Below are 530,368 nucleotides of genomic sequence, written 5' to 3'. Positions count from 1 at the left end.
CGGAGCGTTAATCTAGACACTAGATTAAGATTGGTGGCGTAAGAACACGATTAGGCTAAAACACGTGTTATGACTAAAACTTGTAACTTAGAATTGCAACTTAGACATATTGTTTACTGACCACGTGAAACGTCATTTAATATACCGTATTTTTCAGAGTACAGAACGCAACCAAAATTATTTTTAGAAAAATTTGTTTTAATGTTGATATCAGTGATTATATTATTTCTTTTTAACATAACTTGTACTAACTATATTTATTATCACCATCATCATTTGATTATCATCTCATCAGGAGGACATATTCAAAGGTTTTAAATAAGACTAGCTGGAAGCGACATACCTCATACCTCCTCAGCATTAAAATTCACTATGAATTTTTACCTTATATTTATTTCGTACAGTGGCCTATGGTACTTGTTCACCCTACTGATCTTTAGGTATATTTGCTTCTCAAGGAATAGGAATATCTATTAGTGCTACACGTTTCAATGTTCTTGAATATAGAAACGAGTTCGGCCCATAAGACATCATTGATATATCTATTTCTTAATTTTATTCTATTTTCAAGCCGAATTGCATATTTTTTATTTATTTCATATATTTACATTTTTATTAAATCATATTTACTCTAAAAATGTGGTAATATTATGTGTGATATAACTATATTTTATAAACGCAAAACAAATAACATACCACTTGGCTTGCTATATTATGCTCAGGTGTAACACAACTACTACAAAGCAAGCACGGGATTGAAGCTATAGAAGTATATTATAAAAATAGAATTCGAGATACTTGACTGAAAAATCTAGATCATTTCAAACAATTTTTTTTTCTACATTAGTTTTCTGGATTACATTTCCTCATAGATGTCATTATATTTATTTAAAAAACAAAATATTTATGTATTCATATATTTCTCCTTTGATTATTATACTTTATAAAATTTCGTATGAAAAATGTAACATTAATAAATGAAACAAAAAGAAAGCTCTTATGGAAAATACTCCACCAGCATTTTTGTAACAGCATTTTATGTGCCTTGACGTTAACACGAAAAATGATTTTATGTACATGAACAGTGTTACACATTTTTTCACCCCTTTATTATTATTATTTCTGACACCGATAATCTAATATTACACAAGCTTACATTTATGTTTATGTATTATTTATGTAATAAGTAGGTTAAACCCTGATTTTGTGTTTTCATAACCTTCCTCAATATCACACAGATTAAAATTTAAACGATTTTTATAGATTGTGAGAACATGGAATCAGTCTGGGCAGTGGAAACCCAGTAATATAGGTTCGATTCCCGGGATATAATCTTAAATAATTTACACTTTATTCATTAGTTATATAGAAGAGCGCCTACAGCCTCATGTCAGTACATCCAATTTTAATTATTGTGTAGTTTTTTTTGCTTTTTGTTGTATAATGTACGTAATACAAAATATATAGGTTACTATGACAACATTATTATAAATAGGGATCATCTATTTAATGTGTATATAGATAAATGTTCCAGTAAGCAGGAGTACCTCAGCGGTACATGACTGAGACTTGCGATCGTAGGTTGCGGCTTCGATTCCCGGGATACAATCAATATAATATTAATACTTCAATATATTATACTTTAATCATTAATTATACAGGATTGCCACTGCTTACAAACAAGTTTCCAGAAGAAGAGCTGCAACTTCCTCTGCGTACCATAAGTTATACACTTAGATCGCCAACCCGCCTCCCAAGCGTGATAATAATAATACATGCCATATTTTTGGAGAAGACTTATGCCTTGCACTAGAGGTTTATGCGCTAAAACGACGAGTTTTATTTTCTATTACTATTTGTTATAACATATAACTTGTAATAACTTTGAAACATGCCTAGCAAAGAAGGTTCTAAGACCGGAATGCTAATGTTGACTGTAAATATACCATAAAATATATTTATTCGTTATTCTTAAATAAATTGCTAAAATCTCAAAATTTTCTGACGTAAAAGTCTATCATCACGTTCGGTTGAAAAGACCTAATAATATGGTTATGTTAAATATTTGTCTACTTATATAAATGTATGTGTTTCTAGGTTCGATATCAATATGTCAATAGTATTACTTATATAATAAAAAAGTGACAACAACAAATGTTACATACCTCATTCTATTTTAAAAACACTTCAATGTTAATCTAAATATAACCATTAAAATTATATAAAAAATAACTTTTAGATAAATTGTCATCGCAAGTCTATAAGCTTACATGGTGTCGGTTGAATTTGATGCTGTTAACCCGGGGGCTTTTACAGCTTCTTCGGAACTCAGATCGCGGAGCAGAAGGGTCCGTGAACTTAAAGAGTTTATAGGACTAACACTATAGCAGTTGTATCTCGCTCCAAGCTGTACTTAAACATGGCTTCAGGGTGTCCGTACTATAGCTTTTATTCTTCTACTTCTATTCTGTTATTCTACTTCTATTTTATTCTTAGTTCTCATCGTCATCATTTCAGCCGCCAAACGACTACTACTAGACATGGACCTCTCCATCATATTTTTTCCAATAAGACCTGTCACAGCAACCTCAACCAGGCCTTGACACACTACGCTTGCCTATCCGCGCTCTTCCTAGGCGCCATCACTCAAGAATTTCTATTACGTACATAAGCCATTTAGACAAAGCGTTTTCCCTGATTAATGTATGTGTCTAATGCAATATGCTCGGCCGACTGTTTGTCGTTCGTTTATGTCAAACGTTAAACACAGATTTTGTGCAACGTACATTTTTTTACAATATCCTCTATCATTAAATGAAATTAATTATATTCTTTTTTGCTCACGCTAGGATACATATAAATAGTTTTATAATAATAAACAAAAAAGTATAATGGGCGGTCTCATAATAAGGCAATCTGTTATAGACAACCATAGTATGGAAAAGGTAAAATTATAAACAATATAACTGGTCTCAGAAGGAATATAAAAGGGAGGAAGAAAGTAATGAATTAACGGATAAATAGAACGAAAAGTTATGTAAATAAGCATAAATTATTTAATCGTGATAAAATGTGAAATTAAGTATGTATATTAATTATGGATATTATATATTATAAATCAGATTGGTATATTAAAATACGATATAGGAGAGCGAGAGGCCCCAATAGCGAGGGTGATTTAGCACTTCATATTTTTTTTACTCCGTTAATCCGACCGAGTTGTTTCAAAAGGTAATAAAAACATACAGACTTTTAATCAGTCAAATTTCAAAAATCTATAACGTTAATATAACCTGCGGCGATGTGTTACAGTTATTAGCTTATCATTTTATTGTGGATGTCGGGTAAAACTCGCTATTGTGTACCCGCCTATCGATTATTCCATTCTAATTTATATAAACATTCTCATGCAGCGATTGCCTTAACAATAGATGTATGGGTATGAAATTGGGTTAAGAAATTACCACTGTTATATTCAATCGGGTATAACACCCGGCATTTGACTTGGCACATGGAGAAGAAGATACGAAAGTTAGCTTAGTTCAGATTTGCAGAATTGTTACGGAAATTGAATAGAAAAAAACCGATACTCATAAAAGATCAAAGTTTCCGATCAATGATATTTCCGACGTGCCAAATCAAATGCCGGGTGTTATACCCGATTGAATATAACAGTGGTAATTTCTTAACCCAATTTCCGGTAATGCTGCATTTTCTAGATAAATTTGAAACAAATTAAACATATACCGTCTTGTAAATTATGGTTCAAGATAAATTGGAACGTAATGAGTTTAAAATACGCTTTCGTCTGCTATTAATAAATAAAATAAAATAATATATCAAAAATTGTAAGGCGATAATTTAAAAACAGTTTGTTAAACGAATTCTTGTATAATAATTCTGTATCCAGTTTAGGGATTGAATAGCTTTTACTGCTGTATTAAAGATAGTTCTGAAGTGATGACCAAAAACCCAACCGAGTTTGTTAGCTTTTCTCAGAAAAGGCTGCGTTTTCATCCACCTTAGACATATTTTAATTAAAAAAAATGTTGTTATAGAGAAGCTTAATTTGATTTTTGATATATTTCTCATGACAACAAGCTAGACATTAATTATTAATATAAATTAATCGATAAATACAAAAATATATACGAAAAAAAATTAAGATATTTCATGTCCTTCTTCGTCATCGCTTCCTCATGAGATATTTCTCTATAGACGTTTCTGTCTTACGACGCCGTGCACGGTGGTTTCATTTTATTGATACAAAATTATTTATTAATAGGATATTATAGGACTTTTCGTGTGTAACTGGCAAGTACTGGCAGTGTGTATATGAATATCGTATTAAACGTTACATTTTGGTTGACAAATGAGCTTACAAGATTTCACACAGCTGCCACAGATGCAGCGCTCTATTGTCGCTCTAAAATTAATTTTCTCTCGCCTGTCTCCGCTGCCATTGTTCCGGAAATTCGTTCTAAGCGAGAGAAGTTGTCTTACGAGACTTCTTCAATGTTTGACTTTGGTACGTTTAACTTATTTCAGTTGAATTCCTAGCAAATGTTTTTTGTGTGTTTATTTAAATTTTGTTTTTAAAATACATACGAATGTGTTATTAATTATTCGCTTTTTAAAAACCTTTAATGTTAATATAAACTACTGCGGCGTATTACAGATAATAAATATGTGTGGCTTAGTTTATTCAATACGTCGTAACGATCTGCAGGGGAGACTTTCGCCTTCCAGTGGGAGGCTATCGCCTGACATAGTGATCAATTTCTTCGGAATATTATTATCTCGAACAATTAACGTACTAATTATGTTTAATGCAAATTACGCCATGCATAAAGTGAGAGTTAAATTAAACAATATTTTTTTTAAATATACATATATAATGTAGAAGTAGGAGTGACCGTAGTGTTAAAAATTAACAGATATGTGTGCGAAACATACGCACACCCACATATATAAATATCTATGTGGAGAGTTGTCGCTTAAACCGCCCGTGCATTTGGATTTTTAATGACGTTTTTACGCTCTTAGTGTTAGTTCTAATCACCGAAATTGTTATAATAATACGGTATCCTGGACGCTATCTCAGCCTACCGTGTATTCCGTAGTGTCGAGGTGGACGCGGTCTTTGTCCAGCTCTTCACGAGGCACGGGGGATCTCAGAGTACCTTCACCGGTTTAAGCTCAGGGAGGATCCCTCGTGTTTCTGTGAACCGGGGGTGGGCCCGACCGTGGTCCAACCGGTAGCCGACTGCCCCGCATTCGGAGAACTACGAGTTGTCTCCGAATGCCGGTTAGGCACGAAGATTAATGAAGAATCGGTGGCTTAGCAAACAGCGATGAATACACTAGATCTACATTCTTCAAACCATTTAGAAAATTTTTAAAAATATTATAGAACTAAACAAAAACTAGAGGCAAATGTAAATAATATCCATGCAACTATAAATAATAAAATAAGTACTAAACAAAATGTAAAACTGAGGAATGGGGTGATGAAAGGAAGGCGTCGAATGAAAGGGAAAGTTAATATGAAAGGGAAAGTAAAAAGAAATGTGAAAAGAAAGCGTAAGAACGAAAGATAATAAGATGAATGGAAGAAGAGCGCAAAAATAAAATTATTGAATATAATGAAAAACAAAAAAAGAAAATAAAAGTCCCTAAATCATAAATAAGATAGGGGTACAAGAGGCCCTCAGTAGCTGGAGTCATTATAAAAAAAAATACGGTTACTTATATAATACATTAATATAACAAATAAATTCTCTTCATATTCAATGTCACTATAGTAAAAAAAAAAGAAAAATAAGAAAGCCATAATACGTTTATACATTTTTCAAAACAAAACAAAAAGTTTTTGTTACGTCATATCTGGAGTAAGAGAAAAATGTAGGGAAAATTGCTATCCGCATATTATGCGTGCTATGTCTTATTTAAATTGCTTACGAAAGTTCGGTTCTTTGAAGGTAGTGTACGGTGAGGGGAATTGGAAAAGTTTTAAGTTAATATCTCTTATCAGTATAACGCTACACCACATCAAACAGCTCTATTACTCTCATCACTAAGTTTTGTGATATATTAATAAACATTGTGTATTTATTTTTCAACAAATTTACGAACACAATAACGTAGTTTGAGGTTATTTTCATTAGCATAAAATATGATAATTGCTATTTTTAAAAAGCCTCAAAAATAAATTTACAGTAATAACTTGATTTTACCTGGGTAATATCTGCTGATATGTATGGGAAATAACATCGACATCCCTGAATATATAGCGGTAACGACTTCTATCAATTTAAGATAACATCGAAACATTTATCGGGATTCTTCCTGCCGGTAGGCCTGGGCCGGTAGGCCTCGAGGTAGTAACGACACGAAGTCCGTAGTAGAAATGTGTTTATTCATTCGAACTTCGTTTGTAAGAGTATTTATACCGACGTAAATGGACAGTTATATTTCTATGGAATTCCCCTTTTCGATGCGCTGTTGACGATAACTTAATGTTGCTCCTATAATATATCACTCAATAGAACTTTTATATCCTGGAAAAGAAAATTTTTACTCAACGAAATGACTAGGAATAAATTCATCCGTTTATCCCGGGGTCATTTGAATAGAGCTAAGATATTCCATGCCTGTCGTCGGGTTCGTGGGCGTTGAGGGTAGGGCCTTCATCGCGTAGTCACTGCAAACTCGAGAAGGCTATAACGCAAAGTACGTGTTGCTACAATACAGCGAGGATGCCAGAGGAGGCTCAGCTCCCCCCCCCCCCACACACACACACACACAAAAGTCATGGCACCTGCGAATTCCGTAGGAGGTTCGGCGGCCACTCTTATGGTACCGAAGACTACCACCAAGGAGGATATAGTGAGTAGGGATCACACGACCCTGTCCTTTTCCGTGAGGATAGGGAATCTAGAGTCCATTCATAAAATTTACCACTGAAATAAAAAAATAAAGGTCATTTGTATACAGTGAAGGTAAAAGCGAAATTTATAGACAACCGAAGAATTGAGACCTATCAAGAGTGAACATCAGCTCATTTGTGGAACGGCGTTCAAAAGCAACATTATTAAGATCATTTAAAAATTGGATCGCTATGAAGAGAAGTCTAGTTAGTAAAAGCCTATGCATTGCAAGGAGACCTTTTTTAATCGTCAGTTTTGAGAACCGTACTCAGGTTCTTTCTTTACCTACGTACCTACACGTTAAATACATCGGATGCTAAGAAGTTATGTTTATTATTCAAAATAGAAGTTAGCATGTTCTAATTTCGTGCTAAAATTTCAGCATAGAAGTTACCTTTATTTTTTAGTTTTTAATTTTTCACACATCCTTGTACAAAAAACCTAAAGTTTTTAAAACAATTCCTACTACCTCAAAAAGTTGAAATATTTTTGGATATTGCTTAATTTTATTTACGATGACTCTTTACTAATAACATTTTGATGAAATGTGCGTTAAACCAGTAACATGTGTTGAGCTCTCAGCCTGTGACGTTTTTTATGAAATAACTCGACAAAAACATATCCCCGCGAATTGACAAATTAAAGTAGCAGTGGGCAGACTATTTAGTATGCAGAACAGATGGTATTTTGTGACCTCTCGGTTCTGAAGTGGAAAGCGGGACCGGCAGGCGCATCGAGGGACGTTCACCACATAGTGGAATCTTGTTAAGGGCATTGGTAGACACTAATACAGGCTGCTTTCAACCGGTATTATACTATTGAAGCGATCTATTTTTCGGAGTGGACATCTGACGGCTGCGTCAAAAAGATATTACGAGACATTATGACTTCTTTACTAATTACTTTTTCGTATAAAACGACAAATATGTAAGTTATGTTTGATGAACGACGTCTTGTATTAAAAGTAACAACGTACATGCGAATTATTTTAAAATAAAACGTTTATATTCACTAACTTATAATTCTTGTTTTCGCATATAACAAATATTGACTACATCGACGTGTGAAAATATAATTTATTAATTTTTTGTTTTTTAATTTTTTTATTTAATAGAAGCCTCTGCCTTGGATGAATTTGATAACGTACTTTGGAAACACTAAAACCGCAAACCGCTTGCTTTGAAAAATTGAATACCAGCATGTTATTTCTATTGATATTCCGTCGTATATATCGAACAATCTTCGCTTCTTTCTTGGTCGTTTTCCTCATTACTAAAAATCTTAAATCCATCTTCCTCCGTCAACACGCTGTCACTGTCGATTGCATTCCGTAGTTTTATGTACTAGAGCATCGATTACCAACTTCGTCAATAACTAATCTGACCGACAATTGAGACTTCGACCTCTCGGTCAATAATGATAGTGTTGTAATATTTTGGCCACAACCTTTTAATTTTAAATAATGTTTTTTTTGTGCCAATATGTTATTTTCGATTATTATTAATAATTGTTTGCACTAACTATTTACTTCAATATTTCACAGTATAATTGCTTTCTATCTTTTTTTTCATAATGCATGTGCCCCCTTAAATTTATGATACCTATTATTTGGTACCCTGTTTTTAACCCTAACTTGTGAATATTTTTTGTGTAATATTTTTATAGAACCTAAAAAAAGAATAAAAATATTTTTTTAAATAATCGCCTCTGCTGATTGTCTGACAATGTTCGGCATCAGAAGTGTGATCACTGAAAGAAAGCTTTAATGGCAGTGTTGTTGGAATCCTACTTTAAAAATAAACTATTTTTTCTATACACACATGCCAGAGCAACAGCATTGGAAAGTTCTTTTATGGTTAAAAAATATTTAATGTATGATAAAACCTGCTGAATGCGGGCAACGTACGTGCCATTTATTGCGGCGATCTTTTCGGCACGCCACAAATATTTGTCAGTCTTGTAAGATTGCGTTAGTGGCGATCTCGTGCCATAGAGAGAGTTGTTGCTGTAACCGCCGAAGCCTTTGCTTCTTTAAAGACCACTGTCTTACGGATGGAGGATGAAGAAGGACGGAGGAATCGTAACCTTAGATAAATATAAGATTTTCACAAACTGTGTCATATAAGACGTTTGTTTTAATAAGCAAAAATTTGTTAGTGTCAACAAAGCTGATATTGATCTTGTAATAGATACTAGAAAAACTTTTTTACTACATTTACGACTTATCTTATCTCTCGTTTTTACCGCAAATACATTGGGTTTTTATTTACGTTTTTAAGTTACACTTTTAACTTTTTCATTTTTTAAAAATAGAAAATCTTGTCGGAAATTGTGCGCAACAGGGGAAATGAGTTACAGTAAATCATTAAACTCGTTATTCGTGAAAGGGTTCGGTTACTATGATTAATATTGATTGACTAATGCCGACACATTACACGTCATGGTACGATATCATTAATCAAGTGACCGTATGAGGGAATTTATTTTAGGTTATATATGAGTTCTGACCGACTTAATAATACTTTAAATATACATTTCTCAATCAATTACTTCTATAGTCCACAGAAGAGTGTATACGCAGTTCGAAGTAGCCGTAATAACCTACCTGAACACATACTTTCCATAATTCTTAGCGACGAAATAATATCTGTATAAAAATAATCGACAAACTCGACGAAGGTTTGACCAAAATAATTAATTTTACTTTTTTAAATTTTTATAAATAAGAGTTCGTAAACTACGGTTTTCTTTTTGAACAACAAAGTAAAATAAAATAAATATTACAAATCAAAAATTTTACGTAAATGATTAAACAAGTCTTGCACACAAAATAGAAAAATAGGTTTGTATCTAATATTATTGAGGGCCAGTGATGACAAACAAATCCGAGACATTACGATAGGCCTCATAAGAAGACTCAAGGTCACCTAGAGGGAAATGGAGAGGGCTATGAAGGGCTTGGAGTCTCGATGTGATGTCGAATCGGAAATGAGATCTACAGAAGAACCAAAGTCACGGACGTAACTCGAAGAATTGCTCGTCTGAATTGGCGGCGGTCAGGACACTTCGCTTCGCCGTGTGGCCGACGGCCGTTGCAGCTGAAAAGTTTGGAGTGACGACTACGACCTAGTAGACGCGGCGTAGGTAGACACTCCACCAGGTAGACTGACGTGATGGTTAATGTGGCAGGAAGCCGTTAGATGCATGCAGCGCAAGACCAGTCATGATGGCGATCTTTGGGGAGGATTATGCCTTGCAGTTCGTATAGACGCACAGAAAAGAGTAAGAAAAATATGACTTTAAATCAATAAATACTGTCATCACTTTGAAATAAGTTTTATTTTTATTGTACTGGTACAATAAATAGTAGGGACTGAATTCGAATGATCATTATAATAAATCATTATGTAAGCAGTATGGTGTGCAGAAGTGGGCACTCTATAATTACACCACATAAATGTCACATATCATGATCGAAAGCCAATTAAGAACAAAGTATTTCAGAGGTTTATATGACATATTATATACCTGGAGTTGACCCTTAAACGAGTGATTACAAGCAGCTAAAAATTATATAAAAATACATTTTTCATGATCACCTGAAAATTCCTGAATTGGATTGCAAGTATCAGTTTTATAACCTTAGATAAGGTTATTGATATATATGATATATTGATATATCGTTAGATGAGGGTTTTTTTTTTTAAAAATGCCTTGTTTTACAATTATGTGGTCACTATACATGTCTTTTTTTTCTCCCGAAAGGAAATTCTACATATGGGATATATCAGACTCCTACGGGCTTAAACCTAACGCTTTGACGCCTTTCATAAAACTACCAGAACATTTTTGCATGCAACCGCAGTCTCAACGGCGGTGACCTAGTGCCCCAACGTCCCGGGGTAGAAACGGGAGTACCCCACTCGTTATCATAAAGACGCGAGCAGAATTAAGTCGTCAGTGCAGAGACAGGGCATACGTATGTACGTACGTGCGGTGGATCATTTCAAATGCGTTGCCAATGTCACATGTGCTTTACCTACAATACCCAACTTTTAAACATCAAATGATTTTACAACGTGGTAATGCAGACATATACATATATATACAATCAGTGGCGTAGCTATGGTATTTGGGGCCTGGGGCAGATTGGGGCTTGGTGCCCCCCCCCCCTAAAGAGTAAATAATTTCAAAATATAGAACAGAATGTAGTTAATATATATATATATATATATATATATATATATATATATATATATATATATATTTTTGGTTCAAAATAATAAAAAAAAATTCAAAAAAATTATTTTCAACTTTGGTGCCCTCCTGCTTGTGGTGCCTGGTGCGGCCGCCCCGCTCGCCACCCCCTAGCTACGCCACTGTATACAATGTCAGTTTTTAGCGTGCAATGGGATTATGTTCTTGTGGATATTGATGTTGTTTTAGTGCTTTTTATATCAAGGTTATGCAAACTGACAAATGTATTAGTAATACCTACATGATCGCTATTTAGTTTATCTTTCATCTTAACTCCTAATATCCCACGGATATAAATTACTGTGATATACTTCTGCCACGCATTTGTATAATCCATTTTTCGTATTTATACTATTTTTTTTTTGTATTTGCTTGTAATTGATTTTACAGCGTATTCCATATTAATACATAAGCTTTGTATTTCGGTAAATTGTGACAACTGTGAGAATAATAATTTATTAGGTAAAAATAAAACGAAATTATAAATAAAATTAAAAGTAAAACATTTAAATGAAATTTTCATATGCAATGTATAATAAAGCCTTTATGAGTATCATTTAGTCGCAAGACATCCACTAGTGGACATAGTTCTCCTCCATAGATTCCCAATAGGACAGATTAAGAGCCGCCTGTATTTATTGTCATTCGACAACCTATAAAAAATTGTTTCTATACCAGTTCTTTGAGGCCTAGTAAATTAATACTGAGCACAGTGTAAAACAAAACTGATGTGTAATAAAACTTAATTGCTAATATGAGTTGATTGTAACATTCGTCATTAAAAAAAGTCGCCGGTAAAAAAATTTGAAACATTATTTTTGAGTCAACCGTTTCTGTAACTTTCTCTGTTCGTATCACATTACCTTGGACTGCGGAAATGATTTTACTCTGAGGGATGGTCCTTTATGTTGGTTGGTGGTTACCTTTGCTTAATTATAATAAACAGTGTAAACGGAGTCGTATTTCTCCGAAGCCAAAAACGTAAATTGTTTATGTATATATTTACCATCATCATCATGTTAACCGTATGAGATCCACTGTTGGACAAGGGTCCCATTGATTTTCAATAGGACCTGTTGGAAGTTGCCGGCATCTAGCTTCTTGTAAACATCTTAACAAGGGCGTCTGACCACCTTATAGGCTAACTTCCTATGCTACGATTACCGATCCTTGGTCTCTACTCCAAAACCTTAAGGTGTCAGCAGTCATTTATTCAGTGCGTTATAGAGCCAACTCACATTTTCTTTAATTTAATAATCTGCTGTATATTCAGTGTGATTAGTTGTGTGAATTTTAAAGGTTTAAGAAGCTCGACTCATTTGTGAGTAAAAAAAATTATAGCTATTTTCAATCTTCCTGTATAAAATGATCACTCTGAAAAAATGATACTTAATTTATTTATTTTTTATATATAAATGCGACAGATCAATAACATATGCAATTATCATACTTGCAGTGATAGAAAGTACAAAATGAAAATTCACTTTATTGTATTAAACCGAATTTTCAAAACGATTTTTATTACCATATAATCATCACATTACATGTATTTTTTTTTCTTAAATAATAGATTTTTGCATAAGGTGCACCAAACATTAATTGTTGTCAGCAAATGAGTTACATATTTTCACCCTTTTAAACCTTTGACACTTTTAACTAATCTGCCTGTATATGTATATATGCAGCAATAAATGTATTGCAGCTATAAACCTTCGAAAACTGTTTGATCGATCAGGGCATTATTACGTTTGTATAATAGGAGGTCTAACCTCTGTTACGCTAATAAACGTTTCAACCACAAATGGGTTGGCCCAATCACGGAACAACCACGCCTGTTCGGAACACCGCCGCAAAATAGCAAAAGTGCTTCGTCTAGTGAAAATTAAAGACTTCATAGCTACATTATACTTGTCAAAGCTTGTCATATTTCATGCTGTCACGATATTGTGATTGATAGGGGAAACTGGTCGATAAAAATACCAACTTTTTAACGATCATTATTATTTTTTTTAATTTAAGCTCTGCATTTTCTACAATATATTTTAACATACACATAAATTTAAAAAAAGATCAATGGGTGGTTATTTTTTTTATTTTCGTTATATGGATAATCAAGTACATTGCTGCATACACAAACTTTTATTTACCTATATTTACTTGCACAACTAGTTTGTAGACCTCAGGTCAGCTGTTATATGTAATGCTTAAAAATTACAACTCTCCTAATTATTATAAGAGTGTAGTATGTAATACATGTGTTACATGAAATCACTTATTTATTTAACTTTTATACTGCACTTGCTGCTTACAATCTCTTAGTACTTTTTATCAATTAAAAATATTCCTGGGACAAATCGTCTACCGCTGAATCTTTGAATAGGCTCTGGAAGCTCCGAAACATGTCCAAAATACCGCATTGTCTGAAAACGCAGTTCTGTGATCAGTGTGTGTTGGCAGTGATTACACGGAACCGAGACGAGATCGCTTACGATAAGCCTCATATGAAAGCTAAAGGTCTTCAAGAAAGCAACGAAGAAAGCTTTGCTCGGAGTTTCGCAGCGAGTCGTTTAAAAAACGAGGAGATCCGCAAAAACCCGAAGGTCACCGAAGTAGCTCAAGGAATTCCTGTCAATGGGCGGGCATATCGCTCGTGAAATCTATGGCCATTGAGGCCGAAAGTTTCTTCAGTGACGAACCCCAGCCAGTAGACGTGTCGTAGATAGACACCCCACTAGGAGGACCGACGACATAGCTAAGGTCGCAGAATGTCGCTGGATGTGGGTACAGCAAGACTGTTCATGAAGGCGACTTTTGTGGATGCTTATGCCTTTATGTGAGCGTCTATCAGCTTAAAAGAAGAAAAAGAATCAATTATTTTTATATTGTAAGGTATAGACTGCTACTTAATGCTTGCATAATATGTACATTTACGAACAAATGTTAAGAATCTAGTCGACTATCCTTTTTCATCAAGTGTTTTTCCCGCTTAAAAAAATTTAATTTAAAATTATATATAGTATATTATATATACTATAGTGCCTTAATTAAATGAATCAAAAAAATTATCACACATTGTACTCTTTCATATCCAACAGTGAATTCCCGATCGTCTAAAGACTGAAGATTCATTAATATTTCAGCCGTAGATAGTCTACGGCTAAAATAATGATGTTTGTAATAACTGATGTTTTCTTTCAAGGAAATAAGTATATTAAATTAAAGAATTATCCATATTTATATTATTGGGACCCATTGATGTAAGAAATGTACGATAGGATTTCGTATCAATACATTTACAAAGCAAATCATTACCTTTACCGTCTTACGATCTTTCATAAATTACTAATGTTCTATCGTTCGATGGGAGGTATTATTCGCTTTAATTTCTTTGGCGCACGCTCAGGTAAATTGCAGACCGAGGTTGGGTATTTGTTTTGATTAACAACCAAACAGCACATATGTTAGTCGGGTAAAATGTATGAGAAGCCTGTTATTTTCATGACGCTAATTCTCTGAGCAATTTGGAAAATGATTCCACCTTAAACAACAATACAGAGCAAGCTAATTTTCTTTGAAATATAGTATTGTTTTATTTCTATTATTACTTCAAAAAGTTTTCTATAACATATCATGTCCTTTTAAAATATACCACATGAGATATATTTATGAAAGTGAATTATGTTATATGTAGGATAATTGATTCTAATACTGCGAAGTACTTGTGGATCTACCAACGCCACATCTGCCGGGTCTTGGTACACATTCGAGATCCCTTCGGTCCCAACGGCTGTCGGTTGCACGAAAACTGTGACCCGTCTTCGAGCTACGTTGGCGACCTGGGTTTTCTGCCCATTTATGATGGCCCTCTCCATTATTCTCTAGATGATCTTGAGCATTCGACGAACTCGTGAGAAGTTTCGTTCTATCGGCTGGCATATATAAATAAATGAAAGAATAGTTTTGCTTTTGCCTGTACAGAGAACCGAAAACGTAATTATTATTATGTGATTCAGTATAATAATGTGATGTGGTTAAGAATTCGTAATAAAAAAGCCCCGAGTCAACGTTCGTCAACTTAAAATGTAAAAAGTAATGTTTATTTTGTAAGAAATCAAAATCAATTTTTTGTAACGAAAAAACTTTGGCTAAAGTATTTTTTTGTAATTGTTTCCTACGTCCTGTCACTAAAATTAATTGCACTCCCCGTACATTAAATCATAAAATGAAAGTTAAACAGGCTTACAATATTTATCCTATGTTTCACTATACTAATAGATTGCATAAACTACAAACTATAAATAGAGAATATATATGGACGAAAGAGACGAAACTAGGTGTACCAATTTACAAAAGTTAACACAACATACCAGAAAAATTAAAATAAAATACGAGTTATATTATCCTTATTTTAAAACGATAAATTATGAAAAGAAGTCATTATTTCGAGAAAGAAAGAAAATTTGAGGTATTTCAACAACAAATATGTAAAGTTTATGAAAAGTATTACTGTAGAATTGGCATAAATACCACAAAAAAGAGTACCTATAACTAATTAACTGTGTTTTTGTAACCTACTTATTGCAAAGGGTTATTAAAACATCATAATGAATCTTAATCCGATATTTCAAATTTTAAATTGTAATCTCGTTAATTCTGTCTATAATAAGTCTTGGAAAAAAATTAGCAAATAACTCAAAAGACATTATTATATCACAAATAAGTTTTCAAAACACATCCAACATAAAATAAATTTAGTTTCGTCGTTGTTGTCGTTTCAGCCCATAGTCGCACCAGCCATAATCGCCACATTTGACAAGATTCTGTCGCTCATCCCCTGTTAATTTACATGTAAGCAGTGAAAATTTTATAAAATTAAGCACAAAGTTTGAATTATATAAATTTTATCACGGGAATTGAACCCAGGATCTACGTTCGCTAGTCTCAATCGATACCGCTGGGCTACCACTACTCAACTTAGTGTAGGTTCAACAAATATTTATCTTATTATTAGACTTTCCTTTGATTCATTATGTATAACTCTATCGATGTATCGAATTTTTATAATTTTTCGTAGATGTCGGTAATTGTGTCGTACGTATATCATGCATACGACGTTTCGCTAAAAAACGTCTTCATTGCGAATTCTGTCACACAAAGACGTTATATTTATAAAGGCCCTTTTAGCTTTTCATTTTATTTGCAAAGCGAGCTCGCATTCGTGTAGTGGTATTTATTAAAACAAATAAGTATTTCTCGTTATTATTTATTTCAAAAATTACTACTACATTTTGTTCCTGCAGTGATATTCAAATTTTTATCATTTTTTTTAATTAAGTATGGATAAGTAAATTAAGCCTCAGGTGGCTCGGTAACTTCGCTTGCTTTAGTACTAGGAGAAGTAGCAATACTAGGCGATGACGCAGTCAGTGTAGATTTCACCGACGACGATGGTCCTGGTTTTACCGTCGTAGAAGTGACTGGTGGCTTAGTTGTTGCAAAGCAAGAAGGATCCAAACCTTTACAAAAGATACAAATAATCTGAAAAAGATAATCGTTATTAATATTGAGTAGTTTTAAACATTTAACAGCCTTTTTTATTTATTACATCCGGTTCAATGTCTGTTATCTTTACTCAGATAAGAGGTATGTTGCAATTTCTCGCCACGCTTGGTATGAGAGTTTGACGATCGCCGTTTTTTTTTTTTTATTTAAAATGGATTCGAGAAATGAAGCTGCTTATAGTCTGTTAATATTTTTTTAACGGTAACCAGGTAAAACAGATGAGGAGGAATATTCTTAAAACCGGTACCATCATGGCATGAAGGCCCGCAATTTCTCGCTCTGGACTACTTTCAGATCAGAACGTTTTTAAAATCGTGTTATTTTCATTTTAAGTTAAGCGGTCATGTAGCGGAGATACTACTCGATTTGATACAACTGTTTAAAAGAGTTCGTTTTTATTACTCTTTTGCCATGTTCAAGGTTTCACAATAAATGTGGTAAATAGAATGAAGGAACAAAGAATGGATAAACTTAATATCAGTAAACAGATACTTCATTATCATCATCGTTTATCCAACTTGTAGATGGAGTTCCTACTCTGCGCTTTCCGTTGCCACTACTACAGTATCTATATAACAGGGGAATTGACGACATAGTTTTTTTTTTTAATTCTTAACTACACAGACACCAGCGTATGTGCCTTTGTTATTACAATTAAATTTAATATATCCGAATTTTTGTGGTTACGTATTTGCATGTTACAATTTTTACAAAGTCTCTTAAACTATTTCCTGACCTAAATCAAACTAAATTGAAGTCAACCAATTGTTATTTTTTTTAATTCATTGGTGTATTTTTTGTTTTGAAGTACAACATAGTTAACGTCACGGGAAATCGCTGGATACGGAACGCGCAAGACCAAAATCGTGGCCATCTTTGGGAGAGGTTTATATCTTTCAGTTGGCGAAGGTGAAGAAGAAGGGAAATGGACTAACATTCTGATTTGGTTTCTTTTTCACACAAATATTTATACATACATGTATACATAAGAAGATCAGAATATCCGTTAGTATCAATACCATACTCTTACCTATTTAATGATTTTTTTTTAATTTATAACATTGGGTAATTGGTAATATATATATATATATATATATATATATATATATATATATATATATATATATATATATATATATAGAAATATTTGGTACAGGATAACCTACAATCACTGAAAACAATCTCCTGATCGTTCGGCATAATCCACTAAAGCGCTATATTGATTGACACGTATTGAAGTAGTGGCTACTTTGAAATGATAAAGAGATTCATATTTACATTTAACGTTCCTACCATACTCACTTTTTGGCTTCTAAAGTAGATCTGTCTCGAATAAGATTCACAAATTTTATTAAAATTAGGCTCTGCGATCCGCAAATCTGAAACTGGAATATATAAATAATGTCACACACACCACAGCTTTATGGTATCTTTCATTCGCGTTAAGAATTCACTGATTCAATGTACCACAGTCTAATGTTCATAATTAACCGTTGCATTTCAAAATATCCCTTGAACTGGTCATTGGAACTTGTCTTAAACCTCAAGGCATTTAACGGTCTGTAGTACTTTGGCTTGAAATAAAACAATGCAGAAAATAATACTTAATTGAGTACAAGTTTTAAATGGTAAAAAATGGTGTTATTAAAAATGTCATAAATAAAAAAACAGCAAATTGGAAAGGGTCGGATAAGACTGTAAGCATTAGTGTTTTAGAATGTATATATTATATTAAAGAATCTAGTTCTTAATTAATGGAAAAATATAAAAAATTAAAGGTATGTAAATAAAAAAATAACATAGATGAAAAAAGATGAAAAAGTACAATTCATAAAACTGTACTGTAATATGTTAAGATAGGAAGAGAAGTTAGGAAGGTGGTGACTGTCAGAAGACGAGTTAGCCAAAAGAATGTAAAATATCGTGACGAAAAATAGGAGTTTAATGCAAGAAATTGTAAGGAAAATAAGAGAAAGAAAAAGAAAAATAGGGACATAATTTTTTTTAATACAATAAAAAGATCCAGTACCTCCTTAAATAAAAAATATAGTTAAGTTAACTCATTGTAACTTTTATGATGTATATGAGGAATTGAAAGTACATATACTTTAATAGTTCTCACCAGTATTCGCCATTACACCTTCGTAAAATGTAGTCAAATATAAAATTATCAGAATGAACGCAAAAGAAAACTTCAATAAGAAGGCCATGCTGAGTCTGAGTGAGTTCAGGGCACGTAACGAAGACAAAAGCAGTAAAGCTAGCTGTTTTCAATTTATATATCAAAGTAAAACTAAAAGGAACGATACGTTAAAAACTAGTGGATACGACATGCATTTTATCAAAAATTTATTATTTTATAATGTTTATTACCATATTAAAAATGTCAATGTAAAATTATCCTTTAGCAATATATTTATACAAAATACACATTTTAAAGTTATCTATATAAAGTTAAAAAATGTTCTGTACAATTAAGTATTATATAAATGTGGTGAGTATTAAATTATTCTTATTATTTTAAACCTTTTTATCAAACATATGAAGAGGCATCAATGGTCACGCAACATTTACATAATGATTCGGTATTTAGATCGAAAATATCTTTTAATCCAATTATTGATATATTACTTTTATTAATCATATCCTTACTAGATAATTAATTATATTTTTAGTTATACCCAGATTATTCTTAACTCGGAACGTATAAACTTGAACGACCTAACCTGAAATTAAAACAAAATGATAAATAAAAATCTTATTAATAATTAACAAACATAAACACTTACAGTACTTAAAGACTGTTTAAAAGGACTACAATTACAAGTAATTTTATATTTGTTACGTGAATAAGTAATTACATAACCAAATACGAACAAAAAACTTTAGTTTAACATATTCGTAAACGATAACCTTTCATAAGAATATCTTAATAAATAGTAATATCATTGCACGTTTGCCTTTCCCGTAATAAAGCATCGTTGTCATAGAAAAACCTCGTTATCTATCGTGCGTTCCGGTTCAATCCCACGCAGTAAAATTGTTGCAATTTTGAGCAAAGCTTAAAGGAACATAAAATGTTCCATTTCCTTCTCGCTGCAGAGTTCTTGATATATTTGTTGCAACTTTGCTTGAAATTCTTACCTAAATATTTATCTAACACTCTTACGTACTTCTGTTGCGTAGTTACTTAGTAAATTTAACATTATGCACTAAAAAAGTCAAAATTGCAACCAAAAATACTTTCTGTATTCAAGTGGTTATCTTTGATATAAGCAAGTTCCTATAAATATAATAAAGACAACGCATACACTTTATTTTATATAGTAGTACAGTTTATAAAATTATGACGAAGAGTGATATAAAATCACAAGTACCAAAAATGTTAATGATAATTATTATAGAATATTATTCTTAATTTAAATAATCCATTTATTAAAACCAATATCACCGACGTAGCTCGAAGAAATGCTTGTCAGAAGTGGGAGGAGCATATCGTTCATACAACGAATTGTTGTTGCGACCGATAGGTTCTCGTGTGGCGACCACGAGCAGGTAGACGCGACGTAGGTAAGCGTAGTGAGGGCACTAGGTAGACAAGCAACTTAATAAATGTCGTGGGATGCAGGCAGCGTAAGAGCGATCATCGTAGCGATCTTTGAGCCTGTGCCTTTTTGTGGGCGTCTATCGGCTGAAAACAACAAGAAGAATCCATTTACGAATTCCCACATGTTAAGAAGGTACTAAAGGTCGTAGAAATTTTTAACCTAATGGACAGGATGATGAAAGAAGCATTTTAAAATAATACATGTAAAATAGGACATCCAAATATCAAGGTTACAAAATATAAATGCCAATGATACATGAAACTGTCATAATTCGCGTGTGAACTGAAAATGCGGAAATTGGCCATTTACATTTCTTCTGTTTTCTATACTTCAAAGAAATTCGTTTTTTGAACAGAATTATAAACAAAAATGATTTTTTTGCTTTTCCACCTTTTTAATATCTCTGAGTTCATGAGTTTAGAAACGTTACTCGTACAAAGAATTCGCACGTTTCAGGTGATTCCTTAAATGTTTAATTTAAGCAGGCTTGTTGTAAGACATGACCATTCACTTCACAATTTATATGATTCGTGCATGACTGTATTTTAAATTTTAAAACGGCTTACGGTCTTTTTAGTTATATTTATTTTAACGAAATAATATCCTGTACATTATTATATATTGTAAATTATAAATTCATTTTTATAATGAGATTAATATATAAAATTAAATGTTTGAAAATATGTGATGACATAAGTCTTTGATTTAAAAAGATTCTTTTATTAACTGATTCTTTTAGGTCTGCTTGTTAGCAGTAATGGCATGGCGCTGAAAGGTGGTCTCTCTGGTCAGGCCTCATTGACAAGCTCACAGTGTCTTAACGAACAGTGAAGAGCCCTCTCGTGATTTATCTGTAAAATCGAATCAAGAATGAAAAAAATTGTAGACGAATAAAAGCATTGACAAGGAGAAGCGGCAATAAATAGGCCATATAGAGCGCAGAAGAGATCGCCGCTGAGGCTTTCAGGTTCAAGAGTGGAGATCTACATGTGAAACAAAATACCCTGGAAGCAGGTCGCTTATTGCTGGTCCTGTAAAATATTTTTGAATAAGTTCTATGTCCGGAAATTGACATTGCACGGCTGAAATACTATTGCCCAGGTCTGGTAGGTGCTTAGACAAGATGTTAAATATATCATCATTCAAGACGCCTCAAGTTAACGATAAACATTTTACGCTACGCGTGCCGAATCGTGACATCCATTTCAATACCTAAAGGTCTCAGTTTCCATCTATTCAGATGTAGTGAAATCCTGAGCTGACTGTGAACTTGTTCCACGGAGATTATACTACAACTTGTTTTCAGGACAAAAATTCATTTTAAACTACTCCGTACAAAATTACTTTTTGAGTCAATATTACTTTTTTTGTTTGGGTGTTAGGTTTTAATATAAGAAAAAGTTAATTTCAAAATAATATAATTGTAAACTATAAATAAATAATAAATATCAATATAAGTAGTGTACAGACTTGTTTTTTAAAGAAAACGAATCCTGTTAAGTACGAGTATAATCTCGTATAATGTATTTGCATCTATCTCGAGTATCGCAGCACTATCGGCATATAGGCCATGTTTGCTTTGCCATTAGTTTCACGCGTAGTGTCAACGAAATTCGTGTACTAACGACATTCAAACACTTTCATGGAACAAGCACCTTGGAATACAGTTTTTTTATTTATTTAGACACTACCTTTAGGTTGTAACTACCTTTCTATAGTAAGTATATATTTTTCTACCTAAAGATCTATTCGAATGTCTTGCGATTAATCAGCCTAGCCAAGCTGATTCAAATCGGCTACCGGTTACAATAATGAGACTTTTATCATAAATCATATCTGCTTTAATTAAAGCATCATTAAGTTTGGGTATAATACAATCATTATGACAATATTATAAAGACAAATTCATTTCACACATATAAAAGGTTGTAATAGCAGATGTATTACAATTGATTACATTATCACATTTATATTATTACACTAACTATCCTGTCTGACTCCGTACAGATTAAAGTTATTGTCCGTCGTAGTCCTTTAGAATAAATAAATATAAGGTATTTCATAGTTCTAATATTATTTTTTTATTGTCTTGATAATAAACAACGATAACATAAACAAATGAATTTCCTTTTTTTACGCTGCACGGCTTAATCATAATATGCTTCTTTAGTTTTATTCGGCAACAAATTTTTTTGCAACTAAAGATAAATTTCAGAGTTTAACTACAACAACTGGACACCGTTTAATTAACTTTTTTGTATGGCAAAAGTAAAGAATTGCTTTTACTATTTTTCATTTGTTCTCTTCATATAATCCTTCTTCGTGCTTTACTCAAAATATGTTTTTTTTTTTTTCAATTGTGCGCCTAGTAAATATGATGAATCAATATTTATTTCATTTCTTATCGCTTATCCGTTGATTTGTCGTTTAAGCCCATGGACGCTGACTGGAAGGTATAGGCTTCTCCCTAAGATATTTTTGGGGGATATACCATAATCGCCACGTCGTATTATGGTACGCAGAAGACGGTGCTATCCGTCCTCTGGAAACTTATTTGTGAATAGTGGCAATCCTATATAATTAATAAATGAAGTGTGACTTATACAAGATTATATCCCGGGAATCAAACGCGATATACGATCGCAAGTGTCAATTCTATACCGTCAGGCTATCTCCTTTGCCACCTTTTCATACATTTATATTTTAAAACTTAATTCGATATTTCTAATAGCTCTTACATATAACGAATATTATTGTTAGTTATTCAGGCAACATGTTTTATGAAATTTAAAACCTAATTATATGATCTGTACGAATTTTTTTTTTCCTATAAAAATTGTATGAACTGAAATATTTATAACACAGTTGGTTTTTAACTTTTCGCATGTCATAAAAACATTTGTGAAATATTGCTGTTCGTGCGATGTAGGCGTCGTCTTGACGCTGTGGTATTATTGCTTCTCAAGTTCTGACAAGTAAAGGATTGTATACTTGAATATAGCTTATACCGCATAATCATACGCTTCCCGACGTTCGATAACTTGCAAATACTAGTTGTAATATCATGCAGATCTATCGTTATTGCTTCCGTTTCGTTGAATTTATAGGAAGTATTGTATTTTTAAAATTTAATTTAAATAATTCTTTTTTTAAAATATATTAACTCACATAGCCCTGAAAACTCTCACTGTCGGCATCTATCGCAAGATCACAGGCGATAAACAAACCATGGAGAGGGCTATGCTCGGTATTTCTTTAGGACATCGCATCAGGGCTGAAGAGATCTGTAGAATAATGAAAGTAAACAACATAACATAGCGAATTAACAAGTTAAAGCGGTAGGGGACAAGCGATATATCAAACAGTATTACGCCTGGGGCCTTGGCGGCATGGGGTTTTGGTGAGGATACCAAGAATTGAGAACCTTATCGTAGGATGTATACCCATGCGTGAATAAATTACCTTTTTAAGGTCTACAGAAAAAGCTCAGTGCACTTAAATTCCAACCGGACTCATTGAAAATATACTTACATTCGTCTATCGATTTTTTATTCTTAGTTTAATCTGGAAGAGAAATTCTAAATCCTCTCAGTGGTTCATTAAGCGATTATAAGCTTGGCAATGAGGTACGAAATGGAAGCCCTCATTTCTTTACCGTAAGGCAACATTGGAACTAAATGTGTCCACAGTGAATTTTTAGTAAGATCGTTTATCCGTATAAATTATACATTCTTATAAAACATTAGTAATTTTAAAAACTTAAGAACGTCTCAACCAGTTACGAGCAGTACGAGGAATGTTTTTAATAAAACAAACCGCGCAACTGTCCCTTAGAGGAAAAGGGAAGATTTTTTGACTCCAAGATGAAGCTGCAATCCCATGGTCATGCTATAAAGCGATGATGTAGGAACATCTCGCTCCGGATGACGTATCTACAAAAGCATTTTTTCCACAAAAAAAATTGCCTCGTTTTGTTACACACAATTATTAAGCAGCTAACAAGCACAATGTCTAAACCGAACTTTCTCCTCGGAATCCTTAGCGCTAATACAACTTATTGATCTTGAGGATGTCTTCTTGTAAAATAAATAATGAAATAGCTCGAGCTGTGGTTTCTGAGGAAGCCGTAGAGTATTGTAACTACAAATAGGATTTTAATAAGTGGCCTCGTTTTTGGGGTCTCTCATTCAACCCCTATCATGTGTGGACAGGGTCTTTATTTATATCAAAAACTTAAAATTTTTTTTAATTACCATATTCAACTTTCATCTTTTGCAATGAGTTTCATTATTTCCTCTAATTTTGTTAACAATATCTCTCAATCACTAAATCTGTTAGACTAAGCAGCTTCTGTGCTATGCCCGCCATAAACCTTTAAAAAAAAGCTTTACAACATTTAGATACTAGCGGGCAACACCGGCAAGCCAAATTCGTACTTGACCACTACAAAAAAAAAAAAACAATGTTATAAAATTATTTAATTCATTCATTTGAGATTCATTTGAGAACTCTAGTTCACAAAAGTATATTGTGCCTTTTGGAATTTACAAAGTTAAGTACATAGTATAAAAGCGTTAAAAATCATCTCATTGTTATACATTGTAAATTCTAAAATTTTCCATTACCTTTACTGTTGTTAAAAATACAAAAAATGCTTTTCTTCCATTAAGCCTTTATGTTGATACCATAACGTTTCAATATTTTATAAAGGAAAATAAATAACTAGGAAACTCTTAACAAGAGAAGCAAAAACGTCGTTTATTATCGGTTCGAAACGTCTAAGATAACAAAGAAATGTTGTAAGAAAGACTTCCTTTTCATTTAACACGAAGTTATTGTTCATTTAATTGTAACATGATAAACAATTATCTTATTCTTCTAATATGCAGCCATCACCCTATTTTTTTTTGATTTACAAAGTGTGGTTGGAAAGAAAATAATTTCGGTATTATTTACGGTTTCGCAATATTCAAAGCAGGCTGACCCGACATCTTGAAAAAACAGACTTTCAAACATGAAGATGGGTCAACCACATGTTGATATCCAAATAAGAAAATTAAAGCCAAATTGTAACAGACAAATGCGCCGGGAGGATAAGCTAAAACTTTTTGGTAGACCTGAATAAAGAAGAGTTTCCAATTCTGGAAATTATGGAAACTACAAGAGAAGGCCTCTGCTAATTGGCACTGAACTGAGAGATGCGATGTAAATTGATAGCCACTAAAAACCCATTCTCTTTTCAACCTCAACGAGCTAAATAAATATATAAGTTTTTCCGTATAGTTACGGTTAAAACTTTTGACTATTTTTTAATTATAATTTGATATCTTCATTGCGCAAAAGGGACATTAAAGTCGTTAAAAGCAATTGTTACCATTTTTTGGGATAAATATATATTTTAAAGGTAGTATTTGTTTTTATGTATCACGTTTTATTAATCTTATTATATACACGTATATACATGATGTTTAATGATAGGTGTAAAAATTAAGAGAATGAATATACAGCTCATTTGTCAGCAACAAGCTATGAAGCTTGCACACCTATTTCTAATTACCCTCTACAAAATGATCTTTTTACACATATTTCATTAATTTATATTATCTTTTTAATTACAACGAAATAGCCAAATAAATTAAAGCAGTAGTAAATCGGGCACAGATAATAATGAAACAATTAATTTTAATACATAGTAACCAAAATTGTAAACGTTTTTCATAATAATATTTCGACAATTATTATTTCTCAAAGCATTAATAGCAAATCAAGCTACAAATTCACCAGTTTTAAATTTTCACCTATAACTAATCAACCTGTATAAATACACCATACCAAAATGTTCTAAATGTTTCTTTCGATGTGAAAAACGCGCGAACCTCGGATGCGAAAGAAATATCGATTCTCTTATCAATGTTCGTCGTGTCTCTGTGCCAAAAGTAGCGCTATTCATCTTAAACCGTATGCCAGGTTTTCGAAAGATGCTTAAATTTTAGGGTTCCGTATCCACCACCTTTTTGTCATTATGAAAATTTTTAGAATTTTACCTTTTAAACTGGGTAACATTTTTATATTATTATCAATAAAATAGAAATATCACCATATTAATTCAAATTATCTCTCATAGCGTTAAATATTTTGTACCACACAATATAATGATAATATTAACTTATTTTTAATTATCGGAGCATTTAAACCTTTCTTACAGGCCTCAACAGCAGTACCTAATCTATCGTCATATTTTATAATAGTATTCAAATTAAATGTAAATTTCACTATGTAAATTTTAAATTAACTTTTTCACAGAATAACCAAAATTACTTGCATAGCTTAAATTTAAGAACAATTATACTGTACGCATACCAATGATCTCCTCGAAAGAAGTTTCAAATTCATACATATTTTTCTTAAAAATATTTGTATGCTTTTATCATCATAATTCCAGCCACAGAACGTCTACTGCTTGACTTAGGCCTCTTCCTAAGAAATCCATTAGTACCGGTTGGAAGTAACCGATATCTAGCTTCTTCCGATGACCTTAACAAAGTCGTCTCCACTATATACCCATTAGTGAATGCTTTACAATAATTTTTTTTTATTTCCACAAATTTATTTTAAAATGAAATTAGTACATATAATATCGCCGAATAGTATACACAGTTTATTGGCGTTCAATTAAATACGATAGTACAGTAACAAATGTTTTTAACCCCAATCGGACCCTTTAAAAACCAATTATATAAATATGTATTCGTTTAATCTTATAAAATAGTGTAATGTACATATTATTATATGTTATATTTTTTTATATCATGTGGTATAAACGTAGTTTATATATGGTATAATAGATATTGTACTTTGGCTGTATCCTGTTGTGTGTACCAAATAAATAAACCGGTGTTAATAAAATTCCTATGAGACACCAATGTATCACATTCTACATCGATCAATTGAAAAGTTGACGATGACACATAACCCAACCCATTTATTGTACTTATGTCCGAACAAAAAGTTGAAGATCGAAAGTGAACACATTTATTACTAATAAAACATTTTCCCTTCAAAAATTTCATGTTTATTTTATACTAGAATAAATATTGATCTAATTTGTATAACTGCACATTTTTACTTTAAAAAAATAATTAAAAATTCTATGCTTATTACTGGAAAAGAATTTCACAGAAAAGAGGGTCGCTAGGGCCTTATGGATTAGGAAAAATGACTAACCTAGTCAGTCATTTCTTTTGAAAGGTTATGGAGAAGGACAGCAGAGGACATTTTAAAATGGAAAACATGTCATTAAAAATTTTATGTTAAATGCTTAAAAATAAATAGATGAGTATTCTATCCCGATATATCATAATTATTAAAACCTATTTCAAAACAAATTAAGTCGCGCAAAAATCATTACAAATGTAATTAAGTCTCGGTAGATCAAATTAAATTTATTTCGTATCCAAAATATTATTCTTACAACCCACGCTTTATTAAATGATATATCGAGTTCGTTTCGAAAAATAAATAAAGTCATAGTTCACGCAGTGAATACACAAAGATGCCATCTATATTCTGATGTTGTTCATCGAACATTCAAATAACCCTCCTTCGAAGAAGGTTACATTCAGATCAACTACGTGATAATTCAAGTCGTACGGGGTGATTGGTTACAGGTGTAAAAGCTTTATAGGGTCACTCTTTTAAAGACATTCACATATATAGTATACATGTATGCTCATTGGTTGACAAATAAAGCATAATATACCTCATCTTAAAGTCAATGGTTTAAAAAAATAATAAATAGCGTAATAATAATGCAGTAACATTATTGTTTACATCGCAGCAAACTTTAAACCGCCCTTATTTTTTCAATTAGAATACGGATATCGGATTCTAATTGAAAAAATAAGTTAATGATACATATTTAACAGCGATCACTTCAAACAGTGTGATTTGAAAGCGGTCTAATGTAAAAATCAAATATTGCACAAATAATAAGTAACGTAATGATAATATAGTAACTACTATTTATTAATATAATATAACAAATATTTTAGAGTGAGCGCGCAAGTTGATTGGTAATTGACGGGAAACTAAAACTTTTGTACTCATAATTGAATTATACATTCACTTTTTTTAAAGCTTTCACATCTACAACCAATCAACCTTTATTCTTATAATTTACTTCAATTAATTCTAATATTGAATTACCATAACACATATGTAATACCGTCTGATAAAATTTGATATCACAAAGTGTCAGCCAAGTTAAGAAAAAAGCTATGAATTCTTGCCAAATGTCTACATCGAATATCATTTCCAAATGTAAAAATTTAACCACAAATACACTTTTGCCAAAAATTATAGTTTTACGCATAATAATTTTTGGCAAAAGGGTATGTAACCATTGTTTAACTAGACAAGTTAAAAATAATGCAAGTTACAATATGTATCAGTTTAAGTTAAAAATTTAATATGTTAGATACATATATATATATATATATATATATATATATATATATATTACATGCCTAAGTGCGAATCCTATCACAGAAGCTATTGCGTCTTTAACATACAGTACATGACATAGTGGAAAATTAAAAATGAAATTTGTACTAAATTTTCATTTTCAAATTTCTTTAAATGCTTTTTCTTGTACCTATTTAGTGACAACGCTTTAAAAGTTATCACATTTTATTATTTCAGACGTAAGACGTCCGCGCTGCAAATTAGTCAACCCTATAGATTTCCAATAGGAGTTACAAAGTCGCCTATCCACTTTGTTCGGGAACGTCCTATGCTGCGCTGGCCGCTCCGTGGTTTCGGCTCCAAGACGTTAAGGCATCATCGGCTATGAAACCTGCCCACTTCTTCTAGAGACGTATGAAAACCCGGTCCTGTATGTATGTATGTATGTATGTATTAATAATAAATATTTTTTTAATTTATATTTTGATTATGCAAATTACATTCATTATGGAATAATATCGTCTTGCTTACTGCAAAGTATTGATCGATGATATTTTGATATCTAAATTGACATTTAATTGTATCAACGTAGATGACCATCAGCCAAAAGAATCAGTATATTTCACTGTCATATTAGCATTCACTTATATTATAATAAACATATAGTGTTGTTATTTAAGAAAACAAATCTGTAATCATAACTGAAATACATTTTCAATGCTTTCGGAGGAAGGATGTATACAGAAATAAAGCTTCAATCAAAGAAATTTCAATGTTATGTTTGAAAAATATTATCAGAGCTAACAGAACTCCAATTTTCTTTAGAAATGACTTTGCAGAATAACTTCGTCCCTGAGATGTTTTTTCTGTACACAAAATATTATATATATTCTTAAACGTATTTTATTCGTAATGCAATTTAAAGAGAAACGTGTATAATTATTTATGATAAAGCATAGTATCATTCCTTAACTGATCGAAGGCTTTTAAACAGTTCTAGCAAACTGATGCCAGAGTTAATGTAATAAAGAAAGGTCAAAGGCCATAACAATTATCACCCTTAATTAATTTAAGATTGCCGGAAGTCGCTCAATGCAAGACCGGTCTTCTTTACAATGTTCGTCTATCTTACATGATGATAATTAAATTTTTGATCATGTAAACATTTACTAGTAATAAAATAACGGAATGTAAAATTAATTTTATTTTTGGCGTCAACTGTTAGACTCAACTTATAATTGTCTCATATAATTCAATGTGTTGGCGAGCGTATGGACTGTATAATCGGATTAAATAGATAAAAATGATGGTTGTAGTTTAGTTATAATTTTACAAAACTAAGTAACAGTAAAATAATACGTAACAATACACTGACAGAACAAACGAACACGCAAAACTGCAGCGTGACACAAATTGTCAATTTAAAAAACAAATAAAAATATTAAGAGAAATAATCCAGTCAACACTATGCATGTGTGATTTACAACTTCCATTAGCATGTAATAAATATAAAAAAAATCACTTTATTCTTTTATAAGCCTACCTTTTCTTCGTGACTGTATAAGTCCAACAATAGGTATACTGTGTCGTATCAATTTTGATATAATTCAATATGATTAACTATCCTTTTCGGACCTGCATACAGGCCACGAAGTGCGGTTAGGTCGACGAACAACAATGATTGCATTAGTCACATGAACGAACTATTGTCATCGTCGTTCTACCGCAGAACGTCCACTACAATATGACCAGTCGAAAGCTTGTCCTCAAGCTTTGTTATCCTTGCGGTTGGGCGCCCTACGCCGCCCAGCTTGCCAGACTTTGGCATCTAACTTAAGGCCCCAGCGGTCATCGGCTATGTGGCCCGTCCACTTATACTTCGACTTGCCAATCCGCTACTTTCGAACTATACACCAGCTTTAATGGGTTTTAATCTTCAGACACGGTATCATAGAACTTTATTAATATGAATAGGTTTCAATATGAACATAAGTTTTTTTTGAATAATATAGTATATAGTGTTATATAAAAATCATATATTTATATACAAGTTATTCAAAAATGACATGATGTATAAATAAATAGAATAATACATGACAAAATCCAATTACAGCAATATAAATACCAAGAACCAAAGTAGCCATTTTATGTTGACTTTTACAGCAGCATTTTATAGCGTCGTTGCAAATTGTTTTTCCCATTTACAAAGCAAACGTAAAACAGAATAAGTGCTAGAACATTGTGCGTAAAACGGTTATCTTTTGTAAGACTGCGATGATGTGAAATTGTCTAACTGATTTATTTTATACAGGTGAATAATATACGCGTTAAAGATATTAAAAAAAGTATAGTAGTGATACATCGCTTTACAAATATTAAATCTTAATATTAAACAAATAATAATATAAACTTTGAATCATATTCACATGAGGTGTTTACATAAGAAATATTTTCCCGTTTCCCTCAGAAACACAATTTTGCATGGCCAGAAGCAATGAGAATTTAAGCCTGCTTTCTTTTTTTAAGAGTTATGTTCCCATTAAAAAAATATATTAAAAATTGATCACAACATTTTCTCATTAGATTAACATAATTTCAACTTCAACCTCAACCTGCGACATTGACATATTGCATTGACATATTTCTGCATATATATATATATATATATATATATATATATATATATATATATATATATATAATTATATATATATATATATATAATTATATATATATATATATATACAGAAATAAGTATAAATGAAATGAATATATCTTATATTATATTATAAGTATATATTTAATCTCTTACACACACAAATATATGAATAATAAATAAATATAAAAATAAATATTTATGCATATACATACATGTGTATATATGTATGTGATTATTTAAATAAACGTATGTGGTTAAGAGATCTTATCTAAAACTAATTAATTAGCATTAAAAAAATTGGTTTTTTGAAAGTCTACACAATCTATACTGTAAAGAATATACTTATGCATGTCGAAGAAATTACCTTAATTATAAACCACTATGGATTATTGATGCTGACAATTCATGTTCATCATGAGAAGAATGCCAGGAACAATTTTATAGAAACTAGAATCAGTTAGAGCTACCCTATGATGGAGTCTTTCAACTTAAAGCTACGAGGGTTCCAAACGTACCCCTAATAGACTACAATAAACTCACCAAGGACATAATTTCAATACAACACAATTTCGGAGAATATTCTTACATGTGAATACTAGCGTAACATTATTCTGAGAGATTTGAACGATTCCTCGTTTCAAGGAACGATTATGTCTCATTGTGCTGCCTTTATGTCTTTGTTTAGATCCTCAATAATTACTCTGTAACAATTTTGTGTTTACCCCATATCAATTTGAAAAAATTACACCATTTTACAATGCGATCGCGCCAATACCAAACTAACAAAAGCCAAGTTACCGCTTGTACTAGTAAAAAGGTGACCGAAGTAAAAAAGTCTATATGGGAGATACGGTTCATACATTTAAATATATCCAAAAGGTCCTATAAGTTAGAACAAAATGCTAACTTCAACTAAAAGGTCACCTTCATAACCCAGTTGTCTTAGCATAAAATATCAATTTTGTTATTGGTTCCCATATTCACTGTGTGTTGATGTTACATGATAAACATTTTTCATGTAGCCTCGCGAATCCTGTGCCCATCTTTGGTCATTACTCAATTATAGTGTCCTTTGAGACCCGGGTCACCGGCGTGACAAACCCACACGTGAGTACATATTAGGCCACATTTTTATCGAGTTATATCGTAAAATGAAGTAAATAGAAGAGATTACGAAATTATATATTACGTTTTTTAACTGTTAAGTTCTAATTTATAACTTTCTTACAAGTTTTATTAAGTTAATTTATCGGATGAAAAGAAAAGAAAAGTCGTCTCAATAAAACAGAATGAGCGTTCGGACGTGATGGATGGAATCGTCGCAATTGAGGCATCAATTGCGCCACCCGCAGGACTTGGAAAAAACAACTTGTTTTAGCTGAAGCCATTTATCTTTTTTCTATAGGAGCCGAATTATTATTTTTTTTTCTATATATACGTCTATTGTTTTATTTTTGATAATAACAAGCCTTTGATTGACATCGTAACTGTGAATTAGCGATCACGTGTATTGGTGCGAAAGAGATGAATTATCAGTGAAAATTTTTTTTTTTGTTTATAACAAAGTTTTTGTGAACAGCACGGGTAAAAGTAATAAGAATGCTAAAATGGTATCATTACAACTACATTGTTAAAATACTAGTATATCATATGTCACAAAAAATATTTCATAATAACATACTTTTAGTTACCAAAGTGAACCGGAATAAATAATTGCTTAATTAATGGCAAAAACAGTAAATTGGTTAAAATATGTCAATAGAAATACATTTTTGTTGACCAAATTTAAAATACCAGCACGACCTGAAATACCGGCTTATTAAATTGGTTAAGTGGCAAATTGGTTAAATGACTTGATTATAAATTAATCTTTTTACTGTTACGATTTAGCAAGGAGAATATTGGCATAAACTTTATATTGCCACAAAAAGGAAGACTGGTTCTTTTTTTACCACAAATAAAATAAAATATCAATCACAAATAAAATATCCTTTACAATAAGGTAGCAAAACAGCAAACCTTATAACATGTTTTATTCAACTTTTGTAGCTCATTGAGAATATAGGCCCGTAATAATATATACATTCTGCTAAGCGTAGGCGCGTTTTGAGGGTAACGCAAAAAATAATATGAAATATTTACACAAATATAAATATTTTTTTTAATGAAGTTAATTACTTAATATAATTAATATCAACATGTGAAACTTAATAACAATAATAACATTTTTGTACTTTTATATAAGTAATGGTATGGTAAAGAAGGTATCTGTGAAGAAGGCCTTTTTCTTTTATGTATGGCATATGTGGTCATTGAAACCACTAGTAATATTTCTTCATTTTACTATTTTAGATATCGCTTTCTATAAGCATTTTCACCAGTAGAAATTTTTGGAAAAACACTTCGACGAGAAATATTTTTAAATCAGAGTCTTATTTTTTTGGGTATAGCTCTTGTTAGCTGTTGGGTAAGTGACGAGACCCTTAAATTATTCACCTATAACAGTCTTGTTAGATTGAGTTTTTAAAAATAAAATCCGCGTAAACCAACATCTGATTTCATAACGCTATCTCAACCGCACTTTTGGACGAACGTGAGAGGGCCAGATGGTTGATTTTCTTTTGAACAATTGTTTAAGAAATCTTTTAGATAGATTTTGTTTACAAGTGGTTACTTTTTAAAAAATTGCGCAAGTAGTATTTTTAAATAAATAATTTGAATATTCACTGTCTGTAAGTTTCTTTATAGTGTTACAGCAATAAACATTTCTTTAATTAAATAACTCCAGTGATATTTTATCTTCCACAGACTACCTGTTTGTTACCAATAAATCTTAATGTAAGTGTGAATAATCAATAATAATTGTATTTTCTCCTATAAACTTTTTATATCAATAATGCTCTCGACTCATACTACAGTGTAGTCAATAGACAATGACGTCTAGTCAAAGAAACATACCACTGGCTAGTAAATCGATACTACTTTTTCAAAATGCAATACTTTACACCAGTATGGAGTTATATCAGTAAATGTAATCATCTCCGTAAACAGGAAACCGGCTGGGATAAATGACAGTGATGAGGGTCGATGAGCCAATTCCCTCCTGCAAGTTTCGTTCAAACCTATAATATCCGGCTCAATACATCTTTATTAGATATAAATAAGAATACATCGTGTACTATAAAAAATATAACTGTTATATTATTAATATTCAGATAATCTCATCAAAATCATTTACATATCATTATACAACATACATGAATATTTAAATTTTAAAAATAATTTACGTTAGATGACTTTGAGTCCGTATCCAAATGTCACGAGGTAAATCAGTCCAGAAAAGATGATTTAAGTTGGCAACCAATGAGATCAATCATCATCATCTTTATATCAGCCGTAAGTTGTCTACTGCTGAACATAGGCCTACCTCATACGTCTAAATAGAAACAGTTGGAATAAGTCTGCATCCACCGCCTTCTAACAGCCAACAAGTTTGTCTGTCCCGTCGTCTTACGCTGCAACATCTGTGAGAGAATCGTATCTTAAGTCACATCGTGATTCATTAAAAAAACTAAATTCGTTATATCTATATTCAAGATGGCGTTAATAGGCGCTTTTGAATAATCGACTATTTTAACAGTATAATTAATAAGGTACTGCCGGCTCGGAAGGCTAGTCCGTTGAGAGAAGGCGGCCAGAAACTCAGAAGTTGCTCTTTTTAATGAAATATATTATTTTTCATTTTTACATTATAATATCAAGGATGTAAATAAGTCAATAAACCAAAATGCACACGTTTCGTTCAAAAGCTTTTAAATGCTAAAATAAGATTTATTTAATGTTAATGTAATAATAAAATGTTTAAAAAATATATATGATTTGCATTTAACCAAGGAAAATTTATGATATGTATTTATCCAAGCATTACTCTCATAAAAAATCTGGTTACCCAAAAAAAATTGTCTCTCGTTTCACATTTGAAATAAAAAAAAATCCATTTGTATTTTAGAAACGTAGTCTACCAACACAATAGCAATGTTATAAAATGCGCAAGAAAAATATGCGCTTGTTGACAGAATTGACAAACTGGGCACGTTCCTTGGACAGCATCGCTAAATCCGAGACTTTATACTCTTCGTAGATTGAACACCATTGCATCATGCATATTTAAGAAGTTGTAAATTACTTCCATCGGTTTTTACTACAAATATTTTTGTAACTGGATTTGCTAAAGTGAACTAATATATTGTGATATCAGAGTTTTTTTTATTATTTTTTTATGGCCCCGTCTATACTCCTATCTATTGTGGGACAGGGAATTTTGATTTAAAAAAATTTTAAGTAATATTTTTTTTATATTCGCGCTCTTCTATCGTTCCTTTGATATCAGAGTTTAAGTTGTGTCACTTGCTCTGCAATATACTAAAACATTTACAAAAAAAAATAACCGCGATCTAAAAAAACTCGCTCAGCAAAATTTAAATTTAAAACATACAAGGATGGACTTCCGCGTGGTAACGCCTGATTCCATAAAATATTTAAAACAGATAATTAATAATAATGATTAAAACATCTTTATTTGATTAAAACAATTGTTATGCGCCTTATAGCAATGATATAGTTAGGTATTGGATTTTTAGAATTAGCAGCTGCATCGACCAAAAAGGCGCTACCTCAGCTTATGCTGTCGAGCGCTAAACAAAACACTGTGACATTACCGCTCTTTCGACAGGACTATTTTGATGAGCGCCTGCGGCTCCATGGCATTACATCCTATTTAGAACTCTGTACTGTTTTGTACTTTTAGTGAAGTAATGAACTTAAAACAAATATATAGCTTATTAACACAACATTATTATGAATAGCTCTTATCTATTTAATAAAGTATACTCCTGTTCGTAAAAAGATAATGTTTCCGGTAGCCGATCGGTTCAGGAGTGAGATTTACGATCGTAGGTTGCGGTTTCGATTCCCAGGATATAATCTTACATAATTCACACTTTGTGCATTACTTATATAGGATTGTCATTGCTCACAAACAAGTTTCTTGAGGATGGGAAGCAGCGTCTTCTGCGTATTATAATACGACACTACAATCACCAACACGCCTACCATACTAGGCGATTTTGGTATATTCACCCAAAGGTTTATTCAAGGAAGTTTAAACGACGAAATTTTCTTTTAAATCATTATTCACCACGGCCATTATCATCTCATAGGATGTCCACTGGACATAGGTCTTCTCCAAAGATTTCCAACAGGACCAATTGGATGCGGTCCCCATCAAGCGTCTCCCGACGACTTTAACAAGGTCGTGATCATTATTATAAAAACAAAAACTAAATATTTGTTATTGAAACAAAGCTTAAGTAACTTTTAGATTCTTTTAACTTTTTACAGAAAAATGTATTCTTATCTATATGGTTTGTGTAAACTTCCTCTTGCTGAATTCGAAGCTTTTTCCGATGGTAATTCCCCTATTTAAGAAGCTATTTTGGTAGGTGCTTCTTCGCTTGTTCCAACCGTTAAACATATTGAGTTCCACTTCAAGAGTCGCAGTGATACTTAAATTTTATAGATTATCTTGAAACTAGAATTCATAAGACAGGTTACACAAAATATTTTAAAAAAAAATCTACATTTCCTACATGGCAATAATGCTATCGTCATGTACCCTTACACGTTTTCGTTGAAAATTTATTGCGATTTCTACATTGACATTCATTCTCAGTACACGGAAGATGTGAAATTTAAAACGTGGTCATACTGTTTCAACTATAAATCATATTCCATAAAGTTGAAAAGAACGCGCCTCTGTTATTCTTTGTAAAGCTGGAACTTCATGTACAATAAAGAAATATTACAGTTTTTAAAACTAATGTAATTTCTCATAACTTATATATCTTTCCGACTGGTGTATTCTCTAATTTCAAGTCGCATTCTTGTTTTACTTTATTGTTTAAGTCATTTCACCTACATCGATTGTAGATCAATCAAGGTGCTTGGATATCGAATACCAATAAGTTGTTAGAGTAGTAAGCATATAACTCATTTGTCAAATTAAGAGAGGTAAATCTAAAAATAAGCCATCTTTAGTTTAAATATGCAAGGTAAATATTAATTAAGTACAGAGAAATTGTAAACAAAAATCTGCGTTAAACTTATTACCTAGATAGTATAAGGTCTTTGCCGCTTTAGGGTCGAGAAGTATGGCTACTAGTAATAATAAAAAAGCACATTTGCCAACAAAAAGCTTTGAAGTTTTCACGCTTATTTCCAATCAACTTTTATAAAGTGATCACTCTTAAATATATGTTTTTTTCTATTGGAATATAACAGGCTAAATATTAGTTTTAATATTTAATTCTAGTTAATAGAAGAAACTCATATTTTGAAAAATTTTGCTACTATATTATCACCTCATTTTTTATTATTTTTGCTTCTATTAATTTTTGGATAGGGTACACACGAATTGGCAGCGAATTAAATATAGATTCACATCCTCAAAGCTTTTACACCTATAACTGGCCACCCTGTATAAAGATATATGAAGAAAGAAAATAAAACAGTTTCTTCTCTACCTTATAAACAAAAATATTGTGGTGCAAATGATAACACAATAATGATTTTCTTTGATCACCAAATAACGCATTTATTATATTTGTTCATGTGTTATATTTTTTAAATATATCTGGTTACTGTGGTCTTCTAGTTTTAATCTTTAAGGTTTGTTAATTTTTTTCATAGAAATTTTCCCACTAAAAATCTAATTAAAAGTGGATCAGGTTGACCTAATCCTATTCTAAACCTATTTCTGTATTTTTTTTGTTCCACATTAAGAACGAAAATTCCGAAACATCGTTAAAACTTTTATCAAATTTGAAATATGCATGTTTACGAAATTATACATTTTTTTTATCAGTAAATTTTCCAATTTTAATATTTGTATCACACATGTCTTACATAAGACAAATTTTAGATATACCTGAAATATGACAGGTAAATTAGGAAAATAAACTCTTTGAAGACTGAACTGTTTCCGTAATTTTTGACAAAATTAAAATTTTTATTAGGATTGCATAAAAAAAACTACGCAATTTCTTCATCAATAAAATTGCACATGACATTGCATGTGCCATGGCAATTAATACGCTTTATCAACAAAGGCTACAATGTGTATAATTTACACATACATGATTTTTAGAAACACCTTTATTAAATGCTGTAGATCACGCTATAACTGATTTTACTTTTAAAAAAAGTTCTTCCTCCTTTGCTAAAGTATGCGTTGTTTGAATTTCACAAACATTTTGTCTGATCTGATTACATTGATCTTTTTAACAAAAAATTATTTAAGTAATATAAATATAAAATGAATCGCCAATATGTTGATAAGCAAACTTGAGAATCACTTAACTAATTTGACAATTTTTTTCCTCGTACGAATAAGTTTAGTACGTAGACAAATATTAGAAACATCTCCGGAAAAATAACTAAAATAATATTTTTAGTTTCCTATACAATATACATAGCAAGTTAATAAATAATTATAACCTCTCGGGATCTCTTACGATGGGTCAATGTCACCCAGACAGTAAAGAATACGGGTATGCTTGGTGTGTCGCTGCAAGATCAAATAAGAAAGAAATGAGGAGATCCGAGAAAAAGCGACGGTCACCGACATAGCTCGAAGAATTGCCTGTCTAAAGTGGCAGTGAGCGGGGTACATCTCTGATGCAACTGATGGAATTTGAGGCCGAAAGGTTCTCGAGTGACAGCTACGGTAGACGTGGCTACCCACGCCGCCTTCACTACGTGGACCGATGGCATAGTTAAAGTCATGGAGAGTCGATGGATACAGAAAGCGCCAAACTGCTCATTATATGGGCTATAGATAAAGAATTGAGGCGGGGAATAACCGATACCGGGATTAATTTGTGATTTTCAACCATTTTGTTATTAATAAAAATTTTGAAATCTATAAAAAATGGATGCGGCAGGATGATATTTACTCGATAAATTATTTTAACTTTTTATTCCCGGGTCTAAAAATGTTTTACAAAAATAAAAGAATATATTTCTTACTTTTGTACTTATAAATACATATGTAATAAAAATTAAAAATAAAATATCACTTTTGTATCCATTAAAGTAAAATACAACGCAATAGATGTTTTCAAATCATGAATAAAGTCCAGAAAATGTATAAAATTTCTTTGTATCTGCAGTCCTGAATTCTATTACATTGAGTTTTCAATGAATATACAAATGTACTCGAAATAATATTACGTTTCTATACAAAGGAAATTGCATTCTTAAACTATTTATATTATTCAAGTGAATATAAATGTAAATACATGAAAGTGAAATTTCAATGACCTCCAACGGCTGGTGTGTTGTGAATTGATATTACCAACATCATAAGACATAAAATCTGCTTTTGCCAATACATCAACCTAATCGCCGCCAAACCTAGCAACAATGAACAAAGAGTAACAATGTTTATTTTTTTAAATAGTCATTATTCAAATAGGATTTGACTAGCACTTTCGAATCATAAATCAACATAAAATGCTATTATTGTCTATCTTACAGGAAGAAAAGCCGGTAAAAAACTGAACAGATGCCCTATTCAAATGTAGTTTTACAATGAGTCTAGAGTACAAAGAGTCTATTTAGCTTCCTAATTGAACATCAAAAACATTTAATTCCACACATTAACATGAGTACAATATTTTTAGATAGAATAACATACTTTTTCTATAATGTCTCAAAGTTGATTTTAATTTCTCCAGTGGAAGATTTTAAAACGTTTGCGAAATTTTTTTTAATATACCTTGTGCCATAAATAATTTATTTAATTTTTGAAGACCAAAACTAGAAGTAAGCAGGTTATTTTTATTCGTGGTACCAATATAGTGTTTATCACCGTTTATTAGATATAATAATATATATATAATTTAATTATAATTTTTCCATATTTTTGCGGAAAAATAAAAGATAATTAAAGATTTATTGTGACTCTTTTTACATCTCAATGATCAAAACAAAAATAATATTCGCTGTTAAAAGACTGGTAGAGTCTTCTAACTCTAATATTCGTGTATGAAATGCCAGGAATTCATAAATAAATTTGATATATATTTTACCAAGAAGTGACTTGTCCTGAGGGTACAAATCTAAATGTCTCCATTAGAATACTTACCCCGAGAAAAGTTTCACAAGCAAAAAGCGAAGTCAATCTGAATATCTTTATGTTTGATCTTATTACGTTTATTTTGAAGGTAGTTCTTATACGTAATATAGATCATATTTTCTTACTGACTCCTATAAATATTCTTATCTCATACTTCTTTCTTCGGCCTTTACCGGCAAACATTTCTCTACGAGATCGAATCAGCAATGAGAGGATCCGTACGCGATAAAAGTAACCGATATCGCCTAGCGTATTAACAAGTTGAAGTGATAATAGGCTGGTCTTATAGTGCGCAGAACAGAAGACCGCTGAAGCATTATATTGGAGCGGACACCGGTAGCTGCGGCATAGGGCGTGCTCTTACAAGGTGAACAGATAAACTTGTTAGTTCAAAATTGCTGATCACTTCCAACCGGTCTTATTGGGTCTTATTGAATCTAGGGGCCAGTCCAGATGTTGATGTTCTACAGCTGCAATGGTGATGATAAATTTGTTTTACAAGTACAATATTGCATAATGTTATAATTATAAATACAATGTTTTTTTTTTATTTGACTTAAGTCCGCCACTAAGTGGACCGATGACATAATTAAGGTGACGAGAAGTCGTTGTTTGCCGCATGCGCATTTATCAGGGGGCTGGCGGGCGGTGCATTTTTTTTAGTTTTTTAGCTCACGTATCGTTCGGATCCGCGTGCCCTGAGTCGTATGAAGCGGTAAAAGCCAAAACGGATCAACAATCACACAACCATATCAACAATCGAATATAGCTAGCTAGATGCAAGCGGCGCAAGATCGGTAGTCGTGGCGTTCTTTTGAGGAGGCTTTTACCTTGCAGTGGGCCTCTATCGGCTGAAAAGAAGTCATTAAGAACCTTTTCTAAATTCCGATCGATAGTTATTTTTACATCTATAATCATGTAATAAAATTAGAAAAAATGTTATGTAACAAATGTATGTAAATGTTATGTAAGGTACATTTCAAGAGCAACCAATTCATTGTTTTTCCTTTTATTATTGTATACTTTACGATTACTTCATTAATTTTTAGTTAAAAAAAATATGATTCATTATTACAATATTCTCAACATCTCTATAACTATTCGTAACGAAATTAGTCTTGGAGAAGCGGATAACTTGTTAACGAACCACCTTGAATACAGGAGTCTAAAGAAAGTTTGTAAATTAACTAGATACATTTGTCTTCTTGGTTTCAATTAAAAGATAACTTATATATTCCTCCATCACTGTAAGTATGTATGCACAGTGTTATATGTAATCTTTTTACGGCAATCTTTATTTTTGTATGTCTTATTGTTAATTACTTCGTTGCTAATTTACAATAAATAATTCTAATAAAGCAAAAATTAAGTCTTGTATTTGTGTTATTTTTTTTTATTGTAAAAATATAAATAAATCAAAACCTTAATGGTCTGCCTAAAAACTAATCCTTTACACACTTACTCAGACACTGCTCCCGATTCGCACTCAAAAGACGTAACCACGTGACCTTATGTGGAAACCTTAATATACCTCCGTTCAGCTTACCGAACCTTCTCAAGAAAAAATCTACAGCAGAATCTTTTGATGGGTTGGCCCGGCACATTGTCCTAAATATCAAAGCATTTAACGGTCTGTAGCGCTTGGGCCGTTACTTGAAACAAAATAATGTAGCAACTAGTATAGTATTCCAAATTGAATTGTTAATATATATAAATTTTAGCTGTATTTATCCATTTAAGAAAATTGTGTAAGAAAAATTGTAAAAAATTATAAAACGCTGTCGTGCCTCGCTGGGAGAAGAAAGATCCGTATCAAATAGCGGCAACCCTCTCCCAACTGTCTGCGTTTAGTTTAAGCAAAAATTAAACATTGTAAAAAAAAAACACTAGCAATACAAATCAGAATTAATAAAAAAAAGAAGTTTAAACTTAGGTTTTTGAGCATACTCGAACAGTTAAGCCGTTATACAAAGCGAAAAATATATTTGTCAATACAATGTGTGCTGTTGTTTGCATATCACACATAATATTCAGTGGTCACCTAAGAGCCGTGACTAATAATGTTTTAATTAATGCTATGTTACGACACTGGTTAAAAACCGTTTTTCTTTCATTCTTTTTTCATCACAGTGACTGGGTGCGGGGCTTCTAGTATCTTACTACACAGGCTATGCCTAGTTTATATATGCCAGACTACAGAACGGACTTTGCGTTTGTTTGGTAAGCGTGGTCCCAAGCTCATCAAGATTTCCTTGCGTGTTCCCTTTATTTCTTGCTTCCTTGAAACAAAAACCCAACTTAATCATACATTGTGCGCGAAGAATCACATCACGAGGTAGGATTTTATTGAGTCTACTGTGACGCCATCTAGAATCCGATTTTAGAAACAACTCCATCGCGCTGCCGTCGACTACGCTGACACATGGGTAAAGGTTTATACTGGTAACAAGATAATATGTAATATACATTCAGTTTTTTCAATATAACATCAGCTAACTTGTTACAAAATAATTATTAGTAATTCGGAAACTTCTCTTTTTTAATGACCAAACTGTGTTATTGTAAACAAAACTTTGTCCCGAATATCAGAACCATCATTTCAGCTGTAGGAAGTGCACGTCTGAATAGAGATCTTACGCCTAGATTTTCAATAGAAACAGCTGGAAGCGGCCTGCATTCAGCTTCTTCCTTGACAGGGTGCTTTGTCCATTTTAAGGTCGACTTCTTAAACTACGCTAGTTTTTCCGTGGTCTCGACTACAAAACTTCAAGGCCCAGCGGCCATCTATTCTATGTGTATTATACGGCCTTCCCTTCGGTACTTCGAAATTTCTTTCATCTAATGATTTCCTCGCTTCTCATTCGTGGGAAAATATTAACCATAGTTCATAACTCGTTGGGAGATGTAAGCTTGCCGATGTGATTCATTTTATTTTGTCATTTTCTATAAAAAACAATAAAGATTATAGAACCGTTAATTAGCCTAGCTTGACACTGGATATTGGTTTGCCTTTACAAATCTCAGTTGTCAAAACTAACAACTCATCATCAAGACACATTTCTTTAATTACATTAAAAACATTAATACAAATAATAAATAACAGCATTAATATATTTGAAAATCATATAGAACAAATGTTTAGTAGAACTGGCTTGAATACTCTAGAAATATATTTATTTAAAAGAATAAACATCCTGTTAAACTGCGTCCAATACACAGAAGCGAAGTAAACTGCTATTCGCCTCTAGCAACATGAATGTCAGAACTTTTTAGATTAAATTTTTAGTACGCTATCTACACAGGTTTTATGAACAGTTTGTAGATATGTAAGCTTGATAGTACACAATTAGCAACATAAATTCTGACACAATTTCTTTTATTCGTTTGCTTTTAATTAAAGAATTTAAACTTATTTTTTACATAGTTGTTGTTTCTGCTCATATAAGTCGACTGCAAAGCATAAAGATATCTCCTCCAAAGACGGGGAGATATACCATAATCACCACAATTGGCAAGCGGGTAGGCGGTCGCAGTGTGGTGTTATGGTATGCAGAAAATGCAGCTACCCATCCTCTAGAAACTTGTTTGCCCACAACATATTACATTTAATGAGTGAAAAGCGCACACGCACACACGAACACACGCGTGCGCGTATGCGCACATACGCGCACATACGCGCACACGCGTGCACACACAAACACACACACGCGCACACACAAACAAACACGCGCGCGCGCGCACACACACGCACAATAAATTCAAGTATTGCGTCTTTAGAAGTGAGTGCAATAGTAAAACATTTGTATCACCAAAGTTCCGATATAAATCTAAAAATTATTTATTTCATGCAGTCAAATTAATTGTATATTTAAATATTATATGCGTGAACGTCATTGAACGTCATAAAGTAGATATCAATAGCTGTGAAACTAATTTGTAAAAAATTTCCTGGTATTTATTTTATAAAATGTTTTCCATGTGGTTATAAGTATCGAGATTGGGGTGTGCTATTGGTAAGACACGAGATATTTCAGAACAGACGGCTTGACCATGATGTCGCACAAATAATTCAGGCGATGACTAGCTATATCAACATTTTTGTCAATTACTATAATCGTTGTGTATATTGAAAATATTATGTATGTTATGTTATTTATGTATGTACATACATTTAAGAGTTATTTAATACAATTCATAATTGTTAATCATCGATCATTCGTCAGAATGGACGTTCAGGGCGTTCAACCTTTCATAACGGATGGGGTGTAAATTACACGGAAGATTAATCACAATCCTAAGTAATTCACTTGTAATCATTTAAGTCAAAATATCAGTAACCTCTTCATTCTCTTACTCATTTTCTTGTTGACTTATTGACTTATGATAATAGTCATTTAGAAGATATTCGTTAAATAGACTTATCAATAAAGCGGAAGCTCAGAAATGTGGAGGCTATTAAAAATACCAATTTTAGCTTTTTAATACTCCTATGCTAGAAACAAAGAACTCTTATAGACACAAATCGGTAGCGGTTACATATATGTTTATTTTATAATTTACCATTAACTTTTCCTGTCGTGAGCCACGTTTTTGAACTAATTACGATTTCCTAACTCTTTATTTCGAAAGAAGAGTTCATTTAAGAGTAAAAAGCTTTGGATAAAAAAGAAGAATGATAGAAGAACAATTATTGTTCGTTTTGATTATTATTTTTCGTGTTATATATACTTTTTACCATTGTCTCTTTTAGTCTAACTTGAAGTAGGCATCTGGCGAAAACTGCTACATTACTCTTGCTGTATAAATATTTATATGAATATGTATATATACAATAATTCAATACATACATATTATATATTATTATTATTACTATATTCAAGTGAGGTTAGTATACTTCATATTTAGGTAAACTTTTTTATTTTCTATGCTTTTATGATATTTCGTACTAACTTCGCTTCCATAAATTTGTCTCTGAACCGTCCATATGAACCCCCTGTAAGATCGGCTGGACGGGACTGCATTTAGCATCTGCAGACGACCTTTCATCAATTGATGTGAAATAAGGAATTTCTTTTTCGTAATGTAGATAAAATAATGATTCTTAGCATGATAAAATAATGAGTATAGCTGATTTTGATCAAATGAAGTTTTGCAGTACATGTATTTCGATTTACTTTTCTCTTTGTAAAACTAACAACAAAAGTCATCTCATTAATGTCTGAATCAAATAAAATATCTATTTTGTTAATATTAAAGCATCACTAGTCACATTATTAATCAAAATTACCGACTTCGCTCGAAGAGTTACTCGTATTAAATGGCAGTAGGCGAGGCACATTACTCATGCATCCCATAATCGTTAGGGACAAAAGGTTCTCGAATGGCAACCATGATCCTATAATCGCGGCACGGGTAGGCTTTCCATCAGATAGACAGACGACTTAATTAAAGTCGCGGGAAATCGTTATATGCGGGCAGCGTTAGAACGGTCATCGTGGCAATGTTTACGAGAAGTCCATTCCTTGCAGTGGGCGTGTATCGGCTGTTATGTGAATGATGACATGATGACTTACAACATATTTAATGGAATCAGGCGTTAGACGTTTGCGGAAGTTCATCCTAAGTAAGAAAAGGACCAATATTTAGCTACTTTCGCACATGCAAAGTGCACCGCCCGCCAGCCGCTGACAAATAGGTATGCAGCAAACAATGCGAATCACACAACCGCGACCGCCAAATTACTCAACACGTGTTTCCTTCCCCTCCACGGGGCATTTTTAGGAGCTATGTTACACCGATTAGTGCCAAACACAGAGTCTACCACGACTACCACTGCATGTGCGGAAGTGGCTAAATATTGGTCCTTTTCTTACTTACAACATATGGTAAAGCGTGATAAAACAGTACCTTTAACAACTCAAGAGCTCGATCTGGCTCTATTTATCTATCAAACAGGGCTTTTCTAGTATTCTGCTCGTGATTTCTGCAAATAGTCTCTAAATAATCCCAATAATACGAATAAATAAAGGACTATACACGGGAACTAACAAACATTGTATGTTTTATTAAAAGACCATTACCATATTTATCAACAAGAAACGCCGACGATTTTTTTTTTTTCATTTTTAATAAACTACGAAAAATCCGAAGTGGTTCTTAATACTTAGAGAGCCACTTGATTATCTTTCTCTTCGATAAATGAAAAGGTACGTACAATTTTTCACTTAAACGTCGTCAACCTTGACGAAAGTAACTTCGGAGGCACATTGTCGCTTTGAAGACAAAAAATATTGTCCCCTTTTTTATTTCACTAACGAGTCACCAAAAATCTTATCTAAAACTTTCTTATATGAACACAAATAATAAAAAGGGTATATCAAATTTTACTGTAAGAAGACACGTGAAGTTCCTTAATTTCGCAGTAGATGGCGATAGATGAATTTAACATCTCGGTATCGTTTGCACGCTGCCAGTTACATAAAAAACAACATTAACAAATGTTAATTCATACAACGCGGCCCTGTTAAACTCGGATAAAGCATCAGGGCCACATCACTGTTCGCCTCCAAGCCGCAATCCAGGCGAATAGGTCTGGAAATTGATAAAAGTCATCAACCCGGACAAGAGCGAATAGACTTCTACAAAGGCGTCATAATAAAATAGAAACCCCGGCAGAATCCACTGCCTTAACCAAGGAAGCTATGTGACATCATCCCCTTCGACCTACTAATCCCGTAGCAGAAATCGGTCAAGTATCTCAGAGTCGAAATCGCTTCGTCCGGAAAACAACCGGAACGGGAACCAAGGAGAAATAACTACATTTAGTGCAACTGAAACCTCCCGACCATTTCAGAATTATTCAAGAAGCGTCACCAGTCCAGTTTGAGGCTCAAGCGGCCGACTACCTACTATATAGAGACCCAACAGGGTCACAAATACTGACAGGGACGCACCAACTTCGTAAAGGATCAAAAAACGCCTCCCAAGATTAGAGAGTCCACCAAAAATAGTCGTGACAAAAACACGGACTAGACATGCCCAAGCAAGAGGGCGCTTAAAAAAGAAGATTCTCAAGAAATAAGACGAAGAAGAATCATTCTATAGATCCGGAAGAAGAAGTGCTGAGCAACAGCAGTAGCGTGTACCGAGGTCTATTCTCGCAACAACTCCGGGGGTATATGTACCAATAAGTGTAATATAACTAATATACCACCCAGACGAGTCTCATAACACCCAAGTGGCGCAAAAGAGAAAGAGACTGTCTCACATAGCAGGAACGTTCATTCTTCGAGCCATGAGATCAATGAGGCTGTAACAGCCCCACAATGCTAACACCTTCAACATCAACCAGAATATATATATATAAATATATATATAAATATATATATATATATATATATTTATATACATGTATATATATAAAAAAATTTACATACGTGTATTTATGTGCATATATATGTGTATATTACACATTTCGTTATTAAAAAATTAACGATTGTTTATAATAAATGAGCTTTTTTGAAAATATACGTGTGAATAGAGCATAATTTTTTTCATGAACATGTTTTACAGAATATTTCGATGCGAATCGAAATCTTCTAACCTCGTGTTAGTGAAACGTCAATCGCATCGACGACTACAAATAATGTGAATATCCACTCCGTTTCCAATTAGTTTCTGCTACATCAAACAGATGTGTTAAACATAGCGAAAAACACATTGAATTAATCTAGTACAAGACGACGGTGGCGGCGGAATCGGGATACTAGACGACTTGATGGCGCGGGTGAGAATTTTATTAATACTTTTTAAATAATTGTTTTCTAGTTAAAAGAAAAAGTCCGTCTTCACGATATCTTGTATTTCTTATAATTTCGACGGATTTCGGTTAAAATCAAAGTAGTCTTTTAAACATACTCGTATATCAAACATATTATATGTTGATTACACTTGTAACATTGCACAAACTGAAACGAAATTAGACCTATCTCATACTTTCTAGTTATATCAAAATCTGTGTTATCTAAACGACAATTTGTTATTAAATGAATGTTGACTATTTAGATGGCTAAAGATAATGGTATCATTATTACAAATAATACAAAATAAACTGTAATTTTTTTTATTGATAATTCATATCTAGATAAAATATAAATCGTTACTTCCTATAGAAATGCGTAAGGGATATGAAACATGTAAATAAAGTTTTAAAACTTTTCTCCGAATCAAATTAATAACTTTATGACGCTAATTATTTTAATTGCATACCCTAATTAAAACTTTCGATGACTTCTCTCCAACCTATATTTAACTGACAAAGTTATAACACGTTGACATGTAAAAAAATATATTTGTAAGTCACAATAAAAGCATTTATTATTTAAAAAATAACTTTAGTGGGTTATTCGTGTTTATCGTAGTGGTATCGGCGCTTAGAATAGTCCCTATACTTTCCTTCTGTAGTTTTCATCGTAAGAGCTAGATAAATATTCACGATCGATGGTGAACAGCGCCTCCTTAACATATTTGAAATAAAAAACCTAGGTCTCAAATACGCATGCCGGCTGCGTTTAGCTCTCGACCCATCAGCACGATCCCTTCATAAAGTAAACTGAAAGAACACAATTCAATCAACATTATGCTGTTCCTAGCTGGGGTGACAGCCGAGGTAGCGACAGAGCAGAAGGTTCTAAGAATCAGCAGATACCTTATTATCCTCCCTGTAGCCAATAGACCCATGTAACTTTTATTCTAGTAATAGTAGACTATGGATGACTATGGGTAGCTAATTTAACGGGTCTGGAGTAGGGAGACCACGTACCCTTCAGTGCAGCGCATAACATGACATGGTGGATAGATCACCTTGTTTAAGTTATCAAAAATGATGGCAGGCGGCTTGAAAATCTCTGAGAGAACCCTATCAGCTCTTCACCACAGTCTTGCGGTGAAATTTTGTCGGAAATACTTTTGGGAAAAAGGTCAACATTTGTTAAGTCTTTTTGTAGTGAACATAAATAAAGACGCACAGACCAAAGATAGAGAGCTGAAGATTTAACCGCCGAAGTGTCCGAATCGCTATAAACATTTTTATGCTATTAATCCAATACAATAAAATTGTTTCGGCGTGTGTTGTATTTGAAGTTTTACACTTTTAAAAATTACTACTAAGGCTATCTCTCCGACATAATACATACGTGAATACCGAAAAATATAGCCTATTTTAAAAATGATAAAAACTTTTCGCAAAAAATGTTTACACTTTTCATACACATAATTCAGTAAAAACCCTTTACAAGCAGTATTAACAACAAGAGCGCTAGCTTTAAAATGCAGACAGATAATTTTTGCATATTTTATTAACAACGCTTATACGAGTTTGAAAAATTACAGTTTTTCGTAAACTATCATAAAACAAGAATTTAGAAATGCTTGCAACTCCGAAAAAGCTTTTAGTAATGTTATCATTTTGTATAAAAATTAATTACAACACCAGACACAAAATGAAAGGAAAATACAGAAAGAATTTAAAGGAAATTAATTATGTGTTCGCCCATCCGTTCATCAGTATTCATCCACCGACAAACTGGTGCGTTTCTTGTACTATTTTCTTTAAGACTAATGAGAATTCTTTCAGATAGCTAGAGGAAAGTATAAATGACAAAAAAATAATTGCTATTAATTTATATATGTATGTCATTAGCTATAAAATTATTGATTCTCATTTTGATTTGTAATTCTACAATTAAATTTAATTAAAATTAATTTCCCTAACAGACTTCGTACTGTTAAAAGCTATTGTAATAATTATGAAGGCATTTATGATATGATGCTTAACAACAATATTACATAATGTTTACTTGATAATTTACATAACATTGAAATACATCCTAAGACACCTTTTTTGATTTTATCCATGTAAAATGTTTGTCAACTAGGGACAGTCTTTTAATTTTCATTTTGTGGTTCATAAAGGAAATAGTACTGTTATTTTGGTTATTTCCCTTGCAATTTTTCTTTTTTTAATCTTCTTATACTAGATGGACATGAAATTGAAATTAGCTGAATTCGCGAAACCGTTCTCGTGTTTTAGCACTACCACCGAAATTGACAAAAGATACACACAATTTTGTTATAAAATTAGTTATTCATTTGTTTTACCATCATTTAATTTTGTTCTAGCGTTATTTATACAACTATAAAAGTTATAACGCGACGATGTATTTAAATACGAGGCGCAAAGGCGAGCCACCGCCGCAGAAAATGCTCAATGAATCGATGACGTGTCCAAGCAACCATAAATGAACGCATGTTGCGGTTTCCTAAATGACGATGTTAACGTTTTCGTCCCGGAAATTTTGGTTTAAAAATCGTGCCCCTTCAAATATCGAAAAGGTTAGTCAATTATAATAAAAAGAAAAGAATCAGCATTCGTCTTCGATATAGAAGATTTGATAGTCCTTGAGATTTGCGTCAAATTGAAAAATAAATCAAAAATATGCGCTTGAATAAATTGACTTCAGTTAATATACGTTAATTGCTACCTCGCCTTATTCATCTTGTACAATAACGAAAGAATCCCAAATTCAATGCTAAACTGTGAATCAAGGCCTATTCCACGTTCCTGGCGATTGTTTGGTAGACCTAGGTTGGTATTTTCTTCTACAAACAAAATCTAGTTAGACAGTTACAGCCGTAGTGTAATTTTAGCTATGAAAGAAAAACTCAAAAGGGCCATGACCGGTTCAATGGCGCAATGCACCATCCGGACAATGTTTGGCCACATGGTTCGTAAGAAATGGCTGGTAAATTAAACGAGCTACGGCTAGAAAATCTCCGCTGCTTATCACCATACCTATCTCTATACCTTGCCCCAATAGATTATTATTTTTAATACCAAGAAATTAATATCATGATCATCTTGGAACAATTCATTGAATAACATAACCATAACTTTTTTAACAAAAAAAAAACAATGAATTCGTCATTAAATGACAGAAGTACGTCGTTAATAATAGTGATTTATCGAATAAAACAACACTTTTATTTTTTACGTTTATTACTAAACACCTATGTAATATATACGAATTTAATATAGTAGAGAAATAACATAAATATAAAATAGAAGAAACAGTAGTACTGGGTCTTATATCCAATGTATTTAATTAGTCGTAAATTCCATAATGTTGTATGAAACGTAATATAGCATCTAGTTAATTTTTTTTAAATATGTTGTTGTCAAGTTCCTTCCCGTTTTTTCCCAACAACTATAACACCATGCGAAGCAGAGCAGAGTCAATAATAAAAAAGATTTAAAAAAAAAAGTTGACGATTAATAAGAGACCTGTTAAAAGTTATGTTGAATAAATTATCTATATCTTTCTTTTTCATCATATATATCCTGTACATATAATATATACTTTGTATATAATTATGTAAATCCATAGATTTCCATCACAGAGAGTAAGATACTAAACTTCAACGTACATACGCCTACCACACAATACATCATTAAGTCATTTAAAATTATGTGAAATGACCTTGTAGGCCGCTCGAAGAGATACAAGAATCATATAGAGATGAAAATACTAAAAAAAAGGAACAAAAACTTCTGAGGTTTTAAATATTAACAATAAACAAAATTAAAACAATTATAAACAGTTATACAAAAATGTCAAAATTCCTTTAACCTAGCTTGTTTAATGTTACTAAATTAAGACGTATGAAGAAGCTATAATTAACATATATATTTATTATGATTTTCGTTCCAGAAGAAAATTATTTTTAAATTTCAGTTCAATATTATATGCCATTTTGTAAGCCTGTATGTAGAGAAAATGCACATTAAATATATATGTAAGATGTTTAGGTTAAGAGTGGCTCTGTGAAAGACTATAAGTAAGTGATCAAAGCAAAGAATGAACTTTTAAAATTAATATTTTATGTGTTAACAAAAAATTGTGTATTGTTCGCCCAAACATAAATACGCTTTAAAATAAAGTAAATAAATATAAAAATTAATCACAAAAATTTAGTATCTAAACGCGTTTAAAGAATAAAAATCGTTGAAAAATGTACATTGTTCGCTTATACATGAACGTAGCTTGAAAATACAAAAACAGATTTCAAAAATCTCTGCTGGTTCGAATGTCGTTAAAAATATTAAAAATAAAAGAGAAATATTTACAAAAATTTTAAACGTCATTAAAACTCGACTCAGCTCTATAAGTTATTTTCAAGAACAGGCGCATGTCAGAAACACGTAAAATTGCTTCCGCTAACCACTCATGCGAAGAGAATGACAGAAGTGAAGCCACTATATTATATACTATATTCTTTTTAAACAAAGAAGCATAAACAAGTACACTGTATTCAATGTTATATAATTTTTGAAAGTCATTGAAATTTAAATCGATGCTTATTAAATGATTTATTGGTATAGAGCAGTGATTCTATGACAACCTGCAAGGAGTCTACGTAAAAAAAATTTGGGGGTCCATGAAATGAAAATGGGGGTCCACGATAGTGGATCTCAACACATACACTGATAGTACCTATTTACTTACATTATACTATATTATAATATCAAAACATTTACATTATTTATAAAAGTACCTATGAAGTAAAAAAATTATTGCATGTTTATAAAATTGTGTTAGTTGTAGGATGTTGGTATAATAGATTGGTTTAGGTTGTATAGTAGATAAAAAAAATTATTTTGAGTAGTTTTAATTTAAATTCAATTAATAAATGTATAAATTAACATGTGTTTTTACTTTAAGTTTTTAACACTAAACTTTACTACAGTTATAAATTTACAGGAAATCAATATCAGGTAAGTAGGAGGTCTACCCAACACGGAAAAACATGGCAAGGGGTCTACGACACAAAAATGTTTGGGGAACTCTGGTATAGAGTGTCCAGTAGCATAATAAGGATTTTAAATTTAAATAAAAAAACTACTATCAATTAATATATATCATAGTTACAAATAATAAGAAGAATTATGAGGATTATATATCTTAAAAATTATGTAGCCTAAATGATGACTATCACCCTCTTGAAATCTGGTTTCGGTATTTTGTAACAATATGTATATACTAATGATGTTAGGTATCATGTTACCAGTAAATTCAATAAATTCGTTACTAGTACGTTAGATTCGTTCATGGGTGAATGAATTTTTATTTTTATTATTATTCAAATTTATCCAAGATTATCACGAGCCCCTGAACTTGCGACTAATATCATAATTTTTTGACAAATAAATTGCAATCCAATTGATTTTATTAACTTATAATTATTTTCTTATTACGTCATAAGAAAAATTGCATGTATAATGGATATATTTATATAAAATTCATAAGATCAGGGAAAACTAGAATAGTACGTACAACTTATAAATTTATATTTCAATATACTTTTTATTCCCCTGACAAGTTTAATTTTAATATATCCATTAGTTTGATAATGTACGCATAAATTTAAAATAATATTTAATAAAATGTATCATCGTCATTTCAACTGCAGAATTCTTAACTTCAAGTATGCCTCTCCAGATTTCCAATAAGACTGGCAGGTTTCGATCTGCATACAGCGTCTCCTATGACTAAGATGAACGTCCTGCGTTGCGCTTATCGTGGTCTCTTGTGGACACACAAAAACCTTTAAAAAAGTAATTAACACAAAAACAGATGCTTTAGGCAAAACTGAATATTGATAATAAAATTGTATGTAATGTATTACCTTACTTTTATCCTTACATATATTCTATACATTGCATATAATCTTACCTTTAATCACATAAAAAGATTACTAAATAACTTTAACATTCTTTTATTTTGTTACCAGTTAATGAATAATTATTTTTTTAATAATTAAAATTAGTTTTGCAGCATATTATGTCGACAAGACTCACAAAATGGATGTAAACGAATACTATTTAAATATATAGATAAAAATGGTCTCATTTATGTACAATGATTAGTAATATATTGTCGTGATTTACAAAGCGGTGAAGGCAGTAATATGGGTTTATAACACAAGGGCGCTTGTTACTGTAATTGTCCGAAATGTTAAGAATTTATCAATGAATTATATTTCTTTTCATATTACAACTAAAATAAAATATTCGAATGAATATTATACTGCAATTCTGCATGCCACCGATGATAGAGTCGCTATTTTCGAACATACCGAATTTTCATTATATTCTACTGGGTCAAGAAAAGAGAAAAGTTTGGTACATAGATTACACTTTATTTAACACTGCTTATGTACCTATAAAATTTGTTTTTTTTTTTATTATATCTTACGTACAGTTATTTGCGTTTCAGGAACAATATATATTATTACAGTAACAATATAGTCTGATCATTTCTTGCTTAGTGAAAGTATGTTGTCAAAACTAAAAAAAATCACACAGTGTTAAATATATCAGTTTGTATCCCGTGAATCGAACCTGCAATACGATTGCAAGTGTCAGTCATATATCGCTAGCATCGTGATAGTCACCACAGCTCATAATTTAAATGAATTAAAAAAGTAAAATAATTATTACTAATCTTTATAAAAACAATGCTTTTAAAAATTGTTTTAAGTCTGACTTTCAAAGTAAACATTTTTCTTTAAATGTTTTCAGTGTTTCTAAATTATCATAATAATAGAGGAAACTGCTCCCCGAGTGGTGTTTAGCGAAGTTATTTATTTTTTTATCGCAGCTCGTTTCTGTGATAGCGCGAAGAAATCGTTGTAACAGTCCCTGTATGATTGTATAGACCTTAAACTTTCCTTTTATATTCCCATTACAATGTTTTATTATTAACTACATTTAGTACACAGTAATTTAAAATAAATATAAACCTAACTTATATTAACTAATTCAAATTGAAATATATTATGTATTTATTTTAATGGACGAAAATTATACAAGATAACACGTCATAAATCTTTTTTTCTGCGGTATTTAATAATAATAAAAAGCTTTATTTCATTTCATACAAATGACCTAATATAGTAGTTAGTATAATAGTAATTTTAAATTTCAGATGATAGTTTTAATAATTTTGTACTAAGTTTGTATGGACCCCCTTAAGGGTAAATGCCTCCTCAAAGTTTTCCAGTTTTCTCTATCTTTGGCAACTTAGAACCATCCGTGACCTGCCGTAGCCAAGATCTCATCAGTCCATCTGGCATTCGTTCGGCCTCTCGCTCTGGTTCCTCGTGGTCCATTTTATAACCCTTTGTGTCCACTTGTTTTCGGCGAACCTCGCCACGTAACCTGCCCAGCTCTGTTTACATATGCGGTATTTAATCTTAATTATTTTTTATTAGTAAAAATATTACTATGACCATTTATAACACTCGTGCATTTATAACACTTATTCATTTTGTCGCCTACCAAAAATAATTCCTTTCGTCGTGAAATAATTCAGAAAATTAAAATAACTGACCAGCATGGCTTTCCTTAATATCTCTGTCTATTATATGTACGTTTCCGTCTTATTACATTTAAAGAAAAATATTATAAAATAACTAGTAACAAACAACAACAATTTCAATAAAAGTATCAACAATGCTCGGCCATTAGGATTTATTCTATTACCGGGTACAGCATATTTTAATTACGTCTTATTTTTGTTTAAATTTTAATTAGAGAACAAATTCTCAAAGACTTTTTTTTAAACAGCTATTTCCGAAGAATGCTTTGTTTTTTATGTACTTAATTCCAGGAATAATATTTAAAATAACTGAAGTTGGGGTATTCTTTTGGTGTTATATAAGTATAGGAATCTTAATTGTAACTGGTTTAATACACAAAATACACAAGCGATATAATAAAAAATTCGGAAAAAAGAAGCATTGTTTGGATGTTTTTGGTATAGGATTGGAACCCTTTGAAAACGTGACTTTTTCTCAATTGAGCCGATTCGTTAGTGTTTCGCTATAGTTTGAAGCTAAAACTCTGGATGATAGGTAACGAGCCTTCACAAAATACTGTACCGAATAATCTGCCTGTACGTCCAAAATTCCAACAAAATGGAATGCTAACCACAATCTAACATACAAAAAAAATTATTCTAGATTTTTAGAACTGTTGTACAACTTTGGTAAAAAAAAATTAAAATTCTGTAAGCAATTTTTCGTAAAAATAAAGAAGAATTACTTAAATATACGAAATCAAAGATTTTCGTGAGTTCTCAGAAACTGATGCTGCATCAAATATACCATCATCTCGGTTATAATTTTTTTGCATTATTAAGTATAGGTTGCTTGACCTTGAAAATATCTATAATTGGACTACGTCATTCTGATAAAACTCCTGGCTTTGTAATATAATTTTTATTTATATTTATGTTTATAGTATTCCTTTTTCCTCCTCTTTTGTCCGTGTATTTAAAATGTGCAAGAGATTCAAAATTCTTTCTTATTCAGATGACTTGGAGCTTCCAGAACCTTACCTGAAATCGAGACCATGAAACAGCAAGCGCAGAAGACTGATGACAGACCACTTCCTACCGGTCATTTAAATCATTGGGTGAGGACCTCCTATGGCTGTAATGATTACTTTTATAATGCTGACAAGAAAAAATCAGACATATTAATTATACATTTATGCTATCGTCGCCATCGTTATTTCAGCCTTTACGTATTCACTGCAAGGCATAGGTCTCCACCAAAGGTATTTACGGGATATACCATAATCGCCACGCTTGGTAGGGTGCTTAGCGATCGCAGTTTGATATTATGGTACGCAGAGGACGCTGTTACACATCCTCTGGATACTTGTTGAGAGCAGTTGCAATCCCTTATAATAAATGCACAAAATATAAATTATATAATATTGTATTCCGGAAATCGAATCTGCTTAACGATCGCAAGTCTCAATCCTCTATCGTTGAGTTATCATTAATCGCTCCTATTTAAGCTAAGGAAGTTGACATAATACATAATAAAAATGTCGCAAAGACAACGAGAATAAGTAAAAGATTGTTTATTATCTGTACTGGTATTAGGAGTTAAAAATATGTACGCTATCATTGGTTGTATTATTTAGAAAGTATGCAATAATTAGTGTACATGTTTCTTTTTTGTTAAATAATTTAGAACAACAAAAACAGTTTTTCCTGTTTGAATATACAACTAGGAAAACCCATTTCAGTTGTTCTTAATTTAAATAAAAATGTTATGAACACATACACCTGTTATAAGGTTTATTATAAGCATTTTCTTATATTCAAGCTGTGGACATATCGAGTTCTTACTGTTCTAGACTTAGTCATAGAGAGTAGCACTCTTTAACTAGAAAAGACCGAACGAAATAAAGGAAGAATATTCAAAACAAAAAACCGATGATATAGTCAAAGTCGAAGGGAATCACTAGAAACAGGCTGCGCAAAACCGATCATGGTGACGATCTTTGGAAAGCCTTGTAGTGAACAATATGATGATGATGATAAAACTATGTTACATTATTCAAGAGTAGCTGCATCAAGTATTTTTGTCAAAAAAGTTGCGTTTATTATAACAAAAAAATGTTTCTGGGTATTTATTATATCTGCAAAATCAGTGCAAACGCGATAGTAATTTATATTGACCGAGTACGCTTGAGCAATATATCCTTGTTCGGAAAACCTAATTAAGACGAGCGAATATATGCGCTTCATTTACTCAGCTATGTTTAAATTAATTACGTAAGAAAACCCATTGCACTTGCTATCCCTGTGCAGTTACACTGTCTACAGCGAAAAACATTTTAATTAAAATTATCACGAAAAGAATGTAGCGCATAATTTTAGATTATCTCTTTCCTACATTATTTAGTTCAGCTTTGTAATTTTAACATTTTAAATTTTATCACCAAAACATAATTTGTGTTTTCAACTTGCTAATATGAATCTCACTATTAATACTTGCATATCTAAAGCTATTTAATTATAATAAACAATATGTTCTTCTAATAATGGAATGACACATTTGAAAATTAAAATTAGTTATATTTTTGACGTGAACATTAAATGCATACCTATTCTATACTATGCATTCCTATTGCAGCCGTAAAATCATAAAAAAACTATTCATACAGTAAAGAAATATGATATTCGAAATTTAAATTATTCTTTAGTTGTCTTTATTTTCTTTTTAGTAATAATAGTGATAATGGTCAATAACTAATTTTAGTCCTTATGTAAAATAAATTACTTGAAACACAAAATTTTGAAGAAAAAAAAGAATTGTAGAAGAAAAATGTCTGAAAAGATTGTGATACATACGTACATTCATCGAGATGAAATAGTTTACACGGGTGAACACAACATTAAAAGAACGTCGAGATTCAACGACCAATAACGAAAACTTAGACATGTTGCGGAATTGCTTGCGGAAGTTACGAGCTTAGCCATTTATTTTAGGAATATAGCCAATCCAATATTTTTTCTCTCGTGACCAAGAATAACCTAATTGTTATTTGCTTCAACATTATTTTTACCCCGGAATAGTTAGGTCATAATTAGGTTTGTATATAGTGATGAAATTATTACTGATCCAAAATCTATCCTAGACGTAACTTCTCAGCATTCCATGGATTTACAGTGCAGGGGCCAGATCTGACGCTTTGTAGAGAGAGTCCATTTACGGTACTCTGGACTGATGACTCGCGTAGGCGTTTATATAAGCCACCTCTCACAAACCAGACTTTTCCTCCTAGGTAACCAAATCATTAATGATCCTCCCAATATTGCTTTGGTAACCTTTTCGAGATCAGACAGAAAAGTCTTTAATGCTTAAGCAAGTAATAGTGATATTTTGTTGGTATACCTTTCGACACGTCTACCACATAAAAAAGAATCACTATGAATTTATTAGTCATTACGTAGTAGACGTATTTCGTAAAACTTGTTAACCCTATTTGTGTGGGTTTTACATATATTCGTTTCCCAAAGAATAATAAGTTATATCAGTACTACAATTAAAAATGAATTACTATTTCCATGACTCCTGCATTGTTGAGAAATAAAGATTTCACTCATCTCTTTTTCATAAGTTTCCTTATACTTGTTCCTCTGATTTAATAGATATATAAATAATAATAACCTTGTCAAACGCTCACATGTATAAATGTAATTTCTGGAAATTTCGCAGATTGGAAAATTTTCAGAAATTATATTAGGGCTTTTGATAACTTGGGTAATGCAAATTTATATTTCAGTTTAACAATAGCATCGGTTGAGGTAAACGAATCAAAAATTTTTTCATTTGTTTCACATTGAACCACGCTAGGAGACATTGCGTGAGAAAGATCCCAATAGGTGGAAGTCGCAAGCTCGGACATCGTAGCTATCTTTGAGGGAAACCTATGCCTTGCAGTGAACATCTATCGATTGACATGTTGATGATATTTAATCATTCAATAAAGTAATCACTCTGAAGTTATGTTAAATTAGAAAATTTGTTTTTCGTATTGTATTGTGGTTAATTAATTCTCGTAATATATAGCTATAAGGTCATATCTATAGCCTGTAAGGATAGACATTAATAAAATAAATATTTAAATAAATTACATTACCATCCATCATTTTACTTATAATTATTTTTCGCAGAAATTTGTTTATTCGATATTTCTTAAATATTGGAGTAACTTTTTCATCTCAAAAGTACAAAAGTCGAATGATCTTAAAAAGTTTTAATAATGTTAATAAATGTTTAAGATTACCGTCACAGGTAATATAGAATGGGACTTCAAAAAGAGACAGTCTCCATTAGTAAGGACATTAAATTTATCATGGTTGTACTTGATTTGGTTTTTAATTTCAATGTAAATAATGAAATTACTCTTAGGACATAAATATAAGCAAAAGTTATGTGAAATATGCAAAATATAGACGCTCAAGCGACGTGGGCGAATGGTTTCAATCTGTTGAACAATAGAATAATTAAGATAACTTGTTTATTGTTTACTTAAAACCATTGACAAGCTTGCATATGTGTATATTCTAATAGCGCATATTAATTTCGTATTTACGAAGTTTGTGTCGCATCGCCTATTTTAGTTCGTCGGTCCTTTGTGGTAAAGTACTTAGTTGAACTTAATTAATCCTCTTTGATACTGTACCTGTATATTACGTAACTATAGGTCTTTGTACACTTCGACCATGGCGTAAACAAAATTAATATGACCGCTTTTGCAATGAAATGAGAAAAGCTACATTTATTTTGAAGCGAAACTTAAAATAACGGTTTCTTTAAATTATATAAAGGTACTAAATTTACTTTCAGAAGATTCGTTGTAAGTTTCGTGTATACAAGCCTTATTATCATCCGATGTATAAAACCGATAAGCCGAAGTCCATGACCTTTTGAACATCCGCGAATCTGAATTTTAATCACGAATCAAGTGACAGCCCGATCAGAGGCCCTCATCTCCACTTCATCAAGTGCTCTTTGTGATCAATCACTTCACGCATCTGCGTTAACGATCTAAAAACATAGCAGTTTTTATATTTTTGTTTAATTAATATCTTAAATTTATTGCATAATAATTGAAAGACTTTACAAGGGAGTACATTATAATATCGTATCGGTCAACTGACCAAAAGATTCTCGAATTGCGAACACAAGCTGGTAGTTAAGGCATGCGTAAGCTTTCCACCGACCGACGATCATTGTTGCTTTTCTTGCGAGGTCTATGCCTTCCAGTGGCCTTTTTTACGTTCGTTCGTTACACCTAGTTCGTTAGAACGTTATAATACCGGGTTTCAAGTTTTTCTGATATATTTTATATTAACATTTGTCTTCTTTCTTCCTTAACAATATCTTTCATGTGCTTTCTTTCTTGTATCCATCATAATTTTTTTTTCTCCATAAGCATTATTGTCATTCAATCATCTCCTTTCATCCTTCTTCTCCATTCCCAAAGTATCACAAATTATTAATCACATTATTGTTTCCTAGTTTTAATATATTGTACGAGTAACTTATTATTATTTATCTTTTGTACTTCTTATCTATTCTTAAATATTTTTTCATTATTTTGGTCTTTCCTAACCCTTTATTAATTTTCTGATCGTGGACTGGTAGTATGGGATTCCCCTACAGTGGGCGTTGATCGGATGACATAATGATGATTACGAGGGCCAAACTGAAAGTTTTTAGAACTGGCAACTTCAAAGCATTATTTTAAAAAAATAAGTTTAAATTTTGAAAATAGAACTCTTTACCAATAATATTGAGTATACATTTCATTCATTTGTCATTTGTTTTACGATTTGGCGGCAAATTGAAAATTGTCTGTGCACGTCAGAATGAATTTAAGCCGAGAAAATTTACGTGCAATGATTTTTTATGACTTTCGATGTCATATAAGTCAACAAGAAAGTTATGATAGACTTCGATTGGCTTTTCACGATGAAGCCCCATCTCGTGCCACAGTTTACAACTGGTTTAATGAATTCAAACGTGGTCGAACTAATCTCACCGATGATTTGCGTGAGGGACGGCCTTCTACAGCGACGACTGAAGACAATATCAGTGTTGTGCGGCGTATGATAGAGACTGACAAAAGAGTGACCTATCAGCAGATTCGGACAAGTCTAGGCATAGGTATGAGTCAAGTGCACAAAATCCTCCATGAACATTTAGCGGTCAGGAAGCTTTGTGCCCGCTGGATACCGCATAATTTGACCGAGGCTCAAAAACTCCGCCGTGTTGATTGGTGCCGAGAAATGATCCAAAAATTTAACGGAGGTGACTTAAACGCTGTGTTCGACATACTAACGGGTGACGAAAGCTGGATTTACTGTTATGATCCGGAAACCAAAAGACAGTCTGCTCAGTGGGTGTTTCCTTCCGAAGAGTTGCCAACTAAAGTGAAGAGAGGTCGAAGTGTTGGAAAAAAGATGGTGCCCTCGTTCTTCGGAAAGACAGGTCATTACGCGACAGTTGTCTTAGAGAATCAGAAAACGGTTAATGCAGAGTGGTACACTAACAACTGTTTGCCACTTGTCTTGGAAAAAGTTCGAGAGAAACGACCTCGCAGCAGGATCCTCCTTCATCACGACAATGCCTCGTCGCACACCGCCAGGCAAACGATCGACTATTTGGCGACCTCAGACGTGGAATTACTGGGTCACCCGCCGTATAACCCCGACCTCGCACCCTGCGATTTTTATTTATTCCCGAAAATAAAAGAAAAACTTCGAGGAAAACATTTTATGGACGCCGAAGAAGCAGTGGCTGCGTTTCAAAACGCCGTCGAAGAGACCCCTAAGGCCGAGTGGGCAAGGTGCTTTTCTCAATGGTTCCATCGAATGCAGCGATGTATTGAAGTAAATGGACGCTATTTTGAAAAGTTATAATAAAACTAATAACTTGCTAGAATGCTTAGTTTTTGATTTTCTAAGAACTTTCAGTTTGACCCTCGTATGATAGTTGACCATAAAAGTATTACTAGTTGTATGAAGCCTAGAGAAAGATGTGGCTAGCTTATCTTTATGTTGTGCTACCTATATGTACATTTCTATACATTTTATATTTATTAACTTTCGTATGCACATAAACCCCATTAACATATATATCGACTATATACATATGTATGGTTAAAAGTATTCTCAATTATTTAATCCCCAGTTCGTAGACAAAATAATAAAAAAACTTAGGAACGTACCGGTTATTACAAAAACAATACCAATTTTTTTCGTAATTCAATTACGTGTTCGCCGCCTGCCCATTGTGAGCTGGGATCAAGTGGTAATATACCGAAGCTCTAAGAGCCCGCTTAATGTGATCCTGTATTCGATATGACAAACCACTATCATTGCCTTTGTATTTTTTATTGAATAACAATGTTTTTTTAGTATTATTACAGCTAATACTGGGTCGTTTATTTAATTATTTATTATAAAAGGTGTAGCCGTTACGCGTTTTTGTGTTATGCATCAAATTAAAAATCTGATCAAAAGGTAATTTTGATACCTCAAACATAAAATGATTAAAAACAATTTTTCATTCACTTTCCGGGGAATAATTACTTAATAATTTCACGGCGAAAAAAAAAACAAATTTTCACGGCGATTGGATATGATTTTTGAATCTATCGAGTACAGACAGAAGACAAACACATTCTTTAATACATACAAATATATATATATAAAAACAAGTACATATATATATGCATATATATATATATATATGTATACATATATTTATATATACTTGTATATTTATCTCACGAAATATATAGGTGAAATTCTATAACCTATACAGGTTATAGAATTTTAATTTTATATTCCATATTACGACAACTGATTCGCAAGCTCTCAGTCGTTCAACGAACCATGTGGAGGGCTATGCTCGTCATTTCTCTACGAATCAGGAAACAATAAATAAATTGCCGAGTTGAAGTGGCAGTGGGTGACATAGTGTGCAAAACATGTGGCTGTCGGGGCTCTAAGGTTCTGGTATCTGTTCCAGAACACGGATCAACAAACGCAGTATCAAGCACAAGTTGTCGGAAGACGCTGGATGTAGGCCGTTTTATAGAGGTCTTATCAGAAATTTGTGGAGGCAGACTTATGTCCGGCAGTGAAAGTCCTGCGGTTAAAACTATGATGATGATTAATAATTGCAACAGCTTATATTTAAAAAAAATGCTAGCGAAAAAAAATACGCTTCGTTACACTAAATCCGTATCGATTTGGAAATGATTAATTGTCTGTATATACAAAATAATATTATCAAGATACTAACCGCACGCATTTTTTAAATTAAACTTTTTATTTTATTATATACGATGTATTAATTTAGCCTATAGGGACTTAACCTGAGAGATTCTCCACATGACACGTTAAACTGCATCTATTTGGTAGGCCGCCAAACAAAGAGTGACTAATCGTAAGAACCATTAAGACTATTTAAGAGGGTATGGGTGAGACAATCCACGGATCTATAAATCTAAAAGAGCTAAACGAAGAATTCATCTACGGGCTACAAAGTATTTCCATTGGCAACACTAGTCTAGACACAAGTTGTGAATCTACGCAGTTCAATGTTAGTATAAAGTTCGAGGAAAGTATTCTAGAAAAGTTATCTCTGTCGCGAAGTGAAAGGTGGTGGAACTCAAGAATATTTCCCCGGTTCTTTGAAAATAAATCCCACAGAATGGACTTCAAATTTTGTATTACAGTTTTAAGTTTGTGTTCGTCTTTGGTCGACGCTTTCTTTCTATTCGCAGGTAAAAATAGGTGATTTTTAAATGTTATTCCTAATCTATAAACCTTTTTAAATATTAAGATTTAGAGGTTAGTAACAATTTTAGACAATAAAAAACGTTTTCAAAAAAAGAATATTTAGTTTTTCAGTTCTTAAACTTATACTTAAGTACTACTTTAGTGTACACATCTTGGCCAAAAATGGTTAAATGCTTTACAGAAGTTTGTACGAAGATATGACTAACAAGTAGTTTTTTTACGACCTGTCTATAACATATATTTAATATGTTTAGTTTGAATATTGACAGCTTTGAATAGCATGGAGCATAAGTAATTAATAAGAATCAAATTCCGTTACAAATATGTTTTTAAATATAAAAATTAGATCAATGTTTCCTTTAATATAATTTTTTTTAGTATTTTTAGCTAACATAATTTTACAGACAACGTATAATATGGGTTCAATAAAAGACACGTTAAATAAAACATTAACTAATGGGTTAAATTCATCTTCAGTTTATAATCTTTTTATTAAAATTTCAGAAAAGAACGAGCCAATCTGGTTTTGTTTCAAAATATGTCCGCTATACTGTGGTCATCGGAGGTATGACAGAGGTAAATAGTACATATAATATAACATAAATTTAGTATTTTATTTACGCAACTTAATTTACGCACATAAACGTCACTGGATAGCCTTACGTTTAAAAACAAAATATAATCAACACAGCATTAGTACTGTAACTAACAATATATTAAAGATTATTTATATGGTTTATGATAATTGCTTGACTTTAGTCGTTCGATTATAAATTAAATTCATTACTTGTATTTAGTTTAGTGAAGTTAATTGAATATAATCTTCATAATAATTATTTGTATTAATATTATTAAAATAAATATATCTTGTGTTCAGATGTGTCATCTCATATTTACTGGGATGAAGGATATGCTCCAATTTACGACGAGCCTGAGGTATGGCCTTACCACTATTTCTGTAAACCAACAAAACCTATGCCCACAACGACTACGCCGAAACCGACAACAATGGCGACGACCACAGAAGAACCGACATGGATTTGTATGACCTGCATGAAAAAATGTGGAAGCCCAAAAAGTAAATGAAGCTTTCAGAAGTGCGTTAATTTTTTTAGGATTATTTTTATGCAACAAAAGGTTAAAACCAAATTAAATTATACATCATGAAAACAATTTATAGTTAGGTTTGCACGTGAAATAATGATCGCATTGTCACGTTAGGATTTTATATAGTGAATATCATTTCAACATATTGTAAATATTATTTATGCTGTGTTAGAAATAAAGCAAATGCTAACAATTAATATCACGAGTTTTTATAACATAAAATTAGCTTATTAACTCTGTTCTTGAACTTGTGTTCTTTTTTGTATCTATTTTAAAAATAACTTAATACGTTGTAAGCATTTAATTATATACAATTTTAGTCACTGTTAAGAAATATGAACATGTATGTATATATTTTGTATTATTCGTTGGTGCATTATTTAAAAAAATAAAATTACGAATGTCTTTTTTTTCTTTTTTTCATTTCATTCCTAAGGTATTGCTTTATATGCATATGCATAAATCGGAATTTGAGTTATTTTATTACATAGCCAGGTAACACGGTGAGAACTTAGAAAAATTATGAATCATTAGAAAAATGGATGGACGGCGACCACGAAGCTGGAACTTCCTACGCTGGGACGTAGTACTCGAAGCAAGGAAGGAGTATGGAAATAAAAAATAATTAACCTGAAAAACACATTTACCCGAAATTTAACGTCCATGCCTCACATACGGCAAGGGAACAAAAGATAAAGAAATGAAAAATTTACCGATTAAGAATCCCAAAAATCTCCTTTTAATCATGTTTTATGTGTCATAAAACTTAGTGAATGTATATTATATTACTATATTATTATATCATGTGTGCATACAATATGTTATTTTAATTAACTATTTGTGTGTTGAGTGTTTTATTATTAAATACATCACAAACAATACTAATTTTACATTAGGCATAGGACTACATCCTAGTTCTTTATAAATTATATAATTCTGCTTTTTTCACGTCAATCGGCACCCGTCTATTAAATTCCAAATCTTTTCCAATCCATCCAAAAGCTCTCTGTAGGAAATTGCGGAATGCGATAAAACTGCCAATTGTACCTCTGTATTGCTATTTCGTCGTTTCTATTTTTTATTTATAAGACGTATTACAAACTGTGTGTAAACAATAATGTATTATTATATAGCCTATGAGCAGTGGTAGTAAAGAAGTGAAATTTGCGATCACAAGTCGTAGTTTGATTTCTGGAGTACAAACTCATATAATTCATACTTTATCTCTACTTTGTTTCCTGTGGATAGGTAGCAGCATCCTCTGCATAAAATAATACCATACACCGATCACCAAACCCCTGCCAAGCGTGGTGACTATGGTATATCCCCCATAGATATCTTTGTAGAAGGCATATTCCTTGCAATGGGCGCAAATATATGGCAATTTGGCAATCAATGGCAAATTGCCATATATTTCAATAACAACTACGTAGATACAGGTCTTTTATCTTATTTTATTTTATGTGTTCACTTAATATATGACACTGGTAAGTAGTTGTAACTATAATAAATATGTAAAAATAACTTTAACGAAAACATCAGTTATTATAAATCGTTCGTCCTTTCAACAGATAGATGCCCACTGTTAATACATAGTACTCCTCTAAAGATACCTATAGGAGTATATGCCATAATCGCCACGCTTAGCAAGCGGGTTGGCCATTGCAGTGTGGTATTATGGTATGCAAAGGACGCTAACACCCATCTTCTAAGAAACTTTAAGTGAGCAGTGGTAATCCTATGCAAAAATTCTCAAAGTTTGAATTATGTAATAAGACCATATTTCCAAAATAGAACCCAGCGTCTCAGCCCTCAACCATTGCCCCAGGTAAGAAAAGGTCCATAAGATAAGAAGTACATTCTAAATACTTATTTGCTGACAATTAAAATAAACATACAACACAAGCAATACATGCTGGAAATTGAACTGGCGACTTGCGTTTAGGGGTCAGTCTTTAACCAATTGCCTATCACTGCTTTCACTAGCTATTTAATACTCGTAGAACCATATTAGAAAATATTTTACATAAGGTTAGAGAATTTCAGTAAGCTTGCCGTTACATAAACATCTATAGCACCGCTCCAACAACTACGAAAACAAAGCGGCAAATGAAATTTCTCTTATATAGCCAATCAGTTACACTTACAATATGGAAAACCACAGGGGCATAAATTTGAAAACATTTTACTATACATTTTGCGTAGTTACGCAATTTGTTGTTCATTGTTTATCTTCACCGGCTTTCGTTTTCACTGTTCATATAACAGTTGGTATACACATACCAACATAAGTAATTTTTAAATTATTTATAATAATTATATTTATTTAATTATCAGCTAGATGCATTTTACGAAGGATATTGTTCTACGCTTTCTCTATTCTTTTTCTTTTTCTTTTCAGTCGTTAGACGTCCACTGCAAAGTTTATCTCTTCTTAATACGGTGGCGTTGTACAGTCAGTACAGCTAGTACAGCTTTTTTACCTTCTACAACTACTACTATTGACAACTACAAGCCTCTCCAGATTTTCTAATCTCCTCCATGCAATGTGATCAAGGAAAGGTAATCAAATAAACTCTGAGTTCCTTTTCCTTCCTTAATCATTGTTTATTTATACCAAACAATGTAAATTTTAGTTCATGTGGCAATTTTTTTTTTATTTCTAATTTTTGATCAAGATCAAAACGTTACGTACATTTTAAACTGTGGAAAAAGAATATAAAAATTATAAACTGTATACAGTACAGATATATAATTTTATTAATTCTAAACATATTTTTATGTATACTAGAGATATTACGAATCTGCTGGATGATATACATGATCTTGCCAATTACATGTTTTACTGTACAAATATAAACAAAATCTATGTATAATAAGCCGAAGAAATTTTCAAAAGAGGTCTCATTTATATGCGACTTTTTATGTGTTCTGGTTTTGAGGCGACTAATAATATTACTGGACTGTAAAACTGACCAGCTTATTAACAAGGAAGGTAAACTTAGTATTACACATAATATTGTTTTACGAGTATCTGTAAAACCTGTACTGTTATTATTGGGTCATATTGCATACATCCAGCCAATGTTTATATAGATTTTCACATAGATATCGACTGGTACCTAAAAAGGACGGTGCCACATGTAATATAGATATCAGAATTTTTTTAAAGCAATTTTTTTAGTCGCAATTATAAATGAAATTGTTTCTATGATCGCCCAGATCGTGAAATTTAACACGACGGGATTATTTTTCTTTTATATTTAAGATAGAGAGCAATCGAATCGACTGTATTCTTCAAAATCAGAATTTGTGAAAATTATGTTGAAAAAATGATACTTGCGATAGTACATATGACGTCGATTTTTTGACCACGAAATCGTGGTGGAAATCTTTCTGATGTCATTTTTGATTTTCACATTTGCAAATCACGTTATCCAATAAAATAAATGATAAAACTGTGATCATAAAAGTTTTAGTTTCTTTACTATCTTGGTTAATTAAACTAAGATCTTGTTGAAAATTATTTATAAAATAAACTCTACGATGAGTTAATTTTTTATTTCGAAGTGTTGTCGCTAGTTAGTTAGTTATCCTCATTGCTGAGATTAATAATCCCCTGGATTCAAAATATTCGTGTTTAGTGTCAAGAAGCGCACCAAAGTTTGAGAGACCAAAGGTGAGAATGTACAATTTTCTATTGGGAAAGGATGGTGTTTTTCGTTGCTTAATACACATGGCTTAGAGGTAGAGGATTGATACTTGCGATCGCAAGTCGTAGTTTCGATTTCTGGCATAAAACCCTTAACGCTTAACCCTTAAGCTTAACCCTACGCTTTGTGCATTAATTATATAGATTGCAACATCTCACGAACTAGTTTCCAGAGGATGGGCAGCTGCATCCTCTGCGTACCATAAAACCTCATTGCGAATTCCCTTAACAGGCTTGTTGATTATGTTATATCCCCCTGTAAATATCTTTTGGGGGAGGCTTTACAATACTGGCAAAAGATTCCTTCCACAAACAAACTGTTAAGAGGGATTTAGGGAAGAACAATTGTTCATTCGTCTTCGGACAAACTTTCCGCCTTTTTATCCGAGATTTAAAGAGACAATTTTTCGTATTTATGTCGAAAAATTCTATTTATATTGAAAAGTGTTTATTTATCGGATAAAATGGATTAAGAAAATCTCTTGATACACATGCAGTCTGTTTATAAACATGCCATACATTGCATAAGATTTAACGAAGTTGCATTACAGGTTTTTACTGATAATATGCAAAAGTGTGCAACTCTCACTTTTTGCTCATTTCCTAATAGATAATTGGCAACCGAGTCTTGTTATGGTAAGGACATGGAACTTGTTTATTGGACTTTTTTAACTTCGCTACCAATTATTATTATTAACCTTGTTTTTATTTCCGTATCAACATTATTTACGTTTCAAATGTAATTGTAATTCCTAATAGTTCAATCAATTTATTACTCTAATTTTAGTATGGTTAGTTTTTTATTTGACGTGTATACCGTTAGTGTGAAGGCCTCCTCTTTTACTTTCTGTAATTCTCTGTTTTTAACAAGGGTCACCCTTTTTTATGCCCTCGTTGCAATAATATCATCAGCTCACCGTTGTGCTGGTTTACGGACATTTCTTTTTCCTGACGGTCCTTTCCAACGACTCACTTTTAGGGTACATCTATTGTCTTTAATCCTCGAGATATGATCAGCCTTTTCCCATTTTTAAAGCCTGTGTTAAAGCATCAGTTGTTTTAGTTTTTCTTCTGTTCTTATTTCATGTATTATTTTATTTTCAGTATACTTCTCTACGTTAATCTTCGTGTTGCCTTAATTTTTTCTTTTTCTTTATCTGTGTAACTCCCAGTCGCCAAACTTACCAATCCATGCCAATCCATCCTTGCAACGTACAATCATTTCTTAGTCGAAATTATAATGAAGTGATAATAAATGAAATGAAAAAATATACATCAGATTGGTTAATGCATGTTTTTCTTCTAATGTTTTTCTGCAATTCTGCACTAATGAGACCCAAACCGATCTGAACACATAGTTTAGGCCTTGACTTATTTTATTAAATAGATAAATAGTAACATTGTCTTAAAATTTCTAAATACTTATCTTTTATTTTTTATAATGTAATACTCTCTTTTGTGCACATTACAAAACAGTGTTCATTTGAAAGAATTTTTTGAGACTTATTATTTAGTAAATTAAGTTTCACTGATCTTATAAAAACATATTTTAAGTACGTTTATATTCACATTTTCTTTTTATTACGATATGATATAAAAACTGTTTTAAGTTAAAATTTAATAAGACCAAGTGGAATGCAATTTACTTTTATCCATACAATATTGTATTTGAACGGCTTAGATGCCTTTGCGGATAAAAAGCCCTCCAAAACAATTTTTCTTTTTTTTTTAAGTTCTTGGATGACACAAACAATTGATCCAAGCTATTGTTTTTATTGACCATTTATACCACTTTTATAGTTATCAGCGTCTCAGTTTATGTGAAAGTAATCCCTGGAACGTATTTGGCGTGTAATTTAGTAAGGATCAACGTTTTACTACTCGCTGCTATGGTTATCACGCTTTTGTCTTAAATTCTTTATAACGTTTTTCGTGTTGTGACAATTTCTATGCTAAATTGAACTTTCTGCAATTGTTTTAAAGCTCATGTTAAAATAAACATTTTCAATCACATTCCGGTTGTTAATAGCAACTTAACGTGAAGATAAAAATGAGCTGTTCAATGCTTTTTTAATGATGTTACTGTATTCAGAAGTATCACTTTGATACAATCATGTTTAAGCGTAAAAAGGGTGATCATTGATTTTTAATTGGATGGAATTATTTATTGTTTTCATAGTAATGTGAAAGGATCGTGTGAATTTGACACAACTTTTTGTTCTAAGTGTCTTTAGGTCACTAAAACAGCACGGTATATATCTCGCTAATTGGAATGTTTCCTAGCAAACGAGATGCTTTTCTAGTCCTGAGAATTTTACTACATGACTTCTTTCACCTGATCTAACTGTTTTATTTACTTTTAATTAAATATGTTTTGTTTTCTGTGTACATCCAAGGGGCCAACGTCTACCACTAAAAACAATATTAACGAGGGACCTCCTTGACGAGGGATGAGGAATGCTGCTCCATTTTTCTACAATACTGCGGGAACGTATGTCATTGGGGAAAATAAAACTTAGAAAATTGTTAGGTCGCAAGATACAAGTGATAATTTTTGATAATGAAATATGGAAATAGATTTTAAAATATTAACCATGAATACTTAAATTTAGTTGTATTAATAATAATAAAAAAATTCAAAGAAATGTAAATAAATTATAATTGTAAGCAGTGCTGTGTAAAATGCAAATGTTGGAATGCAATGCATATAAATAATGTATAAAAATGTTATAGAGCGTGAGATAATATAAAGGAATAAAGAGAGAAAGTGAATAAAATATAAACCTGAAAAAAATATTATTAATTTCTTTACGAATCTTTATAAATAATCATAAACCTAGATTACTAAAAATAATGTTAAAACATAGAGAAATACAAACTTCAATACTTCAATCCAACGTTAACATAATATATCACTCGTTATATCTTTGTATTTAGAAGAAGGGTAATATTTAATTTCTTGTTCATTTTACTATGCAAGCATGCTGAAAGCCTAAGAAATTGACAACTAGCAAGTATAATTTTAGGTACTGGATCAAATACTCAATGTCTACCTAACCTATACAGGATGATTCGTAATAGGTATAAAAGATTTAGCGGGGTGGATGTATACCTCATTTGTCAGCAAAAAGCTTTAAAACATCTATTACCAATCACCCTGTATAAAATAACCGCTCTAACATTAATTTATTTTTTCCATAAGTATGCAACAGGCAAATAACTTCTGCCAGGACATAGTCTGCAAGGACAGATAGTAAATAATAATTAATTTTAAAATCTCGCAAACCGTATTCAGGATATTGTCTTTTTTACTCTCCTTGCGTTATTCATTATTTATGAAACCATTGATTTTAGATTTTTGGTCATATTAACACAGGCAGCCAATAGGCAGCCTTTTACAGATTTTTCACATGCTATCAATCACACTGTATACGTAATGACATCAACGACTTTAATGCAAAATTTGTAGCGAAGATGTGTTTATAATCAATCATCTTATAGCAACCAATGATTTTAGGGTTGGCTTACGTTAAGTTTAGCAGGCTTCTGATTCTGATATTGCTTGCGGTTAGCTTATTAAGTTATCTTAATGATGATTTCACTAATGATGCTTTGATGATGACGATGACGAACTAATGACGATGTGACTTATTTTAATTCTCTGGTTTTTACGTCAATAGGTAATGTTTATCGGTAACTTTCTAATAATACAGATGTTTAACCACCTTTAATTTACCGAAGTTTCAAGTTCTATTGTCTTAACTATTTCTTACAAAAAATAAACTCAATGTAATGTGTTAAAAATTAGTTTTATTCTCAAAGTATTTTTTTAAGATTTAAGAAGTTATTTATAAAATTAACGAAATAATTTAACTAAAGACGCTGAATTTTAATTAGTCGACATATTGTTTGCAATTTGTCTATTAGGGTAAACGACTGCGAAAAACTCTGTAAATTTTAAAAGTTCAAAGGCCTTTTGTTGAGAATGTTTGTTAAAGAAAAGTGATGTCAATTTATTCACGCCAGGGCAGCTTTCGTCTCGAAATTTCTGAGGAGGTTATTTACAAGGGGAGAAATGGACTGTGTACATAGGACTTTAGGTGGATATAAAATATTTCTCTCGATAGATAAGTGAGAGTAAGAATATAACCTTTTAAATTTAGAATAAAAAATACATTGACATAAAATACTTTTTCTTCTAAAATAGTTTTCAGCCAGTATTTGTTGTCTATTAAACCATTTCACTTAAGTGTAACTAACACTTAAGTGAAATGGTTTTCTGAATTGAGAATTGCAAAATGAATGTTATTGTTCAAAATCACAGGAAATTTCTTTATTTATTTCAAATAGGCAAGTGCAATAAAAAACTTTGATAAATTAGTAAATCTTCACGGTTATAATATTAACAATAATTGATTCTTACTGTATCTTACACATTAAGTACAAGTATATAGAGGATGATTGGTGATAGATTTAAACAGGCGTCCGTGTCTACTGGATTGTGGTCACCGCTCAAAAACCTTTCAGACCCAATAGCCTTCGGTTCCATGAGCAATGTGATCTACCGACTGACGCTTCAGATATGCAATTCTTCGAGCTACTTCCAAGTCCTTTGTTCTTAATTTCTGATTCTCAAATGCTCTGAATATTTATATAAATTAATTTATCTTAGCAGTTATTTTGTTATACAAATATTTAAACAACGTCCGCTTTTCATAGATTATGAACCGTCTTTCACATTTATCTGGCGTATGGTAAAGTAGTAACAAAAATTAAAAATCAAATATGTTTTACCTAACTTAATCTTTTTTAAGTATTCAAGTATAAATTCATATTCGTTATCTAATCCCTTATATAAAGAAATAAATAGTATTTTTCATTTCCTACAATTTTTATATGGAATATAGCTATTACTTGTGTCCAACGTCTTGGAAACTAATTCGACGTGAGTCCGAAACTTTCATTACCCAGTCTAGTGTTTGACATTTCAATAATGGAGTGTTAACGTACCAAAGAATGAAACCTTTACGTTATTCATAACGTAAAACACTGTATCATTATAAAAAAAAATTCTAGACCTTTTTTATTACAAATGGAGAATGTGTTCATCCGATACTTTACAGGTGTCCCACAAATAAACATCAAGCAGAAATAAGGTAATTTTTTATTGTTACAATGCATATTTGTGCCATTTTAAGATTCTGTATCTTGTATGCTTTTATACATTAATAAATAAATAAAAAACGTAATGGCTGATCTTATAAAATTATTGCATATATTCCTACCGAAACCAGTGTACCGCATGTTAGGAAATAATAGTTACCTGTATAGTATTGTTACAAATAATGCCAAAACAAAACATACTAAGTTTCTCTACGCTGACCTCCTTGGAGCTATTTGTTATTTTATAGCGCGCCTCCTCTCATCATCCTTTTATATCCTTCACACCTGTAACTAATAACATAAAAGACAATAACAATAATACTATATTTATCACACACAATAAAATTACAATAACTTATCAACATAGATACAAAGCTATACTAAAACTGAACAAACACACTATTCGTTTCTCAATTGTTTTGAACGGAATGGTGTCCGGGTGTGTTTGTGTGTTTATGTGTATTTTCATAAGTCGACCTATCCGTCGAAGAACCGTGGAAGAAGTGTCTTGGTCTTTCATTCATCCGTGATGCTGAATGCAAAATACATTATATTTTTTTATTAATTTTCTATAGCAATACCCTACATGGGTATGCCCAATTTCGATTTGAAGATGTGTTATCTAATAAACTGTATTATACGCGTAGGTATAATACAGTTAACGTATTCTTAAAAAAAAAAACAAGCATTAAAAGCATTTCAAAAAACCTTTTTATATGAATTTCAGGGTCCCGCCGTAGCTATAATTTATATAAGTATATTGAATAAAATTGCAAAATATGTCCGTTTTGGGATACACCACAGCCCACGGGTGACATTTAAATCAAATACATTCTTCCTGTCCTTTAGGCGTCTAGAGAATAGTCGAAAATCTTATATAAAAAGCACAAAGAAAATAGTAATAAAAATAAGATGCATCGCGATATTCTTATCAACTACCCGCGTTCATGCATATCTACTCGGGCATTCCCATTACGACCTCGCTTCATATTTGCTTCTGCCCAGAAATTATTATGTAAAACACTTCATTTACACAATATCAGTGGTAACTCAGCGGTAGAGGACTAAAACTTGCGATTATAGGTAGCGAGTTCGATTCCCGGGACATAAAGATAATTCACACTTTGTGCATTAATTACAATGCTTTGCTACTATCAGAAACTAGTTATCGGAGAACAAACGGCTGCATCCTCAGCGTACAATAATACCATACCGCGATCGCCAACCCGGCTGCCAATTGTGGTGATTATGGCATATTCTCCAATAAGATATTTTTAAGCCAGGAGTTTGTCTTGCATTGGACGTCTATGGGCAAAAACGACAACGATGACACAAAGTCGGACGACACAACGATGACAAATTCGCTAAATAATACTATAATTATTTAATATTAATATATTAATTCTTATAACCAAATAGCTAAATTTCAGAGATTACGTCGTATGTATACGTCGTAATAATAATTTTTTGTAGACCTAATTTAACCCTTTGCACTCCAGCCTAGTAATGCATAGAGGCTACCAGCAACTCCAGCACTATATTAGTTCCAAGTACATACCTATGATGTAGAAGAAAAATAGAGTCGTTTCAATAAAACAAAATTTTTATTTCTTAGCTATTTTATAAACAAAACATATTCTAACTTATATTATAAAAGAAAAACATAAATTTTAGGACTTAAAATTTCTTAAAGTGTGATATCTTTCGAAACAATTGCCCATATGCATTCGCGGTTTACCGGGACAAGTATCACAGTATTCCGAAGTTTCGCGTCTTTGTCCTTTTTCCTGTCTATTAGAACAAACAATACAATCTCTTTTCTTGCCTTTTCGCAATATGTGCAGTTTTTTGTCCAGTCTTGCCATGTATGCCATATAGAATCTTTGGAAAGAGTTTTATTTTTCAATTTGTTCTTGGCGTAACTATTTGTTTCTAACACTATTTCGTCCACTAACTCTTCCGTGAAATACAGTTTAAAAAATTGTAATGGTTCCTCGATGTTGAAAACTTGTGGCCCTGGTATTTTATTTCCTGTTGAAAAATTGATTTTTTCCAAAGGAATGTCGCTTCCCGTAATATTACTCCATACATCGCCGTCTACAGATGGTGTATCTTCGTCCTCTAAATCTGATTCAATAATTGCAATTTTTCTTTTTTTTCTAACTACTATTACGTCACTATCGTCACTATCTGTCTCTAAATGATCTTCTAATTCTATTTCACTTAAATCGTCGGCAAGCAACGCAAAATCGAGTTCATCTTCCACATCACTTATTTCACAACTATCGTCAAAATTTTCGCCTTCCATCTTCACTAGGGTTATAACGTTATGAGTGTAACGAAATAAACACTATAATAGAGCACTTTTTACTCTTATTACAATGTAAGCATAATAAACGTATCATGAACACTATAAGATAAGCACAGACTATTTTGCTTACCTAACTGTTAAGGGCACCAAGGCAGCAAAACAACCATTTCGCCGCTACGGCGACAGCGGATTTATTGTTAGCTTTTTAATGTCGCAAATACGGCGACAACGGAGTGCAAAGGGTTAATATAAACTAGGATAAAGGATAAACTAGGAGAAATCTTTTCTAAAACGGCATTCTTAAACTTAAAGCCAGGAGAGTTCCGAGCGTACACCGATCTGATAAGAGCCTACAATATCCTTATTACAGTAATAAAAGAATTGATTCTTAGGAATTTTGGGCTTTATAATAACAAAAAATTGCGTCATATTGCAGAAGGATTGTTTACATTTTTTGGTTTGATAAACTTTCTAATTTTTTTACATTAAAGTTATGAAGATATTACAATGGAATTTGTTGTAAGAATAACTAATTTTGTAAACATATAGCAAGCTTATCTTTATTTCAAATGTTAACCATAAATATGTACAACATGACCATATAATATGCGTGTACAATATTATAATAAATACATCGGCAATGTACTTCCATATTCTTTTACAATACTTAGAAAGTTTTTACCTCTTTTATTGTAGCACGAACAACTCTTTAAATCTCGTTTCAACAAACTTTTCTTGAACTAAATAATCGACAACCTACTTATTACGAATCAATATAAAATGTGAACAGACGCTAATGGCAGAAAGCTTAGCCGAGTTCCTGACAAAGCCAGAATTTATTTTTTAAATAAATACGCCACGCAATAGCTAGTCTAAAAATACATCGAAATAATGCAATAGTTTTCTAATTACACAACTGACGCTAACAGATTTGTCTCAGCCTTCTGGTTCCAATATTGCTTTTAGTTAAGACAGGTTTATTTACTCGTATGCTAAGTTATTCACTAAATAGACCGTAATTATGGTCGTGGAAAGTCACTGGATGCGGGCAGCAGAAGACCGATCATGGGGGGGATCTTTTAGGGTAGACCTATATCTTGCAATGGGCGTCAATCGGCTAATATGATGATTAAACTTCAACTTAAGTTAAAGATGCTTTAATTAATGAAGAAGGACTTTTGCTTGAATTCTCTCATTAATGTCACTTCCTGTGTTACCTATACAGCATTCCCGGTAGAGTCCTCCAGTAGAACCTCAATGAATTTCCCGATTTATCTTTCTTGAGCTTCACCTCACTTTTGTGGTACAGCACCGCGCCAAGTTTATTAGGAACGAGCATATTTACATTTCCGACGTTGGCAACCGGAAGTTGTATTTAATTGTCAACAAACCTCTTCCGGCTGAAGAGGTTTGTTGACAATTAAATCCAACTTGCGCTGATCGACTTGTTGTTCGGCGGAGTATTTCTGGTACCATGTAAGCGTTGGGCATTTTTCAGGCCGTAATATATTTCGCAGAGGGACCGGTCAACAAAGGCTGGGAACTTCCAAGTCAGTTATTTTGTAACCTTCTACATGCTTTACGGATTGTAAATCATCACATTATATTGCATTTAAAATTCTTTAATTTGATCCCTCGAATCAATTTATGTGTCTGCCGATATCCTAGAAGCAAAAATGAATTTAGACGTAAATATTATCGAATTTACTACAATAAATAAACTTTATTTAGATTTAAAAAATATTTTTTATACATATTATATATAATTTGTGTTATCTATAAGACCAAGTTAAATAAACTAAATCAATTTGTAAGGTTATAGTTTTCATTCATGCGAAATTGCACGCGTAGAGTGTTATTCTAAAATAAATTAATTGTTAAAAACCTATATTTCATTTTATCACGTTTAATGCTATTACTATAAAATTCTTGAATAAATAAATATATTCGTACCAGCGAAATGAAAGTTTTAACCTTTTATTAAAATTGTCATTTGCATACGACGCAAATATAAATTAACAAGCTTAACTTGTGACATGAAACATTAAAATCGTGCAGAAAGCTTTTGTTCGCAGGACGACCATATAACTTTTTTGCATAAATACTTTGTTTAATTAGTTATTTTATACACACGAACAAATTTGTTGTAGTCATAATGCGACCTGCCTTATAATCATTAATAGACTACCAACATTTTTTTTCATCGTTTAAAACAACAGCATTTGACATCTGTCTCGCCATGCTTCTAGGCAAGAAACCTATTTACTCTTGATTTGAAGACTCCTAAGTTATAGAGATTTGGAAACGACTCCGATAGTATATTCCATATCTTGGCTGTTCGCATTATTAAATTAGTATTACAGTAGCTGAAGGGATTTCAACAGTATAAGAATGTCGAGAAAAGAAAGTAAAAGATTATTACATAGCATACAAAATCTGATTCAACAATGGCAGGTGCAGAGGGCGTCCGGAAAAACCTCAGTTTGGGCCGCTAAATACTACTTTCATCAGTTTCGAAACCTCCGAGCTCTTCACTTCACTGGACTGGAGTTCACTTCAGTGGACACTCCAAGGCTCGAAGATGATGAAAATTAAATTCCAATTACAAAAAATTTAAATTACGACGATAAATTTGTTTTTCATTAAACTATCGTTAAAAATATTTTACAGAATAATCGATGTCAACTAAATTACAGTACTTGTATAGCGTTCGTACATTACACTATAATTAGTGCAGAAGTCCAATTATAGACGGTCTTATCTGGGCAATTTTCTTTAAACACCCGATTTGTTCATATATAAGTAAGGCAAACTGGTTTTGCATTATGCATTGAAAATAAGAAGAAATAGAAATGAAGACCGTATTTCTTTTATTGTGTTTGATGCTCGCAGCTGTTCAAATAGAATCTTGTAAGTTACTTGTAAACTATTTTTTATAAATACACTAGCGGTTCCAACAGATTTTTTAGTCTCAAATTTTTTTTTCCTATTTACTCCGATTACGTACATAAATGCTTTTTGTAATTTCTACACTGCAAGAGTTATTAGACAAAGTATATATGTTTTTTTTTTTATTTTGGTGGATTAATAGTGATAAGGTTTTGTAGTTCTGAATAACAATATTTGTGGTTTTTTTTTCACATGTACCTTCTCCGTGTTTTGCGCTAAACGACACTTTCAATAAAATATGTAAATATATACATATATCTTGATTTTGTGTAGTGTGAACGATAGACACTTGTTTGTAAACCGAGAGCCCTTTTCGGCAAAGTTTTAGACTCTTAGAAAGACTTAGAAAGACCCTAACAGAGGAGCCTGAACAAACATTTGTATGTAATTGCGTCTTTGTTACAGAATTAGGTGTAATAAAAACTCGTCAATTCTATACGCTTCTGACCCCGTTTAAGAGTTGAAGTAAAAAATAATTAAAACATTTTAGTTCAAAATGTTAAAACTTATTAATTATTAAAATACAGAAACTTAAACTAGATAATACAGAAACGTTCCTTCAATATATGAAATTTTGTTAAAACGTATTCTTATTTTAACACTCATTTATTCTTTTATTAAATGAAATGTGTATAATTCATTATATATCAATAATGTCAATATGTTTTAATACAAATTACTACAAAATTTGTAAGGCCCAGGATTTTGAACCTTAATAAAATCTTAATTAGAGTTTAAAATCATCATCATCATAATTTCAGCAGTATTAAGTCCAATACTGGACATAGGGCTCCCCTGAATATTTTCAATATGACTGCTTGTAGGCAGCCTGCAGTCAGCGTCTTCTGACCACCCTTGTGAAATCATTTGTCCACCTAGTGGGTGGACGTCCAAGACTAAGCTGGCCGGTCAGTGACCTCCGATCCAAAATGTTTAAGGCTCTAGCCACCATCTTTTCTGTAAAAACAATATTTATGTTAGAGAAACAAAAATAAAATGCGCTTCCTTATGATGCGTGTTTGTTCGTTTATATATATGTGCCTTTGTTATTTTTATATTTTCATTTTACATTTTAAAAAACATATCTTGTTATATATGTTTTTATTTACAAATTTGAGTAAGATATTTTTTTTTTTGTTTATTCTATAGCTCGACACCATAACAAACATAAACAACGAAATAGTGGTGAAATAACTTCAGAATCTAGTGCGGAAATCGACGATGGTGACTCATGGCCCCATCCACCTTCCGTCAACAACTTTCCAGTACCAGCAACCTTTTCAGATGACGTCTCGGATGGAGAAGGTGGTGAAGAAGAACCGGAAGAGGTATTAGACTAATAATTTTATTTCAAGCAATATTTAAATTGAACAAACGATAGATTACATCTCTTATTGATGTCAACTTGAATCTACCACCTGATGATAAATACCACAGACCTGAGAAGAACAGCCGAAAGAAAGTTAGCGGAAACATTTATTTTTTAAATATTTAAAATTACATAACTAAATTGAAATTGAAGTCGCATCCAGGCTATGCGAGCACGTCAACCTCAAAGTGTGCTATCTTCTATGAAGTCGTTTATAATGTAGTAAATTTTTAAATACACTAACGTTCTTTGTTTTTTTTTTAATTTGGCAATCTCAAAGTATTACTATAATAGGATTACTGCCTTGACAAACTGTCAAGGGTTATTGACCTTTAGCAGACTAATATTAATTTAATATGCATGCAATAATGCATAAATAATTGAGTTAAATGTCAAAGACAACACTTCTTTTTTTGCGGCAAATGGTCATTCTTACTCTTCTGTTTTTTTTTTTTGGATTGAGGGGGCATTCTAGAACTGCCAGAAACTAGTGGTCTATCGTATTCCAGCAGATAGAATGATCACGTAAAACAAAGTTATTGGATGCGTCAAATATGCTATTTATTCACCCCTTTAAAGCTTGTACTACTCGTACTTATTTATTTTTAATTTGTATCACAAACTGTACTATTGGCATTGTATTTATTTAATAAATAGATCATTAGTAGCGTGTACGTTATGATGTGAAATTATTCAACAACGTAGGTAAATTATCTGTTTAGATATAAAAGGCAATATTATTGTCAGACACCCTAGACAACAAAGAAACCATACACACGCAAATTGCTTATATTATTGTATTGATTTCAACTGTATCTTGGTATTTAATATTTTAAAAATAACATTTTCAAAACAAATTCTGATTTTTTTAAATATTTTTCTCATTTAATACGTATAAATTTTTTCAGGAACTGGAGGCAAGAAGACATCGTTCGAGACACCGAGGACGTAAACATTAAAGTATAAACCAAAACTATCACGAATTTATCAGTTTATTAATGTATTTTGTGTTATAATGAAGTAAACAGTGTCTATAAATAAAAGATGTTTTTTTTATTCAAATCATATCATTGAATAAGTATTTTTGTATTAAAAAGTAAGGATTTATAGGACGTGATCAGTATCAGAAACATTACCGTGATATCAGCCGATAGAGGATCACTGCAAGACTGACCTTTCTTAAAGATCGCCACGATGGCCGGTGTTGCGCTGCCCGCATTCAACAAGTCCACGAGACCTTAACTATGTCGTAATAAATATTCTAAATGATTATTTACCTACTAAAATTTTCCGTTAAAACCAAGATAGTTCTATTGAATTCAACCTGGCCCTGACCCTTAACATACGAGATCAAAGTTATTAGACGTAAGTACTGAGAAAAACTTGTAATAAATCTTTGTTTTGTAAAAATCAAAGGCAAGATTAATCATATTTGAAAACAATTTTCCCTTCTTTGTTTCGGTAATGATCCATTTGTTTTCTTCTGTAAATTAATTAATAATACTTTTTTCAATAATTTTAAACGTGTATATACTATATATATATATATATAGTATATACACGTTTAGTTTTTCGTTTTATAGTATATACTATATATACTATATATATATGTTACTAGTGAACAGCATTTTATTGTTGGTAGATTTTTAAAGCAGCATCAATAAAATTATTTGTCGTCTTTTTCACGGTTGAATTAAGTAAATATATTGTTAACTGTACTATGATTATAAGGTAATTTTCGCAGTACGCGAGATCAAGTCAGACTGGCAATCAAGTGCAGCCGCCTGGCTGCAGCCTTGCCAGGAAAGGCAGCTCTGTGCCTACAGAGCTGCCTTTCCTGGCAACATCGACATCTATTCCTTAAAAAATACAGTCCCATATCCGGCAGATATAAAAACACCATGAATCTAGAGAGAAGTTTGGTCGATGAAAGTAAATGCTAAGGTATAGCAAGAAAGCCTCAACTTGACACGCGGGTCGTCAGTACCATCGACCTCTGTATCCGGCCCTACAGTGTTATATACATATCACCCACACAAGGAATCCATAAAATGCTGAGAAGTTACGTCTCGTAAATTTATTTAAAAATTTAGTATAATATAAAAAATCATCTTATTGTAAAAGAAAAATTCAGTATTGTGAATAAAATTAAATTAAATCAAAAGTAAATACACAAGAATAAATTAAGCCCAAATTGACCTATTTTCAATAAAATCTGAACGAAGCTTGAAATAATGTCAGTTACTCAATCGCTCGCAGATGGTACTAAGTAATATTAGTTCTGAAATGTAATTATAATTTCATAAAGAGTTTGCCCGCTTAAATTTAAGAACTAAATATACTTAGAACCGGTTTCATCTGAAGTTGTAAATAGAATACAACATTACTGAAAATTATATTTAATTATAATATTCAATTTTGAATATATGCCAAAGATCATTGCTGGAGACGAAATTAAGTTTACCAAAAAAGGAGCGAACCGTGTCGATCCCACGCAGTATTAAATTTTCTTCCGTTCTCGCTGTGAGACGAATTTATAGAGCACGGTTAAAAAAATTCGCTACGTTAACAGCGAAACGGAAAATTTAATAACATTGCATAGAATGTCTTTCCTGTACGTTTTCACACAGAAACTCTTAAAATGGTTTTTGTCTCCGCCACAATCTCGTCCTAATATTAGATTATATATTTACCTGTCAATCATATTGGTGCCGTTTTTATTTATTATTTCTATTTACTATTATTAATTCCTCTCTGTCTAGGCTCTAATCAAAATATTGTTATAAATATTCTCTACCATTGTTTGATATTTTACCAAACAATCCTAAGTAACATATTTGAGTACATAGTAATGTATAGTAAATTTAAAAATACCAGGATCTCCACATACATGTTACAAACGATCTCTAAGCTACTTCGGCCTCATAGCCCTAAGGCAAACAGAGTAACAATAAGCAGGTTGTCGTAGAAAAAGTAGAAGTGGTGACGGGCCACGCAATAACGAAAACGCTCATAAAATCTGGTTATAGAAACCTGTGGATTTAACTGTTCGAATCCTAGACCAATGCTTCTGAGAAATGACGCGAGCTTCATCAATGAAAATAAACAACCAAAAATATAAATTTTATTAAAAGAATACATTTTACATGTAATATTATAGTATGAAGAATTTTTAATGAAAATAAAGCTAGGGAATGAATACATCTGTCATTGTAGTAAGCATTACGGAATCGTTCACAGAAAAACACTCGTCTGAGTTTGTTGTGCGCTTTTCTCAGATTTGCAAGCGTTTATAATCTTCGTTGCTTCGAGTTAAAGGAATCCATTATAAAGCTCAATCTGATCATCTTTCTTCTGATCTTTCTTTCATATTAGGCTTTTCTTGTATTCTTCTGATGATGTATATAAATAATCATTGTAAAAGATTAGTCCTTTTTTCTGATATGTTTTATACTATAATTTTTTTCCGTAAATCAGAACCTAAGTACTCATTTACCAGGCTAATAATAAATATAAAAGACTACCGAACCGAACGCATAGGAAAGTCATTGAACGTGAAAGTGAAATAGGTAAACTAATATTTTTGTTGTCTACAAAAACCTTTGTCCTCTCCTCAAAGGGCCTTACATTGGTACCATTAGCTAAAGCGAGGACGCATTAGTGGCTGACAACTGTTTCATAAGCAAGCTTTATAGCTTTTACAAATTTTTAATGTACACCGTTACATAGACTGGAGTCGATTCAAAGATAATACAAAAATTATTACTTCACCATCTAGAATAAGCCTCTCACTTAGATTCTTATTCAGATCATTCTCTCAATAAAAATATTTTTGATTATCTTCGTACCCTTGTTTAACTACATCACTACAGTACTTACGTAAAGTATCTGTTTTGCGTTATAATAATCATTCTCTTTCATACATTTGACCACGCCTCCTTAATATAATTCAAAATACCAATAACGTATACGGTACACACGTATAAAAAAGATTCACTTCATCAAGGTAGGGATGACAGCAACTCTCTTAGCTCGAGGATTTCCTCGGGAGGCTCTCGTCTCGAGCCCTTAAAATAGATATTTCAACTGAATAAGAGGCTGTCTAGGACGTATGTTTGTAAAGCATATAACGTTCTGAACGGATACTTTAGCTAGGGTTGTCACTCGATACGCTTTTAGCATTACGAACCAAGGGTCCTCGAAAGGACCATGTTATAACATACTCGTATTAGCTTTTAAATATCTTCGTCAAAAGCGAGAAGATATGGAATGTGATCTCTTTCTTCACGTACTTCTCTAATTCTCTCTCACTCACTCTCTTTTTAGAATTCCGTTACGACACACGGTTAATCAAAGTCCAATGTATTAACTTACAGGTTATTCATATAAAGTATTTTTTGAAGTCCTAAATAAAAAAACAGACCCTATTTTAAATTTAAATCTTATATCCCACACCTACAACGGTCATTTGATAATCCCGATTTACATAAAGCCCTCGATTTGCAAACTGATTCTTGAATTCCATTCACAACCTCAAATCAAAATTTAAAGCTTACATTTCCATAATAGCTTTCCTAGACCATTAACATAAACCGATTTCAAAATGTACAAAAGTGAATCAATGCTTAATAAAATTTAAAGGCTTTCATCTGTTTATTAACTTAAGGCTCTCACGTTATTCATAGTAAACATATTTTCGAGCTAAAGTTTGAATATTCTGTTGTTTATCACGATAATTTTAATACGTAAGATTTCGAATTTTGAATAGTTTTTCTTACTGTGATATCATCAGTTATTTATTTTTCCAAAACCGTTTTTTTTTTAAAAAAAAAGCTATACAAAACATGACAGCAAATGAGCAGTACATTCATACCTTTTACGCCTGTAAGTAATCATCTGCATACATTTTCTACTATAGATTTTCCTTGCTTTATTAACAATTGCGTCGCTATTTACTGTTGAATATACGGAAGCTGATTTTAACGACAACGCTAACGAATTACTGGGCGCAGCGGCACACGGGTGACGCAAATCTATCCGGCCGCGAAATAATCCATTCAGGGTTAAGCCGATGCCTATATTCAGCTAGCGACGTGACCCGGCCTAACGCGATTTCATTAATAACGTGTGCGCTGTTTATTTCCGTTTTTTGACTTATCAATAATATATACGTATGAATATATATGTATATATATATTCTACAACCTTTATAGCAAATAAAGCTTTATCAAACTTTTTTGATGACAGTAACCTATCGAACAGTGGGACCCCACGAAGTGACTCTCGAGCGATACCCTAAGCCTAGATCCTCTCAGTGGCCCTAGCGCTCAGTTACTCCTAAGAATCGACCTAAGCAACCTACAAAATCATCCCAAACAAAACTTTAACTGCCAACTAAAAATAGCATTTATCCATAAAAAATAAGGAACATTCGTAAAATCTTACTGCAAGCAACTTAACATATCGGTTTATTTATACAGAGTGATTGGTTATAGATGTATAATTAGTAAATGTATAGTTTATTTGTCAGCAAAAAATTTGAAAGCTTTAACACATATTTATAATCAACCTGTATAAAGTGATCAATCTGAAGTATGTTACGTTTATTCATTTTTTCTACAGGAATAAAACATGCCAATAACTTTTTTAATTAATGTTAATATATAGTAATCAGTTATTTAAAAACGCATTTTTTGCTATATAATCGTTACATAGTTTTTTTTCTATTTCTAAAACCATTATTTTTAAAAGGGCGCCCCATACATTAAATAATAGCTTGGGAGTCATTTATTTTACAACATTCGCCCCTTTTTAAGTATTTACATCCATAACCAATCATCATGTATATTAAATATATACTTATTCATGTATATATTTACTTATTTCACAAATACATATTATAAGTACATCTTTACTATTTGTTCAAAATATCAATTGCCATCCTATTCTATTCTGGGTCATTCAAAATTTGTATGAAAGAAAGCGGATTCAGATAAGACCACCCATTGTTCTTCTGTTTCTATGTATACTTTATAAGATATTGTTTAGTTGTAAAATAGTGTTTCAATATTATTCATTACTTTGGACTTAGTGGTTTCAGTTTTAATAGTAATGTAGTGAAAGAAACTGCTTTTAATAAACTTAAGATTACAAGAACAGGGCACGTTGGGTCCTCCTAATTGTATTAAGTAGCACGTTGAGTGCACTTACAAAAGAAAATGAGGGTTGATGAAAGTTCCCCCTTTTCCATGTTGATTATATTTCGAGTCTTTCGATGATAATTTATGTCCAGAAATTTCGGTTTGAAAGTATTCTGTTATTAGATTTAATGTTCAAGAATGTATAGCAACTCATAACGAAATATTTTTTCAACATGTTAATCTTAATAAACATTTAAATATAACTAATGTAAAATAATATTTACGAAGTTTTATAGATTTTGTTTCATATAAAAATACACAGTCAGATATAAATTTAAGTTTGAACATTGGCATCAAATCTCGTCGTTAGTAATGGCAGTGCGAAGGAATTGAATCTCAAAGCTCAATAGAATTTACAAAGTTTCCTTTTCAGCGTAAAACATTAATATTTGTTAATAAAAATAAATTTACTTTAGCAGAGTTTATATCTCTGTACTGACTGTACGTAACTGTAATTTTAATTTATTTGTTATTTTGTTAATGCAGAATATCTGCACAGAATTTTGCCACTGCACTAATAAATCTGTTGCAATCTTATAATAAATGATACAACTCGCAAAAATGTTTTTATTAATATCATCATCACCATCGCTTTAGCCGTTTTAAGGACGTTCACTAGTGAACATAGCCAGCATAGATAGAAAATAGCCATCATCCAGCATCTCATCATCAACCTTACCAAGGTAATCTGACCACCTTCTGGGTGAATCTATGAGTTGAAACTGAGTTAATCACCCATGGTCTTCACTCCAGATTTTTAAATATATATAAATTCCATAATCTACGGCTTAAATTTTACCATTAAAACAAATATATTCTTACGCGACCAAAAAGCACATACGCACATTACTGAGCCGAGATTTATAGTCCTAGACCATTCGTGCCTGCGCTAGTAATGTCTGCTTTAAGTTTAACGTCAAGTAAAAAATTTATTATAGTACTAATGTTTCAATGCTGTAAATCAAATTCCATAAAAAATAATAGACTCAAGCATTGTCTAATAATTTTAAATATTAGCAATTAACTTTAGTTTAGCAAGTAATATGTTAGTAAAATTTCTATAACAGATGATTCCAATTTTTAAACAGTTTGTCTGTATGGCTCTGCTTCGGTTTTCAGATAAAAAAGTAAAGAAAGACTTATTGTTAGGTCGTGTCGATTCAGCCTATAGACGCCCACTGCATGGCAAAGGCCGCCCCCAAAAATATCTTTGGGGCATATACCATAATCATCACGCTTGGCAAGTGGTTTGGCGATCGCAGTATTTGTATCTCAGGAATCGAATCCGCGACCTTCAATCGCAAATCTCGCTCTCTGTCACTGCTCTGGCTATTATTAGGTACTAAATAAATTATAATAAAATACAGAAATAAAATTGTATCGGCACTCAGGGCTCCGAGTCCGATGAAGCTGTAAAAGCCAAAACGGCTAACAGAGTGCATCAACAATCGAATATGGCCACACCGTCAACATCTATAATCGTCAGCTTAAAATAAAATTTATGTTTTTAAAGCGCCATTTATTGAAAAGAACAAACAAGAAATTCAATGAGGTTTGTAATTGTTTTTGATGATTGTATCAACAACATTTTTTTTTGCTTTCTTTTCTTTATAAGATATTTCAAAGACTTGACATGGAAGTTTTATTTGCTGTCGAAAGAGCTACTTATCTTATGAAACCTAATCAAAGACATAACAAGCCTATTTTTGTTTCTAGAGGTAACCTTACGTACATCGCTATTCGATTTAAATTTATTAATATTCCCATGCAAATAGACCAAATTATCATCTACATTTATTACCTAGCATCATAATGTTACCTTCGCTAAACCTTTCTCTAATAGTTCTTGTATGTACTCTGTGTTGTAACAAAAAAAATCCGTAAAACACAAGATTTTAAAGAGGTAAACAATGATGCAAAGACGGTAATCCATTCATTCTTCCATTATCCCAAACTATTCGTATGAAATAATTAGAGCGAAACATCTCATTGCATTAACCAGAGATCATAAACCTTTTTTTATTGAAACACAGATTCAAGAAATAAAAATTATGTTTTAATGATTACACTAGAAATTCAAGCCAGTTTTCTAAATCAAGCTGAATTTTTGTTTAAATACAGTTTATTATATCATCGCAATTATTTCATTCGTAGAATGTCTAATACTGAACATAGGCCTCTCCTAGAGATCTACGTTAGGTCCGACTGGAAGCGACCTACATTCAGCGTCTTCCGACAATCTTAACAATATCGGATAGATCTTGTAGGTAGCGCGTCCCAAGCTGCGCTTACTAGCTAACTAGAAGGCACTATCAGCCATCTTTGTTACATGTGCTGCCCACTGCCACTTTAATTCGCCAATCCGCTGGGCTATGTCGGTTCCCTCCGTTTATCTACCAATTTTTTTCCCCGTTCCTCCCCCTAAACCAAAAAAAACTTAAGGAAAGCTCGTTGTAATGGCTCGTTGGGCAACTGTCAGCTTGACAATGAGGACAAGGTAAGAGACGATGTTTCACGGCGGAAAAAATATTATAAATACATACAATAAATGTTATACGTTAAATAAAAAATAAGATAACAATGGACAAACCTAAGTAAAACTGACTTAAATTTTTTATCTTATGTAATATTATCTCTGAAAGATTTTCTGTATTATGAACTAGATTTCATATTGTTGACGTAAAACTTTTCAGATTTTTTGGCTATAATGCTGGCGAATAATCTTCTTAAAAATTAAAATAAACTGACGGCTTGCTGACAAAGCGCCCTCTGAAAATAAATGATAAGATATTTTACCTTTGAAATGTCAATCAAGTGTATACAAAATTGAAAATCGTAATGACGGATCTTAAGTTATCTATTGAATGACAACTGACGCTGTCTGTTACTTTCAAGCTATTTTATCTGTGAAATAGAATTCATCATCATTTAAAATTACTGGTTTTAGATAATGCAACTTTTGTTATTTCCGAAGCTATTAACAGAGAAAGAATGAAAAATTTTTGTCACAGATGTTTATATTTTAAAATAAACTGTTTTTGTCATCAAATTGTAGCAATAAAGCTATCATGACGATCACATTAATAAAATGACGTATTGTTAAATACCATGGAAATCCTGCCCGATTATATATGTTGGAAATGACAGATGATAAGGAAATTTACTATAACTATTTAGCGTGATTTCCTCATAAGAACTTATGTATTGATTTTGGTGCCATCTAGCGTTAATAACGGACACTAATATAAGTTCATTACGACAAAACTTGATACTCCAATGAGTTAAAAATTTTAATTTATAGAAAACAAAAAAGATTATCGATATTTTGTTATTAGTTTTAAATTATTTTTGATTAAAAATGTGTGAATAAATTACTAGTAATGAATATTTTAATATCCAGTTAAATAGAATAAAATCTTCATATTTCATTATTTCTTGTAGTATAAATTTAATTCAATATTTCTGTGATTCATCATTACTTAATATTAATTATTGTTAAAATAATTGTCTAGGCCAAAATAATTAACCAATAACTAATAATTGACCAAAGCTATTAAAGAATTTATTATGTAGTTTTTGTATTTCAAGGACAAATGTATTTAAGTTGAATTAAAAAATGTTAATTTTCGATATAACTGGTTATAAAAAAAATCAGCAATAGCCATGTCAATCGATATGTATAGATATCGTAATAATTTAAGAGGTATATTTTGCAAATACACGAAGACGGCTTTCCCTTGGGAACAACTCCATCTCTGTTGTGAGTTTGTAATTTATAAGAATGAATTTCGTTGCGAAAACAACAGCAAGAAAGAAGATAAAATAGATCGTTAAATACCTTTTTAAAAGCTTTCGTTTTGAATTATTATTACTTGACCATAAATTTTCTTTTAAATTGAGAGTGATTAGTGTAAATGTAAAAGCTTTACTTGAATGTACAGCTTATTTGTCAACAAAAGGCTATACTAGCTTTTACACGTATTCCTAATCACCGTATATTACTTGGAAATATATTACGCTCTGTTTGTTTTCTATTAGATCGCGAGATGCCAATAACTTCTAGCAGTAAGTCTGCATAGATATACTGCTAGAAGTTATTGGTATATAGTTATATATACATAGTTATATAGATAGTAAACATTAATTAATTGTAATATTATAGTATATAATAACGAACATACTTATTATTTTCGAACCCATTAATTTTTGGATAGTATGTAACATATAACAATTGGTAGCAAATAAGCTGTATTCACACCATTAAAGACTCCAAAAGCAAATAAAATATCCTATGTACATTTATAATGTATGTAATTATTATAATGCTATAAAAAGCTGAGATGTCACATTTACGAAAACTGGATCATCATTTTTTAGTAATTTTTGTAAATTCTGTATCACTTTTACACAGTTTTAATGCTCAACTAAAAAAAAAAGTTTCTCTTTGTTTTGACATAGCAAAAGAACTAAATAATTACCTGTGCATTTTATAATATTAGTAAAAAACACGCATTTTTAATATTACAAATGATCTTTTAATTAATGATGAACAAAAAGTTAAAAATACTTCTATGGTTCTTTGTTAAAATTTGTTAATTTAGGGCATATTAATTAATATTCAGTCCACCGTAATGTTCCTCTTTTAATTAATTTTATCGGTAACAAATTTGCTTAACACATCATGCGTACTAGAATTACACTCTATCTCATTAAAATAGTATTATCTCGCTGAATGATTTTAACAATGGTAGCTCTGGTATTTGGTGGTTTCATTTTTCAAATATTTAATCTTCAAATCGATAACATTCAGGAGAATTGATAATAGATTTAAAAACGGAACGGAAAATTCCGATCATCCCTGTGTAAATGGATCACTCTGAAATATTTATTATTTATATTGGAATACGACAGGTTTATAACCTCAGGCTGTATGCAGTCAGCAGGGACATTTCTTCTACTTTTCAGTCGATGGAAGCGCACTGCAAGGCATAAATCTCCCTCAAAGATCGACACGATGACCGGTCTTGCGCTGCCGGTCTCCAGCGGCTTCCCGTGATCTTAACTATGTCGTCAATCTACCTAGTGGGCGGCCCACCCATGCTGCGCCTACCGGGTCGTGAAAACCACTCGAGAACCTTTCGACCCGAACCGCCATCGGTTGCCCGAACAATGTTCCCCGCCCATTGGCACTCTAGACTAGCAATTCTTTCATTTACGTCGGTGACCTTATTCCATCTGTGGAACTTCTCTATTCTGATTCGATCTCGCAGAGACAAATCGAAAATAATAATTAATTTCAACTGAAAACTGACAGCACAGGAGCATACATTCACCCTTTTAAAGATTTTGTATATAATCAATCCCCATTTTTAACAAAATCACGGTTATTTACAATACGAAAAAGAAATAAATTGAATTATGTATAAAATAAAGTTGACATTTTATATTTTATACATCGAAATATAATTCTTGTTATCCATTACGCTTATAAATAATTCTCGAGATACCTTTTTTAAGTTGAAAACTGAGAGCTCTCAAAGCACCGACGAGATTAATATCACGAACATCCCTTAAGTATAGTATTTGAGTCGAAAGGTTCGTATAAGAGGAATACCTTAATAATGCTTAATAAATTAATTATTTTCAGTTCAATGTTAGCTTTATTAAATTACCAATAACTAGGTATTACAGTCCTTAGGGATATGGAAGCGCTTATTTCAATTATTCTTATCAATTTATAAATGCTTGTTGTTGAAGAAATAATACAATTTCTATTTCTCTGATCGTAAGTATAATGTTTAACAATAAAAAAGCATACAGAAGCGTAGTTTTCTTATTTTGACATATGGTCACTGTTGCCTTTTACATTTGCAGAGTCCATAGGTTTATAGCAGGGTGTAAACGGCGCTTAGTCTGAACTACGTTTATGGTAACAAAGCCAATTCTTGGCTTCGACCGATTCATACTGCTTTATTAAAACAATATTCCTCGGAAAGGATTTCGTGGTGGCCCATTTTACTACGACAGGGAGATATGTGTTTAATGGTTTGTCTGTCATTTGAGCGAAAGAACTTCCATTGCTGGATATAGACCTTTTAATAATAACTATACATCTATAATATTTAATATCTACAACCTTTTAAGAATATAAACCTTACTGATTGCAATAGCACTAGTAAGAAGCGACTTGCATACATCATCTTCCAGTGACCTTAAAATAAGGTCTACATTCCACCTGTTGGGACGTCACAGTTTGCACTTACCGCTTTGTGGTCTGAACTCCAGAATCTTAGAACCCATCGGCCATCTGTGCAATGCCGTCGTCTACCCACTCGCGGGTCTGTTAAGATATGTATACTTTCGTTCATCTACGAATCTCCTAATTCCTGATTCGTTCTTTTAGAGGAATCTAGTATAGTACTCTTCGTAGCTTGTTTAGTAACTGTGAGCTTGCCAATGAGGGCCAAAGTGAGTTACCATTTCTCAGGCTTATATATTCAATATTTCGTCCAGCCTTGATGATAAAATAGCATAACGGAGCCCAAAATTTATCCATAAGTAATACCGAAATCGGAAGACTGCGCCAAGTATGTTATTGTCCGTTTCATAACATGTATAAGATATCGATCAAATATATTTACCCAAAATCAACTGAAAAGTAAACAAAATGAGAACAACTAGAAAAAACGAAAATAAATTAAAACGAACATAAATTCCATTTGTTTAGGATTCTGTTTTGGCGGAAAATCTATTAAATATTGGTTGTTATTTTTTAATTAATTAAATTCTTCAAAACATTACTTATTTAAGCTCTCTTAGAGTTTCTTGGTAAATTTGTTACTACTCAAATTTCTTTAGATTAAAGTTACAGATTTGTCAAATGCTATTGACATTAACATCATCATCGTTATATCAGCTGTTGTTGGTCCTAGACCTTTTTCATAGATTTTCAAGAGGACCACTTCAAAGCGACCACCAACCAGCGTCTTTTATTGTCGTTAACAAGATTGTGAGTAAACGTGTTACGCTGAATTACATTTACGAATTGACCTAGATTATTATTAAAATTAATCATTATAGACTTTCTGTGTTAATTTCTAAGTAAACGTATATAACTTATTTCAGAGTGGCCACTTTTTACAGGGTGATAGATCACCGTCAATATTTTCTAGATTAAGATTATTTTTATTTATTTAAAGATACCACTGATATTAAGCGAAACGAGAGATTTCATTTTGAAATTCTATACATTTTATTAATGAAATATCATAAATCGGATACAGTTGATAAGAAAATCTGATATCTTGTAATTACAATTTCCGTCTTTCCTTTCTAAGGCATTTACGAAGACTTGAAAGTATCCTTTGAATTAAATCTTTATGTTATTGGATAAGAAATTAAGGTGAACTTTCATTAACAAATTTATTAAATTATTTATTTACAAAGCTTGTCAACAACAGAGATAGTTTTAACTATTTAAATTATTAAAAAAAACTTCTTTGTTATTATCTACAACGGATTAATCTATCAAAGGAACAGATACAAAAGATACATAGGCCAAAGCTATAAGGTGACATATTAAAAAAATCATATTCCATTTACAGTAAAATAAAATACATTGGAGCGAATATTAATTGAATAAATATTTTGAGTTCCACTAGTACATATTTCACTAATATATAAAATATACTGTATATATATAAAGTATAAATAATATGTATAGCAGAGTTAAAAAGAGTTGTTTGTGAGTATGTCTGTGTGGTTGTAGGAGTAAGAGCGGATGTATAACGATTAATAATATTCACTTCGCCAGATCATAGCTGAAACGTTTGAATAATTTTCAACTTAACCCGTATTGACATTGGAACTTTATTAAATGCCGGGGCTTTTTGCTAATCCGATCTATACAGAATTAGAGGCCTTTGATTTACAAATTGTTTGATTATATCTGATATTCTATTAGAAATGAAGGCTAAATTTTAGTTTTCAATAAATTACTTTTGTGTTATTTTTTTTATAAGTGTTTGTTTATTAACAACATTCGCAGTGTAGATTAATTTGAAAAAGACACAACTATCGAAGAAAATATATTGCCACGATTGATTTACTCCTTTAAATCGATTTATTTTCAATACATAGTCTATATAACAAAATACTTTCCGGTACTATAAGAGTGATGGAGCTATGTATAAGTCGATATGAAAAACTTACATTGCACTATTAATTGTAACTGTACGTGACATAGCCTAGTGTATTGGCAAGTTAAAGAGGCAGTGTATAAGTAATGTAACACGTAAAACTGATGACCGCCAGGGCCTTAAACTTCAGGAGTGGAGACAATGAACCGGCTAGCGCGGTGTAGACGTCCACCCACAGGATAGTATGATGACCTTGTTAATGAAGAAGAAAAGCAATAGATGAAGATCTTTCCAACCGATCCGAATAGGAATCCATGAGGGGGACTGACGTCAAGCGATACACATCCTATATATCTAATGGATTCAGGCGTTACTTTGCGGAAGTCCATCCCAAGTAAGAAAAGGACTTAACAGTGGCAGTTGTGTAATTCGCATTGTTTGCCGCATACGCATCTATCAGCGGGCTAGCACGCGGTGCACTTTATTGCACAACTACTGCTACATAGCGGAGGCAACTATATATTAGTCCTTTTCTTATTCATCCTACGGCTCGAGGGCTCATTTAATATAATTGATGAATAATGAACGACAGTTGTAATAATATTTTATCTATTTGATTAAAATATATGTTCATAACATTTTATAATGTGGTATACCGCTGAGTTTTCTCTCTTTAAAATAATTTTACTGTGAGAACACGTACGGCCATGTTGCTGGATTAAAATAACGTGGAGAAATTGAAATTGTGAGACGGCATTAAGCTGCGGCTATAACATGATACAGTACTCTTCGTCTGAAATCCAACGCTTTAAAAGTAATACATAGAGACGCATTCATCTTTTCATCTCATAGTTTAATATTTCTGCAACTTCGTTTTTAAAATTTATCTGAAGCAAAGAATTTATATAATCATTATAAATTAATGGTTTTGGTACTGTTCTAACTTAAGATTTGGTCGAAATATATCGATGAATTTTCAAGACGAATATCTGAAAGACCAATGCGTTCTTTCTATCACATCGTAGGAAACAGAAACTTCAGCTACCACCAAAGAAGTCAAATATAAACTGAGGGAGACTCACAGGAAAATAAAGAGGAATCTGGTAGTGGCATTTTAGTATAGAACAGAAAGATTAACTATCTGCTCAAATTATAGTCAAACTAGAAAATATTCTTAAATCGATCATAAGCCTGCAAGATTCAAATGGGAATAGGCTAGCCATATTGCCAGAAAAGAAACATCCTGATACAACAACGCAACCTGAACAACACCTGAAGAAGCTACTATCTAAAGGAAGATCATCGAACCAGAAAAGACCATGGAAAAGACCACAAATTCGATGGAAGAATGACATCATGAAGGCGTCAAGCAGCAACTGTACCGTCATTATACAAAAGAAGAAAAATGGTAAATCCCACGCTTAATTTATATTCTAGAAAGGTTAAAAATGGATGACTTTATTAAGAATGAAACAGTTACATAATTTTAAAAGTTATCATTTTTTGTTTTGCTTATAAATTCAATTTGAATAAATGTACCTAATTTAAATAAAAATGTTGATCACGTCTGTTATAAACGTGAGGATCATTATTAAGATTTGATTTATTTGATACAAGTTATTGATTGGTTTTTTGTTGGTAATGTTTTTCGTAAAGCTACCAAGGATTAATTAGCTAGCCATAAATTTCTTTCTTGATGTATTTATGGCATTAGAAGCAGTAAGTTTGCAAATAAGCTCGACCCGAAGATATATTTGTATATTGTATTCTCATCTATGTGACAATTAACTATATACAATAGTTAAGCATTATTAACCTTTTGTTAAACTAGGCACCAACCCATTGTCACTATTTATTTCTAATATTGTAAATTATATCGCGGCAAAGGATTACATTATTAAAATAAAGAACAAAATGATTTCTACTTGCCGCGGCGAATACAAAAGTGTACTTTAAAAGATACATTACAATTACATAGAGACAATTGTATCCCGTTGATATAAACATAAAAGCATCAAAATATTAGTAAGCGTGAAGTATGAAAAAAATAACTCCCAGTATAATAATAATAAATATACTTTGAATTATAAGGTGATGAGTTACTATAATTACTGAATTATGACAATTGTCGTCGTTTTTTCAGCTCATAGACGCATACTGCAAGGCATAAAGCTCTCCCAAAGATATCTACGAAGGATAAATCAGGGTTGGCGATCGCAGTGTGATATTATGGTACGCAGAGGACGCTTCTGCCAATCCTTTTGAAACTTGTTCGTGAGCCGTGGCAATCCTATATAATTAACGTACAAAGTACTCGTATGAACTATATAAGATTGTATTCCGGAAATGAAACCCATGTCATACGATAGCAAGTCCTTCACCGGTAAGCTACCACTGCTCCAAAAAACAATGATATTTAATAAGAAAGATGGAAGGACTTACGGAGATTAATATTAGTTGTAGGGTCATATTTCTCCAATATCAAAATTAAAAGAACAACTTCTATGTGTTGCAGTTTTTATTGTCAGAAATTTATGAACGTATAACAGTCATATTAAAATTACTTATGGATTAAAAAAAGGGATCGGAAGTTAGACTAATAATATAAATAAAAAATAATCGCCAAATGTGTTGTTAAACTCAAAAATAATAAAGGCGGCAATAAGTTGATTTTTTCATACATTCATTAAACGCCAAGTAAATTCTTAAGGATGCAAATAATGGTAAAATTACACAAATATTAAAAACCGCAAAGTAAATTATAATACATAATATTTTAAGCTGTTGAGCACAATCAAACAAAATATATCATGTGCATTATAATTAACATTTAATGATATTAATAATAATTTTAAAAATAAACAATTAAAAATTTTAATATAATTAAGAAAATAATTGAAAAAACGGACAATGAATATTCTTTCAGCGACAACATTACACTTGATCTGTCGCAGTCCAATACCTATTTCAGTCTTTTCAAGCAAGCTACAAACAATCTTCAACCATTACAAAAAAGTAACACATAATACTACACAATTCAATAACGTAAACAGCTTTGACGTTATTAACGTTACTAACGTCACGTTATTAACGTCAAAGCTGTTTACGTCTGAAAATTCGCAGAAACGATGGTGGCCGACATCGGATTCGTATAAGTTCAACAAAAGCTGTCACTGGCATTAATACAGCATTTATAAATGTTACATTAATAAATGATTCTGAACGAATGACGTAATTCCAAGCAATCAGGATATCATTTTTTATATATTCTTATTTGGATCGCTAGTGTTTTGTTAACAACCCTTTTTTTTTCTCGCAGAAGGTTGCCGCTATTTGATACAGATCTTTCTTCTCTCAGTTGCGAGTCACGACAGCGTTTTATTATTATTTACAATTTTTCTTACGGCTAAATACATCTAAAATTTATACATACACAATACAATTTGAAAGTTTTACTCAATTATACATTAATTTGTGCATTATTTTATTTCAAGTCACTGTCCAAGCGCTACAGACCTTTAAATGCCTAAACGAGGCAAAATCACCAAAAGATTCTGCTGTAGATCTTCTCCTGAGAAGAGCCGGTAAGTTGAACGGAAGTATATTTAGGTTTACGCATAAGCTCATGTGGTTTCGTCTTTTGGTTTCGAATCAGGAGCAGTGTCTGAGTAAGGGGTTAAAATATCAGTCGATACAGACGTAATTAAATAAACAAGTATATATGTATGTATAGTTGGAGATAAACATATAAAAGACTGCCCTGGTCAAACCAACTTCACTGAGGTTCTCTTGATAAAGGCTATTTGAATTGATATTGTTTCTATAAGTGTCGTATAAAATGAAATAACAGAAAAGTAATTCACAGAACATAGGACTTGCTTACACTTTTAATACAAAACCTTTTTGGCCGACAGTTATAAATTGAGGGGATCGGAAAGTAATTTCTTTAGTCACACGAATACTTTTTTAACAAGTTTTTATTTCTAATCTAAAATATATTTATATCTTTGTATTCAACAATCTTTTGCCATCTAGAATACAAATTTTCAACGCCGAAGCGGTAAAAATCAATCGGTTTTTCTGTAAAAATATGACCGAAACGACATTACTTTCCGGTTTCCCAAATAAAATGAACCCACAATCATGACTAAGTTAGCTGGTGATCATAGTCACCATTATTGCAATAATATGATGTCCACAGCTGAACATAGGCTTCTTCAACAGATTTCCAAAGGGACCGGTTGAAAACGAAAGACGCTGAACGCGGGGTGCGTTCACCTTAAAATGTCGACAGTCCACGTTGTGGGTGGATGTCCTACGCTACATTTGTCAATCCGCGGTGTCAATTCTAGTATCAGAGTCAAGAAAACAAGTGGTTCAAAATTAAAAATAGACGTAATATGAAGAAGTCACAGACTTATATTTAAAAAAAAAGAAAAACAAGTAAAATTACAGATCATGTAGCAAATAAGTCAAGAACGTTATTTGTTAGTTCAGTAAAATCTCTACTTTTAGATTCAGAAACTGGCAGGCTTAAAGATTTCCTGGGCTACATAATTTGAAAACAATAAAATTGTAGTAGATACATACATGATGTTGGACCTTTGCCAATATCCTAAACTATTCTATGCGGGTTTCTGTACAGCATCCACGTACGGTACCAAAAGTTTTTTTTTAAAACACTTACCGATTTTTTTGCCGTATCTGAATTAAAAAAATTGTACCAAAATATGTTATTGGCATTGTAATAAATTACATTAAAACATTAATATCAACCCTTCAAATGTATTCTAAATTTACAAATCAAGGTATCCGTATGCTTAATTTTAATGTTATATTTAAAATATTAAAAAAACTCAGAAACCAACCCTTTCTAATATATTCTAAATTTGAAAAAAATATGCCTATTGACGTTTCTTATATTATTTGATGTAATTTATAGAATATTACATATGTAGATATGTTACCCCTTTGTATAATATTCTAAATTCGAGTAAAAGTAGAAGAACAATAGACGTTTCTTATTTAATTTGGTGCAGTTTTTAGTATATTAAAAAACTCAGATATCTATCCCATCTAATGTATTCTAAATTTAAAAAAAAAACTGAATGTTTATCGACGTTCCATATAGAAATTGATGTAATGTTTAGAATATTAAAAAAACTCATATATCAACCCCTTCTAATATATTCTAAATTTCGAAGAAAAGAATCTTTATCGAAGTTAATTATTAATAGCAAATTTTATAAATACACAAATATAACATAGTCTGTGTGACAAGACCATTAAGAATAAGCGAATAACTTGGGTAGCCCTTTTATTATATAAACAAAAGCACAAAGCCATGAGATACACCGGTAACAATGAACACAATTAACTGGATCAAGCACTTTCGTTCAAGAACAGGCAGGATAAAGAAATTGCGGGGCGAATTCACAATGAATGGAAAAGCTGCTACGATGTAGAGGACCTTTGAGAGGGAGCTACCATTGTTAGTGATACTACAGTGTCGTCTCATCGACGTTTTTACTATCCCCTTCTTGACCTACGGCAATTATGTTTAATCTTTAATAAAAGATTAGATTTAATCAAAACAAGCTATTTTTAAGATCCATCTCAACTTACAATAGTTGGCTTAAAACTCCAGACATGTGTATATTATATAAAACCTATTGGCAATTAGTGAAAAAAGATTTTAAAACTCTTATTCTAATTGTAATAGCGATAGTAATAGTTATATTTATTATATATTTAATCTTTAATTTAAATAAAATGTTTTAATAAGGCTTAATTGCACTTGAAATTGTAATTTATCTTATAATTTGTGATTGATAATACATTTATAGGAATTTTATGCGTATCAAATAAATATAAATGTTAGTTCAAAATCATTATCATTGTTTCAGCAGTAGGACGTCCAATGTTGGACAAAACCTCTCCCAATTTTATTACTAATAGAATCGGCTACTGTCCACCTTGTGAATGGGCGTCTCTTCTCCAGAACCTTAAGGCTCTGCGGCCATCTATTCTGCCCACTGCCAATTCAAGTCGTCAATCTTCTCGACTATATTGGTTACTTTCGTTCGACTATCGATTTCCTCATTCTTGATTCGATGTGTTTGAAAAATGTTAGTTAGTAAGAATGTAACAAAAAGATATGTTCTCGACAAAGATTTTATTTAAAGAAAATAAATAAAACACCTCATAACTTACGCTTATATTAATAATAAACAGTTATTTAAACACTTAAGAGATGTATTTAACAACATACATTTATTCAAGATATAATCTTGGATATTGACTATGAAATACTATGTTGTCTGTCGAGCCACAATAACTAATGAAAAATATACACTGATCAATTATAGGACTGACAGCTTTACAGGTGTGAATGTCTCTATCATTTGCTTTAAATTAATATATGGTAAACCCAATCCAAAAATCAATGATTTACTGAAATAATGATAATATATAATAAGATAAAGTGTTTTAAAATTAATGATTACCGCATATTAAAACCAAATGTTGTTAACTGTTTTTCCTACCGGAAGGTATAAGCCTGCATACAGGATGTTAGGAAAAAGTTGAAAAAACTTAAAGCTTTTAAATTAGCTACACATTTACTCCTATAAATCATTTACACATATAAACAGCCATCCTGTATATAGCTTTGACAGCTCTGTCCATAACAATGCGAAGCTATAACGACTGTTGAAATATGAAATACTTTTCGGCACAAAGTGAACGCTCTTTGCTTTAGACCATACATTTGTCCAGTTATTTGACTACTACGGCGCTCTTTATACTGTATTACAATCATAATTGGTGACAGTTGTAGCTTTCTGAATTCGAAATTACCTATATTTTTCAGTGGTTCGCAAAATACAGTAAGTTACCATAATTTAAAATCTAGGTCTGTTTAAAACACCTTATTTAAAAAATATTATAACTAAAAAACATTTGCACTTGCTTTGAAATATGGTTAAATAAATATAAAGCAAGGCTTTAAGTTTGTTAACAATCATGTACATCACCTAATTTAAGTTAAATCATTCTGTAAATGAAACCATGGTGTGATATACATATTTCTGTACGCGATCGAATCAGGAATGGTAAAGACAGTGGCAATTTGGCAACTTGAACTGGCGGTGGTCACATAGCGAGCTGAACTTGTTCTTTTGAACTTTCTTCTTCTTCTGAAGTTAAAGCTACTGGTGTTCGTAAGGTCGCCGGAAGATTCTAGATACAGATCGCTTCTGATTGGTCTTATTGCACATCTATAAAGCTCCTACGGCTTAAATTATTATGATAAAGACAAAAAATTCTTAATTTAGAGAAAGCATCTTACCGATTAATTGCAATTCCTTTTTCAAATAAAAACGTCTGCAAGTTAACTTCCAAGAATTAATTTTGTTCTACAACTCGTACGTCGTGCGACGCAGCTGGATTAAAGCAGACCGGGAAATTGAAGATACGACATCCAATTAAGTGCCAGTTATAATTTTAATTCCTTTCCTTTGAGATTTCAACTAGCATAAAGTTCTCATTAAGATACGAGTCACTTACAAAAGTATAATCGCTTAGAAAAGAAATGTGTGCTATGATAGTTATTTTTTTTCGTTAATATGTTTCACATTTAGATTTTATTTCTTCTTACTTTTTTCCTTCTGTATGGATAAAGACAAGAGCTTTGAAGATGGTAAAAACAGCTGACTCCATACACTTAAGACTTGATCATCAAAGTAGTGGAGGCGTAAATCCAAAATCAAACAAAAATGTCAACCTTTCAATTGAGGTTAAGCAAAAATACGGTCAAAAGAGTGCTACTAAACGTAGACTGGAGACTTTGAGCTTATCGACGAAAAATAGAGCATTATCTTAATGAGCGTCTGAAAAAATTAAGACCCAGGAGATACCGAGCTTTGTTGCCGAGGTACGCGGAAAAAATCCGCAATTCTTTTTTTTAATGAAAAAATTATAACGTTTAAACCTTGATACCCACAAAATGAATAAACCGGAAATCTTCCATGAAATCAGCGTAAACCTTCTTTGTCTTTTAAAATTGAATAACAAAGAAAGTTCACGCTTGATTCGATGTTTTTATTTTTGTATTTGTGACTTATATTAAGTCTTAGACAAATCAACTATAAATTAAAGCAAACACAATAAGTCTAAGAAAAGAAAGCCAACACTTAACGTCTCGAAAATTTGGTGCCTATCATAATATCCTTCTGCTACTGCTAATGTAGATATGGCTTGATAAAATCTTAAACTACTTAGTTATTTTGATTACTATACATCTGTTTTATATCCATAACAAAGTTTATACGCGGTGAGGAATTATGGATGTAAAAGAGTCAAATGGGTGAATGCATAGATGTTTTGCTGTCAATTAATGTATGACACTCCATCTAAAAATATATTTAAAATAATATAAACACGTAATAATAGAAAAGTGAATTTTTTTTAAATTTAATAACAATTTAGTTAAATAAACAAAACAGTTTCGTTTTCAAATTATTACAACATAAAAATTAATAATTTTTTACTATCTGTCCCTGTAAATTTTTACAGTTATTGGCCCGTCGCATTCCAATCGTGAAAATAAATTCATGTGAATTTCAAATTTCACAGTGATTACTTTTTACTGGATAGTTGGAAATAGGTATGAAATATTTAAAGCTTTTTGCCGACAAACTATACGTTCACTTCTTTAAAGCCATCTTTAATCAATCAAGCTGAATTAAATAATAATGTGGCATTTGACAATATTTATGAAGCGAATAGGTTTTGGAACAGTTGCATCCTAGTGGTATAAGACCGAGACTTGCAAGCGAAGGTCGCGGATTCCATTCCCGGGACTCGTTTTTATATAAACCACATGATGCAGCTTCCTCTGCGTACCATAATACCACACTGCGATCGCCAAATTGTCTGCCATGAGTGACGATTGTGGTACATCCCCATAGATATCTTTGGCGAAGGCCGATCTATACCTTACATTGGGCGTCTATAGGTTAAAACGACAAATAGGTATAAATCATGTATGTAAAAAGATATTCAATATAATACAGGCATAAAATAAAGAAACAGTAAAAACAGTAAATTACAGAAGGCCAATACTGTAAGAGAGATCCAAATATCCACTGTAGTATAGTATGGGCGAAAGTGCCTGTCACTGCCTAAGACATGTGAGAAGTATAATGGAAAGGGCGATTGACGAGACGTACATGAGATCTTTGAGAACAGACGGCTTGACGTTAGGTTTACTGTCTCGACTTGACTGGCACATGTGCGCACACTATACGACCTTTTTTTTCTTTAATATCACTGTAATGAAAGAATAAAATCTTGGCTATTATTATTTTATATTATTATTACTTAGAGGAATGTCTAATATTGATTTACTGTTTCCTTAATTAAAATTATATTATTGACAAACATATTCAATTTTAAAATATATTATATGAAACTAATGTACACTTTAAAAATTATTATAAAAACAAAATGAGATAGAATGTTGTTATGTTAACTTTGGATGCCTACTACACTTGAACTGGTCCCAAATGGCAGCAACGCTGATTCGCAACGGCGCCAGAAAAAAAATTACTTGACGTGCATCCGCAGAGCTCGGCGTTATTCACGCCAGACAAATCTAATAGGAAATGTAACAAACGTAATCTAATAAAATACACAAAGCGACTAATCGATGCATAAACAGACCAGGTTAGTTCAAATACCCAGTGTTATTTTAAATAACCTCCTGCAATATTTTTTGTAATCTTCTCTACTATATAATCTTATGTATATTTAAAAATATTTCAACAACAATGATAAACAGAAAAATCGGCAAACGTGTTTGTCTTCTAAGCCATGAAAATTTATAATATAGACCAGAGTTCCCCAAACTTTTTTGGGTCGTAGACCCCATGCCATGTTTTTCCCTGTTGGGTAGACCCCCTACTTACCTGATATTGATTTCCTGTAAATTTCTAACTGTAGTGAAGTTTAGTATTTAAAACTTAAAGTTAAAACACGTTAATTTATATATTTATCAATTGAATTTAAAATAAAATTACAAAAATTTTAATAATAATAATTTTATTTAATAAATTTTAATACAAAATTTAAAATTATGTATCTGTTATGTAAAATATACGTAACATTAAATAAACATAAAATAAACTATAAATAAAATATCATAACCAATAAGTCAATATTTTTAGCGAGAAGGATAAACGTGATGCTTTAATAATAAATTATCAACATTTGACGTCAATTTTGTAAGGGTTAATCTTAAATCTCCTCGGCTAATGATCATGGACCCCCAAATTTTTTTCCGCTGACGTAGACCCTTGCAGGATGTCATAGACCCCTAGGGGTCGATATAGACCACTTTGGGAATCACTGATATAGACGATATATCACCAAAGTTCGCTATATTGACCGGTCTTGCACTGCTCACAGCCAAGTAACTTCCAGCGACCTTGACTATGCCATTGATTCACCTAGAAAGGGGCCTACCCTAGTGGTCATATCATTACTCATAAACCGTTCGACACCAGAAGCCGTCGGTTCCAGGAACAATGTGCCCTGCCCAAAATTATTTGATCTGCGAGGGATAAAATATAAAATAAACTAAATTAAATCATCACATTCGACGTCGCATTGTTCCTATCAACAAACTAACCACGAAATGAAAATTCCAATCAACAAAGTAGATGTATTTAATTTCTATTTGATTGTTTATTCAATTGCAATTGATCAATAAAAAATAAATTCCAGTATTTTCATTTGAATTTTCGATGACTGAAGCCGGTCGGTCTTTAATATTTAATAAATTCATGTAAACTTTCATGAAATAACAATTGTGTATTATTACGTAGTTAGATCCCTCACAAAACTGTACAAAATACGTACTTTTAACAATATAGCTAATATTTAGAAAAGGTAATTAAAATTTTCTGTGAATAAATATTCTCAATTTATTTGCGTCTACAAAAGTTAACAAATATATTATACCACATAAAGTTAATTAAACACAGTACAGAATTTATTCAAATTTGAATTTCTCTCAGCACTTCTCTATATTTTTAACACAACGTATTTATAGCCTAAAATTTTGGTGATGAAGTAAAATGCACAAATATTCCGATTGATATTAAATAATATTTATTTATTCGTTAATTATAGTAAAAATCCGTTATGAACAGTTTATAAAAATATGTACAAAATAACTAATAATCAAATATGTTTATTTAGATGATGATGACTCAAAAATGTGTTTAAATTCCGTAGTGTCATCAGGAGCAAGTTTTTTAGGTATATACTTTGGTATATAATGCTTTATGAATTATTAGCACTATAATTTAATATGTTCAAACTGTTCATATTTGTCATTCATTTATCAAATGCTGTTTACCATGTCATCGTCATTATTATCTTATCAAGCAATAGATGCCAACTGCGAGGCCTCCGCCAAAGTTCGACATGATCACCAGTCTTACGCTGGCCGTATTCATATTAACCATTTAGCAGGCTCAAACCCGGTGAAACTATAGTTTCTATAGATTTGAGTCGGAGGGTGCTGAAAACATAACGACTCACTTAAGGAGTCTGCCAATTTCTCAGCTGACTGCAGGGAGAGACTGAACGAAAGGTTCCTTAAGAGGTACCTCGATTTCAGCTGTCACTTGATGCGATTACCTCGATACAAGTTTCTATTAGAGAGGTTCGAGCCATAGCTCGATCGGTTGCTGTTACAGGATCAAAATTATTCCTGCGCAAGTCTGTTTGCCTATAGAAATAGTCATCGTATTGGTATCCACTTAGCCATCCTCTTCCTGTAGATATGTCAACCCACTGTGTCATTTCTCTAAACTAAAAGATAACAAAATAATATTTTATATTATACTACGTAATTTGGACGAACGTAAGTTAATGACATAGGTAAGCTGAAGTAACAATGGGCAGCTCAAATGGTGGGGAACCTATGTCTGGAGCCTTTGGATTCTGTAGTAAAGACTAAGAACCAGCAAGCGCACAATAAGATCATCGTCCATCAACAAGAACAAACGATCTTGTTGATGGACGATAGCAGCAGATAGAAGCTTGGCAGATGCAAACTATTTCCAACCGGGGTTATTGGAAATCTATATGAAACAATGGACATTCTACGACTAAAATAATGATGATAAAGTGATTTGTAATAAAATACAGAATACCAATTCGATAAGCTTTAATGGGTAAACGACATAACTTTTATAAATCTTCTGCGAGATATTTGCTTTTTTATTAAAACATATTTCAAGTTTACTGCAGAGAGATTTGAAACGATCTTCCACCTTCTTTACGAAGAAAGAGTTTTCCGTCATTCAAACAATAGTACAAAAATGCCTTACTTAAATAACTTTACTTTTTCCACTGCAATTTTAGATCTTTTAAGACAATTTTAATAAATAAGCCACATTGTACATTTAAATACCCACATATACTATAAATGTTACCCACAATATTATTTGGAATTAAGAGAGATTGGAAACTAACGCTTTTTGGAATTACTATTCAAAATAATACCAGCTGAATCTCCTTTTGTCTCTATTATAGTGTAATTGTACGAATCTCCGTTATTAATAGTCTATTAAAGCATTAAACTACTTTTTATGTTATATTGCTTTTATAAATATTGTACGAGCGCAATTGCTTTAATAGCCGAAAAAGATACGAATTTGTTAAAGAAATTATCTTACGACTTAGAAAACCAAAGTAGAAACTCGTTAAACTTAAAACTATTACAAATGTGATTTATACTCTCCCGACTAAGCATACTCGTCGCTGAATTCTCTCAACCTGATCAACTTAATGAGAGAAGACACTTAAAAAAATATCGCGCTCCATCTCCACTCGCCTAAGTTACAGGAAAAATGAAAACACGTGGATCGCTGAAACAGTTTTTTTTTTAATTTTTTAAGTACGACATGAAATACAGAAACAGAAAATTGTGTAAAACAAAAATTCACCGTTGTTCGCGAGGTTGAAGAGATTGTATGGAACATTATGAAGTGTAGTCCAACATAGCACTCGTGCGAAAGTAAAAAAGTAATTTGTAAATAAAAACTCACTGCGACGTGAAAGAGAAAAATACTTCTCTCATTTTACATTCGTAGAAGCCGCATTACATACGAGGGCATCGTCTGTTTTACAGTTAAATTGAGCTCGTTTTATTTGTCTACTATCAGATTCTGATTCAATTAACTTCGTGATGTACAACTGTGTTCATTTAAACGAATACTTTTTTTAATTTTTATTAACTGACGGGTTATAAACTCTTCGACCTCTGAGTAATCTCTACAAATTAACAACAATGGATACATTGCTCTTCATTAACATAAGTAATTTTTACATTATTTTTTCACGAGCAGAAAATTGATTTCAACATATTTATTATTTAACAATATATAGCATATTCTAATTTTTATTTCATATGAAAATATCTCTGTTAAATGTGGATTCTGGAGCATTTCTTTATTCAGACATTATGTTAGCAAGAGTCAAACATCATCACCGTTTCAGTAACTACATTTCTGGACGAAGGCCTCCTCCATAGATCACCAATAGTAGTGGTGCTAGATCACTACAGCCTAGGTCTTCACTCCAGTACCTGGGACCCTAGTGTTAATATGTTCTACACGCTATGTGGACTGCCTAATTATGTTATGAAGGAAATACAGCGCTTTGGAGAGTTTTTTTGTCCAGGATAATGAATAATTGCAGATCGGGGCCATTCCGCGAAGAACCTGACCTAATCTGTCCATTATAAATCTAGGCGATATCAGGATCTGGAGCTATACATTGTACAAAACACCTCAACAAGTAAAATATGACATTGAAAGTATGGCCGACCAAAGCTCCCATGATCACAACTGCTCTAACAAGAGCACATAACACATTGCAACCTGAACACAGTAATATTAACGCATTACTTTTTGTTTATCTAAATAGGTACGGCAGGGGCCTGCTTAAACGGCCTATAGTGAACTTCCCTTATCTCCATTCGAACCAAATGTTTTAGAAGATATTCATGCACCATGAATAACATAACAATCTGTCAAAATAAATAAATAGTTAATTAAACAGTAATAATTATTTACTACCTTTATTAAATTAGACCAAGGAATATAAATATAAGTGTACCTGTGGTGAAGAATGAATAAATGTTCATTTTTTCATCACTTTTTTGTATTTATAATGTCGCAATATAATGAAGCAATATAAAATAACTTTAATGAAATTAAAAGCAAAGCAATGTACCTCATTACGTTATTTGCTTATTAATTTCAAACAAAGAAGTTGTTTCTGTACTTGTGTCGAGCGTAGTTAAGAGACTAAACATCCATTAGGGGACTCTGAATAAGCCGCCGGGTCCCTTTATACTGCAGGAGGGCATTAATCAAACTTCATATTGAGTGCAACGAAGTTGCGGCTCCGTTGCATAAGCCGAGCGACAAGGCGCATCCTAACATTTATTAATAACCGCCTTAAATTAACTCACATAAGATCCTTTTATCATTAACATTAGGTTTATAATATTTAAATCGTTACCGTATAGTTTAATATGAAAATTATTCAAATAAATTATGATAATTCGTCATAAAGAACATTCACATTAAGAATTAATGTAAATACTAAAATCAAAAATTAGTTTTGTATACTAAGACTCATTTTAATTATTTAAATTTATAAAAATCTATAGGCAATGCACGTATTTATATTAGGATTCCAAATAGTGAGATAAAACTATGATGGTTTAAAAAAATGTCAAAGAACGCTTGCGTGCTGTGTGTAGTGAACATTGTAAATTACTTCATAGAAGATAGGTAATGTTTTGTTCGCCTTCTCGGTATTAAATGAACTTAAGTCTTTTAAAAAGATATGTACTCTCGCTGAGTTTCCTTCGCCTGTTTTTCTCAACTCTGCGGCGTTTATTAACAGAACAGATATACTTGAGAAAGATAAACTTGAATTTAATAAGAAATTCAATCAATCATTTGTTAAATTTTTTTAATTCAATTTGAATGCAGTAAATTACCAATTTTTGCATTTGCTTTCAACTGTTCACTGTGGTATTAACTTTCTAACTAGAAATGATTTGTTTGGTTACGAGGCGAGGCTAGGCTGACGAAAAATGATTATTCGCTGCATTCTTAACGCGGACGAACTAGCAACGAACTGAGTAACGAATTGAAGTAATAAATTAGAGATTTACCTTCTTCAATAACAGTTTTAATACGTGTTTTGACGAAAAGATATGACAACGTTGTGCTTTCTGAAAGGTGAGCTTCAACTGGTCAATGTGAACATTACTTTCTAATTTATTATTATCAAACAAATAAGTGACAGTCATCAGTATCAATTTTATTAGCCACAATACACTGTAATAAACAACATTCAATTGTCGATGCTTGTACGATACCTAAATTATAGCACGACTTCACTGTCCGCGACAGAGGGAAATGTACAAAAGAGCCTGACGTTTATAATTTACGTTAAAATCGATACTTCGGCCTCTTCTGTTCAGTGCCAATGTGTCCAAAGTAAAGTATGTTCTACATTTTCTTTTATTTCCCGTAAAACTACTAGTAATACTCTATGAGATAGAATATGTTTATCGTATTTATATACTCTCTGTTTATATCAAGGTTATAAGAACGGTAACGCATATGGACTATATCTATTTAAATAAATAAACGATAATAAAGTATTTTTTAAGAGTACACAACTAGGCTTAGAATTAATATATAACACTTAATAACAAAACAAAAAGCCTCAAAGGCTTATACTCTAACTCATTTGTCAGCGATAAGCTTTTAGGGCTTTTTCATCTATCTCCCGTGAGCCTGTATAAAAATATCACTCTGTCTATTGTTTACACTGTATTCTAATATGTATGTATTTATTCTATTGGAATGAGATAAGCCAATAACTTCTGACAAAACAAAGTCTGCAGGTAGAGATAGTAAATAATAATTTATTTGAATATTTTGTGATCCGAATTTAAAAACCGTTTTTTCTTGCTACATTTTCATTGCGTTATTTATTATTTCTGAAAGCAATGATTTTTATGTATGCAGTACAATATTCAAATACAATATGTTAATAATTACACAAAACTATCAATTGATATTACTCGATAACTTAGTTTTAGTTTGATACATAAACACAACGACAACTATTCACATTGTTTTATCAACAGTTAGGTTACTTGTACCTTGTTACGGCTTCGATTTGGATGGAGTCTTTAGTAATCATAACCGTTAATATCTTGACTTTCTAATAATATGATAGTATTCAAAATAATAGTAATGCCTGGGATGTCTTTACAAAATCGAATCAGGTATGAGGAGATTCCTTTATTAACGAACGCATTCGACATAATTCTGTCAACATAAGTCAGTTGAAGTGACAATGGATATATCACATAAAAAAGAAGGTTCTGAAGTAGAGAACACGGAATTGTACGCGCAGCATTAAACGTCTGTCCGCAAGATGGAAGATACTTTTAAGGATAGTCGGAAGACGGTAGATGCTGGATGCTTTCAACCATGGGTCTCATAGCAAATCTATGGAGGAGGCTCATACCCAGCAGTGGACATTCCTGAGCTGAAATGATGAAGATGACTACCTACAAAATTCTCTCTACGCTTCATATTAAAAAGCTCTCACTTTTACTCTTCTGTTTACGTTCTAATAATTTAATTTAACGGGTTAATAAATTTTCGTAATTTCGTATTATAATAATCGTATATTGGATGGTTTTGATAAGTCAAGTGGCAGTATGCTTCCTGTTTCCAACAGGTCCAGCAGAGGAAGTCTTACAGATAAAATGATGAACATATCAGAAAATTAATAAATCAAGGTTTTCTAAATTAAATTCAAGAGTAGGTTTTTATTTCTTTTAATTTTATGAATGTTAAACGTGATTATTACGCGATTTTAATTCGTAAAAGACTCTAGGTTTTTTTTAAATCAAATCGACCGATTGTACTTTAATAGTGACGTAACAGTGAATACCGGAATGCGTCAGAAAGGCTCTTAAAATTACGTTTGTACATTTCGTTCAACAATTCAATTTGGCGCTCTGGCTCGGTTTACAAGCAAAAATGGACTCGACATATCCATTTTCTCCTTTTTATTTTCAGACAGAGCTATCATGTTATTTAAGCGCCGTGTTGCTTTATTTAGTTTTTCTTTGTGCCGCTTTATTGCTTCGTTAGGCAATGCCTATCTGTATTGCATTCATCTTCGTGGTCGTAACATTTGGAGCTCTAGTTGAATCATAGAAAACTAGACTGCGATATGAATTTTTAATTTTCGCATTCAAAATTTTAACAGTGGATGTTATTGTGAAAATATCATATACAGTCAAAAGATGTTCCGTTTTTAACAGTTAAATGTTATTGTGTGCACAGAAGTGCAAGTCTTTATCAAAGGCATGTGAGCGGTACGATGGGTCAGAGTTTGACAACATTTTTTTGGACTGTGCTATACTGTAGCTAAATTGTCATATGCAGTTACCGCACATTATCGAAAAGGGAATCCATGCTCCATGGAATAACCTAGTGCAAGGACGCCTGAGAAAGCTCTTGGCTTGGGTTATCACTCGATACCCGGCTTTTATTTCAACTCAAGGGCGCCCAAGAGAAAGGAAGCTTGTCTCGAGAGCGCTTCATAAAATAACCAGGCGCAAGATTCTCCTTCAGGGTTCCATCTCAAGGGCGCCCAAGAGGGCCGAACATCAATTTAATCGGTTGCTATTACTTAGATTATTAGACAGGAGTCTTAACATTAATATCACTTCAAAACTTACGCAGAAGAAAGTGGCGAAAGAAACTCCAACAACTCTTTCTCTCATAAGAGATCGTTGGCGTTCCCTCGATTGACAAAAATAACATGACATACGGCTTGACGTTTGCATATTTTCTTCATCCTACTTCTCTCATTCCTCGTGATGCATTACCTTGTGCGCACGCTGTATTAGTAATTCTAGGAAAATTTTAACGTGTCTTTGAAAACGATGATATTAACTGGCTGCAATAAACAGATCTTGATCTTATTTAAAAAAAATTAACTCGATTGTTGTAAAGGAAAATACACCAAGAAATAAATAGCAATTATTTCTTGTTTTACGCACTTATAGACAACCTTTATCATTATTTTCCGTCGGAAATCAGTGTAATTACTTCAAGAGTAATCGCTTTATTAAATATTAAGTACGACTATTGCCTAATGTTTAAACCTAGCGAATAATATAGACGTAAACGTATCGTATTATGTAAATTGTAAAACCGCTTGCTAACGTTGCTTACCTACTCTGCTCGATACACGTGCCAAAAGCGAGTTCATATCATAGTGTCTGCTTAAAATGTATTACTATACAAATCTTTCATTTTATACTCTAAAATAAAGTCTTCACCTATTAGTGACTATTTACTTTGAAATAGTGCACAAACAAACAAGAAAATCGTAATACAAAATTCTTTAACTAACAAGTTTAACGTAACTGTTATTAATTACCATTAGATTGAACATACACATATCGAAACCATACAATGTGCACTATTATATAGGATTTAAAGTTCTTCAAAGTGAAAATGACTAAATAAACTTTTTACAATGTGATTAATTTTAGTGGATAAATCTGTAATTGTGAATGTTTAGCTTATTTGCTAGTAATTAATACACGACACAGCCTTTCCAAAAATTAATTATATAAGAAATAATATGCAACATAATCAAAATATGTAAAAAGTTTTTTTTTTTTAATTCGTGTTATTTCTCATTAAAATTAATTATTGTTTACTATCTGTCCATACAGACTTTGAACTGCCAGAAATTATTGTCCGGTGGTATTATAAAGTTTGAATTTAATCACTTTATACAAAGTGATTGGAAATAAGTGTAAAAGTTTTAAAGCTTTGATCTGACTCTTATACTCAGTATATATGAAGCTAACATGTTCACATATTGACAACTACCTTAACTGATTATAAAATCCGTTGAAATTCGTCGAGCTACACATCAAGCATATTCAAAATAATTTGTACTCGGAATTTCAAAGTTTTAAATTATTAAGATCACCATTTAAATGCGTGATAACTTCATCTTAGAGTCATTAAAAATATATTTTGTTATAGTCTTCGTTTATTTTAGCCGCAGATCATACACTGCGTAATACAAGCCTCAACCATATATTTTCAAAAGAACCGAATGAAATCGGCCTGCATACAACATCTTCCGATGATTTTAACAAAGTCATCTATTCTTGTGGAAGACATCCTACAGTTCCGTGACCTTTACTCCAAAACCTTAAGGGCATTTAAATCTTGAATTGTCATATACGTCAGATATCATATAAAATACGAAAGAGATTATGGGGTAGCATGGCGCAGTTTTATTATCAATTTCACAGATTCAATGTGCATTTTGGTTTGTAGTTATAAAAAAATAGAAACCAGAAGACTGTGCCAAGTTAGATAACGTCTGTTGATTTCCGAAAAACTAAAGATACTTTTTGAGAAATACAATCTGAAATAAATTTACGTACATATTTATATATGTTGACAAGAATGGTGCAATGAATTGATAATAACATGTTTTAAGCCGCATTTCTAAATATTGAGATGTGTAATCATTTAATCGCTTTTGATAACATAAAGGCTTTGTTCTTAGAGATATCAAAGACGGCTTTATTAAAAACACAATAATGCATGCACAATACCGTTTAGAAACAAAAACAGGTATCAATTGTAGTTTCTAATATTTTCCTTAACGCACAAGGATAATTATAATGGAAAAAAAGAAAGAAAATATTAAAAATAACACTTTTTATCCAATAAACCAATATTGTTGTAAACCATTTGACGGCATTCAAAACAAAAAAAAATCGTGTTACTATGTAAACAAATAATGTCGTTTATTATAAAACAGTATAATAAAATATAATTACATTTACAAAAAGTCATGCAAGGCATAAATTAGAAACCTTAATTTTGTTAGTATACTGTTAAAAAAAATATAGTTATGCACATTGATCGATCTAAAGTATTAGATGATGATAGGCCAGTAACTTTTATCACTACGCAGTTTGTCGGTACAGTTAGTTCCTTACAAATATCTAAGTCATACAGTAAAGTTGCTCACTATTTTTTTAAATTGTACTTAGCGTTAGTTTGTTAATATTTAACATGTTATCTGATATTGATGCTGAAACCTAAAGAATACTCACAAAGTGGACAGATATTCTTGTTAAGGTCAGGTTACAGGACACACTAGAAATCTTAAAGGATAGAATAGATTCCAGCAATGGAATTCCTACCGCTAGACGATGATGGTTGTGGTTTCGCAGTCATTGATGAATCGTGAACCATTCGTAAAAAAATAAAACAATATTAAATTAGTGATTCAAATATCTACTCCATTTTTGTGCTCTTATTGATAGGTTAATAATATGTAGGTTATTATATTTATTTTTAGCATTTACTATAAAATCTGTCTGAGGATATAATATAATATAATAACTGAAGATATAAAAGAATAATCTAGGTAAGATAAAATAAAAATACCCTGTCTCCGGCTTGAAACTAGAAAATTTAGATATTCAAGTCTCTGCGTGGGTTATATTAAAACATTAGTGCTATTCATGACTGCTTTTAACTTGAATAACTTCATCGAAAGATCTAGAAATGAGTAAACAAAGGGAAATACATCGTACAATAATAATTAGACATTAGAAAAATAATCATTTCAAAATGTCTTTTGATTTTTCCTTCTTTTCCCATGTTGTTACTATTTGTCTAATTATATATCTAATGACAAAGCAGTTACGTCATTCGAAAGTAAAGCTATACGTATGTTTCCTGATGGTAGTCATCTTTATGATTCAGCGATATTCAAAACCCTTCTAATCATATAACCGTCTTTTCTATCAATTGAATTGTATAAAATCAATATTTAGCTAAATGGTTTAATTACAGATTGATGTTGCTTTATAATTAAATTTGGCTTAAGCCTTACAGGAATTAATTAACCGACTTATATGAATAAATAATACGTCATTTGGTTTCTAAAAAGAAGCTCGATTTTTCTTCTGCTGTTAAAATGCCGGTTGACAGCATTACCATACTGACTATAGACATCTGATGACATCAAAACAAAGCACAATTTGTATGAACTATATCAACATTAATTTCAGGGGATTATCCTAAACAAAGCACTTACAGTAACTAAACTAGAGAGGCAACTCGATCCATTATATTATTCATTATACAAGATTTGATTTCATCTAAATGACAATTGGCTTGAGTAAACTATAAACTGTTTAATTGATAATTAATAATCATTTTTATAAATATTCAGAAATTTGCGAAAGAATATATTGATTGAAACGAATTTTAAATTTAGAAGGCACGTAAAAAAACAGTCATAATTTTATCCTCATTTAAGGAATTTAGCCAATAGATTTCCAATACTGGTTGGAATCGGTCTTTATTCTACGGCATCCGACGACCTGCACAAGTCTACAAGGTGGAGAGACGATCTTGTTAAAGGTCGTCCTACTCTGCCTTTGCCACGGTTTCCACTACGAAATATTAAAGCACCAGCTGCCGCTGATCAGTTCTGCACGCTATGTAGCCTGCTCATTAGAACTTAAACTTGCCAATCCACTGGGCTAGTCGTTTACTTTTGCTCGTATACAGATTTCCTTATTCCTGATTCGAAGCACAGCCATATCCATGGCTCGTTAAGACTGTGGACTTACCAAACAGACCCGAATTGACCGACAACTTGTAGGAACTGTAGTTAAACATATACAGGATGATTTATTACAAGTATAAATGCTTTAAAGGTCAGATTGCATACCTTATTTGTTTACAATTAATGTATGGTACACCTTATACAATAATCGATGGTTTTAGATGATATAAATGACATAATTGTAACAAGTAAGTAAAAGTGTTTTCACAATTCAGATTAATATATATCAAAGTTAGTTATTTTTCACGATATTAACAATAAATAATTGTAACAAATATGTACTGACAGAAATCATTGACCTATCCCATTCCAATATAAATGATTAAATAATGTAAAATATTTCAGAGTGACCGTTCTGTGAAGGCTAATTGGAAATATTTATTATTTGGAAGTATATCTTATTAACTTTCTACTACTACTCTCTTACTAACTTTTACAACCAAAACCATCATCTATATTAATAAAATTAATATGTCATCTAAATCACGGAAATTAACTATTTTATCAAAAACTGAACAACTTTATATTAATTGAACATTTCTTCATTTAAAAATCATAGAACTTTACAGTTTATAAACAAAGTGGTATATTTAACTAGATTTATCTGTAATTCATGATTCAAATAACAATTTTAAAGTAATGTAAAAGGTTGTATCAAAAATAATTTCATTTTTCTCCAATCCCATAATCTCTACCTGTCATGGATATTATTACACTTGCATTATATCCGATCAGGAGCGGGAGCTAGCTTTGTTGGTATAATTATAAAACATAAACGTTCCATCCGCCAACGGCATCCTTTGTTCTCCTAGACACTTTTTACAATTACACGTTCTGTTCTTTTTTTAAAAATACTATATATCCTACAAATTAATCAATGTTCACTGGATATATGATACATACTCGTTCCATGAAATAAACGTATTGTTTTCAAGTATTTACAATCCGCTCGCGTTAGAAAATAATAACACGTCGTTACGAGTGATATGGGCTCTGTCAGTAAATCTGTTTTTATTTTCTATAAAATTGGACTCTTCTGCGTATACAAGTGGTCATTGTAAATACTAATAATTTGAATAAATTAGTACTATTTTCTTAACGCAAGTAGACTACATAGTCCGTTTGCGTTAAGAATACATTTTTTGAGATAATTTAACAATTGTAGGCATAGTTTTATATATTATTATAATTATGTGAAAAGGCCGTTGGACAATGATTCATTGTATTGTTAACGCAAACGAACTAAATTTGTTTTTGTTTAGAGAGAATTACATTTTGATACTTTAAGAATGTAACCAAATCCAAATTTTATATACGCAATGATTACATGCATCAAAGACATGACATCAATTGATGTGTGACATCGTACAATTATCTCAGGAATCGCTTGCTTGGTCTGTATACCAACAGGCTTACCGATTATATGCCTCGAATAACATAACTCTTAATACCTAAGGCATAAGGTTCTATATCCAAAGCCGGCGTTCTTGTATATGGCAAAGATATGAAGGGAAGTATGGAGCATGAAGCAACTCCTTTGTAACGCGTTTGATGCAACGCAAATGCATAGACGAGAGCGTATATTATATTTCTGATCGAGGGTTAGTAGGTCTTATATTATTTAATTAAATATATATAAATATAAATTAAATTACTAATAAAGATACAACCGTAAAAATAAAACAATAATTTTATTCAAAGAAGAAATTCAGAATCGTGGTGGACCACATTGGTAAGCTCACAGTTGCTCAGCGCACAATGGAAAGGGTCAGCTCTGGATTATTCAACGACATCGAATCATTAGTGAGAAGGTCCGTAGACCAAAGTGACTCAACAAGTTGAAGCTAGAGGGCCAGCCCCATATCTCGCAGAATAGATGGCAGCTGAAGTCTTCAAATTCTATTCCTTCAAATATAATAAAGACCAGTGGAGACATGTTAAAGTCCTCGAAAGACGATAGACGAAGACTGTTTCTCCCAGTTCTTATTGGAAATCTTAGAGGGATCGATGTTCCAACACGGGACGTCCTATGGCTGAAATGTTAATGATGAAGCAAAAATGTTAAAAAAATGTGCCACCCAAAATTATTTAATTTTAAAATAATAACAAATGTATTAATTAAGTTTAATTGTAACTTTCGTCTAATAATTAAGAGTTGTAGGGACATTTGCAACATTAAAATCATAGGTAATAAGAAGATGATACTAAATTAGATGAAATGAAGAAATTTTAATGTTTATTATAAGATAAGTCTAACGCCTACAACTTGGACGCGGATTATTAAGACATGGACGTAAGTCGATAGCAACTGACTGTTATACATGTAGGTAACTAGCGAGCTCGACAGCTCGTTTCCCGGTACTACATAAACCGAGTATTGATTTTTACAATTTACGCAGATAGCTATTAGTTTACATACAAGCACGTCCGAAATACAATGACACGAAGCTTTTCGAGCGCCGATGAAATGTTAATTAGACCGCGGCGGTGCGACCGCGCGGAAGGTCGCGAGGGGGCACGGGTGTTTGTTACGTGGTACGATGTAGGCTCCTATTGGCATCTTAAGACGAGGAATCCACCTGAGCCCGGCAGATGCGGCGCAGCTGTCGACCGGGCCGCACGCCCCGCGCGCCGCGCCGCCCCCCCGCCCCCGTTGCCCTCGCCGCCTGCCCGCGCAATCGCGCCCAACAGTTTTATTTTCCCGAATAAACTTTATCAAACAAAGCGTGCGTGCCCCGCGCCCTGCATCTGCTCGCCCAGCTGTTCCTACTGCAGCTGACCGTTCCGTCCCGCTCCGACGCGGGCGTAGACGGCGCGCGCGAGCGAGACGGCGCACGCTCCGTGTAATCGCATCGCGGCCCTTCAATTCCCTGTGCACGGCCCATTCGCAGTCCGTATCCCGACGCCGGCGGGCAAGCTACGATCATGACGAGCAAGCGCAAACGCGAACGCGAGAACGAAGTGGACCGGCGCGTGAAGCGACAGCGCCGCCGCAAGCGTTCTCGCAGCGAGCCGCTGAGGAACGACTCGGACAGCGCGGAGAAGCGGCAGGCGCTCAAGCGACTTTTCGGGCGCATTTGTTCCGTCGAGCTGGAGGCGGACCACAACGACGACTCGTCCGACAACCCAGACCGTGGCTTCGGCGACGAGAACGAGGACCCTCTACTGGACTCGGTGCCCGTGGACATGGATCCGGAGCAGCTTGGATTCTTGGTGTGCGCTCAGGAGACGCTCCGCTTCCTGCACGGTCGCGGCATCCCGATCGAACACCCTGTGTTCGCTCGCCTGCGCTCGCGCCTACTACGCGGCATCGGTGAGATGGCGGTAGCCTGAGCGTTGCTAGGCCCAGAGCCTCCCAGAACCTAAACCCCTGCGAACTTTTCAACCCTCAGTGAAACTTAATCAGTGTCGTTCCGTGTCTCCTTACTACGTACTCTCCACTTTCCTGCAGCAGAGGCTCTGGTTGTTCTCCTAAAATAAGGTTAATCGTTGCTAATGAAGCAACAGGTGGCCCACCAGGGCATTCTAGTCGCTGTCTAGTCAAAGTTTACGAATTATATTTGTTAAGCAAATCTTCTAAATATTATATAAATGGAGTAAAATCGTCCAATAGAGAAGCGTTTTCGTTTATGTCCTTTGAAATTGATTTTTAATGCTGTGCTTTGTTTTTTTTGACATGATAATTAAATATATATTAAAATTTTGTGCGTCATCTTAAAACTGTTGTCCTTAATTAATATTATTTGTGAACCGTAAACATATTTTTAAAAGTCTCAGTTTTGTGCGAACCGTTCTGAAGTACTTAAGCGTTCCTTTGTGTGACAAAAGGTATTATTGAATAAAAGCATTGTATTTTAAGGACTGGTTTATTTTAGTTTTATTTACAGAAAAACATTGTATTCGATTTGGCTTCACTTTTAAAAACAATTCAACATCTATTAAAAAAAGATTTCCTACTTAAAATTAAAATTATGCTAATCATTAGTATAGACTAGATAAAACTTTGGTAAATGTCTTACTTTCCGGTAATTATTATATGTATTGACGATCTAAAAATAAATATATTAATCTGTATCTTTACTATGTGTACATATAAAAAATAAAAATTATCTATTGCATTATGAATTTCATTTCCCTCACATAATTACATTTATTCAACAACAATACTATTTGTAAAATTTAATCTTTGTCTAAAATTCTTTTAAAAAATACTAAAATACACTTTTAAATATTGTTATTGATACAACATAATTTTAATTGACATGATTACAAAATAAATTAAATTTCATTTTCAAAATCTTATCATATTTAAGATATATTTGATTAAATTTTACTAGCGCGTGAAGACAGTAATTGCCCAAACATTAAACAATATCCATTCATTAATCATAAACCAATATACCTGTTAACGCGTAGTTTAGGCAGTCTTTATTGATAAACAAAAGGCCATAGCAGAACTATACTCATGTCCCTTTGGCGAAATTATTGTATAATAATTATCATTGAAAACTATTAGTAGTATATGCTATATTGCTACCGCGGTATGCGTATTCCATTAGTATTTTTTTCACATCTTCATTAGTGCATTTCTTTTTTAAGTTGTGGTCATTTAAATATATATTGATCAGTAATTTATGGAATTCCTCGGCAGTCATCTTTGGTTTCTTGGTTACATTATTTTCGCATTCCGTCGGTGGCAGCTCCGGTATCATTCTAAAATTAATAATGTTCACTTACATTAAATTCATTTGTTTATTTTTGATTGACAGTCATGTAGCTAGTGACATTTAATTAAAAGTATTATTTGTGGCCAGAATGAAAATATCACTTATTTATTTAAACCTCAATAGCGTTCAGATTAGTAATTTAATCTACACATACAAATGGATTCTGTCAGCACAGAGGGAAATTCTGGACAAAAGCATTTTTGCGCTTGTCACCTAAAGACAGCACATCTCTTCACTCTAGTAAAGGAACAACGTTCTTTTAAAAAAAACACCGTTCCATGTGGTCCATTGTGTATTTCCGCAAATGAAACGGAAATATGCCAGTTCATTTTATTAGTATTCCAAATTCAATGAAACTATTTTAATATTTAAACCTAAAGCGCCATTGTTAAAATTGTCACGTCGTTGACAATTAATTATGAAGCTGTGTTTAAATAAATTTCTATATAAAGTTGAATAGTTAGATTTATCACCATTTAGAAAACACTTTAAAGGGCTAATGGTATAATTATAAACACAACACACTTTTTATGACGAATGTTCACTGTTTCCCTTTAGGCTGTTGCGTGTTTTGAAGGTTTGAGGGAAAGGGCGCAGATGGCTCATATCCTAGACTTCGTTTTTGGTATCAAATCTCGAGGGCTTCCTCATGAGTCCCGGACTTGGACCGCTACTTTCTACTTTACTGGATTGCTCCCACGTCGCTTGAACGAAGACTCCGTGGACTAACTGGCGCAAGGAGCTTCTGAATGGAATCTTGGTTTGAGTTGTTACTCAAAACGCGTTAAGAATTCCGACTCAAGAGAACCCTAGGGTGCCTATTACCTGACTAATATTATTATAACTTCGTAAAGCATCGGTGCTGGTAAAAGATGTGGTTGAAGGAACTCTGGTAATGCTATCTATCTACAGTAAAGTACATGGGAAATAACTAGTTGTTTTTCACTGGCTTCGAATTATTTAATATTTTACTTGTCTTATTGTTGTCGCGTCGTCCGGAAACGAGAATGTGTCTCGGTATAAGGACGGAGTGACTTTTGGAGATACTTTCAACACTTATTTATTACAATCTCCTCCTCCCTGCGACGTATCCCTCACTATTGAGGATCGTTGTCCTTTTTGGGGAATCTTTATCGTACTATTTATCACTATATATATTGATAATACAAGAGATTCATTATAAATATACTACACAAGATATTAATAATTACAAGTTAATACTGAATGAAATCATAAGTATTTTAACAGAATCGGGTAAATTCATAATAGAAACAAAACAAGCAGATGCATATCTGATTAATCAGTATTAATAAAACACAATTGGAGTAATGAACAATAACTGAGAAATAATCTTTAGATGAATGCGCGTGACTCAATAGAAATTCCAATGCACATGTCACACAAAGAAACCTGTAAGGGACGTCCTGTTTGTTGAAATAATTTTATCGAAAGGAAAAAAACTTCCCACCTTGCACTTGGCGCCCCTCCGTCGGACAATCTTGCGCAAACCTTATGTTTACACCTTTATTCCGAAAAAATACTTCACAAACGCACTGAGCTATTAATCGTACAGGAACTGTCGACGAAATGCCCGAGCAAGACCGCCTGGTCGCTGTTGACGGTTCCTTTTTTTAAATAGCTTCCGAACCGTGGTACATTGTAATTTTGACCTTATTCTAATCGATAAGAGCTTAAATTCATTTAGTAACAATAAACAAGGGGTTCATCTGGGAGCCGGCTGGGGCTTATTTGTATGATTTACCCCAACATATGGTTCGGTGGGGGCAGAGCAGGCATCGATTTTTAACACGTGTATCACGGATTCAGAATTGAACATTACTCATGATTTTAAAGTTGATTTTCTATTTATTTCATAAAACATTTCAAAGTTTTCAATTAAGCATTTTTCTCATCATTGTAAATTGAAATTCTTGCCCTCGTATTATATTAAAGTACATTTATCAAAGTACGAAATTGTATAATTTTTAATAATACGTAAAATATTTTTAAAACGATTAATTAAATTATTTGATAAACTGGGTATGTTAAAAACAATATACGTGTTTTGTAATTATATTGATTGTCATTTATTTATAAATAAATGTATAAATGAGAAAAAAGTATTATTAAAGTATTAAGTAATAATAATTATTTTATTTATACGACCAAACATTATTTATCGGATTGTATGATCACTAACGTGACATACATTTATATTAAATTAATTTTAATATACATTAATGTTAAATATATATTTCGCAACTATAACAGATGACCACAGCGTTAATTATAATAATCCTGCCTAATAATTTTGTATGTAATAATAAATTCAGTGACACACGTGTCATGTTTAATTATATAAATATATATATATATGTGTGTACTTAATCTAGACATTATTATTATTTAAAAAGAATCAATTTTCAAATTTGGAATTCGAAATTCTTGTACGAATACTGTATTTTCTAACTTTCGTGCCAGTCTTCAATAAGCATTATTATGATTTTAAAATGAAGTGAGATTATAAAGAGAACGCAAGAACTAGGTATGGAATAGCATTTTTTTAAAACTTTCCAAAAAATAATTATATACAATATAGGTATATATGTATATATTGGCTTGACTAAATATTGTAGGCATTATTTAGGATTGAAACTCGATCAGACCAGGCGTCTTGTCAAACCACCTCAGATTGTTTGACTCTGACGATTGACAAATCGTATGACGTACTATTCTATACATAGCACTATCAAACGAGGCTCCCAATATCAGTCAAAGTGATTGGTGCGACACGAAGTTCTCGAAGATTAATTACGTGCATTAAACGGTATTCCTTTAAATACATTACTTTCGCCGGAACAAAATTTGATGTCATTTCTTTGATTAAGTATACACAATTTGTAAGCCTTCTTATTATTTGAATGTTTGTCAAAATGAGGTTATTCACCTTGCATACTTAGATAATAATTTGAATTAAGATATTATTAAGTAGCAATGACTCTTTAAAATTTGGTTTAATTACGTTAGTAAAGTTTTATAAATATTTCAATTAATAATTAAACTTTTTTAAATTTATACATTTATATTAGAAGAAACTGACAAGAGATTCAAGATTTCAAACGAGGACGAATTTGGAAAACTTTTAACGATTATTTAAGTTAAGGCAGCTCAATTTGATTTTACAGTCCGTTCGCGTTAAGGATACTGCGAATCACAGCTGTTCGCAGACCTGGCCCCGCCTGCGACCAATCAAATCATTTCTAATTATAAGGTCAAGCTTACAGTAACCAACTGAAGACACATTTTCGAACGCAACATCTATTCCGACGAACATTGATTATTCACTAAATTCTTAACGCCAACGGGCTTGGCTTCTATCAAATAAGGCAATTCTTGAGCACAGGGGATATTAATCATCAAAAGAGATATTTATGGAGGATATACCATAATCGCCACGCCAAGCAGGGTTGGAGATCACAGTGTGATATTATGGTAAACTTGTTTGTGAGCAGTGGCAATCTTATATAATTAATGCACAGAGTATGAATTATTTTTATACGAACCCGAGACCTACAATAGCAAGTGTCAGTCCTTTACAGCTGGGTTATTACTGCGCTTCCCAAGTAAATAATGGCATTATAAAATGAATAACACTCTATGGGTTTTTCAAAAAACAAATTGTTCAATGTTATCACATCTACGTCTGTTAACATTTACTTTAAGTATATATGTGCTATAATTTTACAATATTAGTGTAATAAAACCGCGTATTTACATCAATGAACTATGTTATCTTTGACGATATTGTGTGTATATATTTTTAGTAAGTAATAGAGAAGAAAATAAAATAAAATATAAGGTCTTTGAGTATGCCAAAGGAGGTAAAAATACATTTCAGTAAAAGCACTATTTCAAAAGTAAATCGGTGTAGACAAAAGAAACCTCTAGGAACATCAAACTGGCTGTAGGACGGCGCGTCTAGAGCAATAAGCAGCTTACTCGAGCTTTTCTCGTTCTATATTCAGTACAAAGGCGAATAATTAAAATGCTAAATTGTGATTCATTTACGATCCCTTAATTTTTTATACTTTTGTCGATCGTCTGAATTTAGCGCAGACCAAATAGATCCTTTATAACTTAATTAATTTCTCCGATATTTTACTTCTTATTACACAAAAAATATTTATCACAAAAATTACCGACTCAATTATAAGCTCTTCTCAGATCAAGGCGTGTTTGGAACCCTCGTAGTCACATTTTTTTGTTGAAGGATTATGGATGTCAATTTTATTCTCGTTTCTCTCAAATTGCGTTCTTCCGGCATTCGTTTCACAGAGGACTCAAATTTACTTTAATTGATATCTTCTTTAACTTCGTTTTAATTATTTAAGATAATGTCTCTGAAAGGTTCACATTGCCGTGTTAGTTATTTCTCTCTACTCCATTATGTTGGTTCATCCATTGAAATAAAAATTATGAGAATTCGCTCTGGCTTGAAGCTACATAAAGTGGTTTTGTTGGCGCCTTGCGTTTCATATATTCTATACATATTAACATAGACTTGACTACTATTTAATCGTAAAGATATTTCAAACTTAATAGTCTTCATCAAAATGAATAACAATGAATTTGACTGTCCTTCGCTTCTATCCACAGTTTCTTCTTTCGAGAATTGTTAAAAATATAAATATAAAATTCATTAATTCAACATTGAAACTTTTAACAGAACTCTTAAAGATCGTCAAAGTTTGTTTAAAATTCTATATTACTTTTGACAATGCTCTGCTTCGCAAAGTGTTTTACAGTTGTAGAGTAGAAGCCGGACAAAAACTCCAAAACAACAGATCCATTAAAAATGTTTAAGAACGAATTTATATTTATACACTTTTTGTCAGATATAGTTTAAATTAAAACAAAATAAACAAGCGAAATCATTGCCAAGTATTTTTGTCAATAATTAGCCTTTTATCTGATTCCGCTTTCTAATAAACATTTATCATAAATGATTTAATAGAGACATTTTAATGTCGAAATTTTGGAATAGCCAGTTTTTCGGTAACTAGATCCCGTCCTCGGCGAAGATCTATGCTTTGTTAGTTCCCGTAAATCTGTCGACATTCATGTGAACTAATTATACATATGTTATAAGACATTGCACTCGTGTAAACCAATATTAATTTATCACTTTATTAGTTGTATTTTTAATTTTTGTAATTTGTCTTATTTATATGTAGTGAGTATAAACAGTAAATGCTGTGACTACTTTTAAATATATACACTAATACTTCTTTATTCTTCTTTTAAATTCTATGCATATTTCATGTTAAATGGACGTTGATATGGCATCACTCGTTATTTTATTAATTTTCATAGCGTTTTATCTTACGATATTTTATTACAGAACAGTGCCGTCGAAATAAATTTTATATTTATTTACAATAAAGAATAATACGTGCTACTTATGTCTTAAAAGATAGATATTACCTTAAAATGTTTTTTTTTACAAATTTGTGTTCTGTTAGTTGCTGCTCAGTACGTATTTAATAACATATTATTTCTGCGCCTTACTTACGCAGGATAAATGTAATAAATTAGAATAAGCTAGTAATGTGTAACAATTCCTTCATGACTCTATGTGTACTCATATAAAAGGAAGTGCACAACAAATCTTAGACCTTTTTTTCTAAGTTTTATTTTAAAAATAAAAGTATTTTTATTCAAGAATTTTTAGTTGTTCGAAATGTATGGAACTTTATTTGCTGACTCATTTACATGGTTGATTATATTATTTATGCATGAAAAATTGTTATATTAGGGGAACCGGAAAGTAATGTCGTTTTTGTCAACATATTTCACAGAAAAACCGATTGGTTTTTACAGCTCCGGCATTGAAAATTTGTATACTAGATGGCAAGGGATTGTTGATAACGAAGATAAATATATTGTTGATTAGAAATAGAAACTTGTTAAAAATGTAGTTATGTGAATTTGATTCGAGAAAGCAATATTACTCTCCGGTCCCCCTAATATTTCATTTAAAACAACTTTGAGTATCTGACGGTTGTTTACTATTAACTACTAATAGAAAAAGATATTTTGAATTTGGAGAGTAAATGATTGAGAGTAAACAAAAGGAATAAAAAAATAAAAACCGTGACCGTGACGCAGTAACACCAATACAATGGTTTTCTCTACGTAATTTTTTGTCTAAGACCTTATCGACATTACCCAATGTGTCCAAGTAACTAAGTTCGTTACGAGCAATATGATCAATGCAGAGAATTCTCTCCTTATTTATCGATCTCATTTTTATCTATTTCAAGATTGTATTTTGCTTCATCTCTCCATAGAACGATAAATATTGTCCAATGCAATAATTTACTTGATCCAATATATTTTTACAGATATTAATATTAACAACAATGTAATAAAAAATATAGCTGTCACAGCTTTATTTCATGCATATCTAAGTAAAGTTATTATAATATTATATAAAGAAAAACCAAAAAAATAATTAAAAATAGAAGTACTTGAAATGAAACAAGTCTTTATATAGTTCGTAATATTTATACTGTAATAATTTTATAAAAGATAGTTTTATTTTTCTTAAATGGCAACACTACTCGACTCCGTCACTCTTTTGTAACAACTTCCGCTAAGACGATTGAAAATGGTGGGGTTGAAACAGCGTTTTGATTATTGAGCCGGGAGCTCGGTTACTCTTTCGATAACCATCGAAGTTATAAGTTGTCTGGTGGAAACTATGCTAGTTGGCCTTTATGAGTATTAAAAGTAGAGTAAAAGTATTTACTGTGCTGGGAATTAGAGTTTTTCTGATAATACATATCTGTAAATATATTATAATTAATTTGTCTTTTTGGCTCAAAAACGTCCACTGCATGGCACTAGTCTCCCCCAAAGATATCTATGGGGAATATACTATAATCGCCACACTTACTAGGCGGGTTGGCGATTGCAACGTGGTAATACCGTGGCAGTACACAGTACGTGGTAGTACAAGGAGGATGGATCCTCTCGAAACTTGTTTATGAGCTGTGGCAATCCTATATAGTTAAAACACTAAGTGTGAATTATATAAGATTGTATTCCGAGAATCGGCTACACAGTTAGACTGCCAAGGCTCAATTTCAATTGATTATTAGTCTGTATTTTGCCATATACTGTTTCAATGTAACTTTTTTCTCCACTTTTAATTTTTTTAGTTATGATTTTGCTTGTCAATAGTTTGTGCGTTATTGTGGTGCGTTATAAATATCATTTACAAATTTAAGCGGTTACAATAAAATTATATAAGAGTCTCACATACATCTATATACTTATAGTAATATTCAAAATACTAATAAATAATATTTACATAGTAATGATGATTCCACTATTGTCTTCTTTGACAGCAGAATATGAATATATTCTTTTATTGGTGAAAACTTCAAAACAACTTCATTTAAATTTTAAATGAAGTTATTGCCAACATAGTAATTTTAACAGTTGTTGTCTATTTGTTCATCTGGTCGTACTTAAACCTAAACATTATAGTTTATATCCAGTTACTAGTATAATTAGTAGCTAATAATAATTTTGTTGATTATCTGAAGTGTTAACATGTTGGAATAAGATCAGACAACAGATTGTAAGACATGAACCTGTACCTGTACCTTTCTTATCTAACTGTAGTACGGCTAATATTGAACGTAATTTGTAGCAAAAGTTTTGTAAGGTCAGGAAAGGTGGTTTCGCTATACTCTATCATCTCTAGCGCTATTATTCGTTTTCTAATTCCATGTTCAGTTATTCATCACATCAAATTTTTCTGCTACAATATGACGTTAAAATAAATGCCGCCGCAGTTTTTAACAAGTGACTAGTGTCAGAATTTGTAACACATTAAAAAGCTTTTTGAAAAAATTTAGTATCTTTGGTGAACGGAAAATTCTAGGCATTTTTGGCTATTCCTTTATTCTTCACACGCTTTTAGTATAACAACACAGAATCATACATTTAAGTAAATAAACGTTAAATGAAGCCTGCGTTTAATATTTGTATTATATTTGACTAGATCATTTGCTATACTTATCAATCATCAAAGGCCTAACATCAGGCGAAACAGATGTCAAATGCTTTGCCTGTAACCTAAAAAAAGTAATGATTAATAATGAAAACATATATGATATCAATTATAATTATGTATTGTTTCGGAGGCTGGTTTAGTGCTGAAATGAAGTCCACAGACCGGCAAGCACAGCGTAAGATGTTCAGCTACATGGTGTAGAAGGAACTCTGTGAAGGTCGTCAGAAAAGACTGGATGCAGACGGTTTCCATTCGGTTCTGTCAGAAATCTATTGGGAAAGCCTATGTACAGCAATTGCTGTCTTACGGCTGAAATGACGATCACGTTAAATACTTAATAATAATATTATTTATCTGAGTATTATTATGTTATTAATTCAAAATACTTTAATGCTTAGAATATTAATATAATATTAATCTAAAGATATTAAATACAGATTAATAAATGAAAATCAAATTAATTAAATTCTATTCTTGGTATTTACTTTTGTTTATTCTCTTTTATTTTATGTGTTGTCTGCTATTATTCAATAGCTGCATAGCTTTCTAATTTTTTTTTTTCGTCTCCGATTTTCTTTCTCTCACTGCTTCACTTTATCATTCGATACACTTTCCGTTCACGATGCGATCAATATTCCGCTTCTCTATCGATTTTAAAATAAACTACACTGTAATGCCTTAGAATTTTCATAGAATATGTTTAAAAACTTCAATAAATAAGAAAGTGTTAGTGTAAAGTATTGAAAGTATGAAAGATTAAGTTAAAATTTTAGGTTAGGAGTGAATTGTTATAATAATTTTATTGAGGTTGTTTCTGATTCGATCTAGTTTGTTGTGGATTTTTATTAGATCATCTCATTAAAACCGTCGTACCTTAATTTTAAGTTAATGGTTGTCATTATAGGGGGCCTCAAATTGGTACCAAAATTTTGCATTTCATCATTCTACTTTTCAAGTGACCACAGTGGACTGGAAAGTAATGCCGCTTTCTTAAGTTAAATTCACACCACTATATTTTTAACAAGTTTTTATTTCTAATCATCAATATATTCACCTTCGTTATCAACAACCTTTTGCCATATAGTATACAAATTTTCGATTCCGAACGGTAAACATCAATCAGTTTTTCTATAAAACATGTCGTCAAAAACGATATTACTTTATAAATCATTATTATTATAAATTTCTTATACCCTGATATTTCAGACGCCTTCAGATTTTTTTTTGACCTGGCTTATACTACAGTCCGTATGGCCTTTGCAGATTACACGGATACGAGTGGGCAGGGCGGTAAGGCCTTTTAGCCTAAAATCCGAGCAAAAAATCGTTAGAAAAAAACCTCTTTTAAGGTTGCGAATCTCGTGAGCTGCTTGGAGAGCTTCCATCAAATCCACCGTATTGGAACGTCTCCAGGCGTTTATAGCAACAGCGAGTCTGTAAATCCATATAGTATTGATGAACTGAGATATATAGCGCCGTGCGAAATATAGAATGCGTTAGGCACGTCGGTTTATAACTGAGTTGGTAGAGATATAGATAGAACGTTAACTATGAACGGTTTGTCTTGAAGTTACTCTATTCTGCTCTTAACAATATGGTTGCCTTGACAATGACAGCCAAAGATGTATAGCCTCTGTCTATTGTTCTAATTTAAAGACATATTTACGTATAATTTTTTGTTTACCTTAGTGGAATAAACTGTAAAATATAACTATACGAAGCAAGTCAAATTATGAAAGTAAATTGAAAACTGCAACAATAAATCGGAAAGACGAATAAGTTCACTTTAAGTTTCTTACTGCTTTACTTATTTCTAAGAAGAAGTTCTATAAACTTTGGCACTCTGTTTGGTGCACGATGAAACTGTTTCAGCGCTGTATAGAAATATAATAAATGCATCGTAATGAAGAAATTTAGTATAATAACGAGTTATCATATTCGTTTACTTATAAGGGTAAACAAAAGTACTTAGCAATCCCATGTTTGCTAAATTATTATCACCATTTTAGGCCTAGAACACACAACTGGACACAGTGGCGTACCTAGAACTTTTGCCGCCCGGGGCGATCTCCAGTTTGGCGCCCTTTCTATTATAAGTCAATCAAATATTGGTTTTTATAAATTAATAAATAAATAAATAATTAACACATAAATAAATTATTAAGTTATTTAATCAATATCATTAATTGTAATTGTAAATTGTTATATTAAATTTTTTTAGACATATTTGTATGCACTCGTAAATATATTTATATAATATCTACTCTTATCTCAAAGTTTATATTATTTGTAATTTCTTGTTCTATTGCCAATATTGCAAAATTTTGTAGTCTTTATTGACTCATTGTAGAACGAAGATAATTTTTTATCAACTTCAATTTTGAGAAGCTTCTTTCGCAACTAGCGACACTGTTTGAAATTGTTAAAAAAATTCTTAACAAAATTACTATGTTTGAACAACAGAATTTTCCAACCTATACTGCTAAATAAATTTTAGCAGATCAAGGGAGCCCTTCTCCCCGTTTTCTAATGTTTTGCCTCTTTTGTTTTTAGTGTAGGTACAGCCATAAAAACCTGGATCCTTTTTTTTTCAATATGGAACTGTTCTTTATCAATGTCAATCAAGTCATTTATTTGACATTCAAATTCTTCATTTAGTAGGTTTCACGGTATTATACACGAATATTTTCTTACAAGGCCATGCAAATGATCGAAACGTTCTTTTATTTCCTTTATAATTCTGTCCATTGATGAAAACATTTCTCTTCGTACTTCTTCTTCTAAAGATAGCCCCACTTCTCCACGTCGAATTTTCCCCACTCATATTTTTTCTCCTTCTAACTCGACGCTCAGTCGATATCTCCATCTCTTCACAAATTATTTTCGCTGCTATAACAGCGTTTTGTACTAGTGTATCTCTTTGTTCCATGAAATGTGTTTGCAAAGAATTTAGTTTTATATGGCATTAGTGGACATTTAACCCATTTACTTGCAGGTATTTTTGAGCGTCCTTAATTTCCAAAAGGACGGGTTCCCATAAATGAAGGTCACATAGAAAAGAAAAATATTGCATAGAATTGAGTAATATTTCAGCATCAGATCTCGTTTTACTATTTTCTTCTTCTAATAATCATAATAATCATTTATTATTCAAGAAAGTAAATAAATATTAAATGAATAAGTTGCTTTTTACAACTATAAATAAATATAAAAAATGCCGCCCCAAGGTAAGTGCCGCCCGGTGCGGACCGCACCTACCGCCCCCCCCTAGGTACGCCACTGACTGGACATAGGGCCTCCTTCATAGATTTAAAATTAATTGATGAAAAATGTACCAAAAAGTCAAATATACTAATATTAACTGGCTCATGTGGTGAGTTCGATTATGCCATGTTTATTATAATAACTTTTTAACAAGGTTTTAAAGAAACTTTACAAAAATTAAAAATAACATACAATACAGTTAAATATGTTGAGTGAATTTGTTTCAGTTTCAAGCGGCATCATCGCCTTATAAAATCATTTGTTGTAAATCAATTATTGTTAAATAAACACATATTTTTATTATAATATGCTATTCGAATTATCCCTTTGTTAAATATTAAATGTGCAGTGTAGACGAATCTGACTCACGCGTCTTATTGGGGTTGTAAGTAACACCGCACGAGGGCAAAGGCGTTTTAAAGACTCATTAATAGTCAAATATAAGAATATTCTCTGATAATAAATTTAATTTGAAAATGAGTAATGACCAGAATTATATTTTTAGTTTCAACAACGTTACATTAAGCTTTTCATTGAGCCTATTTTTTTTATTTATTAATGAAAACGTGTAGCAATTAAATAAAATTAAAAGATATACACTAATAACATGAGCATTTTAAAAAAACAATATAAGTGAAGAGTCTACTAACAATTTGGGCGCAAATGTTAAAAATATGTACATATGAATGTTTTCTGTAAAGAGTAAACATACAATATAATTGATAAGAGTATTTATCTCATTATCTTATAGCTAGAGAACTTTGTCAGTATTTTTTTTAAAGGAATATAAAACACTATCTTCTCCGCCGTATTTATTACAACAACGAAATCGTGTAACTTTGAAAGATAAAAAAAAACTATTTAATGTGTCGACGGTCAAAACTTTTTTTTTAAACTTTGATAACAGCTTTTGGATTTTTTTTAAGTGAAAAGGTTTGATAACATAATAAGTCCATCGTACATGTTTTCAAAAACGATTTCCTGTTTATTCTCACATATAACGTCAGGGAAAATAAACACGTATCAACCATCGCGTGAAGGTACCTAACGCCTGGAACCATAAAGGCTTAGAGCATCAATTAATTTTAAAAACTTTAATTAAAAACTCCTTAAGGCATTTTAATACATCACTGCACACGGAATAAGACTTTGACTATCTGGAAAAATCCGTTAAATAGAAAAGAAGAACAAAGAAAACTTTGCTTTTATATGAAGTAATTTTAAAGCATATCATAACCGAGGTATAAATTATTAGTTTAAAATATTTAGAGGAAATCAACCTTTGTTCATAACTTTGGTTTGAATATTAATGTTATATGTGTCTCTTATAATAACCACGACAGGCCTCAAAGTTTCAAAAGTTGTAAAGCTTTTTGACCTTTAGATATCGAATAAAAAGAAGTTTTCACACTGAAATTTTTTTATAAATAATAATTATACACAAAAAATACTTTTCTGTTTCGTACCCTGCAAGACTATTGATCATGTGATTATGTTTTCATTGTAATGGTTCACAAAATTTTTTGTTTAACACGCATTTTTGGGTTTTAATAGACGTCAAATATGTCGCAGCGTCAAAAGTTTTATTTTCCTCTGTAGTTTGTATAGGAAAACAAGTATTGTTTATATTATTTTCCTCTCAATTTTTCCAACATGAATATTACTCATGCCTCGGCAGAAATTATGGAACAAAATATCCGTGTTTTTGAAACTATTCTTGAGTTTTGTGCTTTGCGGAATCAAGGCGACACATTTTAATTTTTAATGATGATTTTGATATTAGTATAACATATAATAAGTACAAAACTAAATCAAAAATTTTACGTATGACAAAATAGGTGGTTACGTAATAAGTCATTAATAAAACTTTTCAAATTCTGATTCCCAAGCTTGTGATTATTCTAGTAATAAGATATTTACGTTATTTAATTACAATACAAGTCTAGTATTAAGTAAATAGACACGACAAAGTTAATATCTGTTGTCCATGTCAAGCAAGTGTCAAATAATTGTGGGAGGTGATATGATTGAAGTTGTAAAGGATATTATATATCTGGAACAAACCGTCCAGATAGGTAAGTCCAGCTTTGAGGAAGAGATCACCGAATCTAACTAATGTGCAGCATTCAGTAAACTCCAAAACATATTTTCGTCGAAAATAAAGCATTCGCAGACGAAGGTCTTTGAACAATGTGTGTTGCCAATGATGACATAAAGATCTGAGACGTGGTCGTTTACGATGGACCTCATAAGAATGCTCAAGGTCAGAGAGCATTGGTAAGGACTAAGCTCGGTGTTTCGCTGCGAGACCAAATTAGAAATGAGAAGAAACACAGAAGAACCAAAGTCACGGACTTTGCTCGAATAACAGTAGGCGGGACACACCGCTCGTGCAATTGATGGTCGTTGGGCCCAAAAAGTAGACGCGGCGTGGGTAAGCCTTTCCACTAGATGGACCGCTCAAGACCGAACGTTGCGGCGATCTTTGAAGAATCTTCTGCGTCGCAGTGGTCATGACATATTTATAATAAGATAATCTCCTATTTATTTTAGAGGCAAATAGTTTTTACTCTGATAATTTTAAACCACAGTCAACTAAAACTATTGACGCAAACTTTAATGATAGCTTTAATTGAAAATACTTTTGGAGAAATCCTTCTCGTTTCATAATTGTTATGTTAGTTTAAAGAACCTTGACAATTAATTTATTTTGTATGCTATTTATTCACATCTAAAGTAATCAACTAAAGATGTGTAAGAAAGATACTGAAGCACTTCGAGATAATTGTTATAAAAAACAGAGATGTTCGAAGATGATATTCTATTGCATTTCGTAACTCATTCACCTTGTGTTAAGTACGAACGAACAAGAATTTGGCTCAAGATATAATGACTTAAAATAGTAGATATCATAATAACGCTACCCTGTAATTTTTTCCATTACTATCTGTTACGTGTTAATGATATTGTAACTTAATGGAACAAAGTTGGAAATCATTACCCCGTCTATTATCGTTGTTAAAGTGATATTTATTAAGATCTTCGAGAAGAAATATTTAATTTCTTAATCTTTCTACATCATCATCTGCAATCAATTCAGCCGTAAAACTTCCACGGCTGGCTTGTTGTCTGTCCTTATAAGTACAAGATATATGTAGTGTACCAACTATACACTGACTCATCACGATATCTCTCAAATTAATAAGCTTAAACGTTTGTAATTTGTTAAAAATATTTCATTTACTAAATACAAATTAGCTAAGAAAGAATTTTATGAAATCACGTCCGCAAGGGTCTGCGACATGCATTTAAAAATGCATAGTATCAAACTAAAGTTTTCATAGATAATATAAACGCGGTCACAGTTTTATTTTTAGCGTGTCAAAAATTACCAAGGATAGATTTTATTAAATTACACATACAAATTGCAGGTTGCATTGCCTTTGTAGTTGTAACGCGAAGCAGCCAGGGAACATCTGATTAAATATATAGATGATTCAAATAATAAATATTATTTTGTCAAGGTTTATACTTTTAGGCAACTGTTTAACAAACAGGCCAGAGAAGCATGTTGAAGTTATCTCAAAATTTGTATAAAGAAAAACTTTTAATTTAGCCAAAAGGCATATTAGTCTATTTTAGAGTAAGTTCACAAATTATGAGGATAAAACATTCTTGTTAAAATTACAAATCCTACTAGGTTTCTTGTTAATTTATTTTCAGTAGGTGGCGTGTTACTAACAAACTTAAACTTTGGTTTTAAGCTGACAATTGTAATGATATCACATAATAAAGCTATTTTGATTTTTACATTAAAATTCTACAATTAGTTAGTACCGACCATTTTAATATTTAAGGATATCAATGCATGCCTAATGATCTGCACCAGCTAAAAAAGAATTTTATTTAGTAGGAAATAAACTAAGGTTGTTCCATTTCATTCTAGAACATATTGAATTTAAAACTATGAAGAAAATATTAATTACATTCTCTGCAAACATAAGACAAGAGGATAAGATATATTATGCTTGTTTGTGCTTATCAAACATAGTTCGCGCGTATTTCGCACGAGTGAACGTTCGAGCGCGACCGAGCGGCACAATACAGTGACTTGCGCCACAGAACAGACGCGCGCGCAATCTCAACCGAATACACGTTAAAAAAAAATACAAACCGGAAAATCGTGACTCGAAAATCAAGTGGCCAGTCCGACAGACCATAATGCGAAGAGCAAACATCGCGACGGTGACAGTTTATTGAAATGAAGAGAACGGCTAACTCTAACAAAACTATTGGAGAAAAATTAGCGAGAAAAAATTGGACAACGAAGGATACATTAATGACAGTGCCATTCGTTTTGCCAGAAGAGTGAACTCAAGGAAAGTGGCCGTTGAATTTCGGCTAATCACGAAATGGTAACAATGATTCATTTTATTATTACAAATTCCGTAAAGGCTGTTATTGATTCTTATTTAGTTTGACTATAAAAGAATGTTTAAACATATTTATAGACTTCATTCTTATCGGAGCTCCAGACAATGTACAATTGTTTTCGCGACCATGAATTTATTGCTAACATTTATAAATGTCAAAGTAATTGTATAAAATATGTTAAATATAGGCATAACGAAAGATTTAAGCAAAAATCATTATGTAATAATAATAAAGTTGTCTCTCACTAACCAAACGGAAACCTGTTTTACGAAATACCGCATCATCTATTAGATTTCGCACACTCGATGCCGAATGTTTCTCGTGTAAAAACAAAATACATTAACCGAGTAGCATGCAATTCGAATTTATATATTTATAATATTTGCGTTCCGTAAAGTAAATTGTAAATTTTCAAAAATGTAGGCGTAGACAAATATTTTTATCGTTGTGTATTTGTAATTAATACAAGGCGATGTTGTTAAAATGAATGTACTTCTCGTTCCAGAACATTGAACACAAGCAACGTTAACACAAATGTGGACCTACTCGAGCGTGGACATACCTGGAGCCCGAATTACTCGTGCAGACCGATTCAGGATTTACGTATCCGAGTGTGTTGTATGTTTTTGCATATTGTTCTTCATCATATGCGTCGGATTACTTCTCTATTTATTCTTCCATTTGTACAGCACAGTGACTACAGCTGGAAAACTCGTCGAGAATTTAGCCGAAAGTTAACAATAACATTGCTGTGTATACAATGGTTACTTGAAAATGAAAACATCCCTTCAACTTTCGTCGAGTTGTGTATTGTGTAATACAGTTATGTGGTTTGAAGCCAAATTCGTACCAAAAATTAATATAATAGAATTTTCTTTAATAAGTGAAATGTTATCTTAAAAAATGTCAACTAGTAAACGTGCTACAATTATAGTGTTGATCTACAAGGTGCTCGGCAAAAAGTTTATGGTTGTATTATAATATTTTATCATGCCACGATCATAAACTACTATCAGTATATTATGTTTTATTACATAGCTAATGAAAGTTATGTCTACGCATGTATTACGAAGGTCAAATTAATATCCGTCCATTACGTTCTAGAATACGTTTAAACACACCGAATTATAGTATTCTAGAAATCAAATTCGATTTAGCATTATGACAAATCGTACATTCTCTTATATAGTTATTATTGTCACGAATTTCACATTAATGTTTTTATGTACATCAGTTGCTTAACTAAGATAAGAAAATACGAGAATATTTCAAGTGTTTTGTGAATATAAAAGTCAAAAAAAATATATTTCTTTGCAATTTTATTTCTTAACGTGCATTTTACCACTACAGTATTAAATAATCGTCAAGCCAAAATCACGTGAGTGTACATGTAGTGGCATAACCTAAATTAATAATGGTTGTAGCACTAATTTGGATTATATGGTTTGACCAAAAGTTCTATTTACGAACAGGGCGATTTATTGCGAATTTTTGTTGTTTACACACTTCCGGTTTATGGTCATATGCAAGTCACAGGAATACAAAAGAAAATCACAGTCTGCATAAAATTTATAATTTTTTAGAACTACAATATTTTAATAATACGTGACATAGATTTTAATATATTTTTTTTAATTTAATATTTTACTATCATTAGACTTCGTCTTGACGTTGTAATATGAGACAACCTGTATAATATATTTATCACTGTCACACTTACAGTTAAAATTATTTTACTAAAATGTAATTAGATTTACGTAATAATGAAATTAAAAAACTCGAAGCAAACATGCGAAAATAAATTAATTCATTTATCTATCTTTTGCATACTTTTAACGTGTATTATCTGTATACCATTTACAAATAATAATTTTTATTTTCGTTGAATTACAGTGTGTTTATGTTTCACTCAATATTCTTGACAGAAAACTTATCCTTTTTTAATTTTTTAAAGCATTAACCAATAGTTTATGAACTTTTGATATTGGTTATGAATATATTGTTATAATAATTATATCTGTCTATATAATGACACCGATATCAATATAAATATGAACAGACACACTCCTTCGAATGATATGAAATACAAAAAAAGAAAATGATTTTTGAATTTTCTACATTCCTATGGTATAACAAATCTAGAACAATTATATTAACTATCTAACGACTATATTTATTCAGTTTAGTATATTTACAATGAATAGGTTGTTATTCATGTTACAATCTATTTAGGATCATTTGCGTTAATCACTTATGTATGTCACGAATCTTGCCAGAAGAGCCCAACTTGATACAAACTAAAATCATTATTAACTCCTCTGTAATAGCATCTTCCAACTTAAAGCACAGGTAGTTCCAAAACGTATCCTGATCTGAGAAGAAGCCTCAAGAAACTTTATATAGCGCGTATTCTTTCTTACTTTAAAGCCTTAGTATGTAACTTTGAATTTATGGAATAAAATGTATAACGCAAGAGCTTAATTTTTAAATTTAAGTAACCTCGAATTTAATTTTGATCTTACCCATAGAAAATGAAGTCATAATGTACCAAACAGTATCTTTAAATCTAATATAGTTCAACACATCAATTATAAACTGCGGTAATCAGGCATGATTAATTATCTCAATGCCATAATTCTATCTAAAAGACATTATAGGCACGCGTTCGTTTAGTGGAATTTACTTTGCAAATGGACAATAACATATTTTATTCATTAATTATCCGCATTGAATTATTTATAGTGACGTCGTGTGTACAGTATTAATAGGATTCTAACAGAGCCAAATTTTATAAGAACTAGAATCAGATTAAGGCAATATAGAATAGATCTTATAATAGCCTACAACAAACTTTACCGGTTTTTGTTAGGATCACTTCTACAATATTCTTAATACATTAGTAATGAAATTCATTTACAAGCTTCATTACTACTTAATAAAACATTGAGTGTTTGTTTAATGTACTTCTTAAATTTATTACATGATAACTTAAAGACCCCTAATGTATTGTAAAACCGTTTACAGTTGCTCATAGGTAAGCTCATAAAAGCCATACAAAAACAAACAAGTTTATCTCAATATTTAGTCTTACATACGTCGCTATTTTTCTTAAATCCATTAACATTTTGACACCAACCAAAATATCATACTTATGTCGCTCTATGAACCGTCGTAATATTTTCTTCATTGAACTTTTCAATTCTAATCCTATTATAGCAACTAACCATGCCGTTATTCTGTCCTTTTATGCACCGAGGGGTACCCACTAAGAAACCTAAACGCATATCTAATGACAGCCCTAGTCAAGTTCTATTCTTAGGATTGTTTGCCTCTATGGAGCACCTGCTCGGGCGACCTGGGATTTGTGGCTTCCCAATCCAATTAAATAAAAAAAAACACCCGTGCACCGTTCCCCCTTAAAAGTAGTTAGTATGGAGAGGTATATGCTAAGCGCCGAAAGCGCTATCGTCTCAATACAGTAATGTCAAGTATTATAGTAAACAACAACACGTGTTTTTGTAATAACTCCCTTGTAATGCTGCACAAAGTTTACAACTTATGTGTGTTTTACGGCACAGATACTTGTTCTATCACTTTTGGCTTCTTTACAAAATTTACGGGCACTTAACAAGCTATGGAGAGCGCTATGATTAAGATATTCGTACGAGAAAGTAATCGACTAAGCCCCGCTGGCACTGTCAAGTTGAAGTGGCAATAGGCAAGCCACATTACTCGCAGAACAAATGGCATGGCATTGGGGATATAAGATTCTTAAATGGATTCCTTAGACCGCTAAACACTGCGTAAGATGTACACCTTTTGGTGAACAGGTGATCTTAATAAAGTCATCGAAAAACTAGATATAAGCCGCTTTCGACCGATTTTATTGGAATTCTAATCAAAGTAAAATATTAATGCCAAAATACTAGGTAATAAATTTAATAATATAGTATAACTAAAAGTAATAACTCATAGTACAGTCTAAATCATTTTATTTTTACTCTAAAGACGTTTGAAAATGTAATTATAGAAAAAAATTCGACAAAGTTTTTTGTGGTGCTCTAATCAATCGTGGACTTTTTTGGAGCCATCACAACTTGATTTTTAGTTGAGATAAATAAGAAGCTTAATTTTATACTGTTTTCTATCAAAATGAGGATCTTTTGGTCTTTTTCTCTTGAAGGACATAAATAATCACATAAATGATTGAAATGTAAGATTAAAATCATGAATTTACTATTAAAACTGTTACTACACTATATAATTTTGTTGTTAAAACTTCTGATGACTCCTAACTCTAAATATCTCTCTCTTCTAAAGTTATAAAATGTAATTCTAATATTATTAAAACAAGGTATGTTATTTACTCGCTAAAATGCTTTTTTTGTTCGACACTAGGCTTATCTCCTTGTCACGATGTGGACAATGCGAAGCCGATAAAATTAAATGTCAATCTTTTTTCACATAATACATTGAAAATGTTTCAAAATTATTAACATTCCTTTTTGTACTCAAAGACCTATAAAGAGTAGATTAAAAATGTAATATTACGTATTTTAAAATACAAATATAAAATTAAACGAAGCGGTACATTCGCTCTCGTGGAAACCAATTAATATTTTCATTAAAATATGTAATGAAGACCTGTGGAAACTCGGAAAGGTAAATCGAATAGTCCGCATATCAAAGGCGAAACTAAAATGTTTTGAGTTTAATTAAGCAAGTGTTTTCATAGTATTTAAATATTATATAAATATCTAATAGCTTCAATATATAATTATTTCATGCATTTAGAGATACAGAGATACAGATGACCCATTAATGAACGTAAAGCCAAATTAAATTATAGGAAGGAACAAATCGAAGGGCAAAATATCTACTTTTTTTCGCAACATGATTGACAAAAAATATTATTACTTACGAAATCGGACCATTGCATGTATAAATTCAACTTCAACTGCCGTTTGTAGAAGGGTTACTTTCCATAACATGGGCGAACATATTATGAGTTTTCGATAATAAAAATGTTTCGTCATAGAAAAGGAAAAACTGTTGATTCATGGGGTTCCAGGGTTTAACATCTACTTACCCTATGACCCGATTCCGACTTGACGATAATTTATGGGACAGCCTATATAGCGTTTTGAACTGATACGAACGACTTATCCTTACTTTTTTAAAGCTACTAGAATGTATTATCGAGGTTTACTAAAAAATCATACACTGCTATTCCATATTTTGAAAATCAAAATGCTATCCAACACTGCATACGCTCCTGTCATGTTAGTAATATTTTTAACTACTTCTTTCTTCTTCTGTCTTTTAATTTCTGAAGGTCGCGTCCGTCTTGATATAATAATAACGAGCTCTTTCCATGCCACCCTATCCTCTGCTTCCCTCAGAGTATTAGTAATAGATAGTCCAATTCTTGACTAGTCCTTCATTAAACCATCGAGTAGGTGATTGTCCAAGCTTTTACCATCTACTGTCCCTGCAACCATTAGTTTTAACTACAATGTACACAGTTGTTTTTTCTAACTACACTCTTCTTTTAATACTAATTTATGATTATACTAGACTAGATGTGTCACAAGAGATTTCTCACATTTTTATACCTGCCTTTTATATTTCTCAATTTTCTAAGTTCTTGTTTTCATTCGGCTGAAAAACCGGATAAACGCTCACTGCAAGGCATATATTTTAGTACTAAATAGATATAAATATGTAATAAAGATATAAATTGACAAGCAGTGGTAGTCCATCCGTAGAGGACTGTGACTTGTGATCGTAGGTCACAGGTACGTTTCCCGGGATACAAATTTACATAATTCACACTGCGTTAATGATATAGGATTGCCACTACTGACAAACAGATTTCCAGAGAAAAGGCAGCATTTTCTGCGTCTTCTGTGTACCATAGTATCACACTGTCATCACCAACCAGGCTGCAAGCAGTGTCAAGATGGATACGGTCTTGGCCCAGCTCTTCACGGGTCACGGGGGGTTCTCTGAGTACCTTCACAGGTTCAAGCTCAAGGACGTGCTTCTGTAAACGGGACGTGGGCCAGACCGTGGTCCACCTTGTGGACCACTGTCCGGCGTTCGGAAGTTGCTTCCAAATGCCGGATGGGCAAAAAGATAGAGGAAAGGAGTATCTCGGTCATCATGCAAGACGAAGGGGAGAGAGAATGCTTCCTCAGTTACTGCAAGAAAGTGGTGATAAATGCCATAGGTAAAAATAAAACACAGTAATAGATTCAAATAGACTTGAATACGAATAAAAAAGTAAAGCAAACACAAAAATATAGAAATAAAATAAATAAAGTAGTACCAAAAATAGTGCGATAAACAGTATAATATAATATGATAATTAATATAGTAATAAAGAAAATATGTGTTAAATGTACGAACAATAAATGTAATGTTGCAAAATGAAATAGTAAGGAAACCTAGAATATAGTTGTTGAGGATGGATGTATGGCTAGTGGAATGAAAGAGAAAGACTGGAAAAATTGTAGAACGAAAGAAACAGTACGACAGATAATATGATACATGAACGAGGACAATGATAATAGTAAAAAATTATATGAATAAATTATTAGAAATAAAAAGTCCCTGTTCCACACGAGATAGGGGAACGAGAGATCCCCAATAGCGGGGACCAAATAATAATAAAAAAAAAACCCGGCTGCAAAGCGATTATAGTATATCCCCCCTTGAATATCTTTAGGGATACCCTACGCCTTGCAGTGGGCGTCAATGGGCTGTAACGACGAATGATATAAACATATAACTATCTCTAATGTTAATCATAGCTAATATTAGTTAATATATCAATGCACGTGTGAATAAAATATTTATTTTATATTCATACATCACTCACAATGATATAATAGTAAACTAAGAAATGATAAGCGAGAAATATTCTTACTGAGGAGGGCATTAACAAAATTAAATCATATCTCTATAGTTATAAAGCACTTAATCAAATAACTGACGTTGAAAGATCTGTCCCTTATCTCGTTTCTTACATCAGGACCGTGTATATGGAAACTGTCGTCGCTAGAGAAGTAAAATCAATACTCCTTGATATTTTCATGTCAGTTTTATTCTAACATCCCTCTTTAAGTGCGTACTATAGGCAACTAAATAAACATTTACCGCGATGTCTAACCAACTGGTTGCTTTTGTTTCTTAACTCAATTTGTAATTTGTTAAATTGATTATTTTTTTAATTTGAATTTGACAGGCCAGTAATTTTTGACAGTACAAAGCCTGTTGAAACAGATAATAAATAGTAATTAATTTTAATATACAGTAATATGAGTTTTGGAAACATTTTTGTACTGTCATCGCTAGGTTTTCTATTATTACTGAACCCATTGATTTTTGGATAGGGTCTACCATACATTTACTGACAGCAAATGGGCTATACATGCCTATGTCCAGCTGTGAACTTACAGCTGAAATGATAATGATGATGACATTCACCCTTCTAAAGCTTTTATATATATAACCAATCACCCAGCATCAACAAAAACGCTATTATTTACGAGTATTTGCTTATAAAAACTTTTATACATCAATACATCATACATTTGTGTATGCCCGTTAGCCTTATGCGTAACTAAGCCATTCTAAACATAGACAATATTCAAACAAAATGATTTGTCGTTTTATTTACTATATTTTATCTTTCAGAAATAAATTGTCTTTTTCAAAAAGTAGCTACAATTCGATCTTTTTTATCTTTTATGCTAATCCTTTAAATATGATTAAACTTAAAAATCATGTAACACTGCTACATTTTAGTATCTCTCGTCAAATGATCACTACTGATCAAATGAATTTTAGCAGCTATTAATATCAATGCTATTTAAAGTTAATTCCATCCTATAATCAACTTAATTACACAAAGCTATTATGTAACCAATTTCAAAGCTCCGACAAATCCTCTACTTAAAGCTACGAGTACGTAACGCAGTGTTCACGTGCGATTTATACCTACGTTCTTAATTCACGTTATTAAGCATTTCTTTAATCCTGCTAAAAATAGAAGGTCTTTTTGCAAATCATTTATAACGTACCTAATTCTAGTACTTATTGCCTTTAATAGTAAGTTTAATCTACTTATATTTTCATTAACACGTATATATATATATATCTGTACATTTAAATGTACTTATATATATATATATACATATATGTGTGTGTGTATACATAAACTGTATGCGAGCAGTGAAAGGCCGGACATGTAGGCGATATTTGGACAAGACAAAATAAGAATTATTGTAAGATATATATTTACAACCTGCTGTATATTCAAAATATCAGTGTTTTGTATGTCTATAGCGATTGAGAGAGGTGTCAAATCTTTAAAGGATTGTATATATATGTATAGCTCATTTGCTGCTAAATAACGAATATTTAAATCCATCCAAAAATCAAAGCTTTCAGAAGCAATAAACAACGTAATTTTACATATAAAAAATGTTGTTTACTATCTGTCGCTTTATTTTATATGTCGTTTTATTTTAATATTATATCGTATGTTACAATAAAAAATATTAATGTAACATATTTCAGAGTCATCACTTTATACAGATTATTGTAAAAGTAACCGTTTTTAGAGTGACTAGAAATAGGTGTTAAAACTGACTAATGTCCCCTTTAAATCTTTTATACCTATAAACAATTACCCTGTACTATATAAGGAGCATTAACAACTACCTAGAAATACCATAGTTCATGGGTTTTCTGAAAAAGAAAAATGGATTGGATTTTGAGGCCTCACTTTTCATGAACAATTAAAATGTAAATAAAGGATATTTTTATCTATGTGACACATTCAAACGTAATATTTGTTTGCTGCCCACAAGCTATAGAGCCCGGAGACATTTGTACAACTGTATAAAGTACGCTTCGAAGTACGGGAGCGCTCAGCTGTGATATCAGTCATCCATCCAAATACTGATCAAACCGTTTCAGGCTATTCCTGATCGATTAGAAGCGGTAAGTTGAACTACACTCACATGGATCTCGCACCAAGATTGAAGCAATTTTAGTGCAATAATATTTTATACAGGTTGAATGGTTATAGGTGCTTAAAAAAGTTAATGTATTACCACACTTATTATTATTTAATATATGCTACTCCTTATATATACGATGTATAGTTACAAAAATAATAAACAACGTAATGCTAATATAAAAATAAAAGTTATTTTCGAAATTCGGAATACGAAAATAAAAATATATTATTATTTACTGCTTACATTGTCCTTTCAGACTACACTGCCAGAAGTTATTGACCTGTCTTATTCCGATAGAGTTTCAGAGTGATAACTTTATAAAGTATCTTAAGTAATTTTAATTACGAAATATTTTTTTTCCGTAAGAGAAACTATTTTCATTTCGACATCAGTATTGTACAATATATATATATATATATATATATATATATATATATATATATATATATATATATATATATATATATATATATATATAAAAATATTTATATACATAAATATAAATAATCAGAACAATATACACAAATGAAAAACAATAAATTTTAACTACCAACAACAAAACCTTTAAGTCAAATATTTCATCTTTTTAGCCCTTAGATGCCCACTGCAGAGCACAGGCCTCCATCGAGGATATCTATGGGGGACATACAATAATCGGTAGGCTTGGCAGGCGCGGTGACGATTGCAATGTCGTATTGTGGTACGCAGATCACGCTGCTGCCTATCCTCCCAAAACTTGTGTGTGAGCACTCACATTCCTAAATACTTAATGTACAGTGTGAATTATATAAATTAGTATCTCAGGTATCGAACCCATCATTTTACACAAATCTCAATCCTCTACCGCTTGACTACCACGGTGGTAAACATTTCCTTTTATTTATTAATTATTGAATATTACAATTTATAGCAAACATAGCCATGATTATTGGCAAGTTAAAGACAGTGGTGAGCAAGCCACACAGAACTATGTTTATAATTTACAATATTGGTAATGTGAATGTTGCCACAATTTTAATGCAAAAAAATATTCTGTAATTACAATATTTATTCAGATTAAAATAATTATAATCGCAATTCGCAATTACTTAACACATAATGATTTCAGGTGTAGTGCATCCGAGGTGAATGTCACGGTTCGAGTCAAAAAACGATTAGCTCATTCATTTTGCGATACATTAAAGTTCATTGTTCTATCGGTTGTAATAAGGTAAAAAGGTGTGATATAATCTCACAGATGAAGTTGATATGTAATGATGTCATGTTGTAAAAGCAATTAACGTTATACTTTATCAAGTTTACAGAATAATTTTGATTATCTTATACGTTAGCTGATTGTACAGTGTTTACCAAGTCAATGACTTGAAACCCGAACAAAATAATGTTAGAACAAACAATTTAACTTTCTGACTTAAAAGAGTAACTATTTAGTTACTAGCTGGCTCTTCTCTATATCAGCATTCCGAGCTGGTGGTAGTTTACTACTACAGTTACAAAATAATCAATGATTCAAAAGCGCATGTAAATTTCTAGTTGAATAAAATTATTTTGAATGTTGTGAGTTCAAGGAGGCAGGACACAGGAGGCGCTTAGCATAAACCTCTTTTAAAATAGCAAAACTTGAAGGCTCGCTACAGCTTCACCAGATTAGGAGCTCTTAGATCACTTCGGCGGATGCTCCATGGAGTGACTACCGCCAAGAATTCCCCCGTGAGCACCGTGGCTTAGGCTATCACTAGTCGGTAATATCCATTAAGCATTTAAATAAAAAATTTGTAAATATTATAACAAGGTGTCGCCAAAATCTTTGGACGTTATTAATACCTAATTTACAATTCAGTTTTAAATTTAATTCGTCTTAAAGTTATTGCGTATCTTCATTAATATTCGAGTAGCGGCCTTAACCTCGATCCTTTAAAACTGGAATCGATTTATATTATAAATCCCGTAAAACTTTGACGTCACTCAAGGTTAGATACTCTCGCCAGAATACAATAACACATTTCATCTCCGCAAAATTTCAAATACGGTAATATATATATATATAATAAACATTGTGTTTTTGTTGATAATATAGATAGGCATTGATTTTCTTATCTTTTTAATTGATAATTCTTGTGCGTTTATTGACCTACGGCCTTCGAAACCGATTGCCTTTCCACAGATATGTCCGGAAATTTGACGTCAAATATTTGTTTACTATTTTCGACAATGATTATTGCTAATTGTGTCGGATCTGTTTTGATATATTTAGCTTCCATATTTTACATTCAAATTTAAAGTATCTTCCAAATAAATATCAATTCAAATTCATTTATTCCGTTCAATTCCTAATAAATCCCGATACGATTTATATCATAAGTAAACTTTATCTCCATAAATTTTCACGTCAGTACCATGTTTTTTTTCTTACGAATTAATATAAAAAATTAATGAATTTTATTAAAAATTTTAAAAACTGTTTATTAAGCGGTCAAAAATGTTTAAGGTAACAAAGTTAACCTCCAAAGAATTATCATATGAATAGATGGCAAATAAACATAAGAGACCCGATTTTTTTTTAAATAACAGGTTTTTTTGGTACGACCTGACCTGATGTTTTAGCAGTGCATCGACTTAGACAAAATGTTTAATGTTTTTTGATAATTTTTGAAGAAAAGTTTTTGTTAAATGTTAAATGTTTTTACCCGTCGACAAAGCCCCCAGACAGAGCATAAATGTGACCCCGGCACACTTCTATACTATTTAAAAGTAGATGCTGTGATAGCTTTTTTGTGTTTTCGCATACTCTGAAATGCCTTCACTACTTTCCACATGGGAACGTCTTACCGACTAAAACACTCAAAAAATTCCATCATCATCACTATGTGGCGGGGTATTGATAACGATTTTATACATCCGCAGCCATGCCAACGAGCGCATGAAGCCTCATCTAATCTCCCTCTTCGTACCTTAAATCGGTCTCTTTATCTGACGTAGACAATGGACTTCCCTGAGTCCATCACCCCGAGGCCAAGAAACAAAGAGAATTAGTACTTTACCAAGAAATTAGTCTTAGTAGATGTTTTATTCCTACAGCATAATTGATGACATAGCCAAAATACGACGCCGCTTAGTTGTGGAAGGTAGGGATCGGTGCATCCTTTTTTTTATTACAACTCTCATCTGCGGAAGTAGACCAGATGCACCCACTCTTACTCCGCACCCCATCTCAATTCGAGGCAGCCTTACACGACGAGTCAGCCAGGTCACGGCTTCTGAACCCTTCTTGCCACAACAAGATGGAAAAAAATCCGAGAGAGTGGAATGTATGTTGTGGTACCTGCTTAAAAAATCTTTTTCAAAAGTCCTACATTATACTCGTCAATTTCATTAATATTTGTATAAGATAAACAGAATTAAATTAAGAGGCTATACAACCTTGTGTTAAACACATTTTGACCTCCGTTAGTACCAAGACCTTGGAGGCGCAAAAGAAGTCAACACATTATGTAAGGTTTCGATTTTGTATGTAAAATCGTAACAATAACACAATATATTTGTAAAATTTTACGCAGCTGTTCTCGGTTGATAATTTATTTATGAAATAACGGAATAATAAACGAAAATGCTCTAGTAACATGTGGATTAAAAATATCTACTGATAAAAGGAAAATCTATAATATTTTTCAGTCAAGTCAAATTTAAACAACGCGATATTTGTGTGACATTAATTCGTTGTTGTACCTTCATAAAGAAAAAAGACAAACGACAAAAAAAACGCGTAAATTAATAACCTTCAATATTTATTCATTGAATCCCCTGAATTTATTGCCTCATTTCCGGGTGTTAAATAATTTACATGAAATAAAACTTTTAACGTTTTAAAGCCTCATTAAAATAAAGTTTAATATTTTAAGCACATTTTTGAAAACGTGTCTTACAATTTCTTTGCGATAGGAAGGAATCCCAAATTAAATTGAATTGTTTAAATTTTTTTTTCACAGTCGTTTACTATCGTTTTTTAATTGCGAATTGGTTTTTAAATTAACATGGTGATCTAAATCGAGAAAATAACTTTTTTTTATATATATTTTTTAACAAACCAATTTGTTTTCGATGCAAGTTAATATCGTAATTATACTAACAGTAGGGCGTTCATTCAATATGAAATGAGTTGTTCTAGTATTTTTAGATATTTTATTTATATTGAAAAAATATATTTGAACACATTGCGAATGTTCCAGAACAATGCAATCTGACGTTATTGTCCTACACAAAAGCGTATACATAAACATGTGTCATTATGTACAATTGATGCGTGTTGACTATAAAATAATCTTGTAGCAGACTGCGTGTACTGTACATTTTAACTAAATACATCTATGTACTTCACTACTCTGTTGACTAGACCTTGACTATTGAGGAAAATGGACAAGTACCAAACTTCAAGTGGACTGTGCCTTACTAGAATTAAAATTAGAACCCAGTTAAGATGTTTGTTTGGTTATTGCGTTTGCAAATTAAAAACTTATAAGGAAAATTAAATTTAACTTATTTGTTAATTATTAACTATCCTTATGGCATCTTAAATGACAAAAGGTCACTTTGAGGTTATATTTGGACATGTTATTAAATACATATGAATTAAATTACAATTCTATTTTTAAAGCAATTTAATTAATTATTACAGCTTCACCTATTCGACTATTTTTTTACATTTTATCTTTAACACAAGAAAGTTTTTAATGGTAAAAAAAAATATTTTCCAAATAATTCCAAGAAAGGACTAAAAACACTTTCCTTTTCGCTTGCAAAGCACAGGGCGAATTTAAAAATCTGTTGTTAAACATTTAAAGCTATTTTAACCAAATAAAACACATCAATGTAATGAAAATATAATACCGTTATTATTATTTAAGGTTTGCAGTGTACGACATAAAACCTATTTTTGTGCGTAATCATTATTTAGCAATTAGACATTAAATCAATAAATAAAATGATCACTCTGAGGAAACTTTTTTCAATTTTGTTTACTTTCTGACAGTACGAAGTTTGATGGTAGCTATTTATTTTCTAATTTTGTATCACTGTATTCTTTTAATCCCTTGATAATGCACAATTAAGAAGAGACAAATAAATCGATGATAATAGTGTAACTGAAACTGCTATACCGCGCCTGGGGAACCGCGCCTGAGGAACCGCGCCTGAGGAACCTCGCCTGAGGAACCGCGCGGCAAGGTGGGGTGAATATCAGCTTATTCGTTACTATATATTGTTTATAATGATTGTATAAACTGGAGTGTACAGTGTATTTTATATCTTGAACTTCTTTTCGGCCTACAGACAACCACTACAATGCAAAGGCCTCTCAGAATCACCAGGGTGATCGGTCTTGTATTGCCCTTATCCAGCGACCTTTCGCGACCTGAACTATGTCATCGGTTCACATAGTAGGGGACCCACGCTGTGTCTACCGGCTCGTTGTCGCCAGTCGAGAATCTTTCAGTCCCAACCGCTATCGGTTGCGATGTGCCTTTCCCACAGCCACTTCAGAAAGCAACTCTTCGAGCTACATCGGTGACCTTATTTCTTCTGAGGATCTCCTAATTTCTGATTAGATCTCGCAGCGAAACTCTGAACATAGCTCTTTCATTGCCCTCTGAGTGGCCTTCAGACATCTCGGCAACACACGCTGATAAAAGACTTGCGTCTTCAGGCATTGCGGTATTTTATATGACTATATAAAATGACGTTTAGAAACCAAAACAAGATTATGATTGCGCAGCACTATTTAATAAATTTTGTAGGAATTGTACCCACTAAGGCCGTCAATATCAAATGAACTTTCACAGTTAAATAATGGATAATATTATAACTCACTTCACGTACGTATTGCTTGTATTACTGTCATAAAGAAACCAATTGCGTCATATTTCGTGAATGAATAGTTTTTTTTTCAACTTCGTAAAATTCATTGAGGAAATCCTGGTGAACGTACACGATAACTGTTTAGTTATATACTCTTTAATATCCTTTTAACTCTTTATAATAATAATTGATTTTAGTAAAGTAAAAATAACACTGTAAAAAATAAAGTGAAAATCACTCGTATTGCGGGAACGAAATTAATTATAGCTCGCAGACGTCCGGAGTTACAGGCTTATGTCTGATAAAAGCTTCAAGTTAAACATGAAGAGCCCTTACTATCTCTGTCTACCTTAATGGAATTTTTTTTACCTTACATGTACGATGTGGTTTACCTTGCCCATTACAACGATATTAATAAATGTATTTTTCCAACTGTTAAAATTAAATCAACATCAATTAAATATATATTTACGAAGGCATTTTTATAATTCTTATTACTGAGAATTAATTTATAGCGAGGTTTTAATAAAGGAAAACTTTGCCTCTACTGTTATCTACATTTATACGGTCATTATTTTTTTTTAAGCAAAGGAACAAGGTAACTAACTGGCATGCAAAAACTGTCCTCAGTTTATTATCAATTAAATTTCTGTAACAGTTTATTTATGAAACGGTAATTGTGCAAGAAAATTAAATATCACTGTGAACGCTGACTCCTTTGTCGATTTTTTTAGACGCATTTACAACAATAGTGTTTTAACTGAGATTAAAACCTATATAACTCACTAATATTATTTTTTTAAAACGCGTCCCTAATTTTTTACTTGAAATGGTCAATGTTAACACAATTTTCTATTATATATATAATTTATAATTATATATATATTAATTTATAAGAAAATTATAATATATAATTTATATTATAATTTTCTACACGAATACACTATAGCACATTTTTTTTCAAAAATAAATCTACTAAAGAATCAATCCAGTTTGTCTGTATAGTCTGTTCACGTTAAGAAAAAAGTGATTCATGGTCGTTTGTGACTCAACATATCATAGCAAATAATAAAGACATATCTATACTCGCTGAAGAACATACCTAAACTTTAACTATTTAAAATGAGTACGATTTTCTTATTCAATTAGTTAATCGGCGTGGCTAAGTTGTATGCAGACGGTGTGTCCAAATTCATGCCTAATGTTATATTTTTATATTCATTACTGGAACTCTTATAATCACTAATTTCTTGAAGATAAATGAAAATTTACCAGCGCTGTTATTTAAACTTCTGACATTGGCTGTCAAGTAACTTATATATTAGGTTGGAGTAAATGTTCTGTCGTATTCTCTATTTTTAGGCGGGTAATTTTTATTGTAAATAAAAAAAACATCTGGGCAACACTTTAAATTTCTCAGGTTTGTGTTAATACAAACTGTTTGGGTTCCATATGAATTAACGTAAGAGAATTTGTCTGATAGTGTAAGAATGAGTTCATCATATTTGATTAGACACAGTGTCGAGCAGTTTTTGGACAAGCTGATTACTAATTTTGAAATGTGTATTCTTTACGAGAATATTAAGAGAAAAAAAAATCCAAGAACATCATCAGCCACTAGTTACAAAACCAAATATCCATCAACGAAAAGTACTGCTTTGTTTGTCGTCGGAGACAAAAGGTCCAGTGTCCTACGAGTCGCTGAAACAGGAAAAAACCATCAACCCAGATCTATACTGCAATCAGCTGGATACATTGAATGCAGCTAACAAAAAAGGCCAGCATTAGCGTCCAGAAAAAGTGTTCCACAATGATAATGCCTAACAATATATAATGGTGACTTAACAAAAACTGAATGATTTAGGAAGGGAAGTCCTTAGTCACCCACGGTAATCACCCGACATTGCAACATTTAATTATTACCTGTTCAGATCTCTGAAAAATAAAAGATATCTAACGGGAAAAAATTCTAGTCTTTTGAAAGTGTTTCTGAGATAGTTGCTGAACTTCTACCAAACAGAAATTCAAACGGAAACGAGGAAATAGAAAGATGGCAAAAAACTTTAACTAATAACGGAGTATATTTAAATAATTAATATCAAACATAAATATACTGAAATATTTTCTATAAAATACAACAGAACTTTTCCTCCATCTTTATATATATATATATATATATATATATATATATATATATATATATATATATATATATATATATATATATATATATGAATCCCTATATCCATCCGTCATTCCGTACCTTCAGAAAGACTATATCGATTTCACTCTATTTTTTTAAGTTTTATAATTATTTGTAAATATTCTTATGTAAAAAGTTTCTATTACCAGTGTAGTTTGCATTTGAAATGTCTATAAATAAAGTATAAGTAAAGTCAGTCGTTGAATGTTTATGGCAGCAATTTTCAACATAGTATAGTATCGCCTATTTTTCATATGTAACAAACAAGGTCTATCAGGTTATGCAATAATATTGAATAGAACTTGAAAAAAATTAATTGTAATTCTTCGATACTAATTATAGATTTAAAAGTGTCCTATGATAAAAAAAAACCCGCAAATATAAAGAGTTTTTAGGACTTTTTTGATTAATAGGTCTCAACACTCTATCAACATATAAAGTGAGCTCCCGACATAAATCTAGAACTATTATAAGGTTACTACTCTCTAAATGATTTCATAGAAGACATGAAACCCTGAGAATGACGAATTCACAGGCTATTTCAATGTTAGCTAATTATCTTTTTTCAAAAATATTCCCGTTTTTCTATCCGAAAGACCTGTTCGAATTCAGACTAATCTTGGCATCAATAGGTATCCATCCTATGGTGAATAAAGAACATTTGATTTAAGTTTCCAAAAATCTTTTAATTATTTTAGAGTACTGAGAAATATTATAACTATATTTAATTAATTTATAATTTGTGTCCATGAATAATTTATAACACAGTTTAAAAAATTTACGCTAAAACATATGAAAATCAAATTCTTAACGAGTTTAAAAATATCTTCATGCGTATCCTCAGACACAAAAATGAATACTCCAATGCAGAACCCCTTAGCATATCATCCTACGTTTCAATGAACGTAGAACATGAACATTACATTCGCAGAGAGCGCCTACGCATACCTTAACTCCCCAAGCAAAAACCACATTGTGCCGAATTGGTGACTGCCGAGGAGACTGGATTGGGCAGCAATCACCGGGGGCTCAGCATCAATCTGAGGCTTAGGATACTAGTGAGCATCCTTATTTTCCGACCTGAAACGGCCAGAAAATAGACTCGAACCTCTCAGGAGGTACGGAGAGTCGAAAGACCTCAGCTCGAGCCCGTCAAGAGATAGCTTACCGTTTTCGTACACCTCGCTCGAAGTCAACAGTTAGAGTTGAGGGACACGCCCCTCATTAAGGTCATTCGAGCATCTCAGCTCGAACCTAGCACGGAATATACTTCGCGGTGACGCAAAGCGCTCGCGCATACTGGTTGAATCTGACAAACCCACACACAGGCCTGACTAACACCGAAAGTCACAGTCAAAAAGCACTAATGGAAAAAGCCCTTTGTTCCTCAAATTGTGAGGAGGTAATAGCGAGTAGTAGTCCTGAAACGCTGACGCTGTATGCATTTTTGGCATTTTACGGTATACAAACTTTAATAAAATTGTATATTCCTACTGATAAGCATTATTTTTTAACAATTTTTAACATTATTATAACATAAACCGAAAAAAATTTATTTAAAGATAAAAACTCTTTTTATAAGTTACGCACTCAAAAAAAATTATGTTACCTCTAAAGCAAGTAAATTTTCCACTTCAAACTCATCGTAATATTTCCTCATTCGTGAAACGTTATCGGTGTGCATATTTGCATTTCAAAAATCTTTACAGCATCTTTGCTTACACAACAAAAGCTGACGCTGCGATAGTCGTCAGTTGTTACTGTAATAAAACAAATGGGTTAAGGTTGTCACATGCGTGTAAATTCATTGATTCAGCCTATAGACGCCCGCTGCAAGGCATGGCTCTCCCCCAAAGATATCTATGGACGTATATACAATAATCATTACGCTTGGAATGCGTTTAGGCGATCCTGGTCTTATGGCACGCAGTGAAAGCTGCTGCCCATCGTCAGAAAGCTTGTTTGGGAGCATTGGCATCCCATATATTTATAATGCACAAAGTCTGAATTATATATAAGACTAGGAATCGTACCCGACAAGTACGATCGCAAGTGTCCGTATATTATAATAAATGATTAATTAATATTTTAATAAATGATTGATTTGCTAGACTTTAAAATTTGTACAGTACAATGAATACAAGACATTGTGTTTATGTTACTACAACTTACCGCATAGATAGAAAAAAATTATTATTTTTATTTGTTATTATATTTTTGACAACCCTGTAACGATATCTCGAGCATGTTTTATCGCATGATATTTATGTATGCTGCACATGTGACAGTTTGATACTATGTATTGCGGAAGTATTAGTATGTTATTATAAATGTAATCATTTTAACATTTACCTAACTATTAAATTCACAAGAAATTGTTTTTTTTTTATTTTGTCAAATACCGTTTAATATATAGCAGGGATGTAATGGTATGAAAAAAAATAGGTTAATGCGAGTGGATTCACTATGTCCGCAAACTATATCTTCAATAAACATATAGAACATGAAGGCCAATTTATAATTTATTTACTAACGATATACATGATAGAAATTCCTTAAAGATGTTTTAGACATATGTCTTCAATATTTAACTTAAAAATATACTTTCAATAATTAATAAATGGAATACTTTATTTACTTTATTTGAGATAAACAATAAATAAACGCAGTAAGAAAGTACAAACTTAGAAGCTTAGAAATGTAAAATTTGTTACAATTGTTACCTTATAACTATCTCACTGAGAACATATAATGATTTATAGTCAAACAATGAAAAAACAAATAAAAACATTACTTAACAGGGATCAAAGATTATGGTTTATATATTTATATTATATATTTAATAAATACCTATTAGACACTTTCATTTAATCGAAAACTATATCATCTGTCTATATAAAAGTATATGAGAATCCCAACTTTGTACTCGCTCGTTAATATATCTGTAAAACTTCTATCCATAGAGTCTTGAAATTCGGTATAAAAATTACTTTTGCCTGGTAAAAATCAGCTTAGAACGGATTTTGTGAAAATTCCATTCGCGGGGAGAGTTGAGAGGCATACATAAAAAAATGAATTATTAAAATGATATCTCTTAAATTGATAAACCTTGGCTAGAATATTTTATCAACACGTTAAAAATGACCATGAACGAATTTTGTTGAATTATATTCACAAAAAAGTGCGGGTCCTGCGATGCGAGCGGGGGACAGCTTTACATAAAATCTAGTTTTACATAAAATCATGACGGTTAGAATTCTCAATTTGAATAATAGTTTTTAATTCTGTACATAACATAATAAATATCACCCAGTGTGTAACACTGTGTCTCAGGAAGAAATGGTATTTAAGACACAGGCCAGCCCTGCTTTTCTTTTCTTATACCAGTCTTAACTTTGAAAGTATATCTGTTTGCTGTGTGTTCTAAATTTTTTTGTTAATAAGTGTTAGCTAATATGTTAATCTTCAGGCGAATTGTACGCATTTAAACATCAAGAATACTTAAAACTAAATACTAATTGTATCACCACTTAAAAATCTCCTTATAGCGAAGGCACTAACTTCGTATGTTTGTTTCTAAAAGTTTTAGTTAAAATGCTAATCTATACTGTACTAAGCCCGAAATTAACTTTATAATTAATTAATTATATTTTACATAAACCTTAACTGTATACTAAGAGTCGTATACGATATCTAGTGTTTATTTTGTGTATTCTGCTCTCATAAAAGAGTATAAAAGAGTCCGAAAAAGAACATACACACTTAAATGACGTCGTGTAAAAGTTTTTTTTTTGGGTTAACAAAAAATACATATTGTACTAATAATTTTAAATTAACATGTTTTTATGACCTATTCATCGACTTAGATAGCGAATAATAAGTTTATACTGTTATTTTATTTTAGTATTGCTAGATTAATTCAGGCATGTGGAGATCCGTGGAAGGACGGAATTAAACGACATACATCAGATTGAAAAGTTGAAGAGGCAGTACGTAAACATAAAATATCTCTCAGACAAGATGGCCACTGTGGACTTAAGATTCTAGAGTGGGCAAGAGCAGCGAAGGACGTTCGCACACACGTTGGATAGCCGACCCTAAGGTCATCGGAAAACACTGGATATAGGTCGCTAACAATGGACACTTTTGGTAAGACATCTTACTTACTGTTATTGCGTAGCTAGCTACACCACATTACATTGTTATGCCGTGTGCCTATGTTACTTAATACAGGATCTCAAACATTTAAAATTGATATGTTTCGACTACGCTACACAAGTATGTATTAATTCTTGATAAAATGATTGTTTCTAAATACAGAAAAAATTTCCATCGCTTCCTAACTTATCATAAAAATTCATAACAAATGTTGGAAAAAAAAATAAACATAGTTGGTACAACGACCTCCACATCATTATCTCAATACGACACAACTACGTATAAACGTCTATTTTAAGTCGTGACGTAGAAAGGCGATAAGGTTACATTATAAAAATACTATGGGATTAATGAAACTGTTTATTTACGTCACATTGTTGTTGAGATTGGACTGTTGACATGTTCATATAAAGTAAGCAACATAATTAAACTGTGTCTTTAATAATATTTCACAAAGGATTCGCACGCCATGCCTTTAATGCAGAGAGGAGATCCAGATTTTTGAAACAAAAAACACGCGCATCACCTGATTTTTTCTCCACCACAGTAACTAAGATTGAGACCATTCTCTGGAACGTAGACCTATATGTTACACTGTATCGAGAGGCCGCCAATCTCTTAGATTCCTAAAACAAATGCTCTATAGCACAGGAGGCAATCCTGAGCCTCGCAAACCTCATGTGGCGCCAAAGTTTATTTTTGACCATCCATAAAAAACCTGAGTCGCATTTTGTTGTGGTAGTATATTTCATAAAATTATCAACCAATGTGAAAGGTTAACTGCAATGTTTTAACAAATTTATGTCGAAGTAAAAAACTCCTAGTAAGGAGTAAGGACATAAAAGACGAGTACGTCGAAAAAAATACAACGTGAAATAATAATACCGATCAGTATTAAGAGCATCAAAAGAATTACATGAAAGTGTTGTCACCAATAATCCACGAAATTTATGAATAAAATCAATGGAAGTAAAATAAATGTGTTTGATTCTTAATATTTAAATTCAATATACACTTTTTTACTAATGTTTATGTTTCCAATATATGTAATTATTGAAAAAAATAAAATTTTTAAAACTTTTTTTGTACCCTTTAAATATGTATTTAATTGAGAGTTGTGAAATATTTATACATTGAAAAATCACACGGACTATCAAGGAGCATGGCCCTCCGTGCTTGGACCTCCGAAAAAGGGCCTTCGGCAGGGGCTGGTATTCGAAAGGCCTAGCCATGACTCCATCGGTTTATTTTATTTTGAATGTAGGCTAAAATCCGCCTCTTTATTGGTTTTGCTGATTTAGTAACGAGATGTGATCAGTTTTTTATTCTCTGGCCTCTGTTAGATTTAATATTAGTAAAATTTTAAACAAGTAAGCGTTTTAAATATGTCGGATGCATATTTATAATGCATACTTTGTTCACTATGTTATGGAAAATACGCAAGTTTTCTTAGGTAATTTAGACGTTGCATGTTAGGTGTATATTCCGAGTTGTTGCCCCAATAACATAAAAAGTGCCACAAGAAACTTTAACAACATATCTATCATTAATAGGAGATTACTATACCAGAAAAAGATTTACTACAGTGAATTGGTCATATGTAATAATTTTATTAAAGGTAGTTTTATTTTTCTTAAATGGCAACACTACTCGACCCCGTCGCTCTTTTGTGACAACTTCCAGTGAAAGGGTTGAGAGTGGTGGGGTTGAAACAGCGTTTTGATTATTAAGCCGGGAGCTCGGTCACCCCATGACCATCGAAGCTATAAGTTGTCTAGTGGAAACTATGCTAGTTGGCTTATAAGAGTATTAAAAAGGGAATAAAAGTATTTACTGTGCTGTGAATTGGAGTTTTTCTGGTACATATTATTAATCAGGCTCTTATGTTTGACCGAATTTGTATTATGTGGATTGTAGTCCATGCTTTACGTAAAATGTACTGCCTCATAAAGACAACATAACATTGTTTATCATTAATAAAGCCAATTATCTCTGTTATGTATTATTTTATTCTTAGTGTAAAAATCATACTAAAATAATTTTAACAATATTATATAATTATAATAATTATTTATAATCTAAGTCGTTATTATGTAACATATTTCTTTATTTATTTTGTGGTATTATTTCTACAATTTAAAAACAAGACAAAATTACAAAGTTTTAGGTAATACACAGGTTAAACCGTGAAAAGAAAAGACATTGTAATATTATTTAAGAAATTATTATATAGAAAATCAGAAAGTTATAATAGTAAAGTATAAAATAAAACAAAATTGAAAAATTGATGGTAAAAAATAAATATAGTCAATTGGAAATGTGTATAATTAAAATTACAAGAAATGTGGCGAAAGATGGGAAGCGATACGCGAATGTAATATGATTTAATACTCTCAGAACGATAGAAAATATGAAGAATTAAAGAAAGAAGAAAGAGAGAAATTGTGAAGGATGAAAGAGATATAGATAGAAGGAGGATGGAAATAGGAAAGCTTGTTAAAGATCATTATAAAAGTTGATTGTTGACAGTTGAGTTGATTGAGATGAAAGAGTACAGTTAATCACTTGTACATAAAGATCCAAAAAAAACATGTTTTGAATTTTCACTTTTTTTTTATTAATTTCCAGTTTTTTTTCAAAGTAAAATTTTAAAATCAACTTTTTGCGATATAGATTAATATTATATAAATTTGATAAAATTAATTTATCCCTTCAAAAGTTTATAAGATTATAATAATTTTAATATATTACGTAAACATTACTTTTTTATATACCGGTTCGTAATAACAAAATATTATAAATCGCCTTATTCCAAAATATAAGTACTGTAATGAAAAAGTAAACAATTATAAATTACCTTTTATAATAGTGAGTTAAAATGAAAATTAAACAAAAAAATGTTTCACTTCTCTCTTTGAAAGTAGCTGTTTAAATGTGAACATTATGAAATAGCTTTTGCTATTTCCTAACTGGAGGCGCTTTTAACTTTTCCTATTGAAAGAATACAGAAACTATGCATTTTATATGAGCGGCATAAAGGAAGCATCATTATAGTTTCTTATTAAACGTTCTAACTAAGCAAGCGCTTCATAAGTCAAAGGAACTCTGTAAAAAGTGCATAGCAAGCAGAACTCTTTTGAATATTTCCAAAATGTTTATTGTATTACCTTGCAAGTTAAGCAAAATGTTAAGAAATACGTCAAGTATCTTTTTAATTGTTTTTCACGTACGAAATGTTCTTAGTATGTTTAATTATGAATTTAAATTTAGTATTCTAGAACAATGTTTACGAATGGTATCATGAAGATTTATTACACATTTTATTTTAAAAAAATATATTTAATGTTAAGCTATTTCTTAGACAATAAAAAGCCTTTTACACAACCAGAAATGAGGTTAAATGGGTCAAGGATCGGGTATAACCGGCTTCATCAATAATTTCTCCAATCGATTACAAGAACGCCAACGCCTGCTACTCAAACTAGATCATAGCCGTATTATTGAAGATTTCTTTTAGTTGTTATTTTTGGCTTAAGAAAAATTTTAACGAAGATAAATATCATAATTGGAAGAACTGTTTGTTTGAACGAAAAATATGTTAAACAAAAAATACAAAAACACGTAAATCGTATTTACTACGCGACTAACTCTGTGAACAATGTATTACAGTTTGTACAGTCGACTTTTATGACTAAACCACAGTAGTAAACTTTTGTTCATTTAAACTTTAGCGTTTAACTATGGTTTAAATTACATCGCTTAGTTTTGATTCACACCATCATCATCATCATCATTTCAGCTGTCAGTACAATATAATACATTCCCCTCCCCCTCCCTAAATTTCCAGTTGATATTTATTCATATAGGACAATTGGGCAGATACTCACTACGCTAGACCAGCGATTTGGTGAGCGCAGTTTAGCTTTTTAATTTTAGATATTTCGAGGGCAAGCTGCTCGTCAGTGAATAATTTCCATTTGCCGGCTCTTACGCCAACCATGGGAAGAAAACCTATGGGGTATTCTATTCGCTGGTAGCACCAAGGTAAATTGCATTTATTCCTCTCTCAGCTCAGAGTTTGCGGTGTTAGAATCATTTTCATCATCGTCATTTCAACCGTAGAACGTCACAAAAAAAAACCAACGAACGAACGAATGCAAAATTGGTAATATTATAAGAAGAATAAAAATGTAAAATAGCATAATCAAACATACAAATGTGATAATTCTGTAATATTTGAGGAACGAGGCGAAGGAAGTCAGGTGATGAATGAACGAAAATTTATATGGAAGGGAATGAAAGGAAATTGTAGAATGAAAGAAGAGGAAAAATAGATCTAAAGAGAAATAAGAGCAGAAAAATTAGAAAGGATGTGAAAGAAATAATAAAAGACGTATAAAACTCGTGTCCCAAAACAAGAAAGGGATACGAGTGGCTAATTAGCGAAAAATAAATATATTTACTACAAGACCAGAAGGAAACAACCTGCATCATGCATGTCTTCCGAGGAGTTAAACAAAGTCGTCTATTCACCATATGGGTGGGAATCGGAATACGAAATCAAAAATGGTTCTTTGAAAACGTCTTCCATTTGGTTATTCACAAAATCTCTTTCAAAGGAATACTGTAGGGTGTAAATCTGCTGTCGAACAAAAGGACACAAGGATACTGTGTTTTGGTTTGAGGGGTGGCGTAGCTTGTGAATTTACAAGGCTAACGGGACCTCACTGTCTAAAATATCAAAGGAGTGAGCTCAATACGGCGCAGAGCAGGACTGTTCATAACAAAATCTCCGCTGGTATCGTAATAGAGCAGAACCTGTTATTGACAATTTAGTTTAGTGACATTAAACCGTGGTTCGCTCTTTAAATAATTTCTGCAGTTCTCAAAAAAAGGCTAGAAATATTATTAAGAAAGTTACTATTAAATTAAAATGTAAACAGTTTTAAAATTACTCCTACTGTTGCTACTATGTGTTGTACTAATGTCAGTAAATTACGGATGAGCAACACGTGGCCGCAAGCCGCTTGCGGCCCTTTTAACATGTTTATGCGAGCCGCCTGGCCTTTCAAAAATTGAATTTATTTTTGCACTTTCTCCCATCAATGTATTGTTATAAAATTAAATGGTAGTAAATAATAATTCGAAATAGTTTGTGTTTGTTTGTGTCGAATTACTCGCACAACGACATGTTCGAACTTGCAGTACAAACGCGACGCGAATGCGCAAATTGAATTTGTAAATGAAAACTTTACTTTATTTAATTTTATTATTTTTTTTTAAATAGATTTCACTTTTTTTCTTACGTTTGTTCGTTTCTTGTGTGACTGGTTCTGCGCGTGTCCGGTTTTTTTCACTACATAGAAGAATATTTTTTGACTTGGCAAATTAGCGATAGTATCCCAGCATTAGGGACTGAAACTTGCGATCGTAGGGCTCGTATCGTAAATAACAGATTGCAGTTGAGTACCATAATAACAGGCTGCAATCGCCAACCCGCCAGCTAAGCGTGGCGATTATGGTACATCCCCCATAGATGTCTTGACGACTTTTCAACTTTAATATTTACATAGTCTGAATACAATGGTTACTGTACATTTTTGCTTCATATTGATACTGCAAAGATGGACTATGGTATGAATGTATTAAAGTTATTCGAACTTATTAAGACTACATCTGTGATAATGACTACAAACTTACATCTTTCTAAATTCCAGTAAACAAATATACTTTAACAAAAATTAATGATATTTGTGCAGGTATAGGAAATGTTAACTATGTTTTTTAGGTATCATCTTTCTAGCATCGTTCTGAATTCTAAGGCTAATGAACTCTCCATCATGGTCTAGAAGCTTCGTCCGTATCATGTCGCGTCATCGATACCTACTGTTCGCCACCTGTATGACGTCACATACGTCACAGTAATGTCAACAGTGGTGCGTATCTTGCTTGGTGCTTGGTTTCGGTTGAAGTTGATGCTGTTAGCCTGGGGGCTTTTACAGCTTCATCGGAACTTAATTCACGGAGCGGAAGGGTCCGTGTACTTAAAAATAAAACAGTAGCCGGAGCCGCTAGTAAACCGCTCTACCCGAATAGAGCTGTATAATGTTTATTTTGTGTATTTGCAGCTTGGGATGGCAGTGTGGACCACTAGCGAGCCTAGGATGGATCCGGATCCATCCTTGGTTCGCCCTACGTATCTTATCGACGGTCTATAAGTAAGCCCGTAAAGGGCTACACTCACGCGTTCACCTTCTCTTTATTTTACCAGTGACCATCAGTTGGTTCAAGTTATGTACTAACATCGCACTATGCCTTTGTTTTTGTTTACATGTTGTTATCCTTGGTAACTTTTGTACTTTGATTGTTTTTATTCCATAAGCAGTATGTTTTAATAGATTTCTGAATCAATTAAATAGTTAACTCTTAAATGTATGGTATTTTTCTCTATTAGTTTTTCCTATTAACCGACAGAGTCTAGTGAATTGGCAAGTTGAAGTGACAGTGAGCAATTATAATGCGTAAAGTGGCTGTAATGAATCCACACACATGACGGACAGATGACCGTGTTAAGGTCGGAAGATGCTGAATGCTGGTCGTTTCCCACCGTTTCTATTGGAAATCTAAGTAGAAGGCCTGTGACTAAAAGGACGTAAAGACTTCTTATGACTAAAATCAGGGATAAACAACACGCGATCCGCCAAGTATTTCTAAAATTTAATTTATTTATTGATTATCTTTCATCAATATATTGTTATAAAATTAATTATATTAAAATGGTAGTAATAGAAACATACTAAACTGAAATAATTAATCAAAAATGACCATCAGTAAAGATTGATTGATGCACGATTAGAAGGCTGCATACTGCTGCTACCCTATCAAATTAAATTACCGACTTAAATTCAATTAACTTGTATAGAAAAAATAGTGCCCAATATTTGATTAAGAAAAGGACCAATATTTAGCCACTTCCGCACAGGTTGTCGTGCAATGAAATGCACCGCCCGCCAGCCCGCTGATAAATGCGTATGCGGCAAACAATGCAAATCACACAACCGCCACCACCAAATCACTCAACACGTGTTTCACCCCTCCACGGGGCATCTTCAAGAGTTATGTTACACCGATTAGTGCCAAACACAGAGTGTCTGTGTGTCTTTTCTTACTTATGGTGGACTTCCGCGAAGTAACGCCTGATTCCATTCAATATTTGATTACAAATTTCAATTAATTTCGTTTTTTTCTGTTCTTTTCTTGTTTGTTTTTACATTTTGCATTAAAATTTGTACGTCAGATATCTACTTTTTCAATTTGTTTATTTTTAATTCATGAGGAACCTTATGTGCGACCCGCCAAAAAAGGTTGATTAAAAAGGTTGCGCACCCCTGGCTTAAATGATGACGATGATAGAAATAACTTTATAAAACAAATGTTACACACAATGTATACGTCGATAGAGTACCAAATCTACAACATAGTGGGACACTTTGACGGAAAAACGAAGCACAGCACAATATGTAACTTTTATAACAGGGAAATCGGTAGTTTGTCCAATTAGGCAACTTTGCCGCTGTAATGCTTATTTAGACGGTGAGCTAAAATTTTAACACATTGACCACTATAATAGAAGAGTGACCAATAAAACCAATTCTTTACATAGTTCTGTTTATTTAATTAAAAACATAAGAGTCTTATTAATGAATAATATAATTATTTCTTCCAATAGGGCGAGAGTTCATTAGCAAGTTCTCAGTCGCTCCCGAGTCATGGAGATGGCTGTGCTCGGAATTTCTCTAAACTGCTATCCATAAGATCATATTTATTTATTTATATTATAATTGATACACCGATATTACACGAACTTATAATATTAAACACACATACGATTACATTTAATGTTAAATATACATAAATTGCTGAAACCCAAGAGAGATTTAGGTAACTAAATAAACTATTAGACGCTCTCCTCTCATTTGTTAGGTTATAAATATCATGCTTTATAATTACAAGATGATCTTCAACTGTAAACATAAATTTAAGGTGTATTTACCTTAAATTTCACTATGTAATCATCTTCTCATAGACACCCACTGCAAAATATAGGCCTTCCCCAAATATATCTAGAAGGGATATACTATAATCGCTACGCTTGGCAGGCGATTTGGCGATCGCAGTGTAGTATTATAAAAAGCAGAAGACGCCGCTGCCCATCGTCTGGAAACTTGTTTTGTGGACAGTGCCAATCCTGAATAATTAAAGTACAAAGTGTGATTTACATATCATATAAGTTTTTATCCCGGAATCGAACACGCGACCTACGATCGCAAGTCTCTCTTCTACCGCTGAGCTACCAATGCTCATCTTTATTGTAATAACATATCACTGCTATAATAACATAATATCTTACTGTCTTTATGTAACAACGGACTATATTTCGGTGCTAAGTACAAAACTTGAAACCGGCTTGATTTATTCCATTATTTTTTTGTATATTTTGTAAGGTCTGGATCAAGTTCTTATTTTTAAAAAAATCAAAATTGTACTACTTTTCTTTATAAATAAAAATCATCCAAGTAAATTAAATTAAAACACCCGTATCTCACTACCAATTATTTGATGTCAAACAAAATAATAAAACGGCGTATTTGATACAACCAAACAAAAATTACATGTACAAAATGAGTATTATCTTTACTAGATAGTTAGTTGTACCTAGCGGACGGTCCAGTGGTTCCGGTGGAATTTTAATAACTAGTCTTGCTTCACGCACTGTGAATTATAAAACTTAATATTAAATATTAATTTATAGATTTTTTTTCTATTGAACTATAAATTTTTGAAAGTACGAAGTCTGGTCCGTTACAAATAAAATCTTAACGAATGGTACGGCGTTGCCATAGCTACAAAACAATTAAAACCTTCCACAGCGAGCCGGGAGACTTGGACCGAAAATTTTAAATTCTTAAGAAGTACAACAACCCGTAGATGAAACGACACCGGCTGCCTTCGTTCTCGGCTCGCTTCCCGTTTTTTTGCGCAACCTCTGATCGTTCACCCGAACGACAGTTTTGTGATTGACGAACCGAAAATAACGCATGCTGTAAAACAGGCCGTAAATAGATCAGCCCCGGTGTCTGAGAGACGCGTTGGCGACGACAAGCGGTTATTACTGAAATAAATATGACTATCGCAGGGAAGTAACAAGTTCTTCGGCAAAGCTTTGATTTTTTCGCAAAGAACCAATTCAGAATTCATTTCATACGTTTCTATTATATTCCCTTCATTATTATATTAACATATTATTACATAATATCAAAAAGCATTACTCTTTTATATTGTTCATAATTTTTGTTGAAACATTTGCCATCTATTATCATTCAATGACTTTATATAAATAATAGATAAAACATGTTGCATCTTCAATCTTATGGTGAAGAAATAAAGGTAATATTATATGCATGTTATTAATCTGTCCATAATCACTATTACAAATAAAATAATCATAATATAATATTTTAAATGGGAATTGCCCATTCTTATATTATCTATTGCATTTCTTATCTACGCGGCAATCGTAGTTAAATATTTTTTGATGTAAAAATGGAGTAAGGAGATAAAAAGAATTGCAGTAATGGCATTACACAAAGTATATATGCAACTAAAAGCAGGTTTTTAAACACTCCATGCGCTTGGTACTTATCGAACGTTTTTGTACCGAGCAGGTACAGTAATACCTCCATTGTTAGTAGCAGAAAAAGATCTGAAGAAATCTGTCTTGCACGTAGTATTCTTCAGGAAAAAGCGATAAAATTAGTAAAGGATAAATTTTAAGTAATCCTGTCCGAAATCAAAACAATTTATTCATGGGAAATATAACAGTAGACCACCTGTAACCATGTCACATATCTTAAAAGATTTAGGACCTGTAGTTTTAAATTGACACACTGGTCATTTAACTTTTTTTTTGTGTTCCTTATTCCATCTGCGATCAGTCCCAGGACTATAAGCGGATTTGTTGAGTGGTTATAGCTTTGAAAGGGGTCACCCCGGCGGGAGACACTCCTAGTTCACCATCGAGCGTCTAGTCTCTGGATGTCATGGTGTTTAAGACGTTTCCTGTACTGGATGCAAATCAATTCGGAAGCCAAGTTATTTGGGTGTTTGTCTAGCCGATTTTTATAATTAGTCGATGACTGCTAGATCTCCTTCTTTACTGTTTTGATCTCCAGAGCTTCGTGGATTTCAGAGTTCGTGAGGAACCACGGAGCATTTGTTATGGTACGCAGTATGCCATTTTGCAGCCTTTGTATGATGGTTATGTTGGAGTTACAAGCGCTTCCCCAGAGTTGGATCCCGTACATCCACACAGGTTTGAGTATCAGTTTGTAGATAAGCTTGTTGTCCACCGATAGCTTGGAGTTACGAGCCAATAGCCAGTAAAAGTCAATTAAATAATCCTGTCCGAAATCAAAACAATTTATTCATTCATATATCTTAAAAGATTTAGGACTTGTAGTTTTAAATTGAAACACTGGTCATTTATTTAACTGATAATTTTAAAATAAACAATTGATTATTGTTAAATCAAAGCAACTTCTTAAGTGGTACGCAAAGGGAGGTCATAAAAAACAAGTTATTTACTAATGAAACAATTTTTATTACTGAACAATGTTTTTATAAGCCTGATTTACTTCGAAAGCTCTATAGAAGCCTCCAATTTATTATCTGAGTACAACGTCGATATTATCCGACTTGATAATGATTTATTAGGAGTGAGAAAGAAAGAGGCGTATTTTTGAAAACATGTCAAAACATCGACACTAGTGTGTTATTATATGATTCTTGACAAAGCGGTAAAGCCTAAGTATACAAGGTTAGTATTAGAAATAAAGACAAGCTTATAACATGTTTCTTTAGGCTCCTTATAATTAGAAATTCCTTTGTAAGCAACTGTGTAAGCTTTTACAATAAACACTATGAAAAATCTCTGCATTATCATGCAACGAATTTCAAATATATGAAGCATAATACAAGTAACTTGTAAAATAATCCCATTCATAGTGTAAATAATTTTTTTAATGATAACACATTAAAATCTAATTTAAATTTTTTAAAAAATTATATTAAAAATTTGCTGCAGCGTAAATTTTATAAAATGAGATTATTAAAAAAATTAATAAAAATAATTACGTAAATCATTTATTTCATAATATTTTTTTACGCCATAATACTCTTTTTACACCTAATTCTTTTTTAAATGTACTATAACAACGTATATGTAAAATAACGTCGCATGTTCCAGAAAAATCAGCTCCAGTTTTCTTTTGTATAAAGAAAATCATCGAAATACTAATTTAATCCTAACATGTCATACATCAATCTTTAATTGTAGTAATGTCCTGTTAAAAAGTTCGTAACCTCTTTGTCATGATCTACAGGGTTAATATCAATGACCATCAAAGATGACGTCCGTTTTAAGCAAAAAAAAATTCGTCAAATTCATTCACTATTTTCTACTTCGACCGATTAAATCTCGAACATACTACATTTGCAGTTTTTTTAATGTACTTAATAATAAGTGTACAATGTTGCGATAACTGGCATGTTATTTGTTTACAACTGTATAGCATCGCGATACTAAAGGCAAAATTTGATAATAGATCCACCAAAAACACGAGATGTAGAAAAAACTCAAGTTACAATTTCGAAACAGAACAGAAGAATGGAATACAAATATTCTGTAGGCCTGTACAGTTTTTTTTTTTTAATATTTACTGGTTGAAAGTAACGTCAGCTTTTGAAAACGAGTTAGTTTCGCTCTCGAAAAAAAAAATCCAATGGAACAAGGCCGCCTATCTTTCGTTGCCGCTGGATAACTCTTTGGAATTTGACTTCGTAAATAGACTTTTCCGAAACACCGACAGTACGGCATCATGATTGAACTTTTATTAAAAAGTCGAAATTCGGTCTTTCTTTTTTATTATTGTAAGAATAGCGATTCATTTCTCGTACGGATAGAACAATAAAGACATCTGTATTTTGTCTTATTGTTTGTTTGGTTATTTTTGTTAAAATGATAAAAATTTGATAACTTATGGCTTTATCTTTCTACCTTATTCGTTCACTAAAGTTTCTGTATACAGGCTGATTGGTTACAGGTGTAAATGCTTTAAAGAGGTGAACGTATAACATTCATTTTTCAGGAAAAATCTTTTTTCTATTTCCAATCAACCTATATAAAGTGATCAATCTGTAACATAATTTTTCTATTGGAATGACTCGCCAATAGCTTCTAACAGTACAAAGCATGCAGGGAGAGATTTTAACAAAAAATATTTTAACATCTAGTAATCCGGATTTTAAAAGCATTTTTTCTTACTGTATTATTATAACGTTATTAAATATTTCTGAAACCATTGAGTTTTGGATATGGTGTACCATACATTAATTGGTCAATTGAAATGAGCAATATATTCACCGGTTTTGAAGCTTATACAATTATAATCAATCATCTTGTACGTAACGGATATGGTTCTAGAAATGAAATTCTAATTAAAGTCTCAAAAACTAAATCGCAATTAAATTTATAACTAATAACGATAACATGATCCATTTTTCTAAATGTTTTGGAAAATCCTATAGTACAATAATATATTTTGTTTAAATTAATACATATTAATAATTGTCACAATAACTAGCAAACCTACATCAAATCAAAAAGATTTAAGCAAATCTATTTAAATAAATATTTTAATCTCCATGTTTATGTAGAGAATCTCTGGCGGTACAATTGTACCTGATTTGTACAAAACTGTGTTCGAAGACATTGATTGGTCGATAACTGCCAACAGGTAACAGAGCAAAATATTTACTAATATATTTATTGTTATCATTTGATTTATTTACCTAGTACCAATAAAGAAGATACCACTTGTAGTTGTACATAAGAAAAAGGTTATATATTTTTAACAATACGTTTTAATTTTAATAATAGCTTTATATTCATAATGACCTCCAATCAGCAAAGTTCGAAGGAAAGTCGTCAAATCGATTTTAGCTACAGCATTCATTTTCAATCTTAAAAGCTCTTAAGATATCTCGTAAAAGACTGATGTGATAAAAGCTCTCCGAACATTGGGCCTGAAGGTTCTCGAATGTAGACTACTGATCGGAAAGCACAGCGCAGAATGTCTGCCATCCTTGTCGGTCCAGGCGACCTTCAAAAGGTTCTCAGAAGACGCTGTATGCAAGTCGTTTCAACTGATCAGAAATATTAAGGCTTCTTCTCATTCTACGACTGTAATAATGACGTTGATAATAACTTATTATATAGATTATTTTTATAGCAGCTTCTTTAATTATTATTAAAATAAACTCTAGTAAATTGGCACTTAAGCTTTTATTGCAATATTGTTAATTGGCAGCAGAAATAAAACCATACAAAATGATAACAAAAAACTAACAATAGACGTGGTACTTCAATATGCTCCGACCGCCAGGTTTTGATGGTCTGTAAAATATTACGCAGTCTAGCTTACTCGCTGCTAGCGCACAATAGGAATTTAAAAAAATCCTGTTACCAAATAAATTCTCTATGAACTATCTTTTTCAATTTTAATAATATGTCAGATTTATAGAGTCGACAACATAAGCCTGTCTAACAAATACAAGTTACTTGATATAAAAATTTGTACTTTTATTAATATTATTCGATAAAACTTCTTAGAAACGGTTATTTTCCCAGCTTTGGGAATACGCCAATAACAGTATTATTAGGATTCTACTTTTCGTATTCTAATTAAAATTCTGTACTACATACGTGTAAATGACTTTACTTGAAACTTTTTAAATTTATTACCTGATTATTTAGAAACATTACATTAAATCGTCTTGTACATAGAGATCCACAAAACAATAAAAAACTTTGATTGTAAGAGAAAGGTATCACAAGTTTATATTTATATTCCCAGTCTGACCATGTTATAATTAGAATAAACAAAATATAACTTTTGAATTTGGAATCTGACATTTTATATGATTGTTCATAGTTTTATTATTATCGTTCCAACATATTGTAAAATATTTTGTGATATTTAAATGGAGTGGGGTGGTAAAGAGAATCTCTGTGATTGCATTACATAAAGTAGGTTGGGTTCCGAATAAATTTTTTTAAACCCTCCATTCGCTTAGTGTTAGTCAAATGTGCACAAGACTATTGATGGATACAATGAAACCTCCTTTCTAATGCGATTAAAGAAATGGGAAAGAATTCCAAGAAATCCTGACCGAAAGCAAAAGATTTTCTCTCTCTGAGGATGGCACCTAGAACCATGTCGCGTTGCAGTCTATAAGAAATGCATTATTTGTAATGGTAAAATAGGTCGATATATTAAAAATATCTCCCTCTCTAAGCAATCTATCTCTTTTAAGCGGTATTTAAAGGAAGGTTACAGAAAATTTCTGTTTTGCAATATTTTAACAAACACTGATCATATTTATGCCTTAAGCTCTGAAAAAGCTAACCAATTAATCAACAGAGTACAACGTTAGCATTATACGACCTCAATGAGGGTGTCGTGGGTTTTTAGTTATGAAGGAGTGACTGAGTCATATTTTTGAGGAAAAAGTGAAAAATTCTTGAGTAAGAATTAAGTAAAGCCTCTTAACTATACAAATAAAGCTCGTCCACTAAATCTTGGTTAAAAAAGAACGTTCTTAATTTCATCAGAACTGAAACCACTGGATTATGATTTATGACCAGTTCAAGAAAAATAGTTGCTCAGAATTCCATGATAATTTGGAGTCCCTAAAACTATCCATGGGATTGACAGTTATAAATTTTCCCATAGAAAGAATGCGTGCTGCTATTGATAACTGGCCTCTATGTTTATAGGACTGTATTGCAACCAATGGAGACTATTTTGCCTAAGCTTTATATGTTTTTAATTGTTATATATAGGTGTATTAAATTAATACACGATAATAGTAATAAATCTTACCTGCAGATTATTTGTGTCTGTCGATAAATGTACCCGATTTTCTTTTTCATTTATGTGTTATTATATTTCAAAAAATATTACCAGGAAATTCAGACACTGATCAATATTAACGAACTAGTATCTAAAATAATCACTGAGAAATGCTATCACCAATTATTTACCCAATTTTAAAAAAATATCAAGAAAAATAAAATAGATATTTTTAATTTTTAATACTTTAATTTAATGTACGTATACGTAAATTCTTATACAATTTTTAAATACATATTTAATTACGTTTCCCGAATAATCAAAAATTTTGAAAATGTTCTATCCAGGACCTTGTTAACCCCTGGTCTTGTACACCCGCAGAGTCAAGCCGTAATGATAGATAATATATAGGTATATTTAAAAAAATAATTATTTACAGGCAGGTCTACAGATTTATTTGCACGTATAGCTTACATGTGACCTTTAAAGCCTGGACACCTTATTTTAATCACCTATATAAACTGATTACTCAGAAATATGTAACATTAATTATTTTTTACTATTGGAATGCGGTAAACAAATAACTCTATGCAGTCAACTATGATCAATTTTAATATATAATAATCCGAATTTTGAAAACGCTTTTTCTTAGTGTAATATCATTACGTTATATGATTAATACATGGTATGGACAGAAAATGAACTGTACATACACCTCATTAAACATTTTACACCCTGTATAGGTTTACCTACTGTTCCTACGTGGTTCTTCACTTTTGTGTGTTCCTCTCTTCTCACTTCACATGTCTCGTTTACAAGCTAACAGTCGCTGAACGAGCCATGAGCAGAATTAAACTCTGAAATTATGTACGAGATCGAATGTGCTATACATTTGCTTTTACACCTGTAACTATTTCCCTTGAGTACTTAAAGAAGTTAAATAAAGTCACTATATTTATTTATTTATTTTAATTCAACAGAAGAAGAGTACAGAGAATTATACCAAAATGTACAAAGCGTGACAAAACGCCAGGGCGTTGAATAGACACATTTAAAAGCTGCCTGCGTTTCCGGATTTCCTAATTAGTAAAGCATCCGGCTGCCTTCAAGCTAGCTCAAGATATAGTACGCTATAGAGATAGATATAAACCTTCCGCTTGGAAAATAGAGCAATTTATCAAGACGCTGAGACATCTTTTGCCATGTTTACTCCGTAATTAAACGAGCTCGGTTCATTTGTTACGTAATGCAACCTTTTCATTTATATACAATTAATGTTTATACTTACTTTACGTTTGTTATGAGAAATGCTCATTTGAAACTCTCTCACAAACAATAAGCATACATGTGTATGTCAAAAATTCTCATAATCTGTGTAAAATCAACAAAAATTAACCACGGATGTGACGAAAATTAACCGCTTATATTTATGTATACTTTTACATCGAACTTAGGTGAATCCGAATCTGAAAGACTTAATTTAATAAAATGTTAAACAGCCGTTTATGAGTAAGACATGGTGTGATGGTATGTACCACCAATGTGGTTTTATTTAGTCGGAGAAAGGTTGCGGTCTGTTCACTCAATACCTATACCTGTGGAAAAAGCGCTATGTAGCTCTAAAAATAAATATCTGTGCCTTTCTCATCGTCATCATAGACATATCATCATCAGACATAAGATCCCTCCATAATTTCCTATAGGAGTTGGAAGCGCCTTAAAATGACGTACGCTGAAATTGCCGGTCCTTGTCTGAACTCCAGACTTTTATAACCCCAGCAGCCATTTGTTATGCGTGCTAGAGATATTGTTGAATCATCAGTCCTTCATTCAGCGTGATTCCTGTTTCGATCTCATAAATAAATTCCGTGTACAGCCCTCTCATCACAGCTCATTGAGCGTGGTTCAGAGGGAGAGACCAGTCGACTGCCGTAAATCATCACAGATAAATAAACCTGCTTGCACAGACTTTAATAGATCTCATAAGAACTTACAAGTAATCTATACTTCTCAGTTTTATTCAAGTATGTTCCAAAGTTGAATATCAATATGTGTTTTTTAAAAAGGCACAACTTCGTATGAGATAAGAAAGTTATGATTTTTGTTGTATTCGTTTTCAATGATCAACTAAAGGCCTCAAAAATATTAAGAATAATTAGTTTTGTTTTATTAGTGTAGATAAAAATTAGGTTAGTATTTTAATTCATTATTTATTATTTCTAATAGGTAAAGATCTCATATATAATATAGGTATGTTGATAAAAAATCAGAAGTATAAATTATAAATATAAATATACAAGTATAAAATATATCATAGATTTATTATGAATAAAAGACAATATCGAAATTGTGTTAAATATTCCGTCCTTCTCAATAATATAGTTAAACACTAACTCAGCGTATAAGCACTGGCGAGTAATTCCTAATGACTTACAGCGATTTAAAAAAGGCTATTAAAATGTAATGGTTTATTATACTAAATAATGAGGTCATGCCATTTAAAAGTATTATATACAGAACAATATATATTGTTCAAAGGCATGGAGAAAAATAAAGAATTTGAATAAAACGTACGCGACCACGTAATCCTTATCGTTATCGTTATCAATGGAGATGCGCGAGCGCAGACGATTTCAACTGTGATCGCAACCCTGGAGCCTGCAGTCGCGTGCCAACCGCCACTGGTAGCGCACGTCTCATTCTTAATTCAAAAAATACCTCGTGGCCAAACCGCGTGTTTCAAATTACAATAATGGTGAGTGCAGTTTTATTATCAGTGTTAACTACAATTAAACCGTGTTATATTTACATTTTATACGTGTCAATTTAGTTTGTTTTAAAAGTATTTTTATCAGTAAGGAATAACGTCGCATAAAACCACGCGTCTCTAATTGCAATTTCTTCCGCAGCAAAGACAATGCTTGTCGTATTACAAGTGTAATAATTTTCTTAACAGTTATTAGTGTCGTTTAATTGTGAATATGTGTATCATATAACTACATGATTGTTTGAGAAAATAATGCAACGCAACAAATATGTGTTTAATCGCAATTATCGCGCTAAACAAAAAAAAGTTTTAAGCGTTTCGCGGAGTTGATTACGACACTAAATATATTCTCGTTCAGTCAACTACTTTAACCAATAATAAAATTAAACACATTACTTCAATATTAATGTTTCATATAATAGCAGTGCCTTTTAACCTATAACAAAATAGTTATGGTTAAAAAGTAGAAATTATAAACTTCTGGGTATCAAATTTTTGGCGACGTGAATAGCTACTTTCTCTAGATCAATTTTAAAAGGACTATCATTTTATTTTAATTATAAATATTATTTTTAATATTTTAAGTATTTCTTGCGTAACTTTATTTAGTATATAAACATATTTTTATTTATAATACTGATCACGTAATACTTTTTTACATAAGTTAATAAATGCGAATTTATCACGTAATTATGCAAATACATAGTAATATTTATTAAAATATTGTAACTAATTTTTTATGGTAAGACGCAAAATAAAACGTTATAGATCAGACGCCATAGCGCCATACCGCCGATCCTTTATGCCAGGTAAAACCACTGTCAATAAAATAAGTAGTTTTTATTTATGACCCTCCAAGCGAAAGTAGGTTGAGGTAAATTAAGTTTCTTTTAAACGGTTTGCCATAAATATGTCAATTTTCAAATTAGGAAGAGATATAAAAATTGAGATGGGAAAACTACACTTTCGTTATGTTGAAATTTTATGCTCTTAATTTAAATCGATTGGTAATAATTGCTCTCATATTATAAAATGATATATTATATATAAAAATAAACTCTAGCTTTTTATTTAAACATTTTAAAGATCTACATATTAAATGTTATACACGACTCTAATACTAACACAAATAATATTAATTCTTAATCTTGTAATTGCAGTGTGCTTGTGCAATGACAAGCATTGATTTAAATTTGTTATAAAATACATATACTCATTATTTTAATAATTATATTGCAATGTTTGCTAGTGGTACCCAAACTATGATGCGCCTGTATCTTCGTCATAGACCTTCCCAAGTTATCTATGGGACACTTACCCATTCTCTGCTATGTTTACTATGCTTTTGTTGTTTTTACACAATGAAATAGCTCCTACTCTAAAGATTTGGAATGAAGGAACTTGTGTTAATAATAATAAAAAAACAACAATACAAATTTCAGTTAAAAACGCAACATAGGGATAATTAACTATAATGTATGCGATGTCATAAACATTACTGCATTTGTTTTGCCTACCTGTGTACAAAACAATCGAGTCCAGTGTCAACCAATATTTTTATTGTGTAATATATATAGCGGATTCATGATAGGTGTTAAAATTTTAAAATGATAAATGTATAGGACATTTGTCAGCAAAAACCTTTAAAACTTGTATACCTTTATCCAATCAGCGTGTACATTAATTTATTTTTTTGAATGAGAATGCGACATATTTAAACAAATATATTTATAGTATGTAGGTGATATTTTAAAGTAAATAGCTAATATTTCCATCTACATACAGGATTAATAATTATATTGCACTTTGAATTTATGACAACATGTCATTTAATTTCCTGAGATTTAATAATATTAATAAGCCACGAAAAATTTCACAGTGGCATATATTCGCACAGTAAAAAAATAGATTTACGATTTATTTATTATTTTTTATACCATCGCTCATGCAACTTATGACCGTTGGGGCCGAAAGGTTCTTGAGTAGCGACCACGACCACCCGGTAGACAAAGCGTGGGCAGGACCACCACTAGGTGGACAGACGATATGGTCAACATCGTGGGAAGTTGCGGGATGCGAGCAGCGCAAGATTGGTCATCGTGGCGATCTTTGGGGAAAACCAATGCTTTGCAGTGAGCGCCTATCAGCTGAAAAGAAAAATATATATCTACTATTAAGTCAAAAAGTTAAAATCAAGAGTGAATAGACATCTTCTAGGCAAGCATATATCATCACAAACCACGTCATCGCTTAACATTAGGCGAGACAATGATAAAATTTGCATAATAAATTAAAAAAAATACACTTAAGACATTAATTCTAATATCATTTAATAATTTTTCAATGTGTCTTTTATTCCTGGAACAAAGGAAGACAAATGAAAAATCTCTCTCTTCATATTATTATATTTTAACTAAGCGTGAGGACCGGTTCGCGAGCTACATTATATTTGCAAGAACTTAAAAGAAAACAGGTCTTCGTTAGCTTCTAATCGGGTCGTGGGCAAGTTGGTTAGTTTTCAGGTCAGTAACTATTTGGCATAATGTACGATAGTTAGGTCATCTTTGTACAACGCTATAATGATAAGTGTATCAAAATATTCATCTATTTTTGATTTACGAAAATTATTGTCATTTACAAATATATACACAAAAATAGGAATCCGGTTTATCTAATCGTGGCAATTAAGGTATATCCCGCTTTAGATATTTCTGGCAAAAGCCTATGCTTTACAATAAACACCTATGGGCTGAAACGTCGATTTCTTCATTAACTTTTAAAGGTATCTGGGAAATTTTAAGTTATTTACAATACATCAATTTGGTCATTTGAATCTTGCTCACATTTAGATAAGTATCTAAATCTTTGTACTACATGTGTATTCTTGCAAAAGCGTTCCACGACTTGTTAACCTTGTCATCCTTTTTTTATTAAGTAAATTTATTCTCACTCTCGACAAGCAAATGCAGTTACAAAAAATCTTACAAAGCCATTCAGATATAGGTTACTGCAAATGCAAAAAAAATGCAAAAAAGTGATTAATATTAACAAGTTATTTAATGTTAGCCGTTATATGTATGTCTAAATTAAATAAGAAAGCTTTATGAGCATTAGCCAAAATCTATTCTGAAATCAAAAACAGTTCAATTATAGTTGCACCAATGTACTTAAATATCCACATCAGGAAAACAAGTAAAAAATTAAAAAAGCCACTCAGATGACTGTACAAAGACATTATAAATTGAATCTTATAAATATGTTCTTTAATATAATCAAGTATATTGAAAGGCAATATGAAATTCTATTATATTCTTATCTATCTCTACGTATTTGTATGTTTTATTGGGATCTTTGTTCCACAGGCATTAGCGTCCGTTGCCTTTGTTTTACGTTTAACATTTCCGATTTTTTTTTTGCTCACGTTTTGGCATGTTACAGTGTTTAAAAAAAGTGAGTCTTTATCTATTTCGACGACTCTCTAACAATGTTCTGTTTTTAAGATTACTTTTCGTGTGTATTTGTATTACGTATACTTATTTGTACATAAAACTGGACTTCATCGAGTTAGATAATCATTCTATGGACAGTGTATACGCTTTTACAATATGATCCCAGAAAATGGTTAGAAAATTTTAATACAGCAAATTGTCAAAGAAAGTTTTTTGCAAAGTTACTACACTGTAAATAACTTCATAGAAGAGGGAGCACTTTATTTTGCTTGGCTTATTGCACTCTGCTTTGCCTATTGAATTTTGTGTATATATATTATTTAAATAATACAAGTTTCGTTGAGTTTCTTTCGGCTATTATACCTAAGTCAGTGGCATTTATTATCCGAACTAATAGACGACTAAGCATGACATCATTAGAAAAAGTGATGAATAAAATTGTATGTAAAATAAAGAATTTTAAATTTGAATTTTATCACAAGAACTTACGCAGGAAAATTATTCCAGTGCTTCGCTAAACGCATTAAAAACGACGAAGTAATACGCTTCGAAGGCGAAGAATAACTATATCGGTGGAACGGAAACCCGTCGCGTCTAGACGCTCCATACTAGGAAAGGGGACGGGGGAGTTAAATTGTTTAAACTCCGCACACTTCAAAAGGAACCCCGTGAAACAGCGAGAGTCTGACAAACCCCGCCAGCTACAGTTAAAGGAGATTGATTTCAAACATGCTCAAATCCTTTTAATCAAGAAACGTTTTATGAGAAAATAACTATGAATTTTAAAACCTAAAAGGCAAAACTGCATAATAAATGTAGTTTATTACTTCACCATAATTTACATTATGATAAAAAACCGTAGAGCGGTGGTAGCCTTGCGGTAGAGAACTGAGATTTGCGAACGAAAGTCGCGAGTTCTATTCCCAGAATACAATCTTATGTAAATCACACTATGTGCATTAATTATGTGGGATTACAAGTGCTCAAAATCAAAGATCTATTAGAGGATAGGCAACAGCATCCTCTGCATGCCAAAATACCATACTGCGATCGTCAAGCGCCTGCTATGCGTAGTTACTATGATATGTACCCCCATAGATATCTCTGGGGGAGATCTATACATTGCAGTGGGAGTCTATGAGCTGATATGACGATCAAATTACCGTCTTCTCAGAGACATCATAAGGCTTGGTCTAATTAGCAGAACAAACACTTACCATGTCATCATTACACGAACACACAAATAAAATTCAATCCGGTAATCATCATCATTCCAGTCATCATATAGAAAGAGGCGACCAGAATATATTTGTAATAGGACCGGTTGCAAGCATGATAAAACATTAACGTAACAACTTTCTTAAAACGCAGCTAAGTGAATGCTCTCTGCACAGACAAATCCACGGAATCCATAATTAAGACAATTGAGATCGTTTGTCAAAATAAATCAAACAAATGTGTATCGTGACCCTACTATAGGTTTTTAACGTGGCTATTTAATATTTAAAAACCAATGTGTAAACTTTCTCACGACTTATTACAGTTTGAAAAAAGAAAAGGGAAAGTTTAAAGTGTATTTTATTGAAAGTTATAATTATATTCAATATCCAAGACCAAAGTTAAAGAACAATTGTTAAAATATTCCTAAAAAAAATCTAACAGTAATAATGATGTCATTGTCAACCACGAAGGTCATGTACTTACCGTCGGCGCGTCTATTTCTGCTATCATGCAAGAGTTAGAAAATACTAGCCAAATTATTGTGATAAAAAGACGTTAGTGTTTTATCTCAGTAAAAACGCAAGATAATGGTGTTAAGGATTAGGTATATATATGTTAACGCTAGATGATTTTATTTCAAAATTTATCAAACAGATATCAACGAACTTGCAAAAAGGAAAAAAGAAAGCATATCTCAAAGTGGACACTTCATTTATTCATTTAATGTGTTAATCAAGTATTATATTTTGATCACTGCAAAGAACATATTAATAACATAATTATACATTTAATATAAGGCTTTATGGTATACGAAGGGGCGACTGTTATTTCTCTCTGTGTTTAGTATGAGAAGTAATGTTATATTTACTAATATATTTACCACACAACATGTCCATTTTTTTAAAAGAAGTTGCTGTTGCTTTAACGAAAAACTAAAAAAAAAACAATTTGTCAACACTATAAATTTTGTGTCTAAATACTTATTTGAAGATTAATTCTTTTTCATATTTATAAAGATAAAACTTCTTGGTGATGATATTATTTTATAATACACAGAAATAAATGTCACCACTTTGACACCAATTTTATTTGACATTATTAGTGGAGTAATCTCCAAATGCGTCATCTAATGTCTGCATAAAATTAAGTTACTAAGCAAAAATATTATTTCACTACTAAACACAAAAACCTTGATTAGTTGCGTAACAGTTGACATGATTGTCTTAAAATTACAGAAATACCTACTTTACACTTGCGAAAAAACATGTTAAATAAATAATGTTATATTTTATAAGTGTTTATATTTTATTAGGATCTTAACTATCGAATCACATAGCAATGGTTATATTTTTCTATTCCCTCATTTTTAGCATAAGCTGTCCATAAATTACAAATCATTATTGTCTTTATGAAAAATTACAATGGAATGCAAGAAATGTTTTTACTCAAACACTAATAAATGATTATTTTGCGCATAACTTGAATTCGAATGTAGACTTTTATATATACGTGTGTATGGTTTATGGCAAAAAGTAAATTTTCCCCCTTCGAAGTCACATGTTATGTTGAAGTTTCTTCCAACATTTCTTCTCCCAAACCTAACGCATTCTGAAGTGATATTAAAGTTAGCTTTTGGAATTTTCTACTAAAACGATGTTCCTCCATCATTGCTACATGGCGGAGCCCCGGGAACTTACACCTTGGCGATAGAAATTCTACGATCTCAAAATAAAACTTACCAAAAAAAAATTTCACTAAAGAAAACAAAATAATTTATATAATATTAAAATATATATAAATTTTATCAATTTCTTAAAGGCGGTAAACACAATCTTGTATTGCAAACATTAAAATATTTTTTAGTCCATTTCACTCTAGCACAGATTGAAATCCGATTTCAAATACTAGAAAACTTTACTGTATTTTAAATTTTTCAAAGCAGCAGATTATAAAATCTTTGCCGCAGCTACAATCAATGTTTTCCTTTACTTCAGAGCACATGATTAAAATTTATAACGACTTGGTAAAGAAGACGCTCTCTTAAAAACATTTTTCAAGAATCGCTGTGGTGTTTTATCAACAATAGACACAAAGCAAAAAAATCAGTCTAAAATATTTTCCTGACATTGAAATAAAAACACTTTTTGAATTTATATAAACTAGTGCATCAAAGAATCTGAATAATCAGTTACATACGATCTGAGTGATTATACATGTACAAAAATTATCTTTTTCCGCTTAGAAATAAATTCAATATGCTGCACTAGAAAACACAATGTATGTATTATGCAAAGAGTATATAATTGTACCACAAATAAACACATGCTTTTAAACAAAGAATGATTTTTAAAAGCTGATTTTAATAATATTGACACGTTTGAATGTAATGCATAAAACAATTAATGTAAGTAAGAAAAGGACCAATATTTAGCCACTTCCGCACATGCAGTGGTAGTCGTGCAATGAAATGCACCGCCCGCGAGCCCGCTGATAAATGCGCATGCGGCAAACAATGCGAATCACACAACCGCCACCACCAAATCACTCAACACGTGTTTCACTCCTCCACGGGGCATCTTCAGGAGCTATGTTACACCGAGTAGTGCCAAACACAGAGTGTTGAGTGACTCTGTGTCGTATGATAAATGTGTCGCCCGCTGATAAATGTGCCGCATGCGCATTTATCAGCGGGCTGGCGGGCGGTGCATTTCATTGCACGACTACCACTGCATGTGCGGAAGTGGCTAAATATTGGTCCTTTTCTTACTTAGGATGAACTTCCGTGAAGTAACACCTGATTCCATTAAATACAATTAATGTATTTTGTCATATTACTACTTGAAATTATTTTGCCCTTTTATTAATTTTTAATTTAGTTTTTACGTTAATGTTTTTTTGGTATAAGAAGATTTGTAGACGAATGAAAGTAACAAACAGAGTCCAGAATTAGCAAGTTGAAGTGGCAGTGGGTAGCCCACATAGTACAACACCTAACACCTTCAGAAGGCTTTGTTAAGTTCGTCGGAAGACACTAGATGCAAGATGCTTCTAGCCGCTTCTATTGGACATCTCTACTATATCTAGTATACTACGGCATGGTATACTGCAAGATTTATGTCTGTCAAAATGTTAATGATTTTAATTTGGTAGGTAGTGGATATATTGTCTCTTTCTTTTCTTCTTGGCCAGTACATTTATAGTTAAAAAATTAGTGAAGCTCTCTTTCATCTCTCTCCTTTTGCCTGTTATAGGCAGTGATTATACAGTTGCTGGTCGTCACCTTCATGATGTTATCCTTAATCGTGTGTGGCCTTTTCTGGTCTTCTGGACCTTACTTTAGTGCTTGCACTAGGCTTCTTATCTTGTTTTTTGTTTTAGTGGCTGGTCCTTTTCTACAGTATTGCCACTCTAAGATCGATATTAAGGACTTTCTTTGTTTCTTTAATCGTCTTTTGATCCTTTACTACCACCAGCTTTCGTTTCGTCGATTGAGCGATCGAATTTTTTGTATAATATCAGTTTGAATTCTCTATCAATGTCTTATTAAAATCATTTACTTTTATATTTATACTAGGTGCTATAAAAAGATGGTAGAGGATTTCTTAATTCTGGTGTGATACCTTTAGATCTATAAACCGTATATTAAACTTATCATTACCACTATTTGAGCCATTGAACGTCCATTGCTGGAGAAAAATTTCCCCCATTTCGTGGGTCTTCCCCTCAATCTTTTATGGAGCTGTGACTTAGACCATAAGAAAAGCGGACCGATTACGCATCGATGCGTTCCAGATGTGGTGCTGGTGGTGAATTTGCGTATTACGTGGACTGGTTTTACAATTAAAGTATCGATACTGATAGAGCTCGGAGTATCCATTCGCCTTTCTCCTACGCGTGATATGGTGTCCCTCAAATTTTCCAAAAAGAGTTCACAATCTTCAGTAGTTCCAACTCCAACACTAACGAGAATTTTCCTTTAACTCAGATAATTTTGTGTGTATTAGTAGTAATAAAATTTAATAACTATCATTATTTATTGATAATTCTAACTGCGCTCACGCAGGTGTGGATTGTCATCACCTGTCTTACTCAACTATTCGCAATTTGAAATTTTCGAAATAAGTCAGTACTTATATTTAGGTAAATAGATACATAATTTGCACTAACATTTAAAATTACAGTTGTCATATAAAATCTCATAGTTATCATTATCACTTAAGTCGCAAGACGTCCACTGCGGCGCTTAAAGATTTCAGCGGCTGGTAGAATGAGGCCTGCGTTCAGCATTTTCTAACGACTTTAACTACATAATATAGGCCTTCTTGACGATTGACATATTACGCTACACTCGCCGATTCGTAGTAGTAGTAGTAAAGATTATTGTTCTAAAATGAATTTCGAATAAAACTCTATAATAATGCTATAATAATAAAAATATTATATTCTTTACTAACCTGTAGATAATGTGTAAATACGGAGCAAAAGATTGTTTATCTCGCTTTGATAACAACTGTTGTAAACTTTATCAAGGTATCGGCATTAAGAAGCCTCTACGCAATGTATTCGATAATGATTAGATTTAATTGTGCAAAACATTTGCGTTTAATATACTGTAACAAGTTGCATTACTATTGCATGGTTAATTAAACAGATATCGGATAGTCGAATGCATTTTTTCACTAAATAATTTTACGAAGAATATATGGAGACAGCTTCAATATATTAATGACTAATATTCGTCTGTATACATTTATATAGATTACCAGCTGTTCCATACCTACTTCCCTGCTGCTGAACTCCCCCTGCGAGTGGAATTTTGAAAAAATTCATCATAGCTGCCCTTTACTCCTGAAAAAATATTCAAAAATTCAAGTTACTAAGCCTTACGGTTTAGAAATATCGCGGTGAATCAGTATATAAGTGGAATACCCATGTGTATATATTTACATACTTATTGTAAAAAGTTGTAATAACCCTACATCTTCTGGTTTGATCATCTGACTTTCATCATCCACTGAACTGTTGAACATAATTAAACTATTCTTTTTAGTTCATTATTATGGAGACAATTTCAATGTGTAACTAATAAATAATATAATTAAATGAATTTTTTGGATGTATCTGACAGTACATTGTTAGAACAGCATTAGTAAGGTTGTACATCTTGTCACAATTACTTATTATCATATAAAACCTCTCTAGTGTTTACAAATCTGTCTTCAGATATCATTGTATTTACATGCTCTATTTCTCTGTAACAAACATTCACAAACATTGTCACCTTTACAAGACGAATGAGCGTGATATTAACTAGCAGATAATTAAATAGTTTTATAGTTATACTCGTACACAACATATTTTTATTACATAAAGTAATAAAATTCTATTTAGAAACAGGTCGTTCACGATATGGTATATGTTATGGTTTATAAATGTGGTGTCATCGATTACGAAAGAAAACCTTCAAGAATTTATTTTAGAATCTCTGAAATAATTAAAAAAAATATTGTTATTTTTTGCTGGATAAATTCTTGGTAAAATTCAAACATTTTCCTCAATAATCATAGGTAAACCTATACTTAAGAATAAGGTTCCTTAAGGAAAATCTATGTGTTATATTAAGGAAATTATTAAAGTAATATAATAGTCGAAAGAAGTTGCTGAATATGGACAGCGCTAGATCGGTTATCGTGACAATCTTTGCGAGGGAGGCCTATATCTCGCATTGGGCGTTTAAAGGTGGAAGAAGTGGAAAGAAGAAAAAAATTATATAATAAAGCAAAGGAATAAAAGTAAACAAAATGTACCAGGAAAAGCAACGCAAGTGAGGCGAGGTATGAAAGGAATAAAAAGAATGAAATGGAATGCAAGAAACCGTGACGAACAAAAGAGGAATGAATGGATGACATTAAAACGAAACGAAGAAGAGTATGGAAATAGGGCATGGCCGCCTATAACGGAAGCTATTAAAAAATAGCATATAATAAATTTCACATGAAGCTGTAAAATCTGGAAAGATTACCAATGCTAAACACCTCCCAAATATGAATGAATTAACCTACTAAACTGACAGACGAATTTCTTTATTATCATCATCTCAACTGTAGAGAGTCCTCGTACTGGTCATAGCCGTCTACCAAACATTTCCAAAAGGATCGATTGAAAGGCCTGCATCAATCGCCTTCCGACGTAACGTGGTCTGTCCATATTATTACTCCGTACCTCCATTGCACTTGCCAATCCTTGGTCTCCACTCTAGAAACTTAAGACCCCAGCAGCCTCCCGTTTTATACTCGATATAACCAGCCCGCCGTTACGCATGCAATAATGTAAAAGTTGGATTAAGCTTGTAAAAATGGTAATGTAAAAGGCGACATGATTATTATTCCGTTATGCAGTAGATTATTCGTAGAACTTCGCAAGTCGCCAACCCGCAGTTCTGAGAGCTCAGAACTGACAACTTCCGTCCCATCGGTCGCGTCTTTAGCATTTCATTAGATTATTGGGAATTACTTACGCTGCGACTAGTACTTTTTAAACGGAGTAAAATTGCTTTATTATATCCATTTTTAGTTTACAGAATAACATATTAAATTACATTAATATTTAAAATTTTTGACGATTGTGTGTTTTCTAATATAATAAATTGTGCTAATCAAACGTTAAAACATACAGAAATAGCTTTTAACCACAGAATAAAAATAAATCCCTCGTATTATACAAGAAATATATCACTCTTTTTTAATTGCAACTACCAAAGCCGCTTTTATATTACAATGGTAAGAGCATCGTAACTAGTGCATTCACAGGGTTAATGACAGAACTTTTATTTAGTTCAAGGTGAACGTAAAAAGATGCCCTTCCACCAAAAGTTCTATTTGAATCTCGGGTAACGGCCTAGTAATTACACACAAATTATTTGATGAAACATTTTTAATCGTCTTTATAAAGTTGAATATAAGGAAAATCTTATAACGAGACATCTATCTTCTGGATGTCAAATCTCTTGTGTCGTTTAGAACAGTATATTGCCAATCATTTTTAAATATCACAAAATATTTGATCAGTTCTCCTAGCGTTGAAGTGATAGTTTAATTAGCCAGACAGTAGCTACCAACCAAGTAAAGATTCAGTCAACTCAGGCGCCCTTAAATCAGAATGCTTTCGCTCGGGTGTCTTTAGACCACGTCACTCCACGAAACCTCTGCCGAAGCCATCTAAAAGTTCAGCTTCCGAATCCGGTAACATAGTAGAATTTGGCGGCCCAAACCGAAGCTCCATCATCGACCTACTCTCCCGAACGCGCGGAAACTTCAAATGGCACTTTTGCAGCAGTCATCTACAAACCAAAAAAAAACAGACAAATAAAATGTATAGCAGCTTCATGTTTGTGCTGCATATTTACCTTGAAATATGTTTTTTAAGCAGCCTCCTTAATCTATGTTTGTATCAACTGTTGCGCTTTTGTATAATTTAACGGACTGGCTCAAACAATTTCTAGAATAAGTAAACAAAGGAGACATTAGAATAATCAGCTTCATTTATAATCAAATAGTTAAGTCTTAAATTTCGGAATCGAGAATCAACATTATAAAAATAAATTATCAAAACTTCGTACTCAACGTAATTCAACCAAACCTAGTTTCATTTGCAGCTACGACTAAATAATAAACGGAAACAATCACAAAGTAGTACTAAATACAAACTTTCGTAAAGTATTCGGAAAATTTTCATTAAAGTTAAAATGGGTAGCTATAATTTTGTAGCGGATTTCAATTTATGCTTTCTTAATACACAGAGCTGTATTTATCAATTGTATTAAAGAGTTTAGCTTTAACATTTTATTTCGAGCTTAATCTGATAATAGATATTACTTTTTACAAATTGTAATTGATAATACAAACGCTTTTTACCATAACACAAGTCCTAAGTATACCGTCAATGGCCCATTGCCAAAAATTACTTCTTGCCAAAAATTAATATAAGAAATAATTACTTTAAATATGTAAACTTTACATTCGCACGGCTTGTGAAACTTCTTCATTTGTATTTGATTCCAAGCGCATTTGAACATTAAACTCCAGTCTCGTAATGCAAGTAGTTTCAATACTGTTTGCCTGCGTTCTTACTGTTAAGCTGATTACGTAAAACGTTGTCTACCTTTAATTATTTTTTTTCGACCAATAACCCAATATATAAATATTGTAAAAATATATGTTTACCCTAGAATAATAAATTTATTTTTTAAAAGCTGCGCGATTTTACAACACGGTCACATCAAATAACTTTAAAGCCGCAACAGCTATATTTTAAGCTGTGGCGTGTCTACTGCCACTACAACATCCGCTGAACTATGTCGGTTATTCACGGTCATCTACGCATCTCCTAATTCCTGATAAGATAACTTATGGGAATTCCAAGCATAGCCCTCTCGTTGTGCGACTCTTTTACGATGCAAGCCGAATAGAAATTAGCGGTGTATTAAATATTCGCATTCCAATTTATTAAGAATAAAATTAATGTAACAACATTTCGTCGTTCGTGACTTGCTTGACCTTCTTTTAATGGATGCTATCATATCCACAGCCAAAAATTTGGACTATCTGATAACATCAAATACATCGGTAATTAATTCCGATTACACATAGATACCGCGGTAATCGATGCTTTTTTTTTGTTTGATTAATTTGTATTAGTTGAAATATTACCTTGTAGTACGACTAATCGCAATTACGACGCAATGTAATGTTCAAATAAATTGAAAATAATTTGTATGCTACACTAACCTTACTTTTAAAGGCATTCTAGTTTTCAAGCGGACTGAGATATTAAAAATTCACCTGTGTTGATTCAAAGTTGCCGGAGGAAAAACACTTATAGCCATTGTGTTTCTTTTAGTAAACAGTATCGGATCTTGAATTCATTGGAATTTGTTTATGTAAATGTAGTTTAACCAGTTGTTAAAGTGCTCTTCAAAAATACATTTCGCAGCTCGAGAAAAACTTATTGCTTCTTTGTTTCAGGAATATTCTTTACTGTCGTTTCTATTATTATTACTTTATAGTTTGCATATGTTAACAGTAAATGCTTGTTAAAGAATTCGCATATCACGCACAGTTTTTTCTACTGGTATCAAATAATTCTTTTTTCAGTGCTAAGTTTCAGCCTGTTAGATAATTATAATATACTAGTTTTTCTTGTTATTATTAACTGTTTTGGTGATAGTTAAGAACAGTGAGTAATAATAGCGCCTTGATACAAACACTTGTATAAATTTTAAATGTATAACAGGTGATAAAGATATAAAAATTTAAGTAAACAAAAATGTTAAAATATCATTTAAAAATCAATATACTGCCATGTTAAAATACACTAATTATAACAGCTTATATTCGGGATATAAAAAAGACCAAAGTAGGCGGTAATTGGGACCAGTCCTGGTATTCAGACTCCCCCAACCGATTTAATATCGGCCCGCCGGAACTAGCCGAAGTTATAATATTATTTTTAGGTATAAACTTTTGTAAGTCATTCTATACGCTGACCCGAACTTGAACCCTGTAAATCACGTTCCTAATCTTCACTTTGCGAGGTCCCAAAATGATTGTAAATATTGAAGAAGTCTTTTAAACACAGCATTACAAATATGAAATTTTATGCAACTTGAATTACTAGACTAGACTTATTTACGTTATACAAGATTATTCCTTTTTAACGACAGAAGTGTTACTGAATTTTTTTCCGCTACTTTTCCCAGTGCAAACGCTTTCTTAAATGACTGTAAAGTTTACTTTAGAAGTGCACCCGATAATCCGATTGTAACAACCAACTGAAACAAAGTTTTAGCACATGAAGCATCCTCGAAGACTGATTTTAAACGCATTTCGAGGGAGATATTTCTAAGCACTTAATGAAGCTTCAGTATAAATGAACTAAAGTGCTTGGCTGCTACTCATTTCCGAATGCCCAAAGTCTAAAATACTAAGGGAGTCCACAATACTCGTTACTGAAGAAACCGAAACTAATCAGTTTTAAATACCAACGGACATGTATCCAAGACAAAGATGAAAACCTAGCCGTAGCGCCACCAAGTATTTTTTATTTTGTGCCATCAAAACTTTTCTACTAACTTTACCAAAAAGCGAGCTCAATATGTAAATTTAAATGGTGATATACATATGGTTAGCATTAGACATATCGATAGGCTTGTTATACCTTTCTCTAGGATTCATAAAGTCAGTAACTATTTTGTACGCAACTGCTTGCACTAAGTTGTTCGTATAAACCACTTACATTGTGTCAGAGTTATCTTATGATATAGGGTGTCTGGTGGCAGAATTTTGATTTTAAATTTAGATAAAAAAACTACTGCAGCTAAAGATTATTTTTAAAAAATTAAAAAGAAGAATTACGTGAACTTTATTTCTCAAAAACTATGTCGTCTAAAACATGTCGGGCACACTCTTGAAATCTGGTCTCCGTGCTTCGTGTCAATAACCCAAACTCGTGAACGATAATCTTTATTCTTCGAAGTGATCACTGGGTTCGTTTCGTAGGCTTTCCCCTTCAGATATGCCCACAAAAAAAGTCCACGAATCGAAGACATAGGTGGCCAGATGATGTCACAAAAATGACTTATAATAAATTTAGAACATTTATTACACAAAACCACGTGAAAAATCTCATAACAGTTTGAAGGATATTAAGTGTTAATAATGCTTAAAAACCAATTGCTCTGCTATTGTTGTACATAATATAATGGTAGTATACAACATTTATTGTGAGTGACCACTAAAAGAAATCAGGCAGAGTTTTAATTGATAATGGGCTCTTCTCAGATATGGGCACATTAGGAACCCTCACAGCTAGTAGTTGAAGAAAACCATTATAAGGGAGTTCGGTCCGATCACTGAATATCATCTTAATAATAATCTTATTATTTATATATAGATATATATAGATATTTTGTTAAAAATATTTATGTCGTGGTTTTAATACTTTGAAGCGTTTTCTGCTGTTGACTAGCAGAAAACAACAAACAAAACATTCTTGGTAGATGCAAAGAAATTCCGAAAATAATTACTCAGAGGTAATATATATTTACATGCTTTATTGTACGGAACTTGGCGCAACGCGTTTCACGTTTACACTTTAAAATACAAAAAAAAGGTTTTCATCAAAAGTGCACGAAACTAAAAACTTTTCAGCCAAAGTGGCCAAAAGCCTCGTACTACAACCAAAGAATAACTACATTTTTAACGTAATACAAATGCGTTCCACCGCACTCACGTCTATGGCGTACCGGATATAAATACGCATCACTCGAGCATGACTTGTCAAACTTGGATAATTATAATATCCCGTCATAACGAGCACTAATCACGTTTGCTAATATACTTATAACTACCGTAAACTCAGTGATATATTAATGTCTTATTTAATCAGTATATATCAAATTCTAATTCAAAATATCTATATTCAAGGAGGCATTTACAAGCACCTTAGGATCGTCATTTATTTTAACAATCTAAGTAGTGAGCTATCATCAGCTCGGAATGCTGATCTGCTGAGAAGAACTGGAAATAAACTACACAGTTGCTCTCCTAAAATTAAATTCAATAACTTTTTTGTATCTCAGTTACTTACGTTTTTATTCTTATGAGACGATAATTTGTACACCCTGTGTACACCCTAAACTGCCCTTTCTTTCACGTCTCTCATCTCCATACCAAGGTTGTCTGGTAGAGATCGCCTCGAGCGATAAGACCGCCTCTAGTACCTCTAAATGAATTGTTTATTTTTTATTTTATTTTTTATCTGTGGTGTACAAAAACAGCGGAAATGAAGTGAATAAATAATTATTATTTTTAACCATAAGATCTGAAGATTGTTGAAAATATAAAACTTTAAATAGAAAATTATGCAAAATATTTATTACAAGTAGAACGAAATACATTCAATAACATAGCTCGTACATGCAGAATACTTTATCAATAATTTATGTATGTCAATACTTTAAAATAAATCTTTATAAATAAATTAAGCAAGATGTCATGAGATTAACTTATACAAATATTAATTACTATAGTGAAAACTTGCGTAACAACATCGTCTATAGTAATTATTTTGATAAGGCGATTGGACATGTAATTCTTTAGCTTTAGATTTCTAAAAGCTTGTCGTAAACTCATATTTCTATATCTTAAAAAAACTCCTTTTAAATTTTTACCTTCATGTGTTGTTATACATTCAATATTTTGGTCTGATGTAACATGATAATATCACAGTGCCATGTAATGTCTCAGAAATATCATGAGGCAAATTCAAGGAATTTATTAAATAAAAAATCTTGCCACACTGCAAGGAGTTTTAAGTGATAGTAAATGTTAGTTAGTCTACTATTTTAAAGGACGCTGTAAAAGTGACAACAAAAAAAGATTGAATTTTCAGAACGGGGCGCGCCTGGAACCCTAGTAGCTTTGTGAAGGATGTCATTTTATGGGATCTTAATCTGATCCTAGTTTCCATAAAATTGAGCACTTCTATCATTCTCATGGCTTACAGAAGTGGTTATTATATTTGATCCTATGTGGATATCAACATTTGGTCGAGAAATTCTTTTTAGAAATTGTATTTATAAACTTTTAATACAAACTCTTTGTCTGTACTATTTGTATTTGGATTGTTGACATGACAGGTTATATTAAAAAAAAATTGTAAAATTTTGCTTCGAGCTATTTATCGTTTGTTTTCCTTGTATCATGCTGAGTATGTGAATCTAACAAAGATATCTAAACATATTAAAATGCAGCTTGCTATGGTCGACCGGTTACGGATAAAATGAACGCCATTTTTGATAAAGCGGATCAAGTTCAGCGTATTAGTAATTATAAAAGGAATCAAGATTTGACCACAAAACCTTTATGAACTATTACGTATAAATGAATAAACCATATCAAAATTAAAAATGTAACTTGACGTTTTGACATGTCGCGTATGAAAGGAAATAAATAAAGTTACAACGAAATTGGACGTTTCACCGAAACGTATCGAACTCTATGCAACTGGTCATAACAAAGTTTAACCTCGGTTTTTATTGATCGTAGTGCGATCGGAGTCATGGCCGTGCGCCTCGGCATTTGTTGTACCAATTAGACACCTAACAAACTCATAGGCTGCCGGGAACGCGTTCTATTAAGACTAATTTTGTACAGTATACGTAGATGTTATCAGATAATAATAACAACCGTCTGTTCAGTAACAGACTAACTTTGTCTATATTACATAGTAAAAATCGTATAATTCATATTATCTTCTCTGTCACATTTCAACTAGATTTAATGGGAGTTCTGGTGATCCGTATACAGATGAAAATAACCTAAAGAAGGTAACATAGCCCAGAGGTGTCGCAAGGAGAAGTGGACAGGCCACATAATGCGCGAAATCATGTGGCCGCTAGAACCTCAAGTTTCTAGATTATAGACCACGTACCAGCAAGCGCAACTTAAAACGTGCCATAAGTTGGACAGACGATCTTGTTAAGGTTGTTGGAAGAACATTTTCGACCAGTCTTATTAAAAATGAATACGGAAAACCCATTTTCATCCGCGTACGGCCTCTGGCTTATGATGAAAAATTATATTAATGGTTCCCTGAACTGAAGTTAACATTGGAAAATTTAAAAAGATGATATAGGTAAAGATGTGTCTACACATATTTGTAGTTTATACGGTGCGGACGCGTTCTTTTACTCCAAGATTTATTATCCCTTAAGAAATGTCTCGTTTTTCGTGACTTTTAATAAAAAAGGTACATCGGAAATGTTAGTTATTTATATAACCCTTAAATCGCCCCTTATTCAAGCTGTTGGAGTTGCAGGAATGCATAGTCTCTGTTCTGCCTTCCGGCATCCTCTGATATTTAGGCCTTCAGATGTGAAAATAGAGCTCTAATGTTCTCTCTCTTTCTCTCCGAGGTAATCTTAAACCAAGATGCTCTCAACTCTATGTTTACGTCATTTATCGAGCTTGGACATGTTAAATTTTCTATCAGGTAAATTCATCGGTTGTTATAAGATTAAAACTTATGCGAAACTACTATAGTGATCGGATTAAGCAAATTATATTCACAAATTCTATTTATTAACAAAACCTTCGCCTAATTTTTTATTAAGAGTTAAACACGACAAAGCCGTTACGAAACCTAGTTAATATATTAGCCAAAGACGAATAAATATTTGCTATTTATCTCGCTTTAAATAAATGCGCATATAATGTCCTTTTGATATATACCAATTTTTTTAGATATAAATTTTTAATGTTGCCAATACCAGTTAGCTACTTTAATTAATAATACACATTCATCCTCGTCTTATATCTTATAATATTTTTTCACAGTTAAATAATATTTATCAATAATAATAACAGTAATTATTTCAAACTACTTAAAAAAAAAGATTTTATCTTTGAAATATATACATAATACATCTAACATTATGCCTTCCCTATTCTTCTCCTTCCTTTTCTATTTCTTTCCCACTGTTATTAACACTTCGTCGGCCATCTATATCATAAGCGGAATCTTTTCCATGCTTCATCATCTAGAGTGCTCTTCATGCTTCTAGAGTCCATCTTGTCATTATAATGTATTGCTAGATGTCCTGCTAAATAGTATATATTAGTATAAACTTAAAAGTATCTGTTATTTTTCCTTATATATCCATTTTATATTCTATAATTTTTATTCTTTCAATTGATTTTTTAATAGCGTCTTTAAACGTGATATTAGTTTTGCTTTTATTGTGGTGTTATAAGTTTAAATTTTTCACCTCTATGTGGGATTCAGTAAGATACAGGAGTTCATAATTTTCTTTTATAGGCGAAAAGGGGGAGACCCGTTGATAATTTCTTTCAACTCCAGATTTGCAGCTTATTAAAAGCTTACCAAAATTATTTATTTTCCAAAATACATAGCTGTTTACATACTGTAATTGTTTGATGGACGAGATGATGTATAATGTTTTTTTATTAATGTTTGATAGTTACTTTACATTAAATATTTATTACTTTTTATAAAAAACGGTATTTATTTCTTACTCATATGATCACGTAAGGTCCAAAGGATAGTAGCTAAGACCTGGCCATAGGATTTAAAAATAAATGAGTTGAGTAAGTTATAAATACATCTTAAGTTATTCCTAAATACATAATTTATGACATTCAGAATTCATGGGTACGCGTTCTATGACAATAACTTTAGTGTAACTAGCAAAAATACTTTGTTGTATAAAACATTAAATTATATTATGCCTCTGCACAATTTAATAACACTTCCGGTCATTATAATACAAGATTTGCGCGTTTAAACTAAACACAATAAAACGTATTGCGCGTCAGTAAAAAAAACGTATAATGTCATGAGTACAATTATGATTTTATATAAAGTCATGAGTACAATTGTGTTGCAGGATATATGTTTTATCATTTTTGTAGTGAAAAATATATTATTTTATTTGTTAAGTATTAAATATCGAATCATTATCATTATCATCTTTTCAACTGTAAGGCTTTCACTACTGGACACAGACCTTACTTATAAATATCGAAAGTAAAAGAAATATTAAACTTTGTGCCGATCGTATTATTGTATTGATTATAAGATATAACTGATTACAATATATTCTAAGTGATTCAAGCTATTTTAACGTGGAAGAATAAACAAGAATCTAATTCTTTATTCAAACACTTTCACCTTCAATTTTTGACTTTCTATTTGACAGACTTTCAATTGACGCAGATTACGAAGAAAATTAAATAAATCTTTCGCTACTATTCTTTTAATTTTTGGATCGGATGATTGCTGTAAACCCTTTCAATCGAAGATTGAACCTTGACCCAAACTTAAAAACACATAAAAATGTCTTTTGTCTTTGTCTTACGTTATATAATACGGTATTTCATTTCTTTATAGACTCATTAAGAATCTCCAATATCTAATCACCTGCAACGTTAAAGGGATCAGTCTCGAGAAGAATCTGTAATTAAAATAGGAGATGCAATAAGAATCCATCCGCCTGCATAAGCGAGTCGACTGGAGCCAACTTTTGAGTGATTTCAAACTGTTATGGTTCAGCTAACACGGGTTTTAATTGCTAAGTAATCGACTTACGAAACTCTTTATTTTTAAGTACGACTTCCAAGTACGAGCATCTTATATAATTTACACTTTGTGCTTTAATTACATAGTAGCAATTCTATTTTCAAAAAAGAAGGTTCCAGAGGGTAGACCGCGGCGTCCTCCTCGTACTATATTTCCACACCGTAACGTACTCGCCAAATGTGGCGACTATAGTATTTCCTACCATTAGTATCTTTGCGGGAGGCCTTTACCTTGCAGAAAGCGCCTACGGGCTGAAATGGCGACAAAATGGTTACAACATCCAATAGTTTTTACAATTATTATAATAAAATAATTTTAATACAAACAATCAATTATGAAATATAGATAAATATTATTGTACCACTTTAAAAAACTTAGTAAACACTAAAATAGAAAGTTAAACTAATAACTAATAGTGACACAAACATATACATTTCATATACTAAAACACGTATTATAAAAAAAATATGTAAATTAATCTTTCAGAGTCAAAAGTAAAATAAAAGTTATACTTTAAACTAATGTAAGTTATTCGTTTATTATAAGTTATCTAAATATACGAGGAATAATCACAAAATATTCTTCTACTTAAATCTATGCTGTCACGACACGAGTTACTTAAAAAGAATATAAACAATATAAATGTCATCATCATATTTATTTAGGCCTCCCCATAGATTTCCAATAAGATATCGGTAAGACTTACTTATTCTCTGTTGAACAAGTTGCTGTTAGCCCAAGTGCTTTTACAGCTGAGTTCACAGATCGAAAGGGTCCTTGAACTTAAAATCGGTAAGAAGCGGCCTGCGTACAGCATATTTCGATGCTCTTAAAAAGTTCATTTGTCCTGATCTAGGTATACGCCCTACCCTGCGTTTATCGATCTGTTGACATAACTTCTGAACATTTAGGCTACTGCCGCTATCTGATCTGACCTCAGAACATCAAGACCCTAGCGGCCATCAGTTCCGGTCGCTATGTGGTCTGGTCACTGCCGCTTCAAATTGCCAGTACGCTGGGACAAGTTCGTCACTTTTTTTCTCCGGCTCTCTTTATTCCCATTAATTCTATTTATCAAAATAAATGTTTGTATTACAATTGTTTGTAATATGTATCAAAAGCTTCTCATCATTATTCAATATGTGTTTAATTTATAATCGGCTCATGTTACTCGGAACCGTCGCGAAGGAACGTTGTACTGAACAAACAACCTTTTTAATCGTTGTAGTTGGGTGACAGTGTTGTAGACAATTTCCATGAGCGTTATTGTGTAATAAACCCTAGACTGCGCATCAAAATTATGTAAATATTTACATTTACTCGCTTGACATATCTATACGAATAGAAATACGACAATAAACTATGTTAATTACAAAATTATTTTTAAATATACGTCAATTATATTTGCATACCTATATATTTATACGTACATAATTATATCGATTTTGTAAAATTAGATTTATTACTAATTTTAATGGTTCGGTACATATGTTTAATGATGATAATAAATACTTTTATCAGTTTATCTTTGTTGTTACAAAATTTTTAATTTGATATTAAGGTTTTTGTTTTGTATGAGATTTATTAAGACAAATATAAAATACTTCTTTTACAAAGACATGTATGCATTTAATTGTAATGTGTAATAATTACATTTATACATATGTTCAAGCAAAAACTCATTTAATTTGTTAATTAACGCACTTAAATATTAGAAACGAAGTTTAAAGGATGATTTTGCATTAAGAAACTAATTTGCAGGAAACGTGGCGGTTACAAATATCTAGGTCAGCCGGCAGACTGGATAAGATGCATCGATCTGCGGACTGGTGTCGCGAGGGAATCTCGGCAATCTCTCTGCACCACTATATTGCTTCCCTACATAAATTGATTTCGTTGTGCTCTCAATGTATAACGTAATGCGTTTCAAAAGTACTTTTTCAAAATAAGATTCGCTATTTAATGCATACTGAAAGCCACTGTTTAATGCTACTAGAAAATAAATGACACCAAATAATATTTAATAATTTACATGTAAGATTAACAGTTGTATGTAAATATAAAGCAATAGTTAAACACAAGGCTTCACTTATTAAGTCTTCACCTTATTATAGTACTACTTTAAATTAAAAATATTTAATTGGGGGCCTGCAAATAAAATACTTTTGAACAATTTTAATTTTATTCAAGTCGAAATAGCAGAAAGATTTTACTTCTATTTTGATTTAAACATGTAAAACAAAGAAGACGTTGATAAATATTAGCAATAAATATTTATTTTAATATCTTAAATGATTTATTTTATGAGTAAACAGATAATCTGTTATAAAGTTTAATTTGAAGATAAATAATTCATTTTAATTAGTTACACTCGTGATCTTTATGTGACCCGGCAATAGAGAACATTCTAGAATGTGCTAATACGCTGATCACAATTAATAATTGATAGTCCAGAATAGATGGAACAAATGAGTGTTTATTTGTGTAGAGACGATAAAACAAGAATAATTTGGGCAAAATTTTTGATCAAGTTTTAAGGCTATCATGTGCACGATACTTCATTATGGCGCGCAATGGGTTGGCTAATTGCAACGTGTAAATCGCGAGGCAATATTCGATATTCAACGCAAACTCGTTTGGCGGCTCTCTACTGGGACTGGAAATAAAGCGGGTAATGTGGAACACTGCATCATTTGCTTTAAACCACTCAAAGTCGCATGCGAATATTATGTTTACTAAAAACACACATGTGAATCGAAATACAATTACTTTTATTTACTTCAAACTCTATTGGTTTGTTTCTTATATTCTTTACTATATTCTATATTCAAATATTATTCAGTATTATTATTACGGGGTAATTAATTATAGATATAAAAACTTTAAACGGGTGAGTACGACGGTGCTCATTTGATGTCAATTAATAAACGAAGTATCGTAGGGCGTACCCTATTCTAAAATTAATTAATTTCAATTTTAAATTAAATATTTTTGTAATTATTTGTGTTATCCAGTAATCGTTGTTCAATAAAACCTATGTATAATGTGACCATCTTAAAACACGCTTTATTTACTTTTTTCTACTGAGCAGCAACGGAACAATAGCTTTAAATCATACGAAGTACAAAACAGATAGTTACTATTGAAATTAAAATGTTGGCATATGCCTATTTATATTGTTCATATTTATTTCCGCTCACGTCGAAGTTAAAACTGACAGTGGAGTTTTACCAGCCCTGTTTTTGATATTCAAACTGCGTGAATAGACAACGCAATCTCATTTATGACATATTGTTTATTGGAAAACTACAAATAAACGTCATGATAGACTAGATAAATATCTTAAGAACCAAAGTTAACGACCTCTCGGTGCTGTTTTAGAATTTTTAATTTGCAGTCGGGTTTGTTGAATGCTTAAAGTTATTTTATGTGTTACCGGTGATGACTTTCGGCACTGAATCTTGGTTTAGGCGTCATTGACAAACTTATGGTCACTCACCGAGCCCTCGAGATTGCATCAAAGGCGATCGGCAGACAAAAGAAAGGAACTACCATATCCCAGCGGATTTGCAAGTAGAAGTAGAAGTAGGCAGACCGCAGAGCTGATGGCTGATAGAGCCTTAAGGTTCTGGAGTGGACGACACAGATCGCCAAGGGTACAAAAATACGTCAATCAATTCGCAAACTTCTTTCGATAACTTTTTTGTTTGTTTTTTTTTATCCTTTATAAACGAAGCATCTTATCTCTATTCCGCCTGATCTCTAGCGATGACAGGGTCTACTGTGGTACATGCTTGCCCGGAAGAAACCCATTCTTGTTTTAAAGACTTCTAGGTTATATTTCTCACAGAGTTGAAGTGATGTAAATGATATTATTTGCTACTAATTATCATTGTTCTGTACAACACTTTTTTGATAAGTCGTATTAAAAATCATTATCGAGTTAATAAAAATAGTTATAAGTATTTCGGACAAAAAGCTTGAAAAACTTTAGATAAAACAAAAATTATTATCGCAATATAGACTTATGACGTAACTTTTTCTTGTTGACAGGCTATTAATAACCTATAAATAATTCTGTTGTCAAAGTTATTTTTGTTATGAGAAGAAATCAGTAAACAATTGGGTAAACTTTACTTATTTCATTTAATAACAGGGAAGTCAACGATGAAATGTTATATCGTCCAAATTACTTTATATATTTTTTACAATATATATACAACCTACTTATTTTCGGTTGGAGTTTTGTCCCAGGGGCTCATCGGAACTGCGTTCACGGAACGGATGAGTCCGTGAATATATATATATATTTATATACATATATATATATATATATATATATATATATATATATATATATATATATATATATATATATATATTTGTAATCAATAGTCATAAATGAACAGTAAATATCTTTTTACAAATATACTACAATGAAGATCGATGTTAGTATCGACATCAACAGAACTTAAAATCAATCCAAAGGTGAATTTCGCCCATCTATATATCTATAAAAAGATGAACACTATTTTATTTGACATGTACTAAATCGTATTATTTCTAACGTCACACTTACTCTCACTACGAAAGTAATTGAATTTGTCTAGAACACATATATAATTATATGTTTTAAAGAACATTCTCGAAACCTCCACAAGTCAAGTCCTAATATCGTTTTAGACTGCACATGCCCGTTCCGCTTAAAGGATATTGCACGTAAGTGCAAATCAGAAAAATGTGAGTGAATTTTGCGGCATTTGACAACATTTCCAATTTCCATCCAAGTTACGATGAATTTCCCAACGCTGAAACCGAAATAGACGGAAACAAAGACATCGTTTTCATTGGAACTCTAAGCCGGCAGTTTAATTAAATAAACCAAGAGTTGACGAATCAAGTTGCAAACATACTTTGTTCTGCGTTTAATTCATTTATTTTACATTAATTTAATTAAAAAATATTATTTTAAATTATTTTACATCACTTTATTTCTAGTATCAGTTATAAATAGCGTATTCGAGTATGGATTCCTCTTTCATCCTCGTCTATAAATTATTCTAGGATATTGTATGTAGGTTTTCGATAGCCTGATCGCTACCGCATATATACATATACTGTGCATACAGCGATTCCAGTCATACAATAACAAAAAATATATATGTGGATCAGTAAAGCCTATATTATTTAGGTATATAAGTAGAAAGAAATATACTTTATTGGTATTGCCATGATATGTATATCGATTGCATGGAAAAACTAGATGGTCTTTTTTTGGGACAATGTAAACGCTTCTTGAATAAAATTCTTGAAGTAATTTAATATTTACTAATAAAGTACAATAATTAATAATTATTACAATAATGACAATAAGGGAGACATGCCTGTGATTGGTATCATGTTGATTTACATATGCGAAATAGTTTCGTAACATGAGAGTATTTAAAAAGAGTAACCGTCAAGATCGTTGCCAGGTTCTACCACACATCCACTGTTAAATATAGTCTTGATCCAAAGATATCTATGGGGGATACAATCGCCAAGTTTAGCAGACGGGTTGATGATCACAGTTTGATGTTATGGCATGTAGAAGACACTGCTACACATTCTCTGGAACCTATTTGTGGGCAGTGACAATCCCATATAATTAATGCACAAAGTGTGGATTATATAAGACTATCCCGACAATTGAACCCGCGACGTATGCTCCTAAATCTTAGTCCTACACCGCTACAACTGCTCATTAGAACCAATAATAACTATAAAATTATATTTTAAAATAAATTATATTTTAAACATAGTTATTATTGGCATTTTAAAGGTGCCTAGATAATCTTATGATAAAAATAAATATTTATTTCATTGTTTAATTTCGACCGGTAACTTAGCATTGTTATAGCTTTTCTCTACGAGACTCGGTAAAATTTATATTATTATAAATAGCTTACGTAAACTATTATTTTTAACAATAAAATAGATCGCATTCACGCTTTTCCCTATTCGTGATTTCATGTATCGTTAATGATATAAATTTTGAGGTTTCCAGTATTACGATACTTGAAAGACACTCTGAAAACTCGTAGTGGCATATCCACGCTGAATCGTCATACTTAACCTGTTTTCTACGTTCGCGTTACAATGGTGATAGTGTTCGCAGTTTTAGCGAGTACTTTTCTAGATATTTCGTCATAAATACCATGTTCATAAAAAAATAGTAGTAACTATGTGAAAGGGTCATTCATTCTCGGTCAATCATTATGTCAATAGGTGTCTTTACCCACCCATTGCAAAACATACGCCTCTTACAAACATTACCACATTTATCGATCTTCTGTCCACCTAGTGAACGCCCTACCTTACTCTCTCTCTAATAGTAAATAAAAAAATCATTACTACGTTGTAAAGAAATTTTATGAGAATAAATTACAAATTGTTTTCCGGATTTACAGATAAGTTATTTCATGCGCAAAACCGAAAAACTGTAAATCATTAAAAACCATTATCAATTTCTGTACATTTCAAATTGAATTATGTTCAAAATAACGACATTCAATTCGTTATACATATCTGATATATTACCTGTTTAATATTTAACGATTAAAGTCAATTGGCGAAAACAGACAAATGTAAATTTGTGGAGGAGTCATCGATATTAAAATTCTGCACAGTTTAGTTAAAAACAATGATACATAAAAAAGTAGATCGCCGATTCAGCGATAAAACACTAAAGTCATTACAATGTTAATCGAATGATAACGATTAATCAACTTACTTGTATTACACGCGTGATATAACAAAAGGTAAAAAAATGAAGACGTGGTTACGTAGATTTTCTAAATTATTATACTTCATTAATACCTGTGAATAACTAGTTTTTTCCTTCATAGAAAGTTCTCCCCTCACTGCCCAAAAATTTATTCTTTTTTGGTAGATTTATACATTATCCTCTGCAGGTTATACGCCTTCTCATCCGGTATCTTTCTACAACCTTAACAAGGTCGTTTGTCCCATTTGCTGGTGGATGTCCTACGCTGCACTTGGCCGTCCGTTGCCCTAACTACAGAACCGTAAGGCCCCTGGGGTCACATGTTCTCCGCGCTGTCCACTACCATTTCAACTTGCTAATCCACTAGACCATGTTGGTCACTTTCGTTTGTATACAGAAGCTCTAATTTCTGGACTGGAAAATGAAACCTGAAATGTCATCACTGGTATCTCAGATTGGTTATAGACCATTGATTTTAGGCACTGAGAGATATTGAAGAATTGTTACTGACTACAAAATATAATAAAATAAAGAATCTATAAAAACGCAAGTTATATAAATGCCTACATAATAGATTATAGAATCATAATCTTTATTAAAATTGATTTACTTGATTTATTCATGTTACCCTGTGTTAACGTCATTTGTATTGATGTAGAACTTTTCCATGCATTTCGTATCGGATAGACGCATCACGTCGACCTGTTTTAACTTCGTCCATAGCCGTCTCAATCACTGTGGTTCAGATAAGCGGCAATTTAATAAATTCTTGCCGAGCGCATTACATCTTGACTACATAGACTCCGTTTAATAGAAACATTTCATGCGTTTAATGTAGGCGATCTAGCAACATTATTTTATATAAATACTTGTTACAAAAGATAATTTTAAGTGTATGATTTAATCATAATGTGAACACTATTTTTACTATTATTATAAATGCACACAACGTAATTTTTGTTCATTATTATAATTTTTAAATAAAACTAATTTGTAACTGATAGGAATGTATACCATAAGTTTGTAAAGCATTCAAAATGTCGGAAACATGCAAATAAATATGAACCGAAACCACAAAATGAACATATAAAATACGCTCTAAATTTAATTTGTTTTATTAAATTCAATAAATAATATTCGCGTAAATGGCGAAAAATCATAATTATTATGTTCCAGTGGTTGAGTTGATTCAATAAATATTTTAGTTACATTTATTATATTTATACATATACATACACAACATATTTATATAATTTTATAAATATATTGTTTAACTATTTATCTATCTGCTATAAATACATATATATTTATAGTAGATAGATAAATAGTTATTACATTTCTTGAAGGTCCTTTTCCTTTACTGCCGTTTACTTGATAAGAACACATGTAATTATTGAAGTAATGAAATACGCAACAAGTTTTACATTTAAATAATGCATAAGTTTGTTGCGTAAGTACATGACTATATTCAGTAATAGACTTCAAAATTCAAGAACTGATAAAAGTAATTGTCACCGTCACAAATTCAGCCAAAAACGTTATATCATACTATCACTGAAAACATGAATCATCATCATCACCATATCAGCCGATAGAAGGCAACCGCAAGGCATAGACCTCCACCAAAGAGCGCCACGATGATCGGTCTGATGCTGCCCACATCCAGGTCCTTGCCGCAAACTTGACTATGTTTTCGCTCCACTTCGAAGGGTTCTCCCACGTTCACCCACGCCGCGTCTACCTGCTTATGAATACGAAGTAATATTTAATTTATTTATTCTTTATTTTACATTCACACTGGAAATAATTAGAAATGAGATGAAATAGACAAATAATGAAGTAAAGTTTAATCTGAACGGCAATTTCATCGAACAAACATTATTATTTAACTATTTCCATTTAACATTTTCAAATTTCGCTCTAAGGCTATAACACGGTAACGTAATGGCTGCAATACGATTTAATATCATTCGACACGGGCCTCCCAATTCGCGTTGCATTGAAAATAAAGCAGGGAAATCCACAAGTCAATTAAGCTAACGTTTCGGGGCAGACTGACTAGTTTTATTGGCACATGGTTAATCAAATGTTTTGATATTAACATGAATACAACGTTTTCGAAGTGTAATTATCTCGTAGTTATAAGCAAAATTACTACTAAATAACTATCTGGTCCCGGACAACTATTGTTGGAGATTTACATGTTTAATGAACTGTTAAAGAAGAAGATAAAACAGGCAAACTCCCGTCGTCGTCTTCATTGCAGCCAATGAACGCTGACTGTAAGACAGAGACCTCCTCCAAAGATATTTATGGGGGACACCATAATCGCTACGCTTTGCATGCGGTTTGGCGATCACAGTGTGGTATTATGGTACCCAGAGGACGGTGCTGCCCATCCTCTGGAAACTTGTCTGTGAGCTGTGGCAATACTATGCTATTAATGCTAAAATTGTGAATTTTATAAAATTGTATCTCAGGAATCGACCCCACGACTTACAATTACTGTCAAGTCTAAGTGACAGTCCTCTACTGCTGGGCAACCACTGCTCCCAAGAAAGTCCCACAGTCTCGCACTTCTGATCTCATTGACAAACTCATAGTCGCTTAGCACGCCATGTAGAGTGCTGTGTATGAGATTCCTCCAGGAATCCGTAGACGAAAGTAGCTGAAATAGCCCGTCAGATTGTTAAGTTGATTTGGCAACGATGCCAATGCCCTGTGGCGTGCACAACAAATTACCGTTGTGACTTTAACGTTCTGAAACGAATGATACGAACTGGCGAGCGCAACGTATTATGTCCACCCACAAGGTAAACAGACGTCCTTGTTAATATCATTAACAGACGTTGGATACAAGTTGCTTGCAGTCAGTCCTATTGGAAATCTATGAAGGTGGATTATATCCAGCAGTGGACTTCATTCGGATGATGTAGTGATGAAGACGATGCGTTGATTAATTTCATACCGGTAGATGAACGCCAAACATTAAACTGTTTCGACTAGGGTACTTCATCCTCGTTTTCCTATTTGGTTTTTTTACGACATTAAAATTTACAAACCTAATTTTTTACCAAAGATTGTTGATATTTTTTGTAACTGATTTACATTTTTAAATTTTCTAATATATAGTTCAATGTTTTACAAAATTAAATCTAAATAAAATAAAAACGTTTTTTTCAGTTAACAATATATTCATGATATTATTATGATAATTAAACTGTTATGAAACAATAAATGATATAAGCAACTTACTGTATATGTAATATTATCAATTATCGCAGCCTCAATTTGCATACTATTTCATTACTTGAGAAGTAAAACATCGACATTTTTATCAGAATTTAAATAACTTCTAGCGAGAAAATATTGAATACTGATAAAAAGGGAATATAGCTTTCAAAGAAATCGTTAAATCTCGCTTCCTGGAGTTCGATTGAACTTTACATAAAAGCGTAAAATCGTGTCGTTAACAAGGTCCATATCATTATATTCAATGTATGGACGACTTTGGTAATATTTTGTACTTTTATTATTTCGATAATATTCGTAAAATGCAATTGCAATGGAACCTCGAAAACGTAAAATATAGCAGTTTTACATAACGTTTTTATTATTGAAAGATTGAGCCAACACCCACAAACAGCGCCAGTGATGTCATCTATGTATAACTAACATATCCTGGATAAAGTCGAGATAATATCGGGAAGTCCGATGTTTTTTGTTCACAAAGCGATTTACGTAATACGCGGTCTGTTCCAGATCTTTATTATTCTGTTGGAGCGAAATAAATTGTTTCATATTTTACTTTCGTAAGAAGTATTATATTTAAATATTTTTCTACCAATAACAATCAATTTGTTTGATTTTTAATAATATTTGATAATATTTGTACAAAATTTTCTAATTCAAGATTTCAATCTACATTTAAAGATTTTTAAAAAATACATACTTTTGTAAATAGAACATTTCAACACTTTGTTAATGTTTGTCATTAGTGTAATAATCGAAAAAGATTGCATTACAATAACCTTTATTAAATGTTTATATACCTTTTGACTTTTTGTGGAGTAAAAGAAAAAAATTACAACGTATTTACAATTTCGTTTTTTGTTATATCACTGTTTTATTTCTAAAAACTGTAACAATCTTTTAAACATGAATAGCTATATTTACATTATAGTTATTAGTTGTAATTATCCTGAATTAATTCAAATTCTATCACCAATCATCATTAGCATCATGTCATTCAACGATCACCACGTTGAACGAACTTTCGCTGCCTGTATCCAGCTACTTCCCGTGACATTGACCACCTGCTCACGCCGCGTCGACAGGCTCGTGGAAGCCACTTGAGAACACTTGATATAAAGGACATCCGTCATCAATACCATACAATATATAATGATTTTTAAGGAAAAATATAATATGACTTTGCAAATATGTCGGTTTATGATAAAATTATGACAAAGAATGCAACAGGAAAATTTATCATAATGCTTAATTATCTTAAAAAAAACGGATCATTCATATTAAAATAGGTCTCTTTGTAGATAGGCCTTTATTGGATAATAACGACTCAGCGGACGGAGATCAGATACTAGTTAAAAGACATTGAGCAATACATCTTTCCCGTTAGCTTTGTACTCTTGTTAACTATTGAAATATAGTCTATTATATTATCGTGTAAATTCAATAAAGAAGTGTGCTCATCGAACACGACAAATTGTTTTCCAAGAACTACAAAAATTGACAATTCATTTTTTTTTATTTTAGCTAAAATATTGGTAATATATACATGTGTTAAGCCGAGGATAATAGTCATTCATAATAATCAACATCTTTCTTTTCCAAAATAGATCATTGTGTAAATTAAAATCCTGTTCCTAACAGTCCAATATTTAACACCATTTAAGTTCTAAACCAACGAAAGCAACCATCATAGCTTAACGCGCACAACTGCTACTGGGTCTTTAAGCTGCTGGAGTAGATACCATGGACCGGCAAACGCAGCACAAGATGGACAGACAACCTTATTAAGGTTGTTGATGACGACGAGATGACGCTAGATGCAGGCCGCTTTCAAAAAGTCCTAATGGTAACCTATGGAAGGGACCAATATCCAGGAGCGGACGACCCTCGGCTATTGAAAAAATATTATAGATCATGAAAATCTCATCACATTATGACTCTTCTCTTGCATTATTCTTATTTTTTTCATTATAATGTCTCAAAATAAATAATTAAATGCAGTAATAACTCAGTAAGAAGCTTATCGAGAAGCTAATAATATTATCAATCTCTATCTATAACTAACTTTTAGTAAAAATCTTTAGTTCAAAAATAGTTCGTAATTTGGCTAGTTATATAGCCTGTAGTATAAAGAATTATTATTATTTTGCTTTTAACAGTGAATTTATTCTCTAAATTTGCGGTAAAATTTACTCCATCGATTATTGGAGCCGCAAGTAATTTCCGCTCAATCAACCCGGAGGACATTTGAAGCCCTGAAGAAGCGCTTCATTTATATATAATAAAATACTGATGATGATTCAAAAACTAAATTTTATTGGTTATTGACATTGATAATTAAATACCGAATAAAATGATGAAATGTACAACAAGGAGAAATATTCGGATTTCAATTATATTATGTATGTATTGTACATAATTGTATCTAAATCATTTTAATTACAAACCGTTATTAATAAAACTGTCAATTGAACATAAATATTATAAAAACTATTAACACTTCATATTTAAATTAAAATTATTTTAGAAAAAAATGACAACCAATACGCATACGTAATTCGCGGGTTATAAAATCATAATCTCTTTCATAATTTATTATTAATTTATACATATTATTTTCAACAAAAAATCATTTACAATCGTGTACATCAGAAGAAGAATGCCAGAAGAAATCAATTAGGTAGAAACTAGAATCAGATTGAGCTCCCCTATAAGGGATTTTATCCAAATTATATTTTAAGATCTGAGAAGTGTCTATAACAAAGATGCATTACTTTGTGGTCACTTCTACAAACTGTTTAATACAAAAGTAAAATAATTCAAGCACAATATTTTGAATCATAAAAATCCTTTTTATGAGGAGCAGAAAGACCTGCAATAGAAAGTCTTATTCCTCTTCTGGCTACCACTGATCGACAATATATATATATTTATCACAATAAAGTGAACTTTTAAGATTGTTTAATTATTCCAGCAAATAGCGAATAATTTTATTATTTCAAGCTACAATATGTATGAGCGTGTGTACTAAATAGTAATTAGTTCAGAGTACATACAAACACGTAGACTTCAATTTGTCTGCATTCTCAAGTTCCAACTCATCATTACAGACGCACGATAAGAATATTAATTGCTACAGTTATACGAGGCACAATTACGCTATTTGTAACAGCATTTTTTAATGACAGTTCTGAATTTTAACATTTTTACTTTTAAGGATAAACTTCAGACTATGAACGTTATATCAACTGATATTAGTTCTGCAGACACAATCATTATCATTTCAGCCATAAGATGTCAACTGCTTCCACAATAGATTTTAGAAAAGACTGGTGGGATGCGGACTGTTTTCTAATGATACGCTGGTCTCCATTTCCAAACCTTAATACGATACCAAATTAAAATTTTGAGGTTATGATATATATTTATTGTTAATTTTTTTTGTAACATAGATACAATTAATGAATTTAAATATTACATTAAATATTGCTTAATTATTTCTGTAATGTGTTCAAACTATAATACAAAAGAGTTATCAGATCGTCCACAAAATGATAAACGGACAATCCTGTTAAGGTCTTCGAAAGACACTGGATGCAGATCGTTTGCGACCAGTCCAAATGGATTTCAATAGGAGAGGGCTAGGTCCAGCAGTGAATGATCAACGTCTGAAATCCACCTTGAAGGTGGATATCCTACACAGCACTTGACGGGTCCTGGCCTCAACTCCGGAACTTCAAAGAGCCAGTAGTTAATTAAAACGAGTAAAAAGTTTTTTATCTCTTTTTCAGAATCCATCAACACACCTGCCAGTTTTCCTTTTGGCTGTGATAACGCTAGTGTCTAGCAGTGTCGTGAAGGCACCAGATGGAAACTTCGAACTTCTAATCTTACACAACAATGACATGCACGCGAGGTTCGAGCAGACATCTCAACTAAGTGGCGCCTGCACTACCGCTGATAGAGAGGCAGGGAAGTGTTACGGCGGCTTTCCAAGAGTTGCATATGTGTAAGTCACCTAAATTTTTTATTATACGCCTCCGCTATGAAATTTTCTTGCTACATTTAGACAGCTGTTCTTGGCAAGGTTTTTACCGCAGTGAGTCGTCAATCAATATACCTTTACCCTGGCCGACATTGCCGCTTTTATACTGTTTACTTTTTTATAACATTTCCACTACAAATTTCATCCGAACAATTAAATATAAACCAAACAAAAACACGAAACATTATATACATATTTTAAGCTTCGTTCGTATTATATACACCACAACACTATTCCAAACAAAGCCCACTTTATTGCAAATTGGAACAGCGAACGACGATCAAGTTACAATTTAGCCGCGGAAAATTGCGCCATTTTATTTTTCTCATTTTGCCACAATAGGCGCAAAAAACTACAAACATCCAATTAAAAATGACTCCTACAAACAATAATTTACATTAAACCATCTAGTGGATTTGTAAGTATAACACGCTCTTTTTATATTAATGTTTTTCAGTTTCGGTTTGCGACACAAATTTCTTTTGTAAATATGACGTAATTATGGCTGTACTCGTATACATGGTGATCAGACCTAGGTGTAAAAACTTCAAAAGGATGAATGTATACTTTTTGTCAGAAAAAAATTTAAAACACATCTTTTTAAAAACGATGTATAGAGTGATCACTCTGAAAAATATAACCTTTTTTTCCATTGGATCACGACAGGCAGTCTACTAGCTACTATGTTATTAATTATATCTGAAACCATAGATTTTCGGATAGGGTTTACTACACATTAATGAACCAATCATAGTATATACGTAATTTTTAAACAAGATATCTTTTTTAATCTAAAGGTTAATTGATCGAGCCCTTAGTCGTTATTAGTATTTTTACATTTTGCGCAATACGCTTAGTTTGGTAACAATAATTGTGTAATTTATAAGATAAAAAGGTCAGCGTATATCTAAAATTGAATTTATTTTGTAAAAGAGCTTGGAAAGGCAAGCTATTTCCCGTGGAACATTTCCCTTATACACGTTCTATTTGATTCTAATCCACACTTTGGCTTTCACCTACACCAATCCGATTTACCTCAACCCTAATTATCAGCCGACACGAGTTCGCTCTTTCAGCGAGGAAATCAAATCAATCAATGAATGGAATAGTGAAGTTAGGAACAAAATTTTACAAAAACAATTTATTTACTCTATTCGTACTAAATATACTTTAATAGCATATCAATATAATTGATGATCCTTTTAACAAAATAATAAGTGAATGCTATATATATATATATACATCAACACCACGTTTCCTTTTGCTTTTTTTTCGAAGTTGCGTCACTGCTTAATTAGTACTAATTTTCTCTGTGCGTCGTTAGATTTTCGAGGTTTCATTGTTTTGGGTTCGAGTCTCTTTTTTATTTCCTTTTTCTTCTAAAAATGCCACAAAAACTCGGTGGTTTCGTTTCTAACTAAAAATCAACGTTATTTTAATATAGTTATATTTTTACTTTGTTTTGTTAATTTTAAAGTACAGTCAATTACGCAGTGTGTTGTAATGTACACTACAGTTGTGATAAAAATAGAATAAAAAATTCATTTAATTTTTTACATGTTGTTTCTGCTTACAAAAAAGGTTTAACTTTTCCAATTTATTTATTGGCAGAGTCATATTATTTTGGTTTTTAAATTATTGCTTAGTTCATTTTTCTTTTTAAAAAGTTGTATTATCGTAACCCAGGAACCTATCTTCGATCTTTACACGCATTGCTATAGAGAATCTTAATTAACTTTGCTTCGTTACAAGTTGCGTCGTGTTTTTTTTTAAACAGCCACAACGCAAAGTGAGGATTTGGTGCACTAGTTGTACACCGAAAAGTTTTTTTTTTAAATCTATGTATCTTCTTCCCAGTCGTGCACTCTTGTAAGAGTGATCATAGGCAAGCCCCAGTCGGTTCTGGAGTCCCCACTGCTCTCTCTATGTATCGACATTTAGCTCTGTATTTGGCGAAGTGAAAGCTTTCATTTTTTGTGTATTTATTACCAGTTTTAATAAGATATATCCATCTTGCCTTGCACCACCAAACGTTCCATTGAGTTTTTATTACGAATGAAAAACCTTGAGGATTAAAAAAGTTTATGTATATAAATGAAAATTTCTACGTACATAACATAAATAATAAAAGTAAAAAAAAAGTATTTTTTATCTACGTATGCATACTTTTTGGTTGAATATTCTTTATTTTAGCCGTAGGATGTCCACTGTTAAAAATATGGCTACTCATAAATTTTCATTAGGACCTGTTGGATGCGGCTCGCATCCAGCGTCTTCCAACCACCTTCACACCATGTGGGTTTACGTCCCATGCTTGCCTTTCGTGGTCCCTAGAGCTGATGGCCTCTTCCTTCTATCGCCTATCCTTCTATGCGCTATGTCAGTTAGATACCAGAATGAAGAATATTATACATAGATCATAATTATTTGAGTTAATCTTTTGATTTAAGATCTAATTCGGACTAAATACTTTAAAGATAAAATAATAAATAATCATAGATGAATAAGTAAACCTTTTCTATAGAATACTTTTTCATTAAAAGGATTCACACTACATAATAAAGCAAAACTTCAAGATCATTTTTTACAATAAATTGTTTATAATAAACAGTGGTAGCACAGCGGTAGAGGACTGTAACCTAAAAACGTGGGTTGCGGGTTCGGTTCCCGGGATACAGTCATATATTTCACACTTTATGCATTAGTTATATAAGTTTGTTACATAGCGTGGTGATTATCTATAGATATCTTCGGAGTAGGCCTGTGCCTTGCAATGGTCATCTATGGGCTGAAACAAATGAACCTCTTTAATAATGTTATTGTGAAGCCAACTTTTCCTTGTAATAAGTTTCTAAAAGATGTTTTTTGTTTACAAACCAACCAAAAGATTGCGTATATTTGGAGTTGATTATAAGTGACAATAGTAATGTTTTTATAATCTTTAAGTACATGCCTTAGTATAAAAGACAAAAAATAATACACATTTTTTGTATTTTTAAACACCGCAATTATCCAATCGTTTATTCAAATCGCAATCGACGTCATTGTCATACTACAGTTCCTAAATCGTTAGAATTCGAAATCAGTTAGAGCTAAAACGACAAGTCAGGCCATCGATACTTGTCATTGCTTTTAAATTGCTGTTAACATTTCAATTGCTTCTCAATATTTTCGGGAAATGACCTAAAATGAAAACTGGAATAAAACCTACCCGATTTTATCCCACTCAACGATATTTACACAGATAAATTAGGTTTACTTGAATAAATATTAAAACAATCTCCCTCTTTCTCTCTCTCCCTTGAAGTGGAAGTTGATAGACTTGCGGGCCGCAGCTTCGTCGAAATGAAGCAACAACCATAAGAGAAATCTACGATCATAAAATAATTCTTCACTACTTTGTCCCTCTAACATATATGACTTCTTTGGTCCTTCTTCCTTGTCCAAAGCAGAACATTTAACCGTAAACTATAATAAACTTCTTTACGGAATTAGAAACTTTGCAAACCGTTTTATGTTTAAAAAGAGGGTTCACGATCAATTAGCGAAAAATTGTCATAATTTCTCTCAATATATATACAATATCTTTCAACATATATACATATATTATTTCCTATTTAAGAATGTGTTTATTACTGTTTGAATAAAAATAGTATTTATCTTATAAATATATATAGCTTGTAGTATTATGCAAATAAATATTTTATAATGGCAATTACACACCTGCCTATTATATTTATATTTCTCTGCACAATATTGGGTTAACTGGTAAAAAATGACTAAACGGCATTAGGAATGTATAAAGAAAAACACCTAGTTATATTCTATAGTCAAAGATAACAATTTGGGATTTTGAAATTAAATTTAGTTGAATATAAAACGGTTAGCACAAGATAATTAACAATTTACGCTTCGCTGCTAATAACAATTATTGCCTGAATTTGTAATGGTTAATAGTTGTAGAAAACAATCGCAGATAAAATTACACCCATATAAATTCAAAATTATTTTAAGTTCCTTTTAGGAAACTTCTAGAAGCATCCTTATCTAACGAATTCAAATTTCAATACAATAGGTTTGCCATTCATCAAACAGCACATTCATCTAGATTTATAGTGTATTACAATACTAAACTACTAAACAAACTATTACGAAACTATTTATTCATTAAAATTCTACTTGTGATTATAGTGTGATTGTTAATTTCTCGTGTCCTGACGAAAATATATATAATTAGCCGAATTGGCCACACATTACGCGATTCATTTTTTTATATACAGCATGATTGGCTATAGGCGCAAAACTTAAGGGGTCATTATATTGCTTATTTGTCAGCAAAAAGCTTTGCACCTATTTATAAGTAATTACTCCGAAATATCTTACATTAATATTGATAAGCTAAATTACATTAACCCATTATTATAAATGTAATAAAGCTTTATTGAATTTAAAAAAAAAAAAACAGATTGTAATTATGGCAAGATACAGGATGATTGGATATAGATGTGAAAGCTTTAAAGGAGCGAATATATAGCTCCATAGTCAACCTATTTCCCATAACACTGCATAACGTGAATACTCTCGTAATATTTTTTATCTGTTGTAAAGAGTTGTGTTAATAATTTCAGGCAGTTTATATTCTGGAAGGACATATAGTAAACAAAAATCAATTTTAATATTTGTAATCTGAATTTTGAAAACGCTTTTTCCTACTATGGTATCATTATGATATTTATTATTTGTAAATTCATTTATTTTTAAATAGGCTGTACACTAAATGACAGTAAGTGATCTCGACGTTTATTCCCTTAACGTTTTTAAACCTATAACCAATAACTTCGTATATTCACAAGAAATTTATTATCAAACTAGACTTGTATTTGAGAGTAAACTAAAGTGTCTTCCAAGATATTGTCAACCTGCCCCAGTGTTTATCGAAGTTGACTATTCACTGACACGGAGAGTAACATCTTGTCTATTGTTATTTGTTAGATGAAGGCACAGTTACGAAGCGTGAAATTTATGGTACGGGTGACGCAAATCTTAAAATATTCATATGTTGTTGTTGTTGAGCTCCTTGATTACAGAATATATATGAAATCACAGATAACTAAATTAAATTTCGAAGTATTTAATTAAAAATATTAACTTTGATTCCCAATGTGAATCTCAAACAAGAAATATTCTGTCTTATTGCCAATAATTTTTTTTAAAAAATGACCCTAAAGACGTTCTGTCTTAATTATCAATAATCAACACGAACGTTAATAAATAAAAAAATATGTAAAACCTTGAATGTAAATAAGTACTGTTTATTCCTTTCAAATACGGAAACTGAAAACACAAAATTCACATTAATATAAAAGATTCAAAGGGGTAAATGTATAGTTCATTTTACACTAAAAACTTTAAAGTTTTTATATTTATTTCAAATTGTACTGTATAAAGAGATCAACATATTACGTTAATTCATTTTTACTATAGGAATGCGGAATGTGAATAACTTCAGTTAGTACAAAATCTGTAGGAACAGAAAGTTAACAATTATAATATGGAGTTATCCAAATTTTGAAAACGTTTTAAGTATAATATCATTACGTTATTTATCATTACTGAATTTTTTCCCCTCCAAAGCTTGGTTGATCAAAAAAACCTTTTCGAGATTTACACACAATACTCAGAGCATTGCTACTTCAATTATTTACACTCTACTGACTGGCACGCTCAGTCTGAAGGAGCTTTGATCCCGAGAATTATATATTTAGGATACCTTTCTTTTATAAGATTATTTAATTCATTTAAAGCTAATGTTATGTAACCATACGATCTCCAGGATTTTGTTATAAATAGCGGCGTCAATTAAGGTAGTATCACTGGAATTTGTGTTAAGAAATTATTTGATTAACTGTAAATATAGACATATTAACTTGTTTGCTGTTCATCATTATCGTTACATTAGTCTAAAGATGTCCTCTGCAAGGCTTGGGCGTCCGCCAAAAATTAAAAAGATGACTGGTGCAGGGCTATTCGCATCCAGCGAATACTACGCTCTCGGTCCTTGTGGGGGGCCTACTCACGCCACGTCCACCGGCTCATGATCGAGAAACTTTCTTCCCCAACAGCCGTTAGTTGCGGGAGCGATGTGCCCCGCCCACTGCCACTTGAGACGAGCAATTCCCTGAACTACATCGGAGACCTTGGTTCTTCTGCAGATCTCCTCATTTCTGATAAGATCTCGCAGCGAAGCTAAGAGCATAGCCCTCGCCATTACTCTCTGGGTGACCTTGAGTCTTCTCATAAGGCCCATCGTAAGCGACCACATCTTGAACCGTCATCATCGGTCGTACGAAGACGCTGGATGCAGACCGCTTGCCGGTCCTATTGGAAATCCATGGAGTAGACCTATATCCTGTAGTACACGTTTTATGGCTAAAATTGTGATGAAATTGAGAGTTACCAATCGAAGTAATAATGTATGTCTAATCAAAATTACTTTAAAAAAGTTTTATCGGGTTTTTAAGCTTGCAGTTAGAAAGTTGTAGGCAGATATGAATACCGTGTAAGCCTATTTCTGTCTCCGCACAGCAAGGTAATTCTTGCGATTACAAAGTTCCGGTTTGAAGGGCGCCGTAGCAATGAGATTACCGGGATAATGAAACGTATCATCTCGTCTTTCAGTGACGCGCTAATGCGGCGCTCTGTATTTTGAATGATAACACCTTGAATATAACCTCGTCAAGGTTACACCGTATCAGATTTCTCGTGAAAAAAATATAGAAGACCTTAGGATATTATTTTCATAAGGTCTTTCGATATTCCGACATACGAAACATGTATTACGAAACATAAATTAGACTGGGAACTAGGCACATAACTTTAAAAGACGTACTACCATTCATTAATAACACTATTTATGTACTATTTCATTTAATAAATGTTTAAGTGCTTGACGTAGACTTGTGTTACATAAGTCAGGGTCATTGTCTCATATATAACGCAAATAAAAGAAATATATAACAAGGATAATTTTCTAACACAAAAAGGTAAAAGAATTATATTTGTTTAATTAAATATGAGCCGTGGTAGTGGACTAAGACTTACGATCCTAGGTGTATATACAGATCGTCTATCACTGCTCACAAATAAGTTTCTAGAGGACGACAGCAGCGTCCTCTGCATACCATAATACCACGCTGTGATCCCTAACCCGCCTGCCAAGCGTGACGATTACGGTATATGTCCCCATAGATATCTTAGAGGAGAGGTCTATGCCTTTTAGAGAGCGCCTATGGGCTGAAGCCACGAAACATATACGTGTGCCCGAGGGTATGCGCGAGCCTGTCGTGTTCATATGTGTATATAGTAATTTGTTAGTAATTTTGTTAGTAAGTAAATACATAATGTGTATGTAGTAATTTGTTTTCATTATGGAGATATTGAAACCTCCTCTAAACGAATTGGTTTCTATATATAAATTTGTAATAGTACCGGCTGGAAGCGACCTACCTTTTACATCTTTCGAAGACCTTGTTAAAGTGTCAAATCATCTTGGTCTCCACTACAGAAAGACCACAATTCTATCTTATTAAAACAGATAAAACAGCTAAATAAACTGACAACAGTCTAATCCTTAGATCATTATTAAAAAACTTTTCAATTTGAGAGATTTTAACGATACAAATTTTATTTTTATTTATTTATGAAAACATATTGTTGTAGTACAAATACACTACAAGCATGTGGTGGCCACAATTATTTCGCTGTGTTGTTAAGATCTATGTCGCTCAGTTGTGGAACGACGCACAGCAAAATCGAACCGATGATAAACATTACCGGGACTATCAATGATGGCAATTCATAAATTTACTAAAAATAATAATTTTACATTTCATTTCAGAGTAAAAGAGGCAAGAAAGGCGGCGGCTTCAGGCGAGGGTCCGCCCGTGTTGTATCTGAACGCCGGTGACACATACACAGGCACAGCTTGGTTCACGATATACAAATGGAAGGTCGCAGCTGAATTTTTAAACGCCTTGCAACCCGACGCAGTTGTAAGTTTCAATGACAATAAAACTTTTCATATTTTCGCTTCGCTACATTGTCCAGATATATTATGATATCACCTTCTCGTGTTAAAGCCTATGCTTAGTGTGATGTGAGTTTTCATTACACCAGTATCGGTAATTACGTATTTATTTCGTAAAAATGTATGTACGATTTCAATCTTCACAATGTGTGCGTTTGACAACAGTGACACGTGGTTTATTGTGCTTGGCTTATTATTTAATATATAAAGGTAAACATTTCTTTATTCAGTGAGCATTTGTGCGATGTACATTATTTTAAGTGATGGAAACGATTAATTGTAATAGCGTCTATTTTGCTATTTCTTCATTGAACATATATTTTTATTGTCACCTGTGAGCACTGCTTGTCGGTTGGCATTTATAGCTTCACTGAACTTGCGGTGTCACGCTTGGCTTACACCTTTTTACAATTTACAAAACTCCAGAGTTCCCTCAAGGCATTACATTACAAATATATATAATATATATAGATTTCGAAGTACGCCACACTGTAAGGTCGCTTTTAGTGCTACCGAATGCACTAAACCGCGCCTTAGGTATGCACGGACGTAATAGAGGGGGAGGCACGATCGACCGCTCCGTTCCATCAGTCACCAACGCTTTCGGTGGCGATGCTCCTGGTCTTTTTCCTCATTCCTCACTTTGTTGCACTTTTCTAAGGCGTAAAGAGGACCTCGGCTTTAACTGTTATTCATATATATCAATGATATTTTTGTTTTGCTTACTGGAGATTGTTTAGAGAACATGGTGTAACGGATGTTTTGTCGTTGTTGTGCACTTACAATGTTTTGTTTGTATGTTTGCGATCAAATATTGAAAAGTAATCAACGAAGCTTAAATGTAAACATGTATCATATAGTCGATCTTTCAGAAGTCTCAAATCGCCTTGCTACAAATATTCCTGTTGTATTATTTGTATTCAATTTAGTATTAAGACATTATTTATAAAGCTGCAATTCTTTATTTAGTGCTTCTTCACATCACAGCATTAATTACTTAAATTAAGAGTTCACTTACATATTTCATCATCACCACTTTAGCTGTGTAACGTTCACTGTTATTTGTCGCCTATGTGCCCACCGGCCTTCGCTGCGGTGATAGCGATATATTAAATAGTCCCCACATTATCCTCTATTGTCAACGTAGAGTTGGTAAATACATAAAAAATTACGGATGATAGTCGAGCACAGAAACGCTTAGATGTAAAATTATTGCGCTCGCCAAACCGCATGCCAAGGAAAGCAAAAATTGTCTCTTACACCCCTTATAATAAATAAATAAAAACTGTATGTTAATATTGTATATTAAGTTTATCTCGTGTATATAAGCAGAGCTATAGAGATGTAACTATACATTTGATGTCATAAGGTGACGCATCAAAAATTGTCTTACGAAATCTTGAATAGTTGTCGTGGTTTTAACCTATAAAGATCACTGTAAAGCATAGGTCTCTATCCTCTAGAAACTTGTTTGTGAGCAGTTGCAATCTTATGTTATAAATGCGCAAACTGTAAATTACATATAAAACAAAATATTGTTAATCGAACTCGCGACCTACAATTGCATGTCTTAATCCTCTGCTGTTGGGTTATCAATGGTTTGAACTCTCCACTGCTCCACTGCTTGAATAGTACCAGAAAGTTATTGTCCAAATATTACACTTGTATCAAAAGAAATTTGGTTAAATCACTTTTTGACGACTGGCAGCAAGTCGATTAGTTTTTTTTTATTCGAAGTAGGTTAAGTAAGGCTTTGTCTTTAATATTACTATAAATGTGTAATTTAAAAAGATGTACGTTAAATGTTTTGCAATAAAACACTTTCATAAAATATAACCATAACCGTAAACAAACCTGTTCGAGAACAAAGAAAAACTTTTCATAAAATTATTAGCTCGCAGTTATTATTCAGCTATGAAATTTAACTGCGCATAAACAAGGGTCAAATGTCAGTTCGAATAAATCGAACCACCCCGGCTAAATGCAGCCTGATTTTCATTGCTGGAAATTTTCTAGCGTTGACAGCTTTGTGGCGAACCCATCTATATACGTTTAACATTACATACGACGCGTACATAGAGCATTATGTACCAACGGAAAATCAATACTTGACAACTTGTTGCGTCACATTCGGCTATATAAAGAGAAGCGAAATATTCTGACACAGCGGACGGTTTGGAGAGCTGTAATAAAAATATAGTCGAGTGAACTAAAAAATTTTTTTGACGCTCTAATGTTGGATGTTGGGAATATTTAGCGTAAGAATCAAGCTTACTCTTAAAAATTTCCTACATGAAATCTTAGATAAAAGGTTTAAATTTTATTGCCATAACAGTCTAAGAAACTTAATCCAGGTTTGTCGGGATATTTGTTTCAATCGCAAAGCCCTAACATAATAAATAAGCATGTGATTTAAATATGTTTATGCAAAGAAATTAATTACAAAAAGCATACCCAATAATAACATAACAAAGTCTAATTTGAATATTAAAAAATTATTGTTCCACAATTAAATTTAAGCCAAAAAAGTTAACGTTCAGTTATTATTATCAGACACGTAAATATTTTGCTACATATTTACTGAATGAGGAAGTGCTCCGATCCCGCGGAATTTGCAAATGCTAATTGGGCAGCAGTGAAATTCTGGTACATAAAAAAAGAAAAAAAAACGCTATTTGTGATGGGAACCACATTTGGTTTATTTATTTACCCTTTGTGCAACGTATACGTACGTATTATCTACTAGTCAATTTAGAATCCTCATTGTTTATTCCTGTGTCCCCAAGATGGGGCTGAGGGCATTCACAGTACGTCGCCGTCCCTAACGGTCTTGAGCTTCGCGCTTTACTCACTCCATGTCATTATAACTGCCTTCATTTCTGCAGTGATCGTCCGCCGCTAGGTTTGCCTTAGGCGGCCAGGACTTTCTTTGAGGATTCTATTCTAGCATGGAATGGAATCAATTTAGAATGGAACAGAGATAATAAGTAGGCAGTGTAAATGGCGCAATATTAATATTATAGAAAACATTTATAAACTATTTCCTAAGGATCTACAAATAAGATATTACCATTAATGCAGTAACTCATCACAATATCTCTGGAATCCATAAGACTAAAAGACTTGACATTAGGTAGAAATATATCTTTCTCAGAGCAGAGGACAGCTAGTAATAAATTTTACAAAATTTCTCCTTCCAAGAGGAGTTGAGGGGACGATCATTAACTAGGGGATCACTAACTAAACAAGGGGAGGACCTTTTAAATTTATTTATTTATTAAGCTGTATCTTACATTTCATTATAAATAACATAATTTGATAGTTTGTTTACGATAGGGTCAATTTTAATGTACTTAAATTTACCTTAATGTTTTGTTAATAATGTAATAGTCGCCTGATATAATATAGGCCTGCTCCATTTTATTCCAGAGGCTCTGGTCCTCTTGACCATGAATTTACCACAACTTTAATGACGTCTCCACTTCTACCTTGGGCCGATATACCTCGGGATCTTTTCTTGTAAAAAGAAATTCAGTTTGTGATCATTTGTGATCATCTATCTTCTTTTGCCTTTTGTATGTTTCCATCTCACTTACATTTTAGCTTTAGTGTACGTTTCACAGTATCCTTGGCTTTCTCGTGTTTGTATTCAGAAAGCTGGTTTCGATACCTCTTCGTCAAGGCCTGATTTTATTTAAATTTGTTTTTGTGAACGTCTACTAGGAAGAGAGTTAGTACATAATAAATAATACGCCTATAATCTAAATTCTAATAAATACATACTCAATAGTTTTAATATATCCCAAAATAGGACACTTTTGACAGAAAAGAAGAATGAAGTCTGATTTGATAGTACAAAGTAATAAACGATTATTTGACGATTGTAGATTTCTGACTTTTATATTACAAGATTTTATTGTTATTATGAAATACCAATAACATAACACGAAACGAAAATGAAAATAAAACAATATCCGATTTTTTTTATACAGCACGATACGTTTATTTTAATTACAAAAAAACGTTTTACAGTTAAAGATATTCATATTGAAGTTATCAAACTGATGGCGAATTAAGGTGTACAAATTATAATACGTAAGTAAATAAAATATAAAGTTTTACCTTGTCACTAATACTACTAACAAAATCTTGTGTAATATTCACAAGTGGCAATTTATTTTCAATATAAAGTATGCACTGAAATAAAGATTACTTATGTAACTCTAAATAAATTATAATCAATTCGGTGAGGTTTACCAGATGTCACAATCTTTAGTAAAATTTACAAAATAAATTTCACGGAGTATATAGTACATGCTTCAACATAGAAAAATACTTACATTCCATTATAACGTCCTAAATTAGCAATTGCCTTTCATTGTTCGTTTGTGTTTCTTTAGTTAATTTGTTATTGAATGTCTATCAAAAGGATTTGCTTAATGCTTTTTGTGGAGGTGCCTTTGTCATTTTATAAATATTGTACTATTATATAAAAGAAATAGAGGTAAAACTACATTTGTTATCTATTTCAAGTATATTAAATAGCCTTAACTAACACGATGGCTCCGAAATACAAATTTATCAGCAATTAACTACATAACAAGATTTCCTGTTACAATAACATCAAAACTTATTTATGTTTCAGTCGCTTGGGAACAATGAATTCGAGGAAGGTACTACAAAACTGTCTCCTCTCTTAAATAACATAGAAACTCCTGTTTTAGCTACTAACATAAATTTGAATAATCAAGACAATAAAAAATTAGAAAAGTCTGTTATATTTCACATCAATGGAATAAAGATTGCCATTGTGAATTATCTTTCGCCTGAAAAAAATATTCTTGAAGACATTAGGTCTTTAGAGTATGTCGACGAAGTTATTGCAATAAAAGAACAGGTGAAAAAGTTAAAAGAACAAGATGTTTCTATCGTTATAGCTCTAGGTAATGCAGACCTAAAAAAAGCCGAGGAGATCGCTTCTGAAATTAATGATATTGACTTAGTTATAAATGGTCATAAAAATATTTACTTTTGGAATGGAACTACAACTAATAATCAAAAAACGGAACTGGGAACCAATATTATAGTAACGCAACAGACTGGTAAAAAAGTACCAATCATTCAATCTTATGCGTATGACCTAAGTTTAGGAAAAATCAATATCAAATTTAACAGTAATGGTGAAATATTTGATTATCAAGCTGAACAGATACCACTTGATATTTCTGTTCCTCAAGATTCAGAAGCAATGGAAATATTGAAAGCCTATAGATCGGATATTACTTTACAAGGTCAAGAAATTATTGGCAGTACTGCTGTAGTCCTGGACGGCGATTCATGTAAATTAGAAGAATGTAATTTTGGTAACCTAATTACTGACGCTATGATGTATTATTACGCTGTAAGATTTGAAGGTGATCGTTGGACAGATGCACCGGTGGCTATAATACACAGCAAAGCAATTACAGCTTCTATTGCTCCAGAAAACCGTCCAGCTTCTGTTACTACAGTAAATTTGATGTCCGCGTTACAAAGTGAAGGTAATTTAGTTACCGTCAAAATAAATGGAACAGTTTTAAAACAATTTCTGGAACATTCGGTTGCAGACTATAGACTGTCTAATCCATCTGGCGAATTCCTGCAATACTCTGGAATCCGGGTGACGTATGATTTAGCAAAAGATCCGGGTTCTAGATTAGTTAACGCAGTTGTAAGATGTCAGTCCTGTGACATTCCTGTATTCAATCCTATCGACGATGAAAAAGAATATACTTTGATAATGCCTCTGTCGTTGGCAAAAGGTGGACAAGGATATTCAATGCTAGAAACGCTTGCACGCAACACTCTCGCGTACGACGAAACTCGTTGTGTTACGGAATATATCGCGCAGCGCAGTCCAGTATATCCTGAAGTAGCCGGGCGAATTACCCTACTAAATAAGGATGCCGCTCCCAACTCTGCAGCTATTCTAAGCTTCACATACTTATTTTTGTTAATATCGCTGGCTTTTATCGTTGTGTAAAATTATAATATAGATTTTTGATAAAGCTTATAAATTAATTACAATAATAAATTGATAACGTCTTTTATTTAAAATCTTATTATAATATTGGTAGCAAGCCTTAATACGTTCCTTAAAATTTCTATGCTGAATTTAACAAAAAACTATTTAAACAACACCAATGACATCCAGTACCGTCTTAATAGCTTCACCAAAAAGTTAAATGACATCAACCACTCAAGAACCATTACCAACGAAGACAACAATGTGTAAAGATTTCAGTAAGTACTGCATAACACGAAATTCTAATCTGTCTGTTCTGGGAAACTTACAAACTAAATTTCCTTTTTAATATGTACTTATGCTAATAATATTCTTCTTTATAGCTATGTACTTTTTACTCGAACTGTGTTACTGTGTATTTATTCTATAAATTAGAAATATGTGAGATTTTAAAAAAATAATAAAGTTTTTGATACATTCACTAAAGAAAAAAAAAATTTGTAACTTAAGTATGACATTTTTAAGATAAATACATAGTTTAGATAACCAGACACCGCAGCCTCTCAATGCACATAAAGCGGTATCCATTGCCCGTGAGCAGTAAATCAAATTAAAAAAATATCACCCGAAATTACGTGGGCGCCTACCGGTACTTATTTAATAACCTATCATAAAGAGAAGAGAGCACTAACCTCAGAATTGCGGAAAACGACGCAAGGCAGAAGACAATTAGTCTAAAATCGAAGAATGGTTTTAAAATGTAATATCATCTATATCTACACAATTTTGTTTATAATTGTTAATAATTTATAATATTTCTCTGATATCAACTATACGAAATTTATATTTCGCACTTACATATTTAAATTTTTGACATATGACTATTTATGACATAAGCACGTATACATAAACTAAATATTTATATGGGTATGTTATATGCATGATATACAATTGCTTTCAATTCTCAGTTCTGCTAAACTTATTAACGTTTTTATATATACATATTAACCTCTTCAATTTATTCGACTTTATTAATTATTTCTTTCTCTAAAATCGCATGCCAATTAAACTTCTTTTACTAAAATTACTAATGTTTCATAATGTATGCTTTGTATTATTTGTTACAGTCGCTGGGCAATCACGAATTCGACGACGGGATTTCTGGACTGACGCCTTTTATCAACAATTTAACATGCCCCGTATTATCAGCAAATCTAAAGCTTGACAAAGAACCATTGTTACAAGCCGAAAAGAATTTAATGAATTCTGTGATACTGAATATAAATGGAACTAAAATAGGAATAATCGGTTATCTAACACCAGATACAAAAGTGCTTGCAATTCGAAATAACGTGGATTATATAGAAGAAGTGATTGCTATAAGGAATGAAATCGACAGACTCAAAAGGGAAGATGTACAGATCTTTATAGCATTGGGACATTCAGGATTTATCAAAGATATGGAGATTGCTGAAAAGGTTGAAGATATTGATCTAGTCATCGGTGGTCACACCAATACCTTTCTTTGGAATGGTAAAACTCCTGACATAGAAAATCCAGATGGACCATACCCTACCCTGGTCAAACAAGCTTCAGGCAAAATTGTTCCCGTTGTTCAAGCATATGCATATACTAAGTACTTAGGCAAATTGCATATGGTTTTCAATAGCATAGGTGACTTGATTAGTTTTGATGGCAATCCTATTCTTCTCGATAAATCAATACCGCAAGATCGTGATGTTTTAGAAATTGTTAACAGTTATCGTGATGATGTAATGAAAATTTCTGAAGAAGTAATTGGCAATATTTCTGTTATTTTAGACGGTCATTCTTGTAGGCTTAAAGAATGTAATATGGGCAACTTTATTGCTGATTCAATTGTTAATACATACGCATCGACTTACGTCGGTGACGGGTGGACTGACGCCCCTGTCGGAATTATTCAAGGAGGAGGAATCAGAGCATCTGTCGCTCATGTTAATCTTCCAACGAATATTACAAAAGGCGATCTTTTAGTCGTCATGCCTTTTGATGGTACTATAGTAAAAGTATCTATAAACGGAACATATATTTTAAAAATGTTAGAGCATTCTGTCGCAAATTACAATCCCCTCCGTGCCCCAGGGAAATTTTTGCAGGTTTCTGGGCTAAAAGTGGAATATGACTTTCAACAACAACCTGGAATGAGAGTACAGAGAGTATATGTACTTTGTGGTGAATGTAAAGTACCAACCTACTTACCATTGAATAAATCCCATGAATACAATATACTTATGCCTTTATTTTTGGCAATGGGTGGTGATGGTTTTTCCATGTGTTTAGATCTCCCGTTCTCTATGTCAGAATATAGCCAATTACAATCGACTATTAATTATATTCAAAATCATAAACCTTTTTATCCAACAATAGAAGGGCGAATTATAATACACAATGCCGAGAAGTTAACAATAAGTGCCGGTTCTTCAAGAAAAACGTCAATGTGTATTATGCTTTTATGTCTATTATTTATTAATGTATAACTAATATTAAATTTTATACAAATATTTATATAAGATTGCAGTTACATTATATATAGATTTAGTTCACATAAAAATAATCTAAAAAAAACTAAAGATGACATTATCAGCTTGCATTATAAAAAATCTGTTGCCCGTAAAAAATCCTAAAACACGATATTACAAAATTTAATTTGTGCATCAGTTAATACCATAGAATGCCAGTCAGTTGTTGGACTCTGTTAACTACATTTCGATACATTTGATCGGCTTTTTTACTTCAACAACTTTCGTTTTGGATAAAGTTCAGTCTCATAAACCTGTCAATACCCTTGCACGACAATAAATGTAAAGTGATCGAATGAATATCACAAAAATCTACAATTTCTACCTATTGATTTTATCTCTCTCATGACGCGTGGTTCAATACTTTAAATCCTCCATAGCGGTTAAATTCCAAGGAGCAAAGTACTTAACGAATCAAATATTTTGCATAGGCGCAAAAGGCTAAAAAAATTCAAAATTTAGTGTTGGTTTATGCACAAATAAGCATTTCTGCACAAATAAAATCTTTGTTTTAATAATTTATATGTTTGCACCTATTATTTCAGACATCAATCTCATATTTAAATTAAATTCTTAGATAACTTATAGAGATGCATTAATATACGTATGTTTACATAAATACTAGGAACTAAAACCCAGAATAGTCATCGTATCCGCCATAGACAATTATACCGAGTTACAGCAAAAAAAACCTTACAGAGGCAGTGATATTTTGTAAAACTACTTTTGTCACATCACAAGAAAGTCAGCCGATGATTGAGAAAAGTCACGGGGACAGATATGCTTGGGATTTCTCTACGACAGCGGATCAGGAGATCCGTACAAAAAAAACCGGCAGGCCACATAGCGCGCAGAAAGAATGACCGCTGAAGCCTTAAGATTTGGTGAACAAGGACCGGCAAGCGCATTATAGAGCGTTTACTCACAAAGTGGACAACTTTGTTAACGTCTTCGGAACACGCTGATTTAGTCAGTCTTGTTTGTATTGAACATGGCGCCAATTTAGATCAGCTTAGCCAGACTGGATTTAACCTGAGACACTAGGACTCCCGGAACACGCTGGTTGCAGGCGGCTGCCAACCAGTGTTATTATAAATGAATAGAACATTCATGCTGTTATAATACTGCTGATAATGTTTATTTAGAAAAGGAAAAACAATAAGGAGGCTCTTGCTACTCGAATGATTTTTCAAGAATCGCCTAAAAGATCTGAAAATAGTGACACACGAAAATAACTAATAGAAGAATAAAATCAAGATCAGTCATTGGATACCGCGATCTTCCTTTGTGAGCGACTGTTAAAAAAAGAGGCCGTAACAAATTGCTGATCAGTAGTTACCGATGTTTGCACAATATATTTAGTAGTTGTTAGTAACCATAATTTATAACACTATTTATAACCCATCCCGGCTTTACTTATATATTAATATTGTGAATAAACAGTTGAAAATATGAACACTGTAATGTACTTTCGTTATTGGCTGAATGGTAATAAAACTTGTTAATTTGATCTGTAACTAATCTAATAATTTCTAATAACTGCTACAACACACAACTGTAAAGCTTTTCTTTTTATTCATTATTGATCGATGCTGATGTACATAAGCTTATGTTGATAAGCAAAACACTAACACGTGGCGTTAGAAGCTCAGTAATGAATAACTCTGAACATATACATTCACAGATTGTAATAAATGTAACAGTGATTATATTTATGAATTAATAAAGATGATATAGGCGAACAAAAATTTTTCTAACCATTTAGACAAGTTCTTAGTTTAAAAAAACTATTATTACAAAAGGACTAGTAATTTGTTTTATTTTATTTTCTGTCTTACCTTACCTTGTGTTAAGTTTACATAATCACCATTTCAAGTCAGAATTATTTGACAGCTTCGGTTTAATTATAGAAGAAATATATTTAAGGTAATAAATAAACAAATGAAATACATTTATTTATTCCAGTAAAAAATATAGCAAATATTTAAAAAAGTGTTAGCCTTAATTATTGCGTAACATAAGTTTATTTGCTAATCCTACTACGGTGATCTAGATTTAACACACTGCTATGATTAAAAAAAATAATGGAATATTTAGCAATAATTCTTGATCCTTTCATTTGTTCCAGTCTCTTGGCAATCACGAGTTCGACAATGGTGTCAGTGGACTCACTCCATTTATAGAAAATCTAACAACACCCGTTTTAGCTGCCAATCTTGTATTAAATAAAGTTCCTGAGTTAGCAGAGGAAAGGAACCTAAGAAAATCTGTCGTATTTAATGTTTCTGGTGTTGCAGTAGGAGTAATTGGTTATTTAACACCAGAAACTAAAATGCTAGCCGTCCATAACAACGTCGAATACATTGATGAAATTATAGCTCTTAAAGAGGAAGTAAAGAATTTGAAAAAAGAAGGTGTTAAAATTATAATAGCACTTGGTCATTCTGGTTATTTGAGAGATATGGAGATAGCGAAAGCTGTGGAAGGTGTTGATTTAGTAATCGGTGGTCATTCGAATACTTTTCTATGGAATGGCACAACCCCGGACTCTGACGAGATTCAAGGACCTTATCCTACGTATGTAAAGCAAGCTTCCGGTAAGCTAGTGCCAGTAGTCCAAGCATACGCCTATACTAAATATCTTGGAAAACTATACATGGTTTTTGATCCCAATGGTAATATTATCAAAATAGATGGTAATCCTATTCTATTAGATAACAAAATACCTCAAGATCTGGAAGTTCTAGCAATTGTCGAAAAATATAGAAAGGATGTTCTTAATATTACCGAAGAAGTTATCGGTAAAACTTCAGTTGTGCTCGACGGTTTAAGCTGTCAGTACAAAGAATGTAATCTTGGAAACTTAATAGCTGATGCAATGGTGTACCGATATGCCTCAGAATACAAAGGGAAGTATTGGACAGATGCTTCTATAGCTACAATACAGGGAGGAGGAATAAGATCATCCATTACAAATACGAAAGCACCAACTAATATAATTAAAGGGGACTTACTGGGAGTCATGCCATTTGAAGGTATATTAGTTACGGTGGAAATGAGCGGTCATGTATTATTGCAGATGCTGGAATACGGTGTTTCAAATTATGATCTTTTGGACTATCCAGGAGAATTCTTGCAGGTGTCAGGGATACGTGTAGTTTTTGATTTGAGAAGACCTTCAAACTCTCGAATAGTAAAAGCTGAAGCAAGGTGTGCCAGTTGTGACATCCCAAGCTATTCGAAAATTGAGCATGACCATGTATATAAAGTGATAATGCCTAATTTTCTAGCTAAGGGCGGCGATGGGTATTGGATGTTTAATGGTTTACCGACACAGGCTTTAGAATATAATGAACTGTCCGCCACTATGTATTACGTGAGGCATCATAGTCCTATCTACCACGGTGTCGAAGGAAGAGTTATACTTATCGATGACAATACAAACTTTTCAATCCGCATTATGCCATCGATGTTTATGTTACTCTCTGCAATCTATCTAATTTTATAAAATTGGTACTGTATTTACAGTAATATCCCATTGAATAAATAAAAAAAATTAGCTTTTCCATGTACATAGAAAAAAATTAAAATAAATATCTTTTTTTAAGTTGTTAATTAAACTTCACGGTTGTGATATTTTTAGTATTACTGTACACTCCAAATGAATATGTAAATCATCGTTTGGGACGCTGAAACAAAATTTGATCATTTAACTATTAAAGTTTAATTTATTGTAATAGGCTGTAATATGAATTTGACTTTGATTTTATAGTATCACAATATAATTTGGTTGTTTTATCAATATATAGTTAATTACACGTTTATATAAATATTAATGTTAGAATATGGTAAAAGAAAAGACAAAGTGTTTTTGATAACTGTCTTTTACTTAACCCCCAAATTCGGTTTCAGTATTAATTCTAATATTAGTTATAGAACATATAAAGATATTAATATTTTGCATAAAAATTTCATTGCTACAAAAACAGTATTTTATTGTGAATAGTGTAAAGATCGTTTTAATTTATTTCTTATTACCCTGAACCAGTGAACTAAATATTTGTTTAAAAAGAATGTGTTACTAAAATAAACTTTTAAAAAAGTGAAAAATTTATTAATTTATGATCATAGCCATTTATTACTTTAACCTCTGTCCTATACCCTCCAAATGGTTCTGAATAAGCACAAACAAGAGTATTTTTATAAATTCTCAAAAATAAAGATTAGCACCTTATGTTGAATCTGAAATAGATAAATAATGTAATCAAAATCTTCTAAAGCTCATAATCCTTTTTTCTTAAAACAATAGAAAGCATCATAGAGTAAAAAGAAAGTTCAATAGATAATTTATTGATTCATTTACATTTCACCAGAAATACTGGTTAATAAAATTCTTTCCGTATTTTTAAAGTCCACTATTTTTTTAATTATTTAAATACACTTCGTCGCATACCTTTTTCCTTATTTTCCTGCGGATTAAAAAGCAACTGGCTGTTTACAGATTTGCGTTTACAGATATAATATTAAAAAAATGAAAGCACCGTCCAATGTAATCAAGCTTTACATACCGAATCTAATAAACTAATCCTATTAAACTGTCAAACAACTACCGTCAATTAACCACGAATCAAAAGCATTCCATTTTTACAGCCATTTTTACTACGGAAAATAACCTTTACTAATATATTGATTGCAATGCATATTTTTACGCTTTGGCCTAGAAATATTTCTACTATATCTGAAATAACTATTTATATCACAATTAAAGTCATCTTATCTTTTCAGTCGCTCGGAAACCATGAGTTCGACGAACGAGTAAGCGGAGTTGTACCGTTCATAAAAAATCTGACGACCCCGGTGTTAGCTGCAAATCTTATATTGAAGAAAGTACCTGATCTACAAAACCTAACTAATTTATATAAATCCATTATATTATTGAGAAAAGGAGTTAAAATAGGTGTAATAGGTTATTTAACACCAGACACCAAATTCCTTACACCAAAAAACGACGTCGAATATGAAGACGAAATTCCAGCAATAAGAAGAGAAGTTGATTTATTAAGGAAAAAGGGCGTAAACATAATAATAGCATTAGGCCATTCAGGATTTCTCAAGGATCTAGAGATTGCAAAGCAAGTTGATGGGTTGGATTTAGTTGTTGGGGGTCATTCTAATACGTTTTTATGGAACGGTGAACATTTTAAGGAAACTCCTGAACAACCACAAGGACTGTATCCAACAATCATAAAACAAGCATCGGGAAGAATCGTTCCTGTTGTACAAGCTTACGCATATACAAAATACTTAGGTAAATTACACTTGATTTTTGACTCGGCGGGTGAAGTTATAAAATGTTTTGGTGATCCAATATTATTAGATCAAGATATACCGAACGACGAGGTAATCATGGGGATGATACAAAAGTATAAATCGGATATTGATCGCATAAACAACGAAGTTGTAGGAAGTTCTCTTACTTTTCTCGACGGTGAACAATGCCGCATAAGGGAATGCAATATTGGAAATTTTATATCTGACGTAATTTTAAATTACACTAAACGTTACAATGAAGGTAAATACACGGACGTAAACATGGTTTTGATACAAGCTGGAAGGATTAGATCGTCTTTAGGCCGAAAAGAAATTCCATTTAACGTTACAAGAGGGGATTGGATAACAGTTTTACCATTCACAGATACTCTAACTGTATTTCAGATAAATGGTTCGATATTAATTAAAGCCTTAGAACATTCTGTTGCGGGTTGGCGTACAATAGACAGTCCTGGTCAATTTTTACAAATGACAGGTGTAGAAGTTGTCTATGATTTGGCAAAAGGGCCTGGAACACGTGTTAAATCAGCTAAAGCTCAATGTACCGAATGCTCACAGCTCGAACAAATTCGTGATTATTATATGTACAAAATAATAATTCCGAGTTTTTTGGCCGATGGCGGTGACGGTTACAGCGTTTTAGTAAATTTACCAAAAGATATCCTACCGTACAATGAACTAACTTGTGTTTTGGAATATCTGCATGAATATAGTCCTATAGATCCTAAATTATCCAATCGTATTACACTACTTAACGAAAATATACTTATTGATAATATAACTCGAATTGCATTTAACAGCAATTCGGTAGAACCTTCTAGATCTGCCATTATTGAAGTAAATCTATTATTTTTATTTACGACATTGCTAGCATCATGTAACGTTTTGTATTATCTGTACTAATATTTTAATTTTGGGAAGAAATACAATAGTTCTTTTACCAATATCTAACTCATTAGAAAATAGTTGATTAAATTTTTTTGTATTATTTTATATAAAATTAAAATATAGTAATAAGGGAAGGGGTGGAATAAAATAATTAGTGGAACTTAAGTTTCTGTAGTGGCGACCACAGACCAGCAAATAAATAAAAAACAAAGCGGGTCCAAACGAAAGTCTACGACCAATGTGTGTTATCAGTATGATTTATGACACTGAAATGTCGCTTCAATTCAGATCTCGTTTGCAAGTACATCGTCGACCAACAAGCCATAGGAGCTATACTCGGGATTTCTTAACAAGATCTAATCAAGAATAAGGAGATCTTTAGACTAACAAAAGTAAACGATGTAGCCCAACGGATTCACAAGTTAAAGTGGTGAGGCAGTGAAAAGGCTGCATAGTGCGCAGGGTGGTGAGCCGCTGGGGCAAAAGGTTCTGGAGAGGAGACAATATACCTGCAAGCGTAGCATAGGATATCAAGGAAGACAGACGACATAGTTAATGTCGCCGAAAGGCTCTAAATGCAGGTTTCTTACAAGCGGTTCTGTTGGAAATAAAAAGGGGAGGTCTTTGTCCAGAAGTGGAGGTCCTCAGATCATAATGATGGTAAAATATTTTTTTATGAAGATGGTGATATTACGTAACTCGTTTTGACTCGGTATTGCCTGCATAAAAAACTTCAGAGATTATTAGTGGGCTTTACCACTGGTAACTTATGGTTTAAATAAAATAAATTGGTTTGGAATCACATTTATTAAAAATAAAATTTATGAAATCTTAACTTAAAAACTTAATTAACAGTTATATCAAAATGTTATAACAATACACTATATATAACGTCGTTAATTACCATAACGGTGACAGTAACAAGAATAGCAAATAATGAACTTTAGTACATTTTATAAAATAGAAATATTATAATAGAAACGATAGACTAAATTTCAGATAACAATCATTAATTGTGGTTTTTTTATCTAACTATTGACTGCGTAAACGTTTCATTCATCGCATTACAGATAATATATTATTTTGTAAAGTACTTAAAAACTCACATAATACTTCATAAATACTGTAGGCTCACACTTGTTTATTAATTATTATGACAGAAATATTTGCTTTTAGATTCATTGTGGCCAAAATAAAAAAAATAATCAAAAACACGTAGTTTATATATGCAAAAAAAATATTTTAAAGAATGTGTTTCTTAGTTACACAATTAACTTTGGATTTGAAGAGATTGGATATTTAAATGCACATCTGTCTTGATATTTTAATAATTAAATGATTGTAGAAAGGGCTACAAAAAGTCTTGAACTGATCACAGTAGCACATATCTCTTGTCCATTAACAAATCCTGATTTTTGTGATATAAAATTGTTTTTCATGATAACTCAAAACTTCAACTTTATTACATACACAAACATATATACATATAAATATCCAATCTTTGATTACCGATTATCTAAAATGACATGTTACAATGTACATAGTTTTTTTTAATGATACACATTTATTGATAATGATATAGTTGTGTTTTTATTCAAGTATTTTTTTTGTCTTTTTACATAGAAATATTTTGACAAAATGTAAACCCCTCTGTATATTAGTACAAACTAAATTATATTTAGATTGGAACTGTGTGTCCATAACCAGAAAATCTAACCTTAAACTTCAAAGAAGAAAATTATGGTGTATTTATAATTAAAAAAAAATATTTTAGTTAAGTAAAAGAATTATTATAATAGCTATATAATGGGTGGTTGAAAACCTGCAAAACAAAGCAAAATGTATATGTATATCATTTACTTATGAGCAAGGCAACTAAATATTTAACATCACCTCAACAGAGTAAAGTAATATCAAATATTAGCTCGGTTCTCTTTAGATCAAGATCATAGGTTCCCAACCTTTTATTGACTGCCGCTACCTTTAACAAAATAATTAATTGTACCCCGGGGCTTTTTAGCAATTGAAATCTCGAAAGTATCGAAAATAAGAAAAAAACTTTAAATAACATTTTATTCACCTTTACAAATTTTTAAATACTTCAAAATTATTTAAATTTAAAGTATCTCCAAAGCTGTTGAGTTTTTAAACAAGATTTAAATAGTTTACCTATTATATTTTTTCCTCAAAACGAAGTGCCAAGAAGCAGGGAAGAGTTACAAAAATTATGAGTTTACAACATCGAAGTAATAGTGTGTCTCCCAAAAAGAAATGACAAAAAGGCTTGTTCATAGCAATTTTATGTCTGTCTGTTAAGGATTAACAGACACTATTTTTTTTAAACATTTATTTACGCTATAATAATATGTACATGATTTTTTAAGGTATTAGTAATAATTTATAATTGTTATTTTTTTAAATATAACTAGATAAAATTTTGGATGATCTGATGCGTTCTTAGTAAAATTAAAATATTTTATGACCCATTTGCCAAATTAGGAACCAATGATCTACATGCTCTATGACTGCTATATCAGTTTGTCAATTGTGATATGTTAGGAAATTATGTACAGTTCTTTTTTATTAAACCGTTAATAAATTATGTAAATAACTAAACAATCCTTTTATTTCACATTTCGCAAATTTGCACAAAAATATGAATAATATGCTTTGCATCATGAAGCTCTCAACTATTCTACTAACACATAATAATATATATCAATATAAGTGTTAACAGTGTAACAGTTCCTATTCTAGTAAGCAAAATATGTATGATTTAATATAACTGTAACTAAATATAGGTTATAAATATCACTTATTGGGATATTAACTCTTAACACATAGAACATTTTTTATATTTTGGGACCAGATTTTCAGAGATTCCGGAGGTTCGAGACGACAGAGTGCAGAGGGTGCCATATCAAAGATCTCTTTCAAAGGAGCCTACCCCGTAGGCCTGGAATAGCATCGGCTCGAGCCGCTGCTAATACACCGGATTAGGAGGCCGCCGAGCAATTATCGTTTCGAGAGATACTCCATGAAGTGACTATTCATAAGAGCGTCCTCAAGGGGACCTGGGGCTGTCACTGGTCGATAATAAAAAAAAATATGTATATTTTAATTATAAGGAGCTTAAGCCTTTAAGCTTAATATATCTATTTATTTATTGTTTATAAAATAGGAGGCAGTGGAGTCCAGGGTATCAAAATTTTGTTCTCACAAGACAATAATCCTGAAAAAATTACTAAACATTGTTTCAATGCCTCCTGACAATCTGATAACTCCGTACAAGGCGCATAAGGCTCAAGAGCTTGACAGAGACTACACAAAGATTTAAAGACTTTATGAGCTGTAACAACATCACCTCTCTGTAATTTTCCAATTACATTTTCGTCCAGTAATTTGATTTTTATGTCTACCAAGCCTGTAGGAACATGTGTAGAGGGACCCATGCCAAAATAAGTTGGCCAGTCATTGATACAAGCTTCACAGATGCAATCAAATTTATATTGGAATTTGAGAGAAGCTCGACGAGACTGGCAATCGTGTATAGCATGATGAGCTCTGTAAATTTTAAAATAAAAATGTTTTAATAAAAAAAAATTAATCTAAAAAATCTGTAATTTGACAAACGGTGACTCCGCTTTCCTATCCTGTAAATCATCTAAAGCAATTAGCAGCCCACATACCACATAGAACAGAAGGCCGTGAGGGCTACTATAACAGAGACCATACCATACAATAAATACCAGGCAATTTTTGCTCAAATTCTTTAGTGGTGGTTATGATGCTTTGGTTCTACAGGCAACAAGCAAAATAGGCGACATAAAATTACCTACTTCTATATAATTTTATATCGACTATTTATTTCACTACTAGTCATATTTTATATGTGTAAATTAGTTAAAATTGAAAAGATTTGGTTTTAATACAAAGTAATAAATTTTGTGTGTATTATACTATATAATACATAGCTACTAATACCTTTGCTTACATTGCATATTCTTATAAAGTTTTCAATATTTTTTTGGAAAAATCTTAAACTGAAACTGTATAGTTATTGGAAAGAAGACTTAAATGACCCTACTGGCCTATACAAAGTCAATAAAAATTCAGTGGATTTCATCTAAATTTCACAAGGGCAGATGACCTTGTTAAGGTCATTGTAAAACACTGTTGCTGGCTGCTACTAATTGGTCTTAATGAAAATCTATGAGGGATGCTTTGTTCATCAGTGGATGTCCTATGAGTGAAATAGTGAAGATACCTCAATTTATAAAAAGACATGACAAATGAATGTTGTCAAAGAAAACATAAAGACCAAAAAACTGTAAAATTTAAAAGTAACATCACATTTTCTGTATCCAATTAAATTAACCTTCACTTTAACTCCATAATTCCTTCTGTTTATTATTTAATTTTGTTGGAGCCTGAGCCTCATAGAAAGGATAATCCAGCGATCTGGCCTATTTCAGATTGGAAGGTAATGAGTGATACTGATCTTTTAAATTATCAATACTGATAACTTACAGTAGGTATAAATTTTAATTCACACAAAATATTTGACTGCTAGCAATCAAACCCATAAGTAATATGATCAATAATAATACATACTAGTTATGTATAAAATATGCTTACCCATAATTATCAAAAATTTGCATGCCTTTCTTGATTGGACGTAAAGCAAAAAGGTACATCCTTCCAGAACCAAGCTTGTTTATCCTGACAACATTTGGAGCACAAGAATGGTTTAGCAGACTATGAAAACCATATGGTGCACTTGCTATACTTAAGTCTTCTACATAAATTCCTTCTGTCTCAATATTTGCGCTTATGCCATGCATGTTGATTGCACTGGTCATCAAATGAAGCAACAATAACCCTGCAACGCAACTAGTTACACTCTCTGATAACTCTGCATCTTCAACTTGTAAAAATTTAGTATCACAAGACAAAAATTTTAAAAATACTGCTGCTGTAACAGCTTTTTGAAATATATCAGACACAGACCGTTTATTTACATTACTTTCTAAAGTGTGTATTGAAGCATAATGTTTTGAATCTAAAATCCACTTTCCATTAACTTGAATGTGACCACGATATTCATTATCAATATTAGCTTCAGCCTCATCAATTGTTTTAAAGAGACTCTTCCAATCTTTGTGGTCATTACGAGCTTTTATTACAGTCCTCAAAGCCAGCAGTTCAAGTTTAGTAAAATCCATATCAAATAAAACTGCCATTAATTTACATTCAACAGCATGATAATCTTTAAAAGCATTATCTTTGCATTCAGTGCTACAATAGAAAGTATAACAACAATCATCACAGGGAAATAGGTTTAAATCTCTAGAAAGACAATAATGGCAGCAGAAAAGGTAATGTGACTTCATTATTAAAATAAAATATGGATCCTCTTCAACCAGAACCTCACCAACATTTACATCTTCTTTAGCAACAACTTGACGCCCCATATCCTTAGTGAATACAACTTCTAACTTTGAGCTTGCACTCAAATATCTAGAATCTTTACTACTGTTCATATGTAACATATTAGTTAAATTAGAATTATCTTCATTTTTATGTGATTTTTTCTCAAGTAAAGCATCTTCACAAAACTTCTTTCTTTTAATTAATTTCTCTTTCAATTCCAGGGGATATTTCATAGAGAATATTGTGTTAATATCTTTTACGCATTCCTCATATTTGGTCATATGTTGTAATACAGCAGATCTGTTTGATAATGCTAAACAGTAACTGTTGGAGTTTTTAGGTGCATGCAACAAGGCTAAATTATAATATTGCCATGCCTGAATAAGCTTTCTTGACTGGAAACATTTGTTACCTTGGTTACGGTAATGTATAGACACAGTGTCAGATTTATTCACTTCATTAATTTCTGGAATGGAACCTAATTCTTGTAAAAGCTTGTACACATATAATACCCTGTCATTGTTGTTCTTCTGGGACGCAAGTTTATTTGAAATATCTACAATTTTACCCTGAGTAGTTAATGTCCGGATAACACTTTCGTACAAGTTATCGATAATCATTTTCGTGGTTTATATATCAGAAAGCAAAAATGTCGCACTTCGCAACACCATTTATAGTATTAAATTTAGGTTGTGAGATGATATATGTCATCGATCAGCGTTTAAAGAGTCAAAACATTCCAGAAGATAAATCTGAAAAAGGTTAGTTTATTTTCAGAAGTAACCAAACAAACAAAAAGCTTACGTGTTTGTAGTACCTAGAATTATTTTAGTGTTGTTAAATTAATATTTCAAAAATATATTTCAGTGCTAACCGATATAGTAACCGTGCTGCTTCATCCAAAACTTCAACAAGAGCTATTTATACCACAACCAGTGGCGACCCATTCAGTCGTAAAACAACTCTTGCAAGATATATCAGCAACATCAATAATGAAATTAGATGAATATTCTATGAATAAATTATGGGACTTAATGACCATGATCGTCAAATGGCAAATATCAGTTGCAAAAAACCAAAGTATTTTTGACATAAGCCGGCGACATTTAAAGGGTATATCAACACTAATGCCTCAATTTTTCCCAAAGAAAATTATAGAAAATGTTTTAAAAAATATTGAATTAATTCAAGAAAAAATTTCAGATGAAGTTTATAAATGCCTTTATCATACAATTATATTATGGTTCTCCGAGTATCATACAAAAATATCTGTTTTACTTAGATTAGGTCTTCAAAATAAAGATGGCACTTTCAACGATCCAGCTGTAATGAATTCAAAAATTTTACAAAATTTAGGCGAAAATATTTATAAATATGATACAAAAAGAAATCCTATGGAAGAATTTGATAACCATTCTACGGATACTAATGAAATAAGCTGTCTTTTATCGCACATAGAAACAATAAAAGATAAGAAAAAACAACAAATTTTTGAAATACGACTCCCGATAGAAATGGGTCAAAAATATTCAAATAATAGGACTCTTAATATTAATAAAGACGTTTGCTATGAAGAAATTAAAACCAACGTTAAAGAAAAAGAGAATGATCTGTCTTTTATTGTGGACATTCCGAATTCTCCACAAGAAGACCTCTTGAAAATGTTAGATAGTATTTAAGAATTCTTTTTATTGTTAATCAATATAATATATCATACAGTTTCGAGAAATTAAAAAGCTAAAAATCCCTTTGTCGCGTGTGAAGCTTAAAGAACGCTTAAAACTTATTCCCAGTGCTTCAATCTAATTCATAGCTTTTTAAATAAAATTACAATTGAGAATTCTATATTCTGATTCTGTTATTTGTATATATATTGATTCATGTAGTAAATACTTTCTAGTGTGAAAGATATTTTTCATTTCAGCAATATAAATGTTTTGAAGTTATAGTAATATATTATTGTTTGTGTATTGTGATGAATGTTTTACAATAAAAAAATTGTAAACGTTTTAACAATTACTATCCACGGTTTGTCCGTTTTAATGTAAAAAGTTAAATCAGTATTGGATATTTCTTTTATTTTACCGCGTTTTCGTTTAATAAAATGGAAAATTATAGAAAAGTAAGATGATGAACATATTTAATTATATTTGTATGATTTATATGCGACTATCCAAATTAAGTCACTTTTAAATAAATATTGCGTCACATTTTTTCGTTTATAATAACAAAATCGAAAATTGTTATCTCCAAAATTTCATCGGTATTAATTTTCGTGTTAACGAACAAAACAGTACTGTGAAAGTGAATGGTGCAATTAATTATCCTTGTATACAAAATTAATCATAAAAGCTGACTTTATCGTAAAGCGGTACAAGGCTTCGAGAAAACTATGTATTCTTTTATAGCAAGTTGTAAGAATATTTTAGCTCAATATTACTAAATTAAAGCGCATACATATGTAATAGTTGCAATCTATTAGAATGTTGGTCCAATGTCTATACGAAATGTAGATAGATTTTTCCCGATATCTCACTTTGTTACTATCATATATTCAACATAAAAGTGGCGTATTGAATTAGCATTTCGGTGCCAACTATTTTGAACATCTGCCAAAAAAATCTAGAAGAAATGCCAAAATCTTTAAAGTAGACAAAGTTAGAATTACCCTTGAGCTACATAACACAAAAAGATTTCAGAAATTTCGTTCATTAAAACTGTGATAAAACAAGATGAACAATGCTATGGGATTATTTATACAAGGATTAATTGTAATACAAAGATAGTGCTTGTTAATAAAAATACTTTATTCACAAAATACATTTCACGAACACTTACTTTTAAGTTTTTAATTTAAATTGTTAGTGTAAAAAAAATATTTTAAATTGAGTGCACAATGACACTAACAGTAACATGTGCTGCTTTTCTATCTGAATACAATCACATGAGGTATATTGTCTCTACATTAAATTACATTTATCTTATGACTCAAACAAAATGTTTTAAATAGTTAAGTAAGCCACACAGATTAAATTATATCTATCCAATAAACACAACATTTAAACATTTGTTATAAACGGGGCCGGATAGGCTAAATTAGATTGTACTAAAAATAATACTAAAACATTGAAACAAAGCAAGGAGATATGAGGTTATATTAAAATAATTTAATAAATTAAATAGGACTATTAAAGAAACAAAACGATTATTTGAACTTTCGGTTAAAAATTCATAATAATTCTTAAATAAACGTTAATAAGTAGAAAGTTAATTTATCTTAATGAAATTTGCTTTAATCTTTGATTTATTAAAAGTATATGAGTTACTTTCAATAACAATATGTTTTACTAAATTAGCACATAATTACTTTTTATTATTTTTTAAATCCGGCCCTGGTTACCTTTCATACATTGTTATAAGCAATTTTGGTCACAGAAATATATTTAAATTTTTGTTTAACACAACAAAATTTCTTTTTGACATAGCCATTAATAGAGGAAGCTACTAAAACGCGAATTAAAATGTTATCCATCAAAACATAATCTAATCTTACAATAAGTTCACAATCATCAATATTGTAGTGTAGTGTCACATGTTGTTAAAAAATGCAGTAGAAAAATGGATTAAAAAGGAGGTAGAAAATGCACCTCTGGGAAATGTTACTTAAGAAGAATGTTCATAAGAGACTCAACGCGACACTAATATCTGGGGATATTTGTAAAATTCGTTCACTCTGAAGGACAGTTACACATGTGAGGATGGAAAAGGAGTCTAAGAGAATCGTCGTTAAGATATTTCAATGTCGATTAGACTAGACTTATTGTTCAGATAGTAAAGAAATTCTCTACTTATTTTTGATTTCAAATATATATTATATAGTTTTTACATGTTTGTAGCGAAGAGAGGGGAGAGGTAGCTTTGTGTGGTAATATTTCCAGAGAGTCGCATAAAGTGTAACGTGGTGTGATATCAAGGACGAAACAAGAAAAATTATATATTAGATAAATAGACTTGTTAGCCAAGTTACATCTAAGCAAGACGTTATGAAAAGGGTAGACTTGTCCATAGTGTAGCTTAAGATACAACACATCCCATTTTACGGCGGACGGGTCCAATTAAATTCATCATGGAATCATACCTATATTTATTAGTATAAAATACCTAAATCAAAAAATGGCGTCAAACTGCAACCACAATGATACAACCTAAAAAGAAGTTGAGAAACAAAATCATGCTTATTAACTATTTTTAGTACTATATGCAGATTGGACTACCAATAGTTTTATCCAAATAAATTTAAAAACTTACACCTATACAAATATTTACAGGATATAAAACAACTTTATATTGTTTTTTTTTTTACAAAACTTATATGTGGTGGATGTCTCAACAGATTCAACACAAAAAATATTAATAACAATTCTAGCAATTCCATTTTCAAATTTCCGTTAAAATACTGAATTTATTCTTTTCCATATAGCAAAGTGAGTAATCAATAATAAAATACCCAAGATAACCATGATGAGAGTAAACTATACCAGAAACTATCTTTTAAGATTTATTTGTACCATGATCATATTCACATTTTTTACATAGAATACATTACAAGGTGAACAAGGTTGATTACTTATAATCTACAAATGTAACTCATTGTTCTGAATACATTAAAGCTAAAACATTCCATTCTGATCATAAGATTAAATGACATAGTTGCTGCATAAGTATTTTTTCAGTCCCATTCAGAACAACCAAACAATATTACCCCAAGTTTAGACCAAATTTAATTTTAAAGAAATATTTAAGATGATTATGTACTATCAAAACAACACTGTGATGCAAGTAAATCATATAGCTTATTAGTAATTAAGTAAAAAATAAATTATTAAGCTGTTAATCATCTGTTAGATTTACAATAGCACTGGTTAGAGTCAGACTGGACCCAACATCTGACATTCTGCATACTGTGGTCTGTCGATATCGCTTCTACCAGTGTTATGATGTCATTATAAAACTTTTAGAAGATTCAAGCTCTCATGCTATTGGACAATTATTCATCAGGTCCACTGTTGGACATCCTTCCCATAGATTTCCTAATAGACTGGCTAGGAGTGACCAACATCCAGCATCTTCTGACGAACTTAACAAGGTCGTCAATCCATCTTGTGGGTATTCATCCCTATGCTGCAAACTATTATTACGTCAAATTACATAATGTCTGTATCCCGTCGTTACATATTTGTATTTGAAGATATTTGTCACCTAACTTTCACCACTTGACAGCTTCATAAAACTCAAGACTTGATGAAGTTCATACTATCAATTACAAAACTCTTAGAAAGTCAATATGTATGTCCTGTTTTACTTATTGTTAAACAGTAATAAGACTAGAATGTATGAAAAATTAACGCAATTATTCAATTCAATCAACATTTATAAGCAATATAAATTGATAAATCGAAACAACATTCTCAGATCACTCAATTACCACTTTTACTAAAGTCAAAATCACAATCCTGGTTACTAACTATATATAAACAACGTTGCGCGCCTGCTATAGAAATTTAGAATGCATACGGCTTGAGTTTGGTGAGAAGCTACTATCTGGCAACACGCTGGCATCCCCATACACGGGCACAGTTGGTACGCTTGGACCGTTGGATGCATAAGGACTTCGTGACCATGTTCTAGGACGTGTCATGATAGGTGAAGTTTCTTGTGGAAGTACTGTATTCATTACTGGTTCTGTAGGCATCCGGATTTTACCTTTACTCTCCAGTCGTTGTTGAACTGCAAAAAGATCGATTTATTAGTATTTTGTTTGGAAATTGTAATTTAATAAAGAGCTTAAAAATGATTAATTACACTAATTTTATACCATTGTTTAGTATCTATTAACAGTCACAAATTGAAGAATCTTTTTCTCAAATCATACTTCTTTTGGTTGTTGCAGATTTGTAGTTAATAAATTTAAATTATAAAAACAAGTAATTAAAAAAAATATCACACAATTCTCAAGTAAGAAGTTACAGTAAACATTAAAAATTTATTCCATAAATTAAACCATTATTAGCCTTTAGACCCACTGCTGTCCTTATTGGCAATCTATGCAATAGAGTATTTGTTTGATGTTTATAAAAAAATAAATCTTTTTTTTCTCGCCAAGTAGTTCTTCCTGTCATGAGAAGCTAGCTTTTATTCTTATTTGTATACTTTTGCAAATATTTCTCCTTTTGCACTACCACAATATGTAATTTGGAGTGAAAAAAATTTGAGTTCTTTGAAGCTTTGCTTTTATGTTACTTAGGCTGTGCCTAATAAGAAGAGTTATCCATGCCACCTACTGACTGTTACAGGCGTTCTGTTGTAGTTATATAGAATGTTTCATTTACTGTATATCTATCACCTATTTTTCATAATCCATTTGCATCATTGTTAATATTGAAAGAAAGAAACACACTTACTATATAAATATGCAGCACCGATAGCTACAATAGTCATCAATGTAGGCAAATAAGGCGTCAAGAGTGAAAATATCGCGCCTAATACCGTTCCACACGCGATTTCATACTCTCTTTCCACTTCCACCGTTATATCTTGAGCAGTTAACCTTGATACAATGTTCACATGTCCAATGCCACATGTCACTGTTTCACTTTTTACAGTGACGGTTATCTCACTGTCTTTGGAACTGACTTCAAGTTTCAGACCGGGAGCTGTAGTCATTTTAACAAGCTTGAGAGCGCGCGGGTGACCAGTAATAGTGAAGGTAGCTGGCGGTTTTGTCAACGACACTTTGTCGACAGACACTTCTATGGGAGGCAAAAGAAGAATTCTGGTACATGTTCTCCATACACCCCATTCGGCACATAGCTCAACTTCTGTAGATTCAGAAACTGGTGAAGGTGGAATTATCGAGCATCCCAATTGACCTGGAATATACAATATAAAATAAGTTTCAGAGGAAAATATTGTTCAAGTAGTTTACTTATGGTTAATTTCAAATTACATTTATTAAAAATTGCTGTTTCCTGATTTGTTGTCATAAATAAATATCAGTTCATACTTGATCATCATAACGAAATGGATTATGTAGGTTTTTTTCTAGAAAAATACATGTTGCAGCCATGGAGATTTTCATAAAGTTAAAACAAAAAATTGCAACTGTTTTCTTGTGCATAATCATCAGTATATACTGATTTCTCCTAGCAGAACGGTATTCATGTAGCATTTCCGACGAGAAACGCAGCGGATTTTTTACTTAAATATAAATACATGTCCGGTGCAGAGGGCAAGACTAAACTTTATATTTAAAATATTCTTACCATTGGCTATATCAAGTATTGGTTGTGCTAGGTATGGGGCTTTTGTTCGGCAAGTATAAGGCAGTTCTACTTGCAGGCCCTCCAATGCGTATTTCTGATCTTCACTGCACAGCAATGGACCAGAAGTAAGACCAGCTGCTTCAAAGTTCAATGGTACTTTTGAATAAGGCCACTCTCCAGGAAGGAACTCCACCTTGTTACAGAATAAAATATTATTTATTTTAAGGTACTTCAGCAGATTATATACTAAATTTATGAGAGTGTACTAAACAACTTCAGAGTGCACTACAAATTTGGCGCGAGCTGTACCTTGGTAAGCGGTACTTGGTGAAGTGTAATAGCAGCGGGCGGGCGGTCGAGTCGCAGCGTGTGCCGAACTAGTGCATCGGCGGTGATCACGGCGAGGGTAACTCCCGATCCCGCGTAGAGTCCCACGCCGCCGCCTGCACGCCAGCCTATTCCCTCTAGACATACAGCCCAGCTACCCGCAGCTGCGAAAACAGAAAATATACAGTAATGGACAACAAACATGGACATTTACACATAGTCTTATACAGACACAGTCACCCATTCACCACCCACGCACCCCCTAACAAGCAGAGGCAAATTCACAAACGCTAAAGAGATATGAACATGATTACATCGTGCAAGAGTATAAACAATTAATCAAAATAATCTTGTATTGGTGAATGATGAAGGTACCGTGAGTTATGTACCGAAATTTGATTGAATAATAAATCATCTGAAAATGTCCAGTGCCATTATAAATAATTTAAAACTAACTTTTGTTTATTTACCTTTCGAGAATAATTACATGCTTAGACAATAAGTATTTTTGGGATCAATTTGAGAGTCTGTACATAATAATAATTTGTAGCCACACATCTATTGTACAACTGTGAACGCTTTGAGCAAACTCGACTACATTTAAACAACCGTCTCGTCTTCGGACTTGTCTTCAAGAACGCTGCCATAAAGGATCGCGCACAAATCACTATAACCTGCGTGACGTCCGATACACCAGCGACTCTTTCAACACAAGCAATCCGTATCGAACAACCATGAGTTTACTTCAGGACATTGCATTTCATGCTTACTAATAGTGAGTTTAAAAAATAAAATAATGCTAACCAACAATCCGATTGCCTTGCGCATCTGCCCCCACAACTAACACCTCGTCTGTGACCGTGACACCGCCGGCTGACGCCTGGAAGCTTACGAACGCACCCATTGCATCTAAGCCGGTAAACAATACTTCGCTACCCAGAGCACTGAAATAAAAAAAATTAATTCATTAAAAACCAATATAAAATCAATTTAATATTGTTTATAGATAACATAGTTCATCACTGATAAGAAATAACTACGAGATTGAATCCTTACACGAACGTAATTAACTGACATGGCATCGAACATTGGCAACTTTGAATGACAGGCAGACAGGCAGGTAAGTGGGCAGACTACAAAGCTAACAACTTGTCATAAGTATATGTCCAGAGTAGACAGCCTACAGCTAAAATAATTATTAAATCTGACAATAAAAAAAATAACAATTGTCTATGTAACTTCATCGCAATCCAATCTGCAAGCTCAGTTTGAATTTATTAATGTCATGGGATATACTATTTTAATCACAATATTTTTAACCATTAGCTGGGGAATTTTTTGACTTATTTCTTACCTATTGTGTACATTCATTGACATATTTTACAGTACCAAGCCTATTACATATTTTAATTTATTTTTTAAAGTTGTACCTGTTAGGAGCTCGTTTAACATGCGCAGGTACTGGAGAGGTTACAGATACATTCGCTTCGGGAGCAAGTAGTTCTCTTCCTATGTTGTTCCTCATAACGATTCGCAATGAATCATCTTCACTGCCAGATGTCTCTGCGGTACAATAATGCGGGGTTGCCACCTCCACGTGAATAATCTAAAACGAAAAGAATATTCTGCATAGTTCTGGCTATAAAAGTTTATACATTTTTCTTTCTTGGTTAAGGCGTGCTTGGGCGTCTCTATTGTCAGTTCGAGGCCCGTCATCACCCTAGCCTAGATTCCGCCAATCGGGTTGATCATCGCCCTCTTAGTCTTTTTCCTCTACTTTTTCTACGACAAAACTTATCGACTCTTTGGTGACTTCCGAGCTGTGACCGAAGTAGCCTAAAATCCGCTTGCAGTAGATTGTGGATTTGATGTTTACATAGATTTGATTGTGAACAAATCTGTCGATTCTGACTGAACAGATCTGTTATATTTATTATAATCTACACAAAGATTTCGTACTGTGATAAAGACAACGTTCCACAACCCGATTACAGCTGATCTTTGTCGTAAGACATACTATTCTGGCCGATGTGCAAAATCAAAGGCCAGATAATATGCTTTAATTGTTGAATTTAAGTGTTTTTTAAAAATGTATTTTTAAATTTAAATTAATATTGAAATATTTTTATTGTACATGATACAAAAGTAAAAAAGGAAATTAAAGGAAAAAATAAATTATCTCATTTAAATTCCTGTTATATTATTTATCTAACACATACAAGTAATAAATGTAGCAGTAATTTCAATTTTGATATACTACATTTGTAATGTACTCGATTTTTATAATAAATTATTAGCAGTTTATTACAGAAATATAGCATAATTTTTAAATCAAATTGTTTACTATGTTTTGTACACTCACCGACTCTCTGTAAATGTGGTTCCTTTCGTCTTTATGCTGGGCCACAATTACTCCATGGCCAGGTCTCAAGCCCTTTACTTCACCACTTGGAGTAACGTCAAGAATACCTTCTCCATATGACGTCCAAACACACCTTGGTACTGACTTAAGACGTAAGGTAGAGCCGGTTGCAATGGACAGTCTATCTCCAGCAGATAATTCAGAAGGAAAGCCTTCTAACATTGTCCGTATGTCTGAAATACCGAGGATCTCGATCGTACTGTCCCATGACCGAGTTTCAGCTACCTGGAATATAAATTAAAAAAAATTGTGCAGTATTTAACGTTATTATAATTATATTACTTAATAAACAGAAATATTATAGGATCGAAAGTTTTGGTTAAAAAAAACATGCATGAAACAGCACTAAAAAATCCTGTATAATTTTAAATAAATTATGATTCAAATTAGTTTTGGTAACATGTTCAAAGTGTAATGCCAGTGTAGAGGTTCAGAATATATATTTAGGTCTTTTGGTTCTATTTATATCCATATTTAAAAATGGAATAGTTTTTTTGTGATAGATGGTTAATGTTGCCATATTGGCATTTACAGATACCACGTGTTTACGGTCAAAGCGCATATGACGCTAAGTCAAAACCACCATTAAGGTAGCAATACTAGATATTTTTTTTAGGAGCTTTATTTATTTTGAGCCGCTAAATTTAATTTTATATGATTGGAAAAAAATATGCAATTCCGACAAGATTCTTACAACAATAAAGCCTTGAAGGAGAGTCAGTGTCAAAATTTTGTACTGAACAATACACAAAACTTATAGGGTAATACATATGATATTGCATGGAAACGCATATGGATTATGAAGAAATTTTGCACTAAGAATCTCTAATCAAAACACCCAATGATCTATTTTAACAAAGTGGTCAGAATTGACAAATCATATGAATTTTGCTATATCTATCTTAACCTTAACATTTTCTATTTTCCTTCTTATTAAAACCTAAAAAAACATAAGATTTTTTCAGAAGTTAATAAAGATGTATTTCGTGATTATAAGTGTCAACTTATTAACATGTTTGAAATTGTTAAATAAAGACAAAATCATTACCTGTCCCATGTTTCTCACTCGCACATCTATTGTTATAACACCAGGTTTTAAAGGCACCACTCGCACAGACAACCCTTCAACAACTGATCTTTCCAGTCGATCTAAGTAAAGACAATTTTTTTGTAAATTACAATGTAAATACTTATTCATCATAATAAATAAATTAATATACATATATATATATGTGTGTGTATATATATATATATATATGTATGTTTGTATATATATATACATGTATATATATATGTATTACTACATATATATATTAATGCACAAAGTGGGAGTTATATAAGATTGTATCCAAAGAATCAAACTTTTATGTGGTGTTCAAATAAAGAAATATCATATCCTAAATAAATAAACCTTAACAAAAAAAAATAATTCGTAAATGTTACATTTATTATAAAATACAACCATTATAATTTAATATCAATTTGTTTAAAAAATTATGACTTGTTAAAATTTTAGTATCTATAAATGAAAGTGTTTGATTTATTATAAATTGGTACACACCATCAGCGTGTCCGGTATAGACTCTTGCAATAGTAGAAACCCGAATGGTCCAAGTTACACGCGGGGGCGGCTGTACGGCTGACAACGCAGCTACTGTCAATCCACTGGCCTCTATCCACACAGGGGTTGGTGAACCAACTAACAAACTTTGCGTTGCCGAGCGTACACGGAGACCTGAGATTGGCACCACCTAATTATAACAAATAGTAGTACATTTTAGTTGTATGTATCCAAATTCTCATTTTTTCTAAATTATTTCAATATTTTTATAGGCCACCCACAGAATTGAAAGAAAGTCATAGCTAATGACTAACTTGAATGCTTGTTCATTTGAATGGGTTCTTATTGTTTAACTTCAATTTAAATTATAAATTTTTTTTTCATTCAATTTCAACTCTGTAGCACAAATATAAACCTAATAAAAAAACCATAGCAGTAATTCTGGAATAATCTAAAATTTAGACCGCGCAAGTACTGCATCGAAGATTGAACTTTATTACCTTAGTGTACAGCTTAATTTCGCATTGTCTTTCTTGGCATTAAATATGATTTCCGAAAATTCGGAAACATTCAATAAGATCCAAAAACACTAATAAACGTGGTTTGCGTAGTGATATTGGATTATTCTTCCTACAGCAAAAATTGGAATGGCGAAGCGAAAAATAAGTAAATACCTTGTAAAGATTTAAGTAATTCGAAGTATAAAATGAATCATAAGTAATATTCGGAAGTAAAAAAAGCACTTTACTTTACTTTCGGTTTGTTATAACACAGTCATCATCGTTATATCAGCGGATAGACGCCCACTGCGGAACATAAGCCTCTCCCAAAGATCACTTATTTTCCCAAAGATTACCGATTTCCAACGACCTTTACTATGTCGTCACATACTAGTTCATAAAAGTATCTACCTCAATTTCGGCTTCAGCTGTAGCCATTACGACGTTAGCAATGTCGGTAGCTACCAACTTGATACGCGCTTTACCCATTGCCAGACCGTGTACTAAACCATTTGACGAAACCTGCAAAAACAAATATATATTACTTGTCAATTAAATTTAAATTAAATATATAATAATATCGAATATTTATTTATTTTCAACAAATTATTGTTGAATAACACGTTGAAATATCTCATGTGGTAACCCTGTATGTAAGGTTTACATTGTTAGCAATTATCATCATCAATTTTAGGGTAATAATTTTGAAAATATGCGACATAGAATTTTTAAATATTCTGAACCTAACCACAACATGCTTTACCACGCAATTTTGCTCTGTCGTTAATTTATGGGATTAACTCATTGAACTTGATGTTAAAAAAAGACTTGTTAAAGTTGCATAACGACAGTGTTTATTATGTTTAGTTTTCAAACGTATGATTTGGTGCATTTTAATAATAATTTTAAGTTATGTATTGATGTTTGTGCTCTTGTTTACAATGTAACACCATATTTACAGTCATTAATTACGAAACAGGTCGAAACGCAAAAGTACTCAGGACAAATAATCTACCAGTACACTGTCAGTCCGAATTAATATCAGAAACTGCACAACCTATCTCATTTGTTAATTATTATTAATTATCTAGAAAAGGTTTACTTGTGTGGAAAAATGTTAGTCTACATTTTTAGCTTGCATGGATTCATTAATTGAATTAATATTTTCAGACCAACTTATACTGAAAACTCGTTCAGACATGTTGCCGAGGTTGCAAAGACAAAAATAAATTTGTAAGTAGCAATTACCCATATATATATATTATTAATGTGCAGTGAGTGATTGTTTATAGTTGTTATTAGTCGACTAAATAGTAATATTAGCTCAAATTTTACATGTATTGCCAATCACCGTGTTTGGTATGACTTTTACAGCTACACTGAAAAAATAATTTCTTGAACAAATTTTAAAAATATGCGTGTTATAAACACATCTTTACTTTTTGTATTTTAGTTGACGCCCACTTTCATTTTCTTGCAAAAGTGTGGCTAAGAGGGAGCTGTTAGCTATAGAGCTAACTCTGTATTGTGAAAATAGTATAGTAATTGTTTATAGGTATTAGTCTTGTTTTGTCTCAGCAGGCTAGTTTCCGCCACAAAGCGGCACTTTAATAATAATTTGTGGAAGTGTTCACGGGAACAATTAATTAATGGAAGTTATAATATATATATTTACATCGACACGATCCGTTGGCACAAGGGAGTGGTAGTGCAGGTCAGCGAGGTGCGCCGGAGGTCCACCCGTGTGACGCAGCTGTAGGCGAGCACCGGGAGGCACGCGAGCGACCTCTGGTACAACTCGAAGTGCTGGGAATACCACGACCTGGAATATTTTATCTTTTATATAATTAAAGAACAAGCCAAGTTGCAATTGACAAATAAATAGCAAAATTTCGACCGTTAGCCATTCACAGCTAGACATAAATCTCTACATAGATTTCTAATAGGACCAGTAGGCAAGGTTGTTTGTTCTTATGGGTATGTCCTATACCAGTCGATCCATCTTCACTCCAGAATCTTAAGGTTCCAACGGTGAACTAATCTGCTAAGTAGCCTGCTACTTCAAACGCCCTGAACTAAGTCTGTTACTTTTTTTCGTTTATAGCTCACATTACTGATTCGATCTCGTAAAGAAATCCCGAACAAAGCCATCTATCCCCATGGCTCATTAATCTAGTATGAGATTGGCAATGAGGCCCATAATAAAAGTTAAATTGTGTAATATATAATGTTAAATCTCAGCTCAAAAAAAAATCACAAACCTCTATCTCTGGACTCCATACTCCAGCAAGAGAAGCTCTAACTCTGCCTGTGCCTTCACGCAGTCCACACAATTTTCCTTCCTTGACTTTAATATGGCCGACGGTTCGCCACTCAGCGGGCCTAGAACTTGTCAGGTAGCGCTGCGACACGCCCTTCACTAAGGCGCTGATGGGTACACAACCATCCACGCATACCGCTCTCGCCGTTATTACTTCAACGCTAAGAACTTCTTCTATGTTCACCTGGAACATTCAAACAGAGTTACCCAACTATGTATATAAACTCTCGTAAACTTTAAAGAATGATGATTTGATAAAGGTAAGTACAAACAACTTGGTAACACTAAAGTAGATATAAGGTCACAGTGGCTCCAAAGGCACCGATGCTGCAGATAGACTAGAAGAAGAAGAAAGAAGACGCAGGAAGAAACTCCACAACAACATATCTTTTAAAAAAGTTCAATACTAAATACAAAAACTTTATAAATAAGAACAAAACCAAGCGTCAATCAAGCGTCATAATTGCCAAGAACTCTGGTCATTTAAACCTTCGTTCATTGAATAATTTACTTTTAATGTGTTTTGAATTTATAAGAAAAAGCTAAAACTGGAAAGGGATATTTATCAGGAATGTTAAAAATTATCGAGGATAAATTTTATGACATTACACCCATAAAAGACAGTGCCCATGCAAAACGGACAACTGGTATGATTCTTATAATTTTATTAGTCACAGGACGCTTATGTCAAGTTGGTGTTTTAAAGCATCTGTGTGAATTTTCATTTGTTTTTTTTCCAACTCCAAGAAGTTTGGAAGAAATCATCCAGTTAGTTATTGTTCCCCAACTGACATTTTTACCACTGTTGTTTGTCCCCTTGTAGAGTGTGTCTTATATTTGGCTATAGTTACCTCAACTAGTTGTTTTTCTCCTTGAACACAAAGATCAGTGACCAACAAGTCGTAGATCCCCGGCGCTGGTACCACTGCAGTAAGAGTTCCGTCTTCGATATTAGCGATAACTCCCTTAGCTGCTTGAACCGTATACTTTCCACTACCACCCGTCACTGTAGCAATACTTGATACAGATTCACCTTCCCAAGCGATGTTCAACTGTGGGCAAAGTGCATATATATTTTTACTTATCTAATATTCTTTATTGTACACGCTAGGATACATTTAAATAGTTTCATAATAATAAACAGAAAAATAAAATGAGCAATCTTATCACGCAAGGCAATCTCTTACAGACAACCATAGTACGGAAAAGGTAGAAGTATAAATAATGGGCACTTATCGTGTACAAAACATATATATACAAACATACATAGGTATACAACATATATACTTATTATAAATAAGGTTGTACATATTACAGTATAATATATATTATAAATATAATACAATAATAAATTAAAACATCAAACTGATTCGGATCGCACTTTCCTTAGAAACAATATACAGAGGAGGAAGAAAAAGAAATGAATTAAATGCTAAATAATCATAGGTATAGTAAATAGTTCTTAACCATTTTCTTAAAGAGGTAGGGACTTAGCTCGTCTTATATCAAGCAATAATTCATTCTACAATTGAATGTGAATGTGTGATAAAAGATTTGGCCATAAACATACATTTAATTTAAGATTCTCTAGTTATCTCAAAGACTTCTCATGTTTACTATAAGAAAATTGATATGAGATAAGAGGGAGTGAGTGGATATTTATGTAAAGTATTTGTCACGAAGCCTCATTTCACCTTTTGGTAATAGTTACAGGTTTATTTTTATATCCATTACTTTTTAAATAATCCTTATCAAAATCTGTATAATTTATGAAAAGTAATTGATAAAAGTGTTGTAGCCATTATTGCAAGCATTATATATAAGTTAGTCTAACACTTTGTTTGTATTAACAAATAAAATATAATAAATATCAAATTGTGTCAACCATTAGTAAATCTTACAAAAAATATTATAAATCACCACACCAATCACATTACATCATATTTTTCATTTTGTTATTTTCTTTAATAAACAAAAGTTATTTTACACGGTCCAAGTAAGAAGTGATGATGATCTTGAGTTTGAAATGTAAAATTACCTTTAATTCATGCATAAAAATTTATTTTCTCTTTTAAAAATAAAAAAAAAACATTAGAAAAAAAGGTTTCACAGGTCATTTTAAATTAGTTTTTTAGGGTTAGCCACTACTTACGCTATCACGCAAATACAGCTTGACATTGATTTATAGAAACAAATATCTTATTTAAGAAATCATAAAAAGTGTTTAATTTACGTGTGTATGTGCTATTAATAGATACAAACCTTAATAGGATCACATTGTAAAGGAGCAACCACTCTCGCTTGTATGCTGGCAGTTGCCTCAGGAATGCTAGCTTTGATCAAACCCGTCCAACCCTCAGCTTGTTCATTTGCTACCACCATCTAAAAAAATGTATTAAATTAATAAAACACAAATCTCATACTTAGAGTATTAACATACTTCCTTCAATTGTAAGCAATGAGCTAATAACAGTTGGTAACTAAATTAAAAATTTACTAAAATCTTGTTTCGTAAACTAGTAAAAATTCTCTTCTCAAAAATAATTAAATCTAAATTTAACACACCAACATACATGTGTTACATAAGAGAAAAAAAGGAAAACCCCCTCGTTTTTTATGTGTGTACGTTGTTAATGTTATGTACTTTGAAGGCGTGAATGTGAAGCTCATTGCTGTTAATTAATGTATGGTACAACCGAACTAAAAATCTATGGTTTCCAAAATAATAAATAATTTAATGAGAAAAAGGGTTTTCAAAAATCGGGTAACTACAGATTAATTTTAATTATTATCCAATCGCATTCCAATAGAAAATGTAGTTTAATGTAACATTTCAGAATGATCACTTTATACAGGTTGATTGGAAATAGGTGTAATAACTTTAAAACTTTTTGCTGATGATGACAATGTTCACTATTTTAAAACTTTTACACCTACAACCAATATTCCTAAATATAATCCTAAAAAGTTAACATGACATTTAATAAAATAACATAAAATTATGTCGCATTTGCCTGTTAGGCTATATCGAAGTTGGAAGAGGCGCAATTCATGAAATTTCAATGTTTAAAATATTAATAAACAAAATCGAAACAAAACATTATAGATTTCATACATTTTTGGTACACAGTACTTCTTCGAACATGATATATCCAAATAGTTTGGTACTAATCATTATTTCTACATACCTGATCAGAACAATTTTCAATTTTTTACACAACAATAGATAAACGATTTGAAATAAAGAAATCATAATATTGCACAAAGAAGACATTGTCGGTTTTTGATCTTTTGTGAATGTTAGTATTGCGTCTCTGGTCATATTCCAGCCACAGACTTTAATATTTAGTTGACTGTGGTGTGACATGTGAGGTTTGCTCTCAAAAGATACCCACAGAATGATACAGCGAAGTGATTCTTTGCTTTATTAATACTGGTTACAAATACTACTCTAAACTAAAACTAATTTATATAAAAGCTAACTTTACTCTGTTACAAGGTACCACATCTGAGTTAGCGTGCTTGGGGATATGCTACCGGGTTCATTATAATATAAAAAGAGGATTTTTTTATTTTATTAAATTAAAAACACATGTCACCTGATAATATTTATGTGGCACTGGAACTGGTGCATATTCAGGATCAGTCTCTACAAACAATCTATCGGTAGCTGTGAACTCTATTCCCGCGCGATTAGGTTGCACTTCCCATGACATTCTCGGACCGTGTTCGTCCAGGAGCTCTCTTCCGATTGCATCCATTAATGTAACTTTAATAGCAACCTCTTGACCTCTTCTTAACCATAACCTGGAAAGTAATACAAATAATAAATCTATTTTATTTTAAAATTACTAAACAGGCTTATATCTCATGAAATTAAAATTTATGCTATTCTACTTAAAATGAAATTAAAATGTAAATCAAATAATTTAAATTTACGTATAGCAATCATCACAGCATCATTAGCAAAGATTGGATATTTGGATGCATTATTAAGGAGTTTACTTAGTGTAGAAAGAACTTTTATAATACAAAAGTACTGAAATGTGAATGGCCGAAAGAGACATGACTATACAAACTACAAACATGTTAGAGTGTGAAAATAGTCTCCACTTCAACATTTCTAAAATCATCATGTCCCTTCATACATAATTTTAGTCATAAAATTTTCTTTTCTTTTTAGTAGTACAATGATGATTTTTAGAAGCGATTTCTGTAAACTATTGCCAAAACAAAGAAAACAAACTATCACCAAATACAAAAAATAATAGATTTTTAAAAACTTTATTTTAATGTTATTTGTGCACGCGATGTTTTTTACATAACGATTTTATGTCTGGTTCCAGCTTGCTTAGCTTTAGTCTCAAATCTCCATGTTGTGTTATATCCAGACAATCTCTTTTTTTAATCAACAAATCACTAACAGCTCTAAAGCCACATTCAGTTAAATATAACGAGGGGAAAGGTCTAGACTCTAGACTTTGTACACCATTAAAGTCAGAAAATACTCTAATGTTGTCCTTTCATTAATTTATCTATTAGTAAGTCATTGAAGTCATCCACACAATACTTAAGAAATATCCGAATATCTAATCTCTGGTAAATAGTTTGAGAAATAACATGCACATGTTCTTTGTTCGTTCTTTAGATCATAAATAAATATACTTAGGTCCTCCGGAGCAGTTGCCTGGACTGGCTGGTGGTTCTAGACGTATCCTAGAAACGTGAGGTGCGCAGGCTATTTCCAGGTCCACCGATTCGCGCTCATCGTCTGATTGAGATGTTATTTCTAAACGCGCATCACCTTTCTGAAAATATTTTTTTTAAATACAATCCTGTGAAATTATGTATTGCTTCAAGTATGAATATAACAACAAAGTGGGCGGAGTGGAGGAAATGTAAAGAAAACATAACAAAATTTCATTTGTAATATTTGAGACCGATAATTATTTTGTCAATTTTATGTAAAATGTTACTGGTCTATCACAGAGGAATAGGTTAAAAAAAACTTAAAAGTAATGACACTTTAAAATAATCACCTAATGTCTTTAAAAAACATAAGTACATTTACTTAAAAAATTGTTTCAAGTGTTCAATAATATAATTATATATTTATTATAATGATTTATGGTTACAAGATATTTTTACAGATTACATAATAACACAAAGTTTTTTGGTCTTAATTTACGACAAATATTTCAAAGCTATGAACAGTTGTTTTTTATCTACTCTGTGATTTGTAAGGAAACCATTTTTTGGGCTTATATTTTGCAATTTTGTTCATTAAAATAAGTCTAACTTGCAGAGTTGTTCTCGACTTTTGTGCTTATCGACATATTTATTGGTTAATGTTTATTGACACTGACTTACAAAGTCTGTTATGAGTACAAAAAGACATTTAACATTTCTCTTTTTATCAGGTCTAATTTAAATAGGTGTTTTTTTTTCTTTCTATACTTCTAATAATGTAGTGACAGTGTATATATATTTGACTTGTTTACAATTAACACTTATGATGATTACAAATAACGTACCCTCCGGCACCTGAATGTGAAGACTTGGAGCTCTGGATACTTATGAGGAGATGGACCATCCCGGTACACTAGTTCTGCCACGCGGGAATCACTTGATGAAGGAACTAAGGCTTCGCCTTCTGCTAATACCTTTAAATAATAATAATAAGTTTATTTATCAAAGTACAGAAATGCATAATAGAAACAGATATAAAGATTATATAAAATAATTAATAGATGTGTGCCAACATGAATACTGTTGCTCCATACACTAGGCAAGGTCTGTACCGTAGTTGCAGTAAATAATAGTCCGACATAGTATCAAAAGTTTAAAAAAAACATAATGGTTAAAGTACTTAAATTAGATCTGTTTATTTCTAATTCATTTTTTAATTTGATACTTACTCCTAAGAAATAAATTTAAATTTTGACCATAATTATAACTATATGGATACTTATTCTATCGCTTTCATATAGCGAATAGGTTTTGTGTGATTTGAGGTCAATTCTATGGCTGAAATGATAATGATAAATCCATTTTGGGCTCGTGCACTAGAGATACTCGGCCTTGTTGTGTCCTAACAATGGGAACATTATTAGGCTTATAATGAAACGCTTACCGGGGCGGAGGCCGAGAGTAGAGCCGCTGCGTGCAGGGGCCAGTGCAGACGTGGCGCTGCCCGGACCGCGACCCTCGCTGTGTCGCCGACACGTCCATGCGATACACGCACCAGAGACACGCCGCGAGCACTCCACGCACACTCTAACACACAGCAAGCTCCCTCTGCAGACAATAAATAACTTTAATATAGTGGTGATACATTTGACTGACCAATATGGACCAGTGCATGGGTCAAGTGGGAAAGGCAAAGTGGCAGTGAGTTGGTCTCATAGCGCACAGAAAAGATGGCTGCTGTAGCCTTAAACGTCTCGAATGTAGGCCATGGACTGGCAAGTACAGCACAGGATGTCCACCCACAAAGTGGACAAAATATCCTTGTTGCTGCATACTGGAGGCAGGACGCTACCCACGGATGTTATTGGAAATCTATAAATCAGATTAACGCCCAACAGTGGACATTCTTCTTGATCATGATAATGATTAGACGATAGATTCCCAGCCTTTTGTGGACTTATGCAACTTTTGCAAGACATTCAATTACCGTTTTTATTTTGTCCTTAGATAGCGACAAAAAATATCTTACCTATTAAAAATATTATTACATATCCAATTTTCCTTAAGACCCACCACCGCCCTAATATATAATATTAATCGCTTTTTGGGAAAATATCCATTACATAAATCAAGAGGCTTGTAATATTTGTTTTTCTGAGTTTTTACACTGTATTAGCACTTATTATATATAGTGCTATAATATTAGCACTTATTGTATTAGTTGACTGTATCACCATTTCTTTATTTTATTCATATATTATCAAATATTAAGCTAAATTATTTAGAAATTGTAAAGGAACCTAGTAAATTAACCTAGAAGTTCGCAAATACATAAAAGTAACACAAACAACACTTACCTACTGGCTTGATCCATGTAGCAGCTGAAACATTATATGGTTCTGGGCCTTCGAGCAATGTCACTGCAAATGCCGCGCAATCGCACCTGAATAATAATTTGCAACATATTAATAAAAATCATGAAATATTAATTGCTCTAATATGTCACAACCTGTCTATACTAACACTCATAACTACATATATGTTCATATTTTGTAGAATGACATCATTTTATGTCAAAAAGCATACAATGAAGCCTCAATTCAAATGATAATTGGACATAGTTAACCAAATAAAATCTAATCTATAAAACTTGCAAAAACAGTTGAAACTTTTGTTTCATAACCTTTCTAAAAATGTATTATCTGACCATCAAATTAGATATTTATCATTTTGTGGGTATATACCCACTTACAACTTGTGGGTACCCCAGTACAATACGGGGGGCTGGCGACCTGCACATCAGGTTACAGTAGGCCTCCTTAATGATGCATTTGATAACTTTGAACAACCAGACTCCTTTCCCTACCTAACCAAATTTGAAATTATCATTCATAATTTATAATATCTGAAGTAAAACGGATGATTCTTAATTTCGAAAAATTTCATAAGCACACTTTTATCGTATAGTGGAATTATTGACGGTATTAATGTGTTTATAATGTGTCCAATTACAAAATTTATTATATTAACTAATTTTTTTTTCTATTTTTGTATAAGTTATAATATATTTGTTTCTTCAATATAATTGTTGTTTTCTAAATTTTTAACCAAAAGAATTAAAATTTTCACTACATACATTAAACTGTTACAGTAATAGCATTTTATTCTTAATTTCAATTATTAAGATATCATATCACACCTAATGAAAAACAGAAATATTTTACCAAATCAAATAACATTGTATGGTGAGTAAATTACAATGTTGCTTTTTCATAAATAGTTGAAGGTCTTTTTGATATGTTTGCTTATTAAAAGTGTATATTTTTTCAACCTTTGTTAGTGTTGGTTGGAACTTGTTTCCGTAATAAATAAAATTTTAGATTAAACTATATTCCACGTATAATTTCAGTTGCGTCGTTAAAATATTTAAGATTTGTACAATTAAATCAAACTTACATATGAAAGTTGTAAAGTTCTCCAGTGGTGGGGTGGGTTGCAGTGAGGGCTATGTGTAAATGATGGGGGCGGCCTATACGCGCATGACCTGAACTCGACACTTGCACCAACTCAGGCATCGCAGTCCATACCCTGGGAAATAAGTTTAGACATCAAAATTTTTTATTCTGACAATTTTTTTATTACTATCACTATTTGCTTTCATTTTGGCCTATCACATTTCAATCATTATCATCATCACATAAATCCAATAGGGGGTCTATTGGATTTGTAAGGCGTAGGCCACCTCCAAAGATTGACACTATGACAAGTGTTGCGCTGCCAAGTTATCAGCCTCCATAGTTGGGAGGTCGACCAATGCCGCATTTACCAGCTCGTGAGCGCCACTCAAGATTCTTCGCATTTCAATTTAAAAAATTAATGTAATTGTGATTAAATGTGAAATAAATTAATTAATTTTGTGTGTTGACTAACTGATACCACTGTTGAAGTGATAATTTAAATTTGTAGCATGTGAACTGTAAAACGGACGAAATTCAAAGAAAAAAAAAGTAAAATCTCGGAAAAAATTTGTTACTTGCACAATTTAAATTTTTTATTATTTCATCAGAACCTTCTACAGTGTATTAAGGGAAATTCACAATTTCTGGCATTTCCAATGTATATAATAATTTATAGCGATTCATTTATACTCATAAATTACAGAAATTTTGCAAAGCAAATTTCTGAATCTCGAAATAAAAATTTAATTATAACTTAGCAATACTTCATGTAAATCATAGTTATTGTGTAATACATTTTACCCAATCTACATTATTTTACATATAATTAAAATTTTATTTTTTTTAAAAAATTATTATTCTTTATAGACATATGCTCTTTGAAAAGCAGTGGTGATCGAAACAGTTTTTTAATCTCATATATTTATTCTCTCAGTGAAAACTTTCACACACAAATTTAAGAGATGATTTAATAGCGTAACTTGATGTTACGCTATTAAATCATTATTTATATGTTGAAAATGCTAAAAATAAGTTTTTTTTTTATAATTTATGATACTATTTAAGTAACTAAATACACAAACTGCTTACTTTCCATACGCCTTCACGTGAGAATACTGCTTCAAGTGCACTTTCACATCTATTTGTCCAATTCCATATATTGTGATAGCGCCTGCGGGTGTAAGTGAGAACAAATTTTGTGGCTGTAGCGTTGTCTCCCTCTCTGACCACGCCACTGGCTCGTCGCCACCCCCAATGTACTTCAGTTGAATTTCACTATAACATTAAACGTAAATAGTATAAAATTTACTATATGTCAATTTGAAACATTCAATGAAGTTATATAAAGCATTCTTGTATATATAACTAATCACAGCAGAGTCTTGGTAATTATCAAATAATTATATTTATATGAAATATAATATTTGAAAAAATATGTACAGTAATTTTTTATTATACATATTTTTTTCTTACTTAAAACGTTTATAAAAGAACCTAATTTAAAACTTATAAATGAAATAAACAGGGCATGTTATGATTACTATTTGTTTGAACTGGATTTACTGCCGTCTAAACAGCTTTTGCAGAATTCGAGGGTTCGAGGCAGCCGGGAGCAGAGGATGAATAGCCTAAGCACTGAGTAAAAGTAAGTAGCGAAGCTAAAGGGCTGCCAGGGGACCCTTGGCTAAATCCGCTACATACTGTGGTGTGACTGGCTAGTGGCTACTAGGAACCCCTCGTGGTGATCTCAGCTTGATCTATCACTCGTGGATAAATTAGTGTTACAACCCATCTATAGTATTGCTAAGTAGAATAAAACACAAAATGTTATTCCTAAAACTAAAAATGGCGAAGTGTTCTTAAAACTTAACAAGACCTTAACTTTAAAAACATAACCTTTATACTAGAAGATTAAAAAAATATTACTTACTGCATATTATCATTCCAAGCAATGTACAGTTCGGGTGGTACAATTTGCAATGGCTCTATTGCTGTGGCTGAAACCTGTCCTTCCACCTAAAGAAAACAAATAATTGTTTTTTAATTCCTTTATAAAGTAAACAAACATAATTTACATTTTTTTAAATGTATGAGGTCAAGACCTGTATTTCAAATGCCAGTTTCCACACCTTGGAGAAAGATTTTTACTAAAATTTGTCTGTGCCAGTCTAAGACTATAGAAGTGTTAAGTTTCATGCTAAGTGTGGTGTATATCTGTGTAATTAATTTATAAATAATCTATTAACTACTTAATGCGAGGAATTATTTCTTCTTTGAAATGAGGTGAAAAAAATAGGTGTTTTTTTTATTTTATTTGTAATATTGATTAGGTATAATTCATAATAAAACCTTACAAAAAAAAATTAAAAACGTTAATTTTTTACACACATTGACATTTAATAGTAAATGATAATATCAATTACTAATATTATTAAATTAATTTTATAAAAATAGTAAAATTGGTTTAATTAAATAATAATAAAAACGTTTTAATACTTCTTTCCCCTTTTACGTGTAAAAGGATAATTTGAGAGGATAATTTTTTGCTCTTTCTAATAAATATAAAAATAAATTATAGTAAAAATTGAGTAAATATTGATAAGTAAAGTTAAATAAAATTGCTGAATATAGATATTGATGTATAAATATAAAATAAAAATTACTTACTTTATGTCAAAAACAATGACTAATTTTTTTTTACACTTACACTTAATTCAAAAAAGCTTATTATAAATATACACTAAGCTCTATGAAATTCGAAGGGATAAGTATTGCTACAGATATAAATATAAACATAACATTTATTAGGAATTTGGAACACATTAGATGCGCGGGAGGTTCTTGCTCAAGATGCTTAAGTAGTTAACTTAACAAAGAATGAAAAATGAAATAAAATACTCGCCTTAGTAATTAAAGTCCTGCCTGCTATGGAATGCAGCCTTGCTGTTATTGTAAACGCTCCTGCATTCTGGGCAATGGCATCAGTAATTGTACCATTCTCTGTAGATCTAATCAAATCAACATTAGCTTCTCCTTCAACGGACAAACGAATCAGCATTTCATCACCAGCTGTTAATGCACGTCCTTCTGAATCATACACCACACAATGAACAACAAACACTTCCCCATAAACAACCAAATTGGCAGGTCGCAAAGTAACTCGAATATTATAAGGTTGGGTCACAGTCAGTTGGGCTGTAGCCACTTCTGTTATTCCAGACATCAAGTAGATTGTTGTTGTACCAATTTCAGCTCCACGTACCAGACTAATAGCATCTTCTAACTTAGCTATTTTAGTGTCAGGTACACTTAAGCTATATAGCGTGTCTACTATATTTTGAACAGTCAGCCGTCCAGCGCGCATCCTCACCACTCTATAATAGATAACAACATTTTAGTCTCTTATAAGTACAATAAATTTAATCATAATCCATTTTTTGTCTGTGTATATAAATTACAATGAATATTTACTTATATCTCAAAGTATCGCCATGCGCAATAACTGCTTTAGCCGGATTTAACACAACACTTGCAACAACCTGCAAGTTCACCTTTGTACAAATGTTCTCCAAACATACTGTCACTTGACAATCTCCCATTGCCTGACCATATAGGAGTACTGAATGTGACCTAAGACCTTTTGCTTCCAATTCTGCGACTCCTGGAGGTGCTTCATAATCAGTATCACGCCAACGTACAAACCTGAGAAATAAACAAGAAAGTCATAAGATGATTTATCCAGTGCACATGTTACATGTCTCATAATTGGATTTAAAACCCGAAATTTGATTTGGCACATAGGCATCAAAATTTCTTTAGTTGAAAATATTAGTATATTTTTGATATTTTAACAACTCTATATACCAAGCTGATGTTAACCAACTCTTACACTCCGGACATATATGCCATACCAATTGACAGGTACTACAAAAACATTTAGTTTTAAAAAGCATTCTCTAACTTAACTAATCTGTCGTTTTTCGATATTCAATTGATAGATCCAAATAAAAACATTTAGCAATTAACAAGGATGGAAAATGGGTTAAAATAAAAAAGTTCAAACTTACGTAACTAAAGGATCCTCGCCATAATTATTGCCTAGATTTTCTATGGACCAACTAAAACTGATACCTTCTAATGATGAGAATTTGTTACCTATAACAAAGAATATTATTTAAATAAAATCTCAAAATCATAATTTTCAAATCTGTATAAGTGTCACTTAATATTTTTTTTTGCTTTATTATATAAGGTCACTACAATTATTTACAATTGTTTGCTTAAAATTTAGTTTATGTTAGTTCATAATGCTCCACCATAAAAACCAGTGAAGTATGTAAATTTTTGGATGATTGTATTAACAATTTTTTTATTTCCCTTAAATATATAACAATTCATTTCTAAATATTTTTATCATTTATATATTTTGAAATTGAGTTATATGCATTCTGGGAGAGATTGTCGTTAATAAATTATTTGAATTTATAAAGAGATAAATTTACCTTTATATATAATAGTATTTTATTATAAAACCATAGACATTGATCTATGAATGAGCAAGACACTTTATGGAGCCTAATAGGAGGTAAAGCAAGTTATTTTGATTCCATAGATCATATTGATGACTATATTTCTTAAATTAACTAGGATTAATTTCTAAGTTAGATTGCTACTTGCTTATACCACTGTAAGTGGCAGTTTCTATGTTGTTTTATGACTCTTTTTTATGACATTCTTATATTTAAAAGCACTGTTATTTCTTTAAAATGACCAAATGTGTTTAGTAAAATTTTCTACAGTTTTAGGTACTTATATTGTATTTGAAAATGTAATATAAAAATATATATATGTATGTATGTTTGTCTAAATATGTTTATGTATGTATGTTTGTAAATATGTTTTATATGTTTTGTACATGTTTACTACCCATCATTATTACTTCTACCTTTTCCATATTATGGTTGTCTGTAAGTGATTAGATTGTGTGATAAGACAGCCCATTGTACTCTTTTGTTTACAGTTAATAAACTATTTAAATGTAGAATACATCATGTACAATATATAATTAAATCAAATTAAATTAAAATTAAATTAAATTAAATTAAAATTTAACAAAAAAAAACTGATTGTTATCCCTTGTGCTTTCACTAATCCAGGTTTATCAGTTTATTATTACATGAACTCTGACACAATTTTTGTAATAATCAGAAATACTATAATATTCATAGAAATCCAAATAATTTTTTTGAAATTAATTATACCTTTATCCCCATAAATTTATGCCTGTGATACCTCTCATTGTTTATAATTCCTTATTTTTTCCAATACTACCAGTTTGTCACCAGTCAGCTATTTTATTTATATAATAATTGCCAACAAAATTATCTATATATAAAACAAAGCAATTAAAAAATACAATACTAATTTCAACAATAAATCTATTTACCTACATACCTGAATCTATTTAAAAATTTAGTAAGTCATTATAATTCTTCAAGTAATTATTTACTTATTAAATAAGCAGTATAAGAAAACTTTGAGATTTATTCATTTTTGTATAATTAGCAGCCATTTTAATCTTTATTGTGCTATGTCACTATTATTCTAAAAAGAAAAAATATTACCTTGGTCATCATAAGCAACAACTTCAAAAGCCTCAGGTGCCTCCTCTAAAAAGAGCTTCCAGGTTGTACTTGTAATTTTCAAAGAACTTATTATATCAATATTTACATCACCACGCAATATCTGTAAAATAGAAAAATTTTAACAAAACTATTATCATTTGAAATAAAGTATCTTTGGAACAAGTTATGCAAGTTTCGAAGACCCTAATTATATATGGTACCAAATTACAGCTATTATAATGTGATAAGTGTTATCAACATTGAAGTTGACTTTTCTTATAAAAAATAGGGCATTTAAATGTAATTTTCCTACACCTATTCTGGTTTTTGATTTATTATGATCTGTGAAAATTCTTTTTTACTGTCCTAAATATTATAATGGACAAAACTATCCAGTCGTATCTTCACGAAACATTTCGTTGATATTAAAGTTAAAAAACAATTATCGTATGTCAATAATATTAAGCTTAAGATTATTGGAAAAATATTCGCGCCAAAATTAATAAACGCACTTACTTCACCGGTATTCACTTCTTCGGCAAGAATAATAACTGAGCCAGGTGGAGAACACATTTTCGATACGGATACGCGGGCAGCTCGAGAACAGTGTCCCCAAGAATCATCGTAAAGCGCTTCAAGATCTATGATGTCATCTCGGGACAAACTCCTGCGTAAATGTAAATTTAGATATATACAACCTTAACAATGGCTTAAGTAAAAAGTAAATATATTACGTACCATTTGTAACAGCCGCCTTCGATTATTTCAAACGTGAAATTTACATACAAATTTTCGAACCATGGCAATAGTACTCTAGGAGTGTTTATTTTAGCACAAATACCGATATGTATAGTCAGAAGTAAAGAAAATTCAAGAATAAGAATCTTTTTCAATAATTCCATTTTATTCTTGTAACAACAACATGAAAAATATCACGATATCACTTTATGTTTAACAACACTAACCTAAAAACTGAACTCGCAAATTTCAAATCTTTGACAATTAGTTTCTGAAGAGCTTTACGGAATAGATAATAGATGTTGGACTGGAAGATAGGACAATTTCTATTCATTTAAGAAAATTTAAATGTACAGTTAAAAAGTCTCCTTTTAAAATTTTATCCTAATAATATATTAAAAAATATTTAATAATTGTAAAAGGTATCGCTTTAATAAAAAAAATACATAATCAATATGAATAAGATCATAGTTTTTTTATGTTTCAGAACGCTTAAACTAAAATGTCAAAATGTTACAAATGGCTGCTTTGTGTTCGTCTAGTTTGTTCCGTATTTAACGTGAATTATGTAAAATGTAATACAAAATGTGTGTCGAATTTAATGAAAATATACGGAAATAAAGATTTACAAATAATAACTTTAATTTTACTGCCATTAAGTACCATAGGCAGTCATGTCGGTTGACAAAGCTGCAGAAATTAAAGGCAATGAGATCGATAAAATCAAACGTCGTCATAAAACTGACGACACTTCTATTGCGACAGTAGTAAATAGATGCGGCGAAGATACAATCCCTTATACTAAAATGGAAGAAGTCGATGAGTTCACAGGAAAACCAATGGACCTATGTTTGCAAGGGAACTCTCATTTGATTTCAAGTACTACGAGTAGTTTGGCCGATACACCCGGTGACTCTGGTGTGTTATGTCTAGACAGCGATGCTTCGGAAGCAACAAGTCAAGCGCTCATGACGCACAGTCTCGTAGGAGCCGAAGAACTAACGTGCGACAGTCAATATGATGCGTTACCTTCATGTTCACAGGACATGATCAAAAGCACTACAAGTAGTATTATGACCCGAAGTGATATCGATAATCAGAATGTAGGATCTGTTGATGATATTGTTCCTGAATTACTTGTTGAAACAAATAAAAAACCACCCATGTATGAAAACTTACCTGATGTTGTTTTAAAAGCGCTAGAAAGTGAAAAAGTCTGTGTTGAAGAGGTAAGGAAGCCTGCTCTTAGAACTAGTGAGCCTAAGAAATCATTATCTGAAGATATAGTGTATAGAAGGAGGTGTAGAAAAAAGTCACAAAGTGGACCAAGCTCTCAGAAGAAGCGTGTTTCATTCCATGAAGACATTCTGAACAATACTAAAACTGATAATATTCACATTGAAAGAGGTTTCATCTCATATAGACCTGATAATTCATACTGTGATAAATTTAAACAAAAGAATACTGTTATAAATGATAGATTTTCATGGTGTGCCTCTGGAGATCAGGCACCTAAATATGCAGCAGATGTTGCCCAACAGACTATGTCTGATATTCTCACATATGGTGACTCAAAGCATGATAGAAGTGGTATATTTGAATATTGCCAAACTTGTGAACCAAGTAATCCAAACACAAATAACAAAGATAAAGATAATAATAATATAGCACCACCGAGTGGAAAGCTGTATGGGTGTGATTCCAATAGTTCTGACTCAAACTTCAGCTGTGACTCAGAGTCATCATCAAGTGATTCATCTTCATCACATTCAAACAAAACTGAAACATCACCAGTACATAGAAAATGTGATAAAACCCAGAAGTCCTATTCATGTGATGAATTTTCTAACAATGGTCATGTAGCATTCATGAGAAAAACTTATTTTTCTGAAGCAGATATTGATCAAAATCATGAAAGAATGAAAAAACCCCTAGAAGTGACACAAAGTCCAATAACTGTTAAATCAGTATTGAAAAAGAAGCGTTACATAACAACAAATATTGTTGAAGAGAGAAAGCAAAATAACAAGGTCCTTAATTTACTGGACGCCAATAACATCATAGACTCCTTGAAAATTTTTTACCGAAATTTTAATTTCACTTTCACAGCAGAAAAGGGTCTCCCAGAAACAAGTTTCGAAATAAACAATGTTGTTGAAGCATTACCATGTGATGTTAATCAAAACAAAAATCTGTCAAAAAGCCTCGATTCAGGTTTTCAAATTGATGATGATGAAGATTTTGTGGAAATCAATCTAAATTCTCAACCAGATTCTGAGAAACCTCTTCAAATCCCCAATAGTTCTAAAAATCCTGTTACAGAAAGAACCTCCAATGAAGGTTCACCACGTCACAAACTAACATTAAATATGAAAGCTCAAACTGATAAAAAACTTGTGAACAAAGCTGATGCATTCCCACCTCTTAACAAGTTTGTTGTTAATTGTGAAAGTACAGTGTATGAACATAAAGGTGTTTCATACAGCTATGTACATGACACTTTTCAGACAGCTTTTGATGCACCAAAAGAAACATTTGTGCCTATACCTGATACTACTCCAGTGATTGAATTAGTCACCAGTGCTAGTAAAACTGATTTGAATGGCAAACAAAGTGATGGAGAAACATCCAGTAAGACATCTACACCTAAAAGACAGTTTAACAAGAATGTGCAAGATGAGACAGAGCCAAAGAATGGTGTATCAAAGCACTTGTCATCACCAAAGAAACAAAATGTTAATAGATACAGCCGTAAATCAGCATCTACCACTAATAAAAACGATGATTCAACCCAAGCAAATAGTGATAACTGTTCCAATACAGATAACTCAACATTGAAAGGGGCTGATGATTTTAATGATGAATATTTTGATAGTCCAGCCAATCAAAAATTGCAATCTAACAAATCAGCACTCCTGAACAGGTATTTGAAAAATGTATGTCAAAAAAAGGACCTTGAATTAAAAATAAGAAACAATAAGTTCTTTCAATTTAAATTACGGATGGAAAAGGAATTTCCTAGCATAATATTTCCGCTAAAAAACGTCTCGGAGACATTCACCGTGTCTGCTGAAAGGATGTCGCGTCTTATAGACAAAGAGGTGATAGAGAACAAAAGGCTTTCCGTTCGCCTGCTAACAGCGGACGAGCCGTCGTACTTTGACAGCTTCGAAGACAATGTTGCCATTGAATGCAGTGAAAAACTGAGACTGCAGCTCTTCTCCTACCCAAACGAAACATTGAATAGGGTATGTATAAATTATTTTAATATTCCCATTAGCCGGGCGCAAGCGATATATCGTTCACAATATTCGTAAATAAAAGGTATTGGTTGTTTTGGCATTTGTATAATTAAATAGCCGCTAAAATCAATTAGTCAAACAAAGTCACGGTGTACAAACAAATCTAGGTAAGTTAGGTACTGCACGAAAATAAATAGTTTCCATATGCATTATGACCCCTTTACTGATGCATAAATAATTAAATAGTAAATGAATAATTATTGATTTTGAATTTCGAACTTCGCACACTTGGTACCTGTCATTAAAATTGAAAAGAACAAATCCATTCGAAAAGATTATCGATATTTTAAATCTCAAGTAAAATTGTTAAAATCGTAATTTACACAAAGCAAATTTCGTATTAACAGTACTCGTTTTTAATTGGAGAGTTGGTAAACTGTGACGCGGAATTGCGTAAATAACCTTGACATCCCATAAATTATTTGGACAAGTCGTAAAACTGACCAGTTTGCACTTTATAAGGTTGACGAAATAAAAATAATTAGTAGAAATTTTTATCCGTAATATATTAAGGTTTGAAATAATATGTAAACAAAGGTTTATCTCTACGTATTTAAAAACATTGGCCACCTTAGTTTTTCAAATACGAAGAGCAACTCAACTGAATATTTGACTAAAGATATGTTTTTATACTAACTAGATGACTTCAATAATAGATGGAGAACAAAAAATTTACTTTCGGTTCACAAGCATGCTTTGTATGTCATACGAGTATAACGCACTTAATCCAATCTCAAGATTAAGACTATACAAAAGTGCTATCTATATTAACCCAACGCTTTAACTTTGGTGAGGGTCTTTTAAAATTGACTAAAATGACATCCACGCACTGAAGTGCCTACTTCAGTTGGTCATTGTGAACACTGCTTTCTAATTTAGAGTTATTTAATAAGTAAAGCTGAGTAACGATCATCTATCAATATTTTTTTTAACGCAAATGGACTTTATATTAATATTTCACTCCAATAAGTTATAATTATGAGAAACTTTTCCTTTAGGCGAAAGTAAACAAAGGCAGCGTAATGTTATGTAATTCATCCAAATTTCTTACGATCATAAAGGGAATGTTTGTTTGGAGCCATGTGCCCTTTTTAATTCTTTCTTTGCATCAATTTTAATGCAGAAAAGATAAAAATGTAGATATTTAACTAGATCTGAAAAAGATTTTTTGCTGACAAAAGATTTATACATTCCCCGCTTTCAAGTGTTTACACCCACAACCAATAAAACTGTATGTTTAAAAAAATAAAGCATTTCTGATGTGATTAAAAATGCCGATTGTGATACGTAGTCGAATTTAATGATAGTTTTTGTTTGGTGTTTAGATGATGAAGGTACAATCCCCTTACAACATGGAGGATGGGTCGTGGACACCACAGCTGGTCTTCATCACTGACTACGCCCTGTACGTGGCTGACGTGAAGCCCGGTGGTACGGAATACGAGCTCCTCTGCAGACTGCCGCATAACGAATTGGATGCTATAGCTGTAAGTAAAAAAATAATATATAAATGAAGGGTCATTTTTATTACGCTGAAATCATCTGCCATTATATGGCAAAGACATCTGCTTATGTTGATTTACTTTGTCTTTTCATTTTAAGACATTTTTTTGCTTTATATTATTTTTCACGTGTTTTATTTCTTAGGCTTAACTTACACATTCCTCCTACTTAAAGAGGGCTGTTTGATAGATCTGTGACTTTTTTAATTCATAGGTAGTTCCTGTCAAATTTTAGACAAGTTGCATCTTTTAGTATGTGTTTCACGGCCATTAAAAGCGGACAACCTCACGAAAATATAAAATATGACAGAAAAGTAGATTTAGCTTTTTATAACACCCTTCCATGTCGTCTTCATTGTAGCCTATAGACGCCCACTGCAAGGCAAAGGCCCCCAAAGATATCTATGAGGGGATATACCATAATGGCCACGCTTGGGAAGCGATTTGGCGATCACATTGTGATAGAGTGGTACGCAGAAGACGCTGCCACCCATCCTCTGGTAGTGGTAATCTTATATTATTATGCACAAAGTGAATTATACAAGATTATATTCCGGGAATTGAACTCGTGACCTACGATCGCAAGGCACAATTCTCTACCGCTGGACTACCACTGCTCCCATGTAATGTATGTCATTATTAATCGTAATAATGTTTGAAGTTCATTAAACAAAAATTGTTTAAATTCCTGTTATAGTGTAAATATTTTTTTAAATAATAAAAATGCTTGGGTATGAACCACTCTACAGCTGAACTGCTAAACAACTTTAAAAAATGTATTTTGTTAATTTCAATATAAATAGGTAATGTAACATCTTTACTAAAAAGTTTTAATTTCCCAGGTCGGTCCAGAAGCTCAATATATCCAAGTCATAGATGTGGCGGGGAACATTGCGTGTTCCGTGGTGACGGCCGAAGGTTCCCTTGGAGCTCGTCTCGCGTCGTCTCTGGAGTGGAGTGCAAGGACTTCGCCCCTGCGTATCCAGCGCCCACCTGCTATGCTGCCTCTGACGTGCTGGCAGCTCGCCTCCGCTGTCACCAGGCTACGTCATGAGAAACGGGTAAGAACATTTATATGATCCTTAGAGCACGAGTTCTGGTCTAGTAACCAGGGATTCGCGACCAATGTGCGGCGGCAATAATCTGACGCGAATTTCTTAAAGTTTGTCGCCAAGTTTTAGAAATCTAGTATATCTAGTCTAGTCATCATATCAGCCTTGCGTTGCCCGCATTCATAGAAGGTACATAGTATTTTTTTATTACGAGTAAAAATGTCGAAACTAAAATTTCTTATTAAAGGTACCATCATTATTAAGTAAAAACTTTTCTGTAAAAACTATCATTTCTCACAGTGCTCTCATAAGTACATCACAATGTATGCGTCAAAAAAAATTAAGGATGTACTACAGTGTTCGAGCAAAGACCAGACGCACACGAGACATTTGAGAACAGATGGGTGGTTGTCCTCCATGCTGTCTATGACATACCTCAGAAGAGGATAAGCACTTGCATGCATAATGTACATTAAGAAGTTAATTCACCAGATGTATTATGCTTACAACATTAGGTTCTCAGATAAAAAAAAACACCAAACAAAGTTTTCGTTCCCTACTTTGATTCCTTAATATTCCAGTATTAGTAAAACATTTATCTCCAAAAACGAATGGCATCGTTTTATTTATTTTTAATACTCTAACCCAGGGGTGTAAAACTTGCGGCCCGTCATGAACATTTTTGTGAATTAGAATCAAAACCAATGTATAGTATTATAATACACTTTATTTATTTTATCGGATCATGTTAAATTGTACGTGTTAATTGTTTAAACTTTTATTTTAAAAAGTTATTTTCTATAATATTGATTTTTTGCGGACTACAAAAGTTAAGCGATGTTTATTTGGTCCAAGCTAGCTTTTCAGTTTGACACCTCTGCTCTAACGCTTTTCAATAAATTACGTATAAATTAGTTTCAAAACTGCATGAAACTTTATATTTCCTTTTAATTTCCTTTTTGCAACATGATCTCATTCGGCTAATTATAATAACAATGCAGAATTGTTTTTTTTTCGCTATTTAAGAAAACCAATACATTGAAACAAAATCATTATGACCTTGTTTTTTTATTATGTAAATATACAGGAGTTGCAATAAAAAAAAAACAATCAATCGTCTAATATTTACATCTTTGGCCCTTATAAAACGATCGTCATGAATCGAAAGAAAAATAATAACTGATTCATTCATCTACGCGTAGGGAAAACCCACAATGATAATAAGGGTCGTTTTATTTGCGTGTGTTTGGTGACTCAATTTTTTTAGATAGTTCAGTATGCCTACCATGTCTGAAGTTTTAAAAAAATCAGGTTATGAATAACTTTTTCTTCTTTTTTGGAACTTGGCAGTTGACGCACATTGAATGGACCTATTTTTTTTCGTCACCAAGTTTTGTTGCCAAGTAACTATATTAGCTAATTTGGTTATTTTTATTTATTTAGCAGATCTCTTGAGGCACTTAGTGTAGACATTTTTATAGTAACAAAAAATGAAGACACCCTGGAGGCCGTTACAATCTATATTTTACTGTAATTGCAAGCCGCCAAGTTCATTTAGGTCTTTTGGAAGGACCCTCGATGGATTGACGTGGTTAAAGCACCCGGAATGGAGACCGTGGCTTGAGCTGTCACTCAAAACACGTATCATCGTCATCATGTCAACCAATAAACACCTACTGCTATGCATAGGCCTATTGCAAAAAATCCTAAAGACTTCAGGTCTTGCGCTGACCGCATCATGTAAAATGGCGTATACGAATAACGTTCTGTTCCGAGAGTCCCCGAGGCAGTGTACTGTAAGATATATTTACATTATTCATAGGAATACACTCTTATCCCTACGTCGTATTTCTCATTATTAAGGATCGAGACCCTTTTTGGAAACTGACGCATCATAACGTATATTGCTTCGGCTACTTTGCTATCTTTGTACCTTACCTTTGCTCTTTACTGTTTTTTTCAAGTCTTTATCTTAATTTCAGCCATAAGGCGCTATTTCGTTTACCATAGATTGGTTAATAAAGAGCGACAGTGAAGATAATATGATTCGTTCGTTTCGCGGCGTAATCCATCGGAAATCAATGTAAGCTCATTGTCTAAAGTGTCAAAATCAAATTCGTTCGAACTTGAGCTGCTGCGACCTTCCTCCACATTATTAGGGCTCAAATACTTCCGATTGCTATATTTGCGGTCAAGACTATTTCAACCGAATGCTACACTAAGTTTAACTGAAGTGAGTGAAAGTACTTTCGAGAAAGGTATCTTATCGTACATCGTAAATAATAAGACCGGATTACAAAAGCCCATCGTGTCGTAGCGGCTCAAATGGATCGGAGCTGTATTGGCGCCGCTTGAGTGCAAAGAGTTAAAATAGGATCGCTTGGAAACAGCTTAACAAACCTATCTGTCTAACTTATGTATGTGAATGTCTTAAGGTTGCTTGCCAGTCGGATGTCTCATTTGCTAGTCAGAATCCCATTTGCTATTTGTTCTGCGCGCTATGTACCCACTATTAACTTCAATTTAAAGATCCGCCGAGCTATGTAGATTACTTGACTCGTCTTCACATATCTCGTTAATAGACTAATTAAGCCTGAAGTGAGAAACCACGTTTTAGTGCTATAAGTCATTTTAAGTAACACATTTTTTTTATTAATTCACGATTAGGCTTATCGTTACTTCTCTTTACTAACCAGTGTGGCGATGTTCTCCTTTATTCTCTCTGTTAACCAAGGCTGGTATTCTGTTATTACAGTATCAAATATGGGACAGCTGGTGGTCAGATGTACCACGCTCTGGTGTACACAGATACATGAGGGTCTCTTGAGTTTAAATCTATATAGATACTCGAAGAATCCCTTGTACCGTGTGATAACACACATTAGTCGAAGAACTTTGTAATGAAGAACTGAAACTTTCCTAGTAATACCATTTGTTCCACCAAGGCTGGTGTTTATGGTCTCCGAGTCTTACATTCTAAAAATTATATGCTAATTAACTTTAAAGTTTACGTTCACAACATTATCATCGCAGGAAATCTAAAAATGAAAGCGTAACTAATGCATATCAAGGCCAAATCCGTAACAGTCGTGTTAATTTTACATCGCACATCTAACCGTTTTTACCTATTTGTACCGTGTGTTAGTATCGAACGCGTTTATCAGACATTTCACGAAACGGATGCGTTCATAAAAGCATATCGTTCACGTAGATTTTAATGTTGTAACATTAAAACGTACGTTTTAATCTCACATGAAAAAAATTAATCTCACAAAAATTATGAGATCTTTATAGAACAGTCAAACTAAATATTAGGGGGACTGAAAAGTAATGTCTTTTATGTTAACATATTTTACAGAAAAACCAATTGAAGTTTACCGCTCCGAAATAAAATTTTTTACACTAGATGGCTAAAAGTTGTTGACGACGAAGGTGAATATGTTGTTGATAAGAAATAAAACGTTATTAAAAACGTAGTCGTGTGAATTTAACTTAAGAAAGCGACATTACTTTCCGGTCCCTCTAATATATGCACTTGATATTAAATTGAATTATAGAATAATTACGACAAGTAAATATAGTGTAATCGGTAAAAGATACTAAATCTATCGTTTCTTCCTTTTTTCCGGTATTTTCTGGCAATTATCAGTATTCATCGATGCATGAACCAGAACAAAAGTAGCGGTCGCCTAGTTTTCGGAATTCTATTTTCAAATTCCGGAAGGACTTTACATTAATGACGATGCCGGTCATTAAAGTTCAACATCATTCGCAATACTATTATAAACATAAAAAAAACACATGGAAATTAATTTTGTTCCGTATTACCTTTAACATTATATAAATTAAAAAAAAATCTGTTACAAAGAGCGATATACTATTACGTAATACTCCCGACGCGACGGAAACCGTGTCACGTAAGTAAGGCATACAAGAGATTTCCGTAAATAGAATTACTGAGCTGGGAAATAAAATATTTTCTTATATTTTACCTTTTTTGTTGAGATTTAAACTTTCAATATATAATCATAAAATCCAACGTGATTACAGATTAATTCTCTGATTTAAAAATTTTGTTAGACATTAAATATTTGTAAAATTATTTTATATTACACTTGGTTACTATTGTCATTACCCTTATTTCTTTAAACAATTCATTAATTGGAGAAACAACGCAATAAGTTCGTGGTTGTACTAATCGCAGGGATGATTCGTGTGAAGGACGTACTTTAAAAGCTGAAATTAACGTAGCAGTTTGTGTACTACACACATGGTAGTTTTATAGGAGATATATACCGCTTAATTAGAGCAGGCACGAGCATTTTCACATTATCTGTTTTATATTATGTAATAATAACACTTACTAGAGAATACTGTAAACCACATGGGTAAAGCAAACCGTAAAATTGTTTAGTTTTGCATACAATAGAGCAGAACCACGACCTTGTGACATTAGGTCAATGTGAACGAACGGAATTCGTGCATTGAAACGAACTTTTTATTATTATGAGTCTATAGTTTGAATGAACTCGTATCATAACATTATTATGAGTTTGTATAAACAAATGATAATAGGATTGAACTTTCAGACCTACGATAATAAAGCTAAAAGTTGTTTTTGAGAATAATATATTAAGTTTTACATGAAATAATAAAGACGATTATTTTATCCAATCTATACATTTTCCAAACCGTAGACATTTTTATAACATGTTTGTAAAGGTGTACAAGCGCTCGTAGTCGAGCAGATAGAGTATCGGTTTTCACAAGTCGACGAAAGACTGTGCATGTCTTCAAAACATACAACTTGTCAGCTGGTAGACGTCCACTGCAAGGTAGGCCTCCCCCAAATAGCGTCTTGCGGTGCCCGCATCAGGGACGATCTTGGCTATGTCACCGATCGACCTAATAGGGGCGCTGCCCACGCTGTGTCTACCGGCTCGTGGTCGTCACTCCCTGCCCACTGCCAGTTTAGACGAGCAATTGTTTAAGCTACGTCGATGACTTTAGTTCTGCGTATGTTCGCCTAATAAGGCCCATCGTAAACGACCACATCTTAGACCCTTAAGACATCATTGGCAATATACGCTGGTCGAAGACTTTCGTCTCAAATATAAACTTACCGCGACTTTAAATATGTCGTCAGTCCACCCAGCGGGGGGCGTGTCCACGCCTCTATACCATCTCGTAAAATAAGGCTATATTTAATTTGCAAAATGAAACCAAATGTTTATAGAGATTTCTAGCTTGCGGCAATTACTCATTTTGAGAAAATGACATACGTAATCGATAACGCTTGACATAACTATAGCTCCATCATTAAAGTACTGTCAGTCATTTAAGTGCTATTTGTAGAATGGCTCTACACGTAGTAGAGGGAGTCTGAATAAGGGCTCTTTAAAGTTGAATGCGCTCTAGCAATTGGGTCGCACTAATTACTTACATTATGTTGCCAAGAGTGACCATGTTGCCATTATTTAAAATTGTTCCTTTTTTAAACTTGCGATATTTCGATTGTAGGTTTTTATTGTAAAATTTTAAATAATTTCGAATGATTCGTTTCTTTTCTGTGTAATTAAAAAGCGAGGAACTTTGTGTATATATAAATGGTTGAATGTGTGACTCAACTGACAGTTTTAAAGCTTTTACCTCTATAACTAGTTAGCCTGTTTATAATAAATGTAGTAATAATATCTAAAAACTTAAAATTTATTCGAGGCTATGAAGTAAGAATAAATTACGCATAATAAGGTGATAGAATTAAATTCAATCAATGTAAACAAACTATAAATATAAAATATATATTTATACACAAAATTTATCATAGATTGCAATAATTACTAATGTTTAAAATTACTAATAATCATAATTTAAAACAGTAACTTTATTTTAATATTATTTCACTCTTAAATATTATGTAATAGCGACCTTTTCCCCATACCGGCATTCTTTACCAGTCAACGGAGGCAGTGCAAATGCTTTAGCATAATAGTAACAAATAGGTAGTTGTGTAAATGTTATAAAATAATTATTTCTGATATATAAAATTCTCTTGTCACGGTGTGCGTGATTGAACTCCTCCGAAACGGCTCAACCGATTTTCGTGAATCTTATCGTGCATATCGGCCAGGGTGGAGAATCGGACAACATCTATTTTTCATCCCCCTAAATGTTAAGGGTGGCCCACTCCTAAAAAAAATATTTTTAGACAGAATTTTTCGTTTTTATTTTTTCATAATACAGCATACCAAAAATACCATCCCTTATTTTTTATTTGTTTTTTATTACTTTCTAGAAATACATGCCAAAACAACGTTTGCAGGATAGTAATTATATATTACTCTTTACATTATTTATTCACCGTTGCGACCGAAAAGTTGCGAGGCCTGTAGGCGCGGCGTGGTTCGACGACACAGTTTAAAATCGCCGTACGTTCATATTTGTATAGACAAGGGTATTTGATCAGTATATATGGCCGTTGATGTTTTAAGTGTCTGGAGACGTAGTCGTTTATGATGTGCCTTGTAAAACGGCGCTAAATCACGGTTATGCTCGAAGTCTTGCTGCGAAATCGAACGAGGAGATGAGCAGAGGAACTAAGGTTAAATGTAGCTTGAAGAATTGCACGTCTGAAGGCAATGGGTGTGGCATATTGTTCATGCAACATATTAATGTAAATTGAATGAAAAGAAGATAATACTATATGCTATTTATATTTAAAAAAAATATATAATTATTTAAATAAAAGGATATACGTTTATGACAACCTTTAGACGTCCATTGCAAGGCGTAAGCCTATTCCAAAGAACGCTACAAAGACTGATCCTGCGCTGTTCACATCCACCGACTTTCCCCTGACCTTGATCATGTCCTCGGTCTACCTTATGACGGGTTTACCCTTCCCACCTTCCCTATCAAAAAAAAAATACTCTTTAACTATCTTTAAACATATAATTGTTTGTTGACAAAATTTCCAACGCAAGTTTATACCAAAGAAGAACGCTTTGAACAAGTAAAGCAGAATGGTTGAAGTCAGAATTGTGAGAAGGACAAAGTAGATTTTTGACAATAGTAGATTTCTCTCAATATCTGTGTACATAATACTTATTTAGTCGGCGTGGGTGATTATTAAATAGTTAGAAGATTGTGGTTTAAAATCTCATTTCATAAGATACGTTTTCACAGATCCCAGAAATATTGTACTACGGACGTGCGTGTTCCGGCGATGCAGGCGACAGGCTGATCGAGGCACCGGGGGCATTCGCACCGCCGCTCGAAGGATACCTCATGTGCAGGACAGACAAGAGCAAGCGCTTCGAACCTAGCTATTTTTTACTGAGGTATTTAAATTTTATTACACAGGGTGATTGATTATAAGTCTATAAGGTTTTAAAAGGATGAATGTAAATGGACAATGTAATATAGTATATCCTAGACAACAATCAATGGTGAATCCATATGAAATGATAATGATATACTTAAAAAGCGTTTACAATAATTGGGTGTCTACGTATTAAAATTGATTATTATTTACAATCTGCAGACTTTATACGGTCAGAAGTTATTGGCCTTTCGCATTACAATAGAAAAAATAAATTAGTGTAACGTAATTCAGAGTGCGAATTTTATACAGAATGATTAGAAATTTGTGTTGTAAAAGCATAAAAACTTTTTGCTGATAACTTATTGGTCGTCTAAGTGATTAGTAAATATACTTATTAGATTTCGTACTGTCGAAAATAATAGGGCTGTCGCAGTTTAAAAAGAAAGAAAGAATAAAATTTATTTTAGAATACCTTGTAACCTTTTATACAATAATCTCTTTTTATTTTTTTAATGTTTTAGTTAAGATTACGAATACAACAAGTATTGCCTTTCGTACACTGTATAACTTTAAAGCACCGACTACATGGTACCTGAAAAATGTCAGTATTTTCTTACGTAAAGCGATTTTAAACCAGTCTAACACAAGGCAGGATAATGGTTTATATATTTTAGCAATTCCTAGTTGTTTCAAAAGGTTCTGACATATTTCCTACGCAATACTCGTTTTTGCGCGATCACTATTTATCGCATTAAATAATTGTTTTTGCGACAACTATTTTTATAGCAAACTCGTGAACCCATATTGCAATTTTTTCAACACAGCACAAAAACAGGTTTTAATGTAATCTTTTACTGGTCATAGGGGTGGTGTTCTCAACTGGGGACCTCATTCTCCGGACGGGACTTCTCCGCTTCCGAACAGCATCGCGCTGCGTGCGGTTGTGGGTGTCCGTCGCCACTTGGATGCATCCCGAAGGCCGCACTGCTTCGAAATAGCGCTTGGAGACTCGAGCCGGTTGCTGCTGGCTGCCCCTGATGATCCCACCGCATCGTCTTGGCTGCAGTCACTCTTGCTTCACGCCGCGCAGGTAATGCATGCAATTTATTTACTTCATAATTATATATTTTAATGTATCTAAATAATAACACGTATTTGTCTTTTTGAGAATATTATATATGTATCATCAAAAGGAGGCTTCCAACGTGTCTTTTTAAAAGTCTATTTTCAGCCATGGACAGCTTTAATATAATGACTATGTATGCACAAGATATTTTAGCCTTCCTTGTATAAGTACTTATAGAAATAACAAAAAAAATTAAATAGTCAAGTCGCTGAAAGTTACTGGATCTTTGAGAAAGGCCTAAGCTTTGCAATGAACATCTATCAGCTGATTTTATGGCTCTTTTAAAGAATAAGTCTCTGTTTTATCAGGCTCTAGAAGAAAAGGACGGCGCGAAGAAAACAGACCCGCGCGCCGGTGGGCCACCGCCTGCCTGTACCGTGCTAGTCACACCGCATGAGGTAGTCAGTGTACGTGACACCATGGACTTAGCCTTCGTTGCAGGAGCTGCAGCCTACCTTAAGGACAGAGGATCGGATGCTCTGCTCAAAGGTATGTAAATGTCGAATATAACATCCTCTTTGTGCTTTCCTTTTTGGTCGAAATACTTTATGAGAAAAGTAGATATATTTATAATTAAATCAGTTCAATATCTCTTAGACATATTTGTGTGTATATATAATTATAATGGGATGTGATTTAAAAAAGAATTTGAAGCAAGTCTCACTTCAATGCTTATTAAATTACAATTATCATTACAGTCATATGTTATTACAGTGTAGTTATCTTCAATAGAAAGTTACCATAATAAAAAATTTACTCAATTAAAATCTAAACCACATATATATTTGCAACTAACAGATAAGAATTTGGCGACCACAATATTGATGGGCAACATAAAATATTTTAATTCTTGTAATCTAGGAATCCAAAATAAAATACTAATCAATAAATCTTCTGTTTATAAATAAAATAAAATAAATGAATACGAAAATTATCGCAATATGTAAATGAAAGTCCACAAGACAAAAAGATATTACATATAACAACATTAATTTACAATTTTTCATACAATCAGAAATGCCATATTAAAAGACATCAAAATAAAATGATAAAACTAGGGCCTTCACCACTCTTGGAAAATTTAAACATGTTCGCAATGTTGGCAAAAGTGAAATCGGTCATTGCCAATGATTGCTTTTCTGTTATTTACAATACAAGTCTAATTATAAAAAAAAAACAAGAGTACAATAACCTCTTTATATGTTGTCTTACATGAAACGGGCATTGTTTATAAACACCACATATTTGTAAAGAAATTCATATAATCATGTAATAATTACCGATTAATAACCCAGGTTAATAAATTAATTGTAAACAATATAATAACAAATTGTGTTTTTACAAGTTATAACTACATGACTTGAAATATATAAACTTTTTTTCTTTCTCGAGTAAATGTGAACTTGATGCAAGATAAAATTATTTTATTACGTTTTCATAATTTCTGGATATACATAGTTCACTTGTCAGATAAACTCTTAATTTTTTTACACGTTTATTATTTTGTATTTTAATAAATTTAATTAAATCAATGTATACAAGTAAAAGTAGTTATTTTTTTTAATCGATCACATATATTACGTAAGTAGCCCGGGATACCTCTAATAGATCAAATCAGACATGAGGGGATACATAGACAAACGAAAGTAACCGTTATAGCCCAGCAACAACCAGTATATCAGAAATAGAAGCGGCAGTAGGCAGGTCAAGAAGCGCGCAGAACAGAACTGCTAGGACCTTAAGATTAGAGGGAAGACCACAGACCAGCAAGCACAGCGTATGACGTCATATCGCAAGGTGGACAGGTGTCCTTGTTAAGGAAGGCTTGATGTAGGCCGTTTTTAACCGGTCTTTTTGGATATCTGTGGTGTAGTTAGTTCCATTATACATATATTACAAACCATACTAAACTAGCGTATCCCAAAGCCAAATATTGGAAATATATGTGTCTCAATCTTCCTACAAATCTGCCTTCATAAAAACGGTAAAAGCCACCCCTTACCACTTTTATGTTCCATTTCATTATACATATATACTTGAAGACCACATTCAAATGCAGAGGCTAATAAAAGCTCTCCGCCACAACCAGGTTACTAAGTATCATTAGATTTCTAAATTTAGCACCTTTATGTTAACAATTAATCACTTAACAACAGTGCTTAACTGAAATTTGAGAGCAAGCCGTCTGTTTCATTTTCTGTAAAAAGAGGCTTTACTTAGTGGATTAACAATTGTGCCATCTCTATTGCAGAGTACATAGAGGACATGAGAACTGACGTCGAGATATTGGCGTGCGGCTCCATCAAGAATTTAACGGCGTTTAAGATTCCTGACACAGACGAAAATTGGTGTTGCCTGGTGAGTTACCTAAATTGCAAACGAAAATTGTGTTTTCAAAGGTACAAACGAAGGAAAATTTTGATGTATAAATGATTAATACAAATTTTATTGTAATTTAACAATAAGGTCCTTAAAGAAAACATTCTTATTTATTAGAGATTACGAAGTTGTTAAAAAAAAATATTTCGGTTAATGTTATTCTGAATAAAAGTATAATTCCCTTGAAAGAGGACCTCTACCGAGTCCGTTACGCGTTTAACATTCCGAGAGTGCTAGAGAACCAATCTAACGATTGCTCAGCTTGATTTAACTTGGAAGTGTAATTTTATATTTGTGACGTCACAGGAGTGGAGCGTGTGTGAGGCGCGCGAGCGCGGCGCCGGGTTGGCGCTGGTGCTGGCCAGCGGAGCCGAGCTCGAGCGCTTCATAGCAGCACTAGAGCATGCATACTGTTCGCTTACGGTAAACACACGCATGTGATAAATAGAACCATACCTACCTTTGCATCATCATCATTTCAGCTGTGGTATCGACTGCGGAACCTAAGTCTAGAAGTCAGCTTCCACTACAGATTTTCAATACGGTTGGAAACCACCTCAATACAGCGTTTCTTTAGTATTTTAACAAAATCGTCTGCCCAGCTTTTGGATGGATGGCCTACGCATCGCCGTGGTCGGTGGTCTCCACTACAGAAACTTAAGGTCCCAGCAGTCATCTGTTTTGTGCGCTACTTGGCGTGTCCAGTGCCACTTCAACCTGCCAATGCGGCTTTCAATGGCAGTTACTTTTGCTAGTTTATTAATCTTTTCATTTCAGCAAGGGAAGCTTTTGCAAACTAAACATAGTTTCAACAGCAGTGGTTGTTTAGACAACTTATTATGGGCGCCGTACCGTAGTGATCCGCCACCTGCAAATCCACCACCAAGGTCACATTATGGTGATTGGAGAAGGGCGAGGTATCTTGCTGTGGATGAGAAATTAGACAATTTTCTCTTACTTTCTTTATTCATCCAGCTTAACTTAGTTAATATAGAATGTATATTCACTAGATTTTTTAAATAAAATAAAAAATTTATTACATTTGCAGAGCGAACCATTTCCCCTGAGCGTTGTGGAAGCGTCCAAATCGGCTTGCAGCATCGCTCACTCCAAGTACGAAGCTGCCTGGTCACATATGCTACCGGCACAGCAGTGAGATATCACTTCTCATATTACAATTGGAAATCCCCTATTAAGACTGCGTTGATTATTAAAAAATGTATGATAGCGATCAAAGAAACTCAAAAAGTGACGCTTGAGTAAACTACATAATGAAAGGTAATATTTCTTCCATTGTCTTCGAAGTTAATTTTGGAGTTTAAACAGGGGATTAGAGTTGCTCATATATTTCTTACTAACAATCTGTCTTGTTTGTAAACGAAAAATTTTCTTTGCAAAGTCACAAAATGCTTTGTCGCAATAAGCAAGTCAAAATGTATATTTTGCTGTGCTAAAACTATGTTTCAATTGTATATATAGCGTAATAGGGTAACAGATGCTTTTGTAGGAAGTTTGCACCAATAATTCCACAATAACAAACAAAATATGAATACATTGTTTCTAAACTGCTTTATAAAATATATTACACGCAATTTAATAGCTTCGAAAAGTCTAAAGTGCTCCTGCGTGGAATGCTTCATAGCTTCTATCAATAAGGGTTTTGTTTTATATCTCAAGCAAATTGAATATAATATAGTTCAGTGACATTAATTTTTATTAAAAAAGAAATACAATTATTTCCATGTCAATGTTACTGAAATATGTGATGTTTTAGTTTCTTCAACATTATCTTTTCGAATATAAACCTTCTGCTGTTGTAACAAAGTGTATTTTCTAATGGAATTCTAGTGGCAACGTCCTCTGCCGCTACAACCGTATCTACACATGTATAGTTATTGCCAAGTCTCTGTTAAACAGAGGCCAAGTGAGCACAATTTAGTTTAATTATGTTTAATGTATGTTTAGAACGATATAGCACAGATATAAATACAATGGACGCAACTTACGAAAATGTAGGCCTAAATATTTCGTTCCATTTATGATTTTCAGCCCTATAAAACAGTAAGTAAGATTATATTTTTAATTTTCACCATTAATATGAATCTTAAAATACAAAGTCAATATAGCTTCCATTCAACCGCAATATTGCAAGCAAGAAAAAGAGGTAGTTGATTGTAGTGACCGTCAACAATTGTAAAGAAATATAAAGATGGGTTTACATGAGACTATATTTCAAAAGTGCAATTTTTATAAGGCAACCTAAAAATCATTCGTGCTACTATAAGTTGCTGGATTTTTTGCATCGATAATATGGTTTCAATCATTGTTTATGACATTTATATTTTGTTCTAAAATCTGCAAATGTGCAGCAAATAAAAATTAAAAAATTTAACGTCTTCTCGGTTGATTGTAAAATGCCGTCTTAATATCTATGTTGCTCTGATTTCAGTTTTTTTCTGCAACTGTGATAGTACATGCCATAACACAGGAATTAATGTAAGAACAAGTCAAAATCAAAAATTACGATAAATTTGCAATAAATAGGAAATATTTGCATAAGAACAAAATAAAGCGTCTTCACCATGCAAACATTGCACAAACACGCATGTAAACTCATCTTTACCTAATGACTAACCAATGAAATTAGTTGATGAATTTTAAAAATATGTTTGTAATAGTTTTTTGTCAAATTATCTCATAAAAATATACACTACTTTGAACTTTTGGTATATCATTGTGTTTATTATCTGTGCGATTTCATTCTAAATGTATGTTATTTGAATAAAAAGGTAATATATAGTGTAGAGTTACTTGTTAATTGGCAGCGGTGACTGCTGAGTAGGTAGGATGTTAAAACTTTTTCAGTAGCTATAGGTCACAATATTTCATATTTAATCTATTATATGTATAAATGCATGTCCGTGTTGTATTAAAAATAAAAAAGTATGCTCTATATTAATTTACCACTTGTATCTGCTATTTCAATATATTTTTTGTGATATACATATGATAAATGTAAAAATATGCGATATGTAAAAGTTCAAAATTAATATTTGGTTATGAAATTATATACCGATATATAATTTTAATATAAATATAATATGTTAAACTATGTTTTCAAATATTTGAAACGTTGATTTATTTAATTTTATGTTGGGAGGACCGGAAAGTAATGTCGTTTCCGTCAGAATATTTTACAAAAAAACTGATTTATTTTTACCGCTTCGACATTGAAAATCTGTATACAAGATGTCAAAAGGTTGTTGATAACAAAGATGAATATGCTGTTGATCAAAAATTAAAACTTGTTTAAAATGTAGTTGATGTGCATTTAACTTAAGAAAGCGTCATTGATTTCCGGTCCCCCTAACACTTATGTTTATGAACTTAACAAAATGTGTTTATTACGTCTAGACATCACATTTTTAATTCATAAAATATATAAGCATATACTGTGACTTTGTTTAATAGTCAATGCCCAAAAAATGATCTCGGCAATGCGTAGACTGCTATTAAAATATAAGTACCATATTTGTACGTTGTCGTAGTATTTAAGTAGTGTGTTATACCCAGGGAACGAATAATCGGATGCGTATTTGTCTTAATGTATAAGCTAAGTAATTATGGAAACGGCTTCTAAAACTTGAGAAAAAAAAAATAAGAATTTATTACTATCCTGATATTGCATCTCCCGCCTTTTTATTTGACACGTGGTAAACATTTTGTTTTTTATTAATACTGCTGCTAAATCTGCTTTAACTTTGTATATGTATTTATATATAATAATATATTACCATAATAAAAATGTTAATGTTTATACATATGTAACTTTACTTGAGATTGCGCATGTCCATTGCTTTATTAGGAGAGTCTGGTACGAGATTTCTTTGCAATATACTGGCGTTCTCCTCTAACCACATCCTTCTCTATATCTAACAAACTTTTTGGAAGCCCGTTCCAATAAAGAGTTTTAGTAGATTAAGCACGCTATAGCAATTTCGTATATATAAATACATATGGTTATATATATATATATATATATATATATATATATATATATATAATTGAATCTAGGAAATTATATATATATATAATTCCTAGGATTTGTTCGGAAACAGAAGCCGCTGCCATGATTAGCTAACACCTCAACTTTAGGTAAATATGCATCTGATATCTTACTATATGTATGCCTTCTAATTATTATCACAATAATAATTTATTCAATATTGGCCGCCATGCTTTTTAATGTTTTTAATTAAAATTTCAGTGAATTATGTACTCCTACAAATCGGAGAATTATTGTTGAATGAAATTGGTGACAATAAGGAGTTCACTCGAAAGTTTTTACAGAATAAGACTGCTGGAGTGATTCGTGGCTTGGCTTGATACGAGTTAAATTGAGATTTTTTGAAATGTAATCTGTTTTGCGAGCCTTTCTTAGCTTTAGCGTTTTAAAGCTAATTTTAATGGTTTCGTTATGTTTTGTTTTTCAAAATAGTTTTTGGAATGACGATACGTGCGAGGATTGTTGTTAACAGGTGGGATATGTGTTGCAATATTTGGTAAAGATATTTAGAAGTATTTCTAAAAAGCTTATGCATTTTCCTTTTTAAGAGAGCAAAACTATAAGCGTTAGAATTTCCAAAAATAAATTCTCCTTATGTTACTCGTTAAAAATACATTAAATTGAATTCATGTTTTGGAAAAAAAAATTAACTTTTTTATTATAAAAGTGAATGTAAATAGTTTTGCTCACAAGGGAAACGTCGTCTTGTATGGTCTCAAAGTTAATCATTGTTTTCTTTTAAATTTACGACAATTGTTTCCCGTGCAAAAAAAATGTTGACAAAATAACTTCGTTTCGTCGTATCTGTGTATTATCGGGCTGATGTAAGGGCCATGTGATATTAATGTATATTTAGAATAGGTTATAGGAAATCGAGTGTGCCTCAGAAACTGGAACTTTCGATGTGTTTTCTTTTGCGGCTATTTATCTAATGCATAATACCCAGAGATCGTATATACACAACCACATTACATTTGTTGGGCTTATAAATTATAGAACGGTTTTAATAAACTTCTGACTAATTAATCGATAATGATTAATTGTAGCTGAGCACAAGCAGATATATTTTGTGGATCGCATCCAAAGATCATTTCGAAACAGAAGTGATCTCCACAATTAGCCAACCCGTAAACTATGGTAAATATGCATAAATATACGATCTCTAATAATAACGCTTAATATTTTTTATTACCATGCTACACTTTTGTGTGTTTTTTGTAAATTATTTTTTACAGTATATGGTTGTATGTATGTACTTAATTGTATTAATACTTTCAATTATTTTTAAACACATCAATGCTGATATAAATGACTAATTTTGAATGTTATTTATTCATTGGTTTGTGATTTCAGTGATAACATATACACGGTTCCTTATTTCCAGCAGCTCTCTGAGGTACTTTAAAAAAAAGCTAGAAGGAATTTTATTTTGCGAAAAGAAATTATTAATTATTACCAGTGATTATTTTTTTTAATTAATTTACTCAAATGAAATTATTTGATATTATAACCAAAAATATATTTAAAGAGTTTTTGTAATATATACAATAGTATTATGTATATTTTTATTTATAACTTTGTGATGCTTTTGTATCGTGTTTAGGCGTCAGTGATTTTTGATACAAGATTTCCCATAAATCAACGTTAAACCAAAATCAGATGATAGGACAGCTAGTAGCTTACCACAGATAATTTATTTAAAAATTATTATTATAACTTATAAAAAGTTATAATAATAATATTTTGTACATGGTCTGACTTGTGTTATTTTATTTGAATCACGGCTTTGCAGAATAATTTTTTGTATATACAAATCTAATGTTCTAATATTATAAAAACGGAAAAAAGTATAAAAATGCAGAAAATCAACTTCCGTTTTTGTACGTAAAACATGTTTGCCTGTCTCCCCTATCACTGGATTTCGGTTTGACGTTGATTTATGGGACATCCTGAAGAGTAAGTTGTTTAAGCATAATCTTGTCGACGGTTGTTAGCTTTCATTGTTTACGTTCGTTCAATTGTCCTCGAAATTGATAATTTTGTATGGTTTACAAAATGAATTGCTACATTTAAATATATAAATAATCAACGTAGAAAATAAAAATATGTTTGAGGTTTACATTATACAAGCTTAATAAACTGAATGGTCAGCAAAAATGTTTTAAAAAAATGTAATATTACAGATTATCCAAAGGCTATGTTTATTTGTTTCTTGCCTGTATTTTGTCTAATGTGTATGTGAAATAAAATAAGTACCTTGTTTACATTTTGTAGTTTGCGAAGTATTAATAGGAACAATAATAAATGTTAATAATGTATGTTAGAGGCAATCTTTTTCAACGTTATCGTCGACAAATTTACATGATTGAGAATGTTTCGAGCGACTTGTATGGAGATTTTTGTATGGCGTGCCGAACATGGACTGAACCTCGTGTGAATTTCGTCGCGTAGTTTTGTATATTCCAACCTGTCACATTGTATATTTCATGTAGATGTTACTCGCGTCGGTTTTACGGAGGACTGTACTCAAATATGTTTCCATAATCAAATATATGAACTTCACAAATGCTTTATGTTTTTAATTTAACTTTAATACCATTCTAGATATTGACATATGATCGCAGAAAAGAGGAGAAGAGCCCACATCACAGTCAATTATGCTTTTGTAATTAGAACAACTACTTACGTTTGTTCATTCATTCTTAAATTAATTACACGATAAATCAGTGACATTACATGGAAGTTAATTGTATCGTAAACAATTGCCCACCAGAGTTATAAATTTTATGAAACCTAATATTCCGTATCCGGTTCATTCAATTTTTAAATTTGGCCGAAAGCATGATTTTTCAACAATTTTATTTACTTTTTAACACGCAACTTAATATTTTATCTATTATTTATGAAGTTGCAGGGACATACATTTTATGGAGTCAAATAGCGGCATGAGTCGCCACTCGTTTCCCACATGCCCATTGCGTATACACGTATAAGTGATATCCGCGTATTAATTAAAGATAATTTAAACTGTTTCCAACAACTTTCACTCCGTACCCCATAGCCGTATAGATCTAGTAAACATACTGAACTCTCATACTCTTAATAAATAACTAATTTTATAAATCAAAGATCAGACGTCATCTGTGCCGTTTATTTTGAAAATTGTATAAGTCCCTTTTTAAAAAAAATTGAGATGATGGCTACACTGAATACAGTTGAACGGTATCTTTTCATTTTTTAAATATCTCGACTTAATAACAAAGGCTTATGCCACTTTCAAAATAAACTAATTATTTGTACATGATGGAAACTATTATCAAATCGCATAATTTATGCAATTATCCATTCCATAACTAGAAAGAGATAATAATGCTTTGCTTCGTCAAACCAAGTAATTCCACATGAATGGAATCAAACTTACGCATTACTTCAGTCTATTATTGTACAACAATTATAAAAAGCTTCTAAAACGATATATGTAAAATTTAGAGTTAAAAAAATACTTATACGATTTTACCCATGAGGAACGTTACCATGTATTGCGTATATATACATGGTGTTTTATACGTTGTGGTTTCTACATGTATTATTTAATTCTATAGGATATACATTTTTAAAAGGTATATTAAGAATTTAATAATATAAAAAAAATTAGTTATTTCACCACATTGTGCAACTGTTAAAGACAGTAAATAAATAAGTAATAATACAGAATGTTTAAAACCAGTTTATTTATCATACTCGTCGATTGTAAGGCCCAGATGTGTGACAACCAGTTCTGAATGGAATAAAATGTCGCATAAACAAGATTCCAATATCTCATTTATATCTACGATTATTAGTAAATATTTTAAGCTCTTATTAGAATTAGCAATTCTATCATATATAGTGATTATTCAAAAGGATAATTTTATTTGCAATTACTATCTTTTTCTCACAACGCATACACAGACTTATCGATATTTCTGTTAAAAATAGATATATACATAAACAACACTTGTTAAATATATAGCAATAAATGAGTACGATGTTTACCTACAAGTACAATTGTCAATTTATAAGAATTCAATTATTACGTATTAAAAATTTAATGAATATATTATTATTGGCCTACACATCAATAATATTTAAATAATTATTCAATACCTGCATGAGTCGGCAAAATTTAAATGCGACTTGATTTTGAAAAGGTTAAAATTGTTAAAATCTGAACTAAAAAAGTTATCATCTTTTGTATCATCTTAGCACAACATTTTTAGAATATTTTGTAACCTATTTTCTCCAATAAATAACCGAGCGTATTACGAGTTTGTTTAGATAAACAACATTACTAACAAGACATTTCTTCTTGTGTTTCAAAATTATTTACACAATTCTACAACTGTGAATAAAAAATTGTATATCGAAGGAGTTTTTTGATATTGTTTTTCGTTGGCATTTGCAGAGTCTCCAGATATTAGGTAGACAAAAGCTAAAGAGGTTTAGACTAAACCTCATTGTACTATTTAACTTTGTTATTTTAACTGTATTAGAAAAGGTAGGATGTTTGTGTTTTGGTTTCGCGTCTTGTTATTATTAGAAAAAATAGTTGTCACGACTAGCACATCAAAATTACGAATGAGTTTTTTGGGCCTCCATTTTTTCAAAAATCCGTTCCATACTTGATTTTGAATTAAAGATCTACAATACTTCAAAAATTAAATTAAAAATACCATAACATTTGTGAAATTGAAACTTTATGGGTTAGGTAAATTCCTATATCCATAGTTTTACCGTGCGGGTGCCGTATCCATCGCATTGTAGGAAGAGGAGCCCCATTTGGTGCTCTCTGGCGACCCACCTATGTTTAGGGAGGCCTAATAATGCATTAGTGTTACTCTCACTAACCTGACTACTCTACCTACCTAATCAAAATTTAATTACTACATTTGTAGACCGTTCCAGAAATCAACTAATGTTCGCTCTTGACCAGTGGCGTACCTAGGGGGGGCGGTGGGTGCGGAGCACTTACCTTGGGGCGGCATTTTTTAAATTTACTTATAGTTGTAAAAAGCAACATATTCATTTCATATTTATTTTCTTTCTTGAATAATAAATTAAAATTCTGTTACCAACATTGTGATTTTGTTAAGAATTTTTTTAACAATTTCAATCAGTGTCGGTAGTTGCGAAAGAAGCTTCTCAAAATTGAAGTTGATAAAAAATTATCTTCGTTCTACAATGAGTTAATTAAGACCAAAAACTCTTGCAATATTGCCAGTAGAACAAGAAATTACAAATAATTTTAATTTTGAGAGCATTATACACGATTTTTCTAGTATGAAGGCTAGAAAGAAGAGTAGATATTATATAAATATGTTTACGAGTGCATACACATATGTCTAAAAAAATTTACTCTGTGTATTAATTAAAATTGATTAAATAACTTAATAATTTATTTATGTGTATTAATTTATAAAAAAAACACTATTTGATTGACTTAAAATAGAAGGGGCGGCAAACTGGAGATCGCCCCGGGCGGCAAAAGTTCTTGGTACACCACTGCTCTTGACACACCTAAATCCTTCAGTTAGTAACATAGAGAGCGAAATAATTGAACATCTTGCTCCGTAAAATCGATGCGAGTCATTACTTATTTTTCTGGGTCTAGAAACTGCCAATCTCTTAGGTTACTTCGGCGGAAACTCCTTGCAGTACCTTTGCATGAGCTATCATTCGAGTTTGGGCTCAATCATTTATTATCCAATTAATAATAGATTTTGATACTGAATTATATGTTGCGTGTAATATCTTATATAAAAAAAGATCAATAAAAACTTTTTAATTCACCAGTAATTAAAAAATTAAAACATATCTTTAAGTAAACGATAATTTGTTTAATTGGACAATAATACAAGGCTTTTAATTAAAACAATTTCATGAATAAATTGAGTTATAGAAATTATTTAAAGAACCAAACTGGCTTATCGAGAACATAAACAAACTGGACGCATTAGCATACACGCAGGCATTCGAGATTTTCTTAGTTTCCTTCATCACCTCACGAAGTCTAGTTGTGTCGATCAATCAATAATAAATCATGTCGGATTTGAAAGTAAGTATACGTTTCATATTTTTGTTTTAACTTATGAAGTAAATAACATACATGTTTTGCATCGTTATCGTAAAGTATTTATTTGTACAATTATAACTTTATTTATTTTGCTGACGATAGATAAAAACATTGAGGATCTGTGTTTTGTTTGACGAAATACTATCAAAAGATTTATATGATGATCATTTTATCTTCTATATTTAAAAAATGTTTTATTTTCGATATACGATCGTTAATTAAAATAAATGACACATGAAAATAAAAAAAATTAAATTGAAAAAGACAAGAAGTGCGGTAAATTCTTGTGCTGCAAATTCTAGCGTCGCCAATCATGATATAATAAATTGCCCATATTATATAAAACTAACCAGACACTTTTGATAAATTCTGTTCATTAACGGCTATTACTATTTTCTCAACATGGTCAAAGTTTTCGATTTTGAATTTATAATTTCTTGAAGTGTTTATTAGTTTTATATTTTGTGATTTACGTATTTCAACCAAGAATATTTGTAATAAAAACTTTTTGCGATGTTCGCAGTATCTCTCCGGGTTCGGATCGGAGTTTAGTTCGGAAGATCCTCGAAGACCAGGTGCCCTCCCAGAGGGCCAAAACTCTCCTCAGAAATGTCCATATGGACTCTATGCTGAACAGTTATCAGGATCAGCGTTCACCGCTCCAAGACACGACAACAAACGTTCTTGGCTCTACAGGTAACAAATAACTTGCAACGTAAACAACAAGTTTATACGTATATGCCTGTATATACATATTACTATATATATTGACGTTTGTTTTGAAATCCGGGTAGGGAGTGTTTTAAGTTTATTGCATAACAATTAATATTATTAAAATCTATTCACTCGTTCGAATGATGAAGAATATTTCATTTAATATTCATTTCGAATTGAAAAGAGCGTCGAACGTTTAGCAAAGAACAATATTCGGGTATTATTATTTATAAAATAATTAAAAATAAGTAAGAACAACGGTCGAAAAATATTAAAATCTATTCATTTCAAACGCAGGACATTCACCGCTTGACGTAGACCTCCCCATAGATTTCCGATATAATCGGCTTCACAAGGTCTGTCTACCTGTGGGTGAACATCCTACGCTGGTCTCCACTTCAGAACCTTACGCTCCCAACGGCCATCCATTTTGTGCAATACGTGGCTTGCCCACTGTTACTTCAACATGCAAAGCCACTGAACTGTGTAATGTCCTTATTGAAACCCCAAGGATAATCCAGTCCGTAGGTCGTAGAGCGTCTGAGAGCATGTCAATGAGGCCTAGAGTGAAAGCGCAGCGTGCATATCCTGGTCTGTAACCTCAATCCCAGAACTTGATAACTCCTCAACTGAATTCGTATTTAAATTTCATCGCATTTCAGGATCCGTCCGTCTGTTGTTCACCAGCCTTTCAAAAGAAGTAATGTCGCTAAATATCTTACGCACAAATGGGATGAGGAGGAACCTGATCCTAATCAGGTGAGTTTAATTACTTTTTAAATTACGCGTTGGCGCATAAATGTTTATTAAACATTACATGGTTATTTTTAATCTTTATTATCTTTGTAGATTTTTTTCTTATATTAGTTATACGAAAATTTACTACATATTATACTCGTAGTAAATAAATGTCTAAAAATGTTTATTTTTTAATTCTTTTGTTACAAAAATAAAATGAACGAATGGAACTTCTCGTTATTGTCAATTTAAAAATTCGAACATATAAATACAAAAGATCAAACTTAAATACGACTTTAGTTTGCGAAAATTAAATTCCTTATCTGGAATCTTAAATAACTAGTTCTGGTATTTTGAGAGTAGAGATGTTCTATATCCTTACAGAAAATAAATATTGTTTTACAAAGTAAACTGACGGCTTTTCCAATTCCGGATGTTCCAGACGGAATATGTATCGATATAATTACAAAGCTATTTATTCACCCGCGGGAATAATACCATGAAGAGTTCCGAAGCGGTGCAACAGTCAGTGCAGTCGCATAGCGTTTTAAATTGCACGCCTTTTGTTTGTCGAAGTGGTGTGCCGGTTGCGGCGACGTTCTTTAAGGCGAATCGCATATTAAACAAGACACTTGTTCAGATTACATGAAGCGTCCGCCAAGGCGATCTAAGAGCTTTGCGGTCTCCATTAGGTGAAACTGTGGTATGTAGCGGCCCCAGCCGAAGCTTCCCAGGGAGCTCTCGAGTTTGGCTATCTTAACAGAGGTTTTAGGCTATATGTCCTGTGCCGTTGAATCCGCGGAATCTGCAAATGCCACTTGTGCAGCAGTGCAGGTTAAAAAAAATCGTAGTGTGGCGACTTAAGTATTATCTGTATACTTAAATGTTTGCTCCGTAGTCGCGTTGGCGACCATTCGATATCCCACCAGCGGAGCAGAAGGTGGATTTCGTGGCCGGTCTCCACACGATCTGTGGCGCTGGTGACCCACGCTCGCGTCACGGCATTGCAATACATATCTACCTTTGTAACACATCCATGGACAAGAGTGCATTTTACAGCAGCGATGGAGACTTCCTGATAGGTATGTTAATGTATCATGCATTTAAGTAAATAATACAATACTGATTTATATAGAAAATTAATAAATAATTATTAATTTTTTAATTCCACCTATGTACTTACTCATCACGATATCTAGTAGAACCATAATGTTTAGAGACTTGAAATTCGATAGGATAATTTCTTTGACTGATTAGAGGTCTGCTAAAATCGGACTTAACAAAATTTTATCTGGAAGGAAGTTAAAGTGGCGTTAATTGGGTTCACAAAGCGGGTGATGGACCACTAGTAAAATTCTCTGCCCTTATTTATTTTTTTAATAGTACTGATGTATAAACTGTTGAAATAATCAATGATAATCCAGCTATAAGTCTTGAAGGTTTAGAAAATTTAAAATCTGTAATTTAATATTTAGAAGTTTTCACTTTTGATACTAAGTCTACGTATCCCAATCGGGTAATGAAAATAATAGCAACTTCCAACCTAAAATGCGGTCTTAACTAAGTACTATCAGAGCTAAATAATGAACTAAATTGGGAAATATGAGCTAAAGAAATAGTGACCTTCCGTTATAATTTATTTACGTCTCGCATAAATAAGTACCAAGTAAGAAAAGGACCAAAATATAGCTACTTCCGCTATGTAGCAGTAGTTGTGCAATAAAGTGCACCGCCCGCCAGCCCGCCAGCCCGCCAGCCCGCTGATAAATGCGCATGCGGTAAACAATGTGAACTCCACTACCACCGTTAAATTACTCGACACGTGTTTCATCCCTCCACGGGGCATCCTCAGTAATGTTACACTGATTAGTGCCAAACACCGAGTGGACACCGAGTGGTGGAGTTGGTGGGCGGTGCACTTTATTGCACGACTACTGCTACATAGCGGAAGTAGCTATATATAGGTCCTTTTCTTACTTAGGATGTACTTCAGCAAAGTAACGCCTGAATCTATTAGATATTTAAATAAGTGCCATCAATTATTATTTTTATGATCTATCAGTAATAAAATAGAGACACTAACTTCGAATACGATACTAAATCATCGTCATCGTCATCATTATTTCAGGGGTAGGATGTTTGCTACTTAACATAGTTCGAAAATCTACCTATATCCAGCGTCACACAGTATTCTCATATAGATAATTAGATATCTTAATTTTTTTACACAGTGCCTCAACAAGGAACATTGAAGATCACCACAGAATTTGGTATCATGACGGTAGCACCGAATGAGATTGCTGTGATACAATTAGGAATGAGATTTGCCGTTGCTGTGGAAGGACCGACGCGGTAAATAACATGTATATATAGAATAAAATAGAACATTTCAAAATAAACACCCAATCAAATCTGATAGCCCGACGGTCCAGACCATCGCGACATTTGGAGCTTCTGGTGTGGCAATTCCTCCTCCTTGCGATAATTTCCTAATGCTGCGAGCGGTGACCTGAATCTTATTAATATATAGATGTTACAATGTTCTTTTATCTGTTCCGGTTCTCCACGATGTGTACTACCTCAGAAATACTAGTGTGGAGAGCTGAGTTAGCTAAACCAGCTCTTAGGTCTATGCCACACTAAAAGGGTGACAATGAATTTTTGGATGATGTCTTTGAGAAACTTGAAGATCCTAAACGTTTGCCCACGGAGCTTCGTGTTTTTGTCCATCTTCAATGCTATGAATATAGATTTAGACTTGTTCGCTGTTCATGCTTAGTGATTTCCGCCATCACGATAATAAAATGCGAAGATGTATTTACGATCTGCATCCTGCGAGTGTGGCACAACCAAAATTAATTTTATTACAAGACGTGTAAAACATATTAATGTTCTATAAATATAAATGTCAGTTTAGCCATGATTTTTGATCAATTAATGTACCTGTAAGTTTTCACTTTAATTACTTCCAGAGGATACATTCTGGAAGTGTTCGATGGACATTTCAAACTGCCCGACTTAGGGCCAATAGGTGCGAACGGCTTAGCCAACCCTCGGGATTTCCTTACGCCGGTAGCTTGTTACCACGATGAAGATATACCAGGTACGTAGAGAAAATTAAACTCTTAATATCTTGATATAAATTACTCTTAAATTTTACTTAAAAATATTAGATGCTATAAAAGACATTTTAACTATCGATTAAGAATTTATAAATATAAAAAACTATTACAAATTAATAATTAAATAAATGATTGATTTACTTTTTGTTTCTTATAATAATTGTACAAGCTTGTAAAGCGAAGTGGTTGTTTTATTATTAGAATGATTATGAACTAAATTTTATGACAGACTATTTTCCAAATTTATCTGGGGTGTAGTGCTACCGAAACTACTGTACCGCTTATTGGGAAAGTGCGGCGAGGAGGGGCCAAAAAAATATGATAGCTTGCAACGATGCCCAAGTGGCATTTACATATTCCTCAGATTCGAGAGGACAGAGCGCAGATAGCCTAAAACCTCTTTTTAGTTAGTAAAGTTCTAGAGCTCCTTGGGGAAACTCAGCTCAGGTCGATACTAATTATAATGGATGGAATTCGATGGCCGTGAGCGTTTGACAGTTGACTGCAACTGAAATGAAATGAAGCGACTTCTAAGTTGTGGTACAACGTCTTCGGTGACATGTTTATACGTTTGTTATAAAAACTGTTTGATGCAGGATTCAAAATGATCAGCAAATACCAAGGCGCTCTATTCGAAGCGACACAGAATCATTCGCCTTTCGATGTAGTGGCGTGGCATGGAAACTACGTGCCCTATAAATATGACTTGAGCAGATTCATGGTTATCAACTCCGTTTCATTCGATCATTGCGTAAGTATTTACTAAACATTTAGTATCATATCTATATCATATATTTTGTTGTCTGTCAGTATATTTGTCATATGCTCTACATTGCATGTTTTATTTAATTTTTTTATTTTGTCACCTTCATTTCTCTAGGCTGTCTATTGCTGAATTTACGCCTGCTCCATATATTTTCAATAAAACTTATTGCTAGGGGCTTGTACTTAGCCTCGTTTGACGATATTAACAAGTTCGTCTGCCTGCTGTGGGTTGATATCCCACATTGCGCTTTTGGATCCATGGTCTTCACTCCGGAAACTAAAAAAGAGCCCCAAAGGCCTTCCATTTTGCCCGCTATTTGGCATGTCTACTACCGCTATAACTCTTGATCTCCTCATTTTTCGCGTCAGATCTCGTAGAGAAATCCTGAGCCTTGTTGTGTTGTGTTATGTTACGTTTGTAATTTATTCATTTACCTCTTTCCTAGTTTCTTACTATTTTTTTTAATTATTACTGTCGTTATGCCTTACGCATTAACAATAACAACACGATTAAAAATATGAATTGGACTAACTAACCTAACCTAAAATTGATTTTCTGATAAAAATTTTGTGCAACATAACCAACCACGATTGGCGCAATAAATTATTGTTTGTGTCGCCAATACTAGACGATTAAGTGTTGTGTACTGGAAATTTTAATGTGATCTATGGAAACTTGTTTACATTTGCAAGCAAGACTCTTGGGTTGATGTTTTTGTTTTCATTGCGTCTTAGTCAACAACAATATAAACAAATGTGTTTATGAATATTTACTTACATGTTTGTGGTATACGTGTATATATGTATGTTTATATCATTTATTCTATATTCCGCATATTATGTGAATGTTGTAACTATTTGCACTTTCTAAAATTTTTCTTCTTACTCCTACACTCACGAGTTGACACGTAGAGAATGTTGTTAAAGTGTAAAAAATAAAATAACTTTTTCCGATTTATGCAGGATCCGTCAATATTCACTGTCTTGACATGCCCCTCCACGAAGCCGGGTGTCGCGATCGCTGACTTCGTTATTTTCCCGCCGAGATGGTCGGTACAAGAGAACACATTTAGACCTCCGTATTATCACCGTAAGTTAATATAATGTTTATTGCTTGATATTTTTATGAATTAAATAAATCATATTATAAATCATACATCAGCCAAAGCCAAACTTATAATTAAATATACAGGAAATACAATTTTATAGCCATAATGATATTTTTAGTATGTCAAAGTTTTTATTCAAAAATTTATATGCCAAAATTAATAATAATCAAATATCACAAATTTATTAAATTATTACACGAGGCGTTTACATTTAACAACGTAAAATAAACCTCCCCCGCTTCTGATGACATCATCATGGGCTAAACCACTTTATCCGAAAAACAAGCCTGCCTTCGGTGGCTCCTTCCGAGCATTCAAAATCTCTCGAGATCCAAGCCGTGTGCCGACGTATTTGTTTTCTTGAACGAAACTTAGATTTAGCAACACAAAGCCTAAATCGGCTAGCAGCGTAACTTCAATTACATATAATGCATATGTGTAAAATAATGTTAAGTCATCAACATAATTAAAAATATTTTATTTGAATTATTGGAATTTTTATATACTATATGTATGTATGAACAGAAGTTATTTATTTTCTATTCATATGTTTCGTAAATAGTTAAACTATTTACGAAACTTGTTTTCTTAGGTTAACTTGTTATTTTTTTTCATGTGGCGCGTTCTGATACTCATTATTTTGTAAAAAAAAACTTTCGATGATATTATTCTCGCAGATATAAAAATGGATATGTAACTGACAAATACTTGTATTCCATAAAGGCATTCCATATGGAACCGTCATGGGTTTTAATTCACAAAACAGTCTTTTATTTCATTTAAGATAAAGACTCTTTCCCTTTTTGTCTTTTTTATAAGGTCTCAATACCTACACCACTAAATAAGACCGTGACAATCCGTCACATAAAATAATCTCATAAAGATATTTGAATTCATAGGTAATTGCATGAGCGAGTTCATGGGGCTGATCTTGGGTTCGTACGAGGCCAAGGAGGACGGCTTCCTCGCAGGCGGAGCGTCGCTACACTCCATGATGACTCCGCACGGACCTGACGCGCAGTGTTTCAACGTCGCCTCCAAAGAGACACTAGCGCCGCGGAAAATCGCTGTTGGCACTCAAGTGAGATCATCTTAACATCTTTTATTTCCAAACATACAGGCTGATTGATTAAAGGTCCAAAGCTTTAACGGAGTGAATGCTGGAAGTCATTGTTAACTAATAGACAGTGAGGTTATTTGTTTTAAATATATTTATTTACCATTATCGTTACAAATAGTCATGTATTTATTATAAGTCATTTCAGATTTACTAGTATTATTATGCTTTGGAATATTAGTAAAGGCTTAGGTATATAAACCTTAGTTATATTGCCTATAATATGCCTACATAATCCAAATAATAAGACGAAGATATTCCAGATAGTGAAAATACACCTTAATGCGAATTCACTAAATTTGTATTTAAACGAATTTTTAAATGTGCAAAAATAATTTTCTGAAGTTGAACTACCAATGTTGGCGATGTTGTCAGTCTAAAGAAAGTTTACTTATCTTTAATGTTGCCAAAATTGAGATAATGAACAATTACAAAAATATTTTAACGTAAATATTTAATTAATAAGTGCAAATATTACAATTGACAAAACAACGCAAAGGCTATTAATATTATAGTGTGCGCGATAATGGTCATCGCCTGATATAATGATCGTTGAGAAGAAAACTCAACTGACAAAACGCAAGTGTGATTATTTGAGAACAGACAGCTTGACGTTTCTCTACCTCCCCCGTCCTGCCGCTGTATACCCCACATACCCCAGTAGGTGACTAGCACTTGCACAAATACTTTACAAATATAATGACAGACAATCTAAATGTCACAAATAATATTTTTTATTAAACTTTTATGTTGTTTACAGGCGTTTATGTTTGAATCTTCATTGAGCTTGGCAATCACAAAATGGGGACTCAAAACATCGCAGAAACTGGACGCGAAATACTACGAATGTTGGCAGAATCTGCCTAAACTTTTCTCTGATAAAATAAATGTCTAAATTTTATTATTGTAGATATGTATAATTTTGTAACCATGAATAAATGTTAAGACAATTTCAATTAATGTATTATATTTTAAATAAAGCTTGTATAATTAAAATTATAGTCATATACCTTATTTCTATTATACACCGATCACATCCATTGTACCTTAAAGAATTCTGTGCATAAGCTTGAAGTAAACCGCATTCAACCTTTTTCTTTGAAATCGATGAATCCCTTGATATTCTGATCATAAAGCAATTCATTCCCGATGTAACTTTTAACGAAGGGCCTTTAGCTTGCAAGGCATCAATTGTTGTATTTTGAACTGTAACTGTATTAACAACAGTGTTGTTCGAATTTATCAAAGTTTTCGTAATATTTACTGTTGTAACAATATTAGTGTTTCTATGTTCAATATTAGGTTGTCTTTCAGTCTCCCAGATGAAACTCGATATTAACTTGCAATCAATTCTAGTTTCTTCATATTCACCATTGTCTTTATTAACGCCTAATTTACATATCTCGCCTGGACTGCCTCTGTATTCTGTATGAGAATTATAATGATCATGATTAGATGACATCCTGCCTAAGTTATACAATGCTAATCCAGTGAGGAGATTATCAAATCTACTTCCAGAGTCTCTGTATTCATAAACGTATTGTGGTGGACTAGAATGATACACCGGATGATTAACTGACCCATAACTTATGTATTGGGGTGGATTGTAATGATAATGGTGATGAAGTTCAGTTGTGTGAGTATAGCTTGTATGCTTAGAGTTGTACGTTTGACTTCTTTGTGCGTACGTGTTCCCGGACAGTCCAGTAGAATGAGGATAGCTGTGTGTGTGTTTAGATCCAGCGCCGGAAAACCCATGTGATGTAGGGTAGTGCCCGTATCCACCTGAACGTCTCGCGTATACGGAACAAATTATTATAAAGATAATCGGAAGTACGCGAGTCGACATGTTGTCGCTGCGAATAACTGAACTGAACTAAATTCGTAGCGTGATCAGACACTTTAATTTTGTCCCTCTAGCACTAGCAATCCCATTATATGTCGTCATTAACAGGTGTGGTGCGTTAACTTCGGGGGTTGACCTATTCATGATATTTGTTCAGGCAATACATTGTACATGTTTTATATTGTCTGCCTTATACCTTGTTATACTTTTATATTTTATTTATAATTCTGTTAAACTTGTTTATTTTTCTGTAATTTAATATCAATTACAATAAACATTAAATTAACGTGTGTATATAAATATTTCAACAAATTTGTTTTCAAATCTCACGTTTTACCACAGTAAAGGACATGTCGCAGTCACCTAAACAACTAATTTATTACAAACATATTTCCGATTCCCCAATATCAATTTCCCGTCCTGCCTGAATTAACAATTTTTTTCTGAGAATGGGACAGCAGAAGATAGAAAGAAAATTGTGAAAATAATCATTAAATGTCAAACCTTATTCTACAAGACAGGGTCTAAGAGAGGTCCCCAATAACATAACCACAAAAAAACGCACCTTTCAATTTCTTTAAACTGTTAACGCCCAATGTAATAATCAGTTTCTTTCATATTATTGCATAAGCGCGGTGTAACGAGCGCAATAATAGCTCAGGCCGAAAAACAAAACATTATGGCGACCGTAATATTGTTATATTGGCGAAAGTAATATTGTTTCTATCGATATTTTACAGAAAAACCGATTAATTTTTACCGATCCGACATTGAAAGTTTATGTACATAATGGCAAAAGGTTGTTGATAACGAAGGAAAATATATAGCAAATTAGAAATAAATACTTATTAAAAATGTGGTCGTGTGAATTTAACTTAAGAAAGCGACATTACTTTCCGGTCCCCCAAATACAATGTTTTATCATTTGATTCAAAAGTACGTTATTCAATTGTACTAGGAACACATAAGGTTGATTAAAAACAACATTCGAGAATAAAACAATACCCAAAGTAAAAATAAAAACAAAATTATTACGATAATCTTTAATCATAATATTTAGAAGTGCTTAGAGATACATTCATTCCATTATTAAATCAACATTAAAATTTGCATCCAATAGCGTAACCGATGCGGCGGCAGATACCATGAAACAGGAAATAAATTAAAATGGAATTGGCCTGTGTCCGAAGTTCTTACGCACATTGAAAAAAAGTTTATTTAATTATATTTATAAAAAACGTTTTTAGAATACACTTCGAGATTTCGGTACGTACCAACCACACCTCGGCTGTCTAAATCGTCCATCGATACATATTCCTAAATAATATTCTTATATGAAAATGCATTCATTCTGTTCACGACATAATAAAAGTAAGATTTTAACACGTTGTATATTTTACAAACCATTGGTGAGCAAATTCCATAAATGCCAAGACGGAAAATCAGGAAATCAATTATTTTAATTGAGATTTTCATTCTAAAGTATATAAAATGTTATTTATACATATAACAAACTATATATAATTAAATATTTTGATCATACCTAAAAAAATTTTAATTTGAAAACCACCAATCAGTTGGGCGACGCGATGTCTATGTGCGTTTTGTTTATTGCAACATGTCTTGTGCGCCATACCCAGAGCAGTGTGGCCAGTATGGGAATGCTCAATGTTTTACATAGTATTCAACATGTTAAGAATGTCTATTGCAACAACTTATTATATATTCTCCATTCGTTACTGTGCTTTGTTAGTATTTGGTTGTGACCTACATTGACATACAAGTAAATACAATTGCTCTTAACCGAGCCTGCCTCTTTAAATGTTATATGTGGCAAATTACAACAATAACTTAAATTAATTTTTACACAAGTATTTTCAAATTTAGGCTGTTCAATTTATTTACTTAAATAATAACTTGTCAATTCATAATTTAGAATGTCACCACAGCTAATGTATTAAAGAAGAATTATAAACGACGTGAAATATTTATCTACTGTATATATAAATGAATTGTTTGATCTTAGCAATGACATAGTCAATCTTAATAACCTATTAATTAAAGTTGACAAAATATATCCACTTATAAGAACCAACTGTAAAATCATTTTTACGATTAAAAATGATTTTGTTATTCAATAAAAGTACATTTTAATACCCATTACACATTTTAAAAAATATTTTCCGATTCAGCTAAATGTCAACATCAGTATAGGTACAATAACTCATCTTTGCGTGCGGCTGCATGTGTGCGTGTGCAGATGTAAATACGTTTCCATTGTGTGCCAGACGAGGCAGTTCCAACGTCCAAGCAACACATTTTCAAAGAAAGCAAATCCCTGATTTAGGCTTACTTTAGAACCTTTACAGCTAATGTCCTAAATTTTGTCCAAATCCTTTAGACTATTTTTGACTTCACATCTGACAAACTTACAATTATCCAAACAAATACACAACCTTCTGTATTCATGATTTTAGTATTTAGTACTATTAGATAATGATGTGGAATAAATCAACACATTTACTTACTATTATTTATTTACCATATAAGCCATATCATATTATAACATTAGAAGTTGGACTGTAGTTTCAGACTCACACACACAGTTATGGATATCTGTACAAGCTTAACGCACACACAGCGTCGCGCGCCAAGAATAGTTAAATTAGCTGTAACAGTAATTCCTATTCCGCTATAACTCTTAAATTTTAAGTAGTGTTTCAATGGGATGACCGCGGTTGAACGTAAGTTCTGCTTGCGCTCAGCCGTGGTTTACATTCACCCCAGACTCCAGTTCTGAGGCGGGCGTCTCCGGTTCCTCGTCGTTATAAATATTCTCCGCCATCTGCCACACCTAAATCAAACATTTAAAATACAAAATATCTTTATTTGAGTTGGGAATTTACATGGACTTTTGAATCATCCATTATTTTAACATGAGAAATCTACCACTGGCTCGAAAAGCTGATCTGATCAGAAGAATGAGTCGGAAACTCAACAGTAGCTCTTTTAAAATAAAAATTATCAATGTGTACAATATATTATCAACTATGTCAATGAGTCAACAAATCAAATTACACACACTTCAATTAATTAAAAATTATTGAATGCTATAATAATATTAATTTAATATTATTTATATATTTAAAACCAAGAAAAGGAAGGTATGCTAAGATAAGGTATGCTAAGATATCCTGATACCTTAAGCATTTGTTAAGTTAACAACATCTCTTTACATTTAGTTAAAAACTTATATAAGACTTTTTATTCAGAATAATTGGGTTAAATGTTTAAATCATAGTATTTTCAGTATTTTAATGCCGCTTGTCATAAGCCTTCTCTGACAATTTTCTGTATATTCTCAAAGATGCAATGAATTATTTAACATTTATCTCACCTGCATTATATTATCTTCAGAAACAGAGCAGATGACCCAAGGCTCATTAGGGTTCCATGAAAAGTCTGATATCTTGGCAGTGTGACCGCCGTGAATAAACAACAGCTCCGGAGGCCCATCCTCAGCATCTTCAGCAGTCTGTTCCTCTCCGATCTTAGAAAGATCCCAAACATGCAGTCTGAAACAAAATAAATGTTATTTCTTCATGCATTGCTAAGAATACCTTAATATATTTTAAATTTATATTTAAATAATTTATACACTCGTATATCTTAATATATTATATTCCCTTGTTTATATCCAATTATTCCTTTAATAATATCTTTGCAAGTGCAAAATAATTATTAATAAATGGCCCTTGCATCAATTTCTATCTTGCATTTCATTCATTGGGCAAATTATATTTGTATAACAAATTATACTATTCCTTAGCTTAGTATTGTGGTGATCTGACTGGAACATATACAATGCATAAATATCAATTCTTTATCAAGTAATATTACATGATGCAAAATTGAATAGCTGGCACATCAGACCAGTTTCATTGGGTCTTGCAACACACAAGCCTCCTCTGACCATTTTGTTTTATCCTGGCCCTCGCCATCCTAAGCCAGATGGTACATGATACATTTTCAAGCCAATAGCCACCTTTTGAGATGTCTTCCTCGCTTTTGTTTGGTACTGTACTGCAGTGTCCATTCCATAATAACAAAAATCAGGTGACAGAAGGATGGTTTTAACATGTAATGAGACTTCCGCCATTTTAGTTACTTGCATGGTAACATACTAGACTTTAGTGAACTTGCGCAGATTAGATGCATGCCTTTTAACCATCCTTTTACATCCTAGTATGCTTTTGCCATGTTTTCATGCATTAATACCTTATTCTGGAGTTATTGAATCATAGCTCAAGAACAACAGATAAATGTATGTAACACAAGCAGGTGTTAAAAAGTTTTTTTTCTCAATACTCATTCAATGTTTGTTCTTCATAATGTCTTTGAGAGAAATTGTTACTCCCGTATCAATTTCTTGTAGCACTTGGATTTGGAATGACATCTCTACATATTTACATACAATTTTGTTTGTCATTCATTCATTATTCCTTACCATTCATTATTTCAGCCAAAGGTTGTCTACTGCTGAATACATGCCCCTTGGAAGTGGGCTAGATTTATTATTATATTTATGAGATCTAAGTGGTACTTTACCTGTTGTGTGGAGTTCTTTTGTGAATTCATGTTACTACAAGCCATCTATCAAAATAATAAGTGTAGAAAACCTCACAGTTATAGAACGCATACCTTCTATCAGTGCCACTACTAGCGAGAATGGTCTCGTTATGCGGCGACCACTGCACTTGGAAGATTTCATCCTTGTGTGACTCAAACGAGTGCAATTTTAGCTTGAGATTACGCAGATCCCAAAGCGCAACCTGGAAATTTAATCAAATTCTCATCAAATTTTATGACGACACAATTAAAAAATGTGTACAGTACAGAAATGCTTCTCATGAAATACCCTGATCACATAGATAGTATTTTACGAGATAAAAATGAGATACTAGAATATTGTGGATTAATATTGCGTTATAGGAAATTGCTGCAGTAATCATTTTATTAATACTATAGCAACAGTCTCTCTAGTAAAGCTAATTGCATTAATTAATACATGTCAATTCTAGATATTAATGAAAATAATTCTCGTTTATTAAGGTTCCGTAACAATACAGTCTTCTTTCTATAGTCGCCGTCAAACTTCATCACCTTTTTTATCTCATCGAGAACAGTTTCATAAATGTAATATATTAATTTTGTAAGTATGGTCATACAAACAGAGACTAGCTAAACCCAGAATACCGCCAATGAGCGCATAGACGCCTAAAGGCCTCCTTCGATAATGTCTACGGGAAGATATACCATAATCGCCACGCTTGACAGGTGGGTTGGCTATCGCATTTTTGTATTATGTTACACAGAGGATGTTGCTGGCCAACCTTTGTAAACTTGTTTGTGAGCAGTAGCAATGTTATGTAATTATAATATAAAGTATGAATTATACAAGATTGTATCCTAGGAATCGAACCCACGACCTTCAAGCACGAGTCTTAGTCCTTTACCGCTTTACTTGTTAACACTACTCACTAAGCCAATGAACTGCATAACATCAATTTGATGTTGTAAGATAAATGATCTTTAAAAATTAGATTTGCATCAATTATTTGTTATATAAGACTTACAGTTTTATCAGCGCTGCCAGTGGCAAGGATAAACTCCGAGTAGGGGTTGAAGCTTAGGCAGTTGACTTCTGCTGTGTGGGCATCAACTGTGTGGGACGGCTTTGATGTATTGTTACACCTGTTGAATGAACATGGACTTTCTGATATCGTACAAACAGCCTGGAGCCATCTATTGTCTAAGAAGTTAATGCTGTTAGCCCTGGAGGTTTTACTGCTTCATCAGAACCAAGTTCAGGTACGGAATTAATACTAGCATTTATCTCAAAGTTATTGCTAACAAGTAATCATTTACATATATATCTATTTTAAATGTATCATCATTTATGTAGGGAGAAAATCAGTCAAAATCTATCATTTGCATGATGCTGGTATCAATCTTTTATTCCTATGTTCTTTCTAGTTCTTTACCCCATGTTTTGGCGCATTTCAATTTTATTTAGCCTGTGATTCTTATCGTATATTCTTGCATTGCTTTAAGGCAGTAACAAAAATATAATTATTAACAAATAAGTATAAGGGAGATCAGAAAATAATGTTGTTTCTGTAGACATATTCTACAGAAAAACAGTTTTATTTTTACCGCTCAGACATTGAAAATTTGTATACTAGATGGCAAAAGGTAATAACAAAGATGAATGTATTGTTGATTAAAAATGAAAACTTGTAAAAAATGTAGTTGTGTGAATTTAAATTAAGAAAGCGACATAACTTTTCTGTCCCCCTAATACATGAATTATTAGCACAGCTATTAAAAGTGAGTCATATGTAAATGCATCTTTAAATTTCATTAGAAATGTATCTGTATCACCTATGTACAAAATTGTAGTAGAAAGAGCCCTATATTAATAAATCTGGAAAATAAAATGTACGGACTTGACAGAGGGTTTTGGCTATAATTTATATAGTTCAGAGCAATTCAGTTTTGGTGCTGCATATGACAAAGCTGGAATATAAATATTATATACCATAAGCATATATACCAAAGAGAAGTTTTTTTACCTGGTGTCCCAGATCATAAGTTTTTGGTCATCGGCGACAGAGCCGAAGAGCGATTCGTGTAGCAAGTGCCAAGCAACATCCTCTACAACGGCCGTATGTCCCGTGAACACAGACTTCGCTTCAATCACTCTTCCCTCTTTAGGGGTCGCGTTGATGTCCCACAAGCAAATTGTGTGATCGTCGCTGAAAAGACAATTACTTTGACTTAACTAATTGAGATTTTTTTTGTCTAAATGTACAATATGATAAAAAAAAATTGGGACGAGAGCTGTAAACATTAACTATTTTTTGAAGATTACCTGGCTGATAGAAGATAGCCATTTAGGTTAGGGTTCCATGATAAACCATAGCCTTCTTTTTGATGTCCTCGTAATCTGCAAAAAAAAATTATAAAGAATATTGCAATTATATTACACTTGGCAAAAATAAGTTATAAATTTATAAAACATACCTTAGATCAGGATGACACTCGCCGGAAGGCTCTGGTTTTGATGGATGCTTAGTATAATCAAAGACAAGAACGTCAGAGGAAGGAGTCTTAGTAGCTATAACACAAGGATTCTGCGGCATATAGCGAGCCCTGTTAACTTCTCCTTCATGGTTGATTTTGATTTCTATATCAATTTTTCCAGATACCGAACCAAAGCCACCAAATTCTAGTAAACAGTAAATTTTAGGTTATATATTAGGCCATGTTTTAATAAATATTTATGACAATATATAAATCAGAACATATTTTGTATCCATATTTTACTGCCTAAAAATTAATAATTAATTAAGAATAATTTGAAACTGTATACTTGTAACAAATAAAATTTTGGAAAATAAGTCTCCCAGTTTTACAAAGGTCAAATGTGTAAATTTTTGTTTATTTATTTTAAAGTACAAAGGACTTGTAGGTTCAAGGTAGTTAAAATAGAAATCTATGGAGGTACATTATACAAAAAAAATATAAGGCAATAATAGTTAGTAAAAAGGTATGCACATGTTTACCTCCTTTATCATTATCATAGTGACTGGCATCAAACTGAGCATCTTCATTTGGAAGTTGCACACTAGCGATTAACAAATGATTCTGTTCATCAGAGGTATGTGTGCCCAAAATCAATCTGTAATTTCACATCTTGTACATAAACCAGACAATTTTTGATTATATACATATAGTAAACTTACAATAAAAATATGTAAGCAATAAGTTAAAATACTTAGATTATATTATATTGCATATAAAGTACAGTGGATGCAATATGTAAAAGTTATTGATGATTGACATAATTTTTTTAATTACAGTATAATAATACCAAAGTTACCAATCAAATTATTAAAAATGTATAATAAACAAGTCAATGGCTTTTTTATACCTTTGAAATTAAATTTTTATGGAAGCATTTTATAGAATTTCTACATTTGGTACTATACTGATGAAATATGTCTCTGCTATAATTTAACTTAAATGCAGGTATACAAAATAACATTGGTTTGTATAAATCTTACAAAGTTGTTTTGCTTTGTAAGTTTTTATTTTAAAAATGTAGTGAATCAGTCATTAGGGGAGTTATGACTAACAGAGGTCAACCTTTTTCTCAACAAGTTACATGTTTCTCTTTTAAGGTGGGTAGGAGTGACATTTTTAATTATATAAAAAAATATTATAGTTAATTACATGGAAATATGAATAATGTGTTGGTTTGCATTAACTATTTTTTCTGAGATTTGTAATAGTTAAACAAAGAAAATAATTAATTTTTCAAATATTGATATTATTGGTTTTTATTTTAATTACCACAGGCTGTCAACTATTTTTTTCTACTTCGACTATGAAGGATAGCCGGCCATCAATGGTGTTGTGAAAAGTAGACAGGAGAGTACAGTGTACTTAGTCATTTGAATCAGAGGTTCACTGGTTTCATAGACTCCTTGCACCTATATTTCTACCGTATTCCAAAATTTTGCAAAAAGTTTGGAAATTATATCAAACTTTGAAATTTTTACATAAGTTGCTTAGTTTCTTAAAATATCTGCATACATTTTAGTTCTCCGCTATCATAACTTGAAAAATTTTCTTTACCTATTTTTGTTACACCAACATAAATACTTGTTAAGACCCCCAATGGTACAAACTGGACTACTACTTTGGGTCATGGCTCATTAACTAGATCAGTGCAGACAGCTATTAGAGTAATATCAAAGTCAGTGCTCTCGGATTCAGTATATGCAAGCTATGATGATCAGGATAAAGGTTACAAAGGATCATTGAAAAATATGTTTGTGGAACTTCTAGTGAAATAATAATGTATAAAATTGAGTTTCAAAAAATTCATCTCTACTCTATCTAATGTATTATAACTTTTACATGTAACATGTTCAGAGAAGGTAAATTATATTGAAATGCTATTCTTTACAAATACTTAAATTGATATTGATAGTAATATTTGCTAGTGTATAGTAAATAATTTGTTACACATCAGATATTTAGAACTTGGATCAAATAATTACTAGCGTTTTATACCCAAAAATACCAAAGCATGTAAGAATTTAATAAAGTGGCATACAATCAAAAAAATAACGTTATTGATAAATATTTATAACAAATAAAAAACAGGGGCATATTTTTAACTACAAAAATTAAATATGATTGGAGTTTATGCAAATCATACCTATGTACTGAATAATCTTTTCCTTCTGGCCTAGTTACATCTGGAAGCCATTGAGCAGTAAGTGAGGGCCACTCCAGGGCATGGGTCATCACCAGGTCGTACAAGAACGGAGTATTCTTCTTCCATATTTTATATTCTTCGTTTATTACTCTCTCCTCCACCGCATCGTCAAACGTTTCTGTAATAATAAGTAGCTATAACTAACAATAGAATGCTGTTGTTCTTTTAACCAAAAAACAAAAGACTAGGCTGTCACAGAAATTCTTTTACAGCTTCCAAATAAAGTTATAAAAAGATAACTTATTCACCTCCGTCACCTTTGTCGCCCATTTTATATTACTAGCGAACAATGGTTCGCGTTTAAATAAATGCCCACGAAAGTACAAAATACAACCGGCCCCGTAAAGGCGCCAAACAACAACCTTTTCTCGGCGTTACTGTGCAACAGACAATATAAGAACTTCCGGTTGAAAACGGATGTAATATTTTTTGCAATAATTAGCAAGTACTAAAGTTTAGAAACATTTTAATTTTATTTATAAACAAAATATGTTTGTTGTGCCTATTATTTTAAAATACTTTAATAATTGTTTAATTATAATCAAGGTTATCCGCATTTTTATTTTGTTTTGGCTCAATTTAGATTTAATTTTAAGTTTGGTACTTTAAATATACATGCGTCTTCATTTTAAATATATTATTTATATCATCAGCCGTAATTATTGTTTTTATAAACCTTTTCAATTACCACACACATCATATGGTGTTTAGGTTATTGATGCAGGCAACAATAGTCAATAATCAAATTCAAATTGGTAATATGGCTGATGCAGCGGCAGCACGTCGTGAGGCACGACGAAGAAGAATTTTAGAAAATTCTCACAATAGACTGCAGCTAATTTCGGGTAAAATTGAAGATGAGTTTATCAAAGGTATCTAATTAAAACGAATAAGTAATAAATACTTACCACGTTCAGAAATTTTAGTAATGTTTTTTTTACAGATTCTCCGAGACGAACTCCTATCCCAGATCAAATCGTGGATGTACCCCTTATAACAGAAGTCAATACAATCAATACATGTTTTCTTAATAATGGAGTTCTCAATAGTGATTTGGAAACTACAGGATACACTAGTGAAATTCAACAACAAACCAACGATAGAGAGGTAACCAATGACTTGGCAGCTTTTCTATCATCACCTGAAACCACTCCTACACAAGACCCTTCCTTAGTTGATAAAATTGTCAATTATAAATATGACATAGTTTTACTATCATTGTTAATGCAATTACTCAATGGATTATCCATTATAAATATAGAAAGCTCATATTTTTTTCTCCCTTTGTTTCTATATGTTGTCACAAAACTGATATTTTTTCCAAAACAAAATAATTCTAACATAGCTAATGCTTTTCTACTATTAAATGGTATTTCTGCAGAGAAGGTAAAAATTGTTATGTTCATTATGCAAGTAGTAATGGTAATTTCACAGGATGTGTGCATATTTTTGTTTACAACAATATGCATTCAGTCAATGAGTACAATACAAATGAAAAATTTCATCTCATAATGAGTATATTATTAAAGAAATTTACTTTGACGGGTGCAATGTACAGTTGATTTTTTTTTAAAGAGGTTATTAATATAATGTGTTACACTAATTTTGATTGCTTGTGCCTTCATAGTGAGAATTTGTGACAAGTGTGCGTTTTAGTCACATATTGCCATTTTAGTTTTAATACTTGTACATATACACTTCAAATTTTTGTTATAATGGACTTAAAGAAACTAGTTGTTAAAGAATTCCATGTATATTGTCTGCATTTTAAGTTAAAAACGTTTTACCTACTTTCCATTATTGTTAATTGGTTTTAATCAGTTTCTTTGAAATTTATTAATTTTAAAAGAGTTTTCACATTTTCTGTCATGTATCCCATTAATTTATGTATGTATTACCCATTTATTGTATTTTTTATTATTCATTTTTTAGTGTCATCGGTTACTGAAAATACTTCTATTAGTGTATTTTAATTATTAATCATAAAAACAAAATACCCAACTTTAATATTTTTCTATGTATTTTTAAAGTAATTCCGATAAAATTTAATTTAAAACTTTAGAGAAAAATTTACTAACATGTAATCATAAATGTGTGTAAAGATTGTAACATACATACAGATTTTAGCATGAATTTTTTTTATCATAACACATTTATTAATTAAGCGGTATATAGTTTTTGTTTAATGGAGCTCATTTGTTATACTTGTTTAAAGTTCTGTACTTAAGCAATAGTATGTTATAAAATCTGCCAGTCACAAATAGATGCATGCATTTACATAAAAATAAAAACCAGGTTCTTTAAGTAAATAGTTATGTACATATAAAGAGCCATTAAGTAAAATTTATAAGTGATTTTTATGAACTAATATAAGGTGTTTGTACTCAATTGGGATTCTATATATAAACAAATGATATAATCACATAGAAATCTGCTTTCATTGTATGCCGAAAACATATACATAAATTTTTTGAACTTTCATTACATTAAATACCAATAATTTCTTACCAAAGACTTATATCAGTAAGACAGTTACAATTTTTTTGTTCAAGCTTATAAACAGTTACTTGCAAATTAAAATTCAAGTTTATTTAGTAATATGTGGCTTTATTTGGCATGGTGGTAAAAATCAAATCTTTTATAAATACAGTTAGTTTTAAGTACTCTTTATTTTTCCAAATTTGTATAAAGAATAGTTATAATTGTGTTTATAAAAGATAAATTTGTTCGTGTGCCAAGTACTATAAACATTATTTTAAATATTTTTTGTTATGAGGTAGAAAACATTTTAGAACATCACAAAATAAATGAAAATGTGGAAAAGTGCAATTTAGGTCATCAAAATTACGCAAAAATTTGGTCACTGGTTTTATTCACATGATTATGTGATCTTTGAATAATGTGCCTTCATTCAGTTTACAATGTTAAGTTCATTGTACATGCTTTAAAAAATAATAAATGAAAAAAGAAATAAATATAATTTGTAAAAAATATGGGATTTATAATGGTGAAATATTCGAAATCCATTACATATAAATTGACAGTGTTTTTTTTTAATATTTGAAGCAAAGATTTAAATTTTGTAACGATTTACAACCTGTTGTTTAGTCTTCACAAATTGTACACATCACAACATAACTAGATGACAATACAAGCCGTGGCTACTTTTGTCGCTGTCTTAAGAAAATAGCAAGTAATAAAACAAAACAGATTTTATTTTAAAATTATATTTTGTAAATTTTTGGAATAAAAATGTGTTACAAAAGATTTTCTTGTTTTTATTGCATCTTTATGTTGTTTCTGAAATACAAAGATTTAGATTATTTACTTTAAAACTTAACTTAGGTTGAAATTCAAAATATCTTTAAATTGATATTTATATGAACTTTTGTATCGAAAATTATTTTAAGTAATGAGCTATCTTTACTCTACTCATGTTGCTTTTTTTAAATAAACTTTAACAACATATATATCATCAATAGTACTATATAAGATTACAATTATGATCGTTGTCGAAATCTTTGCAAGCTTACCAATGTATGCAAACTGGGGTATATATATCTATACACTGGTAAGCTTTCTACTACATAAAAACTAGGTGTGTAAGCAAGCACAATTACTTCTTTTATCGATCAAATCTTGGTAATGTAACCAAATATATTATTTTCTTTAAGTTCCCAATGTTAATGAACTGTTGAATGTTTGTTTTAAAATACTTTGGTAAATATATGCATAAGATTTTTAACTTATAGACAGGTATCAGAAGCGTATTTGCCATGTTTCTTTCTGGTTAAAAAAATATTTAGTATGTTTTAATAAGCTGCTTACACATCAATACAAAGAATTATTTTCGCAGTCTTTAGCTGCACATCTCATTAACCTTGTATGATTTCTACAGCTGCACATAGACCTTCCCCAGAGATTTCCATTAGGACAAGTTGAAAGTGTCAGTCTTCTGATGACCTGTTGTATTTCTAGCTGTACATAAGCAAGCACTTCCTAGATATTAAATATGCGAATTCTAATAATATAGTTAAAATTCTGATTTATTAATACTAAACCTTAAGTTTAGTGTTCTAAATAAAGATAATTATGCAAAATTATTTTGTAGGTTTGAGTGTTTAATTTAAAATCAAAATCATTCTACATATACAAACTCAATCACTTAGGACAAAACTAAAATATAAACAATTGGGAAGAAAACGATGTAAAAAGTGAATGAAACAAAAACACTAATGCCATACTAATGTATTAATGATAATTATTAACAAGTGACTCTAGTTAATGATATAACACGAAGAAAAGAAAAATTAATTACAGAACAATAAACTAAAACTTGAAAAAATTCTTAATGGTGTCCATCATATTCTTACTTTGTTTTGATTTTGACTGAATTTGTTCAGTTTTCGTTTCACCCGTGCTCTGACGATCAATGGAGACCTTTGGCTTAACCTCTTGAATACTGTTTGAAAGGTCTATTGAAGTTGACTTTTGCAAATTATCTGGATTACTTACAGCATCACTACATGTTTGCTTATCAATACTTTGTACATCTAAAACATTTTTCTTAACATTAGATTCCATTTTCCAGTCGTCAGAGCACCCGATTTCCTATTGCTCTTTTACACCTTTTGCTTTCTTGCTTTGCCGTTTATCTTTAACGCGTACTAAATCTGTACGCCCGATTGAAATCATTTTCAATTCCCATGCTTCCATGTCTTTTCTGAAAATAATATGTAAATTGAAAATAATAAGTTCAAAACCTGTATACATATATTTATTACATTTGATCACAATAATAAACTAAACCAGCAATCAATCATAATATAAATAATGCAAAGTTATATTTAAACACTAGTAAGTAAGAGATAAATATTAAATATGTAATAAATGTGTGTATGTCAAGAGTGGCCAAGGTCCTTGCTAGACAGGATAATTTTAAAGAATTGTGTTTATTGAAAACATTAAAATGAAAGTGGTAAATATGTGTATTGAATTTATTAAAAAGTTGCACTAGTTTTTTTTTATTTTTTGACAGTAATTGAAATGACATTCGAAGTAGACATACTGAAAGATAATATTATTTAAAATATAATAAGTCAAAAATGTAATGGAAATTCAGATATGTTCAGTAAGAGCCACAAATAATTCTTGAAAGTGCTACTGGTAACCCCTTTTGAGATGTCATTATTACAGTTACAGTTTTTACTAACATTAATCTATAATATAACCTAGCGGTAAATATTTGTATGGGCATAAAATAAGATTTCAGTAAATTATATAATTGTTTAATAGTTCAGTTCACTAATAAACTCATCAAAAATACCAATATTGTTTATAATAAAACATAAGTACAAGTTATGTAAAGTCAATCAACTTGAATCAGTTTTCTGAAAATAGCTGCAATTTTTTTTTAATTTGAACAAATGCCCACTCACATTACTAACTCTGTTTTAAAGTTAAAGTATTGGTCAGATTTTTGTCTAGGGCCACGTGATAATATTTCAAAAATGGCAGGAAGGAGCATTAACACAACCTATACCAATTTAATTCATTTATTATCAGGGCAATCAATTTAATATCTGCCAGGTTTATAGGGAAATGCTACATCAAGAGGTTATTTCCAGAGAATATGCTGTTTGAAATGATGTAAGTGGCTGTTGATGACAAAAAGTTGTTTAAGTGCATCTATCTCTAGGGTGCATAAGATGGGAGAGGGTACTATATACAGCAGTCAATGTGCTGTGGTTGAAATTATGATGAGATGTCACAAGAATCACTTACTAAAAATGACTGCTTAATATACTTGATATGATATCTGCCAAACTACACTTCAATATTCCATAATACCCCTTACTAACCTGTTTTATAGCATTCAATTTCTGTATCTTTCTAAAAGAATAAAGTAAATGAGTTAAAATCCTAATCACTTACTTGTATTTCTCCATAAGTGCCTGTGCCTGCTTTTCATATTTAACCCTTTCACTTTCTGGCAACTTCAACCAAGCTGTTTTAATCCTTTCCTGGTTCTCCTTCATATTTTGATGTCCTTGGAATAATTCTTTTTTTGTTTGTGAAAACAGGAAATATGATGACATTGGTTTCTTTGGTTTTCCCATTTCTTTCAATTCCTGTAAATAATATTTATTTATTTAACACATTTGCTACATTTATTCATCAAAATCATGGATGCACAGTTCGCGGCCAGTCGTATACTGGTGGCCCGCCAACAGCAAAAATAATACTCTCAAACATTCGAAAAATATTGAATTCTAATTATTATCCATTTTTTATTGTCTTTAATTACCTATACTTCTGGCGGCCGGCCCGCCATCAGTTCATGATTTGCCCGAGTGGCCCCTAGTCTTAATAAGTCTGTGCAACCATGATCAAAATGATATTCAATATTAACATAGAATTTTTTTAAATTGATATTTATGTTAAAAAATTAGTAAAAATTCCGACATCAATAATAAAAAATAAAATACTATTTTTCCACATCACGAAAATAACAATTTTGTGAACATTTTTTTTAAATTAGCTCTATCAACTACTTAAGCTTAAAACTTATTAATAGACCATTCTATTGTCCACTTGGTAAATGAATAATCTAAGCTGTACTTGCTAGTTCATGGTTTCTAAGTTCCCAGTGGCCATTTGTTTTGCACACTAAGTACACTGCTCCCTACAACACTGTTCCCTACAACATCAACTCATTTTCACTACAACAAAGTACATTCTTGATGAAAATTTAACTGATTCCTTAAATTGTGAGCAAAGACCATGATTTCCAGTTAATGTAGTAACCATTAAAACACAAGTTCCCACTAATAACCATTAAACATATTGTGATAACTTACAGCCTTCAATTTTCTTTTTTCCTTTGCTGCAGTCATTTCTGCTTTCACTCTTTTTATGTCTTCTTTTTGTTGTTCTGTTAGTGAAGATTCATACATTGCCTTGATCTTCTTATAGTCTTCTTGATCTTTCTCAAATTCTTTAACCATTTGTGTCTTCGTCTAAAAATCATACTCTTTATTAAATAAATTGTGACACTAATCACATATTTAAACTCTGCATTTTATGATAGAAATTTATTGATGACAAATAAAATTAAATGATTTATGAAAAATACTACAAAGTTCATATATAAATACTTAACTTGTCATAGTCATAATTATTTATATCCATACCTAAGCACCGTGAACTACATATCACCATTACACTGGAAGTCAACTGATAAGTTGTATATGTAATTTGCAAAACGATGTATTATATTTATGTGAATGGTGATATGAAAAGATTGGTGTAACATTTTTAACTATTTAAAAATCAATGCATTAAAATAACCATCAGTAATTAATTTTCTAGAGTAATAAATTAATTAAAAAATGTACACCTCACTATCCAATTCCTGCCAATGTTTCGAAATCCATAATGTAGCCTCTTTTGATGAGATTCCTGGATTTTTGGCTAGCAGTGCAGGTCTCATTTGTGTCATAAATTTAAAGAAAGGGGTCAAAGGCCTTTTAGGCTTTTCTATACCTAGTCTGTCTTCAGCTGATTTTTTAGTATAACAACATATTTGAACACTGTTCGACCATTTTGTCCTGTAAATAAATTAAGGTATATATAAGAGATTTGTTACGTATTATCTTGTAACGAGGTATTTGTAACGAAAGGTAAATAACATAGAATTTGTATAAATTTTTTAGACAAGGGATAATAATTAAAAAAAAACAAACATTTCCTAACAAAAAATAATTAACAACAAACTTAGCGTCATAACCTATAACTCACCTTGTGTGTAAAACTGATTTATAGCTTCCTACTAAGTAATTACTCAGACGACTTATCTGAGTAATTGAAGACATTGTATTAAATACTGTTAATAATTTTTTTTTCTGTTTTTAATATATTCTTGAAAAATATGTTTTACTCCGTAAGATAATCTTATTGCCAATTACCATTGACAACTCTTTTGTTGCTGGTAACATTCTTTATAACATGTATATTATTAAAATTAATAATGAAAATTAGTTTTAAAAAATAAACCTTTGATTCTACTTTAAATTAGTATGAAATTTGTGGATCAGTGCATTATTTGATAAGATTTTTAACTAAATTGACTGCTTTGAGTAACTCTTTTATAATCTGTCAATAATTTGAATGTATTCAAAGGTAATATAGTTATGGATTGTACCAATTAATTTAACTATTTTTTTAAAATGCTCATAATTTAGAAAGTTGTTAATTTATTGTAAAAAATTCTCTATTAGCCGTGTTGGTATTGTCATGTAACCTAAACTTATTGCTTGAATATTTCATAAAGAAGGTAAGGATGCGTTTATATTAGTAGAAAATTTTTAATGAGCATCTTTAGCGAACTTGGTTTCTTAGTTTCATGAATTAAAAAACAAAACCCTGTGGCTGTTTGTAACTCATTGGTTATATAAAAAGTGCTTTGATGAATATTGTGCACCAATACTGTATTGTAAATAAGATTTTGACTTTGGACAAAATATTGCAATAAATAATATTTGTAATTATACATTTTAACAATTTCGTAAAAATAATGTGCGTATGTATCCCTTAAATTGCAAATATAATAAACCTTAAATTAAACAATTACTGAAACTTAAAACTTAAATTAAAACAATGTTGATAGTTTTTTGATTTACTTTTAATTTTATCATTATTATTTCAGCCACGGGATGTCCAGTACTGGAGTTAAAAATCCCCCATAGCTTTCCAACAGAAGAGGTTGGAAGCGCCCTACATCCAACGTCACCCGACGAACGACATCCTTCGCTGCGCTTGCCGGTCTTTCTTGAATCTAAAAGTCCAGCGGCCATCCATACTGCGTACTATGTGCTCTGAACACTGCCACTTCGAATTGCTAATTTGCTGAGATAGATCGGTTACTTTCAATCGTCTAGGCTCCTGCTGGAAGTGCCAAACCTCGTTGACGAGGTCCAGAGTGAGAGATCACGTACGAATAATGGCATAATCTATTACTGGTAAAAGACCTTCGTCTTAAGGTTCTGAGGGATATTGGACGAGAACATATTTCGTAGTTTTTTAATTCGACTTGAACTTTTTATCGAAGTTGGTATTACCTGCTATAGTTTGATTGTTTGACTCAAGTACAGGTACGAGTCAACAATTTCATGAGTCAATTTTTTAAAAATTAATATATGTATAGGGTGGAATCAAGTAAAACACCAAAGGCTATTTTTGACATTTTTATTCATTCCAAAATAAAACGTTATAGAGGATTAATATTGTATTACGCGTTTAAAACTTATTTACAAATTTTCCGTCTTATAATTAATATTTACAACAAATATTTACATTTTGATTTCACTATTTTGGCAAAAGGGAGGTGGGCTAACTTACGTTTAAGATTTTTTAGTAATTTATTATACTATTTTATTAATTATTTCAACTGTTGTATCGTATGTTATATTTACCAATTTTAAGAACTTAATTTACTTTCAATAAAACTAAGAATAAATTAAAAAGAATGAATTACGTTTCGAATGTAAGAAATTTATATTATTTGTATTCACGATCGAATCTGTAGTTATAAAATAATATTATAATTCTGTAGTAATTTTCGAATAACAATTAAAACATAAATTAATGGCCATTGTTACATTATTATAGGCAACGCTCGTAACTGCAGCTCGTATACTGTGATTCCTAGATAAGTCAAAGACATGGTATCGAAGTTTTTATTTTTGATTCGCCTGTGAGATTTATTATAGTGTTTTACAAGAGCACTTTATAAACGGGACAAAAGAACAAACGATTTTAAAGGGCGTCAACATATTTTGTAGATAAAAAAGATGCATTTACACGTGGTAACTTTTTAAGGTTTTTAACACTTTCATTTTTTTATTTAAGTCTTATATATCAGTGAAAATGACGTTTAATGTTTTGGTTCCTAGTTCTTAACGTTCGAACAAATTAAATAGGTATCAATCCAAGCAAACGTCGTTCACCAAGAGTTAAATAGAAATCAGTGTAAAAATATGCAGGTACAGTAAACAGCAACAATAATAAGAGAACGCGCCCGTACTATGCGAAACGACTCGTTAATACTAATGAGATTTTATGTGCAATTTCTGGTATTAACTCTGTTCGGCGAATACGGTATAGTCACCAATTCCTCCATTTTAGATCGTTGTTGCCCATAAACAAATTATTTTATTAACTATATACTAACGACATTTATGTACCATAGAAGAAATATATCCTTAGGATATAAGCCAAGTACAAAAAGTAACCAACAACTAATGTGCTAGTAACAGAAATTTAAAAATTTATTTAAACATTCATTTTTCTTAATTATTCTCACCGAGTGACTGCAAAAAAAGGGCTTATTAAATAATTTTATTCTTCACACATTTAACTGACTAATATTTACAAATTCACTTTTTGTAAAACTAACCTATAATTTAATATTTAATACAAAACATTTGCTATGTTCACATAGTTTACATGTGTGTCTATTTTTCTCATTTGTCTTTCGACATTTTATGACGCCAACTCATGTCCTGAGATTTAAAGTTACACTATAATGTCGTATTAGATAAACTACTTTTTTACGATTCTTTTGATACTGTAATAAAGATCCATGTCAGAAAAAGCTTAAAATCTATTATAAATTTATTTACAATTTTTTACGCACCATTACGAATAATCTTATCTACAATCAGATTTAAATATCAAATTTGATATTGTGCGACATAGAAATTACGTTACTATAAACAGACTTATATTCAATGGCACTTATTTATGAATACAATATTGTTATAAACAATATTATCAATTGTTGAACGAAACTGTGACGTTATTTTTGTGTGTATGTATGCTTATACGGTCATAGAATAGTTTCGCCGGCTGAATAATGGTAATGCCTTGGTTTTCTGTAGGATTGATGTTGTGGCGGCCTGTAGGTTGCGTATTTATGAGGATGACGTGGCAAGGAATGAGTGTGCGTGGCATAGCATTGCAACGTTAATGGCGTGGGAGGTGGACCCGCTGGACATTTTGCCAATGTAGGTTTTCTTGGACCTGAAATTCGTCTCCAAAGAGCTTTCAAGCGTGGTGTCGCTATCCAAACGGCAACCATAACACCCAGAATTTGTGTCGCGAATATTCGGAACAAAAATACCCAAAACGCAGGTTGAGGCTGAGTTGAAGGTTCCATTGATGGAACAGGGGCTGCCAACCAATCATCCCGCCAAGTGTACTCATATATCCAAGTCGCTAAAATACAAGTTGATGGGACAGCGTAAAGCGCTGCAAATGCACCCAATCTTAACAAGCTCTGATCCGTATGCGGTTGTGGAGGTGAATTGAGAAGAGCCGTCGGGGCGGGCACTGGAGTCGGTCGCTGCAGAACAACACGCAGACCCGACGCCAGGAACAAGCAACCGAGCAACAAGCATATAGCTTCTGGTATAATTACCAAAGCCAGTAACGATTTACTCGATTGGTTTCCCACGAAACATGTACCTGAAAACATAAAGATTTGTTTCATTTGTTTTGTTTAATTTTACATAGAGTCGCATTTTTAATCATTACATGGATTAATAATTCTTTTAGTTAAAAATACCAATGCAGCATAATCATTATAAATTCAGCCGTAGGGCATACACGGCTGGACATAGACTGGGGACGTCTTTTGATTTCCAATAAGATCTGTAAGCGGACTGCTACGCTGCGCTTACCAGTTTAAATCCACAGCCGCCACCAGTTCTACGCGCATAATGGTCTTCCACTGACACTTCAACTTGCCTATCGGCTGGGCTATGCCGAAAAATTTGTTCGCCTACGGACCTCTTCATCCTTAAATTGATCTTGTAGATAAATTCCGAGCTTATCTCTTTTTATGGCATCGCCATCAATTTTCAAGAAAATGTAAAAAGTATTTCCTTGCTGAGCGAGTTCCGCATTTCAATGAATGATATCCTAGTTTACCGTCACAGAAATGATCGCTGGTTATTGCATGGTTTTATTGTATGAGCAGTAACTATGTTCCTTTGGCAATACACCCAGCGGATACGAAGTTTTTCTCTCGAGCGCTATTTATTGAGCTGAATAACATTCCGTTTCCCTATAAAGCAGCTCTTAAAGCGAACACCTACACAAACAGCCGGCAAGAAAAAAGGCTTGCATTAATAAGGCAGCGGTTAAAAGGGCCGATTTAAAATTGAAATACGAGCGTGCGAGGTGGAAAGGTGTCGTATTTAACGGCTCGAATAATGGTCGAGCATTTCTTTTGGCCAGTATAATGGAAACGAAAACAATAAAAATAAACCTACAATAAGCTTGGCAAGATTGAAACTGCAATATGCCTGAGAAATGGGCCGTGCGATCCTTCACTCAAGTTCCCTTTGTGTGAAATAATGAAAAGTGTTTTAGAAACAGAACACATATTTTAAAACAAGGAAAAATAGGTACTTTAAATATTCGACTTAATCATCAGCTATCATACATATTAAGCAACAAAGAAACTCGATACTTTACTTCTCCCATCACTCTTGCAGCAAGAAGTATTTATTAAATCCTCAGAAATTATATAAACAGTAAACTTATGTAAGAGTCGGTTCGTCTTATCATAAACTTTCTAACAAAAACCGACCGCGTCGGTAAAATCAAATGAAGCCTAAAGTCTTAAGTTTTGAGACCACGTATCTGATAAACAAGGTGTACACGCAACTAAACAATGCAACTTCAAAGAGATGTAATAGTTTGAAACATTGCGCTGTTCCAACCGTTTTTCTGTGTATCTTTTATTATCAGTGCGGCACTATTGAAAAGTCGCTATGCTTTTATAATTAAGACCGGAATCGCCCGCAAGTTTAATTGATAAGAGATTTGTTTTGACAAATATTACAAATGTGTTTGCTTGTTTCTTAGTTTTTGTTAATTTATACAATAAGCTGTAAAATAATTTAAAAAAGATTCTTATAACTTACAATAAAATAATCAACGAGACTTCGTAAATAATGTTAACTTTAGTTAATATTTAATTGCTAATTATTAACATCCTGTTTAAAAAATCATTAAAATCATTAAAAAAATATATAGATATTTCCGTATACGAATTTGAAAAAGGAATAATTTTGTTTTTTAATCTTAAGAGTCAGCATTATTAAGAATCAGAGGTTGAATAGACCCGGTAGGTACTCGAAGACAAAACGTTCAATGCGGTTATTATATGAATGCATGCTCCCGCGCACTCGTACAAGATTTAATCGCTTTGAAAATGCCGCCGATCAAATAATCACGCAGGGAACATTAAACCAGGAATCGCCACCGCCATTGTGGCACGTCGATACGGATGTATGTTAGAAATGCTTTCAAATAATGCGAACATTCAACTGTTTTTTTTAAGCTTTTAGAGAAGTTTAGTTCAAAGAGGCGATTGCGTAATCTCTATATAAAAAAGTTTGTTACATTTAACCGTCACCATTCAGTTACGATATTTATAAATATTTCATACTTAAATCTGAACTATACAAAAATATTTTTTTGCCAAAAACTTTTGTGCATTAATAAAAATGAATAGCTACATGTACTGCTTGTGGTTAAGTTCGATATCGGCTTTTATTTAATGTTTTCGTTATAGGCACGCGGTAGGTTCTAGTGAAAAAATAACGATTACGAGGCAAATAGAAAGAACAATTAATTATAGAAACAATACAGAATATAAGGATACACATCCCTAGCTGTCAAAAGTTTGAAGTCTTAAGCATTTCAATAAAATAACCTAACATTATTAATAGTAGAAAACATATTTTTGTAAGTAATTGTCGTATTTAATAAAAATATTAAGTTAATAAATAAAATGTACATTTTAACAAATTTTATTTTACTTTTAATGTACTGAACAATAATATTTTACTGTAGAAGTCTGCCGTGCAGCTTAAAAAATATAGATAACATAGATCATGGCAGATTATAACACGTTTAATCATAGTACTTAACATTTAGATATATATTTTAAATACACTTATTCTTCCGTTTAATCGGTAGAATTTATAATATTATCTGTGCCACTTGCTTATAAAAATATTATGACATAATTTTTTATTACATTAATGGCGAATGAAAAGTTCATCATGCAGGTAAAGTTAGCGAAATGTAACGGAGAAGGTATTTCATTTCCAATGGAGGATCAAGGTCGTTTTGACAGTTATGTTATTGAATAAATAAATAAAAAAATTTGTTGGAAGAATGTCTCACCAGTCAGTTCATCTGCGTCTACATCTCTAGTCACAAGAACAGCAGCCGCCAACGCCGCAGGCACACCCCAGGCCGCAAGTTGGAGGAGTGAGGAATGACGGTCATTGCGAACCGCACCTGGTGCCGACGGTGGTCGTAACACACTGGCTCTCCAAGCACCAGCTACCACCACCCACCTGAAAATATAATACTTCAATTAAAATTCACTTTTATCTATTATTATAACAAGTAGTTGCAAATGTTGAATGCCTGGTCATAAAGCCTTACAGAGTAAATCTAAAGTAAAATCTCAGCTTGAACTGTCACTCTATATGCGCTTAACACTCTCTTTCGAGGAACAATGAATCATCAAAATCATCACTTCAGCCGTATGATGTCCACTGTTGGACATTGGTCTCCCTCATAAATTTCTAATAGGACAAATAAAAAGCGATCTGTTTCCAGCATTCTTCATTATTGTTGTAAATTTTAATGAAATATACGCAAAAACATGTCAAATTTGTCTATGAAAATGCCATAAACTAAAACAAATTTCGTATAACACGTCTTGATTTTATTAAGTTAATGATTTTTTTTTCATATGGGAAATGCTCCAAAATTTTTGTGTGCTATGGAAGTATATTGTAAACGACTTGATAAGTAGATGTAATTATATCAAGATTATTCTTCTCAGATATGAGGCATTTATTATCCGTAGATGTAGTAGATTCATCTTTACGATAATAAGCGAAAAAAAATTCAATGTATTTGAATATTGGCTGTAGAATTCTGCTTGCCATAAATTAAACCGTGTACTCGACTTTAATCACACGTGTGTATTTATTAAAAATTACGAAAAAAATTGTACTTGTTAATATCCAGGAGCTTATTAGCAGTACTTAATCAAGTTAAACCCTCTAATAATGAAGCGTAATGACGTTTAATTGAAATTTATTACTCAAATAAACGAAGCAAAAGACGTTTCTGATAAATGTATGGCAATTATAGTAATTAAACAGTCAAGAAAGAAGCTAAACTATGGTTAAAGCATCACCTGTAAAGACAGGTGGATTAGTTAATACTATTACGATAGCAAAATTTATCCGACCATAGTGGTGACGAAAAATAATTACAATAAAACATTCAGTCACTTTTTTAGAGAAATACCAAATCGTAGACAGATAATTAGATTCAAAATGTGAGAAAATATCATCTATAGTCTATAATTATTATATAAAAAAAAAACAATTGCTAAACAAGTTTTTCCATTATTACAAGCAACCGAAGATTTTAGATCTGGCCAGTATACAAATAAAATTTTTTCTTTTTTTGGAATATAAACTGGAATATAAACTATTATCTATTTCTTTATCACGCATGTTATTATTGTCATTTATTTGCAAATAATATACATAACCTAAAAAAAGTATATATATATATAAATATTAATGAAATGTTGTTTCGGGCTTTTTTCATTTCTTTTAAAATGAGGTAATACAGTAAAGCAAATAGGTATATTTTAAAATTTTATTAAAAAAAAAGGAAAAATACAATGCAAGCCACGGAATAAGTTTGCGACGTTTATAAACCTAAAGCAGTGTAAATAATAGCACGAAAGTGATAAAATCGTTTTCAATCCGTGAATTTTAATATCAAAATGCACCTTACTCAGTTCGCCCAGTTACAAAAAAATATACGCCATTTTTGGAAAAAGTGGTTAAGATTTAAGACATTAGTATTTATGACGTTGCTGAAGACTTAAAAATGACTATAAAACAGTTCGATAATCGGGTACCAGACGAGCTCGCTGAAAGATATTTCAAACACTGTGTACCACTTGCTAAGACACGGTGGCTGCGTTCAAAAACGCCTTGGAAAAGAACTTTAAAGAGAAGTGGGCACACTGCTTTTCGTAATAGTATTTCAGAAAACAACGACGCATATATTGTCAAGGAGACTATTTTGAAACAAATTATTAAGTTGTTACTATGTTAAATTTGAGGTATTATAAATTTTTTCTATATTACCTATAGTACTTGGTAAGTTGTGCCAGAAGTTCGTTGCTTTAAAAATATTAATTGTCATATTTAACAAAAAAATCTGAAATAATAAAATCAAAAAGAATGCCCTCAAGCTAAAGAGGCATTTATCTGCCATAAGGTGTAGGATCTCGATAGTCCTGTTCCGACTGTCGTGAACCACGACTGCGTCTGGTGACGTGGATTTTAATTGGACATGATCTTCTTAACAAACTGTTTCCTTTAGGAGACTGCTTCTCATATACTACTCTAGACTACGGAGGCAGTATCCTAGAAGGCCACCAATGTCGGTTCACCCAGATGCCACCTCGAAGTTGCCGGCAGCATCAAGAATTTCCTGGGATTTTTCGAGTAGTTCGTTTATCTAGACTTAAACTCGACGCAAAATTAACGCAGTGTACCAAGGTTACGTAAACCGTCCAGTAAAGACAATTTTATCTTACTTTTTTAGTCAAAGAGGTTGTTAAACATAGTTTCCAACCCCTCACTAAGCTAGTTAAAAACGCTGACAGGTAAATCCATACCACTTCGAACGAGAAAGGTGTCGCCTTGTTTTAAGCCGACGCCACCTAAGACGGACCTACCCTCGTGTAATATTATATGGTGGGTGATGTAGTTATAAAGAATTCTTCGAGATCATCTTAAAATGGACAAACATACAGGCAGTGGCGTGTCACTGCACTTGAATAAACAACGGTCCTTATTTAAACAGAGCCGAAAGTGGCGATAGTCCAAACACTTTTGTTTGTTCTCGCGTGTTTGATCCGGCCTCCGACGCCATCACATGTTAGCTAACATTTTACTAATGTTTGTACGATTTGCATTGTCATAATTAGTTTCTTTATGTACTCACTGTAGCAGGTGTAATTCTGATGTCTATTGCGAATAAAATGTCACTTTAAAATGATTTTTGATATTTCCCTTAATAATATAATCCTTTTATATGTTAATGCTTGAATTAAATATACATTGAAATAATAAAATAAAAACTATTACGTTTACGTTCCAATATAATGAAGTTTCTTTTCGAGACCTCCGGATTCTTGATAACGGTTTCAATTTTAAATTTTGTTCAGTCTATATCGTTTCATATAAATATTTAATGTATATTATGAATAATTTAATTTGCTTTTAAAAATCTTTTATTGCATTAACCTGAGGTATATTGCCAAACGATTTCACGTGTTTAAATAAATTGAAAGTAATTTTTGAAATCCATTTTTAAAAAGATTTTACGTAAATATGTACGTAAAATGTTATTGCAAAATTTATATCGTATTTATTTTACTGAAACTTATCACGAGAGTTTAGATCGGTCGATAAAAATAGTGATAAAAATGAATTGCCAATTATGGCGTGCATTTGTTACATGCAAAAGAATGTTATGGAAATGCAAATGATATTACGCTGGGGCGAGAAGAAACGAGCGCATTAAACTTTTTTATTATTTTTTATTGTCGGTTGTCGTGTCTCGCCTCGTGTGTGCATTAAACGATAACGTTATCATGTGGGAAATTATTGGCTTCACACTATAACTGCAGTTAACGATTGGAATTTAAAAAAAAACATTATGGAGACAATAAAACATTTTTCTCTTAGTAATTTCATTGTGATGAAATATGAAATATTTATCATTGTTAAGAAATTTAACATACAGGTTAATTTTTACAATTAATGCTTTAAAGAGATGATTGTATTTTTAATCATTAAAAGATTTAAAGCAAGCTATTTCCAATCACACTATATAAAGCTGATCACACCTTCAGTCTATTGGAATAAGGCACATAACTTCTGGCAGTACAGTCTTCAGGGACAGATAGTAAACAATAATTAATTTTAATAAATCAATGGAAATAATCTGATTTTGAATAATAATATAAATTTTGCAAACGATTTTTTCTACTATATTATTATTTCTGAAATCATTGATTTTTAGTTAGGGTATACCATAAATTGATTCACAGAAAATGAACATATACATCAATAATTTTAAACCTTTCATATCTATTAGAAATTTTGTTGTATATAACATAACTAAAATAAAATCGCTTTATAGCTTTTGTGAAACAGCTGTTTGAGACCACACATGATGCTATTAATATTTTAATTCTGATACCAAAAGTTTTTAATATAATAAATGTCATTGTCGTTTAAAATCGTCTCCCATAATTTTACTCGGGTAATTTACGTAGCGAGCGACGTAAATAGGCGTACATAAAAAGGTGTATATCTACTTAAAATTATAAGTTTAATAAAAAGTTTTCTTACAAGCAAGATACGGTCGGGCACGTAAAGAAGGCTCGTTAAGGCGGCCGTAACAATAAAATCCAACACCCACAGCACTAGTTAGGTGAACGGACCCATTTATTGCCTCCGGCGCGACGCACTGTACCTGAGCGATACATATTCTCAGAGTTATCTTGTTTTAGTATCGTAAAGAATATCGATATTAAAGAAATATCAATGTAACTTACAACTCTGATAACAGTTGACACACGTATCAATAAATAAATGCATATATTTGAAGAAAAAAAACGTACATGTAATATATAATGACAGTCTAATCTAAATTATAGTTATTACGTACGTATACTTTGCTCGATATCTTTGCAATACTGACATATACGTTGTTTTGTTATAGGTTTTTCTCTATTCTGTGGATGTAGAACTAGCATGTTGAGCTTATGTAAATGTAAATCGCCTACTCACGTTATAGACTCTCCAATAAAGGTAAACAGTTATAGGCTAGTCATTAAAATAATAAATTAATATGTAAAAATGTTACTTAGATATAACCTTTTAAATATTATTGAGCGGTATAAATGAATAAATAATTAAATTAAGAGAAAGTTTAGTAAATCCATTAAAAGGAGATTATTTAAATTGATCCTCTTGGTGTCAATAAGTACACTTACATTCTGGGAGGGGTAGAAATATTAGTCGGGCAATAGCAACAGATCAAGACAAGGTTAAACCCTCAAGGGCGCCCTTGAGTATGTATGCCAAACGAGTGACAGCTGAAGCTGATGTTTCCAAGAGGGACGACGACGAGCTCTTGAACCTAGTCATTTTAAGGATCATTCATCCACGCGAGCTAAGAGCTTCGTGATCTTCCAAGCAAGTGAAACGAAAGTATGTAGCGGCCCGACCCGAGGCCCTCCAGGAAGCCTCCGAACTTCACAACCTTAAAAGAGCTTAAAACAAAGGATCTCGGCGCCATAGGCCATTAAAAAAACCCGGCATTCTTCCAAGCATACTTCTCTTAACAGCAAATAGATATTCCGAAGTTAACTAGGTCTGACCTGTGTCTTAGACGTCAGATTAATTCAGATGACATAATTTCACAGATTCATTGTGGCAACCCTATAGAAAAGGGACCCGGTTTATTTTGGGCGCTCGTAAAATCGATTACCCGTCCGATTCGTGCATCTTGCGTCTGCTGCGCGTACGAAACAGGATGTACTATTTCTGATCCACGCCACTTTGACAGCGATATTTGTATAATATTAATGCACTGATATAAACATAAACATACCATATTTCCTCGGAAATAAATTATTTTAGTTAGAAACGATAGCAGAGAGCTATACAGAATGATGGATTTATGTAAATCATTGCATGGGTTGAATGAACAAAATATTGGTCAACAAAGAGCATTTGAAGATTTTACACCTATTTAGAATCAACCTTTACAAAGTGATCTCTCTGAAATATGTTATTTATTAATTTATGTTTCATTTTGGAACTAGGATATCTACAGACAGGAGATAAATAATTACTTTAATATATAGTAAATCGAATTTTAAAAAAGCTTTTTCCTATTATATTGTTATTCTTTGTTATTTCTGAAACCGTTAATTTTTGTATACAGTACACTCTACACTAACTGTCTGCTAAGCTTTATAGCACATAATCGATCATCCTGTATAATTAATTTTATAAAACTATGTACAGAACGACGTTAATAAAACTAGTCGTTTTGTATTACATTTTAAACAGATTTTAATGTTTTTAATTGTGACTTTATTTGACTTTAAATGTCTGAACAGCGTAATTTGATCTCAAAAGCAATTCACGTATTGTATATTTTCTGCCTTAAATTACAATAACTAGGCATTTTGCCGAGTCCTCTGCGTGTAATCATTTTAACAATTTATAGCATAATTTTCTTATGATAATTGTAAGTTGAAAATTTAAGCCTACAATAAAACCTTCTCTTTCTTGCTTTCTATCCCTCTCTTTCTTCTTTCATTTTAAACACAAGCCAATTCCATGGCTTTAAATAATATTTGCAACAAAACTTCTCTTTTTTATAAAGACAGATGTTCTCGATACTTCGCAAGTATTACTTTTCGTTATCATAACTTAATTAACGTTTGCCTTTGTCTAAAAAAAAAACTGTCATGTAATTGACAGCAGATGACATTTTGTCCCAGAAATGTTACACATCTGCTTTTAACTTTAGACATCCAAAAAAGGCTAAAGATTGATGTTTAAAAAATGTTAATTGTCATTCTTTGAAAAACAAGAAGAAACGTTTGAACTGCACCTTTAACGATTGTCTAAAAATGGCAAACGGACTCACAGCAGGTGGGTAAATTTTCACGAAATCTAAATGACTTACTTTTTTATGTCCAGAGACAACAGAAGAACACGAGGAGTTTTTTTTTATTCCTGTATAACTTTAAATGGTAGGAGAAGCACGGGACGAATTTGTAACGTGTTATAAAATGTTTACATATATGAATATGCATGATTACTACTTAAAAGAGCAGTAGCTGATTTTTTCACAACTTTTTTAGAATTTTAATAGCCGATTTAATACTAAAGTTATCGATTTCAACTATGTGCCTCCATATTTGTTAATTGATTTATATAAAATTAGTATTAAATTGAATTTGCCTGTAATTACATTGTTCAACTTTAACGCAACGAGTGTTCCAAACGCGTCATGATCTAAGAGTTCATACAAACTTAGACGGGTCTTTTTGTGTTCATTTCTATTTAAAAAACCGTGGGTGATTTGTGTTTGTTTAGCGTACTTTTAAAACATATGATAAAATAATTTAGAGACATTACATGGAATTATAGCATCGTATACAGCTGCCTGCCTACAAAAGAGTTATTAATTTTATGAAGCCTAGAGAAAGGTATTTTTTACTCTAACAAAACCAATGTTAATACCCAAGAACTTAGTCTTCAATGATTTCGTTGAGTAAAATAGGCTTTATAATTAAGCTGAGTTTGATTTTTATTTTACAAAAAAAAAAAGGAATGTCAGTTGTCATTTTTTTAAACACCATCACTTTTTAGTAAACCAATAATTCACCCGAATAGTACATTTTAATAACTGTTAGGTGAGGATGCACAGTTCATTCTCGTGTCCAATTAGTGGTTTATTTATTACAAAGAATGTCGGATCGTGTTTCTTGCCCCGATGAAATACGATCCGGTTGACATAATATATGACGAGGTGTTATTATAGCCCGCGTCTACGAGTTTATCGTAAATTTTTACAGTTGCCATACATTTTATCAATAAATACATTTTTATTATCTGTAATTAGCAGCCTTAAGATTTTATTAACGGACATCGCGAACATTTTGAATAAATAACGATCTATTTATTCCAAAATTAATAAAAGTGATGAAATTTAGTATTTGTGTAAATAAATGTTACTTCTTATAGTTAAAATAGATCTAACCCATTTACCGTATATATTTTTTAAATTCAATTTATTTTCTTCAAAATACAATTTTACTATTCTCTGTGCAATTTGATGCATTTCTCAATGAAATTTTGAAAAGCTTTTCGATATTATATCCAAACACGGTTATAAATTACTCATTTTTTAGTAATTATTACATTACTTAGGTAATTAAATAATTGTGTTTCTATATAACTATGAATAGTAATGGTTTTTCGACGTCATTGAAAACTAAAGGAATAGCTGAATTTAAAGAATTTTTTAACATTTTTTTTGTAAAAGATTACTATTATATTATGTTATTTAATATTACTACTTATGTAATTTAATGAAGAAGGAGTTGGATCATGTTATGTCTATTTGTAATTATAGATGCAAAGAAAATGTCATATGTGATTATATGTATTTTTTATACTCTGTTGATGGATACGAATTAAAAAAAAAATTCCGTGAATATATTAAAAATAATTGCTATTATGTTTAAAACAGTTCTCGCAACAGGATGTCGAATGCGGTTGATATATACATACAAAAAGTGAATAGGCGATCGTTACTATTCCTTTAAATTACTCACCATAATTACTTTTCTTTCATACCTTGTTTCTTTCGAACTGATAAATATTGAACACTAACGATTCTAAGAACAGTGGCTGTTTGTAACGCCATAGAGGAGAACCAGTCGCGCAGCTCGTTAAGATGGGATTCGACTTGTCTTTTATGGTTAGTCGTTCGGTTGATTAGGTTTATTTTGCGACGGCAAATTGCAAATGCGGCCGGGCGGCAGAAGACGGGGTATAATTTCTGGTTAGCGCGCATCGACCTAACCGCGCTGATATGCATTGAACTGGATCCATGATTCCTCTTTTTATATCATAATTCCATACACGCAGCGTCATTGCCCGTTCACAAGCATTTTAAAAAATCAATTCGAAAGATCAAAGGAAACTGCTGCTATGGTTTTTTGAATGTAATGTTGCCAGTGTGTAACATCTATAATACAAGCACAGAGCTTTATAAAAAAAATAATAGAATTTACATAAGCAAAACTTTCAACTCGCTTCCAATCACTTCCTACGTAGATGTCTTACGGCTGAAATGATGATTGTGATGATGACTAATCAAAATTAACTACATCATATTATCAATCAAATTTTAAAAGAATCGTTTTAAAGAGGAATCGCTGTGGAAACGATTATGTTACGTGTACATATATCAATTTCTAAAATTGATTAATTCTTAATTTAAAAAATGTGCAATTTAAAAGATAACCGCCAAATTTAATTAACGACTAGCTTATATAATAAAACTCGTTACGTTGAAGTTTTAATAATAAGAAAACCTTTTACAGTTCTATACAAAAAAAAAAATAAATGTGACGTATAATAAATATGTACGATTGATGATTTATTTATTGATTTAATGTCTTGTACAATAAGCAACCATAACTTTTTTATACACTACAACCTTTAAAATACTGAAAAGGCTAGGCTTTACTTCTAAAACGTCTAACAATCTTTTTTTGGTGCTATTAATGTCAAATGTTTGACATGTAGTGACGTAATATATTCTGAGGCTTGTATGAAAAATACCTCCATGAGTACCATCCCCATGGTTTTTACGAATACAGGACAATGGTTAGTATAAATTAAAGCTTATAACAGACCAATTGGTTATAAGTGTTAAAGCTTTGAACGGTTAAACTCTAAATAAGTACAAAAATCAATGGTTTGATAATTAATAACTTAATTAGAATACAGTACGAAAAAGCTTTACAAAAATTCGGAATATTGTATATTAAAAATAATTATTGTTTATTTTCTATTCATCTAGGCTTTGTATTCAAATAATTGACATATTCTTTCTTATTTCAAAGTAATCACTTCATATAGGTGGTTAGATGTATGAGTAAAAACTTTTTGCTAACAAATGAGAACATTCACCGATTTAAAGTTTTAATAACAAACAAAAAAATAGCCGAATTGGTTGCACAGTTCTAATAATTGTCGCTTAATACATTTAGATTTTTTCGTTGATATAGAAATTTAAATGAATAATAAATGGCAAGTTTATATAAATAGCTGGTGCAGCAACAGTTGCTTAACCAGCTATATAAGAGGCACGGAGTCATAAATCTGTCATTAGCTGTCTTATTATGATGAAGTTACTTTTTGTTGTAATTGACGTTGAACGAGTGCTCACTATTTACATAATGGACGGAGGACGGTTGACGAAACGCTCTCTTCGCATACAAACTAGTTTTATTTACATTTTCTTTGGCCGCAGGGTACGCCGCTGATTGGCGACCGTACCATCACTTGAATTATAAAGAGCCATAATCTTACTTGATATGATGGTTCTTGTTAAACATAAAACATTTTTTTTTATCTGTACCGTTTGTTTTTTATCTGCCACGTATTATAACAGTAGCTAACAAGAATGTCTTAAAACTAACTGGCCTCTAGTATGGCTTATCAATTTTTTTGACAAATAATAAAAACAAATTTTTGAATAATAATAATTAGTGATGAATATGTTAAAGAAATAGCAAACTATGGTACTTAGATTACCAGCCGCTTCGCTACTTGAAAATATTTAAAAATGTGGTTATTGGAGTAGTTTTTGTATTGAACAGAAAGATTATTATGCTACAGTAACATGAATTTAAAAAAAAAAAAAAACATATTTCTATATGTTAGACAATGTTCACAGCAAAAGTGTTTAGAAATGAATCGTTCGAATTTTAAATAAAAACATTCTAATACAATCATTAAAAAAATACAAACCCCATCAAGTTTGTTGTTATTTATTTTCAGTAGGTGGCGCATTACGAACTAACGTAAACTTTATTTTAATGTGACGATTATAAATTATTGTAATTAATTCATTTATAAAGCTACTTTGGTTTAAAATAAAATATTTTTAATATATATTTTTATATTACCACTACCTCTGATAATATCTTATAACCTAATTTCGTCCTGACGTTTATTTATAGGACACCTTGTAAACTGTTACAAAAGTTCTTAATTCAGAAGCGAAGGACAGTTAAAAAAAGTATTTATCTTGAAAGGTTTTAGCGGCAAAGTTACAATCGCTTCTCGTTAAGTTTTATAAGTTTATAAGTTTTACCCACTTCAATCGATCACAACCGAATTATTGGAGCTTTTTATTACCGACCGGCAATGACAATCGATTCTTCAAAAGATGACTGGCCGGTTTTATTATGGCCCGTTGAACGCTTCAAAGAGCATTTTGAGAGGTGAACGTTTATGCATCTTGTTTCTATATTATAAGATTCCTAAAGACCTGTTACAACAATGTCTTATTGTATTTTAAAAAGGTAAATTTAATAATGAATAAACCGCAATGTAACATAATTCTAACATGTATATTATCACTGTGTATATTTAACAAGATAAATTAACATTTGTATAATAACTAGAGTTCGGATAATTGGATGCATATTTCCAATCAGTCCTTTATACCTAAAGATAGTATGGAAATATAAAAGAGTTACTGTAATGCTACCGAAACTGCTGTACCGCGCCTTGAGGCACGATGGGGTGTAAACCAAAGGAATAAGAACATTAACGACGAAGCCTCGAGCATAGATGTCGGACGAACGGAGCGGCTATACTCCCCCTCGTCATGTCGCACTTTCCTAAGACACGGTACAGTGCGGTAGTACTATGCTATATAAATTAATTAGAGAAGATGTATCTTAGATTTCTACTTACCGTCTTAATCGCCTAAGCAGTTATACTTACCTGTCTTACACCTGCTTATTGACATTCAACTCATACTTATCGATCGGTATTTTCGATATAAAAATTCTTTTCATAATAAGACAACGCGTAAATATATGCATACGAATATACGATCTCTGGTAATAACAAGTTAATGTTTTATGAGTATATTTTTATTTTGAAATTTCTTTAATACGTACAACAGTTCATCGCATAATTTTTTTTAATTGCATTTTTAAAATTCAATAATTTTAATTCAGGTTCGTATTTAATTTTTACTTCCTTAAATATGTTACTATAAATGATGTGTTAATTGTCTTTATTTTAACTCGAATGTAATATAGACACACCTTTATGCGGATTTGTATTATATTTATGTAAATGATCAAGATTGTTTGGGTGCGGGGGCGCTAAGCACCTTATTGTGGCTTGACGTTTCGATGTTCAATCCGATTCTGTGTTTGACAGTTTGACGCGTACTCAGATAGTGGTGTTAAGCCAATGGTTTCGTAAGATGAAGAATAAAATATAAATAGATAATTTTGAAATAATATACAGAGTGATGGAATATAGATGTAAAAGCTTTAAAGGGGGAATAGATAGCTCACTTGTTGTTAATTAACGATGGTGCACCAGCAAAAATCAATGGTTACAGAAATATTTAATAATGCAATTATAATGTAATAAGGAAAAGCGTTTTCTTTATTCAGTTTTTTCAATATTAAAATTAAACATTGTTTACTATCTGTCTCTGCAGACTTTATATAACCATAAGTTATTGGTCTGTCGCATGTGATGGAAATAAAAATTAATATAACATATTTCAGAGTGATAACTTCATACAGGGCTATTGGAAATTGGTGTATTTTACACCATTAAAACTCTTTGCTGACAATAAACTATACATACTCCTTTAAATCTTTTGTATCTATAACCAATCAGGCTGTACATATAAATGCATAAAGTATTTAAAAAATAACAGTAAAATGAATATTCGGAATGTAGTTTTTGTTACCGGAGTTTTACAAAGCATAATATATTTAAAAGACGGGTTAGAGTCAAAGTTTTAAAAAAAAATGGTTTTAAATTTTTCCATCAATGACAACATAACACAAATGCATGTATGTAGAGCAATATCCGCCATTTTTCTACAAAGAAAATATAGCAAAACTTCGTATAGACTTATGTGATACTTTAATGTGTGAAAACAGAACGCTAATTCTACTTTTAAAGTCTTAAAAACACTTTAAAAGTTAAAGTTAAGTTTCTTGGGTAAAACTTTTGTCAAGAATTACAACCTTTTGATTCTATCACATGTTGTACTCTTGGCAAAAAAAAAAGAGACTGTCTTTTTAATTCTAGATAAATAACAATTTTTTTAAATTTAATTAACAAAAGTTAAAGCTGGAGGAAAAAAGGGAAAATATATTTAATTTTGAATGTGTTCAGAAAGTATAGCACATGGCTCCAAACATTCCCTTTATGATTGTAAGACATTTAAGGGTAATACACATTATTTGACAAGTTTCATTCTTGCAGCTCTTAACGTGTACTAATTATGGAACATGCAAATTTTTACCACAGCCGCTGAGTTTCTTAAAATATTATCTGCTTACTTTCTTTCTGATAGTCAGAATCATGGCAATATTTTAGTTCTTCACTATCGAAACCAGATAAATATTCGTGGACCCGTTTATGAATTGTGAACCTTCATTTTTTGTCAGACCAAGGTAGACCCCCGTCGAGTCTTCCATGAACCCCAGGACACCATGGGCTATTTTAGAAACATTGATATAAATACTGACATTAATTCTAAACTAAAGTTTTGAGATTATATTTAAAGATTATAAACAGCAATAAATTAATATCAAACAAAAAGGAATTAAAATATCAATAAATACGAATCAATATTTAAATTAAAGTAAGTTAATTATTAGTATGTAATGTTAAAATGTTAATTAATATATTCGATCGTCCCAAAATCCACGATAAAATGGAGTTATTACACGAACTAAACGGACATATGTATATAAAAGAGATAACACGATATAGGCGTCGCAGGTGTGAACAAGACACGCGCCACACATTTTTGACAAGCCAACTTCAGACTTTCAAATTTAAGGGCCCACTTTAATTTGTTTTTTTTTAGTTTTTACACCGCATTCATTGTATAACATCTCGTTCCTCTCACTTTGTGCAAACGCGATACAATTTCTAAATCTAAACAAAACTGGAAGTGTTCTGTGAACAAAAAAGAGTTTACGGTTAAAATTAATTTTGAATATTTATTGCAAAGCCATTAATCTGGAAACATCGATCATTCGATAAATTTTATTTCCTTTTAAGAGAAATACACAACTAAAATCTCAGGGAATTCTTTCGAAACTCGTACTTTTCTTTTACCTCACCTAAAGAGCTTTTAACGAGCCGACCTTGCTGTTGAAACAAGAATGAGATACAAACATACAAAAATCCTTCCATTAGAAAAGGATAGTTGGGCGCACGGTTAACAATAAACTTACTAACGAGGCAATAGATGAAATCAAAGAAGGTAGTAACCGCCACAGTTACGCATCAAAATAAGCAACGTGTGCTTGTTAAGTGAAGGTATATATTCATTTAAATAAATATTGGTTGTAAATTGTCAGCGGCGAGGCGTGTTGGCCCGACTAATGAGAATGACTAGGACGCATCGATTATTCGATTTTAACAATAAACCTTTAGCCAGTAATAATAAGATGCAAACTAGTTTAAAATATGTTCGAATCTACAAGATTTTCCAATAAACGCCTTTTTAAAATTTATTCAAATTGGTTTTCGTTGTTCAGCGGCACAAAGAGCACTGGTGTGTAGAATTTTAAAAGTGCTTTTTATAGATGAATATCGTATAATATTGTTCATAGTTTTAATTGCCAAAGGAACTTTATTACGCATACAACAATATCCATAAAATCCGTGAAGTATGTGCTACTATGGTGGCATAATATACGTTATAGTTCCTTTAACGGTGTCTAAGTGTAATATTTTAAATAATATGCCCCCTGCATATTCTAAATACAAACTCCTATTTTTTTTTTCAAAAAAAAGAGAGATGTGATTATACCGGATTTGCGTTCGTGTGCGTCAACTGATGTAAAATAAAAGATGCGTTTACAAGCGACTATTTTGTTAAAATGTATGCAAATGTTATAACTTAAAATCATATTCGAATTTTTATTTTTATTATTGTCTTCTAAGAAACACACCAAGTCAAAGATGAAACAGAAGTCAAAGCAAGAACAGGTTAAATCATAAGTTAAATAGAAATCGGTTCAAAAATATTTTAATTTGTGTAGCAATCGGGAACGTAAATCAACGTTAGAGAGGGCGTCAACTCCTTGCTAATGTCAGATGCATATAAATATATATTTGACTAACCAATATACAAAGTTAAGACTTTACTTGACTGCTAGCTAATATATTAACTGCTTCTCAAAATAGAAGGTTGAAAAGTTATATTTTTAATTAAAATATAACGAAGATATGTTTGCTATAAATATCAAGGTATTTTAAGATCAAGTTAATTGGATAATTGAAACTCTTGATCAATAAGAATGCGTACAGAGAATATTTTAAGTACAGAATGCGCACGCAAAACCTCCTTTGATCGTCACTTAAAATAATTATATTGATATGTCGCTCACCCAGTTATTCAGCTGATTGAAATGCCCTTCAAAATATTCCATAGATATACTCATCTAGACTAGTTCCAATGGAGTTGTTAATGAAAAAATATTAATAGTTTCTACCGTCATCAACATATTAATTTTAGGACGTCAACAACTGCGCGTGTACCTCTCCCATAGATTTCCATTAACAAGTTTTTTTTTTAATTTTTTATTGGGGTAGGGACGATAAAATGTGGATGTAAATGACTTTTTCTTTTTTTATATATGCTCTTGTTCCGGGCAATGGTTTGCTGTTCCACTTCTCTGCAGAACCTCAGAAATGCAGAGCGACATTTGTCGTCGCCCATGAGGGAGGCGACACTCTCCTCTTCCACTTTCTTGCACCACGTATTCTGTTGAAATACGTGCTAGCCTGAAGGCTTTTACAGCTTCATCTGAGTTAAGTTCAAGGAGCGGAAGGGTCCGTGAACTAAAAGTGTTTCTTGCAGATCTCAACTTCGAGGTCAAACCTGAACAAGGTCCTCTTTATGAAAGAACTGCTCCACTCCACTTCAGAAAACTTGCCTATCGGCTGGGTTACGTCTGTTATTTTCGTTTGTCAACTGAGCACCTTATTTTATTTATCACTATTTTCACTGCTGTATTATTTAGGCATGTTTATTGATATATTTATCGTCTTTACAAGACTGTTATAGTTTTTTTTTTAATGACTAAAAATATTGAGTGTGCAGTCTATTGTAATTATAGCTGGAAACATTAAAATTAGATAATATCGTTATACTATAGCACGCATAATCATTATTAAATAACGGTGGGTGGTCGCTTAGCAAATGCAATGAAGCGCATCATATTGCTTGTGACAATGTTAGTTTAATATTGAACACTTAAACTTTATTTATTTTCGAGCCTGCAAACTATTCAATGATCTGTGTCGCATTAATTTTAGTTAAGACTTATTTAACACTGTTTTTCACCCAAAAATTATCTTATATAACCCAGCATTAGAGGTTCCGGCTCATAAATACAAAATATCTTTATTCAAGTAGGCATTTACATGCGCTTTTAAATCGTCGATTATTTTAAAATTATAAGTAGCAAGCTACTACTGGCTTGGAACGCTGATCTGTTGATAAGGGCCGGCTAGAAACTCAACAGTTGCTCTTTGAAATGAAGTTTTACAATTTTTCATGCGTACTTAATAATTTTAAATACGCGTACAAGTCAACAAACCAAATTCTACACATTTCGATTAACTAAAATTTAATAATGTATTTATAATGTTACACTTAACACTGAGAAAACAAAGATCTTGTGAAACTTTATTAGCTGTGCATATACCCATAAAATGGAGACAGATTACCTAGACTCTTCAGTAGATACTGGCTGCCGCTTTCTATCATTCCAATTGCAAATCTTTGGGAGAGGCTGTGGACGACCAACGTTAGAAATGATGATGATAAAGATGATGAGAAGCGGCAAAGTTTTTATGCTGATACTATGAAATCACAAGACGCTAAGGCTTGGGTTGTCACTAAATACGTGTAAGGATTTCCAAGACCACACACGATTCGACTGGTTATCTTGTTTATATTATAGTTGGCTATTTCATGACAAATATATAAAAGTCGTATGCAAATAATTAAAAATTATTATTTCTTATACATAGAGGTTATACATATTTTGACCTGGCTAACACTACCGCCCAAGTAACGTTTGCAGGATTCCATAGCTGCGAGAGGGCAGTGTGCTAAAAATAATTTAAAATTACGTTCGTATTGCGCTCAGTAAATGCGAAAATAAAAATATCGTAAACAACCACCCAAGTGATCTAAATTTGAATTAATAAAAAAAGTAGCGAAGCTTGAAGGCTCTTTGGGGCTACATACAATAATTTCATCGGATTGTGAAGACGCCAATAACTTAGATCGCTTAGACGAACACTCCATGGTGTGATTAGGCTCAAGCGCCCTACTGAGAGGAATTCGGCTTGGGCAGATAGTCGTCGATAATACTCGTTTAGCATTTCGGACTCAAGGGCACTCAAGAGAACCGAAGGTAACATTACTACCACTTCTGAAAGCGTTAGCTCTGGGAGAAGTGACGAAAGAAACGCGAATAATGATTCTATCTAGAATGACCAGGGGTTGGCGACCCCTGTATAGGTTATGTACAGACAATTTAGCTATAAAACATTGGTACATATAAAACGGTACATTAATTCCGTTGCAAGGGTGATGTCGTATAACACGCACAAATGACCTCGCATTCGTTGTAGACAAATGATTCACGTTAAACTTTTGTGTTTCAATCGGATTTTAACCTAATTTTAAAGATAACTATATTATAAAATATAGTTTTTTACAATTCAATATTTTTTTCATTTCTTTTAGAGTTTTTACCTTTCTATTTTCCATCATAATCTCAGTCATATATTCCTATATTTTTCTTCACAATATCTCTTCACATTCCTCTAATTTATCAGTCTTCTTCTATACATCGCTTTATTTGCTTCTCCTTTTCTCGCAAAATATCACAGTAGGTTTACTTTTATATTTTTATCTTTGGTTGTATACCTCCATTTGTCTATCTTTATTCTACATTCTTATACAATTTTATAATGTTTTAGTTATAATATATAGCCGACATTTTACAGATATTACAACCTGTACGACCTTTTGTTGAATTTTAGAAACGAAGGGCGACGTTTCTCGACACCCACCAAGGAGATGATGTTTCCTACTTCAATCTCTCCTATGTCGATCTCCGACTGCGTTTTCTGTCTTCTGACACGGGACAGCGGGCGATCTAGTACACTACGAAATATGATATTGTGTTCATATACGTGTGTTTCATCCAAATTGCAGTAAGATTAATAAAGAATTACAAGTGGGAAATCAAAGTAATGGGGCACACTTGTCACATAACATGAAATCGCGTAATATGAACACGAGTTGTACAAGTACGGCGTGATAGGAGGAATTATGTGCTAAAAATTTTGTCATAAAATAATATTTGCTAATGTAGACGAATAAAAAAAAATTTCAATTCCAGACAATGACGTTAATATAAATAATTCCTCTAGTAAAAATAAACTAGGAAAGAGAAACTAATGTATTTAATTGTTTGTTGTAAACAATCAATAAACCTACATTCATAAATATTTAATTTACTTGAACACATTAAGGAGAATTGTTTAAATTAGTTACGATCGATTCAGGTCGAAGGTTTTAACCTCGGATTAATAAACGATGTTTGCATTAACCTGGAAAATGCCAGGGCTTTGAACAAACTGCAATATAGCCGAACGAGTTTTAGTATAATGGAATATTTTTATATGTCTGCATGATATTAAAAATAACGATTAAAGTTGTTAAAAATGTTAATACTACTACAAAATTAAAGTTATAAAAATAAAATCTGTTTCATCTTTTTATATATATTTTTTGTTTGTATAACTAAAACATTTCGTAATCTTTGTTAATATACAAGTTGATTCGTTAAATATAGCACATTTGTCATTAAAAATCTGTAGAGCTTTTATTAACTCTATTTTCAATCTCGCAATACTAGTACAACGTGAAAAATTGTTTGGTGATTCGAATTTTAAAAACGCTTTTTTTTACTTTATCATCATAACCATATATATTATTCCTAAAACTATTTTTGGCGGTACCATACAATAATACACAGTAACTGAGCTATAAATTCAGACCTTTTAAAATTTTACATCTATTACAAATCAGCCTATATAGATAGCAAAATTAAAAAGCAGATAAAACCGAACACGATATCTGGTTTTACAAGTAACGATAAAAAATATTTCAATCTTATTATTGGATTGTATATTGTAAATATTATAGGCACCGATACGCCGTCTTGGTCACGTCAAACCCCATTACACCATGCCTTGTTACTCAATAGATGAAAAACGATGTTATAAAAAAGAATCGTACGATTAAAATGCCGCTTCGGGTTTAGTTTGGACGTGAGGTGTAAGTGGACGATCTTTTTAGTAACTTACGATATTATTTTATTATATTATACTAATCGATAAATACTGTGTGCTGAAAACGCTTATCATTATTAACATTATTTTAGTCATAAGATGTCCACAGCCTGACATGAATCTCCAATATAGATTTCTAATACCCACCAGTATGAAGCAGTCTGCATCCAGCGCCTTCCTCCGTCTCCCTTAACAAAGATTGTCTGTTCACTTTATGGGTGGACGTTCGTCCTAACTTTGAACCCAGCGGCTTGTCTACGGATCTCCTTATTCTTAGTTTAGATCTCGTAGAGAAATCCCGAGCATATTCTTTTTGACCGAGTTTGCCAATGAAAACCAAAGTGTCCACTTTTCTATACCCATTCCGATCTCTACATAGTAATTAAGACACTCAACAACTCCCTCTGATGTCTTGGTTCGGACCCTACATATTACATTCCACCAGATTTCGGAGTCAAACTATTACATAAATCTCCCATGGCTCTTGGGCCGTAACTGGGCATAGGAATGTAAATCAGTTTAATATGACACTCGAAGCGCGTTCAGTATTCCGAATCGATAGAGCCTCAGAGTGCTGCAGCTTCCTTCAATCAGGTCATGTTATCGGATTGTAAGTACATATATGTAATTGCTTTTATAGAGTTTTTGAAGGTAAATTCAATTCAATGTTTATTATCGCGGAAAATATTTTTTTCCATACATAAACTACCTGTATAGATATAGAAAGCCCTATAAGTTTATTCATTTATTCATTACTCGTATTCTTTAAATTATGACATAAGTATATACGGATAAAGACGAGCTATAGCTCGACATATATGTCCCAACACAAATATACCTAAATAAAGACACCAAATGAATAGTTTACTTGACATTATATATATTTTTGTATTGTAAAATTTGATTGACAATTTATAAATCAAATTATACGGCTATTTATTGCTTATTGTATGATAATTATTTTATCGAAACACTATAGCGCTGGTGCCATGACGGTGCGGTTTATAACAAGCAACATTTTAACTTCCTAATGGTCCCGAATGTTTCGTTATAGAGCAACGGTGTTGTCGTGATTACAGCTTTGATGGTGCCGCGACGAGAATGCAAAATAGAGTTCAAAGTGTTGTCTTTCCGACCACGAGAGCTTAGCTGTGTTATTAGCGTAATATATTATCTACCGAATGATTATTCGGAATTTGTCTATGGTTTAGCGACCTTTCGGCATCGGTGACAAAGAGAAATTTTCTATCAGAATGCTGAAAATTTGCATATTTAATTTAAAATATTTTTTTATGTGAAAACAAATTTTAATATTCGACAATAAAAATAGTACACCAACATTGGAACTCGTGTTTAACTTCTATTTCCATATCTCCCTAACAAAACTGTTAGAGTGTTAACTTTTAGTTTATCAGGATATATAAAGGTATCTTTTACTTGAATAGATTATGCTAATAGCATTAGTGTTGACGAAAATTTTGTATTACAAAATCCAATAAAGCATCGCATTATTATAGCAGTCCGAGAGTCTTATTAACACACCAATGGTTTAATAGTTGGTGCCGCGGAAGGAAGTATAGGAACACTTCTGTCTAATGTGAATGGAGATTGACGGGCAGTGCAAGATCTGTCATCGTGGCGATCTTTGAGGGAAGTCTAAGCCTTACAATGGGCTTTTATAGAATTACATAATGATGGCGTCCCCTGTGATGCACGAACTGAACTTATTTTAAACGAGTCCGGTTGGTGTCTCTTCTGTTCAGAACATTAAACGCATAGTCTTAATAATTACTAACATATTTGAGAGTTTGTATGTTTCTCAATCCGATAAAATGCATGCGTACTTGGTTACTTTAAAAAGCTTTGTAATAGCAAACGAAGATGAAAAAATATTGATCCTAAAATATATATTACAAATGATATTGCATTGGTTAGTTTTTCTCGTCTTAATTTTTAATTTGGGGTTTTATCCGTTTTAGTATAAGTCTACCCCACCGTGACCGTCATAAATGTTAAAAATATTTAACAATCACTGTCAATAAGACGCCAATCTATGAAATAATTTAGTGGCATCCGATTCTTATATTGATAACAGTTTGCGCGGAACTAACATTCTTTAGATTAAATTTCAATTGCCTCGACAGTGACTCTTTTTATTTTGGCACCACATTCCATCAACATATGACGTATATTCTCTTCTAGTTAGTTAATAATAAAAGAAGTCATTTCTTTTTATTCCACGCTAACTATAAATCATTTTAAACAAGATTCAATCTACTCTATAACAAATAGGAACGTCCACAGCAATTCAAATTGTTCCGATTGCATATAAAATTAATAAATTCCATCCGAGTGCGAGGCATTCATAACTCTGAGCGGGTTCGCGTATAACATTCGTTACGGATATTTCGTTTTAGACGCTCTCAACACGATTTACGCGCTAGGTGTTGTTGTGCCTTCTTTTATTTTTTAATTTTCTTTTCAAAACTATATTAGAGTAAGTAGACGAACGGAAAATTGACAATCGTTAAAAAAGGGTTTAAGAAAAAAAAACGAGAGTTTATAACATAAAAAATTCTTTATGTAAAGATTTACATAATTATTATTATATTAATCAAGAAATTATTTTATTCATTAAATAACGTGTTAATTGCTGTTAATAAAGGTAAGTTATTTTTATTTGTTTGATAAACAAAATTCAAATCAGTTTAACTACATACCAGATTTGAATATAATCGAAAAAGTATACTCTTTAGGGCAGTCATTATGAAAATAAAGCTATAAATCCTGCTTAACGCTATTTGAATTTTTTTAAATTGCTCAACGAACCATGAAGATGGATCTTTTCGAGATTGATTCAGGAATGAGAAGATTCGTAGACGAACGAAAGTAACCGATAGCACGGCGGAATGGAAAATTCCAGTAGCAGTGAGCGTAGCACGCAGTACTGATGGTTGATGGTTGGTACTTGATGGTGACCACGGTCCGGCAAGCGCAGCATAAAATGACAAGATAGACAGGCGAGCTTGTAAAGATCGCCGTTTTTTTAATGCTTTCTCTTCCACGTTTGACCACCAACCAACCAGCCTGATAAAAAGCGACGATGTGATAGAAGATGAAGTACGCAGACTCTGTAGGTATTTTTACTAAAAAATACCAGTCCTTTTGATATCTTTGACGGGGGTTTATGTCAAATAGTATATGTTCTATGGCTGAAATGACGACAATAAATATTTTTTTACTTAAATATTCGGAATTTGTTTAGAATTTTCTAATTGCATAAAAATTTAGTAGTAACAAGATGGTCGTATATAAATAAATCGCCGTTTACGAAAAGACAGTCGTTTATACTTCAGCTTTTGATAATCTCTTATTTATTATTTTCCTTTATCGGTGTACAATAAAGATAATAATTGACTTATCAAATTATTATCGCTTGGTATGTGAACTTATGTAATCATATTATAAAGATGTATATTTTTTATAATTTCGGACGTTATAAAAAAAGGTTGAATAACGAGGCAGATGACCGCTGTGCGAGGTCGTTAGTTTTTACACAGGCTTCGCTGAGAAACTTTATTAGTATAATATATAGTAACTGTTATTGAGTAACGAAATAAATATGATATGGTAATGAACAATGGGCACCGGCGCGGTCTATGTAAATGATCTCGTTATAATATTGTTTATGGCAACGCTGCCTGTTTTACATACAATTCGTTTTATTACATAAAACAATAAAAACATGTTGTATTAACCTTTTGTTGGGGCAGAATAATGATTATTTCATTTATATATTCAAATATTATTTTGTTAAGGAATTATAATTGACGTATATTTTTGTGAACATGTGACTCTTTTTTATTTATTTATTATCATTTATATATCAATTTTGTCTCTATTAACAGTTTTATTAATTAACCTAAAACATTTTTATATCACAGAATACTTTTTAAATAAATAAATAAATATATTTCGTAATCATTCGTATCGTAAATATCTCAAAGCAATAATGTAATTAGTAAACTCTAATTTTAAAGTCCTTCACGTTCCAATTTTAAAATGGTAACGAATGAAAGAGACGAAAATAGTAATAAAAGAATAGACAGCGAAGAACTCATGTGCATCTGCTTAGCGGGAACTAAATGCAGGGAACAAAAAACCACAGAGTAGTAACTTTTAAAAAGTAATAATTAAAACGTAGATAACTGCAGGAATACCAAAGTACAGAAGAGTTTGATTAAGAGTTTTATATTGGAGTATACCATCACGCAGGTAGTGACTCAAATAATTCTTTTGGTTGTCTATCTATAACTCATTGAATTCACCACACTATTTCCAAAAAATCTATTAACAAATATTCTTTGAAACCACAGTCTCTGGTTACAGTAATGTATTAAAATTTTTATATATATTTATATTATTATATATTAAAATTATTAAAATTTTAAGTACAAGTCTGTCCTGAATTTATTACAAACATGAAAATTAAAGAAAAAATAATTTCGCTCTTTTGTTAGTTAAATATTATCGCGAGACTATTGACGAAAGAATCGTCGTAACTTCTATATGTATACTATATATGTATTTTTGTTATTTATATATTAATAATCTTTCTATTTAATTATGTGTTTACTACTAATTAGATAATAAGTATAATATAAAATGTATATATTTATATGTTTTGTATTATTTTTCAACCACCTTTACAAATCTTCCTACGTTATCTATGAACGACTACAGATTGACTGGTTAAAAATGGCTACAAAGCATCAAGTCCGTCATCATAATTGCGTAAAAAGATTAAATAAATAAAATTCAGTAAATAATAAATAGAAACTAAAAAATATATAGTCATGAGCTAGTCTAAACATTTTTGTGTTCCAAATTGGAAACATTCGAGCGGCTTTCGGTTTCGTGTTTAAATTACGACCGGGGGGATTTCTGCTTACGATCAATAAATCAATAAATATAGATACGCAGCCCGTCCGCCTGCCCGGACCGATTGTACGACATTAATGGAAATCACTGTTTGTTTAGGGTTCACGGTTCCTGACGCACGCAATATTGTTATTAAACAGGAGCTATGTTTAGACTATTTGAAACGTACAAAATTAATATAATCTATGATATCAAGTTTCAAACCATTACTTTGATTTTGCAATTATCACACTGTCTTTGTCAAACCATTTGCTTTATAATTTCCTATTACTTGTATATGACTGTAAGCTTTGTAAGGTGAATTCTGGTCGCATTAAACTACGAGATTAACATCAGAAATATTTCATTAGATATTTTTTATCTAGTATTATAAAAAATAGTGTTCATATGTACGTTCATACAGCGGGTTAAGGTTAGATAAGGTTTATTTAGTTTCTTTTTAAATAGATTTTTTTTAATTTTAAACGTGTTTTGATTTTTAAGGTTTATTTTAAATGTTTATGGCCAAAAATTTTAGTTGTAGAAAGTCTAAGGCGGCACTTAAATACCGCCAAATCTGTAGATCCGGTGGCATTATTACGAAAATACCGAAAATTCCGTTTGATTTTGTTGCTGAAATTCTCAGATTAGCACGCATGGTACAACTCTCGTAGTCAACCACGTATTTTAAATTGTAGGATACTATTATAGTGAACCTAACCTGGCATTATTGTGACTTTCACAAATGTTTACAGTCAATTATCGATCTGAAGTGAACAATAATATAAATAAATCAATAATGTATTTTCGCCTAGGCTAAATGTAAATTATTATTATTTAATACACGTATTATACGGTTTGTACAAAAACTACTGGTTATGAAACAGACAACGATAAATTTTAACTTTTTTTTCGGTTTGACTGCGTGGTGCGTTTGGAACAAAAAAAAAACTTACCTGCTCTCCGTTCCCTGCGTCCCGACACTCGGGACAATGCCTTCTAACCATTTATTTTGTCGACTCTGTCGCATTTAACTTTTTCTTTTTTAAATCTAACGTAACCCACATGAAACTGGCAGGTTTACGATATACAAAAATGTCCTCATAAATATTTTTAAAAAATCACGTATATTTGAATGTATGTCAAAAGAATATTCGGATTTTTTATACAGGATGATTGGTTACAGGTGTAAAAGCTGTAAAGTAAAAAGGCGTGAATGTATGGCTCATTTGCTGTCAATTAATGTATGGTACACCCTATCCAAAATCCAGTTTCAGATAAAAGATAGTGTAATGAAAATAAAATAATAAAAAATTCAAATTTGAAATGCTACGTATTAAAATTATTCATCATTTTGTCTAGAAAATAAATTAATGTAACATATTTTAGAGTGATCATTTACATTACAGAATGATAGGAAATATATTAAACTATACAATTATCCTATTAAATCTTATACAAAACAATATGCTACAGGAATTATAATAAAAACTTAATCGCATTTCCATTGCAAACAGTTTATAAAAATATTTTCATGTTATAGTAACACATAACGTACATCAAAAGATTATCTATAGGAAACAGGATGGAACGCCGGTGGATATAAATTTTAAATATTACACCTTGTGATCTTACTGTAGTTGAACTATAATGTTAAAATTGATTTAATACGTATTTAATATACCGTTATATTTTTAATGTTATGTTTTATAGAAGTTCTATATATTTTTAACATGTCGTCGTGAGATATGTATATTTTCCTGTATACATAATATAGGTGGTATACATGTTCAGTACTATAAATATATATGTGTGTGTGTATATATATAGTTGGAATATTGTATATCAGTAAAACCTCTTTATTCACGGGGTTAGTAATTTGTCTCTTAAACATCTTCTTCGTTCCATAGACAGATCAATGTCCATAAAAAAATAGCACAGCTCATTTATAAAATTTTTTCGAATTCAATGTCACGTTTCCAGTGCTTGTTGAAGCCTTTTCTTCAATAGGCTGTGAATTTAACATGACTTTTTTATTAGTACATTTCACGGCATTTGCAAAGGATTGGATATCTTTTGAAGTCCTTTTATTATTATATGTAGTACTCATTAGATCCGCGAATAAAGAGATTTTTAGCCGTGAATATAAGAATTAGGTCGCAAGTTTTTAATACGCGAAAGAAGGAAGCGCGAATATGGAGCTTTTAGTGTACAAAATGGACTACGTTTAATACTACTTCAATTACATTTCCACCTAGAATTATAGCGAAAAACTATACCTAACATTACAACTACATTAAATTAAGATTTTTTGACTAGATCAAGTGTCGTTTAGTACCTAACGCTATTACATCTATGGCTATCCAAGCCATAGATGTAATAGCGTTAATGGTATTGGCTTATTTGCTTTAGGCAGTAAATACCAATTACTATGTTCAACCAATACATCAGGTTTGTGGGTTGGTAGTAATTCTTTTTTTCGATACTATGGCTTTAACATAATTGTATTATCGACGTTTTTTTTTTATTTCATTTTATTCTCTTTTTTACATTTTTGCTGCGACATATTGAGTATTTAAGTTACAACTACATCTAAATCTATTTATTTTGTTATCAAAATTTATTTACATTATCCTCTATCCTATCCTAGCACCAGTTCCGCTTACGACTACCTTTGAACTGGCCCAGGAAACTACGTATTCCCGTCCCTGGTCAGTGCTAGTGGTATAATTTTATCAATATAATAACGTTCTTTGAACCAGAATATATTAGTGAACTGTATCAATATTTGTTACTTTATTAAGTAAAAATCACGAAATTCTACGTAATAATAAATAAATATTAGAATAGGATGTCCAAACACTTTTTGTTCAATATTTTTTTCCTATATATTATTTTATACTTTCATCACAGTGATATATATTATATAACTGTAATGAAAGTATAAAATCTTATCTATTAATAATTTAAGATGATTATACTATGTAGCCCTTTTTAGCCCTTTTTTTAATAACTTTTCTTTTTTTATTAATTTATGTATTGTTTACTTATAAGATAAAATAATTATGAATCCAACGTGTAAATGTACCTACATTAGGCAAATATATTATTTTTTTTACTTATAATGTTAATTGTGTTTTACTGTGGGCGTACCTATTTAATATAAATAAATAGTTAATATAATTCATTACATTTTATCTGTGTTAACATACAAAATAATTATTTATAGAATTAAAATCTGATACTTAGAAATATATTTGTTTATTATAATGGTAACATTCTGACTTATAATACCGGTTAAAACATGTTAAGTGTTGCTCTACTAAACATATTGTTCATAAAAACGTCTTCGCGCCACGAAAGAGCAATGAAACAAGTTGCCCTACATAAAAATTGCTTTCGAGCGAACAATTAAAACACTTAAGACACAAAGAAAAATTATTTGAGTAAAAACTATCCAGGCGGGCTTTACAGAAATATTCGGCGGCGTTGTGCAGCGTGAAAATGAGCTGTGAAAGCTTTTAAGAAGGCTTTAAAACAACAGCACAGTCTCGTTTGTAAGAGCAGGCGCTAAACAGACACACGCATCCGCTTTAGTTTCACCATGCTTTCGTAATTAAATTCAGTACATAATAACACTTTTAAATAATGGTATTTATTTCACTGTTTCCTTAACTTCATATTAAATACCATTTGGCTTATAGAGACCAAACCGAAGTGACGTATTAAAGACTTTTTATAAATAATATTTTATTTTTTTAAATGTATTCGATTGATTATTAATGGTAAACTATTGAAGTTCAATCAAAGCTAACTTAATCTATTTAACTACATTTTAAGTATAATATACTATAAGATCTGTTGTCTGTTTCAAAAATTTCTCATCGTGTCACCAGAAGCACACGTTGTTACATGTTAACTTTTTATCCATCTATATTGTAAAAATCATCGTTTTTAAGTTTATAAGAATAACTCCTCATCATCATCATCACAAAAATTAAAATTATGCTGCAAAATGTTCTTGATGGAAATTTATGCAGTCAATGCATACATACATATTCTTGAAGAAGTGGATAACCTTCTAAGAAAGCAGTATATTGGTTCAATAGTAATTAAAAGGGTCAATTAGTTACTTAAAATTTTAAATAGCAAGAGAGATTTTCAATATTTTTTCAAACGTATAATTACGAAGTCCGAATTCAATTTTAGCAGCATGGTCACCCGAGCAATAGGTTTATGTACCTTTGCCTCCGGACAGTACTTCGTGTATCTACTATCAAAAGTTTAGACTGTGGGAGAATGTAAAGCTTCCTATTAATAAATGTATGAACGTACGCTGTTAGTTCGGTAATTTGATCAATTACCGTTAGCAACAACAAAGCTAAGTTCCGTCCGTTTCTGTGATACAAAATTTTAAATACTAGGGTTGTATTACATTTGCAAACTATTAAGAAAGGGAGTTATTTTTCGTTGTCAAATACTGTTTGCCATTTGTCTAGCAGCTTCACAGGGTTAAAGGTAGCAGAGTAGTGCATACAACTTAGCCTAAAACTCTTAATAGGACCTTAAATATAAGACCTCGGGTCATTTTTTCTTATTGGTTCCTTTATTTTTAGTGACAGACAATAAAATCCGTCTATACCCTGATTTGAGCTGTCACTTGACACGCCTTTAACATTTAAATTTAAGTGTGCGAAGCCTGTAGCTAGGTTGATCAATTTCTATAGTGCTACCAATGCGTGGAGCCAAGGAGAAGAGCATACTCTTGCCGTCTTTCCGCGCGCTTACCTAAGGCGCAGTACAGATGTTTCGGTAGCACTATAGAACAGAAGGTGATTGACACCAAATTTACAGTTAAATGCTATATCATAGAACCTTAATATCATTTGAATTATGATAAAACACTTAACACCAACACCATCATCTCAGTGTGGAACGACCACTGTTAGACATTCGCTGTTGGACATGTTAGGCCTGCATCCAGTGTTTTTCGATATTATTCACAAGGTCATCTGTCCACTCTAAGATCTTAATATTTCTTGAATAATTTAAATACAATCATTCAATGTATGCCTATACATAGAGTATTTCAACTCTCGTTTAATATATATATGTAAAATGAATAACACGATAGCACATTACCTCGTTTTAACCTTGTTTTAAATAACAAATATCCTCTCATTACCATATAGAAGTTCTCCGAAATTAAACCCAATTTTGGATTTCCTGCTGTGCGCCAGGCTGAGCGACGGGCGGGTCTAAAGATAATAATCCTTAATTACACGCCAATCCATCATCGAAAACCAACAAACAAGGTATCTTATAGAAGGGCGCCCACCCACCGACGGGCTTGCAACCAAATGGCTCTCGTATTATTTTTAAAACATTAAATATTCAAAGAAACAATCTATTTTCATATAACTTATATTCAATAATTGTGTAAACTTATGAAGCCAATAATTTATTTATTAATTAAAGACATCTTGAATAAAATTTCACAATCTATTTAATTACAATATGCTAAATAAAATTAGATGAAATGAATAAATAGACGGACCAAAGTCAATCAGGGTTGCGATCACACATTGTGACGATCTTTCAGGGAGGCCTATGTAATGCAGTAGGCGTTTATCGGCTGATATAATGAATAAATATATAAATGGTGGACTAAATTTAAAATATCTATCTTGTTTTTAAAATATCGTTTTGCTACCATAGAGCTCACTTGGTACTTGGTTATTAAAAAACTTGGTTCCTGCTGGACAGGGCCAATTGTCACATTTAATTACAGCATACAAAAATTTTCTTTAGATTTTTCGCTTTTTGATTATTTCATTTACGGGTACATCTCAATAGCAGTCTTTCTTTTCAGAAAATACATGCTTAATACCTTTCAATAACAAATAGCGGCAATTCAGTTACGGAGGAATGTTCTCGAAAATGTAGATGACACTTGACAATATAATTTTCCAAAAATAAATTACTTCCTTCATCTAATAAAAGTACATGTCCGTTTAATCAAAATACGTATATTTTAATTATTTTCATAAGTTAACTTTGTTATGGCTCATGTATAATAATATACCAAAATAAACTTTTAACACTAGTTTTTAAAATTAAGCTATCTTTTGCAGCATGCTATTATAGCTAAAAGCATTTTATTTTCGCGGGGTTCATTTAAAAACAGCGATTCTTTTTACGTTACAACGATGGTCGTTAAAGAAATAATTAAGAAAGTGATAATAGATCATATAGTTCGTGATTAAAAGCGAATGTAAATTAACACATATTATATCCATTAATAATTATCAACAATGAATCTCACGGAGAAAGCGACAAGGGACCAAATTTAAATTTGGAAGAGGACGGTGTCAGACAATAACAATGGCGGCGATGGTATCAAACAGCGGGCACTAGAGACGCGGGCGGCCGGAGTCGTGCACAGAGTATCTAAGCGTGCATCGGAACTAACAAGCTGGTTATACACCAGTCAACATTAAAAATAATATACTATTTTTTTAAAACTTTTAAGTATTATCTAAAAATAGTAATCTGTGCAAATGTTCGTAACATTAAATAATACATAAATAATAAATTCACATTGAAAAATGTAATCTTTAAATGACATGTTTTTACTACATACGTCCAATGCTATCAAGCCAGTAACAAAAGTATAAATTTTAGAGTTCAGAAAAAGATGTACTGTATAATTAAAAAAAAAAAAACTTTTGTTTTAATAATCACGATTAGGTAGTCATATATTAGTTATAGCAACCGTCCATTTTAAATTAAAATAATTTTTTATATTATATTACATAAGAATAAGTTTACATATGATAAAATGACAGCTTACTTTCGTCTTCACGGTAATTAACCCATATAGGCATGGTGCTGGGACCTCTAGGTCCCGAAATGGACATAACAGGCCGGCAAGTAGTAGCAGTAGTCCAAGACGACCACACAGAAGCTGACATTATTAATGTAAATGTAAAGTGATGCAGGCCGTTTCAAATCAATCCTACTGGAAATGATGATGATGATAAACTCTGGATGGCAAATGAAAAAAAGCAAAAAACAGATAATGTTCTGGATAACAATGTAAAAAAATTAACCGTTACAGCGTTTGTGTTTAAAATCGTATCCTCACATTTTTTATTATATTTTTTATGTTCAAGAAAGCGGGTTCCAATAATGAGGATCGACTGATAGGATCGCAGCGATGCGTGTGCGATGCTCGTACGAGATACGTGGGGCCGGACTCTCGGCGCACTTTGTGGCCGAGCGATCATAACAATGTTGCGCAGACGCATCTCCGAGCCTACGCTTATCTAACTCAAATACGTTACTCCTTTAAACAAACTAATCTTATCTATTTACGGAGAAAATACAAACATAAGGGGAGTTTCATAGAATTTCTTTTTTTTCCTTTAACCGAGCGCAGAAAAGTAACAATATGTGAATTAAAATTTTATACAGAGTGTAAAAGCTTTAAAGGGATAAATGTAGTATTCAGATACAATGTAAGGTTTACTTTTAGTTGTGTATTGAATTTGAAATGAAACGACATGCGTTCACTTTAAAAAGATATATTGGACCCTGGTCTGTTGCACACGCGGTAATCGTTATTACGCTGCTGCCGTAATGATGTACGGTCGACGTTATGCATAAATTGAATACCCAGTTCGATAAGCTGTCCTCCACTCAATTCAATCAATCCCCTCAACACCCTTGCGGATGGAATTACATTAAATGAAAGGACTTAGCTGTCCTTTGATCGACAAAAGGAATATTCCTCCCAAATTTAAAGTATCCTAAGCCTCATGGTAAAAAAGGTATCATTGGGAGTCGGTACATAGGTATAAATATCTTATACATAAGTATGCTTTCGTTTGGATAAAACTGTTTAATTAAAATTTATTACATTTGTTGACAACCTAATTATCAATAGGTACGATCACATTTCGCACTGTTATAATTTCTTTTTAATTTTTCAACACTTTTGAATTAAGTTACAGCTTCCAGATATAACAGTTCGCATGCGGAAATTTTGCAGCCGAAATCACGAGTACAATCGCCGTAATGTTACCAATAATTAATGTTTCATACAGAATTTAAATAAATATTAAGAGTGTTTCACTAAAACTTGTTTTCGTGATTAACACGTAGAAAGAATTTGTCGACCCACAGCGACAGTAACATTGTACCTCAGTAGGTACCAGCGTACTCCCAGGTCGTTAAAAACGAAAATTATTCCGCCATCGCAAACTACAGTGATTATACACCGAGCTGCCTGAGGGAAACGTCTCTCGCTCATTGCCAGATGATTGAAGACCTCGCCGCTCGCCACGATCCTGACGTGCGAGAGGAAACACATCGAAGACCTATAGGAGTAAGAAGGATAGCAACAGCTCAGCATCTGATTAGCATCCCAATTACGACGCGGGCGCAGTGGGATCGCATCTTCGGTTACAGTGAGGTACCTACGTTATTTATAATACATCGAAATTCTTTGTCTTTCAATCCTTTAAAATGCATATATTTATTATTTTAAAAATAATTTTGTTATTATAAAAATATCAAAATTACAGAGTTCACGTGAGAACGTTCCGTATTACTCTATTACTATGGCCAATAAATAAATAAAATACGCTTTAGAATTAAATTAGTCTTCTGAATTTAAATTCGAAAATTGATATGAGAGATGTAGTCGCTGCCATTATGTTAACGTCAAAATTGTAAATAGTCTCCGTACATATATCAAAACATCGATCACGCATATTTTAAAGGATCATCTGTCGACTAATCTATATATACCTTTAATAGGAAGGCTATATATAGATTATAAATATTTAAATAAATTGACCAAAGAAATTGCTCTGGAAACAGCATAGAGCGATCTTGAAACAAAAAATATATTACGTCGATAAAGGTATAAAGTCGATAAAAAATGATGGTAAACACATCACTATTAACGAGAATGGCGCGCGGTGCAAGGTGGGGCGTGCTCGCGTTAAGATTACATCGGCAGCGCCAAGGAAATTTTAAATAAACAAGAAATTACGAACCAGCTGAAGATTATACACCTTCGCACTGGCCGACCGGCCACTAGCGAAATTACTCATTAACGTATCCAGTCTCGTTATATCGACACGATAAAAATACTTCATCGAAATACATAAAAAATCATGTAGAAAAACATTGTAAAAGTGTAATGTATCATTTTAAATTACATTAACATCATTCAATATAAAGACACTCAAATGATTCTGGTTTTTAATTTTTAAAATTATCTGTCATTTACTGACAATTCTTAATTTAAAAATTAAGAAATATTTGAAACTAATTATGATTTATTACATCGGTAGAATGTTTATTCTGCATATGAATCGTGACCAAAAACATCGACCATTAAACTGAAATATACGTTACAAAAAATTGACAATAATAAACATAAAATCTAAACACATTAATACAAAGATATTTCAAAGCGTAGACATTATGTTTTCAACAGAGCGCCGTCTAATTTTGTAAATGTAACTTCCACCAGATGTTACATGTAACAGATATTTTATTGCCCCTACTCATTGCCGTCGTATTTCGTCCCAATGAAAAAAAAACTTTGTTATTTATGAACGCGATAATATAATCTTGTTTGTGGTGAAAATTGTCTCAACAATGAGCTGTTTGAGCCAGAATATAATATGCATTTAGAAATACGTAGCCTAGTAGTAATAGCAACGGTTATTTTTATACTGAGAAGCGAAAACAGTGCGTTAACCTGGTGATAAGGCTCGCTTGTACCAGTGTAGCTTTACACAGGATTTTGAAATACAAAATCTAACAATCTGCGCTTGTCATCTTATGGCGTAATATGTGAAATTTCTTTTTTAAGTTGTGTAAGTTCAGTTTTGTTTTTTGGCTTACACCGCTGCCTAATTGGTATTCGCAGACTCCACGGGTTTGTTGAGGAAATATAGCGCCGAGGGTTTAGAACCTCTTTTAAGCGATGCTCGAAAACTCTCGGGGAAGCCTTGGCTTAAGCCGTCACTCATGTATAAGTTCAGTAACATGGTGAGATTATGGCGTCTTTACTATTGAAACATATAATGCTTGCAGGCTACTGCTTGCCGGTACATAAAAGCATTCATTTAAACGACCTTTTGCAAACCTAACCTATCAAATCGACACCCATTTTTTACTCTCTGATATGTTATTTTAATTCGTTGACAAAGTGTCAATTCAGACATATGCCTGTCAATTAAAATTTTAGATATTCCACACGTAACATTTCATAATATATACCTTATAATACTCGAATCATTCTTTGCACAAAATAATAATTTTTTATTTAAATCGAAATAATGCCGTTTTATTGAATAAATATTATAAAACAATTACTAAAATTAACAATTAAAATAAAAAGATGAATGTTTTATATTTTGAAAACTCCGCGGTATGGTCCATAACCGGAATGGGCTCACGTTCCGTCCGATGCATCGCTCGCATGAATACAAAACCAATTTGACGTTTCTCATTACACCGCGACCACAACATGCGCTCATCTAACTAGTTCCATGGAGAGCTATCTGTTATTATGTTAATAGAGCTAGTTTAAGCTTCGAGTGGAATATACCGTCGTATATTGTAAATAAATTAATGTTTTTTTCATGCACAATAATTTCTTCATAGCGATCGTTATTAGATTTCCTTACCATAAACATACAGACTGATTAGTTAATAGTGTAAAATAAATGGAAAGGGTGTAGCTTATTTGCTGAAAAATAATGTATGGTACACTCTATTTAAAAATAAACGGTTTCAGAAATAATAACATAATGATAACATAGGAAGAAGCGTTTTTAAAATTCGAAATATTGCAGTCTAAAGTTAAAATTTGTTTACCATCTGTCATTGCAGACTTTGTAAAGCCAGAAGGCACTGGCCACTCGTATTCCACTTGACAAATATAAGAGTTTTCACTTCATAAATAGTAATAGGAAATAGTTGTAAAAGTTTTAGAGCTTTTTGCTGACAAATTAGCTAACCTTTATAACTTTTACACCGATAGCCAATCACAATGATTATAAATTATAGCAGATTTTTAAGTCAGGAGATTTAAATCGGTGTGTAAATTTAAACATTTACTTATAGAGAACAAGCTGACCCATCCCACTTCGTTACGCCTAAAAAGTCAATGACTAAAGAGACTTTGGATTTTCAAATTTAAAAACCATATCTTTCAAAGACTGACATATTCTATAAAAACATTTATGGAAATCTATTTATAATTTAGAACACGAAACAAACTAATATAGCCGACTTGCTTAAATTTAAATTGTTTAGTTATTAATGCAATTCCTTTTAAAGGTCGTGTTGAAATTCGTTTGTATGAATAATATTGATCACCTTTCATACTCGATTACAATGATTAATGCGTTTTCGAAGCAGCACAAATATGCTCGTTCCCAATTGCGTGGAACGGAACGATCACTCTGTTCTCTTTTATTATTTTAAATGTTTTCCATCGACCAGATCGGATCACAAAGCACAGATAAACAAGGCGCATTATTACTATCAACACTACGCATTAATATCTGTCAGAGGGCCCATCAGATATGCTATCAAAGAGCACCGGCGTAGCATAAATCTACGGAAATTATCATAACGAGTCGGTTTTGTAACAAAAATTCTGGCTTTCTAAGAAATTAATAACGTCCGCCATAAAATGTGAGTTACAAGTTACGGCGCAGCAGTGTCGACGCGCTCAGAATTCAACCGCTGTTGAAATGAATTGGGTGCTGTGCGAGAAGCAGCCTGATGTATTTAAAAACCAACCAACGGCAGGTGATTAAGAGATAAGTGCTGTCGTAAACTTTACGACGATATGTCGAAATGACGCCAGATCAAAAATAATTTACTTTTTACATTGTATAAAGACGCATATTAAAGAATGATAAAAAGCTGTCCGAAACGTAATTTAAAGTGTTAGCAATAATCAATCGTACCTATTTTCAAGTCACATTATTAATTAACATAACTTTTATTTCTAATAAACCTATAATGTATATTTCATAGTTAACGTAATGCTGTGTTTCCTTAGATTTAAGGTATACATTGTTTTGTACTATATTTTCAATTTTACTTGTTATTATTTCTTGTGTAATATTTATGAAGAATTTAAAATACCTTTATTGCATTAAATCTAAAATAATAAATTTAAAAAGTGTACGTTAAACTATTGAGTAATAAAAAAAGAAAAATATTAAGTTTAATACAGGCAATATATTACAAAAGTACTAACAATCTTAATCGTTAGTTAGTATGCATTATAGTAAAACTTAACCTGTACTACAGCCCTGATTTTCAATGAGAGATCTTTAATATTTTTATATCCACGCTACTGAGATAAAATACATAAAAATAATATAAATTAAAATATAGATGCTTGTATACTATTTTAGGTATTTTTTTCTCTCGTAACCCCTTATCATATGTGGGAGCAGGGACTTTTTTTACATTTATATATTTTTTCACAAAACTTCTTTTATTTTCTCTCTCTTCTTTCACGCATCTTGTATTCTTTCATTCGGTATTACTTACCACATTTCTTCTTTCTTTCCCTTCCGCTCTATAACGCCTTCCATTCATCCCTCATTACTCATTTACATTTTCTTTATTTTATATTCTTAACTCTATTTCTATTACATTATTTTCCATTTGTTTATTGATTATTATTTATTTACAGTTTAACATCATGTTTTATTTTTATTTATTGCTTTACTTATTATGATTTTACAGAGTTCGAGGAATTCTTTCTGCGTTTTTGTTTCACTGATCAGGGAGGCTATTGAGTCCTCTCTGACTTTTTCACCAGACCGGTACTCGAAGTCGAATGGAGGCCTCCGAATGCGGGACAGTTGGATACCAGGTGGACCACGGTCTGGTCCACGACCGATTCACAGAAGCACGAGGGGTCCTCCTTGAGTTTAAGCCGGTGAAGGTACTCAGAGAACCCCCCGTGCCCCGTAAAGAGCTGGACCAAGACCGCGTCCACCTCGGCACTGCGGAGCACGCGGTAGGCTGAGATGGCATCCGAGAAAAATTTCCGCGTTGTCGACGCCATTTTAGGTAGTTTGCCGAGGTTAAATAATTGGCAACATTGAACTATTCGCTCTAAAACTAATTGGCTAGTTGGAGTTTTGAACATTAGAGAGGGTAATAATTAAATTTAAAATGTTCTCTTTTCATTTAAAGTATGGAATATTATTGTTAACTGTAAAATTGTTCATATATGTGCGTAAGCATATAACGCTAATATTACTTCGCATTAATTTAATAAAATAGCTTACATTCATGCAGTATATCAATAGGGCGAGTAAAGCCTCATAATTGCCGTAATTAAAATTTCAAACAGGGGTCCGTTAGCAAATGATGGATGATTGGCAGCTTTTTACAGTCGATCACGTAATTACCGTTAACAAAGAATAAGGGAGCCCCCTGATGCAAGATATTAGCACTTTTAAAAGGTTTTCTACTTCATGGCACAAAAGCTAGCATTATATTAATAAAAATAATTCTACGAGTGGTTTGATTTTAAAATTATTCTCATAGTTAATTCTCAAAAAAAAAAAACTTTTTTTTTAAAATAAATCTCAAACTTTTAATAAGTAGAAAAAACCATCGGATTTAAGTTCACCGTTATACTTTGTACAAGAAGTGTTTAAAATAAATTAAAATATTATAGAAGTATAAACGGTAAATCAAAAATTTATTAGACATTTTAAATATAAAAAATAAATTATTCAATATATAATCTGTATACCACTGACACTTCTCTATTCAGTATTGATTGTAGGCGGTATAACAAAAAGACCGCGTTAATTATTAGTGAAAATTTTAATTTTATAATACAAAATTCGTTAAAATTAATTATGTATTATTTCGTTGTAGTATAAAACAGCACATTACGCATTCGTCAGGAAGTATAAATCAAGATTGTTATCAGTGTGTTTCAGAGAAAACGTGCATGTCGAGACTTTAATAAAATCCACAAGAAACTCTTTTTAGGTTACCATCCGAAAAGCTGCATCAGCCGATGTTCGATTTATCGCTTCGGTAGGTTGTTTCTAGTTAAACAAACATTTATGTAGAAATGTAACATGGTTGGTTTTTGCCGCGAGACTCCGTCGGTCACTGACGGCCGTACCTATTTGCGGAAAGAAAAACTAACCGTCATCAGCAATAAGGTTCATTTCTTGAAAATCGACTGCAAAATGTATGAAGAAGCCTAAAGGGCTGGTTTTTACATACTAAGACCGACGCCTTGTATTGAGTTACGTCCACATTAAGTGTTACAGCTGGCTTTTAATGCTTTTATTTTTTTCTTTTCTTATAAAAGCGAACAAACGAAAATTTGACATTAGGCCTGGCTAATGTAAAATTTTCGTGCCTTCTAAACTTCTCCAATATAACATACCAATTGTACCACACACCACAGATAACTTATCAATGCCACCCATGTATAGATGAAATAAAAAGATACAAATAGTGATGACATGCAATATGTTCAAGTTTACATATGTCCTTACGTATGATTGCAGCTAACAAAAATTTTCATAGTCTCAAAAATATACTTTTTGGGGTGCGTAAAAAATAATTGTTGGAAACTCAAATAATCTTCCCTCTTATTGTAAATTTTTTTTTAAATTATGTTTTATAGACAAACCTTCAACAATAATATTAAATTGCAAAACGTTAACTGATGGCCACGAAGTAGCGAGTTCAATGACCCTTTTTAAATATGGTATCCAAAGTATTTGAAACATTGTAAATCATTTTCTAATGAGTATATGTATTAATTACATATGTTTTCATATTCTTACTAATTAAGAAAACCAAATACAGAATAGTAAGAGATTGAATATTTAGATATTAAAAATACTAAAAAAAGTTGTCGCTGCGATCAAAGACGAGCATAAATCAATGCCACGATTTCATCTCTAAATCCAGTATTCTAAAATTATTGTGGAGATGACGCATTTGCATTCGTGTTCATCTTCAAATAACTCATCGAAGTCTAAATCTTTAATTTTGTTTGGTGTTAGACATCGGACACATTTTATTTTTTTTATTTTTGTCGTGCAATTAATGCAGACGGAAAACGTTACTATTACAACACAGTTACAATGTAATCGTATTAACAAAATTATTATATGTACATATTAATTAATAAATTAAACTTGACTTTATATTTTGAAATTACAATTTTAAAAAATATTCTTCATGACAGAATTAAATTCATTTTAACATCACGTTATTTATTTTACGTTCATGTCGACTATTTCAACGGTGAAGCCAAACGTAGTAATACCAAGTTGCCGGATAAATGCTGACAGATTTCAATGTTGAAAGCCATACAGAACCAAACTATTTACGGAACCATTTGTTCCAGAAATCCAATATCTACTTTTAAGTCTTTTGTCATCGATTGCAGCAAACGGGGTCGACGTGAAATATTAGGTCTCGTTAATTTTGTTTTCCAATTCCGTAAAGTTTACAACCCAATCTTCTAAATGTTTTAAGAGTATTTGTTGCACGACCTAAATATTGTAGGGTAATATAGTATAAATATTAATTTTGTATTATAAAGGTTGTCTTGGTAGATTTACCTAATAATACTAGGTATCAGTTACAAATATGCTATTGTTTATGATATTTCTGAGCAATGATCTGTGTCATGTCATATCTTGGAACGCAAACCCTAAAATTATGTAATTCAAAGTAGGCATCAAGTTGATAACTACTACCATGCTATTGTATAAAAAAGGAAAGACCTGTCTACATTATGAATTATTTAATTCAACATTCAACATTCGCTAAGAATTTTCTAGAAATTTTACTGTACTGTACTAAGAAACCGACTCAAGTCACTGCTTTGTATTAGCTTTTCTGAAAGATTTTAAAGCGAACATTACAATTTCAAGCGAAAGCTTAAACGTAAGAAAGCTTTACGACTTTGCATTGTAGGTTTTACAATCGCATAGAATAACATAATAGTTGCAAAGGAAGTTTCTAAGTTGTATTTTTTTATGTTTCAGGGAACAATAAGCGACATGGAAAAGTTAGATAAAAGCGTAGTGACAAAATATAATTGACAGGTGACAAAGGTAAATTTTGAGATGAACAGGTAAACGAACGTAGCTTTTGTTATTTCGTGTCCTTGCAATTTGCGATTTTTAATTGTCTTTTAAGTTTGCAATTTGCTTAAGAAAAATAGAAATGACCAAATATGGCTTACAAACTAAATGTCTTTGGACAATTTACAGCGCAATGAAAAAAATATTATTGTGTTAGTAAGCCTGCACAATTTGCAGAAAGTTTAACAGCTTTTATGTTCAATATTGAAAAATATAACCATAAAATTTGTTTATATTACTTCGTGATTAATTTCACAAGTTTTTAAATCGAAGTTCGCAACAATTAAACAAAAAAAATAATTTTATGCACATAATGGCTATGATATTTATGTAATATTTTAGTCACCTACGCCAAACAGGTAAGTAAATATAATATTAAAATAAAAATAGTTTTCTCACCAAACAGACGCCGCTAAACCGAAGTAGTACAGAAGCAAGAATACTACAGCGCAATTAGGATTTGCTAATCCATCGTGCGCTAGCAGCATACGGGTTGGAGACATGGAGTCCTTGGCACAGCCGGCAGCGGAGCGACCTGCAGCCGCGCGAACGCCCCAGCCTGCCGCTGCCGCGCATCGGCACAGCGCTACAAGCACCAAGGCTCGTTCCCCTGCTCCTCCTCTATCTCCACAAGCCAATTGGGCACCAACAGCCGCTAACGTACAAGCGAAACTCAGCGCAGCCCATGTCGCCAGCCATACTTCTGCAGCTCGTCGTTCCCCTGCCTCCCACAGAACCTCCGCATCACAGAACTGCGCACATCGCCCTGAACCGCGAACCCACACCCAGCTACTTGGCTTCACTAGACGCCGGCAAGCGCCACGACCGCTTGTAGAAGCCGTATCCAAAGGAATCGTTCCAACTGGCGGAACGCGCTCTCCCGGACCTTCCATGCACATATGTTCATGATTGTTTTCAGCGGGGAACAACGAACAATCGAGCTCTGACGGCCAAGGAAAACCGAACCCTCTTAACACGGGATAACATCTCTCGTAGACACTCTCACATAGCCCCCTACATGGTCCAATCGGTAACGCGACTTTATCTGTGCACATTGGAACATAAACGGAGCACAGGAACAAATGCAACTGAGACGAACACCCGTATTGGACTAAGGGGCTGTACGTCTGAAGAGTTACATCAGCTTCCACTTGGAGAGTGTGCCTAGCCAAGTTTGGCATGCCAGTCTGATTATAACCAATGTTCTTACACATCGCGACTTTGATAGGTTCACATGTCCGTACCGAAGCTTCCGCGGTAGCTCCGATAGCAAGCGTCACAAATAAGAAAATTATATTAAGGCACTTCATTTTAACGAAAGTTTCAAAGTGTTAAAATTTCATCGTGATTATTTACGCGCGAACGCAAATAAAACGTGACACACGTGCACACATAACGAGAAACGCGAGGCGACTGTATTGTTTTGTGTTGCGCGGAGAGCCCCCTGCGTCAAACAAAAAGGACCACAGGTATGCGCGATGCTTTATCTGAGTTGGAGGGAAAGGGAGAGAATTCGGTAAGCAGTGGGTCGCTGTCCGGCGTGATCCTCGTTAAGTGGACGACTGTCCTTATAGCCCCAAGACGTTTTTATTGCATATCGGAAAAAGTCCCTAACGAAAAAAAAAAATTTTATGTGCCAATAAAAAAAATCCTAGTTTTGTATAATTTGAGTTGAATTTTCAATTATAGTAACAATAATATTGTCCTGGATATACAATGTGATATAGTTACCAACTTTTTTGCACGAAAGAAAAGAAAAAAAAACAATTTCGATTTAAAAATCAAGATTGGTTATTTTCTTTCTGGTTTATAATGTTGTTAGTAGGCGGTTCACGCATACAAAAAATAAAAGAAAAAATATTTATACAAAAAGGAAGAATGAAACTACTAGACATTTAAGATTTGACTCTGTGATATAAAGCATTATCTTTAACGATTGTTATATCGCTCGTTTATCAAAAATCGATTTTTTTTAGATAACACACATAGCTGATACCAATTATAGGGCAGATAACATCAACTATATTCATTGCAGTAAATCTTTTCTACGAAGTAAATCTGGATAATATTTTAATTGATCATAATTACGTTTATGTGATCGTCAACAATGAAATTGAAGCAATAACTAGCTTAAGAATTTTAAAACACTACGGATATGTCGAAATTGGAACACACTCATCATAACTGTGTAGTGTGTATTGATTTCTAATCACCGGTAAAGTATGTGTCTCCACGAGTCATTAGTCGTTGGCTTAGTCCAGCCTTGGCCTTACTATGACCAAAGCAATACACAGCCGTTTACATCAAACTTTCCAAAAAAGGTCACGGTGCTTAATAGTAAGGCATACGACGCAAAGAGGACGATTTATTATTACAAATTAATGTTGCAGTTTACAGTACTAGGCCAAAAAACTTGACAATGATAATTAATTTCAGTAGTACTTCAAATCCTTTTTAATTCTCCTGGAGAGCAAATCAAAGATCAAATTCATAGTAAGGGGTGAGAAAGGTTTTTACGAATAGTTATCCGCTTCGTACGTTTGCAATCTAGTTCACGGAACCTTCCGCTCCGTGAACTCAATACCGATGAAGCTATAAGCCTTAGGGCTAACAGCATTAACATCTTAAGAAACATTACAATACCTTTGGCCGTTAGGTGATAGCAGTCCGTTGCTCTCATTATGTAAAGAGGTGCAAAATAGATGAGCTTCGTTCCTCGAGTTACGTGGTCTTGCGTCGCTAGCAAGTGACTGTCATATAGCGATAATGGACACACATTGTAGGTTTTGGCGAATTCCTCGTCCACATAATATTGAACGTAAACGCAAAACTGAACGCGACATCCCAAGAATCCGTCACCCTCCTAAAGTCATTTTTTCACGAGCGCTATTTTAAGACAAACGACCCACCTTTGAAAAATCGATCTGTTCGATTTTCTTATGGATCTTTGCAACCTAAGCTTCGTGTATCATTATACAAGTTAAGATCTACTGTCCTGGTTTCAATATATCTAAGCAGAGGATAATGTCATAAGAATTTTAGTCATTCCAAACACGACATAAGCCATTGGGACGCGTATGCCAGTGAAACTTATAGCTTAGTGTAAAGAGGTAACTAAAGCCCTTTCTGCCATTGGCCTGCAACTGCTAATGCCAACAGGCATACAGCATTTGTCCATTCCGCATATCCGTCGATTCTTCAATGCAGGCTAATCGAAGAATTTCATTATCTAACCGTTATTAATCGTCCAATAGGACGTGCATCAAGTTCAGAAGGTCTTTCTTACTATGCAAATCTTGCTTACAGAATTGATCTAAATAAAACAGCGAAAAACTTTAAATAATGCTGACACTCAGTAATTTTTCTTGATTCGTATTATACGTAAGTAAATAAATAGTCAGTTTATTTATTTTACTCTTGTTGAAATGGCGGACTTAATGTCTTATAGAAATTCTCTAGCAGTGGACCTAGAGTGATGCAGATATTATTTGGCAGGTGCGTAAATGTGGTAGAAAAATAATAATAACTATGCTAAATATTATATATACGTTTTAGAGAGGAAAAGGATTCCCTAGCCTAATTGAAATAAAAGACTATTGTACTTCAAAACGTTAAGCGCAAACTATCATATAGAAAGCTAATACAGAATGTTTGCAGTGAGATTGCGGCAGCTTAAACATGATGGATAAAATACTTAAGTATATACATATACACATAACTACTACATGATTTTTTTCAATTCTTGTGTCAATAAGTCTCGAACCTTCTTTTACAACGGACAACAATTTCTAGATATAATTGTTCGTTATCGAATTGTTTATAATGTAAGATTTTTTCTGATAATGAAATAATATCAATGGCTCGGACCGTTTCGGGCAACTTCGAATCGGTATGCCAACGTTTAGCGAATGACAGTTCACAAAAGTCCCCATTTTCGGGTGCCTTTATGCCCCCTCCGTATACTAAAAGCTTCGCGGTCTCTCAATTAGGTGTATCTCTAGGTTTTATTTCTCTTCTCGAGTTTAGTTCAATAAAGGGAAATTTTGGAGGGCCACCCCAATGTTAACACAAATTTGAATTTACTTTACAGTTAAAATTTGTATAGTTTTTTTTTATTTAGTTATTAATAAAATATTACGTTTATTTATAAACAATACAATAAAATATCGGATTCCAATAAAAGTGGTTTAAATTTTGAAATAAATTTATTGTACATAGTTGCTACAATATGCATTACTGTATACTTTTTATGAAACATAAATAGGTAAATATAATGGTGAATGTTAGTATTACAAAAATTGGACCGAGATATAGATCAGCTAGTCGTCAAGCTTCGACAGATCGAGTATGTACGCGACGAGAGAACCCAACGTATTTACAATGCAACAAGCAAGCTTGAAATTGCCACATCTTGACTAAAACAACTAATAAAAATAAATCGATAAATACTTTTTAAAATATTCTTATATAATACACGTTCCCACATTTATCTTCTTTCATTTGATAATGTAATTCATACTTAATTCAAACAAGGTTGCTTCTCAAATCAGAATGTTGCTAACTACTTAAATCCGCTCTTAAACGTATTTCAAGTCTTTGTCTTTTACTTTCAGCTCATACATCATGCTTTATACAATATTTATATCTAATACATATTATACAACATTCACAACGACTCCGATGGTACTCTGCCGCACATTACGAACAAAGCATATCGTAAATTAAATAAGGAATGCGATGCAAGCATTTCAAGCGCTATTTTTATTTCAGCTTTTACTTCGACTCTTAATAAATAATGTAATAAATATAATTTATCGCATGAATTTATAAAAATACATACACGAGTTTCACATCGTTTTTGCTCTCATCGAAAAGACGGAAATTATGTTTTGGGTAATAAAATCGATTTTAATCGAGAATCTAAATTTATATTCATTGAAGCCAGAAAAATTTAAATATAACACCAATTGGCTCTACGTCCCAATGAAGGTAATTTTTTTATCTAACACGACTACTATCGGCTACAAAGAAATGTACTTTTATTTTAACAAACATTTAATTGATTAAAGCGCGCTCTGAAAATATGCAGGATTAATTTTAAAATTTTGAGGTAGTTTTTCAGTAGAAAATAATTTTATGATTTCATAGGACTTTTAAATTATTCATTTTCCAATCATTTATATATTACAAATTATAATCAAATAATAACACGTATTTGACAAGTTTTATATCTCATTAACAAAAAAATGTGATCAAATAAAAACAGAACAGCCAAGTTGATTTCAGCCTCTTCAATTCAAAGATTACTTTAAAAATGTTAGAAACATCAAGCTCTGATAAATTTGCTTTTGTTGCAAAATTTCTGTAATGTCAATATAAAACATATATATCTAAAATTGAAATATTATATATAAAAGAATAAACTTCCGTAAAATAACAAATGCTTCAACAAATCATAGCAGCCAGAGTTTAATATTTGAGTTATGACTTAAAATTGATACTAGAGGTCTAATTTTAAAATACTTTATTACTCTATATATATTATATTTGGTATTTGTATGATTTTACATGATAGGTAAGATTAAGTTAGGCCTCTCAATTTCATTAATATATATTCAGAAAATACAGATTTAACAGAGCTCGATAAATCATAGAAGCAAATTCAACACATGTCTTTATAAACTTAATAACAAGTCATTGATGAATAAAATATAAATCGTAAATAAATGATTTTCCTTATGAGATTACACAATCAACAGAACAACGATAAAATAGGCACGAGAAACTATAGACACACCGCACCAGTCGTTTCAGGAGGACTGAGGAAAAACCTGTGACTCTCAGCGGGCAGCTGTGGATGATACATACACTTTCATATCAATTCGTTGCACTAATAATGTGTATGTTGTTATTAATAAAAAATTATGTCGATTGAAAACTTTTAATGTGATATTAAAAATATTTGCGTATAATGGAATGTCTCAATTTTTACCAAACTCTTCAACATGGAATATTTAGTGCTGTAATTATAAGGTTCGGGATCGAGATGAATAAGTGTAAACAACTTGTAATGTCATCATTTAAAACCGCCCAGCAGGAATAAATCGTCAACTACGTAGACATAGGTGATACGTTCGTGTGACTAGATGGGTGTGGAGTGTGCATCGAGACGCACCCTCAACGCCTCCCTCTCCCTCTGCACGTCGGCCAGCTCAGCGCACAGCGCTCGGCACACGCGATGGAGAACTGCATTTTGCTCTTGGAGGGACTTCACGTCCGGGTCCGTCTCACACGAGGATTCACGGGAAGGTTTGCGGTACACCTCGAAAGCTCCGTGCATTTTGGGCGCGTCCTCTCTGTTGTAGCCAAAACCCTCGCCTTCGTACTCACGGGGTGCGAATGCGTCGGGAGGGAACGTCGGTTCCCCTTCACTCTTTTGGTTCACTAAGCGTCTGTTCGGAGGTGAGGTGGCAGATGGGGACATCCTCGGCGGCGGTTGTGGCGGAGGGGCGGGGGCACCTTTGAACCGGTTCAGGTCGAGGGAGCTGGAACGCGTATGGTTACGCAATGGCCGCGGCGGCGGTGGTGGCGGTGGCTCCTTCTTAGGCGGGTACTGCAGCGACTGAGGCCCTTCCTCCGCGTGGACAGAAGGTTCACGCGCGGGCGGCGGGGGCAACACTCCCACGCTTTTAACTGGTTTCTTCGGCTGCGGTCGCTGAATGGATTTTATTTCCTGATTGTTTCCGTTCTCCGGCTGCGAGTTGAGACGTTTCGGGCTTGCAAGCTCAAATGCGTGACTGAAGTCGTCCCTCCTCGGCGACGTGCTCGATCGCATGTCTCCCTCCGCGTGCGACGGGAGAGTGTTTGCGTCGGGCGTAACTCTCAGAGCGACGGGGTGAAATATTTTTGGATCCCGTTCTACAGCCGATTTATGAAAATCGAAATTGACTGGTTTGGGGCCGGGGCTGGAGACGCTCGAGGTGGGTGAATCGACGAATTTTGTCCATTCTTTATTGTTCACTTGAGGTTCTGGTTTGGGTGGGGTGAGCGACGGCGGGCGTTCCTCAGATTTCTTCGATTGCTTGCTCTCGTAGGGGTCGTTTGCTTCTGATTTAGGTGCGAAATTAAAGTCTGCGGAGGTGCCAGAGCTGAACATATCGGAACCGAGGTCGACCAGGTCGGTGGTGACCGCTTGCTGTGAAAAATGCGAGTCCACTTTGGGCACGAGGCACGCGGGCAGTACATCGGGTACGGGTATGTTGTTTCGCCTCAACACAATGAGATGCATTGCTATGCTGAACTCTTCAAGTGTCAACATTCCATCTTTGGTGATGTCGGATAGCTGCCATATTTTTCTGAGATCCGGTACAGACAGACGTGATTTTTCAAAAAACATCCTGTGGAATAAACAAAGTTTGTTGTAAAATTTTGTATGATTTCTATATTGTCTTCTAACCATTTATTTATGAGACACTAATAACACATTAATAATGAATTACTTTCACTAAAGTATAACATGGCTCTTTCTTTGTTTAATCCATATTATTTTAAACATAATTTTTTTTACTTGATTGCAGTTCTGAACGATAATATTTTAACTGAAAATAGTAACTTTTAACTGATAATAATCATTGATAGATTGACCTTGTTGAGGTTGTCAGAAATACCTTCATGTCCACTTCCGACTGGTCTTACCAGAAATCTATGGCATAAGTCTACGTCCAACAATGGACATCCTACAGCTGAAAGGATACTTATGACATATAACTTGAAATTTGTGCACTCCATAGTGTGCAGATTCTAAAATTTATTACTTTACTTTTAATAATATAGTGTACAAATTCTTTAACAATTTAATTTGATTGCTTCTTGTAATTATATAAATAACGAAATAAATTGTGTCACTGTACTTTTAGATTTACTTTTATCTCTAAGTGTTTGTATCATTTTGTAATAGTTTTTTTGTTAATATTAAATGTATCAATAAAATGTGGGCATTCACCTAGCTGTCTGTCCGGATAACAAGCCGCGTTCAGGACGTAATTGTGCAAATTGTGTAGCGTAGTGGTTGGCCTGGGCTTCGCTAATAGCCCATATATCATCCCCAGCTTCTGCCTCACCCTCCTCCTCCGAAGAGTGCCGGTCTGAAGACTCCTCTTCTGTACCTGAAAAAAGGAGTTTGAAATATTGATATGTTTTATTTGAAGCTTTTATATAAAAAAAGTGAACGCGGGAAAAATGGAATTATATTTAAATTCTTACACTTCAATAGTCATGTAAATACAGAAAAACTTGGGCGTAGAGAGAAGTTCTCTACTAACTGCGTAACTGTTCCATACGAAACGCTGTGTATCACATAGTCACGCGGCGCTTGGTTTGTGTGTGTATGTCTGTCAATGAAAAGAACATACTGTCTTTGCTTGAAATGTGACGTCAATCGGGATCGATTGATATTACATCACTTATTTGCGTTTCTTTAATTAAATCGTTACTTGTAAATTTATTTAGTAGTCCTTTAAGTTGATTGTATTATAAATAAAAATAATTTAAAATGAGAATTTTTATCTGCCCGTGACATGACATAATTATATATTATTACCAATATCGTGTTTCATTTACACACACACATATATATGATTATAACTTGTAATTAACAAACTTAAAAAAGAGAGATGGAAGCGTTTCATCACCTAAATCCAACCCTGATGTTTAAATGATTTTCTTTATTAAATCCTAGTATAATTCAGAGACAGTAATAGCACTCATATAATAAAATAAAAGCTTAATTAGTTGAACAGAACACTACATTTAGTCAGTGTTACTAACAACCGCCGAAAAGTTACAATTAGCATTACAAAAATTGGATGCGGTCACGAGTTTAAAAATGAGTCAACGCCTTATTAAGCCAGTTTGATATGTATGTATGCAGCAATGGCATTTCCCTTCTTTTTATTTGCAACTTCGAACAAGAATTTATTACATTTTGTCGAAAATAATACTTCTAAGGATCTGCCCTATAAATCAACATAATATCAAAGCACATAGTGGGTAACCAGAGACAATCAATAAAACCAGTTACCGCTTGACGTTAATTTATGGGAATATATTTATGAAGATAAACTGCAATAATGTGAACGTTTGTAAAGAATTACATGTGCAAAGTTACTATACTATAAATGACTTCATAAAAGAATTATTATCTGGAATTTTAGTTGACATGACGTTTTACAGAACATTCTAGTGATTAAAATCCTAATAACTAGGTTTCTGGTTCACATAGTCACACCTACCCAATATTTATAACATTCTTACTAACCTAAATCTTAATTTAAATAATTATGAATTTTCTTTTCAGACAAACCACTTGATGAAATATGAAAAAGTTATATCCAAAAGTCTATAAAATAATCAGAATTCATTCATGGTTTGTAAACAGGGAGATTATGTTATTTAATATGTAGTAATTCCAATTTTGAAAATACTTTTTCTTACTATACTATCATTTACTTTATTGTTTCTAAAATCATTAATTTTGGATAGAGTGCCATTTTTGTCAGCAAATGAGCTATATGTTCATCCCATGAAAGCTTTTACATCTATATTCACTATGTATTTCTCTTATACTGTTCAATCAGTCCATCACAAGGGTCTTTTCAATGTTTCCCAAAGATACATCAATACATCATTCAATACATCTTCTTTGCATATATTCTTCTAGAAGTTTTCTTCATTGTCAGACTTTTATTCCTCAGATTATTGAAACGATGCAAGGAGATGAAAAAAAATTGTTTTAACCACCTCTAGGTGCCCATGGTCTTTTCCATTACTTTTTTTTGCTTGGTATAATCTTTAATGAATTATTGTGAGGTATGCATATGTCATTATAATTATAATTTTAAATGTAGGGTCATCCTCTGTTGAACATAGACCTCTCCCATATATCTCCAATAGGACCAGTTGGAAGCCACCTGCATCCAGCATATTTGGAAGTCCTTAACAAAGTCATCTATCAATCTCGCGGTTGAACATCCTACATTAAGTTTGCCAGCCTGTGGTCTCCTTTCTAGAATTTAAGGCCTCATCATATGATGTATGTATAATAGCTGAAAATTCTGTAACTACTTAAGTGTTCATCAACACTGAGCTAAGGATGTGTTCATTTGTACAGATGTACCATTTATTTAATTTGGTTTTGTATGATTATGGAGCCAATTAATATTTCAGCTATTGTTCTGCACAATATTTGTAATATAACAAACAAAAAAATGTACAAGAGAATAAAACACCTAAAACAAAATGTAAAGGGAAGAATGAATTGGTATGCGCACTGTTGCTACGAGCCAACAAGGTGGCTATGATCAATATTTCTCCAAGAAATCGAATCAGGGATGAGGACGTCCATAGACAAACAAAAGCAACCAATATATATATATATACATATATATATATATATATGTGTGTGTGAGTGTGTGTGTGTGTGTGTAAATGGGCAATGTAAATGATCCTAATGATGTAGTAATAAACAAAAATTAAAAGATTTTTCAAACAATTTCGTTTTAATGAAATTTAGAGGATGTCACACCAAAGAGGTCAGAATACTTCCTCTTACCAAGCAGTCGCGTATGCTCTTCCGCGGTGTTGGTGGGCCAAACGCCGCGACCTGTAGCGCTGTGTTCCCACACGGGGTGTACACGTTCCGCCACGCTATTCGTCGGCGTGGGACTCTCGCTGGCGGTGCTCCATGGAGATCCAGTCTTACCTCTCCTCTGCAAAATAGTTGAAACTTTTTCTCAGTATGTTTTTGTAATTATACCTCCAGTGTATCCTAAAGACTAAGTGCATAAGAAAGTTATCTAAATAAACAACAACAAATTACAATATGGATAGGCCCCCACTAGGTAGACCAAAGACATATTAAGCATTGCAATGGTCTGCAACAGGCCAATAACTTGTGTCAATGCAAGGTTAGTTGAAGCAGCTACTTATTTGATACAATTTTGAAACAATAATTTAAGTTAACATAAAAATTCCCTGGCATTACATTTTAATTATTATTAAAATGTAATACACAAGATTTTTATCAACATTTAATTCCACACATTAACATCAGTATAGTATTCTTGGAGAGAATCATATACTTTTATCAATTTTTTTCAAATATTGGTTTTAAGTCTATCCATCTTGTACATACATATACCTTGTCATAAACAATTTATTTAATTTTCAAAGACGAAAACTAAGAGTATACAGCTTATTTTTATTCCTCGAAATAACAGTGTCTATCACTGTTTTTTTATATATCTATATGTACTATAATTCTGCGAAATTAGATATACCAATTCAATTTTTGCATTATATCTCAAATGCTAAATAGAAATTTATTAATTGACTTGTATATTAAAAAATTGTCATGTCATGTGTCTCCCGTATTATATTCAATTTGACATTGTTCTTGGATTAAAAGAAACATCCTATAAGATGATCAGATAGGCTCTTTTGTCAACAAAAAGCTTTAAAGTTTTTACGCCTATTTCCAATCATTCTATATAAAATGATCACTCTAAAATGAGTTACATTGATTAATTTATTTTGAATTTATCAGACCATTAACTTCCAGCAGTACAAAGTTTGCAGGGTCAGATGGGAAACAAAAATTAGTTTTAATATGTAGGTAATGTAAACTGTGAAAATGATGTTTACCATATTATCATAACATTTCTTATTATTACTGTAATAATTGATTTTTGGATATGGTTGCCATAGATTAACAGCAAATGAGCCATACAATTCACCCCTAGAAAGCTTTTACACCTGTTATAGGTGTAACTTATTATATCACCCCATATAATAGGAGTAGTTAAAAATATGAAAGTCAATATAATTAAGTCAATTAGTAATTAAGACCAGTTATTGTGGTAATATGTGGGGCAGGCTTATGCATTGCATTGAAATGGTAAACCATGGATAAAAGAGATTTAGATGTGTATATGTTTTAATAAATAAGCTCATGAACCTTTTCAAGGTGTTACTATAGATCAGTGATTCCCAAAGTGGTCTATATCGACCCCTAGGGGTCTATGTCAGCGAAAAAAAATTGGGGGTCCATAAAATGAAAATGGGGGTCCACAATAGTGGATCTCAACACATACACTGATAGTACCTATTTACTTACATCATACTTATAATATCTTATAATACTATTTATCTTATAATATCAAAACATTTACATTATTTATAAAACTACCTAAAGGGGGTTCAACGCTTTTACCAATTTCCTAATGAAAAAAAGAAACAGACTGGACATCATTAGCCAAGGAGATTTAAGATTAACCCTTACAAAATTGACACCAAATGTTGATAATTTATTATTAAAGCATCAGGTTCATCCTTCTCATTAAAAATATTGACTTATTGCTTATGTTATTTATAGTTTATTTTATGTTTATTTAATGTTACATATATTTTACATAACAGATACAAAATTTTATTTTTAAAAGTTTTAATTTAAATTCAATTAAAAAATGTATAAATTAGATGAGTTTTTAATTTAAGTTTTTAACACTAAACTTCACTACAGTTAGAAATTTACAGGAAATCAATATCAGATAAGTAGGAGGAGGTCTACCCAACACAGAAAAACATGGCAAGGGGTCTACAACACAAAAAAGTTTGGGGAACTTTGCTCTAGATATTTCACAGGATTGTATTGCACAAAATGGCTTTAGTATGCTTGATATGTTTTTATTACAAATGTTATCACACACAGTTATTGGTCAGGTTATCTATCAATACTGCTTTGATAACAATACATTGTTTATTTATTGCTCCTACTTTGGTTCTTTAAAATGCAGTGTATTTATTTTATCACTTTAGTGCATTTATAATACAGTTTATTTGATTTTGGACAAAAAAACTTAAAAGTGGTGAATGTATAGCTCATTTATTGGCAAAAAATCTAAAGCTTTTACAGCTTTTTTCCAATAGACCCCTATAAAGTGATCACTCTAAAATATATCACACTACTTTGTTTTTATTGATAATGTGACAGGCCAATAACTTCTAGTTAGTAAGCAATAATTAGTTTTAATAATTTTTTCAATACCAAATAAGCTATACACAATACAAGCAATATTTTTTCCATTAAAGTCATAGAGTAAATAAAAAGACAGGTCCCTAACAAAAAAAATATGTAACATTATATTTTAGTAAAATAGATAAATTACCAATGTTCTGCAACAATAATTAACTTTTTTCTTCCCAATTAGAATATAAATAATTAAATATGAGAGTCATCCATTAAAAAAAGATCAGCTGGTTCAAACATTTAATTTGTTCATTTTATTTAAATTTGAATGTCCAAAAATTTGCTTATTCATTGACTTAGAAATTTGAGTTTTTGAAAATTAAATAATAATAAAAAACTCATACCATAATAAGGTATATTATAACCAAAAAATTTTAAACTAAATAATATTTGTAAATTAAATGTTAGTTATATTAAGTAATCTTATGGTACAGTATTAAATTTCCTTTTACACTCTACTCATAAACCTGTGATGTTTAGATAACAACTGATAAGAGCTTGATGACATCTACAAATTAAAATGTACCTAGTGAAGTAAGCATGCTATTTAGGTCATCAAATGGATCTTAACCAAATCAATGCAGTAATACAGAATTAAGCCTTTAGCTTTAAAACTAAAAATTTTTAATAAACTTACCCCACAAGATCCCGATCTTTGTGACATTGTCTCCGACTCCATTTCAGAATCTGTACTCAGTCCTTCTATTACATCATGTGCCAGGGTTTGTGGTACATCACTATCTGATAAATTAGATGATAATCTAATGGGCTCATATGCACCAAGATTACTAAAATTTCTTTCCCTTTTAGATAAATACTGTTCTTTTGGAGAATTAGACAACTGTATTAAATCTGCAGTAGCATCAGAATTAAGTACCCAAGTAAACCTTGGTAAAGGAAGGTCTAAAGGAGTTGACAGAAGTTCAGGCTTCAGAGCCATATTTGTCTGATGTGCTGCTATCAATTTAAGAGCCGAATAAAATTGTTTTCTATTCATATGACTTAGCGAAGCACAGGTGCTCGGAGCTACACTGATATCCATAATCTGAAATAAATAATTAACTACACTTATTAAATTGTCATGGACAAATACATATGGTTTTTGATGAAATAGTTAAAATTTACCTGTCGCAAAACATCATTTGATACATTAGATGATCGGAATAATTCAGTCGCCTTCAGCATCGGTATTTTCCCAGTAGACTCCTCGTCGCAACACAAAAACAAGTCACCGAAATATCTCATTTCGGTCTCTGTCAAATTGAGCTCCTCCATTATAACAAAAAAACACCACGGATTTTTTCTCTATACACTATTATTTTGTGTAGTAGAATACCCAAAAATATGAATAACCATTATCTATTAATGTAAACCATATTCATTGATAAACAGACGGAATTGAAAATTATACATCACAAAATTTACACGAAGCAAACGAATATGTCATTGACAGCTGCCCGACGTGCCTGTGGCCATTGTGAATAAACTAAAGTGCAGAGTAAATATTAATAGGTTCGTAGTGTACCAACAGCAGTTGTCATCTTAATATTCATAATAATGCATACTATGTAGCAAAATTAATTTAAAATTTATATCCGCTCATATTTATTGGTAGTTATGTCCGTCGTCATCTATATTGTATTGCAATATTTATTACACTTATTATTTACTTAATAATATTTTATTCAGTACGGTATTAAATCAAATTCTTTATTAATATATTTATTTGTTTGTAACCGATTTATTGCAGTAACATTTTACTTAATTTTAGGTTTATAATTTTTTAGAAGTCTATTCTAACCTAACGTGCGGTACAACATACATATACCCATAAAAACTAAATATTTCTGCCGTGTATGATTCAAGTAATACTTGTAGAATCTAAATTATCTTCATACTCTTTGTCATAATGACTAAATGTTTAATTTGATATAATTCTGTAATGAATTAAATGAAAACATTAAATGTTGATTAAAAATTTCGTTCGCTTCACTATCTTATGAACGTATAAGACATCAAATCTTACACCAGAGTCAATGAGGCTGGGACTAAGAAAAGTAGATCTAACTTAACACATTTTCGCCAACATCCAGATCACTTTGATCGGTGACATTTCATTAAGTAACTAATATCTTCAAATACCAAAGATCTCCAAATCCAGTTAGTCTTATAACTATCGACTATCTGTGAATATCTTTTAGCAAAGTTTGTTTAATTAGCTTTAAAGAAAAAACATACATTTTCTTACCCATTCATAATATAAATTTAGTCGTCAGAAACTGTTAACAATTGTAATTACAACAGTTTATACGGCTGTTATAAAATTTTTAGTTACGGCGTTAGTGCAAAATTGTTTTTTTTGCTATTGAATCATTTTAAGAAATTGTTATATGGTTCCAAAATAATTTTTTGACTTAAAGTTACTCCAGAAAAAACTTGAAAATAATAGGCAACAATTTTTTGCAAATAGCATAAATAATTCATGACAAACTATAGCAGCTTGAGAAAACGTGTCGTATACTCAACTATAATAAAAATGTTTTAAATACTTTATTTATTGATAACCAAATATTAATAAAAATTTAAAATCTGTTGCAACAAAGCTACTGCATAGAAATAGAAATAAACTTTGTAAAACTTATTAAAGTTGTTAATACCACTTTAAAAGAATATGTCAACAATAAATTACCAGTATTTACCTTGAATATAAAAGAGTAAGTAGTTGGATAAATTGCTTAGTCTTTAGTCATTTTTTGTTCATTGGTTATACATAAAAATATAGGGGTGTCGAAAATAAATGAAATACTGTAATAAGATGAATAATTAATTTATTTTCTGTTCTGAGCTAAACATCATATGGTCATTCTGCTTACTATTGTGTTTAGATATAACTATTACCTTTTTAATTTCTATAATGCCGCTCATTAAAAGTAAATATTATATGCCTATGTTCACGAAATATCATGATTGACATTAAAAAATAATCACACATGCACAACACTACTATCAAAGTAGCATAATAATTTAGAAAACACAGCTACACTTTGAACTTAATAGATAAGCGTCGGTAATCTCGACAAATACAATCATATCTCAACTTAATAAACAAATATTTAATCCTTGCTCTGGATGTACTTGATAAGATCAATAACTCGGCTGGAGTAGCCATATTCATTGTCATACCAGCTAATGAGCTTGACAAAGTTATCATTCAGAGAAATACCAGCAGCAGCATCAAAGATAGATGAGTGGGAATCACCAATGAAGTCCGAGGATACTACTTGATCTTCAGTATATCCAAGAATACCCTTCAGTGGTCCTGCAGCAGCTTCCTTGACTTTTTGCTTAATAGCTTCATAGCTGGCAGGTTTGCCTAGGCGAACTGTGAGGTCAACTACTGATACATTAGCCACAGGCACGCGGAAAGCCATACCAGTAAGTTTGCCATTCAGAGCTGGAATAACCTTGCCAACAGCTTTGGCAGCTCCAGTAGCTGCTGGAATGATGTTCTGTTGGGCACCACGGCCATCACGCCACAACTTTCCAGATGGTCCATCAACAGTTTTCTGAGTAGCAGTGGTTGCATGGACAGTTGTCATCAAACCCTCAACAATCTCAAAGTTGTCATGAATAACTTTAGCAAGTGGCGCCAGGCAGTTAGTAGTGCAGGAGGCATTGGAAATTACTTTGTAAGATGGATTGTAGGCTTCCAAGTTAACACCCACTACAAACATGGGTGCATCGGCACTGGGAGCAGAAATGATGACTTTCTTGGCTCCACCTTCCAAGTGAGCCGAAGCTTTGTCAGTGGTGGTGAATACACCAGTAGACTCCACAACATATTCAGCACCAGCCTTAGACCAAGGAATGGCTTTTGGATCTCTCTCAGAGAACACAGCAATTTTGTTGCCATTTACAATAAGATAGCCATCTTTAGCATCCACAGTTCCCTTGAAGCGACCATGAGTTGAATCATACTGGAAAAGATAGACCATGTAGTCCAAGCCAATGAAGGGGTCATTGATAGCAACAACCTGCGCCCCCTTTTCTATGGAAGCACGCAGCACCAAACGGCCAATGCGCCCAAATCCGTTAATTCCAATTTTCGACATGGTTACTGTAAAAAAATAATCTTAATTAATGAAAATAAAATGTGTATGTATTTTGTTCAAAAGAATATAATTTATTTCAATGTTTGTGTAACGTAATTTGTTTTATGCATTTTTAATTATTTAACCATGAAGATAACATATTCCTTATAACAAGAACAAAAAAATCTGCTTATTTTTCTTTTACGAGCAGCACTAGACTGGTCAGTCATTGTGTCAATCTTTGGGGGAGGCCTGTGCCTTGCAGCATCTATCAGCTATGATGTTGATTAATTTTATTTTAATTTGTAAGGTATGTAGAGAAAATATACTATGACTTTTAATTATCCCATCCAAAAGGTTTAATAAAATTATCTACATATTTATTGATTTATATTCTATCCAGGTATGTGTAAATTTCACAAAGTTATTTCTAAATAGCAGACACTATTTATTAAATTATTTATAAAATGCATTGTCTTTTAAAATGTTATTTAAGATTGTGTTTATTACTAGACCTTCATAATAATTTTTGTTCTGTTTTGAACCCTGTTTTACCACCCCCATACATGCATTGTGATAATAAGCTATTACAATTCAATGGAAGCAGGTATGGAGACATTATTTTTTTTATTTCGTAACTTTTAGGAACAACACGTATTATAAATATCACTTAATAACATGTGAACAATTTAGTGCTATTTAGCAAATCAAAAATTATATAAAGGTATATACACTTCGATTATATTTTATAAGGTTAAACTATAATAAATAATTAGAAATTAATTAAGTTAAAAATGAACGCAGTTTTAAACTTTTTACGTAATTCATTCAATAACCTTACAATGTGAACATTATAAAGTTATTATATATTAAAGCTGCATTTTATATATTTTTCAACACCAAAAACATTGTACTAATGAATTTTTATATTTGATATATCTAGAAGATGAAATCGATTTTAATTGTGAACGCGCAAAATTATTGATTACGTTGTTTGCAAATTAGCGGCCGCTTACAAAACAGGAATATCGCGACAACAGAAGTTGTTTTATAGCAATAGCTTACGAAAAATAAGAACTGGGGAGCAATAAAACGAAAGCTCTACTTAAAAGTTAGCTTAGGTGAAATTACCGGTGTATAGAGGTCAGATAGAGGTCAAGCGTCACTTCAAACGAAATACTACAGATTTATCTATATTTGTCTTCACTACTAATGATTAATTACCAGGATTAATGCTATTGCAAGTAAAATAGCCATATTAATTAAACGTGTCTAGTAAGAATCTAGTTATTAAAGAGTAAAAGAAGAGTATCCATTACGCAAGTGAAATGTGTTTAAATAATCGTATATTCGGTGAATATGCTAATTATTGTAAAAATAAATTAACTAAACCAAATTGAAATTTTTGCTCACCGGTAGGAAGAAGTTCTGGTGTAACAGTGCAACACGTACGATCTCCACAAGATGGAGAACTGAAATGTCAAATGAAGGACAAGTATGAATACTGTGAGTTGGAATCTAGATAGCGGGCGGCTACGAATTATGTATTGTCAGTAATTTAAATTTTTAGTAGATAGGTAACTTCTCAGAGAGCATATTTTTTTGTTTTAACTGTGATACAATAAAGTTAACTATGGAAAATAAAGTATTTTCATAATTTCATTTACAACAAATTATATAATTCCGTTATTTTATTTTAAAACTGGAATTAGAAAGTAACCTCGAACATATGTAGTATATTTTTTTGTGGACTATTTGAACAAAAGGATAAAGTCATGATAATAGACAATTTAATGAATGCCTTATATGATTTATATATTTTTTATTAAAATCACTTTTTTGTAGGCTTTTACAGTTTTCGCAGATTATATTAGACAAAGCGCTTAACGCTTTTATGTTTTTTGTAACTAAGAAGCTTGGACTTTTAATTTAGCTGTCCATGATGTGAATCAGTGCCAAGGTCCTCAAGAGAGTAGTCATTTAAAAAGCATTTATTATTTCAATCACGTCGAGAGGACCGAACCTGTCTTAATTAATCGATGTATTTAAACTGATGTTCCTATAATAAGACTAAATCATTCAATCAGAACCAATGGATGGTATTTGTATAATTTAAGAGTTTTTATCAGATTATGGCGGGGAACAAAATTTATATATACTATAATGTATTAATATAAGTAACAGAAATTGCAGTCATATTAAAAAAATTTATTGTGGACATTGATAATGATGTATTTATGCATGTGTCATTGTGTATAATTTTAGCAAATACTGAAAACGTGATGATGGTTTTAAATTCTTGTATTTTAATTTGAAATACCTTAGTGTTTGGAACTGTCCATTCATGATCTCATTGCTTCTATGTTTTTGTAACATCTTTTATGTTATTGGTAGTATGAAATGTATATTTTGAAGTATCTAGTTGTAACATTAGAGGAAACGAACTAAAAGTGTTTTTTTTTAATAATTGTTTCTTCTAGATGTCTCAACTGCTAGAAATCCGCCAGTAACATTAAAATAAACAATAATGTTTGATTTTATTTTTTTTGTTGGTTTCTATGCTTAAAGAGTATATTTAAATCAGTGTTACCTATAATATTCGTACTCAGTACATGTCGTGAAAAAAATTATTAGATTTTTTGTTGTACCAAAAATATAAACAGATATATCTTTTTTTAATACCAAATTTCTGCATTGTTTAAAATATTTCTGATTTAATTTTATATTATATTCGTAGATGAATGAATTTGTTTTAGAATCCCAACAAAAATTAGATTAACTTATTAGAGTATTGCCATGTGCAAAGTATTGCAAAAAAAATATTAAAATTATACGTTGAGGTTGTTTAAAAGACTGCATATTTCTAAATCAAAATTAATCTTTATTCTCATAATGGTTATAAAAGTGGGCATTAATGGTTTTGGCAGAATCGGTAGAATAATGTTTAGGACTTGTTTTCAGAATTTTGATATTGAGGTAATCAATAATATTTTCGTAAAGTGTCAAAATAACTTACGTTTTATTTGTTTAAAATTATAATGACAGGTTTCTGCTATAAACGATCCTGCCATCGACGTTGAATACATCTGTTATTTAATTAAATTTGACTCTATACATGGAAATTTCAATGGAGATGTTACAACGCTTGATGGTGATATTAAAATTAACGGTAATTTATAAAAAGGTTTCGTAGCTTTAAACAATATATAGTTCTGACCTATTTATTACGCTAGTTGTAGAATGAAGGGACGAATGTATATAAGCAGGTCTTCAATGGCCACATATTCGAGGACCTTAAGCATTAAGGATAATTTGAATGAAATTACTTTGATTTGATTGTGGGTCGATTGTTTGCAAAGGAGGCAAGGAGCTATAAATATAGAAAATATATTAAAAGTTCAAGGGTATTTCTGCAAACGCCGAAATTCTTATATTTTTATTCATATCATCGTCAAACCTATATATAAGTGCGCTTAATCGATTATAACATATGTCAAGTTTACTAAAGAAATTTTTTTACATAAATACTATTACGTCGTCATTTCAGCTCATAGACGTCCACTGCAAGGCATAGGCAGGGTTATCTATAGGGATAGATATACTATAATAGCTACACTTGGCAGGTGGATTGGCGATCGCAGTGTATCTGTGTCGTCTGCGTTCTCCCCGTACCGTAATACCAATTATGGTACGCCGAGGTCGCAGATGCACATCCTCTGAAAACTTGTTTGGCAATCCTATATAATTAATGCACAAAATATGAATTATTAATTATACTGTTTCCCGGGAATCGAACCCGCGACCTACAGTTTATTATTATAACATTTAAGATATTCGCCGAGGAATCTTGTGTTCATAAGAAATATAAACATTTATTCAAATATATAAACATATTTATTTAATACCACAAAGTTACACTTTGTGCCCAAGGTTGATAGGTGATCACGACGATCTGGTATCCATATGTAAAAAGATTCCTGTAGTAGTAGTCCCCTTCACGTGGCATGTGAGTCCTCAGGTAGATGCAGCTGTAACAGCCTTGCACGTCTACCAGCACCAACCTTATCCTGAATAGTGTCGTTACCTTTGCTCATACCACTTGCAAAAAGTCGGTAAAGTTATTACCACATTATCACCACATACTAATTTTAACATTTCAAGAGATTCTTTAGCATTTTTTTGCAACTTGAAATAAAATTTTATGTTAATGCGTTTTTCAAAATCTATGATATGCGCCAAGATAGTAGATATGTCCTCAGTCTTCTACTTGTGGAAGCTGATAGTCTATCTATCAGGTTATCGAATGTATTCATTCAAATGGATATGTTCAATTTTCTAATGGTTCCTGGAAAAAAACTAATTAACTGTATTTTGATTATAAGTCACAGGAGGAAATCTTATATCATCTCATAGTTTATACATATATTACTATCCGTATTCGTTTCAGGTAACATTATTAAAGTTTTTCGTGCTAAACAACCGTCTACAGTGCCATGGGACGTTGCCGGCGTTCAGTATGTGATCGAATCTTCTGGAATGTTCACTAGTTATGAGAAAGCAGCGGTAATGCAATGTTTTTATATGTTGTAAAATCGCGTAGTTTATTAAAATTTATTATTATAGAGTAGATATATATTTTGTTAACACCTGTTTAGAAGTGGTTATTGAAGGTATATGCATATTTTTACGGCTTGTTTATATGGAGTAAATAACTACGCAAAAAAGGCAGAGTAATAATTCAGTAATGATTTGAACGTAACGGTCCGAGTCGAGGCTAATATTCAATAATATACAGGGTGATAAGTTTTATATGTAATAAATTTAAAGGGGAGAATGTATAGTTCATTAGTTGTAAAAATGGTGTACATCGTAACAAAAAACAAATGATATTAGAGATAATAAATATAGAATATCGTAATGGAAGCGTGTCTTTTTGGCTGTGCTTATATACTGGATTATTGGTTACATGCGTAAAAGCTTTAAAGGGAGAAAAGTCACTTGCCATCAGTTAAAGTATGGTAAACCCTATCAAAAATAAATAGTTTTAGAGATATAAGTAACGTAATTGGTATATAGTAAGAGAAAGCGTTTTCAAAATTCGGATTACTACACATGAAAATTAATTATTGTTTACTATTTATCCGTACCGACTTTTTACTTCCACAAGTAATTGGTCTGCTAATAGAAAATATATACTAATGTAGCATATTTCAAAGTGATCACTTTATACAGGATAATTTGAAATAGGTGTAAATCCTTTGAAGCTGATAAATGCGTTAAACAATCAAGTTTTTATACGCGTAATTAGTCAACCTGTATATTTATTAAAATTTCTAACACTTTTTATGTTATTCCTTTACCAGCGCCGTAGATAATATAATGGTTCTACTTGTCTGATGGAACAAATAAGGTGCGTGTATATCAGAGTAAACTGAACTTATCTTTGTTTTTAACTTCGTTATCGGACTATGACCAAACTATAGAAATTGTTTTTATTCTTATTAAAAACATTAAACGCAGGGTCATCTGTCGGTTGAGGGCGTGAGGCGGGTGTTGATCACAGCTCCGTGTAGCGACGTTCCCATGATAATACTGGGGGTCAATGATGATAAAATGCAACTAGGTGACGTATCAAATTATATTTTTTATTAATATAGTACGTTTGTAGTGTTGCCGGTGATGAATCTTCAACGTCATACCCAGAGCGGAGGGGATGCTCTAAGCTTCACTGCGAGATCGAATTATAAATGAGAAGATCCGCTGCAAAACTAAGGTCACCGATATAGTTGGAACAAATGCTCGTCTGAAGTGGCGAGGCACATCGCTAATGCAACCAATGGCCTTTGGGGCCGAAAGGTTCTCGAATGACGACCACGAGTCGATATACGTGGCCTGGGTAAGCCCCCCAATATGTAGACCGACGACATAGTTAAAGGCACGGGCAGTCGGCGCGCTGGATGTGGGCAGTGTAAGACCGGTTATTGTATCGATCGTTGGTATTGTTTCTGAAGATGTTAATGCTATTAGCCATAAGGGTTTTACAGCTTCATCTGTACTGAGTTCACGGAGCGGAGAGGTCCGTGCATTAGATGCGATTGTTGAAGGAAGCCTTGTAGTAGGTGTCCATAGGTCGACATTAAGAATTAAGATATATATTGGACCGATTTAAAAACCATATTTGTAAAAACTGCTAATTTTTTGGTAAGTTGTATAAATATTAAACATAACTCTAAATATATATGTATCAATTCAATCGATCATTTATACTAATTAATTTATGTTTATCTGTCTTCAAATTGGATATCCTTGGAAGTCAATTATTTCTGAAAGTCAGGTTTTAAGGGAAAAATATAATCTGCCCTATTATCGAGTATCTATTGTTTTTTTTTTATTATTTCATACATTATTACTTGATTTTTCATTAGTAGTACATCTTTATTGTTTATGCATTATTTAATTCTTCTAATTTCGTATTAGTCGTGACATCTCTTTTTATTAAAATCTAAATCTTTTTATATCCGTCATTGCATGCATCTATCGTAATAATAATAAAAGAGTCAATACGAAATTTCGTTTCTTTGGACTTTGTTTAGATTTATATGAATGAAAGAATTAAACCAAGTTGAGCATACCTCGAAAGCCGTTGCGTTTTCCGTATTTGGAGAATGATTCTTCATGAGCCTTACCCTGAGAACCCTTTTTTCGTACAGAATTTCCACAAAAGTCGGGATAAGATATATACCACCTTCATCTTATGTTCTAATTATCCGCCTACTTGTTATCATCTCCCAGAGGGTGGAACATTTAAGCGAGATATTCGGAATGTCGATCAATGTGGCGAAGACCAAAATAATGTATATGGATAGAAGGTCAGCTCTCACAGTTTGCAGCGCTCCCAAAGATAGGGTACATAGACGTTTATTTGGGGCCAATGATCAGCGACCAGGGAGGGAACAACAAGGTGATTCGAGTGAATTCGACGACGAACAGGAATGGAAAAAAAATGTGATAGGTTGACCAGAATACAGCAAAATAGAAGTGCCTTCAACAGCACTCTGATATTTCCAATCTAATACGCATCTGAATCCTGAACACTTCACTCAGCATACTGAAAGAAAATCGACGGATTTGAATTTGGTGCTGGCGAATAATGCCACGCATACTGTGGACAGCTAAGAGAATCAACAGATCTGCTCTCAATCAACTCCGTTTTAAGAACAGGCTCTTGAACATCCGCTAAACGTGGACTACTTTAGCCACATAGCTCGCGAAGGCAATCAGTCTCGATAAGCTGGTTGTCGTAAGAAAAGTAGAGGGAAAAAAACCTAGATGGCGTGTGGTGATTGGCCTTACAATATCGGAAGCACTCCAAAACGCAGTTCATAGAGACCTGTGGAGAAACTCGTCGAATTCTCGACTAAGGTTTTGCAGGAAGGGTGCGACTTTCAGCAATGAAGATAAACGACCAAGAACACGGACGCTCCAAGAACATCGTATGCTGATGTAATTCTTATAGTGCTAACCTAATATGTTTTTAAATTGATCACTAAAGACCCGTCTATTGCTTTTATAACTCGATCTACAATAAAGAACAAATTGACCAATTATTATTGTTGGTACATCGAACTTCCTGTGTTTTTATAACGCAATTTAACTATTGAAATGTTTTAATTAGATTCGATATTACTATCAAATCTATGACGTGTAAGTTTCAACATGAGTTTTGTTTTATTTGACTAGAATCTCGTGTATTGAAAACGTCGATATAAATAGTTCGATTGTGTAACATCGGCTTTGTAATATTAGTCTGGTATGAAGTAATATCGATAACAGTATAGTAGATATCACTCTTGAGTTTTTATCTAAAATTAATGCAATGTGTGTCCCATGCTGTTAAGATTATATCGTAAAATAAACCGGATTTTTCCTCATTCAGTTTATTTTAGTTTTTATAACATTTCGTAGCCTCCACCGAATAAACCCGTAACCACAAAAAACAGTTTTACAGGAGAAACAAAAAACCCCGAAACCATTTATTTTTAGAAAGGGTTTATAATACATTATTTGACAGCAAACGAGCTATATATTCATTCGTTTAATCCTTTTACACCTAACTTCAATCATATTACATGGTTGAACCGAAACGTTGGAACTAGCATAGAATACCTAAAGCGCATTATTTTTTTAACATAATTTTTTTTGATTCAAATAAATTATATGAATACACAAAATCATCATCATTTAGGTCGTAAGACGTCCAATGCCAGAAACGGGCTTCCCCAATAGAATTGTAATAGGACCGCTTGGAAGGTACCTGAATTTCTGAATTTGTACAGCGTCTTCCAAAAACCTTAATAATGTCGCCTCTTTTGCCTTATCTCTACTTAAAAACTTAAGCATCCTTTTATTTCATGAGATACACGAGATTTAGTATTTTTTGTAACCATAATAAAATTCATAATGTTAATTTGCGTATTTACTAAAATTTACAGATCAAAAAGTCATATCTTGTGCATCGAGCACCCTGTACTGTTTGGCTCCTATAATGAAAGTTCTAGAAAGTAATTTTGGTGTATCGGAAGGCTTCGTTACCAGCATTCACGCCATGACGCCATCTCTAAAACCACTTGATGGATTGTGTTTAAGGGGAAAGGTATTTTTTTTTTTTACAGAGTCGTGTACATATTTAATAAGCTTAAGACTTGTACATTAATATGAAGAGAAATCTAACATTTCAAATCTGAATTACTATCCCGACTTGTTATCCGTATAGCGCATAATTTGTGTGAATTATAAAGTTGATTGTATACTAAATTAAACGTCTTATGTTAGATATGAATATTATTTTAAATCTAAAAGCGAACTTATAAAGGCGCGAGGTTTATAGCGAACTGTTAAACGCGCGAAGTTCAAAGCAGACTGTCAAATGGGCAGTTGTAATAGTAATTTTTTCTGAAAATATTTAAGCTTGTACGTAAATTAATATTTTTCTGGTCATTAAAACTTTATACAAAGTATTAGGAATATTATAGAAACATATGGCCTTCCCAAGAGAAACAGATTCATTTTTTATGTGTATAATACATGACCGCGTCACTGCCAAACACAAACTATGAAAGAAAAAAGTCAGTGTGGTGAGATTCAATAGCTATGCTATATTCTTCAACTCGCACTGAGACCGTTTGGTAGATTAGTCTGTAAACCACCAGGCGTTTGATTTGGGACAAATAAATTAGATTAATATTTCTACCGAAAGATTTTTCGACGTGCCAAATCAAGCGCCGGACACTACAGCCTTTTTTTAAAGGATTTTATAGCCGTAGTAGTAGTAGCCCATTATTATGCTTCTCTCATAAATTATTTATTAGCATAGCCCCGGATAGTTACATTAATACACGGACAGTTATTTCCAACAAACTACCAAACGACCGCGTTTATCACTTGGCAAATTTAGGAAACTTATTAAGCATAGGCTCTGCGAAAAGGCATATTACTCTAGTTTCGGACTGTTCTCAACAAAGATGTTTGGAAATGAATTGCTCTATGTTTAAGGTTTGAAATTGTTAACACAATTATTAAAAAATGACTAACCCCACCGAGTTTATTGTTAGTTCTTCTCAGTGAGAGGCGCGTTTCTAACTAAAGTAAACATAATTTTAAGCTATTATAAATGATTGCTATGATCTTATTTAATGAAACAATTTTGGAATTTAAATTTGAATTAGAGATCCACCTGATTGAAAGGCGGCTGCCACGCTCTTGGTCACTTAGACGGACACGCCGTGAAGAGCCTTAACGCGAAGTCCTTGTCCTTGTCGAAGTTAGGTTTGAGCTGGACGTGCATTTGACGGTCCATGGTCTCTACTCCGGAACTTTAAGGGTCAATTATACAGTCACATTTCGATTTTTGAAAAAAATTCAAACTTACTTTAACGTGGAAAAATATAACACTGGTCTGACTGTTATTCTAGCATTGGCGAGATTACAGAAGTATTCACCAAAACATTATCCCGGCGATGACTGGAGCTTGTAAAGCTCTCGGAAAAATTTTGCCGCAATTGAAAGACAAGATGGTTGGTTTGGCGTTTCGTGTGCCCATAGTGAATGTGTCTGTTCTCGATTTAAGTGTTCGGTATGTATTTTACTTCATATTATCTTCTCTGTTACAAATCGTTTGAATTCTAGTTAAAAAGATTATTGTACATATAACAATAAATATAAACTATCTAGTCAAGTTCAACTAGTCGGAGACTTCTTTTTTGAAAATTAAATTATAGACATCTGCAATGTCACATAATACTTTTGAAACTAATATTATGTTTTGCTGTTCACGTGGCTAGTTCATCATCATTATATAAGCTGATCAACGCCCACTGTACGGCATAGACCACCGCCGAAGATCACCGCGATGATCAGTCTTGCGCTACCTGTATCCAGCGACTTCCCGCGATCTTAAACTATGTCCTAACTAACGTGACTAATTAAAATAAATAAATTGACATTGTTATTATTCTTATATGAGAAAACAAGAAAAGATCAGGCTTTCAGTCCTCGACAGTTTCGCTATTCCTGGCGTGGGCAAGGTAGACAGATGACTTGCGTGACAGATGACAGTGAACGTCCTAAGGCTGAAATGATAATGATGATTGTTATCAGAGAAAACATTAAAGTTTTAATATATAACCGTCTTTTATAAGGTTGAACAGAGAAACGACATTTCCGAACATAGTGAAATGTGTTGAGAACGCTAAAGAAACATACTTAAAAGGAGTTCTAGATATATCGAACGAAGAGGCAGTTTCCTCGGATTTTATAAAAGCGACTCATTCCTGTATATTGGACATCAACTCGAGTATGCAACTTCGTCCGAATTTTTATAAATTCATTTGTTGGTATGAAAACGAATTCTCATATGCGTGTCGAGTGGTCGATTTAATAATATTGGCAGAAAAACAGTTTTCTGAGGCACAAATTGTTGAAGGAAGAAAGCTTGATTCAGAGCTTTTGGATAATCAAGTTACATGTTCCTTCGGGAAGACATTAGGTAGTGGCTACAGTTCTAAACCATTGTCGAATGTTCTAAGAAAGTTTTCCAAGTCTTTTGAATTTAAAAACAGATCACGTAAAATTGAAAAAACACCACAAATGAAAATTAACCAAGAGACAGAAACAAATTTGGATTTGAAGAATAAAAGCGCAGAAGCCAAATTTTCGTGTATAGAATGTAATTCATCAGATAAACCTGCTATGAACACGCCAGAACCTATCAATGTAAACACGGAGAGCTTAGAGAGTGTAAAAAGGGAATTTAATAAAATGTTAAATATCACAGAGGATCTACTTGATAAATCCAATAAAATTTGTACAAGTGAATCTAGTGAAAATGGTGTACCACAGATGAAATTGTTCAAGGAATTGGTACGAAGTAATTCTAACGTTCTTACATCATCGACTGCTGATACAGAAAATTCAACAGATTACCAAACGAATAATTCATGTGAATGTACAGATTGTTCAATGGATAGAGGCAGAAAGAAATCAAATAATGTCACCAAAAAATCATCATCGGAGTTAAGTTTTGAGGGAAAACGTAATTATGGCAAAATTGCATTCGAAGGAGGTAAAGTTATTGTCAAAATATTATAAGTAAAATTTAATGAAATATATAACACAACCATTTTTATGATTTTTCAGGTGAAATTAAAGAAGAAAGTGACGAAGAAGATAACTTCCAAGTAAAAACTTTATATGACTCCGATACAGAAGATTCTGTGAACTTTAAAACGTGCGATTTAGAACCTAACACAGACCTTGAATCACTACAGGAAGAATCCAATATTAGCACTGAAACCTCACAAATAAATTCAGTTTATAAAATAAAAGATTGTGTATTGAAAAAGGGACATAAACATGAAGAAATCTACTCTCAACAATCAGATATTTCAAAACTGGGAAAAATAAATATTTCAAAAGACGATATCAGGACAATTAATTCAACGAGAAACAAAAATGAAAATAAAACTGCAAATTACGTCATCGTAGGAAAGTCTGCTGATTATTACAAGGGTAAGATAATGGGACGAGTCATGGACAAGAAGAATACTTCAGTTCAAAAGCAGGTTATAAGTGAAAACTTGGCGTTGCATTTGGAACAAGAAAACATCAGAGTGTCTACAAGGGAAGGTACTAAAACGAATGACGACATTTACGACAAACTGGACAGTACAAGTGCAAGCAACTCAGAAAACTCGTTTCATGTCAATGAAAAACAATCACAAGTTATTTACATTAATGATTTGACAAACTCTTTAGAGGATTTAGGTCGCCTAGAGAAGATTTGTAAAATAATTGAAATATCCGATGATCTGTCCGACGAACTGTTTTCGAAATTGAAAGCCAAAGATCCCGCTGCATTGAAAAATAAGAAATGGTCTTTCAAAGACTTGTGCGAGAAAATTAAATTGGATGATTTTTGTGATAGAGTTTTCCACGAATAAAACTATTGAAGAACAATTGTGGCGTAAATAAAAGTATTTATATAATATATAAATATATTTTACTATCAAGGCACTTGTTATTATGCATTCATGTGATTTAATAATGGATTTGTGTAAATAAATACATATTTCACCTTAAAATTAATTAAAAAAATATCACATTAAAAAATAATATAAAATGCAGGTACTGAAACAAGACAATTACTCCATTTGCTAAATTTAACCTTGATCTTGATTTCCATATAACAAATCCATATTAAGAAGCTTCATGTTAAGTTGTATGATGGTTTTGGGAAAGGCAGCGTCATCCATTTCAACAAAGTCTGCAATAACGACATTCACAGGAGCCGGGGAATCCACGCTGTTGGCGTTTGGCGGCCCTGGAGAGAATTCTTCTAATAACCTCGGTAGTACTTCATTTTTTACAGGAATCGCACACTTTTCACGAAGTGAGGATATCCATCTATAAGAAACGAAAGTGTAATTACATTAACAAATAAAAATTAGTTAATAATTATAACCTTGCATGTGTTAAGAATGCATATATCCTCCAATGTATACTCGCTTAGCGACGCCCCATATATAGGTTTCTAAATAGAAAGTCAAATTAGACAATGACTATCACCCTGTCTATCCTATACTTAAATTATTGATTATACTGTCTCCAGAGTTCCCAACCGTTAGATTATACCAATATGGACGGCACACCCGCACGAGGGTAGGGGCCTGTTTACGGTAGGTCTTGCTTCCACAGACTCTGACAACAGTAATCATTGAGGTAAGTTCTTCCTACGCGTAAGCACTACCGACTCTCCAAGCAGGTGATGGAATTGTAAGGTACACTCACTTCCTCTACATCACCAAGAACGCAATAACGATTTAATCCTCGCTCGGGACGCCAGAAGCTGGCTCCCATGTTATTCGGATATCGTGCCGAAGTTGTGAGCTTAATCACTTTCGATTTCCATCACGGGATCTAGCCTAAACTACACCCGAATGTGGTGGGTTTTATCTAGCATATACCTCTTGCTGAGCAGGCAAGTAACTGAGCTTTGTTAACTAGCCAGTTGCCAGCCAGGAAGCTATCGTTAGCGGTCACTCCAAACCGAGTGCCCCACAAACTAGACCAGACCCATTAACATGTTCAACGTCTGAAGTTAACCCCTTAACTACTACAAATCAGACATTAATGATCAGTATCTACCGCTCATGCAGTAGGCGAGCTCATGGTCTCCATAGTACTCTAGTCCAAACATCCAGACCCTTTGTTGCAGTAACCTCTCCAGCCGGTAGACAATGTCACAGTGACCAGGAGAAGGCATGCATTCAAACGCTATGGTTGTGTGAAATGTTTGACAGCCAGACTAGCTCATGTCTGTCATCTTATTTTATTTTACGCAGTAAATTCTTATAAAAAAGAAAATGTTTTTAGTATTCATCTTAAATTTTGCTAATTTTTCTCTATAAATACCTAAGTTGTGGCTTAATAAAAAAATATATGTAAAGAATAGGTAAACCAATTTTTTTTCCAAAACGTTTTTTTTTTGTTAACATATAAAAGTAACTCTGGCACTGAAACCTATGGTTTTCTTTTTATAAATAACAAATTTAAATTAATAAAATCATTGAAAAATGCCTTACCTAATTATGACAATGGACGAGATTAAAATTTATTCTAATAAGTTTAACAAAAAAATCTTGTAGGTTTACAAGATCTCACCACATGTATTATAGGAAACAATGTAATATTTACAATGTTAGAAACATGCTTGTTGAAAATTACAACTGAGTATATTTATGATATGAAACATTAGTAACATGTGTTTAAAAATTGTTACCGAAATATAATGAATGCAGGGGTGGGTGTCAACACTGCTTGATGCACAAAACCCATTCCGGGGTGTCTCTTAACATTCCGCAAGAAGCTAAGGAGACCATCAACTCGCTCTTGTTGCGGCCATGGTGAAGGTAACATTTGAGGTTGCCAGAACTCATTTGTAGCATATACTGATTTATGTCGATATACAATCACAACCTAAAAATATTGCAATAATAAATTAAATATGAGTGATGAATTGTAGGATTTAATAAAAGTATATAAAATACATTTATTACCCTAAAAAAAAACACTTGTACTCGGATCAATACAGTTTTGCAAAAAAAAAATATGTGTTAAGGAATAGTGTTTAGTATTCAATAATTCCTTTTGAGAATTAAGATTCCTAGTTACTACCTACGCAACACTAGTACCCAATTTCTGTGATGAAACAAACCTATATAAATCTACAAAATAATTTCTCATTTTACCATATCTAAAATTATGAATCTATAGTTTACCTGTTGTTTTAATCTTGATAGAGAATTTAGTGTGATACTCTGTACATCTATTTGTCTTGGAACAAGTTTTGGACCATACAGATGTAACAGAATTCGCATCAAGTTTTGATGGTCATCTAGAGTGAAGCCATAAAAGTGCTGAAAATCTAATATAACCACCTATAAAAAGAAAAACACCTGTTAAAAAACAGACATTGCTGAAGAATAAACAAATATTTATAATTCAACAAATAATATAAAACACACAAATTAAAGCGTCCTAATAAATTCATAATAACTGAAATAGCAAATTGATAATTGATGACTTTTAAATTTAAATAAGAAAAATGAATTGATTTGCTAGCTGTATAATTAGTAACTTAATTATTACTTTTGGTAGCTTGTAATGATTTTAAACAAAATATACAAAACAAACAAAACTTTAATGTCTACACTAGAGGCATCAACAATTTCATTTATTTGTAATGTTAAAACTAGTATCAATTTACTCAAATATAAAGAATGTGGACCTACCTCTCCAGGATGAGTGTCGACAAAATCCTTCACTTGTTCTAAAGCCTTACTTATTTCATCAGCATAAACGCCATGGGTGAAATAAAATTTATCATCACCTGTCTTTGTTGCAATCCTCAAATCGAAATACCTGTAACATGTCCAATTGAACAAATTTTACTCTACTTTATATTTGTAAATTGATGTTTAAATCTATTATTAAACTATCTCAAGTCCTAAGCATTTCAATAATGAAACAAGAATAATTCTTCATTTAGAGATTTGAAGTAATATTTTAGATATATAGAAAAAACCAGGCTTGTTAAATTCAAATAAATTGTTTACAAAAAGCTTAGTTGATTGATAAACAATCTAAATGAATTTATTTTTATTTGATTAGCATATACTAAATTTATAGTCTACATATAAATGTAGACATGTATATAATTTCATTTGTTGAAATATGATTGACATAAATTATTTTCATAAATATATGTGCATATATCTTAAGCTTAATTACTGTTAAGAGGTCTCGGCTAAAGGCTATTAACACTGTCAACAAACAAAAGGGCATAAGATTTGTCAAAAAATACAAAAATTAGAAATTAAATTGTAAAATCTTGATGTAATATGCAATTATGTGCTATTTTAGCTTTGATTAAGAATTTCATGGCACACAATGGATGAAAATTTGTAGAGATACAGGTGCAATTACCTAAAAAGTTATTCCAACTTAATTTAAAACATTTTTATAGAAGGATTCAAATTGTTTTTATTGATTTTGGAGTATAAGCATGTATTCTTGAGGAGATATATATATCTTACGTTATTTTGTGCCATGTTTGTTAATTACTGTGAGCAAAGTACCTAATGCCAATAAGAAGTTGCTGCGAGGTATCTATAGCTTGTGTTATTGTCCAACGTAATATCGTACCTCTAAATAAAGGGTACAAGTTCTTGACAATAGGTTCGGCATCAGGTGCAATTTCGCTTGACCGTGTGATGCCATAGGTCATTGAATCATGGCTGCCTGGAAATATAAGCAATTTTATTTAGTTTTTCTTTATCCATGCATGGCACTGAAAGATGTGTTTTCAACATATACAACATTTTATGAGTTATTCTAACAATTAGTTCTTTATATGTATAATATTATATACTTAGCATTACAACTGAATTGATAGCATTAATAAAGAAATATTTCTAAGCATTTATTTTCATTTAAAATCTACCCATGTGATATACCATTATTCAAATGATAACAAAAATTTATAACATTATTTGTTTATTTTCTAATTTAAAATAAATTGTTAAATAGCGATATTTTGTTTAAAAAGTTTGTAATGATTATATTTCACGTATAATAAAACATTCATCAGTTAAAATAACTTCGTAAGGTTACCTGGTATGGCGAGATAAATAAATGGCAGATTTTTTAATTTTTCCGGCAGCCCACTCATCCAGTTTTCAAGGTTAATGTTTTGCGCCAAACCATCTTCACTCATTATTGTAGCTAAAATTCAAATTCATAAATCACTTTCAACACAATACTTTTTCTCCCAAACACGACAAAATTTCAGATTTAAAAATACCTTCAAATTTTAACTAAAACGCTGTGACAAACTTTCTTGGTAGTTTATGTTTACATGTAGTACCTATTAAAATGGTTTAGGTTGGACTGGTTACGTCAAGACACTAAAATTAAATATTCGACCTCAACTATTAGCCCTACTGTCCTAAATAGATTTTGCTTTATTGTATATTTACACCTATTAGTGTTGGTACATTATGCGGCTAATACTTATTACAAAAATTGTATAAAAATAACTAATAGTTTGTTACGTTTATTTAAATGAATGCAAAAGTTATATGATGCCATTAAAGTCAGTTAACATGTCAAAGTTCTGTTAAGCTATGGCTACATTGTCTAAACTACTTCTATTTTTAGATAACTGAACAGAAACTTCAAACTGGATTTAAACTTAGGTACAAAGTATATCTGTAATTATTGTATTTAGAAACACTTGAAAACTTTTAATTAACATTTAAATATTTTTCAAAGTAGAATAGTATTTTTTAATTAATTGATATAAACTGATTATTTATTTACCATTAGAAACATGGTACAATACGACTGTTGCGCTATAATTTAGTTTGATGGTATACTGGACTTCACACTAATTAAGTTTACTTCCACTTATTAATAAAAGATTGTAATTCATTGTTTACTTTCTTTTAGAATATAAATATCCACGATGTACATAGACATAATCATAAACATATATAAACATTGTAAAAGGAGCAGGGGCTAAATAAATATTAATTATTATTTAAGTTAATCTTGTTGAAAAGCCAATAAAATACAACTTTAAAGTACTTGTAGACCCTGAACACAAGATGTGGAGGCTGAAAGATTATTTCCTATCAGTAAAATTTATATAAATAACTACTAAGTATCTCAGTAATTTCACCAGCTGCATTAAATTCGGACGAGAACAAAGTAATACTTAAAAACAGTTGTTGTCGGAGATTTTAAACCAAGTAGTAGAACATTTCTAAACTTCATAAGATATTTACCAGTATATATACATATCAGGTTACTATTAACATTATGAAACATTTTATGTAAAAATATAAAATGCAAACTCTCAATACAAATACAAATTTGTTCTTTGAATGTCGCATAAGAATATATATATAAAGGACCCACGGGTTAACAATAATGAACTATTGACAGATGTTATTATTTGTGTGTATTATTTATTAATATTAACAACAATTATTCGATGATCTGCATTATATTTATGATGAATGAGCGAAGATCTACCAAGCGATGTAACAGAAAGTTTTAGCTAGCAATCAATTTTTCTCGATGTCAATACAATTATGAATTCTTTGTTCTCTATATAAAATTAATAAAATTTAAAAAAAAAATTGAATCGGACATTGTTAGCTCTGTATTGATAATGCGGCTACAATTACTCGATCAGTTGTTATAAATAAATAATCGTCATTTAAAAAACATTTCACTCAATAATAACTTTAACAAATTTTCTTAACGGTTTAGTAATAATAACACATTTACTTTTTACACAAAAATTGTAGCCAAATTGAAAAAAATAATTTTTATCTGATAAGGAATAAATTTAGTTTTTATTTTATTTCAAAGCAAGAAGAAAATGAGTCATAAAGTACAGACACTCGAAGTAAAGAAGTAAACTCATACCTATTAAAACAAAGATTTCAAGCCTCATGTTCGATGTGTGGATGTCCCGGTTACTGATTCAAAAACGTCAACGTATCCGATGACCGTTATATAGATAATAAGTTTCTGTATGTTAAACAAAATTATATACCGTTTTTCTCTCACTTAATACACCAGTGCGAGTCGTAAACTGAAGTGTATTATCCTGCAATCCAATGCATTTGATCTTCAGCGGTGTTAATAAATGCAAAAAGTAACCTCTGCTGTTATTATTGGCTAGGCATACGCCACCGATTGCTTTGTTACAATACTTCCATTCAACTGTGCGTGTATATTTAGTGGATTAGGTGAAAGGATAATGCGCGAAACATTTTTTGTGTCAATGTTCTTAACTTGCTTTGTTAATAGAATTAACCTTGATTTTTACGGCTTTTTATCAACACATTTGACACTTTATGGCACAAACTTGAGTAATGCTAGTAGCATTTTTTATATTTCAGCGTATTAACATTTCTAATCATTTTATTATACAGAATGATTGTTTATAGGTAAGCTTGAAAGGGATGAATGTATAGCCCATTTATATTATTAAGATATTTCATCAAAAAGCTTGAAAAGTCATACACTGATTTTCAATCACTCTGAAATAAGTTACACTAATTTATATTCTACGACTCGCTAATATCTTCTGACAGTGCAAAGTCGGCAAGGACATATAGTAAATAATAATTAATTTTTACTATGTAATAAAACCAATTTTGAATATACTTATACTTACTATTTTACATTGTTTTTTTTTAAATTATGGAACTATTAGTTATTGGAAAGAATGGACATAAATTAATTATTAGCAAATAAGCTATACGTTCATCCCTTTAAAGATTTTACTTCCCTCCAATAACCTTGTATACGATGACAGTACAAACAACCGCATCCATTACAAAATTCATTTACATATCCACTAAAATTATTCGCTGATTGTCTTATTGTACATTTTTATATGTAATATATATAATAATAATAAAAATAAACTTCGAAAACAATTCAGGTTAAACAAAAAAGGTATAGTTGGAATCTCACATGTACCTCTCCAATAAGTGTAAAAAGATTTGTCAAATTAGAACCTCTAAAATTACGTAATACTTAAATCATATATTATCTATTCTCGATAAAAATAATTATGGAATAGTCTAACAATCGATAACATTAATATAAATATATTTATAACATTAAGAGGCCTTTTAACAAAAAATCCAAGCGCTATATCTCTTACCTATGAAAATGTGATTTCTGAATAAACTATTAGACTAATTAATTTTTTTTAATGGCAGCAGTCAGGTAATAAGGTTTTCTATCAATGCACATCATAAATCAGTAAATTAAAATTTTACGCATTAGACACGGTATCACGTCAATCAAAGTGTTTGGTTAAATCGAATTAATTTTACTATTCTTAGTTGTTTATTTATGAATTTAATTATTTTTACTTTTTATTGTACATCAATACAAGATATTTTAAAATCAAATAGTACGTAGATGAAGTACAAACGGCTTTCAAGCAATCATTTTTGCTTGAAGGATTTTATTAATAAGAAAAGATAGGGGGCGGTCAACGAGTAAAAGAAGGGGATGGAGATGGGTGCATAATGTCGTTTCAGCCCATAGAAGAACACAACATGGCATAGGCCTCTCCCAAAAATATTGACGGCAGAATAACACTCATTGTTTTTATGCCTGTAGCACATCTCTGTTGCGAAACTAAGCGCCGCGGCGCCCCCTTAGACGGCGGCGCCTGTGTGCATTGCACACTCTGCACTATAGGTTAAGCCGCCCCTGTAAGAGATATATATTAGGGGGACCAGGAAGTAATGTAGCTTTCTTAAGTTAAATTCACACAACTACATTTTAAACTAGTATTTTTTTCTAATCAATAATATATTCGCCTTCGTTATCAATAACCTTTTGCCATCTAGTATACAAATTTTCAATGCCAGAGCGGTAAAAATCAATCGGAACAGAAAAAATCTGTAAAATATGTCGACAAAAACGACATTACTTTCCGTTTCCCCATATAATATTTTTAAAACTATGATGTGTATTTACTTTTAAAGTTATAAATATTATTTTCATTTATTGTTGCAATTTTTAACAACATGACAGTTTTTATTCGTTTATCATGTTGTTGTAGTGCATTGACCTTTGTGTTATTTTGACATTAGTCGGTAAACGCGGCGTGGGTCGCAGGATGCAGGCAGCACAAGACCGGTCATTGTGGCGATGTTTGGGGGTAGCCTATGCTTTACAGCGGGCGTCTATCTAGAGTGAATATAAAAAAGTCAATGACCTTCTAGAATGGATGAATGAATTCGATTTATTTAACATACAAAGAAATCAGTAAAAACTTGTACATAGTTAAACTTTCTGGAAATAAATACTGATTTATTATAGCTTCATTTTTTTTGAATATCATTCAAATTATTATCTTAAAATGTTTTCAGCTTATCGTCTATAATGTTCAAAAATACTTTATCAGGTGGAGACAAAAATAAAGCGTGTAGGTAGGTTATTACTGCGTCGTGAACGTTAGTTTTGACATTTTCTATTCTTATTTATAGTCCAAAACGATCCTTAAGACTGATTTTCACTAAATTGAAAGGTTTGCCCTTGAAATCAGTGGAAAGCGCGTCACGTAGTGGCAGTCGTTTTAAACTCTTTTTTAAAAAAATTATCAAAATATTATTTTGTATGTATTATTTTCAATAACGCTTTCATAATTTTGAATAGATAATAAATTCAGATAGAAATTAAAATGTAAACAAAAAGGAGTCATACGTTCTATTTATAATTTCAGTCGTGAAGTGTCTATAAAGAAAAATAAAACAAAAATATTGACTATTGCTTCTCAATAGGTTTCAGAAAATGTATGTTATATATATATTCGACTCAATGAAGCTAGCTAATTTTTGTATGGGCAATGTATGCTTTTACAATAGAATCCCACATAATGTTCAAAGAGGTTCTATCTTTAAATTTAAAAAAATATGTTAGTACGTTTGTGTGCTACTAGATAGTATATGACGTCTAAGTACACCTTGAGAATGATGTGTTTGCCTCCAAATTAATTTAATGTCTGTTAAATATATAATTTTACAATATATAATTTTAAAAAAAATACATGGCACCTTTAAGTTTCTTTCGCCTGTTCATCAAGGCATTCATCATTTTAACAGTTGGTAGACTCATCTTGATTTCAATAAGAGATGCAAATCTGCGTATGTTGAATAATACTTAGTCTGGCCATAAATACTGTTACTATTCAAAAAAAGAAAATATTACGTTTGAATTTGGAATCTGTCATTTTTATATGATTGCTTGATGTGTTTTCTTATTTTCGCGCCATTATATTGTTAAATATTTTGTTATATTAAAATGGAGTGGGGTGATAAAGAGAACCGAATCGCTGTGATTGCCTTACATAAAGTAGGTATGGAGAAAAGTGCAATTTTTAAAACCCTCCACCCGCTTGGTATTAGTCAAATGTTTGTTTACCGGGCTATTGATAGGTACAATGATACCTCCTCTGTTTGTGACAGAAAAAGATCTGGCCGTCCACGTACCGTTCGTGTGAAAAAGGTGATTAAAGCAGTTAGGGAAAGAATTCGAAGAAATCCTGTCCGTAAGCAAAAGATTTTATCTCGGGAGATGAAGATAGCTCCTAGAACCATGTCGCGTATATTAAAAGATGACTTAGGACTTGCAGCCTATAAGAGACGTACTGGTCACTTCTTAACTGATAATTTAAAGAAGAATAGGGTGGTAAAATCCAAACAACTACTTAAGCGGTACGCAAAGGGAGGTCACAAAAAAATTTTGTTTACGGATGAGAAAATTTTTACAATTGAGCAGTATTTTAATAAACAAAATGACCGTATTTATGCTGGAAGCTCTAAAGAAGCTTCGCAATTAGTAAACAGAGTACAACGTGGGCATTATCCCACTTCAGTGATGGTTTGGTGGGGTGTTAGCTATGAAGGGGTGACTGAGCCATATTTTTGTGAAAAAGGTATTAAAACGTCGGCACAAGTTTATCAAAATACCATTCTTGAGACGGTAGTTAAGCCTTTAACTAACACCATGTTCAATAACAAAGAATGGTGCTTTCAACAAGACTCGGCACCGGGTCATAGAGCTCGATCCACCCAATCTTGGTTGAAAACTAACGTTCCGGACTTTATCAGCACTGAAAACTGGCCGTCGTCAAGTTCTGACCTAAATCCATTGGATTATGATTTATGGTCAGTTTTAGAGAGTAAGGCTTGCTCTAAACGCCATGATAATTTGGAGTCCCTAAAACGATCCATTCGGTTGGCAGTGAAGAATTTTCCTCTAGAAAGAGTTCGTGCTGCTATTGATAACTGGCCTCAACGTTTAAAAGACTGTATTGCAGCCAATGGAGACCACTTCGAATAAACATTGTATATTTTTAATAGTTATATATTGATGTATTAAACTAACTCACTATGAAAGGAATAAATGTTACGTATAAAAAAAAATCGTGCTTTTCTTTATAACAATATTTATGGCAAGACTAAGTATGTAACGTATGATTTTGAATTAGCGTAAATACTTTGTACGTGTGTCTATTTAACATTTTAATTTAATTTTAATATGATTCTATTATTTTTATATTTATTCAAACATTAATATTTGTAGAAGCAAACAAAGCAATAAAAAAATAATGAAATAAGTTAACGAACGCAATTAACAATAGTCGGCTTCATGTAACTCTGGCCTTAATACACATCAAGTAAATGAAGGCAAGGTCTGGTAATTATAAAAATATAAAAACGGAACTGAGTCATCATCGCATGTACTTTAAATAATGATATCAAGATTGATGTAAATTTGGTTTCAGTAAATGCGTATATAACGCATGTCTGATTCGGTAGACGGACGTAAGAAAAAAGTAAAAGACATGTTACGCGAAAGGCAAGTTACGTGTCGTGTAGAATAGATGACCACTGGGGCTTGACACATGACCAAAGATCTAAATTAATTTAAAACCTTAACTGTATTAAGGAACTATTTTTGTAAAGAAAACTGAGAGTAAAGTGAATATTAAAAAAGTGTATTAAGTGAAAATTGATTTAACGTAAAAGTCCAATTCTTATTAAATGAATTAAGATATGACTAAAAAAGTTATTTCGTAAAGATACAGGTAACCGAAATGTTTTGACAAGTAATGATTACTTTATGAATTCCCGCGTCAAACTTTCATTGTATACGATTATGCTGTTTGCAAATATTTTGAAACTGTACGTAATGAAATAGTGATGTAAACACCGATAAAAACAAATAAAAACATTTTAAAAGATAAATAATGTATAGATTGTAAAACAGTTTTGACATCCGCAATATTTTAATTATATTTTTATAAAATTGTATTAGGACCTTGAATAAGTTCTCGCTGTTTTTTTTTAAAAAAAAAATTATTTAGAATACAATGCTTACAATGACATTACTCAAAGTATTGTCCATCATTAGAGACCCCTTTCTCCCATCTCTCTGGTAGCAATTGAATCCCCCGTCGCAAAAATGACTCATCTTTCGAGGCAATCCATGAATCAAGCCATTTTTCGGCTTCTTCAAAAAAATGGAAGCGCTGCTCGCTTAACCCTTAAATGCACGACTTTTATTTACACTTTAAAAAAATATATATTTTTCAGATAGATACACTACAATGCAGGGGAAAATATGTTTATATATGTTTAATATTCTTATACTTATTTAATTTTTTTTTTTAATACCTTATGTTGGAGCTATACAACACTATGCATTTACTGCTACTTATACCGTTTAAGTGGTATGTTGCAGATTTGCATCATTATGAATTTAAGGGTTAAACCGTGTGCCATCGACCAAAACAAGTGGTATTCGGAGGGGGCTATGTCCGGTGAATACGGCGGGTGGGGTAGAACTTCCCATTGAAGTGTTTCCAGGTAAGTTTTGACTGGTTGATCCCACCAAACGCAGAGAAGAAGCTTAGAACCTTGGGATATTTGGTTTAGGCGACGATATTGATGCGTGACCCCGCATACCCCACGATTTTTTTCGTTTTGGATTGTCGTAGTGAATCCACTTTTCATCCCCAGTGACGATACGGTGCAGAAAACCTTTTCTCTTTTGTCGATGAAGCAACAATTCACATATGAGAAATCGTCGCTCTACGTCTCTCGGCTTCAACTCATACGGCACCCAATGTCCTTGCTTTTGGATCATTCCTAACGCTTTTAAACGTTTTGAAACTGTTGACGCATCTACTTGTAACGTTTTCCCAAGCTCTACTAACGTTTGACATGGATCTTCTTCAAGCAATGCCTCCAATTCTTTGTCTTCAAATTTTGTCGGTGCTACAGAACGCTCTTTGTCTTCAAGGTCAAAATCATTACTTTTGAAGCGCCTAAACCAGTCTCTGCACGTTGTATTCGACAAAGCATTGTAACCATATGTCTCAACGAGAATTCTGTGTGCTTCTGCTGCAGATTTTTTCTGAATAAAGCAGTGCAATAAAATTCCCCGCCAAAACAAAAAAAAACTTATTCAAGGTCCTAATACTTCAGAAAAATACCACAAATACAAAAAAAAATTAAATATTCGTCTTCTTTGCATTGAGATTATCCATAATTATTAAAAAACTTTAAAAATGCCAAGTAAATTTTGTAAAATAAATCCATAAATTGCAAATAAGAATTTATGACGCTCCAACGGCATATCGAAAAATAAACCATTTCTATTTATATATCGTATAAAACAGATAGTGAACGCAACCACAACGGTCTGCCAAGTGATTAGTGGACTTTCGCGAACACAACTGGCAGCTACGTATTAGTAATATGTGTATATCTGCCAAATACTAAATGTGTTCAAAGTCCGTGTTATCAAGTTACTAGATGGCTGTTTACTAGAAAATACTTAATCATCATCAATAAAATCTAAACTAATAATATAAGCTTGAAAGTTCCGAAAAATCCTTAAAAACCCGCAAATATTTATTAAAAAATAAGCATATTGACAGTTGTACCTATGTTTAACCTTCACTATTCCATTCTAATATTTTTAGGTTATATATATAAATGTAACTTACATCACAGGACGTATTACGACTGAGATGCTGATGATGGTTTGTGTTAAACAATTAAAAAAAAAACAAACATTTTCTTATATTTGTAGCAAATAATTCCAGCAACAGGTCGACGACACTCAGATACGTATTAAAATGTAGTATTCTCAGAAACTTTAATATTTTCTGCTTAAAGCATTTGTATAGATTCTCCTCTTTATTTTGGGAGAAATGTATCAAACCCACAATTTGCCGAACAGCAATAATACTGACTTTACTATACAACAACAACATGAACATTACACTGTTGTTCATTCTTGAACAAAGTAGTTATTGTGGTATTATATATATATAATATACCATATTATATATATTTCCTATGAAAAGTAATAGGATTATAATAATAGAAAAAACCCGCGAAATGAGCATAATAAATTAATAGACCAATTCATTCTTGTTCAATAATGTATGACATGAAATATATTTAAAATTAAATTATTTTATAGAGTTTCACTTTATCGTGTACGCTATATTCATGATAACCAGTTTTAAAAAGACAAAGGGCTTTGTGATCACTGAATGTAGTGTACGTTGCATTAAGATAGGATAAGTAAACAAAAACATTCCGATACTTCACATTGACGTAATAATCTATAGAATTCTTCATTACATAGTTACCTTCTTTACGTTTTTATCACATAATTAGAACCTTCGGCTTTTTCATGACGTCAAAAAATTTAAACGGGTGTTAAAAGGTCATGTCATTAGCAAACTTAATTTAAAATGCAAAATGGAGACAGCAACTGAAGCTATTTTGCAGTTTCTTGAGGCTATTTTTGTGGTACCGTGACTTTCTAGTTAAAAAGATACACAAAAACAAAAACAAATTATAATTTTTATTAATAACCTGAATCATTGGACATAAATATTTTTGTTATCAATATATAATAAATAAATATAGGTAAATTACATAATTTTATGAATTTGAAAACTGAACTAAAATAAAATATAAGAATCACAAAAAAGCTAAAAAATAGGACTAAGTGATAGTATAGTTATCTCCATGTAATGACAAGAGTAGAACGTCCAGAGCTGGATATAGTTCTACCGTATATTTTCCCAATAGGTCTAGTTGGAAGCGATCTGCATCCAGCGTTTCCGATGATGGCGACAGCAACGATTAATAAATAATATTCTGAATAAAATCCGGAGATCGAATCTATTCATTAACGTTTTATACTCTTAGAGTTGGATAATTATTTGATAAAAACTAACAAGCAATATTTCCGTATACAATAATCAAAAGTTTCATTGGCTTAATATATCTAAAAGCGTGATTTAGTTAGTTATATTAATAAAAAAAATAGCATTGGACAAGTTCGTGATAGCCTGACCTTTTGATGAGGTCATCAAATGGACCGTGAGTGACTCCAAGACCATGATAAGCTGGCAGCCAGATGATCGACATTGTGTCTTTTGGCTCATCGTTTTTTATATAAATTTGAAAGCGAACTATACTGCATACATTTTTCTTACGGGTTTTTAAAATGTTCTCAGCGTTTATAGAATACGTTTTTACAAACCGAATATGCAAACCTTGAATAATTTTAAAATTATTCAGATTGGTTATAAATAATTTATTATTTTATATGTAAATAATATTATTTCTAGAAACTTTTAATATAAAAACCGTTTATATGGATCACAAACAAAAGACTCGTTGAATGAAGTTCTCGGATAAATATATACAATAAAGAAACGTGTATCAAGTTGTGGTATAGATCTTTCCATTTATGTTTGTTGCCTGTAGATGATAATTTAAATAAGGAAAACCAGTTATGTAAGAACAAAAAATTGGAAACATCAAAATTTTAAAGGATTGGACTGAATATCTAATTTTCTACATTGAATACGTAATTTCTACAATAAACACAAAATAGGTCTCTGTTAAATAGACCTGTCTCTTTTTGGACAACAGAATGACTTTTTAGTATGTTATTCTAGCATTTTCTTTGTTAAGAATGCCGTAGTACTCTTATAAAGTGAAACGGCTATTAAAAACAAGTAATGCAATTCTGCAAATGCTTCTGTTCACAATGATGGCTATTTGTCAAAATGTTTGTGTTTACCACATGTTTATTTCCAAGAAGTTAAATAGTATACTATGTATTTGTAATTCTACAGCTAACGCGCCGAACGACAAATGCCAGCAAACACCTTCCATTCGACGACTGGTACCGAACGTACACGAACGAGAATCGATGTCACACGAAGTCGGTGTCTTGCCCGCTCCCTACCATAACTCGCTTTCGCCGAGCTTCAAGCTCCGCATTATTCATTAGTCCACGTTGTCGATAGCCACGGTTCTTTCACTTCGTGTAAAAACAAAGTGTTAAAAAACAGACAATTATTTATCTTTCGACAGGACCTATTCGTTTGTTACAATGAGCAAAATACGGTCGGGTGTGAAATAGTGAAGCGGTGATTATCCTCTACAGTTTCTCATATTACACGAAGTAAAGACTGCTACAAAACTGTATAATTTTAGTGTTATATTCCCTGTGAGATGTTGGGGGAGAGTTTTGGTTAACAGATTGACCCTGACTGTCTGTTCGGACTTATTGCGAATGTGTATTGAAACGTTTATCGCTATCCACGGGCGCACTGCTATGCGCCACGACTTGGTGCATTTTATTCGACACACATCTTCTGATCATTACTGCGAAGGAAGACTTTAGTTCTTCAGGCAGGTGACTATTCTATTCTATTTATTACATCAATACCGTCTGGTAGAGAGAAATGATCGAAAAGATAAAGATATACACAAAAACTTATCAGCTACTAAATATAAATAAGTTGATGTTTCATTTAATGGTCGGTTTTTATATTTAAAATGAGCAAAAGTTAAATGAATAACAATTCATGAATGTTAAGAAAAATAATTCAACATTTATGTAATATACTTCGAAGTTTTATAAGAGAATCGTTTTTGTTATAACCGAACGGGTTACATTCGCTGTGTTGCATACGCCTGCGCATGCAATCTGTTTACATTCGTTGTTCTACAGTCGCATTGTGCTATTTCAATTAAGCAAAGCATTTGTAAATATTGCTTGAGTAATATAATATTATGATCAAAAGACAGGTTACTAGAGGTTTCAAAATTTAAATTTCAAAAGTTGCCACCAATCCGGTTTCACACCTGCATAACCAGAATTTAATTACGGATAGAAAGTATCGGGCGTGGGTCGTACATGGAAATATTCAGTTCTCGATCTTTAACATCATCTTTTATATCGAAATAACTAAACATTTTTTTTTAACACATAATAATCAGCCAAAGGTACCGTTGCTAAAATAAAGGTTTCTCATTTTAATAATGAAGTATCGAGGTTTTAGTCGCTTGAATTTGTTACAGGTGTAGTTAGGAATGAAATTCTCTTCTAAATATTTGCTTTTTATAAAGTTTTTATTATTCCATGCAACTAACAAAATTTAAAAATGAGTGCCTTTGTTATCTAACTTTTTGTTATACAAATTAGTTAAGTTTTTTGTCATGTATGAATGTTACACTTTATTTAATTTCTCATCAGGTCAATAGTCAGGTACAAATGTAACTGTGTGAACACAACTTTTAAAACATTTTCAAATGTTTTTTTTACAATGTACTTAAAACCTTATCTAACCAAAGAGTATTTATAGTTACAAATATTAAATTTATTTGCGGATGTTCAGAACGTCCGGACGATACGCATAATTTGCGAGGGTGTGTACGTACCTAGGAGGATAAAATATAATTATTTTGGATTCGGTCGCAACTGGCGACTGTTCAACATTTACACAAGTTCTACGTCTGAAACTGAAGATTTATTTAAATATCATTTAATTTATTGCTTCGTGTTTTAACTTTTAAAATAAGAAAAGGAATGTGTGGCTATTTTTAATTAATTGAAATGGATTTTTTTTAAATGCTAGTATTTTTATATAACAATAAAGAAGATAGGGTGTTTACTTGTAAATAATTCAATGTACCCTCAATATGACGATAATTAAGACTTTGTAATTAAAAATTTTGCATATCGCAGTGTATGCTTTTACTTTAACAAAGGAGGTTGTCTTAATTATGCATTTTTTGTCGGTTATGGCCTTCTTCTAACCGGAACAGCGTAATAAAAGTTAATTACTGTTTAATGTTAAAAATTAATAAATTAAAATAAAATATGTTTATTAATACAGAGAGATTAGTTATAAATGTTAAGGTTTAAAGAGATGAATGTGTAGATTTTAATTATTATATAATACATTCTATTCAAGGATAAGGAAGTACAAAAAGCTATTATATTAGCTGTCCCGGCAGACTTTGCATAGCCAGAAGTTAATAGCCTTTCGTAAACCAATAGTAAAAAATTATTTATATAATAAGTTTCAGAGTAGTTACTTTGTATAGGATGATTGTAATTTGTTCTAAAAGCTTTAGACTTTATTCCTGCGAAATGAAATATACATATACCTCATTAAAGCTTACATTTATAACCAATCACCCATATAATAATCCGTAACAATATTATTCGGCGTTGACATATATTAAAACATTTAAAAGTTTATCATACCGAAAACAATAGGCATTAAGCGCTACGAAACTTTTTGTTCTACTTGTCACATAGAAGTACGTAATCAACTGTAAATATACGACAAAATAAAAAACGTCTTAGGCGTAACAACGGTAGAATAAATATTACATGATAATGTATTCAACTATTTTAAATAAAGCAAATAATACTTAATATATTGTTTATTCATGGACAGGTATGGCGTGGTGTATATTATTAAAGATATTTTCTGCAACATCTTCCGGACACGTACTTTACAAATGATGCAACAATTCCTTATCATGGTTGAGGAACATTGTTCTACTACATACTTATGCGTACTAGGCAAGTTTTCTTTTATAAGGAATGGAATTTCTCTCTTAAAAGGATTTTCTCAATAGCATCCGTTTATCTCATTTCACCACCACAAAGCATTGCAGAAGATTGTTCCACCACTTTTTCTCCAAGTTCTGACGCTCTTCCTACTTATGTTAGCCGTATGAATTCTTTCGGAAATAGTCATTAATAGACCCAAGGTTCAACACATGAAGATACTATGGTGGATAACAGAAGAATGAATAGAAGACATAGAGAGGATTAAAAGAGAGAGAGAGAGAATAAAGAACAGGGTAGTTCTTTATTCTCTCAAAAGGATTTATCATAAAAATGAAAAAAAAGTATAAAAAATCCACCTCATCCTTGTTGCGTAATTTCCATGGAAACGTCTCGTACGAAAAAAAAAACCATATTTACAACTAACGGAGTGAGCCGATTTATTGTACAAACAGCCGTAATTTTTTAACATTTCTGCGAATGTCTTCATGCATTGTTACTTGCACATGCACAAATATCAATAAACATTTATAATTCTATGCTCGCAAAAATATCACTAATTTTTTTAGAAGTGTGATATACACAATGCAAGTACACAAATTGCTAAGACACAACTTCATCAAGTTAGTAAATTTTTTTAAGGGTATAAATATACATTTACTGAAATCCCAGATAATGCTCAGAGAGCTTTTGTTTCTAGATTTAAAAATGTCAAAGGACCCTTAGTTCCTAAGGGCTGTAAAACACTGTAAATATCTTCACAGAAAATAGCACAAAATGACGTATTTGTGTCCAGTCCAATTAAATGTTAATAAGTATATAATTATATTTATTTTTAGAAAATTGTGAAGTCTATTCAAACGTTTCCATTCTGAATTTTTATAATCTGTGCAATTGGTACATTCATCTTGACGTCAATTAGAGATATTATAAAGAATTTTGAACATGAAATTAAATAACCTTCAAAATCAAAAATTTTCTGGAGGAAGTTAAAATAAGTTTCACGGCCAATTTTAAACTGCGGAATATTAATTAATTATTTTTTTAAATACATGATAGCTTATTGCAAAATTTATAAATATTTATTTTATTACCAATAAATACTTTGTTTACAATAAAAAAAATTTATTACATAAGCATGTAAAAATATTAACTGTCAATTAGTCGTATATAGAAAATGACGTTTAACATTATGGTGTTGCAATAAAAATAAACAAGTCAATTGACCTACTCTAGTTGTATTCAGATAATTAATGACAACGATATGATTCGTGCGCTAGTAAGCTACTAGCTTAAGTACACGATTCATATTTTGTTTTATGGGGTAATTGATTACACAATATTCGTTGTGAGCGGTACTATGTCTTTGACAGTGTCTATTCTTTCTTTTTATATGCTGTTTGCCCACTAACCAAACTCAAGAGCTCCCTTAGGAGCTAATTTAACTAAATTGTATTCTTTCTCCCGTTGAATTCATTATTTCAATCCATTGTTGTTTTTTCATTGACATCCATTGTTGGACATAGGTCACTTTACATAGTATCTGTCCACTTTGTGGGTGGAGGTCCTACGCTGAGCTTGCCCGTGGTCTCCACTTCAGAACCTTATGGCCATAGCTGTTCTGCTCTCCATCTGCCCATCAACTTGCCAATCAGCTGAGTTACGTCGACTACTTTCGGTCGTCCACGGATATACGAAACATCATTCCTAATCAAATCCATTTATAAACACTCAAACGAGTTATAAATAAAGAATAAGAATTTTGCATTATAGTTTAATACATTAATTGCTATTGTACCCGTGGTATGACAATAGGCACCCTCTCTAAAATAACATGGACATTTTTAGATGCGAATTAGTTTAACATTTTGGCGTGAATACGTTTAAATAACATGAAAAAACATGATCGATTCAATCTTGTATTATTAGAAAAACCTCTTATGAATAGTAATATAGCAATATTGTAGTTTTTTTTATTCAATGCAGCGTTGATCGTGCCCGAAGCCGAATGTTGAGCGCATCATAAAACTGATGAAATTAAAGAAGCCGGTTTACCCGCTAACGCAAAGTCATATAATGAATAATGCATTATTTACCTTATACGTCGATATGCCTTCCACTGTACTATCGATTTGTTCGACGCGAAATTATTATATAGAAGGTTTTTTATTCAATTCACTACTGCCTACACATACGATTACTTGAAAGAAACTAAATATCATTTAAACAAAAGATCTGTTCCTATTATCAGATAACAAAATACCTGAGTTAAGAAGAGTAAAGAATGTCTTATGCAATGTGTTTTAAGTGAACAATTATTTTCCATATGGAGGAATATAAAAATACACTTATAATTATTTGATTTAAATACTACAAAAAATATTTTAAAAAATGATAGTAAAAATTAAATACCTCGTAGTCTTTAAAGAGAGTTATTCGTATAAAAAATCAAAATTATCTCGCCAAAGTAGAAGTATATTACGAAGTTTATCTTTTCATTCTCATTCGTGCAGTCTTGTCAAAGTGGTCGTGAACATGTTCAGGTCGATTCTGGTGCCCCTGCTGCTCTCGCTAAGCGTCGCCATGTAGCTCGGTATTTGGAGGTATGAGAGTATTCAATTACAAACTTATTAATGACATATCTAATGGATTCAGGCATTATTTTGCGGAAGTCAATCCTATGTAAAAAAAGGACCAATACATAGCTACTTCCGCCAATGTAGTAGTAGTCGTGCAATTAAACAATGTGTCAATGCTATAATTACCCTGTGTTTGGCACTAATTGGTGTAACATTACTCCTGAGGATGCCTTGTGGAGGGGTGAAACAAGTTTTGAGTGATATAACGGTGATAGTTGTGTCATTCACATTGTTTGCCGCATGCGCATTTATCAACGAGCTGGCGGGCGGTGCACTTTATTGCACGACTACTACTGCATTGGTGGAAGTAGCTGTATATTGATCCTTTTCTTACTTATTAATGACAGTTTTGATGATGTCCATCTGGTTGGAGAGCGTCCACAAGTTCACCTGCTTTCCACTTTTCCTTGCATCACCAAACGTTCCATTAAATCTTCATTTGGGTGATATATCCAAAGAATTTGTATTCGTGTGTGCACACTCGACGATAGCTTCCCTTTTTTGTTGAGTTCTTTGAGGATCGAAAGGTTGGTTCGTTGCGCTGTCCATAGGATTCTGAGCATCCGTCTCCAGCAACACACATTTCCAGATCCAGAATTATCAGCGTCCATGTCTCATCTCCGTATAAAAAGATTAGAAAGACTAGACCTCTCATGAGTTGAACTTTTATGTTCCTGGTTATTCTGCGGTCTTTCCAGATCTTTGAAAGTTTTTCCACTGAAGATCTGGTCATGACGCAACGTCTCCGAATTTCATCCTCCCAGCCTTCAGTGTTCGTGAGTTATGAAGACCACTTGTTTATATATTTTTTAGATCCTTGTAGCGTGTTTTGATCGCCAGTCTGTATTTGTCTTAGTATTCGTTCACTGCATTTATTATCTGCCGTAAGAAGACCTTGAGCATCTCATTGTATTATCTAAAACAAAATATTCAATCCGGCTTATGTTATATTGAAATAACTTAAGATTTGTTAAGAATCTGGAGGTATAGGCCCATAAATGTAATATCGTTATAGGTAAGTTTTTCTGGAACTATCTAGAATATCTAGTATGTGGAGTAGCTTATGCAGTATCCAGTGCAGGCAAGGCGAACTTCGATCGATTAAGTTAAGAGTGGAACGAACTGCGTCGCATTTTAGTGCCTGTGTAGGTCTCAGAACTTCCTGCGTTCATCTCTTAAGTACACATGTTCATAATGTTATTTATGCCTGTGACCATATGTACATGATGTTTTATTTCAATGTAATTTTAATTTTATTATTAACCAAAGTCTATGTTAATGAACCGCCAATGCGCAAATCTCTAGAACTGATTAATAATATTTTAATAATCTTGTTGAAAAGGTGAAAATTGCAAAAACAAAAAGAATTAAAATAAGGACTTTTACGCACAGAGTAAATAAAAATATCTGTTTCTATTTGTAAAACATTTGACGTCAATCAAAACCAAAAAATACGTCCATGGATGCAATCATACAAAAAATATCATGTACCACATTAAACAGACATTAATATTGAAGTCACGGTGTACGAATCAGAAAACTTACCATTGTGACTAATGGTTGTTTATTATTAAGACGTTAAATCAACATATAAAATGATCACTTTGAAATACGTTATAAATAAATAAAAAATAAATTATTCACCATTACGTAAGGCAATGTAATCAATTTGAAAACGTTTCTTTTTATTGTAATACCTAATACTATATTTTTATATGTGGTTTAAAAATATAGTATTAGGTATTATTAGTAGTTTTACCAATCAATAGACTCGTCCAAAACAGTGCTTTGTCGAAATTTTCAATACAAAATCTGCAATATGCGACGGTTGTTTATACGGCCAGACTTTATAGTCTGATGAACTCAACCGATCGAACCTTTCTAACATCCTGCGATCAATATGATACACGTATATCAAGTGCCGCCCCGGGCTGTGACTCCCAATCAGGGGCTCTTGCACAGACTCACATGAACGTCCGCTTAAATGTATCATAGTGCTAACAAAATCGCTATATGGCGCTTTTGAGTAGCGTTGATGGCAGACTGGCGCAATGGAGCGACCGAAAGTCCGCCTGTCCCGCCGCGCGTATATCTAAGGCGCGGTACAGCGGTTTCGGCAGCACTCTAAGAGCTCAGCGGCCTCATAATAAGCACGTACAACGACCCGATCAGAGTTTCAAAAGAGTGTACTCGGGATCAGTTTCTCCAAAAAAATCAAGGTTAAACGCCTCCAGCCGACAACTCAAACTTAGTGAAGATATAAATTTAAATCGCCAAAAAGTATTCGACTATTTCTAAACTGATTTTATTCTATTTGGTTGGCGATATTGGTAACGCGATCATATTTACCGAACTGGTTTCTGGCAAAACAGAAGTATCTTCAAAAAGATACATAAAGATTTTTGAATTTAATCTAAAAAGTATGTGATTTTTCATTAGGATTATTAATTGTAAATATTACGTTAACAAATCAACGTTAAATCCAATGGGTTTTGTAAGGGAAATAAATAATAAATTTCCTCATTATAATAGGTTTCTCCGAATTAATGCTGAATAAGAATGAAACTTTCAAGGATAGGTTTACACGTAAGGCGATATTATTCTTATTATTGATACACCTAGAGCATAAAGCTTTTTCATACCTCTGACGCATTTTAAAAATCGTGTAGTTTTCCTGAGTAATAATTAACTCATTTTAAATCATGCTATTTTTTATGTCTCCGAAACATGATAATTTTATTACTGGCCATTATTGAAACGAGTTTTTATCTAAAATAAAAAATTAAATTTTAAATAAATAATCTGTGCATAGTTAACAAATATGTAATTCGATCATCACAGCCTATTAAATAGTCACACACGTTATTCATTGTAATATAGATTATATTGCCGTAAATTATTAAAAAACATTATTATAAATCGGCGAAAAAGTTTTTACGTATTATGTGCACGAATTTAAGTAATTTCATATCATAGTGTAATAGTTAAATAACATTTAAATAAAATAATTGTATAATTCGGTTCTATAAGAATTTTTTCCTGTATTAAAATTTAAATTTTGGGACTTTTGATCAAAGAAATATTTTCGAATGGCTTATGATGACTTATAGTAAAAATATTGAAACTATGGCAGCATTCGATATCAAAAGTTTATATGCAACTACCATAATATACAATCGTTGAGATTTAATCCACGTTCCATTGTAAGCTATGAAAATTGACTGCCTTTTGATACAATATTATCACAAATAATATACTTCACAACAAATTTCACATTTTGGCGTAATGGACAATTGAATAACGAGAAACCCTATTATTTTATCTAATGTCATCTTTTTAATTATGTCAGAACAAATGTAAAACTAAAGAGGTTTTACTGCTTGTTACTTTGGAATGACGAAAAATTTTAGTTTTGCCAAATATAACGTATACATATACATGGGACTAACCTAAATGTAAGGTTTTCGAACAAAAAGAAAACTGAAATGAAATGTAGCTGGCGGTGATGTCTTTGTATGCCTTGGTGCTTAATATTCGTTATATCCAATGGCATATTTTATGAAAAACTTTCAAGTACTATTTTTCGGAGTATATTCAAGTTTAATTTTTTTACCTTTTATATAAATTTTAAAGACACGGAAGCAATAAACGAGCGGGGCGTGTACTTTATTGTAGGTAAATAAATTTACACACAGAAGTAAACAAAACAATTAAAAACAAATTTATTCTTCGTATTTCGGAAATTTCATAATTTTTCTTTTCGTTTGTTTATATGTCTGCATAGACGCCATAATTGTGCAAGTGAATAAGAAAAACAAAAAACAAACATTTTTGTTATTACAATGTAAACTGTACTTTTTAAGAACTCATTTTGAGTTCAAATAACTGAATTTTAATTTCGTCTGGGAGGCAGATAAAATATTTATATCATCTATAGAGTATTAGAGTTTTTGAGTAAAATTTTTGAATTTATTATCATTCCTAGTAACATTTTGACAGCAAAAAAATATATGTTTTAGGCCCATTGATTGGTTCGCCAAATGCCTTGGATGTATGCTTGAACCAAAACTTAAATAAAATTCTGTAAAGTTTCGCCAGATACCATCCACTTACCTTTTCTTAAATCTAAAATTAAAAGAATATTAATCAGCAATCTTAACCGGGTGCTGCTTACTCCTTAAAATGTTAAAATACCTGACGATTCAAAAGTCAGTGTAAATCTCTTCCTGCATAAGTATATTCTTAATTTAAATTTATGTCAAACCTTGCTGCCTAATTATTGCCGTTTTTTCAATATTCATTATATATAAGAATTTGCCTGTCTGTTTGAATATTTATTTGCCCCAAAAATCTATTGAAGAACCGTCTTACATCATAGTTATGAAGTAAAATGGTTTATTGTTTTTTTTGACGATGTTATTAATTAATTGTCATAACATTTTTATTATTTATCACTAATACATTGTCAGTAGTCAGTAGACCTACGACATAGTCAAATTCGAGAAAATTCGCTGAATAACAGCAAAACAATATCGGTCATCGTGTGGACCTTTTTGGGAGTACTATGCCCTGCTGTGGGCGTCTATCAGCTAACATGAAGATGATGGAATAAATAATATGAGAAAAATAAATATTGCAGTAGGAAAAAAAAAATTACTCAGAATTTTATAACACCAAAAACCGAACAAAATGTACTGTTGACCTTTTAAAGTTCTTTGAACTTACATGTTGTTCGAAGATCTTTATGTGCTTTATTAAAAGAAATGCACACGATATAATTATCGCTTCGTAGAAATCAACATTGCGGCAGTTTTATTTTAATAAGGCTTTAATAACTTCTGTGTATAATAATTTAAAAAGCTTCATTACACTACCTACTTTTGTGCAGTATACAAGATGATTGGTTGTGGGTGTAAAAGCATTAAAAGGTTAATATGTAGTTCCTTTGTCAGTAAAAATCTTTCAAGCTTTCACACCATTTCTAATCACTCCGTATAAAGAGTACATTGAAATATGTTACAATAATTTCTTTTTTTATTCCAATGTGACAGTCTTTCTACTTCTGGCCGTACAGTCTGCAAGGACAGACCGTAAACAATAATAAATTGTAATATGTTGTAACAAGAATTTTGAAAACGCTTTTTCTTACTGGTATATAATTACGTTTTGTTTGACTAAAACAATTTATTTTGATATTGGTTGTACCTTACATTAAGTGACAGCAAAAAAGTTATACATTCACTCCTTTAAAGCTTATTGACCTTTTTCCAACAAAACTTTGTATATGAAAATATCTGTTATACTATATTTATTTTCGCCGATCATATATTTGTTTCATTTCATACTTTAAATTTGTAGTAAATATGTTACGTTTCAATGTATCATGAAATTGTCGATTATTTTATTAATACAATATAATATTATAGTGCTAACAAAACCTTTACACCGTGCCTTAGGAAAGCGGGGCAAGGTAGGGGCCGAGGAAAGAGAGTGTTGACGGCCGATTAACGGAATCTCCCCCTTTTTGCCGCGCGTATACCTAAGACGCGGTACAGCGGTTTTGGTGGTACTATAGTTACTATATTATCACTTATTAATAATGAAATATCTCTTGCAGGTCGCTATTGATGGCGTTACTTTGCATCCGGGGCGACTGGTACCTATATCTCTGGCTCATATACTGCAAGATCTATTCGGCCGTTTTATGGCTGGTAGGCAATCACTGCCGTGGAGCTGATAAGGGGCGTGCCGTGATAAGCGCCGGAGTCGGCGGGCAGTCGTCTGGAGGCCTCCATAGAGTGCGCACGCGTCGTAAGAGAGCGCAGCACCGTGTCAAACACATAGCCGCGTTAGTGAGAAGACCGTCTTTACGTAGAATCGTCATGGCACCAGGAGCCAGCACCGCACACACCATGATGGAGGATAAGGAGAAAGCGCTGCACGGATCTTTAGCCACCGGTAAGTTATTTTTATTACGAAGGTCCTTCCTTCATACCAAAGCTTTTGTTTCCAGCGTTTCTTGGCAATTGTTACAGGATACTTGTTTTACACGAACTGATTTTTGTAAATTTAGAACGAATATCTTTCAGCGAAAGTTTTGAACCGTTTTTTTTTCATAATGTGACTTTATTTGTTCAAAAGTCGGTTTAAAGTTTTAACCGTAAATAAACACAAGTAGAAATTATGTTTTGTAAACAAAAGCCGACGTGTAAATGTTGCAAGTCAAGTACAGGTATTGAACAAGGACAAATTAAATCGATATGATTGTGATATTATTTCGCATAGGCAAATAATGGATAGGTATTAGAAACAAATTTAGATTTAAATTTCGAACGCAACATTCTCTTCCGGACTTCTTAAGCTATAAGGTCATTCTCAAAAATCGATTGATAGCATTGCTTACATTCAAATTTATATTCGTTTTCTTGTTCAAATTGCAGTATCAGCCTGTTACAATTGTTAGACTAAGGCAAAGATAACGTTTTTATTATGCCTGTAATGTCATAATCGTAACTAATCGTTAAATAAATATTAACCTGTATTAAATGTGCTAACGTACAAATCACACAAGAAGTTCACAAAAAATATGAGTATCACTCTTCACAAACGAATTTTCGTATTTCGAAATAATTATTTGGTCGTATGTATTCCTCTTTCGTATTTGCGTAATTATGTTTCAGCATCGAGAGCAATTGCGTTCTAATTAATGGTATGTTGGCGTCTTTTCAAAGGAAATAACGTTTTAGTTGCGGAAGTACAATTCAAGTTAGTGTAGAAAGGTGTGATGAGAATTATGACCTTGATTTTTAATTATCTACTTTATCTTTCATTTTTGTTTCACAGTAAAGTTAACTAGGTGTATAATACAGACTATATATAGATTTTAAACTATGTATAATATAGATATAATTGCGACCACTATGTTTCCTTACTATAAATAAAATATTCTTTATTTAAAAGTAACCTACATATTCTGCATCAGTTTACTATCTTTTGCATAAATAATAAGTCCTTTAAACGTTCTGGTAAAGGGCGGTATAACAAATTATCTTTTGGAATTAATTTAGTCTGTATAACCTTAAAAATATCGGTATGTTTATTTTGTTGGTTTAACACATACAAGAGTTATTGTAAATTTAAAATAATTATATTGCACGGTAAATAATAAATTGTAAAACTATGTTAACCTTTAAATTAAATTTATAATGTTTACGTTCGAAATTATAGATTTATGTAATTGAAGTTGTAATTAACTGCTGTCATTGTTTACGAACAGTTAAGTAAAATATCGCGAATAAAACACATAATCATTTTGCCATATTTCTGTTCCATCACAGCTTATGCTTAGGAAATGAAAAAATCGATAAAAGGTTTTAGTTCATAAAGAAATTTCCAATTATCTGAAAGGTATATAAATCAATGACAAGAGACAGCGTAAAAAATGAGTTTAAAAGGTGCTGTGTCAAACTGAATTTTCAAATACAGTCTTTTGTAAAATCACTTCTAGTTATGTATATAAGTGCTATAGTTTAACTTTAAAGGTTTGTGATACGAAACAAGACTAGGTTAACCTTCATTGACAATAGGTCGTTTAACAGTGCGAAGATGAATGTGTCATTGAAATTTCGAATTATGGAGTAAAAATGTTATTAATAGATTTCAATATGATGAAATTGTTAAAGCACCGGCCTGAGTGGAGTCCCCCGAGGAACACCCCTAAAGAGGAAGATCAGGCTTAGCTTCTTTTTCACCTCTAACCAATAGAAGCTGTAAATTTTAAACAGGCAGACAATTTGCCAATGATAAATGTCATGATTTTTGCATTATATAACCTTGTCACATATTTTGCACACGTTTAACAGGCGGCCGTGTCATTTTAACACGAAAAGTAACCTTATTTCTTTCGTCACTTTCTAATTTAACAAAATTGCGTTAGTATCTTATACAATTTTAACTATAGTTAAAACCTTGGTTTTATTGCTAATGATAATGTTCCTTAATCTGCTCTTATATGCCGTTCATGTTTGGTCTTACTCTTTATTCTTATACTTTTAATATGGATTAAAAGTACGTTTGTCAAACCTTATAAAAATTCGTGGTTTTATATTTACAAAAAATTGTCGAATTTGATGTGAAATAATATTTAAAAATATTAACTACATTTATAGAAATGATAATACAACAAATTTATGGAAGTGGAAGATAATCCCTTCATTGCTTGGTAATAAAAGGTTCTACCAATAACCTAACGCTTAAAACAGCTACAGTACTACACGATGAGGCTCAATGTCCCCTAGAGAGCAACGAAAAGAGCTCGAAGCTTAGCTGCAGAAATGAGGAGTTCCGAAGAAGGACCAAGGTCGCCAACGTTGTTCGAAGAACTGCTACACTAGCGACAGTAGCTAATACATAGCAACTTCAGCTATGCAGCAGTAGTCGTGCAATGAAGTGAACCGCCCACCAGCCCACTGATAAATGCGCGTGCGGCAAACAATGCGAAACACAACTACCACCCTAAATTCACTCTACACGTGTTTCACTCCTCCACGGGGCATTCTCAAGAGATGTTACACCGACCAGTGCCAAACACCGTAAATTATTATGAATTTACCAACATATTCGCTCAAATCACTCATCTATTACGTAAGGTGATTGGCGGCTGGTGTATCAGCGGGCTGGCGGGCGGTGCACTTTATTGCACGGCTACTGCTGCATAGCGTAAGTAGCTATATATTAGCCACTTTCTTAGTTAGGATGGACTTCCGCAAGGTAACGCCTGAATCTATTAAATGCTAGCCTAAAGTCTCGTGCAACCAATGGTTGTTTATGCGGAAAGGTTGTCGAATGGGGCCACGAGCCGGTAGAAGGTGGCTGGGTGGGTCACGGAAAGTAGCTGGATCTCTGTGAGAGTCCTATGCCTTGCAGTGAATTTTTCTCGGATGTAATGATGATGATCAATGTATTTATAACCAATTAGATAAACATTATTAATAAAATACAATTCTTGAAATTTGATTGAGACCAAACCGGATTTCATCGCTTATAACCCAAGCATCACAAGGTTTGGCATTTGGCCAGGGAACTTTTGTTACAAGTGTCGCGTGAACACTAACCAATAATTATAAGCAGTTCACGGTGTACACCTACACTTTCACGCATACACGACGTGATACCAAAATATTGCTAGGTAGAAATAGAGTTACAGCACCTAATTTATACTTCTTTTAGTGTTTACGACGTAAGCGAAATAAATCGGAATAATGTGCTTGAACGCACTTTCAGTTCTTGGAATCAATGAAACATTTACGTCACAGGTATATTCCTTATTTTCCTCATTATGAAATATTTTCTTACTTCCTTCACTGTTCCTTTTACAATCTGATGAATAATTACGCCTACTAAAACAATTCATTAAGCATTATATTATATGAAAATCCTCGTTTTTTTGCTTATATTCATTTTCATATATTATATTTTTGTAGATAATTTGAGTGTCGGTTGTTTTTTTTTTCAAACGTCTATTTCAAATGATTAGCACTTACTCGAAAGAGGTTTAACTGTTCAGGAAAACGAAAAGTTTGTTATAATAATTTATAGTAAACTTACTGTTCCGACAGACTGCCAGAAGTGATTGATCTATATTGTACAACAGAAAAAAAACAACTTAATGAATACTTCAGAGTGATGAGTTTGTTTATTGAATAAATATGAAATAGATTAATGAATATTGTGATCGATAAATAATGACAGATGCTGTTAGTTACACGATAATATAATTGCGCTGCATGAACTTTTAAACGCGCGATGTTCATAGCGAACTGTCAAACTTACGAAATTCATACCGAACTGTGAAACGAGACGTTTAATACCAAACGTGTAAATATAACAAATTTTTTTAATGTTTATTATTTTTGTAAATATGTTATTACTTTAATACGGGCTTATTTATTAGTATGTTGATTTACACTTTCAAAGTCATGCATATAATTGCGATTTTTTTTTTAATTAAGTAAAGATTTTTTATTTTCTAATTAAGGCAACACGTGTAAAATGAATAACTAAAACAAAGGGGATTAGATCGTGTAAATGTTTAATCGGTGTATGTAAACAAAGGCTGTGTGTATTAGTTTTATATAAACGGAATGGTTGATTGCATTGTTGTATTGCGAGATCGGTCAATTGCCTTGAGCGGTTCACCAACGGATTGCCCGGGAGCAATTGAACTTTGCGCTTTACGTTCAAAAATAGATGAAACGGTTTCGAAGTCACTGCAGCGCTTATTAGCGTCAAGTGATATATCAAAGTTCAATCTTTATAATAACACAAAAGTAAAAGTAAATTACAAATTTGTTATAACTTTTAAACCTTTCAATTTTTTATTTTGCTAATAATTGTATCTACGAAGAAATTATCATTAAAATATACGGTCACTGTGACACAAATGTACCGTGTTACTAAGTGAATTATAGTGAAGAAATTTAAATTTTATCCGCAAATTTTAAAGCCTGCTATAAGACAAGATTAACAAAGCCTATTATTTTATTATAGATTATAAAGAAGATAAACATGACCTGGGATTAATTTTACGCTAGTGTTCACGTGACAAATATATAATTTATAATAGGATTAGTTTTAAAATTTTCATTAAAAGAAATACTGTCGAGTTTCTTGCTAGGTTACATGTTATGCCATCTACGAACCTTGCAATAGTCTATGTATAAATAGATATTTAAATTCATATTATATTAATGTCTGGACTTTTTTGAAAGTGCTTAGCAAACCCTTTTTGAAAAATTATTGTTTTATGGTTTCACAGTAATATGTAGCTATCGTTTTTAAATTATTTACTTTTTAATAGCATTCAAAAAGTATATAACAGTATGTTCAAATGATTCTAAAATAAAAAAAGGTAATCAAAATTTTAAATTTAAACCACGTAGTAATATAAATGCTTCGTTTTATTGGCTTAATTTTTGATGATGCTGACCTGCAGTACAGGAAAGTGGTCTCTCACTTCTGCCTGACAAAGTTGACAGTTGTTCATCAAGCCATGGAGAATCCCAAGCATGGATTTCTCTACGAGCTCAAATTAGTAATGAGAAAACTCGTAGACAAATGTAACTCACATAGTCCAGCGATTATCAAATTGAACTGTCAGTGGGTAGACGATATTGCGCACAGAACAGATGGCCGCTGGAGCCTTTAGGTTCAGGAATGGAGACCACGGACCAGTTAGCTTACTGGACTAGAACGTCTACCCACAAAGTGGACAGATGAACTCGTTAAGGTTGTGTAATGCAGGCCACAAATTTATAGGGAAGGCAATAGTCGTGATGTGGACATCTTACAGCAAAAATTATGAGTATAATGAATTTTTCGCATTGCAATTTACACATATATATTATGTATTTATTTTTATAATACCACCGACAAAGCGATGTAATATCATTGACATTAGAAACGAGTCTTACGAAATGGCTTCGTGTGACGTCAGGCCACGCCTCCGACCGAATTGAGTTCCGGTTTTACGAATTGACGACAAAAAAATACAGAATATAAATTAATTACCGAAGCTATACATCAGATACCAGTAGCAATGTTGCCATATTATTATTATTGTAATCCTTGTATTGCTTACAATATAAATTTACTTATATCTTCTAAATGGATTGTTTGTTAACAAATATTATAGTTAAATAAAGTTTGAAGATTATACACAAGCTGTTACCACCAACCGATACCTAAGGTTTTATAGAACTCTGAACTCAAATTTCGTAAACAAGTTTTGATATCGCATATTATTTGAAGATCAAGTTGTTTTTTTCTCTTTACTATCGGTTTGCCCCCCTGTTGATATCAGTGGGCGTGTTGCTACGAACTTTATCAACATTGACAAATAATAGAGTTGTTTGCTATGTTGGCATGACGAGATACAGTTTATTCGATGATGTAATCGCGATAAAATCCTTGCTATAATAACAAAGAAAACTGGTCTGAAAATGTCTTGAAAGCTATTAGTTTTTATTTGAGCTAGAATGGTTTCAAATTTAAATGTGTTACATGTAGGAAATATAATTATGTGTTAAACATATTATTTTTTTTAATTAATTGTTAAATAACTATCTATAGAAATGACAGTTTAAATACATTTTATATTCTTTCTTTATGCTCATTTTCGGTGATGATGATGAGTCTATTACTACTTTTAGTTGAGTTACAATAAAATTTACTGTTTGCATTAAAACATTTATAAATTAAACATATCAATAGATTTCATGTGTGTAACATATTTAAATAATATTAATGCAATTTAAATTTTTTCAAAGTTATAATGTTAACACTTTATTAAATTACTTATACTAAAAGAGAAAATATAAAATTATTTTTTGCTGGACTTGGTTCCAAAACATCAGAATAACAATAAAACTTTCTGCGTATCACGAAATAGGTGGATTAAATATTGGATTGGTATGCTTAGACCAAAGAACTAGTCATCGACGTAGATTGAAGGATTGCTGGTCTCAAGTGGCAGTGGCAGAGGCACATTGCTCAAGCAGCCTAAGACCATTAATGCTGGAAGGTTCTCGAATGGTACGTAGGCCTTCTACAAACTGGACCGACGACATAATCAAGGCTCGCGGGAGGTCGATGGATGCCGGCAGCGCGAGACTGGTCAATGTGGCGAATTTTGGTAGACGCTTATGCCTTGCAGTAGGTTGGTCGTCAATTGGTTGACAAATAGAATGCGTAGACAATAATGAAAGAAGATTACGATGTTGCTTGGTACTTTTTATATAAGTAACGGTATAAATAAGATCAATTTATCAATTCTTTTGTGATGGTATTTTTAGCTTCCTAGTACTTAAGGTTGTAATTTTATTAATTTGTTAAATGAATTATTAAGTTGAAAGTCATTGAGAGTTAACATTAGGTACTTAGTTTTCCTCAACGAATTTATTAGTTTAATACCAAATAATTCTAGTATGGTATGTAGTTCCAAAAAAATAAATTATAATAAAGAGTTATTATCTATACAGTGTAAATTAGCTGATGAAATAGATTAAAAAAAGTCAAACGTGGGCGTTGGTTAGGCTATTGATAACAAATGTGTTTATTTAATATAGTTTGTAATAAATCATAACAATTTACGTAGTGAAGTAATATAAGATACTGCTTTTTTATAACTATTAAACAATATTAGAGAGTAATCATCTAAAGACGTGACGTGGATCATTTGAGATTAGTTTTTTTTAAATAAAAAATAAATTGAAAAAAATATCCAATTGACAGAAAGAGTTCCTGTATGTTAAGAAGCATTTTGGCGTTTGGTACAAAAGAAATTTTTTAGCAAAAATCAAGAGGTAAAACTCAAAACAACTAGAAATCATAAGCGATAATGAAAATACATGAATATGTAAACTGCGGTGTAAATACTTAAGAAATCAACTTTCTGATTATTTTCTATTTAAGTTCTCTAAAAGTTTGCACATGAAATAATGTTTATCTTAAATCGAAGAAGACACTACATGCATTATTTATCTAAGGTATTATCTACTTCCTACGGAAACGGGATATGGAATCAATTACCATAAAAATAACATGTATTTTATGGACTGTTAAGTATCAATACACTTTTACTTTAACTGTAAATGTAACATTATAGTTGTTATATTTGCAAATGCTTATCGATGGAATATCCTAGAAATTTCTTTAACATTCATTTTGAAAATCTGTCATTGTCACGCCTTTAAAACATGATTGACATCGTCACACTACATGACTACGATTATGCAATTTAAATGAAAGGGAATTGGATTATTTCGCAATTTATCTTCAACGTCTCAAGTGTCATAAGTCGGCGGGAATTCTCCGAAGGGTCAGTTGGAGATGCGTCAAGTCAAAGCACGCGTTGACTTCATGAAAAGCAGACGTCATCCATACATCGATGTTAAGGTGTATAAGTATTTATAATATACATATAATTATAATGTATACATTTTATATCTATTTACAATCATAAGGAATGAAACGATCACTATCAAATATGTTACATTAATCTATATTTTCTAATAGAATGGGAGGGACCTATAAAACTATATTATCATTGCGTTTTTTATAGTTTCTGAAACCATTGATTTTAGGATAGTGTACAAAACTACAAATTCAATTAATTTAAAGCCTTTAAACCTATAACCAATCATCTTGTATTACTTGTACTACATTTCACAGAGTTCATACTTATTTTGACGTATTTACATTTTAATGCACATGATGTAACAAGTCACGACTGTATTTAATTTTTTTTTTCAACTACACACACGTGTTTCCTCGTATGTAATAAAATTTGTTCATTAGTAAATATCTGCATTTTATTATTATGTTTATTTCAGTTAGCATACTATGTTTATTATTGTCCTTTTACAATATTTAGTAATTTACTTTTAAGAGCTACATCAGAATTTTTATTCGTGCTATTTAACAATTTTATATTAATATTAATCGCATTTGAGTATATATATATATAAATATATATATAAAGTAGCGGTTGGAAGTAGTCTCTATATATATATATATACTACTTCCAACCGGTCCTATTAGTTATAGGAGAGACCTATCCAGTTGTGGCTGTGAGTGGGATATGTATATACATAGGTCGTGCAATGGAAGGCCGTTAGAATCAAGAGATTCTCTCGAGCAGGTTAACGCGATCTGGATGGACCCCCACTGGGTGGACTACATAGACAAGCGACCACATAGTTTCAGGCAGCGCAAGAGCGGTCATGCCTTACAGATGGGCATCCATGGGCAGAAAAGAAGATGTACTACTTGACAATATTAGTCTTTATATGACATATACATCTTATATAACAATAGTTAATATTACGTAATATGCCAATATCTACAAGGTATTTGCGTTCACTGGACAATACAAACAGCTCAGTTATCGGTTACCTAATTAAAAATATTAATTTCCTGGTTGAGCGCCATTTTATTACCCTTAGACATTATAATTGTAATAACAAACACGTTTACATAGATTTTTTAACGTAAAATTTAAATATGTTAATTACAATATTTCAATTAATAATGACTTAATGGCCTGATATAAACAAGTGACTGATATTTGAGATCATCCTGTTCGAAACAACTGTCAACTTGTCCTACCTGTTTTTTTTTTCAAATTATTACAGTCTAGTAATCGCAATTAGTATATTCTCAATCAATAACATGTTACGAGAAGTTAATATTCGAAATCTGATTAAAACCACAAATCAATTCCGACATATAAACAAATATATATATATATATATATATATATATAAAATAATTCGAATTAGTCGAATGGTTTTGCGCTTAGTTATTTTGCAATTTATTTTTATATACACAGGTTAATTTGAAATACGTGTAATAGCGTTAATTATTGTTGAAGCAATTTCATTTTAATTAACGTATAATTACATCCTATACTCTGATTGGAACTATTTCCAAAAAGTGTAAAATTCTTATCGAAATACCGTTAGTTACAATACCATGACGTGTCTGTCAATGATATTCTCTTTTTATACAGATGCAAGATTAAAACTTGCTTCCCTCGTTGACTGCGCCCCCCTGTGACTGTTATTAAAATTACTCGTGTCTGACTTAATGGTATTATGTAATTGAATACACGTGGCCTCGTATCACTTGGCGCGGTCGGGCACCGACTGCGAAGTGGAGCGTCGGTTATGGTGTCCAAAGTCCAAACGTTCGCGCCGGACAAACGCCACGCCGACTGTTCTGTACAGTGTTCTCGAAACTTTTTATACGTTCCCTAAATTTTGACGGTCGAATCACGTTTCGATATATAAATGCGAATCATATTTATAATCTACATTCAAGATATAATCAATAAAGTTATAAATTAATATATATATATATATATATATGGTATTCGAATGTATAGCGTTTACTTGTCAATAAAAATCTTTACACCAAACTTTTAAAAGCCTTTACGCTATTTATAATCACCTTCTATATAGTGATAATTCCGAAGTGTAACATTTTTTTTTCTATTGGAATGTGACAGGCCGATTATATCTGGCAGTACAAAGTCTACAGAGATAGTAAACAATAATGGTTTTATGTGTATTAATACCAATTTCAAAAAATTTTTACGCATTACATTATTTATTACTACTGAAAATTAGATTTTTATAGGATTTACCATAGATAAATAGACATTAACTCCTTTAAAGCTTTTATATCTACAACCAATCGCCTTGAATTCGTGTATTGATATGAGTTAAAAGGTGTTCAAAATTTAATTTCCAAGCAACAGCAAAATGCGGTAACAGTTAGTTTAAGAGAAATTATTTACCTATAAAACAAATTAGCACAAAAACCTTCATAGAAGTGTATCGTTCAGTCCTTAACACCGTTATGGAGTGATCGATTAGTTGAATGAGCAAAATATCGCATTGCGTCAGCCGACGTGGTATTATGGCATTTTAAATTAACGCTCGTTATAGAGTGATATATAAGGAATTGCGTCCGGTGTGTTTCCATTTAACCCTTAAATGCATGATCATCTGGTAAAAAAAAGGTTTATTAAAAAAATAACTTATTTTTTTTCTCTTATCTCGTATTTTAAAATAGGAATAACAATCGTTCATGCAGCCAACGGTAGGTTAGGTCGTAAGGTTTTTTTCTGGCGACCAAGAGCAGGTCTACGAAGGGTGTTTACCCACATCCTTCTAGGTGGAACGACGACATATCAAAGGTCGCGAAAAGGCATTGGATGTAGGCAGCGGTCTTGCGCATCATCGTCGCCATCTTTGGAGGAGGCCCATGCCTTGCATTGGGCTTCTATGATGATGATGATTTAGAATATAAGATAACAAAAGAATCAATATAAAATTTATAACAAATATAATATCAAATATTCATTTTAGGGTTAAAATGCGTGTCGAGGTGAATGACGCGTGTCGGCTTACAGTGGTACTATGAAACAGGCCGACCCGAAGGCGCGTCGCTGTTCCGCCGTTTTATTGGTCGACCTCATGTAGGTGTACACATGTCGATTTATTTATAATTTGTCCTAAGCTAAATATGCGCTGCGGACTTTGCGGTACGTATATGTCCAGCATTTGAAATGAGTTCGTTAATTTTGTACGTGAGATTTTTAAAGTGGCCAGTAATCTTTTCAATTCTAACATTACAATATCAGAATCTAGATGATTTTGATATTTTACTATCTCATACTTTGCAAACAAATAGTACCTTGTCATTGTGAAAAAGACGCGAGATCTAAGTAACATTTGGCTGACAATTTATGAACTACTATTTAACTATTAACTATTTTTTGGAATTATGTAATAAATTTCAGTAAAAAAGTAATTTAAACTGTTCTGTCACCTAAATATCACCGAATAAATGTTTCGATTGTAATACACGTTTTTTTTGTATTACTGTGAGATACTGTTAGATTCGGGTATAGGATTTCATATAGTGCTCTTTTGCTACGGTCCTAATGTTTTTCATAATCCAGATAATCCAATTAAGCACATTGTTTTGCCAGTGTAAAATAATGAGTTTTTAATAGGAATTTTCTTAAAATAGAAAATTTTACACCTTTATTAATTTTTTATTGAATGCGGTCTGGGCAATAACATTTGGCAGTAGTCTGTGATGTGTGTAGGGTAGTCTGTAAAATAATATTAAATCATAATTAAATTTAAAATACGTAATGATCAGAATTTTTAAAATTGTTTTACAATATCATTACCTAAATAAATTTAATTAAATATTTAAACTTTAAAAAATTCAATTTTTAAACTATTGATTTTTGGATAGGATACATAAATTAATTCTTAGTAAATGTGCCATACATTCATACATTCACATCTTTAAGTCACCTGTATAATTATTCGTAACAATTATATCGATGTGTTTAATGTCAACAAGATTCAATCGTGCAACTCGTTTGAACAGTGTGTTACTTTACAGCAATACGGTGGCTTCATGTTAATTTTATGAGACAATGAAGGGTAACCGCGTCTCGTTTTAGTCCAAGGCCCACCGCTACTTGTATATATTCTTCAATAAACTACATCGATTGAAGATATGTCCCCTCTCTCCATGTTGTATTACATTGTACTTGCAATATTTTATTGAAAGCCAGATTGACATAGGTCGATGTTTCGACAGATACACTTAAAATATTGATATTAATATTAATGTTTATTGAAATTTAAACAAAAATATTTAGTTAATTCATTATTTTAACCATTGGTCATCCACTGCGGGCCTCCCTTATAGATTTCTAATAGGACAGGTTGAAAACAGCTTGCAACAAGCATCTTACGAGGACTTTAACAAGGATAACTATTCATCTTCTTTCGTCTATCGTCTACCTGAACATCCTACACTCCGTGATTTTAAGTTCCCAGAGGCAATCTATCGCTATTTGGCCTGCTAATTCAAAATTCAATCCGCCAAGCCATGTTAGTTACTTTCTTTCATCCTTGGCGTTAGATATTAATATTACAATATTGACTGTAGGTAGTTTTATTTAAAATAACCCACCACAATTGTGATGATGATGAGAAGAGATTATATAACGATTTTATATTTTTATCATTCTGATGTTTCGAGTGCTTTGCAGCAGTGTCCATGAGTCAAAAATATCATCTAACAAAGCCCCGGTGGCATAAAATTATTTTAATTTTAATAATTAATAATTTATACATTACAGGGGCGTCTCTGTTTAATATACCAAACTATTCTTATACAACTCGATTTCTATTAGGGGCACTGGAAAGAAATGTCGTTTCTGTCAACGATTTTGCAGAAAAACCGATTGAGATTTACCTCTCCGGCGTTGAAAATTTGTGTACTAGATAGCAATAAGTTGTTGATAACAAAGGTGAATATATTGTTGATTAGAAATAAAAACTTGTTAAAATGTAGATGTTTGAATTTAACTTAAGAAAGCGACATTACTTTTTGGTCGCTCTAATATAAACCATAATAAATCTTAATTTATTACATGGTTTTACAAAGCGGTCATTTCGCGTGCAATTGTTGTACAGATATCCGATTACCTCGTGTATTAAGCTTCCGTTGTTGCACAAGCTCCTGACGATGCATTAATTTTAAAATATTTGCAAACCTTTTAACATACATACATCATGTGTTGTTTGTAATAATTATGCTGTGTAATTCTCAGTATGTGCAATTTAAATTAGTCACAATATTATTTAATGTAGTACTATACCCGCCAATCCATGTTTAATTACGGATTTTTCGATGATCACAACCAATTAATGTTATCTGATAATTTTGTAAATGAAACTAAGAAATAGTGAATGAAATCGTGGACATCATATGAGAAGACAAATGTATACAGCAGGTCCATACTTTACAATGACCACACAAAATAGGGGCCAATAAAAACAGTCTATGCCATCAGGCACACAAAAATAAAGAGATATTTTATAAATATAACCTTTATTAATATAATGTGTAGATCTGTATAAGTCTGTGATTTTACCAGAGATACAAAAGAATGTGACTCTTTATTCAAGGCTTCGGACGGCACAGCTGTAAATGGAATGATTCAATTGATTCTTAACAAACACATGTTTCTAAACGCATTCTTGCTCGGGTATGAAATGCGGCCTGTGATAAATATATATATATATATATATATATACACATATCCGCGATTAAATTGAATAACATATATTAATGGTAATTTTTAACAATCCCATCGTTTTAGCAAAGGTTTCCTGTATAGCTTTCGGCAGACTTATTATATTTTGGCATAAGTCCTTCTAAACAATGTCTCTTGTTTTGTGAAAATCTTTAAAGTTATTTACTACCCGAATGACTTTATTATTGGTATCGAAGTACAATAACATAACCTGTTAAAATTTTGTAACAATCACTATGTAAATCTTTCAGTCTTTCAAATTTAAATTTCGATAGGTCACAGATAAAAAAAGTCGTTAATGTCATAATCAACCTGCCTGTATAATCATACTTGTTCTTAAATATTGTTAATAATAGATAATAGAAATATTATTTAATCACGGCATAACCTTGGTTTCGCTGAGACGGTCCGGGTCAAATCGATAACCGACAATTTATCTTTAATCTATTCAATGAATACATCTCGTACAATGGTAATATAGTCGAATCATTATAAAGATGAAAAAAATAATTATAACAAATAGCCTCGTGTGATTCTCTGATGATAATTCTTCTTTTCGAACTATGTCTAGAATTATTACATACAAAGTTTTTATTCATAAGGCACTTTTGCAACTAGCTTCTACACAGTAAAACTCAACTTTAATATATTTACATAACTAATATATTTACATAACTAAAGAGTTGTTCAAGGTTTTTCATACCAAGTTTTTTTCGTACATCTTTTCGACTGGACAAATCACAGGAACATTAAACCTAGTTTCTTCTATACTAAAGTAATGTGGAATGTGTTATTAATAAGAAAAGACCAATATCTAGCCACCTCCGCACATGCAGTGGCTGTCGTGCACGAAAGTGCACCGCCCGCCAGCCCGCTCGTAAATGCGCATGCGACAGACAATGCCAACTACACAACCGCCACCGTAAATTCACTCAACACGTGTTTCACCCCTCCACGGGGCATCTTCAGGAGTTGTTACACAGATTAGTGCTAAACACCGAGTTAAAGTAAAGTTATATATATATAGAATAGAATTTAATTCATAATTATAAATTTTATAAACGAAAGACTCCCTTGCACCGTTATATTATTTATTTTACCAGAATTTTCAAAGAAAGAACTAACGATCTGTTTATTGTTACAGTGTCACTTCGCTCGCGCCGCATCAGTCAGTTTGCGCCGTTGCTCATCGCTCTGGTTGGTTTGCCCGCGCGTGGGAAAAGCCAGCTGGCCCACCGTCTCTCCAGACATCTTAACTGGAACGGTGAAAGTACTAAAGGTGAATAAATTTGGCACTATCACTTTTTAATTACAGAAATTTCGCCGAAATCGTAACGTCATAAATAGATTAGAAAAGAAACATAATGTTAATTGATATGTTATCATTTTTTCCGTGTATTAGTTATTAATATGTGTACGTATTTTCAGAATTATATATACTATATTTAAAATTACTTAATGTATGGTTGAGCATAAAAATTCAACGTTTTAACTCTTTGTTTGCATCATGAATTCCCTGAGCAGACGATATCGTTTGTTAGGGATCGAAATATGTTGCCTAGATGTAGACATAAATGAAAAGTAATACTGTAGTTTTTTTTTTACGAAATATTTACGACCACAACAACTCTTTAACAATTAGTGGTCGTCGTTTCCGACGTTTCAACTCATAGACACCCATTGCAAGACTTTCCCAATAAGTATATAAGTTACTTAATGTTTTTTTATAATTATTTATACAAATAACAAAGATACCTGACATTTCATGTCAAATTTTGATGTGAAAATTAAAAATCACATAGTTTTTAAATTATTAATTTCATTTTCATCGATAGGAAAAAAACTTGAGATAGGATTTTAACAGAAATTTATCTATAGTTCATTTTGAATGTGTGGATACGTTGTCCTTAACAATTTGGAAATCACTGTTTAAAATAAATACATATTTGAAATTTTTTTGGAGGACTTTGCAGAAAATAATATGATGATATTACTAAAAATTCTAAGGTAGATAAAGTTTTGAAGTTATACGAAATTCAAAATTTTAACATATTTAAATACCTAGAATATTATTAAGGTTTAAATTAATACAAACTTTTTATCTTTAAATTTATTAAAATTAATTCAATACCACGAAATTAAAGCAGACTTATCTTTTATTAATTATAATTTTTAATGAATTATTTTTGTTATAAAACTTATTAGCGCACCGTATACAGTTCAGAAAGTATTAATAAACTGTTTATTCGTAATCTGTGGCAACCATGACACGTATTATTTGCAAGGCACTATATACCTTAATATTATAGACGTACGATAAGAAATTGTTTGCAGTACCTTGACCTGTTTGTAATAGTCCACTATTCAGCAAACATACACTAATGGGTTGGCAATTTTATAGTAATGTTACAGATTAGATGCGATAATACGCGTTATGTGTACATTAGGTTATATCTTGATACAATATGAACTAGATTTATTACAGAACTCGATTGTATAATACATTATTAAATCTTAGTCATTTTGTAAAATCTAAATTTGCATTGTAACGTTATAGTATTAATCTATATACATATAAACATATATTTTCATGCCATAACTAGATAACGGCTTCACTGACTATCTTAATTCATTTTAAAATACTTCCTAATATTTTGTAAAGGGCTCTTACGAAAAAAAAATTACAATTGGAAAGAAACTTGAGCGACAAAACTGCGCAATATTTGATTTCATATTCATATCGTGAACGCCTCTCATTGTCACTTCGTGGAAAAATTATCCTAGGAGATTAGTGTAAAAAGACTGCAAATGTTATACAGGTGATTGATTATAGTTGTAATAGTTTTAATAGGTTGAATGCATAGGTCATTTCTCATTCTTCCGGCGATAAGTATTGTACATCAACCTTTGGAAAAAAACGATTGGCTAATTTCGGCTTCTTACGTATTTATCGTCAGTTACTGTAAAGCTTTTACCTATTTCTAAGCACCCTATATAAAGTAATCACTATGCGTTTTAATTTTTTTTTCTGTAAGAATGCGCAAGACCAATAACTTTTGATAGTACAAAGTCTGCAGCGACAAATAGTTAACAATTATTAATTTCAATATTTAGTAATACCAATTTAAAAACGCTATTTCCTACTACGGTGATACCATTGATAGAGATAGGGTGCATATAATTGACTGCAAATGAATTATACTTTCATCAATTTAAAGCTTTTGCACCCAGACTAATTACCCAGTATAATAGTTAATTTTCATCGTTATATTGTGTAGTTTTCGACTTTAGAAATAAACACAGTATCTTATGTAATAATTACTTTTATCTTCTGATTTATCTCTGATTATTTAGTAAAATATAATATGTAGAATAAATGAAGAATAATTTGTCTATTAGACACTAAAAGTTAATGTTGCCATAGTTCATTGTCCTCGATTAATATCACTGTAAATAAAATTATTAAAGTATGCTTGTAGATAAATATTATTGTTAAATATTAATCATTGTGTTAATACGCTAAGCTCCGAATACGTTAATTTTGTATATTATCACTAACCGCCCCGATAGATTGCACTGTCCGAAGTCGTTGGCCTGTAGCATTTCAAAAGAAAAGTTAAAATAATGTAATATATCTCAGTGAAATCACTTTCTTCATAAAATGTGAAATATATAAATTAAAATTGCGATCGAAAAAAATTGACCGAATTTTGCAATAGAGATAGTAAGAAAATAAATAAGAACTAAAAGTAAATAAATTGTTTATCAAATGATAAAAATAAAAACGTAAAATTGTAGAATTCTGGACCGGCAAAGCTAGTGATGCGATGTGTGGAAGGAAATTATGGAAAGGAATGACAGTCAGTGAGAGGGATATAAGATAAATAAGTAAATTAACTAAAAAATTACAAAGACCCTGTCCACCCATGATTGCTGTTGAACGAAAAAAAAATGTTGTACATATACTGTCAAACGTGCGAAGTTACAGTGGTAGTCATATTTTCTGAAATGTTTTTAACACTTTTCGCTCATATTTATTACAAAAAAGATACTAAGAGTTAAGAATTCTATATAAAAATGCTGAATGAAAGCGGTACAGTCGTTTTCAAAGTTATAGCGTGATTAAGGCAAAGTTTTTATGAATTATTCAATTATTCATATTTTTAAACATAAAGGATCATTTATTGTGATTACTTGATAATTTGACAAGAAACTAGACTCAGAATGTACTCCCCTTATATTGACATCTTTCACTTTGTAGCTGTTGATTGAAAAATATTCAATTAAATAAAATTTTATTGGTGAATAATTCAAATTCAATATAATCACAACAGGTGTCTCAAAAGGATATCTGCCATTAGACTTATAAAATTTTTACGTTTAAAAGTACCAGAGGAGCATAAAGAACAATGAATTGAATTGTTGCAGTGTTCGACTGCAGCGAGTACAGACGCAAGCATATGGCGCTGTACGGTAGCCACGACATATTCCGCGCCGACAACCAGCAGGGCTCCGCCATCCGTCGCCAGAGCGCCCGCGAGGCAGTCCAGGACGCAGTGCTGTGGCTCAAGGATGGAAATAGCGTTGCTGTAAGTACACGTACATTTTCACTAACATTATATCTAAGGTCATATGACGTTTTTAGATAATGATCCACATGAACCATTTGAAGCGACCACTTGTGTCTATTTAATTGTGCCCTTCTGAAATTCACTATATACGTATGTATATATATAATTTTACCAATATATAACATATTTATTCATATTATTATCGACATTGGAACATTAACAGTGAGCATCCGAGTCCGAAATGAGCAGAAAGCTTGAAGAGCCCTATTTGATAAAAACTAATCATATTGAACTATTATGGCATACTTCAACTTAAAGCTACAAGAATTCTTGATATACTTCTCTAGGAAGAACCCACAACAAATTTATAGTAACTTCACGAGCACTAATAGATTTTTTACCGAGTTTTTGTTTAATAAATTTAAAATTATTTCATGAGAAATATTATCTCTAAGATAGTTAAAAACACTAACTGATACTTTCAATTAAAATAGAAGGCTGTGTTCACATCGAACATTTGGAGATAATTCAAAGACATTACGTGGGAGTGTACTGAATAATTGATACAAGTTTCTTAGAGCTAATATAATAACTTCGTATATTATGTAAGGAACTACGCAGGATTGGCAATTATAATAATAAGAAGAGTTTATGTATCACATTTTAAATACTTATGTAATAATAATTATTAATTCCGCCACCGTCTAGAGATTCCGATTGAACTCTTTATGTTACGTATGTGAATATTGACAACAATTGAAGATCCTGTTTATACACGCGATTTATAGATAACTTTAATTACTTATTTAGACTAGTACGTATTAACTACACAGATCCGTAACATTAGAAAGATAAAACTAACCCGTGCGTTATTGACGCAACGAGATGGGCAATTTGCATGATAACGTATTCTCGGAACTGTACGCATTCGTGTATAAACAGCATCTTGTTAATATAAACAGAAATCGCACGATTCATGCGCGTAAACTTGTTTACGAGATGTTGAAAAGTACACAAAGTGTTCCGTTGCCCTTCCAAACCAACGGCAATGTTGATATATAGTACTACTATAATTATTCCAGCTTTTGTTTGACTGGGTGACCAATTAAATTTTAGTTAGCATATATATTTTAAATAATAGTAGGTGTTTAGATGTACAGTAGATTTTATTGTCATAATACAAGTTATAGCGACTCCATCTTAAAATAATTGTACAACGAATGTATGTCACAAGTCAAAATGTTTTCATAACTTGATATTATTAAAAGAAAGAAGTAATAATTCGCTTATCTAAAATTCTGAATCACATATCATCACTCTTGTTTTCATTTTTGAAAAACGCTCTTTCTTCCTCTCTCTGTCTTTACCTTTATTGCTGATAATCTGACTCCATCAATTGTTTCTATTGCTTGGCATCCATTGCTTGTTGTATTACACGACCAATTTTTAACTTTTTCTAATTCCGCCGAATCGATGGTTAAATTATAAATGTGCTCACGATTTCATCCTCTCAGTCCCTTTAATTAGAATTTATGTAAAACTACATCCGTTACATTTTAGATATTTGACGGGACAAACATCACACGGGAGCAGCGTCGTGAGCTGGACGAGTACTGCCAGTCCGACATGGGCTTCCGTATCCTGTTCATTGAATGCGTTTGCGAAGACCAGGAGCTTTTGGAGCGGAACATCATTGAGATACTCCATTACTCCGCCGACTACAAAGCCATGAGCGAAGAGGAAGCTGTGGATGATCTGAGGAAGAAATTGGAACACTACATGCGCCAATATGAGCCCATTGACGGGAATTTAGAGACGATCAGCTTCGTCCGCGTGGAGAATATGGGAGAGACGGTCACTGCGCACAAAGTCGCTGGACAAAAGGAGTCCGGAATTCTCGGATACCTTTCCGGCATGAGAGCTCTGCCACAGACACTCTATTTTACTCGGGTAAGTTATATGTTTACTTTAGTAACTTTTTAAAACACAGGCAATATACATATTTTTCATAATTAAATAGTATATTTAATAGTTTATTTATGGTCTGTACATTTTAATTAAATTGGTAAAAGCATGTTTGGCATATACCTTTTAACGATGCCTAATAGTCTTCAAACAATGCATTGCGTTGTAATCAAGCTAATATTTTTTGTGCATAAAATATAATTTTCTTGCAGAATGACGTCTCGCTACTATGTTGAAAAAAATACATAGTAGTCTTTTTATACCAAAATTTGCTTAATAATTATTTATTCAATAATAGGCACCCGTGTGCAATTTGAGAAGGGTTTCGGAAGAACCCAATTTGGTAGAATTGAGCTTCCCTATAATAACATACATTAACTTAACGGTACGAAAGTACTAAACGCACTTAGACTGTTTTTCTAAAACCTTCAAATAATAGCTCTAGACAGTTGTAAGTCTAGAATTTAAAAAGTATATTTATTGATAAACAAGCAATTTACAAGTGCCTAAGTGGCTGTATTTATACCTAATCTTATTATATCACTAAAGAAAACATATTTTCTGATTATTCAATGATCGATAAACATGTTTTTCACTTCAAGTAACTTTCGCACTGATACGGAATGGAAATGTTATAAACTTGTCTATTTATATCACCTTGTGTAAACAAGAAGCTTGAATATGAATGTCGTAATAGATCCGCCCTCTGTTTACCGCTACAATTTATATATTATATTGACGCTGTCATAAATTGAATTTAGCTGATTCGGGAGCTCCACACAATTCTATTGGCCATGTAAACCAGGGGTGTTACACTAAAAAGTTAAACAATGCTTAACTATAGGTGGGCCGATAAAAAAAAATTGTGTAAATTACATGAAATAAATATTTTCATGTTGGCTAGTACATTGTAATATTCATATTGTAACATTACCACAAACAATAAACAATGAACCTTAAGATCAAGAACACGCGAAATTATTTATAAATTTTTGTGTACGGTTCTCGGAAATTCTAATCGAGTACTCTCTCGAACTTACTAGGACCTTATCCGTAGTATAAATAGGTGTACTCCCCATGACGACAGTTCAGAGTTGTTTTTCGAGTATAAGATTAAGATTTACAATCATTGATACAAAGTGACTATTTGGCAAATTAATTGGACAGTGATTTCTTAAGCGATTTGGAAGCGTAGTTTGGTTTGAACAAAAGTATACTTTGTGTTAGAGTGACCATCTGATTTGTGAATAAAGGACTCCCTGTGAACCAGTGGTGTTTCATTTTGAGTCATAACCCACAGTACGTAACAATATATATATTTTAATTATTGTTTACGTTCTGATATTTGCCATTTCTGATACCATATTTTCTATTTCGTGAGAAATTTTGTTGGTCAAGTATACTTCCAAAATTGATAAAACAAATATTTTCGTTGGGCGACAAAAATGTTTATCTCGGGCCGCGAGTGCGACACCCCTGATATAAACTTTTCGCGCAAAGTAATTCATTAGCATTAAATTTAGCGAACGTACGAGAACTTCACTTTTAAAAACAATTCTGCGAACATTGAAAACGTTTTTGGTATGTTCGTATGTAAGAAGTGACCTAAAACAAAAAAACAAACTCATTTTTGATCTCTGATGTTGCGGGTTGTGGCAGAATTTTCATTACCACTTATCGTTTTATAAACAAAAATGAAGTCAGACCTACTTTTTAAACAATATTCACGGTGGACTTAATGATATCTCTGTCCTTGTTTAAAACGAAAGTGTGTCATTTCAAAGATTAGTCATTCAATTATATAACTAATACAACTTCAAAACTTAAAAATTAACTAAATTATCATATTTTTGACAAATTAAGTAAATATTAAATAAAAAAAAGAATACATGGTGTTCACAGTTATTTGATTCTTACGCGATTGTTTATACTATAAAATTATACATATAAACAAAGAACAGTTACATAACCACAATAAGGGAAATAATTACCTATTCAATAATATTAGAACAACGTTCAAATTTACAAGCATTTTATAACACTAACAATGATTAAATTATTAAGAAAAATTGTGTAATCATCGTCATTTCAATCTTAAGACGTCTATTGGCATGGCAATCGCCTTGTACTTAAACTACTCAGTTAAAGATAATAGAATGTTCAAATTTAAATTTAAATAAAGAACAACCATTAAATTAAAAAGAAAAAATGTCATCATGTTGTCAGCCGAATGATGCCTAAAAGTAGGCCTCTCACAAAGGTCACCACGGTTACCGGTCTTGCGCTGGATTCAGCGGCTTTCTGCGACTTTGACCATGTAGACCACTTAGTGGGGGGCATACCTAACCTATGTCTACAGTCTATTAAAAAAGTGTATAACAAAATAATTGTTTGCAGCACGGAGAGAGCGAGTATAACGTGGTGGGTCGTATCGGAGGGGACGCTGCTCTGTCGGCACGCGGGCAGCAGTACGCGCGCGCGTTGGCAGAGCACGTGAACGCGCTGGCCGGCCGCGAGCCGCTCGCCGTCTGGACTTCTGAGCTGCGCCGCACCAAGCAGACCGCCGCCGACATACACGCGCCCAAGCGTCCCATACGTGCGCTCAACGAACTCGACGCCGTAAGTCATCGCTTGCATACACTTATCTAATATATTGTTGGTCCAGAGATGAATTACCATGCTCCAAAGGCTTCATTGTCATCGTAATTTCAGCTGTGTGACATCCACTTCTGGATATAGAACTTCACTACAAATTTACAAAATCACCGGTTGGAAGTGGCCTGTATCCACCGTCTTTTTTATAAGTTCGTCTAATCAACCATTGGGTGGAGATCCTTGATTCGTGATCGTTCTCCACTCCAGAAACTTAAGACCCCAGCCATCAGTCTTATGGCCTGCCTCCTACTACTCGAACTTACCAATATACTGGACTATTACATTTGTTCGTCTATAAATCTACTCATTTCTGACTTAATCTCATAGAAAAATCAAGGGCATAGCCCTCTCCGTGGTTTTTCTAGAGAATGTGAGCTTGGTACTGAGGCTTGGAACTCACATTATTGTATTCGCATAACTGAATTTATAAATTGAGGCCAATCATTAAGATATGGCTTGTTGTACTCGGACGACATTCAAAATTCAGCATAGCCGCAGCGTTTGACACGTAAAATTTATTATATTAGTATAGTAAGCGATACGGCAAGGTTCGAACCGGTATAAGTCTTACGTGTAGTTTTGTTATAAAATTAGTTTTATGTAAAATATATCAGTAATATTCTTCATATCGAGCAAACATTACCATAGATCTAATAAATTGATAGCTCATTGATAAATTCTGTTGTAATTCAAATATGCTTCGTAATGTCGATCAATTATATTGTCATCTGGAACAAGGTATAAAGAGATTTTACATTTTTAAATTGTGTTAGATTATTTTTAGAAAATAGAACGTTCAAGATAAGAGCAACTTCAACTCGCGTGACTAATCAGCGTGCTGATACAAATCAAAATGTTCTTTCATTATCACATAGAGACAGGGAGAACGTCTTTATATCAAAGGATTGTTTATTTCAAAAAAGTTGATTTATTTTATAATTTCTTTAATAATTGCTAATGACATCAGATAATTGTCGATAATTTTGTAATCATGCATATCAATGATATCTTTTAATGCGCATTAAAGTATCAGTTACACCTCTGATGTAAACAATTTGCGAACGGGTAAAATAAAAAAAAACATTAATCATTTACAAAGTTTTTTTGTTGTGTTTCAAGAAATATATAAATATCTTATATATTCTTAACTTGTCGCTTTGTCTTACGTTTTTCTTTATCCGGTTAAGACCGTTGAATAGACTATTGTTGCAAGCTTATTGCCTACACGTCTTCAAGGATAACTTTATAGACTCATAAAGAATATTTACTTGTTTATAGAAATAGTTTGATTTATAAAGTGTATATACACATAGCCTGGCCATAATAAATTGTTACAATAAAAGAAATAATACTTATTATAGCTTTCTCGAAAGACATCGCACTGTAAAAAATTATAGGTACGTCGCCGTCCAATGCAAAGAATTGAACAATGTATATCGTATGTTATAAAGTTGAAGTTTTTGGTACATGATATTTTAATTTGACTACATTTTAACACGTTCTTTTTTAGTTTTAATTTATCGCAAGTTTTTGACAGCCAGAGATGTATTTTAATATGCCCTGTGGTTTTTAGAAATTTTTTTTTATGTTTTTCATGAAATCTATTTTTCCTCACCGCGCTTAGAAATACATCCGACAAATCATTTAAAGGGCACCTCTTTGTAAGAAGTTTTTTTGATATTAGCCTTTAATTATTGCCACATGTAAACCCTTAATTAAAAAAAAAAAAGTATTCCGACGAACAACTTCTATAAATACAAAATACTACAAAACTATATATGTAGTTTAGATTATATTTTAATTAAGAATATTTTTCATTATGGTAATTTTTGGTTGAAGTTGGCAACACAGTGTAAAAGAGTCTAAGAGCAAAGTGATATATATATATATAGTGATAATTTAATAAATATTTTAGTGAGATTTGTTTCAAATTTGTTTTCAAATCAAATCCCACATATATATATACCTTAATAAATCATAATAAAATAACGTTCTAGTTCGGTTTTAAATGATTTGTCTTATTTTCACCACAGTTACATTAATTTAATGAAATACATCTAGAAAATACAAAGCGAATGAAACTGTTTTGTGACCTCATTAATCATTGGTATCAACTGATGGCTCCGCGCAGTTAAATTCTGAGTAACAAACTATAATTGTTTCATTAAGAAGGCGCAAAACAATCTTTGGACTTATTGTTACAATTTAGCGCATTCTTTGAACGACGACATAAACAAGAGCGTCACATTCTTGCGTTTCAACTTACCTAAATAAATTTTACTGTCCAATAAATTGCTAGTGAAGGTTTTGCAATATAAAACTGTAAACAAATACTCGATTCCGCTTGTCACCTTGAGAATATTACAATCGGAGTTGCAATGATAACAAATGAACTAAATTAATCGTAGACTTTGCACGGAATTATTAATAATCTTATTAATATTACTATTACAAAACTCCCGCGTAATCAAATGTTTAAATTTTTTTCGTTAAAACCTAAATTGTTACAATCATTCTATACTGTAGAATTAATTGTATGCATGAATCGGTTGGAGTTTAGTGTTTAAAGATTATATAATCTCAATCGTGTCAACAAATCCTTTTTGGCATTTGTTATTGTGTTAAAAATAATGCCAAAAAGACGTATCAATATGTCTCTCTCCTCGACCAGCTTAAGACCAACTTCTTAAAAGATGCTACCAACGTGGTTTATGTGGTTTTGGCCACACCCCCTGCAAAGAACTTCCACAAACTTCTGATTGTAAGAAAATAGACAATAAAAGACCAACTGGGCGATCACCTACCCGCTGGTTAAGTCTAATCTATAACTGAACTCTCCATTACTACTACCATGACAAAAACTAAGGATATGATGATATGGTAAACGAATGTCATCGATTTCGTCAATGTTCTTTAGAACGGGTATGACAACGGAGACGAATGTCAGCTATAACTGTAAAAGGGCAGGATATCGTAAGGGTATAATTAAAAATCGTAAAAATTCATGACATCAATCAATATACAATTGGCCTGTGATTTGACATACAGCTTTTTAGCAGATAGCATAAAGCTTTATAGCAGCAACAACAAATAATAATAGTGTATGTAGCGAAAGAAAGATAAGTACCAAGGTGCAATCATATTGTGAACGGAGTCAATTCTTTGTTACTTTTATAATGACCTCTGAATTATTATACTGTTTACAATCCAATAATTAAAGATTAATTGCCAATGACACAAGCGAGACCGTTTCGCATCAGGCATAACTTGGCAGAGAGTTTCAATTGCGTACTCGTGAACACGGAGGAAAATTACTGAATGACCTACGCGAATTTCTAGTTATACAGGTAATGAATTTGTGAAACGTCACAACCGTCTATTTTTGATTCGGCTTTCTTAAAACTCGTGCAAGAGCGCTAAATTAATTCGAAAAATCATGGTCATTTTTTTAATTTAACTCATTATATATATATATATATATATATACTTAATTTTTTGACTTATAACTTTTGAGTTATAACACACCCTTTTTAAGCTACTTTCTTAGTCGTCGTCATTATTTCAGCCCACATACGCCCTTTGCAAGGTATAGGACTGTTCTAGAAGTGGTTAAGGCATTTACGCTTGGCAAGCGGGTTGGCGATTGTAATGTGGTATTGTGCTATTATTGTACGCAGGGGACGGTGCTGTGCCTATATTCTGGAATCTTGTTTTTTTTCAGTCACGCGTATAATAAAGAATATTAAAAGGTTAAAAATTGTAAATAATATTATTTATTTTTACTTCATTGTTTTTCAATCAGAAGTTTAATTCGAGTTGATTGAAATGTCGATAATATTGATTGTGTCCAAAATAGGACGTCTACCCACACGTGGGACAGACGATTATATATCGACTTTTTAAATAGTTGTCAAATATTAGCTGTCTTTTGTGGATTTATTTCAATATCAATTTTGCCTAAAGTACAAGGCTATTTGATCGCTGGAATTTACAAAAGGTCGCTGGGTTCTTTAGGTTCTGGAGTGGAGTGAATAACGATCATTCAGATGGTCAGACTATCTTGTCAAGGTCTTCGGAAGACCCTCCATGCAGGCCGCTCCTATCTCATCGCTCGCGATCGACATATAAAAAAAATATTGTTATCATTTTTTTTAAAGATTTGTTAATACTTCAATGCTACTGTGAGATTTCAATATGAATGTACTCTTTGTGCAGGGCATCTGTGAAGGTCTGACATACGAGGAGATGCAGGAGCGATTCCCTCAGGAGTTCGCGTGGCGCGACCAGGACAAACTGCGCTACCGCTACCCGTGGGGCGAGTCGTACATCGACATAATGACGCGACTGCGGCCCGTACTATCAGCTCTGGAGGACGAACATAACGTCGTCGTGGTCGGACACCAGGCGGTGCTTCGCTGCATGCTCGGATACTTCCTTGACGCTAAACTTGGTATGTGTCAATTTAAATATTTAGACTATTACAGGTATTAAACGAAGCAGAAGCATTAATATCGATGTTCATTATCATATTAGCCGATAGATGTCAGCTGCAACACATTGGTCTCCCTAAGAAATCGTCACGATGACCGGCTTTGCGATGCCCGCATCCAGCGATTTCCCGCGACGTTAACTATGTTGTCAGTTCACCTAGTGGGGAGGATACCCACGCCTCGTCTGCCGGCTCGTGGTCGCCATTCGAGAACCTTTCTCACACTACATTGTCAATATTTAAGACAAGACTTTTTTACACTGACTTGTGAAACACCGGTGAAAAAGTTTGTATTTAAGACGATTGATTATAGGTGTAGAAGCTAAAGGATTAAATGTATAGCTCACTTATCAGCTTTAAAGCTTTTACATCTATTTTTATTTTAGATTTAATAAATTTAGCAGGGAAAGTTAATAAATAAAGTATTAATACTGTAATCCGAACTATACTATACACTATTATTTAAATTTTATAATTTTGTAGCGATCTTTGGGAAAAACCTAGTGGGCGTCTGTTGGCTATTATGATGATGAAGGATTCGAATTCGGAAAAGGCTTTTTCATGCCATATTATCATTACGTTATATATTACTTCTTAAACCATTGCAACCACTGCAAATGATCTATATACACAAAACACCTTTAAATATTTACACATATAGGCAATAGCTTTGTATATTCATGGTTGTGATCATTACTGACAGTTTCACTAAAATAAATAAATGTCTTAGTGTAAATATATAAATGTTATGAATTTATATCAATGTTTTTTAGGCTGTTGAAAATTGTTCACCGTGTAATGTGAAATAAGGATTTCACAATGTTGTGGTTGCTTCGCAGACGAGTTGCCGTACATGAACGTACCCCTGCACACGATCGTGAAGCTCACGTCCTACGGTTACAAGTACAAGGTGGAGATGATAAAGCTGCCCATCGATTGTGTGGACACGCACCGCAAACAGCCCATGGTAACGTATCCATTTCACTAATATCCCTACAGATTATATAAGTATCCTAATTTTTTTTTACTTTGGGGAGTATATAAACAAGTGCCGTGCAGTAAGAAGATTAAGAGAATCTTTTATTTATCTGGTGTCAAGGTATTGTTATGTTCAATTGTTCATCATTTCAACCTGTAGATATCCACTGCATGGCATAGGCCTTCACTTAAAATCGCCAAGGGTCAGTCTTGCGATAGCTGCATACATCGACTTTATGTCGACAGTCTATCTAGTAGGGGAGCTACCCCCCACCTTGAGTCTACCGGGTCGTGGTCGTCACTCGAGAACCTGCCAAAATGTTCATGTTTATATTCGATTAACTCTAATTAAAAATATAACATCCACGAAGTTTCTTAGTCATCCCTATGTATCAGTTTTACAGGAACGTGTAGTATCTATTATTTTTATCTTAGTATCTATATGGTTAGAATAAAATGCAGGATTTGAGTCTCTTCCACTAAACCTTATTGGAAATGTGCGGGGGAGGCCTAGATCTAGCAGTGGGGTGTCCTATGGCTGAAATGATCATGATGAAGTATCTATTTTTTTTCACTTCATTGTTTACGTTACCTTATGGATATCCCAGTAGAGACAAACCTTCTCCGACTTGGTTTGTGTTGTTTTTGTTTAGTATAACGGATGGAGTTTCAAATAAAAAATTCCTGTTAAGGATAGTGGTAGATTGATTGAAACATTGTTAAATAATTATTCGTTTATCGATCTGTATTCATTTCTATTACATAAAGAAATCAAGCATTTGATCCGGTATTGGGATTGAAGTTATGTTTGCTCAAATCATTGATTTAAAGTAATTATTATTTTTTACTTATATTACAAATAGCTTTACTTTATTCATGATTCATTTTATCTATTCAGTCTGAAAATTACACAATCTAGCAAAAAACGTGACTGTCACAAGTGTCATAAACAATTTAAATATCATATTGATCCGCCTTCAAGTACATACTTGAAATTTAGTCGATAATATTGTTCCGGTTGTATGATATTTCGAGATTATGTTTTTCTTAGAATAATATTTTAATAATAATGACACAGTTATTTATTGAACATAGGTTAATACAGTTCTTGATTATACAACACAGTTTTACCACAAGGACGTATACACGTATACAAGTACTGTATTAATTATATGTTAATGACGTATCACGGTATTATTTATTTTTAATAGGCAAAATATTTGACCTCTGTTAGCCTGACCTTAAGTGATGACGAGGTCGACGCTGGTACATGCTTGCCTACGTTCGTTAAAACGTCAGTTAAACAAATTTAATTCATGATTAATCTACAAAAAATCCTTAAGCATTTTGGTCACATTGACCGTACAGACGGAATAAGTCTTCAGAAGCTTATCGTTGCAGGCAAGATTGAAGATAAAAGACCAGGCACCACATTAGCAATTAAAGTTTAAGATGCCACATACATAGACAATCGCTACTTATTGCACAAGTTCCTTAAGAAAGTGATCTTTATGAAGGGGTCACGACCATAAGAAATTAGAATTGCGATGATTATGTATCGTGTTCAAGAGTGCTTAATGTTTAAATTTTCAATAATTCTTAACGACTTTTTTCATTTTCAGAACTGCTCGATCAATAGAAGCACTGCAGAAGCTTTGGTGACAGTGCCCTCACATTACGACACTCTACCGTCTAACTTGTGGCAGAATCCTGCCGAGGCGCAGGTTTAGGCGGAGTAGCCGCGCCTCAGGTTAACAGGCGCTCGGATTTACCGCGTCATTACTTTGGCGGAAAGCCCTCGTGTGTGAACAGGCCCTAACGGCCCCGTCCGGGTCCTGAAAAACCCGGACCAGAGATAGGAACGAAAGCCTCTTAGCGATCTATGGACTATATAGACTTATTCACGCCCGCAGTGACATGCGAGTTGGTGATTATTTTTTTTTTTTTAGTGAAACAGTTGCGTACAAAGTTATGTAAGATGTGTTCAACGAGTGTAAACTTCCAACAATTACTGATAAGACTGAAATGGTTTTTATTTCTTTTCAATTTAAATGTTTTTCGTATATTTTTTAATGTTTCTTGTGTTCTTATAATTAGACTGTATGCTATGTTAAGCATGCTAAAATTAAACTTGAATAAGCGCTTCACGACATACTTATAAGGTACGATTGCTTTTTGTTATTCATTAATTAATAAATTTAAATCATTCATTTCATTCATTCGTGTGTTCCATAGAGTATATATGGTTAAACATCTTTGTTTTATCTGTATCCGTAGTAAATAATTGTAAAACGTAATTTAGTTACATGATAAGAAAATCATCACTGTTTTTTGATATGTCATTCTTTAATTGTAATTTGAATGAAAAAATTTGCCGGGATCTTTAGAGCAATGTTACTTACAGATATAATTATTATTTAGACTTTTATTATGGTTATGGTAATTCGCTTTTAAGTATTGGACGATGGAGTGTACTTATGTCAATTGTTTTATATTTAAGCGTGACATATACTCGTTAGGCGCACTGCAGGGCGTTGTCGTTGCATTCACTATGGATTCAACAGAATCCGTATTGTAGAGGTCATGTAGAGAGATTGCTTCAGATGACATACACAGTTTCTTTGGATGAATCTTGTATGTAATTATAATTTTAATAAATAGAATATTCGTAAAACAGTTGTTTCATTGCACTTGCACACACTCGGTAATGTTTTTAAAAATTGTGACGAAGAACTGCTGACGTCACAATTGTTTAATCGAACTATTTCGTACGTGCACGTGTAGCATTTGCGTCGTTAAATCAATTGCCCATCCAAAAAGTTATCAATGTTTGAAGTGTTGTCATAGTTATATTTAAGTGTAAATATAACCTAGACGAGAATTAAAAAACATAGATATTTTTAGAACTATTTTACACTTAAACTGTATTGTGATGCGTGGCTGGTAAAATAATGTAATGTTCGCAGAATGCAGGGCCTAATCCGACTGGCAAACAAATGTAGGTACGGGGCTGTCCTTCCTTACGCTCTTAGCGACCCAAATCTGCTCCACAGATAATAGGGTCCCTACATTTCCTATATCTGGAAGCTACAAAAATACCACTCGTCAATTTAAAAAAAATTTATCATATAGGACAGGTGGCATTTACTACCGTCATCATGAGTCCCAAATTGAGAATATTATTTATTTATTGACCATTTTTACTCTTAATTTAATGGCGGATTACCTTACGTATTGTCTACCAGTCTACCCAATGTGGCGCATAGATAATTAGTAAACGAGAAAAATGTACCAAAATATAAATAATTAATGATTTTAATATTATAGCATATATGAGGTATATACTATAATTTTAACATTATTACTTATGAACGAATATTTTTATTGTTGGATATAATATAACCATAAACAATATATATATATATATATATATATATATATATATATATATATATATATATATATATATATATATATATATATATATATATTTGTTATAGTTAGTTATTTTCAACACTTCAAGATAGAGTACTGGACATTATGTATTAAAAAAGTATTTTTAATACATTCTTTATCATTCTTCTTAGTTTTTAGCCCAGCATTATTAATTTAGTTGTGTTTTCATATTTATTTATTTTAGGGACATGTAATTTTTTGTAAATTAATTATTTATTTCATCTACCATTATTTATTAATCTTAATCTCCTAGTGGTTTACTTGCAAAGAATTAAGCATTAATTTGCCTTTATTTATAATGTTATAAGAATAAAACAGGGAAATGATGTACCCATTATAATACATTCTTGGAAACAGTCGTAAAAATGCCTCAGTATTATATATAAAATAACGTATAGAATGATGCTAAAAGATCTTCTGATTCCTTTAATAAAGCCTCATTATTTCGGCTCCATATTACGCAATAGCAAATCGTGCGTGTACTTGCCTAATTCTTTTCAGTCGTGCACTATTATCAGAGTGATCGTGGTCATGCCCCGGTCGGTTCTGGTGCCTCCGCTGCTCCAGCTCTGTGTCACCATAAAACTCGATATTTGGCGAATAGACGTCCCCTATAGATTTCCTATATAACGAGTTGTATGCGGCTTGCATCCAGTCTCTCCCTATATTAACAAGGTAGTTTGACCACCTGAATGATAGTCACTGGAAAGAAATAGACAATGGAAGCATTGCCTCCCTTTAGTCCATCATTTCTGAAGAACTGCAGAAAAACAATAAAGCCGGTAATTGAGAGAAATAAAAATTAGGGTCGGGTTAGACAAAGGAATCTAAAAAATAAAGAATAGATTAAAAAAAAGTACTAAAGATGCCATCTAGTTCATGGAACCTTCCGCTCCGTGAACTCAGTACTGATGAAGCTGTAAAAGTCTTAGGGCTAATAGCATTAACATTTTCAGAAACAATAGAATATATATATTCTATTGTTTAAAGATGTGTTATTATACATTAGTAGTAGAATATAATAAAACGTAAGATATAAGATTCAAAACACAAAACTAACGATAATTCGATAAATAATCTGTGATTACTTTGGGAATGGAGATGAAGAACGAAAGGTGACGGATGAATGACAATAATACTTACAGAGTGAAAAGTTTTATGATGGTTGAAAGAAAAAAAAAACATGAAAGATACTGTGAAGAAAGAAAGAAGACAAATGTTAAAAAAGATATGTGTAAAATCCTGTTACACAAAACAGGAGAAACAAAAAAAAATGGTCACTCATTCCACTCCAAAAGCATATGGCTCCAGCAACCAGCTGCAAATGCTAAAGATCAAATAGTATTCATTGACCTTTTGCAAAATGCATAATAAGGTAAATATCAAAGATGGCTCATATATTTTTTTCTTTTTGCGGACTCCGTTATTGTTGACCTCGCGTTCACCCCTATCTTGTGAGGAACAGGGTTTTCAACAATTCAATATATTTTCATTTGTATATATATATTTTTACTCTTTTTTTCGTCACAATTTCAATCACACATTCCTCTATTTTTTTTCAAAATGTCTCACATTCTTCTGGATTATTAGTCTTCTTCTATACATCACCTTTCTTTTTTCTCCTTCGTTCCCAAAATATTACAGTAGGTTTCTTATTACATCACAGTGGATGTCTAATATTAGACAATCATATAACTCTAGCGAGTGTTATTTTAGGATGTCCTTGTCGTAAATATGTTTTGCTTTGTGATGAATTACCCCCTCATGGCAAAGTAAATTCAGTAATGTATATTTTAAAACCTAAACTCGTGCTTAATTTTAACATATCCATCATTTATGACGTTGTAATAACATAATTATTTCAACGCTTACTTACATTGTTTTATGTTGAGACGATTTAAGATGACAACGTTGTTATAAAAAGGATATTAAAGTGTGAATCTGTAGGTCATCAACATAAAAGTGGAGAAAGTATGTCGCCTATAGGCACGTCGGCAGCATTGGAGACGGAGGAGTAAAATTATCATCATGTAAGCCGATAGAAGCCCACTTCAAGGCATAGGTCTCCCGCATAGATCGCTACAATAAGAGGTCTTGTGATGCCTGCATCCCGTTACTTCCTGCAACCTTACTATATTGTCCGACCACCTACTTGGTGCCAAGAATATATTTACAATAGCGCTCTTGAGCTCTTTTGTAAATACATATAAATAGTTCTTGAACCATCATATACAAATACTAGTCTTAAATGTCATAAATATATGCAAATAAAACATTCTAGACATCCATTAGAGTACAAATTTAAAAACTGTGACATTTAGCTTTAATAATCCTCTGTTGATTTAATTCTGAAATCAAAACATGTGAACATCAAATAGTTAAAGGTCTGACCTAAAGGTGACTACAATAATGTGTTTCAACCAAACTCTTTTGATATTTACTGAGTGGCTAAATATCTGCGTGGTCTAATATTATCGCAGAATAATATGCCCACTTTTTTGGGTTGTTATTGCTTCAGTTGTTAGTAGATTTATAGATAAACGTTTTTAGACAAAGAAGATGTTTGATAATTTTAAAAACATGATTTTCTTATGGTCGAAATCTAATGCTTTATGGTCGTTTTTTTGCTTATTATTATTTGGATTATATTAAAACCTAGTTCGAATTTCAGAATCAAGTTATAAACTTCAGTTATTTAAATTTGTGGAATATTTTTTCACCAAAAACTTTTTTAAATGAAATCTTATAATGTTTTCTCACATTATTTCACACAAGCTTTGGAACTACAAAAAACGTTTCAGACGTCATTAAAGCTAAAAACGTCTGTGACAGTCTTCTAGCCCCGATCTAAATTGATAATTGATTTATGGTCAGTTTAATAGAACATGATATGTCCTAGACGCCACGATTTTTTTAAGTTCTGGCAAAAATCCATAACAATAAAATCAGTGTAGAATTTTTCCCATGGAGATAATGCTTGACTATTGATAACTGGCCTAAGTGTTTAAAGCGGTCCTTAAAACTCAATGCTTATTTTGAATCATCGCCGTTTCAGCCATAGGACTTTGTTTAACTTATTTTTTGTCAATTATTAAGTGTTCCAAATACATGACTGTATACTATGTAGCATCGTTTCAGTCTACTGGATATGTCTAATAGTCTCTCTTATGAATTTCTTATTATTAAGACCGGTTGGAAGCGGCTACTATCCGATGTCTTTTTACGACCTTAACAAAGTGGTATAACCACTTTGTAGATAGACTTTCTACGCTTGCCGTGGTGTCTACTTCAGAAACTTAAGGCCCCAGCGCCCAGTTCTGAGCACAATGTGGCCATCATTTTAAATGCGCTATATACATTTTTATAACAATATTTGAGAAAAGATTATATATTATTTGAGACCTAATAATGTGTCAAAGGCCCACAGACAAGAAATCTAATAAAACGTGATGTCATGTCGAGTGTTTGACCATCATATAGTAATATTTCGTTCGCCGTACTAAAAAACCTTATATAATATTTATTTAATAGTAAATCACTAAAGTTTGAGAATTTAATTTTAATAACAAAATTGTTTTTTTTTTAATAAAATTAAAAAAAAGATAAGTTTTAACTTATTTTTCATAAGATTATTACGTCAATTGCGTGCTGAAAAAACGTATTAACATAAGTTTTTCTTCTTATATAGGCAAGCATATAAGGAATACAATGGTTAACGTTACCATACTAATCATTATTTAAATAAATGTTTAACAAATATTTGGTAAAATCTAGCATGTATATGTGGCATCTATCAATCGTCCTGCAGCTTTGTGCGGACAAATAGGCTATATATTCACAGCTTTAAGGTTTTTACACCAATAACCATTCACTCTGTAAAAATATTTCTACCATGACATCTCTGGAAACATAAGGCTGACACTTGTAGAAATATTCCTTTCGCCAAGTTAAATCGCTCGTGCAAGCGATAGTTGTTGGAGCCGAAATGTTCTCGAATAGCCTTGACAAGCCGGTAGACGCGACCTGGGTAAGCCTCTCTAGGTAGACCGACGACATAGTAAAGGTCGCAAGAAGTCCTTGGATGCGAGCAGCGCAAGGACAGTCACCGTGGCGATCTTTGGGGAAGGCAGTGAGCGTCCATCGGCTGATATGACGATTAGGTTAGTAGAACCTTCTGTGTTTTCCACCTCATCTTTGAACACAATCATGATTTTCGTGATCACCTCCTACCAATATATCGCTTGCAGTAAAGGCCTTGCTAGAGGCCGTCTATATGCTTAAACGGTTGGTAGCGTATTGCGCTTTTGCTTTTTGTAGCATTTTCAGGTAACGTGTGGTTTGACCCGTTATCATCAGGTAAATTTTAGGATATAGAAAGAGAATTTCTTATTTATGGTGCAACTACTGGGAATTTTAATCATAATACTCTTTTATTCATATTATTATTCACATGGAATTATTTCAGAACAGCTCAATTGGGCCATGAAATCAAATTTGTTAGAAAGTAGAATCAGAATTAACTCATCAACATCTTTTAAGTTAAAACTGCGCGAGTTCTAAACATGTCCCGAGTTGAGCTCGCAACAAATTCAGACGGTTTTTTTATATGATATATGACTTCTCTAAGGATATACAATAGATGTCTATTGGGTGTTGTAATCGCTAATCAATTATCGACATGACTGTGTCAAAAAACTTGAAAACTTGAAAAAGTTGTTATTTTGAAAACAATAGTATTGAATTACAATTATTTAACTCAATAATTTATTTAAAAGTAAATAAAATATTACTTGTGATCATCGTTCAAAATATACTATTTAGTATTAGGTTTGATATTAAATTTATTTTATTTAAAATCATACGATACGTGTACTTATATCTAGTTCTAACATAATTAGTTTCTAGATGTTTCTTCTATAATAACATGCAATTATTACTAATTAATATGACTTACTACGTTCTTTTTGTATTGTAAATAGCCTTGGAATATTGTAATATATTTGTGATATCGTTTCACATCAATTTTATATGTTTACGCAAACCGTATGGATAAAACGCACTTAGTAAAACTATTTTCACACTTCTTTTAGATGCAGAACGTAGCATTGTAAATCGGCTTAAACCTTTATGCAAGCCATCTTATCGGTGTTATGGTCAAATGCTGCCAACAATAACCAAAAAGAGAAAATAAAACAACAGCGCAAATTTAATCAAACAAGGAATGCTTACTTCGCTTAAAAGTCGAGAGGTACTAAAACAGTCAGTTGCCTAATTTGTTGAGTGAAAATAGACCTATATTTTTATTAAATAATAATTTAAAACCACACTTTTTCTTCGAAGTCAATACTTATTTTGTAATTTTAAGTAAGAAAACCGATGTAATTTTAAGTAAGAAAAGGACCAATATTTAGCCACTTCCGCACATGCAGTGGTAGTCATCACCCCTCCACGGGGCATCTACAGGAGTTATGTTACACCGATTAGTGCCAAACACAGAGTCAAACAGAGAAAACACGTGTTGAGTAATTTGGTGGTGACGGTTGTGTGATTCGCATTGTTTGCCGCATACGCATTTATCAGCGGGCTGACGGGCGGTGCATTTCATTGCACGACTACCACTGCATGTGCGGAATGGGCTAAATATTGGTCCTTTTCTTATTTAGGATGGACTTCCGCGAGGTAACGCCTGATTCCATTAAATATTTACGATCTAATTTTTTTTTGTTTATTTAAAATAAATTTTATTTTTAATCAGTGACGGAAATGCATTTATTGATAAGCAATAACGTTGTCTCTCTAAATAATTAAGTGTGGGAAATAAGTTCTTCATTTCAGGCTTTCATAAAAAATTACGCCAATCTCAACTTGAACAAAACCTTGTCGGATGCAGATTTACGTAATTACAGATTATTTTCAGGGTTCAAATAATTTTATATTTACACAGATCCTGATTCAACAGTGTTTCATTTCAGAGTAGTGAATATCTGCTTCTTAAGGTATATTATTACAAGTCAAGATCGGATGCAAATGAATACATCATAAATGAGTCACTATATATCCAGGGTGTAATATAGAAGAGTGTAGTAGTAGTATATTTTACGGGTAGACAGAGACTTTATACAAATATTTTATAGTATGGGAACCAAGGTCTGATGTGTTTTAGTATTTTAATTATAATGAAAATGCCGATTTCCTGTAAAATTGCTCTTTTTTAAGTTATTTGTTGAATAAATAATATAATATTATATAAGATTATATTACATTATTTTTTAATATTTTTAAAGTTAGGACATAACCCATAATAGAATCAAAGTGATTTAACTTTTCTAATAACAAAAACAATCATGTTCTAACCAAAAAAAAAAAACAATACAAAAATATCTACACTTCTACATAACACCCTGTATAATAGGTAGAGAAAAACTGTTTTTGGAGTCTCTACCTGCGCCCGAGCAGAAGTATATCATTTCTCTAGCAAAATCAAATACATTTACATCTCAAGAATGATTTGTTGTAGGTATAAATTAAATGGGTTATTATAAAGTTATTCTTCCTCTTTTCAGGCTGTAGACTCCCGCTGCCCGATTCTCGAGACCTTAACTATATCGTCAATCCACCTAGTGGGAACTGTGGACCTACCCACACTGCACCTACTAGCTCGTGGTCGCTACTTAAAAATCTTTCAGCCCAAACGGCCATCGGTTGCAAGAGCGATATACTCCGCCCATTGCCACTTCTGACAAGCAATTCTTCGAGCTGCGTCGTTCTTCGTTCATCTGCGGATCTCCTCATTAATTAATGTATGATACACACTACCCAAAAGTCAATGGTTTTAGAAATATCGAATAATGTAACAATTTGTAGCAAGAACAAGCGTTTTGAAAATTCAGGTTAATACATACCAAAATTGTACGTTTATAATCTAAGGTACCTTCTCTGCACAATTGTTTTGTTCAAAGGAATCTATAAAAAAAAGACCGGCACACAAGCAGGAGCGCTATATCATCTCTATTGCTTAAGTAGCTGAAGAAAAATATATACCGGAAAATCTAAAGCGCTTTTGAAACAAACCAACATCAATATAAGTAAATATGATTTTAGGTGAATTATCAAAATTTGTTAAATATATCAAAAAGTTTACTAACGAGTTTATGTATTTAATATGATCAATATTAACATTGACTCTCGTGTAACGTGCAGTAGGAGTGTAGATTATACAATAAATCTGTAGATTAGATAACAGGTTGCACAAAGGTGTGACAGTGTAAGCGACGTAGCGCAACTTATCGCATATGCGCGCAATCAGCACGCAGCCATAGGAAACGGTGAGAGGCTCGATACAATGACCGTGGCTTACTTCATTGACGGATGCTGCGCTTATGACCCCCCGGACGAAAATATACAACTTTATTGTTATACAAATCGCAGACACGCGCGCACGCTCCTGTCAAACAGTTTTCCCGCGTTTCCGTATAATCGCGTTCTATTTTTAAATACCATTCAGTGTTGCCAACTGTAAACATCGATCGGTTATGTTGTGACATTATCAAAGGACACGTGACAAGTTTTATTTTTAAAGTGAGTACCTTAAATCATCTTAACCAAGCAGGGTTTAAAAATAACTGAATATTTACGGTTTTTTATTTTATATTCACGCAAAGAAGCCAGTAGGTAGATTTTAAAACATGTTTGGTATTTTAATCAATAATTAAATTAGATGTAATTTATGGTTTCTTATAAAACATATTTTAAATAGGTACGCTAACCATAAGTTTAAATTAGTTACGTATAATATTGACCAAAATGTTTTTTTATTGTAGGCGTACAGAGCCTTTGACGTAATTATGCCAGCCTTTATATCTAAACTCTTCAAATTAATACTCTAAATTATAGTAAAACAAGAACGAATAATCAAATAATAAATTAAATTAATTATTACATTTTATAAGTAAAACCTATGTCACTGAAAGAAAATTCGTCATAGTGATATTATAGGACAAAAATTACGAAGTGTTTAAGCATTTCATATAGTTTATATTTACTACTATCTATTGTTGAACATACTTTATATTAATAACATGGTATAAGGCGACTACTTCTTCTTAAAGTGCCTCTCCTTACGAAGGTCGGCGAACATTAGGACAATCTTAATTTATTACATCGCAGCTCTGAAACTGGAACGACCTTTCCAAACCACTAGCGTAAGTTTTTCAGTCAGGATATTCTCGGTAAAAACACGGGAAGCGACTATGTTTAAATAATTTAAGACTTATTCGAATATCGTAAATATTAATAAAGCCTTGTACTATTGTGATGACATATGAGAAATAATACTGTTTAATCTTCGTACATTTCAGTGAGACGTATAATTTTCGTGAACAGCGCAATTTTGGTATAATGTATAAATAATGATATTGTAAAAAAATAATGAATGCGCAGATAATTGTCATTAAATGTGAGAGTTCCTTGTGAATATAAAGATGTTTGAATGGAGAATTGCTTGTGTTATATTCTCGTTGTTTAATCTTTGCGTTTCTTCGTTTATAAATTACATCATATACACAACATGTGGTCATAATAAGCGGAACGAAAATTTTAATAAGATATACACGTGTGATAAAAAGATGATTTTTATTACTATGCGATACGTATTACTAGTTTAAGCTAATAATCAAAGAAGATCGTAATGACTTATAACTAATTTTGCTATTCTATACTTAAATAAATCATTTATTTTGATTTCGACTAGAAAAATATTCAATTCAAAAATTTACTTTTATTATTCATCGTACCTTAACTGGCTATTATTAAGTACACAGATATTTTTTTTAGACAGCTTTTTTGAAATAGATCAAAACTGTTTCGTGATTAATTTTCGATGATTTAGTAACGTAACAATTGGTAAACCGATCTTAATTTTTTCTCCGATCGTTTGTATTGGGTCACCGGGGGAGGCCTTTGTCCAGATATGGACGTCTTACGGCCGAAATTATGATGACAATGATTATCTAACAGACGCTAGTTACAGTACCTACGCTTAGTTAAAGTAAAGGTATCTAAGTTAAGCGTCTCCAGTGTTTTGTCACTTCACATTTGGTATGCTGGTGGTATGACCATGCTAATAGTTGACAGAGGCAAAAATTAGGTGCCACGAAAAATTCAACATCATCATAGCAAACATAGAACGACCACAACTTCAGCAATGGTGTCCACAAAGTCAAGTAGCGGCCTGCATCCAACGTCTTCCAACTATCTTATCAAGGCTGTCGTCCTACTCTACCCTTACCGAGCCATAGTCTCCATTACAGAACTTCTAACAAACAATTAACATTCTTTTACAATATATACGGGTATATATGTGATCTATTTATTCTTTGTGAACTCCACAATGTTAGGAATAATATTATTAAACTTTAGGTGTTTATAAATATAAGTATTTTTTTATATTCATAAGCACTCTTATAACTATAGGACTGTTACATTATTATAGCCTATAAACTTTACGATTGCTTAAGATAATAGAAAACAAGTTGATATCAAGTCGGTAATATTTCAGAATTTTTAATCTAAGCAATTACAAGATTATGTATAATCTGTACATATGGATTAACGGTCAATTACATGACAGTAATTACGCGAAAAGCGGATTACCTTTGAGTACTTTAATTATAGATCTGGAAATACATTACGCAAACTAAACATAATGTATAGTTTGCGTTTTACTAATTGAAACTTACTAAAAAATAAATTTCTATTATATCCTGGTGTTTGCAAAACTTTTTTCGTTTCTTTATCATTTGCAGAAGCAAAATCATGTTGTTAGGTTTTTATAACTTATTCACTCTATGATACATTTTACAACGTATTGACTTTGGCCCACGTATCTTTTCTGCTCATAGAAGCCCACTGCCTTAGGATATTTGGGAGATATACCATAATCGCCACGCTTGGAGGTTTGACCATCGCACTATGGTGTTATCGAATAGGACGTTCCTGACAATCCTCTAGAAACTTGATAGTGAGCAGCGGGAGTTCAAGACAACAAAAGACTAAACAAAAAGTGTTACAAAAGAGTGTAAATTATATAACATTGCATACTGAGAATCGAACCCGCGACCTACGATCTCGAGTCTTAGTCCTCCATCGCTACCACTACTCGATAACCCTCTAGTAATAGTAGTTTAATGCAAGTAAACACAGGAAATGCAAAAAAGATATAAAAAAAGTACACTCAAATCAGAAATTTTCCATTTAATATTTTTATTTATTATTTCGATCTACGTGTTGATAATTCATGGAATAATATGGTAAACAACATTCAAATTCTTCTTAATGCATTGCGATTTAAAAAATGTATACTAGAAGTAGCGGTGGAAGTTTTCAGTTTGTTTTTTTTTTTTTGAAAACAAACTATTTTGGTAGTCTTCTTAATAAATACGTTACATGAGACACCACAGGCCATTTTCAATATCATACTACGGCACCAATCAACGCGAGTTTTTGAGCGTTGGTCAAAATATTATATGAACTATCCAACTAACATAAAGCGTCTCAAAGCCTTCCTGTCCAATAAAATGTTTTGAATTGGACTCGTATAAATGCCAATGTGAAATTGCTGGCATGGCAACTCTTTTGCCAGATTCTTACCTGTACCCAACCATTTTGATGCTTCTTTTAGTAACCCGTGTTGACTGGTCTCACGTAGATCATCACTTAGATTAGTAGGACCACATTTAAACTCATCAAAACAATTGTCAAAAGTGGCACAAGATAGAGCTTCGTCACTATAAGCTAACCGAGGCTTTATCGTATCAAAAATCGTAAATAATATAAGTATACTACGAAAATTTTCACGTGTTAGATCCATAATGACACTGTAACTTAATTTTTATGATACCGCCAATTTATCAAAATTAACTAGCATGACGTAATATATGTCAAAAAGTCAGTAGAGTTCCATTTTCGAATTTCAATTTTTTTTTAATATTTTCAGACCTGGCGTCGTAGTTAAAATTTGATCATTATTATATGCGATATAAATTTAAATAATTATTAAAAAATCATAAAATTAATATATTTTAAAAATCACAATTTTTTATTACTGTATATGTAATGAGTAACTAAAAATTTGGTTAAAAAAATATTTTAATCGCTTGGAATATATTGTTTAATTCGTTAGAAGCTGTACTTCTATGATGATTAATTATAATGTTGTTAGTAATGTAGCTTATATCTCTGTTTTGCAATAACGAAATCAGTTCCATATGATTTTGTATATATTACAGTCACCTTAGTAGACGTGATATTATTCTAGTAATTCAATTTAAAATATATATATATTGAAGACAAGAAAATAGATACCAGAATTTATGGAATTAAAACTACATGATAATAATTCCTTACATATATACAATTTTTTTAAAAATTGTGATGAAATATTTAAAAAAATATCTCTGCTATCCATGTGCAACAGATTTTTTTTATATTATTTAATTCTGCGTACCTATATTTATTTTTGACTTGCTACTTAAAATCATTTTGTTTTTAAATAACTTTATCCTAATAATTTCACCTAAATTGGACGAGTAACCATTTAAACGAAAATAAATCGTTCAAACGAATACGTCGGTATAACGATTAATAGAATAAAACCAAACTAAACCCATTGCAAATATTAAATATTTCCGAATATGTTTGTTACTTAGAATGGTTACACTACACACGTGCTCTCAATTCGTGATTTAAATTCAGCGCTCATGAGGTTCACCTTGGGCTTGGAACAAGATCCCAATAATTTTTACTTTGCCTATAGGTCGCGAAGTCACTTGACTCACTCTACTAATATGTCTCTTATTTCAAGTAGCTAAAGTTCACATTATTTTAGCATTCAAAAGTATAGATTACTTCGAGTTTATTGGTCTACGAACAAGTATCAGGCAATAATAATTTATGACATTGATAAAATAGGTCATTTCGTTGTATTGACAAAAGTTGAAATAAATTTTTTAATGTGTGATTGAGTTTGCAACTTTGTTGTTACATTTATTTATTACTATGCTATTAATAAAGCCTTTCTAATTGTTACTATTTATGAAACTAATCAACATCATCATCATCACGGCGTTTCCCTATCGCCACAATGATCGATTTTGCGCTACTCGCATACAGCGACCTTCCACTTTCTTCTCTTTATGAAGCTAATGCTTCTAATTAATTGAAAATAAATTTAAAAAATTGAACAATATCTGTAAATATGCACCTATCGCACGCAAGGCGAAACATATATGCTAGAGAATAAGTGGACTTGGACTAGTTGATCAAAAGTTCTAGAATATTCTTCAAATACCTGGACAAAATACGTAGTCTTAATTTAAGGTACAATTAACTATGTGGCAAGCGCAGTGTAAGACGTCCGCTTACAAGATATTCACCTTGGAATGAGGCCAAGACAGTCTTGTTAAATTTGTTGGAAAACGCTGGACCCTGGCCTCCCCCATTGATTTATGGGGGAGTCTTATAAACAACGAACTACCGCTTATGTACCTCAGAAGGAGACCAGCACATGCCTACATTATAATATAAAAAATAATAAATATTTCATAAGAAAATTAATAGTATATTTTAGTTTTAATATAACAACTAACTTTGCCTAACATTCAGAAAAAATAGTATTTTTTGAATTGTTCTAGAATGTTAAACGAACAAGATCTGATGGTGGCCAGGGCGTTGGCAGCAGAGTCAAGAGAGAATTCCCCGGGGGGATCCCCTGGACCGCTAAGAAAAACTCTGCTTAACAATGTGGTAGATAAACTAAACACATTCAGGTAAGATTCCAATTTCGGAATTTTTTATTTTTAATTTCATTACTACATCAGAAAATTACTCCTTTCTTCTAAGTTGTAACCGCTTGGTAATGTCAAACTCTTGGGAGCCATAACACGGCACTTTGTACAAATTCAAAAGACGATTTCATGCAGGACAGATCGGCAACCATTTGTGTAGGAAGAGCAAGAAATTTTTTATCGTGCCCGCAATAAATAAAATAGAAGTTGCAATTTTATAGGTAAAAGAATGTATTTATTAGAAAGAAAAATAAATATTATATCAGTTATAAATAAAGCATATACTATTAGATATTATTAATAGTATTATTAGTTAATCACTTATTATTTAAGTTACAAAAATAAAACAATTAAACTCGTACACCCAAAGTATGTAAAGTTAGTCTAGGTTTATACTTAGGCGGATTCTGGCGGACGAGATCGGACAGGACCTTTCCTTGCCAGCAGTCGTGTCGGCGATGCTAAGTGGGTCATCGGCGTGGAGGGCCGTGGCCTCTTTTTGTGAGACCGTCATGGTCCAGAAGGAGACAGCCGAACGGGATCGGCAGAGGACAGATCCCGCTCGGCGACGACGCTGTCAGCGCAGAGACGTGCCTCGCGACAGCCCTCCGATGAATGGTGCTCCCCTACCATAAACGGGGCCTTCGGAGTCGCGGGAGTTTAGGGTGGGGGCCCTAAACTCCCACTAGCTTCGGCAACTCTGAGGCGGACGATAGTTCGACGTGGTCTCGAACCATCGTGATAGTACCACGAGGGTTTCGGGGGTAGCGTATCCACGCATACCCCGGGACGGGCTATCGAAAAATAGCACGGCGCGAGGGAAGACCGCGTGGCGATCCCTGACCGGGAGATACCGCGGTCCCCCGTTTAGCGCAGAGGGCGACCACCGGGGTGGGTTTTAGTGGGTAGGAATCCCACATACCCCTGTCCTCCCCCCAGAGGCAGGGCATCTTGAATACCAGAAGATTTCCCCCACCGAGAAAAAAAAAAGGTTTATACTTAGTAAGAAAAGGACCAATATTTAGCCACTTCAGCACATGCAATGATAGTCGTGCAACAAACGCGAAAGCGAGTTGTGGAAAGAAATTTCATATGTCGACATCAATGAGTGTATAAAACTCCGCCTATCACTAAATTTGATCAAACTAATAAAAGTTTAAAATTTTATTTAAATCGAAACCTTATTTTCGTTATATTTTTAAGTCAAAAATATTTACAATATTTGGATGAATATAAAATCTAACTCATCTTTTCATTGTGAAGTACTTGTCACAATTAATTAAAACTATATAATACATTATAGGAGAAGTGTAACGGAAACAATAACGCAAATTATTAATAAGATTGATATAAAAAATAAAACAACAAAGGTTATGAAAAAGTGATTATTTGTACTCTATGGCGATACGAAATATGGTTAACTTCATCATTTCTGTATTTGAAATCTTTTAATAAAATACTCCAAATCTTTAATAATAGTATACTAATTAATAATATTTAATTTCCGCATCTTTTAAATAACTCTATTTTTTAATTCTAAGCCAACCCAGACGTCATTAACGTCAGTTGTACAATGCAGTCAATCTGTAGACACTAGATAACCTACTCAATATAATAAAATAAATAAGAATTGATATTATTTATCTCAATAAGTGTATTTCAGTGTGGGTTTATAAAACATACGTTGGTTCGTATTTTTTCAATGTTGGCTTGGTTTCTTAAAATATTTGTAAGTCAATATAAATGATAGTTATGAAAATGGATTACAAATCAAAAATTAAACATGCCGCAACTAGCAAAGAAATTGCCGAAGAAGAAGAAAGGTATGTGCATATCGATAAACATTACAAGTCGTTTCAGTATTTTAGAAAAATGAATTAGTAAGTTGTAAGTTAAAAGAAAACAAAGAAACCTGTGTTACTCACTGTATTCTGCAACAGATTATAGAAAGCATATCGAATGTGTCTTACCGATAGTATGCACATATTAAAAAAATGTTAATCACAATAACCGATAAAATTCTATATAAATTAAAAATATAAATTTCTTTTTGTACTCTAACCAATAATTCATTTCTGTCTTAGGTATCGTTTAATTTTTAATAATATTAATTAAAATATTTGTACTAAATTTGATGTTAATATGAGATCTATAATGATGAACATTGTTGTTATTTGCTGGACAAAAGCTGTTTACACGTCGGCATTTACAACTTCGCCTGTTTTGTGATGGTACAAAACAGGTAAACCAACAGTAACTAATTTCGGAAGCTTTCTCGGTGGGAATAGCTCAGGCCGTAGCATTATTTATTTCAATGAATTGTGAAGCCGCCAACGCCTTAGGCGGACGCTTCATAACTTGACGCAGAAAATCTTAACTTTGGTTGTCACTTGAGATGCGTTTAGCATTCCGGCTTGAGAATACGTTAGAGGGCCGAGTTATAGCTCGAATAGTGGCAATAAGTCATTGCTGCTTCAATATTATTATTTGTTTTCCTTCATTATCTTTAGGGTCGCAACGAATCGTTTAATATTTTTTTACATCTTTATTATCATTCATTTACGACTACAATTATTATAGTTAAAAAAAACAAAAAATGCTTTTAACTTTTCATGAAATTTAGTAAATACTATTACGTACAAAATTTAAACATAAATTTATGCTTTTTTAAGGCAAAGTTTATTATAAGAATTGAGACTATCCATTTTGACATTTGACAGGTACAACTATTTTAAAAACAACTACCATGTTATTTATATATAAAAAATATTCCATGGAGATTATTAAAAATTTATAATATAATGTAAAAGATACTTTTATGTTTTTTCCTACGCCAGTTAATTTTAATAGTCGTGAAGCTTAACTGTGTTATCGCCATGGATGTTATAACGGATCTAATGCAAAACATTAACATTCAGGATTTTGATATAGGCTCCTCGACATGGGTGGATATCACGCATATTAATAATCCACATAGTTTTTACGTACGGCCCACAACATACAGAAAGTACTTGCCGGTATTACACGCGAGCGGCCAGAGAATTGCGGCAGCGGAAGTGCGATTACAAATGAACATTGTTTATAAATCAAAAACGCTTAAATGTTATTGCAGGGGACAAATAGTTTATGTAAATGAAGATAATGATTCACTCACATGTGATATCTTTGCTGTTGACCATGGTTTCTTAGAGAAAAATATATTGCTTCGACGTATTTATCATCCTTTTTATAAAGTAAATTTACCACCTTTAGCTTTTCATTGTCAATTAGCAGATTGTAAATCATTAAGTGATGTTTGGAGCAGTGACTCTGTTGATGCTATGAAATTCTTTATAGGAGAAGAGAGAGCTAAGCTAGTAATAAGAGGAAAAAGTTATGATAAACTAGTTGTAGAATTAAGAAATTCATGTCCAGATGACATAGCCACAATGTTGGCTTTAACAGAATACACAATTTTGGGATATGATAATAATGTCATTAATCGTGAACCAAGCTTAGAATTAGACAAACAATATTATACATTTAAGGAATTACAAATAGGTGATACTTTACATGTCAGATTACAATCAGGAAAGAACTTAAACAGTTTTTATGTTGCGCTAATTGATGACTATAATGATTATATTAAGGAGGTTGAGAACTTGTCTATATATTCAAAAAAACAATGCAGTCTTAGACTGGAAGATATGACAGTAAATAAACCAATTAGTGTTTATGCACCTGATCTAGAAAGATATGAGAGAGGGATTATTAAAACAGTTAGTGTTTCAGACGAGAAGGCAAAGGTAAAATTAGTAGACTGGGGTACTATTATTGAAGCAAATGTAGCACAGATGAAACCACTTTTACCAATTTATTTGGCTAAAGCTGTGACTGCCATTTATTGTTCAGCAGAACAAAGTGAAGTGTGGAGTAATAGTCTACAAAAATATCTGTGTCCTGCTTATGAATTTGTTATTACTGTGAAAGAAATTGGAAGTCAGTTTAATACTCCTTATATTGTTAACATATCTCCCATTAAAGATAAAAAATAAATACAAAACTGTAAATTTAATTATAACATAAAAATAAGTTCAATTAACGGTTTGTAAATAATGATTTGGTTAGAATGATACATATAATTTTGATTTTTACCAAATCAACTTTCGTAACAAAACAATTCACTCCCATTAAAAATGCAATGTATCATTATTTCCACCATCCATGCTATACTTTATAATCAATCAAATTGTTCATTATTAGAAAGTCAAATTCACAATGACCAATGACTATTATATTTACTATAAAGTTTGATGAGGATGGTTGGAAATGATGATTCACTGGGTTCATAATGTGAATAAATTCTTAAATAAGTCAATTAATAAAATTGGATTTAACTTTGAAGTTTAAGAACTAACAATGGCAATACTACGAAATTATTTCAAAAAACTGTCAAATTTAATACAGGGATTATTTTTCCTATTTATTAAATATATTTATTTAAATTTCAAATTTAACAAAAATATCATTGTAGGTAAGAAAATTACATTATTTGATTCTGATCCTGAGAAGATCAGTTAACTATTTTTTTGTACAAAATATTGTAATGATTTTTGTTTCAACTAAAATAGTTGTCACTATTTCTAATTTGCACTATTAAAATTATTGTTCAATTTAATATATGCACAATATATATAATAAATAAAATATTGGAAATTAATAAATGGGGTTTAATTTCACCATTAATCAGTTTTGTCATACTAGATCTCATCATGATAATGTATAAACTTGGTCCTGTCAAAACAAATACTATAATATTTCCCCCTGTCTAAAATTAACTCTATGACTTAGTCGCAAACTCAGCCCAGTGAACAAGCTAGTCCTGATCACACACTTTGACATTGTTATTATAGAACCTGTCACTGTAATTTGCTAACAAGTCATTTCCCATTTACATTGACTAAAGCAAACAAGTTTGAAATTATATCAATTGTTCATATTCATCATCTTGTAAAATCTGTTAATATTTGTAAGTTAAATTAGCTTTTTTATCAAGTATCTATATTTGCATTTTGTTTTTTAAATTTTAGGATTGGTTGGTTCATTATTTGTATATAAACAAATACACAAGTAAGAAAATTTGTGTATATGTATAAATAGATTTATTAGGAGCATTAATTATCCTTTAAGCCAAAGCAAATCTACTGCTAAATGTAGGCTTTCCCATAGATACTTTTAAAATTAAATGATTACAAATTAGTGAAAAACTCATGAAAATCTTTTATATTTGTATATGATAATATTATTTTGTACTAATAAATGATATTCGAATTTCTTATTTTATTAGACTCCTAGTGTTTTTCACATAGCAAAATTTTTATTAGTCAAACTGTGTTGTGCACTAACGCTCTGGCGCCAAATGATATTTTAATATGATTAAAGTTGATTTAATAATGTTACATAATATGAACCTTCACAAATAGTTTTCTGTAATTATTTCATTTATTCTTCTAGAATAGATAAACCTTTGACCTGTGTCCTGATTACATAAAACCTATTTGTTTATGCAAGTTTTGTTATTTTTTATATACAGGAGCATTGTTAGTGCAGGCCATGTAGAATATGTGACTGTTGAATAATTTTGAATATACTAGCTAATAAAGATAAACAGTTTATTACTGCAGGAACAAAGGTTAAATTAATTCTAAAACACATGTATAATAAGTTTATGTACTTTGTTGTCAAAAATAATTTGTGATCATAAATAACTATCTATAAACGTACTGCTTTAAACATTGTGGAAAATAATAATTACATCACTTCTATTCAAAAAACAAAAACTTCATTATAAATTATCTAATGAAAATTGAGATTTGGACTTTTTGCTTTTTGTAGCTACATTTTCCAACTAAAAATTTTTTGTTACGGTTGGTTAGTAATATTAAAGATAATTAACTTTAGCATAATTTTATTTAATTCGTTTTATAATAAAAAATTACAAAAGGTTATGAAATTATACTACTGTTTGTTAGCAAAATAAACTAAGTTTATAATAAAATGGAAAAACAAATATTTTTTTATAATAACATTTTTAAAGACTGACATTTAAAACTAATCCTAGTGTTTTTAAAAAACTAATTACATTAGAGTCCGATTTTATAATGAGATAAAATAGTATAATGTGTACAATAATATGTCGCGTTTTCCTGCTACGTTTCCTATTTCTAATGATTAGTGTTTAATTATCTGAAAAAAAATTATAATATCTATATTTTAATTTCTAGTTTTTTTTTTTGTCTAAATCAACCATAACAATAAATAACAATGATATGTGTACTCCTTTGCAGATAATTAATTTTAGTTTTTATAAGATAATATTTTTTTGTGATAGTTCCAGTTAGAGTAAAATAGTAAAAATTTAAAAAAGAATTTTGAATCAATAACAATAAATATGTATAAAAGGTGTTAAAATATTTTAAACATTTTGAATCAAATTGTGGTCTGTGGCCAGGCTTTGACATCGATACTGGACAACCTAACCGCGTGCCCGCCAATGACTCACCCACTCACCGCCAGTCGGGATTGTAACGATATTAGGACAATGACTCTTGACCTGCGTTTGTAATTTTAAAGGCATTCATTTTGGTCACAAAGGTTCGCGCACCATCATTTTAAAGATATGTAGGTTATCGCGGTAAAATGTCGACTCGACAACGCTGTTTAGGGGTATTATAGATGTAGACGGACGTTGATACGGCTCGACTCCTATATTTTAGTTATTTTCGTAGCATTTTGTCTTACGGTGTTTTATTACGGGGCTGTACTGTTCTGTATTTAATTTGCAAAGAAGTGCTCTTTGCGCTTTTTGTAAATTAAAACTAGAGATTCCTTGAAAGATGTTTATTATGAAATTGTTATTGTAATAATTGCTACACAGTATAATATTTATTAATATAATATGTAAACGCATTTATTATCTGCGTCTTAGTGATGACACAGATGATAAATGTAAGAAATAAAAATGAATTCGTAACGCCTAAAATTCGTCTTTAAAGAGTTAGCAAATCCTTCATGGGTCGTATATGTAATAAAGTTCCACATGGTATCTTAGATCTGCTTTTTTAATTTTAAATATAAAATTAAAAGTTAATTATTTAATAAGTCAGTTAGTATTCAAGACATTTTTTTATCGTAATGTGAGAAACTTGGTTTATTGACTCATTTACATGGTTGATATTATAATGTATACATTCACATTGTTAAATTTCAAATAAAAAAGCATCTGTTAAAATTCTGGCCGGCTGCAATTTATTGACCCTAAATTAAAACCAAAAAACGCGATTTCTTTTCAGGGTAATTGGCTCACTTGTTAGCAAAAAAAGCTTTCATGCCTATTTCCAATCATTGCGTATACAGTGATCACTGAAATATGTTATATGAATTTATTTTTCATGTTGGAATGCAACACTATAATTGATTATGGCAGTACAAAATCTGCAGAGACGATAGTAAACAACAATTTATTTTATGTTGTGAATCGAATTTTAAAAACACTTTTTCTTATTTATTACGTCATTTGTTATTTCTGAAACCATCCTCTTTTAGATAGTGTGTGTCCTCTATAATGGTTTTTATACTTGATGAGATTGTTTAAATTATTGCTATTTTTTATACTCTATTTTTTATTTAAATTAACTTTCGTTACTTAACAGAGTAAATTCTATTCCAAAAAACATTATTTGCATAAAAATGCCAAAATACAAGAAAAATGTTTTACGAGTTTATTTGCAGTTGGATTAGCTTCAAAGTCGAATTATTTTTTGTTGGATAAAGTGCTTCGCTACGAAGCCATCTGTAAAGATGACGTCTATGATTTCGCATTGTTGGTAATTAAGAAACGGTTCCTTTCGCCGGCTTTCAATTCAGGACAAAGTGAATTAGTTTTACTTTTTAGTGAGATATCGCGTGTTGTACGATTTATAACATGGCGCGAAACTTTCGTAAACCTAATTAAATTACGTTCACTTGGAACAATCGCATTGTTAATTCTTTATTTAAAACATGAGACATTCACTCACGTTTTAAATAAAGAACGACGGCGACTGTACTCTAATTAATTTCGCTATTTTTTACTAATTATTGTTAAATGTTTACAAATATATTTCAATTCTATTCAAATAATGGCATGTTCACCAAAAATTATCTTTTGGCTGAGAAGCTGGAGGTGCTTTTATTGATAGGATGCCTCTTTGCGTAAATTACTTCATTCTTTATTCGTTTTTCCTATATAATCTTGGCTATAAATAATTTGACATACAATAGATTATTCGTATCTTGTTTTACTGTATCTTATTATGTTTACGTGGGCACTGGTAGCCAAGCGATAGAAGACTGGGACTAGCGATGGTGGGTTGCGGGTTCGGTTTCTAGACTCCAGTTTTATATATAATGCACACTTTGTTCATTTATTATTATAAGATGTCCACTGCTCACAAACAAAGTTTCATGGCGGTCTTTTCATACAATAATACCACATCTATGGCTAGCTATGGGCGTCTATAGGCTGAAACGACAAGTACTTCTTACTTAAAATTGCCAGAAAGTAATATTACGAGCTCACATGTATATCTCTTAATATAAATATCCAGTTTATCACTGCATATATGTATGTATATATCGCATTTTAACAATATAGTTTATGTGTATTTATAATAATCTGTTATGTTATAATTAAGTTAATACAAAATTTATTATATTTATTAAGTATGTACTATCTTAACATCTTTTATCGCTTGATGAATGTCCATCCATTAGTTGTCAGGAAGAAATCGCATTTTGCGACAATGCCTCTCATTGTACGTAATATTTTTTGTCCTATTAAATGTGATTTTTTTATGTTTATAGGTGTACAATGATAAGTTAATAAATGTTACGTTGTTTGTGGTTGTTGTTGTTTGTTGCGAATATGTTATTTAAAAAACAACTTCGATCATCCTGTAAAGACATATTTTTCAGAATCGACAGTTTACTTAGAGAAAATTGGGATAAATTAACAAAAATAATTATTTTCGGTGATTAAATGCATTGGTAGATTTAAATTTCCGTCTCACTCTTTTAGATACAAAAGTGATCATCATAATAATCCAACACTAAAACCCTATATAAATTTTAGGCTGAATAAAACCAACCACTACCAACATTAAATTATTACAGAAAAAAAATATATTAAAATTCGTTAGAGTGTAACAATCAACGATTTATGTTCGCCATGTTTCTCCGATGTTCTAGTTAGGGTCTTAATGCTGGGCATAAACTAGATCTATGATTAAAAAGGAGATTGTATCTTATGATACAATTTACGAGGCAGTTAAATACCGGAAGATCAGTCAATGACGGTAGACATTAAAGTGTGCAAATTTATGTATTATATCGTCAGTTCAAAGATTCCGGACGTTAAAATAAGAAAAAAGCTAATGACGAGGTGTCAGCAAAAAAGCAATCAGCTCGTGTTACACAAAAAATTCTTACGTAGCGTGGCATACGTAATGAGCGTGTGAGGTTGTTGATAAATTAAATAAAAATAATACTAAGTTTTTCTTTACCTGACCGTGTTGGCCATGTACAATATTTTTAATTTTAAAATTAACTTTTCCAATAGATTTTGTACTGCCACAAATTAATGGCCAGTAGCATTTCAATATAAAAAATAATTATGTGGCATATTTTAAAGAGATCTTTATTAATTGATTACATTTGAAATAAATAAGCAAGCAAGTTAAACAGTAATATAGATTTAAAGCGAGTGTACTGACAAACGCGCAGAGTTCAAAGTGAACTGTCAAAGACGCGAAGTTCATAGCGAACTGTCAAAGACGCGAAGTTCATAGCGAACTGTCAAAATCGCGAAGTTCATATCGCTATGTTAAATGCACAAAAATTCAATAAATACACAATATTTTCAAGTATCCGCGCGATTTTATAAACAATTTGTTTTAAAAAAACATGAATGAAATCGGTAAATTCTTTATGGCGTAACCAAGGGAAATAGAGATATGATTTTTGTTAATATATAGATTATTAACTTATAATTGTATCACTTGCTGTTAATTATCACATTTTAACATTCAGAAAATACATAGTAAGGCTATCAGTTGGGGGTCTAAAAGATTTGTGATCTATTTACTGCTGGGACGCGGTGATGGATTATTGTCCATATCCTCTCTCCAATAGAAGGCGTTTATCTTAATGTCAAATTATCGGGTTTATAATCGAAATGTTTGAAATTGTGCTAATCTCTTTTCAAGTGGCAAAGGTTGTAATTAATTCCAGACGCATCACTGCTCTCTGTATCTATCATAAAAGATTAATAAGTTAACTTATGTTATTATAACATTATACATATATAAAATTATACGGTATGTGTTTTAGTTTAAGTTATAAATCTTTTAACATGATATTTTTAACATTTTTAAAATTTGAAGATAAAACATTAAATTAGTTTTCCACACGTCACCGTTTCAGTAACTATTCGAGTTAATACTCAAATTTAACCAAATATCGTGTTTTTTTTAATAGTGAAAGTCTCACCTAAATTATTTTTCCTATAATTACAACATAGAAATATTTGATATCGGCAATAGAAACAACATCTGTTACTTTCAGTGGTGTACCAAGAACTTTTGCCGCCCGGGGCGATCTTCAGTTTGCCGCCCCTTCTATTATAAGTCAATCTAATAGTGGTTTTTTTATAAATTAATACACATAAATAAATTATTAAGTTATTTAATCAATATTAATTAATACACAGAGAAAATTTTTTTAGACATATGTGTATGCACTCGTAAACATATTTATAAAATATCTACTCTTCTTTCTAGCATTCATACTAGAAAAATCGTGTATAATGCTCTCAAAATTAAAAATTATTTGTAATTTCTTGTTCTATTGGCAATATTGCAAGAGTTTTTGGTCTTAATTGACTCATTGTAGAACGAAGTTAATTTTTTATCAACTTCAATTTTGAGAAGCTTCTTTCGCAACTACCGACACTGATTGAAATTGTTAAAAAAATTCTTAACAAAATTACAATGTTGGGAACAGAATTTTAATTTTATATTCAAGAAAGAAAATAAATATGAAATGAATATGTTGCTTTTTACAACTATAAGTAAATTTAAAAAATGCCGCCCCAAGGTAAGTGCCGCCCGGTGCGGACCGCACCCACCGCCCCCCCCTAGGTACGCCACTGGTTACTTTCATTACAATTTTCATTGTAAGTACTCGTAAAATGTTATAATACAATAGTTGCAGGATTTTTTTTTAAATTATATACACGAACATTTATCAAAGTACTTGGAAATAAATAATAAAAGAAACATCCTATATAAAATGAATAGCAATTAAATAAATAATATTAAAGACATATTTGTTCACGCATCGGGCACGCGTCAATATGACGTAGGCTGAACTGAGTTAACTTATGCTTAACATTTACGTTAAGAAATTGATACATAATCACAGCAGCCGGCGGCCTGCATGAGTTATTATATAAACAAGATACACTGTGTGCTTGATAAAGGTGCGAGGGATTCTGTTTGCAATTTCGCTTGGCGACATATTCGTTGGTCGCATTCGCTATCAGTCGCTCTGCGTCTCCGGTCGCGGTGGTACGTGTGGACTGCGAATCGTTAAATTTTTATTTTTATTTCCAATTTAATACGTATTTTTTAACAATAGTGTACGCCCGTGCACGTTTTGCAATAGCATTTTACGAACGGTTTATACCAGAAGGTTACCGACAGTGTTGTGAAACTTGGACATGCACGTTGTTTTCTTTAGCGAGATTCGCAGTGTTCATTGCATTTAATTAGGAGATGAACTAGTATATCATCGCACTATGCTGTCAATGGAATCGTTGTGGTGCTCGTCGGAGAGTGAGTTGACAACCCTCAAGCTCGCGAAGAGCGCTGAAAGACCAGAGTATAGATTCTCGAGGAGGAGATCGTCCAAGAGTCTGATACCACAAGCACTACTACACTGCCCCGAGCCGCAGCCGAGATCGCACCGCCGTAGACGATCTGGTACTTGGCCGTAAGTGTAAAAGCAATCACATACTCATTATTATAGTTTGACACAAATAATAATAATAATTGGTTAAATCGTTAAACTTTGATTTTTTCGTATTTAGAGTAATTATATTTTAATTAGACAAATCTTATTGAAGTTTAAAATATTATTTTTAATGTCATTTTGCAATTTCTGATTTTATCATTAATTTTAGGTGAAGTAACAAGATTATTATATACAAGGTCTTAGGTGTGAAAGTTTTAAGGAGTGAATGTATTGCATATTTTCTCAAATTAATGTATGGTACACTCTATTCAAAAATAAGTGATTTCAGAAATAATAAATAACGTAATGATATTTTAGTAAGAAAAAGCGACTACAAAATTCGGATAGCTCTACACATTAAAATCAAATATTGTATACTATTTATTCCTTCAGATTTCGAACTAATAGCTGATATTGGCCTGTCGCATTCCAATAAAATTTCTTTAAGATTACAGAGTGATTGAAAATAGTTGTAAAAGCTTTTTGATGGCAAATCTGCTATACATTTGCCTTTTAAAGCTTTTACAACTATAACCATCACCCTATATATAAATGACTTTTTTAAATTCATTTCCTCTAACTAGTTCATAATGGCGTTACAACTTTAAGATCATTGATAAAATAAATATAAATAGACATTGATAGACGATACGTTATTCAATTATTTAAGCTACACGTGTTTATAAATTGTATTACAATGGTAATATAACTGCTGGTGTAATATTTGTACAGTAGCGCCATAGTGACGTCTTGTATAAACTTTACGTTGAAAGTTGTTACACATTTTAAATAATATAAATTGACTAATTTGAACACATCCGGCTATTTGAATTTCTTTTTAAAAAGATATTGTAAAACTGTAAATAAATTAAAGAATTTAAAATTTTAGAGCGTCGTCTGGTATCAAGTTGTCAAGGTGGATCTCCGAAGGTTAACAGGAGATTCTACGGATGACGTTGACGTGACCCAAAAAATAGGGTTTCTCATTTCATGAACGTGGGTCCACCAAAATGTATCAGCTCTCGAAAGAACTAAAATATTGTGGTTTGAATTTACCAATCAGCAGAAGCGTAGCAACCGTGACTTGTAAAAACTTGCATATTCCACATTCAGTACATGTTGCTTTTTTGTTCGGCAAACTTTATTTTTTAGATATCTACTCACACTGATAACAAATTATAATCAATTCTTACAATATTTTTCCATCATCGATTCAATCTTAACATTTTTTGCTGAGTTTTGGAATTATGGTTGAAATGTAGCCGTGGTCCACCGGGAACTAAATTTTTAGAGTGTTTTTTAAGAGTCTGGGAACCTATTGTCTAGTTTATGAGTTACTCTTATTAAAATTATTAAATTAAACATTAGTTAAAATGCAATATATAATAAATAAAGAAATTAGCAGTATTTAGTTATGTTTGTTAATATGCAATTCGGCACTCGAGATTTTTTTTTAATCTACCACGCTGCAAGGTAAAGGTTTTAAATCGATAAAAAATGATACCGTTGATAACAAGTTTTCGCAATTATCAATAAGTTAAAGTAATACTACACACGGATAAGTTGAACTACCTTGCCTGGCCAGTCTTTAACTACCTTTCAGTAGCTGAGTGTATACGGGACATATTACATTTGCGAATAAATACAAAATGGCGACGGGTAAAAAAAGAGCATAATCACAAAATTATTTTCAGCGTAAAAAATAAAGACACATTTAATAAAACAAGTTATATTATCACATTCTTGTTTTTAGTTAAAATACATTTTAGTACATATATTTTTCGTTATTTTAAATCTTTGGTATAAACCTGATGTTTGAGAGTAAATTTTTCGTCAGCGGAGAGCAAACAAAAATTCGATAGATAATATGGCGAATATATGACTCAAAAATATATGGAAATTTAGGGGAATACCCAAATTTCATACAACCATAAAGATAATGTTTGTTTGGCGCCATGTTCTATATTTTGAATGCATTCAGAAGTACATTTAATTTAGCGGTAATTTTTACAAAAAATTCAGTTAAGTCAAAAGATAGAATATATATTATAATGGCTGTACGTGCAACATGCGATCATAATCACCAAAAGTTAGGTTATAAACAAATATTGATGAGTTCTGAATCAAGAGACTTCTCTCGCGTTTGGTTCAAGAGTGATATTTGCGTCCGGCTAACGGAAAAGTACTTGATTAGTAGAATAACTAAGTTTAAAAATATAAAATGACTCATTTCAATACTGTAATAAAAGGCCATATTTGTTATATACATAAATATTAAAAACAGTATTTACATTTAATCTAAGTGGAACGAAGTTTGATCGTTAGATGTGTATGAAACGATGACAGTCGCAAATGCATTTGAAATGTTTTGCAAATAAGCCGCTGCAATACCATTATTGCCTCTCTCTTTTATTACTCCAAGCTCTATGAACAATCATTAGCCTTTAATTATTTGTACGCGTCAAGTTTCCGTACATCGGCGTCAGAAGTAACGACCAGACAACGTCGCGACTTCTATGGCTGCATTCGCTTCACCCCATTTCGTTTTAAATTTAACCCAGATAGCCACTGGCGCGTTAAAACCTTCGCATAAATTCTGTTTGTTTTTACCTCTTTTGAATTTATAACGTTTGTATCATCTGTGAATCGAACTAGCGTTTATATTTTATTGTTTTACATTATGTTAAATTTCGATCGACATTCGCTTTTACCGTTACGATTATGTAAGTCGATGTATAATATATTTGAACAGTTTTTATATTTGTTATATATTTAAACAAGCCAATAAAAGCGTCTACGTATTACCATAACTAATTGATTTTCACAAAAGATTATATAAGCGAATAGATTTTACTTTTGAAACATGCATTTAATTATACTTAGTATAAATAAAAAAATGTCTACACGAAATCCTGACATAGTTTTCAAAGCAATACAAAATAATCTAACTAATAAGTACTAAAAAAAATTTTTTTCTTAATTGCTGCCAAAATCAATATTTTTTTCGTAATAACTATTAAAATAAATTATTTTTTCCTTATAACTAGTAAAATAACTTATTACGATAATTAATGAATTTTTTAAATTTAATTGATGCAAAGAAATTAGTGTAACTTGAGTTAAATTATTTCACTTAGCGGATGTAGCTCTGAGGCAGATGATGATTCGTCTTGGTCTCGAATTATCGTGATAAAATAACGAGGGTTTTAGGTGAACAACACATAGACCAAGATAGGGTATTCACAATAGTATTGCTTGAAGAACTATGGTGATTCAATAGACGATGCCGTATTCCCTCAGATAACGCAAAGGGGGACCATCGAGTGGGTTTTAGTGGGTAGAAGGAATCCCATAAAGGTTAAATAGATTGCACCCGGCTTACGAAAAAGTTTCTATTTTGGAATTGAAGTGTTACCATATATATGAGCAACAACTTGATTATGTGAACGTAATAATTATCATTAATTTTTAATATTTTTATGAGAACTTAAAAAACGGACGTGACTTCAAACTTTAGCTTGATGACGCAATGGCCTAGTTTTCTGCTTTTAGAGATTGACCTGTCACGGCCTCATTTCTTAAGACTAAAAAAATTGGGTGCTTTCAGCACAAATACTGTAAGAACTTTTTTCTAAAACCACAATGGTATGTGGTTGTTTAGTAACTACTACTATCGTATTTTAAGAAATTTAATAAAAATATATTTTTTACTTGGTCTATGTCTACATTCAAGAGACAAACTATTATTTTAAGTGGCCAAACATAAGGTTGCAAATTGAGTTTTAGTTTTAAGACTGTGTGATGAGGTCACCTTGAAGGAAAGTTGAACAGAAATTCTCATTTATCATTAGATATCTTATAAATTTATAAAATAAATTAAAAAATATGCTTAATTTTTCGACTGTCCTGTCAAAACACTTTACGTTATGTAAACATATCGTAATTTTTTTTTCTTTAGATTTCGTAGTTAATATACGTCTATGGTGCCATGGTCAGTTTTAATTTCTTGGTTGCATTTAACATTAACGCGATACATGATGCGTTTAAATATTACGCTGGCTGTATATTTAAGATGTTTATGCCAATTAGAAGGTACTTGGTACCTCGTGATTTATATGGGCTCAAGGAACGTCTCGTTATGAAAAGATAACACAGACTTCTGTGTCAATTACCTCTGTCGACTTTGTTAAATTGATTTTTTTTTTCTATTGTTTTTTAAAAGCAACATTTAAAAGATATCGTAATACTGAAAAACTATCGGTTACTTATACCTTAAGGTTATATAAATATTAAGTAAAATATTTAGAATAGAAACATAAAAATGGGTGTTAACTTTTAAACTTATAATAATTCATAACTTAATTTTTTTGAACCGTAATTTACATATAAGTATACATTAACCACCAAAGATGTCTAATATTATAGTTTTCATAAAATGTGTAAAGTAACATTCCAGAAAATCGAAAAACCGGTATTTTTTTTTTAGATTGTTTTACATTGCTACCCAAGTGGCAGTTTCAGTTTCAGCCGTTTTAAATGGACGATAAATGCAAATGCGCTTAGCTGTAATATTGACTAGGATTAATATTGACTTTGCACTAGCTATTACCTAGTTAAAGTCACTACTATTCAAGTAGAGTAAGAAGGAACGAGTAGAGTAAGAGGAACAGAAATGGGAGGAAGAAACTCCACCACCACTTCTATTTAATATGAACGTCAAACGAAAAAATGCTCTCTGCACACTTTGGAACGTTAAAAATCCGAATCGAATCACATCATACATTTTAATTTTTTTAACTATTAATGTGAAACAATTTTATATCTTAAAATTATTAGTTAATAATATCTTTCCACATCCGTGGAAATAAGTCATGTTTATTAACATTTCCCTTAAATAATCTAACATTAATTGGCTATATTTCTTGCAGTTTGTTTAAAAAAATATGATTTGTTACATAAAATGAGTAGTAGATAACTATTTCCCCTTTTTATATTGGTTACACAAAATTTCGGCAAATTTAACATGCCACTTCTGTAAACTGGAAGTGTAGTGAATAAGGTCGACTCAACCAGGAAATATTGCCGTTATAAAATACAAATCGTGATGTTTCAATCAACACTTTTCGTCTTCAAATATCGATGTCCATGAAGTATAATTACGCTGTTTTTATTTCAGTATTTTGTTTGATATTTGCTTCTAAGAGCTTGAAGCATCGGCGAAAAGTTACCAGTTTATCAGTGTTCTATAGAGTGCATTTTTGAGAGTGTGCGACGGAGTAACATGAATTAATTCCTCATCTTCACGGATTCACGAGATCCACACGCGGTTGAAATCTCTTCAACCAGCACTAAAGCATTTTGCTAAGAAATTGAACAACCTAGCTGCGTTGTTTCCAGCTAGCTATAATTTGGGAGTCTTCAAATCAAAATTGAATACGTATCTTTTAGGCAAGCATCATATACCATAGTAGATCATAGCTTAATATCAGGCTATACCAATTTAAAAAAAAACCATCATCATTTCAGATAGAGGTCTTCTGCTCGAAATAGGGCTCACACAGAGGCTTTCAATAGAACCGGTTGGTTTTTAAATTGCTGGCTAGTATCATAAAGACAAAAAACAACGAATAGTATTGAATTTTCCTTATTTTTGTTGTTGTGGCGGAAAGGCACTGTTTACCTTATAACATTTACAGTTTACGTTGCTCTAAGCAGATAGGGCGTTAAGGACGGTTAATGTAAACCCCTATTTTTCTAATTTCGACAGTTTGAGCTTGAAGACGTAACTTGTCAGAATTCTAAAGATTCACCAAGCTGGTGTCGCGGATATTGCGATATAGGGCGAGGCATACCGGGTATGTGCATTGGCGTTTACCAACCAGACTCCTCTTCCTAACTAACCAAATTATAAATGATTCTACCAATGCTGATTTGGCTTGTTCTTGAAATGAAATGACATTAGCTCTTGACAGGCTTAAATTTCAATTGGATATAGCAAAATATCGCTGTCGTTTTGCTCGTTCCACCAAATCGACTATGAGCTTATTTCTAATTATTTCGTTGATTAGGTTGTAGGTTTCGATCTACTACACATTTCAGTGTTCCGAAAATTATGAACAAGTCCGACCTAAAGTAGAAAAAAATCCACGCTTAACTTCGCGATAGGAGAGACGATCCTTCCGAATGGTTTTAGCAGCTATAGATCTTTATCTATTAGTCTATGTGGACTAATAACCTCACATATAAAAAACTGTCTTCGATAAAATATACATATCCCGTTTTTTTGTTTTGTTTTCCGAGCAATGTTAGCCCAGCGGCAGAATACTTGCGATCGTAGATCGCGGGTTCAATTCTCCGTATACAGTCTTATGTAATTCACGCTTAAGTTTCCAGAGGATAGACACTAACGTCCTTTATATACGATAATGTCGCATTTCGATCACTAACTCGCCTACTAAGCGTGGTGATTATGATATATCCTCTCATTGATATATTTAGTAGAGACCTATGCTTTGCAATGGGCGTCTATAGGCTGAAAAGACGAAGTTTACCAAAATTTCATATAAAATACCGGACAATCTGAATCAATTATTTTATATCTTAAGATGATGGAAGTCAACTGTAAATAACATTTAGTATTTTAAAATATTCGTTGGTAAAGCATTGAAATGGAAAATGGCAATTATCATCACGACATCTCGTCTGTCCCGTCGCTTGTCAAAAAAAGGTCTTTGTTCAAAAGCGTAACGTATTATCTTTTAAAAAACTTTTCAAAAAGAATTTGAATATGAACAAGCCATTCGGTACAATCGTAACAGATTTCGCTCGCAGTGCATTGAGCACGTTCAAATTTAAACTGATCTATTGTCGAGCGTCAATTCGAAGTCTAAATTTAACCCGTGTTTTGCGAGTTGATCCCTATACAGGTTGATTGGTTATAGGTGTAATAGTTTAACTGGTGAAGTAATGCATGGTATATACTATATAGTTTCAGAAATAATAAACATCATCAATAAAGTAAGAAAAACCATTCAAAATACAAAATTTTTCAAGAGCTCAAAATTTGGAATACTTCATATTAAAATTTAATTATTGTTTATAATCTGTAATACCCCAGCAGACTTTGTACTGCCAGAATTTATTGTTCGGTCGCATTCCAATAGAAAAAATGATGTAGAGTATTTCTCTGACAAAAGAGCTTCACATTAACTTATTTTTAGCATTTATACTTATAACCAAACTTAACCTTTATAACACTTGTTAGTATTATTATTATAACTATCATGGTATCAAAACTGCTGTACCGCGCCTTAGGAAAGAAGGCGAAGTGGTGGTGGGAGAGGGGATATAGGATATGAGCGCCGCCGCTTCTAGTTTCTACGGCGGACTGACGTAACGGAGTTGCCGATATTCTTACCCGTCTCGCCGCAAGTTTCTAACACCCTGTACAGCGGTTGGCAGCATTATAAAATATATTGTTTTTAATCCGATGTAGTAATCTGCCTTATTCATAGACACTACTATGTATTTTTTCATTATAAAGTGATATGACTAGTTTTCATTCTGATATTATAAGGTGCCTTTAAAACAGTAAAACCTTAACAGGGGCATACCCTCGTCACCTTGGAAAAAGAGGTCTATTAATCCGGTATTAGATTAGCAACGGTACCCTAAAAACGGATCACAATATTCAAAGATTAAATATTCAAATGAATGTTAACCTAAAGTTATCCGCTAAGAAATTATGGAAGCGGCTTGTGTTACCAATAGACTCGACTGATTTATTTTAGTGGCTTAAGATCAAAATCCACGATATGTGTATATATATGGCACAGCAACATAGTCTTCAATTTTCGGCTACATTGGCAAGTGTACTGTCGCTTAACGAGGCATGAAGATGGCTATTCTCAGGAATTCTCTACGAGATCGCATTACGAAAGAGGAGATATGTTATATAGCCCAGTGAACTAGCAAGTTAAAGTGCCAGTGGGTAGTCCACATAGCGCGCAGAACAGGTGGAGCCTTAAGTTTCTGGAACGAACCGGCAAATGCATCGTGAGATGTCTACCCACATGGTGGTAAAACGACCTTGCTATGACCGTCGGAAGATACTGGATACAGGCCCCTTTCAACAGGTGCTTTTAGAAACATCTCGAGGAGCCTACTTCTAGCAGTGGATGTCTTTCGTCCTTAATGTTAATGAAAGTTTTTCGAAGTCTGTATGATTGCAAGCAGTAATGTCTATTCATCTAACTCACTCATTTGTATCCTGGGTTTTTTTTTAGAAATATAAGCGCTTTCCATAATAAGTATACTCTTAGTTTGAATAGCTAGCTTAGCTGGCTAAAACATAGACGCCTGTCTAGACAAATACAAAGACGACATGCTTACAATACAATTGTTTAACTGAATAAATTTTAAAGTGTATTTATTAAGATAATGTTTGTCGTATACAATAAACAAATCAATGAAGAAGGTTGATCTTTCAAATAATGTTAACCTTGAATGTCTATACTTCCGTATCATTAACATGTCCATTCTAAGTACATGCTATAAAGATTGCAGTGCATTTAATACGGGGGGAGTACGCTACACGTGTATGTGTACACGACATTACATGCGGCAAATGTACTCGTATATTCAGAATAAAATATTTATAAACACGACCAAATTGTCTGACGAGATAAGATAACAATGACCTTGGAATCACTGTCAGTTTAAGACGAATAATTTTGTTTTTAACAATCTAAATTCTCTAATGATTTATACGTTGCAGTGGTATGTATATTTTGATTGTTTATTGTAACTATATGTCATCATCATTATTTCAACCGTTGGACGTCCATCGTTGGACATAGATATCATCTGTCGATTTCCAATAAGTCCGGTTGGAAGGGAACTGCATCCTGCGTCTTCCGACGATCACAACAATGTTTGTGGTTGATGCGCATGCCGGTCCGTGGTCTAAACTCCAAAACCTAAAGGACGCCATCTTTTCTGCGCGCCACGTGGTCCGCCTACTGCTACTTAAACTTGATAATCTGCCGGGTGATGTCAGATAAATTTTCTTACATGTATATCTATATATAAAATAAATCGAAACGTGTAACTAAGTGCTTAATCTGACAGGTGCTAAATTTATTCGGACTTTTTTTTTAAGGCTAAGATCTTATGCGAAGATAAAATAGAAACGACAATCTCTTCCCATGTAAACTGCACTGTAAATTAAAACAGCTGTTAAACAAGTGACGTCATCAAAATAAGTGTTCATAATAATAAGTTAATAGTGTTTGTTGATAAAAAATATCAGAATTATATAAGCATTACAATAAACCATCGTTGCGATGATTGAAATTAAAATACAAAACTAATAAATAATGTTATCTCTTCAATAAGTGACCTCTCCCTCGGAGCAACGAGTGTTAACAAATATTGATAATTTTATACAGCATACAATGTGTTCCAATCGAGTAAATACAAATGAAACTTCAACGACAAAACTTAAGACAATGCTGGCTTATGTTATGTATACGAAAACATAATATTCCATAATAAAAATATTCATCGCTGTTCAGCGTATTAAAGATTAAATATATCCAGAGTTCGAGTTTTAAACACACTATTTAAAATCAGTTTTCTTAATACTGTGGTATGTACGCGTTTGTCCAATCATTCAAATTTTATATCTTTTCTATACAATACAAAAGTTAGTTAGTATATTATGTGAATAGACAAGGGAATGGTAAATACGGTTATTTCAGTTTAGGCCATAAGCATTCTTTATTAAAACACCGTTACAACGTTCTACTTTTGAATGTATAACGACAATGTAATGCTATGTTTATGGATCTCGTTTAGTGTAATATCTGCAAAGATAACAACGTAGTATTAAATATATGTAATATTTTGTTTTTTTTTGTGTTGGGGAGAATCATTGTTAGTTTTTTGACTTTAAATGTTTTCGCGAATTGGTGGCAAATCGCTGAGAAGGCTAAGTTTATTTTATTTAATAACTAAACTCAAGGGCTTCCTCGGAAACCTTGGCTCGGGAAGTGACATTAGGTATTTCATTGAATTAGGTTGAGTTTGGTACCCCGGATTTTTTTTTTTGTATTTTTGATTGCAGCATCGTGTTTGTTTGTTAAATTTAAATTACGCTATAGTATCGGTAGACTTAAAATGTATATATCACAATTTTCTTGAGGTTCTGGAGAAATCAGTGGAATTCCTACTCCTGAAAAGATGATGATAATGATATTTAAAATCTTAGAGGCGTCGCAATTAATCGACGGATTATTTTTTTTACATTAATCAATAATATGTTACAGTATTACATCTAATACTTACAAATTATGGTATAATCTAATAATGATTTTAATCTTAGTATGTACCGTGATAAATTATACCCCAGGGAATTAATTATGACAATAAGTCAATAAACAAATTCATATTGGCACAGTAGCCCTATATATTTCTTTTCTCGTTTAAAATAAATAAGTACATATTACAATCAAACACTTGTTTCGTAAGACATCGTGTACACGTTTAAGCCAGTAACGGTCACAATATATATCGCATTTTATGGCAAAACTTTTGATATTGTGTGCTAATACGTCGCCATTAACACACAATAAGCTTTAACACAAGACAACATGGTCTGATATCAAGATGACTCGTATGTAGGAATTTGTTTGCAAAAACACCAGGGTCTCAAGGCCTGTCGGGGAACTTGACTACGGGTGCATAAAAGGAAGTAAACTGTGTTTAATATTATTCACATATATACACAATTGTTGTCTCCCAATTGATATTTGTATTATAAACACATAGCGGTAATTTTAACTAAAAAAAACCTGTTGTACTTTCAGTTAAAAAATACGTTAAATAAAAAAATAAAGTTTAGTACCGTGAAAGAAGGATAATTACTGATATAGCCCAGCGAATTAGCAAGAACAGATGTCTGTCGGGACCTTAAGATTCTGGAGTAGAGACAACGGTCCAGCAAGCCCAGCGTAGAGATCCTCCCACAAGGGGGACTGGTGACCATGTCTAGCTGTGGACTTCTGTGGTATAAATAATGACTATTATGACCGTAGCTAAACCAAATATAGATTAAGTTGACAGGTTATTATAAGTAGAAATAAAGAGTGCACCGCTGCGATCCGACGTAGGTTTTGAGAACTTTTTAAAGTACAAAGTACATGGAATTTTAATGTATAGGTATCATGTCTCTAGAGGACGGAGGAATTAGTGTACAGAAGGACTAACTCTTAGAAATTCAATAATAAAGATCATACCGTGGGCCATACATACCTAGAAAGTTTTGACACTTTATATTACATAAAAGATTCTTAGTTCAAAAATATATTTTTAAAAAAAAATTCCTATTTCTTTTGGTCACGCCATTACATGAAAACGACTTTATCTATTTCATTCACCTTTTAATTTATTTACTTATAATCAATATAATATTATGGAAAACTACAATTTCGGGAACGTATTTGCAATGTCGATAAATAATTCTACGAGTCAGTATTTTTGTCATCAATCTTGAAAAAACACGTTTTTCATGGCCAATTCTATGTATCTTTATGACAGAAATTATCAATTAACAATGTTGTCGATCAAATAGCATTACAATAAACACAGTCTTAAATATCTTTTTTTGTATATTAAGCCTGGAATTTATTACACATAGCTAAGACATGACGTCTGTCGTTTTGACGAGTACAATATAAAATTGAAAAATACGACAATATTAAACAATTTGTTTTAGACAGAGAAACTTAGAGTAGATTTTGGTAGGTTTAACATTACCGTTTAAAGTTAGATAAACTAACGTAAATTTATTATTTAGAGTTATAAAAGCACTCTTGCCACTAATACTTTTTGCCTATTATCATTTATCTAAAGCCTAGTGTTGATTATAAATAATGTTACTGTATTACATTGAAGTGTTTAATAAATCTTACCGTTGAGATAACTCAGTTTGTTTATGGTATTTACCTCCCACTACAAGCACTATTTTTAAAGGACTTTCTTGTTCTACGGTTATAAACATTCACGACGTTATGATGACGATTTTTAATTTGATTTTAGTATTATTTGCTTTTTTTTAAATGATTAGGCGATTTTGAACTCATAATTTTTTATTTATTGGCTATATTCAGAAATCATATTAACAATTAATGACTAAAAAGTAACAAGAAAATTGTCAAATAACAAAATATATCTACAATATCTACTCAGAGGTCCGTAGACGAAAGTAAGTAACTAATATAGGCCAGCGGATTAGTAAATACGAGTGGCTGTGGATAGGCTAAGTGAAGAATGTCTTCAAATCTTTGGTTCAGGTCTGCATGAAGGTTTCAAACTATTATAATTATTAACTGTTCCAGCGGGGATCAGCAATCAGCGCGCTAATAAAAGGTTGACAAATATCTCCCTTCCGCCTTTTTGTCTTTTGAATTTCGCGGCTATGTACATAGCGCTACAGAGCTCGTATCTGGCAATACTATACATAATTTGAAAGGTCTTGACATAACCTACAAAACGACGCTATGCATGATTAGTTTGGATATTGCGTTCAACAGTTATAGACGTGTAAACATGGAGTTCACTAACGCCGAAATTCGCGCTATTTTAAAGTTTTCCTTCGTTAAAGGCAAATCCGCTAGAGAAACGTTCCGTGAGATTAATGGTGTTTTGGGGGATGGTACTCTATGACTTCGAACCGCGGAAGAATGGTTTCGACGATTCAGAGCCGGCGAAAACGACACCATGGATAAGCCAGCCGGCGGAAGACCTGTGGCGACAAATACCGATTGGACTACATCGAGTTAGACCGGCATGTGGCATCTCGTGACATCGCCCAGGAGATGGGAGTTAGTCACCAAACCATTTTAAACCATCTGCAGAAGGCTGGATACAAAAAAAAGCTTGATGTTTGGGTGCCGCATGATTTGACGCAAAAAAACCTTCTGGACCAAATCAACGCCTGCGATATGCTGCTGAAACGGAACGAACTCGACCCATTCTTGAAGCGGATGGTGACTGGCGACGAAAAATGGATCACATAGGACAATATCAAGCGAAAACAGTCGTGGTCGAAGGCCGGTGAATCGTCCCAAACAGTGGCCAAGCCGGGATTGACGGCCAGGAAGGTTTTGCTGTGTGTTTGGTGGGATTGGAAGGGAATCATCCACTATGAGCTGCTCCCATATGGCCAGACGCTTAATTCTACCATCTACTGCGAACAACTGGACCGCTTGAAGCAGGCGATCGACCAGAAGCGTCCAGAATTGGCCAACAGGAAGGGTGTAGTGTTCCACCAGGACAACGCCAGACCACACACTTCGTTGATGACTCGTCAGAAGCTACGGGAGCTCGGATGGGAGGTTTTATCACATCCACCATATAGCCCGGACATAGCGCCAAGTGATTACCACCTGTTCCTGTCCATGGTGAACGCCCTTGGTGGTGTAAAGTTGAATTCAAAAGAGGTTTGTGAAAAGTGGCTGTCCGAGTTCTTCGCAAATAAGGAGGGGGGCTTCTACGAGGGAGGTATTATGAAGTCGCCGTCTAGATGGAAACAGATTTTCGAACAAAACGGCGCATATTTGAACTAAATCCGATCACTGTAACACTTTTTATAAAGCATTGAATAAAGAGCAAAAAAGCGGAAGGGAGATATTTGACAACCTGTTATATTAACGAGGTTATAATTGTCCTGCTGAGTGTGTTACCCTACCGCGCACCTCAACCCTGACCCTTATATTTTTTATTTTCTTATTTCTCTCACTTGTTGCATGTAACAAGATCGTATCACAATTATATATTAAACCATATGCTAACTCCGCGACATTGTCCAAGGATTCCTGAATCTATTTTAATCTATATTAGGGTCCATTTTGGAAACTTCTGGTCTAGAGTGAAGAAACGTTAGATGTCCATCAACATGATAAACCGACGAACTTGTGAAGTTCGTTGAATAATGTTGCATTCAGGCAGCTTCCCACTGGTTCTATTAGAAATATGTGGTGCAGTCCTCCATTTGAATTGAAGATGATTATGTTCTCTGCACTATAGAGGACCATGTACTACATAGCATTTTACGTATATCCGTACATACGTCATCATAAAATACGTTGCTCGAGTATTGATTGTCGGTGGTGGTCAAAGGAGGGTGGAATGTTTGCACCGCGGTTGCTATAGTTAAAGGCATTTGCTTATTATCTATTAATACTTTCACATGTTTCCTTATACATTTTATACGATTTCTTCTATTAAATATTTATATATTTATATAATGGCGGTGTTACTAAAATGTCTCCATTACAGAACACGAGGCTAGTATACATTCTAATTTGTCAGTTAAATAACGAATCGGTTATTTCCAGAATTTGAAATTCGAATTTTCGATATACATTTAAAAACTATCAAGGACTGAATTATGAATAAAGTTATTTAAAACAATATGAAGTGTTTCACGTATTAGTCAAGCTATATAGGTTCGTGGCTGTCCTTGCGATATTCCAAACGTAGTGTATTGTTTTTTAAAAGGACAACTGATTGATCGTTGACGCAATTTATTTATAGTAGTGTTGATTGTATCACTTCCTGTATCCTAGATCTTTATAACTCGACTTTATATACGAAAACGAAACTATTACCCATGAGAAGCATTACATAAGAGCATAAGAACATAAGGAATGATTTTTAAAAAATATTTTTTATGACCACGATTGTTGTGCCAAAAATATACAACCACAGAAATAACAGTCGGAGTTTTGAAATGCAAAATCATATGCTTTGCGTCAATAAAGTAGATGTTATCCCTCATTATTTCAGCAGTTGGACTATAGTGCTACCGGAACCGCTGTACCGCGCCTTAGGAAAGGGAGCCGAAACATTATTGACCCAGCCAAAACTTGTTACAGGAACATTAACACATTTATAGAGCTTCGTCACTGCGGCCTAAAAAGTTTGACATATTTTTATTGATTAATGATACGTACTAATTCAAGCAAGTGTAATGATTAATTTTTATCTTTTTTAATTTTGAAAATGGCAAGCACAGTGAACACGCTCACGTTCACTAATTAGCTCGTCACGAAACCCATTACATGTTTAACGTAGAAAAATGACACGTGCGAATATACACGTGTATATCGTATTTACTTTAGCATTTTCCTATCATGGACACACGACCTTATTAAGGTTGTCGATGGCTAGCAGAGGATGTTCTATGACTAAAATGATGACGACGGTGATGTTATAACCATGTAAAAAGTTAATAGCGAAATTAAATTTTAAAGATTTTTCCTTAGAAAAAAGGTCGAAACTACGCAGAAATTTTATATTATTGCATATAAAGGTAATATTTATGTGCCTTTTGTATCCGATACTTTATGTCATAGTTTAAAAAAGCCTCTGTCCTCCAGGGAACCGCTTGCCTATTCTTCTGACGGGGATGTTATTGGATACGTGAAAGTTATTTAAATTACTGGCAATTCCCTGCCAGCTCGCGTGGCCCTGTGCTGCCTTTTATGTATTTAACTTCATTAAATCAATGACATAAAATATTATAATTAATATTAAAATAAGAACTATAATTAAAAAAAAAATCAATGAACCCTCACAACGAGGGGGAATTTCGTTACATCTGTTTTTAACTGACCTTAAGTTGGCAAAAAGAGTATTCCTACCAAGTTAAAAATGTCCAAGTTTTAAGGTTCAAGAGATATGGTGATGAGTCAGTACATAAGTGAAAATATTTATATGTAGGTTAAAACTTACTGTATGTCAAATGTGTAAATGTTTTGTATATTTGTCATAAAATGAATAATAAAAAATCAAAAGTAAATATTAAATGATAAAAAAATATACATTTCGCAACCACTAAGTCTATAGAAGGAAAACAATTTCTTTTCGGCTTTGATTTCAGTAGGCTTGTTGTCATTCCTTACATGTACCGGCAATAAAATATAAGGAAGGCTGCATCGTCCTATTTAAAGCGACATTTTAGCGCGAAGTTTAGTTTAATTATACGTTGATATGAATTTTAATATTCCTTGCATAATATTCGTGAAAGTATTATGTCATCCTTGTCGCTGCGTCGGTCGGTGGTCTACGCATCAGACCCTCAGCGGACATGTGTTCTGGGCTTTATATGGCCTGCCCTATGCCACTTTAACTTTTAATTTTCTACTTGTCTACTGTATCTCTCCATTCCTAATTCGATCTTGTAAGTAAATGCCGAGTATGGCTCGTTAAGCGACTACGAACTTTCCAGAATTGAAAGATCGCGTTTCTTTAATTAACACTAGCTTTTAAAGTGGTTTTTTTTTTAAACTTAGTGAAGAAGTGCAATGGTAACAGCTGGTTAAGAACTGAACGAACACTGGTTCGATTCCCAGCCGGCGTGAATAGGTGTTAATCTAATAACAAATATCGCTAACAACATAGGAAAACAATGTGGAAGAACGTGTCCTTAAATCAATATGTACATCCAATCCGCACTAGGTTGACATAATAGATTTCCGCATCATCACGTTAGTAATCATTAAAATGACATGTTTAAACGAGGATACTTTTGCAGGTGATTATTGGAAATGTAGGGTAGTCTTGTAAAAAATAATAGTGGGGACATCGTTTATAAAAGCGTAATTTAGGTTTGCAGATCCCATGTCATACATAAGCTCATCTATTCGTTAACGGAATCAGTTTTAAAATGCGTGGGCCTCGTATCCGTACGACGTAATGCCACATTCATCAGCGACTCGAACCGAACCTCTCCCAACTTAGATATCAATTCAGCTACAGTACCCGGCGATAAATATTGCACATCGACCGAAGCCGAAATTAGCCGATTGTCTCTCTTCAAAAGTCGATGTGCAATATTCATCGCCGGGTACTGTAAAAGGTCTCGTTGTGGAAGAAAAGGTTCACATCTTTCTCCGACAATCTAGTAGATATCGATTAATCAATACAATACTTCAGGCGTCGCATTTGTCGTAGAATTTTTTTCTTAATTTATTCGTTCACGGATTTCGAATCAGCAAGCCCTGTATTCAAAGGAGCTATAAAAGACAGAAAGACTGACAGCGTCCTGCACCTATCGAATATAGCCTACCAGAGACATCATCCAATGATTTGAGCCGCGCGCAACTCTAATGTTTGATCTAGCAGAGTTTGATCTAATATCTTGTTAAAGACATAAATCTCAACATTGGAAACATCACTGTAATGTTTACTGACATATACACGCACACAAATACTCTACACAAACTTCTTTTTAATTGGAATATAATAACAGTGCAGCTACATTCTTGTGATGATAAATATATTCCAGGCGGAGACAAGATAGCGTTCTTAGTTGATGAGTCATTAAAAAAAACGAGATATCATTTTCTCTGTTATATTCTTAAATATTACACGAATACATCAGTATCTTATTAATTATATATGTAATTTTAAGTTAAAAAAAATTATTATCTACAATATTCTTTATTCTTTTGTCTACCTAAATAGGTCGTCTACGTATTACACATAATTGAAAGCATTTCTTTGTTTTGTCTCGTTGAATCCAAATAATTCAAAGCTAATTCAGTTATACAATATTTTTGGTGTTAATTGAGTTTGGATTTCATTTTAATTTTCTTTTAGTTGTCTGCATTTAAATTTTCTGTCCTGCTCAATTTTTTATAAAACAACGGTGCCTTAAATAAACTGCACAATTATATTTGTTCAAAATTCATAAATCGAACCACGAGACGATCCTAATTCAATTAAAAGAAGTAGCCCCAGGCAATACTTCTTTTTATTTAAGTAAGTCCGCCAAGTATGATTGCTTTTATACAGAAATCACCTCATGGCGTCTTTATAGTACGAATGTGTCCTTTTTCGAAAAGATGAATGGTCTGTCAGTACCCTTGACGGTTGTGCCGTTATAGGTTTTTTTTTAATACACTTTCACCGCTGCTATTTTATCATCACCCTTGTTAATGTGTTAAGTAAAGATTTTATAGCAATAAAGTCCTATCAAGCGGTGCTCAACAAGCTTATTCTTGGATCTTTTATAATAACAATTATACCTACGGCAGTTTTTGGCTTATTTCTTAAGGCCGTCATGTGCACCAAATCGCTGTTATATACCGCCATATTGAGATTGTACTTAATAATACACACATTAGAGAAGCGGACATTGTCTTATTTACAATTCTGAGATAGGCACCATAATCGTCGATTGTGTGGTATACACAGTCAGTATTTTGGCTAGAAATAACGACTAAGTTATGCTGAACGCTATAATGCAAAAAATTTAAAGTTTTAAATTTTCTATTGTGGTGTTTATGAATTAAAATAGAATGTTTAATGTTAATTTATTGATAACAGAGTCTAAATAGCATAGAATTGTATTATTAAGTAATAACCAATAAATAATTCAACACAGCAAAGTGATCGACTGTTATCTTCATAAATGAAAGCGTCGAAACGTTCCAAAGCGATAATAGTTTGTTCACTCGTATATTCACATTTATATTGGATCAGCTGGAGCGAGCCGGTGTAAGTGAAAGTAGCGTGCACCAACATACATTCTTACATACAATTATCGCTACACTTAAGCTATACTAGCCTGTATCCGAAAGCCTATGTACGTGTAATCCGAAATAAGAAAGCCTAATAACGGGTTTTAAACTTTATCTAAATTATGAACGATTAGAATATATGAATTAGAGAATAAATTAATTGCATAACCTGATATATATTACTATCAGGCCAGACATAGGACCTGATGGGGCAGTCTAGATGGCGCATAAGATATGGCAAATGCGGCCTTAAGGTTCTTTAAAAGAAAAAGATGAGATGGTTTCTTATGAAACTTCTTAACGACTTTTGTCTAACAATTTTTAAAAAGATTATAGTAATGTTTTAGCCGTAAGTCGGCTAGTCAACTAGATGTAGTTCTCTATCATAGGCATATATTTGCATCCGTTGAAAGAGTCTTCCGAGGACTTTGAAAAGACCGTCCGTCCGCACAAGCGTAACGTCCTCAACACGTGTGGTCGTCTTACATTGTACTTGCTGGTCTGCGGCGTGGACTCCGATAAACTTGAGTTCATAACGGTCATCGGTTTTGCGCATTATGAGGACTGATTACTGCCTGCCTACTGGTACTTCAACTTGCCAATTGGTAGGGCTATGTCGTTTACTTTTGTTCGTCTATTCATTCCTGATACGATCTTGTAGAGAATACTAAGCATATAGCCCTCTCTCTCTCTCTTTAATAATTTTACCGATTGCGCTATGTAATTAAATTCACATCAAAACTTCATTGTCCATTGTAAATGAATTTTAATTGTTTTTTGGAACCATCAACGCTTGGGGCAGACATGTGCAGGCTATTGATTAACCACGATCATTAGTGAGGCTGATTGTGCTCACGTGTCTGCTAGTTCCGAACACGTGACTCAAACACGTGGAGCGTCTTACACCACAAACATTGAGTGTACGCAAGTTGCCACTACAACATTTTGTTTAACGAGGCATAATGAAACAAGCTATAGCTTATAAGCTTATGTAGTGTTGATAGATGGTTGGTAATATACCAGAGCTTTCTAGACTTTTTTTTTGGGGTAAAATGCTTTAAAATATTAGCTGGTTCCGATGGACCTATAGACCTAAAACTAAACATAATTAAAACTCGATAAGGATATGAAAATTAGATCTAATTATGAATTGGCGTCGCGGGAGAGCTGGATGTCTGAACAAGCGTTGCGGCCGGCGACGACGCCTTGCAAGTCTCGACACGTTTTACTGAATATGGAATATGCAATATTACAAGTACCGGTCGCTGACTTTCTTGAAATATTATCTGCCTTGCCAGATGCAGCGAACCTTTTAGTTCTTTCTCATATTATGAAAATGCAGATAAATTTTTGTGGACGCATTGTAGTAATGTAGATTTGAACAGTGGCAGCCCAGCGATAGGGTCTGAGACTTGCGATCGTATGTCGCGGGTTCGATTACCGAGATAAAGTCTTACAATTCATACTTTGTACATTAAATATATATCATTGCCACTGCTCACAAACAAGTTTCCAGAGGTTGGGCAGCAGCGTCCTCTGCTTACCATAATAACACACTGTGATCGCCAACCCGCCTGCCATTTCGTCTGCCCCCAACTTGTCTGCCGTTCGTTAGACAATTTTCTAGCTTTGTTATTCATCCAGGTGTAAACTTTAGTATACAGGATGATTGGTTATTGGTTTAAAAACATTGAAGGAAGGAAAGTGAGTAAAGTGCACTCTATCTAGAAATCAATGATTTCAGAAATAATAAAAAACGTAATGATATAGGAAAACAATGCGTTACATTACGATTGCTACATATTAAAATTAATCATTGTTTTGTTATCTGTCACTGCGGCCGATTTACCGCCACAAGTTGTTGACGTGTTGTATTCCAACAGAAAAAAAATAATGAAAGTCACATATTACAGAGTGATTACCTTATACAGAGTGATTGTAAAAACTTTTGACAAAGACCTTTACATACGGCCTTTTTAAATTTTTACACTCGTGTATAACCAATAACCCTGTATGTATGACTATGTGAGCGTGTTACCTGTATAAAACAATGAGCATGGCGTTTACCTGATATACCGTAACAATTCACTGTTACCAAGAAATACATAATAATAAAATATCTTTGTAACCTCTTTAGACATCGAAATCAACTAATGGCTCCATGAAGCTAAATTCTGACCAAATTTAATTGTTTAATTAAAATGGCGTAAAATGTGTTATTTATACGCGTACTTCCACGTGTAGGTACTTTGGGAGAATGTGTAGCAACTCTTCTAGAAATTAAAGATGGTGACCACTGACAAGCGGTATTAAAGGCAATCCGCAATGTAGGGCATTTGTTTATTAGTGCATTAGTGTATATATAATTATAATACGTTCAATTTTAATTAATAAGAGTGTAATATTAACGGTTGTACATAATTATTTTAACTAAAAAAAATTAAGCTAACAATAAATTGAGCAAAGAAGCATATACACATTTTTGACAATTAAAATAAAAATAATAGCGACATCAATCTTATTATTTTTAGTTTTTTTGTCTATGATAATTTTTCTGTTTCTTATAGACTGGTCAACTATAATGTACAACTCCTTCACGGCGGAAAACTGCTATTGTAGGTCTAAAAAATCGTTATTATTTAAAAAAAATATATTTTAATAATTATATAATAAAACGACTCCTACCCTCTGTGTATATGTACGTACGTCATCAAGTTCAAACAAAATTATCTATTGCAACATCGTTTCATCTTACATTTAAACTAAGGCGTTATTATATACACTCTACGAGCGACCGCTTGTCCAGTTCCGGCGTAAATTACAAAGTAGTTAATAAATCATTGTACTTTGCTAATCACGGCAATTTCCACGGGCTGATTAGTGAATGTGTAATGAGATTTACCGCATTCTTATAGCCATAGCCGCAAATAGTTCTATATAACATTTAATTGGTTTAATTGGTTTTCAGAGATATAATAACAAGTTGAATCTTACTTCTGTGTTATCTATTTTCGTTTCAGCCCATAGAAGCCCACTGCAAGGCCTCCCTCTAAGATATCTATAGAGAGATATATCATAATCGCTACGCTTGGTAGGCGGTTTGGCGATATCAGTGTGGTATTGTATTACGCAGAGGAGGTTTGTATGTGAGCATTGGTAATCTTATATAATTAATGCACGAAGTGTGAATCCTATAAGATTGTGTCCCGGAAATCGAAGTACCTACGATCGTAGGTCTAAGTTCTCTACCGCTGGGCCACTCTATAATAATGTAGTATTGTCGCCTTTACAGAATAAACCCGTAATATGCTATTGCAGGCTTATTCCGCGTCTGTCAAATTCGGCATATACGGGTAGTATTTTGTGCGATTTCTTTTTGGGATTTTTCTAATGAAAATTGAAGGAAACGAAATTCTCACAAGTAGAATCGTAAGGGCGAGTACAATATTATTTGCGTGAAAAATGTTCGATATGTTTCCAGTCATGGGTATCACTCGCTACTTTTGTCCTTTTTATAAATATATCTATGGTAACGTCTCATTACCATAATCTATTTTAAAGAATCTGTCAGAAACTAAGCGAATTTGACTCGAAAACAACCATTAAAAACTATTGCGGTGAAAGAGTTGGCAGAAATGTACACATGAATAATATCGTATTGCAATTTTACTGATGACGGTTAATATTATATTTCGCAAGAATAACATCGTAGAAGACATTTTCTAATCAGTTAAATCTATTTTCCGCAATAACTCGGATATTGAATAGTTATATAAATGCAAAAAATTGCTTTAATTTGGTATATTAATTACCCTTGTAGATTAAATATATTTAAAGTTATTAAAAAAATCGTTTTTTTTTTTGTATCTAAAATTTGATTTTTGCGGTTTTGAGTTTATTATGGGTGCGACGGCATTTATGTGCATATGTTTATAAGTGGTTAATGAAATAATTGCGCTGTTATTTCGGCGCCCGCAATTTCATGGTGGCGTGTGTAAAGGCAGTACTATTGAAATTCTATGTAACACTATAATATGAGCGTGTCGTATAGGTAAAACGACCTCATTTGCTAAATAATAAAATTATATTTATTTAATTTGAAAACATATTTCCATTCGTACATTTTGTGTCAAGAGGGCAGTAGCACAAATATGCTAACAACACACGAACACAAGGTTTTCTCTATATTATATATTTGTTGGCACTATTTATATTACCTTGCTTTGGTACTTTGAACATGGTAAATAAATGAAATCAAATTCCCTAACGGTGTCCAGGATTCAATTAGTGTAGCGATACGTCAAACAATGGATGGAGTCAGATGGAGCAAAGATCTATAGTGTTTATGGAAACTACTAGAGATAAATTTACGTTAATAAGTGATGGTAGCCTGCAACGAATTGGGCAGCGTCGGTAGCGCTCCTCTATATGGACCGACTACATTATTAAGATCGAGGGAAGTTGCTTCAAGGCAGTGCAAGTCCAGTCATCGTGACGATCTTTGGGGGATGTCCTATGCCTTGCAACGGACGTCTATCCACTGATATAATGAAAGAATTGGTTTAAATTTGTTTGTTAGTCAAGTAAAGGTTAACCTTTCTTATTATATTTTCAATATTGAATATATCTATATTTTTATATCATAATAAAATATATTTACTTGTGGTAAATATCTTGTGCGAAAGGCTGTTTGGTTGAGTACCGTCGAAGTTTCTATTACCGTCATCGCACATATATGTAAATAATAATTAGTAATGTTACTTGGCAGTTAAAGACAATAATATTTTGTTTCTATTTCTTTTATAAACGCTTTTATAAACGATTTCGCCAATACTATTTTTTAAGAATACCCTACATTTCTCCCAATCGCATTAACACGTTGGGAGCTATTCTCATTTTAAGAGAGTCAGTCTGGCCACACGAGGCTCTTGGAATTACTGGTATTGCAGGGCTAGTTTCTTGTAGTACTAGATAGTTAAGAACGTGATATATATAGGCTCTTCAAATAACCCAAAATGGAACTCTAGTAGCAGCTAGAGAACATTTTTGATGAAAATAAAATTATAATCATAAATAGCATATATCTATATATCATTAATATCGGTTGTCAGTTTATACAACAGTTAAAACAGAATAGTTTTGATTATTTCGTCATCGCTTTATACGCAGCTGCTAACGATTGTAAGATAAGCAAAAGTATTTTCGACTTTATTTGTAAAGCCTTACGTATCCCGTGTTGTAAACTGGAAATACTTGAGTTCATGTTTTTCGGTGCAACGGTAACAAACACGTTTCCGTTCACCGTAACAATTTTGTGTTCGCAAATTATGCAATTAAATTAAATTACTTCGAAGGCAAATATTTCGATAGCGCGCCGCCGCGAAATGTCAACGTCGCGTATAATTTGTAACATTTCGGCCAAGGCTCGTTGTGTAAAGCTGGGCTCATGTATGTAAATAGTCATAAGCTCATAAGCTATGCAGGTTTCTTGCAAGTGAATTTAGCGTGCAATTGTTAAGTACTTACTTATTACATATTTTATATAGATACGTGGAATGTAGTTAAGGTAGTCGAAAGATGCTGGATTCGAGCCGCTTCCACCATGTCGGATTGGAAATCTATGAAACAAGCTTATGTTTAGTAGAGTACATTCTACAGCTGGAGTGATGATAATGATGGGTGTAATATGTGATCTCTAAATCCAATTCCTTTTTTACTACGCCTTTGAATCTAATCGAAAAGTTTCTTTAAGATTGCAAAATTTTTACGTATAAATTATCAAGTTATTTGCCTCCCTGCCTTTGGGTGACTTACACATTCAAAAATAGACAATAATTAAGAATACATTAATACTAAAAATACAGATACTCGACTTTTTAAAAAATTTATCCGAATCATCGGAATATTTTTAAAGTTGTCTATGTTATGTTCAGGTGTACGTAAGAATATAAAAAAGCCTCTTAACAATTCATATCACGTTTAATACGTTTTCCGCTAGTATTACGCATTCTTTTCCAGAAACACCGACATATTTTTACTGAACCCTATAAATTCTGTCGTAATTGTCCGTAGACCGCAATAACTTATACTCACTGAGATACGACCGTCCAGATTTTTTTTTTCACCGGAAGGATGAACTGTTGTGCATTACCCCGACAGATAAAAAAGGAAGGAACCCGACATATGTGGCGTATAACCTAAAAGAGATGTACGAAGGCATATATTTGTCCAAAGTGTACAAAAGATAGTGCACTCACTTAGTTGGCGTCCTTACTCTGGAAAGAATATCCCGAAACAGAGAAACACCCTGTACCTGACACACACTCAGGCCGATGAACAACACCACTTTAGCCAAGGCTACCGATACAAAGGCAGGTTCAAGAACGCTCACCATCCACTAAGCTCAGGGACTGAAAAGCGAGGCGGTCATCGTTGTTCGCGAAATAACATACACCCTAAGGCTGTATAGCAATGTCCATCATCTGGTGCTAGCGATGTCACGTCACAGGAACTCGTGCATGTATTACTCGGGTAAAACTCAAGATGTGATCGTAAGATTGATCGATGTGGTGAAATCGGCAACGACAATCTTAGGATGGCAAATTGAAACGGGGTGGCGAAGTGAAGTGGTCATACGTACCTTAATATTAAAATCTAGACATTGTTAGGTAGTTGTGAAAACAAATAAACAAGACATCACCAAATAATTGAAAAAATAAACTAAAACAATATTTAAAAGCACTAAAAAATAGTTTAGTTTAAGATAGTTTAAGGTATAAGTTGGAAAGTATTTTAAGAACAGACTAGAATAACTTCAGTAAACACTGCGACTTACAGAAACGTGATCAAAAAAAAATACGGAAATATTAACTGTTATTGTAAAAACAAAGGCACGGACGCCGCTGTTTGTGGTATATAGACTCAAATAAAAAAATACGTAATGGTAGTCGCTTTCATATATCTTTTGACCTTTAAGACATTTTTTAAAATCTTTAAAATATTTTGATCTGCGGTATTTTATATATTTTTTATTCCTCTCGTTTCTGAGGATCTCCCGTATCATTTTTTGGGACAGGGACTTTGATTTCACTAGATTTTTCTTTAGAATTTTATTTATTTTTCTTCTTTCATCCGTTACAATATCTGGCATTCATTCTATCTTCTTTCTTCCTTCGCGTTTTCTTACTATATTGCTTCTATTTACATACCTTCTATGCTTCGCCTGCGATTCTTCGCCACATTTTTTTACAGCATTACATTTTTGGCTTTGTATATATTAGAACACCTAAATATTTCGCGACAGTCAATTTTATGCAACCGAAGTCATTTGCCTAAGTATTAACCGATTAGCGCTGGCCGAAAATATAAAATGCATTCTTTCCATTGTCACGTAACAACTGATGAATGAACGACGACACCAAATAAAAACTAACAAAATTACGTCATATGCGTACGTAGCGCTGTTGTTGTTATGAAATCAACAGTAACCTCCAGATGTCGGTCAATGCTGCGTGTTGACACCTAACATCGAAATAACATCGGTAATGGCGTAGAACGCTGCGCAGGAGTTGTTTCGACAAAATCTTCCACATAAACTTGGTTTTACTGGTAGAAATTTCCTATTAAGCACGCCTTTACACAAACTGTCAAATATGTAAATATATAAATTAAAAAGCTCTAAATTCTCGTGAATTCGTCCGCGTGTAATAAATTCTAACTATTAAAAGAAAAAAAAATTTAGTTCGTTTATTCTTAAAAAAAGTTTCTAAAATAAAAGTAGCCAAGTTACACCTTATTACATCACCTACCTGCTAGTATATATATTCATAAGCATGTATTAAAAAGCTGTTATTTTAATATTACAAACAGATCGTATTTTATTTATTTGTATAGATAGACATGAAAAACAAACCGGAGAATCTTAAACATTACTGCAGCAAGAAGTCTACGCGGAATATTCATCATGATCATCATGGACTTTCTGTGAATAAAACGATGATACCTCATAGATTTGCAATAAGACCGGTAGTAAGCGGTCTGGTCTTTAACACTTGCACGTCCGCTGGGCTATGTCAGTTATTTCGCTTCGTCGATCAAGATCCTTTCTTACATGAACGATTGTGAGCATTCCAATGAGATCTAAAGAGACCACGATTACTAAAATATTAACTTTATTTTTTATAGCTTCAGCGGTAACCTTGAACTCTTTACAGTAACTTTGTACATGTACCTAGATTACCTTATGTGCCTCGGTTTGTACAAATTAAATGTTCCATTAGGAAGCGGCCGAGATTTTTGATTTTTATGCGGACGATATAAGTTATTAGGCGCCAGAGATGGTCAAACCTCTAATCGATCGGTACGTATTGTCGGATTATAGGAAGCTTAAAATATACACGACGTTACGTGTTTCACTATATAAGATGGTAGAAGTGTTGGGGTAAACATTTTATGTGTGGCTTTACCAAAATATTTTTATATAACACCACGGATTTTGTAATACGTTATAGTAATGTACAAATATGTATGTGTAACCGACTTAGGCTTACGGATTGGTAAGTTGAAGTGACAATAGGCAGGCCACTTCGTGCAGAACTGATGGCCACAGACGACGGCACTCGATGCAGGGCAATGCCAACGCGTCTTATTGGAAATCTATGAGAGAGGCCTATGTATGTCCAACAGTGGACGTCTTATAACTCAAATGATAATGATTTTAACAGTTAACGATTGTCTGTTGACGTGTTTGTCGAGATTGTATTACAGATTGGTTTTTGTTTCATGTTTATTCAGTTTCATTGTAATAACTAAAGGCGTTTGTTAATATCTATTCATTATAACTTTTTATATAACTATCGTGGCGAGACGCGAATACATTAATTATTTTTCTTGTGGCGCGGTTAATTTTATTGGTAACGGTTTATCTTATGTTACTACGATCAAGCACGTGTTTCAGCTAACTTAAAAGGTTTACATTCAAATATACGTCATTTGTAAATTGCTGAATCATATTTATCTTAACAATTAACGACAATGACTTGAGCGATTGTCTTTAATCGTTAGCTGTATTTAAATAGGTTGGTTGGAAGTCTTTTTGTAAATTTTAACGATTAGTTTGTTTTTGCGAGAAATGTAAATACGACGCCGAATCTAAAGGACCAAAGTTTTTAAAACTCGTCAAGGTCAGGTCTGTCACTTGCGTTACCAGTTAGAGGCTTCTTCGCTGTTGCGCTAGTCGAACGTCGCACGCGCAGATACTACGTAAGCCGATACTTTCATATATCATAAAACGTTTTATAAACATAAACATTAAGTGTATTGGTCATGAAGCTTCATATTCCCTTTGTTATAGTGTTTAGAACGTTTTCTGTGATAAATAGACTCAATGCTCCGAGTCCTGTGCTTAAACAAAGAATATATGAATAATAAACGTGTTTGTGATGAAATAACTGAACGATGTTAAGGCGCCAGTTATCACACGAATCTGGTAAGACGCTGCTCGTCAGGGCACGAGAGGAATATTTTGATCGGCGGTGAGTCTCCTTCTTATCATTATTTAATTCTTTATTAAACAACTAGCTTTGGGAAAAGAATCTAAACATTTGAAATGTTTTATTCTTTTTTTGTGAAGTCCGTTAAGATTTCTTGCCACATGATTCTTCGACGTGACAAGCCATTAACGTTATGGTACTGGTTATGTTTTTTAGAACGTTTAATTTTAATACAGATACAAAATACGGTTTGATTAGTTAGGCGTGCAAAAACTTTAAATATTTTAATGTACAGCCAGTTACTGGTACACCCTATCCAAAAATCAATAGTTTCAGAAATGATAAATAGCATAATGATAATATAGTAAAAAAGCGACATTAAATTTCGGATTGCTATATAATAAAATTAACGATTGTTTGGTATATATTCCTGTAGAGCTTGTACTGCCAGAATCATCTCCAACTAAAGTAATCAATGATATAAATATGGATCAAATATGTAAATAACTCGCAAAATTACCGACAAACATGTTTTAAAGTTCCAAGGTGAATTTACCTGAATTCTTGTGATGTTCGATGCTTTAATTCATCTTCTATAGCTTGTAATTCAAGCGAGGACCTGGTTTATACATTTCGTGAGAAAAAACAAAGCAGTTTTATTAAAAAATGCCATAATCAATTTTTATGAAGTAAATATGGCATCAACTTGCTGAAATATAAAATAAAAATATTGACGGGATATTGAGTGTTTTATCAAACCACTTCATGTTATCATTTATCGTATTGCATAAGTGGGTCGGCGAACAGTCGTAGCGCTTGTGATTTTTTTTTTGTTAAAGCTATGACAAAAATTTTACCTAAATTGGTATTAAATACAAGTTCGTTGGTTGGTTAAAGGCTTATACAGGAGAATGTATACCTCATGCATCAACACATAATATCCTGTGTAAAGTAACCACTCTGAAATCTATTACAATTTTTTATTGGGAATGCGACAGACGAATGATTTTTGGCAGCAAAAGTCTACAGGGAAAGATGGTAAACAATAATTAATTTAATTCTGAATTTTATAAACCCGTTTTGTTATTGTATTATCACTACGTAATTTTTTTTCTGAAATCATTCAAGACATTCCTTGCCATGTGGGACGTATACGATCCTCGCTCCACCTTCCGTTCAGGCTCTTTGCAATTTCATTGAAAAACAAAGGATTCTTAAAAAATTAATTGTAGGGACCAATATAGATAACTCCTCATCACGCATGCGCGTACATAATGCATTTGCTTTGTAGTATTGAAAAAGCGTACGTCTTAAATAACTTTTTTAATTTTTATTGTGTGTCGTATGCGCTCCACGCGGCCTGAATGGAAAATCTTCAAAAATTTCCATAGCATGGAACGTTAATAAATAAATGAGCTATAAATCTAGCCTTTTAAAGCTTTAACCCGGTATAATTATAATCAAGGAAATATTAATTTCGCTATTCCGATAACAGTATGGTGTTTATGAACGATGATTTCCACATCCTGTATCATAAACATGAATAAGTTATACAAAAGATACAATGAATGAATGTTCTCGAATGATTCGTCAACGATGACTGTCCAGATCGTATATATATATAAAATAGCAAGTTATCAAATCGATAAAACCATGTTCACTGAATTAATTGCAATATCACGATACTACTGCAATTATTGCATTATTACAAACAATAATATGCAGTAGGGCATATTTCTTTGATAAGACAAGTCTAGAATGAAAATTAAACTAAGTAAATACATCTACAAGACTTCCACTGCTGGATATAGGACTCTCCTATAAGTTTCCAAGACCACGTTGGAAGCGACCGGCAAACATCTTCCGACCTTTTGAAGGTCATCTGTTCACCATGTGAGTGGACGTTCCTTCGCAGCGTTTACCAGACCGTGGTCTTCACTCTAGAACCATAAAGCTCCATTGACCGCCTGTTCTGCGCGCTATGTGGCCTGTCCACATCACCAGGGAGATCAATAATTTTCTTTCGTCTATGCATTTCCTCGTTCTAACTTCAATCTAGTAGAGACATCCTGTTTAGAGACTATAAGCTTGGCAATGAGGTCCGAAGTGAGAAACCACGGAACAGTATACAAAAGAATTTTTATAATCACTTGAGTGAAAATAATAATTATTACTGTACATTAAGTCGACTTTATTGAAACTATTATTAACACAATTATATTCAACTTCACTTTAATGTGATTAAAAATTATGTGTATAAATAACAGTCGCTTGAAATTCATTGGCGAGGTCGCGTTTGAGGTTAATGTAAAAGTTTGCCCACGTACTACCGCCGTGGTCACTCTATATACAGGATGGTCTAATTAGAAACGTTGAATCAAACAAACACTATTAATGCTATACGCAATATCTACAGTCAACAGAATTTTCTTTCAAACTCAAAGGAATTAAGTCGGAAAGATAAGCAAATTATACGATAGATTCTTATACGAATACACAAAAATGTAAATCGTATTACATAATTTGCATGTTTTAGTAATTTTTGGAATATGACATAACATATTCGTTTTTAAATTAAAAATTATTGGACAATCATACTCGTGTTCATTTTTAATACAGCTTCATCATTTCAACCGTAAGAAGTCCACTGCTATACATGGAACTCTCCCTAAATTAAAAATAAGATTGGTTAGAAGCCCGGAACCTGCTGGGCTTACATCCAGTATCTTCTAACGACCCTAACAAGGTCGAACTGGGGTCACGTAGAGATTACAAACCGCGAGAGGCTACAAACAGAAGAATGTTTCAGCGATGCAAAACAGTCACAGGGACGATAAGAACAAAAATATGTTATTATAAAATTATTTATGCAACACAAACTCTTTGTTTAAAAAGAAATCAGTTTACTATACGTTATATATATATATGTATGTATATATATATATATATATATATGTATATGTATATATATGTATATATATATGTGTAAATATTTATATACACATATATATATATATATATATATATATATATATATATATATATATCAGACATTTCTTCCTTTGAAGTGGCACCACAAGCTGGACCGACGATGTTGTCAAGGTCACAGGCAATCTTTGGTAGAGTCTTATGCCTTGCAGTGAGCGTCTATCGTCTGATATGATGATGATATGTATTGATTTGTTTTTATGACTCGTAAGTTTTTCTTAAATTTTTAGCAAGATTCAAATTTTAAAAAATATATATTGATTTTATCTATTAGGAATACTTTACAAAAGCTGTTAAAAAAGAACAGTGATGAAGCACTTTTAGTCGTGATTTGAATGTTTCAAGGAGTCCAAGTCATGATCATGACTGTTACAACGGAAATCTTGACGAAAATCAAGTTACAGTAACAATTTTAAATCGAGGCTTAAATTATGTTATTAAATAAAATAAAAAAACAGGTTTAGAAAAAGGTTTCAGTATTTTTTTAAATATGTAGAGTTAAAGAAAGCAAGAGACGTTAATTTAAAAGTGTAAGTACTTTGATTTGGTGTTGTTTGCGCAGAGTATTTTATTAGAAAAATCAACATTCGTAATTATAATAGACGACTCGTCATCTGTTTCCAAAATTACTACGTTTGGGCCGTGTAAAATACAGAAAGCTAACACGATACTGACCGTGATTTGGTATTACAAAATTTTGAGTCTCAAAAATTTATAATGGACACGATAAAAATCATCAGGGAAACCCATTTTGTAGTACAATAAGTAAAAATTAAAAATTATTGAATAAAACCGACTCATGTACTTTTCTATTTCAAACGTTAGTTTACGCCGTTTGCTTTGCGTGATACTGCCTTTTGAGGATGTCATTTCGTAAAATCTATTCTTGATAATTTTTAATATAACAAAACAATTCTTGCTAAATTTTATACTTCTAAGAGCCATAGTTTGTAACGAACCATTTTAGTGATCCCTCCTAGACCCCTTACGGTTGAAACCTCGTAAAAATCTGATCATAACTGACCTCTACTAGGCGAAAAAAAAATTCCTATCAAATTTCAAGGCTCTAAGCCTTATGATTTCAAAGGTATCTTGATGAGTGAGTAAATAGGTAAAATCTCTTTTAATTAGATGGATAAAGAGAAAACAAAACACTGGCTAGCGACAAGATACGTACTTTCAATTCAATCAGCATAGATTGTACATAATAACAATGCTCCCATTCGTCTTAATAATCACAATAAACAACCTGTATTTAATGTTTAAATTGTCGAATATATTAACCGAGTTGGTTTGTGTGGTCTCATTTGAATAGTCATTTGTAAATAACCTCCGTGATGTGTACGGTCGCGTTCCAAATTGTTTGCATTCAGGTAAAAAAATTTTATTTATTTAACCGTCACGAAACTTGTAAATATAATTAATTTTTACGAAATAGTATTTGCTTTTATCAAGTTTAATAACGCAAAAGACTTGCATCGTGATAATGGTAATACTAAAAAAAAACAAAAATCTTAATACAACCGTTTTAACTGTACATACTCTCTTATCTTTGCAACGTTATATCATAAATATACACATGACCAGCTGCCGGACAGACTTCGTAGTATCAATAATGCCTTCCGCAGTCCAATGGCAAACAAAAAAAAAAGAACGTATTTTCGAGCGATTTCTTTATTTATTGTTGCAATTATAAATGATTATTACTTACAAATATAAGTTATGTATTTCATACTTTATCAGACTCTATGCGTAATTATTTTTTATTACATCTTATTAGATAAGTACTCGTAGATTACTTAACTGCATCCTAAATTTGTATGTGGAGATAAAATTCTTTTCAAGAACTAAACTAATTTTTTTTTAAAAACCTTTCTGATACCGTAAAAAAATAAAAAAAACAGTGCCGAAAAGATCCAGCCTTCCTCGAGTTTATTGCGTAGCAATATATTGGTAGACTCGTTTTTTTTTTATTTTAAAAAGAGTTTGTAATCAGTATGAAGGTCACCTTTATTTAAAAAAAAAACATTTAAAAAAGCTATCGCGCCTGTATTTGTAAAAATCCTTTAAAATATTTATAGCTAATAATGCATATAACTCCATAGAGTTATAAGATACTTCAATTTACGCCGAAGATAAAAAATATTGTTGCCAAAACTCTACAGTTTTATTATCAATGTTGTTTCAGGAGGACTAGATCTCTGAATGCGCCGTCTCCGATTCAGCAGTTCGGACCATGTGGCAGGATAATGAAAAACTCAGCTATGGTTATGTAAGTACATTCTTTTAATGTCAATCAGATATAAATAACACGGTTTGTAATTATAACACAGGTTACAGAGCTTCAGTTACTACACGCTCGGCGATGCCAATGCTAACGCAATTCAATGTTTGCTTCCAGATCTCTGTCTTCAAAAAAATCCTGTAATTGTTTTTTCAACGGTCAAACATCACAGCTCAATGTATCTTTAAAAAATAATATGTAAAAAGTTCTATCCTATTAAATTATGTAAAGAATTTTCTGTAAATAAGGAACAAGCCAAAAGTACGCAATAAATGGGCAAGAAGTAGAAAATTATTTAATTGTTATTATGACATCAACTGTCTATGATTTCGGCTTGACGTTTATTTATGGGACATCCTACATAATTTTTTTTTTTTTAATTACAAAGCCTAAGGTTGGATGGTGAGTGATATTTTCAGCTTTTAATTAGACGTGGCTCAAATTTTTTAAATATAAAATCTCTTGCAGTACATAATTTGCATTCCCGCTTTGAGACAAATGATAGATCCGAGTAACCTAGTAATTTAACGAACTATAATATATAAAATGATTAGCGACAGAAATTGAACACGAATTGTTTGGCTGTAGTTATTGGCACCACGGTGAAACCTACTTAGGCGACTTCTTGCGAAAGACCGCCCGTGGTATATTATATACGAGTAGTACTTACATATATTCGTATATGTAAGAGATTTCTCAAACGAAAATTAGATTTTTAGAACATAATAAAACAAAGAGTACATGCAGGTTATTCAATTACTGTATATAATCAGTGGTTGAAATTCTTTTTTTTTAATCTTAAATTGATCATTTTATTTAACTTATCTGATGTATTTAAATTGAAAGACTAATCTAAATATAAATGCCGTTTTAGGCAAATTCAAGACCCAGCGTCACAGCGACTGACCTGGTACAAGCCCCCGCTGACGGTGCTCGTCATCAAGAAGGTTCACGACGCCAGCATCCTCTCCTCGTTCGTGCAACTGGTGCACTGGCTCGTTCATGTAAGTACTACAAAATTTTCCTTAATATTTTCCTGATCTGGATCACCTGATGCACCACGATGTATGTGTATCATCAGATAAAAAATGCTCTCGATATTTTATGGTATAAGAACTGTGTATCGTCTTTGCAGAAACTGTCTGAAAATTATTGCAAAGGCTAAAAAAACTACTACAATATATTTGTAATAATTAATAATAAAGTTAGTTAATTGATTACAATAAAGTTGAGAAGTGTTAGCATTACCTTTAATGCAAGAACAATATTTCGTGACCATAAAAAATGGAATGAGATTTTTCATTTGTATTTTGCTTTTGGAACTTTCAGCCATGTTAGTATGTTGTTGTTTAATTCATCTTTATGATAATTTGCTAGCATTTTTGTATTTAAAAAAAATAATATGACGTCAGTCGGTATGTAAAAACGCTGGTCACGATAAACACGGGTGATGATTGCATGTTCAATGTTGTTAAACAAATAAATCTTATAAAAACTGTATTCATTTCGATACGGTTTTTTATCATTAACAAATGCTGTTTTGGCCTTTGTTATTTAACTAAACACGGCTGAGGTTACACTTGTTAGATCACAAAAGGTTGGATCGAACGCTCTAGCTGGGGTTCACTAGTTTTTTTTTTTGACGGTTGGTCTCTGTAATACTGGCTCTGAAGGTACATAGCCTTAATCTTGTTTTTGTCGTAAACCTCAAGGTTCAACTACACGAAAGTACCTCGGCTCAGACAGTGACTTTAATTTTTTTATATATTTAGAGCATATGCTACATGGCGTGACTCATTTCAAAAGTCCCCCGGAACAAACCTTGGCTTGATTAATTGCTGTCATCAAATGTAATATCATCATCATAATTTAAGCTACCGATGAGAAGATTTTATTGGGTAGAACTCCCACTTAACTAGAACATCGTAACATCGACAACTACAAGGTCATTTGTCCACCTTAAGGGGGCACGTCCTGCGATATGGTCTCCATTCTAAAACCATAAAGCAATATAGGGCCTGCCCACTAACATTTGCTTTGCAAGTCCGCTATTCTTTGTCGGTCTCATTCGTGTATCCTCTCTCCTCATTCCTGATAATATGTATTAAGATTAATCTTGAAGCTGTAGCTATTTAAAGTACATTCTTTTATAAGAACTCGTTATCTCGAAGCATGCATGACGGAAGATAAGATCAGTCTACGTTATCTGTCTTCCCGTTAAAATATAAGGAAATTATCTTACTTTTAAACAGATGATTCATCTTAAACATACTCGATACTTTTATATAGGTTTATGTCTGTTTATTTGATGTATTCGCGAAAAATATGCGAAAGGAAATTATTCTTGTGTGCCTCTTTGTCAAATTACTATTTATAAACACGATGTGGTCATCGCACAATCTCTTTTGAAGAAATGATTCGACCGCACACTAATAATAGCTGGTAACACAAACCGAGGTTCGGCCCAGTTAATTATTAACCGTGAGTTCATTGCCAGACTCGCAGGCATAGTCTTAAACGATCTACTTTCACTCATGCCAATTTTTTTACGTTATTTTATTTAAATTTGTTCGGTGTACACTCAATCATATATTAGGGGGATCGAAAAGTAATATCGCTTACGTTAAATTCAAACGACTATATTTTTAACAAGGTTTTATTTCTAATCAAAAATATATTCACCTTTCTTATCAACAACCATTTGCCGTCAAGTATACAAATTTTCAATGCCGGAGCAGTAAAAATCAATAGGTTTTTCTGTAAAATATGTCGACAGAAACGCTATTACTTTCCGGTTCCCCCTAAGACTATTACACACACATACAGACAATTTAAAAAAGAAAGAAGAAATTAAATTATATAATTGTTAACAGCATTTACTAATTATACTCGCTGCTTATACATATGTATATGTGTATACCATAAAAACAGTTAAAGTGTATACGAGCGCAATTTCTAACGAAATGTATACAACGAGTGCGCATGAATGTCGACAGATTTACTATAGTAGTTCAATAACGTGGACATTCTAAAAACCGAAGAATTAAAACCAAGCACAGATCTCCGGAGTGTTGACCACAGATGGATAATTGCACATCTAGTAAATCTCATAGAAACCCTAAAATAAAACTAGATAGACGAGATAGATTGTTATATGTTGATAAATTTTGTTTAGATTGTTGAGCAATGTAAACAAAAATCATCATTATATAGGCCGTTAAAAGTCTTCTGCTACGCATAGTTTCACAAAGATCACCAAGGATGATCGGTTTGCGCTGCCCTCGATGATAAAGTATTTATTTCCATGTCTCCCGATGAAACAATAATATTAAGTCCAAAATATCTCTATGATTATTTAAATAAGTATCCTAAAATAGTTAAGTCTATCAGAGTACGAAAAATAAATCACTATACATACATCAACGTATTTTTCAATAGATTTTTTCCGTTTTTATTTGTCGGATTAATATGATGGTTTTCTTTTAGCGATTCGTTCTCGATTACATATACGCCTCATTGCGTTGTAATGAAACAATGAGACCGGAAGTTTCCGTTGACGTTAATTTACGATAAAAACTCGTCTGTTGATGCGTATCTCGTTTCAACACTGGCAAGTAAGACGTGTTTACAAGAAATATAAAAAAAGATGACTGCAGAGAGATGATTTCTTTGTGGAATAATTAGATTTGTGTTGGAAATGGGAATATTGCATTACGGAATCAATTTAGTAACTTGATTTATTGGACTTAACCATCTCCAATAGTCATCTAGTTTCAATTAAGGGTCCGTTTTCAAATACATATTGAAAATCATATACACCAAATATAACATTCTTGTTACAATTTTTTATATTATTCCTTGAACGCATATTGTCAACCAGTTATCAACATCTAGTTTTGATAAGCTAAATAAAATAAGTATTGAGAATTGTTGACAATTTGCTTTTTAAGTTTTGTTTTTTTTTATTCAGTGTTAATTACCGCTTGTTTTATCATACTACTATTCGTGTCGCACGCGTCCAAACTTTGGATTTCTTTACGGTCTTAAAGAGAACTTTTCATTGAAAATAAGCGTTTATTGCTTTTTATTTTGCAACGATTTCCTGTTTAACAATATTTACTCTTATAATATTTATTCTACCTAGCTCATGAGACTTATTGAGTTATTTAATTTAATTAGAATATAAAGTATTTTACCTCCTAGATATTCTATTCCAGAAGGTTAAAAGCAGGTTTCTTAGACATCTTCTTAGTTTTTGGTAGAAACTGAAAAGTTACTGAAGCAGTCCGGTGCAATGTATGTGAAACTGGCACAAATAAGTGTTCAACTAAAAATTTTCCTATCGACAAGGTCAGATCATACTTCTTCACCATAACGCCAAGGTCTCATGTCGTTAAAGCCGTAATCCTAGAGCTTGCAGCGAAGATACATCCTCCAGCATCAGTCGTATTCGTTTATTCATAGTCTGAAGCAGGAAGCTTTATCTTTGACAAAGTGAAAGGGCCGTAAAAATTGCCTCTACTGCTCACCTCTCATTTAATATTAAAGGCAATTTTCAAAAATAACGGATTGCTACGGTCTTATTTTCCAACCCAATGCATACTCTAGTACACGTGTAATTATTTATTAAACAAGCTATACGTTTTAAATAACAAATAAATATATTATTACAGGATAAAAGCATGGTTGTGTTCGTGGAGGCCGCAGTGCTGGACGACACTTTGCTAGCGGAGTATGGAGACTTCGCGTCCGTCCGCGAGAGGCTAATGACCTTCCGTGCCGGCACCGACGACCTGACGGACAAGATCGACTTCATTATATGCCTTGGGGGAGATGGTACCCTGCTTCACGCCAGCTCACTGTTCCAGGTTCGACATATAAAATAAATTCTGATCTTGTGAAAATGCGTGCATCCACATGGTGGAAACAATAACTTGTTAGGGGATTAAAAGACGCTGAATTTAGGTTGCTTTTTACTTATTGGAAATCTATAGAAGATCTCCTTTATTTAGCAGTGGACGAACAACGGCTGAAATAATAATGATGATTTTGAAAGATACTGGCTGGTCCAGCAGAAGTAACTAATGTATATATAAATAAATTGACTAAAAATGAAACAAACTTACTTTTAAATAACAATTACAAAGCAAGTTACTTTTTCGTATACTTAATGTCTTTTGTAATAATTTGATTATATCTCTTCATTGTATTGATTTTATTTGATTACATTATAACACGCCTTTTTTAACGCACTGTTCTATTGACAGTCAAACGTTTCACTGCTAGTGACAGTCATTGAAAATAAGAGTTGTTTTTATTCTTAATTCAAAATTTTCAAAAAAATAAAAATCTCTAGAACATTCGTACATTAACGATTTTTTTGTCCATTAAAAAGCGGTGAAGCAAAGTTTTTGGCTTGGAAACATAGATAATAAATCTGCAAAAATACCCAATACTTTTAATGAAAAAGCATTAACAGGGAATACAAACTGACCACCTTATTATAATTCTTCATTGTATGGATAAGAGTACGAAAAATGATTTATTGTCATTGTCTTTAAAGATTAAGACAGGTAACAGGTGTTCAGTATTTGTATACGTAATGACATTTGTGACTCACAGTGGTTTTGTCACCATTGCTTTCAATTGAGTATTGTTTAAGCTGTTCGTTGTACCGACTAACTTACTATGATTTGGTTATACATGTAAAAACGCTAAAGGAGTGAATATATAGCACATTTGTGAGTCAAATTCATGCTTTTGCATAATTTTAACTATTTCCAAACCAAATATATAAAGTGATCACTCTAAAGTATGTTATATTAACTTATTTTTTCTATTTTAATTTTACCTTCTAACCGTAAAAGTCTATGGGGACAGATAGTAAAAATAATTAATTTTAATATGTAGTTATTCGAATTTTCAAAACACATTTTTATATCATTACATTATTTATTATTTCTGAAACCATTGGATTTTTGATAAGGCTGTACTATACCTTAATTGACAGCAAATGAGATATACATTCAACTCTTAAAGCTTTTAGAGCTAAAACTATTCAACCTGTAGATTAATTAATGAAAACAAGTTCTCTTATCTAAAATACTACGGCTTTATGTACTCTGTAAACAAAAGGTAAAAGATTTTTCATTATTCTAATTATGTATTTTTTATGTTTCTTTACAGCAATCCGTTCCTCCGGTGATGGCCTTTCACTTGGGATCTCTTGGTTTTCTAACGCCCTTCGAGTTTAACAACTTTCAGGAACAAGTTATGAATGTACTGGAAGGTAAAATATGTTTATACATTATTTACTTAAAAATTGTTATTCAATATCATCTTCACACCAGCCGATAGATGTTCACTTCAAGGCATTCCTCAAAGATTGATACAATTACCGGTCTTGCTCTGCCTACACACAGCGACTTCCCGCGAGCTTGACTATGTCACCAGTTCCCCTAATGATTTGCCACACGAGAACCCTGCTGAAACTCCAACGGCCGTCGGATGGACGAGTGATGTGCCCCGCATACTCCCACTTCAGACGACCGACATACATATATAAAATATATATTTTCATTATTCACAATAAAATATTTTAAAGTTCTTCACTAAACAAGAAAATGAAAAAATTTTTGACATAAATATAAACCATACGCAAATGAAAAAATTTGCTTTAAAAGTTTCTTAATATGTTAATTTTAGGGCACGCAGCATTGACACTCAGGTCGCGTCTACAGTGTGTGGTGTTGCGGAAGACGAGTGGCGACGGCAAGGATAAGAAAAAACCCACCACTATTCTAGTACTAAACGAAGTGGTGGTGGATCGTGGACCGTCGCCCTACCTTTCCAACATCGACCTGTTCCTTGACGGCAAGCACATAACTTCGGTGCAGGGAGATGGTGAGTTCTAATATTAATATAAGCCTGTAAGCTCTACCAGTTAACTTCAACGAATAAAGCTTTCAAAGTTGTAGTGAATATTGGAATAACTTTTCAGACAATAAACACTAACGCGACCGTGATGCGTTTACACGTACGTATTTTGTGGTACACCGGGCCGAGTCGGACTGGTAAATGTTTGTAGTCAGGTACAGGGCTGTTTTTCTTAACGACTGCTAAACTATCTCCTACACAATAGCTTGCCTTCTACAACCCCTTTAAACGATAATAAAACCAAACGCGGTTAACGATATAAATAAAAACAAGCATGTTATAGCTTTCTCTATAAATTTTTGTTACTCGTTTGTTTAATGGTTAAATTCCCTTGAAATTCCGCTTAATTATTCTACAATAAATTTAAAGAGAAACAAACAAAATTTAAAAAAAAAATATGGAGTATAAAAAAAGAGGGTAAAAAATTTGTTGAACCAAATTAGGATATACACCCACAAGGTGGACAGGCAATCTCCTTTATGTCGTCGGAAGACACTGGATATATTTCAATTGCTTCTATTGGAAATGTTTGGACGAAGCCCACGTTCAGCGGTGGACTTCTTGCCGCTTACAAGATGATGATGAACATAGGTTTCTTGCCAGTAAACTTTGGAGGAACAGCGTAGGCGGGCCGAGGTTGGACGCGGATCCTTTCTTGGCTCGCCTGTGGTCATTGCTGCCGTCACGAGCCGCATATACACAACATCAACACTAAACAGCTCTTCTAGTGTAGAACGCTTTACTACGTGTGACCGACTTTGTGCAATTGGAACGCGCCCATCTAGCTTTTGTTTATTTTTAGGTTTAAAGACCATTTCGCTCCGCGAACTCTGCTCCGATGAAACTGTAAAAGCCCCCGGTCTAAAGGCCTTAACTTAAACCGAGAATAAGTAAGTGCTTTGGTTCTAGGTCTGATCGTATCGACTCCAACGGGCAGTACAGCGTACGCTGTGGCGGCGGGCGCGAGCATGATCCACCCGTCGGTGCCCGCTATTATGGTCACGCCTATCTGCCCGCACTCTCTTTCATTTCGTCCCATCGTAGTGCCGGCAGGTGTCGAGTTGAAGGTAAAAAATCTTTTAAATAACAGCCCTCAATAGAATATCTTTACATAGATTTCATGGAAGAATTTCGAACCCGGAATTCCGCTTTCGGAATAAAAGATCAAGCTAAAGCACCATCTCGGGGACCCTTTACGCCAGGTATCACCCATCCGCATGGATGGGTTCTTAGATCGCATGATCTAAGAACCATTTTACCAGCAGTGCTAGTCCAGTCCAAAAAATCCTCATAATTAATACACCGACTATTGACCATTGGTGATCTATAGCGATGTAGTGATTGTCTATGGAGTAAATAGCAAATCAATGGTTTGAAGTGATATTCGAAAGGAATCTAAATATCTTATACAGAATGGTAATCTACCAACCAAATACTCTTCTAGAGAAGGATTGAAGAAAAGGTGGCATTGGTGGTTAGCAAAAGTGACAGTTTAGTTCTTTTGTTTTTTTTTTGTGTTATTTTAAAGTACAAAATGCAATATTTCAATATAATAGATCAATTACGTACACTATCTGGTATGTGTAAAACTAAAAGACAAACACAAAATTTAACAATGTCAACATTTTTCCCCGAATAAGATTGTTAAAAGTAAGCTATTCTACCAACCTAAGAAATAATCAAAACTATATACAAACTTTGTAGTTTAGTTTTAAGACTGGTTTTCACATATGAAGTATCCGCATTACTCTAAAACAAGTACACATGATGCATATTTTTGATTAATGTAAAGCTGCCTCTTAGAAAGCTCTCTACAGAAACATGGACATGAATATGGAGGTATTGGTAAAATTGTCCACTGCTGTTCATTATCACAGATTATTTATACAATGTTGATACATCCTAGTTATACATTATTGTCTTTTTATATTGTTATTTTGAATACAATGTATTTTTTATGAGGCTTCTTAATAAATTTCAGTAAAAAAGCCCTGCTTTTAAAAAATATCTACGAAAAAAAATTACAAAAATATAATTAAAAAATAATATTATAGATAGCATTGTCCCCGGAAGCCCGTAACGCGATGTGGGTGTCGTTCGACGGGCGCAACCGGCAGGCCCTGCAACACGGAGATAGGTATACGAACGCTCCATAGCAGATGTGATCGTCCCGTAACATATCCCACTAATGCTTGAGCCATTCCATCGCGTTTATTTTACCTTTTCGCATTGTCTTCATATCTGTGGTTACATTTGGACAGCTAATGTTGTATCTATGACGTTTTTAATCGTTTGAAATTTAAAACGTTCAATTAGACATGTTTATTTTTTACTAATTACAAAAGGTTTAAGAATATTTATGATTTAATGCCCATATTTATGAAGAAAATGTGAATAAGACCTATACCAAGGTAAGTATTAATATTTTATGATTAGTCTTAGTGTTAGAATAAATAGGGCACAAGTATTACGAAGCAACCTTAGGAAGTAAAACCTCACATTTATCAGCGGATGAAGTGCATGGGATTGTTTCAGATAACTCCTAGCCTAGAGGCACGTAATGTGGCCAGCGTCTCGTTCGACGGGCGCTCCCAGTTGACGCTAAGACCAGGCGATAGGTAATCATTCGATGAGATAAACGGGTTTTTGAACAAAGCAACATAAGTTGCTATCATATTTGTTGTGTGATACCTGATTCCCACGCGGTGTCGGTACAGAATTCAAACAAATTCATCGCATTCCATCAAAAGTTAAACCATACTTCAATATTCTATTTATTTGCACACAAAAAACCTTTCCATTGAAATGTCTTCGAATCTATTTACTTCTTAGTATTGTTAGCTAAACTTTTCAATTAAGTCTGTTAGTGTTAGTGAAACCAATTCATAATTTGCATGTAACTAATACTAAGCTTTTACTGCCTACTAACCAGTTTTTTCTTTTTACATTATTAACAATAATATTTTTTTATATCCTATTTTAATTCAAGTATTAACTCGTGTATATAGCTTTAACAGAAAATTTCTGAAATAAAAGTACAAATAAATTCTTTAAAAAACTAAATCATCCTGTCAATTTAATTTACTCATAAAACATACTTAATAAACCTTTAAAAATATTTTTTCTTTTAAGGAATATAGTCCTGAATTTAAGGAATATTAGATATTATTTGTTTTTGTTCTTGACACTGATTATCTTAGTTTTTAATTATTGTTTCACAGTTTGTACGTCACAACATCTGTGTATCCAGTCCCATCAATATGTGCACAGGATCAAATCTCAGACTGGTTTGACTCATTGGCTGAGTGCCTGCATTGGAATGTGAGAAAGAAACAGAAGCAAATTGATGAGCTGAGTGACATGACACATTCATCAAGCGACACCCTTGAAGAGTTGGACGTGAATCACCATGACGAACGGCCCACCGACACGTGACCTGATGAAAATAATATTTTACATGGATGTCAGCATATGGGTTTACTTATTCGGGGCCTATTAAAGTTCTAATGTTACTAATTAAAATTTTAAAAAATTATTTACAGTATTTTTATATGAGTTGACTATGCCTTAATTTCAGAGACCCTCTAATCTATGTCTGTTAAAAATAACCAGGGCAAAGAGTAGAAAATTTGTTATAGACAATGTCTATAAATTTTTGTATAGCCGTGTATAAATATTTTGGTTGATATTTCTTAGTTATAATGGTTAATATAAGTATCAAATAAGTTTGGATGATTATGGGTAAAATATTTATATCTCTTTATTTGTCATGATAAATTGTTTCATTTTTTATGTAAGTAAAAAGAAACAATACAAGATATATTTCAAGTAATTTAGTGGGGCCATTGGTATAATTAAATATTGGCAATCTGAAGACAATAATTTAAGAAATTCACAGCAGAATCTTACAATTGAATTAGAATCAATGAGCTATATTCATTTTATTTATAATCATCCCTTGCTTGTTTTGCAGGCCGGTTTTATGTCTTACTATGAATGTGATTTATAATTAAGAGAATCTTTTATATGGGTGAGATTTTCTTAGGCACCTTCTCTATTCTCTGTTGCCTTGACATTCCCCTTAAAATTATTGTGAAGATTATCCTTTGGGACTGATACAGAAGGAAATGATTTTTGAAAGCACTGAAAATTTGTAATTCATTTTGTTATAATTATATGTAATGCTTCTATAAATTGTTGCAACTGAAATTTATTCACTGTTTAACCTACTTATTTTATTTTTACATTGTTAACCAGAAACCAAAAATATATTTATTTAATCTCAACAATGTTTCATAAAAATATTACAATTACTGTGGTATATATTTATATGTAACTCTTTCACATGATTTTATTAATACTTTTGATTTGAATTAAATTTTTGAAGCAAATACAATGATTCAAACTATACTATCACAAACTGCAAATATTAATTACGGAATGTATTATTTGTATTATTTATTGTTTTGAAAATTATTTAAGTTGATTATAATAAACATAATATTGGATATTATTTATAACCGGTTGTGGTGCTACACAATAAACAACAGTGCCAATCCAATGTACTGGTAGATAAATGCACAAAAATAGAAATATATACACTTTATTTTATATATTGTGGACAAGATTTCTCATTATGTGGGAGCGGGTGTATTGCAAATAGAATAACATGTTTTCTTTTAAAATATGCCGTTATACAAGCATATATCAACAATAAAGTGTCACTGTAATTACAAGAAAAGTTTGTCTGCTCTATTTCGTTATAAAGTTTGTTTGAATTTAGAAATATAAATATAAGGTGAACGTTTAATCGTTTTTTATGTATTAAAAAGAATTGATAAACCAGTTATAACTTTTATTTCTGTATCCTATTAATGGTTATCAGTGATATTCAATGACGTAGATGTTTATGGTTATAAATAACGATTCCCCTTCAAAAATTTCGATTAACAAGGCTCACTGACCACAAATATTAAGATTACTTAATTTTATACAAAATAAGTTATATTAATATTTGTTCTAATAAAGGAAGCAATTTTCGGTTATAACATGATATTCGTGGAGCAGCAATCGATAACACCTCATTTAATTTTGTTCTCTTAGCACCTGATGTTCATTTAAAAAAAAAAACATTAATGATTGTTTTTTAAGACAATAGCAATATACGCTAGCTTTCTAAGTAAACTAATTTCATTGCCCTGTAGATATACATTTCATTATATAAGAAAATTAATCGTGGAGAACTGGGCATAGAAATAACCAGAAAGTACTTGTGTTATAAAAATTGATTATGTATACCCTTTATATAAATATGGTAATAATTAAACACAGGCCTACATAGGTATTTTTAGGTATATATTACATAAAATTTTAATCAAACTAAATTTGTTTTAAATAAAATTTGAGATACGTAACTGGCAAAAAGTTTCCAGCCATAGCAGATAGGAAATAACTTTTGTTTTACTTTGACAGCTGACATAACCTGATATATTTTTTAATAATATAGATATAAAAATGTTAACCAAAATGGTTAAAGCTGCGACAATAATAAATTTTATTTCTAAAAGGGGTATTTGTATAACAGCACCTCGAGAAGGTAAAAGAAATTTTCGAAAATTTGTCATAGCCAATAAAAGAGGTTCAAAATTATTCAAAGAGCAACAAAAAACACCAAACAGAGAGCTTGAGATAGACAAACGGGGAGTTCGTGATGTAGGCTACTATTTGAATGGACGTTTCGTGAAAGTTCCGGAAATGATACCAGAAATCATCGTACCGGACCTAAAAGATTTTCATTTAAAACCATATGTTTCATACAAATCAGAGGATGTAATACAAAGTGAGTTCACGCCACAACATCTTTTTGATGCTATATACAGTAAAAAGATCGTCACAGATTTTAAAGAAGGGAAATTAGATGCTGATGGTCAACCCCTTGAGCCATCAAATGAGGAAAAATTACAACCAGATGAAGCGATCAGTAGAGCAAAGAGAACTGGGTCTGATATATTTTAGATCTATGTATATCATGGATATTTAGTAACATTATGTATTAAATATAAATATAGTTTAAAATGATCTTGTTTTTTATTATCGTATTCCATGGCAATTAAGAAGGAAATGATATACAACACGTTTTTTAAAAGTGAATATTGTTAAGATTGAGTGCACAATAACTCATAAAAGTAATAAAAATTCCATCCTTATTAAGAACCGTTACATATTTTATTCTTATTAACATCAACACACTTGAATGTTTTGACTAATAAAGAGGTTTCTGATACCTTTTTGTGAAATATAAATAATATGACTGTACAATATAATGATATATTTCTATTGTTTTTACTCTAATTACAATGTATAATTATTACTATTTTTTCTAACACTTTTCTAGGTGATATTTTTAGGGTAGTCTATATTATTTTGAGAATTCTTTGATGATTTGGATCAATATATAAAAACCCATTGCATGAAAATTAGTTATTATTGTAGACAATTGTGAATTTTCATATAAATACTAATAAAATACATTTAAAATATAGTTGACCCTACCCCTAGTTTTCATCATTATTTTAGTGTCCTACATTTGTATCCATAGACATTTTTTTGTTGTCTTATTTTCCAAATATCAACTTTTTTAAATTTTGACACCATAAAAGTTTTTTTTTTAAATTCTAGCATTGTGAACAGTGAGTTCACCCATATTAGGTGATGTCAGACACCAAACCTTACAGCTTTTACAGATTCATACAATATGTTTACTAATCTTCCAATTATATCACATTTATTCTTCATGGCTACTATATTTATTTGCTAAGAACTATAAATGAATATTTTTTATATGTTTTCATTTCATTCATTGACATAGGCCATAGATTTCCAACTGGGCCAATCGTAAGCAGCCTACATCCAGTGTCTTCTGATGAACTTAATAAAGTTGTTTCTTGAAATTGTAAATTTATATTATTGTAGTTACTGAAAAATTTTTTTTAATTTCATGTACATATTTTTTTTAATTTCACTATGCATAAGTTCTAAAATTTTATACAAATATTCTTACCAAGTTTATAAATTAAGTTTTAATAAAATTTGGTAAGTACTATATTATAATCAGGTTTTGTAATAACACGTTTTTATTTAAAAATGTGTTCAATAAATGAAAAATGTCTACGTTTTTTATAAATGCCATCTAATTCATTTTCAATATATACTAGCATTGATTTCTGCTAATGTTTCAATTGGCATAATGTAATATTTAATTTTTATGCACAAAACTGTATAAGTGCAACATATTCAAAAATACCTTTTATGTATATTGTTTTATATTGTCGTATGTTCAAAATTAAATCCATAGTTTTATATATAGTTATTAACTTTTTCAAAAAAACTATCATAATTAATCATCGCCATTATCATCTTTTCAGACCTAGAACATCTATTGCTGAACCTAGGTTAGGCTATAGGGTCGATTGGAGGCGGTC

General features: G+C 32.2%; 21 protein-coding genes across 30 annotated transcripts; 12 read left to right on the top strand and 9 right to left on the bottom strand.

The window, feature by feature from the left end:
- The first annotated feature begins 64,698 nt into the window (after positions 1–64,698).
- LOC137918978 (uncharacterized) lies at positions 64,699–66,007 on the top strand. The gene is made up of 3 exons (XM_068761935.1): positions 64,699–64,897; positions 65,418–65,489; positions 65,791–66,007. Exons 1-3 carry the CDS (start codon positions 64,825–64,827, stop codon positions 65,997–65,999), a joined length of 354 nt encoding a protein of 117 aa, XP_068618036.1. The 5' UTR covers positions 64,699–64,824; the 3' UTR covers positions 66,000–66,007.
- Positions 66,008–120,390: 54,383 nt separating this feature from the next.
- On the top strand, positions 120,391–121,718 carry insb (insensible). The gene has a single exon (XM_068761829.1). It carries the CDS (start codon positions 120,601–120,603, stop codon positions 121,006–121,008), a length of 408 nt encoding a protein of 135 aa, XP_068617930.1. The 5' UTR covers positions 120,391–120,600; the 3' UTR covers positions 121,009–121,718.
- A 55,257-nt stretch (positions 121,719–176,975) lies between these two features.
- On the top strand, positions 176,976–236,065 carry LOC137918818 (trifunctional nucleotide phosphoesterase protein YfkN-like). The gene is made up of 7 exons (XM_068761732.1): positions 176,976–177,156; positions 211,806–212,023; positions 219,957–220,110; positions 224,791–226,071; positions 227,277–228,460; positions 230,838–231,804; positions 233,496–236,065. Exons 1-7 carry the CDS (start codon positions 177,154–177,156, stop codon positions 234,942–234,944), a joined length of 5,256 nt encoding a protein of 1,751 aa, XP_068617833.1. The 5' UTR covers positions 176,976–177,153; the 3' UTR covers positions 234,945–236,065.
- Positions 235,821–241,429, bottom strand: Smyd4-4 (SET and MYND domain containing, class 4, member 4). The gene is made up of 3 exons (XM_068761731.1): positions 241,237–241,429; positions 239,568–241,114; positions 235,821–238,493 (listed from the first exon to the last, which is right to left on the bottom strand). Exons 2-3 carry the CDS (start codon positions 240,980–240,982, stop codon positions 238,100–238,102), a joined length of 1,809 nt encoding a protein of 602 aa, XP_068617832.1. The 5' UTR covers positions 240,983–241,114; positions 241,237–241,429; the 3' UTR covers positions 235,821–238,099.
- Positions 241,012–242,041, top strand: OSCP1 (Organic solute carrier partner 1). The gene is made up of 2 exons (XM_068761945.1): positions 241,012–241,123; positions 241,230–242,041. Exons 1-2 carry the CDS (start codon positions 241,012–241,014, stop codon positions 242,039–242,041), a joined length of 924 nt encoding a protein of 307 aa, XP_068618046.1.
- Positions 242,042–243,165: 1,124 nt separating this feature from the next.
- Positions 243,166–269,496, bottom strand: Gp210 (nucleoporin 210). The gene is made up of 28 exons (XM_068761611.1): positions 269,324–269,496; positions 269,102–269,252; positions 268,586–268,706; positions 267,029–267,116; positions 266,433–266,663; positions 265,864–266,335; positions 264,892–264,977; positions 264,051–264,236; positions 262,960–263,091; positions 261,861–261,946; positions 260,948–261,111; positions 260,349–260,477; positions 259,480–259,622; positions 258,414–258,621; positions 257,077–257,196; positions 255,666–255,866; positions 254,756–254,998; positions 254,170–254,316; positions 252,906–253,016; positions 251,995–252,184; positions 251,482–251,582; positions 250,374–250,658; positions 249,442–249,617; positions 248,816–248,955; positions 247,994–248,175; positions 247,685–247,877; positions 246,824–247,291; positions 243,166–246,149 (listed from the first exon to the last, which is right to left on the bottom strand). The coding sequence occupies exons 1-28, from the start codon at positions 269,485–269,487 to the stop codon at positions 245,914–245,916; spliced, it is 5,154 nt and encodes a 1,717-aa protein (XP_068617712.1). The 5' UTR covers positions 269,488–269,496; the 3' UTR covers positions 243,166–245,913.
- Positions 269,497–269,876: 380 nt separating this feature from the next.
- prd1 (pruning defect 1) lies at positions 269,877–288,478 on the top strand. Its single transcript, XM_068761583.1, has 9 exons — positions 269,877–272,571; positions 273,951–274,112; positions 274,970–275,188; positions 282,365–282,519; positions 283,368–283,593; positions 283,938–284,118; positions 285,881–285,987; positions 286,315–286,431; positions 287,057–288,478. Exons 1-9 carry the CDS (start codon positions 269,998–270,000, stop codon positions 287,162–287,164), a joined length of 3,849 nt encoding a protein of 1,282 aa, XP_068617684.1. The 5' UTR covers positions 269,877–269,997; the 3' UTR covers positions 287,165–288,478.
- Positions 288,479–296,087: 7,609 nt separating this feature from the next.
- On the top strand, positions 296,088–304,727 carry hgo (homogentisate 1,2-dioxygenase). The gene is made up of 10 exons (XM_068761730.1): positions 296,088–296,168; positions 296,710–296,882; positions 297,563–297,659; positions 298,537–298,720; positions 299,870–299,990; positions 300,611–300,741; positions 301,357–301,511; positions 302,489–302,615; positions 303,534–303,715; positions 304,512–304,727. The coding sequence occupies exons 1-10, from the start codon at positions 296,154–296,156 to the stop codon at positions 304,644–304,646; spliced, it is 1,320 nt and encodes a 439-aa protein (XP_068617831.1). The 5' UTR covers positions 296,088–296,153; the 3' UTR covers positions 304,647–304,727.
- On the bottom strand, positions 304,716–305,600 carry LOC137918986 (uncharacterized). The gene has a single exon (XM_068761944.1). The coding sequence runs from the start codon at positions 305,598–305,600 to the stop codon at positions 304,716–304,718; it is 885 nt and encodes a 294-aa protein (XP_068618045.1).
- Positions 305,601–306,625: 1,025 nt separating this feature from the next.
- Caf1-55 (chromatin assembly factor 1 p55 subunit) lies at positions 306,626–315,317 on the bottom strand. Its single transcript, XM_068762025.1, has 10 exons — positions 315,198–315,317; positions 314,890–315,067; positions 313,226–313,341; positions 312,684–312,888; positions 312,532–312,606; positions 312,233–312,415; positions 311,234–311,351; positions 310,299–310,429; positions 308,995–309,172; positions 306,626–308,451 (listed from the first exon to the last, which is right to left on the bottom strand). Exons 1-10 carry the CDS (start codon positions 315,217–315,219, stop codon positions 308,359–308,361), a joined length of 1,299 nt encoding a protein of 432 aa, XP_068618126.1. The 5' UTR covers positions 315,220–315,317; the 3' UTR covers positions 306,626–308,358.
- Positions 315,318–315,709: 392 nt separating this feature from the next.
- LOC137918803 (uncharacterized) lies at positions 315,710–318,231 on the top strand. Its single transcript, XM_068761713.1, has 2 exons — positions 315,710–315,821; positions 315,893–318,231. Exons 1-2 carry the CDS (start codon positions 315,710–315,712, stop codon positions 316,459–316,461), a joined length of 681 nt encoding a protein of 226 aa, XP_068617814.1. The 3' UTR covers positions 316,462–318,231.
- On the bottom strand, positions 318,169–322,890 carry LOC137918802 (transcription factor A, mitochondrial-like). Of its 3 annotated transcripts, none has more exons than XM_068761712.1 (7): positions 322,750–322,890; positions 322,349–322,559; positions 321,810–321,968; positions 320,884–321,080; positions 319,578–319,672; positions 319,323–319,502; positions 318,169–318,249 (listed from the first exon to the last, which is right to left on the bottom strand). In XM_068761712.1, exons 1-7 carry the CDS (start codon positions 322,821–322,823, stop codon positions 318,239–318,241), a joined length of 927 nt encoding a protein of 308 aa, XP_068617813.1. In that variant the 5' UTR covers positions 322,824–322,890; the 3' UTR covers positions 318,169–318,238. The 3 variants fall into 3 exon arrangements, with proteins under 3 accessions (XP_068617813.1, XP_068617811.1, XP_068617812.1); XM_068761710.1 differs by lacking the exon at positions 318,169–318,249 and adding an exon at positions 318,778–318,927; XM_068761711.1 differs by lacking the exon at positions 318,169–318,249 and adding an exon at positions 318,778–318,912.
- Positions 322,891–325,253: 2,363 nt separating this feature from the next.
- fz4 (frizzled 4) lies at positions 325,254–371,011 on the bottom strand. The gene is made up of 3 exons (XM_068761567.1): positions 369,872–371,011; positions 329,212–329,387; positions 325,254–326,475 (listed from the first exon to the last, which is right to left on the bottom strand). The coding sequence occupies exons 1-3, from the start codon at positions 370,780–370,782 to the stop codon at positions 325,838–325,840; spliced, it is 1,725 nt and encodes a 574-aa protein (XP_068617668.1). The 5' UTR covers positions 370,783–371,011; the 3' UTR covers positions 325,254–325,837.
- Positions 371,012–373,671: 2,660 nt separating this feature from the next.
- Positions 373,672–384,041, bottom strand: Reps (RALBP1 associated Eps domain containing). The gene is made up of 5 exons (XM_068761446.1): positions 383,682–384,041; positions 383,194–383,601; positions 380,082–380,238; positions 377,475–377,637; positions 373,672–376,869 (listed from the first exon to the last, which is right to left on the bottom strand). Exons 1-5 carry the CDS (start codon positions 383,829–383,831, stop codon positions 375,615–375,617), a joined length of 2,133 nt encoding a protein of 710 aa, XP_068617547.1. The 5' UTR covers positions 383,832–384,041; the 3' UTR covers positions 373,672–375,614.
- Positions 384,042–385,367: 1,326 nt separating this feature from the next.
- On the bottom strand, positions 385,368–388,170 carry LOC137918806 (glyceraldehyde-3-phosphate dehydrogenase 2-like). The gene is made up of 2 exons (XM_068761716.1): positions 388,061–388,170; positions 385,368–386,673 (listed from the first exon to the last, which is right to left on the bottom strand). The coding sequence occupies exon 2, from the start codon at positions 386,666–386,668 to the stop codon at positions 385,670–385,672; it is 999 nt and encodes a 332-aa protein (XP_068617817.1). The 5' UTR covers positions 386,669–386,673; positions 388,061–388,170; the 3' UTR covers positions 385,368–385,669.
- Positions 388,171–389,512: 1,342 nt separating this feature from the next.
- Positions 389,513–399,159, top strand: LOC137918985 (uncharacterized). The gene is made up of 8 exons (XM_068761943.1): positions 389,513–389,623; positions 389,693–389,816; positions 391,095–391,210; positions 392,168–392,270; positions 395,140–395,300; positions 396,619–396,779; positions 397,345–398,267; positions 398,342–399,159. The coding sequence occupies exons 1-8, from the start codon at positions 389,540–389,542 to the stop codon at positions 399,142–399,144; spliced, it is 2,475 nt and encodes an 824-aa protein (XP_068618044.1). The 5' UTR covers positions 389,513–389,539; the 3' UTR covers positions 399,145–399,159.
- Positions 399,160–399,219: 60 nt separating this feature from the next.
- On the bottom strand, positions 399,220–403,808 carry LOC137918825 (PI-PLC X domain-containing protein 3). The gene is made up of 7 exons (XM_068761744.1): positions 403,566–403,808; positions 403,376–403,486; positions 402,841–403,003; positions 401,995–402,124; positions 401,482–401,640; positions 400,983–401,179; positions 399,220–399,607 (listed from the first exon to the last, which is right to left on the bottom strand). Exons 2-7 carry the CDS (start codon positions 403,476–403,478, stop codon positions 399,364–399,366), a joined length of 996 nt encoding a protein of 331 aa, XP_068617845.1. The 5' UTR covers positions 403,479–403,486; positions 403,566–403,808; the 3' UTR covers positions 399,220–399,363.
- A 10,805-nt stretch (positions 403,809–414,613) lies between these two features.
- LOC137918631 (6-phosphofructo-2-kinase/fructose-2,6-bisphosphatase-like) lies at positions 414,614–456,873 on the top strand. Of its 2 annotated transcripts, none has more exons than XM_068761464.1 (9): positions 414,614–415,048; positions 425,477–425,817; positions 440,697–440,831; positions 443,981–444,141; positions 445,684–446,073; positions 448,486–448,707; positions 452,959–453,193; positions 454,072–454,199; positions 455,833–456,873. In XM_068761464.1, exons 2-9 carry the CDS (start codon positions 425,487–425,489, stop codon positions 455,938–455,940), a joined length of 1,710 nt encoding a protein of 569 aa, XP_068617565.1. In that variant the 5' UTR covers positions 414,614–415,048; positions 425,477–425,486; the 3' UTR covers positions 455,941–456,873. The 2 variants fall into 2 exon arrangements, with proteins under 2 accessions (XP_068617565.1, XP_068617564.1); XM_068761463.1 differs by having other exon boundaries at positions 414,615–415,044.
- Positions 456,874–465,069: 8,196 nt separating this feature from the next.
- Positions 465,070–527,726, top strand: LOC137918755 (NAD kinase-like). Of its 7 annotated transcripts, XM_068761646.1 has the most exons (10): positions 465,070–465,244; positions 470,356–470,490; positions 515,856–515,939; positions 516,826–516,955; positions 520,625–520,819; positions 522,138–522,240; positions 522,657–522,854; positions 523,797–523,954; positions 524,942–525,024; positions 526,109–527,726. In XM_068761646.1, the coding sequence occupies exons 2-10, from the start codon at positions 470,357–470,359 to the stop codon at positions 526,320–526,322; spliced, it is 1,299 nt and encodes a 432-aa protein (XP_068617747.1). In that variant the 5' UTR covers positions 465,070–465,244; position 470,356; the 3' UTR covers positions 526,323–527,726. The 7 variants fall into 7 exon arrangements, with proteins under 7 accessions (XP_068617747.1, XP_068617748.1, XP_068617750.1 ...); XM_068761647.1 differs by lacking the exons at positions 465,070–465,244; positions 470,356–470,490 and adding an exon at positions 472,117–472,331; XM_068761649.1 differs by lacking the exons at positions 465,070–465,244; positions 470,356–470,490; positions 526,109–527,726 and adding exons at positions 482,133–482,577; positions 525,423–525,507.
- On the top strand, positions 473,276–474,561 carry LOC137918896 (uncharacterized). The gene has a single exon (XM_068761827.1). It carries the CDS (start codon positions 473,385–473,387, stop codon positions 474,540–474,542), a length of 1,158 nt encoding a protein of 385 aa, XP_068617928.1. The 5' UTR covers positions 473,276–473,384; the 3' UTR covers positions 474,543–474,561.
- A 648-nt stretch (positions 527,727–528,374) lies between the features above and the next one.
- On the top strand, positions 528,375–529,095 carry mRpL41 (mitochondrial ribosomal protein L41). The gene has a single exon (XM_068761821.1). The coding sequence runs from the start codon at positions 528,402–528,404 to the stop codon at positions 528,900–528,902; it is 501 nt and encodes a 166-aa protein (XP_068617922.1). The 5' UTR covers positions 528,375–528,401; the 3' UTR covers positions 528,903–529,095.
- Positions 529,096–530,368: the final 1,273 nt, after the last annotated feature.

Source organism: Battus philenor, unplaced genomic scaffold (genome assembly GCF_028537555.1).
Source record: "Battus philenor isolate CCGP_79_NKW_IND1 unplaced genomic scaffold, ilBatPhil1.0.hap1 SCAF_15, whole genome shotgun sequence".
Classification (NCBI taxonomy): domain Eukaryota; kingdom Metazoa; phylum Arthropoda; class Insecta; order Lepidoptera; family Papilionidae; genus Battus; species Battus philenor.
This window is presented reverse-complemented; position numbering and strand designations above follow the sequence as displayed.

Bases quoted from the DNA above. Each gene is read 5' to 3' on its own strand.
- LOC137918806 (XM_068761716.1), bottom strand. From the start codon at position 386,668: ATGTCGAAAATTGGAATTAACGGATTTGGGCGCATTGGCCGTTTGGTG.
- OSCP1 (XM_068761945.1), top strand. From the start codon at position 241,012: ATGTCGCACTTCGCAACACCATTTATAGTATTAAATTTAGGTTGTGAG. The intron at 241,124-241,229 runs GTTAGTTTATTT...AATATATTTCAG, and splicing joins AGAAGATAAATCTGAAAAAG to TGCTAACCGATATAGTAACC.
- insb (XM_068761829.1), top strand. From the start codon at position 120,601: ATGACGAGCAAGCGCAAACGCGAACGCGAGAACGAAGTGGACCGGCGC.
- LOC137918896 (XM_068761827.1), top strand. From the start codon at position 473,385: ATGGATGTTATAACGGATCTAATGCAAAACATTAACATTCAGGATTTT.
- Caf1-55 (XM_068762025.1), bottom strand. From the start codon at position 315,219: ATGGGCGACAAAGGTGACGGAG. The intron at 312,607-312,683 runs GTATGTTTTATA...TTTTTTTTGCAG, and splicing joins GAGTGTCATCCTGATCTAAG to ATTACGAGGACATCAAAAAG. The intron at 310,430-311,233 runs GTAAGTCTTATA...TTAAATTTCCAG, and splicing joins CTGGCAGCGCTGATAAAACT to GTTGCGCTTTGGGATCTGCG.
- LOC137918978 (XM_068761935.1), top strand. From the start codon at position 64,825: ATGGACTTCAAATTTTGTATTACAGTTTTAAGTTTGTGTTCGTCTTTG. The intron at 64,898-65,417 runs GTAAAAATAGGT...TTAAAATTTCAG, and splicing joins CGCTTTCTTTCTATTCGCAG to AAAAGAACGAGCCAATCTGG. The intron at 65,490-65,790 runs GTAAATAGTACA...TCTTGTGTTCAG, and splicing joins TCATCGGAGGTATGACAGAG to ATGTGTCATCTCATATTTAC.
- LOC137918818 (XM_068761732.1), top strand. The intron at 226,072-227,276 runs ACCCTACTAAAT...TATTTGTTACAG, and splicing joins CTGAAGTAGCCGGGCGAATT to TCGCTGGGCAATCACGAATT. The intron at 228,461-230,837 runs CATGTGTTTAGA...TCATTTGTTCCA, and splicing joins ATGGGTGGTGATGGTTTTTC to GTCTCTTGGCAATCACGAGT.
- LOC137918802 (XM_068761710.1), bottom strand. From the start codon at position 322,823: ATGTCTTCAATTACTCAGATAAGTCGTCTGAGTAATTACTTAGTAGGA. The intron at 322,560-322,749 runs GTGAGTTATAGG...ATTTATTTACAG, and splicing joins AAATCAGTTTTACACACAAG to GACAAAATGGTCGAACAGTG. The intron at 321,969-322,348 runs GTGTACATTTTT...TATGATTTTTAG, and splicing joins GGCAGGAATTGGATAGTGAG to ACGAAGACACAAATGGTTAA.
- LOC137918825 (XM_068761744.1), bottom strand. From the start codon at position 403,478: ATGAGTGAAGATGGTTTGGCGCAAAACATTAACCTTGAAAACTGGATG. The intron at 403,004-403,375 runs GTAACCTTACGA...TTATATTTCCAG, and splicing joins TATTTATCTCGCCATACCAG to GCAGCCATGATTCAATGACC. The intron at 401,180-401,481 runs GTAAACTATAGA...CAATATTTTTAG, and splicing joins TATCAAGATTAAAACAACAG to GTTGTGATTGTATATCGACA.
- prd1 (XM_068761583.1), top strand. From the start codon at position 269,998: ATGTCGGTTGACAAAGCTGCAGAAATTAAAGGCAATGAGATCGATAAA. The intron at 275,189-282,364 runs GTAAGAACATTT...ACGTTTTCACAG, and splicing joins GGCTACGTCATGAGAAACGG to ATCCCAGAAATATTGTACTA. The intron at 285,988-286,314 runs GTGAGTTACCTA...GTGACGTCACAG, and splicing joins ACGAAAATTGGTGTTGCCTG to GAGTGGAGCGTGTGTGAGGC.
- mRpL41 (XM_068761821.1), top strand. From the start codon at position 528,402: ATGTTAACCAAAATGGTTAAAGCTGCGACAATAATAAATTTTATTTCT.
- fz4 (XM_068761567.1), bottom strand. From the start codon at position 370,782: ATGAAGTGCCTTAATATAATTTTCTTATTTGTGACGCTTGCTATCGGA. The intron at 329,388-369,871 runs GTGAGAAAACTA...TTATATTTTCAG, and splicing joins GGTTTAGCGGCGTCTGTTTG to GTGGGTGGTGGTAGCTGGTG. The intron at 326,476-329,211 runs GTGAGACATTCT...TTATGTTTTCAG, and splicing joins AGACGCAGATGAACTGACTG to GTACATGTTTCGTGGGAAAC.
- Smyd4-4 (XM_068761731.1), bottom strand. From the start codon at position 240,982: ATGATTATCGATAACTTGTACGAAAGTGTTATCCGGACATTAACTACT. The intron at 238,494-239,567 runs GTAAGCATATTT...TAAAATTTACAG, and splicing joins CAAATTTTTGATAATTATGG to AGCTCATCATGCTATACACG.
- Gp210 (XM_068761611.1), bottom strand. From the start codon at position 269,487: ATGGAATTATTGAAAAAGATTCTTATTCTTGAATTTTCTTTACTTCTG. The intron at 255,867-257,076 runs GTTTGTATCTAT...CTTTGCCCACAG, and splicing joins TACAATGTGATCCTATTAAG to TTGAACATCGCTTGGGAAGG. The intron at 247,292-247,684 runs GTAAGAATATTT...TGTATATTCCAG, and splicing joins AATACTTGATATAGCCAATG to GTCAATTGGGATGCTCGATA.
- hgo (XM_068761730.1), top strand. The intron at 296,883-297,562 runs GTAACAAATAAC...ATCGCATTTCAG, and splicing joins AAACGTTCTTGGCTCTACAG to GATCCGTCCGTCTGTTGTTC. The intron at 303,716-304,511 runs GTGAGATCATCT...TGTTGTTTACAG, and splicing joins AAATCGCTGTTGGCACTCAA to GCGTTTATGTTTGAATCTTC.
- LOC137918986 (XM_068761944.1), bottom strand. From the start codon at position 305,600: ATGTCGACTCGCGTACTTCCGATTATCTTTATAATAATTTGTTCCGTA.
- LOC137918803 (XM_068761713.1), top strand. From the start codon at position 315,710: ATGGCTGATGCAGCGGCAGCACGTCGTGAGGCACGACGAAGAAGAATT. The intron at 315,822-315,892 runs GTATCTAATTAA...TTTTTTTTACAG, and splicing joins TGAAGATGAGTTTATCAAAG to ATTCTCCGAGACGAACTCCT.
- LOC137918985 (XM_068761943.1), top strand. From the start codon at position 389,540: ATGGTTATAAAAGTGGGCATTAATGGTTTTGGCAGAATCGGTAGAATA. The intron at 389,624-389,692 runs GTAATCAATAAT...TTATAATGACAG, and splicing joins TTCAGAATTTTGATATTGAG to GTTTCTGCTATAAACGATCC. The intron at 396,780-397,344 runs GTATGTATTTTA...GTCTTTTATAAG, and splicing joins GTTCTCGATTTAAGTGTTCG to GTTGAACAGAGAAACGACAT.
- Reps (XM_068761446.1), bottom strand. From the start codon at position 383,831: ATGGAGGAGCTCAATTTGACAGAGACCGAAATGAGATATTTCGGTGAC. The intron at 383,602-383,681 runs GTAAATTTTAAC...TATTTATTTCAG, and splicing joins CAAATGATGTTTTGCGACAG to ATTATGGATATCAGTGTAGC. The intron at 376,870-377,474 runs GTGAATGCCCAC...TTTATTCCACAG, and splicing joins TTATCCGGACAGACAGCTAG to GATGTTTTTTGAAAAATCAC.
- LOC137918755 (XM_068761645.1), top strand. From the start codon at position 482,384: ATGCTGTCAATGGAATCGTTGTGGTGCTCGTCGGAGAGTGAGTTGACA. The intron at 482,578-515,855 runs GTAAGTGTAAAA...ATGTTGTTTCAG, and splicing joins AGACGATCTGGTACTTGGCC to GAGGACTAGATCTCTGAATG. The intron at 516,956-520,624 runs GTAAGTACTACA...ATATTATTACAG, and splicing joins TGGTGCACTGGCTCGTTCAT to GATAAAAGCATGGTTGTGTT.
- LOC137918631 (XM_068761464.1), top strand. From the start codon at position 425,487: ATGGCGTTACTTTGCATCCGGGGCGACTGGTACCTATATCTCTGGCTC. The intron at 448,708-452,958 runs GTAAGTCATCGC...CTCTTTGTGCAG, and splicing joins CGCTCAACGAACTCGACGCC to GGCATCTGTGAAGGTCTGAC. The intron at 453,194-454,071 runs GTATGTGTCAAT...GTTGCTTCGCAG, and splicing joins CTTCCTTGACGCTAAACTTG to ACGAGTTGCCGTACATGAAC.